Source organism: Rhinolophus hipposideros (assembly GCF_964194185.1).
Source record: "Rhinolophus hipposideros genome assembly, chromosome: 9".
Taxonomy (NCBI): Eukaryota; Metazoa; Chordata; class Mammalia; order Chiroptera; family Rhinolophidae; genus Rhinolophus; species Rhinolophus hipposideros.
In genome coordinates this window covers 44,213,243-44,722,042 of record NC_138055.1, presented here as the reverse complement: position 1 = coordinate 44,722,042, position 508,800 = coordinate 44,213,243, and the positions used below count along the sequence as shown (strand labels likewise).

The following is a 508,800-nucleotide window of genomic DNA, read 5'->3' as shown; positions in this document are numbered from 1 at the left end:
TGGAGCGGTTGGGATGGAATGAATGTATCTGCATGAGAGAAGGACATGAATTGGGGGGGCAAGCATTTGGGGGGACATGTTATACACTAAATGTTTGTGTTCCCCCAAACACATATGTTGAAACCCTACTGTTCGATGTGATGGTGTTAGGCATGGGGCTTTTGAGAAAAAATTAGGATGAAATTAGGTCATGAGGGTATTAGTGCTCTTATGAGTAGTATTAATGCACTTTTAAGAGTCATAAGAGATCGCTCTCTTCCTTTCTTGGCTCTTGTCATGTATATATACAATGAGAAGTTGGCAATCTATAAACAGAAAAAGGGGTGTCACCAGAACTTGACCACGCTGGCACACTGGTCATGGACTTTCATCCTCCAGAACTGTGAGAAATACATCTCTGTTGTTCATAATCTTCCCAGTCTACAATATTTTGTTATAGGAGCCTGAACTGATTAAGATAGGAGTAACTACTGCTGAACCTCTTATTTAGACATAGAGCATGGTATTTTAGTTTCTGGCTTCTCTTCTCTCTCCCATACCCCACCAATTCTGAAATCACGGATGAGAGTAGTAAGACAATCACCCTAATCTGGTTTGTATCTGCCATCTCACAAAGTTTGTAGGGTAGGGTACCAGTGTCTAATAGCTTGCATTTGCACACAGGTGTAATTGACTTTTTCATGTAACAAGATTTCATATTCCTGGATTCTGTCCATTTATACTGTAGACCATACTCAGTATATCTTTGTTAACAAACTGTATTACCTCTTGTCTCCGCTTGAAGACTAGTTCACTTTAACATGAATTTACTGCAGGAATTTTTTGATAGAATTCTTTACTGGAAGTATCAATAAGCTGCCAAGCACACAACATTCTGCTTTTTCCCACTTATTTACCTAAGGCTACAGTCTTGGCTGGCACACGATCTGCCTTCCAAAGTACAGAGGCAATATTCTGAACAAAGGCTTTGCTGTTTCTTAACCAGAGTTACCAGATTTCCAAACTCCAATATCTAGGTCGTCTCCGCCTTCACTAAGTCAATGCTACATTTTAGGTTGTGCGATTTGTTGCATTCTACTCCTAGCTTCCAAATTTGGGTAGTTAATATAACCAATAAACATTGGAAACATTTTCAATTTTGTTAGTTTTCAAAGATACTTTTAAAATAATGAAACATCATATTTTAAATCAGAAAAAACTTAAAATTCAGTAAGTGACAATAAATGTGGAACAAAGCTGGTACTCTCACACACGCATGTTGGCAACACCACACCTTTGTTTAGTTGGGCAATGTAGATCAAGACTCATAAACAATACATTTTGATAGTGTAGTAATATATAGGAAAACCATTTTAAGAAATAATAAATGAAATAACAACGATGCATATGGTTTGTTTTCTATTGTTACCAAAAATAAAAAGCATCTGGAAAATTAAAATGAAGAAAAATGGATGAGAAAATTATGACACATTTATTCAATGAAATATCATGTAACTTTTAAAATAATTATAAAGACTATGTTGTTGCAAGCAAAAGTACTCAGTATTCATTGTAAAGAGTCACACAATGATTACAAACCAGTGGAATACTATATGAAAAAATTATTGGATGGGATTATAACAAAATGATTATAATTGTTCTGTTGGGTGGTGAGATCATGTTGTTCTCTTACAATATCCATCTTTTTTTTTTTTTTTTTTTGGTCCAGGTAAAATTCCTAAAGATATATGGCTTGTGAACTGATGTGATTTACCTTTAAAACATAATAAAGTGTACTTATGTCATTCGATAGACTAAAAGGGACATATTACTGTAATCTGGTAGGTAAAGTTAGATACAACCTTCTGTTCTGTTTGTGTTGGGCTCTATGCTACTTGCAGAACAGCTACTTTACCCTTTACCCTTTAATTATTCTCTACAACATATTTACTTAAACTCTTATACAAACTGCCAATAATTAATTTCTTAAAGAAATTATCAAGCTAATTCTTAGCAAATCTTGTTTGCAATTATCAGTATACAGTTTAAAATTATGTTTTCTTAAAGATACACACAAACATTCTATAATATTTATGTAACTTCTAAAATGATTTTCCATTTTCTATTCTTATTCTTTATTTTGCTTATATTGGGATGCTTCCATTTCCTTAATTCTGCCAAACCATATCTGGGGTATTTAAAATACTTTTTTAAACATGTTCAGAAAATGGCTTTTTTATAAGTAATGGAGCATATTAATATGTTTTATAGGTATAAGATCAAAAGTAGAGTATATTTTTAAAAAGCTATGTTTGATACCGTGTTTCCCAGAAAATAAGACCTAGCCAGACAATCAGCTCTAATGCATCTTTTGGAGCAAAAATTAATATAAGACCTGGTCTTATTTTACCATAATATAAGATTGGGTCTTTATAATATAATGTAATGTAATGTAATGCAATATAATACAATATAATATAATACTAGGTCTTATATTAATTTTTGCTCCAAAAGACACATTAGAGCTGATTGTCCTGCTACGTCTTATTTTCGGGGAAACAGGTTACACACAGAGTAGTAAATTCCCCCAGTTCGGGATCCTGTTATCTGAATTTAGTTAGGTCCACACTCTTGTATTTTTCTCCATGGACCTCTGGTATATGCTACATGAGTCTATTCTTCTCTATTCTAATGCTTTAATAAAAATACTGGTTGCAATTTTTTTATGGTGAAGCTTAATTGCCACACATTTTTTTTTTTTTTTTACTAACAAACATGTGTCTCAAGATAATTGGGTTTTTTGTTTGTTTGTTTGTTTGTTTTTCCTTTGGACAAATTATATTATTCCCTCTTGAAGAAAGACTGTTTTTGGAAATTTTGCAGGAGAGATTTTGGATTCTTTTCTAATAGCTCTGGCAGCTTCTTCAAGAATAACTATAATAAACATAAGTTCACTCACCATTATCTCTTGCTAATGTTATGTCTTACTACTTTCATCGTATATTTCTGCTGCCACCAGGGGGAATTTCTAAGCTCTGTCTTCCAGCTACTGACTTTTATTGTTATTTAATGTTTTAGTAAATTTGTTTTGTTTTAAAATTTTCCTCCATCCCATTTACAGCTATCATGTCTACATTTTCTTATCTGTGACCTTTGCTTTTATACTTGCTTTCAGAATGATTTCTGCTCCTGGGTCAGGATCTTATTTTTTAGATTAAGATGTCAATTTCCTAAAATTTTCATTTGATTCAGTAAACAGTACTATTCTAATGGATCTTTAGGATACTGGTCCTTTTTATTTGTTCTGAAATAATTTTGCATGACCATTATGTTTTTGTTTTTGTTTTTGTTTTTTTTAACTCATTCCTAGCTTCACTAGAGATCAATACAGAAGATGACATATGCAGACTACTAAAGTTGGTGATTTGCTATGTTTATTTGGTTTATGTGGACTTTTTTGATCAGTTAGGTGATGATCACTACTACTTAAATATGTTACCTTTTGATAGCTACAAACCCCAAAACCAATACCTAATTCAGATCAGACTGAAATGTCAAATCTCTCTCTCTCTCAATATATACATACATAGGTTATATATAATTTCTAAATTTGAGGCATTTGTCCTAAGTGCTAGTTATTTAAGATTAAATTCTATCTCTGTCCTTTTATTAAAGAGATGGGAATAATGCCTAAATAATTTTAAGGCTACAGATTATTATATAGGTATTATGTATAGAGTTTTGTACAACTGTTTATTGATCAGAGAAGAGAGTCCTTAGCCCTGTTTGAGGGACTCAGGAAAGACTTCTGGAAAAAACATGGTAATCAGATTATCTAAAGAAAGTAGATAAGTTCAATTTGTAGTTCTCAAGCTCTATTCTTGGCCTATAATAAGTGTTCAAAATGTCATATGTTGGGTGAGTGTGGCCAATATTGTGGCAATAACAAGTCAATGCAGGGTCTTGTATAATAGTCTAACGATCTAAATATTTTTGTTTTTCTCTCGAGGATGACTTTAGGAATTAATATTGGAAGGATGGGGTTATATTTGTGCATTAGAGAGCTCTGGTGGCAGTGAGTACAAATTTAACACCATACTCTCCCCAAAAGAAACTAAATCAAACTAAAACAGAACAAATAAAATAAATAGAAACACGATTCTTCAAAATGGAAGTTGACAATCTTATTCTAAAATTTATATGGATATGAAAAAGACCAAGAATAGTTAAGACAATCTTAAAGAAAAAGAAGAAGGAGGAGAAGAAGGAGAAAGGTAGGAGGCTTACTTTAATGGAAATTAAAGCTTAATTTCCATTATAAATAAAGGTAAATAATAAAGTGAATATGGAGTTCCTGAAAAATAGACATATAGACCAAAACAACAGAACAACCCAGAAAGAGACCCACAGAGATATAGAAAATTGATTTGTGAAAAGTTAGTACTTCAGTGAAAGAGAAGAATGGTCTATTTGATAAAAATAATTGAGTCAATCAGATAGCTATATGGGGACAAAATGACCTTTTCCACATGTCTTATTGGAAAAAAATATATATATATATATTATAAAAAATATATATATTATCTATATATATAGATAGATTTTAGACATAAATGTGAAAAAAATAACAGAATATTTTCAAGACTATTGGTAAGGAAATAGTTTTTTTTAAAACAAAACATAAATACATTAATTATAATTTGTTAAACTTACCACTTCAAAATTAAGTAGTTTTTATTAAAACAAAACAAAAAAATAAAAACACCATTTGAGAGAGTGAAAAAACAGTCACAAAGTGGCAGAAGCATTTACATCATATATAACTGAACCCCCAAATGATGTAAAAGACTCCTATCAATCAATAAGAAAAAGACAATCCAATCAATAAGAAAAAGACAACCTTTTTTCCCAATGGGAAAAAAGGCAAGAGACTTCAACAAGTACTTCCCAAAAGAATCTCAAGGGCCAATACATATGTGAAAGGGTATCGATACCATCAAGGCTCTGAATAGGAAAACAGAAGCAACATTATGTATTTCAGATGTGAAACATTTTGGTCCAGTGATTTAGAAGATTCTACAAACATTTAAAGAGCAGGGGAGTAAAGCTCAGAGAAGTTCCCACCATCTGTCAGTCTACCTCAGTAAAGCAAGTGGTGTTCAAGAGCCCAAAAAGACGCTGCTGAGAATCTCATCTTCCTGTTACTGTGGCTACATTGTCCTATGGAGAATATGACCTTTCATGTCCTTTCCTTAGAATTACCTCTCACCATCAGACTTCAAACAAACAGAAAGTTCTTGGGAATGTAATCTCTGCTTTCTCCTCGGTAATGCAGAAAATATCTTGGTCGTGATGCCAAGTTGACAATAGATAAATTATAACAATGTCCAACCTTATTGGTAATCAGGAAAATAAAAAGTAAACTTGAAAATGGGTTCACTACATATCCACTAGTTGGCTAGAAATAAAGACTGACCATTCTAAGTATTGGCAAGTATGTAGAGTTATAGCAATTGTCATACATTGTGGACAGAAGTGTAAATTGGTAAAACCACATTGGAAAACCATTTGGCACTGTCTACGAAGTTGAGCATATACACAGCATATGACTCATTCCATTCCTAATTAAAATGAGTTTTCACAAACAAAAATTTGTGAAATAGTATACTGAGGGCCACATCCAATAATGTCCACAGCTGTTTTATTTGTGATAGGCAGAAGCTGAAACAATCCCATTGTCCATAAATAGAAGAAAAATGGCTAACTTGTAGAATACTTAAAATACAGATTACTAGATAGAGTAAAATAAATAAACTATACCTATATGCAGCAACTAGAAAAAATTCACAACTGTTATGTTGTCTGAAAAAAGCAGAGACATTTATATATCCTATTATTTTACTCAGACAATGTTTAAAAGAAGGCAAGTGTCAATTATTGTGTTATAAGTCAGGACACTGGTTATTCTTAGGAAGAAGCAAAGGATAGCAATCACAACAAGGAGGAGTACTTCTGGTTACTAAAACTCATCTCTTTCTTGGAAAAATTATTCACATTGTAATAACTCAATGAGTTGTATAATTAATTGTATTTTGATTGCTCTTCATGCTTTATACACAATAACAAAGATAAAAAATATAATAAAAAGCAAACAAAACATAAAAACTTGAAAAAAAAATCTCATTGGCAGAAGCCAAACAAGAAAAGGGTACAGTCTGATATCATTTTTCAACATGTATTAGAAAGAAAACAAACAAAATGTTCTCCTATGTCTTAATACAGTTCCTAAACATAGACCCACTGCCACTTCCAAATGTGGTATCAGAAATCTGGAAAATTCTGAGAAGTTTACCTTATACTTTACAACTTGAGGAGAAGTGGACTCAGAGTGCAAGTGCGAGGCCTGAAGGAAAACCAATGAAAAACACTAAGTCCAGAAGTCCATGCTTACCATTGCTGCATACCAGAAGAGACACCAAAATGGGCTCACTAGTCTCTAGTCTAGGACTTTATTCTGAATCTGAGGAAAGAAAGAAAATACAGAAAGAAAAAATCCAATTAGTGACCTAAGGAAAAGATTGAAAGCCCTGAAAAGAAGAAAAGACAACTATATTTCAGAAGCACAATTGCTTCTTTTGAAGTAGAAAACTCTAAAATAAATGTAATTAAAGATATGGTAGAAAACAGTTTTTTGATAAAAGAGCTCAATTATTTCTTAAAAATTCATATAAAAATGAAAATACCAAGATGGGTTCTGTCTAAATCATTGAACCTCAAAGGTAAAGATTTTTTTCATGTATGAAAGTGGAAAAAGTTGGTGAACAACATAAAGGAGAGACCAGAATGGTCTCTAACATCCTCCAGCAGTAGTCAGTATCGGCATATAACAGATCATGTTTACCAAGTCTTGAAGGTAAGAATATTATGTCCGGCTATTTTTCCATTTAAAGCGAGTGTTTTTCAAACATGTTAAAAACTTAGGAAATATGGTCCCCATTACCCATTCTTGAAAGAAAACACAATGACTGAAATATTAAATCCAGCAAATCAGAAGATGTTAGGAAACTGGTAGCAAAAAGAGTAGTGCAATACCTAAAAGCAGGAAACAGAAGGGCAAGCTCTACAAGTTTCCAGTAGAAAAAATGTAAATCAATAATTGTTTACCCAGTTATGAGACAAGTTTTCCAAGCTTGCAGCAATTCAGTAACACAGATCTCCCAACCTCTCCTCATGAGAAGAAAAGAATCTTACTTATAGAAACCTATGGTAGGTTTCTAAATTCTAAGATGGCTCCCTAAGATTCCCAGCCTCATCTATATACTCACCTGTTCCCAGTTATTCAAATAAATGCCAATCTAGCTACTGCTGTGAAGAGCTTTTGCAGACATAATTAATGTTCCAAATCAATTGACCTTAACATAGGGAGATTATCCAGGTGGGCCAGACCTAATCACAGGAAACTTTAAAAACAGCATTTTCTCAAACTGGTCACAGGATACAAAGAGATTTGTATCATGAGAAAAATTGGGTGCACCATTGCTGGTTTAAAGATGGAGGGGCCATGTGGCAAAGAAGGCACCTCTACTTTATACAAGCAGCACTCGGCTGACAGAGAGCAAACGGGCCTAAGTCTTATGTACGTATGAATTCTGCCAACAGTTAAAATGGCTTGGAAGCAGATTTTTTTTCTCATAGCCTCCAGATGAGAATTCAGCCTGTCCAACACCTTTATTTCAGCCAGAGATATACCCTGAGTACAGAACCCACTCAGGCTTCTGACCCACAGAACTTTGAATTAATAAATGGGTGTGTGTTCAGAAACTAAGTTTTAGGTAATTTGTTACACAGCAATAGAACACAAATACAAAATCTAATCAGACAAAAAAAATCACAATAAAGAGCTCAGGAACACAGAAGCGATGATTATAGGGTTTATCAGTGAATTTATATTAACAGAAATGATATAAAATAACCGATGACAAAAACAGAGAAATCATTAGAAATGATTCACTCATTTTTTTTTCCAGGTTTACACTCCAATGGGGGAGGGGAAAGCAGACAATGAACAAAATAAAGGAGTGTAGTGCATAATATGTTAGACGGTGTTAAGTGCTATAGAGAAAAATAAACCAGGGAAAGTGGATAGAAGATTGGAGTGAGGGTTGTAATTTAATAGTGTAGTCAGGAAAGGCCAACCTGAGAAGGAGGCATCTAAGTGACGCCCCACTTGATGAGAGGGAATAAGCCATGAAGAGATCTTAAAGCACAGTGATTCCAGGCAGAAGAAACTTCAAGCATAAAAGCCATGAGGCAGGAGCGTGCCCAGCATATGGGAGACAGCCAACGTGGCTGGAGTGAAGTAGTAGAAGATGGGGTGAAACGAATAATAGGACAAGATTGTGCTTGGCCTCATAGGCCATTGTTAAGACTTTGAAGGCTTTCCCTCAAAGGGTTGGCATAGCTGCACTGTTTTTATACAAGAATCATTCCAACTGCTGCGTTGAGAAGTGACTGCGGGGTACAAGGGCAACTCAAGACAAAACCAATTTGGAGGCTGTGGCAAAGATTCAGGTGAGATGGATGATGGTGCACCAGAGTGGTGGTGGTGGAGGTGATAGAAGATGGGCATGTTCTGCATATGTTTAGAACATAGAGGCCTCAGGACTTTTATGGTCCGGATGTGGGGTAAGAGAGTTTCATGGACTGAGCAACTGGAGACTAGAATTGCCCATAATGAAGATGGACAAGACTGTAGGGGGAGCACATTTTCAGTTCCTGGAGAGCTGTGTGTTGGCCATAAAAAGTTTGAGAGACTTACTAGTAATCAAAATAGTCACAGAAGACAGTGTAAATACATAAGCCTTTATGATGTAATAAAGGGCAAAAACACAATGCAAAACAAAAAAAACATAAATAACAAATGTTTAGCTATGTGGACACATAGGAGGTAGGTTGTAGGAGAATATATTTGAATGTTCACTCCCACATCTTTATATTAGGTAGTCAGTTACTACTGCGTGCAACTTAGATATTTAGTTTAAAAAATGATATAAGACCTTTAAGATTTCACGACCCTTCAGAATTTAGTTTAGAAAGATATTTCAGGTCATGTTATATTTTTTGATAGAGAAACAATTACCAAAACTTTGACAATTCATTTAGTTTCAGTTCAGCTTTTTCCTTTTAAATTAAAATGGCATGTATGAATTTCAAAAATAATAAAGCAAGTACAGTTCCATTTTAATATTTCTCTCTCTCTCTCTCTCTATATATATATATATATATATATATATAGCTATATATATATATATATATATATATAGAGAGAGAGAGAGAGAGAGAGAGAGAGAGAGTGAGACAGAGATGTCTAGAATTGAGGTCACTTAAATTTAACAGTGATTATTTTCTAGGTGGGAATAGTTTTGGGTTTTTTTTAACTTTATTTTTTATGCTAAATGACTTGGATAGTTTTTAAACATGCAAATTTTATAATCAAATAAATATACATAAGTTGCTATATTTGCGGATAATAAAGTACACATTATAAAAGTGTTTTCTATTTTATGTTAACAAAAATTGCATGATAGTAAGCAAATATCTGAGAGTAACTCTGGGAAACCAATCTCCAAGCCAGACTCCTGACTAGGCACGTCTGTTTACCATGTCAGTGGTGGTAACCTTATAAACAAACACCTCTGTCTATGGTGATTAACATATTATCTTGCTTGAGAAAGTGAGAAGTGAATATAATCACTTTGGGGACCAGTAGTTTATCACATTAAATGGTGAGACTGGGTTATTCATTAGCAGAATGTTTGACACCAAAAAAATATCCAGAGGCAAGACATAAAAGCCCAACTGGTTTGTCCATTTTGGGATCTCTTAGTCAGCTTCTTTACTCATTCCAACCCAGAGGAGCTGAGTGGCTTCCATTGGTTTCACTGTTTTCCCTTTCTTATGATTACCAAATAATTAGTGGCTGTTTGGCTACTAAAACAGGTCTAGTCTATAGCCTAAAGTTGTGATGTTTAACATAGCAGCCACTAGTCATATGAGGCTATTTAAATTTAAATTTATTAAAATGAAATAAAAAAATTCAATTTCTCCTTGCAATGGCACATTTCAATAGCTAATGGGTACCATTCCGGACAGAGAATATATACAACATTTCCATCATGTCAAAATGCTCTAAAACACAGTACTGGTCTGTCCCGACCTGCAGGATCGACAACGGAAGACCTGGGGGAGAAATAGGGGCTCGGGGGAACAGGGGTACGCGAGAAATGGAGACAAGACAGGAGTCTGATCAAGTCTCTCTTTATTGAAGGTAACAGCTTGTATATATAGATTTAGGCACATCAAAGAAACGCCTGGTCTCCCGATATGGGGACCGACCAATCAGAGGGTGCTTCATCATTTCGGCTTAGCGGGCGGGGAAATGGCGGGCTGGCTGAGAAATCGAAACTTAAACTTAAACAATAGAATGGAAACTTAAGCTTGGCCCAGGGGCAACCAGGTGCAAACATGTCCGGGCATGTCTCCGGGCAGGCCAGCCCCAGACACTGGTCTAGAACTAATTTGTCCCTGAAGAAAGGTTTTTTGTAGAGCTGCTTCTCTAAAATGTGTTCTCTCTCCTATTTCTCTAGGTCACTTTTTGAAAATTGCCATTTCGGAAAAAAAAAAAAAAACACAAAAAAACCCCACAAGATATGTTATGTATTATCCAGTGATTTAAACTAGTTTAAGAATTTGGAACAAAAAAAGTAACTTATTTTGAGTAGAAGTTAAAGTTGACTGTCAAGTGATTGCTGTCAGCGTAGACTGTTCTCTGGTCTCAGGATTAACAAGGGTCTGGAATAATTTTCTTAGTCTTTGAATAAACAAGTATCAGCCATAGATTTAATGTATACGGTAAATCTAATGACAAAGAATCATGTAAGTTACAATTCAGAGTAAATGCAAAAACATTTCCTTTAAATTTATTCATGAGGCATTTTGCAAAGCTTCCAAAAATATGCATTGGATACATTGGAAATTCATTTTCAGATGTATTGGATTAACTCTTCTATTTTGGGGAATTTAAATGGTACTTAAATCGACTACATTTAGGGTACCAATGGGAAAAACTTTTTCTTAGGACAAATTTTCCCTTCAGCAACCCAGTTCCGGGGCTAATAATGGCATTCCACCAACCAATCTCATGGATTAGTTTAAAATATCTCTTGCTTACTATGCAAAATGTCAAGGCCCTAGATATTAGAGTTTAGTTCATTTAATTTCTTCTGCTTATGAATAAACAGTTCTCTCCATAACTGGGGAAAAGCATTTATATTGATGTTACTCTGTTGATACCCACTTAATTACACTGATGTTTTCTTTTCACTTAGAATTTTTTATATTTAGTAAATGAGCTCCTCTAGATGTACCTATAAATATCTCTGTCATATTTCATTCTTGCACAAAAAAATTTATTTAAGTGATACAAATTGACTAAGATATTCTTAAATCCTCTCCATTTTGTGAATCCCTTTTGACTCAGAGTTTTCATTGTTCTTGAATCTCTGAACTATAAAGAGGGTAATTGATGGAGCACTTTTTAGTCTCATATATTTTCTTCTAAGCAGCTGATACCCATTCAGCAAATGCTGGTGCTTGCAATCGTTTCTTCAATGATGAATATTAATTTCATGAAAATAACATTTATGCACTGCTGCTGATTTCATGTCTTTTTGCATACACAATAATTTTAAAATAAGTACCAATTCATAGTATAATCAAGATATATTAAATGTAGTTAAATCAAATATATGTGGTGCCAACTACACTCATTACTGTAGTGAAGACAACAGTGATATCATGACCAAGTTCTCATATGCTCAGACAGGTCACCTATTTAAAAAATGTGTCTGTCCAACTGTGATTGTGAGACTCCATTTCAGAGATGTTAAATTATGAAAAAACACACAGTTCCGGAAATTATTAAATGATTATTTTTTTCATAGATATCTAGCGATGTCATAGTTTTTATAATTTCTGAGACCTGATCATTCAGATTTACCTGCATTTAGCATTTACTATGTGTTTTAGACACTCTTCTCCATGCTTTAGGTGGATTATCTAATTGGATTTAATGACACACCATATGAGGTAAATACTGTGTGTGTGTGTGTGTGTGTGTGTGTGATAAAGAATATATATATATATATATATATATATATATATATATATATAAAGAATATATATATATGCACATAGAAGATTATATGTAATGCATTTTTGAAAGCAGTCTAAGTATCTTATAGTAAAAGTTAAGATTAAGCCTTTTTTATGTTAAATAACTAAATTTTCACCAGCTTCAGTGTTTAAAGTTGCTGATAGTAAGTCAAGAACTTCACCTAGAGACCTTCCTTAAGTGTAAGTATAAATTAATGATCGTCATTGCTCTGGGGAAAGTGTGTAACACAGAATGAGTATCAACGAATGCCTCTAAGGGCCAGCAATCGGGGTAATAGTTGAGACTATGGCAAGCTCACGATTTACAGAATGCTGATCTCCTTTAGAAAGGAAAGCTGATTTCAACTTCAGCTAATTGTCTTGTGGATTGAATGAGGGTCACATACTAAGCCTAACAAGACCAGTATGGTGGACTCTACAAACTCAGAGGCCAAAATTAACCACGTAAGAAGGTCTGAACTTAAAAATCCCTAACTAAAAGGGGGTCATGGAGGGTAGTCACATCTTTAGACTGTGGTTTCCTTAACAAAGGTCAGTCTTTACATTAAGTGAGCCTTTTATCTGTCTAAGATAACATACCCTTGGAATGTCAGAGGAATCCCTTTTTCTGGATCCTTCAGGGCACAACTCACTTTACCAGAGCACAGACTGCAGAACCCCTCATTTTTATCTTGTTCCCAAAATAAAATTACTGTGTGCTATAAATGTTAATTATGAACTGTCCTGTACCCACCAATGTAAAAGAAGTATATGTCTCTCCATTTTACTTTTATCCAATCCCGGAGATTTCCCCGCTTTGCTTTCTCCCACCCTCTTAATCTACAACCAGTGAATTTTATGCCATGCTCCTTAGGTTTCCTTCTTTGATTCTAATGTGTAATAAAATAAGCTGCAAAACTGCCTTTTGCCAGAGTATTTGCTTAATTCATTGAGATTTTGCTTCTTGGCAATTGTCAGAATGGCTCAAATAAACTCATTAAAATTCTCTACAGGTTTGGACATTTCTTCCATTCATAGTTTCTATATAGACACATGTTCCATGGTTGACAAATCTTTCATATTTTCAACAAAAGCCATACATCCAATATTTTACATGAATTCAATAGACTATTTATTAAAAATGTTAAACAATGAAGGCCCAACAAAGGTTATATACAGGCCAACTTTGAGCTTAGGCAAGATAAAATTAAAAGACATGATAAAAAAAACAAGAGGACACTCTCTTGCCTTGGAACTTCATTTTAGGGTACATGAATCTCTAAGGAGAAAAGACTACATTTACCAGCTTGTCTAGGAAAAAGATGGAATTTCATCGTCTGGTAGGTGTCAGGAATTTTCATTAAAAACAGCGGGAACATGCCCTTGGCTTCTTCTTCTTTACCCTATAATCCATTCTACTGCCTGGAATGCTCTTGGACCTTGAAGTCAAGAGCCACACCTTAAGAATAGTAGACTGATGAACCAGAAGGAGTTCAAGTTCCTGAAGACTGTAGAACAAAAATTACCAAGCCAGCCCTCATCTGCCAACCTCTAGACTTTCACAGGAGAGGGAATACATTATACAAACCAGTGTTTACACTGAATTTTATATTCATTCAGAAACTCACTTTGAAAGTTCAAATAAGTCTATATTTATCTTCACATCTGTTATAACTTTTTGAATCAACTTCCCATAGATAATAATTAAAGATCCAATCAAATCAAGCCAAATATGGTATACTTTTTAAATGATGAATGAAAAAAATATTTTAATAGCTTTAAAAGGGTCTGCATTATAACGTTCAAGTGTGTCATAGGGTGCTCTTCAGCTCATGAAAATCAGATACTTTCCATTACTCACCTCCCCAACTTCCACTGATTTTATGGTTCAACTTTTTCAAAGCCAGAATAGTACAACCTTTCATCTTTTACATTTTCTTTTCTAAATAGCAATTGCCAGATTTTCTGTGGCTTAAGTTTCTTTCTCTATCTGTCTTTTTTTTCTTTCTTTCTTTCTTTCTTTCTTTCTTTCTTTCTTTCTTTCTTTCTTTCTTTCTTTCTTTCTTTCTTTCTTTCTTTCTTATCTTTTTTTTAGTGGCTGCATATTTAAATAACATATTTGAAATTATAAAAAACCCATAGAAACTTTCTAGAACCCTGGGTTCTATAGAAGTGTTATTAGAAGACTCAGGTAAATAAAAGCAACCTAAGGAATGATTGATAAGATGGCATTTTCTGTAGTAGATTCTAAAAAAATGAGCAGAAAAGGATCAGCTGCTAAGGACCCCAAAGAAAAGCCTGTAGATGCTGATGGGACAATCCAGAGATCAAAGAACTTCCTGTGGCTATTCTGGGGACAGAAGTCTGAGGCAACTCTTTGATTTTGGCCCACCCACATAGCATATTATACCTCTCTAGAATGGCCACCCAAACTGAGCTTTTCTGAATGCCAGACAACATAATATGTCATGGAAAGAAAAGATCTAACCAGCTTGGTTTTGCTTGCCTTGAAGAGTCATCACTAGGAAAAACATTGTTATATTAATTAGAAGTAAAAAAAAAAAAAAAAGCAAAACAAAAAATGTAAAGGGGGAGGAAGAAAGAAGAAAAGAAAAACAAACAAACAAAAAAGCAAAACAGATTCTTAGTATGAAAACATTTTAGGAACTCAGAAAGATTACATTCTTTATTTGATCATTAATGGATCAAGATTTTTGTATAATTCTGTAGTAGTCTTGAGGCACCATTTCTCCAGCTAAAAAGTGCTTGATTATACTAAATAAACAATAAATAAATAAATTTACTGTAAAGTCCTAAGGATAGGTTCTTTTCCTGAGGGTGGCTGTAGGAAAGACTGGAATGATTTTTCCCCCCAAAGTTTGAGATAATGAGAACATTATTATAAAAATATGGTTTATTTTTCTTTCTTTTTGCAATTGAAGTACAGACGTAGTTTGTCAGTTAAGATTTACTACACAGACTTTTAGGACCAAGCTCATATTTAGGATGATATGGAAATACTCCTTTTTTAAAAACAGTTGACACTCAATATTATATTATAAATATATTATATTATAATGTAATATTTATATTATAAAAGGGAAGAAAAGGATTTTCTTCCCTTTTCTTTACTATGCTGTACTCCTTCAGGTGTACAGCATAGTAGTTAGATGTTTACATAACTTACAAAGTGATTCCCCTTATAAGTCTAGTAAACCACCTGGCACCATACATAGTTAGTATACTATTAATAACTATATTCCCTATGCTGTACTTTACATCCCCCTGAGACTATTTTGCAACTACCAATTTCTACTTCTTACTCCCTTCACCGAGCCCCTAGCCTACCTCCTGTCTGGCAACCATCAGTTTGTTCTCAGTATCTGTGAGTCTGTTTCTGTTTTGCTTGTTCGTTTATTTTGTTTTTTAGATTCCACATACAAGTGAAATCATGTGGTGTTTGTCTTTTTCTGTCTGTATTATTTCATTTAGCATAAGACCCTCTAAGTCCATTCATGTTGTAGATGGCAAGATTTCATTCTTTTTATGGCTGAGTAATATTCCATTGTATATATGTACCACATGTTCTTTATCTAATTGTTGATGGACACTTCAGTTGCTTCCATATCTTGGCTATTGTAAACAATGCTGCAGTGTACATAATGATACATATATTTTTTTGAATTAGTGTTTTCGATTTTTTTTTCAGATAAATACCCACAAGTAGAATTGCTAGATCATAAGGTAGTTCATAAATTTTAAAGTTTTGAGGAACTTCCATGTTTTTCCATAGTGACTGCACCGATTTGCAGTCTAACCAATAGTGCATTGTTGGAAATACTCTTTATGTGACATATGTGAGATCCAATTAGATAACTAAAGGGAGAGATCACGTATTTCTCTTTTTGTTTAATATAAACATTGCAGTGTATAGATTGGAGGATATTTCTTTAGCAACAGAATTTAATGATACAGAAAGGTTTATTCAGTGATTATTTGAGTAAACTCCTTCCTATTATAGTGAACAAAACTTAAACCCATAGGAACTATGTAGCTAGCTCAGTATTGCTAGATCTGAGACTCAGATCTGTGGTTTAAGACTCCTAGTAAATTATTTTTTTTTCGAAGAGGTGCTGCATTTCCCAAGATTTTTCAAATGGTAAAATCCTCTCCCAACTGGATTGCTTCTTAGACTATTCCATTTCATACCAGGTTAACCATTTCTAAAGTATACAATCTGTCTGTCCATATAGAATTATTTAAAAAACAGGTGTTTCTACTCAAATCAGAGAAAAGTCATAAATATACACAATCCATAGTATTTCCTATGTCCCAAATGCCAACCATAAATCTTTTCTGAAAGCTTGTTTGCCTCAGTTAGCAGTGTAAATAATCTCTCTGGGGATTGAAACTGTTTATTTTGGAAATCTGCCTATTTATTTTCCTGAGTATTATAATTCTACACAGGCATGGCTGAATTAAATAGAATAATATAACTGCATCTATATATTTACTAATGTCAGGAACAAACCATTTTTAAGTATTCAAATTATGCTGTTCATTCTTCCTCAGACCATTTTTAATTACCTTCTTTCTCCTGTATGACAGACACTTTGGAATCTGTTACCTAGTGCGTTCTAGTATCTTACAAAAGCTTTGTATCATCAGTAGAAACGCTTTATGTACAAATGCTTCATTTCCTAACCCTTTAACTCCAGTCAAAGAGGATTGTCTTCCCTTTTCTTCAAGGCGCTCCCTTGTCCTATCAAATTACTTTGAGTTAGGGTATAAAAAGATACAGGTGCCACTTTTCACAGATAATATGTGCATTTTAACTCTTGCCTATCAAGTCTTAATTCACTTTTACACAAGCTGGTTCTGGTCAAAGAAATGGGCTTCTCACAAATTCTGAGAGCTCTCAAGGAGAATTTCAAAATTTTAATCATTTGATGATTATCTTTGGATGATATCTTAAAAAAATAATGTGTAAGTATGTTTTGGATCCTCTGACTGACAGCTGGATAGCTTAATATTTCTTACAGTTGTAACTCTTGGAGATTGTGTTTACTTTTTTTATTGGTGGCTAATAGCCCTATTTTATTGCCTCACGCTAACAAGAAATAAGCAGACATACATTTAATGGTAAATGATGAGTTTGCACTAAGTGATGTCCAAATGTCAGCACTGCTTGCCAAAGGTTTCATACTAATTAGAATTGAGAAATAGCAGGATAATTCAGTCATCTGGTACAGGTTGTGAGCAGCAAATTAATTTTGGCAAAACACCATCAATGATCATATTATATTAACTATTAATTTCAATATTAATCTTGTAGTTTTGTCTAATTTTTAAATTCGCTTTGCTATGAGTTATAAGTCTAAGAAGTTTATTACTAATTTTATGTTATATATATTTAAGTAACATTTTAATAATAAATAATTATAGTCAACATCAATAGCTTACCATAATTTGGTTGATTTGTTTGGTTACAGCTGTGTTTTCCTCAAGTTTAAGAAACATAAAGCCAAAAGAGATAATAATTTAGAAACCTATAATCCGTCAGCCAGATGGTCCTTTTGGCAATTCTCAAATCACACAGTACCAGCAGTTATCTTCCCAATATTTGGCTGTAGAAATGGCAAATATGAGTAATCAGTCAATCAGTCAATGTTTCTGAGCACAGCGGATTAAGTGAGGGGTGTGTGTGTTAATTTATCTATTTTAAATTATCTGTATTACCGTGTTCTCAGAAGGGATCTGAAATTTGATCATTTATAAACTACAAAAAAAATTACATAAACTTTGGAACAATCTGATTTATTTCTGCTTACCTAAGTCTTTTTAGTCTCATGAAGTTATTTCAGACTTTTACTTTATTTTAAGAGACTATAATACGTTAAGCTGTCCTCCTCAAGATATTCCATTATTTTTTTTGTAGTCATGTCTGTGAACAGTATAAGCACAGTATACATGCTGTAATTATAAAAATTTAGTGCAAATAGTTAAAAGCACTCAAAACCATTCCTGAAAGTATTTGAAAGTGTTGGTTAATTTCTAAGGAAAAAACAAAAACAAAAACAAAAAACTAAACCTGAAATCAATAAAAGATACTCAACTTTTTTCATTTCTTCTACTTATCATGTCCATCAAATCATGAGTTAATTTGGCCTTTTAGGTATTTCTAAAGTCTGTCCACTTTATTTTAGTCTACCACAAGATTTCAGGCCACCATCCTTTCTCACCTGAATTATTGCTACTGTTCCCTCTTTGATTGGTTTCCCTCACTCTAATACTGCTCATTTCCAAGCTACTCTCTACATTGGAGTCTGAATGAGGCCTGAAAGGCAAACCTTATTATTTCACCATTTATTTGCCGTGCTGTAGATAAGATACAGCAGATTTTTGTTAACAGGGTCATAAGGCCCTCATGATCCACGTTTTCACTTCAGCCTTGATTCTCTTGTTCTTTTGCTGTTTTCAGTTTTATATCCTTCATATCAGTGAAATCATATGGTTCTCTACTTTTTCTGTCTGACTTATTTCACTTAGCATAATAATCTAAAGATCCATCCACGTTGTCACAAGTGGCACTATTTCATCTATTCTTATGGCAGAATAGTATTCCATTGTGTGTGTGTGTGTGTGTGTGTGTGTGTGTGTGTGTGTGTGTGTATCACATCTTCTTTATCCAATCATCTATGGAAGGACACTTTGGTTTTTACCATGTCTTAGTCACCATAAATAAAGCTTCAATGAACATCGGAATACATATATCCTTATGGATAAGTGTTTTCAGATTTTTTGGGTAGATACCCAGGAGAGGGATTGCTATGTCATATGGTAATTCTACTCTTAGTTTTTTGAGGAGCCTCTACACAGCCTTGGTTCTGAACTCCAGCCACACTGTCCTTTCAACTTGTAAATCTCACCCAGACTCTCTCAACTTGGTCCCTTCACAGTGTCTTTCTCTTTGCCAGATACAGTCTTCTCATTGTTCTCTATGTCATATTTAGTCTGTTGTTTTTTCTCCCCAGGTATATTCCATCTAAGGAGCTTTCCTTTATTCCTGGATTGCTACTGCCAAGCCCACTATACTCCGATAGCAATTTTTTTTTTTTTTTAGTTTCAGGTGTACAAAACAATGTAATAGTTAGACATTTACACCTCTTACAAAGTGATAACCTCCCTCCCCCAATCTACTACCCCTCTGACATCGTATATAGCTGTTACAATTCCATTGACTCTGTTCCTTATGCTGTACTCCACATCCTGTGACTATATGTATATATATATATATATATATATATATATATATATATATATATATATATATATATATATATAAAATTATAGTTGACATTCATTATTATTCAGCTTTAGCTTCAGGTGTACAGTGCACTGGTCAGAGCAAACTAAACAGAAATAGTCTCAGATATAGAGGAAAAACTGATTGTTGTTAGTTGGGAGGGCGGGTAGGGATGAAGAAGAAGGTGAGGGGATTAGAAAGCACAAATTGGTAACCACAAGATTGCCGTGGGGAATATAATCCATAATGTTGTAAAGATTTGGTAGGGTATCCAATGGACTCTTGTCTTATTAGGGTATAGATGTCTGATAGCATCTTGAATTCTCCCTATGTATCATAGGATTTATGATATTTGATTACAATCTCGTTTTCAATCATTGGTCTTTCTCACTGATCAATAATAATAAGTTTTATAAGTCCTTGGCGGGAGACATGCGTGACAAATTGTCACACTTCCTATTTTAAAAAATGTACTTTAAGAAATGATTAGAAATGCAGACTTATGCACTAATAGTTTATTGAATTTTCTAATCTAATTTATTTATTGAAGCATGTTGAAAAATGTACAGCTCAATGAAATTTCACACAGACCAATTACCACTCAGATCAGGAAAAACTATCACCCTAGAAGTCTCTTTATAGTCACTAACTTCACCTATCTTCCTAAAGGTAACCAATATCCTGATTCTAATGAAATAGATTAGTTTTGAACTTTTGAACATTGTACTTTTAAAAAAGTAATCTTAAAAATACAAAAAAAAAGTAATCTTATAGCATGCACTCTTTTATGCCTAGTTTTTTCATTCAACATATGCATGTGAGATTCATTCTTATTTTGTGCAGCAGTAGGATGTTCATATTAATGACTCTATAATATTCCATTATTTAAAAACAGTATATTTACTTAAGATACTATTGATGAGCATTTGCATTAATTTCTAATTTGATCTATGGAAACAATGCTAACATAAACACTCTGATTCTTGGTACCCACAATTTTCTATCCTATATAACCAGGAGTGAATTTCCTTGCCCACAGGGTATGCATATCTTCAAGGTTTCTATAGAATACTAAAATGTTTTGATATAAACAAGAAATTCATAAAAGTAGAAAATACAAACAGTAATCATTCAAAAAGATGTATATTTCGTAATCAGTGAAATGCAAATTAAAACACTTCATACATAACCAGATTGATTAAACATTGTGTCTACATAACATCACTTTCGTAGAAGGAAATGGAAGCCCTCAGGTGCTGGAAGTGAAAATTGGAGTGACCTTTTCAAATTTGGGCGACTTCATTTTGCCTATTGTTGTAGCCCAATTCCAAGAAAAATACCTTGTTGATTGAAGATGTATGAGTAAAACATATTATGCATACATACTATAACTTAGTAAACTTTCATTACTGAATATATATGCTCCAGGAATATTCTCACAGAAGTTCATAAAGAAGCATGTAAAAGGATGTTTGCTATAAAACTGTACGTAGTATGGAGATTTCAAAACAGAATGGGAGTGAAGAAATGAAATGTAACAAAAGTAGACAGGGAATACACTAGACATGCATAGAGCAACATGGATAGAGGAGAAAAAAACAACAAAAAGCATTCATTGAAAGAGCTGGGAAATCAAATAAAATACGCATCAGAAAATAATTTATCTAAATACAAATCAAATATATGATACTACTTATTCTTCATAGAATAACATGTGTAAATAAAACAAAGAACTGCCTTGTACCGAGGCAGTGAGTGTGTGCCACAAATTGTAGACTATTATTGATCAGATGAATCTGATCCTGTGCTCCTAAGGTGCAAACATTTAAAAAAAAAGTGTTACAGAAATAATACTCAGAGAAGGATGTCCTGGCTATTTCCCGAGAGCACAAGTGTAGACAAATTTCTTCCTCTTCAGTGACAACCCTTCATTGAATCTATTCCCCACCCAGATGTTTTCACAAACTTAGACTGGTAAACACAACACTGTCAAAAGCTTATTATTCTCTCTTACTAGAGATCATTCATCATATTAAAATATGTAGAATAAGCACATATCTCAATCAAAGAGTATGAAAAGTAGTTACAGAAAAATGTGCTAAAACACCAAAAACTTGTTTTTCATTCAATAATCCATTCAATATGTACGTACTGAATTCTTATTACATACAAAGCCTTGTGCCACTCTATGAGCATGAAAAGACACAGAGTTCAGCCTCATGGAACACTTTCAACTGTTATCTTTATGATAAATATAAAGGTAGAAACTATTTCCTTTGGCAGCCATGCTCATATGAGCTCACCATTGGGATTCTAGCCAGCTAAGCTGGAGTCTCGCTTCCTCAGTGAACTAAACAAATACCATTTAACATCCTAACCTAAACATAACTCTCACCTTCTTTAACCCAAATTTTGTCTGGAAGCTTTAAGTGCCCATAAGAGTATTAAATGCCATATTTTATAATTTCTGGTAAAACCATTTTTTTTACATGTTAACATCTCTGAAAATGGGATGCATCTTATAATCAATGTAATCTTTCAATTGCTCTCAGTCAGGAAATAACTATGACTCAGTTGTCATTGCCTGCACATATGTGACCTTGGCCACAGTTATTTATATTGTCATTATTTCAGTCAGGTTGGAAGTATTTTGAGGATAACACATGTCACATTTGTTTTTTTTTAATGTCTTATGATTCAATATTGAGACCAAGAATGTATTATATACAGAAATTCACAGAAACAGCATCTGGACATATAAGGATACATTTGTTATTCCTGTTGACCAGATGGGACAACTTCTTTTTCTTAGAATTCTTGTCAGGAAGTCATTTAAGAGTCTTTGTTTTATACTAACTGTATACAATAATTCCCCCTGACCTGTAGGTGATACATTCCAAGATCCCCGGTGGATGCTTGAAACTTGGATAATACCAAACCCTATATATGTCTTTTTTTCCAATAGCTATAGATCTATAATAAAATTTAATTTATAAATTAGGCATAGTAAAAGATTAACAACAATACTACTAATAAAATAGAACAAATATAATAATAAACTGTCATAAAACTTATGTGAATGTGGTCTCTCTCAAAATATCTTATTGTACTGTACTCACCTTTTAAAGGAACCACTTTGCAGCTTCTCTGGCATATCTGAATTGCCAGCATCACTACTCTTATGCTCTGGGGTGATTATTAATGAAAATAAGGGTTACTTACTTGAACACAAACACTGTGATACCACAACAGTTGATCTTATAATCAAGATGGCTACTAAGTGACTAAAGAGCAGGTAACGTCTATAGCATGGATATGTTGGACAAAGGGATGAGCCACATCCTGGGTGGAATGGAGCAAGACAGCACAAAATTTTATCACAGTACTCAGAACAGCACACAATTTAAAACTTATGAATTATTTATTTCTAGAATGTACCATTTAATAATTTTTGACCACAGCTGACCACAGGTAACTAAAACTGTAGAATGCAAAACCATGGATAATGGGGGACTATTGTAGTTATCTACTATTGTGTAACAAATTACAAGCAAAACTTAATGGCTTAAAACAACAAATATTTGTTATCAAACACTGTTTCTGAAGGTCATGAATCTGGAAGCATTTTGGTTGGGTGTTTCTGTCTCAAGGTCTTTCATAAGACTATAGTTAAGCTGTTAGCCAAGCCTGCAGTGATCTGAGGGCTTGACTGGGCCTGGGGGATAGGCTTGCAAAATGGCTTACTCACATGGCTTTTGGCAGGGGGCCTCAGTTCCTTACCACAGGGATATCGCCACAGGGCTGCTTGAATGCTTTCAAACATGGCATTTGGCTTCTCTCAGAGAAATTCATCCAAGAGAGAGAGACAGAGAGATTGAGAGAGGGAAACAGAGAGAGAGCGAGAGAGAGCGAGATAAAAACCAAGATGGAAACATTTGCTTTTTATGATCTAGTTTCCAAAGTCCTGCAAAGTCACTTCTGCTTTATTCCAGTCACTAGAAGTGAGTTGCTAAATTCAGCACAACCACAAGGGGAAGAGAATTAGCTTCCACCTCTTGAAGGGAGGACTATGAAAGAATTTGCAGACATATTTTTTTAAGTGGACATAACTTTCTGTTAATCTGTTAATGTCTGATAAAATTGAGAAAGTACTTGGAATAATTAGTGGAGCATTATTTTAAAAACTGGTGCATATACCAATACCACCAAAGGATGATATTTTGTGGCAAAATACAAATATCAACGGCATAGTTTAAACATAATTTAGAAGAGTCATACTCTGAATGTGAAGAATTTTTAGGACTATATTACACAATTTACTTTCTGGTAGTTTCTTTTTTGTCTATGCACATCAAGTCATAAAAATATTTGTGCAAATAAATGGCTTTTTCAATAAATATAAAAGTTCTTCATGACAAGCAAATGCTGTGTTATAGTTTAATTTGGAGTACTTTTTTTCTTTCATAATGGTAAAATTGATGACCTCTTAGATGTAATAAAATTTAGTAAGAATCTGTGGTAGATTACATCATTTGGCTCCAATTCTTCAACACACTTTTAGATCCAAATTTGCTTGTAACTTTAACGTGTCCACTCATACATGTGGGCGACCTGCCCTGCCCCTTAGTTCTGGGTCAAAATGTGACTTGGTGTCAATAGGATATTAGCAGATATGAGACAAGCAAAGTCTTGAAAGAGTATATGCATGTTTCCACTTGTTTCCTTGCACCTCTGCCATTGTCATGAGAACATGCCAGAACTAGCCTGCTGAAAGATGAGAGAAAAGTGAAGAAACAAGTTGCTCTAAAGGCCCCAACTAAAAGTGAACTCAACTGATAGTTAGCTGCTCTCAGGCATGTGAGAAAGCCCAGCTCCTATTAGCAAAGCCACATATCTAATCCACTGCTTACCCAGATGTGTGAGCAATTAATGTTTATTGTTATATGCCACTGAGGTTTTGCGGTTGTGTTTCTACGACATTATTGTGGCAACAAGTAACTAATACAGTTTGCTTAAGATGGTGTTTTCAACACTTTGATATGACATGCCTTTCCATTGATTAATTAGAATGATTGTTTAGGTGGATCAGGTTTTGCAAGTTTTGAAGTTGTGAAGTCACTTAGAAATTTGTATTGTATCTAGATACACACATCATTCTTTCTCAGAAATGATGAAAAAAGTATAGACAGAAGTGCTTGACAATGATTTCTCATTGTCTCAGTGATTTCTCAGCCCTCATATCAGAAATGGTATACATTTAAAATGTAGTAAAAGGAAGGTTTCAGTGCCAATAGGCCTTTTTTCTGATTTGTTTACATTCTGATATTACATTCAGTTCAATTAATAAATCAGCTCTACCTGATTGAGGAAGAACTAGCTTTGAGTTGACTGAATGCTAAGCTGAGAGAGGTATAAACAGACAGCTAGCTATGCAAGTGCCTGATCTAAGAGTTTTAGAAGTAAATGTTATGTTGCATATGTCCATTGAAAAGTAATGGTGGAAGGGAAAGTTTAAGATTGGTTGAGAGTTTACTGTACGTCAGACGTTTTAATTCAATCATCTTTTTTCAATTCTCATAGAATTTTAAGAACAAGTGGAGTGAGGAATGTTTTTGCCAGTCCAACACCCTTTTTCTGTTAATAACACCTTATACTTCTTTTAGGGGAATCATCCCTTCTCCACTCCATGTGGTCCTGGTGGAACTTTTTATCACAGTGCATTTACCACCTCCTAATTATCCAGAAGGGTAGCCAGGAGACCGAAGAAGGCTAAATAAAATGCAAATGTCTGGGGATAATCTGGGTCTTCAATGAGATTTGGTATATGTACCAGGTCAGAAAGGATCTCTATTATTTTTTGACCACTGTCCAGTAAGATGTAGGCTTTGAACTGTCAGCAGTCAAGATCCCTGCCACAAGAAACCAGCTTGAAAATGAAACATGTGCACAGAGAGAAGCGGGATCAACACAAGATGAGACAGTTCCCTGAGAACATTACTTAAGCCCTTGTATCCAGTCTATCTTATAGATCCCATTATTTCAGCCAATAAATTTCTTCTTTCTTTTCTTAAGCTTATTTGAGTTGAGAGTCACGTGCAAAAAAATTCTGAAGGAGGAATGTTATTCTCATTTTACGGAAAACTTAATCTTCCAAACGTCACATTACTTGTCCAATGTCTCACAGGTAATAACAGATAGAGTTAGAATACGATCACAGGTCTGTCCAAGACCCATGATTTTTGCATAACTGTATTTGTAAAAAGTTAAAAAAATGTACATACCGTAAAACTCATCTTTCGTTGTACCGTTTTACGAGTATTGACGAATGTGTAGATTTGAGTCATTGCCACTAGTTCCACCACCCCCAAAAGTTCCTTCATGTTGTCCTTTGTAGTCAAATCTTCACACTACTCTTATTGTGTGGCAACTGTTGACTTGTTCTCTGTCTCTAGAGTTTTGCTTTTTCCAGAATATAACACAGCCTTTTAAATCTGGCTTCTTTTCATTTAGCAAAATACATTTGCGATTCACCCATATTATTTCATGTTATCAACATAGATGCTTTCTGAAAGCATGCTTAGAGCATCATTTCAATCATACCCTCATTAGTGTGATTGGAACATATACAGGTTTTAAAAAGAGGAAAAGAGAAGTATACAGTATTCTCCCGAGACTTATGTCCATCTGGAATCTGTAAATGTGACCTTATTTGGGAATAGGGTCTTTGCAGATGTAATCAGGTTAAGAAGGGGTCACACTGGTTTAGGGTTGGATTAGGCCCTAATCCAACCACTGCTGTCCTCCTAAAAAGAGAAATTTGAACACAAAGGAGCACAGGGAGAAGGCCACATGACAAAAGAAACAGAGACTGGAGAGGTGCAGCGGCAAGCCAAGGATCGCCAAGGTCTGCCTGCAACCACGGGAGTGGGAGAGAGGCAAAGGACATTGTCTCTGCGTCTCTGCAAGGAACTTACCTTGCCGACACCTTGATTTTGGACTTCCAACTTCCAGAACTGCGAGAGAGAGATTTCTGTTGTTTGAAGGCACTCGGTTCCTGGTCCTTAATTGTGGTAGCACTAGGAAACTAACACAAGAAGGTAGGTATTGGGGCCTTGCTTTCAAGCAGCTAGTCTCAGAGCAAAGAAGCCTGACTGAGAGGATATGATAGATAAAGCCATGTTCCTCCAGTTTTACTTTAGGATGAGATGGACTGAATCCTAGAGCAAAATAGAAATGGCATCATAGGTACTAGTATATGCTATTCCAAGTGTCAGACTTATTACTAGTATCTAAAAAGTTAAACCTGTTTTTAAAATATGATAAACAATGGAGAAATCTAATCTTGGCCTCCCATCAACTAATTTTAAAGTCAGTCCATTCAAAACCACCATGTTTCCATTCTGGAAAAAAAAAAAATGTTGAAGTTGGGAGGGGACACCTTTCATCAATCTTTTTATTAGCAACCTCCAGAAGATTACAGACTCAGGAAATTAAGTATTAAAATTTAATTAACTTTCCAAGTCACATGAAGAAAAAAGAAAGAAAAAAATAAAGGAAATCCACATTCCTTAAAGCAGAAATCTTCTGAAGTACATTTCAGTCTGCTGCTTGGATTTTAGATACAAACACTTTAGAGGACATTTTTAATAGACAAAAAGTATATAGCATTTTGATAATTAAGATATAAGACCAAAATATAAGAACAAATGAGCAAATTTTCATGAGAAAATTAACAGTTTAGACAAGCTAAGAGATTGGCTTTGTTTTCCTTGAGAGATTTAAATTATGTATACATAATGTCGATATTGTTGATTCAGTTTAAAATATCAGTTAATCTAACTTGGAGTAATCATGAAAATCTGTGTTTCTCAAATCTAGCTACCTATCAGACACTCCTGTATAACCTAAAAAGATACAGATTTCTGTGCCTCATTTTCCAGATTCTGATTTGGTAAGTTAGAAGTGGGGTCCAGGGAATCTATTTTACTTTTCAAATTATCCAGGTTATTGTGATGGGCAACTAGGTTTGAGAACCCCTTACATGGAAAAAATCTCTCACAGAAAGAAGCTTTGATCTCCCAAAGCCTGGGGAATTAGAGCTGGGGTCAATCCAAGGTCAAATACCAAAAGCAAAATATTAGAATAGAAGTAATCTAATACTTAGGGTCAAGAAATGGAGGCAGGGTCCAAAAAGGAAAAATCAGAGTCCAGGGTGGAAAGCAAACTTCATGAAACAGGAAGAGAGGTCAGAATGCCAATGTGGAATCACAATGAAAATTCAGGAGAAGATTGTAAGGCAAAACACAGGAAGCCCTGCAATTCAGAATTTGGGGTTTAGTCTGGCTCAAGATTCAGAGAAGGCTTTAATTGTATCACACTCCTGTGTAGAGTCATGTTTTTATGGAAATTCTTCTCTTAAAGTATCAGCTTATTCAGGGTCAGTCCATTTATTCAGCAGCTGGTAGCTTGCTCTAATGTCTAGCATTAGACTGAGTGATATTCACTGACATCTCCCTGAATCGAAGTTATCCACCAGGTCTTATTTTAATGTAATAATACCTGTGAATATGTGTGCTTGCAAGCTCACGTGTGTGTCTTTGTGTCTGTGTGTATACTTTGTGTAGAACCCTTCAACCATTCAACTATTGTTTAAGAAGTAATATTTATTCCGTGCTATTTAACTTACAATGAAAACCTTCTAAAAATCAATTTTCAACTTTAGGTAAATTGAAAGAACAGTTGTTATTTCTTGGATAACAGTAAGACATTTATTTCTTTATAATTTGTTTTCATTCATAAAAAGGACAAAGCACAGTCCTATACTACTCCATTGAAAAAATGATAAAAAATAACTAAAAATATCAATTCAATATTTATCAGTATCAAATAAAACTACTATCACCTTTCCTGAAATACAAAGAAACAACAGATGTGTCTATATCTATATAAAGTTTAATTAAGAATCTTGCGTCTTAAAGCAGATGATACATTTGTTAGATTGACAGCAGTTTAAAACTGATGGTCCCAGTCAAATTTGTACAGTTGTATGAGGAAATGAAAAGCTTGAGTTATCGGTGTATCTATGAGAGATTTTAATCTACCTAATTTCTGTCACAAATTTAAAATTAAACAAATAACCACCAAAGTCTGTTTTCTTCTTACCTTTCAGAACCATTTCATGCAAAATCTAATCAGCTTTGCTTTTTATTACCATACATTAGAAAATAAAAGGCAAGCATGCATTTGGCAAAAGATTTAGTGTTGTCGATTATATAAAAATGCCCAACGTGGGTCACATTGCAAAAGGAAAACCTCAAAGTGTTACAATGAAAACAAAGATTTGTACAGAAGGCGTACAGAGTATTCATTTCCATAATCTATGAAGAGATTTTGTTTTTCAAATAATTAAACATATTATGAAATTTGGTAATGCTTTTAAGACTGTTGACATATTTCTACTGGGATTTCATCCATTTCACTTATTTTTAAAAAATTTCATTTTATAACAAAGAGTTAAATGTTAACTAATGAAATAGTTATTGATATTTTCATAATGAAAGCTCTAAACATTTACACATAGATATATAGTACAAAAATTATACAAATTAAAGAAAGGGGCATAAAGTAGTAATAGATCTGTTTTGCCTGTAAATATTTTTTTTTTATGAACCTATAAGGTATCCTTTCTAAAAAGATAAACTCTATCTCTAATTAGCTCGCAAGGTTGTGCTAATAAAATAGGATTATACCTCTTGATGCATCAGACATTGCACTATTTCATGAGCCAGCTAATCCTCATTACTCGATTTCTTTCACATCCACACTCAAGTACATTTCCATGCACACCATGGAGAATGAAGACACGGGCATCTTCCTTTACACAACTTATAAAAACCTAAAGCACCAACACTTGGGAGACATCATTGGATGGATACGTTATTTGCCTCCTCCTGGCTTTCCAGTTTTGCATACTCTCCAAAGTACCATTAGCAACCTATTGATTTGGTATTTTTAGCCGGTTTTCGGTATTGCGTTGAAGTGGGAAATGAGTTTAAAACTCAATATTAAAAAACAAGGAACACTGTAGTTTTTTTTCCCAATCTACAGGTGATCTCTGAAACCTTTCTTCAATAAAGAAAGATCTTACTTAGAAATGAAGCTCAAAAAACAAGATACTAGACATTATTAGGTAATTCAGATATTCATTTAACTGTCATTGATTCCTAGGTGTATAAAGACTATCACATTTTGATTAAAAAATGGAAGCACTCTACTTTTCAAAATTCGTCATTCCATGTTTGAATAAATACAGCAACGTGATAATACTCTAGATAAGAGCTGTGACTTCTGAGGTTTGAAACTGATGATAAGAAAAGGATAAAATAATTTCAGAGTAGAATACGAAAGTAAAAAAAACTTCATATGGTATGTTAACTTTACTATTAAAAAATTAAAAGTATTACTGATTCTGAAAATCAAATATTTAGAAACTTAATTACTTCCAAAATAAGAATACTGACAATAAGTTCTAGAATTTGGTTTTTAATATTCAAGATTTTTCAACTTATTCAATAAAATGATTTGGTAATGGAACTTATGTCAGAATGTTTCAGTTATACTCTATTTTTTCTTAAGAAAACTCAAAATGTCATGAATGATAGGGGCCATTCAAAAATATGCAGGACCCAGAACATAGAGGATAGTACAAGAGGATAGTACTCTTACATTTACCACATACGATCAACATTTCAACCTCTATTATATTTTACAACTTGTTATTAAATTTAAAGCACCTGTGTATGGTGATTTGACTTTCACTCTACAGCCTAAAGAATTGAACACGGTAACTTGTCCCATTGGATTAAATCATGCAACTGTCACAGAATCAGGTTAAGTGGTTTATAAGGCATATTGGAACGAGTTAAAAATCATTTCATATCCATTTAAAAGTTTATTCTTTTGGATGACGGGGTTCCTGAATGCCTCAGTCATACATGTGTTGTAAATCAGTTGGATAGTTTGTTAAAGTATAATTTATTTGGCTTAGGATGGAGCCGCAGGAATTGGAAGGATTGTAGTCATCACAGGGATGAAGGGTGTCCTTTGAGCTGGGTCGGGAACAGCAGCGGTCACACCACATTCAGAATTCCAAGTAGACAAGGATGCCGCAGGCAGGCAGCAGTAAGCCGAGAAGACTTGGTAATAGGGTAGACGTACCTACAAAGTAAACCAAAATTGTGCATATTTCACTGATAACATGACTATTTCTCATTGACCCTGTTTTGGAGAAGGCCAGAGATTATGTAGGCCTGAAAATCAAGTGGTTCTTTAAAGAAAACAAACAAACAAACAAAAAACATGTTCTCTGTTCTTAGGTCATTTAAGAAAACCAGAAATTTTTGATGGAGGATTTTGTGTGAGAGCATATGGCCTGTTTATACATGTTCATATAAATCATTTAAGATTATAAAATCAAAAATGTTTATGTTTTCCCTATGATCTATCAGTCTCAAATTCCTACTAGAAGGTGTTAAGTCAAGACATAGATATAAAACATACATATTATATCAGTAATATTATATATATATATATATATATATATATATACACACACACACACAGACACTCGTGTGTGTGTGTGTGTGTGTGTGTGTAAGCTATTAAATAAGATAAACAGTAAAAACACTAATAATGCTATCTGGGATAACGACATCATAGGTATAACTGGATAGATCTTGCATAATTTCAGATCCCAATGGTTTTAAGACATGTAAGTGTTTATACACAATGATTTGATGAAAATACTTTATAATAGTAAGTCATCTATTCAAATTTTTATCAAAGCTTGAACAATTGCCCTGATATATATCTTGGGCTAATAATTATTAGCTCTTAGGGCTCTTCCAGTGGCCACCCAAGTTACGGGTGAGGGTCCTGCCCACACTGAAATTCTTAAGAAAAAGCGGAAAAGAGGGACAAAGAAGGCATCTTCTTTCTTGCCACTCTCCACACCTCACAGGCATTATCTTCAACGAACACACTTCTGGAATGAGTGACAGGTTAAAAAATATAGTTAACAGCTTGCAGATATAACAGATCGGTGTCAAGTTTTGGAAGTTTATTGAAAACATGAAATCATTATTATCTATTTAATACCATGTTAACAATGGCCTCAAACACCCCTTTCATTGGAACACTCCTCTTATATTCAGGAAGATTTGGGGCCTTTCTCCTGAATCTCTGGTCATTAAAAGCACATTCCTACAGGTAGAAGATGATTGTGTCTGTCTGTATGCTTGTGTTTCACTATTGCCTGTTAGCAGCATTCAGTCCTGCAGGGAAAACAAGCTAGAAAGCGTTGTCATATACAGATAAAGTGTTTTTGTAGGAATAAGCAGGACAGCAAGGATCAGAAAGTGAGGGCAGAACAGAAAGGACAATCTCCACTGTCTTCAAGTTGCTGCTTATAGCTTCATTAATGCAGATGCCGCAATAACATTATCAACACAATGAAATGCCAATAATGACAGGATAACTCCTATTTACTGGCTTCTCGCCATGACAGACACGGCACTGGCCCTTAATATCTGTTTTGACACGAATACAATGACCTATGATGGTAGGTCTTATTACCCTAATTTTATATTATGTAACTCAGGTAAAATGACTTGTTCAAGGCCAGAGGTGAGGACCACACCAGGACAAGATCTTAGATTGGTCTGGCTCCAAAGGCCATACTCTTTGTACTTCTTGCCACTTTGTGCAGAGAGCTTTGGAAAGGGACCAGTTGTAGAAATGCATAAGGACACTATACCCTGCACTTAAAGTGTCAAGGCAAAGGCACAGAAGAAAAATAAATGACCTATGGGGAAGTGCAGCATCCAAGCTATATCAGAGTCTTTGCATTGTTGTAGTGTTTTTCTTTCTATTTTTTTCACATAGATATTTTAAAAATATGCCACAGCCCATTCGTTACTTTAGTCCAATAAGATGACCAATAATAAACCTCAATTACATAAAACACATTTGTTTTCAGTGTTTACCTGATTTAATTGATCTGTTTTGAAGCCCTTTCTTTGTCTGAGAATAACTGCAGGGTCTCCATGGGGCTCTGTCCCTTGACCACAAATTGCATCAGCAATGGGTACATGTTCATATACTTGTCTGAATATGTGGGTTGGCTCAGTGCAAACTGTGGCTGCGGAAAGTTTAGTCAATGTGGATGCCATTTTGAAGTTTTGGTGTTAGTATGAAAACCAAAGACAATTTTATAATTTGTGGCTTCAACATCAGGATATTTGATTTATTTTAAATAAACTCTTCATGTTCATGTGTGTTATGTTTAATTTCTCTAATGGCTCAAGCTTATGTAATTGTGGTCTTCATCTTCTATTCTCTTCCACCTTCCAAGCACAAATTAGAGACCTGACTGAATTACTATTTAAAGTCATTTTAAATGTGGTATCCCTATATTCTTGAGGGATTTTCAATATATATTGGTTTTATATCTAACAAAATGTATATCATCATCCTGCTATCAAACATAATTTCAGTACTTATATGGTATGTAGTAAACCTATATTTTACTTTTCACTGAATGTCTTTACTTATCTACTGAATGTCAAACATAATCATCAACCTGGGGAATCATTTTTCCCTGTCAAAATATAAAGCCAATTTAGAGTCCTATATCTCTTCCACTGGATTTTCTTGATTTTTTTTTTATACTAAACTGCCCACACTTCCTTCCTTCAGGAAGGATTCCAGCTCTAGGGAGTTACATATTGAGGAGAAAATTTCATTTAAAGGTTAAGCCGTGCTTCACAATCTCTGCATGTTTTATGATAAGTAGAGAACTGCCCTAGTCAGTATTTAATGCAAATCTCTTTTTTGATGCTTTAATTTGGACATCATGGTCCAATCCAGATTCCTACTTCTTGGCTTTTACTGATGGTGCCATAATACTTAGAATTTTCTCCTCATCATGCCACTTTTTGTGTTCAGATCTATTAATATCTCTAGATTGTGAATAACTTCAGGACAGGGAATATATCCAAATCATATTTTTAACTGTTCTGACTAATACCAAACCCAGCATATAGTGAGTACTTGACTTAGGATGCTATAATATGAATAATTCTTCCATCTGTAAGCACTGAGCCTTTTCTGATTATAGAGCACAAAGTGGGAGAGAAAGCAAAAGGGTGGGACAAGAGGGCTTAAGGAAGAAGACAAAGGAAACCACTGTGACCTGCCATGGAATCTTTAATATGATTTTTACATTTTATACTTTCCCTTCCTGATGGGCCCCAAGACTAGTTTATCCCTACTTCTCCTATCCCCATGGCTGTTTATCCAACAGAAACAGCCCCATGTCAGAAACAGAATGGATTGCTTCTTGCCTTAGACCCTCCTCTGATTTCATCAGCAGGAACTCAAACCTTACATGAGATTCTTCTCCTTCCCACTTGAGTGATGTTCCACGACTGCTCTGGAGTATGTTTCCTTTGCTGCATCCAGTCAATTACAGGAAGTATGACTATCTGTCAGACTACAGGTGTGTGTGTTTGATTATTTAGACTTTAAGAATGAATAGGCAAATATCAGGGTCAGTAAGTAGGCCACTGTCCTACTAGCAAGAGTGGAAAGACGTACTGGGGATAGCATCATGGGGCTTGGGGTCAGGCAAAGAGGGTGAAGTCCAAATCCTGCCTCAGCCTTTTATTCGCAGGTGATCTGGATCACATTTTTTAACCTTTTTATAGCTTCATTCCTTCAACTATGAGACAAAGATAATCATGTATCTCATCGCTTTATTGCAAGAATTGAGATGTCCACCTATGGTTCTTACATATATATTAGTAGCATAATTTTTCTTCAGAAGCAATCATGTGTAGAAGCCCATTGCTGAATGAGGAGGGAGAGGGGAAGCTTTATTCAAAGATGGGTCTGGGGCAAGAGACCACCAACCATATTTGTGCCTCTTCTCTGTTCATGCTTGCACCACTACTCCCCTTAGCCCGTCATTGCATGCAACTTGTGGGACTCTGCTTATCACAGTTTGGAAACAGGTGCTTTTGGTAGATCACGTCAGTAAATGCATGACTAGTAGAAAACTGCTGTATATGTAGCAATTCACACTACTTTTGATAGCAATTCATGCTATCTCTTGTATTCTTTGAAATGTATTATTTTCAATGTAGTTGGATAAACAGCGAAGCAAAACAATACATAAAGCAGGTGTCCCCTGTACACAACTTACATTTGAGATATACATATCTACTTTCTGTTCCCCAATCACACATTATGTCCTTTTAGATCACAAACATTCTTGGAATGTCCTTTCACCTACCAACACGGAATAAAGAATGTTTGTGTAGTAGTCTAGCTCGTGTTATCTCCTCTGTGGCATGGTAGTTGGGATCTTTGCTTTTAAGTAACAGGAAACTAACTGAAGAAAGAGCCAATGTTGTATGGCTTTGGGATAACTAGAGTCAGGTAACTGAACACCCGTGTCTTCTATGTTTCTGACTTTCATCTCTTCTTCCTTTGTGTATTGGTTCACATTCTCAGACTGACCTCTCCAAACAGACAAGAGCATCAAGCTCACTACCATATATTCTCAATATCAAAGAAATGATACCTTCTTTTTCCCCAATTCCAGTGACAAAACTTTCAAGGAAAGATGCTGATTTGCAAAGTTGGGGTCACAACCCACCCCCAGAACAATTACTGTGGCTGAATTAATGGATTTCTATGAATGAACTAGCTTGGAACAGAAATTCCTAAACTAATTTCTGTGGCCAAGGAGGCACAGGGCACTTAAGAAGATGTCAGCTTTCATTCTGTCCTCAGGTACTTTCTACTAGTACTTTCCACAATGAAAGGGCTGTGTGCATCCAGAAGCAAATAAGGGATTCTGAGAAAACTGAGAGTACATTTAACTAAAAAGTGCAGATGCACATTGAGAGTCACCAAAAGCAACATGGAAGAATCCTTATCTTCCAAATGTGTCGACCATAGTAAACTTTTTCTCAAGGAGCACTTCACGAGAATACTGTTCTGTCCACAGTATTGTGCTTTGTGGTAATTTTGTTGCAATTAGGAAAGTGTTTTGTGCAATTACTCACCTCAATTATTCACAGCCTCTCTAATTTGCTTTCCTCAACTTTTACCTATTTTCCTCAATTTCTTGAGGTTAATCAAGATAAGAAAAGAAACTGATCTATCTAGCTCCTGGAGACTTGAAGAATATTCCTGCAAATTAGTCTGAGTACAAGAGCCATTTTTATGAGTAATCATTGAGAGGTACTCATGCATAGGTGCAGCATTAGAATTTGTAAGACTAGAAACTAACTTTTTTTGTTGGAGTACCCAAATATGTATGTTTATATTTACTCTAAGATCTGGAACTTCAGCAGTGGTGATGATTACATAAAGAAAACAAGCTAAGAAATTTAGTAAACTACTATAGCTGGGTCTATATAAGGTCAGTCTTTCTGATCTTATTTATTTATAGAGGAAGGACTATTGGGAGTTTGTCATTTTATGAATTCAATAATCAAGAATTTAGTCTGAAAAAATGGTAAAGTAGTGGTTATGAGCTTTGTTTTTGGAGTTAGCCTAACTAGTTGGGAATTCTGTTTCTTTCTTTGAGACACTGAACATAATGAATGAATGTATTTTATGACAACGATGATTTCGAAAAAATCATGTACTCCAATTTTGGTGCAGGGCTTAACACTTAAAAAATGTGAAGTCATCGAGAGGCTATATATGTGTGTGTGTGTGTGTGTGTGTGTGTGTGTATATAAATATAAATTTATCTTAGATACTGGGATTTTACAAAATGTCTGAGACAAAACAATCTTAGAATTTTTATTGGTTAATTCACTTCTGGAATTTCTATGCTATCTTTGTCTCTTCTTCCTTGTACATTTTCTCCTATATGATTTTCTCCCCAGATTCCTACCTCATTTTTCATCCTGTCTACATGTTATCAACACTGAAAGCACAGCGTAGAGTCTAGGTATAAAACATACAAACTTGTAAACTAGAAGAGTTTTACTTTCCTGGAAACTGGTATAGAATTTGTAATAAAACTCCTGTAATTCAGTGAGGCTAACGTTAAAATTTCCTTTAGGCCACACATCAAAACTGCTACTTTTATAAATTGTCTAATGCTTATTAAAAATTAAAAGAGGTATTTTTTTAGAAAGTTATTTGGTTTTGCTTCAAATATGTCTCTTGGGGAAAATGCTGAGACAATTACTAAATCAATTTTAAATCAATTATTATAAGCATTAACTACCTTCCTTTGACAAAATGAAATAACAGATGTTTACCCCAGTTGGTTTTAAGAGTTTCTGGGGAAAAAAATACAAAAGAGAAATCAGAAAATGCAATAGATTTGATCCTTGAGGTAGAGCAGACTTCTACATTTGATATTTCTTTTGCATTTGGACATCTCTTATTATAGCGTCTATGTGTACCAACTTGTTTATTTTGTTTTTATTTTATCTCCTTATGCCTCTTTGAGATAGCAAATGCTAAGCTATGTGGAAAAGAAATAAGACAGCTTAAGACCTCCTTCCAGTTCTGTCAATAACTAGTTGTATAACTTTGAGCAAAAGAGAATATTTGGACTCAAGATGTGGTTCTGAGGCTGGTGTGATCTTTGGCTATTTTACTTGTCACGGATGTGGATTTTCCTTCTGTAAAATGATAGGGTTCAATATTATAAGTCCTTCGGTTTCTATTATGACCATGAGTCTATGTAATTCTAAGCAAACCATAATGTATTTAAGAATATCAAGTGTTGAGCCATAAAATTCGCAAACATATTTGTTATATTTCCCCTTTTTATGATAATCACATTTGATATTACTTTATAAATATATATTAAAAGTTTGATCATATAAATGATAGTGACTTTGATGGGTTTTTCAATCTGGTGAAACCCACTAATCTTGCTGCTCCTACTTGTTTGGCAATTATAAACCCATATGACAGGCAAAAAAAAAAATTTTTTTGGCAGTAGTATGTGGTTTGCTGGCAGCTTATCCCAGCAGTTGTATTTGTTCCTTACTGTTGACTCTGGCCTTTTCTCTCTTAGGAAATGCTAGCTTGCCAGGATGCATTCCTCTTTGAGAAAGGAGCAAGCATTTCCAATAGAGTAAAGAAAAATTATTTGCTTGGGGATGTAAAAGTAACTTTTAACTGCCTATGCTCAAATAACCTAAATTTGACATTATTTAAGGGCAAGATGAGACTATAATTATGAGGACTTTTGAAACTGGCTTACTTACTTCTTTAGAAATGCAAGGTGTTATTTCACAAGAACATAAGATTTGAGGTTAGAAAGAATTCTGTTTGTATTCTGTTTCCCTCAGTTGAGTGGTGACCTCTCACAAGGTATTCGCCTCTCAGAGCCTCCATTTCCTTATCTGTAAAATGGGCAGCGTAATACTTACATAGCAGGATTTTCATGAGAATTAAGTAAAAAAAAGTTTTAAATGCATAGTAAATGCCATCCAATAATTGTGAGTTTGAAATATGAAATTTACTTTGTTCATTAAAAAACATTAATGAATATTTAGTGAGAATATGCTAGATCTGGGAAAAGATAGAGACCCAGACCTCAGTATATGGGTCCTATTCTATAAAATGTACAACATACAAAAAATAGATTTAATGGTTTTCTTTTTTTCCTCAGCTTATACAAAAACTTTAACAAATAAACATTCAGTTCTTTATTTGTTATTAATTCACAAACAACCAGAACCAGCTTATTAGATCATTTTTGCATTTGGCTTTGGAAATGGAAGTTTGACAGAACATTCTTAACATGCATAGCCTCAGCTGTGTGGAATACATCAAACTACTACCAGGATCAGTTTCTCTCAATGTAGATTAAAGTTACAGAAACTGGGGACTTCAGATGCCCATTCTATTTTGCCATATTCATGCAAACACGTATTACATTATTCCCTCCATTGCCCATACTTGCCTTCCCCCAATCAGATTTTGAGGCAAAAGGACAGGAAGTACAGCCAGACTTTGTGTGTGCCTCATGCCAAGGCAAATGGCTCCTCTTTAGTGTTTGGATTGAGGGACCAGTTGAGCAAGTCTGTGACAAAACTTTCTAGACATTTTTTAGGAGCTACAGGTACACGGCCGATTAGGTTTCCTTAGAAAGGAAGAACTGTTCTCTTCACTTCCCCTGCCTCCTACACTAACACACTGCCTTATTTTATAGTTTTGCCTCTTTATGCTTTGGGGAGACCAGCTGGTGGTTGGGAGTACTAACAGTAAAGAGTAAAACAAAGTGGTCATAACAGTCAGTTTTCCTTAAACTAATTATATTTAATCAAATAAATTCAAACTAAGGGAAGCAGGCAGATACGTCTTCCCACAAAGCCCACTGAGTTCTCAGTTCTTCTTTTACGTACATTTGAGTAAATGCTCTTTTTTTTTCTGGTTTTAATACTTAAGCTCATGGTGGGGTACAATGTTTGTTTCTAGGTGAGACAATGGAACCTAAAAGGCCTACCCTATCATGTGGCTGAACATCATGACCATTTATAGAGACCCTATTTTGTATAGGCATCCCTAAAATGATAGGAAAAGTCACACATTTTTAGGAGACAAACATTTGAATGCCTATCTCTAGTACCAATTTTTGTGGGAGAAATAATTTCCCAGTTATCAGAAAGGATAGGTCTATCGCCTTTTAAATTTCCTTAGAACAGCAGGCCCTTCAAGAAGATGAAAACTATGGGAATGACACAGAAAAGCCTCTGTCAATTTGTGTTGTGAGCCTTTAAGTTGAAGGTGGATCCAGTTCATGTGGTGCCTTGTGGGACTCTAAGTAGCAGGAGTCATTCAAGTGGCTGGCCTACCTAAAGGTGATTTTCATTTCACATGTCTGTTTTCAGCAAAGTGTAGATGCAGACTAACTTCAATTTAAAATTCACCTCTGCTTCTTTTTATAAATAAAATCTTTACCTAACAATGAGAAAACACCAAAATGTAAACATACGAGGTCTGACAATTATGTTTGCAAACTTTTGTTGCAACACTGTTGCTAACCTTTTTTTAATATCAGAGGGATTATTCATTATGAATTTGTACCAACTGAACAAACAGTTAACCAAGTTTACTATTTGGAAGTGATGAAAGGCTGCATGAAAAAGTTAGACGACCTGAACTTTTCGCCAACAATTCATGGCTCTTGCATCATCATAATGTGCCAGCTCACACAGCACTGTCTGTGAGGGAGTTTTTAGACAGTAAACATATAACTGTATTGGAACACCCTCCCTACTCACCTGATCTGGGCCCCCAAAGACTTCTTTCTTTACCCAAAGATAAAGAAAATATTGAAAGGAAGACATTTTGATGACATTCAGGACATCAAGGGTAATACGACACCAGCTCTGATGGCCATTCCAGAAAAAGAGTCCCAAAATTGTTTTGAAGTGTGGACTAGACACTGGCATCAGTACATAGCTTCCCAGGGGGAGTACTTTGAATGTAACCATAGTGATATTCAGCAATGAAGTATGTAGCACTTTTTCTAGGATGAGTTCACGAACTTAATTGTCTGACCTTGTACATATAGTGATGGTATGAGAATACTAAAAAGGAGATTTCTCTAAAATTACTTTATTTACTCATAAGTTTTCTGGGCAGTCTGGCCCATACCATGTCATCAACAAATACCTGTTTAATGAATTGTTTTTATTTTTATCATTTATTAAGTGCCTACTTTGTCCAGGGAACTTGACAACATATTATTTTGCTTAATTCTTACACAGTTGAAGTATGTATCCTCATTTACAAATGAGGGGCCTAAGGCTCAGATTTTCTCACCTAAGTACAAGGCAGAATTGGGTATTAAACTCAAACTTGATTTTAAGTTCAGTGGTATTTTCCCCACTCCACAGATGCTTCATAAATATCTCTTACTATGACTACAGAAAACAGTGATTCAACCTTCCTTAATGTAATTAGTCTAGAGTTGGAAATTACAACAGGTATCTAAACACCTCCATAGCCACAACAACCAAGGATCGTAGCCCCCCACTGTTTTCACGTGGTGACTCAGAACCCCAACTACCTTGGAAGCTTTCCCAGGGTAAAACCAACCAGGGCAAAAGTCCCATTTGATCTTTTTTGATTCATCTTTGCTTTGGGGCTATAACAAATAAGTGACTCACCTGTTTGAGGTAGTTAATATTTTGGTAGTTAAGATTTTCCTTCCTACTACGATCCCAAATTCATTTGTTTGTCAGACCTCGGGGCTTACTGCAGTATTCAGTGTCATCCATCTATCAACAAGGATTAATTGGTGCCTCTCTGTGTTTCCACATGCACATGAAGTTCTTATAAGAAACTATCTGAATTAATTGAATCTCTACAACTTTTAGAGATTGTAAACATCTCTAAATGTCTTCTTTTTGTACTTCCACAGGAGAAACTATTTCTCAGCTGTTTTAACAACAGTCTGAAGTGAGTAAGGAGTCACTGACTGGAATTCAACACTGATTTTTCCAAAGGATTTCTAGAGTTTGTGCTTGTCCAGCTTCTCATTCAGAAGACATAAAATAATTCCAATCACTTTAGATAGTATCTGCACAAAATTTCCTTGGTTCTGTTTATGTGTCTTTCAGAATGTCTTTTCTTTCCAGAAAGCTCATTCTTAGTCATATTTTCATGGTGCTAACTCCTGATATTTTAAGTTCTTTTCAAATTCTTTTTGGGTTCAAAAAACTGGAATAAGATTGGCTTTCATCACGTTGGCAAGGAGTTTATTTTAAAAAATCAACAGAGTAGTTATTCCTTGCTAACTACCAGGAATTCTGAGAAATTTTTAAGAAACCATTTTGTTTATATTGAACAAATCAAATTTCCAAACAGTGAATGGAAATTTAAATTCTTCTTTCAATATTTGTTTTTCTACCAGTAGTGCCAGTCTTCTAGTCATTTCATTATAAAATTTGTGGACTCATTTCCTTTTCTCTCCTCAAGACTTGTGTCTTATGTATTTGTGTCTCTTGATAGTGTATTTTATCCAGAGAGAATTTAGATACTGATTGATGATATACTAATGTGTTTGTAATAACATAGGTGTTGAGAGAAACATTATAAAATCCACAAAGAAATTTGAGACCAGTGATTCATTTTTGACATAGTATGCCTTACTTGGACTGTCCTACCTCTTGTTTATCTTACCTGGTTTTTCTAGGTTGTAGTTTGTCACACAACCACTTCTCTTTTTCTCTATATTCCTGGTTCTATCATTAGTCTTATAAAATGTGCCATGCTCCTGCATTGCTTAGTTAATGATGTTGCTTTGCACTTAATTATTTATAACAGAAAATATGGAGTAATTTTCACAATGCTTTTTCTCCCTCATCTGCAATATACCAACTGGCTCACCAAGTACAATTGATTTGATCTCCAATATGACTCTAGGATCACTCGGCTCCCCTTTCTCTACTGCCTGTGCTTTGGTAATTCAGGACCACATCACTTCTTATTTAAACACAAGAAAAAGTAAAAATAAAGCAAAAAAACCCCACAAATTCAATCTGCCACCTTTTTACAGTCTGTATATAACCTACACAACTATATCTTCCTTATCCTCCTTTTTGAATTCTGCATTCCAGAGTCACTGAATGAGGTGCCAATTGTATATAGTCTCAGAGTTAACGTTTGTTTCCTCAGACAGGAATGCCCTTCTACCCCCTTTTATGCCTAGAAAATTCTTGTTGATCTTACAAGATTCATCAAAAGTATAATCCTCTGAAATAATTATAAATGGATTTAATTGCTTCCTCCTCAATGCTTGCTTCTACAACACTTAATACATGTGATGCAAAGTTTGTTTCACTTGTCTTACTCTCCAGTGAGTTTAGGGCTGCTTAAAAATAGAGACCATGTTTTTGTTCATTTTAAAACTTTCAGGGACCGAGACTTACCTAACACATGTTTGGTGCTCAGTACATTTTTGTTGACTAAGTTGAAATAATGGTTCAAACCCTTTTTTATTGCATTACCAGGTCCTGATGTGGATTTTTCCCTTCTGCCATAGATCTACCCATGATCTCTCTTTCTCTATTCATCTCCCCAAAATACCATTCCTGAGGAAAAGTAGTGTAAGGAATTAATTTCTCTATGAAATTTCCATGTCTCTGTAGGCTCAAAATTAAGCAATAATCCCATATAACCAATATCACTAAAGTGCTCAATTCATAAATGTGAACAAACAAGGTCTTCCACTAATATTCTGTATTCTGAGAATAACTTTGTTTATTATCCATAGGTTGATTTTATAACACAGAGAAAAAAAAATAGAATGCACCAAAAGTAATTAGTGGCATACTAAACCTTTTCTATTTTTTTATGAGAGTTCTGCTAATGAAGTGAGATTTACCATCTTTCTTGCTTCCTTTTGTGATTGTGTCCTATTTTAAATCAAGAATATGTTCAGAATACAATCTTGGACCAGATATATGAGGCTATTCCTTTAAAAGAACATATTCAGATACTAGTTTAACTATATAATTGGTGCTTTAATATTGCAATTTTGAATCAGATGAATTTTCCTTTTATAAACTGCCTCTCGTCATATTCTCACTGTGATTTCCCAACTTTTGTCTAGCTAACTTTGCCTCATACATCCCACGTTACAGGAAAATACATAATCTAGAATAGTAGGCATTGACAGAAACTATTACTTAATTTATAGAGAAATGCTACAATCAAATGTGCCCTGTGAAATATTTATAATAATGAATTTACTATTGTTTGTGACATATGTTTTATTTTCCTCCCAGTATTATTGCTGTAATTCCTAGCACAATTTATTACTCAATGTATTAATTTTAAATTTTAGTAAAATAAATCTTCCAGAAAGAATGGTAAAGAGACTTAAAAATATGATATAATTTCAAATAATTGCAAAATAATAAAAAGCATCCAGTATTTTCTACTTCCAATCTTTCTCTATTAAATTGGTTTGTTTTATGTTTTAGGTTTCTCCTTGGATTACAATCTCTTTGTAACCTTAGAATCATATATGCCAGCTCTCCATTTGTCATGAAAATTATTATACTAAATATATAAGCACTTTTTAATTGTGTCAATTTTTTATTTATTTTTAACATTTTCTCTTCAGATTTTATTGGCTCTCATATTTTAGAATACATTCTTTATGACTTTATGTATTTTAGGAATTCTTTTTAGCTTATATTTTAATCATAAAACATATATTAGAAATCTGATCCGGGTGTCTTATATTTCTTGAGGGTCAGTAGATTCTCTCTCTCTCTCTCTCTCTCTCTCTCTCTCTCTCTCTCTCTCTCTCTCTCTGTCTCTCTGGTAAAGTATTTGATTACATATATCAAACACTGTAGAGAATAAAATAGAAATATTTACTTATATAAGTAAAGAGTTATATGCTATCTCATTCTAAAAAGACTTTGAAATAGTTTATACAGATACATAAATTGTGAGAAAGGAAAAAAATAAGAAAATTGAGAGGAAGGAAAATAAGCATAGGAAAATTGAGACAAAGCTAAGAGATAATGATATCAAAATAGCAATGTCAACATCAACTGATGCTAGTACTAGTATTACTAATATTTGGTAAGTATGTATGTTATTCAGGGACATTTAAAAAGCACTTTCCCTATATTTACATATTTGTAATTAAAATATACAATGCTCTATATACTTTGGAAATATGGTTCTGAGCTTTGGCTAGGCAATACAGATAGAGAAATAGACCAATCATTAATTTCATTATCCAAAAGATAAAAACAAGTAACATGCTTAAGAAAAATCACAGCTACAAGGTCTGATGAAAAACTACAATGAATGTTTAAATTTAAAAAAAAAAATATATATATATATATATATACACACACACACATATATATATATATATATATATATATATACACGTATATATATAATAATAAAAGACACATTGCCATTAATCCCCCTCAAAATACTCCCTCCCTCACTTTGAACACATTTATTCCATTGTTCTTGCCACTTTCTGAAGCAGTTATGAAGACCTCTTTTGTGAGTGTCTCTAGTTGTGCTATCGTGGCTGCCTTGATGTCCTGAATCAATTTAAAACGTTTACCTTTCATGGTCATTTTGACTTTGGGGAAGAGCCAGAAGTTGCATGGTGCCAGATCCAATGAATAAGGTGAATGAGGGTAATGTTTTTATTTGTCAGAAATTGCCATATTAGAAGCCATGTGTGGTGTTGTGATCACAAAATATGGTGAATGCTAACGCCGAGTGTCATCCAGTGGAAAGACAGCAATCTTCAATATGGGAAGTGGTACATGGAACCTTGGTAACATTGTGTGACAAATTTCAACTTGTTTGGTGCAGTCAGTTGGGTGTGAGCTATGACTGAGAGAAGGTGTGTTTAAAGTGTGCTGTAAATCATCCTCCATCATGCAACGCTCCGTGTCATACATCACTTCTAACATACGGAAATTTCTGTCAAATAAAAACATTACAGTGTGTCCTCATCCACGTTATTCACCAGATCTGGCACCATGCAACTCTGGCTCTTCCCCAAAGTGAAAATGATTCAGGACATTGAGGCAGCCACCACAGCGCAACTAAAGACACTCAAAAAAGAGGACTTCCAGAACTACTTCAGAAAGTGGCAAGAATGATGGGATAAGTGTCTGAAGTGAGGAGGACTATTTTGAGGTGGAGTAATGGCAATGTGTCTTTTACGGTAATATATATTTTTTTAATTTAAACATTTACCTTATTGTTTGATCACACCTTGTACTTCCGGTCCTGAGACCAGAGAATGGATGCAGGTTAAGGTACAGTTCAGGTAGTCAGGTACCTGAAATAACAATCCATAATGCATACTAACACAATACTGGAAATTCAAAAGTTAGAAAAACATATTTATTAGAGGGGTTGTTTTTCTTCTTACCATCACCCTGAGTTCTTTTAAAGGAAAGTACTTTATTGAAAGAAGATAATGATAACCTGCTGGAGTGTGTATGCGGGTAAGTAAAGTTCCTATTAAATATGCTTCACTAAGTAATATCTAAGCTGCCTACAGAGGAAAATGGATTTATTTAACTGTATTTATTTTCCTTTTTTGAGTATGTGTGTATATCAGTATGGTAGTGTGAAGAGATGACCTTTTCTAGAGTTTAGATAGAGCGGTCTTCCTTCATGTCCTTCCTCTAATAATATCTCATCCTCTCCATTCAGCAGTGTACAGGAATTTCAAGAATATTATTTAATATTAAATGTTAAATTATTTTATTTATTTATTTATTTATGTATGTATGTATTTATTTATTTATTTATTATTGTGGCCTATGGTGTTCACTTCTCTAGGTTCAGCCTTAGTTATCTAAGAGAATTTTCAATCATAGTTCCTTAAAAGGAGGATACTGTGTAGTGCAGCAAAACATATCCTCAGCAATCATGGAATAATTTGATAATAGATTTTGTGTAGTTGTTTTTTGGTTTAGTTCCTTTTTTTTATAATGTTCCTTAGTATAAGCCAATAATAACATAACACCAAAATATAACTTAATAAAAATAATCTGATGAAGGTGCAAAACAACATCTTCTCAAAACACAGCTCACTGAAGTTTTTGTATTGATCAATTCATAAAACTTATTTTATCTCCTGGGAATGGATCGAAGGGGTATATCCATCGAGCATGCATTCTCCATGGGGCTATACGGTCCCCATTGAGTGAAAATTGGCTCTTATGGGTTGAAAAAATTTGAGATACTATAATGTTTTTTGTATTTCTAAAGGGCTACAGAACATAAACAGATATGTACTATATTGGTGGTATTAAAATTTCATGGGTGGCAGCAGCTGCTAGGAAAAAAATGTATAAAACCGCTTGTTAAGGAAACAATAGCAAAAAGGTTAAGAATATTGTCATCTCACAATCATTTGGAATTGGGTGGCAAAGGTTTAAGGTACATGGAAATAGGTTTTAATTTATTCATCAATTACAATAACAGTAAGAACTTATTCATAATTTACTAGTCACAATAATAGGAGGTAATAATTTAGTCATCATTCATTATTGACTAAAATGGTAAATATTAGTATTCCCATTTTACATGTAAATAACAAGCTATACTTATGCTAAGTAATCAAGGCATATAAATAAAAATAAAGACACATATGGAAATATGATAGGGCTCTTCATGCGAGGAGTCAAATTTTGAAGGATAATGGAAAACCAATAAGACAGGATCAATAGTATGACTGGGTGGGGAGGGGGTGTAAGAACTATTGGAGCTGGGAGGATATTTGAAGAAATAAGTTGATAAGAATTGCTAGTAATAATTACTAGTAAGAAAATAGAATACTTAAAACAAATTAAACATTTTTTTTCGGTTATTAGTAATATCAATATTTGAAAGGATTCTTAATCTCTTTGTGTGTCACAGATGCCTTGGCAGTCAGTGAATCTTCGAGAATACTGAAAATAATGCTTTTGCATACATGAAACACAATATACAGAATTAAAAGGAAACCAATTATACTGAAATACATTTGTAAAAATATCAATAAAGCAGATATATATTAACTTTAGCACATTAAATAATAAGAACTAAGATCAGTTCCAATAAACGTATTTTTGAAGAAGCAATATTACAATGCTGAAATATTAGATGAGAACATCTGTGATTATAATTGGTGATGGTGATTTGCTGCTTACATTTATATTTAAAGGAGTAATCTATTCAGTTATAAAGTAGTACAAATTAAAATGTAATGTTTTTCCCTCATTTAAGTTTCAGGGACACCTAAAGTTCTAATTCACATTCAAATCTGTGAACCTCTATCTAGACTGTGATCACGGGTGGTGGCTGAGGCAGGGCAGAGGAAAAGATCATCAGGAAAAAGGAATGAAGAGGCCAGGGCATTGGTAGGATCATCTACCTAGATGCTGATATCCAAACATAATAATTAACAACTTCCAGGCATATCTGGACTTGGAGGCATGTCCTGTGGGCTAAGGGTCTTGTTGGGCTAGCCCTCTGTAATCTACATTACCCTTGACTCTTCCTGAATTCTCTGCAACCTACCTCCCTTCTCTTTCCCTGCTTCCTCTGGCCATATGACCAAGGCTGGTGATTTGCTTTAGAGAGGAAAGTAAATTATACAGGGCCAGGAATGGTAGGTTATAGAAGAAAGACAACTGGCTGGAGAAATTCACGCTCTTGGAATATGTCCTAAATGATTAATTTTCTCTTGGTCTGGCTCGTTTTGCAGACGGTGTCTATAAAAAGTGCCTCTGGAATGTCGTTTGCTTCACTGCATTGCTCTCATACTGTGAATAATCTACCAAGGGGCCTGGCTTCTAGCCTTACCCAACTATGGGAAGTATTTTGAGACCTAAACATTCTTTCATAAATCACTAATGCTGGTCCCTAATGCAGTATCAAATGGACCGTTTTAATATGTTGATATATCACTTTCCAGTTTAAGTGTTTTATATTCCCGCTTATTATAGCATTAAAGGTTTCCAGATCTATTTGTGAGAAATTACCATGGTTTTATTTTGAACAATTACAAAATCATTTTCTTTTCTAAATGGTTTCAAATTTATGTTACAGTGAGTAAGTGTCAAACCTCAGGGGAGAAAATTTAAAACCCAACTCTCTCAGCACAGACAATTAATTGTCTTTATATTTTCCTGAGAGGGTTATAAATTTCAATGTAGCCTATAATGTTTCCAAGGAAAATTAATTTTGAAATGGTGCTTTTATGGTTGATGTACATATCAATTAAAGATAATATAATTATTTTAATTCACTTATTTGTTGTTCTTATTTCAGGAGAGAATATAAGGTAACATCCTATGCTTTGAGGGGAGGTACACCTATCCTAATAGTCCTTCCTAGAATCAAAGATTATTTAAAATCCATTTGAGTGTACAAAAACAGAAAGGTTAATGTAATTTTTATGCCACTAATATACCAACATTCATAAAAATGCAAAATTGAGCTTGCTGAATAATTAAAATTATACATACAATATATGACATTGCACAATATTATTCATTTTCTCATGATAAATTTATTGATGCAAAATATTATGACCCATTATAAAATTTGTTGAAACTGTATAATGATATTCTACAAAGCTTGGTACTATGTAATCAAGGTGAAAATAACAGATTACTATATAGTAAAACTGGAATTTAACTGATAGCTAGAATTCAGAAAAATAAAGCCCATCTTTGAATCAAGGTATTTCTCTTCGGACCATCTGTTCATTTTATGAAACTTCTTCAATATAATTAAATTCTTCAAAAATGATAAATTTCTTTATTTACAACCCCCCTTTTCCGAAGCACTTACTAAATATGAGAGTCCTTTCTCATGTTAGATTCTAATTTTAGTTCCATCAGCAATATTCTTTCTATACTCTACCCTCCTAGTATAACTTTCTCAGTTTAATAAAGACTACCAAATGCAAGTTTTGAGGGGAAGGGATTGTCTCATAGATTTGAGTACTGTGGAATATCTAATCTAAAGTATAAAACAATGCAAAACATTTATAATTTTCTTGTGGCAGTAATAACTTAAACTGTTCCTTAAACATTCCTATTTCCTACTTAAATATTATTTAACAGTGATAGAACCAAATGTATTTATTTTAGCGATAAACCTGTGTTTATTGACTTTAGATCAGGGTTATTGAAAGTTTAACCCTTGATAACTTGTTCAATGTCATAAATCCTTGTTTTAATATCAGTATCCATATTGATGACTATCTCTTGTTATTGGAAAAGAAAAAAAATCCTGCCTATAGTTTCTGCTTTTGAAGCTGACTTTGTATCCTTCCTGTAACTTTTCATGCCTCTTTTTCTGCATACTTATGAAGTTACACTTTGACCTAGTTTCTTCTTTTTCCTTTTCCTATATTCATGTTTATTTACCTCATTATTTAACTTTGAATATTAAGCAGAAATATTTTTCTCTCTGCTTCCTTGCAAATACTCTCTCTCTCTCTCTCTCTCTCTCTCTCTCTCTCTCTCTCTCTCTCTCTCTCTCTCTCTCTCTCTCTCTTTCAGATGTTCACTTCTCAACGAAGATTTTCCCATCCACAGATCAGCAGTAAATCTTGATCACTGTGAGCAACCATGGAAATGCCATTTAACTAGTTTAGGGGTAGATTTGTGACACAGTTCTGGACAGTATGGGAAAGATTTCCTGAGGGGCTTCTGGGAAAGGTCCTTCATTTTAAAATAGAATTTCAAAAGACACTGACACCCTTCTTCCTTAGTATTGGGTCTGCATGCAGTAGTTCCTAGCATTGCTGCAGTCATCTTGTAACAATGGAGATGATAAGCCTAAGAATAAAGCCAATTCTGAGGCCTCCCAAGTACAGAAAGGGGGTAAAAAATGGTCCTTGAATGAATTTTTGAAACACTGATTTCACTAAGTCCTAAAGGCCACCTATCTCTGAAACAATTTTGAGTTGAGGGTTTGTTATTGATAGCAAAAAATATTCTAATAGATACAAATTCTCTGGTCCGCTATTTAAATTGTTCTTTACTTAGAAGTAATGAATCCTTGTTTTCCTTGATCTCTATTATATTAACCATATAATTTGCCAGCTTTAGGCAGCACCAACAACCATCTGCTATCTCTATTTCTGTATCATGGCTGGCATGGGTTGCAGATAGTTATATAATTATGCTAACTGGTTCTCTGACAAGTTTCTTATCTGACCTCCGCTGGTTTCTCACTTTACTAGATGACTCTTTTTTATTTCTTTTTAAAAATCCATCTCCACTTGGCTGTCACCTGGATGGACATAGCATAGCTGAACATGTCAGAATTTAAACTCCTAACTTATTTTCTCCAATCACCTATTTTTAGTAGATGATTCTGTTAAAAGTATTTATGCTGACTATTTAACTAGATGATTCTGTTGGTCAATCTAAATTCTTAGAGTTATGCCAAATCATCTTTCATACTCCTTATCAAATCATTACAAAACACTGTCAAATCTTCTTCCAAAATTTTCAGTCAAAAGAATTCTGACTAAAACTACTTACTTCCACTGCGACCACACTAGGCAACATAGACTTCCTCTCTTGCTTGGACTATTACTTCTGGCTTCCTACTGTCCTCCCTGTTCCCAGAGTTTCACAGATTTTTTTGTACCATTCATGAAATTTCTATTTCCTTCCAAAGAATAGCTAGAAAGAGACTTGTAAAATATAAACCTGATCATGTCACTTCTTTTCTTAAAATACTTCAATTGCCTCTCATCATATTTAGAGTGAAATCCAAAGTCCTTAAATAGGAGGACCTGTAAACCTTGTCATAATTCATGTGCCATCTATCTCTCCAGCCTCATTGTGTCCACTGTCCCCATGGCTCGCTCTGCCCTTGTCACACTCTTCTCCTGGCTGTTTCTTGAACATCTAAACATACTTCTAGTGCAAGGCTTTCATAAGGTTCTAATAGGAATACTTGTCCTTTCAGATGACTGCATAGATCATTCCCTCACTTCATTGATTCCCTTTTCCAGTTATTTATCAGAGCAGGCTTTTCCTGCTGCGCTTTAATTAACAAAGTTTAATTAATTAATTAATTAATTAACTTATTTATTTATTTATTTATGAATAGCAAAATGCTATTTTTAAAAAACTGTTCAATGATAAAATGTGGGTATTGCTGTTTGGATAGCAACTTGGCAATTGTCAAGTATTTGCGAAATCTTTGAAACGTCCTGCCTAGTATTTCCACTTCTAGGAGTCTTTTCTAAGAAAAATAAAATTGGAAATTCAGAAAAAAGATCTACATACAACGCTGTCTGTTATGATGTTATCATAATACTGAAAAAGAAAATATGGGGAGGAACTAAAAACTGTAGCCACATTGTTACATGTGAGTGTTGGAGATTAAGTGATATAATTATTTTCTATATGTTGGGTAAATCTCTGTTTTAGTAGTTTCATAATACAGTTTCAATACCTACAGGTATCTTGTCCTATAATTTTAATGGTGTTTCTAATAATATGAATTTCTATGTCATGAAATAAATTTAGAGGTTAAAAGCCATTTATTTTCTTTCATTTCATTTAACATCTCCTAAAATATCCATGTTTAGCTGGGTTCTTGTCAGTTTTGATGTAAACCTACTTATTTTTGGAGAAAATGTGCTGTATTTTCTTTTGGAATTTTAGCATCATTCCTCTTGCTTTCTATTCTCTCCTTTCTATCTCTGGGGTAAAATTGTGAAAACTACATTTCCTAGACTCTCTCGTCACTGAGAGGAACTAGGAGGAAAACTCGAAGGTCACAGAAAAGCAGAAGCCACCACTGCTCTGGCAGTGGTGGGCAGGACCATGGGCCTCAGCGGGTGTCCAAGGTAAGGCAGTGCCATGGCCCTTGAAGGTTCTCCTGTGGGTCCCCCACTTTAATGCTATAGGGAGATGGACCACCGGTGGTGGTTCCTTTTAATGACATCTTTTTTGCTTTTCTCAAAAGCAGAAATAATTCACTCTCATAGCTCTTACAAAAAGGTTTTCTTTTAAGAATTTAATTCAATACTTGATAGATAAAAATATCTAAAGATGTTTCATTTTTCCTAAAAGACACATCATCTTTCACTGATAGAAGAGAGAAGACACTTTATAGCAATCTATGGCTTGATCCTGTGAGCTTGATTTCATTGAAAACTAGTTCAATCATTATAGAATTGACCAGAGATCAGTGATCTTAAGGAAGGGTATTAACAAGTCTAAGGGCTCTTGTATAATGATGAATTCCTCCCCATTACAGACAGTGTTTGAACTGTGGTTCAGAGAACATAAGCCATAGATTTCCTACAGGGGGTTCCAATGCTTGGGAAGGGGCCAAATATGATGATGGAGACATTTTCCTCCAGCAAGTTTATGAATCTGTTTTCTCCATATTTTTATTACTAACTCTTATGTTTTTCTACCTGAAAAGTTTTATAAGAAACATTCTAAAATGTTCATTTTCCCGTCTGGGATGTATATAATGTCTCCATATACATCTTTTAATAATTTATCCTGGAAAAGATCTTGTAATTTGCTTTGTGTCTCAGAGAAATAAGAAACTTAAATTATCCTATAAGTTGATTCTTTCTGAAAGAGACATCTGCCTGTTCTGATTGGGTCTCAGACCTGCTCACTTCTCACCAGCTATACTGACTCCCCTTTTTGTTCCATTTCAATGTATTTTCTATACTACAGAAAACATGATCTTAATTCAGATTGCATCACTCATCTCCTGAAAGCACATCTGTGTTTTGCATTGAACGTAGAATAGAGTACAAACTTCTCACAAAAGCCTTTAAAGATGGGGTGAGGGAGAGAGTTAGAATGAGAGCAGAATGATATGAGTCTGAGATATAATCCAGGCCAGGCCATTCATGGCTTTTGCTCTTTTCATCTCTTCAACTCATATCACACCACTACACGCCAAGCGCACTGGCCTCCTTTCAGCTTCTTGAGCACGACAAGTTCTTTTCTGCCATTCCACCTGTACCTAGGACTCTTACCCTCTTGTGGTATGGCTAGTTCCTTTCCTTTAGGTTTCAGGCTAAGCATCACCGAAGTAGAGAAGTTGACCTGATCACCCTATTCCAGTAAGTTCTACTGCTTTTATTCTCTATGTTAGCCACTGATTTTTTTTTATAAGCCTTAATAAGCCTGTATATAAATACATTTTTATTATTTGGTGCTAGTTCTATATTTTCCTGATATTCACTAGAATCCAAGCTTCAGAAGTGCTTGCCAATTATTGTAACCAATAAACTAGCAGAATGCCTGCCATTTTGTAGGTGTGTAGTAGATGTTTATTGAATGAATTAATTTTATGGAGAGCAAACGTATTATAAAAATATGTAATTTTTTAAAGAGTAAGTTTTAGCTAACAGAGGATAAAAACTATTTGCACGTTATAATACTAAAGTATAGCTCCAGAGACTGACTATATTTCATAAACCAAAACTATTTTGGTAGTAAGTGAATCTGGGATGATTATCTTTAATTTCTCTTTCTATTCTTATGATAATGTATTCCACTGAGGAATTTTCCAACCAAATTATGTCTGAGTCTAAATAAATGAACACAAAATAATATGTTGGGACTGTTGTATGAACTTACTTATAGCTGAAAAGAAACCTTGAGGAAGACTTAGGAAAACCCCAGTTAGTTTAGATGCAAAGATGTTATCTATGGCTTGAAGTGGTAAAATCTGCTTCTAGAACTAGCGCTCAAAGCTTCTAAAAGATAAATAAGCCTGGGAATTCCCTGTAAGCTCAACTCCTGGAGTAAACATGGGTCATTCATAGAATTACATTAACAATGATCAGGGCAGTGAGTCAAATTTAGAGATGTACAAAATATTACTTTTATTAGATATTTCTTCTCTGTTTTCATGCTTATTACAAAACTAAGAGTATTAAGTACAGCCATGTATTGGAAAATGATTTCAGTGGATAGTCATGATTCAAGGTTAATGAAAAGAATAGATATGTTAGAGGTAATTTTAAATGTAAGCTATTTGTCAGCCTAGAATATATAGGATGGATTCATCCACTTAAACTCTCAAATCGATTTTACACAACATATAGTAAAGGAAAACAAAATGTCTATTTATTTCAAATGGTTGGAGAGATAGCCTTCCCTTAGTGATAATTTTTGTGCCATTGTCACAAGATGAATTTTTAAAATTATGATGATGTTCTTATGAGAATGGCATTCGACTGTCATATAATACACCATTTCAAATATTCAGGTTAGTATTTAATTTATTCATGGCAATCTATTTTTCCCAAATGATAAATGATACTTACAAAGTTGCAGATATGGAAATCACTGAATTATATAGCATCCTGTCACTAAAGAAGGCAGGATAAAGTAAACCTAAGAGCGCTATGTATATTATTACCCTCTCTGTATATACATAGAATATTATACAAGATTAGAAGCTCCAAAAACCAATATTGGTTTTTAAAAATTCTCACAGAGGATTTATTTGCAAAGTTGATTATGTTAACATCACATTTTATTCTAATAATGTATGAATTAAATCTAAACATCCCAACTATCCTCTTGTTTCTTTTATACTGTACTTCTTAGGCACTGGAGAGGGGAACACATGAGTAATGGAGTTAAACATCTGAAGGTTTCACCTAAAACATGGTTTCCTAGGCCTTCCTCTTCTGCCACTGGACAGAACAGGACAATGTAGAAAGAAAAAAAATAAATGTGTTTTTCATCAGTGTTTAAGTCAGTGGCTTTGGGTATATATTTTAACTTAATAGCTTGAGTTCCCAAAAATAGTAGGTTAAATGTTTAGATTGCATCATCTGTGGTAACATCAGGATAAATTACAGATTTATTAGAAGACATAAAGTCAACAAAATGAATATATAACAACTTTAAATCAAATGGAAAAGATGCCTTATTCTTGTAGACCTACCCGAGACTTCACCACTGCCCTCTTTCCAGGCCAGACTATCATCATCTTTAATCAGTCTATGATAATAACCTTGTAATTCATCTCCTTAAATCTTACTCCCCTACATATATATTTTCCACAATCATCAACATGATTTTTCAAGAGCAAATATCTGATTACATTACTGCTACTTTAAAGGTTTCAAATGACTATTTCTTGCTCTTAAGAAATCCAGACTCTAAAATGTCCTTAAAAAGTCTTCCTTAATTTGACTGAGATATCTGTAATCTGTTTAAACTAAAAAGAAAAATAAAAGCTCAAAATATGTACATTCGCACATACATAATGAAATACATATTTCTCTATGAATATTTATTTATGACCAAGGTTAATTGTTAATCTATATTCTAAAATGTATAAAATATAATAAGTCAAGTTAGCTTATTAATTTTTTATTCAAAATATTGTGATTACCTTCATATTATTCTTAATTTAGATCACAATGATAAATAAGAACAAAAGAGTCTTAAAAAACAATCTTGAACTTATTAGAGAGAGTATGCTTGTAATGAAACATTTGCAGTGTTACATTTGCCATGATGTGAACTATATAAATATGGGATAATTTATTAAGACAGCCGATAACAGTGTTCAGGTCAGAGAGAAATGGAGTTACAGGTGACTATGTCTAATAAATTTTTTAGAATACCTGTAACACAAAGTTTTAATCTTTGTAAGAATCAACCTTGTCATTAGCCCAAGGCATAATTCCAATCATGTGCCTAAAGGAGAGTGTATCAATATTCGAGACATCTAAACTTTAGTTTAAGTGGCTCAAATTATTCTCTTAACTAAATATTACTCTATACAGAAATCATAACTTCATTAAACAATTATTTGTTAAAACCTTGTTCTGTGGCGGACATGCACCCCAGGTGCTGGTGATTCAAAGGCTGAACAAAGCAGAAAAGAGCTTGCTGCCATGGAACTTACATTCTTCATGAACTTACATTCATGAAGATGGACAATCAACAGTATAAATTAATAAATAAGATAATTTTAAATTGTCATAAACATCATGAAGAAAAAGAACTGTGATATGATATGATAAAAAATCAAAATAGGGGGCTATCTTACATTGCTTGCCATATAAATCTTCCCTGAGGAGGTGACATCTGAGCAGAAACAAAAATAACAAGAATGAACCTGCCATGCCAAGGTACAGAGACTTCCAGGCAGCAGAAAGGACAAGTACAGATGCTTCAAGGAAAGGATAATGTTGGTATGTTCAAGAGAAAGAAGGGGAATGGAGCAAGGGAGAAATCACTTACTTGAGGTAAGCGACTTTGACAGGGCCAGATTATGTAGGCCATGGTAAAGAATTTAGATTTTATTCTATAGGATAACCAAGAGGAAAGTTAATATGACTTGAGTTATGTTTCAAAAGATCCCTCTGGCTGCTGCATAGAGAATGGAGTATAGGAAGTCAAAATTGGAAGCCCAGATAAATTTAGAATTGCAATAGGACCAGTGGGGATGGTTGTGATGTGGGCTTGGAGAGATGTGAAAATATATAAATGGCAGCACATTATAAGTATGCTAACTGTGCCTAATGCATTGTAGGCAATTAATGGATATTTGTTGAACGAATGAATGAATGAATAGATGGATGGCATAATGCATATAAACATTACCATAGCAATGTCTTACATTCCTGGCTACATATTTTAGGTATGAAAACTGAAACAAAGTATTAGAGGTCTTTTAAATATCTCAGAAAGCCTAAAATTTCCATTATGCATTTACATGCTTTCCTCATTACAGATAATTTAAATAATTTGCAAATAAATCCCAACTTAAATCATAAAATTCTGATTTTTATGGTACTATTTACCAAACATCTGACACTTCCTAATGTTAATTCTTCAGTTTCTTTGTACAGTATGGTCAGACTAAGAGATAAATAACACACTCTGCATTAATAAGAATATTGCCTTTCAGTTGGCAAAAAAAAAAAAAGAAAGAAAGAAGAAACTATTCTGAGTATGTTTGAGGTTTTTTAAAGAAGCATACTCTGTGTCTTCTACACATGGGCTCTACAACAAGATGTCAGATAATAACCATGGTGTGCTGTAGCTGGTCCATACCACCTCCCGAGAGACAATTGTTAATTTTTTAAGAAATTTATGAGTGAGTTGTTTAAAACACTGTTATTAAAATTGATTGATATATAAATATAAATATATATATATATATATATATAAACTTATTAGTTAAATTAAAAAGTTTTAAATAAAGACAGCAAACACTCAGACTCATCACTTAATTATTTTACCACGTTTAATGTCATCAATGCTTTTGAGGTTACTCTTATTGCATCTGTATGGTGACGATACTACATAATGTATGCTACTGAGTACAGGTATCTCTTCCCCGCTCCACATGCAGAAACTTCATGTGGAAACTTGAAATCTATCATGATGAAAATATTCACATCACAGAAATTTGCAAACACTACAATCCAGGGATTTCTCCCATCCATGGGGAGTCAGTTAACATTTATCAGCACACCACTAGTTATAACTATAACGATGATATTGTAATTGCTAAAGCATCTCTAGCTATCAACTTCTGTCATTTAAATCCCATAAGCTAAATTCTCCTTCACATGAGGAATAACTAAGGGGTAAGGAAATGAAGAGGACAACAGTCTGCTATGGCTGGCTTCTAGACAGGAAAGATCAGTGTTCGAAAATAATTTACCCAGGTCTTTCGGGTCCATATTTCCTTCTGATTTCCTTTTGTAAAACAGCCCTGCTAAGTGTGAAAATGTTGATGGTGTGTTATCAAAGTACAGAATTTAGAAAATGCTGCAACTCTAAACAGATGCCATTTTCTCCTTTCAAATTAGTAACGAGTAAAATAGAGAGACTAATATTACAGTGGTGCTGTGGGAAATGCACTCATATAAAACGATAATAGAAACGTAAATTGATAAATATTTTAAAAGAAATTTGGCAACATAAAAGTAAAACATTATCTCATTTGAATTTAACTTGCAGAAAGATTAATTTATAGAAATGCATTCAAAACAGTATTACGATAAGAAAAAATGGAATCGGTAGATAAACTTTGTACATTTGTCTGAGAGAATATTATGTACAATTTTAAATGAAACTTAAAAAAATTTAATGACATGATTGGGGAATATTCATGTAACACAATTGATAAAAATAGGATATAACATGATATATTTAATAGAAACTAAAACATGAACTTATATATGCATATAGAGTAACTAGAAGTAAATTCCACTGAACATTAATAGTAGTTAATTTAAGTGTTGGAATATAATGGATTATTTTTTTTCTTCCAGACTTTTGTATTTTCAAAATTTCTAAAACAGCATAATATCTAACCTAAAAAGGTTTCAATGTGAATAATTTAAATTTATGAGACAGCCTAAAATTTCCATTTGTATTTATATGTGTTCCTTACTATAAATAATTTAAACAATTTGCAAATAAATCCACATTTAAATTTAAAAAAATGTATAATGGTACTATTCACCAAATGTCTAACATTTCCTAATGTTAATTCTATAGTTTCTTTATGCAGTTATGGTCAGACTGAAAAACATGGCATTGTTTTAAGGATATTTTATTAGTTTAATATATATAAATATTCATGAAGTAGGTATAAATCACCATTTTTTATTTCCCAAATCAGTTATTCCCATCATTGCTTTAGCATCTTCTAATATTCAGAAGTCTCTCATAAAATTTTCAAATTAACATAAAATTTAATTCTTTATAATTAAACTATTTCATGCATACAGGGTGAAAAAAAAGAAACTTTAAACCAATGATATAGTTCAACAAATTCAAAACAGGGAAGAAATCACTGCCTCATATATTCGTTTTGAATTAACCAATACTGTGAGAAATAGAGTTTTCAGAGAAAGAACAAAGCTACTGAGATAAAGAAAGGGTGATGGTAAAGGAGCCATCATTTACTGTCTTTCTATTTTATTACTATATTAATATGTGAATTACAAGGAAAAGGGTGCTAGAAGAATATCAATTAAATTTCCTTTTGATATATAAGAAGTTTGGATACTATTACCTAATGGTCTAGTATTATGTGCCATTTTAATGCATTATGGTATTTTCATTATGCTTTGACATCCAGATAATAATCAACAAGTATGTGGTTTGTTGCAAATTTACTTTTGTGACTCATAAGGGAAGAAACATTAAGTTTCAAGGCATCCTTGACATTTCAAGTCTATTTAGCAAAACACTGCTATTGGTACGAATATCAGTTCTACCTTTACTTTTGGGAATCCATGTGGTCTAGGACTTACAAGTATTTAATTGAAATGTGTCATACATGACTGGCTTACCTGAAATTTTGACTTGAGACACCACTCCATCTCCTCCCTCACTGTGTGCACGAACCTCTACAACATACTGTCCATCCCTGGGGATTGGAACTTCTATGGAGTGCTTATGGGTTGAATACAGTTTGCCATCATGCTGGCCATCAGGTCTATAGAGTACCTTAAAAAGTCCCAAAATATGTATACTTAATAAATTGGTAATAATGAGTCAATGTCCTAAAACTAAAACAAGAATATTCTCACATTTTTATTAATAAAATAAATCCTAGATAGCTATGTGTAATACTTGCTGTAAAATTAATATTATTTTTAATACATAGAAATCAATTTCACCTATTTTTTTAGGGTGATCAAAGAGGATGTGCCTTATGCATCTGAATTTTATTTATTTGAGATGAAGTGAAACAGGGAAAAATGTTTTGTTTTGTTTTAATAAATAGTACAAAATGAGGGCTCTTTCAATATATTGTTGTAGTCTAAAAAATTGCCTCACAATTTAATTTTTTATGTTATTCCTAAAATTCAGTATACGATGAAAAATATGATAGGGTGTGATATAGAGAACATACAGAAATGATTTTTTTTCATTTTTGTTCATTTATAGAAAGCAACTCAATACACAAAAAAGTTCACTGTGGGTTGGGTGACACTATTTTAATCACTGTCAAACAACAATGGATTCTGTCTCTGTTCTTTAGGTGCTGGTTATTCTAACAACTCTATACTTTAAAGCAGTTATTCTATCTTGCTTACCTGACGTAGCATTTTCCTAGACTTCACTGAAGATCATTTTTCAGTTAAAAATTTATCATGCACTGTGTCACCTGACTCTGCTACACAGTAAGAACAAGAAGGCTGAATGGGTTTTTCAAAACAGTGAACAGCGGAGTCCAAAAATCAATTACTCTTTATAAGAGTGAGACTTGTGTAAGGAGTAATCTAGTAACCTTTTATCTACCTTATATCCTGTCACAGTAGATTCATTTGATAGTGCGACCACGTGATCCCAGGTAATTATGTAACGTGAACCAGACCTTATGGAGCTGATGATCCTTGGCGGCTGGCTCGGAGCTGTGAAAAGTAATAATACAGGATTGACAATCATCATATCTAACTTCAGTTCCACAAGCTGCATTGCATCAGGGATGGTAATAATGTGACAACAACAGCTAATTTTGATGAGTGCTTTACTATATGCCTGACACTATGCTAAACACTGTATATCCATGGGTGCATATATCCATGGCCTTGTGAGGTAGGTAATGTAACTAACTTTTATTGTCTTCTCACTTGGGTTTCTTTTTGCATGCTTTTGAAACTGCTGCTTTCAAGGTCAAAACTAATGTGGCTTTTTAATTTTTTTTCAAATTTAACATCTTTTCAGTCCTTCACAGAATTGGCCTCCTAATTCCTTCTTGAATCTCATTCTTTTCTTAAATTCATGATCTTTTAACATCTGGGTCTGCCTTCTAACCTCTCTGGCTGCTCTCTCTCATTGCCATGCTTTACTGACTCCATGTTCTCTGCTCAATTTTTACATATTGGAACAATTTAAGATCTAATCCTGAGTCCCCTTCTCTCCTCACTGAATGTTACCTAAATCTTAAATCTGGGCCTATAGATTTAAATACTCACAACTCTATCTCAAGGTCTAGTCTTTCTCTTAACCTCTAGAGACACATGTGTGCGACTGCCTATCTATACTTGAATGTCTGAAAGGCGTCTCCAATATAATAAAATCTTGATGGGACATTTGCTATGTACCCCCAAATATGCTTGTCTGTGAGTCTTTCATCACAACCAAACACCCAATTTTTCAAACAAAAATAAACAAATAAAACTAGCATTGTTTTTCATCCCATTCATTTCCAACATCCAAATATCAGTAAGTTGTCAATTCTGCTTGCAAAGAATCTTTCACTTCTATTATCACTGAATTCTAACCAGTACCATTTATTTCCCCAACTATTAAAATAGCTTCGTAATTGGCTATTCTGCTTACACTCTTACCCATCATTATCTATTTTCCATCTAGAAGCCAGAGTGATTTTTTCAAAACATAAATTAGATAATGCTCTCTTCCCTAAAATCTTCTGATGGCTTCTTATTATACTTATAACTCAAACTATGATTTATAAGGGCCGTTATACTTAGATGCCAGCACACTTCACCTCCTCAACTCAGAACCTATGTTCTGGCCCCAATGGATTTTCTATACTTAAAGCATATCAAACTCTTGCCACCTAAAAGCTTTTCACTAGTTATTTTCTTTGCCTGCAACAATCTTTCTCCACGCCCAGCCCCAGTCATTTGATAGTGGGTCCTTCTTATTACTCATATCCTAGTTCAAATGGCGTCTTCTCAAAGAGGCCATTCTTGATCACCCAGTTGGAATTTGGCTCTTGACCAAGTCACTTTCCATTTTAGCATCTGTGTATTCACTTTATTGCCCTATCATCTGATAATATCATATTTATTTGGTTTTATTTTATTTATCTATTTTCTCTCTCCTTCCATTAGTTTGTAAACCTTGTGAGAAAAGGATGTGGGTCTGACCTTCTATATCCTCAACACCTGGAGCAATGCTGGGCACTTAGCATAGTTTAAATGAATAAATAAATGGAAGAAAGAACAAAGGAATGAAGCCTTTCACAAATTAGAAAACTGAGATTTAAAGATGTGAGGTAATTTGTCTATTGTCACACATTTCATAAGTGGCAGAAACAGATTTGACCCCATGTAGGATACCAAAGCCTGCCTTTTACCACCATGTTCTGTTAGAAGTTTCTTTTTCTCCAAGTGAATTACATATATCTTTAAGCCCTAATGGTAATCATATCTTCAAACTATTGTAAAACTCCCTCGAGTCCTGAATATAAATTTTCCTTTTTTATATATAAAACTTGATTCAAGAAAGAGATCTCAAAGTAAAGCCAGATAGATGAGGATGACCATAAATCTGAGCAGGGTGGGTGGTCTTATTATATGAACAAAGAACATGTGGTGATAGAGGGTAAATGTAGTGCTACAGCAGTTAACTTGCATTTGCGTTGTGCAGTGACGAAAGTTTGTAAATCGAAGCATAAAAAAGTAAGCAGAATTTTATTTTCATCATGCTGCCAATGCATTTCTATGAAAAGAAAGTAAAATGATAAAATGAATACAAATTAATTATGTAATGGTGCAAAATTTTGAGGGGAGTCTTTACAAACGGAGATTCTGTACTTTCATTGCTTAAAGAGAGCATTAAAGGTATAAAGGCATTACACATTTTTTCATCATCTACATTAACTAATAATGTTTCTTTTTTTTAAAATTGTGTGATTGTATTGGAAAGAATTGAAAACCAAATGTGCTAAGACCGCTAAGTAGTAAATTTTTCTCAAATATACCTTCATTATGAAAAAATCGATTGGTAGTTTTTGACAGTGTTTAAAATGCAAATGTTGAGACTCACGTGCTTTTCTGGTGAAGGTCTCAGTCATCTCACTGGGAGGTCCACAGCCTGCGCTATTGCAGGCTCTGACTTCCACAAAGTACTGGGTGTCGGGCAGAAGGTTCTCGAGCTTGGCCGAGTACTCTTGGCTGTTGACCTGAACTCTGTGTGCAGCGGCTTCTTTGTCATGGACGGACCAGTACCGAATCTGCAAACATTCAAGTTGGGTAATATTTTGTTATGACTCAGACATTTCAGTTGTGAAAAGTTCTTTTTAACTGACTCTGTCACCATTGATGTTGACTGAGCATTATATTCTCAAATATGTCTTAATGTTACTTATACTTCTATCAGTCTTAGACTATCACAAAGTGTACAATGCAGACGTGATTAAAGCTGTCAAAGGCAAATCAAAGGCCCGCACGATTGCCTTTAATAGTCTTAACACTGACAAAGAGAAAGGAAAACCAAAAACCTTTCATAAGATTTACCTTCGAAATGTAGAACTGCTGTCTTGAAGTATTTGACACACTTTTTATCATTTTTCTGCTTTATTGGTATTTACATGATTTCAAATTTGTTATGAGCCATTGATAGGCAGTTTGACAGGATTACCTACAATCCTGCTTGGCAAAAATCTTCATCATGTGGCCTAGGAACAGACAGTGTGATAACTTTCTGCTATCTCACTTCAGAAACGTGTGTGTATTATTCACTTAGAAACTATATCTAGCCTTACAAGGCTAGATATCAAGGAAAGATTACACTTACTAAATTGATTAGTTGTAGAAATTATTTACCTTTAAAATAAATTTTAAAAAATTCTATCCATATAGTAATTAGAAATGATTACGTTTAGTAATGACAGACTTCCTTGTCTCTTAAAGTAAAAGCTAGGAATTATAATTTTTATTCTTCAAGTAAAGCTGTTTCTAAGGTGTAAGTAAAAGGAAACAATTGTTTATAAGTATGCTGGCATTTTATAGATTTTTTAAATGCCCTCTGTATAAAATAAAAATGGATTTAATTTCATAATTAACCAAAGTGCCTTACAAATAACGTCTAACATTTACAGAATCCTGAACTTTCCTTTACTTTTGAAAAGTTTTATGAACTTTTCGTAAGACACATATGAAACCATGATAAAATGGAACTGGATGGCTCAAATACACTTGGTAACAAAGTAAGGTTTATGTGTAGAATGAGCACATTTCAGAACAAAGACTAGTTATTAATTGCTTTTTGGTTTCCTTTACAATATTTCTATTTTATTTGTGCTCATTTTTTTCTGATAATGATATATCCTCATGGTTTTGATAGAATCTCTTTGCTATTTAGTCATCTGACCAGAAAGATGGTCTCAGAGCCAAGGAAATAGAATTGCATCAGGTGGCTCCAAATGCAGAACTCAGCAGAGAAAAGACTTTCTAAGGATGGGGCCCTCCTAGAGAAAGCATGAGTTTTCTGGTGCTGGAAGTGCTCAGGCAGTGACTAATTCACCTGAGGTGGAAGATGGCCTACATTTTAACAGGCATTCGAATTAGGTGATATGTAAGGCCTTTTGTACTACTTGATTAAAGAGAAATAAAATAAACATTTAAAGTCTAATAAAATGCCAGACACTTTATTAGGATCATCCAAATACATTATCTTCTCAACAAAACTAGAATGGTTGTGTTCATTCTGTTTTCTAGTAATCAAAACTGAAATCCATAGGGTGCATGCATTTTTAAATGCATACTTGTTGACTGAATATATACCACATTTTAAATGTTCATTCTATTATAAAAACTTTTCTATCCAGTTTAAGAGGAGAAGCTTCTAAACTAGATTAATTTAATAAAAGCCATTTCTAAAAAATACTATGCACTAAAATGGGGAATTATAGTGATAAAATATTTCTACCATCTTACTCACAATTCCACGATGCATTTTGACAATACAAAAGGAAAGAACACAGTTCTCATTAATTTACTTTGCACCTATATCCTAAAAGACCAGTGACTTTAGTCATCTGACTCTGTTACAGAGTCTCCATTTAAATTCACAAGAAATTAAAGCAGTGACTTAGCTATGCTTTGCCCAGTAACTAGGTAGCAGAGTTTATTGAGTATGTCAACTAGTCCTGGATTTCCTTATTTTAGAATATGAGAGTTGAACGACATTTTCATAGTACATTAAACCTTTACAAATGAAAGCATCTTATACAAAATGATTTTGTTGAATAATCAGTCTCTCCTTAACTTAAAAGATGTTTACATATGATTTAACGTTTTCAAAGAATCTTGAAATAAACAGTGGATGGATGCATGTAAAATATGGTATGGTCCTTTTTATCTGAACTAGCCACTGGCCGTGTACTTAGAGTTCATTTCCAGACAGATGATACGTTTGAGCTAGCGCGCCTTGAGCCTCTCATTGAGTTTCCCACTGTGGTGAAGCACCAACATTAATTGCTTGAGAAAACAGAGAAAATTGCTTGAAGTGAAGGGTGCAACCTGCAGTCATGGAGAGGAATAAACGTACTGCTTTTGATTAATCACTATGGAGACCAAAAGAGAACCTCCAGGAATTAGTGGAAATAGATTATCACTACCAGGAAAAAAAAAAAAAAAGGAAAAGAAAAGAAATAACAAAAGAAGGTCTCACTTTATGGATAGTAGACCATAAGTTCATTTTTATATACTAGAGCAACAAAATATAATGTATTTATTTCTAGTTATTGCTGTGGCATTTTATAATTTTAACTCTTTCCTTACATGTTTCTAAAATCTCCACAGCATCCTCTGTCTAGTGTTAATTTCTCACAGTGCTTATTAAACAATTATGGAATGGCCTCATTACTTGTCTCTCTCTGCTAATAGTAGGTTATAAACTCTGAGGACAGGTGTTCATTGTGTATTTTTAAACACTGTGCACATAAGATGCATTTGATGTATGGTATTCATTCATTGAACAAATAATTATTGGGTATCCACTTTGTACCAGTTACTATGCTAGATGCTCAGAATGCAGACAAGAACCAAGCAAACATGTTCTTTGCTTTCATAGATCTTACTCAAAAAATAAAGGAAAAAATCAAAATGCTTAGGTTAACATAAAATTACTAATATCTTTGACAGGGAGATCAAAGCGTGTAATTTTGCTTCAAGAAAATTTGGTCCTTATAAAAGTATTCAGAAGCCAAAAAGAAAAGCCTCAGAAAAAGGGTTAACCCATATTTTTAATTAAGAATAACTATACTTTCCATAAACTGATGGGCCACAATAATGCCACTTTTATACAAACATAATAGTTATATCCCTTCCCAGGGAAATATAAGAACTCTGTAAGAAATACAGCCCTTTAATCTCATTTTGTCCAAAGAAGCTTAGAGTTAAAAAAAAAAAAAGAAAGAAAGAAAAGGAAAATGGATGTTACAACTATGGAAGTGTTTGGAGATGTTTAGCACTTTTGAAAATTAGGCTTGCTCCATTTTATTATTTTTATTTCAGTAAACTTTTGTATTAGATTTCAAAGTGATCTCCTTTCAATTCTGAATTTTCTGAAAATAATATCTTGTGACAAGTGAATATTCTTTTGTTAAGGATTTCATATAGTCTTTAGGTAAATATCTAACTATGGTTATTTAAATGAAAAAATAAGGCTAACACAAAAAAACCTCAAATGCTAAAAAGATATTATATAATAACTTTATTTTATCCAGATCCCAGACTATTTCAAGTATCAGTACATTATATGGGCTAGGAATAGCAATAGGTAATATAAATTATTCAAAATCTGTATTCTTGAGCTATTCAAAGCTCCCTTTTATTCCAGCTACCGGTGCAGGAAACGATCAATTCTATGCAGTCTTCAACTAGCTTCCCATAAGTAGTACCAGTTAGCATGTCACAGCAGCTAGGGCTGCTAATGTCTCCCTCCCCGTGTCAGGTCATACTGGATGTTGCTCAACAGTCCATGGAAGTGGAAGGGGAAGGTGATGCCCACGGGGACACCCGTAACCAATGGGGAACAGGAGTAGATGAAAGCTTCCCCTTTCATCCCAGGCAGGACAATTCTGAACCACACTTCTAAAGCTCCTCAAAGATCCCAAGGGATAAAGTACCAGTTGCCCACAGTGGTTTCCAACAGGATAAAACATCTTCTTTTGGGAGTTTCTGCCTTTTCTGTTCACTCTGATTTTTCTTTATATCTGTTCGCTGGGATCATATTTAAACTTAACTGAATCAACAACAGCAATAGCAACAAAACTGCATTTTCTCACACCTGTGTACTTTGGGGAGATCCAGACAAAGAAACCGTTTCCCCGAAAATAAGACCTAGCTGGACAATCAGCTCTAATGCATCTTTTGGAGCAAAAATTCATATAAGACTTGGTCTTTTATATTGTATAAGACCCGGTATTATATTATATTATATCATATTATATAATATTATATTACATTATAAAATTATAAATTATTACATTTATAATTATTTATAATGTACATTTATAATGTACATTATTACATTATAAAAATATTACATTATATTACATTATAAAACTCAATCATTATAAAACCCAAATAAGACCGGGTCTTACATTAATTTTTGCTCCAAATAACGCATTAGAGATGATTGTCCGGCTAGGTCTTATTTTTGGGGAAACACGGTAGATGCCTTCTCCAAAATAAGAAAATGAACCACTTTCTAAATATTAGTTTATGCTCACCATGATAATATACCATTAAAAACATTTGAGTAGACTTCTTAGGATTTATAATATTTTAAGATGATTGTGAAATTGATCATCTGAACTGATCTTTGATTCAGCTGCTAAGATTTTGTATTTGTTACTCCTGATAGCATATTTTGCTGGTTTGCATTAAATCAAGTGAATGTTTTACTTGATGGGTCAGCAAACTAAGTCTTTTGTGGATTCTTAGGCAGGAGCCCAAAGTTCTAACATGTCTGTGATACAAAGCACTTCTTACATTCTTCTAGTTCAGCTACGCTGCAGGAAAACTTACTGAGTATTAAGATTAGAAGTGGGGAGCTCTTTAACTAGGTATGAGAGAAAAAAAATTAGTAAAACTTAAAAATTCCACTGAGATATACTTTAAAACCACAGGGAAGATTTTTTTTTTTCAGTTGCACTGACTATTTGATTTTTTTAAAATTTTTATAAAATTTATTCAAGTGGCATTGATTAAAAATTATTTGGATTTCAAGTGTACAATTCTATAATACATCATTCTTATATTGCATCGTGAGTAGATTTTTTTTCTTTTAAATCCAATTGTCTAAGTTCTCACTTGAAATGTCAGGAAATTAATGTTGAGGTGGGGTCAATCACAAAGGATTTGGGGCTTCTCCAGCTTTTATTTATTTATTACTACTACTACTACTACTACTACTACTACTACTACTACTACTACTACTACTATTATTATTACTAATGTGCTGCTTTTTTTCTCTGTTTCTTTATAAGTTAAACCCAGAGTAAATTTTCATAGGAAGTGCAGTGGGGTGTTTGTTTTCTCCATCATCTGTCTTGTTAAACCATTGCCTTTTTCTATCACATTTTAAAATAGAAAACAATAACCACATTATAGTCAGACAAGTTTTTCCCCCATATAGGGGCATTTTCTTACAGGAAAATAAAAATGTTATAAATTCTCTCTTTTAAGCTTTAATGTTTGCTTCTTTGGTATTCAAGTTTCTGTTGAAAAACTGAAACATTTTTAAGAAAAAAATAATGGAAACTATAATTCGGTGATTTACTTTCAGGATTTGAATCAACTATTCTCTGGAGAGGCAAGATCTAAGTTCAAATCTGGTTATGACAATTATATTACTCAAATGGTTTTAAACCTCAAGTTCTTCATCTTTAAAACAGGGATACCCTAGTTTTGTGTGGATTCAATACAATGAGCTTAATCAAGCATTTAACATAGTAAGGGATCAACAAATGTTATCATTTTCATCATCATTGATATCATCATAATCTTCTTCATCATCACTATTATCATCGTCATCGTCTTCAAATGTCCAACGACACCGAACAGGGAAAAGCATTAACCACTTTTATTTCATTTCTTCAACACAGTAGTCCTATGAGTCAGTGATTACTCTACCAGCTTTACAGGTGAGAAAACTAAGGTTCAGAAAGTTCAAATAAAATTGCTACCAAATTTCTCAGTAATAGAGGTAAGATATCAAACTATGTCTTCTCAACCACAACACTCATAATTTTCTACTTAATGTGAAGTTGCAAAAAGTCAGAAATCTGTGAAACTAAATTCCTTGATGACACACACTTTTCCTTTGAAATTCTCATTTGTGAACATCTTAAGTACTAAAGATTATTTTTTTGCTAACAATTTAATTGAGAATCCTAACTGATATTTTACTTCCCAGTCAAAAAACTCATATTCTGAGTATTGTCTGAATTCATTGATGCCAATGCATGGCTACCACCTCATATTTCCTTTGTACTCTGCCTCTTGAAAGTTGTAAAATAATCAGTGTATAATTCTTAGGCAAAGACAATATATAATTATCTAGCATGTTTTTAAAAAAGTAAAATATACAGTTATCCCTTTGATTCAATGAGTGGATTACACATTAAATAATATTTTTTTCTATTTTTTTGTTACTTAGGAATGAATAATAATATAAAAGAAAAAAAAAGTCCTATGGTTCAAAATATGGCTTTTAAGCTCCAAATATTTTCTCTCAAGTTACCTTTGGACTTTTTTTATTATGAGGGTTTGTAACATATAGTGAATTTCTCCCTCTTTGCCATTTCTTTTGGAATAGCTGTAAATGTAATTGTTGATTTAAGAAATTATGAATATTGGGTCTTCTTAGTCGATGCCTAAACTTCAGCGGAACCCTTGCAAAGATTGTATAAACACACTTAGAGATCTACCCAAATCACAACCAATAGTACCAAAAAATATTTTTCCTGTCAGGTTTCGTATTTAAAACTTAAAAACTTCGGTTGGCTTTGTAGTTACATCTCAGAAACGTGCCTTTGAGAAAGACAGATTATAACACTTTATTTTATCATACTTCAGTATCTCTATCAGCACCCAGCAAATATCTTTTTAGTCTATGTACCCAATACTGTTTTGTCACTAAGAGCAAAGCAGACAAAATCTTGCCTTCGTGGCACAAATATTTCATGGACAGAAGAAGAAGAGGAGCCCAAGACTTGTGAGGGCAAGCTGACTGGGTGGGCAGCTCACTGCCCATATTTTCAGAAAGGTACTCACTGAGTAAAATGAAAAAAAGTAATAATAATCTGTGGTTTGATGTAAAGACTTGAACTTTGAATCAGATCATCTGAGTTTTAGACACTGATCTGATACTTTTCATTAGTGCTAACTGAAGCAAGTCATTTACTTTCTTTGGTATTCATTCGCTCATCTGCAAAGGTGGGATGATGTCAATTTCTCTTAATTTTCACTCTTTGTGATTAAAAATACGGCACAACTTCACTTTTCCTACACAGTCAAATCTAAATTTTGTTAGTATTATATTAAAAACTTCAATTATCATTCTAGCTTCAATTTTCCAAGTAGTACTTCCTTTAACTGAGACAAGTCCTCCCCTTTCCTTATAACTAATTCTTACTGGTCTTTTAAGACTTAACTCAAGGGAAGTTTTCCTTAGGACATTTTGAGTGTTGCCAATTTAATGTCTTCATAGGTAATGTCATGAGACACATATTTGGTATATTTATAATTGTTTCTTTTGGAAGGACTTTTAGAAGTAGAACTACTGAGCCAAAGAGGATGAACTTTACCTATCTATGTATTTATTTCAAATTTATTTGGGTGACAATGGTCAACAGAACAATAATATAATTCTATAATACATCATCTATATATTGCATTATGTGTGAACATTTTGAGGATCCTCTTACAAATTACCAAACTGCTTTCCAAAAAACTTAAAAAATTCACCTCTATGAGCACATTTGTCTCAAAAGATATTGCTTAACCAAAGATGCTATTACCTTAGTTTTTACTTTGACCAATTATTTGTCAACACATATGACTCTACATGTTGGCTACATAAGCCAGTTAGGAACCTGAGCTTTACTCTTAACAAATAGCTTATAAAGGCCCAACACAGAGAATACAGTGTTAGCTGCCACATAAATCAATGGAACATAAAACACTGAAAGATGTAACATATTTGAAAACTAATCCTGATATAGTAATCAATAAATGTATTCAGTTTGATAAAAATTGAACTCACCTGATAGCTTTCCACTATTTTTTCTACAACATGCTTCCAATGAACAGATACCTCAGATGATGATAAGACTTTTATACCTACTTCTGTTGGGGCTTCACTGGGAGCTGAAATGTGATTAAAACATTAAATTCATACATAAAATGACTATAATATAAAATTCAAATAGCACCATTTGTGTATGAATGAATTAAAATTATGTTTTAATATTTTCAAATAGTTTTAATATTTCCAAAATAAAATAAATTCAATCACTGAATTACGTCTTCCTCTACTTTTATAATGTTACTTGCTTTCATTGGTCATCGGTGATAAATGTACACATATATTCATATACATGAATGTTAATATAGACCCACATACATATGTATGTCCACACATACTTTTATAAAACATGAAAGCTTTATGGACAAAACAACATTTTTTTTTAATTTCTCTCAAATAATCAGCCTAAGAAAACCTGTGTATACAGATTAAAATTCATTACATTTAGCTTATCAACTCTACATTATCAAAAATAGGAAATTTGATGTTTATAATAGAACATTATTCATTAAAATGAATTTTCCATTTTCTCATACTTTCTGTTGATATGAGCTAAAGACACATAGCAATTGGGCCTGCTTTCTTTATGTTTAAGCTAAGATTTTTTTTTAAGATCCCTTGAAACAAGTTGTGACATCTACGGCTTCTTGGGCTCAAGAAAGCTTTTATATAAGTCTAATCTTTTAACTGGGCATCAAGTCAAATATGTATCAAAGTGGCCTATGTTCAGTGGGAAAAAAAGTAATTTACATCCCTTATGAAAACTACACAAAGAAACTAAGAAAATCTTTAAGTAAGAGTGATCAATTTTTATTGCGTTTTATTAACAAACTATAATCCTCTTTTACATTAAAAATGCCCTACACATGAACATGGTTCAAATCAAGGTAAACATGCAGCACTATGAATAATTTTTTAGCATTCAAAAAAAAGATGATACAAGTTTTGGCACATGCAGGTTTTATGAGATTTGTGAAATATTTAGGACAGAAATGTAATTTCATACAGATAGCCATGACTAAAGAGATGACAAGCATGGCTATCTGCCTGATTACTTCAGAGTCAAATAAAGCAGTTAAAAAAAATGATATTGGGTGAGAAAATAACTTGTAAAATACTTCATACTTTTATTTTCTCTATGAGATGCACTCATGTTGTTCAAACTGTTAACATTGAGCCATTATGTTTCTGATGAATAAGAACAAGTATAGGAATGTAAGACTTATTACTCAGGACTAAAAAGTCCTGAAATGATTATATATAATTAAATAATTTCTTCTTTTTTAAAACTATATTTAGGTGAGTTAACTTAAATAAGTATGTATGTGGTGTACATACACACACACACACATATAAGATTGACTTTCATGTTTGCATTGGAAGTGAAAATCATTAGATGATTGAACACTTAAATTTTTTGAAAATATGAAAGCTAATAACTCTATGATTGAAGAGTGTGTATGAGTTTTAAGGGATAGCTAAATGTTTATTTTGGAGTAAAAATAATGCTAATTGAGTAAACTAATAGAGTTTTTCCTCTAAGATATCAGAATATCTCACATAGATTTAAATTTTCGAACTCTACCATTTGTGCTTCTCACACATGTGCAAAGAGAATCTTGGCCCAGGACAAATATGTTAAGTCAGAAGGCAATGAAAGCTCTGTTTCTAGCCATTAATTATACAAATAGTGTAAATAAGTACAGAGATATAAGAAATCTTATGTTTTTAATAGGAAAATAATTAAAAAGCATAGTTGCTTAAGTAGGAAATCATAAAAATCAATGCCAATATGTTTAGTTTAAAACTATATATTATTTAGCATAGATGTATAAAGCCTTCTAGGGGCATGCTCAGTTCAGTTAAAGTTTCTAGAAAAACAATTAGAGCCAGTAACTGTATTTTTTTTTTTTTACCTACATCTCCTTCCAAATTTTTCCCTTTCCAAGAAAAATAAAAATTCAACTGGCTTTCTAAATCCCTTTTCATAGAATTATGCCTAGATTCCTTTTAATAAAATTCCAGCACTCTACCATAATGACAAAAAGTTACATAAATGCTACAATTACACAAGTTAGGGTTTTTAAAAAGGGGAATTAAAAAACTAAGTTAAGGAATTTCTAAGTAGCAAATTTTATGAATGCACAGACAGAATGAAGTTTCAATCAAGTATGAAGAATTTCTGACTGCAAAATTGTAACCAAGGGACCAGGAACAGAGGTGCAAACCAATTATTTTAGAGCAGCTATCCTAACTACCATGGACATGAACTAAAGGATGAAAAAGTTTTTGGCAACATTCTTATCATTTAGATGGAGATGCTGACATTTTAATTTGGCTCAAAATAATACTCAATTACTAAATGCGTAATATTATAAAAAGATCTTATAAAGTAAGAAGGCCTGAAAGACAGTAAATGAAGTGCCTACCACAGAGAGCTAGGTTTTTCCTCCCCTTTTTTTTTTTTTTTACCCACCGTCTTGTGCTGAATTAATGACGGCTACGAGGCTGTAAGGTCCATCTCCTTTGTTGTTGAAGGCCTTAACTTTGACTTGAAACGCGGTGGAAGGGCGCATGGACTCATCTTTATGGACATATCGACCAATATCTGGATTAGTAACTGTAACTTTTTTCCATTCTTCCCCATCAAATGGCTTAAATGCCACTATGTAACCAAAATTGTTGCCGTAGTGGTATTCTCTTGACAAAGGCTAAATAGAAATCCAAATATTAAATAGGTTTAAGCAACACATTTAACACATTTAAAATTCAATGCAAATAATACTAATGAAAATGATATACACAGGAGCACATTCTTTAAAAAAAACATACTCTTAGTTTGTAAGTTAGTGCTGACTGAAAATTCCAGGGCAAAACATGCTCAAACATGTGATGACTTCACTTACCAAGTTAGCTATTCCTGGAACATCCCTCTGGGGCTCCTGCTCTCGGCTTTTGTACTTTCAGTCCCTTCTACCTTCTAACTAGGATGCTCTCCCATGTGTGAGAAGGATCTCTCCCTCACTTTCTTGAGGAAAAAAGAAATCACCTACTTGATGTTTTCCCTGGCCCCAGATTGGCCATTTCCAGACTTTCTCCATAATACTCCATATCCCACCTCCCGGCTTTATTTTTCTTCTGTTACACTGTCATGATATACCATATATAATTTACTTATCTAATTTATTGTCTCTCTCAACTACTAGGATATAAGTTTCACGAGGATGAAGTGTTTGTCAGTTTTGATTACTTCTTTAGCCATTATACCTAGAACAAGGCCACAAGTAATATTTATTCAGTGAATGAATACATGAATTTTAGAGTTGAGAGGCATGATAAGAGAGTTATAGAAGACTCTAAGACATCTGTATCATAATCAAAAAATAAAAACTGGTCAGAGGAAAAAAGAGAGAAAGCAAAAGAAAAAGGGCTAATGTTGCTCTTGCCTATAGGAAGCTGGCTTTGGGACCTTGTCTGACTCTAATATTGAAGCAAGTGTTCTGTTTTGCATTATTTTTTCTGAGTTTCTTATTATTACATAGGTCAATTGTCCAATAAAGATGTCTGCATTAGCCCTAACAAGTCATTATTTATAAACACTGACTTAAAGCTCTTTGTAGTAAATACTAATCATTTAGTCATATTTAGCCAATAAGGTAAATGTGCAAATTGTATATTTACTTTTTCACCAGAAATTCCAAGTTAAAGTGTCTTGAGGAAAATCTTGAAGTGAATATGACACAGTTGCTTGAATAGACTTATGTTAAATAGGAATAAATAAAAATGTATAAAGTTCACAGGGCAAAGAAGTTATACTTGGTTGTAGAGTATACAATTGACTCTCAAACAACTTGGGGGTAAAGGGTACCAACCCCTTTGCACAGTCAAAAATCTATATATAACTTTTGACTCCCTCACAACTTAACTACGAATAGACTGCTAATGACTGAAGCCTTAGCAAAAACATAAACTGTCAATTAACATATTTTGTATCTTATATGTATTATATACTGTATTCTTACAATAAAGTAAGCTATGGAAGAGAAAATGTTATTAAGAAAATAATAAGAGAAAATACATTTGCCATATTTATTGGAAAAAATGAATGTATAAGTGGACCTGGGCAGTTTAAACCCATGTTGTTCAAGAATTAACTATAGATACCCTGATGCATGATCACAGGATATACAAAATGCTATTTTGGGTTAGAGGATATAGACTAACGTTTCCACAATAAACACTTTTTTCTTATTGCTAATTCTCTACTTGGTTTTCATAATTCAAAGTGTATCAGAATTGGCTATATCAGAATTGGCTAATTTCAAAAATTAATGATTCTCCAGCTCTATTCCCAGAGACTTTATTTCACATTTTTAGAACTGGATTTCCCATTCAGAATTTTCTGACAATTTCCTATCTTATTCCAAAGTTGACATCCACAGAGTTTAAGAAAATCAAGCCTATGAAAAAGCATTTTTTAAAAAATATCTTACTTAAAACTGTGATTTAAATGCCTCGTATAAAATATGACCACACGACAAAAAATGATTTCTGCTAAATATCAACTTTTATATAAATCAATTTGATATATGTAAGGAATAAAACCTATCATTTTTCCTGCAGCCGTCAAAATTCTTTAGTGCCTAAGTTGTATTCTTTGACTATCTGTAATGATTAAATACTAAAAATATCATATAAATACATGGATCTATGTAAGACATGTTACCTAGATAAACATCAGATGTCTAATTCAGACAAGTTTGTACTATCACAGCCTTCTCACTTCAAAAAATCCAGCTAAGAGGCATTGTTTTCCAGACATTATAGTCTCTGATGTGGAACTCCCGTTTGGGTCATATAATTTTAATAAACTGCTTAGTATATATCAGCAACAACTTTCCTGGGTGACTTCTAAGACTGACCTATCATGGACACTTAGTGATCAAAGTAAGTCTCAAGTGAGAAACAAGCTCCAATTAAAAAAACACGTGCTAATATAAAAACTTTTTAACTGAGTCTTTGGAGTTTTGAATATCAGAAAAAAAAAGTAATAAATTACATTTGGATTACCAGCCCACCATGAGTTCAACATATCTCTGGAATCAGACAATTGAACATTTATTTAATTTTTTAGGCCAAAAGATCCCTTGGCATCAAGGATCAATTTTTGCACGTTAAGTCGTAGTAAGCCAGGTAAAATCTGACATACATTTAAGAACAAAAATTATTTCAGTAATTTATTCTTGTTTGTGCTTTGGGCTTTGTCTTTCTTTATTTTAGTTGAGTTCAAAAACAAAATAGGCTTGCGATTAAGTATAGATATAAGCAGTCTATACCATATGCAATTTGTTAAGACTCACCGCCCATGTTATGGTCAGCTCTCTGTTGCTTCCTCCCCCACCTCCCACATCTGAAGGAGCCACATTAGGTGCTAAAACAAACAAACAAACAGACAAATAAATAAATAAATAAACAAAATATAGAGGCTATATAATTTCTTCTGGCCTTATAGTTCTAATTCACTACAGAAACCACGTATTTTTTTTCTTTCACTGCAAAAGACAAACTGCACATAAAAGCCACTCAATTATAACAATGGCTCACAGTAGCTGCAATCATCTGTTTTACTGCCAAGATAACAATTGATTCAGTGCCACAGGAAATGTGCCAGTTTTCTTCAGCAAAGGATAGCAAAGCAAATTTGCCTCCCCCATCTTTTTTTTCTCCTATATCCTTTCATTTAATATGATTTTGAAAGATTAGATGTACTTTTTTGGGGAACTATATCACAGCTCTTACTTTTGAACCCTATGCCCTTCTGTAACAACTAACTGTTCTCTTAGTTTTATGCTCCAATCTACAAATGACGGCTAAGAAATGGTGATGTGCATTAACAATGCCCCCCCCCCCCCGCTTCAAATCTGGAAATATTGGAAATCTATTATTGTCCCTTGAGCTCCCACTTCCAGTTCCCAAATCTTTTCTGGCCCATTTTGCAGTCTCTCCATCCTTAAAAGTCATCCTGTGATACTGTTCTCCTCTTCATCTCCAAGCCATCGCACTCTTTCCTGTCACTGAGCTGCAAAGAACTGATATGTGACTGCGTTTTGTACTTCACTTCATAGTCACTTTTTAACAACCCATAATATGTTTTAACTTTTTCTTATTACTGAAATTACTCTCTAAAAAAAAATCACAAAATTGCTTCGAACTGACAGGTCTAATGGCTTCTCCTGTATTTTTCCTCCAAGTTATTCTTTCTTCTTGAAAGTCCTTCAGGATAGGCGCTGTCTCTTACTGGATTTGGATACTGTATCTTATGGTACACTGTATTTTACTAGATTTCCATCTAACAGGACTATAAGCATAGTTTGTCCTTGCACTCGAGGTACTTATAGACCAGCTACACAGCTACATGGATGAAGTCTGTGTTTTTACAGAGGACATACATTTTCCCACACAAATGCCGTGGCTCCAGTCTGAGATAGCATTCCCAGATCAGTTAACATTTTAAAGAAAAGATGAAACAGCAGTTCTCCCTTGAGTCTCCAAATTACTTATAAATAGGAAATAGTCACAGCTTCCTCAGGGCTCTCAAAGCGAGGTGTTCATTTAGTGAATTGCTTACAAATAATTTTGACTTGAAGATAGATACCTCAAAACTTCTCCTAATATTAGCCATGCAAATTCTTTGGTGAAGTATATACATTAATTGCACAGAAGCAAACAAAATTCATGCTTTTCTTTACATCCATAAAACTATATGATGATTTCCTTTTCTAATGAAGAAATGAATCTGAAGTTGGAGAGATTTTCTTTTACTATTTTAACTGTCACTATATGAGTATTAGAAATGAAATTTGTTCACAAATATCTTAAAAGATAATTTACTTGTAGCACTTTGGATAAACACATATTGGAGGCTGGGATAGTAAAACAACTCTTAGAAACTCTTTGTATCCCATAACTCATATTCTGAAGTTAAAAACTCTCCAGGCTATAGAGAAACAAGGAGTATAGTGTCTTAGAACCAATAACTAAATCAAATTTTGTGTTTAACTCTACACGTAAGTATAGTGGTCACAGGCAAAAATTTTAAAAAATAACTAGAATAATTTATTATACTGCAATTTGCTGAATAAAATAGTGCCTTCACCAGGACAAGTATTATTTTCCAAATCATTTCCCTGTGATCTTTTTCATTATAACTAAAACTAACCTTTTTATTTAGAACAGAGCTAAACAATGGAGTGTATTTACATTAGATTGAATATTTTTCCATTTTATAATGTTTATTTTAAGCTCTTTTTAGCATGCTTCAAATAACTAATTCAAGATGGATTTTCTCTTCAGAAATTACTCATTGAGCTCATGATGCTTTAAGTAAGACAAGCAAAAGCACAGACATAAAGGTAACTGTATCTCTCAATAGAGTGTTTTTATGTCTTTCTTGGATTAATTATTGACTTAATTTCCTCCATTTAGCTTTGAATGTTCAATTGTAGTCTTAGCAGCTAAGGGACATTTTTTTCACAGGTAGAATTGACACATAACCTATGTATCAGACATGAATCTGAGAAGAGACAGCGAAATGCTCTGTATTTGCTTTTAGCCCTGCAGGAACAGGAGGTCTTGGCCAAAGACTGATTCCTTTCAGGCAAGTAAATCACCCCAAGCACAAAGAGGCTTGTTTAACTTTAGGCTCCAGGGCATTGAACAGTGAACAAACTAGACTTTCTTTTAACAATAAATCACCAAAAGAATTTAAACGGATATTTGGGATAAACACAGAATTATGGAATTAATCATGAATAAACATTGTTTACCATTTTACTGTGGAAGGCTAAAAATAGTGAGGGGTTTTAACTTGTCCATTGGCCATGATTTTAGTCTAATAATGATTTCCTAGTGTGATTGGGTTGGCGCAAAAGTAACTGCGGTTTAAAAGGTTAAAAATAAGTGCAAAAACCACAATTACTTTCGCACCAACCTAATATGTATAAGATTGCTTCTGTATTTCAGTGATAGATCTAAAAAATATTTTGAAAAAAAATCAATCCAATGCCATGACGGTTTTACTTTTCTATACAAAGAAATTAATACTACCAGTTTTACTTTTAGATTTGAATGCTTACATCATTTTCATTAAAGTACAACAGCTCCCCATTATCCATTCACTTCACTCAATTTCAGTTAGGTTTACCCACAATCAGTGAGAAAATACGACAGAAACAAACAATTTATACATTTTAAATTTTACTCTGTTCTGAGTAGCATGATAAAATCTCATGCTGTCCTGCTTAGCTGTGAATCATCCTTTTTGTCCAGCGGATCTATGTGTATACCCACCTCTTAAGTCACTTAGTAGCTTTCTCAGTTATCAGACTGACTGTGGTGGGATGGCAGAATTTGTGTTCAAGTAACGCTTATTTTACTTAATAAGGACCCCAAAGTGCCAGAGTAGTGATGCTGACAATTCAGATATGCCACAGAGAAGCCACAATGCTTGTCAGCATCCTCAGAAGGTCAGTGGTAGCCGAAAGCTATGACACAATGCCTACGTCATTCACCTCGCTTCATCCCATCATGCAGGCATTTTCTCATCTCACATCATCACAAGAAGAAGGGTGAGGACAGGACAATAAGATGTATTGAGAGAGAGACTATATTCACAACTTTTATTACACCATATTGTTATAATTATCTCATTTTATTATTAATTATTGTTGTCCATCTGTTACTGTGCCTAATTTATAAGTTCAAATTTAAGGCATGTATGCATAGGAAAAAACAAAAAACCAGTATAAGTAGTGACTGATGCTATTTGTGGTTTCAGGCATCATATGGTGGGTCTTGGAATTTTTTCATCACAGAGAAGGGGGGCTACTGTATCTATTGGGCTTTGATGTTGTATTTAACAATATATATAGATTAGCTTATGACAAATCCTAAATTATGAAAATTGTGGGGTGTGCCTGGGGTGCCAAAAAATTTATACAGATGACTTATATTTATCTTTTGTTATTGGCATATATGATTATAATTTTAATACAGATTTTCCTTTCTTAAAATGTGTATATATACATTTTTTGGCACCCTATGTATAAATATAGGCATTGATTCAAAACATATTCACTACTTAGTTCTTGTTAATTATTGCTTTAACTTGCATAGTGATTTTTAAAGAAATAGTTACCATGAATGCAACTTTTCACTTTAATTTGCATCAAAATTTCATTGTTTTTTTAAAAAAATAGTAAGAGATTCAAAGTTGTTATATAATAATGCGCTAGAGTCTAGAAAACCAAAGGGATTAAAGTCTTTCATCTGCTTTTATTCTCTCTTTAAGTATATATACATCCTTTCTGAAGAGCTGTTAATAAAAATCAAATGAACTATATAATACTGTATATTCAAATGAGAGTAGTTCTTTTTAACTCTTATGATCTCCTGGTCTAATGGTGGAGCAGACCGCTGACACTCCAAATTCATCTACCATGTTAACATCAGTCAGCTCTTTCCATTGTAGGTAAAAAAGATAGAGTCCAAGATAGTTCACAATAATCTTAATGTCTTAGGATCTCATCAGACTGATATTGTAGGTTTATTTTTCTATGCTTTGTTGTCAAACAGGAAATTTTAATGGGTGGGGCATAGTAGATTTGTTAACTGCTTAATGGAATGACAATCTAAAAACAAGTCATCTGGGGAAATGTTTACATGGATAGAAAAGAATGCTACACACTGAAATAATCGTAATGCACAGGAAAATTATGAAGAACTCAAATCAATTATGGATTGCTTAAAATAAGTAGAATTAACATTTCCTACTTTATCTCTCTCAGTATATTAAAAGCAAAAGCATCTAACGCATATGTTAACCTTGTTTTCAAACAAAAATTATATTTTGGAATGAATTCTTCTAAATCATGACATGCAAACACCATTGTCTCTTTGATCACTTCTTCTCTTGTCATGATCTTCTATTAACTTCTAATTGCCAGTATCATCATCTTACCCTTCTGTTCATCCTTTTGCCTTCTACAAGTAATTTTGAGCACCAGTTATGAATACTGTGCTGTGTTAAGCACGAAAGATAATAATATGAATAAAAGCAGATTCCAGTCCTGAAAGTGTTCTCTGTAATTTGCAGAAATTAAATATGTACAATTGAAATTCAATGTTAAATATACCCAATTTGTTAATGTTTGCTAAACGAATGAATGAAGCCCAGATTAATAAAAGACTAATCTAGAACTTAGAAATGATTTTTATATACCATACCTAATTGGATACTCAAATTAATAGTTTGAAATAAGTACAGTTGACCCTTGAACAACATGGGTTTGAACTGTGCAGGAACATTTATACGCAGAATTTTTTCATTTTGTAAACAGATAATATAAACTTATGGTATCGATAAATACAATACAGGACTGTATATGTGTTTTCTCTACCTTATTTTCTTAATAACATTTTCTTTTTTCTAACTTACTTTATTGTAAGCGTATAGTATATAATACATATTACATGTAAAATATGTGTTAATCAATTGTTTATGTTATCACTAAGATTTCCAGTTAATAGTAGGCCATTAGTAGTGAAGATTTGGGGAAGTCAAAAATTACACGCAGATTTTTGACTGCAGGGGTCACTGACTTTTACTCCCATGTTGTTCAAGGGTCAGTTTTATGTGGGGAAGTAGCATTGTTGTCTTTCTACAGGAAAGGCAAATGAGTCCCAAGAGAAATTATCAGGTCATACTGATTACATAGAGAAGCTGCAGCTGTAACTTAGGCCTCCTGATGGCTTAAAAATGTATAGTCTAGTTTTTTATTCTATTTTATTACTAATGACAGTAACTAACTTTAATATATCTTACTAGCTACAAAATATGTTCTTATCACCATTCTCATCCCTTATCAAACATATTTAGAACATTAAATATAAAAATAAGTGAAACAGCAGAGTAGCTTCATTAGACATGAAATTAAAGCTGTATGCATATTAGGTTGCTGCAAAAGTTACTGAGGCTTAAAAGGTTAAAAATCATTGCAAAAACTGCAATTACTTTTGTACCAATAGTATGAAAGCTTTGATTCTGGTGTTGTTATTTTTTCCATTTTCCTGTGTAGGTTAATTCGGTAAATAAATGCCAAAACCGTCAAAACAAACCTCACTGCACCATTTTAGAATATCAACTCAACAACTGCAGCTGCAGATCTATTAGCTATGGGATATGTCTTACAATGACACATTACTTTGAAGGAAGCTTTTGTTATCTCTTTCTTACAGTCAAAATTAAATGCGTTATAATAAATTACAAACACATCTTCTAATTCTTCATTTGGGACCATCCTTTTCATAATGCACTTGTCTGAATCCAAAGACTATACCCAACTGTGCGCTGAGATATTAACATTAAGTAATTGGACAGATAAGGGCATGTGCTTCACTAGATAATGTAATGTCTTTCAATCAGCATAATGAGGCAGGAGCAACCTTTCCATCAAATGGGAACCAGCCTTTATCCCACATGGCATATGCTGGCATCTCTTAGAGAGCCGCTATAAGGGTACATGACAAGACAAACATACCTCTGTTTTAGAAAGTATTTTTATTTTCTTATAAGGATTAGACACGTAAATGTCCAATTTTATGCATATTTAATTTTTTAAAACCAGGATGGAAGGACAATCAACTAAAGAGAAATGGTTGAAAATAGTATATTAGATATACTACAAATTATTCCCTTAAAATGATTAGAAATTACATGAAATTATATGATCCTCTGTTATACTTATAAAAAATAGAAATAGATTGCCAAATGAGGTGATTAATTACAGAGCAGACAAACTTCTTATAAGCATATTAGAGTTTAAAATGAGCACTAATTGCATAATAAATACATTTTAGTCGGCAAATATTATGTACTACACAGTACTACTTTTATTGCTTGTTTTTAACCATAAAAAAATAATCTCATAAGATAATTTCCATTTAGGGATGAGAGAGGTTAAGTAATGTACCCCTAATAGCTACTAATGTAGCTATTAAATGATGGCACCAGGATTCTACTGAAGGACGAGTGTCCTGATGCTTCAGTAGGGGACACCGTCCTCCCAGAAAGTGGTTTAGGAGCAATGCTTTAAGAATTAGAAAGCCTGGATTTGAATGCCAGCCCTGATTCACACTCGCTGGGTGTAGTCTTAACTTACTTGTCTGTAAAATTAGGAATAATAATACAAATTTGATAAAGTTATTGTGGGAATTAAGTGGAGCCATGAAAGTAGAGAGCTCAGCACAGTATCTGATAATATTTAACAAGTGCATAAATGATGATAGCCATAAAAGTTAATAAAAGGTTCTAAAATATTTTCTTATGAAAGATTAACAAATGTGTTACAAGTTATGGGGTTTATTTTTTCACAATTGAAAGGAATAAATCATGTCATTATGTCACTAGAGAGCTGCATCTTGCATTGTGACTAAGACTGTCATCACTTCATAGGTTTGTTTGTTTGTTTGGCTCTGAAGACTTTTAAAGGAAGTTATTTTCTCAGCCCACTAAAGAGAGAATTAATTCCTTAACAAAATAGCATTTGAGCAAACCTAAAGTAAGAGTTGATGCTTAAAGAAGGTAATGCCCCAAACTGGTTGGTTCCAAGTAACAACCTTGACAAAATTTTAGGTTTGATATCACTCCGAAACAAGTTTTTCCCAGTCTTTCTAAGAATAAGAAGTCACTGAGGTTGAAAAGTCTTCAATTACATACAAACATACAAACTACTGGTACATCAAAGTATCCCTGTCTTCTAAATATGATGTTGAATATAAAATTATATTCATAAATTGTGATACAAAAGAATCAAATTGAATCTTTCTCTGAGACATTTGTGTTACTGTTCTTAAAAACATATTTGATTTAATTACTTCTACTTTGGGATAAAACAAAATCTAAGATAATTCTGTCCAGATGATCAGCCTATGCATATTAAAGCAATCATTTCCTGAGATACATAATAAAGATATTGTTTACCACAAAATTCCTAAGGAGGACAGGGGAAGGTCTGCATCTATTATCAATGCCAGAGAAAGTATCGTACTTTCCCATGAACACTTTTGTACTTCAAACATGTGTTTGGGTAAGACTTAGTTTATATTTTATTAATCAAGAGATCACGGAAAATTAATCAAGCTCAGTGAGATTAAAAAAAGGTCTATATTTGAGACAAGTATGTTACAAAGTTTAACTATTAGGTTGAGCAAAACTAATTGAGGTTTAAAAGGTTAAAAATAATTGCAAAAACAGCAATTACTTTTGCACCAACCTAATAAAATAAGTTTACACAAACCAACTTCATCATTTAATTTTTTTTGGTAATTTTATTATGAAAATGAATACTCATCAAAATGGCGGGTGAGTTGAGCCTCTGTAAAGCTCCCCTGGAATTTACAACTAATCGAACAACAATAACTCCACAAAGGATTCCCTGCACAGCAGACAGGCAAGACGAAGAGGCCCTCTACTAAATTCACCTAAAGGTGGGCGAATCACGCGAGCGGGGGAGGAGGGAAGGGAGAACTGTGGAGACGGAGCCGTGCGGGTGCAGGATGCAGACCCAGATCAGTGCTCCGAGCTTGCTGCATCCCAGAAGTACCACAGCTGTGGGAGAGGGAAGAACTCAGATGGCTAGGGCTCCACTTATGGCCCACAGGGCTCAGGGGGCAGCATATAACACGGCTGAACCCAACAATCATGGCAGAGATCTTGGAGAAAAGACTGAGGGAAGAAGGCTGAAAACGGTGGTTTAAGCCCTCACTGCCGAGCAGAGAATGGAAGCCTTAGGCACTGAGACTAACTGGCCCCTTACTAACCTCCCAGAGCTCGCCCCACCCCCACCTGCCCAGTGGTAGAAGTGGAATAGTAGCAGCATCAGATCAAAAGAACAGAATATCTGGTGTTCTGAGAACTGTGGACCGCAGACACAGATTCACAGCCCAAATAGTTCCGGCAAAGAGGAGGGAACTGTGGAAGCTGGACCCACTGTGTTGGTGGTCGCCGCCATTGATCTGGGACACCTCTCACAACTTACCCTGCCCCTGGCCCCACCTACCTGGGTGGATCCCTGCAGGAGTAAACAGAACTGCTGAAACATACGGGCTCTGAATCGGGTGCAGGAAGAGCTTTGGAACTTCAAAAGCTCTCTGCATACCCACACGGACACTGCACCCTGTGATCCAGGCAAACTATTAACAGAGAAGCCCTTCTCCCAGGGAATACCCCCATTGTGTGAGAAGCTGGAATAATGCAGAGAAAACATAGCACTACCGTGTGAGAGAGAAAATAAAAAGCTGCAGTCGGAGAGAAAATAAACCTTTCTACCAACATGTACTGGAAAACAAAAGAAAGACCTCTTCCTATCCACCTGTTGCAGAAGCCACTCCTTTAGATGTCTAGAAAGAGTAATAATAAATCAGTAATTGCCATGAATAACCAAGGCAACAAGAAAGCTCAGAAAGAAAGTGAAAAGTCTCCAGAAAAGGAACTTAAAGATATGGAAATATGTGACTTAAATGACAGAGAATTCAAGGTTGTAGTTCTGAAAAAACTCAACCAGATGCAAGAAAACACAGAAAGGCAGTTTAATGAATTGAGAGATACAATCAAAGAACAACATGAGCATTTTACGAAAGAGATTGAAATTTTAAAAAAGAACCAAATAGAATTTCTGGAGATTAAGAACTCAATAGAAGAAATTAAGAATGAAATAACCAGCTTAGGTAGTAGAGTTGACCAGATGGAGGAAAGAATCAGTGACATCAAAGACAGAAATCTGGAAATTACACAGATGGAAGAAGAAAGAGACTTGAGACTTAAAAGAAATGAAATAACTTTACAAGAACTTTCTGACTCTATCAGAAAGAGCAATATAAGAATAATGGGCATATCAGAAGAAGAAAGAGAGAAGGGGACAGAGAACATATTCAACAAATTGTTGTTGAGAACTTCCCAAACTTGTGGACAGAACCGGATCCTCAAAAACAAGAAGCAAATAGAATACCTAATTACTTCCATCCCAACAGGCCTTCTCCAAAGCACATTGTATTGAAGCTGTCTAAAATCAATGACAAAGAAAGAACCCTCAAGGCAGCCAGGGAAAAGAAGATAGTAACCTACAAAGAAAAGCCCATTAGATTATCATCAGATTTTTCAGCAGAAACTCTACAAGCCAGGAGGGAGTGGAATCGAATATTCAAACTATTGAAAGAGAGAACTTATGAGCCAAGAATAATATATCCAACAAAGATATCCTTTAGATATGAAGGAGGAATAAAGACCTTTCCAGACATACAGAAGCTGAGGGAATTTTCTAATACACAACCTGCACTACAAGAAATACTAAAGGAAGCTATTCCACCACCATCAACAAGGACAATTTGTGGCAACCGAAACATAAAAATGGGGAGAGTAAAGGCCTGAACCGGAATAAAGGAATGGAGAAAGTAAGCGTGCTGAAGAAAATGGAATACTCTAAATATCAAACTTTCTTTTACATATCTTAAGGGTAACTACTCAAAACAAATCCAGAACTGAAATATATACTGTCATAAAAGAAGAAACAGGGAAACATCATAGAATACCTCCACGCAGAAATAATACACAACAAAAAGCAAAGAAATAATGGAGACACAGCCTTACCAGAAAACTAAAGACAGAATGACAGGAAATCCTCACATATCAATAATTACCCTAAATGTCAATGGACTGAACTCACCAATAAAAAGGCACAGAGTAGCAGATTAAATCAAAAAACTAAACCCAACCATATGCTGTCTCCAACAGACACATCTCAGCTACAAGGATAAGCATAGACTCAAAGTGAAAGGGTGGAAATTGACACTCCAAGCAAATGGTACCCAGAGAAAATACTTAAATACATCATTGACAGCTATGGATAGATCATCCAAACAGAAAATAAATAACGAAATAGCAGCCCTAAATGACACATTAGATGAAATGGACATAATTGACATATGTAGAGCACTTCATCCTAAAACATCAGACTATACATTCTTTTCGAGTGTACCTGGAACATGCTCAAGGATAGACCACATATTGGGACATAAAATCAGCCTCAGCAAATTTAGGAAGATTGAAATCATACCAAGCATATTCTCTGATCACAAGGCTTTGAAATTGGATATCAAATGCAAAAAGAAAGCAGGAAAAAACACAAATACATGAAGATTAAACAACATACTTTTAAAAAATCACTGGGTCAAAGAAGAAATTACAGGAGAGATCAAAAGATACATAGAAACAAATGACAATGTAAATACATCCTACCAAAATTTTTGGGATGCAGCGAAAGCTGTTTTAAGAGCGAAATTTATGTCATTACAGGCCTATCTCAAGAAACAAGAAAAATCCCAAATAAATAACCTCATGTTACACCTCAAAAAACTAGAAAAAGAAGAACAAGTGAAACCCAAGGTCAGCAGAAGAAAGGAAATAACAAAAATCGGAGCAGAGCTCAATGAAAGTGAGAACAAAAAGACAATAGAAAAAATTAATGTGACAAAGAGCTGGTTCTTTCAAAAGATTAACAAAATTGACAAACCCTTGGCTAGACTCACTAAGATAAAAAGAGAGAAGACACTAATTAACAAAATCAGAAACGAAAAAGGGGAAGTTATCATGGACACCACAGAAATACAAAGGATCATCCAAGAAGACTATGAAGGACTATATGCCACCAAATTCAATAACCTAGAAGAAATGGATAGGTTCTTAGAAACATATAGCCTTCCAAGGCTGAACCATGAAGAACTGGAAAATCTAAACAGACCGATCACCAGTAACGAAATTGAATAAGTCATCCAAAACCTTCCCAAAAGCAAAAGTCCAGGACCAGATGGCTTCACTAGTGAATTCTACCAAATCTTCAAAGAGGATCTAATACCAATTCTGCTCAAACTCTTCCAAAAAATTCAAGAAGAGACAGTACTCTCTGATTCATTTTATGAGGCCAACATTACCCTGATACCAAAACCTGGTAAGGACAACACAAAAAAACAAAACTAAAAACCAATATCTCTGATGAATACAGATGCAAAAATCCTAAACAAAATTCTAACAAATCAAATACAACAAAACATTAAAAAGATTATTTATCATGACCTAGTGGGGTTCATCCCTGGGGCATAAGGATGGTTCAACATCCACAAATCCATCAATATGATACATCACATAAACAAAATAAAGGACAAAAATCATATGATTATATCAATTTATGCACAAAAAGCATTTGACAAGATACAACATCCATTTATGATTAAAACACTTAATAAAATAGGTATAGAATGAAAATACCTTAACATAATAAAGGCCATATATGAGAAGCCCTCAGCTAATCTCATAATTAATGGTGAAAAACTGAAGCCCTTTGTTCTACATTCAGGAATACGACAGGGCTGTCTCCTTATCACCTCTGCTTTTCAACATCGTGTTGGAAGTCCTTGCTAGAGCAATCAGGCAAGAGAAAGAAATAAAAGGCATCCAAATTGGGAATGAAACAGTTAAATTATCACTCTTTGCAGATGACATGATGCTATATATAGAAAACCCCAAAGACTCTGCCAAAAAGCTATTTGAAATAATCAACGAATACAGTAAAGTTGCTGGCTACAAAACCAATGTACAAAAGTCCATTGCATTCCTATATACTAATAATGAAATCTCAGAAAACGAAATACAAAAAACAATTCCTTTTGCAATTGCAGCAAAAAGAATAAAATACCTAGGAATAAACTTAACCATGGATGTGAAGGACCTATATGCTGAAAACTGTAGACAGTTTTGAAAGAAATTGAAGAAGACACAAAGAAATGGAAAGACATTCTGTGCTCATGGATTGGAAGAATCAACATAGCTAAAATGCCATATTACCCAAAGAAATATACAGATTTAATGAAATCCCCATCAAAATTCCAATGGCATTTTTTTAAAGAAATAGAACAAAAAATCATCAGATTTGCTTGGAACTACAAAAGACCCCAAATAGCCAAAGCAATCTTAAGAAAAAAGAACAATGCTGGAGGTATCACACAACCTGACCTTAGCTTGTACTACAGGGCTACAAAATCAAAACAACATGATATTGGCAGAAAATAGACACATAGACCAATGGAATAAAATTAAGAACTCAGAAATAAAACCACAGAAATATAGACAGATAATTTTTGACAAAGAAGCTAAAAACGTACAATGGAGGAAAGACAGCCTCTTCAATAAATGGTGCTGGGAGAATTGGATAGCCACATGCAAAAGAGTGTAACTGGACTGCTATCTGTCACCATGTACCAAAATAATTCAAAATAGATCAAAGACTTAAGCATAAGACCTGACACAATAAACTGCATAGAAAAAAACATAGGTACTAAACTTATGGACCTTGGGTTCAAAGAATATTTTATAAATTTGACTCCAAAGGCAATGGAAGTAAAAGCTAAAATAAACTAATGGGACTATATCAAACTTAAAAGCTTCTGCACAGCAAAGGAAACCATCAACAAAACAAAGAGGCAACCAAGTAAATGGGAGATTTTTGCAAACAGTGTCTCCGATAAGGGGCTAATATACAAAATATACAAGGAACTCATAAAACTCAACAACAAAAAAAACAAACAACCCAATTGAAAAATGGGCAGAGAACTCGAAGAGACATTTTTCCAAAGAGGACATACAAATGGCAAACAGACATATGAAAAACTGCTCAACATCACTAATCATCAGAGAAATGCAAATAAAAACCACAATGAGATACCACCTCACCCCAGTCAGAATGGTTATCATCAACGAGACAAATAGTAACAATTGTTGGAGAGGCTGTGGAGAAAAAGGAAACCTTATACACTGTTGGTGGGAATGCAGACTGGTGCAGTTGTTATGGAAGGCAGTGTGGAGGTTCCTCAAAAAATTATGAATAGAATTACCATATGACCCAGCAATCCCTCTGCTGGGTATCTACCCAAAAAATCTGAAAACATTTATACATAAAGACACGTGTACTCCAATGTTCACTGCAGCTTTGTTTACGGTGGTCAAGACATGGAAACAACCAAAATGTCCTTCGATCAATGAATGGATAAAGAAGTTGTGGTATATATACACAATAAAATACTATTTGGCGGAAAGAAAAGATGACATAGGAACATTTGTGACAACATGGATGGATCTTGAGAGTATCATGGTAAACAAACTAAGTCAGACAGAAAAAGCAGAAAACCCTATGATTTCACTGATATGTGGTATGTAAACCAAAAACAACAAGAGAACAAGACAAACAAATGAGAAACAAGAACTCATAGACACAGACAATAGTTTAGTGGTTACCAGAGTGTAAGGGGGATGGGGGAAGGGAGTTGAGGGTAAGGGGGATCAAATATATGGTGATGGAAGGAGAACTGACTCAGGGTGGTGAACACACAATGGGATTTATAGATGATGTAATACAGAATTGTGCACCTGAAATCTATGTAATTTTACTAACAATTGTCACCCCAATAATTTTTTTTAAAAAAATAGCTTCTCTGTTAATAAGTATCACATCAAGAAGCTTATTCCTCCTTTAGCAAATGTCCGTACTTTTAAGTGTGAAAAAAAGAAAAAGAAATAGAAAATGAATACTCGTTAAATCAAATCAAGTGCACGATCTCTAGGCATGAAATTGTGAATTTAAACCTCCAGTCTGATCAGGCCCTAGTTCCTTTTCATTTTTGTTTTTCCAGAATGGGCAACTGTGTTTTGTCTATCACACAGAAGCCTGTATTGCAAACATGGGAGGCACTAGCGAATAACAATAAAAACCAAATACAAGAATCCTGGCTGTGTTTTACCTATATCCTACGAAACATCAATTTATGTTACCTCCATATCTAATGAGATTTCTGTGAGGTAGGGAAAAAGGAACAATTGTGCTTATTTCACAGGTGGGTGTATTAAAACAAACAAACAAAATAATATCTAAGTCATCTAATTTTATAGTTAAAAATGAACTCTAAACTTTTTTGCTATACCACTAGTATTGGCTCATACAAAAAGATGTGTTTTTAAGACTCCTGCCTGAGGAACCTCCTTTAAGAGAGAAGCTCAATGATTGAGTAGAAGTGTCAGACAGATCAGCATTTGAATTCTGAATCTAGCAAGTAGTTAGATTAATTTAGCTAAACTATTTAGTGTCTCTGATTCCTGCCCATTGACGGACACTGGATAGTAATAGCTACTTCAAAATATTATGAAAATTAACTGAAATGTGTCTCTGTGCCAATCAGCATTTTAGTATTTTTTTCCCTTTATTACAGAATCATCATTTCTATCTGATAAATTACATGAAAGTTTAAGACATAGATTATTGATGGTAGTCATGTGAATAACTTGGCTCTAAAAAATACATTAGCATTCATAATTATATTTATAAGTTAGGCCAAAGAATCGAGGTAGCCAGAAATGTGGATAAGGGACATTAAGATATCACAGAAGAATTTTAATGGCAGTGTATCATCCATTTAAAATCTTCTCACCAAATAAAGCACTGAAGTTTGGCAAGGCACAGTAAAAATAAATGAACTCAGAAAGCCTACAAAATATTTTCTTTTTCATAGACAAGGAATAATAAAACAGAGCTATTATTAGAATTAGAACAATATTTTTACCTAGTAATGCAGGGGGAAAGAAAATAGAGTGGAGTACTTCTTGTACTGAAGGCTATTTAAACTGAGCAGGTATTTAGCATTTAAAAAAAAGTGAACCTAAATTGGAAGAACAGCCAATGTTGATCTGTGATACAAGAACATAGAGTGACACCTAACATTAAAAGGACACATTATAGCTATTTCTCAGAGATGCTATGATTCCTCAAGTAGTATGGATCTGAGAAGCCCTCATCACATTCTCTCCACCCCTTGCTCACCCTACCTTCCCAGCCCATAGCTTTCATCCACCAAAGGCCATTCGGTTATAAATGCCTTTAAGAGACACGCAAAATTGTGAACCTTCTAAATCGTAGAACCTGCTTAATCAAGAGTCTATCTGGTTAGATTCACAATTTACATTAAAGTTTATATTCTAAATACCAACTTCATTTAAGCAGTCTCTACTGGATTATGCAGTGGTTTCTGTTTACTTTTTCCCCTACATTAATTATGTAAAAATATTCTTTAACTTCATTTTACCTTTTTTGATTTTTGACTGTCTTGACATAAAATACACATACCTGTGTGAAATACGTATATACACAGTGTCCAGATGAATCCCTTACCTTAGACCATTATTTATTTCCAAATACAATCAACTACATATTAAATTGCCACTGTATTTATAAGCCTTCTAAAATTTAAAATGTCTCTTCTACGTACCGGCACCATCTGTTTTAATTTTGTTTGATGGTATACTGGGCTCTCCTATACCCAATGTATTGGTTGCTACCACACGAAACTCATATTCCATCCATGGGATTAAATCCACTGCTTTAGCCGCCTCCATGTTTCCTTCAATAATTGGGGGATCTAAATAAAATGAACATCGAATAGACAACATTACTTAAGTCACATCACTTTTATAACATCCTACTTTCATTTTACTATTTTGAGAAAATAGCATAGATACCACTGAGTTGAAATAAAAACAAAGGTGAGGAATGACACAATGTTAAGTTCCAGGGAGTAAGAGGAGAGGTCATTAATAAATAAGACACTAGAAAGCGTGATATACGTATGATCATCTATGTCATAAGTCTAGGGTAGGAAGACTGACGGACTCCCAGGTCATGCCTGTACTGTTCGTCCATGGACTACACCTTGAATAGCAAGGAGCTGTATTCTCAAGGTGCAATTCAAAAAAAGATTTCCTGAGGCAAGGATATAACTGTGCCAGTTAAAAATTTTATGGAATGCCACTGATGTAGTGTATGGGGAGTGAATGATTTATTAGTAGTGCACTTATAAGTTTATACCCCTTTTTAACTGGTTTTGTAGATTTATACCCAAATCGTTTGGGGCAGTGATAATAAATGTTATAATTCATTAAGATTTATTAAGTACTTCTCAGAACTCATGCTGCTAGATACTAGATACTAATGGGGAGATTATAAATTATGGGGAGGATATGATCTGAAATTGTTTATTTAATTGAGATATGATAAAACATACAACCAGGGAAGGACTATATATTATATACTCTCAAAATATTTCCTTTTGTGATTTTTATAATTAATCTACATATATACATGTAAATACTTGTACACCACTTATTTGGAAAATGTGTTCCTTCAGGCTTATCTACGACTCATCATCTTATGCGGTAGGGTATTTTAATCCAGCAATGCATGCCATGAACATGTAGCTTTTTATGATGTTGTACCCATCTCCCTAGTAAATGCTAAGCATCCTAGTGTCCAGTTTCTGCTTTTAGACAAATTTCTGGATGGCTCACACTATCCCATGCCTCACCCTGCTATGATTTTAACTTTCCTGGACATTAATTTTGCCACCTATTCTCTTCTTTCGTTATAGACCTGTTCTATATATTTGACATATATTTATTATTTCTAATTAAAAGTTTGCCTTTCCCTCTGTTTTGATTCTGCCTGTTTATCTTCTTTCTCCTCCACACTCCCTCACACTAAATCAGAATTTGTTTGTCTTAGTTCACATACATAGGGACTTCTTTTAGGTAATTGGAAGAGGGAATGTGAATTTTTGGCTTGTGAAGGGCTCTTCATGGAGAAAAGGGTAAAATAGAACTGGCTATTATTACATTGGGTAGTGTGGCCTTTCTTCCTCTCCAGATACTTTTCAATGATTTGAAAAGTATAAAAGAAGATGATCTAGCGAGTTGAATGGTGACCACCAAAAATATATGTCTATGTTCAAATCACCAGAACCTGTGGCTATGACTTTATGTGAAAACAAGGGCTTGTGGATGCTTTTAAGACTGGGATTAAGTTAAGAATCTTGGATCATCCTGGATAATATAGGTGGGTCCCGAATCTAATGACAAGTGTCCTTATAAGAGAAATACAGAGGACAGACACACATAGACGAGGAGGATACAATGTGACCACAGGAAGAAACTAAAGTGATGCAGCCACAAGCCAAGGAACATTTGGAGCCACTGGAAGAAGCCAGAAATGGGTCTTCCCTAGAGCCCTTGGAGAAGGTGCAGCCCTGTCAACACCTTCTTATTGGACTTCTGCCCTCCAGAACTGTTAGAGAGTAACTTTCTGTTGTTTTAAGCCACCAAGTTTGCGGTAATTTGTTATGGTAGCCCTGGCAAAATAATACAGAGGTATCAAGGCAGACGCTAATGGGACTATTTGAGAGTTTGTGATTTTTAGGAGTTGGGGAAGTCCAAAGGAAAAAGTGTGGTAGCAACCTCTGTGTTATTCTTGGAGTCAGAAAGAGAGGAGAGTAATTTGGACCACAAAAGCAACACTGGGAATAAGGAATGGGCTCTCAAATTCGTGTTTTTTACTGGGTTAGTTCAGAGTCAGACCACTTTTTACAGATAATCTCTACTAAAACATCAGATCTTAACTGTATAATGCATATCAGAGGTTTCTCTCTATGAAAACTAAAATGGTGTGTATTAACCTGGTAGGTTATTTAAGTCTTGGTTCTACTTCTGAATGTAAATTTTAAGCAAATCCTTACTTTAATTCTCAGATCAAAAGACTCCCTTGAAAATGTTTTATTTTAGTAACCAGGCATGAACAGTCATCCACAGATCTACTTGCAAACACCTTGAGTCCATAAGGCTTAGTATAAAAAGTTGCTGGCTATTCTTTAGAAGAAAAGAGAAACAAGCTTCAAGGGTATCTTAAGGCCAATAATTCACAGTGTTTTGGCTGCCTGGCAACCATGCTGTGGTGCCCAGGCCACTCGAACTAGTTAATTGAGGAGCTTCAAAAACAGCCAGAATGACCTCAGGACTGAAAAACAGATTGTCTCAAGAATAAATCCAGGCAATGTAATCCCACCTGTTCTAGGTTCTTGGAAGTTGCCAAAGTGAGTCCTGGCATTTCCTTAGGGTATCAATACAATCGGAACCTTTAGGATCCAATTCAAACCCAAACATTTGAAACTACCCAGAAAGAATTAGCCTCTCAGAGTTTCTAACGAGAAAAGCAGGTCTGTGTTTGAGAATGGAAATGGGCATTTAAAGGCTTCTCACTGGTGCTGACACAACTACTCAGTGTTATGTTAGAGGCTCTAGACCCAACCCATAGATCAAATTGCCTGGCAGGACTCAGGAAGAAGCCATAGATGTGACAAAGAACCTTGCAGCAAAAGAGAAGCAAACTGTGCTCTGGCCTCCCAGATGGTATCATTCATTGATCCTTCTCTAAGGAAAATTTGAATGTAATTTTTTAAAAACTGATAAATTCATATTTGAAATAATAACAACAACAAAATGAAGCAACAAAAAGGCAAAAAACAGTAAATTCTAAAGAATAAATCTCCCACAATGACCCTAGTGTTTTTTTGTTTGTTAGCTTTTTTTTTCCAAACAGATCAATTTGTCAAAGATTTAAAGAGAAAGTACTAAATTCTAAGTAAAGTTGTGGTAGAACAGATACTCACATACTGGTGGTGGGAATAAAAATCCGTTCTACCTTTCTACAGAGTAATTTGGTAATATAGTTATTGGTTTAAGCGTCTTTAATTTAATAATTTAATTTACAAATGTCTATTCTAAAGAAATAATCTAAAGATCAGAAAAAAACATTTATCTGTGAAGATGCTAACTGCAGATTTGTAACAGTCAATTCTAGTCTTCTATATGCAGAACTTTAAATATAAAGACATTTTTCTTCTCTTTTATAGAAAACACATTTCAATTTCTCTCAATTGTTCCCCATAGCGTGGTTTTCAGGATTCTTTATGATCTGGCCAACATCCTGCTTACACACACACACACACACACACACACACACACACACACACACACATACACACACTATCACCAAAAATATTCTTTTTTTCTCTTAAAGTAGCGGTATAGAATCAAACACAGCATTCTAAATGTGACCTGAACATCTTGTAGTACCTTGGAAATGGCATCAGATTTCAGAGGTCTATCACTTAAAAAGTCTGACAGAAGTAATACTCACTCTAGATTGTTTTAAAGGTATACGGTCTATTCTTTCATGTCATTGATTTAAATCCCATCCTTGAACTGCTGTAAATTGATATCTTTGAAAATATTTATTGAACACCTTAAATAATTACCTACATAAAACTGAGTTTAATCTTGTACTTTCCTTTTCAGTGGACACCACTATAAACAAAAAACATATGACTTTTACAACATTTGTTGTAAAAAGTATTTTTCACATCCACTTAGGATATAGTCATAAAAGAACTTGAGTTATACAACTAACAAAAAGAACACACAAGAAACTCTCCAAAAAAAAAAAATCAATTTTCAGATCCCATCAGAGAGCTGAGTTTGTGAAGAAATCTAATGAACTAAAGTCATCATTGGTAGAGTAAGGCGGAGAGGAGGAAGTAGTCATAGGTGTTCATAAGAGAAAACTGTTTAACTATTGACAGATATTTAAAGACAACGTGCAGGCTGGCATGGCTCTTTTGAATCCCTGAGAGCCCACAAATCAAGGAGAGTTTGCACTCATCCACCAATTATTTTTTGTAGGCCTTCACCAAGTATATTCAGGAAAATTTGGGGGCAAAACAAGAAAGCCAAGAGAGACACTCCTCTGAGCTTGAGACATCTCAGATCAGCTTAGGTTTAAAAGCAGAGCAGGAAAACCAAGACTCCACATGCGTACTGGGGCTTACACTGAATATGAGTAAGTGGCCCTCACTGGCTGGGTAAGTGGCAGGAGAGCTGAGACAAATCCACCTCCTCTATGAGGTGCAGGTACTTTGGGTCTGCTGAGGTCTGAGGGCAGGATCGAGAACTGAGAAAACTCTCAGGCACTGTGGGCTTTAGACTGATTATCACAAAACAGCTGTCTAGACAGAAGCAGGGGATTTAAAAGAACCCTCCCTGAGGTCCAAGCTAGAAGAACCAGTTGAAGTCTGATGGTAAGGCTGGAAAACCATCAGACACTCAGATATGAGCGTAAGTTCTGATCCTATACTCAAATCACTTAAACCCTGCATTTATCTGAATTTAACAGCAAAGACCAGATTATCTCAATTAAAGATTAGGTGGACTCAGCATCTGAAAGAATGACACATATTTTCCTGGGCATAAATAATATATACTTCAGCCTCTACTGTTCTATTACACATAATGTTTGAAAATCAATAAAAATTATCAGTCACATGAGAAAACAAAGAAATGTGATCCATTATCAAGAAAAAAGAAAAAAATCTATAGAGGTTGATTTAAAGGTGACACAGATATTGAATGATCAGGCAGGGACTTTAGAACAATTTAATAGTTGTTCTATATACGTAAAATTTCGTGTTGGAAAGATGCACAACATGTACAAACAAATAAAAAATTTCCCTGGAACACTATGCGAACAATATTAAAAGGAGCCAAGTGCTAGAAAAAAAAATCCCATAAATAAAATATATATATATATATTATTTTAATGGGATTTTCAGCTGACTGAACATAGCAGAGGAAAGGATCTATGAAAATGAAGAAAATTCATTAGACATTACATACAAACGTACACCCACAATCTATGGAACACATCAAACAATCTAACATACATGTCAATAGAATCAAGAGGTGAGGGAGGGTGGGAAGGAAGAAGGGGGGAGAGAAAGAGAGAGGGGGAATATCTGGAGAAATGACTGAGAATTTCCAAAGCTGAAGGAAGATGTCAAGTTAAAGATCCAAGATTCCTATCACGATAAATACATTCCCATCCAGTTGAAAAGTGAATATGAAGAGAAATCTTGAAAGTAGATAGAGGAAATGGCTACACTCAATACAGGGATATGAAGTAAAAACAACAGTTGCCTTCTCATCAGACACAATACAGGCAAAAAGACAAAGGCACAATGTTTTTAAAGTGATCACAATAAAAAGTAACTTAGAATTTATATCCAAAAAATATGACTTCAATATGAAAGGAAAGATATATATATATATTTTAATGTGCAAAGGCTGAGTCTTGGACTTCAGCAACTTGAATAATCAGAGATGTTAAAAGAAGTTCTTTGCTCAGGAAAAGTATACTAGATAGAAATCCAGTTCTATAGAAAGGAATGGAGAACCCAGAAATAATACATGTATTGGTAAATATAAAGGGACTTAGAAACAACTTTCAGTGAACTGAGAATAAAAAAGAACTTCCTCAACCCGATAAAGGGCATCTAAGATGACATATTTAAAGTGCTGAAAGAAAGAAAAAAAAACTGTCAATGAAGAAATTGTATCCAATAAAACTCTCTTTTAAACCTGAAGGGGAAATAAAGACATTCCCAGATAAGCAAAACTGAGAGAACTGGTTGCTGGCAGACCTACCTTATAAGAAATACTAAAGGAAGTTCTTCAGCTAAAAGCAGTTGACCCCAGAGAGTAATCTGGAAAAACACCCTCCAACTAAGGAGCACTGCTAAAGGTAATTATGTGATTATAAAAGACACTATACATCTGTATTTCTTCTCTTATCTGATTTTAAAGCCATTGTAGGAAACTATAGATATCTATCTATGTATCTATCTACTTATCGATATATATATTTATAAATATATACCTATATACTCATATATATATATATATAAACGCCTATATGTGTCTATTGTACTAAAATAAAATTAATTGTGTTAAAATCAATAAAATTGTGTTGTTGGGACTATAGTATACAGAAATGTAATATATTTGACAATAACTTAAAGGGGCAAGGAGAAGCAAAGCTATGTTAGAATAAGGAAATAATATCAGATAGTAACTCAAACCCACAGGAACAAATGAGAAGAACCAGAATTGTTAAATAAAAAGGTTAATATAACAAATTCTATACATACACATTTGCTTTCCTTTCTTGTCTTCGCTGCTTTGAAAGACATTAAAATTATAGAATGCTATAGTTTTAGCAGAAGATCATCAGGTTTGTAACATATGTAGATGTGATATATATAAATAATGTATAGCACATAAAGAGGGTAAAACAGAATAGAGCTATGTAGGAGTAACATTTCTATATCTCACTAAAATTAAGTTAGTAAAACTATGAAGTCTATTCATGGATAGGTTCAGTTGTAGCTGGTAAGCCCTAGAGTAAGTAAATCTATCTCTATATCTATCTACCTATCTGTCTGTCTGTCTGTCTATCTATCTACCTACGTATCTATCTATCTATCTGTCATCTATCATCTATAATCAATATCATTAAAATAAAAATTTTACACTATAAAAACTCAGTTAATGCAAAACAAAGCAGTAAAGAAGGAATAGAAGAACACAGAATTGAAACATTTAGAAAACATATAAATCCAAACATATCAATGATAACATTAAATGTTAATGGATTAAAGAATCCAATCAGAAGGCGGCGATTGTCTGACTGGATAAAAACAAGATTCAACTATAACAGAAAACATACTGAAGACTCGAAGATACAAATAGGTTGACAGTTAGAAAAGATATAACATGCAAACAGGAACCATGAGAAATTTGGGGTAGCTGTACTAATATCACAAGCACTCTAGGTAAAATAGTACTCCTGTCCACTGTTCTATATGTGGTCCATTATTGATCAAACCATTGTTATATGGTGCATGACTATATATTTATAGATAATACTTATACTCAATAGCATAATGTAATAAAAATGTTCCATTTCTAATTCATTTGTACGTTCTACTCTTATGTGGAGGACCACTTAATACAAAAATATATCCTAAACCCATGTAACAGATTTCAAGTTTATATTTGGTTCATTTCCCATGATACAAACAAATTATTAAAGAAAAGTACATCTATATTCAAACCTCTTAGCGAGCAATATGAATAAATTCCATTACATTAAGATAAAGGTAAAATGAGAGCAGGTTTGGAATGCATTCGTATGAATTCCTTTTCTTCAATTTTTGAAAGGGAGAAATATTTTATTCATTACTTTTGTCTTTTTTTCTTCCCTCTGGCAAAATTGAGTCTATATTTCTACAGTTAATGTATCTGAAAGAAATTCTGACAAGTTTGTTTTAAAATATTGTCAAAAATGACCAACATAAATATATTGTTTTTCAAAAGGCTCTTCTATCTTCTTTGATGTTGCAGGACAAAATAAACTGATGTGTGATATTTTAGGCTAGCCATGAGAAATGGCAATGGTAATAGTTATAGGCAAGGGAAAGTACCCACTTAGTATCATTTATTTTTTCCTGATCAATTTTTAGGAAATCTTAATATAAGAAACAAAAGTTGATATCCAAAACTTCTTTAGAAACATGTTTCGAAGAAATTAGAACCAGGCAAGATCATCCTCAAAAAGTAAAGGATTATAGTAATAAAATTTGGATGCTTAAGTTAATATTTATGATCAATATGGCTTTTTAAAAACGCAGAACTATATAGCACCTATATAGTTAAAAAATGGGTCATAAATAATAAGCTATAGATGCCATTTGCAAGAGAGAAAGAGAGAGAGAGAGAGAGAGAGAGAGAGAGAGAGAGAGAGAGAGAGAGAGAGATTTCCCAATACAACTGCTTCTTCTTTCCCACTATCTTTAAAATGTTTAAGTTCCTTGTGGTTTTCTTCACTTCCAAAGCACTGGGATACTTACAAAAAAAAAATAATAATAAAAAAGCATTTCTGTGTAGATGATAAAATTACCAAAACATCCAGGATTTTGTGTTTGATAAAATAATTAACTTAAAAATATGCACAGATTAATCAGATAAATAAAACTCACCAGTCTTTGCATCTTTCCAGTCATCTGAAAGAATAGTCTTGGTCTGGATAGTGTATTTAGATATAGGACTATGATTGTCTGAACCACGGCTCCAAGTAAGTGACACAGATGTGGCTCTGATGTCTTCTATTCGCAGACCACCTGGAGGGCCCGGAGGACCTGCAATAAAAAATTGGGTAATGAATCCCAACTAGTGAATTAAGCTCACATTTAAATACAAACATGTCTTTGTTGCAATTAATCTAAAGGACATTTAAACACTATAAACAGTGTTGCCACATTCCTTTTAAATATAAGCTATAAGAAGTGATAATTTAATTTATGATTTTCAATAAATAATATCATGTCTTTTTCAAAGAAAGGAGATAAATATTGTCCTTTAAAACAAGGCATTATTATTCAGTATACATATTATACTGTTTGACTCTTAAATGCACTTGGCACCACCAATGGAAACTAATACAGATTGTAGTATAGTGATATTTAGTGAGTGCTTGCTCCATGCATGAATCAGAGACAATGACATAATTCAGTCCAGAAATGAGAATAGTTCAATATTTCAGTCTGCGTCCCCAAAATGGAACAAATACTTTTTGTATAGCCCTAATGTTATACTTTACTCGGAGTAGACATTTCTGAGAATGATGTTAGGTATAATTTTGGATAATATATTTCATGTTAGTTATAGTAACAGGAATAAATAATATTAAATGAAATATTTCCAGTTTTATAAAATGTAGAAAATAATTATAAACTCAGAGATATACCAGGATTGCTCTGAAATCATCAATTTACATAATGAAGTATCTTAGGACAGAAGAATTATTACTGCAGAACATAAAACAATGTTAAACATAGATTTTTATAGATGACGCACAACATAGTACAAACATTATTCATTTATCCTCCTAAATGAGAGCGCTGTGCTGGATGGTAGAGATGAAAAGATAAGTGAAACGTGAGTTTTGAGTAGCAATTTGTCTTGAAAAGGGTGAAACGAACCAGCAAACAAACAGCTATACACTAAAGTAGCAAATGCCACGATAATGGTATATAATGTGCTTATTCTTTGCCTCACAATTTGTTTATTAAAATGAGAAAAATGGCCTTGAAGTGGTACAGTGGAATCCATTACTTAAAATGCTAAGGAAAGCTGCCTGTTATGAGAGTCCTGAAATACACATTTCAGAAAATGGCATTTGTTTTCTTTGCTCAGGAAACGAGACCATCCCCAACAGAATTAGGCGTATTGAATATAATAATCAAGAACTTTGGTAAAGTGGAACCTTTATATTTTCATATTGAATAGAGTACTAAATAAGACATATGATTTTATCTTTTAGCAAAAATAGATATCTTCCTATTTATATATCAGATCAGATGCTTAGCCTACATGGAGTTTTTTCTCCATATGGGCTTTAGTTTTTGCAAAGGTCTAGACAACACCGCAAACCTTCACCAATTTCCTAGTGGTTGGTCTCAAGGACGAAAACGTGTGTGTAGATCAACACAAATGAATTAGTAATAACATAAAATAACACAAGACACACCCTATTGATACTAGTAAATTTTATTATTTGAAAATATGTAACATATAAATATAATAAAGTTAAACTGTTGTAAATGTATAATCTGTAAATAGTAAATTTATACTTCTTGATTATTATGAAAAGTAACAATACACCATCCAAAATAAATTAAAAGACACACAAATAATAAAGAAGACATTACATATTCAGAAAGAACATGTTGCATTTTTCATGCGTAGAAACCACATTGAAATACAGTGAAAATTCTGGATCCGAACCAAGTAATTCATTATTTCACAGGAAGCATCATGTCAAGTCAATTACTGAGTAGAATATTTCAGAGTATGAAAATTAAAAATTATAGATGAAAAACAGAAATATTTTAAAAGAAGATAAAGTCATACATTCAAACTGTTTTTCAGAGCATTCAAACACTTTTTCAGAGCATATGGCATACAGAAAATGTTAAAAGGAACTTACGACAAAATTACTATAGGTTAGTTGACAACAATTAAAGTTTAAATTATTTCCCTGCTATTTGATGAAGTTCTTGCAGTGGTGAATTAATAATATTTTTATAGGTCATATTAAAGTTGTACATTATTAGTGTATTTGTTGGGATATTATATACATGTTTATTCAGTTATTCATTCATTAAATACCAACATTATAATTACATTTGTCCATTTTTTTCTCTAGTGTGAATCTGGCCTTACTAAATATTTGGTGAATATATAAACGATTTTATCACAGCTGATCGTCAGACAGTTCTATAAGCATAATGGACATCCATAATCCAATGTCCAATCTCCCACTTCCCTTGAAATACTGTATCATAAGGAGGTTTTGAGAGAACAAATGCAAAGGGGTTGGTTTATACCCTCAAAAGCGTGGTGTGGCAATATTACTTGATTCACCTCATGTGAAGTAGTCTTATCCATCTAGTAATTGACCATAAATATCTCCCAGAAAATGCCCGAGAGAAAATGTATTATTAAAAAGCAAGGATTTTAGATTAAAATAGGTTTGACATTAAATTCTGTGCCCTGATTTATCTTGGGCAAGTTTCTTATATTTACTAAGCATTCATCTTCTTATCTGAAAAATAGGAGTAATAAAACTTGCCCATATAGAATTGTTAGAATTGAAATAGCACATTTAACATCAAGAATGTAGTGCAAGACCTAGTTCATAGAATGTCCTCACTTAACTTTATCTATTAGCAATAATAGGAGTGGTGCTATAGAGACAAACTTGGACAGCCTGTAAGTTCAACCCAGGACCATCTCTGCACTGTCTCCCAGAAGAAAGGTTTTTACATCACTTGTTCAGTTTTGTTGGTCACAATAAAGAGAAAAGTGTTGTGGTAAATATAAAATGATGCAGGTACTTGTTCCTCAGATCAAAGAAAGGTGTTTAGGAACTACCTATCCATCTGATTCTTTCACCAATGAAATAAAAGCAATACATACTTCTGATTCTAAGAAGTCCTTTCTTCCTTCTTTTTCTTCTTCTGCTCCTTCTTCTTCTTCTCCTTCTCCTTCTCCTTCTTCCTCGTCCTCTCACCCTCTCTCCCTCCCTCCCTCTCTTCCCCTCCCCTCGTCCCTCTCCTCATCACTGTGCCAACAACACTCTCAAGAAACCTTTAAGGAGAGAATTGAAGTCAGGAAACATGCAAACAAATGGACTGATACATGCAGTTTATTTTATTATTACCCAACTGATATCTCTTTCCAGGTTCTTAGGTGGTTCTCAGTCAGATACCTTATGATTCCTAAGAATACAGTTTATGCCAAATTTAAATGAAAGAGAAATATATTCAGATGGGAAAAACCTTTGGAGTTTGACTTAAATTTTAAATGCCTAAATACATCATATGATAAAGTTGTTTCAACTTTCATTTTATTATTATTTTTCTTTCTTTAGATTTTATCATTAAGGATCCATAATGGTGGCGGAAAAAAAGAAACTTTAACTTTTCTGATTAGTCCTGGCAAAGGCTTTTCATCAGTTCTTCTCACTACCATTAAATATTTAGGGAGTTGAAAAGAAAGAAATCGAGGAGAAAAAGAGATGTGGGGGAGGGATAAAGAGTTATTTAATGCACGCTCTTTGTTTTTAGTTTTTATGAACACAGGTTTATCCATACTATTTGCTTGTCACCATAACCGTCTGGAGTTTCTGAAACGCATTTTATTAAGCTCATACATCGCAGCCATAACAGAGTGCTGGTATTTTCCTTTCCTGATTTTTCCAAATGCTGACAGATGAGTAAACATCACTAAAATGGTTAGGCCTATCCCACTGACCAAATTCCTCTTTTATTAAATTAATGGTATAAACTTCAGTGCTGATTCTTTGCATCTTCTTTTCCGACTCAAAAATCAGTGTTTGATCGCTGCCTTTCTTGGAGCTAACCTTTCTGTCCTTCTTCAGGTAGAAGAAGCTGCCACTATGCACCGTTCTCCTTTTCTATTTGGATTTCCCTCTCTCTTCCCATTCTTGTTTTTCACCCATTATATTCTTTCCCTCTGGCTTTCAGTTCTCTCAGAGATTACTGATTGTGAATGCTCCATAAAATCTCACCTAAGAGAGATACTTAGTGGTCTATCAAGGTCCTTGTTTTTGTTATGTTTCTTCATCGAAGGTTCTTCAAAGTAGGACACAAGGAATCTGTAATTACTGAAGCTAATTTCAGTCATGTTTTTACCTCATGAAGGATTGCGGAAATAGCCAGAATGGTCCTCTATCATCTGTGGTTTAATGTAGAATCTCCCTTGCCACATCCATATTCTGTTTCCCTAAATTTCTCTATGTTCTCAATGCTTTCAGTATTAAATCATTGACTACATGCCAATAATGAAAACATTTCAATGTGCAACGTAGCTTACACACGTTTTAGAGTTCACTTAAGCCAATATCTCTATATATCACATCGGATGCTGAAGTCCAGAAGGGTTATTGCCAGAATCATACAGCTAGTCTGTGGCAGTGTGCAGAGTCAGGAGAAGAGATTGGGTTTCCTGGCACAACCCACCCAAAATGAGGAAAAGCCCATTTGAAATTCAGATTGCAAATGTGCAAATGTGTCTGCCTACCAATGACTCCAAAGAACCACCTGAACACTGAGAAGTTTACATTGTTTGTTCTCTTGTCTGTATTCTTTAAACTAATGTGAATTCATAGCAACACAAAATTTACATGATATAAAATGTTAGTGAATCAAAAAGGAAATTTACATTGTATATTTTAATATAAATAAGACATTTTACTTAGTCTTCATTGTATCAGAGTCACTGCTAAATATTTTATATTTCTTACCAGTAACCCCATGATGTAGGCACTATTATTTTCCCTATTTTACAGATGAGGAAACAGAGATAGGGATAGATCAAATGACTGTTCACCCAGAAGTAAATGGCGAAGTGAGGATTTGAACCCAATCAATTTGCCATGAGATTAACTTTTCAATAACTATAGCAAAAACAAAAACGTCATTTAAGAACAGCTGAGATAACATCATCTATTTAAAAATTCATATTCAATAAGAATTTCCAGTCGTATTGAAATTCATATCCAGTCTTTCTTTATCACCATAAGTTGTTTATCTTTCTTTAATTTTACTAATATTTTTAGAAAAAAGTAAACAAAATGAATGTATGAACAAAATACAGATGTGATTTCCACTCAGTTCTCATTCAAATGTAACTAGAAGGAAAATGAGCAGAAATACAATTATTTCTTAATTCTTTCGTTTCCTCTTTCAGGAATGTTATAACATTCAATAGAGAAGAATTTAGATATTTGAACAAAAGTAGCCAGAAAAAAAGAAAGGAAAAATGATTATTCACATAATATAAAGTCGCTGACCATATTATGTCAATCAATAATTAAGACTTATTTTTTTTGATAAATCAAATGGGATAGATTTGAACTTGGGTGGGTCCTCCAGAATTAAAGAGGATGTGGAGTAGCTGTGACTGGCCCCCAGACGTCACTGGAGTTGGTACCAATTCATAGGCAGTATAGCCCTAATGTACTTTCTCCCTCTTAAACACCAACTAGATTGCTGAAAAAAAAAAAAAAAAAAAAAAAAAAAACTAGAGTTGGAATTGGACACAAAAATCTATTAGTCCTATTGGGACTTCATCCCACATAGCACAGACATTAGTATAAACCTTGATGTTATACTAATGCCTGAAAGATATCCTGGTGTTGTCATTCTCTTTCCACATGCAATTTCGCAGTCCACACATAATTAAAAGCAAAGCACCACATACAAATATACTGTGGTTCATTGTTTATTTTTACTAAAATAACAAAATTTAATGAAACGTTTGAATGTTAAGAAAACAAAAATCTTTTCAGAACAAATTATCCTGCCTATTTTAAAGTAAAATAATCTTAAAATAACAATGCTGAAAGAATATTAGTATATTAAGGAAAATGGCTTCTTCTTTTCCAAAACATGTCAAATAAAGTCCCTTTAATAGTACAGACCCATTCTTGCTCTGAAAATGATTAAGACAATGGCCGAATTATAAGGTTATAAAACACAAAGCAAAGTTAGGTGGTCTTCTTGATGTTTAAGGCTGTACTAAGATGAAGCTGAATATTAAATATTTCTACTCTACCATTTAATAGGAGTATGGTAGTTTTTTAATCTCTAACATTGATTAAAGTAAACTTTGATCCCAAGTAGAAGTGAAAATGAAGCTAAAAGGTTGGCAAATGAATCTGTATAATTTTAGTTGCTATCAATGCAGTTTATCTAAGTAAGATAGGATATTCTCCCTTCCTTGGCACCAGTCAGGCTCATCACGTGGTTCCCTTTCTAATTTTTATTCTTTCTTTCCAAAACTATGTATCTATCTGGTCATTGATGGTATACTTCTAATTATGCACTATGTAAGAAGATGCCCACAATGATGTTTCATGCACGTCTCCATGGTAATGTTTACAAATACACGAGATCCTCAAATTAATTTTAAATAACCTATTAAAATGACAATTGATCTGGAATTCTAGTCTAAATTTTAAAATAATTCCTTCTGTGACAATAATTGAGACTAGAAAAACGATAAAAAGTTGAAAATAAGTTACATCTTAAGCCAGAGATATTTATTTATTCCTTTAAGGTAACTAATAAATTATTTTTAAAAGAAAACTATTCATATCATATGAAATATATGTCATATCTATAGCCCCTAACTTTCCTAAGAGTTCTTCCAACCACAGATGAGGTTGCTATAGCTACTAAATGAGAAGTCCATATAATATCCCACACCTACACATAAACCCGTTTAAGAAGAACAAAATTATTTCTTGTGAAGAAATAAGAATTTGGGGCATGTCTCTTTGACCAAAGGGGGAAAAAAGGAAAGCATTTTCAAACAATGAAATTTAATCAATTCCAGAAATAATTAAATATGCTTAATGTTAAGCCTTTACTTCTGCCAAATCTTTCTGATAAAAGTATCAACCTTCTTCAAAAAGAAAACATGTAAGAAGGCTGATGATAGAAGTTAATAAAATTAAATATGCATGCATGCTGTTAACAGCTTAGTCATCTTCACTTAAATCTTGCTATTGAAATGACAATTTTCTCCACATGCTGTCCATTTTCACTTCCCAATCTTAGGAATTGTTCCAAAAAGCCTACAGAGCTATGGACAGTCTTCAGTTGTTTACTGCTGCTTTTCATCACTTCCTGCCAAATAATATATATGGTACCAGAATACAAAAGGTCACTGGTAATGAACTGGTAAGGTTTAAGCTCCTTAGCTTAAACCCTAATTAAGACACCTCATTAGTGAATTTGTCAATATTGTTCATTACCTGCTTGGGTAAATCAAACAGTCCATTCAATGGCAATATCCCTGTATTATAATTCACCAGTTCTTCATAATTTTTTTTCAAATAAGGAGCTAATTTCTGAGATACATAATTTCAAAGAAAAACAGGACATGGAAAATTCTACTTGGCCATTATATGATGCAGGGGGTTAGTTCACTAGGCATGTCTCAGATATTAGTGAAGCTGTATTTTTAAATATCTTTCTGTTCAAAGTACGTTTAGAAGTTCAAAAGGGAATAAATCCTCTAAAATCTAGATTGGGGCAAAGTACTGCAAAAGCTACAAGACTGAGTTAATTTGTAAAATCTAGTATAATATGTTAAAAAAAAAAAAAAGGGTTTCACACAAATGGTGAGTGTCAACGATCACCAGGTTGGAGGCAGGCTCGCACAGACGGGGAGAAAAGGATCCACCATGTTTTTCTCTCCATCTTTTCTGTTTTTACCTGCAAGAGGAAAGATCAAGGCTGAAAGGAGAGTGCAGACGCCCAGATAGGGGCAGGAAGCCATGTACTTTGGGGATTTGCCATGTTTCCTTGATGGATAAATTGAAATAACGAACAAAGAGAAAAACATCTCTTAGACAATGAACAACAGAGTCTAAAAGAGAAAAGGCTGAAGTGACAAGCTTTGGTCCAAACCTCTCTACTTAGGACACAGTGGCTGAGTTTCTAAAGAACAAGAGGTGTACTGGAGCCTCTCCCCACCCCCCAAAATAACCAAACTTCCTAGACCTTTTGTAACTTCACTCCACATAGTACAAGTCTACCTACTAAAACATATGCTTATACCTTGAAGGCTTCTAACTAAGAAAAAAAAAATACTGAGGATGAATTTAAACAATGATTGTAAAAACATAATCAGTGGTTGGGGCTAGATGTCATTAGGACCTAGGTCTTCAGTAACACTGTATTTATTTTTTTTATGTTTATATATTAATAGCAAAAGGAAAGGAAGTAAAGAAACATATTTATAAAAGGTCACCATAGGCAATGTGTGAACTGCAACTATTATTATTCTCTTTCACAAGTATGGAATCTGAGGCTTATAGTGATTAACTGACTAGCCTAAGACGACCAGTTATTTCACAGGTAAAGTGAGTGTCTAATCAATGTTTGTCTGATCTCAAAAGCCATACCTTTTCCATTGCACCATGCAGGCCTTTTAATGACTGTATGCATATATTAGTATAACTATATTATTATAAAAAATCGTGCAATTAATAAGACGATTGTCCACCTCTTTTACCTACCCATTACTAAAGATAGTTTGAAGATTAGAATTAGACCACTTTATAACCACTAGTGTCTCCCTGGTGATAGTCATTGAAAGAGGAGAAATAGTAACTTATCTCTGCGAACTGCTTGTTTAAAATTTAGTCCTTACAATAAATGGTCACAGAATTACTAATTTAGATATATTCTTTCAGCTCCTTCCCCGCCCACCCCCCACCTTTTAAATGAAGTTTTGGTAGTTTTTACTATATTATCAGAGTTCGATGATATGCAACTTGAGGTTTTAAATCTGGTGAGGGGGCTATGAACAGTCACACAAGAAGCCTCCCTAAACTACTCCACACTGGAGGCCATTTTTTGAATTAGTTACAGTAGCTATTAGTCTATCTCAGACTAATATTAGAACATCTCAGATAGTGGGCCTCCAAGTTGTTTTTAGGACTGCTATTGTCAGATCACCACAGACCTCAGGCAATCTGACATAGTCCTGTCAGTAACAGTCCCTTGCTCCTGGAGAAATTCTCAGGAATGTGCAGAGGGGTTCCAGCGGCTAGTTGCTAAGAGCCACGAAGCCTGATGGGAGATGATGGTCAGAAATGTGTTCTTCAGTGTGACAGACCCCAGACTACTCAGTGACACACAAGGTATCACTACACTCCAGTGTGTCACAAGTTATTTGCTACTAATAATGAAAGATCATAAGTTTATACATTTTTCTTTTATAAAAATGAAGTGGATTCAAGGTTCCCTTGCAATATGCTAACTCTCAATCACTCGCCCCCACCAGTGTACTTTCAAATAATGGGGTTGGTGCTCTAGCAGTGCCCTGGGAAATGTATATGAACCACAGCCAACTTCCTCTCCTTGTCTGGTGTTCACAGAGTGACCATAACTGATGGTTAACAATGGGCAATTAGGAATTAATATAGTTTTACTTTTTCAAAAAATGCGAAAATCTGCATTCATTTATGAATATATTTTGCAGTTAAACATTATAATGAAAAAATGCTGTGGCAGAGAAAAGATTGAGAACTCCCTGCTGAGCTGATGGAATGAGATGTCCTAAGACAAATTTAGATAACGCATGGGGTGTGCTGTCACACAAGTACAGGATCCTATAGCCACCTTCAAGGAGGAAGTTGGGAGAATACAAACTGAAACTACTGGATATGTAGGATACCAAGCAAGATTTCTAGTCAGTTATAAAACTTCTTTTAACATTTCTTCCTTTCTCTTTGATATATTTAATGAATCCCAGTGATGATGATAGTTTGAGGAGCTATGTGATAGAAATTCAAAAGGACTAAGATCTCCTCTTTGAAACTTCTTAAATTAGCCATAGATTTAGAGAATAAAAGCTTTTCCTGAGTTTCCTTCATTCTCATTTGCTTAGGATTAAAATTTAAAAAAAATACAAAATATGACCTAATCAAATTCCCAGGGGCTGGGCGGGTGGCAGGGAGATGTGGTGGCAGGAAGCCAGTCTGCAAAAGGCACCATGAGGAAAATATTGAACATTCCTGAGACTTTAAATGGTAGACTCCACAAAAAACATACATAAGAAAATCGTTGTGCTTAAAAGGGATTTTATAACATTAAGTCTTTTGTTGGTTATTGTTTCAGTAATGAAGCTAAGGTATTTTTGCTTTTTTTTTTAAATAAATAGAGAGAATAAGAGATTCTAATTGTAAATAACTTAAAATTCTACTCTTATCTCTAACTTGACTTTGAATTATCAATGCTTCAGAGCGTTTTGAGTGGACAATCTAATTAATTGGATAAAATAAACCATACACAAACAACGAAAGATTTGTACAATAAAAATTCTATGATCTAATTTTTGTGTTTGTGGAAGTTGAACATTAAGGAGTAGTGAAGAAAAGTAATTTATGAAGTGAATTTGGAGGACCATTATTTGGCCACGTTCTGACTTTATGTGAACTGCGAAATACTTGTTTCTTTTTTTTGTCATTTTCTTTTTCTTTTTTAAATTTCCCTTTACTACAAAATTTAATTACCATTTCTTGTACTACAATCTCACAGAAATTTTGTGAGAGCAACATGATCAAATATATGTGAAAGTCCTATAGACATATATATTATAATCTAACACATTTATACATTTTTTAATGAATCATTTTTAAGGCCAAAGAACACACTATAAAATCAAGCTTTAAAACCATCTACCATAATTTATGTACTGTTTTTGCTACTTTAGTTATAATGCATGACACTGATTAGCTGAAAACAATATATTTTAAATTGTCACAGTTATCCTTTGTTATAAATATATTTCCCCGAAAATAAGACTTAACCGGAAAATAAGCCCTAGCATGATTTTTCAGGACAACATCCCCTGAACATAAGCCTAATGCATCTTTTGCAGAAAAAATTAATATAAGACCCAGTCTTATTTTCTGGGAAACATGGTATTAGGCTAGCCATAAATATATCATGGGCAAAAATAAAATTGAAAAATCTGCATCAGTAATTTCTATAGAATAAACCTTTATTTTAAAAAAGCGTACATTTTAATTTTTACATATTGATTATTTTATCTAATTAAATTTTTCTGAATAGTCTTTGGCTATATTAGATTATAGCAATAAACTGGGTGCTATATCTGAAGTCAGATACTGCTTGGATTCAAACCTCGCTCTCCTCTTTAGTACTCGTACGACCTTAGTCTCTTTGCAACTCAATTTCCTCATGTGTAAAATGGGGATAATAATGGTATCTGTCTCTTAAAATAATGCTTGGTAAATAATAGCCTTAAATAAATATCATATATCCTACATAATATAATAAATACATACTACATAATATGTATTTCATTATAATATAGACTACATAATTATAATATTTTACATCATATGTTATATAGTATATACAGTTATTTTATATTTTATATTTATATGGCGTTTCATAGTATAAAAATTAGACTTGCAAAAATAATATTTTGCCAACATAAATAGAAATTATTTTAAAAAATGAACTAATTGCCATTTTTCATATTTATAAAGGCTTTTGGATATCACTGAATATCTGTACTGCACTTGTAAGTTGAAATAATTGGCATAATTGTTAGCTTAATTTGCTCTCATTGTCTGGTAAACATACACTGATGTATATACAGTCTGTAGTAGAGCACTGAAATGGAATATGTAAAAGCATGGTGTGCTTATTGAGTGCTGTAAAGCTTTCCTGTTTTCTCTTCTGGAATCAGAGTGAAGAGCAGCAAGTTGGCTGATTATTTTTCAATGGAGCCATTGATACAGACCAACTATGTAGCAACAAATAAATTCCAGTTTGCCAAAAGCTGACCCGTTTCATAATAAGACAAAGAGAGTCAGGAGCAATTAATCGAAGAAGAGGACAAGAGATGCTCTAAGGGAACTTCTCTCCCTGCACTCCGGTGAGGAAAAAGAAAAGTGATCTAAATTTATATCAGTGCATGGTTTATAGTGTCGTCTACCAGTTCATAACCATCAAAGCACTGTTTTAATTTTTGAATTTATAAAATGAAGTGTTAACCTAGATCATTTTCAAGACTCTTAAAGCTTACAATAGTGTGACTCATTACAAATGAATTACATATTTTGTTGTATATTGAAAATTCCCTTGAATTTACATCAATTTGCATTGAACTTATATTGAGAAATACAGCTACAAATTACTGATGCACTACTATTGATAGGACTGCAAACTGGTGCAGCCACTGTGGAAAAAGTTTTGGGGGTGCCTCAAAAAGTTAAAAATAGAACTACCTTATGACCCAGCAATTCCACTTCTGAGTACTGTGTTTCCCCGAAAATAAGACCTAGCCAGACCATCAGCTCTAATGCGCCTTTTAGTACAAAAATTAATATAAGACCTGGTCTTATTTTAATGCAATATAAGACCAGATCTTTGATATGATATGATATGATATGATATGATATGATATGATATGATATGATATAACATAATACCAGGTCTTATATTAGTTTTTGCTCCAAAAGACACATTAGAGCTGACGGTCCGGTGAGGTCTTACTTTCGGGGGAAACACAGTATTTACACAAAGAATTCAAAATACTAATTCGAAAAGATATATGCACCCTTATGTTCATTGTGACATTATTTACAAAAGCCAAGATATGGAAGTAACCCAAATGCCCATCAATAGATGACTGAATAAAGAAAATGTAGTACATATATACAGTGGAATATTACTCGGCCATAAAAAAGAATGAAATCTTACCATTCATAATAACATGGATGGATCTAGAGGGTATTATGCTAAGTGAAATAAGTCAGATTGGGAAAGACAAATACCATATGATCTCACTTATATGTGGAATCTAAAGCACAAAATAAATGAAGAAACAGACTCAGCTACAGTGAACAAAGTAATGGTTGTCAGAGGGGAAAGGGATTGGGGCTGTGGGTGAAAAAGGTGAAGGGATTAAGAAATATAAATTGATAGTGACAAAATAGTCATGGGGATGTAAAGTACAGCATAGAGAATATAGTCAATAATGTTGCAACAACTATGTATAGATTATTTAGGGGGATAACTGCATTATTATATAAATGTCTAACTGCTATGCTGTACACCTGAAACTAATATAAAATAATTTGAATGTCAACTGTAACTGAAAAAATAATTTAAAAAATAATAAAATAAAAGACTTTCTTTTTTCCATTGGAAAAAAAAATCACTGATGTACTTTATAACTTCAGTAGGAATTGTGAAAGCTGTTATTTTTAGTAAAGTTTTTTAAAAATAAAATCACTCATAAATTTCAACTGAAACAATCAAGTTACTTTCTAACCTCTGGATTTATTATAAACAGATATATATTTCAGCTTTACCATGTAACAGTTATGGAGAACTGGCCTCTAGCAGTTATTGAATTTGTTGATTCTCAGTGGAAAGGAGAATGCTAAATTTCTGGGCAGGCTTCACTATTAATCAATGTATTGTGGTGGTTTAGTAGTGTCAGGATGCCTCAGAATGGTGCCCAGCCAGTCATTGTTCTAGCCAGTGTGGGCAGCAAGGGCCATTTTCCTGCCTCAGTCCTGCAAGGCTGATGAGATGGAATCTGTAGTCTGTCTCTGTGGCAAACTTTCTTGGCCAAAGCAAGTGGAAAGAAGAGGCAATTATCCAAGTATCTGAGGTAAATGTGTATTTTTCTGACCCAAATACTTGAAAAACTACCTCAACAATTCTCTTTGATTTGACTAGGATGATCTGGACACATATTTCTACCTATACATGTATCTGTTTTCTGGGGGAGAGAGAGAGAGATAGAGAGAGAGAGAGACAGAGACAGAGAGACAGAGAGAGAGACAGATAATTGGGGGCTTGTGAATATTTATGCCAGATAAACACAGAAATCTAAATCCTGATTTAGCACCAAGCGTTTCACAAACTTTTAATATGATGACAGACTGTATTTTTGCTTTCACTAATATCCAAGGTCCTTGAGTTAGCCACACAAATACAACTGTAAAATAATGTAAGAGTTAGTAATTTAACCTTTTAAAATGAATGCATTTAGCTTTGCTTTTTCCTATAATGTTTTAAAATTTAAAGTATCATTTATTAGTATATGCCAGATAATGGGAAGGAACAGGGAAAAGAGCAGAAGGTGTAATCAGTAACTTTTGCTACTTTGTGGTAGCAATTCTAAAACAGATTTAGTAACCTTTCTAGACTGTCCCAAATTAACTATAGAAAGTTTTAGAGTATTAAAGTTTTAAAGTATTAGTTATAGAAGTTTTAGATATTAACTATAGACTTTATTTATTCATACTGTCTTACAGTATAAATCTTACATACTGTCTTACATACTGTCTTACTAGTATAATAAGAAAACTGGATTGGGTTCCAAGATAATTGTCATGAAGTAGATGCATATTAAAGGGCAAATCTGTTCCTCTCAGAGTCCAAATTTTGTAAAATAAAGGGGTGAAAATTCTTTCGGGGACTTCTAAGATTAATTCTATGTTTTAAATTGCATATTCAAATGTGAACATAAATGCAGAGATTTTTTTCTATAGCTACGGTGAGGAAGTTGGAAGGAATAAAAGATAAAATTAAAGAATGATTTGCCAATAACAGGATCATTGGAACCCTTCTTATCTTAGACAAAGAAAATGTTTATATATTTCTTATTTTTTAAAGAAAGAGTACTAATTAATCTGGAACAACATCTCCAAGTAAATGATTCAAAAATATGTTTGCCTGAACAATGAAGAGAGGTAAGCTCTGGATATGAACTCTGCTAATACAGAATAGTTGGTAGTAATAAATACCCAAGTGCATTTTCTGTAGAAAAGACAGTTAGCCAACCATTATGATGATGGTTTAAAATATAGCAGTATTATTCAGACTAAAAAGTATATTGATAACATCCAACAGGTTACTTATTTAGCTATGTTACCCTAATTTATCTAGTACAGGATTTAACAGTGGGTTAGTCATCAACAAAAATGATCTCCTTAAAATGAATCTGGTAACCATGTCATTTGCAGGCCAAGGAATAAAAACTTCAGTGAATTACATAAAAAATAGATGACATCTAACTTATATCCATTTGCATTCTACAACTGTATTTTGGCCTTAGAAATAAAGTGGAAAGATTAACACACACACACACACACACACACAGTCCACATTTAATACAACTTCACATAAAACAGTATAAGCTTCTACTATAACAACATAAAAGTACAAATTTTATTGAGGATAGAATAATTTACACAATTTTTATGCCATCCTCTGTAACTTCAGTTATCCTTTTCTTCAAATTTTATGTAGCATATGTTAGGGTTGAAAATCAGACCAAAGGAAATGTTTAAGATAGTTAAAGTATTTTTTGTTGTTATTGTTATTAAATTTCAGCCTTGAATCATGAAATTTTATTTACTATAATATATAAGATGTAAAACATAAGAGGATCTGAAAAATATAGTTATGATTGTATTTTCTATTTTGGCAATTTTAGTGGCAAACATGTTCAGCCAGGTGTCGGGAAGGTCTCCCTAACACCCTGCAGCACTGCCAGGATATTTATCTTCTAGCAGAAATGCCATGGGAAGAAGTTAAATCTGAAGGTCAAAGCCTAATTTCTTGCTTTTGTGGCCTAATTTTATGATCCATTTTTGAATGTTTTTCCAAAAGTGCACTCATGAAAGAGAATTTAGATTTGGCAAGTTGCACAAATGTTCCCACAAGTACTGCTGAATAAATACTGAAAAACCTTTCTCTCTAAATGACTCTTTTTTCAGCTGAAGATCTTTAAGCCCTCCAGAAATATCTGTTGCTAAAGAACATTCACACAGGGCTGTTCACGTGCATTAAAATGTACTTGATGTAGCATAGCACGCTGAAATACACTTTTATGGGACCTAAGAGGTAAAACATTCATTACGACAACACCAAAAAGAAATATGTACCATCCTTTCAATTTGGATTTTTACATAAGAAGTATAAAAACATTTGAAGTCTCGTAGCTGGTTCTTTTTCTTTTCTTTTCTTTTTTTTTTTAACTAAGAATAGCTTTAAACAATAACGGTCTTTTAAATAGTAATTCATAGTTGCTTGAATTTTAAATTCCTTTGGCTATATTATCCATACATCTATTTTAAAAGGTTGATTCTGAAATGACATCTTTCACTGATACAATATTATTTTAAATTAATGTCACAAGATGATTGTGGCCTTCTGGGCCATTGCTAGCTAGGAAAATCTGATGAAAATTACAACTACTCTTCCTAGGAAAATGCACATACACATGGAATTTTCTATGCAATTTCAAAAGGTCCATGGACATCTTGAAGCTGGACTCCAGGTTATAATTTCCTGGACTAGATAAAAAAATACATAATTAAGTGCATAAATGGACCAATAATAATATCTCTTAAGGCATGGTATGTCTTATATTATTTAAAGAAATCATTATAAGAAATAAACTTTAATTTTAGATCCCATGATTTAAATATATAAAACATATTTTAAGTCTACTTTATATATACTGTTGACACAAATTATGCAGAAATCTATTCGACTATTTTAATTGCAGTGTCTCTGATATAAAATAAATACCTTTTATATTTTTGAAAATAAAGTTTGCAAAATGATTATGACTCTGCTGACTTTAAAAATGCTAAGCAATACTTGTCATCTACCTGTATAGTTTTATTAACATGCTGCCATAATACAGGGACTTAAAATCCTGTATCACATTTCTACTGAGTGCATTTGCCAAGTTTCATTGCTTTAAGGTATTTTTCTTGGGACTAAATGCTTTAGAGAAAGAAAAAAAGAAAAACGCAACTTTAGATTTTTCTCATAATATTCGCTATAGCTTCATTTTATTGAATAAATGGTACATATTAGGATGTGTAAAAAACACATTAGGGTGATTATTACTATCTATGCATGTGCTGATGATATCACTATTACTCTTCCATTATACCTGTAAAACTTCGGTTTCCTTCTGAATACTGGGAGTTTACTATAATTATTATATGAAGATACTGATGCACACGCATTCTAACATAACCCTATTGTAACATTAATGCTAATTCATTTGCTATGCAAACAATTGGAATTAAATATATACCTAGATTATTGTGGGAAATAATTAACAGCTAAGTATTTTGAGTAGAAAAAATAGTACACTGGTCTCTCTCCCTGATAACTCATAAAGACAATAGATGTCCCAGATAACAAAATACTCTTAATGGAAATACTGAACCTAAGTGAACTCTCTTTGATTTAGCATTTTTTAGCCTTGGAATTGAATATTTTATTAATATTCAATAAGTGGTGTGTGGAATGAATGCCTAAGTTCATTTGGATAAAGAAACTTCAGCTAGACTTATCACTCTATTGAAGAATATATTCAACAGAAACAAAAGGCTTTTCGGCATTTTCCCAAAGTGACACGGGGATTCCATATCACTATTGCTATAGAGGAAAATGCAGGAGGTGCTGAGACAAGTGAAATTATATTGATCTGGATCTGGAAGGGCTATTAGGACAAACACACCACAGATATTGTCTTATTTGAGTGTGCAAAAATTGACTGAAATGTGCTATGAAATAATGGTCAATAAAGATTTCTACTAGGTGAGAAAATAGAAAAAATAGAAAAAATAGAAATTTTAACCTGACATTGAGACACAGAGAGAAAAAAGATCTCTATGAAACTGTGCAATGGAATTCTGGAGCTCACTTCATATTAATTACAAAATACATATGTGAATCACACAACTTAATAGAGAAGATAACTCATGTACACAGATTGCTATAAAAACACCGGAGACAGTAGTACTTGTTATACAAGTTTAGAAGACAGGCGCTCATATTTGGAGCATCAGGAAAGGACTCATGGATTTGGCAATACTTGTATCAAACTCTGAAGGATAGATAAGATTTGAGCAACAAAAGATCAGAACATGACATGGAAGGAATGCGGTGAACAAAGGAACAGAGGTAGAAATGCTAGAGATTTCTGTGGACTCGTTGGTGACAAGGAATGGTGAGAATTAGAGCTAAAGACTGAGGTCAACCCATGGAACTTCTTAGGTGCTTAGCTAAAAGGAATGGTCTTCATTCTGTATGGAGTGAGTGAAGAGTCAATGAATAATTTTTAAAAAGGCATGGCAAGTTCTGAGTTGGTCTCATATCTATACAGTCGAGGTCAGTGGCAAAGGGGCTGTATTTTCAATAAGTGTGTATCCCAGCAAGCGCTCAAGTACTTATAAAAACAAAAACACTTGTCTGAAAACCAGGAACAAACAGAAACATGAAACAGTATAAATTAACTTTTGGTTCTAAGATGATAATAATAAATATATAACACTTGAGCACCGTATATTTTTTTTTCCATAAAAATTAAAAGGGAAACGACACTGTACTCAACGAACAAAAAGCGTGAGCAGGAACTGAAAACTTCTGGTAAGTACTAAGTTTACAAGCACAGACATTTAGTAGGAGGTGTGTGGTATAAGTTTCTAGAAGACATGTAGTTACTGAAACAAACAAAATCAGTGTTGTTTACTACTTGTCTGGCATAAATCATTCTTAGGCCTGGGTGAGAAGCTGTTCTCAAACATCAAGACGCTAACAATATAAGAATTTGTGCCAGAATTACCAGAAGATTATAGATATTGATGCAAGTCCGATATGTCAAGCTTTGTAATTTTAGCATGTTAGAACTCTTACCTCGTACAACAAGGTCAGCCGAAGCTGAGGAATTGTCCACAATTGTCTGAGCAGTGCATGTGTATCTGCCAGCATGCTTCAGCTGGGCATTTCGGATGAGCAGCTCCCCATTGGCATCCAGCTGTGAGCAAAAACAGCAGTCATTCATATCAGTACACTTTTCACTAATTATATGTCTCTTAGGATACAAGTGGTACATTTTCCCCCTAAAAAACAAAATGAACACTGTGAAGGCATCTGTTGTAGATATGCTAACCATATGTTTTTGTTCAGGTTACTTAAACTCTGGGTTTCGGTATCTCAAGCGGAAAATAAAATGAGTGAATTACTTAAGATCCTTTTTAGTCTGAATATCTTTAACATTTTATTATTCCTATTATCAGAGGGCCATACTGAGAGAAACCAAAGGATAAAACTATCTCCTTGGTATCTTTTAAAGAGAAATGTTAAGGTCTGAACGTCTCAGTGCTGAATGCCAGTGAGGATAATTCCTCCTATATGACTAGGAAAAATTATTAATTTGGTTTGGCAAAGCCAGTCTAATTGATTAATTTCAAGATGTGTTACAGTTCAGTTTACAAAGACACTAAAAGTTTGCAGAAACTGTCAAGAGGGATAATTCTACTTACATATTATTTTTTTTACCAAAATATAAGCTCCACGTGGGCCAGGATTTTTGTTTTGTCCGCTGCTCTATTCCCAGTGGTCAGAGAATGTTCAATACATATTTTTTTGAAGGAGGCTTGAGGGAATTCTGCTTGTGAATAACAAGGCACCATCTCATTGTAATTTCTAAAAGTAGCTAGTATTTATTCAATGGCTAGTCTATAACAGGACCTGGGCTATGCAAGTATATACATTATCTCATTCAATTTTCTTCTAACAACAGCCTTATGAGATAGGTCCTATTATGTCCATTTTATTAAAGATGAAAGTGAAATTTAGAGTAGCCAAGTAATTTAACTAAGGTCACTCAGCTTGTTTGGTAATGGGAGCATGCCCAAGTCCAAGCTCATTATCTCCAAAATATTTTCCTGAGTACCAAAAATATTGATTTACTATTACAATCATACATGTCCAGATATATTAAATAATGAATAATTAATGGTTAGGTTAATATTGTACTCAATAAAAGAGGGTATTGTTTATGTGATTAGATCTGTAAATTTTTAAATTATGTTATTTTAATGACTATGTGGAATGAATGCTTTGCTTTACCATAGGTTCTGCTAGTGGCCCCTTCACATATTAAATTTCCTGTTGATCTTGGAAAGTGTTTGGGTTTAAATCTTTGTTTGATTCATAAGGCTAAGAATAACAGCTGGTTATAATCTTGAGAAGATTAATTTGGTTGGTTATAATAGAATACTACTATCTCTATATTAAGAAAAGTTCAGTGGCTGCACACCCTTTTCCTTAATATTAGCCAGTCTTAGTAGAAACACAGCTAGAAGTTATGGAATTTATTGTCAGTGGGGTCTTTTTGTCCCTTATGATCTAGATTAGCTAACAACCGCGTTTCCAAGCTTCTTGAAAATTTCTGGGATAGGGCAGTTCTTTCCTTCTATTCTCTTGGTCACTTATTTCTTTGCCAACCCAAGGAGCCCCAGGCTACAAATGCAGTGTTTTCTCTATTTTGCCAGAAAACCTACTAACACAAAGTAAACGCTATTAAAGTGGGTTTGCTGAAGAATTGAAAGTGATGGAACTGGTTGTATCCCACGAGGTAGGGCAAATCAAGACTAAAAATTATCATCCATTACACAGTAGTATTCTTTAAAGTCCTACTGATTGCATTTCCCACTGTTGTTCACCTTTCCTAGTGTCCTCCCTTCTTGCTGGTACCCACTTCCACTCCCATCTCTGACTTCTCTCTGTTCTCTTCTATCCCCTGGAAACCATTATTCTTCTTTCCTCATATTAAGCTGCTTAATTCTCTGATGGTTGCTTGGATGCTGACAATTACTATTTCCAAAACCTTACTTTCTGTTTTCAGTTTTTTCCATTTCTTTACCTCTTATCCTTCAATCCATTTTAATCTGGTTCCTTTTTCTTCAGCTCATTTTACTTGACTTCTAGTTTATCTTTGACCTTCCTTTCCAAAACACTCAAGCTTTCTAGTCATTTATGACAACACACTTTCCAGACACTTTGAGGACATTCTCTACTCATTCTCTTCAACTTCCTTATAACTCAATCATAGAGACTGGAATTTATCCATTCCTTTTCATCACTACTGCCTTTGCCATTGTCCAAGCTCCCACCATCTCTCATTGAACTACTCTATCTTATTTGGTCACGACCTCCACCCGTGTCCCACTCTATTCTTTTCTCTACTTGGCAAACAGAGTGACCATTTCAAAATGCAAATATGATCAAATCACACCTCTCTGTAAAAACAAACTAAACCCTTCAAAACTTTACCCTTCCTGGAATAAAAGCCACAAGTGTTATCAAGGTCCACCTCACCCTATTCTGCAGATTCTGTCCAATATTCCAGCTTACCTAGTGCCACCATTTCACCTACATTCTGCTCTCCAGAAGAACATTCCATTTTTAGAACCTTAAATGCATCTTGTTCTCTCTGATCTCTGGTTATCCACCGTGTTTTCTCTCTTGAAATGTGATCCCCCTTAGACCCTACTCCTTTAACACAGTCACCTAAACACTTACCCTTTCCCCTCCGCCAATACCAGTTCAAGTCATTTCCTCGAGGAAGTCTTTCCATTCTCTGTTGTTATATTTTGTCCTAGCACCTTTTATCTTATGTCATGCCATGTTTCCCCCAAAATAAGACCAGGTCTTATATCAATTTTTGCTACAAAAGATGTATTAGGGCTTATGTTCAGGGGATATCATCCTGAAAAATCATACTAGGGCTTATTTTCCAGTTAGGTTTTATTTTCGGGGAAAGACAGTGTTATATATCTAAATTGCAATTAAATATCTGTACAATTATATGTGTGAAGTCTGTCTCCCAGGAGCGCTGTAAGTTTAATGGAGAAGAAAATATGCCTGTTTCATTCAGCCTATATCCTCGTGGTATATACGTGTACAGCTGTATGTGCTGCATACCCAGGAACCAGCACAGTGCCCTTAACATAACACTAAAGATATATTGTTTGAATAAACTAGTCAACTTGCTTATCAAGAATTGTTGCATTTGCTCTTAACATAGTATATGTTAACTTCTGTACAGCTACAAGCAGAATTACGTTAGTGAGCTCACATAGCTCATGACAATCACAGCATTTCATAAGCACATAATGACTTATTTTGGTGTTAGGATAAAGCATGTACTCTTGCTGCCTTCTCCGATTATCCTCTCCTTTGCACTAGCCACAGTAAACAACTTACACTTTATCATTTGTTCTCTTTCCTGCACACCTTTGTACATATTTCTTGCATTGTCTGGATTCCTACATCTCCCACTTCTATCACTCGGCTAACTTCAAGTCACAGTTTAGATGCCCCTTTCTTCTCTGGAATCCAAAGTCTGAGTTAGGGGTTGCCCTTTGTACATTTTCATTATAACTATTTATTTCTACTAATATTGTTTAGTGGTTCTTTTCTTCTACTAAACTGTAATGTCTTGATGGAGGGACTAAATCTTACTTATTACATGCAAATAACTTATTGTAATATCTGAGAAAGTCAACAAATAAATATTGCATAAATGAATTAATAAATACCCATTACCTAAAGTAATGTCATGCGATTTTTTTCAGGTAAGATCATGATAATGTTGTATGTTAAAAGAGCTGAATTGATATCAACTATCCATTAATAATATATTCCAAATTATTTATACACTAATTTCATGAAGATATATAAATGTTTTAGGAATAGTGTGTGAATTCATAGAGAGAAGAATGCAGTTAACATATAAGAAAATTGAAACCCATTTTTCCAACCCATATATTTTGTAAAGAGTTTGGCCTTGCCCCAAGAGAAGCCTGCTCTTTGCCTTCAGCTTCTGAAAGGTAATCCATATGTTTTTCTTTTGCCTGGATATCTTGAGACATAATGGTCAATCTAATAATGTGATTTCAGGTAGGAGTTAGCCATACCTGTATGGTTTTACAGTAGGGTCTGGCCAAGGTAGAAAAACCAACACTGGGACTCAAGGTCATGTGGTATTAATCAACCTAGAGACTGAGATTAACCATTTGGGTAATCAATAATTACGCCTATGTAAGTAAGCCCCAATAATATTTCTGAACACCAAAGCTCAGGTTAGCTTCGCTGGTTGGCAATACTCTGTGAGTATCACTACACACCAAAGCTGAAATGCATCTTGACTCCACGGGGAGAGAACAATGGAAGCTCTGTGTTTGCTATTTCTCCTGGACTCTGCCCTACGTACTTCTTCCCTAGACTGATTTTAATTTGTATGCTTTTTCTATAAAAAAAATTATAACCATGAGTATAATAGCTTTCAGGGAGTTCTGTGAGTTCCTTCCAGCAAATCAAAACTGAGGGTGGTTTTGGCAACCCCTGGAACGTGTAGTTGGTTTCAGAAGTGAAGATGATCATGGGGACTGTGCCCAACTTTGTACTTGGCCTAACTCCTCATACCATGCTAAACAGAATTCTTCTAAGAGAGGAGGTAAAGAAATGTTACTTTATTAGTTATAACTCTTTTTTGCAAAAATAGTTGAGGAAAAGAGAGTAAAATTGTGTTATAGGAAAGGTAATAATAAAAGAATTTTTCTTGAGCTATCATCAAGGTGAATTGGCACGTACTGCTGAGGAATTCTCTGGTGGAAAAAATATAAAATAATTACGGTAAAATCAAATAATTTATACACTATATATATTTATAAAACAGATTGCTTTAATGTACTTTGACATCCTTAACAACACTGCACTTTGATATTAAATATTCATTATTGGAAAGATATTAAGTAAAATATTTTAAAATTATTATAATAGTTATATCTGTGAAAGAATTATGTTTGCATAAACATAAAAAGCACTTAGTTATATTATGTGCTTTCATTACGTGAACTCACTATGTTGGTTGCTTCATGTGTCTAAATGAAAGATAATCCTATTGCTAAACTCCTACTGTTTCAATGAGCTATGTGATCAGATTGGGATAAAAACACACTTCAGAAATTTAAAATGTTTTTATGCAATATTAAAATTTAAAAATTGAGGGAAGAAAAATAACATAAAAATAAACAAGTTGTGATGTTATAATTGCCCTTTGTACTTTCTTTTTTCTATGTTATATTCCTAAAATTCTCTTTTTGTTAATGAAATCACTATCCTTTTTCCCCCGAAACTCTCAGGTTGAGACATATTGCTGTTTACTTATTTTATTCTGAGAGTAATAACGGGTCATTCTTTTTACATTTTTCACATGTAATGAAAAACAAACTATTTTATGTCAAAATATTTTATTGAATTTATACTTAATCTTCAGAGTGAACTCTCCAAAAACTCTTCAACTATTTCAAAAGTTTAATGCTAAACTCATTTTAAAAGTCAGCTCCTTTTTAAACATGAGGACTTAGGTGGGTAATGATAGGCCTACTTGTATGAAGCAATAAATGACTTGAACATTTATTCTCATTTGCTCTATATTTGGTGAAGGTGTGGCATTGACATGCTTCAGAAGGAAAGCAAAGGAAAAATATACTATATCACTTCCAATGTAGTTTTGCATGTATAAAAGCTTTCCTGAAGTTTTTATAAATGGTACCAGCACTTTTTATACCTCAGGAGAAGCTGAGGTTCTCCGTGGTCGACAGAAAGCTTACAAAGCAAGTAAAGATCATGGACCTCAGCACATTCTGGCCACAAATTAGATACGAATGCTCTCTATATTTTCTCTAAAAACCACAGCTTGGCTGAATTACAAAATACTTCCCTTCAGATGAGGAGAGTTGAATCACATACTGGAAATTGTGATAGCACAGCTCAGGGATGTTCCAAAGTGTATATGTGGTTTACCACTTTCAAATTTCCCAAGTTTAAATCAAAAGACTTCCCAAGTATAAATACCCATTTCTTCCTTCCCCCTCCACCATGAACTAACTCTGAAAAATCATTCCTGCAGTATAAATGACTCTGAATAACTAAGTTGTAGTAATAAATTGAAATAATCATAATGAACAAAGCAATGCAGTACAAATATGGTACATACAAGGTCTAGATAAAGCACAGAGCTCATGATGGCAATATGTCAGCAGAAACATGTCTTGTTCTGTTGAAGTTCAGAATGAAGACACAGATACAGGAGGTTGGAGGAAAGTATATCCTTTAAAGAAAATACTCTAGAAATTTATAAGCAAAACATTATCGTATATGTATGACACATGTTATATCCACAAACACGTGTTTTATTTTATTTTTTACTTTTGGCTTATGAGTTAAAGAAGAAATACGTGTAGTAAATGCATCATATGCAATAGCAAACTTTAACACCACCATTACCAACACCAACTAACAGCAAATATTTAATGAAGTGTTTTTAGGTGCCAGGAACTGTTATAAAAACTTTACACGTATAAACGCACTTGCTCTTCCCAACAGCCTTGTGAGATAGGTACTATTCTTAACTGCATTTTACAGATGAGGAAGCAATACACTATAACTATAACTATAACTACTATCAGCACTGTTGCTATGAATAGGCTGGTACTACTGCTGCTACTAATGTCAGTGTGTGTCATGTGTCATTGAGTTGGCTCTGATCCCTGGTGACTCTATGAATGCGTGGTGTTCACACTGTCCTGTCCTCAACAATCTGCTCAGTTCCTGTAGGCTCAAGCCTATGGGCTTCTTTTATGGAGTCAACCCATCCCATATTTGGTTTTCCTCATTTCCTGCCTCCTTCTATTTTTTTCCGGCATTATTGCGTTTTCCAAAAAACCCTACCCAAAATTATTGAAAGAAATAACTTACCAGAGATAGATGGGATACCAATAGAATTATTTTAAGGCATACACACTTAATTTGTTAAAATCCTACCATGAGTATATCAACAAACATGGAAAATGAAACAATTGCCTACAGATTGGAAACATCCAATGCCCATCCCAGTTTTCAAGAAGGGAGATGCCAAAGAGCAATTCAAGGACTATTGTCCTAATTTCCCATGAAGTAAAGTGACTGACACTCAGGGGAGGCAACAAAGGTTTCTACCTTATGTGGAGCAAGAAATGTTGGATGTTCAAGCTGCTACAAATACTGCTAACACTGCTACTACTACTACTATTGCAACTGCCATGGTTGTCACTACGATGAAACTTCTGCTAATACCTGATCTAATTAAATGCCTTTTAGACGTCTTTCAATGTGCTAGCTACTTTACATACATTTTCTTATTTGATTTTCATAATACGTAGGGAGATGCTATTAATATTTCCATTTTGGAGAGAAGGAATTTGAGATTTTGAGTTAAGCTAGTGGTGGAAGGCTTAATAGTTAACATGCAGTCCTGGTTTTACAAGGTCAAGCTATTTCCAAAGTAATGCTTTACAGATCAAACAACGGGATTTAAGTTCATAGTTTGGTAGGTAAAAGTGGTTACTTTCTCAGAGCAGGAAGAATACTGTATGTTATTATTTTTATTTACTTTTTTAATATTTAACCTATTTAAATGTTCAAACACAAAAATATAGAAATAATAGTGCAATGACCACCTGGATACAACCAATTAGATTCAATAATTGGAAACTTCCTGCCATATTTGCTTTATCTAATTATCTAGATAGCTAGTTCTTTCTTTCCTTTTCTTTGTCTACTATCTGTCTACTGTTGAATCTTTTAATAAAAATCACTGATGTCATCATACTTCATTCCCCAAAACATAATACTGAATCTGTAAGTAAGGTCATTCTCTTACATAATCACATAACCATATTCACACATAATTGACACTAACTTCCTAATATTATCTAATATCCAAGTTAGTGTTATTTTAAGTAACGCATCAGCATTAGAATTTAATGTAAAAAATCAAATATATATATATATATATGACTTAAAAACTTATGAAAATGAAATGTTATTGGAAATATAAAAACTTAAATAAATTAGGGAAGTGGTCGAGAATAATTACTAAGAACACATCCAGTATTTATGGAATCAATGAAAATGTTGAAATTTGACTGTTTGATGGCTAAATTTGACTGTTTGATGGCTAAAGGGTCCAATTTTGATAAACTGACACACTTTAAATTAAAACTCAAAAAGAAGAAAATTTTCTTGAGGTCTTTGGTAAGCATTTTGAATCATGGACACAAACATCAAAGCTTTGGATTTAGAACCTATGTTTTAGAGTTGAAAGAAAACTTGAATATCATTTAATTCATATGGTTCTCAGATTGGTCCCCATTAGCCTCAGGGTTCTAAAGATCTTCACGGACCACTTGGTAAAAGGAAAGGATCAGGTATTTTCTTGTTTGTTTGTTTTTTTGTTTTGTGAGAGGCTGTGTGGTTAGGGCTTTTGGCAATGCATTATAGTCTCCTACACATGCACATGCATACGCACATAATTTCTTCAATCAAGACAACCTGACCTTTGTTGTTTTTATTTTGGGGAGTCTGATTTAAATTTTCTTGGCAAGAAGGATTCTGCTGCTAACAACTTTTTGTTGTTGTTTTTCAAAACTTCTGATGTAGCCCAACTTCCTCATATAACAGATAAGAAGCCTGAGGCTCAGACAGAGTAACTATTTTGCCGAAACTCACATAATTTTTCAAACCAGAACAGAAATCCAGATCTTTAACCCATGGAAAACAGTTCTAAGATCATTATATAAGAAGAACCAGAATGCTCCTTAACTGCTTGTTATCTGTATTTTATCCATGGACCCTACAGGTGGTTTGCCATGCTTTATTTAGACTGTGTGAACTTACATTTTTATAATAAAGGCAAATGCTTTTTAATATACTAAAAAAAAAAAGAAATCCAGATCTTTAGATAATGTACTATTCTTAAAAACAAACTGAAAAAATTAGGTAGTTTTTTTTTGGGGGGGGGTGGGGGTGGGGAATAGCATAGATAATGATGAAATAGTACATTGTTAGTGTTATTTCAGAAATAAAACATGAAAGTCCACAATGTAAAATATTAAAATTCTTAAGACACCAAAGTTTACATGCTAATTTCCCCCTCTTTTTTTTAACTACTTACTGTGTTTTGCAAGCATAAGGAGCCAGAATAATTACTTATATGCAAGGAGAATGCAAATTCTATGTAAAACAAATGGGTCTTTAATTTTTAAAGCACTTTTGAGATTCCTCCAAGCTAATACATCTCTGCAGAACAACTTTCTGCTATATGTCTTAGTGACATTTACTTAGAATTGTCATGAACAAATGCTTACTAGGAACTAGATTATGGGACGCTGTGATAGAGAGTAACTTCTGCTCACATGGTCTTTACACGAGAAGTGTGATGATCTACAGAAGCTAACCCAAGTATAGACACATAGAGTAAATATCGATACATACCTCCTTGTTTATTGATGTAAAGAGCAAATAAAAAACAATAGTTACATGTAACTAAAGATTATTAGGGCAGTGAAAGGGAGGCCGGAAAAGTCATATGTTCAAATGGACATGCAAAAAGAGAGGTATGACAGAATTCTCTACCTCTTTTCCAATTAATTACTGATAAGGGCAGAGAAAAGATTTGGCCAGAGGTAGAATGCCTGTGGGAGTTTTGTGTAAGTCACAGTATTATGCCAGGGGAATAACTATATTTCACATATTTCTCTTTGAAATATGATGAGCAGTTTCTGATGAGCAGCTTCTTCCACTGCTCATCAAAATCTAAGACACTGAAATTCACAAAACACATGAAATCTATTCTCTACTCATACTATTTTGGAAAACGTTTAATCCTTTGTTTGTTTATTTGTTTGTTTAGTCTTCAGCACTTTTATCTGCTCAGAATAATATAACTTCTCTTTGTTTCTAACACATCATGCTTAAAACCATTCACTGATCAGTCCATTTATTCCTAAATCTCTTTTTTTATCTGCCTTGAGAGGAGTGTTTCTCAATCTTGGCACTTTTGACAATTTGGACCAGATAATTCTCTGTTGGGGGGCAATATCCTGAACACTATAGGATGTTTCACAGCACTTGTGCTAAACTGATGCCCATAATACACAGCCCTCCTCCAACCACACTGCAGTTGTGACAAACAAAAATGTCTCCACACACGGTTCCTAGGGAGAAAAATGGTCCCTATTTAAAACCACTACTCTAGGGCTTCTATCACCACTATGCCTGCTGGTCCCCTGCTCTGCTTTCTTCAGCTCTAATTTGACCTTTGCCTTGGTCAGGATTATTGCCCAACCCACCTTTCTTCCTCCAACAAGTTGCCCCAATAACTCTGGACAATCTTCACTTTCTCATTCAACAGTGAGCAGACAAACAGTGAAATTGGAAACAAAATGACTTCTGTTTTATTACTGTTTCTCTATGTCTCTTTGCATGTCTTGCATAAGCAAAATTTCCGTTCAAGTTCATAACAGGCTGTAGTATGAAATATATGTGCCTCATAGTTAACATATTTTTGTGACATGTTCAGTATAATTAATATTTTCTTTAAAAAAAGAAAAATATCCTTAGGGTAAGAAATCTGTCTTCTTTTGTTGTGAATGGTGTCAATAGAGTCAGAACAAATGCATGTCCACATACTTGCAAACACACACATATACCTACCTAGCTAAAGGGGATCATTAATAATCACCTAGAGCTTTGTAGTTAGACTGCCTGAGACTCTATAGACTTGATTTACAATGTATTGCAAAGGTAGCTAATACTATGGGAAAAATAAAGTAATTACGTAACTTTGAGTGAACATAAAAGGCTCATTAAACAAGACTCTAGGAGAAATTCTGAGCTGAACAGTACAGTCTTGCAATGGTTCAAACAATGGGAGGGAGTTACCTAAATAGATACAGACATGTGCATTAACCAATGGATTACAAATGGAAGTGCTAAAAAGCACAGGGGCGGCAGTCAGACCACCTGCTTTCAACTCTTCCCTCTGCTACTAGCAAGTTGTAAGTACCTTTGGGCAAGTTACTAAACCTTTCTAATCCTTATTTTCCTCACTTCAAAAATAGAGAAAAATAATAATATGTGTTCCCTAGAGGATTACTATGAAGATAAACTGAGAAATACATGAAAAAACAGTTAAACCAATGCTGGTCAAACAGTAAGTACGCAATAACTGTTGACTATTTATAACCTCTCCATTGCCCTTAGCAAGTAAATACAGAGACTTTTAATTTCAGAGCAATATCCAGTACAGCAAGCGGTGCAAAAATTAAATTACGAAAAATGAGATCTGTAACAAAACAAAACAAAACAAAACAAAAAACACTATCTGGCAAAAGCTTTAGGAACTTTCAGTGGGGAATAATTACGCTATTATAACGAATATTAATAATAACCACTTATAATCTGCCAGATCTTGTGCCAAGAACTTCTAGGCATGCTCTCATTGAATCCTCACAAAAATGCTATGAAGTAATAGTTTCCCAAACCCAATGAAGTAACCTGAATGAAGTAAGTGAATTATTATTCATTTTTTTCAGAAGGGGAAATTTGAAGCTTAGAGAGATTTAATAACAGACTCAGAGTCATGGAATGGATAAGAAGTGAAAAACATGGAGCCTAGAGCCCAGGTCTGGTTGTAGCACAGCCTCCAAACATCTCATATGGTATTTGTGAATTCAAAACAGACAGAAAATGACTCAAAGTGATGTCAAAAGTTAGGTGGCTATTCTTTACATGTTTCCCAATTATATTTATATAATTATCAGGTAAACAGTAATACATTTTTGAAGATATGCATTTCTTTAAGAATTTATAAAAACTTTAAAATCACTTATAATCACAATCTTAGACATAAGTATATAAGAAAATGTGTTTGTTTAATTTCATAAACCATATTCAACATTGTGAAATTTAAAACCTTATGCAAGGTTGCCACAGGGTGGTCAAACTCAAGAATAGCAAGCTAAAATTGAAGCATACCTGATTACTGAATAAAATTTCTTATTAAAACTACATTGGAAAATAAAAACAGGCTCTTGAAATAAAAAGTTTACATTTTAAGTTCTATATTCTCTCATTTATTGGAGCATCTGATTTTAATTTTAGCAATTAAAATTATTAAATTATAATGGTGATAATAACATCAGTTTGATCATTGTGATAGCTACCAAAACATTTATATCTGAAACTTGGAACGCATAGAGCACCTCTGATTTATTTTGGATCAGTGACTGTGTTTGTCTTATCCAGTGCTTTATCCACCCTAATGTCTATCACCTTTCCTGACTTGTGGTATGTGCTCAGTACAATATTTTTCAATGAACAAATGAGATTTGATTCTTGAAATGTTGCCAGAATTAAATAAAATATCAAATATTATTTAAGTAATCCAAAAAAGTATATACTGACATATTTCACCTATGCAACTTGAATAACAGATAAGGAACATGCAGGCAGCAATGTTCCTTCCTTTGAATTTGCTGTCCCCAATACCTGCTATCCACATTATGTTTTCACTCACTAAGCTTTAGGCAGGAAGAGCCCAGAAGCAATTACTATTAGGACTATCCTCCAAACGGCGGATCAAACACATGTGGTGTTTTTGCTCAAATTTTGTGTCGTACGTTTAGCACTGAAGTCTGACTTTGAAGTCTGCCTTAAAAGAGAAGGAAGACTCGAGGGAAAGCCTTATAGGTTTCTTAGGTTCAAAAGATGGAATTAAGTTTAATAACCTATTTTAAAAAAATATTCTTATCTTCTTTTTCTTTTTTGGTGTTTAGAGAATTGAATCCATCTGTCCATCTGCAAGGTGCCAAAGATGTGCAATTGATATTTTTAGTCAATTAAGTTTCATATTTAGCCAGCGAGTATGTTTTCTACCACTCATAGATCATTATTCGGTGAACTGAACTGAAACCTAAGTTGGAGAGTCCAGACAATGGGCCTGCAGTTAGGATTCTGCTCTGAATTAGCTGAAGGGCAAATACATGAATATCTGTGTCTATCTGTCTAAAGGGAAAAAGTACAGTAAGTGATGGTCAAAGTATTTTACATTTTTATGATGTAATTTACTATTTGTTTTAATTAGTATTCTAGTAATTCTAGTATTCTAGTATTCTGTTTTCTCTTTCTCCCTCTCTCCCTTTCTTTCTTAATTTCTTTTTTTGAAATGTTTATTTACATCAACCAACACAACGTAACTATTATTTTAAAGAACATAAAGAAGCTTCACATACGAAGTTTCAGCTTCATTTAGGGCAATTTATACCCCAAAATATATTTACATAAACTTCACTGCAGCTATTAACTACTTATATAAACTACAGTTGTCATATTTTTGGAATTCTATTTGTAATACCAAGGAACTGAGCAAATTCAAGTTTATTTTTAAAAATAAGATTACTGGTTCACTTTATCTGTTCTTAAAATAAGTAAAAACTGAGTGCTATTTGCTTTTCTTGCAAAACAAAACACAATTTGAAGAAATTATTAAACATAGTATCAATTTTACTAGTGTAGGTCATAGTTATGATTAAGCATATCAAAATAGTTTCAGATACATAAGGAAAAAAAATACCATGCGGATTAATGTTAAAATAGTTTCCTGCCAATTCCCAGTTGTTAGTTTTTAAAGTAAGTTTAGTTCAGAAACTGAAAGCTAATCGGTGGATTTACTATATATTGACAGTTATAGCTAAATCTGTTAGATTAAAAAGAAAGCAAATGGAATTACACTTAACATATGGAAGACATAAACGTTGATGCTGCAACAATAGTTATTCTATGAATCATCTAATAAAAATTTAAGAAGAAATGTCTCCATCTAGTTAAAATCAGTCCTACACAATCTGACTTAAACGCTTGTTTTGGATTTTTAAAGTGGAAATTCTGGAAGGATTTTTTGAAAGACTTAGACTATTTGAAAACAGGATATTATCATAATGTGTACATACCGATCTCTAGATTTCATAGGACTTTAAAAACTTTAAATATATCACTCAGAATTAACTCAAATTCAAACTTTTCCTGCCATATTCATAATTGACTTCTAAAATTTAAGTGTTCTTAACTAAGCATATATTCTATGTAGGTCTTTATGCTCCTAAATAGTCACACTTGTAAAGAAAACTGTAATGAGCAGTACTCAATTTGCCTTTTAAATACACTGTAAATTAGACAGCCCTATTAATGCACCATGGTGTTTCTAGTCAAGTTGCTATTCTTGCATTACTTCCTAGTCTTTTCCTCTGTTTTCTTTATTTCTATGCAAATACATCACTATGGTTAATTATAGGACTTGTTAAGAATATGCTATTCTTAAAATAAAACACTATCATTTAAATTTAACCCTTTTCAAATCACATGGACTTGTTTTCAAAACCTCCATATATATAATATACATATACAGAGGGTGCCAAAAAAAGTATACACATTTTAAGAAAGGAAAAAATTGTATTAAAACTACTCTGATGGTAACCACTTTGAGCACCTCTTGTAACTGCAGAAATCAACTGTGACTTGATTTCATCTTTTGTTACTGGTATATATTGAGTATCACAATTTTAACACAGTTTTTTCCTTTCTTAAAATGTGTATACATTTATTTGGCACCCTCTGTGTGTGTGTGTGTGTGTGTGTGTGTGTGTGTGTATGTATTTTCTTTCTATTTATTACCCTCAAAGGATAAAACAAATGTCTTAATCATTCTAATGAAGGGAAAGTTCTATGCTTTTACCTCCTTTAGAGTTAATGTGAAGGCACTAAAACTGCAGAGTACAGATATACTGAGGTATAGTAGATCAATATAAAAATTATATTCTAATTAAGGGGTAAATGGACCTAAATCACAAAAAATACTTGTTTATTAACATCTCTACCCAAATCCTTAGGGCTGGCCATTTTTTAGAAAGGTTCAGGAGTACTACAATTAATATAAAGAGACTCACAAAAAGCGCTTTTTGCCTTTTGGTCTCATGTATACGATTATACTAACAGAAGTTGCAGTGCAGACGCGTAGGGATCACTGGGGATGTTAGTAAGATGAAACTTTAAACACATACCATATAATTCCGCTGGTAATGTATGTTCTCTTTGTTAAAATCGATCACATAGCCATTGAATGACCAAACAAATGTGAGATCCAGGGCAGGATCAAAGGAAGCAGCACACTGCATGGTGGCATTTTCTCCGACAGTAATATCAGCATTAATTGGGGCCAATATAATTCGCGTGGGATCTGTACATTTTTAAATAAAGGAGTAAAGCACAATTCAAGAACGTGAGATACCATATTACCTGGTACATTAAAAGAATAAAAATCAATGTATGTTGATTTCTCTGTGCAGTGTAATAAGATGTTTTCAAATTCAAATTCCAGGAAACATTTATTCAAGAGATGTGCCCAGAAGACTTTTGAAATGGAAACATCAATATGTGCACTGTCTTAGAAACTTAGCACAGAATCACATTTCTTATAGTACAATAGAAATTCAACAATGTCAAACTAAAAAACAAAACAAATTTAATCAAATGCTTTTTTACCTGTAATAACAAGAGTCCCAGTGCTATTAGCCTTCCCTCTATTATTTTCTGCAAAGCATGTATAGATACCACCATCATTCCTTGTAATGTTATTGATTTCCAAGCTGCCATCTTCCCAAATCAGTGTTCTATTGAAATGAAAAAAAAATCATAAAATTATCTTAATAAGATACTTTATTATTCTTTGTCTCAGATTATAACCTTAATATCTCTTAAATAGTACCTTTTACACAAATTAGTTGACAGTAAGATTTTTTAAAGACTAAGCATTGTAGCCTTTGTTTATACTTAGTTTTCTCAGCATTGACAAGTTTTAGAAAGCCACCTTTTTCTTGGAATATTGCAGTAATTTCTAACCGGCCTCCTGCTTTTACCCTTGCTTTCTCATAGTCTCTTTTCCCCATGCCAGCCAGACATGAAGACATAAGTGACATAAGTCATATCATGTCACACTTCTGCTCAGTGATGTCACTCTTCAGCTCTAACCCCTCCAGTGACTTTCTATCTCACGCACAGTAAAAAACATAGTCCTTTGATTGTTCTTTAGGGTCAGAACAATTTCACAATTTGTTCCTCACATTTTTCAGGTTTTTGCACAGTGGCACATTCAGTACTGTTTTGCCTGATAATTCCAGTTAGTATTGCATGCATGCATGCTCACGTGCACTCACACACACCATCCTATCCTTTGTCACACACACCATCCTATCCTTCTTTCCTGGTTCTTTTTCCTAATAACTTATGTCATCTGACATACTTCAGTTTTACTAGTTTATCTATTGTTCCATTAGCTGATAACTCCTTATGTCAGGAATTTGTATCTGCTTTTATGGGGCCATGTCTCCAACTGGAAATATATCCATTAACTCATTCATTTCATTTATTAGGAAAAAAAAATCACTGTGTGCCAGGAACTCATTAAGTAGTGAGATACTGTCACTGAGTAAGCATTCAATCAACCATTTTTTAATGAATGAGTGACATTAAGTTTAACTGGACCACGTGGTCTCCCACATGCCATCATAAAATGACTTTAAACTTAACGTGACAGTCAGCTTGAACCAGTCACAGTCCTGAAAGAAATGAGCCCCGGTCTCGCAGAAATGTGACCTCAAGACTTCAACTGAGACTTTGAAGTGACGACAAACTGTCATTTCCATGGCTACAAAGAAATACAAACATTGATTTTAGTTCCTGCATTCCTTAGGCATCCTATCCTCTGCCTAGGGTCCTTTGTACATGCTGTTCTCATAGCCTGGAATATTTCCTGCTTCCCCACCTTCACATCCCATTCCTCCTAGTTCCCATCCTGACTTCCTGTCCACACTTTAGCACTCAATATAACCAAAACTTCTAAGAAACATACAGAAAGCATTCAGTGTGGCTTTTATATAAACAATCTATGCAAGCTACATGCTTTCTGTTCTGCCCCAAAGCCAAGAAAACATCAGTAGATGACCTACAGGTGAGGAACGTGAGAAGTTCCTGTCCACTTAAGAAGATGGGAAGAGGTAATTTGTACTTTGAAGTCATCTTTTCATTTCTTACTAAAATATTTAATAGGCTAATTGCATAAAATTAAATCAAATGTCACTAGATATAGATGACCTTGTTAGGGGGAAAATAAGTTAAAGAGAAAGATTCTATTTTATTTCTCAGTGTTCACAATTTCTGTGGCTTTGGGCAATTTACCAAAATTCTCTGAGCTTTAATTTTCTAAATTACTTATAAATTTTAGAAACCTAAAAATTAAACCCTTGTTATAATAGATACTGAGAGTGATGGGTAAGTATTTCTGTTTATCTTGAAACTATAGCATCTTCTGTGGAGAAAATTTGGAATAAACAACATGTACATTATTAGTAAGAAAACAACTAAAACGAACTTTCCCAAACAGTGAATTCCAATTGGATTTCCTGTTTCTGAACTGACCTGCTACCGTTGACCAGCCACTCTGTCCCTTTACTCCATGAAAATTTTGGTTTAGGTGCAGCTTTCGGTTTGCATTCAATTACAACCCTGCCTCCTTTAGCAGCCAGGATTTTCTTCTTCATAGGATTCATTTCAAAAGTTGGAGCCAGAGCTAAAAGGAAATGAAATACTATTTTTCACTTTGGCTAAAAAAGAAAATATATATATTCTATACACATTTTATTCCCTTTTGATTACCAATCAACATAAAAGTCTAGTTTTGCCAAATATTATCAGCTATGACCAACAGACATTCCAAATCTAATATGAATAACTTTTTATTTTATTTAATAACTTTATTGAGGTATATTATACTTACCATAAAATCCACCAATTTTAAATGTACAATTCTTGGTAATAACTGGATTAATTATGTTAAGTTTCAGTTACAAACAAATACTATATACATATTTATCTTGAAGGTAACATATAATTCAGTTGTTTTGACTAAATTGCACAAAGGAAGTAAATGGCTAGAGGAAATTGAGCGTCATTGTTAATACTGACATATGGTCATAACCAGTACTCTCAACCACACTTTCAATGAACTGTCCCTAGTTTACAAATGAAAGAGCTGATCTCTATTAAGATTATGTAATTTGCCAAAGGTGTCACAGGCAGTGTTAAGTATCAGATGGGATTCACATTTAAATCTAGCTCCTTGTGATTTGCAAGCTTTTTCATTAAACAATATGATTTCTTCTTCATTCTACAAACATTTATTGAGCACCAACTGTGTGCAGACTCTATGAGATGCCAAAGTAAACAGAATCCTGCCTTCTGGACCTACCTACAAACAGCTATGGTAAGGATGGATCCAATTAATTGAGGAGTGCATGATCTACCTGTAGCTTATTCTTACCTAAAGTACAGAAAAAAAAATTATGAAAACAGAATACAGAGTCTCATAAAATGCTACTCCATTGACCGCATGCTTTAACTTTTTTGGGGTATCCACATCTAGCTCATTTCTCAAGCTCCTTGTCTATTAACAAACTATATAGGAATTCCATTCCTTTATTTCCACACATTTCACTCATCTCTAACTGTGTCCTTTCTGGAGCCATTTCTTAGGTTTAAGTATACCTTTATCCAGGTCTTGTCATCATCTGGTCCCAAGATTCTCAATTTTTGTCTGTACATTAAAATTATTTGAAGACCTTGATAAAAATGTTGATTTAGTAGGTCTGGAGTGCTTCTGAGACAAGGCACTTCTAACAAGCTCCCAAGTGTAGCTACTGTTTTTGCTCTGAGGAACATCTTTTTACAGCAAAGATTTAGTTTATTCCATTGTTCCTTTACTCGGAGTTTTGATAACTGACAATAAATAAATAACCAACCTGTGTTGTATACCAAACTCAGTGTCTCTTATTTTGTACAGTCTCAGTAAATACTGTGGGTGATGTATTGCTTGTAAAATATAAAATTTAACAGGATTATATTTAACAAGTCAAAATTCATCTATAAAATGAGATTTTTTTCTTCATTTTTAATGAAATAGTTGTTTTGGTATGTTCATTTACATGACTTCACACTCATCTAATATTTGAATTTCTAGTGATAGAATCTACATTACGTCCCTATATATTTTAGAAGTGGGAAGGAATAGGGGACATTTTTCATGCCAACTAAGAAGAGGACATGAATTTTTCTGTCCTTTTTGTTCTTTACTGGTCTTGTCAAAAGAATAGTATCTGGTGTATAGTAAGTACTCAATAAATGCTTGGTGGATGAATAAATGAATTAACTAGACAACGAAGGAAAGGAGAGCAAGAAGCACTGTTTCTAAAGGTAATACACAAAAATAGATTGAGATTTATTATAAAGATGCTTAGGAACATTATTTTCAGGCTGAAAAATGCCAAATTGGTTTGCTTAATTTCTACATTAATTGCCATTAAATGATTGAATGATTTTAAGTTTGAACATAGAGACTTTTCAGTCTGAGCTGCTGAATTTTCAGCATCAAGCATTTTGGAATGTCTGATGATAAACAAGGAATTTGAACACAAAAATAGAAAGTTTGAATTTGGAAAAAATTTTGAACTCACCTTATTTCTTCTCTAACAGTCAAAATGATTCTCTTGCCCTTTATAGCAAGTATTATGGTATGAAGCTTAAGCCTGGACATTTGCTTGATATCCAAATAAACTATATTAAATATATATCAAGGAATTTTGATTTTAAGAGAAAAGAAATGGGATATGATTTCCAACATTTAAGAGGCAGGGAAATTAAAGTTAACAAGGCCTCAATTCTTTTAAAAGATAGTTTTCTTTAATACTTTCTTATAATTTACCTACTTTCCTTTCATATTATTTTAGTGTCACTACATTTGTAGTGATAGCAATGTTTTAAAGCATTTCCTTTTGCAGTAGCAAGAATAGAGTATCAGGGTAAATAAACCATTTTTAATGTTTTATTTATTGATTGATATTCATAAATAATGTTTTATGAATATAAACTATATTCATATATAGGGCAGAGATAAAGGGATGATTTTTGGACAGGAAAAGATATACTTCTTCCTCTGGATAAAGAGATGAAAGAGTAAGTGTAGTAAAGATTTAGGTAGTTTCCAGTGAGGGGTGGGAAGTTGAAATATTCTATTTCAAACAGTTTTGATTTTCATGGAGAAGTCAATATAAAAGTAGAAGTCAGGGTGGGGTAAGACATTTAAAAAATGTCCTGAAGCTTTTACACAGCAATTGTAGAGCATGAGATCTAGGGACTAAAGACTTTTCCTCTTTGGCTGGGTCATGAGCATTGTGAAAGCATCAACTGTCATTATGTGATTTGGGGGCAATGTTTAGCCTACCAGCTGTCGAAGGGGACAAGATTTATTAACAAAATGGCATGTGTAAAGTCTGCTTTTCCATTTAAAAATAAAATAAACTATTATCCACAATGTTGCCTCAAATTTGTTTACTGTTCCTTAATGAAAGGAAAAAATACAATAATATTCTATTCTAAACCACATTTTAAAAGTTTTTAATTTTAGCAATTCCAGAAAATAATGTGAAATCAAATATGATCTATAGATACCCTATGATCATTTATTAATGTGTTTCTTTCTTGCTGCATGGTAACAGAAACCAGAAATGATACTGACCCAAGATCTTCAATTCTGCGTTTGCATAAATGGCTCCATATGTGTTTTCAGCTATGCACTGGTACATGCCAGCATTTTCAAAAGTCACATCATATAGTCTCAATTCCCCTTTATGATACTGAAAAGAACACAAAGGAAAACACATTTCCTCAATAAACTTTAACAGATATGGTTTCATTTACGTATGAGCTTGGTTGTCGTTCCATTTATATACATTATATTGCCCCCACTGTTAACTAAGCCAAATAGAGTGGGATTTTCATGGCATGGGGAAGTAAAACCCACTTACCAAGCCCAGTGGCTCTTGTTCTATTCATCTAGAGCTGAGAGTCCACCTCTTTCCTTCTTGGCCCCGGGGAGATTACAGTGGGAAGGTAGGGAAGGACCCCACTGTTGCTACTTGTCCCCAGGGCTAAAGGTAGGACCTTGGCTCTTACCTCTGTTTCTGTGGGGTCAGGAATACAGTGGCAAGAAAAAGAGGACAATATCAGGTAGTGGAGATGGATGAGTAACAAGAGGGTCAAAAAGTAGAACAAAGGAAAAAATAAGGGGAGAGAGAGAGAGAGAGAGAGAGAGAGAGAGAGAGAGAGAGAGAGAGAGAGAGAGAGAGAGAAGATATGCTTGCAGAAAGTTGTTAAAGCTGAAAGAAGATATTTTGTGTTCACTTTTCTGTTTGTTTTTTTTAAGGAAACTTTTTTTTCTTTTAATTTCAGGGCCCAGGTACGCTTACTCTATAGAATCTCCTGCTAAGTTCATCCTAGGATCACTCAGAAATGTTGCCTGAACATGAACTCAAGAACCGCAAAGCACATGAACGTACATACCGAATATCCATTTTTCAGCCATCGGATAGTAGGAATGGGCTTCCCTGTGGCAATACAAGGCCAATAGAGATCACTACCTATATCCACCTCTGTGTCATTGATATGTTCTACCCATTCAGGAAATGCTAAAAAGAAAAGAACATTGTAAATGTCAAATGATATTCTCAACATTCATCATAATCTTGAGTACGGATATTATATTTAATTGACCTTCTTTACATCAGCTCTTGTGTGTACCATAAAATCAATGTTAGAGCCATTGCAACTGTATTTCCATAGGTCTGCAGGTGAATGTTATTCTACATTATTATTAGCACGAGATAATTATAATTTAATTCACAGTTATTTGTTTATTTGTGAACCATGGTACGTTAAAAAGCTAACATGTAATAACAGTAAAAGAATTTATATTTTTCTTGTAACATAAATCTTTCAAAATGACAAGATTTCAAAGAATTATGTCTTAACTGATTATGACACTATCTCTTCCCTTTTGGTATAAAGATTTAATTTTTTTCCACTCCTTCAGGTATATACTATTACACTATCTTTCTTTTGATGTAACGTTGGCTAGTAGCCACTGTAACATCTGTTACAGGACTAGAAAAATGACTTGGTCACTTAAATACACTTGTTATATTAGCAACTATGTACAGTAGCTATGATTCGTGAAATCTATGCTTGAGTGAAATTGTTCTCAGCCTCGTCAGTTGATCTTATCTACTGAGAGCTTAAAAAAATGTTAATGATTTCCCAAAAGGAAATAATATTTCCAGGTAGTAAGCAAATAAGCAATTTGATAATCTTTTTTTGAGTATTTAAGTTAAGTAGCCCAAATAGATATAGGTAAATAAATAAATACATATTGAAGGAGGTAGGAGAGAATCCTAAGTAGATGGTAGTATATAATTTTCTTTGAAAGTAACTTTAATTATATTTATTTTATGATCAAATTAACAAACATATCTTATATAAAGAGTTTAAAGTACATAAATAACAATGAGCATATAGCATTTTTAAGATCTCACCAAATCCCATCTACATTATATGTATGTATACATATGCATTTTTATAAAACTATAATATAATTCAATATATTATTTTAACTTATTGCATTGTGTCTGTAACATATAGTGATAATTTTTAAATGAATATTGATAACTATGCTATGTTAATTGATAGAGATTTCATTTTGTGTACAACCTTGACAATACATAAAACAGGAACATCAGCACCACTCCTGCCTTGGCCTCACACAGGTGACACAGAGATGTCACATTAAAAAAAATACAATAAGAAAAATAAATATTTGAATCAGCTTGACACAGTCTACACATGATTTAATTATGTAACCTTCTGGCTGTTTAATTAGACCAAAAGATAAACTTAGCAAACCTCATTAATAAAGAAACAATGACAGTTCCCTTAAATTACATCCTATAAATATCTGTTCTGTCAGCTTGTTTATTTTAAGGAATTAGATATTAGATAATTCAGAACTCTTCTGAGAACCTGGAGAATAGTTTTCTTAATGTGTTGAAAAAAAAAAACTAATATATAAGCTCTAGAAACCAGATAGAGAATGGCCGCTTTATTTAAAAAATGTAAGAAATCCAACCAGAATGTTTCTCCCCTCAGGAGGCCACCCATGTATACTTGATTTTGTTGGAGTATTACATATACAGTCTAGAGCGTAGGGGAAATGTCTGGGTTAGAATTTTCAGGGTAGAGAGCATATTTAAAGTCATAATCATGATGGACATAATAAAGGAAGTGCCTGAAATAGAAAAGAGGTTCAGAGCCCAAACCCTGATTTATCCAACATTAGAAGGGTATGTAGTTAGGAGTATCATGAGAGTGGTGTATGAGGACATTAACAAAAGGTGAGTTCCAGGTACCAAATACAAAAAGTGAACCATGAAAGCGGGATCAATCAACTGTGGCCACCGCTGCTATTAGATCAGGTAAGAGACAACTGAGAATCGACCATCAGCTTTAGCAACATGTAAGTCATCAGTGATCATGAAAACAAAGATTTCAGTGCAGAAGTGGGGATGACAATTAAATTGGAGTGCATTTAAGAGAGAAAAAAAAATGAAGACAACATTTTTTGAGTATAGACAAATCTGTCAAAATTTTTACTACTTTTTTTAAGAGATAAGAAGAGAAATGGAGCAGTAGGCAGAGTTCAAAAGCAGATTTTAAAGAAGGAAGAAATAAGAACCACTATACACAGATGGGAAAGATCCAGTGAAGAAAAAAAAATGCTTATGCTGCTGGGAGGTGGACTGCTTGAACAATATCCTTAAATAAGTAAGAGGAGTAGAATCTAGTATACAAGTGAAGTTTTTAGCCTCAGATAGAAACTGCATTTATAGTAATAAGAGATATGGGTAGAGTTGCAGGTATTAGGTAGATGTAGGATGGGAGCTTGGGGAAGTTCTAATTCAATTACTTCCATTTTCTCTGTAAAATAGAAAGCCAAGTTCTCACCTGAGAGTAAAGTTGGTGGGGGAGGTGTTATAGGTTTGAAGAAAATTGTGAAGGCATGAATTAGCCATCTGAGCGTGGGAGAGAAAGTTGACCTGTAGAAATGTATTGTAATTGCCAGGTAACACTAATGGTCCACTTAAATTTAGTGATAAATAATTTAAAATGGAGTAGCCCACATAGTAGTGTTTATCTCAAGTCATATTTAAGTTCCTGAGTTCAGGCAAAGGAAAAGAAAAAGAAGATAGTATAGAAAAGCCACTGTTTGAGAGGGCTACAGGTGAAGCAGTGTCTTTAAGGGAGAGCCACATTTCAGTTAGAGTAAGAGGATGATGGAATGTTCAGAATAGAAGTTGAGTAGAAGTTGGGAACATAGGGGATTCTGATGACAGTGGACTATGTGTTGTAAAAAGCACAGGATTTCAGAAGTTGGGGATGGATATTGAATAGGACATGTACAGAGTTGTGTGGGTATTAAAGTGCAGGCCATGAGGTGCCCTTGGGGTCCAAGGCTTCTCTAGGCAGATTAAAAAACAGGGTAAAGGTTAGATGAGTCTAATGGTGCTGTCCACCTTGGAATGGTGGTGGTGAGGATGCATGTTCTGGGCCATTGGAGGCACTTAGTACTTCATCCTTATGTAGACCGAGGCCTGGGGTCTGGTCTCCACTCTGCCACAGTGCCCTTCCCCGTTCTGGTATTCCAATTTGGCTTAGACATCAACTCCTGTTTTTCCTATCACCCATCTTGGTGTGGGTAAGGTACCCCTCACTATAGCTTTATTGATATCTTATGTAAATTTCCACATTGCATCCTCACAATTTTCTTTATAATTATGTGTGTGTTAGGCAGGCGGCTATTTGACTGTGTGTAATTGTATACATTTTGGAGATTTATAAATATAGTATGAATTCCTCAAGGTGACAGACTATTTCCTTTATCTACCTATCCTTGCTCTGAACATAGTGTCTGCTTCTGCATATGCTTCTGCATATGCTTGTCCTTTAAATGAATGACCTTATTGAAGTCTTAGACATTCATTCAGCTGTGACCTGCATGTTTCACATTGTGGAACATAACAGAGACAATTTCAACCTGCAAAGTTCCAAGTGTTGCCTGAAAAACATTCTATCTGCCCAAATATAAGCTCATCTCCGTGTATGAGAATCAAACACTTGTGCAAAGAAAAATGTTTCCTTAGACCAGTAGTAGTGCAAAGAAAAATGTTTCCTTAGGCCAGTAAGAAAAATGTTTTCTTAGACTGGTCCAGAAAAAGTGTGGTTTCTGGACCAGTAGCATCTCCTAGGAACAAATGCTTGAGCCCCAGTGCTTCAGACCTTCTAACTCACAAACTCTGAAGGTAGGAATCTGCAATCTGTGTTTGAACAAGCCCTCCAGGTGATTCTGAGGCAGACTAATGCAAACTAGTGGTTTAGACCAAGTCATAACATAGATTCTTCTACAAATAAAAAGGTATTGCAAAAAGAGAATGACGAAGAGCGTCAACAAACTACATTAACTGTATTTGCTGACAATTATGAAGAACATTACAATCGATCCATTGGTGTTGTCACTATAACTAATGGTATGAGTTCATAACATCTATAACTCATATGTATGACTTAATTAGACATAAGACAAATAGTTCATCTTTTTGCATAACGTAATATATCACTTGTTAAACTATTAGTCACTATATACTAGTGTTTCAAGTATGGAAATGGCTGTAAATAAGATATTTATAGAAAGTTTTAAAAAATGTATCTACCTTGAACATAAATTCTTGCCTGGTGTTTATCCTTTCCTCTAATGTTCTCAGCCTCACATTCATATGTGCCTTCATCTTCTAGCTGAATATTGAAGATCTTGAGGACAGCCCCAGAGGTGCTGATCTCAGCAGTGCTTGGCATTGGTTCCAGGACTTTCCGCCACCGGATATCAGGAACAGGACTTTAAACAGGAGATGTAAGAGCTAAGGGTCTACAATGCTTACAAGGCAATTTTATGTTTATGTTCATAGCTAAATATTTACATCATTTATTTCCGTACACAAAATAAATGTATTTCAGTACACAAAAATTAATGTATTTCTATATACGTTAATGAAAAATATACTTCTACTTACTTGCCAAGTGCAAAACACTCTAAAGTCACATTTTGGCCCATCAATGCATATATGTCCTTGAACTGAACTACAATATCAGCAGGATATGGTTTTGTTGTTCCTAATATTAAGAAAAACAAAAACATCAATGAATTAATAAGCAGAATAGTGTCTTTTTTTGACATTGTGATTTTTTTAAATATAGGATTAGAACTGATTCAGTATAGATGACTTCTCTCTGTACAGGTCTTGAAAAATACCTGATTGTGTCATAATGTATAGATTTATTTGTTTATGCATAGTATGTATATGGTACAAATTTTATCAAGCATTTCAATCATATTGGCTCATTCTGACAGCTGTGTAAATCATTCTAATTCAATTCACTAAAAAGAAAAAAAAATCAAGAAATCTTTAGGGAGCATCAAATATATGTGTAAAATATTGCACCCGGTACTACATGAGACTTAGGAAGAAAGGAAAAGAAGAAACTAAATGAGGGAAAAGGGAAGAAGGAAGAGAGGAGAAAAGAATGAATCAAGCAAGAAAAGAAAGAGAACAGGAGAAAGAAGTGTCCATGGTGATGAAGGTAAAAGGGAAATAAGTTGAAAAGAGGTAAAAAAGAAAAATGTCTATTCAGACATTGCTGTTCATCAATATAGGTACTTTATTTCATTATTTAACATATCAGTCCTGAAAGATGTATTACTTCTTTATCAGGAAAGAAATAGGCTCAGAAAGGAAAATACATTGTTTAGGATCACACAGCAGTGTGTACTTTACACCACATAATGCTAAAGAGACAAAGAGATACACAACAACCTGAAATACAAGCCAAAATAAAAACAAATGATCTAAAAAATTAGCAGCCAAGCAAGATTACTGGAAGTATGTAGGGGCTGTAGAAATTTCATGCAAGGAAGGCATTTAAACTAGACCTAGTCCAGTGAAGAAATAGCATATTATGACAAAGTTTCAGGAGTGTGCAGGAAATAAAATTTCAAAAGTAGTCCAATGTTCATTGCATCATTAGTTATGGTGGCTAAGACATGGAAGAAACCAGTGTCCTTCGATAAATGATTGGATAAGGATGTGGTATATACACACAATGGAATACTACTCTGCCATTAGATGAAATACTGCCATTTGCAACAACATGGATGGATCTTAATATTATCATGCTAAGTGAAATAAGTCAGACAGAAAAAGTCAAGTACCATGTGACCTCACTCATATGTGGGATATGAAACTGAAAGCAACAAAGGAACAAAACAAAGAAAGAAACAAAAACTCATAGACACAGACAATAATTTAGTGGTTACCAGAGGATAAGCGGATAAAGGGACGTTAGGAAAGAGTAAGGGGATCAAATATACGGTGATGGAAGGAGACCTGACTCTAGGTGGTGAGCACTCAATGTGATATATAGATGATGTAATACAGAATTGTACACTTGAAACCTATGTAATTTTACAAACCATTGTCACCCCAATAAACTTAAGTCGATAAATTCAAATGATGTTGAAGTATATGCAGTTGAAGATGAGCTTGAATCTACAATCTAGAAGGCTTGAAATTGTGATATTAAATATTTTGAAACTGATTTCCTCAGTGGGTTACTACCAATTGGTTTTGGTAAGAGAAGTAATGTGAATCTTACCCTTGCTTTAGGTGGAAGAACTTGTTGGTAGTTTTAAAGGATTGAGCATGGAGAAGAGATATATAGAAGACAGTCTTAAATCTAAGGGAGGCTGTTTCTTAAAAAAAAAAAAAAAAAAAAAAGAAGAAGGGGGCCTGAACTAGGGTACAGTCACAGTGAGAACAGAAAGGAAAGAACAGATCCACATTGTGTTTTAGAGGCAGAATCAACAGAACTGCCCCCTGGATCAATGTTTTCTCAAGGTGTAGACCAAAGTTCCAATTCTTCAGAATCACCTGGGATGTTCATTGAACCTGTATATTCCTGGCCTGCTGAATCAGTGTCTCTAGGTTCCACATTTTCCTCAATCTTTCCAAGTGCTTACATACTACCGTGTTTCCCCGAAAATAAGACCTAGCCAGACAATCAGCTCTAATATGTCTTTTGGAGCAAAAATTAATATAAGACCCAGTATTATATTGTATTATATTATATTACATTATATTATATTAATTATATTGTATTATATTGTATTATATTATATTGTATTATATTGTATTATATTATATTATATTATATTATATTATACCCAGTTTTATATTATAGTAAAATAAGACTGGGTCATATATTAATTGTTGCTCCAAAAGACGCATTAGAGCTGACTGTCCAGCTAGGCCTTATTTTCGGGGAAACACAGTAATTAAGAACTGTCCTGAAGATGAGGGGAGGAAAGGAGTCGATTTAAAATGCTACCTGGACAGTATTGTTAAAGGAGACGAAGAACACCAAAAAAGGTTTAGAGGGAAGATCACAGGTGTGTTTGGAACATTTTGTGAGAAAAAAAATTGTGAAAAACCTTCTGTGTGAAAAACCCAAGAGGTATTTAGAATTAAAGACTAAACACAGTGAGTTTTGGAAATGTGAATTCGAAGCCATCTGCATACGGCTGCTGTTGCAAAGGCGTAAATAGGTGAGAAATATAGAAAAAAAAGATTAGAGAGAAATATAAGAAAGAAAAAGATCTGGCGAAGGATACTGCATAGAATTTGTCATAGAAGCATCTGGGAGATGAAGAGAAAGAGGGAGGAGTCAAGTAAAAGAGGCAAAAAAGGGAGAGTTCAGGAGAGGCAGACGAAATAAACAGTGTCAAAGTTCATACAGAATCAGGACTAAGAAGCTTCCTTTGGATTTAGCAAATAGGAAGTTGTTTTGAAAACTCAAAGTTGTTTGCATTGACTACAACAGAATACACAGAGGGAAAAGAATGGAGGAGTTTGAGGATTCAGAAAAGAAAAGAAGTAAGTGACATACTGAAGTTCCTAAATGAATCCCATGGGATATGGACCAGAACACTGGAGGAATTACCTTAAACAGGAGGAGAAACACTTCTTCCAACAAATTAGAAAGTAAGAAATAAACAGAAATGCTGAATTTCTGGGAAAGAGTAAGAAAGAACACTAAGGAAGTATTTACATCGTGGCATCTTTTAACTCTGTGAAGTAGTGGGTGAGAGCATCTACCATGGAAGTAAAGAAGGGGTTCTATGGAAAGGAACCTCACAGGTGATCTGATCATAAATTTCTAACTGGGCAGGTCATGGTGGGTAGTCACATCCTGTCTATAACTTCTTTAGTGAGAGGTTTTTAAGCAAGCCTTGTCCTTGTCCTTGTGAAAATAGGTTAACAAACCTTTGAGTTGTGAGAAGTACTAACCACCCTTAAGAAAGCACATAATTTTTTTTAAATTTATTGGGGTGACAATTCTTAATGAAATTACATAATTTCAGGTGTACAATTCTGTATTACATCATCTATAAATCCCATTGTGTGTTCATCACCCAGAGTCAGTTCTCCTTCCATCACCATATATTTGATCCCCCTTACCCTCATCTCCCTCCCCCCTCCCCCCTTACCTTCTGGTAACCACTAAACTATTGTCTGTGTCTATGAGTTTTTGTTTCTCATTTGTTTGTCTTGTTCTTTTATTGTTTTTGGTTTATATACCACATATCAGTGAAATCATAGGGTTCTCTGCTTTTTCTGTCTGACTTATTTCGCTTCACATATTTTCTTTAAAGATCCTATAATCCAATCCTTGCCTTGTTTTCTCCCACCTTCATGTAATCTTCCTTATGTTCCCTTCTTAATTTCAAATACATGAAAAGAAACTGCAAAACTGTTACCCTCTGGATAATTTGACATTTTATTCCCTGACATATGTCATCAGTTTGGCTCAAATAAACTCATAAAAATTCTCTACAGGTTTGGACATTTCTTACATTGACACTACTAAGATTGGGAAGAGAGAAAAGAGCCAAAAAGTCAAAAGAAATCAGCTAAATACCGTGTTTCCCCGAAAATAATACCGGGTCTTATATTAAGGTTGGCTCCAAAAGATGCATTAGGGCTTATGTTCAGGGGATGTCATCCTGAAAAATCATGCGAGGGCTTATTTTCCGGTTAGGTCTTATTTTGGGGGAAACACAGTTACCAACCATGTAACCGCTACCTTGAAAAAGAGTAATAAACATGGATCATAGTGATACGATGGCTTTTTCCCCATTATCACACCCTACTTAAGAGTAGAGCCAGGAAACAAACCTAAATCTGTCAACAGTGAAACCAGTGTTTTTTCAGAAGCTTGAACTCAGTGATATGAGCGCAGCAGCATGTCTGCATTAAAAATAATGTAAAGTAAGCTAATATACTGTGATCTGATTTTCTCAGGAGGTGGTACATTGAAAAAGGGAATTGGAACCTGGGAAAAGGACAGTCAAGTATGTCATAGTCATTGCATAGGTGCCACAGTAGTAATACTTATGCTAATTATTTATAGTAGAAAGCTAATTCTGATGTACTTTATGTACATAATCCCTTAAAATATCAAAACAACCCAACTGCCTTTTTTTCCCCCCTTAATTTGGTAATAATATAATTTTCCATCTAATTTTTTGCTCTCCTTCACCAACTTACTAAGACGTGGCCATGGCCATGAAAATAAGCAGTTGCCAGTGATTCCCCTTGTAATTATAATATACTGGTATTTGGCTAATGAATCAGTTCCCCTTGCATTCTCTGAACTAATGGCAAGCAACAGGAACTCTACCATCTCTTAGGGCATTTTTACGATGTCAATTGAAAAGGTTAAGGAAGGACCAATATTTTCAAAATGTGTATCCTCTCTTTGCCCTGACTGAGCAGCCAGCTAGTTTCCCCACAGGCTATTTCTTTTTATTATCATAAATATGCCATAAGCAGATGACCTTGTCAGATCATTTTGTAAAAAATAAAATACTTACGCTCAGGTAGTGGAATGAGAGGGATAAATTTGCTGAACACACTCTTTGTAATGGAAGGACTAGATACAAAGCAGGAATAATTGCCTTTGTCCGATGCCTCAACATTCGCAATGTAGAGATTGCCGTTTGTCTGAGACACAAATCTTCGTTTATCCATTGTGATAAATACAGGAAATTCATTTAAAAGCCAGCGGTAACTAAGATCATCTAGAAGAAAACATCTACTAAATATTAAGCTCTTCTCAAAATGAAGTAGTAATATGCTAACACATAATCTAATCTAGACTTTCATAGAGCAAATGTTGGAAGTAGGCCAAGACAAACAGTGCAAATTTTCTAAAAGCTATTATATTGTGAGTGAATATAAGCATATTTTGAGTGCTAAGCAATTATATCTATATCTCAATTATTTATGAACTATTAACATAAAACTCAGGTTAAATGACTTGCTTAGAATTTCATGACTGTTACGTAGAACTGGGTTTTTTTTTGTTGTTTGTGTTTTTTTTATTAGTTTCCAGGTCTGACCATTCAAAGCTCATGACCCATTTTCCCTGCTGCATTTTAAAAAATAAAATCAACATAACTAACCACCCAGTGGCTTTCTATTTTTTTCGTTTTTGTACTCCTATTTTAAATTATAGATTTAGGAAGGAGTTTATATAACCTGTTCTGGCCATGTTAAAAAGAGAAAAAACACAGAAACAGAGAAATGTATGTTACTGCTTTTTTTTAAATATTAGGAAATATATCATATGGTAACTCTCAACCACAGGAAATTCCTTTGACTGGCTACACTGGATGATGTGCCCAAAGTCAAATTTCCTCATTAATTTGTTGCTTTTCATAATTTTCTATTCATATCTCCCCTTTCTGCTTTGAGGAATGACTCCCCAATAGTCGTCACAGCAGTGACGCACAAGATGGAACCAAGCACAGTGCGTGTTTCTCAGTCACAAAACGTTGATTCCGTTTAAAACATCATGACCATGTGAAGACAACTGCCTCTAGGAGGATTAGAAGAGGAGATCTCTTTCATCAAGTTAGATAGGATATAAGACGGCAGAAGGTCAAGGTCTTTTAAAAGTAAAAATTACGACACACTACCCTTTTGCTTTAGGGAGCTCAAGGTGACTGGTAAAACTGCCAAAGGGAGCATGAAAGAGAACTATGAAAATCTAAAAAAATTGCTTGGAAATAATAATCCAGAAGAATCCATTTAGATTAGATATGTAATTTTCTCCAGCAATATACAATACCAGGAAAGTAAATGAAAATGATTATATTATTTAGATTTTTAATATTAACTTTTTATTATGCAAACAGTATATTTTTATTGTCAAAAATTAGAAAATACAAATAAAGTTAAAAGAGAAATAATATTAAACCACCATAATTCTTCAACTTAGAGTTATCATTGTTAACATATATGTTTCTAGACATTTATCTGAAGAATTCTATTTTTTTAATTGTTATCCTTATGCTGATTTAGGATCACATAAAACCACAGAAGAATCAAGATAGAAAGAAACTTAGGGGGTTGCTTAAATTGCTAAAATTGGGTTCTTGGAATTGGGTAAGAAATAATGCCATATAATCTTTGATCAAAAATGATATTTATAGTAAATTTTAAACATGCTATAAATTTGTCTGATTGTGATTTTTTTTTGATTTTTTCTATTCTCACTTGATAAGAAACTCAATGTTTTTGCCATGATTTTTGGTTATAATTAAATTCCATAAAAGTCAAGAAAAGTGTAGATTTCCTTATAGAAAATTGTTTTCTTAACCATACAATGTTTCAAGATACTACATAAAAATGCATTCAGAATAGTCTGGGTACTCCATAGGTATGTGAATATGGAGACCTGCATTTTAATTCTAGGCTAACAATCACTTTGGTGAGGCTTTTAATCACTCTATTACTCAATTTCTCTAAAATGTAAGACTTTTTGTGTCCTACTCACAAGAGACGTGGGAAGAGGAATGAGATGTTTTAATATTTGAACTTTTAAGGGACAAAAGTTAGGTCAGAGAAATTATTGTGCTGATGTTTGTATGAACATCAGCCTTGCACTCTACAGCAATTGGTCTGGCTGATTTAATGCCCAATGAGGATTCTCCAGTTTACTTATTTAATATATATCAAGTAATCAAGTACCTTCTGTGTGCTGCTAAACAAGCCAGATGTGGTCTTTGTCCTTAATAAATGTAAATGCATCTAACAAAATTTAGCCTACTAATAAGCCATTCACTGAGACAAAATAATAATTGCAATATGTTAGAAGCTATCATTTCTCATTAAAACAAAGGTTGGAATTGCTATTGCCATTTTGAAACAAGAACACTAAGGTTTAGCTAGTAGGTTAATCGACTTGTCCAAGGACATGAAGCAATAGGGAGGCGGAAATGACTTTCTCACCTCTCCCTTCACCCCACCACGACAAAAACTTTACTTCTCCAAGATCGGTGTGGTAGCTGCCCTGTCCCTCCAACTGAAGAATGAGGCTTTTATTTTGGCAATCAAGAGCTAAAGTCTGATCCACTTCTCACAGGGACTCAGTGGATTCCCCTGGATTATTATTTCCAAGCAATTCTTTTAGATTTTCACAGTCAGTTCTCCTTTCTCCTTTTTTATTTATTTATTTATTTATTTATTTATTTATTTATTTATTTATTTATTTATTTTTTTTTTTAAGAGGGCACAGTTCACAGTGGCCCAGATGGGGATGGAACCGGCAACCTTGGTGTTAGTAACAATGCACTCTAACCAACTGAGCCAACCAGCCACCCCACAGTCAGTTCTTTCACTCTCCTTTTGGCAGCTATACCAGTCACCTTGAGCTGCCTAAAGCCAAACGGTAGTGTTTCTCTGATTTCACTTCTTCCTCCTTTCTACTGTATCCATTCTATTTCAGCCACCCTGGCTGACTTGGTCCTCCTCCACAGGCCTGTTTCAGGCTTTTCTTGCTGGACATATGCCTGGCATATGCTTCCTTCTTATGTATGCATTGTTAGCTTCTTCATTTCCTTCAGACCTTTATTCGAAGTTACTTTCTCAGTGATGTCCTTTATTAAAAATTCAACCATCGCCTCCCACTTCCTCTCCCCATCCTCTGCACTTTTTTCTCTCTAGAGCTTATCCATCAATATCTAACACATTATATCCTTTCACAATTTATCTTGTCTCTGTCTTTCTCTCCCAGTAGAAAGTCTCTGAAAGCAGGTAGCTTTTCTTATTTTGCCCACTGAGGTATCCCTGTGGCATAAACAGTGCCTGATGCATAGCAAATTCTCACAAAAGATTTGTTGAGTAATTGAATCCCATCCAGCGACAAATACGGCCAAATGCAGTCATTGGCTATTTATGATGATTTGTTTTGTGGAAAATACTACGAAGATGAGGGGATTCTTTTTTTCCCACAGTTTTGGCAGTTTTTCAAAGATGAGGACTATTCTCTCATTGAATTATTATTGCAACATTTTGAATCCACATGTTACTTCTATATTTATCAATTAATAGTCTTTCTTATTGTTATTATAAAGACAATTACCAATATTTGATACATAAACAATCAGAATTTAAATATTATTGTAATAAAAATATATGCCAAATTAATATAGTCTACACAAAATTATTTATAACAATCTGTTATAATTAATTCTCTATGGGGATATTTAAACTCAAACTTATGGCATAATATTAGAAATACAAGAAGTGAAAAGTGGTATTTATATATTATTTCAAGAGATATTTGGTAAATAAAACAAGTGAAAATTAGTGAAAATGTATGAAGTGTTCATCTTTTACAAAGCCCTTTGGCAGTTTTTTTATTTTAGCCTTATCAAATTACTGAAAACTTATTCAAAGTTGAATCATGTAATAGATGACACTTAATATTAGTCCCTTTCTAAATTGGATGACTATTCTTGCAGATAAGTGTTCCAAAAGAGATTAATATTTATTATGTCTTCATCCCTTTCTTGTGTTTAATTACAGTTCACAGTATATTATAGATGTTAAATTGTTAATACAATGATTGATTGTATATCATTTCTCAGTATCATTCTATTTCAGGAATAATTTGTAGAAAAATCTATCATATTTTTTTCCAGTAAAACAGGAATTTTCATGGGGATATAATCCTACATGTATACTGTTTATAAACTGAACTAATCATAGATCTTTGGAATTAGGGCCAAGTGATAAAGAGCCAAAGAAGGCAGCATCTATAACCACTAGTAAGTGATACAAGTTTATGCAAATATTGAGACTAATTTAATTATACATGTAACATTATTATGCAGAAAATAAAAACTTGCCCATTTCATTCCATAGATGCTTACAGTCACAGAGGAACTGAAGTTACCTGGAAAATGGTATGGAGGATCACAGAGAAGTACCATTCCTTTTCCTTCCTTTACTCTGACCTCAGGACGTTCCTCAGGTGGGAAAGGGTCAAGATCTAATTATGAAAGCAAGAAGGAAACATTCATTGTCTGGTCAATAGAAAGACACAGTCATTGAAGTTTACCCTTCAGCGACTAATTCACTTTTGGATGTGACACTTCTCAGTTGGTTTGGTGAAACCTATCAAAGCCAATTCCCCATTGTTACAGGCTTGATTTACATTCACTACAGTGGAGCTCCGTGGGGAACTTACAGCTACAGATATTGGTAGCTATCTATATCACTATTCTGACAATGCTGAAGATTACAGATATCCTGAACTTTTGCTTCACATTTAAGAAGAAGTTCAGTATGGGTATCTGGAAATACAAGGGGCATAGACATACCAGGGATCTACCAAAGAAAGTAAATAAGAGGAATAACTTACAGAAATGGACTCATTTGAAAGGTATATTTCCCTTCCCAAGGGATAATTCCAATGTGCAGAAGGAATAAGGATGAAAGGCAGGTTCCAAGTTGAGGAACAAGAAAGGCACCAATCTCTTGGTCCTTTTCAAATTCTGGGTTTTCCTCAGTTCAGATTTCCTTTACTCTTTTCCATGTATTTGGAACTCACATTTTGTTTGGTTTCTTGATACTCTACTATTTGATTTTTCCTTTGTTTTACTGGTGTTCATTCTGTTTCAGTCCTATGTCATCCCTTATACCTTATCTGTCATCAGTACTCAAATTATAAAATCTAACTTTTATTTCTCTGAAAAATTATCACCTTAATGATAATTAAGGTGAGAACCCTTCAAATCTACATTTCTAGTCTTGATGCCTGACTTGAATACCATCCCTATCCTCTAATACTTCGTTGACATTTCAGCATGGATAACTTAATGTTACCATAGTTCCTGCATGTGAAGCAACCATTTAAATGCTTCCTCCCAACCTTGAAATTGGTTTTACTTACTCCATCCCATTTTTAAAGAGAGCAGATGTTTCTGGCCGTTGACTAGACTTTTCTTAAAAAATATATTTAGTTGTGGTCTTCTTTTTTTTTCAGTTCAATTTAATTTGTCAACTATTTCTTCAAGTATTGTTTATTATTTACAGTCCCACTATTATCACACCAATTTAATTTCACTGCTCTACCTGACCGTAGTTCTACCTCCTGCTAATCACTACTACATGGGTCCTCTTAAAACATGATTTTCAACCTATAATCCCTTTTGCAAAAGATGTAAATGCTGACATAAAATCACAACATAGAAAACATCTAGTCCAACCCCTCTTCCAACGCACAAGTTTGTTTTGGAACAACCTCTGATTTTTAGTTTAGCACAGTATTTCTCAAAATATGTTTCATTATTGCCCTCAAAAGGAGAATATTTTATTTCTTAATATACTTAATATAAATACTTTAATTAAATTATAACATAATTTATTCCTAACAAGAGACTATACATACAAAGGAATGAGATTTTATCAGGTAGGACAGAGTTTTGGAGAGCTACAAACCATTATGCTGTAATATAGAAGATGGTTTCTGCCCCAACCCAGAACCAATTTTTCACTCCTTCGGGGGCGATATCACCCCCACTGAGAATGCATATCCACTGATGCTAAGTTTTAGAAACTTATTCAAGATCTCTCACGACATGGCCTTAATTGATTTTCCAATGCTATCTTTCACTATTTCAAGTGAATTTATAATACCCCTCATGATGCTTTGCTCTCCTGAAATTTCTTCTTCTCCACTCAATTCAGTCTCACTAATGTATCACCCACTTTCTCTCACTTTCTTTTCTTCATTTCTCTTTTTGCTGAATTCTTATGATAACATATAAGTTTTACTTCACCTAAATACACTTGTGCTTTTTTAAAGTTACAATCACTTACATCCAAAGCTGAGGGTTGCTTCAGTGCTTCTGACCATCCCATAATTATTTGATGCTAAACAGTAGTATACTCCAGCATCTTTCTGTTTGTCAGGGTTGTTGATAACAAGGTTTCCTCCTACCATACTGTACCGATCACTTGTCAGATCAATATCCCCATTATTCATTCTCCATCTATGAGAAAGAGAAATAAATGTTATATCAAAGGTCATGAAGCCTGTAAACAGTGTACTGGGCTAACATCATTCTAAAATAATATGGGAACAGCTCCTTGTGAATTCAGACGATTAAATAGATGACTCAGTGTGGTATTTCTTCACATCCTATAATTCTGTATCTCTGGGCTCATGATTTACAATTTAGCTCAGGAACAGAAAGGTATAAATACTCAAGTGCATGAAATATTCCTTCTTTTTTCATGAAGCATCCACAAGGACAAATGTTTTACTGAATTTTCTACATAAATTGGTTTCTGAGCAAATATGCATGGATTATAAATAATATCTAAGTGCTAGTTAGATGCATGCATACACAGATATGGTACATAAAATATTAAAAGCATTGCTCTAACAGAAATAAAATATAAAATACTGTACCAATATTTGATTTTAATATCATAGTAATTTTTCAGTAAAACTAATTGGAATCAGTTTACTCAAGTAAATGTCACATTTTGACCACTAGAGGTCGATCACACAATTGGAAAATGATAAAAGTCAACTGGGTCTTGGTTTCCAAGCCACAAATATAATATTGCAGGTATAATTATGGGGATTGTGTTATAAATAAATTGACTAGAAACAGGAACCCAACTTTCTTGGTGAGATGATGAGAAGAATGCATGTGGAGAACACTTTTCAATTAAGCTGACCGCCTGCATACTTTTATAATCATTCTGTATCAGGGTTTATCTTTTTTTTTTTTTTTTTTTCAAATTGAAAAATAATACTTATTCCTCCACTTCTTTTTTCAACATACAAGTATATTTATAGAGCACCTATTATATACTAGGTACTCTTTAAGCTTTGAGGGTACAATGGTAAATAAGATAAACAAGAGTTTATCCTTAAGGTTCCATGTCTTCCACAATGTTAAAAGGTAAGAGCCATGGCCAAAGGGTGGGCTGTGGTTGCATTGCTTATAGTCTGGCACATTTCTGATTAGGGCCAAAATTTTGCCATAAAGGCCTGATGATTTCAGAATATTTTTTTTCATTGTCCTTCAATCTAGTTGTGGAGGTTGCAGCTCAGCTCCAAGTCCAGATGCTGTTTTCAATTTTAGTTGCAGAGGGCGCAGCCCACCATCCCATGCAGGAATTGAACCGGCAACCTTCTTGTTAAGAGCTCGCACTCTAACCAACTGTGCCATCCAGCCATCCTTCTGGAGGCTCAGCAGCAGCTCGTTGTCTTCAATCTAGTTGTGGAGGGTGCAGCTCACTGGCCCATGTGGGAATTCAACTGGCAACCCTGTTATTCAGAAATCGCGCTCTAATTAAGTGAGCTATCCGGCCCCCCCTAGAATATCTTTTAATAAATCAAATTACTGAAACATTTTCAGTTTTAATTTTTACAATGTAGGAGGTACCGTGTTTCCCCGAAAATAAGACCAGGTCTCATATTAAGGTTTGCCCCAAAAGACTCATTAGGACTTATGTTCAGGGGATGTCATTCTGAAAAATCATGCTAGGGCTTATTTTCTGGTTTGGTCTTATTTTTAGAGAAACATGGTACTTTAAAGCAAACAAGGAAAACTGTGTCTTGCATCTTGAAAAGCTACCAAATTTCAACACAGTGAAATCCTCTCATCCCCACAGTTGATGGTAATATTGTCCCTGTCTGAATCATCCAGTGGCAAGTTAGTTGTTTAGCACTTGCCAAGGCAATGAATGGGTTTCCTTCTTGGGAAGCTCCAATTGTTATAGTAATTATTTTATGCCCATAATGTTGACTCCAAATTTTTGTTTATTGGCTTAACTTCCTCCCTGTGGATATGATTTTGCCTTTGATGTAATATAATGACTAAGTGTTGCTGTGTTTGGGTAAGTTCTCTGGTCTATTTTATTTTCAGGAACATCCAAAATTGTTGTAATCCCTTGTTTCTCCGAAAATAAGACCTAGCTGGACCATCAGCTCTAATGTGTCTTTTGGAGCAAACATTAATATAAGACCCGTCTTTTATATTATATTATATTATATTATACCCGGTCTTATATTAATGTTTGCTCTAAAAGACACATTAGAGCTGATGGTCCGGCTCGGTCTTATTTTCGGGGAAACACGGTCCCTTTCACACAGATTTAAATGCAATTTTTATTGGGGTCCTTGTTATTTGGGGAGACAAGGCAAGATAATGGAAGCCTCCACGCTGACACGTGGAAGGTCAAGTTCCCCATCGTACCTTTCAGGTTGTTGTCATGAATAACAGATTATCACAGAAAATGCAATATAATAAAATAAATAATACTACTACATGAATGACAAGTTGAATGATTACCAAGGTTAGTATGGCTTGCTCTGAATATTAAATAAATTTTTAAAACTTCAAGTGTTCTTTTCCATCAGACAAACTGCTTCGTAAGCTATCTTTTTCCTTCTTTTGTGGTGAATTGCAGACAGCCTTCATAACAGAATTAAACATCTACTTCTCTCCTCCAATTATCTATATTAATATGTGGAAAGTCAGGCCACACTTGTCCTGGGGACTTCAGTACTGGTGCAACCTGTGGGAGGGAGCTGGCAATGTATTTGCCAAGCAAAGCTTTGCTTCTTATTTTCATTTTTGTTTTTTAAATTTTGGTAAGAACACTTAAGGACTTGCTAATCAATCTGTATAAAATTTCAGTTATACAAAGCTTTGCTTCTTACTCTCCTGTGGGGTGGTAGTAGTAGGTTGTGGCAAGGACAGCATATGTTTCTAGAATAAGGTCTGTGACCTCTTGTGTTTCGTCACCTCCAGTCCAGCAGGGAGACTGATGTGCTAAGGGTCCATGTATGAATGTCAAAGACAGTGTCACAGAGTAAGATCACTGAAATAGCTTTTGAGATGCTATCAACCTATCTAGATAGAGACATACTGAAAAAATTATGTTTCTTTGAGAGTCATAAAACCTGTGTATAAGTCCTGAATCTGTGATTTACTAGCTCTGGAGGAAGTTGATTATTCAGGATTTAACTTCCTCTCCTGTAAAACTATGTGCTTGGATTACAATCTCCTCTGCAGTCCCTATTTGCTATACTATTCAATGTCCATGACTACGTACATAAACTCCCATTATGTGTGGCTTCAGGGTAGAAATAAGTCTAGCCCCATAAAACATAGTCAGAACAAATGTGTTATTTATAATTTATAAAATATCTACTTATATTGCACTTCCATGCATGAAATTGATATAAAAATAATTTCAAAGGAATAGTGATTTTTATATCTAAATTCATATTTTATTTTAAGAATAATTATATAATTATAGCCAGAGGCAAGAGAAAAAATGAGTTCAATTAGAATTAAATGGGGGGATTCTCTTTAATATCAACTTTTTATAACAATAGAAAGTTATTTTTCTATTCAGGAAAAATGTCTACTATGAAAACCAACCATGTTGAATGATAACGTTCAATTAAATTAGGTGACATTAATAAACTAGAGCCCCAATTTCCCCATCAATCACTTGCTTTGTCTTCATGGAACCATTTCACAGGTGAAATCAAATCCATTGGTATTTGGTTCATTTTGGAATTTCATTCTTTGCATCATACTAGAAACCATTGGTATACTTTTCCGAACAATTTGAAGCAGGAAAATCCATTGTAGCTTTTTAGAAGGCTATATTTGATAGCATAAATAGGTGCCCCAGAAAAACAGAAAGAGATGTGTTTATATAGATTTTTCCAATAGGTAGAGACATTTAAGAAATTTTCTGTGTACTCTAGAATATAGATTTGAGACTACTGAAAAAAGTAGTGCTCCTTGGAATTAGCTATGCAAGCTCTTTAAATGTAGTTAATATAAAAATATTATCCATCATCTGTTGGTGTGAGTTACGCACGCCAATACATACAAGAACATTTTATCCTCAGATGCACATGGATTTCATATATGGTTACTAGCATGGTCTCTGTTAGACAATTTTTAAATGGATAATGTCAAATGACACTGGTATTATCTGTGCAGGAAATGGTAAGCAGATTATTTACATATATTTAAGAAAATTCCTATCTATGTAGGCATTAAACATGTTTTAAAGAATAACTTAGAAGCCAATATTTTTGTTAATGTCTCTGGACTTTGTAGAAAGCCTTATATTTTAGCTTTCTCTATGGGTACGGGATCATAGAGGCTGATCTGTAATCTTGAGGTCAACAATCCATTCTGAAAAGAAAAGTGAGGTACATTACTTGTAAACTGGGAAAGGGCTGGCTCGTGCCCTGCAGTTCAATGAAACTTTTCCTTCTGGTGATTCCTCTGGATAAATTGTATTAATTGGTTGCTCTTCAAAAATTGGTCCAAATCCTTTATCTTCCTCAGAAACTATAAAACACACACATATATTTTATATTGTGCTGTTTTACAAGTCAAAAAATTGAATACATTAAAACAGTTTTTTAGAAAAAAAAAGTCAGAATCTCCATTTTCATTCAAACAAAAGATATCTGCCTCTATAATCCTGAGGAAAACATTTAAGTTCTTTATTCAAAATTATTTTCTGCCCATTCTCATCATTTCTCCAAAAGTATCCTGTGTTGCCATGCTTAACTACTTAGCTCCTCAAACAAGTCTCTGTGCTTTTCATGTGACTGAGCTTTTACACATGCTTTTTCTCTTTCTAGAATTACTACCACCTCACTTTTATCAAAATTTGTACCTCCTTTATGACTTACCCATAGAGTTAGTTCCTTCAAGTAGCCACTTCTCACCCTTTCTAGCTTCAGTTGGTCCTCATTTGTGTCCTCATAACTCCCTATCTAGATTATGGCACTTAACATACTTGTTGTGGTTTTTTTATGTAATTTTCCTTCCACTAGATTGCAAATGCTTGAAGACAGATGGCTATGTCCGTAATGCATGTATACCACTCTCCTAGCCAGCTATCTCGCAGTCTAGAACAAAATAGGTACTTAACAATTTTTGAACAACAGAATGAATGAATTTCTAAATGCTCTGAGGAAATTAGTCCCTTTCCTGAGTCAGTTCTTGTTTTTTTTTTTTGTTTGTTTTTTTCTAACCATGTGACCAGTACTGGTACGTAATAACAACTAAACTAATAATCAATAAACTAGTTACATGAATATGGAAACTGGTCAATTGGTTTAAAATCTATCACAAAAATAACAAGTTGAGAAGCACTTGTTCCTGACAGGTATATCCTCTTTGGATGGGAAGAGTGACACCTCACATCAGGAGAAGAGAATTATTCCATGTCATCAACGTAGCAGCATTTACAGAACACAGCTAAGAGCCATACGCCCCAAAAGAATTAATGCCGATGTGTAAGACTAGAAAGAAGACATATTCGTACATGGGAACATTGTACGAAGCTATGGGTCACTTCTCTCATTGAAGATTTTTTTTTTTTTTTTTTTTTTTGTTGAGAGCCCACTGGCCCATGTGGGAATCGAACCGGCAGCCTTCGGAGTTAAGAGCATGGAGCTCTAACCGCCTGAGCCACCAGGCCGGCCCTCTCATTGAATTTTAAGAGAGAATTTAAGGCAAATGTCACACAGGCATTTTGTCTTCTCTAACATCAACCTTGAGGATAAGAGCTTTGTTCCAGCTTCCCTTAACAAGTAGTTTCATTATATCATTTAAATGCCTTAGTAGTGTTTAGCAGTTCCTTTGGAAAACTTATTTAATCTCTCCAAACCTCAATATCACCTTTAATTAAATGGGGATAATAATAAAATCTACCTCATTAGAGTATTGTGATCATTATGTTGAGACAATGTATATAAGACAGTAGTGTACCTAGTTTCTAGTCAGTAATTAATGCTATTTTTCTTAATTCCAAGTGCTTTTCACAATATATATATATATATATATATATATATATATATATATATATATATATATATATTTCCTAATACTCCACTTCCATCTGCCCTTTATAGGAACAGACAATGAAACATTTAGGTGATAAAAATATGAAGCTAATTTCCAACATAATATTGCATTTATTTTTCACATTGAGAAAAATATTACATTTAAGATATTTCCCTTTGCCCATTTTCAAGATCAAAAAGCAGAACAAGACACATAGTTCACATCACATTAGTGTTTCTTGTATTATTTTTAAATATATGTCCTTTGTTTTTCTAAAAATGCTCAAGCCTGAAAAAAATAACGTGTTCTATTAGGTGTTTTAGCAATTACTCTATACATTTAATTTTGAGAACATGTTTGGGCCCTTGAAAGATGAATTACTCAAAATAATCTTTTGCATTGCACTGGCATGCTCAGTGTGAACCTCTTAATGTAAACTTTATAATCCCCTCAAACAGTATGTGGGGTCATCACTCTGTTAGCTCAAGGGAAAATCACTTTCAGGGAGAATATAACACAAAGCTAAGCAAAGGCTTCATTAATGCAAGGGTTATACTCTCCACCAACAAAAACATAAGTCATCTATTTCTTTTTTTCTAGAGTTATGGGAAAATTAGATGACAAACTATGATGCTTTAGGGTTATTATGGAGTTAAAGGACACAAGAAATAAAAACAGAAAACATATAGGTATTATATTTACAAAAAGGTTATTTTTAAAATATATGCTCATTTTCTTAGTGGATAGATTCTTCTAAAAAGGAGAAGAAAATTACAGATGACTTCTCAAGCTAATTGAAGATAACACCTAAAACTACTCTTTCTTTTGATGTGCTTTTAATCAAAATCCATTTATTTGTATGATCTAAAATGGGATCACTTCACCTCTCACTATGTAGAGATGGACCACTGTCAGCTTGCTATTCTATGTTATTTCTGGAAATTGGAAGTATGATTATGATTTGTGCTTAAGAGTTATTTTTTATTCATTTTCTATCCATTTTGAAACAAGTTTTATTTCTCTTTCTGTAATATGCCATCTCAATTTGTTATCAAACCTAATTTCACATAAGTGCATTTATTGTAAGAAGAGTCTCAGGAAAAAATATCTATTAGAAAAAAGCAAAACCCAAATAGTCTAATATTGAAATGTTTACAAAATTTACAATGCTACAGTGGTTATAGGGTAGAGAGTGTGTTACAGGCTCTCTTAAAATACAATAAACTCTCTAAATGAGACAATATTTGAATTGTTTCAAAGCATACTTCTTCCAGACAGTTAGCCAACTCTTCCCCACTGATAAGCCAACAAAGACATTTAGGGCTTGGGCTTTGAATATGCCAGTGCCCTAGTCCTTTAGGATCATGGGTAATAGGTAAATTGCAGTAATTTACCACAACTAAAATATAAAGAGTTGGTCTCAAGAATATGCAGCAATCAATTATTAGAACAAAGATTAGGGTCAGGTTAGCAGAAAGGTTAAGTCAACTAAATTTTCCTTTGCATGGCTTTACCTGCCCAAGAAGAGCCTATGGCATTTCTTGATAGCAACCATTTTCTTGACCCATGGGCCACTTCTGAAGCCTCTAGACACTGTGTTTTGCATAGTTGTCTGGGTCTCTCCCCACGCCTATCCAATCTGCCTACCTATGCTGCCACAAGCCAAAGAATGTCTGGGGGAAGCAGAAGCTGGAAAAGGCAAGAAAGGATCCTTCCACTCAGGCTTTGGAGGGAACATGGCCTTGATAACACCTTGGTTTTAGACTTATAGCCTCCAGTGCTGTGAGACAATTTTCTGTTGTTCTAAGCCACTTGGTTTGTGGCACTTTATTATAATTACAACAATCCTAGAAAACTAATACATGTATTATACTTATTATATAAGTAGTATAAATACTTATTGTCTAAAATTAATAATAAAGTGTTAAACTTTAACGAACTAATCTTCCCCAAATTTATTTGACAGTGAAGTCCCTTTTAATGTAATTCTTGCTAAATACTGCAGTGTTCTTTGAAATACTGACTTAACACAGTCCATATTTGCCCACCTATGTACTTTTATTTGTGCCACTTCCTCTAAGAATTAGCTCCATTTTTAACATTTGAAATACTTCACAAAATTCCCTTACCTACTACCTCCATCATTGAATATCCCTTAATTCCTCAAAGGTATCCTTTTAAAGTGCTTGTTTATTTTTCTTATAAATTTGTTACCTGCTTGCTTAACTTATTCCCTATTATATGGTAAGGTTCTAGAAGTCAGGGCAGATATCTCACTGATCTTTATATAGCATCCATGTAGCATCCTAACTCACAAGGTGGAAACAAAAATAGCTTTGGTGGAATTCAGGCTAAGACTTTCCTTTCACTTAATTCTCATAGCCACCTACAAGTGGAAGTTCTACTCACCCACTCTGGTATCAATATTATTGCTTCATCAAGCAACTTGTAGCACTGGTTGCTCAGTGATTCTTCCTAAGTATCCATTTTCCTACCACTAAGCAGTGGCTTTCATAAGTTACCAGTTTTACCATATTCATTGAGTGCCTATTATGTAGTCACTGTGCTAAAAGCTATTGCAACATTCTTTTTTCAGTTTTAAGTCCTCGCAAGAATCCTGTGATTTTTACATATTGAAAAGTTGAGGTTCATAAAAGTTGAATAATTTGCACAAGATTACACGGCTCGTGAATACCAGGTTGAATATGCAAATCCACTATACCATAATGCTTCTATTTCTGGCAAGAACTGTTCAGTGGTTGAAGAAGAGTCTAAACTAGCAGGATTGCTAATTATAGTCAATAATAATACACAATACATTTTGCAACATCTTTGGATTTCTAGTTAAACTGAACCTTGAGATTCCAAAGTCATTACCTTTAGTTCTCTCTCTGGCAGTAAAGCAGGACGCTTTTAAAAATAAGTTATGTTTTAACAATATTCAAAACATTGCTTCAAAATTTATAGGCATAGGATTGTCACAAAGCATGCAGAAAAAGTACAGGTCACACTGAGTATCTCCCATCTGCTACAAATAAACCTCTAATAGGATATTTGTTTGTGGTATATCCATTCATTCATTTTGACAACAAACATGTCACCATCCAGATAAACCATCTTATAATATCTCCAAGTGATCTAACATTAACTATTTGCCTTTAAGTTTATGGAGTTAGTAGCTTAAAGCAGAGATGAAACATGATTCATTTGAGGAAAGTTGTTTGAAAAATGTACCTTTTCATCAACTTACCTCCATGACCATACCTTCTGTGCCATGTAAACTCTAAAAATGAAAGAAAAAAAAATTTACTCCCATAGCAGCTCTTTGAGTTGTAATTTCAAACATTACTCTAATAATGAGATGCTAGTTAAAGAAATGTGATTACTGGTTTAACTATTAAGGTTAATGTATCATCATATCTTTGCAGATACTTAATTCTTGTCTTTGCATTTTATATTTGTAGAACTAAAATTTATGGTCAACAGAATTAATATGCATTATCAGCACTAATAAGGTTATTTCTTTTATTTTATTCATAAAAATAAGACAGCCACAAAACCCTACCACAAAAATTTCTTTTATTATATTTGTATAATACATGTGTGTGTATATATATATATATATATATATATACATATATATATGCATAACATATGTATGAATTATTATATGTGTGTGTAATTTCTGTGGTAATATCAATGTCATTAAAATTCTTAAGTACTGATGAAATGAATATATCTTCTAGATTCTTAAGTCATTATAATGAAAATTACTCCCTAAAATAACATTTTAAAAATTTCTTTAATAATAAATATGAAATATAATGTGATGTCAAACAGGTTCATCATTAAATCAATCAATGGTGACTGATAAATGATAGGATGGACTCCATCCACATCTTGAATTCATAGCAACTCAACAAGTACTCACTAAGTTAAAGTAATTTAGATGAAGATATTAGAAAAATTGATTGTTAGAAAGCATTCTGCCTCAAATAAAAATATGATGTACCTCTCCTTGTAGGAAATATTGCTAAATCTTTCATACTTGTCTTTGAAAGATAGAAATATAGTATTTGTATATCCTAAAACTATAACATAGTTAAAACTGCTTTGTTATTCTTAATGTGCCTGCAAATATTGTAGATTATTTTATAATTGTTTTTATAAAACTGACCAGTCACTAATAAAAATTAAATTATATTAATTACAAATACATAAATAAATGAATAAATACATAAATAAATAACAAAGATGGTAAAAGCTTAAAACCAAGTATTTTTGAATCATTTTACTACACTTTACTTTTATTTATGCTAATGAGGTTATTTAAATCTATTATATCTACATAGTGAAAATACTATATAATGATGAGCTGTTAAATATCTTTTCCAAACCACATCAAATGATTTCAAGTTGAAATAGGCCATGATAAGAATACTTACTCCACAGGAATTGACAAATGGTACAAAGGCAAGGATTTTCTTTCCCTCCCAGAAATCCAAATTTTAAACATTTACCAGCATACCACTATAAGATTAACTAAATCTTGTGAAATTTTAATTGAAAGTGAAAAAAAAAAGTAGGGTCAACCTTAGTATATATTAATTTGCTTGTCTGACACTGTGTCAAAAGAAAATATTAATTCTAACTTTCTAGAGCAGATTTAATGATGTGAACACACATATTGATTTTATTGACATAATTTATGGAGATTATACAAAGGATATTTCTTACCTGACAGACAGGTTGTAAAAGATATTATAACAAGGTGACTAACCAGCAGCCACATTTTCATCTTGTGTTCAGTAGAGGTTAGGTTCAATTTTCACGAGAAGCTTTAGTTTTATGGCAGTGGATAATATTAAACACCTGCATCAAGTAAAGAAAAAAAAATAAAGGGAAAGAAAGGAAAAGGAAAGGAAAGGGAAGGGAGGGGAGGAGAAGGGAAGGAAAGGAAAGGAAGAAAATATGTTCATGTCTTGGGGTCAACAATGTTATCAATTCTATTTTACATCATATTCCTCGCTTGTAGAATATGTTTTGGTTTATTTAAATAAATTTGTAAACCCCATGTTGTATAATTCGGTAACAGGACTTCATCTACCTCCTAGTATTGACACCGTATGACCATGAGAAAGTCAATCAATTTGTATTTTCAGTTTTTAACTCTTTAACAATTGAGTATATTAATATTAATATCTTTTCTACAAGTAACACAGCTGTAAACATTTCATTATCAATCATTTCAATTGAAAATTAAATTTATCTGAAGGGCTAGTCAATTCAATTAGATCTATATTTGTATAAAAGCTTTGTAAACTCAGACCTTATGATATAGTAGCGGTACCTGTTTCATATATTAGTGGTACCTGTTTGTGGCCTGTGGAAAACTTTTCTAGAAATTTTAATTTTTAAGTGTTAAAATATATTGATTAATAATAGTCATTCCCTTTACTTCTTTCATTTATTCATCCAACAGAAAGTAAATAATTGCTCCTTCTATGTCAGTAAGGGCAAATCTAGGATTCATGGGACCAAATCACTGAAAGTTGGGGAACCATCTTTAAAGATAATCTACAAAACTATGTAGCAATAATTAGAATAGCTTGCTTTTATGGATTTTGTAAAAATTTGTGACCACATTGCATTGTGATTTTCACCCAGGGTCTTGGAATAGCCTCAAGTAACCCAGGGGCCCCTCAACTTAAGCACCATCATTTTCATGGTAAATCCATCCCTGTGAACAAATATATAAATAAAGGAGCAAAAACATAGTTCTGTTATTCTTAAGAAGTTCATAGATCAGTAGGAACACAATTAAACACAAGTTAGTTCAATGAGATAGCTGTTTGGATTTACATACTATTAAATTTGAAAATGCGTTAATCATTTTAATTAAAAATATTGTGAAATACATCATGATGAGAATGGATCTGACTATGGTAGGCAGGGCATTATAGTGGAGGTATTGTACTCCTAGACTTAAGTGGCTTCAGAACCCAACTTCTGCTTACTAGAACTCATTGAGAGAAACATGGGCCTTAGAAAGACACTTCGTCAATGAAGACATAATGGGGGTGTCAATTTGAAAATACATTAATTCATGTTTTCAAAAAATATATAATAGGGAAATCTCATAACAGAGTTGGATATAAGATAAAAATTAAGATAGAGCCTGAAAGCAATTTGAAAGGAAAATACCTAATGCTATAATGTTCAATATATATTTAAACATTATATATAATGCAAAAATAAAATGGTACTGATTGCTGGTACTGTAATGACATGCTAAAAATGTGGGATCCTACTTATTTAATTGTGATGGATTTTAAGACCATCTTTACCCTCACACTTCACTAAAAGTTTTACCTTTTAGTGTATAGATCATTCAGCAGTGAACAATCGTTTATTTGGGGGGAAAGTTGAGTTGGATTCTTAGAGAAAATAGAGTGGAAATGGGTTAAATTAGCAACAGTATATATTTAAAATATCTTTGCAAGAAGAAAAATATTCAACAGATAATTTTTAAATGCCAGGATTAATTTATGACCAATTTCTTTCTCTTGGTCTTTGTGAGAAGGTGAGTACTATACATCTATCAATTGCATTAAGTCTGGACTTTTAAATTTTTATTTAATTTCTTCTATTAAATGGGACTTAGAGATAAACAGGTAAATAAAAGTGAAGATAACGGGGAAGACAGGGAGGTACAAGAGGGTAAAGGAGGCCAATTATATGGTGATGGAAGGAGATTTGACTTTGGGTGGTGAACACACAATGAAATATATAGATGATGTATTACAGAATTGTATGCTTAAAACCTACATAATTTTATTAACCAATGTCTCCCAATAAATTAAAAAAAAAAGAGAGAGATCAGGGAACCTTCAGATCTTGTCCGAACTTTGGCTCAACTGTTCTTTAGCTTGTAACTTTGGGTAAGTTACTCAACCACTGACTCTAATTTTTCTCATGTACAAAATAGGGAAAGAATGCCTATTTCATAAGACTATTGTCAGAGTTGCATAATTGTACAAGTGAAATATTTACTATTCAATAAATATTAACTGATTATTCTACTAGGCCATAGGCCCATCAGACCAGGGGCATATCTCTTATTCATTGTTGTGTCTAAACTTGGCAAATATAAATCACTGGATACATATTTATTGAATAAATGAAGGAATGAAGGACCATTCCATAACTGTATTAGTGAAGGACCATTGCATAACTGTATTCCCAATCACTTGCCATAAGCAAATTGAAATTTAACCCTAATTCCTCAAAATAAGCATAGGATGGTGACAATAAATAATAAGAAATGCCTCCTGGATTTTGATCTTTGTTAGAGCTTATTGCTGCTTATAAACATATTCTAGAAGAGGCTATTCTAAGTAGCAATATTTTAAAGCATTTTTAATATGTACTTGGTTGAATGTTGTTTGCAGCCCCTATATTTTAATGTGAATGTGCACAATCTAGTAAGAAGAAAATGTTTTTTCTTTATTTTGAGCCTGTCTGTGTCATATCACACAACCTTTCCTTCACTCCAAAATATTGCCTATTTCATTAGGACAGTGAGTCATCACCCTGGCAACATGTAATCTATTTCATTTAATGGGTTTCTTGCTGTTCGAGTACAAAAGCATCTTTCACATCTTGTACACATTTGTTTTCTGCTAGTGATGTGTTCTATTGTGTCACTAGTGATCTCGTCACTTGTGACTCCCAGATCGCTTCTCCTCAACAGAACAGTAGAGAAGAGAGGCAGCAAGGCTGAGGCCATTCCTGCTAATGCAGAAGAAACTGCTCTTCCCATTTCTTCCTTGAGAACATACCATTCAGTAATTCACAGCTAGCTCCCCAGCTCCCAGGGGCCTGAAAGCGCTGGACCAAATGAAGTGGCAGAGGAAGAAAACAATGTCGATAATAAGAATAAGGAACAGACATTTTTCTTCTCAAAAACCAAAATAACAGAATGAACAGATGCAGGACCCAGGGATACATTCCCATTCCCGAGACTGCTGTGCTGCCAGCTCCCTGAACTCACTAGCCTTCAGAGCCCTGTCTGTGGCTTCTTACTCTCTCAGCCTCAGACTTATACCAGGAACTGCAGACACTGCATCCCCAACTCACCACAGTGTCTAGTGACTGGTGTGTCCCTAGTGTGCAATGGCACTACATTTATTTCCAAGAGAATTCAACTGTGTTTCTTCACTATCCTTTACTGAATCTCATACTTGTGCATTAAAATAACAACAAAAACAACAAAAATATAATGACAACATTGTGTGATGCAACCTCTTCCTTCGTTCTCCTTCTTTCCATGCTTTTCTTTTTTGTGCCTCTCTCTCTTGATTGTGGACAATAGTAGGGTTCTCCTTTGAGAAATTAGATCCATATCTATCTTTGCTTTTTTGTTGTTGTTGATGGAAAGACATTATCTAGCTCTTCCTTTCTGTTCTGTCATAGGACAGTCCAGATAAATTATTCAAAATAACTTCAAGAATATATTAGCAAGCATTTAGCCTAACAATTATTCATAAAGTATTTTGTACTGCTATAGAATGACAGGGTGTTCCATCAAGACTAACAAAACTAATATTTCATTATGTCATTGAACTGACGGTTATACAATCATTTACATTAATAAAGAATAAGATCTTAGAAATACTGATTATACATGATATACATATGTACATATGTACATTTTATACATGGTAAATGTACACATATGTACATTTTAATATATACTAGTAGTATATGCATATATATGTGTATATATATGTGTGTGTGAATATACATATACACACACATATATGTATATACACACACACAAAGAGGGTGTCAAAAAATGTATACACATTTTAAGAAAGGAAAAAACTGTATTAAAATTATGCTGACGGTAACCACTTTGAGCATCTCTTGTAATTGCAGAAGTCAAACATGACTTATATTCATCTTTTGTTATTGGTATATATTGAGTATTACAATTATAGTACAGTTTTTCTTCCTTTCTGAAAATGTGTACACATTTTTTGGCTCTCTCTCTCTCTCTCTCTCTCTCTCTCTCTCTCTCTCTCTCTCATGTGTGTGCATATATATTTATATTTATATATTAGCCAATGGCCACATTTCTATTTTAGAAGGAAAAAATGATTTGGGGGCACATCAGGAATCCATTCTGATCTATTCTCAACGTAGCTCACGAAAAGCCGAGTTAAAACAAAAATTTAACCTAAAATGTACTTATGGTGCTCATCACTCTGCTCTGGTTCTGAAGGACATTTGCTATGTAGCTGTATTTCTAGGAAATAGAGGAAGCTTGTTGGAGTTGAGCACAGATTAGTCTAGGTGAAAAGACACCAATGTCTCCTACTCTGCATTATAAAGCCAGGGGACATTTTATCCTCAGACTTACTCTGAAATCTGCCTCTGCTGCACAAGTCACTTAATCTTCCTGAGGTGTCAGTCACCCAATCTGTACATGGAAATCCAAGTTCCTTCTTCAGACAATTACTGTGAAGCCTGCATCATGCATATGTATGGATACACGCATCTGTATGTGTGTAAGTAAAAGTCCTTTGATACATGTACATAAATAGATGTCAAAACATTAAGGTGGAATAAATAAAATTTTCCAGAAATAAAATTGGTTTGAATTAAAAAAAAAAAAACACTAACCCTTTAGAAAGAGTGTACAATATGTACTATGCATTAAATACTTCCATGACAATAATTATCTTTGCAGTTAATTTTCAGATTAAACATAATTTAAATATAGGTAATGCAACTCCTTCTAGGTGAATAAATGGATACTCTGGATGGTCTTATTCCCTAGCTTTATAGTGATTTATTTAATCTCTTTATATAATCAAATTATAATTGTCTCAGTTTAACAGTTTTTCTGCAGTCATTAACAATGTTTTGATAGCTGACTGCTATAATCAAATGTATTCAGTAAAAATTTCTGAAGAATGTGCGGTTCTAAGCCAAAGAATAATTAATAGTACTCACCCAAGGAAAATACCTCTTTTCTATGATTATAAGCAGTGTCTTTCTTTTCCAGAATAGTCATACACTGCCCAAATACCAAGCAGAGCATAATGGTCTTCAGATGCAACTACCTTTGTTCCCAAAAGAGACTGCCACTTGATTGTGTGTCAAGTATACATAAAAAGAGCTTCAAAACATTTCGGTAAATATAACATCACCAGAATGTGAAATATGACGTGGAGGCTGCTCTGGGGGAAGAAAAAAATCTCCATGCTTTTAAAGATGTGGATATTAATTGAGTGCTGAGAGCACAGCCTGCATTTCACAGAACTGACTGCTCACAGTTTTAGATAACTGGATTTATGATTAAATTACTCATTTATTTTTAAAATGTGTAATGCATACAGAGGAACTTAAAAATAATGGAACCCTATTTGTGATATTTATAGCACATATTTTTCACAGGCTAATTTAAACACATGATGTCACACAAGGCTATAATTGATGTGGTCATGTTTATTTGTTGAGCTAGTTTCAGGAAACCATCACTTTTAGCTCAGAAATAGAAAGTCCTACATATATTTTGTCTCATAATTTAGGGATGTGCATATGTTTAGTTAAATATCTCTTGAAATTTAAGAAAATGCAGAAAAGCCCTGCTGATTCCAAACTACTTCCCCCATGGAACTGATAAGATGCCAATCCTACACAACTATTTTGCTTGAAATTACGAAACTAAGATGTTAATGGAAAATGGATATAGCAATAATTAGCAAATCAGACAATATAATTTCTCGATTATTTGCAATTCCAAAGATTACTGATCTACTCATTGAACAAGGGAGGGGCTGTTTTACCTTATAATGTTTAAAAGCAAACATTTATTTGTAGGATTCTACTCAACTTCTTTCCCATCAGAATATTAATAAGAAAAAGTTTATTATCCAAGGGTAAAGTCATATTTTAAACTACTTTACATGACCAGAATCTACTGTTATATTTGGCAAAGAATTTCTGCTCAAAATACTAGAGGACTATTCAATGAAAAGTAAAACATTGCAGGTGAGTTGTAGTAGGAGTTGGGGAAGGTTAATAGAGAGTAAAACTGATAATACCTCTGATATCAATGATTTACATGGAGGATAAGGATGAAAGAAAAAGAATGGAACCAGGTGATGAATGGGAGGGTAACCAGGTAACTTCAGATATAGGGAATAATAAAGAGGCAATAACATGCAAATGTACTTTTTTTATTACTAATCTATATATCATCTGATCTTGCCAAATCTCTGTGAGACTTTTATAAACAGGTAAACTGAGTTATAAGGTTCATATGGATTGCCCAAAGACACACAGCTACCAACAGAGCCAGGGTTTGAATCCTTCTATTCCAGACAGAATAAATACTATATTTTTATTGTTTAATTAAAAAAATGATATGTAGTACTTACAATCTGATCTTGCTCTAGATCATAAGAAAATATATTTTGTGTACTCAATTATTAACATACTTTTCAAAATGTTAAATCAATTCCCAACATATGGTCTAGGGGCCACCTACATTAAGAGTATTTGGTTGCGCTTGTTAAGAGATTTCCAAGCATCTCGCAAGAATAATTAGTCTCTGGCGGATTAACACAAGTGTCTACATTTTAATCAAGCTTTCCAGGTAATTTGTAGAAATACTAAAGTTCAAGAAATATTATGGTAAGTGTGTTAAGTAAAGGTTGGGAAATTTCCACCACTCACAGTAAACATGCAAAAATGTGTTCTGAATTAAATGGCCGCATCTTTAGCCACTGCGCTCAAAAAAATCAGAAGACATGCAACATTTAATAACCTATCTCTTAATATTATGTCTGCACTGTACTTTGTAGTGGCATTTGGTTGAAATGAGAATCAAATATAATCTATGTCTATATCTGATTTACTTTACCAAATCATAATGAACAAGGCATTTTGATATATTGCTTTAACTAATAGTTGGAAAGTTTCCTACTTTTCAATGAGATGCTCTTGTTGGATTATAATGACATGACTGAATGGGCTCTTAACTTCTCTTGTTGCCCAACTGCAGTTCAAGATGATCTGAGATAGTTGGACTACTACAAAGAAATGTGCTCTGTGATACCTTCCCTGTGAATCATACCTAAAAATCCAAAGCAGGATAATAAGTCTTTGACAACAGAAAAAAATTTCCATGCCAGCAAGACAAAACTTTCAAACTTCTTCCCCCCCCCCCGCCCTTTTTCTCCCCTCCCCACCACACACAAAAGGGAAAAACCTGGGAAGAAACAGTACCACACTGAACTCTCAACAATTTACACTGGGAGTTTTAAAGACTTCCTGGGCCATAATCTCCCCTTGGTGTGACTTTATTCCTCTCTGGAGGTGGCCATGTCTAATAAAAAGGCATCACTGCTACTGCCAATTTGCTTTCTGAGGCTCTATTTAAGCCATTCTCCCTAATGGCCCAGGATGTTAGCAGCTGCTCCTCCCTGCACAGTATGTCTATGTCCTACATGTAAAAGAGCAGGTATTTATTCTACCTTGCCAATCTAAAATCTAAAGGTACATAGAATTTCTTACTGTCTCCTGACAGGAGACCCACCTAGGAGGGTAGAAGGAGGCTGATGCTCTTGTAACTTCTATTAGCTGCTGTTCAATTTAAAAGAGACATCATACAAAAGGCACATTGCTCCTGATAAAGCATGATGCAACCCCTGACATTCTATTTTCTAAACAGCAGGGAAGACTGAATCATTGTACTGCTACAATGACCTATAATATCAATACAATGACTATAAGACATTGTATCAGGATTTAAACTAATGAGTGATTTCTATTCAAATAATTTAGGCCTTTGTTGCTGGAAACAGCAAAAAATAAAATAAAATTTTTAGATGCACTTCAATAAAATTCAATTAAAAGAATCCAAGTTATTTATTTTTGAAACACATATAACAGGATATCACTGAATGTTTGTTCAGTTTAACCTGACATAGGGTTTTATTGCATGCTGTTCAAAGACGAAAAAATGTGTCATTTTCTTTGAAGAGTATCAAATAAAATAATCATATAAAGACGGATGGTAATTTTTAATTATTTATTCATTATGCCATACATGTTTATGAAGTATGTACCAAGTCAAGACATTTTGTAGCAGGAGCCATCAGTATTGGTAAACCAAAAATATATATTCAGTGAGGGACTTTCTAGATTATAAGCTCCTTAACAGCAGATTGTCTCATTCCTTTTTCTATACCCCATATTGCCTAACATCATGCCTTACATAGTGAAGATACTCAATTAACATTTGTAAAATAAATTTATTGAGCAATTGCTAAAAGCAAATCACTAGTCCACATTTTATAAGCAGATCCACGTACGCGAGAAGAAATGGTAAGAGGGAAAGCATAAAGTAGGAGAGTAAAGGCCAACGCAGAGAACATTAAGAGTTTAATATGGCCTGAGTATACACTCATGGGAGCACTTGATAAAGATAAGTGGAGAGAAAAGTGTAGTCAAGTTATGAGACATTAATTGCCATGCATTGTACTTTTGGTTTCTTCCACAGGCAGTGAGTGAGTTTCCATTGCTGAATTGTTCTGTAAGAAAATATCATGATATTTAATCCTAAATGCTTTGGTAGATGAACACTGTTCTTCAGGCTCCTTTTCAATGCTTCATTTCCAGAATAGATCATAGTATCTATCAGGTATACCGTGCTACGTACTAGAGATTCAAGAGACCCAAGATATATGGTCCTCAGCTTCAAGGTAGGGAGATATGCACCTGGGAGAAATAAACACTGATTGGAAATACCGTGTTTCCCCGAAAATAAGACCTAGCTGAACAATCAGCTCTAATGTGTCTTTTGTAGCAAAAATTAATATAAGACCCGGTCTTATTTTAGTATAAGCCTGGGTATGATATGATATGATATGATATATGATATAATAAAATATAACATACCAGGTCTTATTTACCATAATATAATACCGGGTGTTATATAAGACCCAGTCTCATATTAATTTTTGCTGCAAAAGATGCATTAAAGCTGATTGTCCAGCTAGGTCTTATTTTTGGGGAAACGGGGTAGGAGATGAAGGAAAGGAAGGAGTTCAGTGATGTGTTTTTACCTCTTGGTTTGCAAACTGTAATGGAAGATGCTACCATTCGGCAAAGGGGAGGTAGGGTTTTGGTAAGAAAGTGAGTTGACCAAGAACTTAATTTTGAATGTGTTAGATTTTAGTTTCCCATTAGACATCCAAGAGGAGATACCAAGTAGACATTTGAATAAATGAGAGCAATATTTGGAGGCAAGATAGGAGTTGGGAAGTGGTGTTTGAAAGTAATCTACATAGAGGTAGTATTTGGAGCCCAGTAACAGGCAGGACCTCTTAGTCAATTTGTTTTATGAAATAGAGAAATGAAAGGAAGACAAAAGAAAGATAATAATATAAACCTGAAATATTTCTTTCCTCATTAGGCCCCTCAATAACTGAATAGTACAATAAGGGAAGAAAGCAGTAACAGCTGAATCTACTGGCAGGAGCTCTGATTCTTTGCTCTCTTGTCAGAATTATTTACATTCTTTATGAGTTTAGAAGAAATACTTTTGGCTTTTGTTCAAAAGTTCTTACTGAAGTGAAACCGTTTTCCATTTTTAATTGCTTCTTGGTGTTTTGAAGATTTTAGAAATATCACTACTGCAATTTCAGTTTCTTAAAATAAAGATCTTAGAAATTCATGCTTTAGAATGTAAACATTTGTATTCTCTTAATGTTTATTCTCTCCTAAGGTTTATTACAGCTATTAAAAAACTTTTAGTCTTATTCAATATGTCTATATTTCTGCCCCCAAGGCTTAAATTATTATTGGCACTTTAAGTAATTTTTATTTAGCTTGAAAATTAAACTCCATACATTACTATGCAGAATAATATAATTATCTCCTTACTGAAGTTAAAAAGGAAGGTTTTGCAATTAACCAGAAAATTTTAGGCAAAAAGCAATATTTTACTTGAATTATCTAAATGACCATTCATTATTTATATTTGAACTGTACCTGAAATATTGAATAATAATAACCAGAATATTCCTGCTTAATATTTTTAGTATCTCAATAACTAATTTTTCCTATCAATAGATATATTATGCTTTCAATTCCATTGTGTTGTTGTTTATTCAACCTCCTTTTCATTTTTGAGTTCCATTTGTGTTGATTAATGAGTCTTGAATTTCTGGGAAGGAGAATTTGTAGTTATTTATATTTATCCAAACCCATAGAATATACAACACCAAGAGTAAACCAAAGGTAAACTATGGATTTTGGGGAATTATGATGTGTCAATGTAGGTCATCCTTGGTTTAAAAAAAAAAATGTACCATTCTAATGAGTGATATTTATAATGAAGGAGGCTATTCATGTGTGGAGGCAGGCCTTACATGGGGAATCTTTCTACTTCCCTCTCAATTTTGTTGTAAACTTAATACTGTTCTGAAAAAAATGAAGTAGTAAAAAAAAAAAAAGATGAGGAGAAAACTTAAATGTATATTACTAGATAAAAGAAGCCAATCTAAAAGTCTGTAGACTGTATGTTTCCAACTATATTACATCCTGGGAAAAGCAAAACTGTAGAGATGCTACAAATGTCAGTGGTTTCCAAGGGTTGAGGGTGGAGGGATGAATAGACAGAGCACAGAGAATTTTTAGGAAAGTAAAACTATTCTGTACGATACTATAATAGCCAATCATGTCATTGCCCAAACCCATTGAATGTACAACACCAAGAGAAAACCTAATGTAAACCATGGACTGTAAGTTATAATGATGTGTCACTGTACGTTCATTTATTGTAACAAATGTACCATTCTGGTGGGGGGGTGTTATTTTCGGGAGAGGCTATAAATGTATTAAGGCAGGGAATGCTCTGTACTTTCTGCTCAGTTTTGCTGTAAACCTAAAACTGTTCTAAACAACAAAGTATATTAAAAATAATAATGATAAAGGTATAGGGAGAAATAAAGTGAAATAGGAGGTTGCGGGAGAAGCTAATATTCATACTCGGCTCATATATAACCTTAAAAGTAGTCCAGTATCTTTTTATTATCAAAATTTACCACTAATGTATTTATATTTGATTTTATTGATAATTTATGTATAGTATTAGTAATTAATATTCCATGGGTAACAGTCCAGTAGAAGAAATTACTAATTTGTGGAACACCTACTAAGTTTAAGATAATGGGCAGGTGTTTTACATGTGTCTTTCATTTTCACAATAACCTTTAAGTAACTGGTATTAACCCAATTAACAAATTAAGAAAATGAGGTTGAGAGCAGTGAAACAATTTGCCGGTGATAATAAATGACAGTACCTGGCTCCTAACATCTTCATCTATAGCACAGGGCTCATTTTCTTTCTTTCCTTCATTTTTTTTTTTTTTCAGTTCAACTCTTCCAGGGTGTCTGTCAAAACTTTCATGTGAATTATCTCTGGTAACACTGTGACACACTGAGATAGATAATATGATTATCCCCATTTTCCACGTGAGGAAATACATCCAGAAGTTTGATTGTTTTTATTGTGGTAAAACATACACAACATAATATTTACCATCTTAACTATTTTTAAGTGTACAGTTAAGTGGCATTAACTACATTAACACTGTTGTGCAAACTTCACCATTATCATCTCCAGAATATGTTTTTATTCCCAAACTGAAACTAGAGTTTTTAATATTGAAAATATGACCATGGGCCTCCTCTTTTAGTTACGGCCCACTAAATTAAAAAAATAACAATAATAACAATAAATTCACCAACATGGGCCAGAGGGTTCTGCCTAATCTAGTTCCTGCTTGCCTATCACATACGGTTCATCTGTCTAACTTACCCATTTCTCAAGTTACAACCTAAATATACTTTCTATAGACAGGCTTTGTATGGGCCTGGACTGAAATTAGGTTTGCCTGTTGCACTTTCGTTGTGCCCTTTCCTCCATGACAAGTCTTGTACTTTATGATTATAAATTATCGATGCCTAATGTCTCCATTGGTCCATATGCTTCAAAAGGGAAAGCCCCAGAAGCTACTGTAATGCCTATAGTATTATAGGCATATACATATATATATGTATATGTATATATATACATAATTGTTGATAAATGCTTAATCAACCTTTTTAAAAATCCTTGAATGTATAAATTAACAAAATGCCTTGAGAGTTAAAATTATTTCATTGACCTAAAAAAGAAAAAAAGAAAACATAATTACCTAATATTTGCGCAACACCTGAAGTGATAAACTGAAGAGACTGAAAAGACAAGTAATAACATACAAATTGCCTTTTCCTTTTCTTCAGTGACATTCTAACTATACCAGATGTTTAACTGTCCTAGTAATTTTGTTTTGTCTTAAACCATTCATAACATGCACTATCTTTGTCTTTTCCTCTTCACATTATGGTCTAAACTCCAGTTAATGAGAGGCAGTGATTTCTAATTACAGGCCTAGCTACTTCTCACCAACCCTTTAAAGAATCTTCTTCCTACTATAAATACACTAAGTGGACAGACAGGAGTGAATTTCCCAAGATAACAGGTTGAATCCTTACAGATAATAAGTGAAGAAGGAATTTGTCAATGCTTTAATTTTTTACAGCTCCAATCAAAATAGTGTCGAGGGAATGACTGGCCCCATGATATCATGCCTGGCATGATGTTGTGGTGTGAACTAAGGCAGTTGAGGAAGTGAGGTTGGTACTTTGTCCACCGGAGTGCCCCTCTTGTGAATCCCTGGATGCTAAATCAAGGAATGTGGTGATTTCTTCCCTTGGCTGCATCTCTCACATTCCTGAATCTTGTTTTGTATTTGGAGAAGCAACCCTAGTTGCTAGATTACTCTCTTAACTGAACTGATAAAGTTCCCCTGTTGTTTCTCTCCCAAACTTGGAGAAAGTCCTGCTGTCTTCCCTGCCCATCAGGCAATTTTTGTTTGAGGAAATACTTTCTCTCTTTTTCTCATTTCAACAACAGAAACCAGAACAGAATAATTGCTGGCAAAAGAAAACATACACTAGTCTATTTGTTTGCTTTTCATTTGTTAATGGCATTATTTTTAATCCTAATTTAGAGTCTACAACCACAAATTACAATTGCACATTTGACATAACCCAATTATATTCCAATTTATTCCTATGTTTCTTAGGAAACTCAGGGGACAAATCCATGATTACACACTTGAATTATGTCTTCAATATTGTCTTTTAACACTCAAAAGTATATATTTTGTTAATTTAAGTGAATATATGTGTAAAGAGTCTTTTTTAAATGTGTAGGTTACTTTACCATATTACTATGTCAAATTAGTAACTGATATTTTAAAATGTGGATAATTTTTTAAATATATACATATAAGGAAAATTAGCATTATCGCAGTTGCTTTAACATTTAATATGGTTATAATAGAAAACAAGAATATTTAAATTATCACAAAGTAAAATTAATCAGTATATAAATAAAGCTACAATTTATTGCTGTGGATTAGGGTTAATGGTTCTTAGCTTTTTATGGTCATACACTCTTTCGATTAGCTAGTGGAAACTATATAACATCTTCCCTAAATAATGTAACCCACACAGCATTTGACAGACTGATAGCATGTTAAGATCATGGGATTAGATTTAAAATTCTGTTAAGACAGGGCCCATGGCTGTGCTGTTTGCTGGTTAATGCCAGATGCTTTCCACAATATTTGAAATGTGGAAATATTTGAATATTGAATATTTGTTCAATGAATTTAGCTCTACTCTAAAAGCTTAAGCAAATATAGTTCAATGTGAAGTAAAAATCAGATTTCAGTTAGGAAAAAGGAAGCAAAACTATTATTTTCATAGCGTGATCATACACCAGAATAGCAAAGAAAATAAATTTAAATGAAATACTAGAATTAAGAGAATTCAAGAAAGTGGTTAAGCAGAAGGTAAATATAAAACAAACAGTGGTTTTCTTGTGTACTAATAACTTAGAAATAAGTAGAATAACCCCAACTTATAATATTAATAAATGTATAATTACCAAGTAATATTCTTAAAAGTGTAAAAAAAGAAAAAAGCTATGTTTATTAATATATCTAAAAAGCATTAAAAATTTGAGAAAATATAGTATTTCCCCTGATAAGAAGACTCCATTATTAATATTTTCCAAAATAATGTACTTTCAATAAAAAACAAAGGGGATCTCTTTGAACTTCACAGACTAAGTCTCAATTTTAGAGACTAAAAGAGGACAAAAGGACACTAAGAACATTTTGAAACAAATAATAGCTAACACTACCGTCATACCACTAACCACTTTAAACATATTTAATTCTCATTTAATTGTCACAGTAAATCTCTGAGGTAAATGTTATAAATATCTGAATTTTACAGATAGATAAATTAAAACACAAAGATGTAAAGTAATTTACCTAAGTTCACACAGTTAATTAATTTGGATGTTGGGATTCACACACAGGCAGTCCAGTTCTAGAGTCCATGTGTTTAAATATTGTGCCAAATTGTTACCCAAGGCTAATAAAGAAAAAAAACCCAGCAGATAGAAAATCATAATATAAAACTCCATAAATACAGTGTGATGCTCTTCTAAGAACAAATTCATTAACAGGTAACATTTCCTGAACATCTTTTATTATATTATGTCATTTACCTCTCACAATAACCCTGTGATTTAGTTTCTTCTTTTTCTTTCATTTTAGAGATGACAAAACTGAGACACTTAGATTAAGCAATTTGCCCAAGATGGTGGTGCTAGTAAGTGGTGGAACTGAGTTTTGAATCCTAGCTTACATTCATACTGCTTACGCTCTCCAGTTGTGAAAGTGCCAATAGATAAATAAAAACATGAAATATGATTGAATAAATTACAATGAGGCAACTAGATAACTAGTTGGAACAGTCAGTAAGTATTCTAATTTCACTTCATACATCAACATTAACTTAGATGAATTAAAGGTTGAAATATAAAATTCAAACCCACTTAAAGAACAAAAACTTATAGAAAAAGAAAATATACCAATCCCTGAATAGAAGAAAACATAAAAATAATTTTTGAATTGCATATACTAAAATTTATGAACATTAAAAATTTATGAACACAAAAAATTTATGAAAATTAAAAGCCAAAAAGATGACAGATACAGCTATAGGGGCACAGCAATAGATGTAAAAAAATATTAGGATCACAGTAGATACATTGATGAAGGACATGATTAGATATTTACCTAAAAAAACAATATTAATGACTAATAAATGAATTAAAAATACCAAATTTTAAAAATGGTCTGTATTGTTTGACCAAATTTGCACAATGTTAAAATTAATAATACTCAATGTTGGTATAGATACAATGATTGGATTTTCCTATATTACTACAAGAAATAGTAAGTAGGACAATCTTTAGAAAAAAATAATTTAGAAATATGTACTAAGGGTTTTAAAAGAGTTCAGATATTTTGATACAATTATTGCCCATAGAGAAATCTAGTCTAATAAAATAATTTGAGTTACTTCAATTTCTATTATGAGAGCAATGATGAAATATTAGGGAGATTTTAAAATTTTGTGTCCAAATGGTTCATATTGATCAGAATAAGAATCAGAGTCAGGGAAAGCTTATACTATAATATTATGTGAAAAAACAGGACTAAATATTGTAGAGTAAGAGCTCAAAAATACAAGGCATAAAAAAAGACTCAGTCAAATAGAAGACAATAAAGGAGAAAACAGAGAAAGTGTAGGCAGTAAAAAAAAAAGATTTTAGAAATACATCAAGTTACATAAGAAATTACAACACTATAAAGGAATTTAACTAATCATATGCTAAAAGGCAGGGAGGGAAAAACAAAACAAAACTAAAGCCTTCAAAAACCCCTAGCTGCTAAAATGGACAAAGTATTTCAAAGAAATACAATATGAAGTTCTAACACCAAAATATGGTTATTTTTGTGTGGTGGCATTGTGAATGATCTCTATCTTCTTATATTTTCCTTATATCCAAATTTTTCTTTGATGAACGAGGTATTACTTTAACAGTCAGAAAATTAATACTAAAGCAAAAATTAAGATGGCTTTATTTTTGTTTATGTATATTTCTATTAAAAGTGATTATTTTGACAAAAAAATCATTATATGCTTACAATTTTATCCGTACACAAATAAAAAATGAATGTATTTGTTTGTTTGTTTCAGGTGTACAAAACAATGTAATACAGATTTACACCCCTCAAAAAGTAATAACCCTTCTCTCAATCTACTACCCCTCTGACATCACATACAGCTGTTACGATTCCATTGACTCTATTCCCTATGCTGTACTCCACATCCAGTGGCCGTATATACATACATACATATGTATACACACACACACACACACACACACACACACATATATATGAAATTATAGTTGATGTTTGGAAGAATATATATGTATTTTTTTCAGTCACAGTTATATGATTTCAGGAACACTTTTATTTGTCAAGAATTTAAAGTGATAAAGAACAAACACTACAACCATATCATTGTTATTTTTTCAAGACAGGAATAGCAACTGATTCTAAAAATATATTTAACTTAAAAAAAGTTGTCCTCATTAGATTAGTCATTCTCTGGAATGAATGGAAAGATAATCCTCAGGCATATCTTAAATATACGAATTTATACATAGATTTACTATAATGAGTCAAAGGTAAAGTACAAATAATAAAACTATAAAGCACCTAAATTGAAAAATCAATGCTTCATATGTTAAAAACAAGAAATGAAGAAATAGTTTTTCAATGTGTTTATTTTACTGTAAACTATTTTAGTTATACGAAACATGGAATATGTTAAATTCAAAGCATTTCAAAAGGAGATTATGTGTACATGTATGTTGATATTTATATTACCTTTAGAAGGCTGTCTATACCACACGGGCTTATTGAAGATGAATACTATTTTGAGCTATAACATACAATTAAAGGTGACACAGATCCTAAGGTGTGAGCAATAGGAGAAAGAGATCCAGACAAGACTGTTTCCTTTAAGGAGACTAGTTCCCAGTGTTTTCTTTGAAAGGATTAGTTTCTACAGAAATAACTAGTTCCTACAGAGAGGAGAAGAAGATGTATAAGAATGTTTATATCACTCAGGTTTCCGTGTTGCACATTCCAGACAGTCTGTAGAGAAATCTCTGGGACAGTGAATCAGAAACCAAAAATCAGCTGGATATTGTACCATTTATTTTCACTCTTCACAGCTTAAGAATTGTCTACTTTTATTGTTGTTAATGACATGCTTCTTCTTGTATGTAACAGTCTTTGAATCAAAATAAGAAAAGGTACAAATATACCTGATGAGGTTTATTTAACTCACGTGTCTAAATAATCAGAATGAATCACTAATAGATTTTAACATTTTTCAAAATGCTTGTTAGTTACACTTGTTCTCTATATGTCATTCTATGTGCCTATTTTCTTGATACTTATTTGGCCCCTTTGTTGCCTGACCCAGTTATAATCAAGATTAACTCTTGAAAATCTGAGAATTGACCCAAGTTTATTGTAGGTTATTCTTGCTTGCTCCACTTCTATGTATCTTTCCTGTCCCCTGTGCCCCTTTTCTTCACCACCTGCTGCCCATTCTTATGAGGCTTCATCCTCCTATCCTTTATTTCTCCCTTTCCCCCAAAAAACTCTTCTCTGAACATTTACAGTTACCTATAAGTTACATAAAGAATCATTTCATATATCTAAAAACAAATCACAGTTTGCAAAAGGGGTTTAGAAAATGGTCTAGATTGGATATACAGAAAGTAAGTCAATTTATTCTCCAACAACAAATGCCTGATATGTAAAATTAGTTATATCAAATTTTACTTTCTAATCACACTACATTAACCAGAACTCAAACTAGGAAATATTTGGACAAAATGGCATATTATAATTACTTATTCAAGATCTGCATGAGTGAGTACCATGGTCTTTTATACACAATGTTATTGAACTTGTAGCTGTGAAACACCTATGTTACCTATTTTTGATTTCCTGATTACTATTAAGAAGGAGTGTCAATGACTACAGACATGGGTCATAAAATAGAAGTCCCATGGGCTGTTTTAACTTTTTGGAGTGATACTCAACCACATTATTTCTCAGGTGTAAATACTTATTATTATAAATTGATCCCTTAGGTATTCTGGCATAGGAGTGCCAGGCAAAAATGACCGAGATTTAAAGGTTCAGTGATTTGAAAACGTTTGGAAATCTCTGGGCCATAGTGTAACTCTAAGATTTATATAACTATGAAAATACAAACTGTTGGAGTAGCTAATAAATCACAAAGCTCATCATCATCATCATCATCATCATCATCATCACCACCATCACCAACAGCTAATCAATCCCGAGGTTCTACCAAGTCACCCTTGAAAATTTTTGCTCATTGCTATCACTCTTTCCACTCTAATTTATACAGCTTGAATTCACAGATTTACAGCAATAGCATTTGCTCTTCCTGGCTCCTGGCTTTTTTTTCTTGCAGTCCATTCAACACACCACTATCATACAACACTATGGAATAAACTTTGGCACCAAAATTAATCCACATTGCATTCTCTCTCTCTTTCTCCTTCTGGCATACAAAAAGTTTACTCTGGCAAACAACTCTTCCTCAGTTCTCATTTATGTGAATGTGGAGGGTGGTGCATAGGTTCTATTCCCAATCACTCATAATATTTATTTATTGAATTACTTAATTTACAGCAGGCAGGGTTCAAAAGTAGGCTTGTGATCCACCCACCCCTGGTAAATCATTATAATTCCATCCTTTTAGCCACAATGATTGGCTCAGAAATGAGTTTGTTGACTGAACAAGTTTCAAGCATAAAAGACAATAGCTTTATTCAGGAGGTTAACAAATTCCTCTCTCTTTTCTACTAGACTTAGGATAAAGTGAATCTAAAACTGAAGGAAATTACCATATGAAGACAGAGAATGAAAACAGAGAAGGATAAACCACCTGTGCCCTCAGGGTATTCCTAGAGTTGTATTTACCTCTGAAATTTTTAATAATATACACTAGACAAACCCCTTTCTTCTTCAGTCAGCTGTACTTGGGTTCTCTGTCTTAAATGCTGCACAGTCTTTCACTGTGTTATTTACTTGCCATAGAGTAAAGCCTTTTTTGCCCATAGCACCAATTGCAAATATCTTGGCAAGTGATTACAATCTATTTCAGAACTTTCACTTTTACATTATTTAAACACAAATTTATTTGCACCCTGCATTCTAGCCAAAGCAATTGACTACCACTGTGCCTTGAAAACTCAATGACTTTGCATTACTCAGTAAATGTATTCATATCCACTTACTCGGAAAAGAATGCTCTCCTACTTCTTCTTTACACCTACCTAACCATAAAAACTCAGCCAAAGGGAAGCCTCCTCATAAAAGACTTCTAAATCATAGAACTTACAATGACCTTTTGACATCTAAAATCTAGTTGATTCTAGATTTATTGATACTCAACTAATACTTGTTGAATAAATGAATACACTCTTAGTATGTATTAATATCAGCTAAATTATTTGCCTTTTCTTTATTGTTGTCCTATTTTATCTTTTTATTTCATGTTTACTTTATTCATGAATATTTATTACCTCAAGTAAATTTGCTCCTAAGGACACTACTGTATTACACTATCTGTGTTTCTTAGGGAAATCAACCGCAAACTCCCTGGAACACAATTATTATTACAGATATTTTTACAATCTGTATTCAGCTTATTTCATGTTATTGATTTTCATATAGTATACAATTAACACGAAGAATTTCTTGCTTCTAAAAAGTTAATTATATATTTTCTTTTTTGTTACAAATCTATAAATGCCCAACAGGTAGCCAAACTATAAAGTAAAGTTGCACTCAAGGTAAAAGTCACAATATATGTAGGATTGATTGTAATGAAAAATTTATGTTCTCTCTATGACCCTCCTATCCTTGCTCATTACAGAAGACTGCATTTTTCTGCCATTCATAGGAAATCAAGAACAAGACTGAGAGGATTTTCTTTTTCTATCCTTCACTTAGTGTCTCAATTTCCCTCCTTGCTTTCTGACACGTCTTACTATTTTGTGGGGGTAGCACTAGTCCCTTTCTCACTTCTAAACTTCGTGCTTCTTTCCTGACTTTCTTCCTCCTGTTTCTAATCTATGCCATTTGACTCCTTTTCCATAACACAGAGAGAAGGGAGGGAGGAGAAAAAAGCACTCTGGGTGCAGCATAAAATTCTTAAATTTATTTCTTTGTGTGTGTGTGTGGGCGGGGGAGGGGGATTCCATTCTGGTATCTCTTTGAGTAGCAGAAAAAATCTTTGTTACTTTCTCAGAATTTTTGATTAAGTTAAAGGATTCTAGGAAACATATACCAGAAAAATAATTTTTTTTCTTTATTGTAGGAGGAATACAGGAAAATCTTTTGGAGAAATAGTAAAATACTGCTTAGCTGATAACTCTTCCAAAAAAGATACTGATGAATGTTCTATAAGAAAGGGCAAAATATGCTGTGTATAATATTTAATAAAAGGTTTAATATATGTAATTAAGGTCATCATAATGCTTCAAAATTTGAACTTGAAAAACCATGACATTGATTTAGTTCCTGCACACAAGCCAACTCCAAGGCACAGCTTAGTTCTTAATCAATCTCTGAATAAAGCAAGGCTGAGAGATCTGACCTCATTGCCCTTCAGACTCCCAGCCATGTTGATTTTATTTTCATACTATTATTAATTTTAGATGGAGAAAAAATAATCCAAAACATCTCATAGGAATCTAAATATTGTGAACAAAAATCTCATTAACAAATAGTGCATTAAGCATGTCAACCTTATAGAGACTAAGATAATCTCTTCCATTGAAAAGATGCATTTTTGATATGTTTACATTCCTAAATTTGATTCTTTCACAAAAAGAAATACGAGAGTGAAAACAAATGATCTATTAAAATTAATAAATTTTTAAAAATTAGTATAAGATGATATGGATGAATTTGTTAATTATTCATTAGTCTAACTGAACATACCATTTTGTGTGTTAATTTAAAACAGTTATCAAATGTACAGTAACAATTGAAAGGAAATTCAAGGTATTAACTTTAAACAGTTATGTGAAAAATACTGACTAAATATCCCTGACCTTCACTGAGCACAAAGTGGGAGAATTAAACTTAAATGTTAGACTACCTATAGTGGCACACTGGCAGACACTGAGGGCTACTGAAGGGGAAATATCCCAAGTAGTTCTGATAAGCTACAAAAATAGAAAGTTCATATTCACAATTATTTTGGTGAAATTCAGTTCTTAGAGTAAATAAAAACCAAGTGATTAATTGGAATAGAAAACAAAGTCACACTTGAATTTTTAGATTTTAAAACATTTTATATAGACAACTAGTTCAAGTTTATCTAGGCTAAGTTTTAGAGAAAAATAATGCACAGAGGCAAACATACTGGATTTGTCAGTTGCATTACAAAATGTATTAAACTCATGAAAATAATACCATCATAAAGCTCTTCTAACAGAGTTTTTTTTAAGTGTCCTACAGATATATAAGTATGCTTCTGTCTTGAAGAAGTAGAAAAATCTCTGATTGTTCTAGGTGGGAAAAAGAAAAGGTAATAACTGAAATATGTCATACACACACACACACGCACACAGACATATGAAAATGTTTTGGTATAGAAACTGACTTATTAAAATATTTTAATAACTCTAATTGGAAATTCTTATTTCTGTGATAATTTAATTATATTACCCTTACTAGAGCATTATATTGTATTCTTCTTGCCAATAACATCCTAAAAAATCATTGAAGATAAAGGTGGCCCTATTGATAGTTTAGATACATTTCTAGTAAAGAAGATACATGCTTCTACAAAGTAGATATCATTCAGTGCTAGTTGATTAATTTTTCCATGAGATTCTATAAAGTTTAAATGTAACTTTATTTGCATTTCTCTAATGATTAGTGAGGCTGAGCATTTTTTCATACGTCTGTTGGCCATCTGTACGTCCTCTTTAGAAAAATGTCGCTTCATGTCCTCTGCCCATTTTTTAATTGGGTTGTTTGGGTTATTTTTGGTGTTGAGTTGAATGAGTTCTTTATAAATTTTGGATACTAACCTCTTATCAGATGTATCCTTGACAAATATCTTCTCCCATTCATTAGGATGCCTTTTTGTTTTATTGATAGTTTTCTTTGCTGTAAAAAACTTTTTAGTTTGATGTAATCCCATATTTTTATTTTTTATTTTACTTCCCTTGCCTGAGGAATAGTAGATTGGGGGACGGGGGTTATCACTTTGTGAGGGGCGTAAATGTCCAACTATTACATTGTTTTGTACACCTGAAACTAATAAAAAAATGTAACTTCCTTTCCAGTTTACTTTAAAAAGTATTGGGCATTTTTTTCTTCAAAACTTTCCTTTAAAACATTTAATTTCAAGTTAGTGAACATATCATTAGAAAAATATGCTTCTTTTATTTTGGTTTTCACTCACATGTCATATCTAGAAAAACAACCTAGTAAAATTGATGCATACTGAAATTTATTTCCTAGGAAATGAATAGTATGCATTGTAATTTGGAAAACTTTAGAGCAGTAAGTTCTGCTTTTTTACTAATTAATGTTAGCAATATTTAACACGTGGCTATTTCATGTTTTCCAAGGTCTTAGAAATAACATTCATACTCAAAATTAAAAATAAAATAATTTTGATCAAAACTATCAGTAGAGTAAAAAACAAAATAATTTTACCTTGAGATAGACAATGACTTTTACCTTCAAGTGTGATCAAAGAGAGAGATGTGTGCAAGTTAACATAATTTTTTTTTAAAATCAAGAATAAGTTAGGACCTCTGCTTCTACTTCTTCTATGCAACATTATACTTGAGTCTTGTGTCTAAGGTCAGAAAAATAAATGAAAGAGAATAGGACTAGAAAGGAGGAAAAAAAATTGTCATTATATACACGCAATATGACTGTATACATAGAAAATGTTAAAAACACATACTACAAATTATAACTAATGGTACAGCAACTCTCTCATATAGGATCTATTATAAAAAATCACTTGCACTCCCATAAGCAAGTAGCAAATAGTTAAACTGCTGTTAAAATAATATTTATATTAGCAACAAAACTATGAGACATTTAGGAAAATTTTCACAAAAGTGGTATAAAACCTTTACTAACAGATTTTGAAAAAGAGCTAAAAAAATGAAGAGATATTGCTATGCCCATGGATAGGAATACTCAATATATTAAAGATTTTCAATTTTCCCCAAATTAACCTATAAATTCAATATAATTCCATTCAAAAAACCAATAGTGCTTCTTAGGAAATGTAGTAATATGATTTTAAAACTTATGTTGACCAGCAAATGACCAAGAATAGTCAAGATAATTTAGAAAAAGGAATAGGTGGGGCCCTTAGTTCAGCAGATCCATGATTTATTATAATGTTATAATAATTAAGAAAGTATAAGCAATGCAGGGGAGGAATAATAAACTAGTTGCACAAAATAAAAGGTGTGACTTTTGGTTACTGAAGTTTTTAAATTCCCAAAGCAAATAATGTTTCCAGTAGATTTTAAAAAGGCAAAGCCACCAATTATAGCAAGTCCCATAAGCAATGTCCAAAGCTCAGATGCATTCAATGGTGTTTCCATCCATAAGAAAGCAAACATAAAACACCAAAACATAAATTATGTTATCAAATAAATTCAGAAAGCCCAATTCAGAAAGCTCAATTTTTTCTCTCTGTACAGAAACGAAGCTTCATCACTCCGTTTTATACTATTAAATAGGCAACAAAGAAAAGAGTAAAACACATAAATTAGAAGAAAAATTCTAAGTATGCTGATTTTAAATACTGAGCCTCTCCTATCTTTTGTAAACACATAGATTTCTATATGCTTTAATCAAGGTGACTGGGGAAATTCATTGAAGTTTATAGGGTAGTTATAATTAAATGAGTGAAGTTGCTAATAAATATAAGTACTTTATAGCTAAACAGCCAAGAACCATTCAGGAATAACTAAAATTTAACTTGATTTATTGTTTTTAAAATCTGACTAGGCCATGATTATTTTCAGTCTGAAAGGCCATTGTCCCTTCTCTGCCTAGCAAAGACATATTTCTTCTTTGAGACAACATTCCTGTGTCACTTCCTTTGACTCTGAGAATTAAAATTGGAAGTTCTCTGACTGTTCAAGGCAGAGTTAAACACTGTCTCTCCTGTATCCCTCTATCATTTTGAATAATTATGTACATATTATCTTACCTTCTGATTATTTATATGTCTATCTCCAATATGTATTTATCTTTGCTTTCTAAGGGCTTCTACTGTTCTAAACATATCATATGGGCTGAGTAACATATTTGTTGAATGAAAGCATTACTTAATGAATGGATTAGAAAGCCAATAAAGTGTTTGACCATGCCAAGGCATTAAAGGGAGGCTTTGGTAAATAGTTGGTTCATATTAATTTTAAGATCATAAACTATTGTAATAATTGGCAGAGACTGCAAGCATTATGCTTGTGCTCTTCTCTTCTGCATTTGTAAGGTTGGAACCTTATGATTAGTTCAGGCCAAAGAAATGTGGACAGAAATGGCATAACGCATTTTTCTAAGCCTGGCCCTTAAATTCTCCAGCCATCACTTTCCCTAATACAGTTTCCTTGGAGGCCACACATTCCGAAGGGCAAAGCTACAGATGTGATACGATGAAATAAGCCTTTTAGGTTGAAACACATACTTGGGTTGTTTATAAATAGAGCATACCTTAGCATATCTGATTAATAAAGAAATCAATATCTCAAACAGGAACACTACAGCAACTTCAAAACAAATCCAAAATAGTAGCCGAGAGTACAATGGTCAGAATGGGCAGTAAGGAACCTAACGTTGGATTCTAGAAAGACCTTGATTCATGTTAAGCAGTGGCAATGTTTGATAAAGATGCTTCTTACAGAATCCTGAAAAGAAGATCACTTGCTTACTGACCCAGCATCAATATGGGAAGAAGTTAAAAAGTCTTGTAGTGAATGTTGATTATTATTGGTTGTGTTTGGCTAAGTAGTGCCAGAAAGAGATTTGCTCAGGAAAAAAATTGGCCAGTTTGCACCAACTAACACTGTGCTTCTCTGTATTTCTCAGCCTTTTTTGCAGCTAGGTTTGGGTCATGTGTCCAAATTTTGGCATTTGAGACTGGATCAGATGTGATGTAAACAACCACTAGACTTGGCCCTTAAAACGCATTCTGCACAGAAATAAATTTAACAGAATTATTTCAGTCAAGTCACTAAAACATAAACAAATGACCGAAAACACCAAAGACAACAAACTTCAGGTGGCAAAAGATCAGTATCCAGAGTTTAAAGTGTCCTGTTACCAAAAAAAAAAAAATTGTGAGACACATCAAGAGAAAGGTAAATGCGACCCATAGATGTTTTTATCAACAAAACACTAGCAATACATAAAAATATCATAACCAAGTGGGATATTTCCCAGAACTGCAAGGTAGGTTTAAAATCCAAAAATGAATTTAATATATCATATTAATAGAATAAAGAATAAAACCATATTATCATCTCAGATAAATATCTGATGAACACAGAAAAAACATCTGATAAAATCTAACTCGTTTTACAATAAAAATGCCCAGTAAACTATATAAATAAAAAATAATAAAATAAAATAAATGTTTTAACTTGACAAAGGACATCTATGAATAATCCACTAACATCATGTCAATGATGAAAGATTGTTTCCCTCTAGGATCAGGAACAAAACAAGGAACTTCACTGGCACCTCTTATACTGAACATTTTACTTAAGGATCTAGACAAAGAAATTAGACCAAAAAAAAAAAGCATCCAGATTGAAAAGGAAAAAGTAAAACTATATACTTGCAAATGACATGATCTTATATATAGTAAATATATAAGGAATCCACTAAAAAAGAAAAAAAAAACATTAGAACTAATGTGAGTTCAGCAAGATTGCAGGACACAAGATTGACATACAAAAATCATGTTTCTATACACTTATAATACATAATTCGAAAATGAATTAAGAAAACAATTACATTTAAAATAGTATCAAGAAGAATAACATATTTAGCAATAAATTTAATAAAAGTGCAAGAATTTTACATTAAGAACTATAAAACATTTAAGAAACTGAAGAAGACCTAAATTAAAGGAAAGCCATCTGTGTTTGTGGAATGGATCAGAAGACTCAATATCTTTCCAAAAAGTCCAAAAAGATTAGAGTGACTTTCAAAATCCCACCTGGATTTTTTTCTGTGCAGACTCCTACAAATCAATCTTAAAATTAATATGAAAATCCAAAGGACCAGGAACAGTCAAAAGAATAGTGAAAAGAAGCTGAAAGTTGGAGTATTCACAGTTCCAAATTTCAAATTTACTTTAAAGTAACAATAATTAAGACTAGTTAGTACTGGTATACAGGTATAATGATTGATATAGATCAACAGAATAAAATTCAGAGTACAAAAATAAACCCTTAACTTCATGGTCACTTGATTTTGAAAAGAGTATGAAGACAATTCAATTGGTAAATGGTATTGGATTATCAACTAGATATTCAAATACAAAATAATAAATTTGGATTCCCATCTCATACCACACAAAAAAATTACTCAAAATGAATCATAAGACTAAATGTAAGAGCTAAAACAAAAAAATTCTTGGAAGAAAATATAGGAGTAAATCTTGTGTCCTTGAATTAGGCAATGGTCGCTTAGATACAACACCAAAAGAAAAAAATAGAATAATTGGGCTTTATCAGATTTTAAAACTTTGTACATCAAAGTACACCATCAAAGAATGAAGATACCACCCACAGAATAGCAGAAAGTACTTGTAAGACACATTTCTAATAAGGGACTTGTACTCAGAATCTAGAGAGAAGATTCTAAAGAACTCTTAGAACTCAAAATTTAAAAAAAAAACAATTAGCTTATTAAATAAATAGGCAAAAGATTCAAAATGCTGTTTTTCCAAAGAAGATAAACAAATGGACAGTAATCCCATGGAAAGACACTCAAGTATTAATCATTATTGAAATACAAATCAAAATAACAATGTGCTATCATTTCACATGCACTATGATGGCTCTAATAAAAAAGACAGGCAAGAACAAGTTTTGTGGGGGATGTGGAGAAATTGAAACCTTCATACATTGCTAGAGGGAATGTAAAATGGTGCCATTATTTTGGAAAACAGTTTGGCAGTAGCTCAAATATTAATAGGGTTACTATACAAATCAAAAATTCCAATCCCAACTAACACAACAGAAATGAAAACATACATGCACACAAATAGTTTTGCACAAATATTTATAGTGCCATTATTCATAATAGCCAAAAAGTGGAAATAAGTCAAATGCCCATGAACCAATGAATGGATATAGAAATTTGGTATATTAACACAGTGGAAAATATTCAACAACAACAAAAAGGAATGAAGTAATGATACATGGTAACAACATGAGTGAACTTTTAAAACATTATGTTCAGTGAAAGACATCAGTAACAAAATATCACATATTGTATGATTTAATTACTATGAAATGTCCAGAATTATCACATCCATAGAGATAGAGAGTAGATCATTGCTTAAGAAGAAGGGTAGGGGATGGAAGCAGAATGAAGCTAATAAACAGAATTCTATTTGAGGCAATAAAAATGTTCTAAAAATTACATTGTAGTAAAGGTTGCACTGCTCTGTGAAAATACTAAAAATCAGTAAATTATACACTTTAAATGGGTGAATTGTATGGTATGTGAATTTATTAGGTTGATGCAAATGTAACTGCAGTTTTTGCAATTATTTTTAACCTTTTAAACCACAATTACTTTTGCACCAACCTAATATTTCAATAAATAAAAGATAAAGAAAAAGAAAAAAGAAATCTCATCCAATTCTCTAGCCCTTTCTTGATCTACAGGGGGCACATGGAGGTCATGTGCTGTAGATGGAATAAGAGGTGAGATACACGTGTATTATACTGCAAAGTGAGTAAGAAATAAACCTTTATGGCACTAAACTACTCAGGTTTCAGGGATGTTTGTTAACATGTTGCTGAAACTAGACACTGAGAATTTATCCTTGATTTGTTTCTTATCCTCACCTTCCACATCTAATCTTTCACGAAGTCCTGTCTACACTACCTCCAAAACACATTGAAATCCAGCCACCCCCTCCATTCTTACTGCCACCTCTGTATTTGAAGCATCATAATAATCTCTATTCTGGATCATCCCCATAACCTTCTAATAGCTCTTCATGGTTCCACTCACATTGCTTGTCCACATTTCGTTCTCTATACAGCAAAGTAATCTTTTAAAACAAAATTGAACACATCACCCTTTTAGTTTAAAACCTCCCAAGGGCTTAGGAAAAATCAATAACATCCAAAATTCTTATCATGATGTCTAAGACCACATATGATACAGGCCCAGCTCTTTTTCACCCTTCTCCTACCCACGCTGCTCCAGCTACAATGTCCTTTTTGCCGCTGCTTAAACATATTTACCTTATTTCCCCCTTAACATTTGCATTTCCTGTTCCTGAGAGGCCTTCCTCACATCCACGTATTCTCTTACTTCAGCGCCCTGTTCATTTCCTTCTTTGCATTTATCTACCCTTCCTATCTGTCTATTGTCTGCTTCCTTTTCCTGAAAGAAAAGTCCATGACCAGGCATCGTGTCTTGTTCCCACTGTTTCCCCAATGTCTAGGCCTAGTGCTCAGTGGTGCTCAGTAAACCATTAAGTGAATGAATGCAGAATCATCAAAAATGATCAGATCCTTTGATAAGTTATTGGTGTAGTGTAAGGAGCACGAACTTGGCTTCTAATTTGGATTTGACCATTTCTCAGCAAGTTAGTTCAGCTCTCTGAGTCTCAGTTATGTAGTCTGTAAACACAAGAAAAGAATATCTCATAGCACCAAATGCCTGTTTTGTAAAGAAGAAAGGAGTGAATAGAGGAAAAGTGCCTCTTGTGATGTTAAAAGCTTCACTCAGTAAATAAAACTATGATGGCGACTTTTACGCGCAATCCTGTTCCCATACAGCAGGACGCACCTGGAGCCTCAGTCTCCTCTTGTCGTCAGGGGTGGACCTCCTGTTCTCTTTTCTGTGGGGTACTCCTGGTGGCATAAATCTCCACAGGACCAAAAGAAAAGAACTTGTCACCTCCATTTTTAATAATTCCCATTCATCTTATATCCCTCAAAACTAACTTCCTGAAAAGAGCATATAAAATTCTCACTCTAAGGTCTTCTCTGCACTTTCCCTCTGGTGGCTGATGACTGCAGAGGAAATTGTACAGTGTTGCAGGTCAGTGCCCTGTAAACTTGTTATCTCCAATTATCAGCTGAACTGTTCCATGTTTACCTAGTCAACTCTTTTCCACTCTCTAAAGAAATATTTAAAAAGCACTCCTCTCTTCTCTAATTCTAAAACTTTTATACACATTCCCAATCTAACAAACTACCAACATTTATTGAATGTTTCACCTTATATCTCTATTTATTTCTAATGGATTTTTATTTTTTTCCCCCATGATCATTATTACACCTTACTGTAGCTTAATGGTCCTCACCAAGTGGTGTATGCATACTCCTGAGAGTGCAAAAATTCTCTCGAAGGTGTATCCAGAAAGAAATTTAGTTAGGAAACAACTGAAGATACATCTATGACAAAGGTGCAGATTCTACTTCCCAACCACCCCTTTCCTATTTCCTCTTATTTACAAAATAAAAACATATGTCGTATCCATCCAGAATTTTATGTGCATTGACCCAACATGTGAACTTTCTGGAGGCATCAACCAAAAAGACAATTGATATAAATGTTGACAGCTACTGATGCTACTGTTGAGAAAGAGAACGGCAAAAAATTCCTTTGTAAATAAGGTAATTCCTGATTCTTTGCTTTCCACAAAATTAATAGATTATTAAAAATAATTTTAATAACAGATTGCCATGCGATTTTTTTTTACATATGATCGATCAGAAGGAGTTCAAGTAATTGAATGACATTGTCATAACTCAACTATTCATCTCTTAGTTCACATCTATAAAAGACAAAAGTCAAAACAGAATTAATACTAAACCCAGTCTCTTTTTGGCAATATGTAACATTGTTCCAAAGGTAGGGGAATTAAAACAAAGAAGACCATCTGTCATATTCAGCAATGAATTACCATTAAAATTGTACATTTAATCCCTAACCACTTTTCACAATTTGAAATACAGTTATATAGTTTTGGTCAATTGTACATATAAAATATATATATTAACAACTCATTCTAGAAAAAAAAATTAACCCTAAGCCTTACAGTTATAAGAAACTAAAAAATTAAATTATATTTAATTTATGATTAAAATATATTTTATAACTAAAAATATAATAGTGTAATTAAATAATTTCAAGCATAAAATATGTAATAACAGGATGAATTTCCATGGTAATGGAAATATGAATTCAGAACAGAAAGAACCACATCATTTTTTTTTAAAGTTCTCCATGAACTATTTCAAATTAAATGGATAATGATAAGCATGGAATCTCAATATTATTCATAATCTAAAAGATATATTTAAGAGTGATACAACAGCTTTATTTTAAAAATGTCAAAATATATCATATGCTGAAAATTACATCTTTTGCAACTATTTAACTTATGATGAATCTGTATGTCAATTCATAAGTATATGAAAGGATGTATAAGTTTATAAAACTCTCTTGGAGGTGTTTAAGGAAAACGGTTTAAAAATCACTAGTCTATGTAATTTCATTAACAATTGTCACCCCAATAAATAAATTGAAAAAAAAAAAAAAAAAAAAAAAAATCACTAGTCTAGGCCATTACTGTCTCTCATCAAGTTTACTATAATCCCTGCTAGTATTCATCCTGCTTGTCAGCCATGCCTCACTCAAAAAATGTTTTTAAAACTGCAGTCAGAGTGATCTTTCTGAAATGCAAAAATCCAATCAAGTCACTTCTCTACTTAATACAATGGCTTCTCATTGTCTTTTCCTGTGTACCTTTCCTGTGACCTGTTGCAACTGCCGCCCATTTCTACCTACCACTCCATGGAAATTGAACTGCAAGACTCCACAGCCTCCTGCTTCTGGACTCTCAAGTTCCCCCTTAATGACTAATCTTTCCTTTCTCCCTCCCTCTACTTCTCCTCCTTCCACCATCTGCCCTTCTAATTAGTTCTTAATCATCACTCAGTTCTTAATTCGGAAATCAGTTGTTTTAGAAAATATTACTTGGCCCTCAATTATGAGTTAGAAATCCTCTTAATGTGTTGTCATAGCACATGACTTAAGATGCAGAAACAAAAATTATAACGGAAGCCAAAAACTTGCTCATTGTGCTTTGGCGCCTCAAATCCTCATATTTTAAATGGTTAGAGGTTTGCATGGTAGTATTTTGTTTCATTATTTCTCCTGCTAAATCCGATTCAGGTTTATTAACATGTATTCTTATGGCAATTCATTTCTTCAAAAAATAAGACCAAATTTTTAAATCTAGAAATATGAGTAAATGGGCTGAGGATAACTCCTAACTATTCCCTCATGCTCTGGTTTAGATAAATCTTTACCCTTCAGATTCACAGATAAATCACATTTCCAGCAAGCATCTCTATTTTTATCAAATTAGCTGTCACATACTCTTACTCCATCAGAAAATTCTATACTTCTGCAAATTCCCTCTTAGAATTTGTAACAAGCTGACAAGCTCTATAGCAAAAAGACTATATACTACTGTTTATCATTGAGGCTCCAATGTCTAGCATAGTATCTCATATAGTGGACATTCAGTAAATAAATGCTGAATGAATAAATGAAACCAGACCAAGGCAATAAAATATGTGGCTTCTGTTTCATTATTTATTGAAAACAGTTTTGATGTCATAGTGTCATAGGTCTATTACAAAGTGCCTTGTACTGAGCCCTCCACTGAGTTTTTCACTAACCTTTACCATGAGTTCAGGTCCTTTGAACAAAGATTCAGCCTCAGTTCCTTGTTCTACACTTCAATTCCCCAACCCAAATAAAGTCATTATTTGAGTTTCAATCAACTTAACCATTGGAAAGCTATTTACAATCATGCGCTGTGTAATGATGCTTCAGTGGTGTATATGGACCACATGCACCATGGTGGTTCCATAAGACTATAATGGAGCAGAAAAATCCCTATTGCCTAGTGAAGCTGTAGCTGCTGTAACGTCATCACTCATGTTTTTGTGGTGATACTGGTATAAACAAACCTACTGTGCTCTATGAGTCATACAAAAGTGTAGCACATACAGTTTAGAGTAGTAAGGTAGCTACACCATCTCAGTTTTTGTAGGTACACTCTATAATATTCTCACAGCAACAAAATCACTTACGGACACATTATCAGAAAATATCCCCATTGTTAAGAGGCACATGGCTGTACCTACGCTTTCCCCTTAATTCTTAGGGTCAGCTGTTCAGTTTAAGTTTTTTCAACCTCTACTTCCACTTTGCTCAAGTCCTGCCATCCCTGGTAACAACACCTGAACAAGTTAAGGTAAAGACAGGAAGTTCAGCAAGAAATTCTAAAACGCAGTTGTTTCACACATGTTCTTCCATCTTAAGTTTAAAAGTACTGGGGAGATGTCATGAATTACAGGTTAGTTTGAAGATAAGGTAATGTTTATATTAACAAGATAGAGAAAAGATACTATAACAAATCAAGCTGTTATTAAGAAACTTCAGTAACTAGTGAGAGCATTGTAAAACTAATAGATATTAGAACAAATTTTCTCTGAAAAGGAAACTGTACAATGAGGATTATCTCCTCAGGAGGAAACTGAGTGACTTCAAAAAAAAAATCAATTTATTAGGTTGGTGAAAAAGTAACTGCGGTTTTTGCAATTATTTTTAACATTTTAAACCATAATGACTTTTGCACCAACCTAATAGAAGGTTATGAAAATTAATAAAGGAAGATTTGCCAGTGGTTTGGGGAAATTTTAAGTATAGAAATAATGAAATAGTATTTGAATCTTTATATAAAGTTCTCATATAAAAGCAGAGAAATTTTTTTTCAGGTTGGAATTCAAAGATATAAAAAAATAAGTTTCCTAAACATAGAGATTGAATGCAGAAAAAAGTGCCCTGTCTATTACACCATTTGTGTTATCCATTTAATTTTAGATTTTACAAAAATGTCACTGTGACATTAATTTTTGTGGTATCTTAATTCCAATAACATTAAAATGGGGGGAATGTGCCATGTAGAATTGAAAATATATGGTGCTAAAAAAGACACATGTGATTCATAAAATATTAACAAATATTTTTGCATAAAGAAAATGAAATCTAAGAAACCTAGTAAAAAGTTTAAAAACCAAGCCACAATTACATCATATACCAGAAAGAGCAATGGTCCTAGAAAGAGCTGACCTAAATTAAAAATAAGTAATCTTGCCTACCCTGACATTTATGAAACAAACTTCTCTGAATGTGTTACCTCATATATAAAATGGTAATAAGGGGTGGCCGCTTAGCTCAGTTGGTTAGAGCGTGGTGCTGATAACACCAAGGTTGCCATTTCGATTCCCCACATGGGCCACTGTGAGCTGCGCCCTCCTTAAATAAATAAATAAATAAATAAATAAATAAATAAGCCTGAATTGGATTATATAAAATGGTAATAACAATACTTTTCATACCAAACTTATAAATAGATGAGGAATTATTATGAAAGACTAAGATGTATAATGATTATGCAAATTAAAGTTTGATTTAACAAAAATAAGTTTGTAGTTCTGTAGCAGGACTAACTCCAGAGAGCCTAAGAAGTGAATGGTTGAAAGTTAAATGTCCTAGTGGGCTCCCAAATTGTTTATGTAACTTCCTTTTTGACTTTATATTTCACGGGAAGTATCTACTCCTTTGTGAAATATGATTTAAAGCACATATATCCATGCTGATTCATACATACATTCAGATGCATGCATATACACTTTTATGTAATTATACATATATATGTATACATAAACACACACATATATATATATATATATATATATATATATATATATATATATATATATATATATATAGTTTGAGCTAAAGCTTTTATTCTCAAAGCAGTGGACAAAGCAAGGAGAATTATAAGGAAAGAGAAAAATGTAAAGAACATACGCAAATAAAGACATAAAGTCATCCCTACTTCTAAGGTCTATTTTTACTAAAGTAGTTTTTGATGTTACAGGCACATGGGAACTCTGTCAATATCTTTGACACAGAGCTTGATCTAAGGAGTCCCCATTTCCACCACTATTCCAAGTCTACTCAAAGGTTCTGGGAAAGATTTTATGTAGCTAATTGAGGATTCACTACCTGGTAAATGCAATCCCAATCAGAATCTCAGCAGGGATATTTCCATTTTATGTCCTGAAGTCTGAAAGTGATCTGGATGACTGATGTCTAGAAGAATGATTGAGATATCCTTGCTAAAGACAATTTGATGAACAAAACTATTAACTGAGTTCATTTTATCATCCTTAAACCAAACAAAGGGGCATTTTAAAGTTCAGAATGGTAAGGAATAAAATGGAGACTGGCTGATTTAGAATTGTTTTAACTTCAGTGCAGTAGTAATGCAAAAATGAGTAAACAGCCTCATCCACATCTCTCATTCATAATTAAAAAATACTCTCAAATACTCTCAAATCAATTGGTGTATATCTGCACAAACTATAATCTCAGACAGTTGAAAAATACAAGGCTATCTACACTTATTCATCTAGACATGCAACTTACTCAAGACTACCTCATATGATTTTAATATCATCACTTTGGATAATTTTGATTAGGTCCTGAAATAGAAACAATAATGGATTCAGACTGTGTCTGCATCTTCTGAAAGCTTTCTCTTAAATGTAAAGAAAGATCAAGGAATAGATTGGAGGCTTTAACAATTCCATTTTATTTTATGACACATAAAGGAGCAGAGCTTTCAGTGACTACTCACTCCTTTTACCATATTCCTTCTACGTAGCCCTGCAGGATTCACCTCATGTAACAGTTGAAACCTATCAAATCGATTCAGTCTTAAAAATCAAGAGAAACAAAAGATAATTATGGCCAAGTCCTTAGAAACTTCAAGCTAAATGACTTCAAGCTGATAATCTTTAGAAAAAAATAGAAAAATGAACAAAGTTAGATTTATTATGAGTAGATTTCGTAAGGAACAATATAAATAGTTTTGCAAGGCATGTCCATTGTAATGGAGTTCAGAAGAAAATGAGCAAGTTATTGGGTACTTTTGTATAAACACAATGTATTATAATTTAAACGGAAATTCACAGCATCCCTTTCATTGCTAAAGATGTAAGATTAACAAATATACTACTCTAATGTTATTCTCGAATAAGTTGATTAGTAGATTGACTGACTCTTTACTGGATTCATATATATTTCCCCCTAGGTTATTACTCTATATCATACAGGGGAAAAAATAGATAGGCGCTTACCAATCTGAGTTTAACTTGCTTTGGTTTATATGGCATGACTAAGAAATTGTTTGAAAACCTTTATTTCAATATTACAAATCACTTTTAGGTATTAGCCATTATTACAAAGGTATCTAAGAAAGTGTTGTTAGCATTCTATACTTCATGGTGACTCAGTCTCCCTAATCGAAATTCTTCAGATAAAATAAATCAGAGAGCCTAGCAAAATGTCCAACACTAGTTAATTCTGGTAAATCCCAACCAAACATTATTACTGGTACTTGTGGAACCAAAGGGTAGATGAATAGAATGGACTGACACGTAATTGTGCCTCAGTTTTGTAGGAAATAGTTCAAAGATTGATTATGATTTCCACTCTATAATGTTTATTTTGGGGTCAGTCATTAATGTAATTTTGTATTTGTTCATGTTTTACCTTCCCTGAATAATTTACCTTACATATATATTAATGGCATAAAATAATCCTTAATCAAGAGTAAAGCTTTTAATGTTGCTGTTAATGGTAAGTTTACTCTTTTGGTCTTTATACTTTTTCTTTTAGAGGTGTGAAAGTTATTAACTGTTGCATGAACATTCTATTTGTACTTCCCAAGCAGTTTGAGAATTGGTGAGACCAGATATTATTAATTTTAAAAATGAGTAACCTGAGTCTTAGAAAGATTAAGCCATTTGTCTAAAATATCAAGAAAATAAATTCAGATTTACTGGTTCTTAGTCTAGAAGCTTGATGGTATATTACCACACTAATATTTGCTGATCCTTCTAACTGTACAGGGATATTTTGTTTTGATATTTCATTACTTCTTGCTTAGTAATATGTATCTATCACAAATTATATCACAGTACAAACCTATATTTGATTATTTTGTCTGAGAAGGCAACTCATGGAGAAATAAATGCTTTTCCTCCTTTTTACCCAGTCCCTACTACCTTTTTTTTTTCAGTAAAAAAGCTAATGCTCTAGATTCTCTTTGTACTACAAAGCCATGATATATAATTCAACACAGTACAATTTCAGTACGAAATTCATCTTTGAAAGACCTAAGATTAAATACCCTTTCCAGCTCCAGACATATGATATACATCCCTGAAAGGCCTTGGAAATAATAATAATAATTTAATGAGAAAGCCTCTTTGAAATATCCTTTCTTCAGTTTATTACATCTGTATCTCTATAAGAGAAAACTGGATATAGCCAGATTAGTGTTTCTCAGAAATTCCAAAATACTATGTAAATCTCTTGACTGAATCAAAACAGGTTAAGGTAATGCTAACTCATAAATTAGTCATGTATTTAATTGCTCATTATATATGCATTAATGCTTCCAAAGGAATTTGTGAGTGCTTACGTAGTCAGTAAAGTTTTTAACAGTAATAAAATAAAATAAATGAGATCCCAGCATGAAGGGACTCAAGTAACCTAGCCTATTATACAAACTACTACTTGAACAGAAACGTAGCTATAATTTTCCTAGCTGCCAATGTAGTGGGGGGGGGATAAAGGGGGGGAGGAAAGACAACTTATAGTTCATATGTAATAAAAGTGATAATTTTAATAAAATTATTTTTTCCCAATTGAACACTAAGAGGAATTTTGACTTTACAGAAATATCATTGGGGAACAAATAATCTAAAATAAAATTGTGAAAGAATATCAGATGCATTTTCATATACAAATTATTATATTAATTCTCATGCCAAATTACAGCCCCAAGAATCCATTCTTTCTAGGTGCAAAGCTTATTGTTCCTATGACAAAATATGTGTAGAGTTTAGAAGCTCTAGGAGAACAATGCACTCCCTAATGCTGTAACTCTATGGCTCCCTGTTTAGAAATATGCCTGTGGTGTTACAAGTAAGATATAATTCTAATTGCTATCAACATTGTAAACTAACTGTTTTTAAACTTTCCCCTAAAGATCTTTAAAACTAATAAAATTCAATTTGCGGTCCACATGTTTAATTGGCATTAATAGGCCACACCATGTTTGAAAGTTATACAATTTGAAAGGAGTAACCACTAGTGAATTTAGTTTTTTTTTCTTAGAAAAAATCAATGTTAAAAAAAAAAGAGAGAGAGAAAGAGAAAAGGCTTTCGCTAATTTGAATTACTTTGCTATAGATATTAAAAATGAAAAAAAGTGCTTTATGGATTGATAATGAATAGGAAGAAGAAAATGTGAACTTAAGTCTGCAGGAGACTTCATGGAAGCCTTTGAATTTTCAAATACCCTCACCCCCCATTCCTGCCACAATTTTTTTCTTTTAAACAGGTAGATTTGTTCTGTCCTTTTCATATCAATTGTCCATATGAGTTTACTGTTTCCCTAACTTCCACTGCAGTGCCATTACTAAGGCAATTTCTTCTATCACTGTAAACTGAACATTTTCCATAAATTTGTTTGCTGAATTAATTTTAGATCAGGTTTAAAAGTCATTACATCATTCAGTTTCCTCAATTAACTCAATCTGTGTATAATCATTTTTATTGCTTATATAAAATATTTAATTTCCATTCTACTTATATATTTTTGATGTTTGTTGATAGCCTAAACATAATCATTCCATTCTTAACAAAATAATAAATAAATAGGGAGCTATATGTCTTTGTAATTTGTCTCATATGCAATTACATAATGGTTTATAAAGATTAAATACTAAATTATTTTTATCTAGTCACATATAAGATAAAAATCATTTTCTAAACAAAACTAAAATATTGTGTTTTATTAACTCATTTTTAAATATGTATTGTTACTCCAGTGATGGCATTTAAATAAATATACAAAACACTAACACACTGCCTAGCACAAAGTAAAAAATGAATAAACATTGATGTATCCATTTCTCCCCTTAAATATTGCTCTATTCTGTCAACAAAATGTGTTGCTGTGAAACACATGATAACATTTACAAGGAATTAAATTAAATTTGTGCTCTTCATTCTTATTTTCTCCAATTGGTGGGCAATATGAATGTTATAGTTTTTCTGCATTTAATATCTATTGCATAGCTATGCTTTGCTGGACTAATTTAACCTTAATAAATCTTTTGTATGAGAAATGGATATTCATACAATCTCCATTTCAACTTTAACATTTACTCTTACTCCTAAATTATAAGCCACTAAAATTTGTTTTTAATAATGTAACCAAAGTATTTATTTTCAGTACATCAATTGACCCACGACTAGCAATTTTAAAGAAGAAGTAAGTTTATATTGATGCCGAGCATGCCCATTTCCTAATCAGCTGCCCATTTCCTAATCAATGCTCATGAATGATTTCTTCCATTATATTTCTGCAGTCAAAATCTATAAGAATGCTACATGTTTTGAATCACAGAGGAATGATTTTCTTTCATTGCAGTTTTCTCTGTTTTCTTAAGAATGTTTCTCAAAAAAAGATAATTTAGAGATGTAAAAGCAATTCATTAAAGAATATTTTCCCATAAATAAAAAGTTAATTACAAAAAGAATATTAAATCTGAATCAAGAATTCTACAATTAAGAAAAAATACTGCAATTTTTATATTATTATTGAATTCTTAACCATTTATGTTTTGAAACCATTTTTCTATATGTAGATAGGTATTTAAGTAAATCCTTAGATACTGTCATTCATCATAAACTCAGTTTTCACATGTAAAAATTAAAAACATTTTATGTGACCCCGTCCAACTCTAAGATTTCATTTTATTATTGATGAGGGACTTGAGAGACAAATTCTAAATGATCTCCCTCTTGGATTACCAAAAACATTTTCTTCATTAATGCATGAAGTGTCTATTTGGTGAAAGGAAATCTTCACCAAAAGGCATTATTTCCATAGGTAAGGGCTACACTTGACTGGAGTAAAAAACATAGAAAACAACCACATTTGTGAGTCTTCTTGCATTTAATAACTTCAAAACAATCACTGTGCCAAAGAATTTTCTTCCTATAAAAATAATTAAAATATGTAATTTATTAAAAAAAAACACAACAATATCCATGCTTTCTTGCAAAGATCTCATCCAAATATATCTATATAAAAATTTGGCCATGTTCTTTTTCTTCTAGCTAAGTATTCTGGCATAAATAACCACTTTTCTCAATATCTTTATTATTTCTACTTAATTCTACTCCTTTCCAGAATTCCCCATGTATTTAACATCTTTAATAACTTCCAAAGAAACATTCTACTATTTCAAGCCATCTTTAACAACATGACACAAACTCAATCAAACACATTTTTTAGCCCAGATCTCTGTATATCTTGCTGGTCATTTATTTCTAGCACTTCGTTTTATATAATTTGTCCTTTAGCTATGATAGGTCACAGTTTGTAACATATTCAATTTTTTTAATACTTTCTTAACATTCCTATTGTTTCATTGCATTCATTTGACTAAAACTATTATGGACTATAAATGTTATATGAGTAAGAAAGACCCTATTCTGGTTACATTAATGACAAATATTTTCCAACTATCTACAATATATCAGGCAATGTGCAAAATGCTGGGATTTGGGCATTAGCAGAACAACAATTGCTCCCATGAAGTATAAAAACATGTTGAATGTTATTTAAAATAATTTAAAATATTTTAATTATTTTCATTACTTTTACTTATATAACTTAAATTCTACATTAGGCATAATCTTTCTTTCATTAAAATATCCACAGTACTTTTGCTGGGCAGGATATCTGTTCAATTTTTAAATTACCAAAAGTTTTTACATGCATTTTCTAATCAATGTATCAACAAAAACTGTATGCTCATTCCAACCACTTGAACTTGCCATTTACAACATCATCTTTGTAAAAACTATCACAAAATGTACTCACTGGTGGAGGTAAGATAGAGGGTGCTTTGAGACAAAAGGTATCTAAATCATGTTGGTCTTCATTGAGATTCAAGCCCACACTCATGGAGAAACTGAAATTGTTGACATGACATTCACATCTTCCATTATAGGTGTATTTTAGGCCCAGCTACAATCCATACTCACATCCTCATCCTTCCCAAAATTTGCTTGTGCAGTTCAAGTCACATGATACTACCAGTATATCCTTCCAATTAATCCTCCCTCTTGCTTATGCTAGCACGAGAGTTTTTTGCCATTGCAAAAAAACAAAGAAACAAACAAAACCAACCCTACTATTACAGGATTCATATTATACTTGTTATGTACATTTAACATAATTAACGTTCTCCCCAAACACTATGTGATGGTGTGACAAAAATAGTGTCTTAGAATTAATAAAATTTGATAACATTGATCTGTGATATCATTCATTAAACACATATTTATTGAACATCTACTATATTCATGGCACTGTATCAGGGAATGCAGTGATGAACAAAACAGATGTGATGCCCCTTCTATTCTTCAGTCATATATAGACTTCCTGGTTAGTATCACTCTTTCTCCTGAAAGAGTCAAAAAGAAAAAATGGGGCTGGGGGTTGTCTTAAAACATCTCCCTAGCAAAAAGAATTTTAAGAATATTCTTATCAATAATTCATATTTCAGAGGCACCAATTATAACTAACTAATGTTAATGTATTGAAAACCTGTTATTCATCAATGTACTCAGTAATAGTTAAGCTGGGTACATGTATTGAACATCTTGTAAAATGTATGTATTTTCTCAAATGGCATTTTGTCCCTTATCCATCAGTCAAATTTCCCATGCTTGAGCAAAGTGACCTTTTTTAAACTTAGATAATGTTTATTAGATTTTCCCCAATTTATATCTGACTTTCTTCTAATTAAAAATATCTCATCAAAATTTATTTGCAACTTTGTACTGGCTTCATTATGTCCATTTTAGTTAAAATTTTTTAAAAAATGAACAAGCCTATGAACATAGGGATCAAAAATGTCACTGAATATATACATGCATTGGCATTTTAAGGTTCCTGTAAAGTGCCAAGAAAATTTAGAGAAATTATGGGGATACAGAAACATTAATCTCCTAACCTTGACCCTAGAGTTTTAGTAATAGTGTAACCTCCTGATGATTTCTCCCATCTTTAAAGTGTGGATCTCATAGTCTTCTAAAGAGAATTAAATGAGATAATGCATTTAAGCACGATACAGATATTTTTAAACTGTTCTATGTATCCTTTGATTGACTCATCTTGGAAGTTACCTTTGATGCTATTCCCTAATTTGGGCTAGAGCCCAATTTACACGCATTAGTGTATCTGGTTTACACCTTTACAAAAGCTAACTTTATCCACTGAACTTTATGTTTGTTCCTCTCTCTTCTTCATTAGACCATTTCGTCTATGGAAACAGAATATACTTCTCTTTGCATAGTCATTGCACATAGGAGCTTAATAAACTTTTGCTGATTTAATAGATTAGTGTGTTCCCTGACATTGAGATTCCAAATTACGGAGGGTGACATACATATCTGTTACATGTATACATTACATTTCATGTGTTAAATTGCACCATAGTATCTGATATTTATATATATATTAAAAATATATATTAAAAATTAATCTGCTTATTCTAATAGAACACAAACTCTGAGGGAAAGATTCATGTTTTATTTATCCTTATATCCCCAAAGTCTGGTGTAATCGCTGACATACGTGTAGGATTTTCAAAATATGGTTTCTCAGCTCAAGAGCATTACTCCTGCAAATGCATTTTAAAAATGGACACTTAGAATTTGGGAAGATACTGCTACTAGCCTTGTACTCAAAAGTTTAATTCTAGGGGTTATAGTGGCAACTAAGAGCATCACTTGAAAAGAATAGTCATATAGCCCAGGCAACCCTTGATAAATGATCTATGCTTCTGTGTGTGAGATTAATTAGAAGGAAGATATTTCAGAAATGATCATATTTGCTAAAAACATCCAAGTTTCAGGCATGTTGGCATTAGAGCCTGGCTAGTAAAATAGATAGCAATAGATTTGCTTGAGAAATATAGTTGACAGTATCAGAAAATAAGCTTATAGCTTATATGGGAGAACAAAAAGAAGGAGTGGTGTTAACTGTAAATTTTTATACTGTATTTCCCTGAAAATAAAACCTAACCGGATCATCAGCTCTAATGCATCTTTTGGAGCAAACATTAATATAACACCTGGTATCATATTAATTATATTACATTATATTATATTACATTATATTACATTAGATCCACTATTATGTAATATAATATAATATAATATAATATAATATAATATAATATAATATAATATAATATAATATAATAATATAATAATATAATAATATAATACAATACTATAATATACTATAATTAATATAATATTATACCAAGTCTTACATTACATTAAAATGAGACTGGATATATATTAATCTTTGCTCCAAAAGACGATTAGAGCTGATGGTCTGGCTAGGTCTTATTTTCGGGGAAACACAGTAAGTGGATAATGGAAGTGTCTGTTCCACTTAGAACACATGTATCTCTCTGAAGGTCAATCAGATTAGCCATATTAAATCAAGACCATCCAACAAATATTACTGTGCATGGCACTTTTATATTAATCTATAATGATAACTGTCACTTAAAAACTGCTTAATACATTACATAATATTAGTGTTTGTAAGCACGACCAGTTATTGAAGACTATAGTGATTTAAAGGTAGGTAAGTCGGAAGACAGAAGAGCAACCAAATGACTTGTAATCATTGAGACATTGCTACTACACTTTTAACAAAGACAACACAAGAATTATTTTCTAAAGATAAGGTTATATTCAGATTTTCCATAGTCTGACAAATTTTCTGTTTAGTAGGGGTTAAAGTTCTTACTCTCTACTGTTATTACTTCTCAGTGTTAGTTTCCAGCCAATTCCTCATATATTAATCAAACCAGGGCCAGAGCTCAAATTAGATGAAAAACAAGACTAGAAAATAAAATAAAATTTATAGTTATAATAATTTTACAGAATACATTTCCTCATTGGTAAGCATCTCTCAATTTTCTCCTAAAATTTCCCTCTTTAAAAAAATGCTGTTCATCGTTATTTCAAAGCACTTTTAAAAAAATTATGACAAAAGTCATTTTCCCAGGTTCAAGTAAAGGAAAGAATTGTAGTTATTTATTATTATTTTTACCCTAATTGTTCTTGAACTTGGGTACCCTCATACTGACCTATTTGGTTCATCATCAGTCCATTTAATTCACCTCTTGCCTTCCTACTCTCTCAGTTCCTCAATAGATTCTCCTGTTTGTCACCAAGCTTCTCTTCTTGCCAACTAATATATTATCTTCCATCTGTTTAAATTCCTATGTTCTTTCTGGCACAGCTCTGCCTCCAGATTCCCTCCGAGCCACCTACCTCGCTGTCCTTCCATCTGCTCGCATGACTAGTATCATTTCTAACCTATTCCCAATCTAAATCATCTCCGATTTTCAATTTCGATTTCTTTATCAAAGCTTACCTCTTAAAGGGATATTGTGATTGTAATAATAACATATTAATAATAACTTATAATGATCTAACCTTGGAGTTAGAAAGGGAAGTTAATAATTATACACCTTCAACATGCATTTAACAGTTGAATTATCCTACTTTTCAAAGTCATTTTTACTTCTCAACCTCTTTCAGTGATGGTGTTTTGAAGTAACAGAGTGCACCACTGAAAGCTACCACTCGTGTATTTTCGTATGTATCCTTTAGACCACTACTTCTGTGTGGCCCAATTCTTGTTAGTCTTCTGGTTAACTGTGTTTGGTTCATTGTTCTAAAATTTTGCACTCACTGATTAGCAGCAATCTTTGCTTGGACACCACATTCTCAAGACAGTTCAATTAAATTTTTTAGGCTTAATGTGGCAGAAATATTTTTTAATTAGAAAGCGTGTTCTAGCTGCCTACAGGGTATCAAAGACATTAGGTAAACAACAGTAGCATTTGATAATTACATTTTTGGAATTTGATATTTAAGTAACATAAAGATAGCATTTTTCTTTGCATTGATTTAGTTGCTTGACAAGGTAGATGTTTGGTTTCAGGTAGCATATATGACACACTATAAATTAAACAGTTTCAGGAAAATATTTGAAACTTTAGATAGACCTATGTAGCTTGATATGAGATTAAAAACTTCTAATTGTCCATTCATATTTCTAGAGGATATACCCACACTCTATCAACCACAACTTAGAAAAGAGTAAAGCTTATGTTCATGGGATGTTCACTCAGAATTACCCATAAATTCAAAACAATATAGCAGTTTAATACAAGTATAATGATTTAAAAAAAATAAAAGAGAGTTGACTGATTTATTTTAAGTAGTGGTAATATTTCTATTAGTGTTAATTGTTGTTAGAGAAGTTTTTTCATTTTGTCTTAAAGTACATTTTATTATTATTTAGTTAAGGTAAAGCCAATAGATCTGCAGATGACTGCCCTTAAAAAGATAGCTTATAATACAGATTCCCAAGAGGCTTATAATACAGATTCCCAAGAGAAAGGAGCATGCCATGCCACGAAGGTTGGAGGTGGGGGTGGAGTTATATGGAATCATGAAAGTTGGTCAGGAGACCCGAGGAAAGGGAACTGTAAGCAAGAGCCTTTATTGTGGTTTTTGTAGGAAGGAGGCAAAGTAAAAGAAGATTTAGAGTTGGCTAGTTAAATTTCAGGGATCTTTGGGACATGGGGTCTGTCAGATTATCTGGTACTTGTCCCTGGGGTCAATAGGGCAAGAGGAAAGTGAAACATGGTGGTGGAAGATGAGGACTCTGATTGGTCGCTTTGTATTTGAAAAACACATTGAAGGGCAAGTTGTTTATTAAATCCAGTAATTAGCTGACCCTAAGAGGGGCACTCCCTCTCTCTAGAATACAGAAAATAAAAGACATGGTTAATACAATATTTAATTTAGGATTAACAACCATTAAAAATAAATGTTGAGAATTCATGATTCTAGGGTCAGAAACTCCTTTAGCATTTAATAAATGCCTATAGAGAGATTAAATAACGTCTGTGAAAGTCCAATAACTATAAAATCAAGTATAAACATGTTATTCTGGTAGTCAATGTCTTAATAACCTGTTTCCACCTTATTTATTCTTAATGTTATCTATCCATTCCCTCTATTTCAGTCCTGACATTAAAATATATATATTACTAATTTTTGCCTCCATCCCCTTATGCATATTCTTTTCCTGGGCTCTATTTTAAAATTTTGAGTATGGTTCCTCATTTTCCCTATGACACTAAAACTTTTCAGCAAATATTTTACCTGACAGTACACTGTAATATTTTTTCCTGTATCTGAATTATTTGTTCTATTGAAAACACAGCCCTTCATCTTTTTTTGAATCTATGGAGATAGAGAACCTAGCAAAAGCACACAAGAAAATCTCTAATAAATGCTCCTCATTCCACTGAGTTGTCTTGTGAAAGAAACTGACTGAGAAACAAACAAAAAAAATGGGGTAAAATATGTATTTATAATCAGAGGAAATAAATTGCTGAAATATGCATGAAGCTATATTAAAGTGAATATTCCTTAGAGTCAACTCCTAAGACAATATATAAAAAGAAAATTATTCATCGACTAATTTCTTAGAGGAAATATTTTAAGGAAGCACTAGTTTTATCATTTTCTCTAATGGGAGAGAAAAGAAGATGAAATCTCTTGGTATCACTTTTTGTTATAAATTCATACTTGAAGACTACTGGGAACTTTACAAAGTTTATAACTCATCAGGGCTCTTTACTAAAAAATCCTATGGGGATTTCCTTGTTACACAAATATAAGTTCATACTTAATTTGTATTTGTTTCAAGTTTGGAAATAGGCATATTATCTCTTTTAAAATTCTGTCACTCTCCTAATCTTGTACAAGTGATTCATAACTTACCCACAATTCTAGCTTATGGTTAATGTTGAAAATAGATCATACAGAGATATATATGGCTATAGTTTCCTATGTAGGTTTATTATGATATGTGTGCAAACATCCCTTATTAGTATAAGTATTTATTGCATATAAGAAAATTGATAGTTTACCATTTTAAAATATTCTTCTCAACTTATTTCTCACTCTGTATAACACTTAAAATTCATTTAAAGTAAATTACAAAACCTTATATTACTGAATAATATTTAAGGACTCTTATAAATTGATTTTAAGAGGTATTAGTAACACACATCAACTAAGAATTTAAGTATGCTTTTCCTTCAAATGTGCTTAAATTTGATGTTTCACTACTTCTTGTTCCATATCTCCTCTTTCTTTTTATTATATCTTTTTTTCACATATGTAGTCTCCTTTATAACTGCATCTAATATGATTATACTTTGCCATAATCACAATCTAAACTCATTTTCGTGTTTCACCTCATATATTGTGGTTGATATTCAAATAGTCTCATTAATTTCTTGGTAGTTTCTCTGAACTGATACCTATAAAGATTAATTATAACTACTTTGGGAGTTGGGAATGGAGCACATTTCATTTCAGATTTCCCTCACATATTCCGGGAAGTATTCTTTATCTGACCATAAAGTATTTTCAATGAGATTAATGGCTTCCATTGAGACTAGACGATGACAGAGAGATTTAGATAAGTACATGTGCAGTGCTAGATGGACCCCTTTGTTTACACAATCTTCCTATGTTAACTCATCAATTTCACAGCTATGATCTTGTCACCCAGCATATGGGCTTTTCTCCTCCTACTGTCACCTCAGCCAGGTCCAACAAGTAGCACTGTCATTATACTCATTATACTCAGAATTCAGTATGTGTCATTAGGTAATAAATATCTTTAAGTTTCTGCCCCTTCCATTCTTTCTTATCTTCCTTTAGATTTCGTTTTACTAGCTCTTCATGGGCCACCTCAGCCACGAGGCATTTGAGCTGAACTGAACAATATGACTCAGCATCAGGAGACCTCTAAGATGGATAGGCATTTACTCCTCCTTCCTTTACTCCCCTACGTAAGGAAACACTCCACGTGTGAGTTTCTGCCTTTACCTAAATTAGATCAGCTTGAAAGATTTTAAACACATTGTATTATGCTGTGAGTTCTCTGCCATTACACCACCAGGCAGTTGACAGGAAACCCAAGTAACAGAGTAACAGCATAGCAGAATTGAAATGCACTGTAAAATGCTTGAAACACAATTTTCCTGTCTTCTTATTTTTATTCCTTTATTTTTCTTTCTTTTTTAAAAAATAAATGATGCCTGTTTTACAAAGCATACTTGGCCTTATCTGTTACTGGGTCTTGATAGATTATTTAGCAAACATATTTTTTAAAATAGCATAATTAACATACCTGAGGAAGTAGATATACATACACATGATAGTGCATATGTTTTATAAAAAATATATTATAATGTATATAAATATAAATATACCTATGTGTATATATATTACTATGTGCTTATATATATATATATATATATATACTAATAGCGTAAATACACTGTTGAAAAACATTCTTAAAGAATTTAACTATATCTAGAGTTTCTTAACATTTGTTTATGCTATTTTCTCACCATAAAGTGATGTTAAAAAATGCATATCATACTACACACTATTTGCATATTTAGTAATCATTTTCCATGATAGTTAAGCAAGCAGGTTTAATTCACAAGAACCGGTGATAGTAAAAAACTGTATTTTCCAGTTTTGCAGAGTTTTCATAAATTTTATTTGGCTTTTATACAGTAGGTTGTATAATTGTATAAGTCTAATTTTTTTAAAACACTACAAAAGAAATAAAACTTTCTTTTTGGTAAATTTCAAAATATGCCAACTATCCATTCTTTTTGGAGCAAGGTATTCTAGACATGGGAAAAAACCCAAAAACTACAGGTAGAAGTCAAACTGTTTTATTTCTGACGAAAAGGTCTTCTTTCAAGGACATGCTAGTCTAAATTATTTTAATTCCATCTGTTCCATTTGCATGCAACACAGTATTTGAGTTTGAGTACCTCAGCGCTTTCCTCTACTTCTGGGAGGATTGAGCATTTTTGGTATTTACCAGCATCCTTTACCATATTTTGAAAATGTTGACAATAGGAAATAATCTGAGCCAAAGAAATACCACAGCTCTGCTAAAACTTCTCCACAAGGAGATAATTTTTGTATTGATTCAACTCACTCCCAGTGCTGCTCCTCCCAAATTTGCGAGATTCTATCTATCCAAGACACACACACACATCAGAGCTCTGGTACATTCTTGAAAAGCTTTTGCATGCAAAATAAAATACCTCATGGCACAATACTGTCAAAAATATAAAATAAAGTCAGCTTCCATTAACATAACAATTGAGAACCCTGACACTGCATTGAAATGCTGAGGTCTGAGTCAACCTTACTAACACTGCATCACCGTTATCCTAACTCAGCACATTATTGTTTACAATTATCTAACCTGGAGAAAAACCTCAGACTTACCTCATGTGTTGAGTTATCTGTCGTTCTGGGTATAATATTTATTACAAATTGTCCATCTGAATAAATGCCGCGACAGTTATACCACAATACGCCTCTCTGCTGCAGCAGAAAGCAAGTTAAAAGGACTTCAAGCTGTGACCTCAGAGGCAGGCACAGCCGCTCCCATCCTTCAGCCAACCTTCTGAGTAGAGCAGGTTAGATGACAGTAAAACTGGCTGTCTACATAGCAGTACTTGCAAATAAAGCATTCTGTGCTACGAGCTGGGGGATTTACATCTTCCAAATTTTGCAGGACTGAGTCAATGCCGCTTCTATGCCTGAAAATATTAAGCATTTCACTGCAGTCACTTAATGCAAAAAACTATCTGAGGCGACTTCACAAACCCAGTCATTCTGTTCGGAGACTAAAGAAGGAGCACTGCATGCATAATTCATGCATTAAAATCTTCAATGTACTTCCTGTAGTCGCTGTTTTATCAAGTAATGGGCTATTGATCACCTCATAGCTAAGACAATTGGAGCTCCGTGATTGGTTTACTTCCACAAATAAAATTACAACCAAAATCGCAGGCAGAAGCCTCCCAGCCTTCAACATCCACTCGGGTAAAACACTCACATAGACGAGATGACATTTGCATACTGCAGAATGTTTAAACTGGATTCTTTTCTGCAGAAGTGCTATTTTTTTGTTTGTTTGTTTGTTTTCCCCAAAAGACATACTTTCTGCAGGTTTAGGCTGAATATTTTACATTATAAGTGAGAGCTACAGAGTTAATTTTTTTCCTACCAGTTCTGGAAAATTAATAAGACTAAACAGAAAATTAAGAAAAAAAAAATGGTATGGCTATAAATCGTAGATGTTTAACTGGGCTTGTTTGAATAATACTCCCTAGAAAACTTTCATTTAAAAATCAATTTTTTTTTCATTTCAATTAACATGGAAGAGGTTTCTTTCTTAAAAATCACTATGGGTACATACATGTATTCATCACTGTTAACTGTTTTGGACTGTAAGCACCTTACTCTAGGTGTATCAGTAGTTCTGAGAGGCCTTTCTTTTAGAATCGAAGCTTCTAAGAACACACCATGGTTTCTATTAGTCTTTTTTCACTGCCTCAGAAAAGCAGTTTTTTTTAAAAAAAAATGTGCATTTCATTATGGTAATATTCATCATGGGAAAATGCAGGTAGCATTTTTAAATGTTATAATAGCATTTGCAAAAATATGGTAGTGGGAGACTCATATAAAATAGCAAATGCGTACATAGACAAGAAATATTTTTCTATTTCCCAAATTATCTTCCATGTAAAAACTAATTCAGCTTTAGTTTTCTACCAAAAGAGGACTGAATATGATATTATTAAGATCATTTAGAAGCTTATGCCATGTCTTTCCAAAGCCTCTCCTTATATACACACAGGTATAACATGCAAGCACACAAGTATCATATTTCTATGATTAGACCATTTGTTAAAACCTGAGTGAAACCTTCAAGTTCATGGCTTGGGCTAGAGTAGGGAATAACTGTGGGTATAACTGAAGTTTCCCATCTAACAGTTACAGTGCGGGGAGCAATTCACCCTTCATGGAAGCATGATCACAGTGATTTTCAGTCAGTAAATCAATAACAATTGGTATCAGCCAATTACTATGCAAGCATAGTAGGGGTGCTGATAGCAATAGAGATGGAGTCCAGGGATGTTCAGGGAGATACATCTTTCTTCCAAGTGTATTTGTAAGAGCATAACCCTTGTTAGGCCATAGAGAAGATAACAGCATCTAACTGATAAAGATTATGCTAAAATATTCTAAATAACAGTATGAGAAGTTAACTGTCCAACAACTACGTACATTCCATATTCCGTAATATTTTTTTCTGCCCCAGGAAGATTCTATTTGTACATTTGTATATCTATATTGCCTCTAATCCAATAAACTTCAAGCAATCTACATAGTAGACCTTATTTTATAATATTTATCTCAATAATATTCTTTATTCTTTAAACTGAAGATTGGAAGACCTCAAAACATTTTTAAAATTACAGAAAATTACAGTTATAGCTAAGGATTAATATCCTGCCAAGAGTTTTATCAATTTAATCATCTACAAAAGCAATTTTGTGTGAAGATAACATCTCATTTAAAAATAGTAGAAAATTGAAAACTTTGGTATTTAAGTTATTAGATATGAGGATACAGACTACAATCTTTTAGAAGATCTAAACTGCTGACATAACCTCAAATAATTACAAATGTAAGCGATAGAAATTTAAGCCATGTCTTTCCAAAGCCTCTCTTTACATACACACAGGTATAATAACATGCAAGCACACAAGTATCGTATTTCTATGATAAGACCATTTGTTAAGACCTAAGCGAAAACTTCAAGTTCACGGCTTGGGCTAGAGTAGGGAATAACTGTGGGTATAACTGAAGTTTCCCACCTAACAGATATAGAAATGACACAATTCAATGGTGCGTCACCACTGGAGAGGAAGAACTTTGGCTTAGTCCAATTCTCCTGCAGTGAGTGACAAGAAGGTCAGTATTTTTTCTAGCATACAAACATCCAAGACCTACGTTGAAAATGAAGATAGCAACTTTGCACCTACTTGGTGAATTTTCAGATTCAATTGTTTCAAAGGTGGGGAGAGATATGAGAAACACACAAACACCTCATCAACCTAGAATGGAACAAGATTAGAAGCCAACAAAAAAGAAAAGGGTATAGCAGAAAAGCGATGAAGATGGTAAATGCAAAAGAAATCAGAAGGAGAGTGAGGTGGGGTGGGGTGCAGCAAAAAGCCTGAAATGAAAAAGTGGGGGAAAGCAGTCAATTGTACTCACAGATAAAACAAAGCCCAACGCTATAATAAAGAACCAATTTCCACTTTTCAGAAGTCTGGCTATGCCTCAGAAACACACTTAAAAGATCTTGATCTTTTCAAATGGATGGAAAACAGACATGGTTATTTTAGATAAATCTGATCTCTTTGCAGAGAAAGAGGTTTCCTAATATTTTGAATTTACAATACATATAAAATATAAAGTGAACTCTAATGTACAATAAGGTCAATAAAATGAATCAAAATTTGTGAATACATCAAAGCATATTTAGTCTACAAAATTTGTGATATTTAATAAGATGTATAACTACCCCGCTTGACTACTGTCATTTGGAATAATGCATAATTTATATCCAGTACAAGAAGATATGGTGCCATATAGAGTTAGGAAAATAATTCAGCCTACCAAAGTTTCCATACTCCTGAGTCCAAGGGATGTGGAAACAGACTGCATTTGTTCTCTGAGATTTAAGACAATCTTTCTACTTTTTTTCACTCTGTTCTATCAATATCATAATCTTCCCCTAATCATAACACATTCATGTAATTTTAAAATATTCATTATGAACCTAAAAGGAATTGTGTCACATGCTATAAAAATAAATAGTTAAAGGTCAGTGGCTAATTCCAAGGTGTTCATTCTTTAGTGAGGAAAACAGGTAAAAACACATAGACGTCGAGTGATTAATATAATCACTATGATACGTGTTAGATATATAAATGAAATAATCACCAAAGCACACAAAACTGTGTCTGTATGCTAATTAACTTGTAGGTAAGTGTTAATCCTTCTTATATTTATTCCACTATATGAGGCATAGCAGCATTACCAATGTCCACAGGGCATTAGAAAATGATTTGTGGAGGGGGTGATATTTAAAGAAACTGGGTGGAACTAACAAAGGCTTTAATGTTTGACAAATTTGAGATTAAATTCAGGACTGTGAATGTGACACTCATACTCCATAAGCATCAGTTTTATTATATAGAAATCAAGTTTAAATATCTACTTTTTTTAGTTTTTTTGTGAGAATTAAATAAATAACTTAGAGCACAATAGTTAAAAATGCAGTTTACGTAGTCAACCAATTGAGTTTAAATCCTACTTCGACTTCCTCATCTTTAAAACGGGGATTTTTATCAATATCATAGAGTTATTAGGGAATTCAAATATTGCGATATATTTATGTCACTTAACAGTTTCTGAAAAAGGACTTTAGAAACATTAATTGCTTTTCCCACAAAGCCTAGTCTTGGAAGAAAAGGCATGAAGGGAAAGTCATTTCCAGTAAAGAGAACAACATGTGCATTTGTAGGCAGGCAGGACATCACACGATATGCTTAAGAAACTAAAGTAGCTATATCACGAGAATTTTGGATACAATAGACGTTTTGTCAAATGATAAGGCAAAATTATATAAAATATGATTTATACAGGACTCCTTTTTTTAAAACTCTGTTAAAATCCTGATTATAAAAAAAAAAAAAAAAAAAAAAAAAAAAAAAAAAAAAATCCTGATTATATAGAACATTTTCAACACTGTTAAGGAGTTTGAAGCTATTCTGCAGAGAAAAAAGATATTTAAAGCTTTCACCAAGAGAATAACATGATTAGATTTTTGTGGCGGGAAGATAGATTATATTCAGTAACCAGAGGTAAAGAATACTTTTAACAGAATACCATTTGTAGTCCACCAGAAGTGATAAGGGCCTAAACAAGGCAGACATAGGAGTATGGAGATAAGAAAACTATTCTAGAGCTATTTAAACATCTTATTCAGTAAGATTAAGTAGGATTATGAGATTAGGGAGAATCATGAAAGACTTTTATGGTTGTGACCCAGGTAAATCAGTGTCCTCCTCCCCCCTCACTCCTATCTAATAAATAAAATAAAATATACACATAAATAAATACATAAATAACTTCTGATATGAGAAGATAGTGATATAATGAGATTATAATGTTAAACATAGTAAAGGAGCAGTAACCTAGGAAGCAAAATGAAGAGTTAAAGAATTGGACACATACAGAATTTCCAGGAGACGCCTGGATAATGAGGCTATAGTTCACTACAAGGGTTGGGGAGTGACCGGAATTGTTTAAGCTTTGGAAGTCAAAGAAATAACTGGAGGTTAAAAGTGTGCAATGAAAAGAATGTGTATATAAGAAAATATACATAAAAGCCTCATGTCAACTTAACATCTTGACATCGTTAATAAATTGATAAAGGGAAATATGCTAATTGCTAATGTGTATTAAACATATACTATAAGGCTGGAACAATGCTTAGTATTTTAATAAGCTGATTTCATTTGATCATCACAAAGCCCTTGTGAGGTAAGGAGCACTTATTTCCATTTATCAATGAGAAGTCCCACTCAAAGTTAAGCAATTTGGCTAAGTCATAAGACCAACGAACAGTCAAATCCATATTTTCTGAGTTCGCATTTCAGACCCTATTCAGGACATCAAGATGCTGACTCAGCTCACAAAACCACAGGCATAATGAAATATTTTATCTTCGTCTCTTTGCTTGTTTATGTCCCAAGAAGACCAACAAATTATCAGTTTTGTATTAAAAGTACATCTGGTAATCATTTACTAATTTTAAAAATTAGAGAAAAATATATTAGAATGTGGAAAAATTATTGTTTCAAATATATAACAGTTTATACATTATGCATCTCCAAAGGCACATTATATTATTATGTCTGAACTAATTTATAAAGAAGATATTATTCCATTCTGTCGAAAAGAAAATAGACAGAAATAGTTTAAGTAACCTTCTCAAGGGCACATAGATATAAAGAATAAGACAGAATTTAAGTTTCAAATGACAAAATACCATGTTTATTACACTATATCATACTTTAACAATATTTTTAAAACTCATTAAGAAATGAATAAAATAAAACGCAGAAACCATATATCATAAATTTCAATTATATCACATTTTAAAACAAGGAAAACAGTATGATAATATTGTATGTCTAGAAATATATACAGATAAATGAAAATAAGTTCAGAGAAGTATATAAACACCAAATTCTGGATTGTAATTACTTCTGGGGACAGGAAGGAAAGTAGAAATGGAGTGGTGTACATAGGGGACTTTATTTGTATATACTTTTATTAATTAAGTTGGTGGTGGGCACACATCTTTTTCTGCTTCGTATACTATCCAAATATTTGAAATATTAATAATGAATTTTGAAAGCTAGGAAAATTTTAAAAATATATATAGCAAAGAGAGCTCACAGGGTTTTATAGGTGGATTCTTTCTTCTTTAGTTTCTATTTCATTTTCCATGATGAAAACCAGAAAAAAATATATATATATATATTCCTAATAACATCCAATTCCATTTAAAACATCTCATCAGTCATTAAAAAACAAATTCAGTTAAAGAAAAAGAAGAAAATAACTATAGGGAATAGGTATCCTAACATGTTTCCAAAGTTTGAGGAATTGGACATTGTCCATGTAACACTCAAGTGTTCCTAGTTCCATTAAAATACCTAACATTTTCTTAATATTTCAGTTAACTTACAGATATCAGCATACCCAAATGATTTCTCAGTTTTCATCAAAATGACCCAATTGTAGTTTAATCTCCATGTAAAAGAAAGCTACTAAGAATCCTGCCAGGGTTACAGGCATAATTGAAGAAAATAATTTAAAGTCTTTTAAGTCCATGAAAGTAAAACAACTCCCAAATAATTATAATAATCCCTATTTCTGAGGGATTTAAATCCCATATTTACTTTTAGTTATTCTAAGAAAGGCAGTTTTTCTTTTTACGTGACTAAATGCTCTTGGAGGAAAGCATATTAAACTTCAAGTGAAGAGACATTAGCAACCAGTTCAGTTTTACCCCATGAAATTCACCGAAACAGCTCTGGGTACATGCCAATCTTCCTCTCTAGGTACACATTAGGAAAAAGCTTTAAAAATTATATGCTGCTTCTCTCCTCTAGTACAAAACTTAAGTATTGAAAAGTAGTTTGGTTTAAATTTATTTCTAGCTCAAGATAATTAGACCTACCTCACTAGTCTCATTTTTTTCTGTTAAACAAGTTTGTACACACTTAGATCTTTTAGAATTTTTGAGCTTTTGCAAAGAATGACTTAACCCATAACTAACTCCTTTAAGAAGGTTTATTGGTGAAAAAAAGGATTTATTGTATTAATTCATGAATGAATAAATAAATGCCAACAACAAAATAAATGCTACTATAATATTTGATTAACACATTAAATATACGGACTTCTTTTATGGACTTTATATAGATTTTAGTCTCATTATCACTAAATTGGTACTTAAGTAAAATCTTCTAAATATATATATTTTAAAAATAACCACATCATGATTACAGTGCACAAGTATATATTGTGTGCATATATATGGATGAACATATGTATAAAATATTTTCAAACTTTATGGAAGTACACTATATTTCACATTAGTGAACACATAAGTATACAACTTGTTGAATTTCTACAAACTGACACAGCTCTGTCACCCTCACTCAGATCAACAAACAATACATTACTACTAGCTAGAGGCCCTGTGTTCTCCCTTTCATACTCTTCCGCACCCAGACATAGCCACTGTCCTAACTGTTAACATCCTAGATTAATTTCACCTGATTTTTAACACAACCATTTAAAACCATAGAATTCTCTAGATACAGAACCATTTCAAAAACAAGTTTTGACAAAAGTTTTGTATTCACACTTTTCCCATTTTTATTTAACCATAAGTTTAAGATATAAAATGTAACTGTTTTGTTTTAATTTAATAAGGCAATTTTGTATAAATTCTTTTTGATATGAATACTTTGAAACACATTTTATTTTTATGTCAAAAAAATGAGGTTTCATAGCAGGATATTAATTTACCAGTAAATTCTTTTGTAAAATATTTGTTTTTCTGGAGCTATTGCATACAACAATCAACTATGCTTCTTCATAAGATGTTTTATCTTTGAACCAGCAACTGTAATTTCCTGGAAGAGATGAGCGCAAGGCTCATAATGCCAGCGTGGACCAGGGAGCTGTGTCCTACACAACTAGACTGAGAAACAACGGCGTGAACTGGAGTGGGGGTGGGGGAGGCGGAAGAAGGGGGGGAAAATTATCTTGAAAATAGAATAGTTCCGTTGTACACAGTGGCTGTGTGGATCTTACTGAACAAAGTGATATTTTACTGAACTACAGAAGGATTTAAATTTAAAATTAATAACTGATTTAAAGTAGAGATTAAAAGTTCTAATTTATAAGGATAACATGATCTAGACTCCCTTTTTGGTACAAAATTGTAAGACACAAAACTCTTGGCTTGTACCGTGTTTCCCTGTAAATAAGACCTAGCCAGACAATCAAATCTAATGCATCTTTTTGAGCAAAAATTAATATAAGACCCGGTCTTATTTTACTGTAATATAAGACCGGGTCTTTATAATATAATATAATATAATATAATATAATGTAATGTAATGTAATGTAATGTAATGTAATGTAATGTAATGTAATGTAATATAATATAATATAATGTAATACAATACCAGATCTTATATTAATTTTTGCTCCAAAAGATGCATTAGAGTTGATTGTCTGGCTAGGTATTATTTTCGGGGAAACATAGTATATGACCGAGTAATAATTATGTTTGAAAAATAATCTGATACAAAGAAAAACAGTTTTATGGAATGGAGTTAGGAAAGAAAACATGGCTCGGGGCTTGCAGGTCTGAATGCAAAGAATACCTGTCTTTCTTCCAATCCAACTGACATTGACTTGAGTCTTTTGCAAATATTCATTGACATGAGCTATTAGTGAAAATCACTCTTGGAGCTGCAAATTTAACAACCTTTGTCCTCAAAGTCTCAGAATCAGTGGTCTGTTGAAGCCATCCCATACCAGCTTGTTAGAGACTATTTTAATTTTCAGGAATTTTGCAAGACCATTGTTAAATAATCATTATTAATAATTAAGTGATAAAAATTTTATCTCATTCACTCATGTAACTTGAAAGATAATATATTCAAAATTAAATCTCCAGCCAAAATTTCTTTTCTGGACTCCAGACCCATCAGTCCATTCTTATTACTTGATGTTTATACTTGTATATCTCATAAGGATCTTAAAACTCAGGTAGTTCACCAAAGTCAACTTCCTTTCTCCAATTTGTTTTTCCCTTTTCTACTTTATTTCTAAGAAATGGTACCACTACCACTCATTTGCTCATGCCAGAAACTGAGATATTAACTTTTACACTTGAAAGATCACGCACATGCTGATGAACTCAGACTTTGTCTCTAGGCAAGTTATCTTTTCTGAAGTCCAGACACATCAACTTTATATTTCCACTTGGCTATACCTCACTTTGAGATAACTGAATTCTCAATATTTTCCCCAAATCTGGTTTCTACAGTGATTCTTAGTCTGGCGAATGATACCACCCTACATCATTCGCTCATGCCTAAAGCTTACCATAATTATATACTGAATTGATCTACTTTTTTTCTATTTTCATTGTCAATAACCAAGTTCAAGTTATCATGTCTTGCTTACACTATTGAAATAGCCTTATAGATGCGCTCCCCATATCCACTCTGCTGCTGGTTAATTTATAACAAATACTACATGAGATCATCAAAAAGTGATCTTATAAAAATGTAGATGTCATCATAGTATTTACTGGCATAAAAATGCTCAATGTCCTGCCACTACAATTAAGATGATATTCAAAATCTTCAACACAGCATGTAATGTCTTGTTGGCTCCTTACCAATCTTCCAGCTTCATCATGTTCTCGGTCTCCCTCCTTCACTACATTCCAGACACTCTGGCTACCTTCCTGTTTCTTGCTAATTTTAAGACATTATTCTCCCTCTGTCAGGAATGATTTTTTTCTCCAAATTTTACATGTCTAACTTACTCATCTTTCAAGCTGTATCTTCCACTTTGTAAACCAGGGTCATTCCTTCTGTAATTCATTCTCACAATACTCAGTACCTTTCCTTTACAGCTGATTAAAACTGTGATTAAAAACACACTTTTGTAATTATTATTTACTGCCGAACTCTTTCCCTATAATGTAATTTTCCCTACAGCAAAGACCATATTTGTTTTGCCTTTCATTTGTCATAGGTCTGGTGTATATCACTGTGATTGCCACACAGTGGGTATCAAATATTTGCTGAATGCATAGATGAATTAATCAATGATTGTATGATGTAAGGATACTTGCGTATTAAGCTTCTTTCTAAAAATCCACACTACTTGTCTCTGTCCCAGGATTTTGCCTCCTTACATTGTCAAATGTGTACAGCTCAGCAGATTTTGACCTATGACCCACGCTAGACAATCTGCTCTGACTTTGTGTCCAAACCCATTTACTCTTAAATGGGGACACTTTATTATCTCCATGACCATACCTGTACCCTGACCTCCTTGAATTCTCTGTTGTCTTAGATTCTCACTTAGGTTCAGCCTAAGACAGAACACTAATTAACTGTTATTAACTCCAATAATTCCAGCTGTTGTTTTCACTTTGCTTTGTCCAGAGAGATTCTCTTCAGTGCTTTGAGAATGTTCTTAGCTTGTTCCTAAATTTCTGGTAGTTCAAGGCTGATGTGCACAAATCTGATGTGGAGATGACTGCCAAGATGCTGAAAAATCTTTGATGGCTTTTAACGTTTCTAACTTCTAGTTTCCAGGATGTGCTCTATTTCTGTACTCTTAGTGATTAAGCTGTTACTTTCCTTCATCAGAACTGAAGAGCACTGCTTAGTTGCTGAAGAGGATTAATATTTTTTATAATTTAATAATTTCACAAATATTGCTTAACAGAAGAGAATGTTATTGAAAGAAAAAAAAATTATAGAGTATTTTTTTCTCCTAACTTGTGTTGTTCACTTTTTCAAATATATCTTCCTTGCCTTCCCACTGAGTTGTAAAGGGAGATAGGCAGTGTATTTAATGGTTGAAGCTAGGTTTTCATTTTTTTATACCTTGGGGTGTAGTGTTGGTTTTGTGCTTACTCTCTGCTTGTGCATAGCCAAGTTACTTTAGCTCCTCAAATCTCAATATCCTTACTTGTCAAATGAAAATATCGATAACAGTAATAATGCTTATATCATAGAAATACTGTGAGGATTGATTAAATGAAAGAACATAAAAAGAAGCTATCTAGAATAGCACCTCAACATAGCAGGTGTTAAAAGTTGTCAGTTACTATTACAGCATGAACTTTCTGCAAGCTAACACCATATTTTATGCTGCGGGATCATATGCGTCTAGCACAGAACTTACATAAAGTTTATAATAAATTCTTATTGATTAATTAATTTATAAATTGAACCAGATGTCCAGAGTCCTTTTGTTTTGTCAGGTCTTAGTGACTTAGAAAATACTATCTCCCACTAGGAATGCCATATGTTACTATCTGCCCAAAAATGATATGAATATATTATTAACATGTTTGCTGATTTTTATTTAAATTTTTCACTAACTCCTGAATGCTAAAAGGAAAAAAAAAATAAAACACTTCTTGTTAGGGAATTAAAGTAATTTAATGTAAGCGTTAAACATAATATGACTTCTTTTAAACTCTGGTATGGTGAAACAGGTAGGTAATATTAGTGAAAATTCTAAAAAGTAATATATTTTATTATGTGTATGTTATTAACTATTCAATAATACATTTCACTGTGCTTACAAACATCCATTGGGCATAAAACAAAATAATAGATTTAACTATAAGTCATATACATATATACATATATTATAATACAATATATATACAATATATACAATATACATAATATATATACATCAATTATATATTATATAATTGAATAATTATGGCTTACTAAATTGAGATTTGTGCCAGGCATTTTCCTAAGTACTTTATATGACTTACCAAATCTAATCATTCCAACAACCAATCTCCCAATGCCTTGTTTTCTTTCAGTAATGCTCCAATAACCGAAGAGGCGTATACATTAATTTAATTACTGTAATTCATTTATAAACATATAAAAAGTTAGAAACTAAGGTAGAGTGACACTTGGGTTTATGCTTATATTGTTTTCAGCTTCTGACTCAAAAGTGGTATGGATGGAATATGGGCTTTAATTCTCTGGGCCTCCATATTCCATAGTCCCAGGGAATTCCATAGTTCAGAGAATACCATCTGGTATTATTTTCCCTTTTCCTGAAGAACTTCCTTTGCTTATAGAGCACATCTATGGCAATGAATTTGTTTACCTTTCATTTAACTGAAGAAAACAATGTATTTTTTGTAATTTAATTGTTATTGTTTTTGAGAGAAATTTTGTCATTGTTTTTCAGAGAAATTTGCATTATGTATAGAATTCTAGATTGATAGATTTTTTTTTCTTTTTCTACCAGTACTTTAAAGATGCTATTATTTAAAGATGCAAGTTTTATTTGGTGGCTTAGAGAGATGTTAAAAATGACACCGAGGTTTATGGCTTGAAAAAAAAGTCAGTGGATGTGGACACAAATAATTGAGCGACTGAGGAAGTGAATCCTTAAGTCCCATTCACCTCATTTTTTTAACCCCTTGGCTCTCTATCACATATTTACTGACTCCTTAGTTGGACATCTCTCCAACTAGTTTCTTGTACACAAACTCATTTCCTTTGCCCTTTCTTCCTCCATCCATTCTTTTTAGTCCCATTTGCCAGTGAAACATTTTCATTATCATCCTTTGTAGATTGAACAATATGAAATCTCTTCTCATTTCATTCTCTCTTCTTAGGTATTTTTATCCACTATAATAACTTGACCTATTATGTATAATAAATCCAAACTCACGTCTTCAGGCAAAATGTCTTTTCTGAGCTCCAGACCCATCGATCCATTCATATGCATTATATTTACACTTGGATAATTAATAGGTGTCAACTGATGGTCACTGGTGCCAATTTAACACCATCAGAAATCTCCTATTTGGCGTGCAGTAAAGAAGGAAACTTTATTCAGAGCAAATAGCTCAGCTGTGATACAGAATGGCTGTGGAACACCATAGCTATGGAACAGCTCAATTATGAGATAGCACGGCTGTGGAACAGCATGGCTGTGAGGCAGCCCTTGGGTGAGGCAGCCCTTGGGCAAAGCCCCTCTCGTTAGACAGCTCTGCACTTTTCCAGCCAGGTATCTTCAGGGTTTCAGTTCCAGCTCAGGAAACACAATCTTCAGTCTTCAGCAGAAAGGGAGAGTGCACTCCCTGAAATAGAGTGGTACTGGCTTATAGAGAGAGAAGTCCCTGATCCTGGTCTCTGATCAGTTTGTCCTCATGCAAATGACGACTCCAAATCTTCATAGTTTGTTTGGTCCAAAAAGTGCTGCCCTGATTGGTTGGAGTGGAGCTGCTCTGAATGGTGAATGAAGATGCTAATGGAGATTTACCTGCTTAGCTCTGTTTGAACAGGGAAAGTCTCAGTCCTACTGGTTGAAATAGAATTCCAGGAATTCCTTTACAAGGGTTGGCTCAAACAGCAGACACACAATGCACGCAGGCAGTTCAGTGCAGGCTTTTCCCTGAAGCACAGCTTGCGTGAGGGACTCCTTATTTAGCAAAGGCTGCTAGGCTCTGTTTGTAAATTTGAGCCCAGTAGGCCACCAAGAGCCCTTCTTAGTAGGTATCTTCTTGCTCAGGGTCAACATAAACATCTCCAACGCAGGCAGTCCCCATTCAACACTTGACTTTTCTCCCAAAATTTTGTTCCTTTTATCTTCCCTATTCTAGTTAATGGCATCAGTCTCTACTCATCTGCTCATACCAGAAACCCAGATGTCATAGTTTATATTGTTTTCTCCCTCTATGGCCACTAGCCCATTTGTTAACACTTGCTAAATATATATTGAATCTGTCCACTTCTTCCTTTCCTCAATAAACCTAGTCCAGGTCATCGTCATCCCTTGCTTAAACTATTATAATGCCTCCTAAAAGTTTTCCTTTGTAATCCATATAAAATACCCTATCATAACACCTAGAAGGATATATTATTTTTAATGCAGATATCATTATTTTACTGGCTTAAAATTGTCCAGTGTGTTCCTACTGTAATTAAGATGTTATTCTTTGTCTTCAACAGAATATAGCAGGTCTGTATCATCTTGTGCTATTCTCTCCTCATTCGCTACATTCCAAGCAGCCTAGCCACCCTCCGGTTCTCTCCTAATGGAAACACTACACAGGCTACTCCCTGGCCTAGAATGCCTTTCCCCCAGCTCTTTTCTTAACTTCATCTCATCCTTGAGGCTGTAGCTTGAAATGTACTTTCTCTGGGAAAGGTCCCTAATTATCTGCCTACCCTTCTTCCTCGCAGGGTAGGTTAAGTATCTTGTGATTCATTCTCACAATACCTGTACTTTTTCTCAGTAGAATTTATGGTGATAGTAATTAAATACTTGTATCACGTCTGACTCTCCTGATAGCAGAGATTACATTTGCCTCATTACTTTTGCATCTCTATTACTTATCACTGTATTTGGCACATAGGGGGTGCAAAAATAGTTTTGAATTTATAGATGAAAGACTCAGTGGCACAATTTGTGATAGTATTAGCGATTAACAGCCCCTGATTCTTTAGAATAGAGAATGGGCAATTGTGACAGGGTGGGCCTGATAGATCTGGGTTGCCTGCTTCCAAATAAGTAGTTTATACTCAACATTAGTTTATACTCAACGTCAAACCTTTGGCTATGAATTCTTACATCTTTAGTTTCTCTCTAAAGTGGCTTTTCTTTTGTCTCAGGATTTTTACCACCTTGGTTTACCATACCTGCTCTTATCTCTTTAATTCGGCTTTGATCCTTGACACACATCCCCTGGCCCCTTTCACTTACATTGTGTAACCTGTTCTGCCTTTGTGTTCAAACTCCTCTTCACTTAAGTGAGAAAATTTTATCTTTCCCATAACCCCACTTAAATAATGTCCCTCCAGAACTTATTTTTGTCCCAAATCCCCACCCTACATCTCAGCCTGTGATAGAACATCCATCAACCATTATTAACTCTAGTTAATTCCACCTTGGTTTCTTCATTCTGCATTCCGGGAGAAGTTCATCTCAGCATCACAAGACTCTTTTTTGCTGGTTCCTGATGCTCTAATGCAGTGCTCTTCAAACTCTACATGACATGAAGCAATTGGAAATTGACTTTAAAACACGTATTCCTGGGCCCTACTCCAAAAAATTCGGATATGTAAGACTTGGGGTGAAGCTTCCAAATTGATTTTCGAGCAAGCTCCTGAGTCATGCTGATACTGATGATCTTAGAAGTATATTTTGAATAGCACTATTCTAAGAGTTTGACAAATTTTTTTAAGATCTGGTGGAAGTTGCCTGACTGAGATTTTGAAAATACCATGACTGTTTTAATTTTTCTTAGATGTGGTAATCAGAATCTAAGCTCCTTCTCTATTTTGTTTACTGTTTTAAACCATCAGCTTCCTTCTACAACCTTCTACAATCTTTTCTGCTTAGAAACTCTTTTCTATAACAAACATGGCTATTTATTCTTTCTTCAATAGATAATTAAAAGTGTGGCTTTATTCTCCTAACTGGTCATTGATCACAGTCAAATTGTTTTACATTATGAGAAAATGTGCATTTTTTTAGTTAAATACATAACATTTCATATACTGTAGCCTGGGGTTTGGTCTCAAATCAGACATTTATTTATTAGCTACAAATTCAGTTTACTCATCTGTAAAATTAGAAAGAAATAATATCAACTTTAATAATATATATCTCATGACAATATTGCATTGACTGGTTAAGTAAAAGATTTGGAAAATCTTAGTATGTTGCCTGCCACTCAGGAATGATAAAAACTGTTAGCTATTATTGCAGAAAAATCACTAAAACTGGCACTGTGTTTTATGTATGTGTTTACTCCATAGCATGTAGCATAAACCTGGCACAAATTGGTGATCAATAAAAGCTTAAAATTAGGACTGCCAGAAAATGTCTGCCAGAAAAATAATAAAGTAGTATTGTTTAAAAATTTTAATGTGTCTTGATTTTGACAGGGAGCTCTAGAAAAAAACTATAGAACCAACAGAATGTATATCAATGATAAGTGTGTGTGTATATATATTATATAGAAACTATATGTATAATACATAGCATGCATATGTATAATGTTAATATATAACATATATGTTATATATTATATAACATATATACATATATACATATATATAACATATATGTAATATATAGCTAGTAAAATATGTGTAATATATAGAATATACATATTTATAGTATATACACACACACACACGCACACACATACTGGCGGTGCCAAAAAATGTATACAAGTGGACACTTTGGTCAACGTTGCTCAAGCAGTAGTTCGCAGTAATCAGAAATGGCTAGATGCTGATGGTAGCCACTCTGAGAACCTCTTGTTATTGCAGAAGTCAAACGTGACTTGTACTCATCTTTTATTAGCAGTATATATTGAGTATTACAATTTTAATAGTTTTCTTTTCTTAAAATGTGTTTACATTTTTTGTCACCATATGTATGTGTGTGTGTGTTTGTGTGTGTGTGTATTTAAAAAGATTTATTTTAAGGAACTGGCTTATATGTATGTCGGTGTGGGGCTGGCAAGTAAGACGTCCCTAGGGCAGAATTCTGGAAATTCAGCAGAAATTGACACTGTGGATTTAAGGCACAATTTCTTTTTCTCTGTGAAACTTCTGTGTTTTCTCTTAAGGCCTCCAAGTGATGGATGGCACCCTCTTACATTACCGAGAGTAATCTGCATTAAAGTGAACTGATTGTAGAGTCTAACCACAGCCACAAAATACCTTTAGAGTAACATCTAGATTAGTGGTTGATGAAATAACTGGGTACCATAGCCTAACCAATTTGACACATAAAATTAACCACCACAACTGCTTTATATCTACAGAACAATAATCAAATTTTCTCTTGGTATTGAAGGATCTCCATGATTCAATTCATTTCCTCTCTTCCAATTCTTCTCTCCTCAATAGGGAGACTTATTTTTCAAGTTCCATCATTTTGTGAAGCCTTCTCCAATCATCGATCTTCATAGGAAGTGCTTTCCCTTCGCTGTGCTTGTAATCACTATAACTTGCCTGCATTTCTCCTGTGTTATAACCCTTTACAGGTTATAATTTTTCTTTATTTAGCAAGAGCTCCTTGATTGCTGGGACTGTGCTTTATTTTTATTTCTATCTCTTATAGAAACTTTTCACCATGGCACTAAGGAGACATTTGTTGAATTTATTAAATTATCTACCAGCCAAAAGCTTTGAATAATGGCTTTAGTAATGATGTAAAACTTAATTCACTTTGTTTGAAGGAAAAACATTTTAAAAGTGTAACGCATTTTTGTCCATTACCTGCTTTAATAATGATATGATTTACTAAAAAAAATAAACATGTAATAAGTAAGACATATAATATTTTTGGCACTATACCATGTGAGTAAAATACTAGGTGGACACATTTTTAATGACAATATTATGAGTTCAGTGTTATTTAAATGATATATTTTCTCACCATCCATTCATGGAAAAAAGAACAGTTATTCATTTTCAATTCAAGGAGCAGGCCATAAAACAGCAGGAACTCAGGCCATTCAGCAATCCATCTATCTTGAGAGGAATAAAACACTATTCCACTCTGTACTGGCTGGCACAACTCTTCACCAACAATCCCCTATTTAGATATAAAAACAAACTGGCCTTTGTATTTTGTTTATGCTGTCACTGGGGCATTACTCTGAAAGCACTTGAGCAACTCAAAAATAATGTTGCTGTCTCTGACAGGCATAGCTAAAAAATATTCATGAAAAGTGTTGCTTAAAGAGCATATTTATCTCAGTTGGTTTCCTCATTGTGCAATGACAGAACTGTTAAACTAAATTCCTTACTTTGTCAAGGTCTTGAATTTTTTTAGCCTTTTACATACATCTAGGTAAAATCCTAACATGTGGAACACTAGATATATATGAGAAATGATCAAAATTTATCCTCATGAGAATGTTCCTTATTCCTCCCCCATCTACTATCTATATTTCTAATCTAATAGGGAGAGATGTGAACAAACAGAAGGCATAATGTATTATAGGTGCAATGACAAAAATAAGCACCTGATTCAGAGGAAGCAGAAAGGATCGACTAGCATAATCTCCCTGAGGATACGGAGAAAAAGGTCAGGAAAAGTTTCAATCAATTGAGAGTTAGAACAAAAGTAGATATTTTCCAGATGGATAACATGGGGGACAGGGGAGTTATTTCAGGAAGAGGAAGCCACATAAAAAAAGCACTCAGGAATGACATAGCTTGGCTTATTCTATTTAAAGGATGGTAAAGAATGAGGCTAAAGTTAGAGTGGAAGAGAAAGACAAGACATTATTTTCTATCCCATGAATTTCAAAATTTGATATGAGTCCAAGGTGCTTTATGATGTGGTTTCATGTATTCTATCCAACCTGAATTTATTCACCCAGTAGGTGGTAAATATTTACTTAATGAATACACAAATGAATAATCTTTCCTAAGTTTCTATATGCAAGGAACTTTACCAAGGTTTATGGAGAATTAAAAAAAAATGCTAACAAAAACAGTCAAGACCTTGTAGTTAAATAAGAAATATGACAATTAATTGTAAATCAAGACAGAAATTAATGTAGAGAAAATCTTCAAAAATTAAGAATATATTGCTTGCACTACTCTGCAGATAAGCCTGTGTTCTCAATGTTCTCTAAACCCAGTCTGTTTACTCCTTTACTGCTTTGTTTACAATATTTTCCTTTCCTTGCCTTCTTATGCTCTTTAATTTCTATCTTTCACATATCCAGATTTTACCTATGTCAAAGAGAATGAGAAGTGACAGTGATCAAATGTCTTTTTTGCCAAGCATTCTAAGTATTTCATATAAAACATCATATTTAATATTCACAATAACTTTTGAAGTATGGTAGGCATTGCCCCCTTGTTTTACCACGAGAGCCATGTCTGATTCAAAGAGAGTACATAATATTGCCCAAAAAATATAAACAGTGAGTGAAGGAGCTGAAATCTGAGTCCAGCTCTATCTCCTTTCTCCCCAAAGCTCAGCCCACGTGTTATTTTCTCTAGGAATCATTTTCTCAGGACACCAACCTCTACTGTCCTCTCGTTTTTCTTAATTCCTATGATCAGCACTCTAGCACCAGCTTTTTTCTAGTAATTATTCAGGTTAATTCCACCTCCTCATGTGGATTATAAGGTCTTTGATAGACAGAACCACATTTTACATTCTTTTGCATCACCCATAAAACTCCAAACACTGCAGATTACATAGTAAGTGCTTTGAAATATTTGTGAATCGATCAGGCTGCATCTTCAGGAGTTTTATCCGGATGTCACTTCAGTATAACCGTCTCCCCCCAGTGATGTATCATCAACCATCACCAGTGCTTAGTGGAAAGATGTGGGTAGGTTATTTTCTCATATGCAGTCTACTTCCAGTCAATTCTCATTATGAGGTCGGACAACTAAGTTTGCGAACTTTCTACCATGTAAGTGCACAGTGGAAAGTTTGCAAATTTAATTGTCCATTTGGGCGTGTATCTTAACAAAATAGTATCTGCATTAACTTGTCATTCTACTGCTAATACTCTGCAAAAGCTACCTACTTCACAGCCATTTTGTGGAGGTTAAAAATGATTATGTATGTTAATGATTGTTACAGACTTTAGATTAACAAAGTACAGTTATATGATTATATTTAAAGAAATAATCTACTTGTATTTCATAGTTCCTACCGATTTATCCCTGACCTAATACGATAATTGAATCAATGTCTGTTTCAAAAGAAAAAGTCCTTATGGGTATTTGAATTGGCCTACTTTGGAAAACATTCTTACTTTGGTCACAAAGAGCATTAGTAAATTGAACAGTACAAATTTCACACCATAATAGACAATTTGTGATGTAACAAAGGATAATTGAGGTGAGCAATAACTCTGCCTATATTTACAGCTAGAACAAGGTGATTAACTATTGCTGGAAGTAATACAACTATTTCATGGGTTAAGCAAAATCAAAGATAACGGATGCAATTTTTTTTAAATGATCACCTTTTGTATGTCAATTATACCTCAAAAAAATTTTAATGATCATCTTTTCATATGAACCAGTTGATAAAACTACATATATATCACATGTATCAATGTGTGTAAACGATTCTAAATTTGTCAAATATAGCACTTAAAAGGGTATACAGTTATTAGTTCTAACTACAGTAAGCAATAAAAATTATTTTAATATAAAATAAAAAAATGTGAGGGAAATGCCTCTTCCTAACCTCATCCATAGACCAGTGGGAAGCCTCTGTTACAAGATGTGTCTAAAAGGAAAGGCAGGGATTCTGTGGAGGCAATTCTAGGCTGGCTACGAAGAAAAATCCAGCCCTGAATTGCTGGAAACTGGCTTTCCTTAAATTTGAGTTTATATCATTGTTGGGAAACAGGCAGAACTGGTTTTCTGGGATCTTTCAACAGAAGAAAATTTAAAGGAAGCTTCAGAGAGAGAAGAATTTATGGAGAAATAAGAGATTCACCCTGCTCCCCCTCTTCTGTTGGGTAGTGGTAGGGGTAGTAATAGGATGGGCAGAAAGCCCTCCCTTGAGATTTGCAAATGATTTGGCATGTGAACTGCTGGCTCTCCTTTTCTGTTTGCAAATTAATGAGCAGCAGAATCTCAGATATTTCCAGTGCTACCAGCGCCTGGGAACTGAACAGCTGTGAGATGGCCAAGAAGTACAGACAGGGAGAAGAGGGCAGAGTCCACTCTCGTTTCCTACAGGACTTAGTGATGCACAGAGAGAATTGTGTCTTATTAGTTTAGGGAGTCCATAGACCATAGTTGGAAGCTCTAACTTAGGGACCAAGTCTTGTAAGAGGTATCCTGCTAGGAGGAAGTGATAGTATCATAGAGGTGGTAGCAGCTCACAGAATAAGAGGGAAATGTGGCTTCCTATCCATAATGTTGCCCACCTCAGAGAGCTGTGAAGAAGACTCACTGGCTCCTGAAGTTCATCTGTTTCCCTTTAGATGCCGCCAAGGGCATTAGTTGGATGTGAAAAATGTCAAAGACCAACCGGATGTGTGCCTTAACAGCAGGAGTCATACATGCTGTACAAGTCTTTCACACACTAGAATTTGTAGCTGTGAAAGAACTTCAGACATGGTGAGAAAAGTGCCACCCTTTTCCTGTTTTATGAACACCGTATAATTGGATACTAGCTTCATCAGCAGCTGGTACACTCTGGGGTGCATATAACATGTGTCTTCCTAACTACAATTATTTAATTCATATGAATTGGTGTCAAGTCAGATCCCTACCACCTCATAATGTTTATATAACTATATTTTCAAGTGTAAAAGTAGAATTTTGTATTTATATCTGAAATATTTTATCTTGTTGGTGTCAGCTCATTGTTATAATTGTAGCAATAGGTTTGAATACTGATTCTGTCATTGAAAATGTTAGCTACTGGGTCATATAATGACAATTTACTGTTATATTTAACTTCAATTTTTCCATGTTTGCATTGCACTCTGTAGAATAAGAGTTAGGCTACTACTTTCATTGTATAAACCTAGAACTACCTCTCTGATACCAAATCTAACAAACAAAGCACAAACAAGAAAAACTATAGATGTGGTCATAGGTGAGAAATAATAAACCTTAACAAATCAAGTTCCACATGGATTAAAAGAATACTCTTTTGGGGGAAAGGATAGTTTGATGTTAAGAAATCTATGGATTTATTATCACACTCCGGTAAAGGGAGATTTCACGTGGACCACGGAGAGGAGAGGACATATAAGCTGAGTACCGAGGGGCATGCAGACACTAGACTCACTAGACTAATGAAGTGCATGCTATTAGCATGCCTGTGGGTGACACTCAAGTGTGAACTTCAGCAAAGTAACAGATTCACACAAGTCATAGGCCTCTGGTGATATTTCAAGATTAGATGGATCGAGGAATATTAAAGAAGCAAATTTCAACAGTGTAAAATTACAAAGTAAGAATCTCGTGAACGTGCAAAGTACATTTTCTAGAGAAATATACATAAATATGGAAATATTAATATCACAAAGATGTTACCAATACAATAATCTTTAAGTAGAATTTTAGACAAAAAACTTATGTAACCCTGAGACATGGCCAAATTACTCATATATAAAACATGAAAATAATGTTTTTAAAAGAATATGTGACATGGAGTGCTTCAAAATTAAACACAATATAAGATGAAGCGAAAAATAGGATATTAAAATTTATGTATTATATATAATGGCTTCAAGATATTTCAAGATATGAACAAAAGCTGGTCTATGAGATGTGAAATTATGTTATTTGTTTTATTTCCCAAGTTTTCAAAATGTTTGCATTTTTTTTTTAATTAAAGGGCTCCTATTATAGAGCACTTCTACATGTATTTTCATTATTTGTTATAATGATCTTTTCACCATTACCTCTTTTTGCCACACAAGGAGCATTAAATAGTTTGCTTATAGTAATCTTACAGATGTCACTGGCGATCAATAATAGAATTCAAATTTTAGTTTCTTTAGGTTCTTTTCACTAACATATATAAATGTATTCTTGTCTCACCACTTTTTAAGAAAGAAACCTCTCATTTCAAGTGTTCATGAACATTTCTAAGCTACTTATATGTTATTGACTGATAGATGATCAGTAATCAAAATGTGAATATATAAATTACAATTTTATCTCCTTTCCTTGCCAAGCTTCTACTCAAGAGTAATAACATTAGTATGATGGGAAAAAGTCATTCAAGATTTTAAAAGTAACTTATATTATCTACATATGTGAAAATTAATCTCAAAGTATTACGTAATCAATAATTACAGAGCAATATATATTTATCTATAAGGTATTATGCTGAATAATCTGTGGCAGCTTGAAAGATGTACAAGACATAACTTTCTTCCCTGACAGGTTTCATAATCTCACTTGGGATATATATGTATAAAAGGAAAGTAACAATAAAGGTTTAAACTAAAAATCAATATAGGACAAAGGAGGAAATTAAAATATATTGTCTACTATGTAGTAGGCACTGAAAGGAGCTTAACATATGTCATCTCATTAATTCTCACAACAGGATGTGTGACATATCTGATGAACCATAAGGAAGCAGCTTTGCTAGTGGACTTAAATAAGTCAACTAGAAAGAACTTTTAAAGAGTCATTTTATTTGTCTATAGTAAGCTTTTAGGTACCTATTTCCCTGGGGAAAGGCAATAATAGGACCTTTTATAACTTGCTAAATTATGGCCCAGTCCCCCAAGAGCAGGTCACTGAGTAAATTTTCCAAGAGGTTACTTGGGGTTGGAGAAGGATTCTTTTGTGATTTCATGATAGTGGAACCTCCTTGAAGGATTTCTGTTCCTGTTGGAGGCTGTTGGCAGGAAAGGATATCAGTAGTCTCAAAGAGGGTCACGGTGCGGTAAGAGAGAATACGGGCATTGATTCACGCTCAGAACCACAGTTTGGGGGTTCCTAAGGAAAGCCTGAGGCCTGCGGCCTTTTCTGTCATGACATTATGTAATGGTGGACATCGTAGAAACAGTGGCTGAGCTGCTTCTAGATGACAGATGAAATCATGAAGCCCACAAGTATGCACAATCACCAGCTGGAATGTGATGGGGAGCCAGTTTTCCACAGCAGTTCCATATGTAGTGACACAAAGTAATGGATGGGCTTTCCAATTTCCGCTGTGTTGTGATTTGGATGCAGGGCAGATTACATTAGGTGGAGCAATCCTTTGAGAAATTTGGGCAAGGGGAGTGGGGTTGGATAGAACCTTAAGAGAGAGACATTGAACGTCCTGCTAATATGGGCATGCCAAGTTTAGAGTAATGTAAAAAAAAAAAAAAAAAAAAGTAAAAGAGATATGACTGCATTTGAATTCCAGTGTTTTTTTGTTTTGTTTTGTTTTTTATGGTGAGATGAAGGCTCAGAGAAAATACTATATATACCTTGCCTAAAAAGACAGATAGTAATACAAACCAATTGCGTTTGACACTAATATTCTATCCTCTACAAAAAAGATGTCACAAGACTTTATATATTTTTCAGATAAAATTACACATCTAGTAAAACTTAGTAAGTTACTATTCACTAATAATTAGTAAAATGTTTTCTTACACTGCAAATGAATGCCATTGTGCAATTCTGGGGAAAAATAAAGCTTATGTTTGCTTTATTAAAAGTTCACAGTCATTTTATTTTATTCTTCACTGAATCTAAGACACTAAATCCCTTGTGCCTTCTTAGGTTTCCTTTGATTGAATAAGGAATTCTTGTTTTGATGAAATGCAAGAGTCATAAGATTTTCTTACATTAGTCATGCTTGAAAAACAAAGCAACAGCTTTTAATATCTATCTATAATTCATTCTAATATAATTGATGAGGAACTTAAGTTATTAAACATTCAAAACGCAATTGTGCAAAGGAAGTAACAACACTGAGAGCCTGCCAAAATTTGCTATAATAAATAGACTTTAACAACACTGATATAATAGGGCTACAACACTTTTCCCAGTGTTCCTGAAAGTGCCAAGCAGAATAGTGAGCTCATATTTAGTGCTAAACAAATTACCTTTGATTGATGATAGCTGCCAAGTCCTGAGTAAACTGTAGCATTTAGCAAAGTCCATGGAATTTTTAAAAATCTTGTCTAGTGGAGTGGATCCTTGTGACAACCATGGAAGACCCACAGAGTTCTTGAGAATTTTATACATACAGAGACACTGCCAACTTAGACTGAAGGAGTCACAAAATATGATGGGCGATGGTCTCAACCTGCCATTTCTGGCTTTACAAATAAAAAAAGAGCCCAATGCCAAGGCATGTGACAGCATCTGGAAGCTGAAAGAAACCCTCAATTTAGAGCCAGCAGCAAAACAAGGAGCTCAGTCCTACAACCACAAGGAAATGAATTCTGCCAACAACCCAAATGAACAAGAAATTGATTCAATTTTCCCCCAGGGCCTCCAGAATTAAATGCATCCTGCCTCCACTTTGATTTTAATCTGGTAACATTTGTACTGGACTTCTGACCTGTAGAACTGTAAGATGATAAATCCGTGGTGATTTATCACATTATGTGGTAATTTGTTATGGCAGCAATAGAAAATTAATACAATACCATGTTTCACCGAAAATAAGACCCTAGACAGACAATCAGCTCTAATGCGTCTTTTGGAGCAAAAATTAATAAAAGATCTGGTCTTATTTAACTATAAGACTGGGTATAATATAATAATATAATATAATATAATATAATATAATATAATATAATATAAGTAATATAATATAATATAATATAATATAAAATACTGGGTTTTATATATAATACTGGGTCTTATATAATATATAATATAATATAATTTAATATTATACACAGGGTCTTATATTAATTTTTGCTCCAAAAGACACATTAGAGCTGATTGTACAGCTAGGTCTTATTTTCGGGGAAACACGGTAGTAACCACACTGATTTTTTTTCTGAATCTGATCATTCCAATATAACATATCTTTGTAAGATTATGTCTTCTGTCATTTTTTCAGCCTTCTCTTAAATCTATTTTATTCTTTATGCTTGGTGATTTTTAAATTGTTTACTAATTTCTTTAGAAATTGATCATAGAAACATCGAATTTGGTTTCATCCTGAAAACAATTTCTTTTGCTTTTATTCAGTGACTGTGAATCTGGGACCACTTAAATTACTGGATGAAGTTTGTTGGATCACACAGATAAATTCTGTTAATCAAACCTCAGTGCAAGCTGTCTAATAGTTCTGATTTCTAAGAGTAAATCTGTGTTCCTCCATTCAGGGGTAAAGTCTAAATAGGCATGTACCTTCCGGATGGTAGGTTTATTTCTTGTAGACACTTCCTCTCAGAGCGCTGTCTTGAAGGCTCCTGGTTCTTGGAGAGACTCTTCCAAGTTGGACTAGCCCCAGGCTTTATCTTCCCTTCCCAGCTTTACCTTTGCTTACTCTCAGGGTTGCTGTTTTCACTTTGTTTTTGTCTTCTTTGTATTCTTTACTTTCTTACCATTGCAGAAAAGCATTTAAAAAGAACTGTATGTTTTTAGAGTTTTTCATTTAACTGCTGCCAAAAAACAAACTCTCCATGTTTTTTTTTAAACCTACCCAAATCTATTTTAAGAAACTGAAACAATACATTTAATTGCCTATACAAGAATTTCATACTTTAAGTAAAACTATTACCATAGTGATAGCGTTTCCACTCAGCTTCTTAATGCATTTAATATGTACCATTCTTGATGGGACCAATGTCAAGAAAAATAAGTAGGATACCACAGGTAAGATGTTTCACATTTTAAATCCCACTTACTAAATGCATATTTATAGCACTATATGAAGATTCTCCTCCAGACTCCAAATGCAGAAAAAAACATTGCCTCTGAGAATCAAATTCTAAGAAATTCAAAGCCTACCATCGCAGTCTTTGTACTGCCTCTATATATTCAATAACATAATTAAGCTCAAATCTAAATTTAGAAAGTATATCTTCTTTTAGGTTCATAAACTAAAGCACTGTATTTCCTTGATGATATTTATGAGCAATCAAGCCACTCAATCAGAAGAAGTAATCCCATTCTTTCTGCCTCCACATCAAGGGATTATACTATACTGTAATCATTTGTTTATGTATTTGAAGTTTTGTTGTTTTCTCCTTACTAGACTGTGAGCATCTTGAAAAGCCACATCTAAAAGTATTGTGGTAGGCCCAGAATTTAGCACTAGACTTAGCTACTGAATTTATTGAGTGAAAATACTTAGTAAAATGTAAAAAGTTTATAATTCTGTGGTATACTTAATTTCATACTGCATTTTTTCTAATATGAGGAAAAATAGTTATAGTATTATTATATTACTAATATTATATAGTAGGCCAGCATTACCAAGAGACATCACTCCAAATGAAGTACCACATAGCCCAAGCAGAACTTCCTTTTTTTCTTTCTCTTCCTGTTCATCATCTAATTCACATGTTTATTACACTGTGAATGAATGATTGTTTTGATTCTGAAATAAAACTAATTTTTAAATGTATTTTACCTGAAGCAGTGTTAACAGGATAATGAGAATGTCCAACGAAAGAAAATGCTTAAGTACTTAAGGGAAGTGATATTATCGGCATTTAAAATAAATGTTTTCCAGAGTTGAGTTTAAAGTAATTTGATTTAATTTACTTAAGAAAACTTAATATTATATTGTTAATCAAAGGAATATGTAGACAAATCCCCAACATACAAAATTTTTGATATTTTAGTTAGGCATTGAAGGCAATACTATCATACAGGTTACATCAGCTCACATATATTTAAGCTTACAACACTATACCTTATTTTTAAAATGTTCAATCGAAAATCATGTTTAAAATATTATCCCCCACATGCTTCGATATTTATACTAATTATTTCATAGTAAACCACCCACTCTAAAGTCTGTAATAGATACCGTTAATAGAATTAGGATCCAACTTTCACCACGTTTTTTTCATTTAACTTTTTATGTCCTATAGAATATATAAATGTGGGACACCCTCAATATTTCCAATGCAAAATAGAGAAACCAAATTAATTCTGTTCTCTGACAAAAGTTTTGAATGTTTTCCTTTTTTCTATAGCAGTAAACTTAAAGCCATCCCTGTTCTTCTTTTTCCTTTATTCCTTTACCCTAATCTGTCATAAAGAACTGTCATATTTGCTTGCTTTCATGTCTTCTGCAACAGCATACCTCCCTATTTCCACTGCTTCTCCCAGGATTAGGTCATCATTTCAAGCCTTGACAGGACTAGAAAACTTTCAATGATCCCTCCTGATTCTAGTATTTTATTGTTAATTTTTTAAAAGTGATAATGCTGACCAAATTATAGATTCTTGTACTCAACTACAACAGTAAAAATACAACTTAGGTGTTTGCAGCTATAGGACACTGGAAATGAACTAGAACAATCACTTAATGTTATCCACCAAAATATGTCTACAACCTCGGTCTGTTCTGGCTGTACAATTTTTATTACATTTCCTCAAATGCTTTGCATTTCAATTTGTATCTAGGACAGTACAGATTTATTTTATCTTTCGTGCTTTTATTAGTGGTCTTCATATCTCCAAATATTCCTTTCTCATTTTCTTAGTTAGACCTTAGCTGGTAACTATGCCACTTACCAGCTACATAACTTTACACAAGCCTCAGGTTTCTCAGTGTAAAATGAGATTAATAATAACAACAATAAAATTACTTTTGCTTCATAACATTGTAAGGACTGTACTACATAAAGTATATATATAATAAAGTGTTTGAGAACCAAATTACATAACATTAACTAAATAGTATCGTTATTGCTATTATTATTATGAATTCCACATCATGTCCCTGTCCCAGAAGCCCACATTTGATAACTCCTTCCAGACTCTTAACTCAATATGTTAATTCAGCGTATTGAGTACTACAGTATTCAATATTAATTTTGCTCTAATTGTTTTGTATCTTTGCACAGTGAGTTACTTGTATGTGTATTTTCAGAGAGGATATTAAGTAGGTAGTCACCAGGTTATCAAATATTTTAATATTTGTTAAATTAAAAAATGTCATTAAAGATAAAATGGAACCAATATCATTGATAGTTCATCATGGACCAGAAAACAGTAACTAGAAATACGTTTGAATATTCTATTGCACACAGTATTGCCATATATTTTTATTCCTTAAAACTATAAAACACACACACACACACACACACACACACACACACACAAACTCACACAACAAGTAGAGAGTTTACCTTAAGATTGTTCTGAATTCAGCTTCAGAAGTGGTCCAAAGTGGATATCTACAAGTCAATAATTATGAAATTACAGTCAGTTCGCTTAAAGATAAAGACGTTTTCCTTTTAGCAATGATTTTAAATTTTCTACAATAAATTAGTTTCATTTTAATCCACTAGAAGGTTTTATTTGTTGCTTTTACCATCACAGTAAAGTTTTGGCATATTTATATATATTAATAAAATCAATAAATACTTTTAGCTAAAGTGATTTGACTTCTATTTTTATGGCTTACAAAGCCCTATTGATGGTTTCTATCCCAAATATCATTTTATGCAACATTACTGAATTGTATTTAAAACTAACATTTTAAATGAAACTATAATAACAACACTGTTGAACTTGCCCTATTTTATGATGCTGAACACTAAACTAGAATTTATTTTAGAAGAGCATATGTATATACCATAAATACCATGCATACATCCTATGTATATGTCTAATATGTGTACATGATATATGTATATGATATATACATAGCATAATACACACACACACATACATAAATTTAAGGGAAAAAAACAGGTAGATCTAAAACATTTGGTAGAGGAAATCAAGTATTTGGTTGCAATCGAATGGATCAAATTCAAGTGTTTGGATAAACTTATATTTCAGTGATGTTAACTAAAATAACAACAACAGAAATTCTGTGTTGAGTTTCATAGTTTATAAAACACTTTTTCACATTCTTGGTTCAGGTCTTCAGTAACCCTCATGATCATAAATGTGTTTGCTCCCAAATACTATTAGGATAAGGTTGGTCTGAACTGACACATGGGTAGTCAGTTACCTGGGAAGCTTGTCCCAACAAGTGCACATTCTGAGAAAAGCATTTACATTTAAAATACAAATTATGTCACATTCCCTCATGAACAAAGGAGTTGTACAATCTGGTTCTCCATATAGCTGAAGCCCGTCCTTTAGATTTTTGTCTCAAACATCCCTCCCCTAGAATAATGGCAGATGTTAATCAAATAATGACACAAATCAGTACATAACTACACACCATATTAAATTTCAGGAAGAAGAGTCTAGAGTAGAATGGGGATCCTAATTTAGTCTGGAGGGATAAGGAGAGACTTCCATGAGGAATAAAATTTGAGCTGAGTGTTATCAGGCAAAGACAGAGTAGGAAAAGGAGAGAATGCCCATTTTAGAAGGACTGGCAGGGGCAAATTACTGAGGCATAAAGGAACATGGCAGTATTGAGGAACAAAAAGAAGGCCATAAGGCTAAAACCCAGAAATGAAGGGATATGCAGGGATTGAGAAAGCTAGAGTGGTTAGGCATAGGCATGGCCATGGCGTGCTATGAAGAAGGCTTGTTTTATCTCACACACTACAGAGGCCATTGAAAGGATTTATACAGAGGAATGAGGAAATAAGAGTTCCATAAAGGTGGCAACTCTGGTGAGGGAAAGAGAAAGTGGAGGAAAAGTGAATGTAGCAACCCAGTAAGGTGTTATTGCTCTTCTTCCAGAAAAAGAGGCAGTGGCTTTGGCCAACGTGTTTGTAAATGAGATGGAGACAAGTTTTGTTTTAATAACTTTGGGGGGGATAAATTACAATATGTCTCTCTCACCTGATTGCTAACTATGAAGTCAGAGACCGTATCTGTTTCACTGACTATGAAATCTTCTGTGACAATGTTTCATACATAGTAGATACACCTTTCCCCATTTTTTTAAATAAATGAATGATAGGAATGGAAAAGGAAATTAAAAAGTGTAAGGACCTTAAGAGAAGGTACTGCTTACTGTGATAAGAATCACTGGAGAGAATCAGGTTTGCAAGTGAAATCATGAGTCTAAGTTTAGACAAATTGTACTTGGGTTGATTATTAGATATCCAGGTGGAGATGTGAATGAGGAAATTTTAATTGTCTGAAGCTCAGAAAAGAGACATTTACTGGAGATACAAATCTGGATGCTATAGGAATATCAGTAACACTTTAGCCATGGGAATGAATGCAATATCTATGGGGAAAAATAGATTAATAATGTCAACTGAATGTTTTCAGGCTCATACTATGTATCAAGCACTGTTCTAAGGGTTTTACATGTATCAATCCAATTATTCCTCATAATAATCCCATAAAGGCTATCCTATTTATTATCCCACTTTAAAACTGAGAAAAACCAAAGCACAGAGAAATTATGTAACTTGCCCAAATTCACACAGCTAATCAATAGCAGAACTAAGATTTGATAGGCAGAATTCTAAGATGGCCTCCAATATCCCCAACCTCTGGTGTAAACACTTTGTACAGTTTTCCTTCCTGTGTGGGGTAGAACGTGTAAATGTGATGGAATATAATTCCCAAGATTTAATTATTTATCAGTTGACTTTGAGTTAACCAAAACTAAAAGAGAGACCCTTGTCAGCCTTATCTAATCAGTTGATCTCTATAAAAGGAATTAGACCTTTCCTGATGAAGTGAGAGAGATCTCATGTAGGGAATCTCTCCACATAGCAGAGAATCACAGGCAGCTTCTCAGAACTGAGAATAGCCCCTGGCGAAAAGACATCAAGAAAATGGGGACTTCAATCCTATGGCCACAAGAAACTGAATTCTGCCAATACCAGTGAGCTTGGAAGAAGGCGTCAAGCCTCAAATGAGCCCTCAGCCCTAGCCAACACTGTGATTTCAGTCTGTTAAGATCTTGAGCAGAGGACCCAGCTGAACTCCGCCCAGACTTCTAACCTACAGAACTGTCTGATACTAAATGAGTATTGTTTAAGCAAAAAAGTTTACGATAATTTGTTACACTGTGATAAAAAACTAATGCGCATGATTAAATGTAGGTAGTCGGTTTACATAACGTGTACTGCTAAAGACTATTCTGCATAAGGTTGGGAAAGTGAGAAGAGAAACTAACTACAGAGTTCTGAAGAATTCAGACACTTAAAGAATTAGCAGAGGAAAAATGAACTAGCAGAGAGAGAGAGAGAGAGAGAGAGAGAGAGAGAGAGAGAGAGAGAGAGAAACCCAAGAGAGTGTGTCATGTGGCATGACAGAAGCCAACAAGAAGAATCTGTGGAAGGAGGGACCCTAAGTGAGCAAGAGAGTGGAAAATTGCCCAGAGCAAATCAGATGAAGACTGAAGAATGTTCATTTGGTTCAATAAGATAGAGGCTAATATTGGTTTTCCTCGGGTCCATTAAAAAAAAGTGGATTTGGCATTTTAGAACCTCCTTTTTTAATATAATAAAGGAAAAGAAAAACTATGTGACCCTCCTTTTTTAATATAATAAAGGAAAAGAAAAACTATGTGACAGAATGGGACAAGAATTATTTTCCAGATATGTTTTTATTAGTTAATATTTTCATACAGGAAAATTATAGACCTTTTCCTCAAAAATTAGACATACTTGTCAATTACGGCAGACTTGAAAAATAAGTCAGTTGAAATGCTGTTTTGTCACAAAATTGAAGTTGAAGGATAAATCATTTTATGTGTGGCAAAATTATATCCAAGTAATATTTTAAAGAGTATGTAATCTTACAAGATGACTAATGAAAAATAATAGAAGGGAGAGAACAGAAAAGAGAGTACTCAACTTCTAAGTCTCAGTTACATTGATCAGTCACATTGCCACTCTAAGGGATAGGCATTTTCTCTAAAAAAAGAAAAAGAACACAAATCATATGTAGAAACCAAAATGTAATTAGGCATTAAATAAATCAATAAGGATCCATTTTCACTAGAATATAGTACAACTGAGAAAACACAGTGTATGCAGATAATTAAATTTAGAGTCTTTTATGCTGCTATATTCACCTAATAATGTGGCTTTTAGATTCTCTTGTTCCAGTACTTCACTTTAATGACTCATTTATGAAAGGCAAAAATAACAATGACCAACCTTCCTCTTATTCTATATAAGATCTCAAAATAAGAAAATTCATACTACATTTAAGTTGGTCCTAAGAATGGGGGAGAAATACTTGTTCCAATTAACCCATTAGTAAAAGGAGAGGAAAGTGTACCCCGGGATTTCTGACACATACTCAACATATGATCGGGTCATGTTTAATGGTCTAGCCTGAAGAAATATTTAAATTTTGTATTTCGAATGATCAACACAGATGCCCAATAGGATAGACACACAAGAGGGAGTGTGCAGTGTTAGTGGGTCTTCTGAGGGCTTGCATGACATCTCTCCATTTCTGACTTCACCCTTTTGCCCCACCTCAGGTCTTTTGTCCCAGATATTGTTGTCGGGTCACCTATTCCTAGTACTTTATCTGTCTGTGCAAAGATGACTTAGGAGGTCTAAAACAGCCATTGCTTATACGCCAAGATTACTATTGTTTTTTGCTACTCACTTACATTTCAAGGATCTTGAATATGTTTCACATCTAATTTGTTTTCATGTGTTTGGTGCCCACTTTTTGCCCCTCATGGATGAGACAGCTCTTGCTAACAGAGGAATCCTTACTAATGAGCATGTGATTGATTTCTAGTATAAGACAAAGCCTGATTTAGTAATGAGTAATACCATCTTCATACAGAAAAGACTTTTGTCATCCTCGCATAAAATTCTTCAAAAAAGAAAAGTCCACCTTGTTGTGTGATCAGTTATTCCAAAAAATATCACACTTTCCTACTCAATGATCCCCGAACCTCTAACCAAAAACAAGAGACTTGAATTGAGAGCCTTGACCTTTCCTTAAAGTCCTTCTCTTTTGATTCATGCAATTTTAAGATGAAATTTACATTGGGGTTTGGTTGTTTTTTTCTAAAAAAAACAAAAAAAAAAGACACTATGAAAATATGAGACAAAAAGAAGTATGAAAAACATTTTCAAATTTTATCTTATATGCTGGATTTTGTTTCCCAATTAAAATGTTCTTGCAATAAGTCTGTGTGACATCTTTCCTGTAGGACCATCTTACACAAATTCTGAGATTGGTGGCTTCTCGTGATCATCTTCTGCAGCCCTGATAACCTCTTGTAATTATCACCAAACTATGTTGTTTTTTTGTTTTGTTTTGTTTTGTTTTGTTTGTTCTTTGGCTGCACTCATTATGCATAAATACTCCAAATTGGTTTCCAAGTACTTCCAATTCTAACATATTTGAATGTAGTTTGTTTTGGTGGGTGGTGCAGAGCATCTCTTCCATATCCCTGTATTGGTAAGTTGTAGTTCCCAAGTAGGTAACTTTTAAGCTTTGTAGGACCTAGAATAAGATACAAAATACTGTAGAGAACACACTTTGGTCTGAGGCAATTTCATGAAAAAGATACATGGTCCAGAATATCTTAAGAATTCAGACTAAATTGTAACCTCCTTAGATTCCTCCAGATGTACACCTACTCTGCAGAGACTAATTTTCCAGCCTAAAATGAGTCCTCATAATAATGGCAGGAACAGACAGCAGAACTGGATTGCTTTGAACTATGCTTATCTATATAAATCTTCTATAATTCAGCCAAAACGTACTTTGGTGGTACATATACTGTGACTGTCAGTGGAAATGATATTTTATAATCAGTTTCTTTCTTTAAAAAGAGATTTCCCTTCTTCTTCCATTTTCATTTAACTTTAAGTATATTGGATCCCAGAGTTTTTCTTTACTGATTCACAATTAATAATGAAAAAACTTAACTTTCATGACTTGACTCTAAAACACATTACAAAGAATATCTTAAATAAATGCAAACTTCTTGGAGGACATACTTATAATTAAGGTCCAATCTCTGGCCACTGACATTATAGACACTGGAGATCACAATAAAAAAGAAATTTATTTTACAGCTTGCTGTGTATTTTCTTGCTGCATAACTAATATGCCTTTAGGTGTAGCTACACATCCAAATGACACCAGACAATTAGCTATAAAATTATAAGTTTCCTTGGTAGAATTCTTCTAAATGGCAGGTGAAAAAGGTGAGGAATTTTAAATTCTTATTTGTTTTAAATAATGAGAAGGAACACAGAAGGAATCATTGAATAATTCAAAACAAACAGATGGGGAATTGAGTATTACATAGACTTTTTGAAGGATACATTGAATTGACTGGACATTATTTTACTTAGTGAACTTAATCTTTACAATAAAAATAATAGCTACTATTAATTGAGAAACAATTATTTACAAAGTTTTTTAACATACATTATTATAAGAAAAAAAGCCTTGCAAAATATAATTATTTTCCCATGTGAAAGGTATGGCTTCAACTACTTGCTTTAATGAACAAAATAGGTGTTCATAGAAATCCCTGAATTTCAATCAAATATAGTTTCTAACAGAGAACTAACTCAGTCATTATTTTATTAAATAGATGGCTCTTCTGACTATTAGATGGACTTTTTCCCCACTATAACTTTTTAATGTCAAAAAAATAAAAGAAAAAGATTAGTTGTTGAAAAGTTTATTTATTACAGGAAACATTTTCTAGGTAGTACCAATTAAAATCTGGTTAAAAAAAAGCAGGCAGTTCTGCCTTAAGGGTTTTTTGTTGGTTTGTTTTGCTTCTCTTGTTTTGTTTTTAATGAAGCCTAAAAAACTGTGAATGTTTAAGGCAGCATACTGCAACTAAGTTTCCATTGTTCATAAAAAACATTTTAGAAGGAAAACTATGACTCACCTACTCCAGTTAGTAATGTCTTTGTTTTTTGTTTCTACATGTGGAATTAAGCAAAGTGGAAGTTCAATTAAATTAAATTTTTAAAAGGGATTACGAGGGCCAGGGGTCAGCAAACTTTTTTGGAAAGAGTCAGAGAGTAAATATTTTGTGTTTGGTGGATCATAAGGTCTCTGTGACAATTAATCAACTCTACCACTGTAGTGGGAATGCAGCCTAGACAATACATAAATAAATGTTTTTGACTATAGCCCAATAAAATACTATTTACAAAAAATATACATGGGCTAGGTACATGGTGTGTAGTTTGCTGACTCTGAAATAAGAGAACAATAAAATATGATTATAACATGGAAATGGTGAAGCTATTATACTTTCTTTCAGTCTGTTAAAAGACTTCTCATAGTTTTGTCCAAATAGCATAGCAACTACATGCAAGCATAAACATTAGGTTCTGGACTATATCTTTAGTCACTGGGAAAATAGGACAACTTTACCTCTGGTTCTTTTAAATGTCCTCAAATGAAATATTTTCAAAGATAACATTTTTAATATTTATAGTGAGCTGTTAAAACAAATTGTATTTTCATCTCCTCTTTATATCAGAGTAAGAAATTTTACAAACTGGCATCTTATAATGGTTTATGCTATTGAGTCAGTTGGACATTACATGTAACAGTATAGATGGTGTAGATTTGTGTTATACAGAAACTTTCCCACAAATCGCAGTACTTTTTTTTTTTTTTTTTTTTTTTACAAAATCAGTACTGTGACTTTTTTTTTTTAATTAAAGGATGTACATTTTAGAAGGAAACTTGTTATAATTTAGAACAATATCCATATGTGATAGTTCCAGTCCTGGCCTGACTCTAAAGACCTTGTTCTTTTACATTATACTCAACTCTGTGCCAGGAGGGCACCTGGCATTTTACAAAGAGTAAGGTCTGGAGAAAATTCTCTGTTTCTAGATTATGTATGTATCATCAGCCCCTTCCCTGCTTTTCAGTCATGGAAAGAGTTTCTTACTATGAAAACAGAGAAATATATATATATATATATATATGTATATATATATATATATATATGAATGAATGAAAGGAATTGCAAGATAGAATTGTCAAGACTTGGTAACTGACTGGATCTAGAGAATGAAAAAAGAGACAGAAATTAAAGATACTATGAACATTCTGGCATGGTTAACTAGATGTATGGATATGGATATATGAATTAATATTCGGAGATAGAATCTGAAAAAGAGGGAGGATGCCTTTTTTCTTAAGGTTCAGTAAGAGGTGACAGAAAAATAAAAAAAATAAAAATGTTGAAATATATTTAACATCATGGTCAAGGCTAGAATTAGGGATTTTGGTGTCATTTTCATAGAGGTGTAAGAGTTAATGCCAAACAATTGAGAGGACATAAGTAATAATAATCCAGGACTAGGAGAGGTGGACCTACAAGATGAGCCAAAAGAGAAATGACACTGTAAAAGGGTGATCAGAGAAGGGATATGACAGTTACTGAAACCAAAAACACACAAAAATATGTTAATGAAAAGAAGTTCTCAAGAATGTACCCTACTTCAGAGAATTACAGAAGATGAGAACTATGCAGAAATCACTTCACTGACATTTCAAGAGTAACTAGTGAACTCTGCAAAGTCTCCATACAATAGAGAAAGATGGAGGCCAGGATATGGTGAGGGCTAAAGATGTGGAAATAGAGTGTGCAGACTACGTTTTAAAATCTAAAACCTAAGAGAAGGCAGAAGAGGAGGAAGAATAAATGAAGATTTATTTTGTTTTGTTTCATATTTGTTTTTAAGAATGGAAGCTCATTGGACATTTCAAAGTTGATAAAGTATCCAATAGGAAAAGAGCAATTTAAGATATAAAAATGGGGTATGAATAATTGACACCACTGTATTTCACAGAAGACCCAAGAATCAATCACAAATCAGTAGTGGCTACAGGTGAAAGCCTGTCCGACTTATTTATTTATTTATTTATTTATTTATTTATTTATTTATTTATTTAAACATCTTTACTGAGCTATAATTTGCAAACCATAAAACTGACCCATTTTAAGTGTCTAATTAAATGAATTTTACTATATTTATTTTATATTATGTGTCCAATAATTGACATAACCAGAAGAACTCTTGGTCTGTCTTAGAACATTTAAAACTCCAAACTCAATCATAATAGAAATATAAAACAAAAGAATAATGGAGAAATACCAGTGCGATGGACTGCAATAACATTACAGCTCATGATGTGGAATGAGGCAAATGTCCTAAATAGTCGCTTTTGTAGCTTTTACAAAAGATAATTAATAAGTTACACAGAACGAATCAAATAAACTTTTGTTTTATAACATTAAGAATCTGTCTAGATATGTGACTGACTCATAAAGTAACGACGCAGTAACACACTATTCACAGTACACTTTTGCTTCATATTGACCTCTAAGGTTTGTTTTTGTTTGTTTGCTAGTTTGTATTTGACCATACATCCCAGGACAATTTTGTACCATTTCAAGTAGCCATTGTGTTAGTTCTTTAGGTTTAACCTCAACCTTAGGTTGTAAAAATTTGCTGCTGCCTACAACTAACAAAATATCATGTAACTCTTTCTGTAGTCTTTCATAAAACTCATGGGTTTAAGCATTTGCACTCTTAAGTTTCTGAATGATGATATCTAGACTTACAGCATGTTCATGTTTTACCTGGAATTGGGAGAAAAGGCTCTTCAAATGAAGTAAATAGTACAAAAATAGTAAAGTAAACAGTAGAAAATAAAAATGTAAAAGTACAAAAATAAATAGTGCTATACAGTACAAAAATAAAAATGAACCATTGCCTATCCATGATATAATTATATATGTTACCCATTAATAGGATATCACTCTTAGAGAAATGTAAGCAAAGATCTTATTCTGTATTCAAAAATCTTATGGGGAAAAGAATTATACAGCTAAGGAGAAATTATTCAAACTTCAAGTTAGTTATACTTCATATCTAAAATATTCCCCAAATTCAGATCCTCAAAAGGAAACTTATCTAAAGAAACATTCATTATATTTTTAAAAATCAATTTCATTGAATTTTAATTTGAACGTAAGTTAGCTCTTCTTCAAATACAGAATGTAAAGTTATAAAAACAAATATCTCCTTCTTAGAGTAAAGAAAAATAACCATTCTTCACTAAATATTAGAAATAAATACTTTGTAAGACTTATTTTACTTTAATTTCTTTCTCAAAAATTTTAGTAAACTTTCATTCAAAAAAACTAAAAGAAACGTTTAAAAAGTTAAAAGTAGGAAAATATAAATATGATTTAAATTATTTTTATCATAATAAAAATAAATTGATTTCTATCATCAGAGAAATGCAAATAAAAACCACAATGAGATATCACCTCACCCCAGTCAGAATGGCTGTCATCAACAAGACAAATACTAACAAGTGTTGGAGAGGCTGTGGAGAAAAAGGAACCCTCATACACTGTTGGTGGGAATTCAGACTGGTGCAGCCGTTATGGAAGGCAGTGTGGAGGTTCCTCAAAAAATTACGAATAGAATTACCGTATGACCCAGCAATCCCTCTCCTGGGAATCTACCCAAAAAATCTGAAAACATTTATCCATAAAGACACGTGTGTTCCAATGTTCATTGCAGCTTTCTTTACAGTAGCCAAGACATGGAAACAACCAAAATGTCCTTCGATTGATGAATGGATAAAGAAGTTGTGGTATATATACACAATGGAATACTATTCAGCGGTAAGAAAAGATGATATAGGAACATCTGTGACAAGATGGACGGATCTTGAGATTATAATGCTAAGTGAAATAAGTCAGACAGAAAAAGTGAGAACCATATGATTTCACTGATATGTGGTGTATAAACCAAAAACAACAAAAGAACAAGACAAACAAATGAGAAACAAAAACTCACAGACACAGACAACAGTTTAGTGGTTACCAGAGAGTAAGGGGGCTGGGGGGGTGGGAGATGAAGGTAAGGGGGATCAAATATATGGTGATGGAAGGAGAACTGACTCTGGGTGGTGAACACACAATGGGATTTATAGACGATGTAATACAGAATTGTACACCTGAAATCTATGTAATTTTACTAACAATTGTCACCCCAATAAATTTTTAGAAAGTAAACTGATTTCTATAAGAGTTCATGAAATTAAACTGGGTGGAAGGAATGAAGTACATTTTTGAAGTACAAACTTTATCACCTTGAATTTATTTGTGTTTTAAAATTTTGACAAAAGTTGACAATCACCGTTAGTTTTCTTCTCCATGGGAGGAGATTATTATCAGCTCAAATTCATTTTCAAAATCATTACAGAGCTACATGTTGTCTTGTGAAACTGCAAATGTTCTTCTCATCCATGAGAAGAAGTACTGATGGACCCATTTCTTTCTTTAATTGTCCAAAACTGAATTCTATTCTTTGAAGTTCGCCCGACACTGTAATCATTAGTGCCATTCCATCCACACAATCATATTACTTGGGAAACTTCCAAACAGCGCTTTCAAATGTGAAAGGGCTCCTTCCATCAACAATTCTCACTTTTTTATCCTAATTTTTAAAGAAATTCTCCTATGTCTAATTTGTTTTGGCCTCATCTCTCTTCGCTGATCAACTCATCCCACCCATATCAGTCAAGTGATTATCTTTCTTTACAGTTTTCTTAGTTTATAATTCCATATTTTTGCTTATTAGAGTCTCCCTTCTTTCAGCAAACCAGTATCAACTACTGGTTTCAAATTACATTCATATAAAATTGAAAAATCACGACTTTAACAGCAAGCAAGGAAAAAAACAAAAATCTAGAAGTCTGAATTAATAATGTTGGTGTGAGTCAATACTATAATGAAAGAGGTAAAAAGGGACTGCATAGTAAAATTACAACAGTAACCACATAATTAAGAATTTTAGAGAAGAGAGATGCTAAGTATGCTAATAAAAATCAGTGTAATGAAGACTATATTTGATCAGACCATATATGAAGTCCTGTGTTCTATACTAAATAAATATATGCTTCTTACACTTGTGTATAAAATTTAAATCACATAAGCTAATGTTTTCTGGTACATCGGTTTGGAATCGTGTTCTATCTTTAGTGCACAATTTGTTTAAGAACAGGGATCATGTCTAACATTTGCCAAAATGTATTTAGAATAGCAACATGCACAAAGCAGCGGTCAGGAAACCCGTTTTTTATTTTAAGTGAAGAATGCTGAGAATCATCGTAAAGCTAACACCTTTTTGGCTCTATTTTCATTTTGCTTTTGGTTTTGGTTTTTAAAATCTTTGTGGTTTCTTACTGTTCACAACAGCACAAAGTTAACATACAAAAGTCAATATTATGTATACCAACATTATGCTATACCAATATTATTCTATAATAAAATCATTTCCTCCATGTTTCCCCAAAAATAAGACCTAGCCAGACAATCAGCTCTAATGCGTCTTTTGGAGTAAACATTAATATAAGTACTGGTCTTATTTTACTGTAATATAAAACCAGGTCTTATATAATATGATATAATAATATAATGCAATATAATGTAGTGTAATATAATATAATATAAATACCAGGTCTTATATTAATTTTTGCTCCAAAAGACACATTAGAGCTGATTGTCTGGCTAGGTCTTATTTTCGAGGAAACACGGTAGGTCTATATATCTTTATACTTTAAAAGATAAGTATAGCTTTTGAGTATTTGAAAAGATAGAAAAATGTCTGAATTCTCACTGTTGCAGAGGATGAACATAAAAATAAAAATTAATGCACTTAACCATACTGTAATTTTCTCAAATGGAAAATGACAAACCAGTCAAAGCAGAAAGGGAATTGGCTATAGGATTACACAGAATGTATCATCAGCAATTTGTTTCATACAACAAGTCTAGAATTTAGTTTCCTTTAATCCAGGTATTGATTTTCATGGAGTTAAAATTTATTGAAGGTGTTATTTTATACAAGCATTAATATCAGAGTCAAGAGATATGGTAGCTACATTGTATTAGTCTTTAGAAGGACCATATATCAACTGAGGTAATGTGTTTATGTGAATTTGCCTATACAAGACCAATTACTGAAAGCTTGTGCAAATACATACACATTGATGGATAGACAGACATAAATAAAGCTAAATTAAAGATAAAGATACAGATATAGGACTTGGTTGTTGTTAGATATGTTTAATATCACTCTTGGATTATAAATACACATATACTCTTAAGGAAGATAAATCATTTAAAGCATAACAGTATAATACATTTTGGCACTTTTAAGGTTGTCATAAACTACATAATTAATTTGGGTGAAACATTATAATTCAAAATTCCATAACAGGAGTTTTAGAACATTAAAAGTATATCTTACATGGAGGAAAGATAAAATATTCTGGCCTGCTTTGAATAACAGTAAGATAAGGAAAGTGAGAAAACAATGGAATGAATTCTTTGAAAGACTATGCCCAAACAGATTTGTCTACTTTTAGAAAACTGAAAGAACAGTGAGTGACTCACAGCAATACTTCTCTTTCCTATCCACAACTTTGAATAACAGAGTAAACCGAAAAAACACAGTTAGTGTTTTGGACCCTGCCCTTTACCTACTTTTAATTCACTCCACATAACAGGAATCACTTCAGGAGAAAGGCTAGGGGATACAACACAGGAAAACACATAGAAAATTGTAGCCCTGTTTTATCATCCAGTACCCAACGTCTGAAAAGAGGAGCTTGAACTTTTGTTTTCTGTTTCAATCTTATATCACTCTCCTTCAACCTTGTCTCCTTTCCCACCACATTTACTGATGCTAAGATCTCATGTCCAGCCCATTCCTCCTTCCCTGACCTGAAAGTTCTCCCCCCAAGGTCAATCAAGGTCAATCGCCTAATTACAAGTAATTCAAAAGACACATATCCTTTTAGTTCTGATATTATCTGACCTCCATGCAGGTTTATCATCCCTTCTGTTTGGAAAAGCGTTCTGCATTCAGCAACACCAGTCTTGGTTTCCTTGAGAAGCTCCTTTACCCATCCTTTAGTGTAGGCATTCCTTAGAGATCTAGCTTGGATTTTATTTCCTCCCTTGTATATTTTCGATGGGCAATTGTATTTACTTCCACGGTTTTAATAACCAAATCTAGACTCTTTTCTGAAATCCAGACGTAAATCCAACAGCTCACTGATCTTCTCTGCTAGGATATAGTCCGTAGAGATAGCAAATGTAACAAACCAAAAACTGAACTCATTAGCATACCATTCCCTGTCCCCAAATTCAGCCTCTTGTTAGGATTCCTGGCTCGGTTCTCGGCAACATCTTTCATACTACTGCTCAAGCCAGAATTCTTAGCACTATTCGGCCCTGCCTTACTCTTACCTCCTGTTTCCAATAACCAAGTTCTACTCACTCTTCAGTTCAAATCTATCCAATTCTCTTTATCTTCATTTAAACATTCACAGTCTATGTTTCTGCAATAGCCCGGCTGTTTACACTAATTCCCAGATCAAATCTTTTACTCTTATTGCAGCCACTGACCTTTCAAAAATGTTATCCTAGTCATTTCACTCCCCTGTTCAAAATTCATTAATGATTCTCCATACTTTCACATAAACTCCTGGTTTACGTACAGAATGTATATTATGCTAGGCACTTTAATGAGTGTCAGGGCTACAATGACCAACAAGACACTGTTGCTTTCCTGCAGCAAGACATCATTTTATCTATTAAACCCACAACCCTCATATATCGTGTCAGAACTCTCATTCTCACTTATCATAATGGTTCATTTGCCTTTTTTAAATCTTAGTGAGTGATATTACCCAAAATTTCTCATCCCATAAAGGTTACTAATATCTGTTTTTTGGCTTTGTTTCTGCTTTACCTCTTAATCTCTTCCAGAGTAAACCTGGACTATTTTTTTTTTTTTCTAAATCTACTAAATCAATATTCTCTAAATAGAAGAACAGTTTGAATGCCTCAGCTTAGCGGTTTTCTAGAGTGGAGCTCCCAGAAGTTCCCCAAATTTCATTTTCACTAAGACCCTCCTCCCAAAATCATTGTTTGGGGTTAGATCTGCTGTATCTTGGCTTGGTCTCTGAATTATTGACTTTTCTCACAAAGTAAGATTTTCTCAAAATCTTATAGATTTATTCCTGTTTTCTCAAATGTTTGTATCACTAATTGTTTTCTAATTTCAAAATATAAAAGTTTATTTTTAATCTTCTTTCTCCTCATTCTATTTATAGCATATATTGGTATTGTCCCTTTTTTTTTTTTCTTTTTGCAGCTCTCTTTCTCTGGCTTGTATGATACAGCACTTATACTTTGGACATTCTGCTAGCTGTCTGTTGGCTTTTTTGCCCTTTTCACTGGCTTGTGTTTTTCCTGTCATCCAATAAAAGAAGCAGTCATTACTCAAGTTCTGACCATGATTTTCTTACCTTTCTCTCTGAACGGGTTCTTTCATATACTTTAAAAGTTTCAGTGATCATTTCCAGATCTTTCTCTTTAGTTAAAGAATTACTGATACTCAGTTCTTGAATTTATAAATGCTGCTAGAGGACTTCTGTGTATAAAACAGAAGTCCTCTCTCTTCTTTAGTACCATTCACAACTTCTTCCTATTCTGCAGACTGGATTTCTGTTACAATTAGATGAGACAATATGTGTAAATGGCATATGGTGGCTACTAGGACCTTTTTCCCTACACATCTAAGCTTGAAACATTAGTGTACTTCATTTCCACGTCTCTAGGAAAGTAAATTCCTGTAAAATGGCAGTTTCAATGGTGTTTGCACCCTTTTTAGTCTCACTGTCCCATTCTAATGAAACTCCTCTTTTTATAGCTTAATCACAATAATTTTCTTTTAGCTTTCTAACTCCTCGTTCCACTTTCTCTTGCACACTGATTCCACATACGCATTCCTATGTCATAACCTTCAACATCTGATTGGCCTGTTCAGATACATTAAATGGCTTCCCAACAATATTACTGTTGAGCTTATGAAGGCACAGAATGATACTCACATCCCTTTGGTGAGCCTAACTATGTAACTCAGACTACTGGATTATTAGGTGACAGAAAACGTGACAAAATCACTACAGGTACAAAGTAAGTCTTCAAAATATATAACATTTGAACAAATATTTCACACCTCCCTTCTATTTGTTTTTTCCCTAAGTTTAATTCCAGAATAGATTTTACTTATCTATTCTCTCACTTCACACTCCTCACATTACAATAAAATTCCCATTTCAGGCATTTAACCATGAAATTCATCTATCATAAAGTGAATGCAATGGAATATATGCAATGGAGACAAAATAATGTGATTATTTCAATCAAGGAAAAAACACATTCTCAATACTTTTTGCTTATACTATAATCATAAAATAAATTTATCTTTAAGACTAGGATACTTGAACGTAGTTTAGAAACAGCTCTATTTAGAATCAGTCAAATAATTCACAGTTCTACATAACATCTACATTATACTACTTTGCAGATAAAACATAAGTATAAGAAATAAGTTTATGTGAAAAGCTAGAGGGAAGCCAAAATTAATATTCCAGCTTCTGGCTATCCAGGTTTCTCCTCAGGCAAACTTACTTTTAACATATAAAAGTGTAAGCAATGACTTCCTGAAAAAGCTAAAGAGTCAGGAGCCCTTTGAGACTTGGGTTGTACTCCTCCTTTGACATTTGTCATGTGATTCTATCCCAGTTCCCATGTGTACATATCACATATTCAGATGATCAATAAAGTGCATACATTATAGTCTAAGATGAAGGAAAAGGATCTCAGATGAAAAAGGAAACATTTATTTATTTTCTAAAAGAATTGCATTGTTTTCTCTCCCATTGCTACAGTAAGCTTTGTTGGCACTGTAAAGGCCACTCCCAAAGGGAAAAAAACAACAAACACCCTCCATTACCGCTTCGACACTCACACCTTTCCTTGGCATAACAGTTGGGGCAGAGGGAAGGAATAAGAAACATTTAAATGCTTTTTGCAACAATAAAATCTTAATAAAATTGGTATGATTAAATAATTGGTGGTATTACATAATAATAGATTATTTTATATTTTAGTTACCTATGTTAAAAGTACACCACCCAATCTAAGCCCAGTTTTATTTTAGAATTGGTCATTCTCCTGGAAAGTGCCATACAAGCAACATAGTCAGTAGTTGCCCATCCTGCTTGTTAACTCTGCAGCTCAGTTACTCACAAAAGCAGTGATACAAATCTCACTTTTTAACATTATCATTAATTAATCCTGAATTAAGGGCTTTCTAGGCAACATAGATTAAATATTCTTAGATTTCCTATTTCTGAACTGCCTTTTAAATATATTGATTTCCCACATCTAGCAGAGTATTTATAAGAATAAAATTATAAAATAAGTAACACTAGACATTGACTTTAGGTTAGTTGAAATTTAAGCTCTTTAGAAAATTATCCTAAAGCCAGTGTTAAAAAAGGAGCATATTGACCATTCAAGAAAAGACTATAGAGAGACAAGACAGTCTGGTAAAGAGGGAAAAAATCTGATTTATAATCTATGAGAAGCGGTTTTAGCCCAAATCTTTATATGTTCTTTCTGTGTTTCTGAGTAAGTCAACAAGCTTTCACAGGCCTTGATTTTTTTGAAAGCTATACAACAATGAGATTTATTTCTAATGTGATTTCGTACTGGAATAGCATACGTGTCTAAGAGTTTCGTGAGACTCTATTGGATTTCTTTTTCGGTTTTCCCTTAGAGAAGGCATTGTTAGTATGTGCACCAAATAGTTTATGAACAAATGAAAATGCACTGAGGCTTCTGACTTGATAAGTAAAGCAAGATTCAACTCATGGGATTGGAAAACAATTAATTAAAATTGAAACTCCAATAAGGAAGTTTCCACATCATTAGTTTCATAATGCATCAGCTTCTGCTTATTTCACTGTCACTGGAATTTAACTGCTTCATATTTCATTTTTTCATACATCATGTGCTTTATACATGATGTGCTTTATACAATATATCTCAGGTAACAGAAAAAGTATTAATCAGCTCAGGCCAGTCGCAACCTCTTACCAGTCTCTGATCATCCTCTTTTATACATACGTTTTAGAAATTCTTGTGATTATATGTTTGTTGATTATATGTTATCTCTTAAGCCTTTTGTACTCCTTATGGTGGTATCTACTCTCAAAATTCCACTTTGAACCTTGATATACAAATTGGTAGATGCTATAAACACACCTTTTAAAAATTATTTTCATGCCTTCAGTATCCAAAGTTATGAATACACACACACACACACACACACACACACACACACTCACACTCACACACACTGTTTTCCCAAAAACAAGACCAAACTAGAAAATAGGCCCTAGCATGATTTTTCAGGATGACATCTCCTGAACATAAGCTCTAATGTGTCTTTTGGAACAAAAATTAATATAAGACCCAGTCTTATTTTGGTGGAACCACGGTAGTTGATAACATCTAATGGCAGTAATTAAGCACAATTTTGAGATAGAAAATTTCTGATTTTATTTTTATATATGTTTTTAGTACAAACTTAATTCTTCTATCACTACTTTTATTTCTGAATCCAGATAATGTCACACCTAAATGTCTCTTTAGAAAAGGCTCAAAGGAATCTTAATTATTTCCTCTGACAATTTTCTGAATGAAACACTGGGTCTAAGATTCGTTTTCCAGATGTCCGACATGGTGAATCTGTCTCTCCAAAATAACTGGGGTTATAAAGATTGCCAATTTAATCCACATGAGATTCCCTCTCCAGGTAACAGTGACATCCTTTGAGGTGATAAAGTAATTTGATTGCTTTATAAAGAAGAAGGATTTGACAATATCTGTTGAAATACAAAGCTTGGCATAACTTAGACTACAGGGTTTCTCCAAACTTGATAGGATTATAGATTCAGTTTCATGATCTCTAAAAAGTACCAGAGTGCAAAACAATCTAGCAGAACTCTCTTCATTTCTCTGCAGTATAGTTCTGAAGCCTGGAGTCTTCTCCCCTATATGCAGTTATGCCTCTTCCCGCCCCCCCACCCCCACCCCATAATACTGTGTCAAAGGGATACTTACAGACTAGTTAAGATAATCAGCTAAGGGATGAAACTTAGAGGTATATGTACAATTATTACAATTTATTATTGTCTTAAAAATATCTAAACACCGTCCAGGACCAGAACCATGGTGAAAACAATAAGGCACTTACCTCAGGTATAAAATTTAAAGGGAGCCCTCTAAACATCAATGATCAAGATAAGTAATGTTTTAATGTAATATTCCAAAACATCAAAATTTATGCAAAAAAACATTATAAACAAATTGTTAAAATTTAAATAAAGAAAGCATTCTATTCCTATATCTAGCTAAACGAGCCCTCACAGTTGCTAGTTGTTTCATCTTACATTGGTTAATTGTAGAATAACTACAGTTCACTTCATAAGTATAAGATAAATATCATTAAACACTAAATCTACAATTTTATGGCTTTTCCTCCTTTATAAGTGGAATCTTACTTGTTGGCTATGGGCAAATGTGCGATGCACTTTATATTCTGCTGCTGTTGCCGAAAGAATTGCAATTGATTGTGACAGTCAGCAGTATTAAAATCATATTTACTAGGAGGTTCAATTTAAATAATACTAATCTTCACCCCTTATTCCTAATAATCAAATTGTTCATGTGCTTTAGAATAAAGATATTCTTTATAACCACTTAATTTCATCTTGATGGAATTGAATTATTCCACTTATTTTAATTTTAAGGTTTTTTTTCAGAAAGCATTGTGAATCCACAAATGAAAACAATAATAAACTATTTATATTTCCATGCAGATGCACCACAGTACATGTGACTTTGTAATTTACAATCATGAAACTATAGGACACCTACACCCTCTCACCTTTCGCTGATCCTACTTTGGAAAGAGTGGCTCACACTGACCATCGCAGCACAGTGCTTGGGGAACACTACCAGAGCTCGAATAGTTGCATGCAAATACCAAATCTTTCTGTATCATAACATCAAAATAAATAGTCCTTGACTGCACAAAACTGAAGGTTTCAATTACTTCAATTGTGAGAAAACGTAGACAACGGGTACTACAGACATAATTTCTTGGTGAAATTCCACTTCGTTGTCTACGTTTCTCATTGTGCATTGGAATGGAGGGAGCAGCCTTTCAACGGACCTAACGAAAATACTGCTGCAAAAATGAGAGGTCAACCTGTGTGCAATTGCAGTTCAGCCAGAAAGAATGCTAATTCTGGGCTTCAGTGCTTTCTTTAAAGAAATTATTCAGGCCTTTCTGTGCCATGGAACACTGTGATCAGCCAGGAACTGTTAGAGATGAAAATAACCTTTCTTTGTTATAACCCCCAAAAATGTAGTACTTGTTTCAATCTCATAGGAGACCCTAGTACCCAGTTTAAAAAAAAATGGGGGCAGGGAATGGAATCAGTCATGCCCTAGCCATTTTCTATAAAGGATATGATTTTGTAACTTAGTATGTGTTCACAAGGAATTTGTAAGAGCACTATAAGGAAATGTTTTAACAAATATATATCATTTCGAAATAGCTCAAGTATGGTTAAAGAACTCTGGACATAGAGGTGGAGGAGGAGGTGACCTGAGGACCTTCTGTCCTTACTAGCTGTGTGACATTAACTCCTAATTTGAAATGTTCTTTTTCATAAAACTGCATTACTAATACCCTGTCACAGAGTTGTGATAAGAATTAAATAACATGGCAACTATAAATAAGTTTTAAATTATGAACTGTTACACAAGTGTCATAAAGGGATTTAAAATAAAACAAAATATGATAATGTGAAGTTAAGTTTGTAAAGCCAATCTCCATTTGTACTGGAAAGAAAATTTATTTTAAAATTATTGTTAACAGTTCATAGAAGTATAAGCTGATGAATCAAGATATTATAAAGAAATTATTTCTTACATTAAGATTTTTTCCTTCTTAGGAACATGAATAAAAAGATGAAAGAAATATTAATGATCCTTACACTTTACTGGGTTAGGAAATTCAATTCATAAAGAAAAACATTTTAAAAAACACAAAAACACATAGACACGGCAATAGTTTAGTGGTTATCAGAGAGTGTGTGGGGGGCGTGATAGATGAGGGTAAAGGGGATCAAATATATGGTGATGGAAAGAGAACTGACTCTGGGTGGTGAACATATACTGTGATATATACATAATGTATTACAGAATTGTACACCTCAAATCTATGTAACTTTACTAACAATTGTCACTCCAATAAACTTTAATTTAAAAAAAGAAAACATTTTAAAAGTTATTTTTACTTACAAAAAAAGGAAAAAAAATTAGAAAAGTGGATGAAAAATTATCTCAGTTTGATAACTTTCCAAAGAGTATTTCAGTAACATAAGTAGAATGGACACGAAAAACAAGATAATTTTATTATTAAGGAATAATTGAAGAATAAATATTGTATACCATAGTATTATTTGACCCCTAGTAATTAGCAGAGTAGGTATAATATAAAATAAATTGCAAATTTCCAAATAATTTTACTGAGTATATTAAAAATGTATAGTTTCTGAATTGTTAATCTTGCTTTCCTTAAAAAAAAACTGTATAAAACACGGACATGTTTTATGTGGCAAAATAATTTGAATAAAGAATATATAATTCTTAAATTTTTAATCTTGCTCAACTTTTTTTCTTTTTGTTTGGCTAACTCTCCCTGAGAAATGTTATATACTCTGGGTTTTCATTACTATTAACATATGATTCTCAGTTTTATTTCCATTTTCAATCTCTCTTCTGAAATCCACATTCCTATATTCAATTATCTACTGAACATCATACTTGAGTATTTCCCATACACCCCTTAGCCTGTTCCAAAAGAAGTTCAACATTTCTCATATCCTGACTTCTGCTTCTGTCCCTATATCTCTGTATCACTACCCAACCAGTGACTCATGTCTAAAATGTGGCAATCACACCTTGCCCAACCTCAGACCCATCTGATCAGTAACCAAATTAGATTCCACTTCTAAAAGATTTGTCACATTGAATTTCATCCCTACTCTCCAACTCCTCGTATTCTGCCGCATGTATCTTACTCTACAACAGTGTTTTTCTGTTTAGAAACACTCTATTGGGGTGTACTGAATAAGCTGAGCAGGGGAATCCACTCAAAGATTAAAGGAAGTTAGTACCCCTGCCCCTCCTACTAAATGCTAGTAGTATTCTACAATCATTGACACACCCAACCGCACCCATCACACACACATTTGTAAATAGCTTCCAGGATAATGTTACAGGTCTCTAAACATCTCATTAAATGTCCTGTCTTTGAGCCTTTTACCCTGCTCTTCAGTGACTTTGGAAAGTTGTTTCATCCTGTGTTTCCCCAGAAAACTGCCAGGCAGTTCTCAAGTCTCAGCCTGTAGGAATTTTTCTTCTTTAAAAGCTTCCCCTAGCTAAACTGGCAATGTTCATCTCCATCTTCCATAGCACTGGATATGTCTTTTGCACAGGATTTGTAAAATAGTATTTTAATTTGTTTTTGCATGATTGACTCCCTTCAAGTTTATGAGCTTCATCAAGGCATAAACCATAGATTTTCATCGTTAGATCCCTAGTGACCTATATATAGTAGGAGATTGATAAATGTGTGAACTCCTTCATTGTTTCATGATCAATAGAAGTTTTAAAACCTTCTATTAGCAAAAAATATGATAAATGTTACATAGGGTTTCCTTAACTGTTCTTGTGAAAGTTACTGAGGATCCCCAGTTATCAAAATCGACAGTCACTTTTCTTTTCTCATGTAACTTACCCTCTTAGAACCATTTAACAAATTTAACCGCTTAACTCCATCCTGAAACCATTTTTTCCATAACTATTAGCCAAACACTTACAGTTTTTCTGTTACTTTGCTAACCACTCCTTGCTCTCCTTTGCTGATTCTTACCTCTCTGTTCTATCTATGAAGTTGGGATGCTTTAGGACTCTTCATATAAACACTATTTAAACCTTCTGGGTAATTAAATCCATGCTTCTAAGTACCATTTATATGACTCCATAGTCTATATATCCATTTCCCCTGAGCTCCAGACTCTTATATCCTACTGTCAAATTGACGTCTCCAGTTAGATATTAAATAAGCATCTAAACTTGGCATGCCAAACTGACATATTCTTCCACATAATTTCTTTCGGAATCTTCTCAGAAAATATCATTGCCATTCACACTGTAACTCAAGCCGTAAAACAATAATTTAGAGGTATTCTTGATTCTTTTATTTATTGTAATCTCCCCCACATCCAATCCATTATCAAGTCTTGTCAGCAGGACTTCAAATCCTAATATATGTAATATATATTATCATATATATTAATAGAATACCTTTGTTATATGTGTATTATATTATATAATGACCTAAAATAGGTAATCTGAAGCACTACACCCAATTACTGCGAATACACATTTGATTCAAATGCTTAAAAAACATTTGTAAATAGTGTTCTTAAGCAAGACACACACATCAAATAGAGTTTATCTAATCTCAATGGAAATTAACAAAAAGATAACTACAAAATCCTTAAATGTTAGGAAATTAAGCAATATGCTGCTAAATAACCCATGGTTCAAAAAAAAAAAAAGAAATTAAACAATGCTTAGAGTGCATCATTTCATGAAGAAAGAGAATACAAGGAACACTTCTGAGATGCTGCTACGTATATGCTTGTTCTTCCTTCTGACTAAGACAGCCTTCAAGTTCCCCTCAGCTTGATTAAACTTTAGATAGGTATCTTCCTGACCCTAGGCCCCTGACATCTCTTTTCTTAGAGCATTTACTTAGAAAACTTGCAATTGTAAATTCTTTCTATACCTCTTTGACATGTAAATCTTCTACGAGCCAGGAAAGTCTTTCTCAAGAGCCTAGCCATCTTAGAATATCCTCAGCTGCAGCACCCTCTCCCCTTCATCAAATTTACTTAAATTCTACTAAATCTTAAGATCTCTATTTAATTCCTCTGCCAGGGAAGTCTTTGCCAAAGCGAGGATTCAGCCTCAGCTCCTACCCTGTTTCCCGGAAAATAAGACCTAGCTGGACAATCAGCTGTAATGCGTCTTTTGGAGCAAAAATTAATATAAGACCCAGTCTCCCATTCCATTCCACTCCACTCCACTACACTGTATTCCATTCCATTCATTATATGAGACCGGGTCTCATAGTAAAATAAGACTTGGTCTTATATTAATTTTTGCTCCAAAAGACACATTAGAGCTGATTGTCCAGCTGGGTCTCATTTTAGGGGAAACACGGTATATATAAGTACATTCCTCATCTCACTATTATATGAACTGGAATATTTATCCTTGTAGATTATATAAGGCTTATGTTTTTTGCTTTATTTTGTTTTATTTTAAATTCATGCTCAGTTTTTATAATTATATAGATTACTATCTCAAATTTTGCCGATAATTTTCCTACTTAAGTAGACATTTTTTGGATAATTTCTAATCATTTCTCTAAATTTTCAAGATCATTTTAAATTCTAATCTGTCCTCTAAGGTGATGCTTTGTTCTCTTATCTTGATTATTACCAACAAAGTTAGCGTGTACTTAGAAGTCCATCACTGATGCATGCATTTCATAAAATGTCAAGGTTTTGCCCTAAATCTCTCTCTTGGTAGTTTAAGCCAATTTCCTTTTCTTCACAAGTTATAAATGGCTAAGTGAGAAGTGACCTTTTTGTATTTACAGAAGTGAAATTTATGATGTATGTAATCAGCATTCCAAATCTCAAAGAAAATAAAGTATATTTTAAATTAAATAAAGGCTTAGTTGTAGCAACCCAAAGGTTAATACATTTGAGCTTGATTGTGAGTTAAAGAGGGGGGAAAAAGCATACAGTCTGGAGTAGAAAGACCTTATCATGTCTGTGTTGGTCAATATGTATTGACACTGATGTTAACAAAAAACAAAGCAATCAGTTGTGATTGCCGTTCAGCTTAAATTAGAATACTAGTATTAATTTGAAAGTTTGATTAAGTTAGAAATTTAACCTATTCCAAACAACATTCTAATTTCTCTAGAATTCTAGCACTTCAATGATTATTCACTGAAAAAAACCCAAAGAGTTCCCCAAATCCAAATGGACAGAAAAAAAGAAAAAAGAAAAAAAAATACATTCCAGCTAAGGAAAGAAATGTTACATTTAAAACAACAATAATAAAATGAGTACAAAACAAATACTCACATAAACAACCACTATAGGAGTTGTTTTTTTTAATACCTAATGTTCAGAGTATTTTAAGCTCATCCATACAAGAAATAGCATAAAGCACAAAATATGTTCCAATGCCACATGTTCAATGCCAAGTGGAGAGCCAGTAATCAAAATTGACTGAATCATATATCTCAGAAATAGTTTACTAACACTTTGCAGGGGGGACGAAAGGAAAACTGCAAATTAAAGAATAGAAGTACTCCAGTGAGTATAGAGAAAAGAACAAATCATATTGTCATAATTTCCTGACTCAAAGATACTTTTAAAAGATACCTTCTAGTATTTTATGACAAAATTAAGTGTTGCATAAATAAAAGTGTTACGACACTAATTTATAGAGTACACTTTTCTAAGAATTAGTACATATAAGAAATATTACAAATTAAACATGTTTAGATTTATCTGTTGATAGGTCCATAATAAACAAACTAAGTCAATATCATCCAAATTGTATTTCACTTAAGATATTACTGTGTTTATTTACCAAAAAAAAAGTTACTTGTCAAATACATTTGTGAAATGCTACATATATTCTTCTCTGGAGAAGAATGCTACATGTAATCTTCTCTGAAGTTTATAATGCCCATTTCCCACAAACCTGTTTAATTTGACTGATCCAGATTTTTTTCTAAACTTGTTTGACAGAGTAATTATTTTTCCAAGGAAACAATTCAGTATTTTGGGCCATAAAGTTTGGGTAAAGTTGAATTCAGGGAAGCTAGGCAACAGAGTTCATCCCTAACCTTTAACTGTGAGATCAAAGAGGAAATGCTGTATATAATATCTCTCATTTGAACTAGTAAGATTCTGCTTGTATTGCCAAGAACTGAGTCAATGTGGTAAACCTTATGTTAATGATTGTTAATTGAATAATTTGACTGTAACTCATTTATATCTTTATTTAAAAAAATACAATCAATATCAAAACTACAATTCAAAAACGTCTCCTGAAAAAGAAAGAAAGATTTGAAACTATATTTTGAAGGTCACACTGCATATCTCAGAAAATAACCCACGGCACATCAAAAATACCCTAAAATTTATCAGACTTTAAAGAAAAAAAAATTGGAGGTGGGGGACACCCAGGAGAGAGAGAAAATCATTTCAATAGCTGCTCTTCACATATATAGTCAAATATGCTGCAATTTAATTCATCTACTAAAATATATGTGTACACATATCTTTAAAAACAAATAATATATTATAAACTTTTTTTCTTCTTCAATAAATAAGGGGATTAAAAAATAGAGTGCAGAGCATTGAACCACAAACTAGATTTTTTAAAACATAGTTTTTTTGTTATTTTTGACATTGAACCATATAAACATTTTAGGTAATTATAAAAAGTAATTAAGCAAGGAGATTGAAAAGGAAAGATAAAATGAAATGAGTGAACTCAAAGGTGCATAACCACAGTGAGTGGGAATACTCCAAATGAGGAGTTACTAATCAACAGGCATATTGTCTCAATTATTCAAGATGAATAAGTTCTAGTGATCAGCTATACGGCATTATCCCTAGAGTTAACAATACCGTATTATGCACATAAAAATTGTTAGAAAGGTAGATCTCATGTTCTTACCATAATTTTTTTAAAAAGTGTTTTTAAATACACAATACACAGCAATTTAACTGAAGATTCTTAGTGGGCTATTCTATGAGCAAATAGAACTACAAAGAAAATAAATTACCTTTTTTTAGTAATAATAATGTTGGTGGTAGTGCTGGTTTTGTAGACTGTTGTGTGCATAATGTTGGATGAAATAAATATGTAATTTTTGTGATAATATGATTTTATCACCCCCGATTTTACTGACACAGGAGTTCTTGGCAGGAGAGAATGGAGATACGGATAAAAGATAGAAGACATTAACTAAAAATTCTGAGTTCTTGAATTTCAATTGTAAAAGTAGTATGAACTTACAATGTATTTGACGTTCAAAATCCAAACAAAAGATAGCTTTCCTACTCTGTCAACTGAAACAACAAACCAAAAAACAACAATCAACCCAGTAGCAATAAGATCCCCTAACACAAAAATTTAAGTCTTGAAATACTAAAGGAATCATAAATCTTAGAGGAAATGGTTGATAGCAGGTCTGATGCAAGTCACACACAAGTGGGTGGGGTACAGAAAAAACCAGATTCACCTTGAGTTGATAACTATTGAAACTGGGTTGTGCATGCATTGGGGTTCATTATACTTCTCTGTCTAGTTTTGTACATATAAGAATCTTTTTATAAAACAAAAAAGAACCAGATCTCATAGTTTGGATGCAAAATCTTACCAAGTAGTGTCTATATATGTTTCATAATCTATATAAACCACAATTTTGAAGCAATTATAAAGGGTTACTTTCTGACAGGAAATCTAAATGATGGTAACCTCTTGCAATTATAGTCTGATTTTTGTCTCAAAAAGTTGTGTGTATTTCTTAGCTCGGGGTCTGCTATGGACTTAATTGTGTCTCCCCCAAATTCAGATGTTGAAGCTCTAATCCCCAACTTGATAACATTTGGAGATGAGGCCTTTGGGAGGTAGCTTGGTTTAGGTGACGTTATGAGGGTGAGGCCTTCATGACTGGATTAGTGCCTTTATGAGAAGAGACACCTGCGAGCTTGCTCTCTTCCCTCTCAACCACGTGAGGACACAGTGAGAAAGTGGTGATTTGCAAGGTAGGAAAAGAGCCCTCACCAGATCCCAAACTTGATCTTGGACTTCCAGCCTCCAGAACTGTAACAAAATAAATGTCTGCTGTTTAAGCTACCCAGTTTATGACATTTTGTTATGGCAGCACAAGCTGACTAAAAAGGGCCTTTCACCTGGTAGGTGCTCAATAAATAGAAGCAGAATTTAATATGGTAGCAAATTTCTCTTTAAGTTGCCTATAAAATTCTTAAAACACCAAAAGAACACTCTGTTTTGAATATAAAATATTCTGGTTCTATAAACTAAATCAACTACTGTGTAAAATATTCATAATACCAGAGGTTTCAAAATGGAAATGATTATAAACATTAAATCACTAATGTGATTACAGAATGACACTTTATAAAAATAGGGCAGCAACAATTAGAATCATGCTACATAATAACCTTTTACAACGTGGAAAAAAGTTCTTGCCTTAGGCATCCCATTAAGGTGGATAATTTCATTCTGTGAAGGAGGTGAATAAAACATATCTGGTCTGTTAAAGGAAAAAGATTGTGAAATAAATTTACATTTGTTATCTTAATTAATCCTTGACACTACCAAGGGCTCATTCTACTATACCATGCTATATATATATAAAACAGAGACACACATATCATGCTAATTAATTACCTAAGATTTCTACCTATTCCCAAAACATAAGATCATAAATTTATCTCTAAAAATTTGTATTTAGAACAAAAATATAAAGATATTTTATTTTCTTATATAAAGAAAAAAACAAAGACAGATGAATTGTTTTCTGTTTTCTTTTCCTGACTAATAAGATTTTCAATTCATTTTTAGTCTGTTCCAAAAAAGTGAGCAAAGGGTACAATCATACTGAGGTGAGCACCAAGTTTACAGTTGTGGGATGCTAATCTGTGCTAATAACTGACTATTGGCTAGCTATAACAGTGTGTATAATAGTGACAGTTGAAACCAATACATCAGGAGATAACTATACTTCAAGTTCATTATTCCATTCATGAGAATTTCTTGAAATAAGAAGTGACAACATCTTTGAGCCATAACTTTAATAATTTACCTATCACAAGGCAAACAGAACCTTACCTTTATAACTTTACCCTACTTCTGTTTCTAATTCACCTTTCTTGAGGAGAGGGTTGTAAATAGGAATTCTTGTAAGAAAAATGAATGCTCTGAGTTGAAAGATTGCTTTAAAAAGTATATTTGGATTCTGGAAGGCATAACAGCAAAGTGGGAAAGAATATTTAACCCTATCAACATTCATTCATTTATTCAACAATACTAATTGTTGATTGTTTATTGGCTGTCTACTATGTGCCAGTAATCATAAGTCTGGGAAATCAGTCACAAAAATAGAAAAGCAAAATTACTGTTTTCAAAATATTTATATTTTGAGAACCAATGTATAAAATCAAGTAAATAATCAAGACAGTTTCAGTTAGTTATAAATGCTATTAAAATATAAAACAAGTAAAATACAAAATAGAGTACGACTTGAGGGACTACTTTTGGTTGAATGAAAGGGCAAAGCCTCTTGAAGGTGGTGATATTTGAACAAAGACCTAGTAATGAAAAGGAACAAACTATTAGGAGGTCTGTATGAAAAGCATTCTAGGCATAGGAAAAATCTAATGCAAAGGCCCTCCCCAGTAATCCTTAGCTTTGCATCTCATGATATTAGATTGCACTATTCTGTAACTCTTCTCGGTACAGTCATCTATTCATTTCTCATATTTGCCCACTGTCACAGTTTCCAACACTAATCTCATCTCAGTTTTTGGTGGTTTCGATATCAATACACATGACTCCTTCAACACACTGGCCTCCAGGTTCCTTGACTTCCTCTCATTCAGTGATCTTGTCATCTACACAACCTCAGCTCCTCTGGTCAAATCAGTAAGGACAACCCCTCCATAATTTCAATTTCCAGCATCACACTTTCTGACTACCCTCTCTATTCACTCCGTCTCAGTACCTCGACTCCAACAACTCTCCCAGCTAACAAGGACCTATGATCCATGGATTACCAGTTGTTTTCTATCCCTTATCCCTAACTCATGTCCTCACTACTTTTCTTGTCATAAATTTCATGATACATCACTAAAATCACTCCACCATGTAAAATTCCAAGTCTCTTGCGACTTTTTTGCTTCACTCTGTTCTTTACCAAACCCATTCCTAGTTAAAATCAATTTTACCTATTCTGTACCTATCTGTCTATCTAAATTATTGATTTGTTTTATTTAGTAATATAGAAGAGAATAAGGGGAAACACAGCATTATTGTTTTTATAAATCAGGTGTTATATATGTAAATAAAGATTCTAAAGTATTCTAGAGCTTAAAATATTACACTTTAAATGTTTGTCTTTAACTTGTGTGACATCATTTAAAACATTAAGCAATAATCTTCAAAATTACAGGACACATCCAGTAATAGAAATTAGAATTATAAACAATTTAATGTACCATGGGATTGCCTTATTTGGAACTAAGTAAAATAATCACAAATTAAAATCCACACTTGGATCACATTTATTAATACTATCCCCCAGGGGGAGAACGTGGGACACGTCCAACCCTATACAGATAACAGACATTTTTCAAAATTGTATCAGATAAGGATAAAGTTTCCACGATTTGAAACATTTTAATGTCATTACATATTTCAATAGTTTAAAAGGAGTTTCCAGACCCTATAAGAAAAGAACCTTAGAAATCCTAAGGTTATAGCCTCTTGACTTAAGCAAGAGTATTAGTCATAGGACAATGAATGTGACACACACACTGTAGCTCTGATACAGTGAATTTAGGACAAGTTCAATTGCACCAAGGCATGGGCTAATAAACATCAAACAAAGCAGTCATTGTAAGCCTAGGCTCATCTATTATAAACATGTGACCACACAGGGTATAATAATGTTTTTCTTGTGTTAGTGCACAGTTGTCAAAAGGCATTATGTATTCTAAATTTATTTTGTTAGCGTGCTTATAAAAATGTACTCGAGAATTTTATAAGTATAATTATATTTTACAAATATAAAGTATTAAAATATCAAAAAATGAGGTTTCACTTCAATCAGACTCAGATAAATAATAAATAATGATTATAAAAAAATTGGATGTTAATTTAAGAACCACAAAATATAGGTCACGGGACTTCACAGATGCGCACTGTCAATAAAAGCTTTGATTTATTATGCTCTTTAGAGAACATATCATCTCATTTGACCAATGCAGCAACCCTTTGTGATTAAACAGATAGCACTGATTTACACATGAAGAAACTGTGGCTTGACACACTCTTTCTTTTGTTCACATAGCTAGTTAAATGAGCAATATAACAGTCTTCTGAAAACTATTACATTGTTCTTTTGGCTGAACCATAGCATTTCTATACAAAACTCTTGTTCATGTAAATGCCAAGAACTGAAAATCAAGATTGCCTGCTTTGCATTTTATCATGGCTTCCTCTTGTGATGTCAAGTGACCTAATAATGCACTAATAATGAACTTCCCTTAGCGTTGCCATACCTGAGTGCCATCCCTTGTATTTCTCTCTCAACTTGGACTCTTCTGAAAATTTCAAACTTCTCAAGGCTTCCCAGGTTAAAAGAAACAACCTAAACTAGAATGCAACAAACATATTTGAGAACTGAGATGTCTGTCTGTTTTGTTCACAAGGTCCATTTTGTTCAAGGCCACCTAGAATAGTATCTGGCACAGAGTGTACTTAGAAAACTTTTATTAAAATATAAAACTTCCTTTAACTCCAGCTCACTTTAAAGCTACTAACTTTGCATGATGTTTCCTTTCACCATCATGGCCAAATATCTTGAAATTTCAGCCAACTGTATTGTACCGTCAGAAGAACCATTCTTCAGAAACAATTCCCACTTAGATAATTAATAACCTCCTAGTTTTCAAAATGTAATGGTCCTTTTTTAGTCTTCATCCTATTAGAACTCACTTAACAACTGAACATTCTTGTAAATGTTCACCTAGATACCGCTATTGCTATTTTATCTTAGTTTTCTTTGCTATTTTATCCTACTTTTCTTTATCCTGTTGCTTTCTTTCTCCTTTGCTGACATTTTTTTTTACCTAAATAAATAATGTGTTTTTTTTTATTATGACCTTGTCCTACTCTCCTCACTTGCTACTTCTCTTTGCCATATATTTTGCATCATTATTTAAATTACTGTGTCTTTTCCAGAAGAACCCATATCTGTTTCTAGCCTTCATCTCCTGACTGAGCTAAGGATTGTATATCCTCTCTTCTTGAGTGACTCACAGGACCTCAAACACATCCACACGATAAACATTTTTTTTTCTTTGTAATCCTCTTTCACCAAGCTGTCTTCTCTTGAGTTCTCACATTTCCATTCCCTCACTAGCTTTTCTCTTTTCCTGATTCTCATCTAATGTCTATGTGCTCTATTTCTTTAGGGAAAAAACAAACAGACAGATACACAGATGCAAGCAAAAGAGAACTTCTAAATATTGCCAGTACCACAACTGCCAAGTTAATTTCATCTGTATCCATATGTTATATCTTTCCTTCTGTTTATATGCATGAGCTGCCCTATTTCTACCTAGACTTAATCTCTCATTATACATTTAGAACCCATCCACACCTTTTTAGCTACTTAAAGGCAATATTCCAGCATATTTCTTCCCCTCTCTCCTGCCTCCTTGATTTTTCCTATTGGATGATCCTCATAATCATGCAAACCTGATTTTTCAAAAAATTTCATCTTAAAAATGACAACAAACCTCCCTTGATCCACATTCTCATCCAACTACTGTCCCATTTTTCTGTTTTCCTTTACAGCAAAATTCAAAAGAGCTGTTAACACTATCTCCACTTCCTTTTCTCCCATTCTCTTGAACCCAGGTCAGTCAGCCTCAGATTCTTACCAAAGCATGCCGTAGCTCGCACCAAGTCCCCAGTGACTTCCACACCACCAAATTCATGGTCAATCCACAGTTCTCATTTTATAGGAACCAGTAGGAGCGTTTGACAAAATATAGTATCACTCCTTCGCTCTTGAGACAAATTCAAGACTTGCCTAACCACGTATATAAAATAGTGAAAATCCTGTCCCAATATCCCGGAACCCAATGCCCCTCCTTCACTTGACTCCCTCTCCCCCTTAGCCAGCTTTACTGATGGTCTTCACAGCACCTGTTACCACCTGACATATGCCGATGTTTTGGGAAATGTAAACTCCATGAGGGCAATCACTCTGTTTATACCAGTCTCTTGGCCCATATTAGGCACTTGCTAAATATAATTTATACTATTTCTTTTCACTGTTTATACTACTATACTAATTGATGAACTTATTTCAGACCATGAACTATATATCATGTAACAAACCAATAAACATTTCTATCTCAATTTTCTTTCCCTTTAAATCGACATTCTATGCTATTAACATTCTAAAGAATTAAATAAATCCTACAGTAAATCTACAACGGTAGAGAAGGAACTACCGTTCCTGCTAAGAAGGAACAATAAACATATTTTGCATGACTTGATCAAAGTTCAGGAAAAATCCTTTTTAATCATCATTTGCATTAGCCAATATATCTTTTAATTGCTATTAAAAATATAATACTTAGGAGCACTTTATGGCACTTGAGGTCATAAATACCTGGTTTATAACTGTGGTTCTGCCATCCCATGACTTTGGTCATGTTGGATAACCTCTCAGAACTTCATTTTTATGATCCATGAAAAATGGGATGATCATTATTAAGATCTTGTTCCCAGGGTTGTTGGGGGAATTTAATAAACTGATGTGTATAACTATTACTAGTGCTCTTACATAGTTATCCATTTTCATCAGGAGCTCAGATCTCACTCAGGACCTCATACCTACCGAGTTCTTAATCAAAAATACTTACTAAAGTGAACTTACATTCTGACTCCTAGCTTCCCAAAGAAGCCTTATTTCCTTCATTTGAAAGAAGTCTCAAGTAGAATTAACATACTTCACAATATCTGTAAACACATGTATAGGACTAAGCATGATCGTCAAAATAAATATATTTTTCAGTCAATGCTATCACTGAGTTGCGGTGGGTTAAACTGAAAGGTGAACAAGGAGATATATGTTGTCTACTTTAAATAGACTTTATATCTACTTTGCTAAAATACCTGGTCCACTGTGTGAAGTCAATGAATATTAATTTATGGTGATGTGCCTTAAATCTTGAAAAAGGGACAGCTCTGTATATCTGTGATATAACTCAGTCCCGGTCCTGTTCTACAAAAGGGAATGCAATTCTAAAGAGAAAATAAAGTTATGGTACTCTTTAGATGGCAGAACTGCATCAGAACACCAAGTTAATCATTCCTATAACTGAAAGCATTAAATTGATACAATTTATTAATGCCAAAGTATGCTCTGATATAAGATCATTTATAAAAACCCAAGTGGTGCTATATGTTTTCAGATCTAATACATTTTAATTTGCCAAGAAAATATAGATTAAAAATACATATATACCTATAATTTTTAAACTACTGTTTATTGTAAAAGCATTAATTCTTTCTTTTATTTCAACTGATCACACAAAGTCTTTCTTTTCCAGTATCTCTCACCTAAACATTAACACTAAACGTGGCCTGTGCCCAGATACTCATCTCGTATTCTACCTTTTACTTTACTCATCTCATATTCTACCTTTTACTTTACTCCTCATATTCTACCTTTTACTTTACTCCCCTTTGAGCCCAGTCTATGTGCCTCAAACCACTTCATGTCAACAAGTATAAACACCAAATTGTGTATTCCATAATTCTCTTCAAATATCTGCAGTTAACTCCCATTGCCTACGGGACAGATTACAAACTCCTCAATTTATATTTTATGCTTTTTATAATCTGGGTCTCTTGTTTACCAAGCTTTATTATTTAATATTCTCCTTCATGAATACTCTATTTCACTCAACTTGGAATACTCATTGCCTAGAAAAAAGGTAATGCAAATTCTAACAGTTTTCCATTGCCTGTAATGGTTTTGCCCTTCTTTGTTCCTTAGCTTCCTATTAAGGAACATTTCTGTAATCAAGTCCAATTAAGTATGACTTATTTCTCTTACAACTCCTTTGTATTGTTATGCACACTATTATTTTATAGCAATAACCTCCTCACTGGGCTCTACGTCTTCTTTTGCCCTCTGCAATCCATTATTCACATAGCAGCCAAACTAAAATTTAAAAATGCAAATCATATCAGGTCACAGCATTGCTTAAAACCCAAATAATGAGTTTAACACTCCCATACTTAGAAGAAAAAAAAATCATTGTGTATGACTCTGCACATGCCCACCCTGCATCTTCATTTCTGCCTGGGATTTATCATTATGCCCTTGCTCACCAGCCTCCTGGAACCCTGCACTTCTATTTTTCTTTCTCCACTAATTCTCCCCCCACATCTTTTTGTGGCTTAATTCTGTAACAAGACCTTCTCTGATCACATTTTTGAAAATAATTACCAAAATACACACACACACACACAATATCACTCTCTATCCCTTCCCTGCTTTATATTACAATTCATCATTGTCTGAACTTAATGTTTGATGTTACCACACTCCCAACTCCTCAAATGAAATGTTAAATCTGTGGAGTAGAGATAGTCTTCTTTATAGCTGTATCCCTAACTCAGTATGTTGAAAATGCTCAGTAAACATTTGTTGAATTAGCAAATTATTCCTTCTGTGAAAAAAAAATATAGTCTCTTTCCTTAACCAGAATATAAATTCCTAAGGAAAGTGATTTTTCTGAAAGCTTTAAAAAGGTCTTGAATTCAGTAGCGTTCTTGACTGTGGCAGGTACTTCATTGCATTGTTTTTGTTTTTTTGTTTATCAAGTAAAATCACAGATTAAAGAAAAATGAATGGTAATATTATAACTACCTGAAAACAAATAGAATTTTCAAAGTGAAACAGAAAATGGAACATAAATAAAAATATCTCTCTAACACATTTTATAAAATAGCTAGTTTCTCATTGATGTGCCATGGAAATCTACTGTTTTATGTATAGGTTTTATTGACAAAGTCATGTACAGAATTATTTTGTACAGAATTTCAGCTCTACTGAAATCAAACTAACCCACAAAACTTTCAAATCTTAAATGAATTTAATTTATCAATTCTAGGTCCTACAAAGCCTGCAAAGGGGACTTATTGTCAGGTACATATTTCTAAAACCAAAACAATGGATTTTAACATTTTTTCTTACTATCACCAAATTTCTCATTATGATAATATAAATGGGTGACATAAATCAATAAAAACACCAATTATCTTAAAACTACAGAAGCAACCAAAATAATTCACATGAAAATATTTTCAAAGTCTTCTAACAGCAAACTATTTTGTTGAGCTTTCTTTTTTTTCTACCTCCCACTCAACCTCAATACTAAAGTTGACAGTGAAAAGGTTTTAAAAAGCAGACAAGTTTAAGTGAGCAAAATGCCTGGCACATGGTTATCATTCTATGATTATTTTTAGATGAATAAATCAAACAATTTAAAAGACCTTCAGTAAGGAGCCTGACAAAAATTGTATTATATCTCCCAAAATATTATTATAATATGTACAAAATTCAACAGATTTGAAAAACTGAGGTACAAATGTAGTAAGTGACAATTCATTTGTAAAAAAAAAAAAAATGCACCTAGTGAGACAAAAGGAAATGGGATTCATTACAACTGAAACATAAATGATAGCAACAGAGTGGATTTCTATATTAACGTATGTTATCAAATTAATTTCCTCAATGATGTGTAACATATTTGGTCTATATACATGTACATTAATAACTAATATAGTTAGTTCTTCAATTAATAATGACTAAAGAACTAAGCTCTTTAATAAATGTTGGACTATCCGAGATTATTTGTAACATTTTTAATACTAGAAAATATTTTAACAATAAAGTGTCATTTGGTAATAGTAAGACTGACCAACATTTGTCCATTTTTAAAGAGCATTTGTTTTCAATACCCATATGTGGATTGAAAATGATTGTAATAATGAAGGGATTAAAGATGCTAAGTTAATTAAGCTATATGAATAATAATTATCAGAAAGTTAATTATGTTAGTTGATTATAAAAGTAAATATTAATACCAATCCTGTTGTATACATGTTTGTGATCAGTGTCCAGTCTCATAAATAAGACTACCTAAGAAAAAAATGAGATATTTAGAAAGAAATGTAAGGTCTGGAGATATTTTCCAGAACAAAATAAAGAAATAAATAAAATTGTATTATATCTCCCAAAAAAGAAACAGTTAAAAAAAATATGTTACAATTCTGTGGACTAGCACACAACTACTAAACATGGTGATTATGAAGATTAGGTGACAATATGGATCATACTAAATGTTAAGTGAGTGAAGCAGGTTATAAATTATTATAATCCAATCACAAATATGTAAAGAAAAATTTACTTAGGAAACAAACTGCTAAAAATAAACACATAAAATAATAGCCATGGTTGTAATTGGAAGATGATATTTCCTCAATTGTTCTCTAAAAATGTGGTTTTATTTTCCAATATACAACATTGCATACGTGTCATGCCTCCATGAAAGAGGCCTTGCACCCAAATTATCTCCCTTCCCATGTATCTGTGAATCTATCAGAAATTCGTCCTCTGTTCACCATTTAAAACTGGGGTACCCCAGGGATTCTTTCCACCTCTTGCTCCACACATTCATCCTGAGTGGCTTTAAGAAACGTCTTTTACTCCTTTGACTCCCAAGTCTATGTCTCCCAACCAGTACCTCTATTCCTAATTCCAGTACAATGTATTCTAATATAAATGTTCTAATAGGAATATTCTAGAGTTTTCTTGAAAAGATTTTGTACAAAAATGTAACAGGAATTCACCTCGGGCCTCTTGATGGGATTCGTGTTACCATACCCATTTCCCAAGCTGGAAACCTGAAGAGCCAGCTTCACTTCTTTCTCTACTTTTCTCATCAAAAATAACCAGTTATGAGACCCAGGCTATTCCACACCAGAAACCTCCTGAATTTGATGTATCTTGTCCACTCTCACTCCATTCATGCATCCATCTGTCGTGTTTATTTTTTTTTCCAAACATACATTCTAAACACTAAGTTTCTATCACCCCATTCAACGTTTACACCAATCAAATGTATTAAAACCATTTTATAGCCAAAAACAATGCACAAAAAGGGAAAGTAATTCGATAACATAGCTAGTAAGAGGCAGAGCTGACATCCTTAACTATCCCAATTTCCCTGTCTCTCTGTCACTCCTTCCAATTACTTTTCTTAGATATTGTTTTGTCCCCATTGGCCACATGATAACAATTCAAACTCATTAGTGTCTCAAAGAAAGCTCTTGAAAATCTAGAGCAAGTGTCACTGTCCAAGCTTACCTCTTGACACTCAGCCCAAGCCCTGTGTTCCTGCCAAGTGAACAGAATGACTCAGGACATGTTGGGTCCCTTTTCAGCCCCATCACTTTGTGCACACATGCCTCAACTGTCTGTGCCATTCACTCCCTACAAAAATATACTTTACAACAATGCTCAACTATGTCTTCTTCAATGAAACCTGCCCTCTTTCTGCCCTCAGCCTGCAGAGTAACTTGTTCTGCTCTCCACATTTCCATAACATCATATTAAGGTATCTGACCCATTATCTACTATATGGTAACAGAAGTGAATTATTGGCTAATCTATCTTCCTTACTAAATGATAATCTGCTCCAGAGTAGGGATTGGGACTTATTAATTATTGTGTCATTTTCTCATGCAACAATATTAGCTGCATATCCACTACTTAATGCTAATGCTTAACCCAGCGCCCGGCACATAGTAGTAAACATTCAGTAAATAGTTGAAGAAGAAAATTATCAGAGCACTATATTAAAAAGTAAATATTCAAGGAAAGCATAATTTTTATCAGACATTCTTCAAGGTCAGGGAGCCTTATAAGAAAACTAGTAGCAAAGCCTGCAAGATCTCTAGGGATAGAAGGCAAAGGACATGAAAGAGGATGAGATACAGAAATGACAGAAGAGTTGAAAAGCAGCAAAGACAAACTTCACTCTATTGAAAATTTTGTCATTTCTGAAATGTTAAGTAATCAAATGCAAGTTAATTTTAATAGAAGTTTCTGCAACAAACACAAAGCATTTCCCTCTTTCATTCTTTGTGCAAACTCTGCATCCAGCTATTGACTGATAGAGCTACTAAGGTAAAAAGACCACTCTATTAAATGTTTTTAGGTTTAGCCCATTTAAGCTATTGTAAAACTTAACTTGGCAGTCACCTTGCTGCACAGTGAAAAAGCAGGATAAATGAAACTTCCCTGAAGTGCCTTTTTGTCATCAAACAGTAAAAGGACATTATTGGCTCCCTCCAGTTGTGGCTAGGTTACAAGGGTTACAGTTTAACATTTTAGGCCAAACTCCCACTGTAATGTGATATTACTGGGCCAGTTTGTCTAACTTGAGAGAAAGCCCTATTATAAGTAGAAGCAGTTTTGTTTCATTTCTTGAGAGTATACATAAAACTCTGGGACAGGTTAGAAACCTAAATTATTTTTCCTCTAGAATAAATAGGGAAAAATGAAAACAAAGTACGCTTCTCGAAGCATATTTAAAAAAAAAACACATAAGTTCAATTTATTTAATTAGTAATAACAGTGTTACAAATTCATTCCTAGAATTTTCAAACGTTTTTTCATTAAAATTAAATCATCCAATAATAGTTATTTATAAGCATCTACCACAAACATAAGTAAAAACAGAATCATACTTGGAATAAAGGAAAATGAGTCTGAAGTAAAATGAATTTGTCTAGTTCTTCGTTTCTCTGAAATTTGGCATTTACTATTTTCTATATAGAACAATTCACTTCATCACTCAGTGTCACATTTCCTCATCTGTGAAATAAAAATTATATGCAATGTGTGTGCTGTTTCAAGTATTCAGTTGATATTTGTAATATTTAATACAATTAGGTGATCAATAGATATCATTTAAAATAAAATTTTAATACACTAAAGGGACTGAATTCAGCGTCTCATTGAGGGGATTGCTCAAGCACCTTTAATTAAAGCTAAAAGATCAGATTAATTCTAATTAAATCCATTGTTTCAGTTCATCATTCTCATATCTTTTTGTGGTAAACTATGTGATACTTATAGAGGATATGTATAGGAAGAAAAGTGGGTACACTATAAAAAAGTGAGAACCTTTTCTTAGGGGCTTTCTTGGAACCACATTTGGAAAAATGAAGAAATATAGATTATGATTTATTTTATTTATTTATAAGTTTAGTTGAAGTAAAAAAAATCATAATTACTGAAGCTGATTTAAAGTAAACAAATAGATGAGTGGATATAGCCAACAAAACTAGAAATACTGCCATCCTCCTTCCTATTCCAAGAATTTTAGTGTTTTTTGTTTGTTTGTTTGTCTATCTAACTTGAAAGATATCAATTATCTAGGCATGTGTGTTACATTTTACTGAAAGGAACACAATTGACATTCAACAAGTCACTTTAATTTTTATTAACTACTCATTATAAATACAATATGCTGGGAACTAAGTGCTAAAGATAAGTGAAATTTTGTCTCGAAGAACACACTGAGTAGTGAAAGGTGGTTATAGAATTTTAAAATTGCAAGATTCACTCATAGCTGTGAAGCAGACACTTACAGGGAGACGCCCAAAGTGGGTACACTTAGCCCATCCCACTGGCTAGGAGCAGGCGTGTTAGCTAAGTTGATTTTTTAGGATTAATAAAAACTGGCCAGGTGAAGTAAGTTGAAAGAAAATTCTAGGCAGTGGGAACTGGACTGGTCTGTGGTGTAGAAGGGAATGGGGAGCTTTCGGTTATTTAAATACTACACAGGACTGAAGAGATAGGAAGGGCAATAAAGAAGCAAAGAATTAATTTATACATGGAAGTTAACATTATACGTTTTTGTGACAGATCATTTTGACTAAGGTGGGAAGCAAGACTTGAAGAAAATACTGCAAGTATCAAGAGCAGTTAGAGAGCTATTAGAATTTTCACATGAATGGAGATGGAGAACTGAACTTTGATAGCAAAGACACAATAGTATATTGTAGGTAAATCCACATTATACAATGATTGCCACAGTTTGACTTCTATGGGTCTCCAGGTGTTCGACAGGACACAACTTTAGCTCAAATGTAATTGTCAAATTTTTACATACCACGTATTTTAATAACCGTAGATTTATATTATATATTTTATCGTAAGTTTGGTGTGTCCCCTTTATTATTCACCATTCTCAGATTTATCTGGCAGTTCTTACAATTTAGTTTATCCTTATGAAGTTTAGAATCCATTATGCTGATTACTTCACAAAAATTTACATTTGAGTTTTTTTCTTTTTTCAGGGAATTCATTACTTATATTGATTAACATAGGAAGCACAGATTTCTTTACATCAGAGGTCTTTCCATCCGAGAATAAAATATAGCATGCCTTTCTATCTATGCATAACTTCCTTTCTAAACCTCAACAGTGCAATATGTTTTCTTTATCGGAATCTTGGACATGTATTGATCGGTTTATGTCAAAATAGCTTCTCCTTTGTGTTGTTACTACCAATAAGGTCTGTTCATTCATGATATTTATTTTAATTATTTTTATAATAGTAAAAATGGTTATTTAATGGATATCACTGTACTAAACAGCAAAGTCTGTCAAATTCTAGCATCTGAACATATTTGCTTCAGATTCTTTCTTAAGGAAATCAAACATTGCAGATATGATTGGAGCCTATGTTTACTTCTCCAGACAGCCTCCAGAGTGGGGATGCCATACAAAATTCAGGACTCCTTTCTTAAATTTGAATTTCAGATAAAGAATGACTCAATTTTTAATATATCTCATGTGATACACAATTTGAATGTATTTTTATTTGCTAAATCTGACAACCTTACCCCGACGTATAGAAATATCCTGAATTTATTTTTTTATCATTATTAAACATTTCAATTCTACCGCTGCACATTATGTCATCTCAAAAACTTTATAGCATTGTTTTGCATGTTTTCAAAACTTATGTAAATGGATCAAACACTTTTCCACTGGCTTAGCATACTCCAACGGTTTGAACAATGATTGTGTTTAGCTGGCTGTGTCTGAGATATGTAACTGAACATGTCCTCTGTCAGTATTTTCCTGAACCCTGGATTGATATTTAATGCATTTAACAATGACTCATTAAATTGTGATCAAGAGTACAGATATTCCTAGTTTTGTCAAAAACATGGTTTATGTTTTTTGTTATTCCTGTTTCAATGATTACAGAGCAGAGAAAGGGAAAGAAGTGGCTGCTCTTTCTTCTCACTACAAAAATTCCCTTGTGCCTTTGAAAATTATTGATGTGTTCAGCTGCATTCTAAGCAAATGGAATCAGAACCTTCTAGCGTTAGTCCGAAGCTGGTAAGTTCACTAACTCCATAGGCTATTCTTCTGTGGGATTGAGACTCATTGCCTTAGCCAAAAAGAGGTTTTAAATAATATTTGAAAGATTCTAAACTTTCTTTTCTTTGTATGGATAAAATGTACATTTTTTAAGCATCTTGTTATAGATTTTTAAGAACCTTGCTATTTCTAAAAATTAGCACTAAACAGACTTCCATAAAAGCTACCAGTTTTAATGTCTAAAAAGCTTACATATGGTTTTAAATATTAAATAGAGATTAACTGAGATTTTTGTAGGAAGGTTGAATCTGTTTGGGTTCTTTTGGACTCTCTGAAGTTATATTTTGGCCAGCAAAAAGTGAAAAAAAAATCCTTTGAAACTTCTAACAGTCTATAGATGACAAAAATATAGTCAATCCACAATATTTATCTAACCTTCCTTTGTCGTATAATCTTTTACTTTATTACAAATTGTTATGCTTTAGCAAGATGATTGATTTATTGTTCCTCAATTACACATCATGCTTTCCCTGCTGCATAATTTTGTTCATAATCTTTCATTAAAATAGATATCTTCACCTTCGTTGATAAATTATACCTACCTACTTAAGGAACATCTTCAAAATTAACTTCTCCTCCTTCAAGTTCTCCCAACCTAGGTGTTGGTTTTCCATTTCTAAATCCTAAGACCAGTTCATTTACATATTTCTTAGCATGCTTGTTACATTACTATATTATAACAATTGTGTACTTGACTTTTCCCCTAGTGATAAATTGCAATATCAATAATCGGAATTATAATATGTTAAAGTTACTTAGCATGTACCAAATGCCATGCAATTGGTTAAGGTCATTATTTACTTTAACCCTTAAAATAAACATATAAGGTATATAAAATTATTTCTTTTCTATTTTCCTAATGAGAAAATATGGGCAGAATAAAGTTGACTTCTTCCAAAATCACACAATTAGCATAACACCAGTATTTGAACATGAGTCACTGCAGAGGCAGCATTTTTAACTACAATGTCCTGTGGTGCCTCAGATGAGCTACTGCCTTTTCAGCGTCTTACTCAAAAACTTTCACACTTATCAGATACTAGGGTATTTATTACATTGAACCTCACCATTTAACCCCTATCATCCTTCTGATTTTATTTAGGTTGCTTTCATATAATTATAAATGTGAGACTCCCAAGTCAACATCTTTTAGTGTTTCTGTTTCCTCATGACACTTCAGAATTTTAATCAGCATTTGTTCCCAGCTAGGGAATGTGGCTTAATCACTAGTTCTTATGCCTCTTCCTCCCTTTTAGTGGACTCCAATTGTTTTGTAGACCTAAATTGACAGCCATTGCATAAAGCAGCCAAAAGATGATTAGCCAGGAAAGCTGAATTTTGTCAAGTTAATTACCAGTGGTACACACTGACTTTGATTCATGAACATGGCTTTTAGCAGAGCTCTTAAAGTGAGATGTTAATCAGTCAACACTAATTTTTTACAGATTAATGAAAATGTCAAAAAGAGAGTTGCAGGGAAAGCCCAGGCAAGAGGGACCCTGGTGTGCACTGAAACAATCACCAAATATAAAAGAAGCATTCATTTCAAAGAAGTGTTTTCAGGCTACTTGATAAGGAAATGAATACCATTTTAACTGCTTGAGCTGAGATCAAATCAGTCATCAGTGCTCTTGACAAACACAGAGATCAAGCGAGAGACTGTATTCTGTCTTTCAGGTCCCAAGTTCCCAAATTAAATGGCGCTGTGTGGCACTAATGATAAATGCAAAAAGGCAGGACAAAAAAGAAAATGTATATATATGAGGGGTGCCAAAAAAAAGTATACACATTTTAAGAGATGTTATCTATGCTCAAGCAGTAGTTCGCTGTAATCAGAAGGGTCTGGCCGCTGATGGTAACCACCTTGAGCAACTCTTGCAATTGCAGAATTCAAACATGACTTGTATTCATCTTTTGTAATCAGTATATACTGAGTATTACAATTTTAATACAGTTTTTTCCTTTCTTGTAATGTGTATATATTTTTTGCCACACTCTATATCTGTATATGTATGTATATATACATACATACATATGTGTGTGCATATATATATATATATAAAACATTTAATAGTTTTTAATTAACTTGATGTTCCTTACAGAGTAACTGAATATTTCTGTGACAGAGACTTGATTTCTTTCTTTTTTTTTTAAAGTTTCAAGTGTATACAACAACATAGTGATTAGACATCTACACCCCTGACAAAGTGATAACCCCCCAATCTACTACCCATCGGACACCGTACATAGCTATTAAAATACCATTGATTATATTCCCTGTGCTGTACTTTACATCCTGTGACTATATTTTTTTAAATTATTGTTGACATTCAATATTATTTTATATTAGTTTCAGGTGTATAGCTTAGTGGTTAGGCATTTATATAATTTATGAAGTGATCCCCTGATAAGTCTAGTACCCATCTGATACTACATAGTTTTTTTCAATATTATTGACTATATTCTCCATAATGTATTTCAAGTCCCTATGAGTATTTTGTAACTACCAATTTGTACTTCCTAATTCCTTCACCTTTTTCACCCACCCCCAACCCCTGTTCCACCTAGCAACCATCAGTTTGTTCTTTATCTAAGAGTCTATTTCTGTTCTGTTTGTTCATTTATTCTGTTCTTTAGATTCCACATATAAATGAGATCATATGGTATTTGTCTTTCTCAATCTGGCTTATTTCATCTAGCATAATATCTTCAAGGTCCATCCTGGTTGTTGCAAATGAAAACAAAGTGTATTCTTATTAAATATAAAACATTTAAATGTTATTTAGTTTTTTATTAAATTGAAAATATAGAATTTCTTCCTAATTCAATGTTGAAAAATACTACTGAGACTTTCTTACAGTCAATCTAACTCCCTCATGATGCTTTTCGGGTTTTTTTGTCTCATGGTGAGAAAAAAAAATTAAAAATCTCTTGGACATTTTCCTCTTAGCAAAAAGATTTCCTTACCTGAACACTTTTGAAAATGACAGCATAATAGGAAAATACAAGACTTATGTTTTGCTGCCAAATTTTGTCACTAAGTGTATTTCAATTACTAGTGGAAAAAACAATCTGATTTTTATAGTATATAAGAAATCCAAGTTTTGAATGTATATTTCAGCCTTCATTTTTGAGCTATTTTCTTAAGACACACAAAAAAAAATACCACAAAATAAATGCCCCATTTGGGTTTGTAAGCTCTTTGTTTGGTTATCAGGCAACATTATATTTCAATAACACTTTATTTTGTCTATCAAAAGTGCAAATCAAGTATGACATCAGCCACAAAATATTATGACCAAATGCATCTGCTTACAATATTGATAAACACCCTTTCCTGATCTACCTGTCTCTACTCAAAGCCCAACTTCATACCCAGGCACTACATCTCTTTTATAAACGAAATGTAGACACATCCATGATTGGAAGAATACATTTCCTATTAAAAATAACAAAGCAGTTGTAATTTTTGTATCAATTAAAATATATACCAACTCTACGAGCAAGGGCAAAGAATGAAACACTGCCTGCTTCCTTTATTAATATTATGTAGGCAAAAAATAGCATTTTGATATTGAAGAGGACTACCAAAGAATGCAACTAGATTATAAGCCTTATATCAGTGAAATCACTGGAAACAAAGGATTTTTTATGGAATTAACTTGGTAGTATATTCAAACATTTGGACAAAAAAAGTTCATAGGCAAATCGTTAACACTTTAGTGATTTTCTTTGCCTTTTCCTGAATTGAGACTCTGATAGGATTTCGAAGCAAACATGGATTGCAATCTTTTTTTTGCATTAAAGACTATCACAGTCAGTGTTTTCTTGTGCCCCTCTTTATATTAGAGAAGAAAATAACTCAAGGCTGAAATGCAGTTTTCCTGGCATACTGTGAGCCTGGTGTACAAAACTATGTGACATCTTCCAGGACTCTATTTTCAAAATTTGAGAATTTGGATAATGAAGCAGTAAAATGTATCTGATACAATCTTATATACCACTATGATGGATTTGATGTCATATGGTACCATTATATTTATATGTTACCCTTCTATTCTGAACTCTGGGCAGATATTTTTCTCTTGAGATTGTATATCTTCATTTATCATTACTGTTTTCATTATTTACTATATCACGTTATATTATGAAATGTAAATAGATATTTTCAAAGATAAACATAAAGTTGACATAACATCTCATAATAACATCTTATCAGATACTATACTGAATACATTGAGGAAAAATTGCCTAAATTAAGCATGATAGGCTTAAAATTGCTTTAACCCTTCCATATCATGAGGCAAATAATTCAATGAGCAATTTCCCTAGCTCTCCTCATTTGCAATTTAAAATTTTCTGTTTTATAGTGTAAATATTTTTTATATAATTGATTCAACAAATATTTGCCATGCTCCCTCTGCATCAAAAATATAATGATTACCAAAACTAAATGCCTGTTCCCCAAGAGCACATTTGTTTAGTGGAATATTAAAAATCATGTTATGTGCTCATTTTGATCACTTATTAGAATTAACTAGACAAAATCACTAATAATCCCCTCACTCAGAGATAATCAGAGTTAATATATTGGGGTATGTAAATACAATAGGTATTTGTGTATATTTATTAGCTTGGAGCATATGAAATCACTGTTATTGTAGATTAGAAATGGTCAATAGCAACACTGTCATACATTTCAGTCTAATATATTTTACTGGGTGCATAAACCATAATCCTCTACAGTTGAATATTAAAATAATTTTCCATAATTCTCTATAATAAGCAGTGCTAATAAATAGTGCTACATTACATATGCAGTCACATATTTCTTCATATAATCTCTCATTCTGCCTTCAGGAAAAAAATCTCTGCAAGCAAAATATCTAATCTAGAGGATACACATTTTTTAATTTTAAAATTTATTTTCAAATTGTGTTGAGAATATTTGGTTTAATTGTTGGTTTTGTTTCCATTTGACTGATGTTGTTTTGAAACTAAATTACTGTTTTACCTACTTTCCCTATGGTTTTCTATTATCTATTGAATCAATTTTAGTAGTTTGTTTTCGCTAAAAAAAAAAACTTGCACTTCATCCACATTTTTGCCTATTCTTACCATAGAATTGTCATGCATAGTAATTTTTTTTCTTAAGGGGCAGAAACACCCAAGATATATTGTCTTATCCCTTCCATCATGCATAACATAATATCGTGCCTTTCTCCCTTGTTTTCTTGTCTTACCAAGGGTTGGTCTATTTTATTGACTTTGTCAAAAAACAAATATTACACTAACAATGATATTTTTTTCCTAATTTTTAAATGTCATCTTTCGCTTTTGGTGATTTTTTTTTCTTCTTTATATTCCATAGTATATTTTGTTACACTTTGTCTACTTTTTGCTTACTTCAAATCACTTACTTTCAGTCATTTCTCTGTAAAATAATTTTCTTCTGAGTACAGCTTAGGCCTATTGCATAATTTTATATGTACTTTTTTTCTCTGTTATTTTCTAAGCATGCCATAATTCTAGAAGTGAATCTCTAAATTTCCTAAGAGTTAATTAAGAGACATTTATGTCAATTGTAAAATTGTTTGGTTTGGCAAACACTATGGGTGCTTAGAATCATCCCAAATCCCCCTTCTCAAATGACCCCCTTTCCTATAGAAGGTAGACAGCTGAAATTCCCAACAAGTCCTTATAGCTAGGGGTGAATGTGTGTTCTAGGTCTAACTGATGAGATATTCATAGAAGTAGCTGGGCTACTACCAGGAAGCTCTCTAAGAGGTCTTATAGGGCTGACTGTTCTGGTTGGCTTGTCCCTTTGGTCTTCTGCTCCTCCCCTTATTCCTGCCTGGAATGTGGTCATATGCCCAAAAGTTTTACAGCCATTTTGAATATGAGAATGAAACCACACACTTAGGATGCTAAATCAGGAAGGGAAAATGAGCAAAAGTAAAGCTGAAGCTGGTGCACAGGTCTAAACTGCCTATCTCTGGACTTCTTGATTCATGGAAAAGATAAAGCCTTTACTTTGTTTAAACAACTTTCATCATGCTTTCTCTTTCTTGAAGCCAAAATTAATCTTAACTGAAAGCGTGGCTGTTGTACATGTTGTCAGCCCCCCGCCCCCCCAGATCTACTTTACTGGTCAATGCACATGCTCCCCAGCTGTAGTGAGCTTAAAACTTTACTCTTCTGTGGAAAACTATCCTGGACTGAGAAAAGCGGCCTTACCCAGGGCATGGCCCACAGTCAACAGTTTAGCCATAAGCCCAGCCACACTGGTGAGCAACACACCAGACAAAACCCAGAATAAGAAGGGACTTTTCAGTTTTGGAGTCGGGAATTCAAGCAAAGGAAGAGATGAGATTGTCTGGGAAAGGGTGACATTAAACAAACATATAGGCTATACCAATGTTTCAAAGCGTGGTAGGCCTCCAGAACCATTTGGGGGTGAACATACAGATTTCACACTAAACTTTTCAAATCAGAATTTCTATAGAAGGAGATTTGGGAATGGGGCTTCCAAGATAATTCTGATGCTCTGCCAGATTTAAGAACTATTATTGGTTTACCTGATTGGCAAACAAGGATGGCTTATAAAGACTCAAAGAGTCCTGTCCTTAACAATGACCACTTTGCTTTGCTGTCATATTATTCTAAACGGGCCCGTTTGGTTTCAAAAGTTATTGATTTGTAGATCCTGCCTTTCCTTTCTCCCATCTGTGGATTCTTATTCCAAATTTGTTTTGTTAGCATCTGAAACCTCCTGGGGAGTTAAGGAACCTGTTTTGCATTTGTCAGGGGAAGGTTATTTCTGCCTTGTATAGTAGGCAACGATTGGATACTTTTAGTGAAAACCTCAAGGAAGGAGTAGAAGATAAATGTTAGCTATCGAAATCATTTGAACTAACTAAATCAACAATAAATCACAAACTCTGAATTTTTATTTTAAGGGAAGGAGACCAAAGCAGTTGATGTGCAAATGAGCCAGGCCAGGACTTCCTGGCTCTGGTTCATTTTGTAAACAAAAGCAGGCCTGAATTCAACCAAACGTTACTTCTTAAAGTAAACTAGCAGAAAGCTGAGGAAAATTAAAGTAGAACAGAAGATGGTTTTAATAATTTCATTCTCTAGCTTTTAGCTTAAAAAAAAATCTACCCAGCATTCCATTCTGTGGAGTATGTCCTTCCTGGATTATATTCAGCCTGAATCATATTCATCTTTACACAACGACAGTCATAAAATATAGTTTATAATTATTTTTCAAAGGTGCAAGTGGCGAGTGAGGGTCCATGAAAGTCATATGTGACACTACTGGCATCTCTTCCACTTCCTTTTCAGCTGAGTCTTTTTAACACACTTGGAAATTCTTGGCTACTTTAGTAGTACATCCTTTATTTTATCATCCATCTCTGTATCTAGCAGAAATATGCTAGAGATGCTAGTTGTGAATATCACCCATTGCCATATTTCTCCCCAGGTTTGACACCTGTTGTATATTTTAGTGAGATTCTTATAAGGCAAAAGGTTATGATCACCACATGAGTATAGTGAATGACGTAGCTATTAAATTTGGAGTCCCCAGGAGTAATTCCATAAATAATAAGTCAAGTGTTTCATAAGATAAAAACCCTTTGCAGTTCCAATTTCCTCTGCTTCCTGGAAAAAAATTCTAGAAATTAAATCTAGAAGTCTTATGTAAGCCAAGAGTCTTCCAGTAATAAACGTGAAGTCCTATACCGTGTTTCCCCGAAAATAAGACCTAGCCAGACAATCAGCTCTAATACATCTTTTGGAGCAAAAATTAATATGAGACACGGTATTACATCATATCATATCATATCATATCATATCATATCATATCATATCGAGCCAGTCTTACAGTAAAATAAGACAGGATCTTATATTAATTTTTGCTCCACAAGACGCATTAGAGCTGATTGTCTGGTTAGGTCTTATTTTTCGGGGAAACATGATAGTAGGCTTTTTCATCAGATAGCTGCTTTAGTTATTAGATACAAAATCTAAATTAAAGGATGATGGAAGATATTATTCTAGCAAAAGGAAATCTAATGTGCAATGAAAATAACTCTCTTGAATAACTAAGGATCAATTACATAGAATTCTATACCTTAAGAATATCTTTATCCACTGGGTCTCGATGAGAACAGCTTTTTAATAAGTAGCATTTACTGTGTGTTTCCTATGTGCCAGGCCTCCTCCAACACATTACCTAATATAATTCTCTAACAACTCTACATATATTAGCCGCTTTTCTTATTAATATTTTACAGACAATAAATCAGGCTTAGAGATTTTAAGTGACTTACCCCAAGTCTTACTTAGTGAAAACAGAAGTGAAAGTCAACTAAATTCTATTTGGCTCTTTGCTCTAAACTTGTTACACTGATCTCCCCTCAAAACAAATTTCTATTACATGGAGAAAATACACATACACACACACACATATACACACACACACTAGCTAGAAAGTTCGAAATTTTACAGCCTTATTTGCTTTTCAGTGTACTTACAGAAGTTTCCTCATTAACTGCAGTTTTGCTTTATTTTATTAGGATATAAATTCAAAGTTGCTTAAGAGTTCTAGTACTAGAAAAGTATTCCTGTTACTATACTTAATATTCTAATACTATTTTTCTACACAGTACTCCAAATTTAACATTATATACATTATACATAAAACATAGTTTTATATTGTATATAGAATTTATATTATGTATTATACTATACATAGAATTATACATGGAGAGAATTCTACATAATTAATTCTGAGCTATATATATGTATGTATGTGTGTATGTGAGTATCTGCCAACCAACGGACTTTAACTATTTATTGACGACCTGTTTGAGGGCAGCATTCCTATCACCCACCTCAATAAGCTTCTAGTTACTTGAGGGCGAGGACAGCACCTAATAGAGGCCTACAATTCCTTTCCCAAAGCCCATGGAGCAAAATATGCTTTGGATTAGATATATACATTTTTTTCCTTTTTTTAAAATTTTGGAAGGGTATATGCCTGTCTGGAGTAACAACATGTAATCAAAGACATCAATATTTTTTCAGCAAAAATGGTGATTATTTACACCAGATAGAATAAATAAAGTATAAGTAGCCTCAAATCAGTTCAGAACAGGTTTTGCTACTAAATCAGTTCAGTTCAAGATCAGGTTGTTGCCAAATGAGTCACAAAAACTGCGTATTTAGAGCTCTGTTGAATTCCAGACTTATAAGAGAGGAAATGTTGAACTGTACTTCTTTGTACCCTGTGTAGCTCCACCATGAGGTACTTGTTAGTTAATGGAGAAGTCTGTTGTTCCCCACAGCTCAGATTCATTCAATGTGATCCAATTCAGCAAACATCATCTCTTGACAATAACTTACAAAATTAAATTTTTTGAGTATTAAAGTCAAACTGGCATTCTTCTTTAGCAATAAACATAAGTTGATTTTTTAGAGTTCTGTATATAAAATAAATCATGTTAAAACTTGGAAGAAAGATCAAACATAATAGAGAAAATAGGAGCTGATCCTGAGTGTTTTTAACGGTATCATCCATGTAGCTTATTTTATTGACGTTTTGGGGCAGGGAATGTGCTAAGAAAGGTAAAAAGCTGAGCATTCGATATTGTTGTGAAGGAGAACTGAGATACAAAGTATTGTGCCTTTTATATGAGCATCACTGACTGAAACATAACTCTGATAAAAGAAGATGTCTAGATTAACTATGAGATCTCAGTTTGGAAAGAGGAGAGAGAATATCAAAAACTAAAGTTAACTATCTTTCAAAGAGCAAAAATATATATTTTTTGCTTTATATTTTACACAATCATAGCTGGCCTTCAGCTTCAATAATCTCAAAAGATTATTTTCAAAAGATTGTTGAGCTATACAAAAATTGTTTGGGTTACAGTTAATTTTTCAGAGGGATTTCTAACAGGACTCAATTGTCTGGCAATCATATTGCTTCGCTTTGCAAATGAAATTCAGTTTTCAAAAACACAAAACAAATAGTCACACCAACTAAATACCATTTGAGTGTGTGTCCTATCATTTTTTTATACTGCTCTACTCTCCTGTCAGCACATTCACACACACACACACACACACACACACACACACACAAACACACAACTTCAAGATGGGTAACTATTACTTTGACTGAGATCCATCCATAGTATTTTGCAATACAATGAACATACTCCGAACTAAATCTTTGAAAGTCATTGAAAAAGCTAGAACTTAAGAGACCAAATTACTTTTAATAAATATGCTCTTCTAAATTTACCTTTTTGACTCTAACATACATTAGAAATAAATCTGAGTTAAAAAAAGAAAATATATATGTAAACAAATATATATATATGTAAATACATATATATAGATCTGTGAGTAGACTTGTCTAAGAAGAAAGCCACATTGTTGAATGTCAAAGTGTTAAGACCAGCAAAGCACCTTTTAAGAATATTCTACTCTTTTAACTTGAGCATCATATTGACACATGATAAGTACTTAATAAATATTTGCTCTGTTTTCTAAGAGCTCCTGCAGTTATGTAGCTAGTGTATTATGTACTTCCTCTGAACATGCAATAGTACATTAAGCACGTGAGAAGGATTTATTTTACTGATCTCAAAATACTATGAGATAAGGCAAGTTCCTCAATTTTACATGAAATATATAGTCAAGGTCTGGTCCTGACACAAAGTTGAATGAATCCTCTTTTCAATAAAAGCTATTGCTTCCTTTCTTTCAGCTGCTGTATTTATTAACTGCATTTTATATGCCAGATGACCAGGTTAAGAAGAACTGCTATTTACTGTGTTTCTCCAAAAATAAGACCTAGCCTGACCATCAGCTCTAGTGCATCTTTTACACTCTAGTGCGTGTAAGACCCAGTCTTATATTAATTTTGCTATAAAAGACACACTAGAGCTGATGATCCGGCTAGGTCTTATTTTCAGGGAAACATGGTAGAAGTCGCTTATATAATAGCTTAAAAATTATATAGCAAATTCTAGCGCTAAAATAATTTTATGGTGACTAGATGATTAGGCCTATACATAAAGTTTCCCTAAATACTGTACACTGAAAATATAACTATCCTTTAATTTAAAGCAAAGTGACTATTATTTTATATTTTCATTGTGTTTACATATTACTGATTTATTTAGCATGCTCTAGTGTTATAAAAGAATATCCATAAATATGCATTATTCCATGTGATGAATCAGCAACTGTGAACTTTTCCATCATGAGCACATTATTTCAAACTGAATGAGCAACACTTCTGTCCTCAAGGAACAAATAACTATACAATTAACTTTAATTGTCTAGTATTTGAAAAGTTTTGAACTGTAATAATATGCAGGCAATCAGACAGTGTTGATCTCAAACAGCCTCTCTTAAAAGACTGAACACCTCACACCATCTTAGGTGAAGGGAAATAAAATTCAGTGAGGCTATCTATCAACCGTTGGAAAATATGCTTTGATGGAAAGAATCCCAAATTTTCATCAGACGGAAAACCAGGGCACAGAAATGCACACAACAGTCTGTGCAAATAAAGATAACAATAGAACCAGGGAAAACTTGGAAGAATAGGTGCCAGATCTGTCAGATCTGAGTTCAAATCCCAGCCTACAACTTATGACTGTAAATATGTAACCTCACTTGTCCTCAATTTCTTCATCTGTAAACAGGAAATAATAATATTGGCCTTACAATGCCACATGAGTATTTACACTGCTCCCGCCATTGTCTTTACAGGCCCGATTTTTTGCCCACTGGGACAAAAACAAACCAATGAGCTCTACAGACATGACTGAATTTACTGAAGCCAACTCAGCATTGACTGGAAACCTTCTACCTCAAGGCATTATAAAACTTTCATAACTCTCAGGAGTATACTTAAAACTAGTTCACATGTTATTAGTTTCGAATGAGAACACACATTGCTCTAAGAAAAAGACATCCATCAGATGAGATAAAAGAAACACATTATGCAAGCCCAACAAGAAAGCATAAATAAAATACTCAGAAAAAATTAAAACTTAATCTACTACATTTATGTCAGTTAATTAAAAATGTAGCATATTTCTTTTTGAAAGATAAAATATAGAATGCATTAACAAGGAAATACTATTTTACTGAGTAGCTTTAAAGCTGATTAAAAAACAAATAATATAGACCTGAATATAACAAACCTAATTCTACAAGAAATTAAAGGCATGGTTACTTTGCAAGAGGCCCCTATTTTGCTTGAATAATATTAAAAGAGATTACTACAATTTACTAGGTACATCGTGCTAGGAGTGATTTTATCCAATGGTGCCTGTGATGCTAAAATTTCAATTTAAATCAATGCAAGAAAAACAAAACCATATTTTTATATAGAGGTGTGAAACTATTTTCTTCATGAAGTTATACTGCTCCTTCAAGAAAAAAACAGAATTGACTTGACACAGAAGTGAAGTACATTTATAGACGATTTTATGTTTGCTAATGTTGACCCCAACTTGATAAGCAGGAATTCTCATTTTAAATGTTAATTTACATGACTAGCTGAAGTTAAAGTAACAGTTTGCTCCAGAACTTAAAAAATGTATTTTTTAAGTTGGAAAGCAAATGTATACAAAAATATATAAACCATACTATATGACAGATACTGTTCTACATTGTTCTTTATATGAAAAGTAGTTCCATATCTATTTTAGATTAGTTTATTAAATCTATTATTTATTTTAGTCCCATGAATATCATTTATTGATTTTATTGTCTCTATAACCAGGAGGAGAGATCACAATTTTCAATTATAGCAATAAGAGTTGCCTAAGTCTGAATTTAGACCATCTACCTATCTTCCAATGCCCTTTTCACTACAGAGTAAGTCTATGAGTTCCAGACATTCTTGGGAAATGCAGGTGGTGGTTTTATCTCCAGACATTTGTATTTGCTTATATGCAACAGCAAGGCACTATAAACATTGATTTTACTCAGTATGTGTATTGAGCTTGTATTCTATAGAATATTGATAGATATATAGCCCTCATATGGTGCAGCAGTCTTTCAACATTTGCTGGAGCTTGTCTCTTATTCCAAGGTATTTAGATTTGTAGGATAAAAGGAAAGACGGAGAGAGAGAGAGAGAGAGAGAGAGAGAGAGAACAGAAGAAGGAGAAGAAGGAGGAAGAGGAGGAGGAGGAGGAGAAGGGAGAGGAGGGAGGAGGGGAGCAAGGGATAAAAAGAAAGAAAACATCTAGTATCTGCAAGGAAATAGGGGAGGTTGGACATTGGAACCATCCTGATCTGGGTTCTAATGGTCAGTCCCCCATATACTAAAAAACCTTCTGATGTGTGATATATTTTATCCCTTTATTCAAGTCTCTTCCTTTAGATTAAAAAAAAAAGAGAGAGAAAAGCATTTTAATTAATAGTTACCTTGTGAGTTAATTTAAGGTTTAGGTACAATATTTATAAACAATCTCATGTAGTGTCCGACATAGGGAAAGTAGCTAAGAAGAAATAGTAGTTGGCTGCCTGTCTGCACGTCCCTTCTCAATCATTCTTCTCTACGTGTTTCCCGATGTCAAGACCCGGTCCAATTAAATCTGAACTTGGGGGCCCAGACATTAGTACTGCTAAAGTTACCCAAATAGTTTTAATATGTAGCTAAGGTTGTGAGGTACTCTATCAGCCTGATTTTAAAAAATATTAGGACTATTTGTGGAATTTAATTCTTAATCTCAAGGGCACTTTTACTAGTTATTTGTCACGGCAATTTATAATGCATTCACCACCACTTCTTCTAACTGCTAGACTACAGGCAATTCGAAATCCCGTTCATGAGAAAGCATCAGGGCTGTCCCACTTGCTCTACGCAGATTTCGCCGTAATAAAAACTTGAAACCTGACCAGATTAGATTCTTAAAAGCAACAGGACTGTCACTGTTTTCTCTAACACAAGGGTAATCAAATGAGGCCCTGGAAGTTTACTTGTGTCATTTTCGGTAGTAAGGAAAAATCTGTCAGTAATGTCAAATCAAGGCAAAGAATCCTGCTAATTCAGCATCACCTGACACAATAACTAAGCTGTTCAGTTTTCTTCCATTAGTTAATATTTTTGGTGTGATTATTATTTTCTGAAGGTAATTATTACCAGTTAAAGAAGAACTGGTACCAAAGTTACTTAGGGCAGTAATACCCAAAGGGTGGTTCTCGAAAAGGCAGCAGCAGCATCTCCTGGGAGCTTGTTAAAATGAAAATTATGAGGACTCCCTCCAGATACTGAATCAGAATCTTTGAGAGCACCATTTTGCCAAGCTATTCCAGTGCTACTTAATGCATATTCATGCGTTAGAATCACAGGCTTAAGAGGATATCTAAAGCAAATAAAATTTGGTTTGTAATACATAGTGTCACATAGTCTCATCTGATTTCTTTCTGCATCGTTTTTCCTTTTTCCATAAAAATGCTTACAAAATAATTTTCAAGCAGAGGAATTTTTTTTCAATCAGCTGCAAATTAACCATGAGGACTTGATGAGGTTCTGATCTGAAAGGATCAATATTTACCTTTTTGTAAGAAATGAAACACTTGCAGTCCATTTTAAGTGAGTGAATCTCATACAGAACACAGAGTTTAATATCAAAGTCATATTCTTTTTCAGTAGATCCTGAAAAAAAATCAGAATCCCCCAGGAGCTGTGGAGTATAAAATCGAAAAGTTGCACAAGCAGCAAAATGTTAACATAATACACTCACTTTTAGTTCACTGAAATAAAATCTTAAACTTTGGTTACTTTATGATGAATGCCTAAATATGTCTATTTATAAAAGAAGTCATACTAAATAGAATTCTTAACAACTCTTACATCTTACAACATAAACAGTTCAGAGTTGAATAAATGATAGTATGCAAAAAAGCTAATTCAAGGTGTCATTTCTTAAAACAATATATAATGTTGTCCACAACATCTATTTTGGAGATGATACAAGAGAAAAGAGCATTCCAATGCTCTTTCTAATAAAGATGAATAACATAACTTTATTAATGATAAACATTTTAGTCATGTCTGAAATGGAGAGGAGGAGTGCTATAATTCCATAATATGTGATCCTCTGTTTAAGAATTTACATTTGTTCCACTCCAACCCATTAATTCCAGAAATACTCCGTAGTATGACTCCAGAAATTCTGTCCCATTTTTTCATGAGTTGCCTAAATTGCATGAACGTCCTGGGTTTATCAATGCTTAAAATGAACATCTGGTTCTTGGAATTCTAAAGATCTTTAATATGTCTATCAGTGGAGAATTTTCAAACAGAAAAGATGCTTAAGTCAACTCCCAATTATTATTGTGATTAAAGAAGACCTATCATATGGATAATCAAAAAAAAAAAAACCTGATAATTTTAAAACTTTTATATTGACCTTACATATTTTTATTCACATGTGGTCAAGCCTGAAATTTTTTTAGCTAGCACCCCAATTCTAACAATAGAATGAGTGCAAAATTCATCATTCCAATCTCTTACCACTTAGGTAGTCAAGGAGAAAGAGATCTTTGGAATGATCACAAGAATCTCAATTACTACCCAGGGAGGTCACTTAACCTCATCTTGTTTCTCTTTGCAGTGAGAAATAGAGCAGAGTATAATTTAAAAATACCAGGGAAAAAACAGTATGACTCTGCCATTTAATAATAAATTAAACCAAAGCACTATATGTGGAAAAAACAAGTTTACTTTCCAATGGTTCTCAGGGAAACAAAGTATGTGTTTTTGGTTGGACATTTTATTTACTTTTTCATTTATTACGTACATAGAGAGATTCTCAGTATTCTCTCTGAATACTGACTTTCTTCTCCTATGCCTCATGACACTTTTTAGAAACATAATAGGATCTTAAAAACATAATATCTGCGGGACAACTTCCCATCATTTCTATTATCAACTGCTTCCTCTGTGAGAAACTACATTTAACAATTTACATGTGTTATGTCATTTCATAAATAGAAAAATACACCCATAAAATATGTCAAATAGTCAAGAGATTATTAGCATAAAGAGAAATCAATGAGTAATTCTAGTCTACCTTTCTTTTTACAAACTTTAATTTGGTATCATATGAACAAATGTGGTAAAGCCTTTTATAAATAAGCTCCTTGAGATTGCAGCGTCAATTTTTTTCTCTAACTTCAAGTTCATTTAAATTCCTGCTCCAGTTACTTCCATGTATTATATGAATCCACGAATTGAGGGAGAGAAATATTTCTCTGGGTGCTATGTCACCATAGTGATACTTTTAAACTAAATTTATCGGGGTGACAATTGTTAGTAAAATTACATAGGTTCCGAGTGTGCATTTCTATAATACATCATCTATATATCACATTGTGTGCTCACCACCCAGAGTCAGTTCTCCTACTATCACCATAGTGATATTTTTGAGAGAGTGGTAAAAGAAAAAGCAGTGATATGGGGTTAAAAATAAAAGACTCAGTTTATTTAACAGCTCTTCAATGAAATGTACTTGGTGTTGAAATGAACACAAAGTAGGCTGACCACACAGTGTTTGTGCTCAAGAGACAACTTAAAAAATTGGAATACAAAACCATGAAACAATATAGAAGAATTACATTTTAGTAATATTTTACTTGCATAATCCAACTAAATTGAAAATTCCTGTAGATTTTATTCATATATAGTGTGAAAGTTTCCATACAATTAAGATCAGTGCCTTGCAGGTAATTAGCAATGAATTATAGTTGCTCTGAATAGAAAAAAAAATACTATAGGAGTTTAAGAAATTAACCAGTATCATTGGAAATAATCTGAGAATCTAGTATAGAAGCCTTATGCTTTAAATGAAGTGCATCAGAGAAGGGAGAAGCTGGATAAATGTGGAGACAGGTCACCATTAGTCACAATAAGTAGTATGAACAAAGGCACTAATGCAATAATGCAGTGGTTTGGAAGATAGCAAGGCAGTTCCTTTTTAGGGAGTAATGATAGTTATTGCTGGATGGATAATATGTATATGAAGCATGATATCTTGAAAAAATAATTAAAGAGTTGGTCCTTAAATTTAGATTTTAAATAAGTAGACCATAAAATTTTAAAAGTAGGTCCATAGTTGTGGCCATAGGGGTCAGACAGATTTGAATGTGATCTGGTTCAGTCCCTTACTATCTGTTGATCTTAGGTATTTAACTTCACTTGGATCATGTCCCTCATCTGCAAAGGAGTAGTAATAACATATAACCCACTGAGGTGTAGTGACAATTAAGTCAGATAATGCTTGTAAAGGCATAAAGCAAAAATGTGATAACTTATAATCTTTATACTAACATCTGTGACGATGTTGTTAGTGTAGAACTATCTTAGATTTAGTTTCCCCTTGTGGTTGAGAATAAAATGGATTGTAGAACAGAAGCACTGTGTTCAGAAAAGGGAGTTTAGTGTGCTTATGAAACCACCAAGTGGAGATGTCCAGTGCATCTTGGAAAAAATGGATCTGATCTGTAGGTGAAATTGAAATTAACCACTTAGAGGGTATCTGTGTGTGTGTGTGTGTGTGTGTGTATCAGTGTGTATATACATATACACACACACACATATATATGTATACATATGTACACATGTATACATATATATGTGTGTGTGTGTATACATATGAATCAAAACTATAACTGGGAAAAAGATATGACAGTAAGTGTATTTAAATTGAGGTTATGGGTTTATTGCAGAAGCCTCAGGAACTTTGATGCTTAAAAGAAAGGTAAAAGAAAAAAACTAGAAAAGTTTCTGAGACTTAAAAGAAAAACCAGAAGGTAATTTCATGAAATCCAGGGACTTGAGTTACATCAATCAGCTATTGCCTAATGATATTGTAAAACAAATATCCCAGAATTATAGCAAGCTTTTTTTTTTCTCCCCCCCGCAATGGGTCCACCACAAGGTGAGGTGAAGTCAAATTTAATGATGGCATGAGCACTTTACAATCCTGCCTTAGGCTGCAGGATTGATTGGGCTTGGCTCTAAGCTTTACACTGGCTCTAAGCTTGGCTCTAAGCTTTACATTGATCCCAAAATATGTGCTTCTCATGGCAGATGACAGTGTATAAGAACAAGCCAAACGGCAGATGCAAAACCTCTGCTTAGTCCACATCCACTACTATTATGTTGGGCAAAGCAAGTCATATGACCAAGCATAACATCAATTGGTATGGCAGTATGCTCTGTCAACAGTGGGAATGGAAGAGAAATGAATATTTGCTTAACAATAAATCAAAACTATCAAAAGACCTTTCCAAAAAGAAAAATTCAATAGAGTTCATTTCTGCTGAATGTCAAGTAAGGAAATATTTGAAAGGTACCCATATAGGACTTAGGAACTTAAGGAGTATTTTGGTGACTATTGTAAAGTACAATTTTACTGAAATGTCTGGTATAAAAACCAGGTTTTAGAGGTTTAGAGTGAATTGAAGGTAAAGAATGGTAAATTAAACCTAGAAAAGCGTTCAAAAAACTTTGGCTATGAAAGAGAAAAGGGAGAAATAACTGCAGTCGTTTGTAGGGGGCAAGAGTTAGAGGAAAGTTTTTGTTTAATTTTCTCTGCATTGTTTTTAAGAGGAAAAATAACTAGGCACGTTTAAATGCTGACATCAGGAAGCCAGTAGAATGATCAAGGTTGAAGATCCAAGAAAGGGGATAATGGATATAGTGAGGGCCCACGAAGGTGGGAGGATGAGATCCTGAACCCAAGGAGAGAAAGAAAACTTGGTCTTTCCTCTTCCATTATGATGAATTGGAAAGATGGGAGAATGTTGCTATAGCTTGTGTCATAATTTTGAAACTACAGGCTAGTAATTCTGGAAAAAGAAAGAGAAAAGAAGTAAAATTTTAAAAGTAGCTAGAAATGTTAATAAAAAAAAAACACCACGTAACTTAAAAGTTTGAAGGTAGGGCAAAATTGGGCGTTCAGAAGATAAGATTGGACTTTATGGGAAGGAAGCATATGTGTATAAGAGCAAATTTTCTTTTATGCTGTTGAAAACTGAGATCCGGAATCCAAGTAGTGGAACTGGAATAAGGAAACAGACGAGATCCTTCTCTGTGAGAGGTTTAAAGGATAGTGGTAGAGATAAAGACAGGGTGAGCTGAAGTCAAATCTAATGAAGGCATTGCGCTATACAATGATATTTTTAGTAACATAAATATTAGTGTCATCTTCCAGAATATATTACAGAAGAGTTGTGCGGGAAGGATGAATTTAAAATTTAAAAACAAAAATAACTAGGCTATGTATGAATTACACTAAGAAATCTAAAAAGATAAAATAACTGCTGTGCCCAGCAAGATTGTCTCAATACCTACATATGAGCAAGAACCCAAAAGAAAGTCCTTCATTTTACAGTATTTGTAAAAATGGAAGGCAATATGAATAAACACGATCTGTGGTAACATCCATAACACTGTTTCTCAGTTGATTCTCAAGATATATTTTAATTGACTAGCAGTCATTTTGCTCATATCCACTCATATCTACCACCACAGATCAGACAATATTCAGTGGGAAAATTTCAGTACATTGTCAGACAACAGTTGATCTGATGTTAATAGAAATTCTTAGTGATACAATTTAGACTTCCAAAAATACAAGCATAGCCATGAATAATATACCATAATTACTCAAATATAAAAACAAATAAATAGAAGAAAAATGTAACTTCAAATTAGACTCAAAATTCTAGTACATAATACAATTTACCTTGGTGAAAGAACCCAGGAATGCACCATGATGATCCTTGATGTATTTAAAAGCAATCCTTCAGGCTCAGTCTGAGCAGGTGTGTGTGTGTGTGTGTGTGTCTGTGTGTGTGTGTGTCTGTGTGTGTGTCTGTATGTGTGTTCATATGAATATATTATCAGAACATAGCCTTTGTTCGAGCCAAGTTGACTAAATTTTTTCTTTCTCAATGTAGTCTGAGAAGCTCCAGAAATGCTGTTAGAAATACAGATTTCTGGATCATCTTCCAGATCTACTGAACCAGAATCTGTAGTGATGGAGGTCAGAAATTCTCATTTTTAACAATTTCAGGTAATCCCTATGAATTATAAGGTCAGAGAACCAATGCCCTACAGTGTATCCGTTATAGAACTGTATTAATATAATTGTACCTACCAATATGAAGAAAGTAATATGTATATCGGATAATAAGCTGATGATTTCCTTCTGGCATCCTCAGAATATGGAATATTATTACAAAAGAATATTTCTAAAATATTTTGTTTACTGAAAAATTTATATGGAGTGTTGAGTAAACTAAGTGTGAGGCAGTTTTTTAGGCACTGAAGATTTTTTAAATGACACAATATTGTCATCTAGTAAAGAAAGGCAGACATAGATGTAAGTACAGCTAATGAAGGGGCTATGGTAGAAGTTTGTAAGGGACATAAACAAGAGAGGGAAAAGTCAGGCTAGTAGCTTCCTAAATGAGGTGTCATGGAGTAATCTTGAGAAATGCTTGCCAGATATACAATGCAGAGACAAGTAAAACTTTGTCTTATTAAAGCATCAAAGATGTTTACAAAACCAGATGTTATTTTTGCTCAGAATTCTGTCTAAAGTCCACTATTAAAGAAATATTGAATCAAACTATGATCTGGTGCAGATGAAGTAATTTCCCATTAGTATCCATCATCCACAGAACTTGCCCATCTCAAACAAGCACAAGTTTAGGACAGATGAAAAGATAAACATAAGTAAGCTGAGCAGAAGTTCCATGGAAACAACGAAGCAGAAATAATGAATCAAGATTCAAATAGCAGTATCAAGTCAAAGGATATTGCAAGCAATCGTGAAGGAAAATACACCCTGGATGAAACAAAATCCTCTTGGGGAATCCTTCTTGAGGAAAGGCTGACACAGTTTAATTCTCTAATGAATCAAACAAAAAGTAATTAGCTTTGAAAAGTTCAAATGATTTTGGACATTCTAAAAATGACCACTATTGTCAATATAGCTCAGTATGATATTTCCCTAAACAATGACAGCACTAAAGAGACCAAAAGTGAGGAAACAAATAAGTTATGCCACTCGTTACATATCAGCTACTCACTGAAAGTTTCCAATATATAATTTCAGCAGACTACTAAAAATATAGGAATTTTTATTGCAAGTATAAGCTTCTCACATGCCAAGAAGTGATTCTTTGAGCACATTTTACTATGACTAATAAAATCATTTAGGTTAGTGGTAATGGCAATTTTTTCTTCTTTATAACCAGTAACTTGACCACAGTAAAAATAAATAAATAAAAAATTCTCAGTCTGGTGATCAATCATAGGAAGCTTCAAAGAAGAATATTTTATAAAAATCTTCTATTTCAATTATCTCTAATATCATAGTACTACTGGACTTCTTTTTTGAGTGATTTAGTCATAGTTTAAATGACTGCTTTGTATACTCCTATAACAAACATGACTGTATGCAAACAGGAAACCATATGTGTATGTAAAAATAAGCATGGTGGCATTCTCAGACATGGCTAGGGATGAAATTCAAAATCCAGGACACCTGCAAACTTCTATGGCTTTTAAAAAGATGTATGTCTTCGCAGAAATCTAGTTCTCAAAGAAGCTGTGGGGAAGATTAAGATGAAAATATATGACTCAGTACATTTATTTAATTTTCTCTCCTTAATTACTCAAAGGAAGTTTTCATAACATACTAATAGCAATATGAAGCCAAATGTGAAATTATACTAGACCTTACTAAAAGTGATATTTTGGAAAGGAGACACTTGCCAATTTTGTAGCAAGATTTCTTATCAAGAATTATCTAGATATGTTGTTTCTATTTTAGAGTTAATTTTCTTAACATTTTTGAAATTTTATTTCATTAAATCCTCAAATACTATTTTAAGATATCTTATCAAATCACTGCCTTACGTGGAACATTTTTCCCAGGGTAAAACACAAAGTCTTTAGCACTTTAAAAGAACTTTCTTGATCTGCTATTTGTTCCTCCTCAGCCACATGTCTTGCTACTTCGTAACTTATATTCTATCATATTTCAGATTTCTTTCAGTAATTTGAACCAGTCATACTTGGTATAGAACATTCACCTAACACGTTGACTCTCCTTGCGTTACAGCATTCATTACATAGTTTTGTGTTCTTTTTCTCTATTTTTCCCACTTAGCTTAGAAGCCTCCTGAAGGCAGATAAGAGTCTGGCTTATTCATTACTATTCTCTCTCCAGGCCCAACACAATGCCTACCACCCAATAGATCTGTGGTTCTGTATATAACATCCCTCTTTCTTTCCACATTGTCTCTCAGCCTTTCTCCCTTTCTCCCCACCTACCATGTCTCCCCGAAAATAAGACCTAGATGGACAATCAGCTCTACTGCGTCTTTTGGAGCAAAAATTAATATAAGACCTGGTATATTAATGTGTATTATATTGTATTGTGTATATATTATATTATATCTGGTCTTACAATAAAATAAGAACGGGTCTTATATTAATTTTTGCTCCAAAAAAACACATTAGAGCTGATTGTTGGGCTAGGTCTTATTTTCGGGAAAGCACGGTGTGACCCACTCAGAGCTACCACTTTTTCAATTTCCAGATACAAACAAGAACCTGTCTCCAATGCATAATCTACAAAGTAGACTCTGGCCAGAAACTGAAATAACGCAAATAACACTTCTTTCTTTCCTTTATTTATTATATGTAGTATTCATACCTTGATTCCCCGAAAATAAGACCTAGCCAGACCATCAGCTCTAATGCTTAATATAAGACCCAGTATTATACTATATTAATATAAGACCCGGTATTATATTATATTATATTACAGTAAGTAGGTAAGTGAGAGAGAAGAGGTACGTGCCTAACTAGCCTAATCAGCGAAATCAAACCTGGAAAATAATCACATGCCAGACAATACAGCAAACATACTATTACAACAAATTTCCCCACGTTAGAAAATGAAGCCACTCAGAGTAATAGAAGTTGAGTAAATTTCCCCCAAGAATACATGTCTACTAAGTAACAAAATATATATTTAAATATATGTGTATTAGCATCTAGTATTATACTCTTTCCTACATGAGAAAACATAACCATATATTATATTGAAAGTCTGTGGCACTACAATAACAATGAAAGGGGAGCAATTTTTTTATCACTTGAATTTTATAAAAAACTTAGATTCCATTTTAACTGAAATGTTTTACAATCCCAGTAAAAATTCAATTTTATATATTAAACAACAAAATAGTCTATAGGGAAATAATTAATTTTAAATTTTATTATGTCATCAGTATGCAACAATGCTTCATTTATTTTATTTACTAATAGTTTGATTTGGAAAGATAAAATCATCTAAACATGTTTGAACCAGGGATAATACTCAGTACTGAGAATAGTATGCAAAAATCAAACATTCTTACATTACTAGAATTATAAATTATGGCAGTCTCTTTGAAGGACAATTTGGAAATACTGATAATCTGTAAAAGATGTACCTTTTTGCTAGCAATTTCACTCTAGAAATATATCTTAGAGAAATATTCCTAGGAATGTACAAAAGTACATGTAGAATAATGAATGTCCTTATGGCATTCTTTTTTAAAAAACATGGAAATAACCCAAAGATACAATCATGGGATATAAATTATGTTCCATGCAAAGCAATATTATGCAAATGCTAAAAAAATAATGAGTTAGCACTATAATGTGTGGAAATAAGAATTACCAAAGATAAAAACAAAAAACAACAACAAAAAAGTGACAAAATATTACATATAGTATGATGAAATTTTGATAACAGCAATAATGATATATTGAAAACTATTTCTATGCATAAAAATATTTAAATACATATATACATGATGTCAACAATAGTTCTGCGGATTGATTTAAATGAATGAAAAGAGTCATTAAAGATATAGCCGCTATTAATAAAATAATATGAGATTATTTTGAAAAACAGTGTCAAATATATTTAACAATTTAGATGGACAAATTCCTAGAAAAATGCAACTTATCAAAAATAAATGAAATAATAATTAGAAAATATGAATAAAAGTAATTAAATCTCTAATTTGAAATTTTGTCAGAAAAAATAAGTCTAGGGCCAAATAGCTTCTCTAGTAGATCTTACAATATATTTAAGAAAGAAGTGATGTAGATCATACACAGACTCTTACTAGAATAAAAAGAGGGAATATATTCTGACTCTCATGAGTTCATCCAATGTAAACTTGACACCGAAACCTGACATAAAACATTTTTTAAAAAAAGCGAACAAATCCTAAATAAAACATTATCAAACCTATTCTAGTAATATTCATAATGGGTAACATATACATCATGAACTTGTTAATTTATTCCAGGAGTTCTGGTTTAACATTGAAAATCAATCAATATAATTCTTTGCATTAACTTCATATAAGAGAAAAATCATATGTTCATCTCAATAAATTTAAAATTATTGTAAATTTAAAAATCCTAAACAAAAATAGGAGGAAACTTTCTTAACCTGGTATAGATTATCTATGAAAATAAAACAGTTAACGGTGAAATTTTGAGAAATTTTCTTACAAGATGAGGAATGAGACAAAGATGTTAATTATTATAACTCTATGCAACATTGGCCTAGAGAGAGACCAGCCAGTGAGACAAGATTTCAAAAAGTTATAAGAAGTAGATAAGAAGAAATAAACTTATTATTCTCAAATGATATATGTGAATATCTATAAAATTAAAAAGAATCAACAGAGAAATTATTAATATCGATAATATTGGTGAGTTTTACAAGATTATAAATAATCAACATACAAAAATCAATTATTTACTATCAACAGAGTTAGAAACTGAAAATTTACAATTACAGTACTTAGAATAGTATAAAAAGAAAAATCAGACAGCTAAGAGTAAATCTAACAAAAGATGTGCAAGGATTTCACACTAAAAGTTTTAAACATCATTTAGAGAAATTTTTAAAGAGCTAAAGAAAGTGATATATAGGCGATCATAAATAGACTCAATTTTTTAAACATGTCAATTATCTCAAATTGACTTGCCAATTCAATTCCATCTTAATCAAATTCCAACAAGAACTTCATAGAAATTAATGAGCTGTCTTTAAAATTTATATTGAAAGGCAAAGAGCCAATAATAGTCAAGACAAACTTAAAGGATAATCAAGTCGGAGGACATACTGTAGTAAATATTAAGACCTATTTTAAAATGTCAGTAATTAAGACTGTGTGTATGGGCTCCATGATAGACAAATAAACCTGTTAAACAGCATAAAGTCCAAAAACAGATCTACCCATACATGAATACCTGATTTTTGACAAAGGCAGCATTGCCAAACCATGGGGAAAAGATAGTCTTTTTAATAAATGGCTCTGGATAAAGTTTATATTCATATAAATAAGAAAACATGACTCAAACCTCACATAAAAATCAATTTCAAGTGAAACATAAAACAATATAATGCCTAGAACACAATTTAGACAAAATGCGCCTTGACTTATAATAAATGATTGTTGAATTAAATAAGATACAAAAATCTAACTACGGACCACTTAAAATTGATAACATTTGTTGATAAAAGATAACATTAAGGAGTGTTAAGGAAAATAAGAGTGGGAGAAGATATTTGCAAATATTTTCTAAGGACTCAAATTCAAAATATAAGGAACATCCATCTTATGCATAAACAAGATATATAACTCAATAGCAAAATGGACAAAACTTTTGAACAGATACTTCAGAACATCCATTCAAATGGCCAAAACACATAACATAAAAAACTTCAATTTCTTATTAATGAAGGAAATGCATATTAAAATCATAACTAGATATCTACCTCTACACATTCGTACTCACCAGAATGCTTTAAATTAAAAAGACTATTAATTATTAAGTGTTGATAAAGCTATGGAGCAACTTGAAACCTCATACACTGCAGGCTGAACTGGAAATTAGCCCAACTACTTTGGAGAAACTAGCAATTTCAACTAAACAATAACCTGTGACTCAGCAATTTTAATCTTTTTTTTAAATCTCCATAGCCATATATTTGATCCTTTTTACCCTCCTCTACTACCCCCATATCCCCTTATCCTCTGTTAACCACTAAACTATTGTGTCTGTGAGTTTTTGTTTATTTATTTGACGTGGAAACCAAAGTGTCCTTCCATAGATGACTAGATAAAGAAGATGTGGTATATACACAATGGAATACTATTCTGCCAAAGAAAAGATGAAATAGTGCCATTTGAGGCAACATAGATGGATCTTGAGATTATCATGCTAAACGAAATAAGTCAGACAGAAAAAGTCGAGAACCATATAATTTCACTGATATGTGGTATGCAAAACTGAAAACAACAAAAGAACAAGCAGTTTTAAACGTAAGTACATCTTAACAAGAGATGCAGTAACATACGATGACTGACAATTAAGTTTGCGAACTCGTCCTAGAAAAAGTGCTACATACCTCATTGCTGAATATCACTACGGTCACCTTTGAAGTATTCCCCTTGAGAAGCTATGCACGGACACCAGCATCTAGTCCACCCTTCAAAGCAATTTTGGACTCTTTTTCTGGAATGGCCATCAGAGCTCTCGTCGGATTACCCTTGATGTCCTGAATGTCATCAAAATGTCCTCCTTTCAATATTTCCTTTATCTTCAGGTAAAGACAGAAGTCATTGGGGGCCAGATCAGGTGAGTAGGGAGGATGTTCCAATACAGTTATTTGTTTACTAGCTAAAAACTCCCTCACAGTGCCTTGTGAGCTGTTGCGTTGTCGTGATGCAAGAGCCATGAATTGTTGGTGAAAATTTCAGGTCGTCTAACTTTTTCAGGCAGCCTTTTCAGCACTTCCAAATAGTAAATTGTTTGTCCAATTGGTACAAATTCATAATAAATTAATACCCCTGATATCAAAAAGGTAGCAATACTGTTGCAACAAGTTCGTGAATTTAATTTTCAGACCTCGTATCCAAAGTCCTAAGTATGGCTTTTCATTACAAAATTGCTTATTAAAGGACTCTCTTTCATCTATTTTGTTATTACTAAAGGACTCTCTGTCTATTTCTCTTAAAGGATTCTATTTCTATTATTAAAGGACTCTCTTTCATCTATTTTGTTGTATAAATCAACAAAACCAAGAAGTTAATTCATGAAAAACTGTGAAGATTGACATAGCTTCTAGTTTGTATTTAATGATTTACAAGGTATAGATAGAATCCTTAATTTGTTGAAATATTTAAATGAGTTCAGCTTTGACCCTTGTATGAATATCTTCATAAAATACTTATTAAATATTAACTACCATGTTTCCCCGAAAATAAGACTGGGTCTTACATTAAGGTTTGCGCCAAAAGATGCATTAGGGCTTATGTTCAGGGGATGTCATCCTGAAAAATCAGCTAGGGCTTATTTTCCTGTTAGGTTTTATTTCGTGGGAAACTCTAGACACAAAGATGAATAAGGCATGGCCACTAGGATAAGTCCTCAAGGGCTTATAATAAGGATAACAGACAAGTAAAGAATCAGTTACACTATAATATAGTAAGTGTTAGTTGAGGTGTCTACAGATTGTTATGGAAGCACTGAATAAGAGCTCAAAACTCAGCCTAGAAGTTTAGGGACATCTCCTAGAGACAGTAGCAGCTGACCAGATCTTTGAAGAGGTTAGCAGATCAAGAGGTTAGCAGGGCAAACAAGGATACAGGTTATTTCTAGCAGAAAACAGAATCTGGGAAAAGAGTAGAGTTTGAGAAAAAACATGGTGCATTAGGGGAAATGCAAACATTTCAGTGCGATTGGCACTGTGGAAGACAGGAGATGGAAGAGACTGGAATAATAAGAAAACAGATTTAACGAAGTAAATAGGGACCATTTAATAAAGGACTTTAGGTGCCATGCAACAGACTTCAACCATCTTATTACAGAAAAAAGAAATCAAAAGATTTTCAGCAGAAGAGATACCTGAGATTGGTTTTAGAAAGATCACTTTGGTTATTTACGGAGAATAAATTAAAAAAAAAAAAAAGACTACAAGAAAAGAGGGACTCTGAACTCCAAATACCCTCATTTTCTACACAGAAAACAAAGATTTATAATGATTAAGCAACTTGTACAAAATCACAGAGACTGTAACTGCCCAAGCTGGGTTTCATGCAAAGCTGTGTATAACTGTAACGTGTGTACTCTTAAGGACCAGGGAAACTGCCTCTCATAAAACCAAACAAACAAACAAAACACTATAATGCGATAAACCCTAACCATTTAGAGAATAGTAACAAATAAAACAGTGCGGGAAAAGCAATGATATGGTCAAGTCTTCATCATCAAAATCAAGTACAGGGGTGAGCAATTATTCAGTGAACTAAGGACCATCTGGATAATCCTGGCAAAAGCAGATTTAGTGCCTGAGTCATTCAGATAATTGTGCAAACAATGTGCCCTGCTCTGGCTGAGTAACCTGGTCATTAATATCCTCATAGTACGTTCTGCCCCATGGCACTTTTGAAATGGACAGGAGTAACTCAGAAAGGATTAAGGTACTATTTATTTCATGGGAGAGCCACATAAATAATAATGGGATCTTAATAGACTGAGAGTGCATTTCATATGTCCCCAGGAGCCATTTCACAGGGATATGTACATGATACACATAAGCCAAATCCCACTTCAAAGAAAGCAAGAAGTTCAGCAACAGTACCCTCAAATGTGTATTCTTATATTCAATTATTTATCAGGTAGCAGAGAGCTACTGCTGCAAATAGATATACAGGTTAAACTACAATGAAGTTACAAATATCTGTATGTCCCAAAATATAAAAGGCAAAAAACAAGCTGAGGAAAATTTTCACAGTATACCATAGATTTTTTGTTAAACAAAGAAAACAGGAATACCACAAAAAAGAAATAATCAAGTAAAATACAAAAATAAGAAATACAAAGAGCCAATAAACGTGAAAACATTTCTCAACTCATCCAAAAATTATAGAACACAAAAGAATAATGAGATACTCAACTTCTACTATCAAAATAGTCACAATTTTGTAAACACAATACTAAATGTTAATAAGAATATTGCCATATTGGTTTATACTAAGTACCAATGTATAAACTTTTTTTTCTAGGGCAATTTGGTAAGCAATAGGAGTCTAGAAATATTTATATGTTTGATCAGGTAATGTCTGATCAAGAAGTTATTGTAAGGAATTAGTCAGAAATGGAAAATTAATGTATACTTATGTTCATTTTCATAAGTGTGAAAAATAATCTAAAGACTCTCTATAAAAGAATATTTGGTAGCCATAAAAAATGGTTAGTAAGAATACTAAATAAATTAAGTGAATATTTATGTTATGATGTTAAGTTGGGAAAAGGGCTAAATACAAAAATGAATATTCACTGTAATTGTAAATTTGTACATTTAAAATACCAATATATATTTATAATAATAAAACTGGGAGGTTATGAGTGGATCTTGCTTCATAGAGTTTTCTTTTATTTCCAGTTTTTCCTGAATGATTTTGTATTTCCTTACAATCACAAAAAATGTTACTTTAATGGTACTATTAAATGAATATACTTTTGAATGAAATTTTACACACTAGATCATTCATATAACATAGGGAAATAGTGTTCCATCCTCCTCCTGTTACATTTTTCTAATCTCAGGATTTAAGCCCACGTGTTCTTGTTCCAAAATTCGAGCACTGTAAAATATGTGGCACAGTAAAAGTTTCAAAGCAGAGTAGAACCAATAATGAAAATTAAAAATACGTTATACCAATAATTTGTTGCATCTTATATTCAAACAGAGAGACTTATACACTGAAAATTTTGGTAAATTGTCTACTGCACTAATCCAGGCATGCAATGACAAATGAAACTGATACTGGGGAAAACAGAAAGACATAAATTAGAGTTGAGAATAAAAATGAATAAATCAGTTACTGAATAGATGGTGAATACTTGGAGGTAAAGGAAAGGAAGTCTAAAAACAAAACAAAAAAAAAACTAATCACAAACCAGAAAGCTAGAAAAACTATGGTATCCTATGCTAAAAGCCAGTTTAAGAGTGGTGATGATTGATAGTGGAAAAGCAAAAAGTAGATTTCACTATTTCACTATGTATATTATTACTGTAAACAGTACTTCTACTACTAATAGCTATTATTTATGAGTAATGACTATGGGCTAAGCCCTACTGTAAGTATGTTATATGCATTATCTCATTTAATACTCAAAAAATTAATCGTAAAAAAAAAAAACTGAAGTAAGTGCTATTATAATCCCCAGTTGACTTATTGACATTCATCTGCATAATGATATATAAATATTTATACATGTAGGCTTCCTTCCTGTGCTCTTAGCCACTAGGACAGTATTTTGGAATGGCTAATGGAGAAGAGATTAACAATGGAAATGCAGAAGGAGAATTTTATTTCCAAAAAAATAAATTGTCATCAATTTGGGGGATTTATAGGAAATTTAAAAGCAGGAAGAAGAGATAAGAGAGACACAAAGAGGGTTAGAGAAAGAGAAAAATTATGACATCAGATCATTATAATATCAATAAATACTAATTTCAAGGAGGAGAGGGACAATATAGAAAATGGCAGATCAGAAGGGAAGAAAAAATGAACAGTATACCAAAAAAAAAAAATACAAACATGGGATATATTGGCCTATATTATAACAGATAGCAATACTGACCAAATTTTGTTACTTGGACCAAAAAACGTGGAAAGCTAAACTATTCTATTTGAGGTGAACATGCTATGTAATATAGTTTACAGTAGGTTGTTAGAATATTATGTTTGAAATAGTGGATTTTTGGAAGACTTTAAGCAAATTACTTGGTGTCCTCTAAATCTAAGAAAATAGAAAGGTTATCATCAGGATGCAATAATTACAGGCAATGGGAAAAATAAATGCACATACATGTGTAAAAGAGGGCCCAGATATCACAAATAGATATAATAAGAAACATCAGCACAAGTTTAAGTATCAGGTCCACAAGTAAAATTTATACAAAGAAATATATCAAAACTACTCTCAAAGATTGTAAAGGTCCATTAGTTCTAGTAATATATCCTGTAAAGTGGGTGGATCCTTCCCCCCCAGGTCTCCAAATCAGTTACCACCCAAACAAATTTACTACCATATAATCAAAATACAGGCATAAGTAAACCATATGCTCGGATGAGTTTAGTAAACTCTCCCAGATGTGATATATATTTATTTGATATGTGTGTTACATCTCAGTCTGGTAAGGTTCACATGTACACTGTGAAGCTGTAAAATGCGGGAAAATAGATGAATATCAAATTGCATTAAGAATCTATTCAAAATAATATTTGGGAATACTGATCTTCATGTGCATTACAGAAACATTATTTCATGCAGGGTTTCCTCAGTCTGAGAGCATTTCTCTGGCTTTTCTCACCCAATGGAGAATTTGATTCCCTTTTGTCCCTCCCACTCAGTGCTTCCAGATTGCTTCAGAAGGCCAAGGCAGCCTGCTCAGCTGCAGGCAAACAGGGCTGGGTGTGCAAGAGCTATATATAGCTCCACCTTGGAGATGTGCACACACAAGCACACATACAAATGTCCATGCTGGTTTGGGCATGAATAAATGAGAAACGGTTGCAGCTCTCCACCCTCCCTCTTTCGCATCACCCCAATTTTTCAGTAATGTTCAAAGCAGGGTGTCATCAGTCCGGGAGAGTGATGCAGCGTCTAATTTCTCCGCAGTTCTTCTGCCTACTGCTTCCAACAATCTGACTCCGGCAAGAACCGGCACTGGGCCAACAACTACTTCCCAGATGCGGTCAACCACGAAGGCTACCTCGCCGCCGGGCGAGCCCATCCGGGCAATTACTTGACTCTGGGAATCCTCGAGAATAAACCCACATTTTAGAAACTAGGAGAGAAGGTGGTTCCCAGGAGACAACACCAGGCTAGGAGCGAAGAGGCAAAGCCTTCGCTGACTCCCCTTCTCAATCTGCCGCAGAGGAGAGAAGGGCCCACGTGTTCTCAATAGAGACGTAATTAATCCGAACATACCCCTGGAGTTGCAGGATTTCTCCCCACCCCCACTCGCGAAGGGGACCGGCTCTTAACCCAGAGGCCAGGGACAAGCAAGTCCCTCCTTCCCCGCAGTGCCATCACTCCCAGTTTGCCCTCTTCCCCCGGTTGTGCTAGAGGCTAGACCCAAGGCAGGAGAGGGAGAACGAGTGAGTAGGTGCGGACGGGCGCGGGGAAGAGGACAAGCCCTTCTCCATCCGGGAAGACCCTCGGCTTCCCGGCTGCTGACACGTCTGCTCCCCCAGACCCTTCCCTGCCTGCTCGACATGGCACCTCTCGGACGCGGCACCGGCGGTGGCAGACGACGGAGGCAGACGAAGCCTGAGAGGAAAGTTGACGATGCACAGATGGGGGCTCGGTCCGCTCTCCTTAGGCACGGCCGCCCTGCCTCGCCCGGGACCCCGGGCTCCCGCATCCCGCACTCCTTCCCAGCAGCTAGACGCCCTGCACCCAATCCTGCCTGCCGTACTTCATGACTAGAGCTGAGGCTACCACAAGAGATTTGGGGGTGATGAGGGCGGGGCGGGGCTGGGGGAAGGGGAAGGGAGGCAACAGCGTGAAAATACGCATTCTTTATCCTATCTGCACAGAAGGACAAGTCCTGCCTCCTACCTGTTCCCTGCTCCTGCTCTCCCCGGCGTGGCACAGCTGGACCATCACCTACAGGTTTCCCACTTCCGCTACAAACACCTGGGAGCGCATCTCCCCAGCCGGCGCCCCTCCTCGCCTCGGCCGAGCCCACCCGAGCTACTTGACAGCAGAAGCCGGGCCTTTTAGAGCGATTATTGGCGCCGGGGAAAAAGTGAGGCGGGCACCGGAGAAAATTCTGCGTCTCTGATTGGACAGGCTAGATGTCACTCTCACCCCAGGACCAGGGCTGGCTGCGGACTGGGGTAGCTGCTAAACCTAGCTGCAAAGGGTCTCTGCAATGCCTGGAACCAAAACCTGCTGCTACTGGATCAAGGACCCCTAAGAGAAGGGAAACTGGTTTGATCACTTGTCATCTGAGACCCCCCAAGAGGGAAGGAGGGGTCAGGCATAACCAGACACAGAACACTTTCCAGAGCTTCCCAAAAGGGACCATCTGTTCTGAGATTTGACAGGCAAAAATATCACGGGCAGTGCCTCAATGGAGAAGCACGAACTTTGGTTAAGAATGGAGCAAAATAGAAAAATATATATACTTATATGAAAAAAATAACAAGGAAAAAAGAAACATGTGAGGGTTTTCTTTGTTTCGAATTTCCATTTTTGCCTAAATGTAACATGGCAGTTTTTCGTATGGAGAAAAGGTTAAGTTGCTTGTTCTGTAGTACAAAGTGACTCCCAATTATTCCCGAGTAGCAACAGTTTCAATTGGGAAAGCACTGCATAATAACCGCTCAAGAAAGAGTAAAAGAAGGAAACTAAGACCAAACTGCGTAGGGGACTTTCCTTGGGCAGTTTGTGGCAAAACTCTTAAAATACTCACCACCAGACTGACTAATAATTAGTCATTTCTCTTTCTACTAATATTCGTCCATTATTCCCTTTAAGGTCAAACCTCTCGGCTGCAAAGCACGCACGTATAAGCTAACCCAAACCTATGTGATCCGAAGCCTGTCTTTTAAGTGCAAGAGGAGGAAGGCAAAACAATTTTGTGCCCCTCTTCCATCTCTGACATTTGTCCCGGTGGAATTAGGAAGCTATGGACTTCAACGGACTTCTTAAATGGGAGGAAATGATAGAAAGATCACAAGTAAAGTTAAGGGTAGGGAGATGTGTTAATTTAGTGCCACATAAGAAAACAATCTTCTACCTCACAGGCTGCTTCCCATCTGAAAAATAGCCAATGTCTTCATCCACCTAAACTAAGGAGTCATCTTAACTAATTCTGAGTGTAAGACACAACTCCCATACTCAAAGAGCTTATGATAGACTTGGGTCACTAGACAGCTATTAGAGGAGATGGCATTGATATTAATGCTAAATCATTGTAGGCCTTCAACTTAGTGCTTATGATTATTATTACTATTAGCCCAGACTCTTTGTAAAATGTTCTCTTTATAAAACTTTAGAAAACAAATTAATGTATTTGAAAATGGGAAAGAAGCCCGCGGGGTGGTTAATAATGATTAATAGATGATTCTGATGCTGGGAACCCTCTTTACACTAAATGGAAATAATAATAAAAATGTAATGGCAAGTGTCTAAGCCCCATCAGTCATGTTTCTACATAATATGCCTCATAGTCTTTCACTTCAAGGCACCCACACCAGGTACCACACCAATTGTTCCATCGAATTGGACAAATCATCCATTATCTAGTGCATTTACTGAGACTTATTCTGTGCCACACCCTGTTTTAGATTCTAGTGAACTAAACAAGAATCATACACTGAACTTGTTAAAGAAGGTCTCAGGCAGCAATTAAGATAGTAAATATCGTAATACGGAATGTGTATTATCAACATTAACATTTTTTTTTATTGCTAAGCATAATGTTTTGAGTCACAATGAGCTCCAGTAGACCCTCTTCTAGATTTAAGCAGTGCAGAGAAGGTGGAGTATCACGAAAAGAAAATGTACATTGAGGTTAGCACAGGAGTTGAAATAAAAAGTGAAAAAATACTAAAGAAATATCTGCTATCCTCATTCTTTCATTTCTTTATTCATTCATCCATTCATGCAGTCAACAAATATTACTGTTGTAAATATAGAGATGAATGAGATAGACAAGCTCTCATGGAGCATATTCTTTATTCTTCAAACAATGTTACTTTGTGTATTTATTGATATAATTATATCTCTGTATGTCTGAGCAGATGCACACACACACACACACACACACACACACACAACTTGGAAATAGTGTTAGGATAATTTCTATCTGGTCATCAGCCACCTCAGATAAAATAGATTGCTCCAGGTTTCTAGTTATTATCTCAGAGAGAAAAACCTGCATTATCTGTTCCTGGAATATATATATGAGGTCTGACAATTAAGTTTGTGAACTCGTCCTAGAAAAAGTGCTACCTCATTGCTGAATATCACTATGGTCACCTTTGAAGTACTCCCATTGGGAGGCTATGCACCAACGCCAGTGCTTAGCCCACCCTTCAAAGCAATTTTGGAACTCTTTTTTCTGAAATGGCCATCAGAGATGTCATCATATTACTCTTGATGTCCTAAATGTCATCAAAATGTCTTCATTTCAATATTTCATTTATATCCAGGTAAAGAAAGAAGTCATTGGGGGCCAGATCAGGTGAGTAGGGAGGGTGTTCCCATGCAGTTATTTGTTTACTGGCTAAAAACTCCCTCACAGACAGTGCTGTGTGAGCTGGTGCATTGTTGTGATACAAGAGCCAGGAATTGTTGGCGAAAAGTTCAGGTCGTCTATCTTTTTCAGGAGCCTTTTCAGCACTTACCAGTAGTAAACTTGGTTAACTGTGTCATCCAATTGGTACAAATTCATAATGAATAATCCCTATGATATCAAAAAAGGCTTAGCAACATCATTGCAACAAGTTCGCAAACTTAAGTGTCAGACCTCATATATAAATGTATCAAAAGTATCTGCTGCAAAGCATTTTACATTTTCCAAATCTCTTTAGGATACAATCCCGTTTGTTCTTACAAGTAAGGAAGAGAGTCATTATTAGCCCCATTTCACAATTGAGGAAATTGAAGTGGCAAAGAAAATGCACTTCTTTGAAAGCATAATTGTGTATATGATGCTTAGTATATAGAAGGCATCCAATACATACTTATTGTGAATATATGGCTTATAAAATGTGAGGGTTTGAAGAACTTTAGAAATCATTGAGTTCTACCCATTATACAAAGAAGGAGAGAATCAGACATTATAATATTCCCAAGGTCATGTATCTAGTTAGGGGCCAAGCTCAGTCTAGAACCCAGATCTTAGGACTACCCATTCATTATTTTTTTCCACCACAATGAACAATAACTTTTTCTGATATCTCTTTGAGTAGAGTTCTTGCCCTTTCGCTTCCCTAAACAACCCAGTCTTTTGAAGTTTTCAGCACTGCCCAATGGTGTACTCATAGTCCAGCATCTATAAAAATATATGAAAGCATGCCATTTTAACTAGCAATTAAACAGGGCACAATCCGTAGCTGAGACACAGTTTGCTTGTTAATTTGGGATCTGCCTCATCAGATTGGGATGAGAGTAATTTGGGCTGGTGTTGAGGTCTGAAGAAAGCTGATAGAAAGAAATGTGTAGCCAGCCAGGCAGATTGCCTCTGGTACATATTGTCCCTAACGTGCGGAAGAAGAAAACTGTAGAAACATTCTTCTGAATCCCCCTTATCTGACAGCCTGATATAGAACTTATTCGCAAAACTTCAAAAGAAACAGTAGGGAAAGTTTGCCTTGTTTCCCGGGTGGCTCTGATTCCCTAATCATTCAAAGAGGCTCGAGCACAATTTATTAGGCATTACATTGCTAAGCTTCCCTTGGGCCTATTTCAACCTGCATTAGCCCTCATGCTTGAAACATTCAAATTTCCTCCAATCAGTGATTAAATTTCTGTGAGAGGAAAGGAAACTACAGTAACAGTACAGCTTTCCACAGCATGTATTTCTTACTTTCTCTTCTGCTCCACCCACAATTTCTTCACTTCAAAGCTTCTCAGGAGAACAATTGCTAACATAGCCTGATAGAGCAAAGGGGAAAGGTAAGGAAAAGGGGGATTTTTCCAATCACAATTTCAAACTAAATTCAACACAGCAGAAAGCCATTGAAGGCTCTGCCCACTAGTTTGAAGAAAGTCATGGTAAACACAGCCTGCAGCATCTCAGAGATCAAATCAACCCACTGACCTAGCTTTTACATAGCCAATTGGGAACACAGGCAATGTGCATGTGTGCGTGCACACACACACACACACACACACACACACACACACACACACACACACCAGTACCACAAAGCAGGAAGAAAAGTTTTCAAATACTAAATTCTGGAAATGTGGTAAACAGCGGCAGCTTGCTACTAACCCAGAGCCACTGCAATCTTCTTGGAGATTAAAATAGCGTTAGAATGTCTTTGGTTTTTTTAGTGACTGTTGTGCACAAAAGGGCAGATTCACAGAAAACTACATGCTAATATTGCAAGTATATCTTCATACAGATTCCATTGTTTCACAATAGAAACTATGTTCCACTATTTCTCTTTAATATCACCCAATTTGCATAATAGGAATTCATATGAAATATAACAAAAGGTATGTTACTACTTCTTAGTTCATAGTCAATATGTCCTCTTTCAAATCATGATTTTGAAAGTGGATTTGAAAATTCTTTCAAATCATGGAACTCAGAGGGAGGGACTGATACTTAATTCAGTTGTAAAATTGTAGCTTCTATCTCTGTTTTTCATGGAGAGTAGGCAGTCAGATATTATTATGAACTCTCATTGTCAACCTTAATTAAGATGTCCTTTCTCTTTTCTAACTGCCATTACAGATATGGAAAATTCCATTTTCCTCAGTATCTTTGAAATGATAGATACCTTCACCATCGGGAGTAGACATAGCACAAGACAATAGACCTTTGTTCTACTCTAGACAAGTAACTAGCTGAGAGGATAGGAACAGAACTTTAAGCGTTAGTTTCCTATACTATAAAATGAGGAACAGAGTTATACAATATACAATTAGTTGCCAAGAATACAGCATCAGCATACTTATATAAGTTCATCTACCTCGATATATGTCCTAACCCCAAAGCAACTGAAAGAAGCAAAGGGAGAAGAACAGAAGAAAGACTTTCTGAATTTCCTCCAAATTTATTGGCCTAAACACATTATCCCCTTCTTACGTGTTTAATATTTATTAGATCTGTATTTACAATCCAATTTCCATTCCCAATGTTGATAAATTGTGAGCTTTTTCCCTTGTCAGTTTTCTAGTATTTAGAAAATTTATCAGTCATTTAAAATCTCAATTTTGGCTTTATTATTTTTCTCTAATGTATCTTTTTTTGTATTTTATTGATTTCTGCTCTTATCTCTATTGTTTCCTTCCTCTTACTTTACTTAGTTTTGATTTGGTGTTCTTTTCCTCTATTCTTGAGATGAAAGTATATGTCATTGATTTTACAGCCTTTCTCTCTCTCTCTCTCTCTCTCTCTCTCTCTCTCTCTCTCTCTCTCTCTGTCTCTCTTTAAGGAGGGCTCAGCTCCCAATGTCCCATGCGGGAACCAAATCAGCAACCTTGCTGTTATTAGCACCGTGCTCTAACCAACTGAGCTAACTGGCCACCCCCAAGCTTTGGAACCGGTGGACCCTCTGGACTGGTGAATGTTACCTTATGTGGCAAAGTCTTTGCAGATGTGATTACAAATCTTAAAATGGAAATTATCCTGGATTATTTATCTGAGTCCTACATGCAATTCTATGTATTCTTATAAGAGGGAGCCAGAGTGAGATTTTACTATACACAGAGTAGAAGGTGATATGAACACAGAACAGAGAGAGGTTTGAGGATGCTGGCCTTCAAAATTGAAGTGATGCAGCAACATTTCAAGGAGTTCCCACAGACTCCAGAATCTGTAAGAAGTAAGGAACACTGGGTTCTACCTACAGACTCTGGAGGTAGGGCAGTAATGCTGACACCTTGATTTGGTCCAATAATACTGATTTGAACCTTATGGACTCCAAAAGTGTGAGAGAATACATTTTTATTGTTTTAAGACATTGTTAATTTATGTGAGACGACAATTTTTGTTTGTTTTGTTGTTATAATTTATTACCGCAGCCATAGGAAACTAGTACAATAACTTAGCATAGATTTTTAACTACTGATTACCAAAAGGGAAACAGAGTTTGAGCTTGAGAGCAGCCATCTTAACTGCCTTCTAAACAAACAAATGAAACACATTAATACTCTTAAAAAAAACAAAATAGAATCCAAAATCTTTACAATGTACGATCACAGTGTCCAGGATATAATCTAAAATTACTAGACAGGATATAATCTAAAATTACTCTTCCTGTTACCCTTCTCAAAAATAAACCAAAAATACAAAAACAAACAAACGAAAAATACAGGTAAATGTTACTAATGTTTAAGAGTAAAGGCAGATATTAGAATTAGCAGACAAGGTTTTGTTTTTGTTTTGTTTTGTTTTAAACCTATTATAACTATGTTCAAGAGCAAAAAGGAAAATTTGCCTAATAACGGATATTTTCCCTAATAAATTTTCTACACACAAACTTTCATCCCAGAATCTGTTTCCTGGGTAACCCAACACAATGTAATAAATCATATATGCTCATTATAGAAAGTCTGAAAATTTAGGAGACATAACAGTTGGAAAAAAATCTACCTAGAAATTGGCAAATTATTGTTTGATATTATTAGTTTGTTATGCTTTTGTAACTACAAATTTTCCTGGAACTTTCTTGGATATTCCAATCGAAGGTTAACTAATTCAATTACAAACAAAAATATTGTTTTCTTCTGCACTCTTCTCCTCTCTTCTTTTCAGTTATTATGCTTTATGTCTCTTATATTTTCTATATTCATTTTTCTAGAATTCCACTTATAAAAGTATGTTCAAGTCTCTCTCATGAAAAATTACTCTGACCCTGCATTTTACTCTAATCACAGTACAAGACCCTGAGAATTGAAAATTTACCACTGTGGCTCTCACATGTCCTTCCCCAAATTCTCTCTCTCTCTCCACCCCCCCACGCTTAATTCTATGAAGAATTGTATATCTGGTTCTTGACTCTCTTATCACTTTAACTTTTCTCTTGTGTAATTTTATACATTCTTCTGGTTCCAACTTCCTCTTCTAAGATAGTTTTTCTAAAATTCTATCTCCAACCTTGGCTCTATTCTGCACTGCAGACACATAAATCCATTTCTCTAGTAAATTTTTCTATTTGGATAATTCAAAATCCTATCAAACTCAAAATGTCCCAAACTGAAATAATTACCTTGGCATAAGTTACAAAGAAACGTTATGAATACAGATTCTTTATATATCTGGGAGAGGAAAAGGAAATCGAAATGATGTTTAGGTGGACTCAGAGGAAGAATTGTCAGTATCAAGAATTTAAGATAACATTCCTAGTTGGAAAAAAATGGGAAAGATATATAAAGTAAAATAGCAAGGCATGCTCAAGAATGGAGATAATTTGATCTGGATAAAGAGAATAAAAAATAGATCAGAAACAGCATTGGCTCTTTCACTATTCCTCAAATAAATGAGGCATGGTCCATTTTTAGGGCTTTTACACATAAAATTATTATGATACTTTAATATTTGATTGTAAACATTTGCTGGTATATTTCTCCATTGTAAATAAAAACTTCCTTGAGGGCTAGTGCTATATTTGGTTGATTGGAAATTCTGGTAAGAACCAAAAAATAAGTTACTTCCCTCTAGCACTGTTACATATTATCTGAAAAATCTTCAGAAAAGGTGACATGAATCTGAGCTTTAAACACGGACAGAAATTAACTAGATAAGGGGTAAGGAATAGCAGAGACATAGTTTTATAGTTAAGAAATGCAATGTTTAGTTTGCTTATATTTTAAATGGAAAGCATAGATTTTTTAGGATCAAATTAATGGATGCTCACTATAGAAAGAACATCTCTATCAGTTTTATCTTAATGAGCTCTTGACTTGAAGGTTAATTGTGAGAAATATGGCAATTTGGTGATAAAATTACAGAAAATTATAAATCCATCTAGACAAGTAGAGAATATGTAAAATTTTAATTTGGGGCTTTAAACTATTGCTTGTTACTGAAGAAAATGAGGTCATGAATGCCATTTCATCAGCTCTGGTGCCCTTCCTTTGAGTATTCATTAATGATATGAGGAACACATAGCACAAGAATCTCAACACAAACGTAAAGTACTCAGCAAAGCTTAAGCAGAAAGCATTACCTACTGACACTAAATATGAGCCCTTAGCCACCATCCAATGACCAAATGAGAAATTCTGCTTAAAAGGAAATTTCCTTTAACCTTCATCTGAATATAATTCTTTTTCCCCAAAAAATTTTTACCATTGATATTGAGATAAAACTGGCTCAAGCCTGGACTCCTCTCCAACTTGTTTTCTAGGTGGGGGTTGGGGGTGGGAGTGGGGGAGTTAATATATATACATATATATATATATATATTATATATATGTATATATAATATATATATATCTTTTAGACATACATTTTATATATATATATATATATATATATATATATATATACACACACACACATACATAGAAGCTGCTTACCCTACTTTTCCAGTTCACCCAAACGTCTGAATTTTTTTCATATATTGCTGTTGCTCTTTACAATCGTATTAGTCACTCTTGGTTAAGTAGGTAGTTCTTATGATATCAAGAATCCCTTTGTTGACCAACAGATTTCTAGTATGAACTCAAAGAAATAGGACATAGGTCAGGCCAGTTAGAAAAAGAAAAAGGGGCTGCAGTAGTTCATTTGGACTGCAGGCTTGAAAATGGTATGAGAGGCTGGAGTTTTTCACGTGTTTCACAATTCCTTGTAAATAATGTTTGGTAGAGGTAAACAGAATTGGTGGGAAATGTGGGGTTGTTGGAGCTAGGATTCTTCCACTCTGAGAGTCCCCTCCCATTTAAGTCCTGCCCTATTTTAAATTCTCTAACACCCCGCATTGCAGTTTGAACTTCCAACTCATTTTCATTACAACGATCTGGCTCTCCCTACCTCTCTGACTTCCTCTCAGTCCACTCAGCTCTTTACTTAGTATGTTGCAGCCCCCAGGCCTTGATTCTATACCTCAAATGTGCCAAAGTCAGTTGCTGTTCCTTTTATGTAAAGGCTCTTCTCCTAGCTCTTCATATGATTGAATTGCTATGATTTTTCAAGCCTCATCTTAAATGTCACCTCTCAGAGAAGACTTCATGACGACAAGACTGGGCAGAGGTACACAGGCTGCCGCATGTGGCAGCAGGAGCAACTGCTCTGAGACCATCAACTGAATCCCTGCTGACCATGATAACACTGTAAAATTAAACCATAAATTTTGACCAAGTGCAACAAAATAAAATGGAAACTTCCTAGAAGTATCGTTTTAACTCTTTTTCATGCCTCCTTTTTCCTTTTGAGATCACACTAAAGTGCATCAGCAACTATTTCTGCAACATGAAATGCCAATTAGTTTGGATTCTTTTCCTAATGTTCGATTAGACATTCAAGCCCCAAATCTGCAAGTTGTTTCCCATTCTTTCTTTCCTCTCCCTCACCTATCTAATCCATAATAATGCCTATTAACCATTATCCAGATTATATTCTAATGTACTACAGTGCCACCACTCTGATCAGAGCTACCATGATCTTTTCCCAAGCCTTATGCAATAACCTTCTAATGGGTCTCCCTCCTTCTACTGCATCCTATTTGCTAAATCATCCAGAGTGACCATTTAGAAGTAGGAATCAGTTTAGATCACTTTCCCATTAAATACTTTCTAACACTTTTTACAGTTTGAAAGTCCAACTCTTTTTTCCATTACAAATGATCTGGCTCCCCTCCTTACTCATTGACTTCATCTCAAACCACTCAGTTCTTTGCTTAAAATGTTCCAACCACACTGGCATTGACTCTGTTCCTCAAATGTGCCAAACTCAGTCGCTGTTCCTTTTTCCCTAAAAGGCTCTTTCTTGTCCTGGTTCTTCACATAATTGGCTTTCTATGAGTGACTTCCCAAGTCTCATCTCCAATGTCATCTCTCAGAGATGACTTCTGTGACAACACTCTGAAGGTACATCCCCTAACTCAGATTCTCAATCATATCACGCCATGTTTTTCCCTTCATAGCACTTTACTGTAGTAAATAATATTTGGCATTCCAATGTTCACTTGTATATCTTATTTCTCTTCCTATAGAATGTATGCTACATGAGAAAGGACCTGGTCTGTCTTATTCACTGCTGTCTCTCCTGTGCTAGAACAGTGCACGACATATAGTTTGTGCTCTGCAAATATTTTAGAATAAATCAATAACAATTACGACACATGTCTACTTTGTCTACTGTTTTTTCCTTAATATCCATGACAGGCAGTAACATAATCAATGAACATTGTGGGTGAGCACTCACACAGTCACAGACTGTCAGCTCCCTCTGGATGTACTGTCCTGTAGGGCTGTCCATCTGGACTCTCCACAGCAGGCTGCTGAGTTTTGCTCCTTGGGCTGCTGGTGGGCTCAAGAGAATTGGTTAGCACTCCATTGATGCACAGTCCATGTAAGAAAGGCTTTCTGACACTTTTATATTAAACACCCTGACGTTTTATTTACTAGGAATGGTGATTTACTAATTACTTCAAATAATTGAAATGTCCACATAATTTTTGCGTCTGTGACCAAACTTTCACTCCCCTACATACACTAAATTTCCCTAAACTTATAGTGAGCATAAGCTTTACTTTTGGGAAGGAAAGAAAGAGCTGAAAAGACACTCAATTAAATCATAAAATGACCAGATTTAGCAGCAGGATCACAAGATTGAGTCCAGAGATACTTACTGTAATGTATTTCTCTTATATATTCATGAAAACAATGTCTTGAAACATACTAACTTATTCAGAGAAAGATGGTTTTCTGTGAAAATAAAACAATATTGCTTTGCTACAAAGAAATGTATATATTCAGAATGTAAACCTGCAGACTGAGATTTGTCTTGCTAGGACAGTGCATATGAAGGCTTTGCCATGTATTTTCTAAAACAGTTTCAATTTCTCTCTTTTTAAAAATTATTTATTTTGGTAAAATACACATAACATAAAATTTAACATCTTAAACATTTTTTTTTATGTTCTGCCGAAAGTAGCACAAAAACCATTTTTCTAAGTACACAGTTCAGTGGTAGTAAATAATATTCACATTCTTGTGGGATCATCACCACCATCCATTTCCAGAAATCTTTTCATCTTACAAAACAGAAACTTTATATCCATTAAACAGAAACTCCCCATTCCTCTCCTCCCCCCCAGTTCCTGGCAACCACCACTTTTTCTGTCTCTATGAGTTTGACTAATCTAGACACCTTATGTAAGTAGAATCATATACTATTTGGCTCATTTCCCTAAGCATAATGTCCTCAAGTTTCATCTAGATTGTAGCGTGGTTCAGAACTCCCTTTCTTTTTAAATAATTGTATTTTTGAATTACAATTGACATACAATATTATATAAGTTTCAAGTCTACGACATAGTGATTAGGCATTTATATACTTATGAAGTGATCACCCCAATAAGTCTGGTACCTATGTGGTACCATATATAGCTATTAAAATATTATTGACTATATTCCCTGTGCTGTACTTTAGATCCCTATGACTATTTTTATAACTGGTAATTTATACTTAATTTCTTTCATGTTTTTTACCCGTCTCCCCAAACCCCCTTCCAACTGGTGACCATTCCCAAGTAGTTTTGAAAAAGAATACTTTACATATCCACAATCTAGAAAGAAAAAAAAAAGAAATCAAATTTTAAAGATGTTTTAGTAAGTATATGTTTCATAACTGTATCAAGTCCTACTTTATACTACAGGCATTGTAGGACTGAGAAAATGCAAACATTAGGTAATATTGGTGGGAGTTAGCGTTAGTAGTGTGAAAGAAGGACACACAACTATGGAATGGGGACAAGGCAAAGAATAACCTGTGGCATGGCATTCAAATTAGAAATGGCATTATAAATTTGAGATTTCTGTCTGTTGATCCTAGAAGCAGTGACATCCCTGTGGCAATCTAGGATAAGATGTGGCATACAGGAAACAAGGAATCAAACACTGGAGAGAAATATAGGGAATTTCTAGGTTCAGTACAAAAGATGGACAATGAAGCTAGCTGTGCAGTAAGCTAAGGTAGTATTAAGTCCTGCTTGCAGTGAGGCCACTGAGGGTCCCAGAGGGAACACCCTTCCAAAAAAGGTGTCATGTAAATACAACCCAAAGATATACCCTATAAATATAATGGATCACATAAATGTATAACAAATATTCATTCCAGGAGAAAAAAAATGTTATTCAGTTAAGAAAATGGCATCACAGAATACAAGCCACCACTTTGTAAAAATTTTTGGATAAATGGTTTTATAAGAAGAAGGGAACTGTGTACATTTATACAATGGAGTATTATGCAGCCATAAAGAAAAAAGAAATCTTACCATTTTCAACAACATGGATGGATCTAGAGAACATTGTGTTAAGCGAAATAAGTCAGAAAGAGAAAGACATGTACCATATGATCTCACTTATATGCGGAATCTAAAGAAAAGAATAAGTGAATGAACTAATCAGAAACAGTTTTGGGGACAAAGAGGAAAAACTGAGGGTTGTTAGATGGGCAGGGGGGTGGGGATAAGGGGAAAGGTGGGGGATTAGAAAACAGTCGGTAACCACAAAATGGCCTCAGGGTTTTTGAAAAATAATTTGGGGAACGTAATCAATAATGTTGTAAAGATTTTGTAGGGTATCTGATGGACATGTGTTCCATTTGGGAGACCACCTCAGGGAAGATGTAGATGCTTGATCAATGTACTGTACACCTGAAGCTGAACAATAATGAATGCCAACTATAATTTTATATATATAATGTGATGGCTCGGTGCGATGTCGGAGGGATAGTGGATGGGGGGATGGGGGAGGGGGTTCCACAGTGTAAGGGATATAAATGATGAACATCTAAGTATTACCTTGTCTTGTGCACCTGAAACTAATTAAAAAAAAAGAAATTATAGAGATTATAAAAAAAATAATAATAAAAAATAAAAAGAAGAAGGGAAGAGTGCTGGAGGAAACTTAGGAGAGTCTAATCTTCATCTTTAGATGTTTTGAAAATCACATGTAGACAATAGGTGATTTGTAGAATAAACATACAACTTACGGTTGTGGGGATAGATGCCAGAAAAAGTAATCAGAAGAATTAAAAGTGTTTTCCTCAGGAAAACCAGTTACTGGGAGTGAGGAGGGGTCAAACAGGAAACTTTTGCTTGTATTTTGTAATGTTAATGACTGTTTAAAAGATTATAACCCCATTAGGACATTGTTCCTGAAGTGGTGAAATATTGAGGAGCTAGGTTAGAGACTAGCACAGAATAATCTAGTGGTCTCATTCCAGAAGTACTTTCCTGGGATGACTCTAGGTCATTCTTTTGTCCTTTATTATGCCCCATGTTTTTGTCTGCCAGCCCACTCATTTCCTTTGCTATGACAATCACCGTGGATCAAGAAGTATATTTACTTTGTCCTCTCACTTCTTGTCTTTGCTAAGTGAACACACAACACTGGAGATTTGCTGAAGATATTTAATGCTAATAACTATAAGGTAGCAGGTATAAAAAGTCATAGCATAAGAAATACTTTATAAGCCTTAAGACTTAAAATTGCTAGTCTTGATCTTAACTAGAATGCAAATAAAAGCACCTCATCTTGACACTGAGCTATCACAGATCCATATCTTGGTTTTCTTTCCGGGAGTCACGCTCACTTTTCCGTTTGTTTGCAAGGACAAAAGAAATATAATTTTAGAAATGCAGTTCTCCTAAAATATACCTCTTACGTATCATTCTAAGGGGGAAAAAATTACAAAGATGCACATCTGGTAATCAAAAAATACATTAATAGAAAGAAATCAAGAAAAGGGAAATCAAGACTAAAGCAGAGATTTCCAGGCAGGAGGGGAGAGGTAGAGGGATTGGGTCCATCAGCTGTTGGTCTGCAACTTCACATCACTTGCTGCTTTACAACAAGCTTCCACTTTATAAAAAAATTGGATAAATGGTTTTACCAGAAAAGGGGAAGAGTGCAGGAGGAAACTTAAGACAGTTTCCTGGGTGAAATCTATAACTGCCTCCCCCCATACATAGACAGTAAGGAGAGACCGAAGAAAGATCACTCCAGAATGATAGGTGGCAGTTTTCATAAGCAAGGGAAGTTGCACGCAAGGCTTGTCTTGAGCTGCCACAGGATGAGTAAATCTCATCTGTACTTGCCATTATCTTCAGTTTATGTAAAGGCCTTCACTGGGTTCAGCCATGTATTGAGTCCAGATGGTCTCAACACATTGCTCTCTCAAGGATGTGTCCTTAAAACTGACTCTTACTGTGGGCACAGTGAGCTGAAAGTACCTTCCAGGACAAAGGCAGGGGTGAGACAAGTCTAATTGTCTGGGTCCAACTCCAGGGTCAATTGGCTGTCACGTCTTTCTGGTGACCTCTTCCAACATCACCTTAGAGGTAGAATGTTAGAAACCCTAGAAATTGTAAGTACCAAATTTTAACTATAATTTTAAAAAGCATCATCAATTTTATTATTTTGTTTTAATCATAATATTCCACTTATTTTGAAAAATCAATTAAATATTCTATGCGCCGCAAAAATATATCTGGGTACTACATTTTTTAAAGCTGGAAAAAAAAACTGTTACGAAAAGTGAGCAACAGAAGCTACCTAGATCAGAAGCGTCAAATAAGACCAACAAAAGCAGAAGAAGTCAGGAGCTTTAACATTGAAAGTTAACTAAAAGTGGTTGAAAGACAATTTTAAATGTGTAGGCAACCACCAAAATAGTAAAACAAGATGTATATCATACAAATCTTTAGAAGAGCCTTCCAGGAAAAGAAGATAGAAAAAAAATAAATCGATAGCTCATTCATTATTTTTCCTTTTAACCTTGTCTTCGAATTACTTTCAGGCATTATTGTTAAATAGTTAAGACAGACCTTTCAAACATAATAAAATATAGGAGAAGCCAAGTAACTTGGCATAAAGTAACAATGAGTTCTGAGATTCAACTGGTTTTTTTGGAGCAGCCTCTACATGCCAGGTTCCTTTTGAGGCAGGATTTCATCACAAATCTTTAAGATGGGCATTGCTTTCCTCATTTTTTCACAAATGAGGAGACTGAAACTCAGAGAAAGCAAATAGCTTGCCCAGGGTCATAAATCTAATGAGTGTCAGGTTTTTGGTTCAACTCCAGATATTTGGACTCCAATTCCACCATTCTCTTAATTACTTTTCAGTGCTTCCCTACAGCTTACTCAAGTTCAGCAAGTCAACAATTGCTTTTTCTTTCCTTGTTTGTTGTGCTGATTTACCTCGTTTGTTGTGCTGTCATCGTTTATGTAAAGAATCAGATCAACATAATAACATGTGCATTATGCTTATAAACAGAATGTCCCCACTTACAAGATAGATTAGTACAAATTTGTATTCTATCAAGCCTCAGGCATCAATCTCAACAAAAGTGAAAAGGAGGGCAACTGTAACTGCTTCTAAATTTCCCTTACATTCTAGGAGCAACGCCAAGTGAAATTTTGCCGCTTAAACAAAAAGAAAAACAAAAAGAGCATTCAATCTAGTAAGTAAGCACACTCACAAACTTTTCTGTTATTTGTAACTATTCCCAATAGTAGCCAAGTAATTTTTCATTTTATTCTAAAAATCCCAGTTACATAAGTTTTTCACTGTTTCCCAAACTATAAGAACACAAGATAAATATCCATTAACCTCTCCAAAGGTGAAAAAAAAACCCACAAAACTGTCTAATTGTTAGTATGAATGGCTTTCTCTAGGCAAACTCCAAGTTTCCATGTAGCCATTGGTTATGATGCGACCGAAGAACAATGATGATTTAATAGACTCACCCATTCTCCTTGTCATCCATCCAACTAACCATCCTAAATAGGAGATTGGGATATTTGGACAAAACAGATACTTGAAGAACATTAATTCTCAACTCTACTGAGGACTTTAGATCAAAAAATTGTATACCGTACACTTACTAGGTTGGAGAATTCTACACCCCAAAATTTACCATACGTAAGAATAAAGGTATATTGACTTGCTGCCAAGTAATTATATGTAACATCTAAGGTAGTCCTGTTTTATTAATGCTTTTACATTTATATGCTAAAGTGCTTACATTTTCAGAAAATGCATGCATCTCCCAAGTCAGACATCTACTTACCCAACAGTAGGACAAATGCAGATAATTCTTTGTGTGTATACACTAGGGAACATGAAGACAAAAACGACTGCATGAACACACATAAAAACCATGCCTTTATAACTTTATACACCTCTGCAACTTTGTTAGTGCTAAAGAGTCCATGTTTCTCTTTTCTTAAGAAAAAGAGGCAAAGAAAAGCTAAACTGATGACTAACAACTGTCCTCAGCCCTGCTGCAAAAGGCTCTCTAGTACAATACTGTGCCCCTTAAACTTTTCCTTTGTGTTAGTAATTACCAAATGAGAAAGGCCATAATAATTTCAGACACCAAATCCCAGTTGTTAGGTAGCAAAAGATGCCCTCATACCAGTTATATGCTTTATGAGAAGTATACCGAGTGTGGCAAAAAAAAAAAATGCATACACATTTTAAGAAAGGAAAAACCTATATTAGAATTATGCTGATGGTAACCACTTTGAGCCCCAACTCAAACATGACTTGTATTCATCTTTGTTATATATGGAGTATTACTGAGTTATATATTGAGTACATTAAGTATATAGGTTCATATTATTATAATTTTAATACAACATTTTCCTCTTAAAATGTGTATACATTCTTTTGGTACCCTTTGTATTTCAGAATACAGTATATACTAAACCCTAGTGTTTCTTACCAACCCTTCTTAACTACCACTTTAGCCCAAGTTATAGTGGTTCTGGCTTGATAACTGCTCCCAGCTTCCTGACACTTCTTGGTCCTCTGTCTTCATTTTGCCATTCAACAGGAGAAAAACATGATACTTTTACAATGTAATAGATCATGTCATCCCTAGGCTCAAAAATCTCCTAATAACTTTCCAACTCTCAGAAAGAAAGAACAAACTTTTCCCCATAGCCTGAAAGACCCTAAGTTATCTGGCCCCAGCCTATCTCTAAGTGAATCCAAGAAGAAATGTACATGATCAGACATAGGGGGTAGGCCATAAAATGGCCCCAGGAAACAGATCTATGCACAAAATTAGGGTTGTAATTTTGATATTTCTTTCCCTCTAAGAATAAGGGAGAGAAGGGGTGGACATATATAGGTTCAAAAAGTAAATGAAAAAAAGAAAAAGAAAGTTTCCAAGCAAAGATAAAAAATTTTTACATACATATAACTGGAAATAAAGCATGTTTTGTGTGTTAGTTAAAGAAAAACTGGTTTTTTTTAATTTGGAAATGACTTATCTTTATATAACTTCAATGTAAGCTTGTTTGGTCATACCAAGCTGAAAGAAAAAAAAAATTCACTTTGCTTTCTTTGAAAGAGTTGCAAAGAATACTGGTGTCCACTTTGCATTTCTAGTTTCTTTGGGCTTGGTTTTTAATAAAACTAAATTATAAATAAAAAACATTTAAAAAATAAATGAGACTATCCAGAGAACTATATATCAAAACACAAAAATTAAAATTTCAGTTGAACTATTTTAGAAAATTTAACTGCATTTGGAAAGTCCATAAAAGTCCAACTAGTACAAGACTTCAACTTCTACACAGTATATAAATACTTTCTTTAACTGTTTTGAACATGGTCATCTAATTTCTAGTTGAAAATTTCTAGTGAGAAGGGACTTTTTCATCTTAAGATTTCTTCCATTACAATTCTAATGAATAAACATTTTTATATTGAGTCAAATACCTATTAATAATTTTCACTTAATGATTCTAGACTTGTCTTCTTGACAGATATAGAATAAATCTAATTTCTCTTCTACTTAATGTTGTTCTATATATTTAAGTACAACTGACATTTCTCTTGCATATTCTTCTACACTCTAAAACATTTCGAGGTCCTTCAATGCATTCTCACATTAGATGGTTTCCATTCCTTTACTATATCACTTTAATTCCTTTGGAGATATCATTGTTTGCAGATGCTTCTATTAAAATATTATATCACATACTAAACATAATACCCCAGATGTATCCTGACCATTGAAACTTACAATTATTTTGCCTTTCTCACTCTATACAATATTTTAATAGTCATGAGATATTTATATTAATCTCTAGTCAATTAAAACTCCCTTTTTACTTAATATTAACTTCTATAAAGCCAGGTACCTCTTACCTTATACTTTATTTTTTAATAAAATGTTGTTTGTTTTTATTCAAATGCAAAACTTTAATCTACCTAAATATAACATTATTTTCAGTGTTTTGGACTATTGAGTTATTGAACGCTTCTGTGGACTCTTGATTGTATAATTAATTACACTACCTTTCTTTTCCAGTTTTATTTGATTAGTAGATTTGGCAGAGAGCTGTGGCCCTATATTTTTGATACAGTGTTAAATAGAAGGTCCCTTAAGTATCTTACTAGAAAATATTTGGAAACATCTATTTTTAAAATTCTCCTATCTGTATTGTCATTCAATATACATTGATCTAGGGATATTTCTTAACAATATCTTTAGATATTTTATTAAAAATTTTGATGAAAGGGATACACACACACACACATACACACACATACACACACACATACACACACATACACACACCTAATTTTCCTGATTTAACAATCTATATATTCCAATCCCCTAAAAAGAGCATAATGTAGGTTAATTTACACTTGAAAAATACATTTTGTAAGTAAATAACACTTTTCATTCAAAGTTCTCACAAACCAATGTCCTGAATTTTCTGTTCATTTACTGGATGTCTTAATCCAGCCTAATTCCATTATTAGAAGAAGACAGTCGTGTGTGTGTGTGTGTGTGTGTGTGTGTGTGTGTGTGTGTGTGTGTGTAAAAGACATTGTTTGAAACTATTCACACCATTTCCAACACCATGCTTCAGTCCTAAAAGCCTGAGTATACCTCCTGGTTGAAGAACTGCTTCAGAATCAATAATATAATTGAACCTATACTCCTGTGGGTGAAGAAATAAAAGGACACCAAAAATAATTATTTTAGGTGCTTGGACTGATGAAGTGTGCACTGAATGGCTCTATACAGCAAACAGTGTTGAGTACGTTTTTGACATCATATAGAACAATTAAAAGAATCATTGCTAAGTAGAATCAGTTTAACAATTTTCACAGCTGTTTATGTGAAATTGTTAGAAGTTTTCAAAGGTTTTATTTTTATAGAGAAAAAAAAATACCGGGGGTGCCAAAAAAAGTGTACGCATTTTAAGAGATGTTACCTATGTGTTACTTTTCGAAGTTGAATTGAATTACCGTAGCAATGTATAGTATGATGTTCACTCAAGACATGGAGTTAATCCAATGAACGCTAGCGTCATTCATTGCATTACAATTTTAATACAGTTTTTTCCTTGCTTAAAATGTGTATACATTTTTTGGCACCCTCTGTATATTTTAAACAATAATAAAGATATTTTTAGCGTAGGAAATTCTTCAGTCTATTGGCATCACCTAATCCCGTATTTAGTGTATAGTTTAAACAAAAAAAAAAGGGAGATTTTTTTTTTTCTTTCTTTCCTGGAAAGTATCAGTTTGGCAATGATACATTAGGTCAGGCTGCTTAGAAAAATATGCTTCGAAAGCTTCTAGGTTATGATAGATCTCAAAATTGGTTAGTATTCAGTACAAAATTATATTCAGCTACACTGGTACCCACCACGCAGGAGGAACAAGCATACTTACACAAAAAGAATCACCTACACTTACACAAAAGAAATACCCTGAACAGCCCACCTCTCCACACAGGAAAAAGTGGCGTGAGGGAATTGGAGTCAGCTCTGGGCCAGGAGAGACAGAAGCAACAGCCAGAAGACTAGTGAGTCCTGCACACAGGTGATAGCTATTGGGTTGGTGCCATCCCTCTGGCCATCGTCTTGTCCCTCACCAGAACCCGCTCGGCAGGCTTTGCAGGAAGTGGTGGGAAGAGCCATTGCAGTACTCACAGATTGGAGGTTGATTATATGACCCTGGCTCCAGACTCTGAAGCCTAAGCCAAACTCCCAGAGTGTAACCTCCATAAAGCAAGGCTTTTTGTCTCCTTTGATCCCTGCTGTGTCCCCAGAGCTGACATTAATTCCTGGCACAGAGGATGTGCTGATAAGTGTTTGTTTAATGTCTCAGCTAGGATATCTTCACGCAGAGTTAACAAGTGAATAATGCTATTCCAGGTTTATAATTTTCCTTATTTCTTTCTACTCTAATTATCTTTTTTAAAAGTAAATAATATTGTCAATAGCTTACATTTGTTGAGTGCTATGTGCCAAATTCTGTTCTAAGCACTTAACATGAATTAACTCATTCGTTTAAGCAAATTAAGTAAGCATTCTTCTCTTCTCCCATTGCATGTTTTACAACCTAAATTTCACTCCCAGAGGTTGCTGCTTTGACCACAAAATGTGCTCTACTACCAAGTCCTTCAGTTTGCCCAGCTTTACATTTAGTGCTTAAATGGGCTACCCCTAATCTGGCAGAGCAGATAGCTCTAGCTCCAGCAACTATCTTTCTTTGTGGAGTCAATATTGAATGAGTCATAAAAATTCAGAAAAGGATCAAAAGGAATGCCTACCAGAACGGATTTCGTTTGTAAATATGTTGTTTATATATATCAGGTTTTGAATATATTAAATGGCCATCCGAAAAAAATCACACTTGCTACAGGGTAAATTCTAAATGTTTTAATGATTTATGCAAGACCTTGCGATCTGTCTGGTCTCTGCCTTCTAATCAGTCTCATCCCCTCACATTTCTTACTTCTGAAAACACCTGCTATTTCATGCTCCCTTAGTTGTTATACAGCTAATTGCACCCCCAACGGGAGTCCTTGACAGTTTCCCCATACTTTAGTATGGTACTGCGTGTTTGCTACTCATAAACCTTGAGTAGATAAATGAGGGGATGGATGAAAAAGATTCATTGTGGGATAAGGATGAACCTTATCTTCAACTATTGTTAGCATGAATTCTAACAACATATTTTACCAGATACAGTGTAATAAAAAACCTCCTTCAGCCCCAACATTTTTTTTTCTTGCAAGAATTATCCCAAGGAATCTTTCAATTCCATCTTCCTGACACCGTCTTAACTCTCAACATGAAAAAGGTTTTGAAAGAAAAGAAATAATAGCAAATATGTTCCCAAGAACCCTTTGTGAACACGTCTTCCATTCTCTTCCACAGCCCAACTTCAGCTACTCTGCTTTTAGGGTAATGTTACAGAGACTCTCTTCTACACAGTTACTAAACATGTGTATGACACGAGGGGTAAAAGGAAGACTTCTCTTTCTCCCATTTCTAAGCATTCATCACATTATTGTGAATATATTTGCAAATACAAGAAATCCCAGTAAGAAACTTTAGTTTAGTAAACATTGAGAAACAACTGGAATAATTTTACCTTAATAACTTACATAAGCCTGGATCAACACTAAATGTCGACTCTTAAAGGTCAAACTATTTTCCTTATGTGAAATACATTAATAATATCTGTTTGGCAAATTTCAAGAATCAGATGGCTGTATGTCAACTTTTTTCCAGACTTTTCATTTTCTTCCTCTAGCCTAACTTGACCTTCTCCACATCACCAGACAGACTGAATTCCAAAACTGATCATATCACTGCGTGACTTAAAAGCTTTGAGTAGAACCTCATTATTATGAAACAATTTAAAGCATATTTCTGTGGTACTCAAATGCCTCCAAAGTTCCGTTAACTAACTTCCCAATCTTATATTCCAACTTTCATTTACATGCACTCTATTTTTCTAGACAAATTATTCCCCTTGCTATTCCTAATTCCATCTTTATTCTCTGCCTACAATGGCTGTCCTCTGAACTGCCTACTCATTTTCTACCATTTTCTTTTGTATTATTTCATGTTGGCTTAATTAACAGTCCTGTGTGCATGCATGAGTATATGTAATACTGATAAACTGTTAGTTTTTTGCAGGCATGGTTTCTTTATATCCTCCACAGTCCATAACATTACAAATAGTAAGTACTCAATAAATGTGCATTGAATAAAAGAGTAAATGACTATATTTCCTAATAAAACCCCAATTCTGATTAGACATGAAGATTTTTCAACCTCACAGTTATCATCCAAACATCAGCTGTCTTTCTACCTGTTGCTTGTTACTACCTTCCAGTCAGATTGCAGAAACCTCATTGACAAAAGAATACCCTCTCTCTTGGAGAATAGCGCCATCTTCTGACACTACGTTTTGCCTGCACTGTTCTTCCAACTTAACGTGGATATTCAAACTCTCACCATTTTCACATTTTTCACAATTATATCAATGTGGAACTATTACAAACTATGCTGACAGTTTGACAACACAGACTGATTATTCACTTTCTGCTCCAGAAACTTCGAAACCATGGCGATTTTGGAAATGGCTCACAGAATGGATTGGGGATTCAATTGGACAGTCATTTACTCCTTAAATTCACATTTGCATACTTGATGTATTTGCATATATTTGCATATTTGATAGTCGAGCTCCTTCTTAGAGACTAACAAAGGTGTATTCACGAAAATAAGAAAGTACATTCCACTTTCTTGAATCCCCAGAGTGACTAAGATTTGTACTTTTATTTCCAAAATACGATTCATTTCCTGAAAACATATTTACTGACTTCTCTGCTTAGTGTTGTCAGGAAAATCTTCTACTTTGCATGTTGCTTTTGAGATGAAAGTAGAATTGATCTTTTCATGAAGATTGTGTGTGGGTCATATATGTTTAAGTGTGATTGGGTTTGGACTGAGAAATTATTTAAAGGGGCCTTTTATATATGCAAATATAAAGTCAATCCTATTCTGGAAAGGAGAATTTCTGTATGTTGAAGCACAAAACACTCTGCATAGTATCTCTTGCATTTTTTATGTCTGGACTCTGAGTAAGGAGATCCTAATGGAAAGGAAGGGGATCACGGAAGGGAAATCTGTCCCTGCAACTGAGTGGCAACTCTGGGGATTAGGAGAATGATGGCAGATTCCTCACTGCATGTGGATTCTAGAAACAGTTATGTCCACTATCCAGTAAAAGGGGAGTGTGGTGGGATTTCCACGCCCCTCTTCCCCAGTCTACATTGTAACTTTTTCTGTTTTCAGGCCTCTGAGTAAAATTTTAACTTTAAGGAATTATTGGATGGACTAGGTCTCACACTTAAGAAAGCTCCAATATCCTAGAGGAGAAATATTGACAAGGCAAGCAGTGATCCATATCGAAGCCCAGAGAAGCAGCTTGAACTGAAGACGCCAAGTGACATACAGGAAGCATTCATGGAACAAGAAAATATTTCTGAAAGTTACCAAGAAATATTTTGGGAGAGAAACTTGTTAAAAGACACTACCACCCATAAATCAAGCAAGAGAGGGAAATGTAAACTACTGTTATTTGGGTTTTAAAGAGAGGAGTGACACGGAAGGCTGCAGAATTTAGGGATATTAACTTCTTAAAAGAGACAGACATTAGCAAAATGATTCTCAAAGTGTAAGAATTCATGGTCAGTAATACTTTTTTATTAATGTTTATTGTCAGTAGTTCCTCATTACTCAGAGAAATTCACTTTGGCTTCCAGGACCAAACCATAGATAATTAATGCTGGTTCCAGTATAGTTTTTGTTTGTTTGTTGGTTGGTTTGTTTGTTTTTGCTTCTGTTAGATAGAAGCAGTAATTCAATGGAAAGCATACATGATCAGCCAATAACTCCAAATCTGATGTTTAAATAGTGTCTCTAAAGATGTATTTACTTCCTACACTGAAAGAGAAACATCCCTTAATTAACTGTAAAAGGCAATACGCAAAATAGAAGTAGAAATAGTCAAATAGGGGGTATCACGATACCTGACATCAACTCATAGTAAAAGGCTGTAGTAATCAAAACAGCTTGGTTCTGGCATAAAAACAGACACATAGATCAAGACAACAGAATAGAGGCCCCAGAAATAAATACATGCCTATGTGGTCATTTAATCTATGACAATGGAAGCAAAAATTTACATTGGGGTAAAGACAGTCTCTTCAATGACTGGACAGACACATGCAAAAAAATGAAGCTGGACCACCTCCTTACACCATATACAAGAATAAATTCAAAATGGATTAAAGACTTAAATGTAAGATCTGAAATCATAAAACTCCTATAAGAAAATTTGCAGACATTACCCTTAGTAATATTTTTACTGATATATCTCCTCAGACAAGGGATGTAAAGAGAAAAACATTGGATTACATCAAACTAAAACGTTTTTTCACAGCAAAGGAAACCATCAATAAAACAAAGAGGCATCCTACTGAATGGGAGAAGATATTTGTCAATGATACATCTGAAAAGAGGTTAATATCAAAAATTTATTAAAAAAACTCATTCAAATCTACACCAAAAAAACAAACCCAATTAAAAAATGGGCAGAGGACATGAAGAAACATTTTTCTAAAGAGGACATACAGATGGCAAACAGACATATGAAAAAATGCTCAACTTCACTAATCATTAGAGAAGTGCAAATAAAAACCACAATGAGATACCACCTCACCCCAGTCAGAATGGCTATCATCAATAAATCAACAAACAAGTGGTGGCGAAGATGTGAAGAAAATATATATATAGAGAGAGACCCCTCTGACATCGTATATTGCTGTTACAGTTCCTCCTATATATGTTACAGTTATATATATATATATATATATATATATATATATATATATATATATATGGTCACAGGATGTAGAGTACAGCATAAGGAATAGAGTCAGTGGAACTGTAACAGCTATATACGATGTCAGGGGAGTACTAGATTGGGGGAGGGGGGTTATCACTTTGTGAGGGGTATAAATGTCTATTACTTTGTTTTGTACATCTGAAACTAATCATAATAATAAAAGAAACAGTCAAATACAAAAAGTCAAATAAAAATAGTCAAAGATAATGTAACTATAATGAATTATATTCATATATATATGAAATATATGCAGATAATTCTATAATTATAACTTTAAAATTAGGCCATAGGTAAATAGAAATTTTTAATAATAAAAAGTGTTTGTGTTTTATTTTCATTTTTAAGCAACTAAATAGTTTATATTTGCCGTAACTTTACTGAGGAATCATAACTGTGACATTTCTGTTAAATCTTAAGGTTAGCTAGTTTTAAATTAATATTCCATTTTGAGAAAGCACATTTTCACCTGCCACTCCTATAGAAGTAGAAAATAAGGTGATAGATACTTTTATCTTTTAATTTGATGTTATTCAATCATTGCTTTTTACTGATATAGGTTCTAGGGAGAAATCAGTATTGAAATGGCATCTTGTCATTTCTCCACTGGTATCTTTACCATCTCTGGGCAATCTTGGCACACATAAAGAATTCGTTTTTTTCCCCACACATTGAAAAGGTCCTTTCAGGTCAAACACATGACTTTCTTAATTTTTATTGCCTGTGTAGTAGACATGTATTGTTTTTACTTATGCTTCTTTTCCTCCCTCTTATTCTGTAATAGAATTTCTTTCCTTTAGGAAGCCCATTCTATGTGGTCATGTGACTCTGGTCACTTCCTATGAAGCACAGAGAAGGGAATATGACCCAGGCCTGGCTGAAGTTCCATCATCCTAAATGTTGTGACTGGTTCAGGAATAAGTACAAGATTCAAACCAGGCCAAGCAGAATTTTCCCTGGAACATTTTTTCTGGGGCTGCCAGAAAAAAAAAAAAAAAAAGACCTTTCCTGTTGGGGTTGTGATAGGCTGGTGGGATATAAAGTGGGGCTGTGGCAAGCCATCTGACCTACCATGAAGAGTGAGCCTATTCAAGAGATTAAGAGCAAGACAAAGTACTAATATACTCATTTAAGCCCGTGAGTCTAGCTGTGACGAAAATGTCAGTGCTTTCAGACTTCTTAGTACATGAATTTTTCTTAACCTTTTAAACCACAATTACTTTTGAACCAACCTAATAATATATTCTCTTTTGTGAGATGGATACTTTGAGTTGGGTTTTCTGTCATTTATACTGAAAGGATCCTGATTAATAAATGGATCCCTGAATTGCACAGTCCCTACATGTCTTGCTTGCCTAGACTATCTACCTATTGACTTTTGTCCCATGTGATGTTCTCCTTGTTGGACCTATACCTGATAGCTGCTCTATTTAATGGGCTAGTCTGTCTCCAGAGCCTAGCCCTGGCCCACAGTAGATAATAGTAGACCATGGACAATTTCAGCTATGTCTAAAGAGACAACAGTGTTCCTCACAGAACAGAATAACGGATGTAAAATTCACTAAATTTCTTTTGATTCCTAGGTAAATAAAGAAGGTTTTATTTCATCACAACCTGAGCAAATTAACTGGACTTCTCAGATTTTTTTTCTTTTGCTTGAAATCCTTAATATTTATAGCTTATTGTTCATTCTAAGAAAATACGTCCTCACCAAACAAGTCAGATTAGTGAATGTTATTATGATGCCCATTTATTTTTCAACAATATTTATTGAAGTTTACTCGAAGACAAATATTATTCTAGGTACAAGAGACATATCAAAGAACAAGATAAACTTCTTGCCGTCGTGGAGTTTACAGTCTAGGGAGAGGAGATAGCTAATAATGAAAAATAAACCAAACAAATGAAGAAACAATAATATGATAAAGCAGGAAGTGGTGGGGACACTTGTGAGGTATGGATGCTTCTTAACACTGGTCCAGGAAGGCTTTTCTGATGGAAGCTACATGAGTGCAATAACATGACAAAAGTGAGAAAGGGAGCCATGAGACTGTCAGGAGAAGACCATTCCAAGAAGAAACTCCATGAGAAAAACTCCTGAAGCTACTTTGTCTCCGAATAGCAACAAAGGGGGTATGGTTGAAGAAGAATAAACAGTGATGGGGATGTGGAAGTAGATAAGGTTGAAAGGCTGGGAAGAGAAAGGAGGGCTTCATAGCCATTACAAGGTCATTGGCTGTTACTCTGAGTGAGTTGGGCAGTCATTAGATGGTATTGGTCAGGAATGTAATAAGACCTGACCTTATATTTTGAAAAAGTTGTTCTAGCCACTGTATAATAAATAAACTAAATTCTGAAACAAGTGAGGATGTAGAAAGAGTAGTTGCTGTAATGCAAACAACATCGCAGTGGCTTAGACAGTGGTGATAATGGTAGAGTTGATGAGAAGTAGTGAGATTCTAGATATATTTTGAACATAGATCAAGTACAATTAGTTAAAACATTGATTATGGTGGAAGAGAAAGGGAATGGTAATGTTTTTCCCTGAGCAAGTGAGTAATAAAATTGCCATTTACTGAGATAGGGTGGCCTGCAGGAGGGGTGTTTTGAGGCAGGGATGTGGGAATTTGGTATTTGGTTTGGATATATTAAGCTTGAGATGTCTATTAGACATTGAAGCGGAAATGTCAAGTAGACAATTGGGTAAATGAGTCTGAGGTTCAGCAGGGACACGTAGATTGGATGTATAAATTTGAAACTGACAACATGTTGAAAGCCAAGAGTCTGTTTGAGATCACTTAGGGAGTGCTAAAATATGTCTGAATAATGAGTACTGAGTTAGGAGAGATGAGTAGGAACCAGCAAAGGAGATTGTGAGAGAGTAACTAATAAGAAGAAGGGTACTGAGAGAGAAGGTGTGGGTGGGGATGGGGGGTGGGGGGAGTGAGAGAGAGAGAGAGAGAGAGAGAGAGAGAGAGAGAGAGAGAGAGAGAGAGAGAGAGATTCCAAAAGTCAAGTAAAGAAAGTTAGAATGACGAAATGCTCAACTCTATTAAATATTAGATGAGAACAGAGAATTGACCATTGTACTTGGCAATGAACTGGTCATTGGAGACTCTGACAAAAGCTCTTTCAGTGAATTAGAAGCTTGATTGGCATGGGTTCAGAAAAAGATTAGAAGAGAGGCACAGAGACAGCAATACAGACAACATTTTCAAAAATATTTTACTGGAAACGGGATCAGCAAATGGAACAACTGCAAGAGAGGCATAGGTTAGAGATATTATAGCATATAGATATGATTTTGGGAAAGATCCAATAAAAAGGGGAAATGATGATGCCATAAAGAGGAGATTAATGTATTTAAATTGGCATGGAAAGTTGTGATCCCGTACCCAAATGGAGGGATTGACCTTAGGTAGGATGGTTCATATTTCATCCATAGTGATGGGGGAAAGGAAAATTTACCAGTAGGTTTGTAGGGATGATGTTATGAGCATGTAGAATTTACCCCATCTAGTTTCTTCTATTTTGTGTGAAGGAAGAAAGACCAGCAGTTTAGATTCAAAAGGAAAAAGAGGTACTGGTGGTTGGTGGAGACAGATGAACATATATAATAGTCATCTATGACAGTGGAAAAGTAAATGTACGTTCTAAGAAAACATGGTGGAGATGCTGGGTGACATTGAAGGCTCACTTGAGAATGAACTCACAATAGTGGCAGGAGAGGGGACAAGAGTATGCAAGAGAATGGTTAAGTCAATATATTCCAGCACAGGAGTGAGGTTCATACTGTCTGCATTGTTCTAATTTGAGAGACCCCCAGAGATTTAGTACGAATGCAGAAAGAAGGAATCACATAGGATTCTGAACTCTCACTTAAAAGTATTTTTTGGAGGTGGGCAGTGTAGCCCAAACCAGAAGACACAACAGGGCATAAGGTAAAAATGGGGCAAGAGGCAAATGCAAATTGGTAGCTTAGGAGGAATGGATGATGGGAGACAAAAAGTATAGCAGGAATCAATAGGACCTCAGATAAAAGAACATGAAACAAGAAGAAAGTCTGGTTAAACACTAGGAATTTATGAGGAAGTACAAGTGGCATAGGGAACAAAATCAACGAGAGAGAGAGAGAGAGAGAGAGAGAGAGAGAGAGAGAGAGAGAGAGAGAGAGAACATGATTGAAATCCTGGGGTGCAAAGCCAGTTATATCTGGTCCAGGACTCCAGAGGTTAATTATAAAGGAGAGTACTTCTCCATAATGATACTCTTCCCTCTCAGAACCTACACTGTTCTGTATCTTAAAGGAAGATCATTATTACCCTTGAGTCAGAAAACAGCAGCTATCCCTGACTTTTCCATAAGGACATTCTATTTGAGGAACATGGAAGGCTCCTTGGATTGCCTCCCCTGATTTCCACATTGCAGATTCCATAGTTAAAACACATGGTCTGGAGCCAAAACACCATAGCCCCTTTGGAGAGTCAACCTTTGAATAGAGAATGAGCATCTCTAGGACTTAGATCCACTTCACTAAGTAAGGATTAGTCATTTAATTGCGAGAAGATAAATCTCTATGATTTTCAAAGGATGACTCATGAGAGTGTGGAAAATGAAGGAGCTTAACAGTCCAAATGATTTGAATCCTGGCTTTAGTTTACTTTAGTTAATTTGTCTTGGGTCTCAGTTTTTTTATCTATATAAATGGGGTGATTAAATTTATCTAGAAAATTACTTGAAAGATTAGATCAGGTGACATGTGAAAACACCTATCACAGTACCTAAAACATACATAGTAACTCCTCAGAAAATGATTTCTTTTCTTTGTTTTCCTCTTTTGTTTTCTTTTTATTCAGTCATTCTCAAACAGTCCCTTTCTTCCTCCCCCCCCCCCCCCCCGCCTTTTCCTTTTTCAGGCAAAGCTCTTTTCTAAGAGAGGTTTACTGGGAACATTTTATTTAAATACATTTTTTCCTTTCTCCCAATCTATCAGTAGAAAATATGATAAAGGTCTAATTTCATGTACTTACAGGAAACATAAGTGTGCTATTTGTCACAGAATCCCATTGCTTTAATTCTGACTTGCATTTGAAATTTCTTAATTATATTTATTTTATGATATTTCTGCCCCTGAAATTTAGTATGACCTCCCAGGAAGTTTCTCATTGACCCTGTTTTTATGAATGTTATTTTGAAGTGGGTGGAGTGAGAATGCATTTCCTACAACATACCAGGCACTTTCTTTTAAGGTAACAGCAGCTTTTTTGGTAGGTATGGTTATTACATTTTTGTATATTGCTTTATAAACATAAGATCTTAGGTATCTCAAAATATCTGAAGTCTGGGGGGAAAAATAGCTACCTTCAAGTAACTACTGGGAAAGTAAATTTAGTCTCCTCTTCCTGTCTACATGATACATGTTATTTTTGCTTGGACAAAACAATTCTTGAACTTTTAACAGCCACATCAGCTTTCTGATCTGCCTGGCCTTGCATCACCTCAGAAACATCACAAGGTTGTGAAATTACCTCTAGCAAGCAGGATAATTAATGGCCTTTGTTGTTGATTCCGGTCTTAATTGTCAAATTCTCTTTATTGAAAAATCACCCAATAGTCCATACTTAGCTTGATTCAATTATTTCATTCAAAGATTATGAAGCATCTCAGACTTCATGGAGCATTCTATAATATTCTTATCTGTAGTGCAGGCAGTTTAAGTTATTTTTATTTAAAAATGTGAAACACAATATTCTAGGTTTTGTGTGTCTTCTTTCAGGCATAAGTAAAATACAGCTTTGTATTTTCACAGACCTTCCTAAAAAATGATGCATTGCTCTTTTACAGTAAAATACAAAAATAAATTGTATGTAAACATATAAAATCGCATTTAATTAACATTTTATCAAGTTTATTGTTTTTAAATGGCTTTTCTACTGCATCGTTTTTACAGCTGTATTGCCAAGGTATGGTAATATTGAGAATATAAGAAAATAGACAAGGGGAGGGAGAAATGGGCAATTGTTGCTCAACAGGTATAATATTTCAGTTATGCAAGATGAATAACTTTTAGAAATCTGTCTGCTGTGCAGCATAGTGCCTGTAATTAACAGTATAGTACTGTGTACTTTAAAATATCTTGAGGATAAATATCATGTTAACTGTTCTTACTATATACAAATCACCCCCCACCTACACACACACACACGCACACACACACACACACACACACACACACACACACAAGACTACAAGAAAATTTTGGGAGGTGATGGATATGTTTGTTGTGGTGATGGTATCACTCATAAGTCAAAACTCATCAAAATGTAAATTAAATATGTGCAATTTTTATACCAATTTTTTATAGAGGAAAGAAAATAAACATTACAAGGTCAAAGTTCTATACTCAGTTTTGTGAGAAACCATCAGTTATTCAAGTAAATTATGAATTAATACAGGGGAAAATAAAATGCAACATCAAATAGTGATAAATGAGCTTTTATAACATAGTTCTAAAAATGTATAGGTAATATAACCCCTTATGGAGAAAAAAGAAATTAACCTTTATTTTAGGGAATATTGTTTTAAGATCAAATCAGAATTATATGAAACCCAGAAAAAAGCTACAGAACTTCAAGATAAAGGTCTTGAGTGGGCGAACACCCTGTAGTCTTACTAGAGAGATCTCTTTTCAAGGCACTCTGTTGTTGAAGGGAAGAAAAAAAAAAGTGATTGGGAAAACCCGGGGAAAAAATGCCACAAGAAAATGTCTCTCTTTTCTTTCTTTCTTTTCTTTCTTTTTTTTTTTTTTTTGTGACAAACAAAGATGGGAATGGTCTGTAAACTAGTAATGGTGTGTCCTTCCAAGAGTACAGACCTGCTCATTCAGGCAAACTGGCCTCCTATAGAAGCCATATGGCTGACTTTAGATTTTGACTGTGTTTGAGAAACATTAGCCCTGTCCAGGGTGTAGTCTTTGATACCAATCTTTTTAGAAGTTCATCCTTAGTTCTTCTCTAAACTAAAGTTTAAATTGGCCAGTCATTCTTGAAATGATTAAAATATGTTTAAGTAGGTTAAAATATGTTTTCTACCAAAAATATAGTTTTTCCTATGAGAGCAAATAAAAAAATTCCTCTTATGAATCCTGACTCGTACCTGCTAAGAAACATCACCACTATCCCCAGAAACACAGAAAGACCTTGTATGCCATGCTGCTTCCAGTTTAAATCAACATTAAAAGCGGACAGTTTATGCCAAATTTTCTATCTTTAAACATTCTTTTTAAAATGTCTTTGAGCTAATAAGAATTGTTAGGGCTTTTCAAAAGGTTTTGACATACTATTCCCTGAGAAGGCAAACTTTCCAAAAAGCCAATGTTATTAAATTTGTTAAAGGCACATAAAATACTTGTTTTCTTTATTCCAACATAGTGTGGATTTGTTTGTCCAGTCAATCCATCAAGGAATTAAAATGGATAAGAAGGCTGGTGGGGGAGATGGACTGATATCAGGAAACCTGTCATTGCTAATTCCCTGGAAGTCAGTGGAGGGAGCTTGGCAAGAGGATTTCTTTTATCCATGTGTTCTTCCATGCGCAAAGTCTCCTTGGCTCTGCCATAGTTCTCTCAGACATGGAAGAGAGAGTTGATCATCGCATTTGGTGGTCCATTTACTTTGGAGAAATAGATGATTTATTCTAGTCCTGGTATGTGATCTTAAAATATCTGTAGGTCATAATAACACTTGGTCTGTTTTGCATGTTCTCTGAAATCCAAGATTAAAACTTAATTCTTCTTGGAAACTTTCCCAACATAACCTCATTAAAAGTCCAATGATTGCTTAGATATGATTACATATCTGGGAGAAGCTTTGTTTTTCAAAAACACATTACAAAGACCAAATAAATGCATGGTCAGCAGGTGTCATGAAGTCTGGAATGGCTTGGGCAATCAGCCATTTCTTTGTGCAATGTGTATATTTTTTTACCTTTAAATTTATTTTAATGACACTATGATTTAGTCCAACATTAGTTTGAATTCCAAGAGATTTTAAAGTTCTTTATTGATTGTAAATTGTATTTTATGTTATATGATAGTTCAGTTGCCAGATTTAGTACTGTGTGGTAGGATAGGTTAGGTTATATATTGCCATTATAAAATTTATCCCTATACTTTCGATACTAAGAATATGCCTCCCACCATCTAATGAGGTGCACATGATTCTTTTCAGCCAAGAGAAACCATGGTATTTGCATCTTGTCCTTGGTTTTTATTTTTCAAAATGTTCTTAAACATATTTGACTAAGTAATGACCAAGTTTTTGTAATTTCAGGGGCAGGAAACTCATACTTCTAAAACACAATACCTGGCCACTTGAAATATTAAGTTTTTTTATTACATGGTCAACCTTATATAAATGCAAGTGTAAAAGGATATTTTTAACCAGCTGCTTGCTAGTATAGACAATACCTTACATACATCTCCCACCCCCCCACACACACTCAGATACACACTGCCTACATAAATAACAGATATGTTAGTTTCCATCCTTGCCTTTTTGTCCATGAGAGATTATGTGGGACAAGGGTTACTCTGACAGAAAAAAGAAGTTTGGGATATAAATTAGAACATAAAAATTATGAAAGGAATAGTGAGGATTTTTCCTTTCACAGGTATTTGAGACTGGTTTTCTGCCCATGGAGAGTTACGACCAAAGCTTGTCGCCCTTCTTAAAGGGCAGCTGTGAGACTCTGAGCACAAAGAGAGCTGCGCTAAGGACCTAGATAGAGAAGTGAGGTTCAGGGCGGCGTTAGGGTGTCCATCCCCATGCCGAACTTGCATCGCCCCAGAGAGCACTGCACTGTTTGGATATGTGGAAGCCGAAAGCTGTGGAGCATGCAGAGCCCGCATTCTTGGCATCCACACGGTATTGGTGCTGTTATGATAGGCAGTCCTGCCACACGGAGGCTTTAACAAAGGATTTGGGACTGTCAATATTCTGGAGCAGAGGTTGGCAAACTTTTTCTGTCAATGAGCAGATGGTAAATGTTTTTGGTTTCCATGCCACATGCGATCTCTGTCATATTGTGTCTCCTCTTTCTAACCTCCTCCTCCTCTTCTTCTTCCTCCTCTCCCTCCTCCCTTTCCTCTTTTTTTCTTTTTAAGTAAACCCTTTTAAAAAAATTAAACACATTTTTAGATTGCAGGCTGTACAAACACAGGCCATGTCTGGGTTTGGCCAACGAATAGTCTGGAGTTTCCCTACTCCTGTCCTAAAAGGACAGAGATGGGATAAATGATACAGAATGAGGGCATGACATTTGTCAAAATACTCTAACAACTATTACAAACAACTCCCAAATACCATGAATTAACACAATAATTAATTCCTTTTGACTCCCATCCAGGTTCAATGTGGAGGTTGGTTGGGTGGAACCAGGGGAAAGGAGATTGTCTTGTCCCACATAGTTCTTCAGGAACCCAGGCTCCTTTTATTAAATGTATCTGTCACCTAGGGCTTCCGAGGCTTCTGCTGAATGCTTTGTATCTGGCTAATAGAGAAGGGAAGTGAAAGAGAAGGGAGGTCTTGAAGGAGATTTAGGGGCTAGGCTTTACATGTTGCACATTGTCGAACCCAGTCTCATTGCTGCCCCTGTGAAAAGGGCTGGGAAATGTAATGTAGCAGTGTCAGTGGGAAGCAGAGACAAACATGGATATTAGAAACTACTAGCAATATCTAAGAAGCAGTGACAAGTAGACTGACAGCAGAAGTATGCAAGCCTCTGAAGGTATGGGAGGTGGGAATGAAGCGGGGAAGGAGGAAAGGGTAAGAAAGGAGGTTGTGAAGATAAATCTCTGCCTACTCAACAGCAATCTTAGAAGCTGGCTTTGTTTACATGCCATGTGTGCAAGATTGTAAGTATCACCGTGCAATTGGTAATGACCGATAGTTAGTCAAATTAGATGTATATGGACCTGAAAAGTTAGAAAGTAATATTCTCCAACTTGAAAGTAATATTTTCCAATTCTCCATCAGCGATCTTTCCAATGCAGAATGGGAGTTGGAGTCAGGTTGAGATAAATATCTCTAATATTATTTTATTTTGATCAGGGAGTTAATGAAAGTGTAATTATTTTTCTAATAAAGCATATTGCTTCTTCCACTAATCACCGTTGCCAGTGGCTAAGATATTTGCTTACAAAATTTGTTTGTGTCATTATACATGATATATTAATATCTTATCTTCTCAGTAAAGAGGAAATGACCTTTTTTGACATTGTTTATTTTGTTGTAAATTGTACTTAACTTCCATAAATATCACTGTGGGAAGTTCAGCAACTATAGCAGAAATTTAGACATATAAAACTAGAGTTAGAGCAGAAAGCTTTATATAAGCATTTGCTAGTATTACCAGCCCATAAAGCAGTACAATTATCTAGAATGCTACTAATCCCAGATTCTTTTGAAGAAAAAAATTTAAAAAGTATAACAAGCAACATTTTCACTGCAGTATTTAATATGTTCTCTATGATAGAATTTACTGTTTTTGATTTCCAAGAGCCCAAGATAACTTTCTAAATTAACAAAACTCAGTGACTTCCAAAGATACACTAAAATTAGTCCTTACTTTCTATAAGCCATTGTAACCATTTCAATTATAAGTCTATCAAGAGAATCACCATTGTTGTGTTTGTAATTGTATCGATAATGTCCAGTCTCCCTAAATTGAGTTCTAGATCTAGTGCTATTGCAATTGAATTCTCAGCAGGTTTCTGTAGGTGTCTATGTGGAAGTTGACAAATTGATTCTGAATCTGATATAAAATGCAAAAGAAGCTTAAAAATACACAAGACAGTTTTGAAGAATGTGGGTAGAGGACTTACAATTCTGGATATCATGACTCATGATAAAGTTATAGTACTTAGGACAATGTGGTGTTGCACAAAGACAGAAAGTAGACATATACATACACAATCTAATTATGACAAAAATGTCACTGACATTCATTAGGGAAAAGATTTTTCTTTTTTTCTTTAGTAAATGATACTGGATCAAGTGGATATCCATATGAAAAAGCAAGTATTTACTTCAATGTTATATCATACACAATAATTAATTTGTTGACTTCATTGTGAAACACACACAAAAAAAATTTAGAAGAAAACATAGATAAATAATTCCATGACCTGGAGTGCACAAAGATTTGTAAATAGAACATAAAACATCAATCAAAAGAGAAACTATGAGTAATTTTTTTCATTAAATTAAAAAACTTCTGTCATTAAAAACTACTATAAGAGAGTGAACAGTGAAGTGACATGTTGGAAGAAGCTGTTTGCATTACACATAGCCACAAACGTTCAGGTGGGAGCTGAGGCTACAGTGGACAGGCAGACTTTCTTCTTCTTCTAGTAAGCTTCTTCAGTTTTGTTTGTAAGGCCTTTCAGCTGAATGGATGAAGCCCACCCAGATTGTGGAGGGTAATCTCCTTTACTTAACGTAAACTGGTTATAGATGTTAACCACATCCACAAAATATATTCACAGCAACACCTAAATTGGTATTTGATTGAAAACTGGATATGATAGCTTAGCCAAGTTGACACATGAAACAAACCATCAAAGAGGAGTCAACCACTTAGAAAACAGTTTGACAATATCTACAAAAGTTTATCGCTACCCTCTGACGTAGCAATTCCATTTGCTAGTATATAGCCAACGAAAATAAATACTTATATCTACCAAGAAGCATACATAAGAATGTCCAAAACAACTTTATCAGCCAAAATTTAGTAACCAAACCCTAGAAACATCTCAGATGCCTATCAATAATATCAAACTAATTAACTTGTGATATATTCATTTAATGGCATATTATACAGAAATTTAAAAGAACAAATTACTACTATATCCAACATCATGAATTAGTATTTCAAATACAATATTGACACAAAGATCAAAAACAGCAAAACTAAAGATAAATGTGAGAAATTTAGACACTTTTCAGGGTCACTATTGAATGTGTGGGAGCATGAGAGACTACTGGGAGTGCTGATAGTATTCGATATCTTGATTTGATTGGTGGTTTCACAGATGTATACATATTTACAACAAGCTGTAAATTTGTAATGTGTGCACTTCATTGTACATAAATTCAACCGAAGTAAAAGAAAATAATAGGTTTTGGTTTTGCATTTAATTTTATAACTTTATATAAAGAAGTAGTTATACTTAAATCTTTATATTTAATTTCAGTTATCACCACTAAATCTTGATTTTAATTTATCCCTCGTTTGTTGGGAACACTTTATCAAGTAGTTTTCTTGGTAAGAGTATACGCTTAGCAATGTATGTTCTGAGGCGTTGAAAACTTAAAAATGTCAAAATATCTTTCGCTGAATTCACATGAAGATGAAAATATATACAGTTCTGATATCACCTATTCAGCCACTGCTTACTAGTTAGGCCATAACCAGACCTGTACCAGCTTCCATCATGTTGGTTCTTTTCTGTGACACAGTGGTTAAGCTGCTTTCCTATTTATTTTTTCCTTTTAAAATGTAAATTTTAATGGGCCTTTTTGTTGTTTTTTTTTTCCATTACTGTTGCCTGGAATTTGGTGAGCACAACCAGCCCAACAAAGGCAGATTCTTCTCTAGCTCAGAAAAAGTTTCAGTGAAGTAATTTCTTATTATATCCAGTTTCTTTTGGAATGCATATATTTTTTAGCTAGGCTCTCCTTTTTTTCTTCTCCTGCCTAGAGGTCATTTTTTCCTTAATGTTTAACTGTGCTTACTCTGCATTATGAAGAAATACTGAAGTTCTTCCACCATATCACTGATTTGATATTTTAGAAGTTTATTATGTTCTCTTCTTCTTCAATAGTGAGTTTTGTTTTGTGATTTCTCCTAGTATTTCTATACAGACTGTTTTCACTTCTGCCATCTCCTTTTGCATTTTCCCTTTACTTCTCACTTCTAGGTTTCTATTATTTAATATCTGCTTCATTCGATGATTTCTAACAATTTCTAAATGTTTCATTTCTAATGGAAAGAAATGTTCACAACTATACCTACCTCTTACTGATCAGAACTTTTAACATACCTGTGAATTATTTTCTCTTTACTAATTGGGAACAGACAACTACCAATCTAGACCTAGAATTTGTGGAAAGACAAAGGAGAATTTCTCTTGTATCATTAATTGTCCACTTGGTTGTTGGCAGCTTTTCTGTTCAAATGGAAAGAAAGCTTCCTCGGCTCAATCTGTGATACCTAAAATCATAGTCCACTGTGGTTTTGTTGAATCCAAGGTCAGATCTTATAATTTTCTTGCCAAGATTTCAGACTAATTACCAACATGCACAGTTCACAGCATTATTTCTGCTTTCTATTCAGGAAAAGAAAAAACAAAAAAAGCATTTCTTTAGGCAACCAAAAATCCCAGAATGCATTGAGCGTTCGGTCTTCTTTCCTGGCTTGTGGTCTATTGGGAGTTATGGTCTCTGAATGATACATAGAGATACGCTGGGATCAGACTCTTGTCAGTTGCAGAAGAAAACACACTCCAGTTATATTTTAAGAAGACAATGGTTTAAAATGTAGGAAATTGGGTTCCAGGATATTTATAGCATCAGGATATTTATGGCTAGGCCTTGAGCAGAGTTTAGTGACAGAGTTAGCAACTTAATAGCAGCTCTAAGAACTGAGGCGTAAGATGTGTAGAGGCCCCACTTCCTTAAGTCTCCTGCCTCTATTGTAAGTGACTCCCTTAGCAATGTTTATTCCTTTGTATTTTCTCTTTTATCACAAAGAAAGGACTGAAGAACGATTTAGTCAAACTCATTCAAACAAGAGGGGCAAAATATATTTCTGGCTTACAAAGACTCAGAAAATTCCTTCAGAGTGTATCCAGAAGAAACACTATGCATCTAAGGAAAAGGAAGACAGAGTTTCTAAAAAGCAGAAAGGAAGCAAAGAAATCAGTGAAAAAATTTTAGGTTAAGTCTATAATTTTTAATGCACAGTAAAATATTTTAAAATTAACAATCTGGAACTAAAATCCCACATGATGTGAACATGGGAGAGAGTAAGAGGCAAGAGGGGAGTGAAAAATGTGATAAAGTCTTGATCTCATATAGGGAAGTTTTAAAATGTTCATTTTCTATACAGGCATACCTCGTTTTGTTACGCTTTACAGATGTTGCATTTTTTTACTAATTGAAGGTAAGACCCTCCACTAGCAAAAAGATTACAACTAGTTAAAAGCTCAGATAACGGTTAGCATTTCTAGCCATAAAGTAATTTTTAATTAAGTTACATACATTTTCTAGACATAATACTATTGCACAATTAATATACTGTAGTATAGTACAAATATAATTTTTATATGCACTAGGAAACCAAAACATTTATATGACTCACTTTATTGTAATACTTGCTGTATTGTAGTGGTCTAGAACTGAACCTGCAATATCTCTGAGGATGCCCATAATCGTTGCTAGTAAAATAGAAATCTACATATGTAATGTGAAATTTTTAAGGAAGAGCTAGCTAGAAGAACAAAAGCAAAGAAAACTTGATATATCCAAACAAGAGGCAGAAAGTCAAAAGAAAAAATAACTGAAGAAAAAAGAAACAAGCAATAATTATGCTAACTAGAAAACAGACAGTAAGAGTAAGTCCAAACATGTGAATGAGTTGAATTACTCAGTTAAAAGAATTCTGAGATTAGATAAAGAAACATTCACAAAATCTAGCTATATGTTATCTATACAAGGTATATTTACAATAAAACAATATGAAAAGATAAAGAATCAAAAGCTGTACTAAGTAAAACAAGTAAAGTAAAATTAATATTAGACAAAATAGAAATTAAAAGCAAAAAGCATTTAATAGGACAGATAGTTGACTATCTAACCAGTTGCCTTCTACCTGTAGCAGTGAAGATGATACAGGACAAGAAAGAGAACATGGATATATTGGCCAATTAGGCCGCTAGTACTTAACAAATGTCTAAATATACAGTTTAAGTACAACTCCTTTTATGTACAATCCTACAAAGACAATTTCCTTATGACTTCTTCCTTTGTTTACTGCATAACCCCTCCTAAGCTTTTATAGTCATTCTCACAAGTCACAGCTGATTAGACAGTATGTTACTCTCCTGTTTACTTTGCACTTGTTCCTTTTTTGTCTGCTTTTCCAAATATACTGGTGGTATATACTATATTCCCTTGAACTACCTGACATTACATTTCTGGATCCATTATATAATCTTGCTATAATTTTCCTCTTCTAGTATAAGTTTCTTTCTTAATAAAACGTTACATGAAATATGAATGATAACTCACTTTGAATAACACAATTAGCAAAATTTCTTTAAAAAAATAAAGTAAAACAAAATGTAGGAAATCGGGTTCTTAACAAAAATCACTGAAGAAGTGGAAAAGCAGACTGTAGCCTGAGCTTCAGGGCTGACTTCCAGATTAATACCAGTCAGTAGACCCACCATGGAGCTATAGTATTTACCACAATTAGGAAAGTGGAGAGACAGGGAGGTCATCTCTGAAACTGTGATCCAAAGAACAGCTGTGATGCAAAAAATAAGAAGCCAGCATCACCACAACAACCTCCTGACACCCATGAATTGAATGACTACAGAATACAATGCTATGTTGGACCACCAGTTGTACTTGCATCTGACACTCTACACCACACTCTAGGAAACAGCTGGGCAAACTGTGTTCCCCAGGCCAAATCCAGTCAGCAAACACAGCCAGACTCCTGTGTTTACATTTTCTCTAAGGCTGTTCTCACTACAACAGCAGAGCTGAGTAGTTTTGACAGAACTGTATGTGACCTCTTATTCCATGAAATGTAACGTATATTCTCTCTTTACTGAGAAAATAATATCAACCTCTACTCTAAAGGCTGTGGTTGGAATAGTGGTTGAGAAAAAAACAATAAGTATACAATAGTGCCAGCCCAAAACAACAACCAAACAAACAGAGAGACTTCTGCCTGCCATATCACAGGCAGTTCTATCTATTAGAACAAAATTCTCATCCTTGGCCCCAGCTTCAAAGGAGTTTTAAAAATAGACTTTGTACTTTCCAACATCTGCTGTATAGGAAGCCACCTTAGGAGGATGTTGGAATGAATGTGAGTACCATTTTACTATGCCCATCAAATCCAATCTTTTTTATGAGCAATATTTAAACACACAATTTCCCCTATATTTAAACTTCCAACAACAACAATGGCAACCCAAAATACCCATTGCCATACAAATATAAATGCGTTCACCCTCTCTTCAAGAGGAGAGAATCAGTCTCATCAATCACCATATTCATCTTTGGGTGATACTCATTCATTGTCTGGTCAGCCAAAATTCTATCTTAAACATCTTGACACCCCCCCTTTTTTTTAATTTATCTTTCCTCCAGGCTGAAAAATGGATGCACAGTTGAGTTATTTGGGGCATGGTGGGCAGGGACAGCATTTTAGGAATGGGAGAGTAGACAATGAAAGGAGCTGTGATCCTTGGCAATGGCTTGAAATACAGTCTAGTCCTAGACCCCAACCCAGGCTAATATATGAAAGAGAAATAAAACTTTTATTTTAAAACATTCTATTTTGAACTCTCTTACTAAGGCAACTTACATTGTTCTCATATATATAAACCTACAAATTCAATTAGAAATTGAATATCAATGATGCATCCTATATATGAAAGTAAAAGAAAAGGAAAACATTAATTAAGATATAGATATATACATAAAATAGACAGAAATAAATTATTTATTTCTCTAAGTAGTCATTTCTACAAGTTGTCATGAGATCAATGCCACATCCTCATGCTTTTAACTTAGTTGGTTAGTTTTATCTGTTTGTTTTGCTTGATGGTTCATTTGTTTGGTCAGTAGTTTGATCCAAGTCTTTATTCTGAGGTGTCTGGCCCATTCATAGTCTTGCCTGAATGATCATTTGATCAATATAATTTCCTATGAACATTTACCACTAGATAGGCCAGGATAGGAGGCAATTCAAAAGATCGCTTGACTCCAGACATTCTTTTTTGTTAAAATTATGAAACACTAGCTCTATTTCCCTTTAGTAATTCGACAAATCACTGGAAAACACAATTAGTCTACTTCCACCCCATTTAATGTTGTTTTATTTTGTTTTGTTTTGTTTTGCTTGTTGAAAGAAGACCCTAAATGCAACCAATGCTATGTCCCTTGTCGTAGCAATTCTCCCTTCAATAACTAGAAGAAAATATTGCCACAAACCTGGCCTGGCATGTATTTCTGGGAGGAACTACAACCTTCTTCTGGGAGGGGAAAAAAAAAAAAAAAAGGTCATTTCTAGTAAAGTTGCTTAGGCAACATTGCATACTTGCCTAATGAACTTGAATACACCAAAGATCTATCGTGGAAAACCAGTCACCCATCAACATGAAACTGTCAGCTGCCTGTCAGTCAGAAGTCTAGTGATTACTAATAAGAAAGCCTTTTCTTGATTGTTTACCACTCTTTTTTCTATAAATGTCACTAGCAAGAGATAAACTTTTGAATTGGTCTGCCTAATTCCCTTCGCTTAAACAACCTTGAAATAAAATTTTGACAAGTGCACATAAATAAATTGTCAGAATAGTTTGTGTTTTCTTTTTTTAACGGCAAGGATTTTTTTGAAGGTGACATTGGTACTGTAGATTAGAGCATCTCTTTCATTTCCATAAAAGTTTCTCCACTTCTACATTATAGCTATAGAAAAAAAAAGTACCATTAATCATATTTCTTCCATTAATTTTTTTCTTTTGTTTTTTTTCTTGTCTCTGACATTAGTCTGCATCCTACAATGATTGTAAGTCATAGTTCACTTGATATTATTTTTTTATTTCCTTCTTAATAGTACTTAAAATAATGGTGCTCCTTTCAATCAAGATCAATTAAAGTATGAATCACTCCTTAAAATCTTATAATGCATTCTCCAAGATAGCCTCTTAACCTCCCAAGATACTGTCTTTATGAAAGTGCTGTAACTGAGTCTTCAATATGCTATTTCATTATTCTATAAGGATATCTTTTCTGGGGTAACAAGAGACATACAACAACGAGGAAATTCTTCAGGCTTCAGCACATTGTCACACTTTTCCCCCTAGAAAACAAGTTCATTGGTGAGAAACAACTTTCTGAGAAATCCTGAAATTGTGAATGAGATATTCAGTAAGTCCATGAGTAAGTGTCTGTTCCAGGGAGAACAGATTACTATTATGTGGTTCAAAGTAATCAACCCGCCCCAGATGTTTCCTGGTACCACTGGGGTGTACCAGAACATCATGTGCAGCATTGGTCTCTGTTTGGGCAAGTGGGACATCTAAAAGTACTATTAGCCCGATTAGCTTTAGGGAGGGGAAGCCTGTACATAAATGTCACCGTCGCCACCATGAAAATTTTGTTCCTGAGTCCCATGAGTAAGCACTGCACTGTCTGGGGAGAGAAGATGATGCAGACGAGCATAAGTCTTATTCATGTTATTTTTTTTTAAGTTCTCACATTTGTGATTTCATTAAATCAGTTGCTTTACAGAACATTACAGATGTCACAAGTATAATAATAGCAATTTACCAATCTGTAGTTAACTAGTACAGTTGCTGATCTTACTTTGTAAAGGAAAAGAAATGCCAAATGCCTGAGCTTGGGAGACAATGGAGATTCTGTTTGTCAGATATTGTAATCAGGCTAATGAAACAGGAAAAAAAAAAATCTCCCTACCAGCTAACGAGCTGCTTCAGTAGGAATATTCTAGTAAATATAAACTACACTGTTTATTATAGTGTAGCTCTCAAAATATTTCACAGGTTGTAATGCTCCATTTTTGGGCTTCAAAGTTGGAGAGCTTGGGTCTTTTAATTTTTAAGTCTAAAACATGTGGATTGTTCAACCTTAACATCTTCGTTCTGAAATTAACAGTCTACTTCACAATTTCTTTTAAAATTTCAAACCCAATACTTTAAATCAACCATATTTAATACTAAACACATACCACATGCCCTATCTCAAACTTTTATTTATTTTTTCCTCAGCAAGTTACAAAATAGTTCAGAAGGTATGGTTAAGGCTATGCTTCTGAGTGGTACTGATAAATGCTACACAATTTGTTGATACATAGAATTTGTTTCCAGTTTGGTGACTCTGCTACGCTGTAATAAATAGCAATTATCACAACGTATTAGAATTTCTCTCACTGTGATTTACTGAGAATTTTAATTTTCTGGCAGCAAGATCCAAGTTTCTTTCATTACATTAATAACTAATTGTCAAGAGGTTAAAAACAAACACTTTATTTTCTTTTGTAGCATTTGGAGGAACTAAGAAGAAAAGAAGTCATGCTATATGTTGAAGGAATTATAGCCAATAGGAAACAGATGCAAGAACATCAGAAGTCACAAAAACTAATCAATATTCTCCATCATGGTCACCATGGTCTAGAATGACCTTTCATAGAGGCCTTATTATCCACTTCACAAAACCATTCATTTCATTTTTTACTCTACTTCTGTTGTTTTTGCTGCATATCATTAGCAATAAATTCTTTATCTTTTCCAGGTTGTCACTGTCCAATGAAATGCATGCATCTTGAGTAAAGCCTCCCCCCAAAAAAACAAATTGCATGAAAAGTTATTTTTTTCATATTTTATAACTGTACCACTTAATAACTTTCCAAACTCTACAATTACTTCCTAAAGATACAACATGACATCTATTCAATGGATTTTGTTAATAATATAAAAATTATATTTCCTGTTTCAAACTTTGCAGGAATTTTTATTTCTTAATAACTTTATTAAGCTATAATTTGTATAATGTAAAATTTACTCTTTTAAGTATAAAATTCACGATCTTTTAGTATACTTATTATGTCTATTAAAGTCACTTTATTCACCAAGCCTTGCTTTTAGCAAAACACTTCAACCCAGAACAAAAGTGATCATTTCAGGAACTGCTTTATCTCTACAGACCATGTGTTACCTACCAGTGTCCCACTTTCCAATGGTAACTGTTTGCTCACCATCTTTAAACCCAAACTTGATCAGATATCCAGTCTCAGATTTCCATCCATGATAATCCATTGACTGTAATCACTTCCTTCAAATGGTGCTGCATGTGCTATTTTCAGGATAATGTTTCAGGAAACAAGAACCACTCTACACTCTAGGTATTATAAGCATATAGGAATCAAATACCTAAAGGGAATTAGGTACTTATGAAATCATTTGATCTCTTTTCTTGGATGGGAAGGAAGTGGGAAGAATGGACATCAGAATTTGTATCTTCAATTTTGCCTTTAACGACCACTTCTATTGCACATATGTTGATATTTTCCTTAAGAATAACCTTGATTCTTTGATTGGTTTTCTGGTCTCCACCCTCTAAGTCTATCACCTCCTAGCTTGCTATTTCAATTCCTGTTCTTTCCTTTGTATTCAGTGAGTACTATTCAAGTTGATCCTCAACAGCTGTGCTTCCCTTCTCCCAAGGGTCAATTTGGTACCGTAGCTCCTTGCAAAATACATTTTAATTCATTGATGATAGTTTGTTTTTCAGGTTTTGTTTTTGTTTGTTTTGCAGTTGCACTTCATTTTTGTATACATTATTTCATCTCCTGGAGTCAACTTATTTCATTGTGAGTGTGTGTTCCTTTATAGTATGCAGGGTGCCACATTTTGTCTTGTAATAATTTCCCAGAGTCTGTTTTTCATTGCTCTTCAGAGTAATGCTTGTTTTCTGAGTGTTGCATCATTTTCTCAGAAATCCCATATTGAGGGTCTTTTTCTATTGCACGTTTCAACAATAAATGAGGCCAAAGCTGCAGAGACCCACTGGGTGCCAGAAACAGAATATATGGATCATTTTCGGCTAAAAACATCATCTCTTGGAGTATTTTAATAACACTCTCTCAGAAGTGTTACTCTGAGAAGCTGCATGTCCAATATCATATGTCTATTGCATCTAGGGAATTTTCCGAATCATAAAGCTTAGATGTGCAAAAATTGAACTTTGTTTTGATTTCTCGTTAACTGAACTAAACTTAGCCTCCAAGCCTCCATTTTGTTTCTACTGAAGACAGAAATCTTAATCTTGCCAGTTCTCATTAAACTCAGTCTGTATTGCACTTAAGCAGAATTTTAATTCTGTTAATACAAGAATATTTGTTCCTCTTTCTCTTCCCTACTCCCCATTAGAGAAAGTATCTACATATGATTAAACCTTCAAAGAAAAGTTGACATCTATTCATGGCCATTTTCTTACCTAGTTGTCCTTCACTAAGATATTTTATTCATATTGGCCATTAATGGCCAGTCTTCCCCTCTGCCATCTATCAACTGCTGATTTCCATAGTACTGCCATGCTCCCAAATTGCCAGGACAAGATAGTTCAGTTCATATATTCCTCTTCCTAGCTCCAAGGCATATTCAGTGTAACCTGTACTTTCTCAGCCTTTCTCTGTATTATTTTCAGAGAACATGGAAGTCATTCAGATGTCCATGCACATGGTCCTGGGCCCACAAAGAGCAAGATGAGAAGGGTAATAATCTCTCTGTTCCTAGAACTTCCTTGTGGCCATTGTTATTTCATTATGACTGGAGTGTTCTGCATTAACTTCCCTCTCCTAACAATCCAGATAAAATGTAGGGCACCAGACACCCTTGCTCTCCAATTCTCAAACCTACTTAAGGGTTTCTGCCAAGATCAACTCAGACCTTGGCCTTGAGAGGGGCAAAGGCAAGATAACTTTCCCAGATGCCCACATGAGTACAGTCTTACTCTCCTTTCCCAAATTTCAACCTCTTTCCTGTAGACCATAAAGTGCTTTTTATTATCTATCTTCTGTGCCATGAAAAAAGAAGCCGTGTACAGTGCACAGAATCAGAAATTGATTACTTATCTACTCACATTCCAATCCAACATTATATTTTCTTCCTTGTCTCAGGATAGTCAAATCTTCTATTTTTACATTTATTTGCTTTGGAAAAAATCAAATCATTTTTCTTTTTCTTAAATTTTGAGACCATTTTCCACCCCGGTATGTTGTTTCTTAAGAATTTATTCAATAATTAATTTTTTTTTTGCTGGAATTTTTAGTGCTCTTCCCTTTCAGAGGCAGTTGAAAAGCACATAAGGCAATAATGACCATTCATTTTAGTGAATAGGTGGGTAGAAAGTGAATGAATAGGAAATTACATCTGTGTGAAAAAATAGGAGAAATAGCTCTAAATTTTATAACAATCCCCAAATATTTCTTTCACATGCTTTTTTTATGAGGTGGAAATATTCTTCTGCATCCATGCCTGGTTTTCTAACATGAGTGAATGTAGTATACGCAATTAAAATATCCTCCTGGATTCCTTAGGACTCTTATCTATTGTAGTCTAAGTTACTCCACTTTACTTGAATGATGGGAATAGGGAGAAAAGGTTGAATGAACAGCCCTCCAGCCACTTGAAAATCAAGAGGAACATAGCAAATTAATGATTTTTTTTTTTCCCTAGCTGATACTGAACCTGAACCACTAATGAAAAGATACTAGACAGTTGGGGGAGGATGAAAGATTTTACTTTCTTTCCCTTAAAAATGGCAAACCACTATATTTTCCTCAATCCAAATCTCATCAAAATTAAAATTAAAGGAAATTTCTAAAGCTCCCGGAAGTAGATGAAGTGTTAGGAAGTAGATTGAGTGCTAGTCTTATTTGAGTTTTCTGAGGATTCCAAGTAGGAAGTGTGCGTGCGAGGAGGCTACGTTAGAAACTGCTTACCATTTTTAATACTAGGCAATTTTTATACAGCCATTTTACTGAGAGTTAATTTGGTTGGTGATGAAGTTAAAATTCTGGAAATAAAAACAATAATGCAGTCGGTCTGAAATAAGTTTATCGCGGTAAGCTTTTTTTTTTTTTTTTTTGGTCAGCTCGAATGGATCCTTTTGTGTTCTCTAAGTAAATGGCAATAATCTAACCCTGTCTCTGCACCTGGAAGTAAGAGAATTCAGCATTATGTGAGAAAGAAGGCTTGCCATGGCCTAGTTCTCATTCTCCACAGCATCACTTGCTCTCCTGAAAGCATTGATTGATTTCTAAAAGAACACTGCAGAAAGATCGTCTGCGATGTGAAGAGAATTACAATTGGATCCAAAGGTACAAGTTTAACTGGTGCTAAAAATAGCTCACACTTTAGAAAGTTGATTAAGGCAAAGGAAAATGTTACAAAAATGTTCAATTAGAATCTCTAATTGGTGATTCTATTTTTAATTTTTATGGTATCATGCATGCAAAGTGCAGAAGGGTGTAAATCTTAGTAGGAACAGAAAAATAAAGGGCACCACAAATACTTCCTTTCAGAGTTTGATAGCATCTGGAAGCATTTTTAGTACAGCTGTCCCAGTCCAATATGGCCATTCGTTGTCATAAGAAAAACATTTTACGACTCATATTTCTTTGGAATCCCAGAAATTCTTTTAATATGAATTTTAGAAATTCCATGTTCTAGATTTAAAGTATCATTACATTCACTCTTGTATATTTCTTGACCACATTAAAAAATAGCATTTCAATGTAATTCTAATTATTGGTAATATAAAAATCTATTCACCCCTGTAATAGCACAAACATCTATCCAGCTACTCTATAGTAACTTTAAAGCCCCCTTGATCTCTTCTTCTCTATACCTCCTCACATTCAATTACCAAGTCCTGTCCATTTTACCTCTTACATAATACTCAAATCACTCTACTTCTCTCCTTCCCCATGGTTGCAGCCCTACTCTACTCTATCAAAATCTCTTGCCTTGACTCTTATAATAACCTGCCTACACTTTCCCAAACACATTGTGTTTTCCTCCATCCATTCTCCATTTTGCAATTAGAATGTTAGATCAAAAACACATCTGACTATTTTATTATTATTATTAAAAGCTTTTGATGATTTCTCCTTACTGTTAGGTGAAGTCCAGTATTCCTAATAAGGCGTCAAGGAACCTTCAAAACCCACACCTTGCTTACCTATTTACCTCACCTGAATATTGTTCTTCCCCTCAATCTCGCTGCTCTAACACACTGGACTTGTAGTGGTTGCTTCAAGTAATGTTTGTCATCTAACTGAGGGATTTTGCACATGCTCTTTCCTCTTCCTGGAATGCTTATCTATTTGGCTAGCTAACTTCTACTCATTCTTGGATTCATTCCCCAGGAAAGCCTCTGTTAATGTAAAAGACATATTTTCCTATATGTCTTCATAGCTTTCACCATACTATTAATTGTTTATATAACGTCTCCCTACTCTGCTAGAATCTCTGACAGCAAGCAGTGTGACACAACCATTATATTTCATGGCATTCAGTATAGTGAATGGCTAATTAAATAATAATTATTTACTATATGAATGATTAAATGAATTCTCACTTCATTTAATATATATATACATATATATTATGTGTGTGTGTGTGTGTGTGTGTGTATATATGTTTTTTTTGCCTGAATGAGAGTAAAAGTAAGAAAAGCTTTCCAAAGGAGTTATATTTGAGTTGAATCTTGAAAAATAAGTTGGACTTGTCAGGTAGAAAGAGCTGATGAATTAGTCTCAGAACTGGGACTAGGATGAGCAAAAGCACTGACATGAACAAAGTGTTTGGGGAATGGTGAGTTTTCTGTGACTGGAGTAGATAATGAAGAGGAAAATTATTGTAGCTACTGTTGGTAGAGTTAATTCAGTTCAGGACGTTAAAGGCTTCAACATCACCCTAAGTTGTTCAGTTCTAACAGGGGAGCAAAACAATCATAATGATTTATAAAATTACACAAGTATTAGTGCATTACTAATGAAAGAGCACCCTTTGATCTCTTCAATGCAACAACACCTAACTTTATTTTTTTTAGTTAAATTGTTGTCAAGTGAATTAATTTATCCTTAAATATAAAATGTCTATATCATAATATTCATCTTATATATATTCTGTGTTTATCATAAGATTCATAGAGAAAAAGTAATTTTCTAGAAAAGGAAAGCCTATAATTTCTATTAATAATTCAATAAATTTGCAACTTTGAGTTTTTTCTTTTCTGAAGATATCCCTCTATGCAGTGCAATTTTCTCATTGATTCTACAAATTGGCAGTGCTTGAAATAAACAAACATAAATGCCAAGTGGGAGAATCCATTAATGCTTTAAATATATCTGGAAAACAAACACATTTTAATATTTTTAAATGGGGGCAAAGTTAATAGGTAGCCATGAAAGAAGAAACAACTTTTTGCTGCCATCTGAAGGCAGCCTATTTTGCCACCAGGTCTTCTCTTTGGTCCCAATTCCAAGCCCCCTTGAAGATAATAGGCCAGTTTAACCAAGAAACCCTCTGTTGAGGATACAAGAGAATTGGCTCCATCTAGCATAAGGCTTCTCTGACCTCTATAGTTCTTGAAATGTTCAATGGTTTAACTTCTTTTTTTAAACAACTAGCAGGTCAAATCACAGTAAAATTAATTAATATAAAAAATGCAACAGCCTTCTTTGAGGCAAGGCAAAGCTGACAAGGATCCTGAAAGAACTTCTGTTCCTGGATGTTGTCAACTTAGAACTCCTGGAAAACTTCCCTTAATCAGAGAAGCCTCTCTTGGTGCATATTCTCAAATGGCTCAATTGTACAAACAAACTAGGCTTTTTGACCATGGATCAATTACTTCATTAATAAATGGTTGAGATACTTTGGTAAACAAGGAAGACCTGGAGCTTACATTATAGTCAGGGTGACAGGGGAGAAAAAAGAAAACAGACAAACAAATTAACAGTTGCACATTGTAATGGTTTTGAAGGAAGTAAAGGTCCAGTGGACTATCAGATGAGAACATACATTATGAAAGGTGGTCAGGGAAAACCTCCTGAGGATGTAGCACTGAAATTGAAGAAAGAGAATGAGTTGGTCACGTAGAAATTTGGAATAAGTACATTCTAGACATAGGGGATGGCCTGTGTAAAAGCATGAAATAGCACAGAGCTTGGAACATTGAGTACATGGAGAATTTTAGATGTGCATGGTAGGGTGGGAAGAGTAGTGAAAAATGAAGGTAAGCCTAGATAGGGTCTTTACGGCTCTGAAAGGACTTTGTATTTTAGTCTGAACTCAATGAAAAAACACTGGGAAACTTTAAGCAAGAGAATAACATGATGTAATTTGTATTTCAAGTTTACGCACTGCTGGCTAACAGTGTATTATAAGAGGACAGGAATGAAAGTAGGAAAATGGGAAGCTTAATACTGTGATTCAGATCATAGGTGATAATATCTTCTCCTTTGTGATGGCAGTGGGCTTTCAGGGAAATGAGTATATTTAAGAAATCTTTTGGAAATAAAATCAATAGGATTCAACCAGGTGAGTGAAGAAGAGGGAAGATATTTTGACATGAGCAATTGGCAGGAGACGGATGTTGCCAAGGATGGAAATGAAGAAGAACAGAGGAGAAAAGTAAGTTGAGGGGAAATGCAAGACTTCTGTTTTGAAGAATATAAATTTGAGACATCCTTGTGGAAATAACCATGTGGGCAGTTTGTGAGATTGCTGCTCAGAAGGAAGATCTGAACTTCAAATATAAATTCAGGAGTGACTAGGATAACTTGTTATTGTAGTCCATAATAATTGAAAATATCGTCTACGGAGGATAGATAACAAAAGAAAACAAGACGAAACATGTCTATTGGAATCATATCCTGTGGCTTTAACACTTGATTTCTCTCTCTCAGCCCACTAATTGGGAGCATATACTATCATATTCATTTTCCTTCTGAAGTCCTGAGCTCTATAGCAAACTGTAATATCTATCCTATCTTCCAGGTTTGACCTCCAACCTGCTTTCTTCTAAGAATCTATGAGTATCAGTAGTCAAGTGAGTTGGATTTTTCCATCAGTAGATGCTGGTTTCTGATTATTTTTGCATCGAGAATCTTGAATCTGAGCAATTGTCCATTCTGGACTTACAGGGACCAGTAGAACTTAAGTCTGTTCCAGTAGATTGGGTGACCTAGGAACTTCCATAAAGAAAGGATGTCATTTTGAAAAAGTTTTATGAAAAGTGAAAATTTTCTGATTCCATTCTTAGAAGCCTGTTCATTTTGAAAAGTAGGAATTTTCCAGGAAAAAGAAAATAACTGCATAAAATTCATGATTTCTGAAGTGTATTTTTATTGCTTCAATTCATGCCATTTTATTATGTTAGATATATTTATATATCTTCTATGAAAATTAAAATCTCAATTACTCTGAAAGCAAATGCAATTTCTACATCTTAAAACTAGAATGACTTGAGAAGGGAAAGTTTTTTGTTCTAGAGTCCACATAGACAACAATATTTTTTTGTGTGTACACTATTTGCCACAGAAAATAACTTCTGAAATTAATATTTTAAGAGTTTTAAAACATTCACTTGGCATTTGCAACTGGATAATTGATACTGGAAATTAAAAGAAAATTATCTTGCTACTGTCCTCCAAGGAGGTCTGGTTCAATCAACAATAAAGATGAGAGAGTCGAATTTAAATGTACATTGAGTTTGCTGTCTACAAAAATTTATAGATTATGATTTTAAACAAAAGAAGAGTTACCTTCTTCATTCCCTAGCAGTGATAAAGGCACATCAGTCTTAACCTTCTTTCTTTTCTGACCAAGTCTTATCTTTTAAAATGATCAAACAATTTTAACCAGATAATATTTTTTTCCTTTTACATCACATTTGCATGCTATTTAAGTTTCCATTTTGCCGGAAGGAGTACTGATGAGTTGGCTTAAAACATGTGTTTTCAAGTAAGTAAACAAATCTTTGCAATTTCAAAAGAGTTGAGAGTCAAAATGACAAACGTGTACTAAAAGAAAACTTGAGAAATCTTTCAAGGACTCTCTGTTCCTTTCTGGCTTTGGAACATGTTAGATTGAAAATACTGTTTTGTTTTGCTTTGATCGAATTCAAAGCTTGTTTATTACTTCTGTGGGAAAAGCCATAAAAATAATAAATAAAAATAACAAAATACCTTATTAACTTCCTTTAACCATGGTATAAGTGAATGGCATAGAAATGGGAAGAATGACACAGCAAGGTGATATTAGGTCATGAAAAGCAAGTGTGTGTGGAAGCTGTGCTACGAATGCGGGTTGGATCTAAGATGCACTTCTGTTGGGCTGCACATATGTAAGCATCTCAATTGATCTCTCTAATTCTAGGAACACATCTGTTAAGTGGGGAAATAAAACTTACATGCGGTTCTTGTGAGTATTAAAGATAACGAATGTAAAACATCTGGTGTGTAATAGGTGTTCCATAAATGGTAATAGACTGATGATTTCCTGGTTGGCATATGTGGGTAAAATGAGCTGAAGATTACTTCAAAAACGTGTCTTCCTACCTTTCAAAGGCAGTCTTTTCATGATTGTATTTTGTGCTGCAATATAAGATTAACTACCATCTCACTTTGAACCAGTAAGACGTGACCCAACTTTCAAAAGCCAGATGGCAAAGCCACTTCCGGTGGGGCAGATGGGCCTATTGACTTTCAGTCTCATGAAAACAACAAGTTTGGAAGATACCCTGGGATCCAGCTAATGCACCAAGAAGATAGAGAAATGTCTTTGATATTGGCCTGGATATCAGGGAAGCAAAACAATATCAGAAAGACATGTGCAGTTTTAGACACTCACACAGTATTTGGGGCATGAAATAGAGTATTCAGAGGAAGCCAAGTTGCTTTCATTGGCACTTGGGATATTCAAGAAGCTTTATCAACTAACCCTCTTTGTGTGAGATTGCAGAAGTGCTTCTGAGTACCAGATGTACTTGCCCTGAAAGGAAATGGAAAAACTGGACACATTCATATTCATTAGTTATGTTATATCAAAGTTAATTTATGAAGGCAGCTATTTGCTGGATCCATACTATTAACAAACATTAAAGAGAAATATTACAGCAATGGAAAACATATCAGGAAATGTTTTTCTTTTGAAACAAACAAATTATGTTGAAATAATAACAACCCCAAATCCAACTCTATGAATAGAAAAGTATCTATTTAGCATACAGTGTATTTAAATTCCAAGAAATCATCTACCTTTGTAGCCTTTATAGCCTTGGCTATAAAATAGAAGGCAGATTTCAATCAATAAAGAAAAGAACACTCCAATAGTCAGATATCTCTAGAAATAGAATCATTTCCTTAAAAGGTGTGAGTTTACCACCTCTGGAACTCAAATACAATATAGAGGGAATTAGAATAAGTTCCCTATCAATGGCTAAACTATACACCTTTGTTAGTAAGTCCAACCCTTGATTTGTCTCTCTTTATGTAGGTCACACTTCATAGCCTATTCCTTTTAAGCATCACACACACAAAAAAGGTATTATTTCCACATTTTCAGAATAGTAAATGATATGTATAGAGATGGGATTAGAACCTAGGGCTACATCATGACTCTTTGTCTTTATTTATGCACAAACTAATGTATAGTCATTAGGTATATACACCTATTTACAAATCAGTCTTTAAAGCAGCAACAGCTGAGACATATTTAACTTTTTAAATAGAAAGCTCAGAATACATTGCATTTATAGTGGACACTGCCATTTGCCTACCCAATGTACATTCTCCCAAAGCTCCTTATTTACTATCTAAACCCCCATTTTATTTAGGGCAGACATAACTATATTCCCATGTTCCTTGGCAGTTAGAAGTGACTAGGTAATCCCATTCAGACCAAGATTCTATAAATGGAAGTGTATTTTTTTAGGTTTTGGGGAAAGCTAAACTTTCCCCTTTAAAACGATAACTTTTATTTTATATTTGCATTATGAAAACAATGCATACTAGTTACAGAAGCTAGAGAATGGAAAACTAAAAATAAATACAACTACAGTTCAATTGATACATATAACCATTGGTAGTCTCTTGATGTATAATCTGTTAGTGTTTTGTATAAACATGTATACACTCTTAAAATAATTTTATAAAAGTATAGATGCAAAGTATATATACTTCTAAGTTGTTGTTTTTTTTCATTTAATATATTTCCTATGATCTGAATGTTTGTGTTTCCTAAAATTCTTACGTTGAAATCCTAACTTTCATCGTGATGGTATTAGGAGGTTGAGCCTTTGGAAGGTAATTTGCTCCATTTTTGCTCCATTTCAGGAATTTTTTGCTATTCCATACAAATTTTAGGATTGGCTTGTAAATTTTAGCAAAAAGAGTCAGTTGGGATTTAATAGGCATTATACTATGTTTATAGATCAATGTGAGAAGAATCGCTATCTTTATAATATTGTCTTCTGATTCATGAATATGGACTATACCTTCATTTATTTAGATATTCTTTAACATTTTTCAGCAACGTTTGGTAGTTTCTTTCAGCAATGGGTTGTAGTTCAAATGTGTTGTATTTATAAAAGCAGTGTCAAATCCTCCAGGAAATTTAACAAAATTAAATTAGTAAATAAGACTGCTTGCTTAAGGGAATTTATTTTGTTCAATTTAAGTTAATCAAACACTAATCCAGGAAAAATTGAAGGAAAATATTCACATTGCATACCATTATGGGATTTGTAAGCAGAATTTCAAGGCAAAAGGAATTTTAGACTATTTTACTTTTAACCTTAATAAATTAAATTTTAAATATAAATCCTGATAACGGTAAATAGTCCTTTCTATGAACAAAACTGCTTGGATTTTTTTTTTTTAATCACATCGATCCTCTTAATCAAAACATTTGCTTTTTAGACTTGCCTTTTGAGAGTTTAACATCATTTTGTGTGTAATACCATCTGTTGGTATAAAAAAGGAGTTTAGGCACATATGGCCACCTGGAAATGTTAAGGTCAAAACAATATTGACAAAGAGGAATTATAATAACAAACAACAGTCAAAAAATTGCATCCTGCGTGGCTTGCTGATTTCCTTTTCATCACTCCGGCTCCACTCTCTCCACTAGTTTTCTTCTTATTCTATAGTCTAACATACTTCCTTAGTCACATCTTGATGTTAAGAAAATTCTCCTCAAGGTAACGCCTTTCTCTATTAGAAATGACTTTTGTTTTTAGCCCTAATATCTTATCATACCTAATAGATGTGTTCAAAAAGAGAGAAAAGCCTTAACCACGGAGAGGGTTAGTGACATGCCTAAGGCTATTCAGAAAACCAATGGTAGGTAGCCCTCTCTGAGAACTATTCCATTCACATTAGAGATGTTTTTGATAAAACTAATTTTATAACTTTGATATTTGTGGAAAAGATATTATTTTTGGTATGCTTATGATGGGGCAGATGATCAGATATTAAGAAATGGTAATAATCTGCTCAAAGGGAAACAATTATGTTAAATAGTGTGGGATTATAAAAGATTCTAAGCTATTATTTTGCCGTTAGAAGTATGAATTTAGTTTGAATTTTAAAAGGATAGTGTATACCAAGGGAATATGCAGATATAAAAATCTTTAGTATCAGACAATTCAGGGAAATGTAATTTGTAGACGGGATGCTTGTACTATTTAAGGCACTTGATCAAATTTGTATACCTTTTTTGGATTAAAAGAGTGTTTTGATTACACCAATTCTCACTGCTGACAAAATTCAACCAGGCATCCTGGATGTGAGTTTGATGATTTCTCCATTTCATCATTTTCCTGCTGATCTTCCCCAACTATGAAATACATAAGCATTCCCAAAGCTTCAAATTAAAATGAATCATTTAAATTAATTATTGGACTTTCTCATCTATTCAGTGTTTCCTTTTCTGGCTGGTATGCACATCTATAGTTTAGTGATAACAAATTGTAAGCTTCAGGGGAAATAGGGTCATGTTTGTGATTATTTTCTAAGGACACAAAACTCAGACATAAATATTCCATAGTTAGAATTAAAGGAATAGAATATGCCACAATTTAACTTTAATAAACTTTAATAACATTTAATGCATTTATGTGTGTGTGTGTGTGTGTGTGTGTGTGTGTGTGTGTGTGTGTGTGTAAAATGAATAATCTTTCTAGAAAGATAACATTTGACAAATTTGACAAAGCACTTTGGCAATTACAACTGTGACTTTTCCAGATTTTAATTTGGAAGTATAATTATGAGTATAATTTCCAAGCAAAAATTAAGTGCTTTAAAGACAAGTACATTTGTTTCCCTGACTTGGAATTTGAAGAGGCAGTGGTATGGGGACAAGGCAGTATTAGGGATGGCAGTAGAGTCTCTACTCTCATAGAAGTAATCATGCTATATTACAATTACGCTTTTACATCTGTCTTCACCCCTACTATCAATCCTAGTACAATATTCATCTTTGAATACCTGCCATACAGGAGAAAATTGGCATATAGTATCATTTCAATAACTGTAGAATGAAAACAAAAGGAAATTGTAGCACTTTTTCTATCATGGGAAAATTGTGCTTCTTTGGGTAAATCACTTGATCTATCCTTACCTGTAAATTACTAGAAAATTTGACAAGATTTTCCCCTAAGGTCCCTTTCAGCCTAAGAATTTCATAAACACCAGGTTATACATACTCAATTCCCATGCTGTCACAGATTTTTATGATGTTATTATTATTTCAAAAGAACTTAAACTTTTTAAAATAAGATTATGACACTGATAACAGATTAGATCAGCAGTCTAGCTCTGAAACTAATTTGCTTGGTAATTTCAGGCAGACCATTACATGTCTATGCCTCAGGAGTGATTATCTGTATGATATGGTTGTTGATGCCTGCCAATTTCTTTAATGTAATAACATTCTGGTGAATAGCTCTTTGAAGACCAGAAAAGAACACTATTAGAGGCAGTTGAAAATTAATAGTATAAAACATCTTCTTAGGGATTTCTCTAAAATACCCATAGCTGAATAATCAAAATGGTTTTGAAATAAAAACAGGACATAAAAAAGATATAAAAACATGCTTTATTTCATGTTTTGATATGAGCAATTTTAATAGAATTGTTTCTACTAATATACTATCAGGTTATCTAGAGAAACTCATAATTATATAAAACTATACTTAATTCATAATAAAAACTCCCTAATTGAATTTCAAAGTTAAAAAATTGCTGGGTGCTGAACAAACAATGTGATATATAGATGATGTATTACAGAATTGTGTACTTGAACCCTATGTAATTTTACTAACCATTGTCACCCCAATAAACTTTGATTTAAAAAATTGCTAAATTAAGACACATATTACTACTATTAAAAAATACCCCCAAATTTATAAAAGTTTGGCCTACCCAGTCTGCCCCTAACCTGATACCCAACCTTTCTTAATTCTTTGATTTTCTACAATAAGCATGTTTCTTAAATGCAAGTTCTTGGGGTACGCTTTACTGACACCAGCATCTTATCACAGCTCAGCAGTAATCAAATTGGTAACTGTGTAGGACCTTGAAACACATCCACTGATGGATGCAGGAGACCCCTGGTTGTTGAAGGAGTTAAGGTTTGAGAGTCACTAGGACAAATGATCAGTTATTAAGCAAGAACTACAAATGTCTTTGCTTACTTTTATGTACCACACTCTTTTTTTAAAAGTTGCCAATAAGCTGGGAAAAAAAAGTAAAGAAATCATAATTTATGTAGCATGCTGGTAAAGAGAGTAGGCTCTGAAATCAGACATTTTAAATCTCAATTCTGCCACTTCTCAGATGAATGACATTAAGGAACCTAATTAATATTACTTTATTTCAGTTTTCCCATCTGTGAAATAGAGGTAATAATAGTACTCACCGCACAGAGTTGTTGTGAGGACTATGTGAGCTAATATGTATAATATCCTGAGAACAGTGCTTGGTTCAGAGCACTAAAGTGGATTCTTTTACCTCTTGCTAAAGATAAAATTTCTTAATTCATAGAACTTTGAACCCAAAATTTTTGTATTAAGCAATTATAGCTTAAATCTGATCATCTTTTAAATATTTTAAGTGAGTGATATTTTTTAAACTACTTTTAATGTAATCTTATAGCTGACAGTTTTAATAATACATTTTTCTCTTTAATTGAATTTAAAAAATCTACAAAAACATCTACAGCTAACATCATACTTAATGATGAGAAACTCAAAGCTTCCCCATTAAGATGGACAAAAAAACAAAGGCAAGATGTCCCCTCTCACCACTCCTTTTCAACATCATACTGAAAGTTCTACCTAATGCAATAAGACAAAAAAATATTATAAAAGGCAGTAAAAACATAAAGATTGGGAAGGGAGAAATAAAACTGTGTTTGTGTGCAAATGGCATGATTTCTATGTAGAAAACCCAACAGAATCAACAACAACTACAAAAACCCTCCTGAAACTAATAAACAATTATAGTGAGGTTGCAGGATACATGGTTAATATGCAAAAGTCAATAGCTTGCTTACATAGCAGCAATGAATAACTGGAATTTGAAATTAAAAGCACAATGCCATTTATATTAGACCCCTTCAAATGAAATATTTAGGTATAAATCTAACAAAATATATATACAAAATCTATATGAAGATGACTATAAAATTCTGATAAAAAAATCAAAGAATCACTTCTTAGGTTTATAAATGTTGAATAACTATTATGTACATCTGAAACTAATTAATGTATAATGTGTGATCAAAATATACAGTGAATTTTTAAATAAAACATATTACAGTAAGACACATTATCATTAATCCCCCTCAAAATACTCCCCCTTTTTTGGAACACAGTTCTCCCATAGTTCTTGCTGCTTTCTGAAGCAGTTCTGGAAGTCCTCTTTCTGAGTGTCTTTAGTTGCGCTACCATGGCTGCCTCGATGTCCTGAATCATTCTGACTTTGGAGTAGAGCCAGAAGTCACATGGTGCCAGATCCAGGGAATAAAGTGGATGAGGACACACTGTCATGTTTTCGTTTGACAGAAATTTCCATACCAGAAGTAATGCTGCTTACACACCATACAAGAATAAACTCCAAATGAATTAAAGATTTAAATGTAAGACCTGAAACCATAAAACCCCTAGAATAAAAAATAGGCAGTAAACCCTCTGACATTACTCTTAGTAATATTTTTTTTATGATCTATCTCCTTGGGCAAAGGACAGAAAAGAAAAAATAAAGAAATGATACTAAATTAAACTAAAAACGTTTCTACATAGCAAAGGAAACCACCAATAAAGCAAAAAGACAGCCTACTAAATGTGAGAAGATATTCACAAATGATACATCTGATACTGGGTTAAGATCCACAATTTATAAAGAACTCATACAACTTAATAGCAAAAAACCCTAAGCAATCCAATTAAAAAATGGGCAGAGGACCTGAATAGACATTTCTCCAAAGAGGACATACACATGGCCAATAGACATATGAAAAGACTCTTAACATCACTAATCATCAGAGAAATGCGAATTAAAACCACAAAGAGATTTCACCTCAGACCTGTCAGAATGGCCATCATCAATAAGTTAACAAACAAGTACTGGCAAGGATGTGAGGAAAAGGGAACCCTTGTGCACTGTTGCTGTGATTGCAAATTGGTGCAGTGACTATGGAAAATGGTATGGAGGTTCCTTAAAATTTTTTAAATAGAACTATTTTATGACCCAGCAATTCCACTCCTGGGTATTTATCTGAAGAAATTCAAAACACTAATTCGAAAAGATATATGCACCCCTATGTTCACTGAAACACTATCCACAAAGCCAAGATATGGAAACAACCCAAGTGTCCATCAGTAGACGATTGGATAAAGAAGAAATGGTACATATACACAATGGAGTATTACTCGACCATAAAAAAGAATGAAATCTCACCATTTGTAATAACGTTGATGGACCTAAAAGATATTATGCTAAGTGAAATAAGTTAAACAGAAAGTCAAATACCATATGATCTCACTTACATGTGGAAAAATATAAATGAACAAACAAAACAGAAACAGACTCATAGATACAGAAAATAAACCAACGGTTGCCAGAGAGGAGGGCAGTTGGGGACCTGGGTGAAAAAGGTGAAGTGATTAATAAATAAAAATGGGTATTTACAAAATAGTCATGGGGATGAAAAGTACAGCATAAAGTACATAGTCAGTAATGTTGCAACAACTATGTATAGTGCCAGGTGGATACTAGACTAATCGGGATGGATCACTGCCCACGAAGTCTGACAATTAAGTTCATGAACTTGTTGCAACAATGTTGCTAACCTTTTTTCTATCAGAGGGATTATTCATTATGAATTTGTACCAATTGGACAAACAGTTAAACCAAATTTACTATTTGGAAGTGCTGAAAAGGCTGCTTGCAAAAGTTAGACGACCTGAACTTTTTGCCAATAATTCATGGCTCGAGCATCATGACAATGCACCAGCTGACATGGCACTGTCTGAGGGAGTTTTTAGCCAGTAAAAAATAATTGTATTGGATGGAACACCTTCCCTACTCACCTGATCTGGCCCCCAATGACTTCTTTCTTTACCTTAAGATAAAGGAAATATTGACAGGAAGACATTTTGATGATATTCAGGACATCAAGGGTAATACGACAACAGCTCTGATGGCCATTCCAGAAAAAGAGTTCCAAAATTGCTCTGAAGGGTAGACTAGGCGCTGGTGTCAGTGCATAGCTTCCCAAGGGGAGGACTTCAAAGAGGACCATAGTGATATTCAGCAATGAGGTCTGTGGCACTTTTTCTAGGATGAATTCATGAACTTAATTGTCTGACTTTGTAAATTACGTAAATGTTTGACCACCATGCTGTACACTTAAAACTAATATAAAATAATATTGAATGTCAACTGTAACTTAAATAAATAAATCATTTTTAAAGAAATAAAGTGTATTTTATTTAACAGTGTTTATAAGAAGGACATGTTATAGTCCTGTATTTGTCTACATAAAATTAACCCTGGTACAACATCCACACACAGAGAGAAAAAAAAAAGGATTATTAAGTATATACTCTTTTGTGTCTGGCTGATTTGTCTTAATATTATTTTGTGTATAACTTGTCTGTATTCCTGTATGTAGCTGCAAGGTGTTTTGTTTTGTTGTGTTTTTCATTCTCTTTGCCTTATGCAATATTCCAGTTTGTGACTGTATATTGTTTATTTTATTCATTTTAGTGTTTATAGACATTTGAGTAGTTTCCATTTGGGGGCTATTGAAATGAGTGCTATTATGAACATTTTTGTTCTACATATATACACATTTGTGTTGGGTATATACCTAGAAGTGGAAAATCTGGGCCTTGGGGTTGCAGATGTTCAGCTTCAGTTACTGCCAAGCATCTTTCCAAAATTATCATATTCATATGTTATTTGTATCAGGAAAAAGAAAAAAAACAAGAATCAGGAAAAAAACAACAAGAAAAATATGAAATGAGGAAAAGAATTGTATCTGTTTCCTGGGAAGAGCACTTGATTATAGTACCAATGACTTACATTCTAGGACTGGATTTGCTGCCAACTAACCATATAACTTTGGACAAGTCCTGTGTCCTCTCAGGGCTGAGTTTCCTTATCTTTAAACTAGAAGGTTGGAGTAGATTACTGCAGGAGATACATCCAAATTTTGAGTCTATGAGAAACAATGAAACAGGAGGCTCTACAAGGTCAACATAATACCAGTCTCCCTGCCATACCACCATGCAGTCTCCCCTTCTACAACCTGAAACTGAAACATGGTATCTCTCAAGGTATTTTGTTATTCGTGGTGTCTTTTTTCTTCCACTTCCCTTTGCTTTGTTGCATTGGTATTTAGACTTTGAGTCACATCTATTTGAAATGTAAGAAGAAAAGCCAAAGATCAAGACGAAGATATATTCAGAAAGTTAGGATGAGTTTGAAAGGAGAGCTGCCTCTAAATCCACTGAAACGAGGCCAGCCTTCAATGGACAGAGGGAACAAAGGCAATTGCTCAAAGTAGCACTGGCAGAGTAAGAACTAGAAAGTGTTTGTGGGATTTTGCCATTTGACGTTCACTAATTTTGGAAAAAGTAGTTTTTAATAGAATAAGTCTAAGGGCATATTATCTGAAACCATGAGTTCTCAGTCGTGCTTAAAAATACAAATGTGCAGCCACGACATCAGTCCCACTAAATTTGAATTTTTGCCAGTCTTATTATTAGGCAAAGTACCTACTTTGTGGACTAGAATTTCGATAACACTGGTAGAGTCTAGAACATCAAGAAGGAAAAAAGAACAATGATAAGATAGCTCTAAGGAAATATGCAATCAAGATTTATTTTATTTTATAATTATTCTTTTTTTTACTCAACCATTCACTTTTTTACTAATTTATTCCATAAACATTTATTAAGTACCCAATTACTTATTCAACACAGTACTAGGTGCCTGGAATATAATCTCAAAAATTTAGAATCCATCTCTTAAGAAGCTTGCCATCTAACATGGGGGAGACAGACACATAACGGTACATCCAGCAAAGGTTTATAGGTGTGAAAGAAGCATGTATGAAGTGTGTGAAAGAAGGATATGAGGCATCTGAGCCTAGAGGGGCCATTCAATTGGGGAAGGAAAAGAAAAGACAGGCATTTGCAGAGAGAGATGGCTATGGAGCCAGAAGAGTAGAATTGAGGTAAATGTAGACAGACTGTGTTCTCATCAAAACTAACCAATGGGCATAAAGTTTTAGTTAAGCAAGGTGAATAAGTTCTAGAGATCAGCTGTACAATATTGTGTCTATAGTCAAAAATACTGTATTGTACACTTAAAAATGTGTTACAAATGTAGAGCTCATGGTAAGTGTTCTTACCACACAAAAAAATAATTTTAAAAAAGAAAACAACTTCTGGTTAAGAAGCTGGACAGAAACCTAGTACAGCTAGCTCAAGTTGAAAAAGAATTCAGTAAAAAAAAATATGGAAGAGAATCAATCTCTCTCTATGCAAAAAATAAAAACAGCTTGGCCTCTTAAGAATGGAATATTTATGTATTTGTTTTCTCTGACTCTTTGTCTAGAGTAATAGGTTTCTCAATTACACTTCTTTCCAATCTTTTTTACTTTTCTTCAGACTTAGTTTCTGCTTTGCCATTATTTCAGTTCTCATGTGACTGGCTTGTTCATGCCAATTATATTCACTTTTATATTTCTTTCCATTCCCACAACAACCACTGTTTTGTCCTTCTTTGTATTTGTTTTTGCACAGCCTGTGATTATTTTGCACAGCTCTTCAATGTTCCAAATCCAAATTCCTGGGACAAAGAATCTGATTGGCCCTAAGTTTGTATCAGTAACCAATCCTGGTGCAGTCATCTATACCCAGATGGAGCAGGGTCTTTAGGTATACAGGACTTTTCCTTCTTTATTTCTCATGAGAAGGGCTTGTGAACAGGCAGGCAAATGGTGGGTGAGTTGGTATTTCACACACAGACAAAGTAGGAAAGAAAAAAATAAATGATGATACAGCAGATAACATAGAAGAGTATGTTCAAGAAAATGTAAGCACTTCGCTACAATTACTTAGAACAAAGACTGCTTAAATATTTAGGTAACTAGAAAATAGGTAGAAAAAGCCTAAAGAAGAAAACGTTGGTCTAACTCTTCACATACTGTGACTATAGAAGAACATTTAGCATCAAGTAACTCTTCATAAAAGGCTATGTACCGAAAGAAGTAGGTCAATAAATGAATTTGCACTAAAAAGAAAAATAGAATGTGTAAAAGATAACATTGAGAGGGAAGTTATTTGCATACCTTACACTGATTCTTCAATTATTTGCATGTGGTTTATGAGAACTACCTACTAATTCCACTCATTAAAATGCCAAACGTGTTCAGAAAAGTATTTTCTTTCTATAAGACAATTGTGGCTAAGTTTGACCCTGTATTATAAATTACCACTGGTGCTTGCTAATTTGCTATTGAGTGTCTCTGTTTTGTTAGTTTTTAATTAAACAAAATAAGTTTCTAGTAACAAGAGAGAAGACCTCCGCAGAAATACATGTCAAATATTTCAGAGAATGTTGAAAGAGTTCTCAAGGTGCAAACCACAGAGGAATTCCTCTTAACCCTGCTATGGCAATAGACAAAGGTTTCAGTAATACTGCATATATTAGTTGCTGGGTCAATGTGTGAAATAAATTAACGTGCAACACTAGCTCTAGAGAATTCTTTAGCTTGTCTAGGCAATAGATAAAATAGATTCTAAAGTCCTTCCAATGTACATTTGCTAGTCTTCTGTCCTTTTATTAAACTGAATGTCATAATGGAAGGACCTGTTTGCCTACGCTTGGTCTTAATTCTTTTAAATGTCTCTATCTGGAGATTTAAGCTACATAAGTTTAAATAAAAGCACTGGGAAGTAATAGCGGTTGTATTATTCCTACAAATGAATGAATAAATTCTGTCATGTTTTGATTGTCCACATCATTGAATTTGATTACTAATCACTCATGGTTTAGATCTGGATGGACTTGGATACTGCTTTACAGTGGAGTCTAAGTTGTTATTTCTTTAAGGTTAAAAAAAGTATAATAAAGGAAATACAAAGTCTTTGGCATGGTTTTTACAATTAACACTAGTTAATTTTGATATGTACTTGTGAACGAGTCTAAGTTATTATATGTTCACTTAGCCCTTGAAATCCAGCCTCCTTAGCAAAATGTTTCTGAGCTTTGATTATTTTAATGCTTTTATTATGCAAATGTTTTCTCCGTGCCAAATTAATCCCTAACATAGAAAATGAATTCTTAGTCCAATCTTCAGCATAAGAAATTAACAATCTTGTCAGTATATTTGTATCATAATTGGCCCAAGTCACACAATAAAATAACTCATACAAATACTAAATATAATAACTTTCCTCAGGAAGAAGATGGCAGGCTTTGTGTCCCACTGCCCTTATTCCACAGAGATCATAATGAGTCCATATTAATCGTGCCTGGTTGAATTATGACTAACTCATCAGTTGCATTACTGACTTCAAGATGAATGAATACAAGTTGGGAGTTTAGAGAAGACATAAATGTATTTGGATAAATTTGGAATTTGCATATTTATCTATAGTAACCATAATTCAGTTGCAATCTCAATTAACGAACACTTTATTAACAATATGAAAAACATGTTTCTATAAACTAAAGGCTGTATCAGCCATGATTTTCTTTCTTATGGACACATACTATATAAATTCTAGGTTTAGCATTTAGATGTTGCCCTTTTTTCAATTCTCTATTTGAAGATTGAAATAAATGTTCCACATAATCCAAGTTCAAATAAATAAAATTATAATTAGAATACACTACAAAAGCCATACCTTGACCTATAAGGCCATGCATATTTGGCACCTGCCTACTCTCTGGCCTCATCCCAAGACACTCTGCCTCAATAAATTATGCAACACAAGCTGTTTTCCTTTTTCCTTTTTCTTTTAGGGTACCAAGCTTCTCTTATGTTGTTTCTTCTGCCCATAATGCTTTTCTTGCCATTCTTAGCATTTTCTCATATTTCAGGTCTCATCTCTAACCTGATCTGCTCTGAGAGGCTTCCTGTTGTGCCATATATAAAGTAAGTTTTACTTTTTATTTCCTTTGCAATTATATCTTGTAACCATCCATGAATGCAACAATATGTTCAAGGGAAATTTACAGGGCAGGGCATGTAGTAGATACTCAGATAAAATTTACTGAATAAACGAATGAAAGAATAAATAGTAATTGTGATAAGGCATGAATAGAACACATATTCATATCCTTTCCTGAGATGCAAATATTCCTATTAAACATCAGAATAAGTTATTTAAACAAGCACAGTTTTTGTCCATTTCTTTCATAATATTTACATTTTCCACATGAATTTATTTTTTAAAAAATTAAAATGAACTCTAATAATCTGGTGAAAAAATCTTCTCATAGTCCAGACCTAGTCCTATATAATTTTATATAAGATGATCAGAGCCATAAATTTCATTCTTTCCTTTTGGTGAAAAAGCTGAGTAGCTCAAATATGAGCTCTGGCATATTTTTTCTTTGCTTCCCTTCTGTCCTTTTTTTCTCTTTTTATTTTGGTTATTTGGTACCAGAGTTGTCTCTACACCTAAGGTTTTGGTCAGCAATTACAATATGTGGAGGATTTTTACCCCACACCACCAAGCGATTCTCAGACACCTGTTGGGTGTCCAACAATTTAACTCAATTCTCAAGCTTTCTGCCTAAAGATAGGCTAAGATCTGACAGGTTAATGGCTCAGTCCCACAAGACTACCCCTCTACCCTCCTGCCAATTGCAACTCCAGGTTATCACCTGTGATTCTGACCTACCAGCTATAGAATGGAGGTTTCCACCACCTCCTCGAGTTCAATTAATTTGCTACTGCAATTCACAGAACTCAGAAAAACATTTTACTTATTAGGTCACCAGTTTATTATAAAAGGATATAATTCAGGAACAGCCAGATGGAAGAGATGCATAGGACAGGTAAGAGGGAAGGGTCATGAAGCTTTCATGCTCTTTTCAAGCCTGCCACTCTTCCCAAATCTCCACATCGACATGTTCACCAATTCAGAAGCTCTCTGAACTCTGTCCTTTTAAATTTTTATGGAGGCTTCATTACATAATCAGGATTAAGTAAATAATTGACCATTTGTGACTGAACTCAACCTTCAATCCCTTCTCCTCCCTGAAGGTTGAGGGGTTGGGTAGTGATGAGACTGAAATTCCAACCCACTAATCACAAGATTGGTTCTCTTAGTAACCAGCCCCCATCCTTCCATGTTTTCCAAGTTACCTCATTAACATAATAAAAGACACCTTTTTTTGTCCTCATCACTTAGGAAATTCCAAGAGTTTTCAGAGCGCCGTGCCAGGAAAAGAGTCCAAAACCAAATGTATATTTCTTATTATAAATCACAATATGACACAAGACCCTGATTATGCCTTTTTAAAGATTATGGATGAGTGGAGGAGTGATCTTGGCTTTCTGAATTGTAACTGGCTCCTAACTAGATTCTCTTACTGTCAGATTCTCAGTGTATCCCATAGTACTCCCTGACTTACAGTTGAATACTCCTGGAATCGAAAGTTGACTCTATCCCTTCTTCTTCTTCTCCCACATCTATCAGGAACCTATCCAAACACCAACATGTTGTTTATCATTTTCTTACAAGTTCTTGTAAGTAATTTTATTGAAACACGATGGAAATAAAATTAAAGAATTATTTACTAAAGCCTTCATGTACACAACGGTAATTTAGGCTTCTCTCCAAAAAATGTCTAAAGTAACAGAGAAAGAAGTATCTCCAATATACAGGTATAAGTTTCAATATCATATGGAACTATATTGAATTATAATTATTTGACCATATTGACAGACAAAACTAGTAATTTAGTAGGACTAAATCATAGACTTAACCACTTTCTTATGATGCAGGTGAGGCAAATCCCCCATAGTAGGGAATCGAGCCAAGAAAGTTCTTGGCTTCTCATAGGAAAGAATCCAAACGTGAGCCATGAGCCAATATAGAGTTTAAAGTGAAAGTAAGTTTATTCAGCAGAGAGTAAGTAGGAAAAGGCCACCCCACAGATAGAGCAGTGGTCTCTAATCATTAGTGGAAGAGAGACCCTTATCACTCATCCAGGTAGGGTTTAGTATAAGTATTTCTTGTTTCCATGGAAAATTTCTTAGTCTGAGGAAAAGAAGGAAAGAAGAACTTCTGCAAGGTACAAGAAGAATAAGGGCAAGTTTATCTTTAACTTTTGTATGGTACAGCCTGTGGCTAGTTTGTAATAGGTTTAATTACAGGAATGGCCATTAGAGTGGAATCTCTTTGCTCAGTAGGCTTTAGATCAGGGGTGTCAAAACTGCGGCCCACAGGCCAACTGCGGTCCGCAATTCTTTGTTAATTGGCCTGCAGCAAATTCCAAAAATATATTTAGTTTACTTAAATAAACCAGGTGAGGCAATACGTACTTCACCTCGGGTGAGTGGCCCGGCTGTTTGTGTATTTTACCGCATATGGCCCTTGGTAAAAAATGTTGGAAAAAGTTTGGACACCCCTGCTTTAGATGGTCTGTTCTGTGTGATTGATTAGTGTCTGTATCTGGTAGCATGTAGGTAGCAGGCTTGAAATCCAACCTCCTAGTTCTTTCTTTTGTAAAAATAGCCCTTATGCCCCTTCCCTATGCTATTTACATGATTATCTTGTTCTGTAATAAGACAATTAATTTCCAAAGTATTATGAATGTTAGAAGAAATAGACTACTGGCTATTACAAAGGAATTGTTTGAGCTTAGGTAATGTCACAAGGCTCATTTCTCTTCAACTTTTTCGTGAAGGAGGATTGACAAAATATAAATATTTCTAATATTGAGAATATCTACCAAAACAGGTGCAATAATGTGACCCAGAAGGGATTGACAGAAAATACTCGAAGTGATGAAAAGCAAGGATCTACAACCAAGATTACTTGGCAAATCTATCATTTAGATTCAAAGGACAGATAAAGAGCTTCCCAGACAAGGAAAAGCTAAGGGAGTTCATCACCACCAAACAAGTATTGCAAGGAATCTTAGAGGGACTTAAGACCAAAATAAATAAACAAATAAATATGAATAATAAAATGACAATAACTACATAACTATTAACAATTACTTTTGATTATTGAGAATTACCTGAAGTTTAGCTGAACTGAAGCCCTGCAACTGTGGTCATACAGAAGTAGCCACCTCAAGACTGGTAGGAGAGGCAGAGTCACCGAACCAGTTGGTCCCTCACCTGTGTATGACCATTAAAACTCGGGAGGAATATCTCAGCTGTGGAGGTACCCCCTCCCAAGGAGTGAGGGGTCCTAGCCCCTCCCCATCCCAGGGTTTCAGTGCTGGGGAGAGAAGTCCCCATAATTTCTGACTGTGAAAACCAGTGAAGATTGTAGCTGAGTGAGAAGGAGGGTGGCTGGACTCCCAGGCGCAACTCTTAAAAGGACCATGCACAGACTTACTTGCAGATGGATTCACTCAGTCTGAGTTCTAGCGCTGGGGCAGCAGCTCAGAAGGCCTCAGGGACACATGGGGAGGAACTGGATTGTCTAGCTTCAGGGTGAGAATTGGAGAGGCAGCTTTCTCCCTAATGAAGAAGCTGGTGGAAGCCATTGCTTCTTTGTTGAGTCCTCCCCTTCCCTGCCTGCAGAAGCAATCAGAAGCCAATCTGAGTCTCCATCAAACTGGCTATCACCTTTGATCTGCCACGCCCTGATTCCCTGAGACCACGCCCCACCCAACTTTTGGGCACACCCACGCTGCTTCCAGTGGCTTTCCCATATAAACGATCTGTCTTGGCTCATGCTGCAGACCTTCCTAAAATCTCTCAAAGTTTCACGAAACCTAAACGAGCAGTATCTGGCTTCAGCATGTCCCGAACCTCTGGTAGAGTAGCCCTAAGCCCAGCACTAGCGACAGCTCACCTAAGGCTTGCAGCTTGTCCTCTCAAGGCACCTCCAAACAGTGCAGGTGGCAGCCATTTCTGGATTGCTTTGTAGCTCATGCCAGCTATCACTGGGCAGGGCATAGACTGCAGCTGAACTTGGCTTGCAGCAGGTCACCTCCCAGAAGTCTCCGGGCTGGCAGACCAAGTGGCCAGCTTCATCACCTGGCCTCCTCCAAGGATGACACACCCAAAGGGCAGACTGGGGAGGCACCAGAGCCCTGCTACAGTGAACACTGCTCTGTAGGGTCAGCCCCTACACAACAGCTTTTTCACTGTAATCACAGGCAGTCCTCACAACCAATTAGCCTGAGGGTCAATCCCTCTCATTGATGTTCAAACAGCAATAAGTCTCAACTACAACAGGAGGGCAAACACAACTCACACAAGGGACACACCTGGAGCACCCAGCTCTGGTGACCAGGAAAACTGCCCCACTGGGTCCCACAGGTCACCTACTACATAAGGCCGCTTTCTAATACTGGGAGACATAGCAGTTCTACATAGAAAAAAACAAAAAACAAAACAAAACACAGGGAGGCAGCCAAAATGAGGAAACAAAGAAACATTTCCCAAATAAAAGAACAGAGCAATGCTCCAGATAAGGAACTAAACTGAATGGAGACAAGCAATCAACCAGGCACAGAGTTCCAAACACTGGTTATAAGGATGTTCAATGATCTCAGGGTGAACTTTTAAAAAGAGATAGGAAACATAAAAATGGAGATAGAAAACATAAAAAGAACCAGTCAGAAATAAAGAATACAATAATTGAAATGAGGAATACATTAGATGGAATCAACAGTAGATTAGATGACGCAGAAGACTGAATCAATGCTTTAGAAGATAGGTGTCATGCAGGGAGCCATCAGGGGGGGTCTCTGGTCCCGCTCCCCACATAAGAATGCAGGACATGGTGAGGCCAAGAAGGAACACACATGGAGCCATAGGTAGGGGAGTCATACTACTATATTCTCGCTGGCGGCTGGATTGGAAACACAGGAAGCAGGAGCTACACTGTTCGCAACCCGCCATTCTAACTGCAATCCACACTTGCCAGCCACCATCTTCTTGCTAGCCCCCATTTTTTCTGCTAGCGTAGCCATGGCAGTTATATTAGTGCCCAATGGCTCACCGGTTACAGCTGACAGCCAACTAGCCACAGCTGATGGCTAGCCAATCACAATTGATGGCCATTTACTACCTGAGCCAGCACCTTTCCACGTGAGGCTGAGAGCCTGGCAACTGCTCTCTGGGGCTCTGTCCCCACAATGGGTAAAAGAAAACACCCAATTAGAACAGAAAAACAATCCAAAAAATGAGGAGAGTTTAAGGGTCCTTTGGGACAACATCAAGCAAACCAACCTTTGTATCATAGGGGTACCAGAAGTAAATACCAGGCCAAACCCAGATTCAAGGACTGGAGAAATAGACTCCACTTTTCGATGCGAAGAAAGGTAAATCCATGTGGCAAAGATTGTGCGTAAAGGGATGGTACTAGAAATGTGTGGCCTTTTTGCCATCTACCACACCACTCAAAGCTAAACCACTACTATTTCTCATGTAAATACTTGCAATAATTCCATGCTTCCACTTCTGTCTTCATGCAAGCAATTGTCTATATATCAGTCAATAGCTTTAAAAGTATAAATCAAAATATGTCATTCCTTTTTCTAAACACCTTCAAAGATTTCTTATTTTTTTAATAATAAAACCAAATACTTGCTCTTTGTGCCCTATGTGATCAGCCCCTTGACTTCCTCTTTGACATAATCTCATACCATTCCTCCCTTAGTGCACTGGTCTTTCTGTCTCTACTTTAGGACCTTAGCTTTACCTATTTATTCTGCCTGAAATGTTTCTCCCATATATCTTCAAATAGTTGGCTTTTTCTTGTTATTCAAGTCTCAGAGAGAATTTCCTGTGTGGGGTAAATATCACTAGTGCACACCTCTCTTTGCTGGACTCATGGAAGTTTATACTTCCAAAGTCTATTGCAACATGGTAAGAACATTTGACCAGTTCTGGTTAGTGGACCATAAACAAAAGTAAAATGTGTCATTTCTAGGTTGAGTCAGTAGAAAGCCCTGCTCAGTATTCTGATCTCCTTTCTTCCCTTTCTATCACAACTGGAGAGTCTCATATTGAGAAGGCAAATCACAAGGTTAAAGTGTCTTAGATTGCTGAGTCACTACATGAAAGACTGTCTTAGAGGGTTTACAAACCCATAGTGGACTTTGCATGAGTTAGAAAGAAACTTCTGTTGTTATGAGGCACCACAGTTTTGGAGTTAATTTGTTATGACAGCATATCTTATCCTGCCCTAATTGATACACTAAGAACACAGTGTTAAGTAGCTTCTTCACCATGCTCTCATTCTCTGTCCTAACAATCTATTTCATTTTTCTCATAGCTCCTGATAATATTTATTTCCTGTTATACTCCCACTCAACTAGAATGTAAACTCTATATAAGAAATCTTATATGCTTATAAATTTTTGTTCTTCCAGGGCCTAGAATAGCAGCTGTTCAGTAAATAGTTACTGACCATATCAATATGATGTTTATTACATAGCACTCGCTGGTATACCATATTGGATAATACAACTGGACATGATTTGAGAAGTAAAATGCAACAGGTGAACTCTCAGCAAAATGTATTGTGAGATATTAATGGCAATTTAATGATATCTTTTGGTACTTTTCAATTATAGAAATGTGTGAAGTTGACAGCTAAATACTCATTTTATTATTCGAATCAGGTGGATATACAGGCACAATGTAAAACTTTGGGGAACAGCTACATAAATATACCAGCAGTATTTCCATTTACTTTTTTCTTTTCTGAACAGTCATATCCTAATTGACCACAGAGTTAGTATTAAGTCCACTGAATTCACTCAAAAGAATATAAATTTGGAGACATGAGAACATTGTCTCCTTACCTGACCTCTATTCCCATCCAAAGAGAAAGGGCTATTTCACACATACCACCAGGACAATTCTGGATAAAAGTATAAAGGCAGATAAGGGCAGCTCATATTCCATTCCCATTGTTCCTAAAGCATGTAGCTCTCTTATAAGCCTCATAATAAATAATGGCTGATGCTTTGTGAGGATTCTGGCATCATTAAAAGTTCAATCTCTAATATAATTGAACATAATTTTAACCTACATGGAAACTTAGGTCTGTTCATAACTGAAGCCCTCATGGCAGGTTCATGTTCTTTGTCATAAGACTCCTGGGCCATTGCAAATCAAGGAAGATGGGTGAACAACTCTTTCAACGTCTATAAATAATATGTAACAGCAAAGAAATTCCTGAACATTCTCTGACAGGAGAGCTCTTGCTTAGAACAATAGAAATATTCTTGGAGGCAGTGTTGCCTAAGCCACATAGTAGTTTAACAGAAATACCTAACTGAGCCCAAATGTGTTGGGAAATCAAAGCAGACAATGGATAAAGGAGGAGAAATTTGTTAGCAGATAGCAGAATCTAAGACCATGACGGGGAGAGAGAGAGAGAGAAATAAGTTGCTTTTCCCTTGCTGCTTTTAAGATTCTCTTTTTGTCTTAAATTTTGACAATTTAATTATAATGTGTCTTGGTAGAAGTCTCTTTGAATTCCTCTTGTTTGGAAATCTCTGGGCTTCCTGGATCTTGATGTCTGTTTCTTTCCTCATGTTAGGGAAGATTTCAGCCATTATTTCTTTGAATATACTTTCTGCCCGTTTCCCTCTCTCTTCTCCTTCTGGTACCCCTATAATGTGTACATTGGTCCTTTCAATGTTGCTCTGTAAGTCCCTTAAGCTATCGTTACTCTTTTCCATCCGTTTGTTTTTTTGTTTGTTTGTTTTTTTGCTCTCTGATTGGATGAATTCTACTCTCCTTCAAGTTTGCTGATGTTTTTCTTCTGCTTGATCTACTCTGATGCTGAATGCCTTTTGAATTTTTTAGTTATATATATTCTTCAGCTCTATTATTTCTGTTTGATCCTTTCTTATACTTTTTATCTCTTTGTTTAAATTCTCACTTTGTTCATGTATTGCTGTCTGACCTCAGTAAGCATCCTTATGACTGGTATTTTAAACTCTTTATCTGGTAAATCACATATCTCCATTTCATTAAAATATTTTTTTGGAGCTTTATCTTTTTCTTTTGTTTGAAACGTATATCTGTTTCTTCATTTTCCTTGACTCTCTGTGTTGGTTTCTACACATTAAATAAAATAACCACATTTTAAACTCTTAACAGAGTAGTCCTGCATAGGAGACGAAACTTGACAATCGGCCTAGCCCAAAGGACTCAAAGGGAGCAAAACTGGAGGATGACACAAAGAAGATTTAAAGAAATCATTTGTGTCACCCAGGATAGATCCAGGTCTGAATGTAACTAAGAGGTTGCTTACCAGAGTTTCCTCACCAGGAGTTTTCATGGGAGAATCAGGTAATAAACAGTATGTGCTAACAGTGATTGTTGTAGTTTGTGGTTGTCAGTAAGCCATCTTCTAATTCTGTCCAGTAGTTACTAAATGAATATTGGTTTGTAAATTGGCCCCTATACACAGAGGGTAAGGAGAGACTAATGAAAGCGGCAAAGCACTCCAGTCTGGTAAGTGACAGATTTTAATAAGCAAAGAAATTTACTTACAAGACTTTTTTGGGCAGCCACAAGATGAGTAGATTTTCTCACTCACCCACCAGAATCTTAAAAGTTTATGTAGAGTCCTTAAGTGGGTTAAGTCATGTATCCCATCCAGATGGTCTCAACACCTTACAATCTCAAGTCTATGTCCTTAGTGTAGTATTTAGTTCAGCGTAGGCAAGCAGAATATACATTCCAAAAATAGGGGAAGGGTAAGGAACCTCTAATTGCCTGGGTCCAGCTTATGGGTCAATTGACTGACACATCTTCTTGATGACCTCTTCCACCAATGAACAAGGTAGCAATTATGTCAGGTATGGAAGTCATACATGGAATCAAAAACCTAAATTTCCTATAATGAAACCCATATGAATTCCACAATACCAACAATAAACTGATCATCTTTTTGGCATCATTGTGGAGTGCCAGGCAGCTATTTGATAACAAGTGGACAACTTTGATCCTTTGCTGATGTGGAGAAAACAGCCCTTGTTTTCTTTGATATAACCAATTATTGATTTCATTTTGTGTCTAATATTGTTGTAGTTATATATATTCTTTATATATTCTTTCTAATATGCCTCAGAAAGTACTGCTGTGCATGAGCTTATTGAATATTTTATTCACTACCATGAAATGCTGCACAGCACATCTTCCAAACAAGAAATTTGTTTCAAAATTTAAAAAGAAAGGCAATAGGTACATACAGCATCAATGTTTTTTATTTTGCCTTATTATTCATAGATGATAGACCTTAAAGACTGGCTTACTGAGAAATCCACTCTGGAATCAGCTGAAGGATAGTACTTGTGAGGTTGGTGTGCTGATTACAGCATGTGATATATTAGCTGAACCAGAAATCAACATTTATATTCTTCCCCATTTGCTAAAGGTCCATGCTAGCCATTTTGAGTCTTTTGTGATTCTACAGCAGGCTTTCTAAGCAGAAAATGCCACCATTATATTGTCTGGGTTGATCAATTCTGACTACCAAAGGAAAATAGAGTTACTGCTACACAGTAAAAATTGAGAAGTGGGTACATTTTTAACTCTGTGTTTCATCATTCGTGAAGGTAAAATATAATGAAAAACTCCTACAACCTCATCCATTTGTATTTTCAAGGGCTCAAACCCCTCAAAATTGTTCCAACTAAAAAAAAAAAAAACTTTGATATGGACTAAAAAGAAAAAAACGAAAAAGTGACCAATATGGACGAAAGTATAAGGCCTTGGGATCAACTGTAGAAGTCAGACCTGTAATATCCACCTGTATTTAGTTATTATTCACCTTTTGTTGACAGTTACCAATACACTGATGTATCAATTTACTTCCTCCATCATTGGACATACAGTGTTTCAAGTGGTTAAATTTACCAATCGTTTAAGTAACATAGAAAGGTGAGTAGTACATTAATGGGTTATGATAAATTGGGTTTGGGAAGGTAATAAGAGTGGTAATAACTGTATGTGGTTTACAAATGTAAACAAGATTGTACAAGGCACATTTGAAAATACATATACAGGAAGAAGGATATGTGTGTGAGGTAGTAAAGTGGTAGAATGTACAGTTGTAGAAGGTGACAGTCATGATGTTAATGAACCTCAACTTTTCCTTTTAGCTCACTAGTAATACCTCAATAGGTATACAAAATACAAGTAGAGGAGTGGGTTAGGCGGATGACATTTAGTTTCGTTTTGGTCTTGCTGAGTTTGTGGTATATCTATAGAACATTAAGTTAGAAAAGTACACTCAGGGTTGTATCAATGTGTCTGTAATTCAGAGAAGAGGTGGGGACTGGAGAGATAGATTGGAAATTCTCAGTGCATAAAAACATCTACCTGTGTTGATGAAATAATCTAAGGAACCTGAATAAAATGAGAACAGGGACAGTGTGCAACTTTGGAGAACTAAGATTTAAAGGACTTGCAAAAGTGAAGATGTTCACAAAACATAGGACTGTTATAATAATTAAGAATGACGCCACAGAAACACCAAGAAAAATTGTCAAGAAAGAAAGAGTAGAAATGATATCAGACACTACAGAAAATTTATAAGGGGGCTGCTGGTGTTCTAAGCAGAGGGAGTTGTAGTAGAATGAAAGGAGCGAGGCAACAGGCATGGAGAAGTATGGAAAGAGAACAAAGACTATGTTTTCAATAACTTTAACAGTGAAGGGAAGGAGCAAAACAGGATAATGACCTCATGAGATGAAGAGTACAATAAAAGTATACTGGAGAGCCATGATATGACTCAGTTTCTCCTTGACTTGCAGAATTCTTATTGCTATAAAATAAACACATGTGCTCACTAATTGCTTGCAAAATTGTATTTATTTTTCAGAGCCAATCAACAAAAGAACAAAATGCCTCATAATGAAAACTCACTTGTTGAGTGAGATACAAATGTTTAGTCACTCTTGCAATTTAGTGATTTTATTTTTGTTCACTTATAAAATAAATATCTGCCTGTTGGAAAGGTAATGTAACATTAAGTGGCCACTGAGTTCATAGAGTGCTGGCACTTGTCTAAGCAAGAACACACTGTGATGTGCCTGTATCTGTAAGGTATTGTATTGCCATCAGGACAGTCAAGAACAATTTCTCTGAATTCGTACTTTTCGTCTTGGCAGCAAAGGCATGAATTTTCCAGTTGAAAGATATCATAATTGTACCTAAAAAAAAAAAATCAGTAGTCAATATTTTTTGAAATAAAGTGACATCAATGCTCAACTTCTAATCATGTAGGTGATTTCAAAGCCTCCCAAACAATTCATTATTTCCCTACAACTTGCATTCCATTTCTCCCTTACTATAAATTTGTGATGTGGACCAGTGATAAGTGATATGTAAGACCACAAAACAAAAAAGAAGACAAGAAATTCAAAATGGAGATTTATAATTGCATATTAATTATGGTACAAAAATGAAACACTTAAATGTACAACTTGATACTAAGTTATTATTTTTTCATATATTAGTCTATATATGAAAGTATATATAAAGGAAAACATGTAATACATGTTTTATTATGTCTAAAAGGCAAGTGGTAGTCTAAAAACCTACGTTTAAGCAAGAGTATTTGCTGAAGTATTGTCTGTAATCACTATGAAAATAAATACATTTGCCATAAATATGTTATGCTTGATATATCTAGAAAACTACTTCAAAATAATTCATTATTTTTGAAAAATGTTTATTGTAGATATCATTAAATATCATGTAAAAACTTTCCATGTGATGTATTAGAAGTTTAAATTCCTCCACAATGTTCCAAAACTAACTCACAGCACACATTCAAAGAACAACTCACTTGATGGTCCTTTTGCATTCCCCTGTGCATCTTGCCATCTCAACTTTTTTCTTACAACCATTGTACTTAACAGTCACATTCACAAGTGAAGATCTGCAATTAGTATTACCTAACACAGAATGGATAAGAGAGTCAGAAATGAAGTTTCACGTTAACAATTGCTAAGTCTGTTTTCTTAACCATAAAGTAGAGAATAATAATAACTACTTGACAATGTTATTGAAGGCAGTAACTATCTCAGCACCCAGCACAAGGTACCTGTTTAATACTCAATAAATGTTATCTTATTTTCATTGCTGTGTCACTATCTTAGAAGAAAAAGAAGGGGAAAGAAGGAAAGGGGGAAGGGAACAGGGGAGAAAGAAGTAGTAAAGAAAAGTGGGGAGGGAAGGGAAGATGGAGTGTCATGATTGTCTTTGATATCTATTTTCTCATTGTTGATCATCCTTATGATTTAATATACTAATTTACAACATAACCTGCTGATGTTAGGAGAGCAAGCTAAATTTTTCTTTCATGAAAATTAAATTTTCTCCCTTGTAAGCACCACTAGTTTTTACCAGGAAGAATGTTAAAACCAACATGAACAAGTAATTATGTAATACATTCTATACAAATAACAATTATTAGTTTATGCATATAGGTTATAGTATCTGTTGTGTCAAAAACACAGGAGACTTTCTGTTAATGATCTGCCATTTGGTTTAAAGAAACACTAAATGTTTTTTTTAACACTTTGTATTTCCTATACATGTGGAGCTTGATTTTACTTACATGTATAGCAACATTTGTTTGAATCGTAGATTCTGTCTTTCTATATGGGTGACAAAAAAAGAAAAAAAGACTGAAAATCTTCTGTAATTTCTATAATTAGTAAAACATTACTTAGCATCACAAAGGGGGGAAATGGAACAGATGAGTATGCTGATCTCAGATCAATAAGCAGGGATGGGAGAGAGTAGTAATAAAAACGAGACTGAGTATTTATACCAACTTTTTCAACAGTGGATCAAAAGGGAAAAACAATATTTAAACTAATTTTTTCTTTAAAATAAAATGCAAAGGAATAAAAAAATTACTCCTTACTTATATTAATTTAAAAAATATTTTAATAATGATGTTACTACTAGACACTGTTTCTCACAGGCAGGAACTTTTACCTTGTACATTATTGCAATCTTAAACATATTAATGTCTCAAAAACTCAATAAAAACTCAATAAATGTTGTTATCCAATATTGGAGTTCTAAAATAAAGCATTAAACCATATTATCAATTATATTTTCAGAAAGAAAAATTAGTTAACCTTAAACCTTCCTTAAATAATTTAAACTTAAGCATTCTTGAATACAAAACTCTCCCCATGTTTGGGAGGGATAAAAATATACTGTGTCAACCACAAAAAAAGACCTGAATATGAAAACATGTGTGATTATATGAAAATTTTCTATTTTTATAGAAAATTATTAATTGTGAGTCCACGAGCCTTAAAAGAAAACTAGGATTTTTTAATTTGTTTGAAAACAGCAAAACGCTTTCTACAGTAACTTATTTCTTCTATAATAGCAATAGATTAAGTTTTATGGAGCCTGCAAATATATCTTTGATATAAAAAAATATACTTCACAATAAATGGTAGATAAGATACCTGGAATGAAATCTACAAGAAATTTATGTCTGTTGGCCAGATATAAACTTTTTCAAACGTGAAAGAAGACAGGTTGTGTTTGTACTGAACATGAGAAGTTAATCTTGTTTATTGCTTAAGAAGATCACTTACTTCTGAGCACCAGGTCTGCTTTGGGCAATCTTGGACTACTGCAACAAAACCAGTGTTTTGGCAGAAGTAGGAGATGCATGGATTATTGGAATCACCAAATGAAGCGCCAATCTGGGAAGTAGGAAAGGGGAGGGAACAAAATAATTATTCACCTTAATTTCTTTTTGAGGTTGACAATAAAACGTGTACAAATTTTTCAAATTCATGATGTTTAGTGAATTTCCAGAGGCACTGTCAGCCTTTGGGTTAATATTTAAGAAAAGGTGGATTGAAAGCCTTCTACTTCCATGAATGAATGAAAGTTCCTCATTGAGAACACAGACTGTGTCAAGATTCTCAAAGTGAGATTCACCTACAGTTACTCTATTATAGTTTTCAAGTAGTTTCAAGGCAGGTTATTTTATGGTGAGTAGTCAATTGACCAATTTGTTATACTCCAAGTATGAGGGAAAACAAACAATAAGTATAAATAGAAAAAAAATGGCACAAAATAAGTTTGTTGCAAATGACAAGTCCGATAAGACATCTTACTTCTATTTTCGCTTGTGTTTCTATACTTTAAAGCCCTCTAGATGGCTTTATAATTAACGTTCAAAATTCAAACATTATTTTGGGAAATTGTATTTATTTCAGGGCCTCAAATTACAAAATGAACTTTCCACTAAACTGAGATTTTATTATTTCTACTATTTTGCATATAAATGATTAGAGATAAAACTTTTCCTTTGTTCTTTAAACATATTTGATGTTTAAAAACTGTCATAGATTCTCACGCCAGGTCACTTTTGGAAAAGTTAAGATGCCCAGATAGAAATTTGAGTGTGATAAATGAATTATAAAATTAAACCTCTCATAGGATTTGCTTCTATATATTTCCTAACACACCACATATATTTTATTTTAGTTTATTTAATATTAATATTTAGTATCACCAGTCCAAATGTATTAATATCAATTTGAGAATGATCGTGTTTTTTTTTAATTTCTGATGCTTGTTCCAAAATGCCAAATCAGTTGTCAAAATCCACCCCTGAATATATTCTGTTGATATAGTCACATAATGGGGTTCTAGTCTTTTGGGTTTTCTTATTTGATCTCTGACAGTTTGGTCGTCTGATCTTTTTGGGCATAATTACAGTTTAACTCTGATCATTGATTTGAATGTTACAAAGTGTTTCTTCTCCATCTGGTGAGACCCATGGGAAATATTATTCAGAAACTCCATTGCTAACTGGTTAGCAACCAAGTATATTTTCTCCCTTTGGGGCAAGTTATGCTGAGTGTTACATTTGACATTCCTTTTGAAATAAATATAGGAAAAAATGAACAGATTCTACTCCACCAGAATTTAAGATTTTTTTATATATTAAAAGCCGAAAAAACCTGCATTTATTCATAATTACATTAATAATAATAGTGTAAAGTAGAGACAACCTTACCTCATAGTTGGTGTTGTTAAATAAACATGTTCTTGGCTCTGAAAAATACATACATTATTTTACCCTAAAATAAACCTAATTCTTTTTTTATTTACAAAACAGAAATTATAAATGGGATTGTATTTAACAATCCCATTATGAGCTTCCCATAATACCATCATCTCCCTTTAATTTACTGATTATATTCATAACTGTTAATTCTGGGTTTCTCTCACTCCAAAGATAATAAATTGTAAGAGAGCCAGTACCGATTCTGTTTTATTTATCACATCTGTCTAGCATAGTGTTTGACACATATTAGCAACTCAATAAATATCTCTTGAATATGCGAATAAGGAAACAATTATTCTATTCAATTCAAATAATGAATTATGAATACACACCACAGTATCCAATTTCACAGCAGGCATCATTAGCTTTGAACTTGACAAGCTTCTCTCCAGCTTTGCATGTGGGTAGCGAAGGACACTCTTTGAGTTTACAGTCTACAGCATTTGCATTAGTACAGGTACATCTGTGGCAATTGGCCGTCCATATGTCTCCAGGCTACAGATACAAACCAAGTTAGAATTCTATTCAAATACAGGAATGACAGAAAATTTGGATTAAAGTAAAGAAAAAAAACATGTACTTACAGATTTCTCTTCTCCCAGTGGACCATGGCAAACTGTTAACATGAAATGATAAATGTTAATTAAATTTCATAAAATATAACCTTCTGTTATTTGTAGACAACCACTGAGTAGTAGCCAATATTATAATTGGCACTAGGATTTCAGAGACACAGAATTAAGGAGGATTGTATGGTGCCTTAAAGGAAAAAAAAAAAATGTATACACCTACTTTGAGCAAACTGTCCCTAACAAGCATATATATATATATCTACACATATATTTATACACATATATGTATGTATGTATGTATGTATGTATGTATCTATGTATTCTATTTTTACAAGACCCAGCAAAGGAGAATTCTTAATATCTCCTGCCAGTGGTCAATAAATCTTATGAGTATTGTTTTACTTTCTGATTTACAGTCTGACTTCTGTCTCTATAATCCTACAAGTCACCAAGACTTGATAATTACCAGTCTCAAGGGCCTTCTCAGTTTTTCAAGTTCCCTACAATAGCTGACATTTGTAACTCTCATCTTCTTGAAATTGTTCTCCGTCCTTCAGATTCAACACTCTTAGTGTCTCTCTTTGTGATTAGCTCTTCCTTCTTCCTCTCATTTTGTCTCTAGTCTTTCCCCTGCTACTTTCCTCTTATCTCCACAGTGTCCACTGTATATCAAGTAGATGACTCTCAAACTTCTAGCCCCAATCCGAACATCTCATGTGAGCTATGGATCCAGGTCATCCTCAGCTTAATAAATAGCATACCAGCAGATCTATATGAACCTGAAACTCAGTGTGCACAAAACAGATTGTTATCATCTTGCCCCTAAAACCAGTTTTCTATGTAAACTGGCTGCCTCCTATTAAGGACCAAACTATTCTTTCAATGATTAAAGCTTAAAACTTAGAAATCATTGTGATTCTTTCCTTTCCGTCACTTGGCATATAATCTACTGCAAAATCCAGTATTTTCATCTTCACGTTAATCCCTTCCTTTACTGGTTCAACTTGGTACAATACTACCCCAGAAATTTATTATCCTGGATATAGCATAATCTGGCTTTTTCAGGGGTTACTCTGACTCAGACCTCTTCCTGATTCAATCAAATTTCTATTGTGCAGTTAGAATAATTTTCCTAAAGCCAAATTTTTATCTCATTATTGCTTTGATTGAAAACTGTAGATGTCCGCTTTCTGCCTTGTGAAATAAATACCTTATTTTGGCATTAGCTTCTGAGGTCTGCCATAATGTGGATCTAATCTATATTCCCAAGTTTGTCTCACTTTTCTCATTTATATACCCTGGGCTACTCTACATATTGTTCTCAAATTCCAATTCTGTTGTAAAATACATGAGGATTCATCCAAAGTATACATTGTATGTAAATATATGTGACACATAACATGCACTCTATGTAACACATGTTGCGCAGTTTTTACTGTGAAATTTATTTTCAGCCTTATATGAAAATTACCTATATATTCTTAATAATATTCCTTCTTCCCCTATATCTTAGATCAGAGAATGACTTTTTTAACCTGTGCTACTTTGTACAATGTACATCACATTGGCTTGAGAATAGTAGGAATTCTAGAATTACTGAATGTTAGTTAACCTTATTTTTCTTACTATAATTCAATCCTCAAGAAAGCTGAAATTATCTAGTTCAAAAAAATACTATCAAGTGACAATATTATAACCAAGATATCACATAATTACATAAAACACTTTATTTTGTAGGTAAATTCTAATTTGACTAACAACATGTATTTGTTTGATTTGACTTTATTACTTTGTGTGGGAGAAAACAGACTACCATTCACTATTTAGTTGGTGAATAAAAGCTAAATGTATCCACTTTCAGTTTTCCTATTATATAATATATTCATAGTTAGGGACTTTTATTGGCATGACCTCTGAAGTTTGATTTACAAGAACAATTAACGCAGAATGATTGATTTTCAAGTGCAGATATTCTTACCTGGAGGTGGTGGAAGAGATGCTGGACATCCTGTATAAAAACAGACATCTCTGATTAGCCTCTAAAGTTATTGGAATAGTTTGGAGGTAAATATAGTTCCCTAATTACTGACAATAATTGGCTACATTGCTAGTCTTACAAACAGACATATTCCCATCTATTTTCCCTTTCTGTTTCTTATGGCATTTGAAATTCCACCATTAGAGAGGGTTCCATTTGGATCTTGAATTTTAATGGGAGGGAAATATGAGAATCTAAAGAGAAATGAGAAAATATTAAGGTAAACTTCTTTTACTAAAAAAAAAATTTGAAAGACAATTCTAATGAATAGGGCAATAAAATACATAATCAAAGAAGGAAGACGATAATTCAGATCTAGGAAAAATATAAGTAGTATTAGTTACCTAGTTTTAATCCTTTAAAAACTTTTATCCCCTTTTATCTTCTTGAAATATTTCAATCTTGCTCTATCTCCACCCCCACCAAATGCTTTTTGGAGGCTTCATATATCACATATTTTGGTCAACCCAATAATTTACCAATAAATTTTAAACTATATTTTCAAACTGTTAAAAATCAAATTAATATTTTTATTCTATCTACCAAGCAAACAGCTGGCCTAGAAGCAACAGAATATTTGAGAAGAACTTAAAATTTCTGCATGTTTAGGGAAAAGGACACTGACAAATAATGGGTACAGAAAAATAAATTTAAAAAGTGGGAGTTTGGGGCCGTCAATGGCTCAGTTGGTTAGAGCATGAGCTCTCAACAAGGTCACTGGTTCAATTCCCTCATGAGATAGTGGGCTGCGTCCCCTGCAACTAAGATTGAAAACGGCAACTGGACTTGGAGCTGAGCTGCGCCCTCTACAACTAGATTGAAGGACAATGACTTGGAGCTGACAGGCCCTGGAGAAACACACTGTTCCCCAATATTCCCCAATAAAATTTAAAAAGGAAAAAGATTATCATTAAAAAAAAAAGTGCGAGTTTTGGGGGATAAAATGTCTCTCTTTACAGAGGGATGTGAGGCTAATCCCCAATCACGAATGTTTAGCAGATGAGCAGGAACCAGCGACAGGATGGAGAAATTATCTATTATGCATAAATGCAGCAGGAAAATCTTCCCTGACCAGAATTCCAAGAGTTCACTGAAGATATTTGTAAGAAGAGCCATAAAGAAAAATATCCTAATCTCCACATAGATATCAAAATAATTTCCCTGAAACACCTATATGATCATATCACTTTCTTAATAAAATCCTTAAGGGGATCCTATTTAGTATAAGGATAAATTCCTAAGTTTGTAAATAAGGTTCTTTATGAACTCTTATCTACTTGCCTTTCCAATCTCATTTCTTCCCTGAAACTCACACAATCACTACCAATATCTAGTTGATTTCTGAATTCACTCATGCTGTCTCATGTCTCTGTCTTTTCAAGAGCTCTTTGGTAGAATTTCCTTCTCACCCCAGCCAATGTTAAACTTTATCCTCTCTGATGCCATCACTCAATATCAGCAATCAATAGGTAGAATTTAACACTCCTCTCACTGCACTTCTGAGACCATAATTGTTGTACGTCTTTATGGGTTAACTTTAAACACATTGTAAAGATATTAGGCAAAAGTAATTGAGGTTTTTGCAGTTATTTTCAACCTTTAAACTGCAATTACTTTTGCACCAACCAAATAGTATCTGTGCCCATAATAATCTCCCCCAACTCACACACACACACACACACACACACACACACACAGTAATAAAACGGCAAGGGCAATATTTTATTGATTTTTTTTGCTGTTAGTGTCTGCTACAGAGTATAACACATATAAGGCATTAAAGAAAAACCTTATTGTATTGAATAAGTAACAAAGAAATTAGGACTTTTCCCATACTGACCTGTTTTATTTTCAATGTCTTGATCTCCTGTTGTTACTACAGTAGTTTCTGAGGGGAAATAAAAGGATGGTATTGTCATTTTATTAGAATAACATGTATGCATATCAAGTCTCTGTGTTGTGAGGGCAAAATGATCACACAGATTAATGCTCAGGGATAACTTTGTGTGGAATAGAAAATTCATTCCAGTACATTTGGGTAATTTATTTTACCTGAGAAGGATACTTTCAGGCTTGTTTTTATTCCATTTGACACTGAGGCGAAAAGAAAATATAAAAATATTTCAGGAATAGCAAATTTCATAACCTCATACGCAGAGATTTCAAACTAAGAGGTTCGAAACTAAGTCTTCTGGAGAGGAGTTTGGTGAAAGCTTAACCCCCCCCCCCAAAAAAAAAAAAACCTAGGAAAAAAGAATATCCCTAGTTGAAATTCAAATTTGTGTTCCAAAAGGAAATTAAGTTTAATCTCCCTCGCTTCTCTCTCTTGTTTCTTCCCCAGTCTCTCTCTCCCCCAAACTGAACTCCTTCTATATAATCACAGGTACACTGATCATCAAAGAGTTTGTGTTGCCAGCATTCATATGTTTGCATTCCAGTTCCAGAAGTTTCCTTGACTCATGTGAAAGCAGTGACTAAGGGAGGATAAATAGTGGTGAGTATAGGGAACTGTAGAAGCTAGAGTTTAATTTTTGATAAGCTATCCTGTCTTCTGAGATGCCATCAAGCAAAGTTCATTTATTATTATTCCACTTACCCATGGTAGAAATTCCATGAGTAGTGGTTGTTTCAGATGCTTCCTTGAAGGTACCTAAAATGAGTAGGGAAAGAGCAATGAACTTCTTCTGGTCACAAAAGAGCATGCCCTAAGACATTTCCTCATGGAAAGTGGAGTGTACTCAAAACACCTGGAGTGTACTAATGCATCTACTAAGGCAAGTTCATGCTTCTGCCATTGAAATATAAGAGGTCCCTATCTTAGCAGCCACTTGCTCCCAGAAGTAAATTAAATATTTTTCTATGACCCTAGGAAATTTCTTACTTATGGCTCCACTTCTCTAAATGACAAGAATGTTTTTCCCACTTAACTCTTTTATGTCCTATAACTTGAGGTTTTTTTTATTCTCCTTTATTAGTTTTGGGGGGACAGAGTGAAAGAAAATGAGAAAACATTTGTGTTGATCAAGATGGGCTTAATGTTCCCCTCAGCCTGATTAAAATTTAAACATGTTTCTTCCTGATTATAGATCCCTGCACTCCTTTTCTTAGAGTCTTTACTTTATAAAATTTGCAATTGTAAATTCTTTCTCTGTCTCGTTGAGATGTAAACCTTTCCCCAGCATCTGGCCAGTTTCACAAGTCAGCAATGTCTTTCTCAGAGACCTGGGGGTCACCCCTTTGAAATATAACCATCAAGAATAATAGCGCCCCTATCTCCCTGTCTCTGTGAGGTAGGAGCCTAACTTCATTCTCTGTGCACCAATTAGCAAACATAGATCGCCTAATCACAGAAACCAACCTCTCCTCTAACACACTCCAGTATTTTAACACTAGTTCACCCCAATACTTAAACACCCTCCTGTCTTTTGTTTCAGCAGTGTTGAGTTCAAAATCTCACCCCTGGTGCAATAGTCTTGACCACTATTGTAATATTCTTAAATAAAGTCTTCCTTGACTATTTAAGTTCATCTGGTGCAACTTTTCTTTTACAATTCAAGTTAGATAGTCATTCATAGAGATAAATATTGGTTATCTGAAATTCTTGGGTGTTAAAGAGGAGAAGAATATTTAGCATGTAAACTTCATCTGAGCCAGTGATTTCCATTACCTGGGCTGGAACTTTCTGGGAAACCAGTAATTCCACTTGATATTACAGAGGTACCTACAAAAGCAAATGAAGAACATTTCATATAAGACACACCACCTATCACTATTTTCAAAGATCAACAACAAGAAGAGAAAGTAAATCTGATGAAAGTCTGGGCCAATGTTGCAGCTAGCCCATAAAGCACCTTTGTGAATTACAAAAAATCACCCCCTTGAGCAGATGAGGTTTCATGGATTTACGTCTTGTAGGAAGAATGTTTACTGGGTGCTCTTGTTCACCTTTATGAACTTACACAGAAACTCAGAGCAAGAAGTCAACCTTAGCTGGCTGGAAATGTACATTCCTAATGACATTCTACCCTTTTTCCTGGGCCTTCATCTTTATCTTCAACAGTCCCCTACACTGAGGCTCTCATTAATGAGAACGCAACATATTTGAACCACTGGGACTTACTTGTTTGCATTCCAACTCCAGTGGTGGCCCCTAAAAAAGGCAAACAAGAATGAGGTCAAGACTGCTGTGTTGATGCTACAATAGACAGTCAGTTTCAGAGAAGGGCTCTTATTTTCCTAGGCTTAACTACTTTGAGCCAATTATTAAGTATTTACTTGCCTGTGTTGACACTTGCAGGAATAACGGTTGTGCCAGAGGCTATCCAAGTGATACCTGTAATAAGAGGGAAGGATGAGCCTCACAAAGCCTTTCTCACCCTACGAAGAGTGTAGTATTGGCATATATTCCTGTTTCTTGGAAGCAATACAAAACAGTTTAACAATCATTCTTGCACCGAATGTTAAACCTGGCATATTTTTCAATACACATTCTAATGACTGCATGTTCAAAGAAAACATGGTGGAAGAAAATCACAATTGCCTCATAGATCTTATTTCTCTAGATCTAGAACAATCTAGAATTCGATAACTAAATTAAAGAATGTTTAACTTATATTCATATGATTTTCTTCGAGTGACTTATACCTCTGGTTCTCTAATGGAACAAGGGAAGGAAACCAGAAAAAAAAAACCTGCATCTAAACTTGTGGTCAGGAATTAGAAATCTTTATAAAAGCCTTAGTCCACAACTTTTCTTCATCTATTGTAGTGATATCCACTTACTTTCTTTACTACTAGTGACTCATACTAATACTGTGGTACGCCAGACCCCCCCAAAAAAGAAAAAACAGAGTAAGTTTCAAGAAAAAACTGTATCTACATGATTACATGTACGTTATATATTTTAGGAAACACCAAAATGCTAATGTAGGTTCGCCTTAAAATCTGTTATTAAATTAAAAGCAACCAATTTCCAGCCATCCTGATTTTTATTCACAATTTGTAAACTCAAATGGAAAACTCACTGACAATACAAATTCCGGCAAAACGCACCGGAAGAAATTCCTGCTTCAATTGAAGCAGGAATTGTCCCTACTCTAGGGACAGGTATACAATCTTGTCCCTAGAGATTCTTAAAGAATTCCTTTCACTATATGACGCACCTGTGTTGAAACCTTCAGGTAATGATGCAGTACCAGAGATGTCCCAGTCGTACCCGGGATGGGAGAGAGAAGAATGTGTTATGTGCAGCAATGTCTTTTTTACTGGATAGAAATCATGATTTAGATACTCTAGGGGTATCTGCCTAAGAGCGACAGGACCTGTCCCTACACCCAATAAGGAAAAAATCTCTGCCCATCCCTTATCCGCTCTGACTAAGAAAGGAATAAGAATCGTAACATTCCCAGCACGGGGCACCCTCTCCAGACATTCCCTTCACTCTGTGATGGAGAGACAGTTGCCTTTCTCCGAGGCTCACCTGTCCCGCTCCCAGCTGAGATGCCTCCTGGTGGTCCAGTGGTGCCTATGGTGGGAGGAAAACCAGAAAATCAAGCGAATGTGCCAAGGAAAAACTTGAAGGTCGTTAATGGTTCTTCTGAGCAGGAAAACCTCTCTATAGGATAGGCCTCTTTTAGAGTGCACACTGCTTTCTCTCTGTCTCGCGTGGACACTTTTCCTGAGCTCACCCTGAGACCTCAGTGACGTGCACGCCAATACATGAGAGATCTCTCGTACCGACTTCACCACCAGCTTCTTTAGACAGTTACTGCCGTGAGGCTAGAAGCCACTTGTGAGAGCTTGCCCCTAATATGTTGATCTAGGGGAAAATGGCAGCCGATGACATCCACTCTACGGGAAAGCCAACCCCCCAACAGGCGAGACTAGGGAGAGTCACAGTTAACGGTCAGCCCCAATCGGCGAGGTCCTCATTCTCACCTGGTCTGCGTCCAGTGCCCGGAGTGCCACCGGCTTCTGTTGAAGTTGTGGCCTCTGAAAGAAGAAAGGGACGAGTGGTGAGGCCTGAGGATTGGGGATACGATGGAAAGGATTATGTGGGCGTTTCATCGCAGTCGGTCTACCGACCGCAGTGAGAGGTTACATGTGAAGAGGTCTTCTTGTTAGATGTCTCCTCCTACCTGTGCGTGAACTACCAGAGAGAATGGTGGTCCTGGCGGGCATTGTCGGAGCACCTAACGATGAGAGAGACCAAGACAGAGCTTCAGCTCCCTCTTCAAAATCAACTTGATACCGCCCCGAATAACCCAAACACCTTTCCTTAAGGTCTCTATTTACGGAAATATCAACTATGACTGATTTTCCAAGAGGTTCCGTCCTGTCCCGCCTTGTGATCACTGTGACCACCGGAGCCCCCTTTTCAATAGATGCCCCGGAGAGTGGAGGGGAAACTTTTGTCACCCTTACCTGTTCCGCTTCCACGCAATGGACTAGCGGGGCTGACAGAGGTGCCTAAGGCAGGAAAGGGACATATGATTGATTCATCCTTCCAAACGTGCTTCTGCAATTACTTGAGCTATTTGGATGTCCCCGTGTCGTGAGTGCAACTAAGGGACTCCAACGCTCTCCTATGGTGAACCCATCTACAGGATCCCCGCTGCCTTGACAGGCTCTGAACCGCTGCTGGATCCAGGTGAATTGACGGTGGAACCTACGAACGCTAGTGCAGTGCAGCTTCCAAAGAAGTACACGTTTCCTCATCCCACGGATGATGATTAAACCACTCCTCAGTGCAACATTCTTTCAGGCCTTTGGATGGACAGGCGACAGGGCTATTCAGCGATCCCTGCCCTGATGTGGCTTACTTGCTAGCGGATAGAAACCACCACTGAAAGGTACACATGACCGATAGATAGGTCCGCGTTAGACAGGGCTAGGGGAAAATGTAAGGATCAGGGACCTAGGGAGGCAGGGGCTGCTTGGCCGTTGGGCCTCGTCCCTGCCGATCCGCAAGTGGCTCAGCGACCCCGGGTCTCTGGAAATATAGATGGGGATCTGTGATGCCATTTAATTCCCAGGACGACCCAGGTTTGTGACTGGCATGGTGGCTTCCCGCAGGACATGCAGGCCCCTGTCCTCAGCCCACCTTCCCACACATGTGTTCAAAATAGCCACACACACACAATAATGGGGTTAGAATCATGAAGTAAGGTAAAACAACAAACAAATGTATAAAGGAAAACCAAAGCCTCAAACTGAGAAAGCTTGCCTCCTGGAAGTTCAGCTTCGGTGATCCCACTGCCACCCGTGGACGTCGTGGCCTCTGACAGGGAAAAGAAAGAAAGCAATACAGAGTAGGCTGTGGGAAAGGCACACTGTCCTGATGTCAGAATATATCCTGGAAGGGGCCCATATCCTGTTTTCGCGCGCGTTTTCCGGCTTACCTGTGTTGTATCTTCCAGGTTCCGGAGCTTCTCCGGGGAGTGTGGTCGTTGTACCTGCAACAAGACAGGGGCGGTGACCCCCGGGTCCATTGCTTGTCCACCACGTGAGTTAAATGGGAATCTGTACGTGCCGTGTGGCAGCAAACTATAACCCTGTGACATTTAGGCCCAACAAGTCATCCAACGTGCCCCAGGTAACACTGGTTGGTGGCTTGGTGGGTGTGCTTCTTTGTTTGCTTGCGTGTTTGTTTGTTTGTCCATTTGTTTTCTATAACCACTTTCCCGAGTCCCTAGGTATCCTGTCTCTTTCTCTGGACGGGAGTAGGGTAATTTCTCTCCACATTTCTATGTATCAGTCATTAGTTTGACCTCAGGAGGGTTGACTGAATGCTCTTGTAAGCTGAGGCAACGAGGCGGCAAGGCAAGGACGGGCTCGCCCGTGTTACATCTGAACTTGCACTGGACTACACACATTGAGCAGTGTGCCCATAGTTTCCCCAGACTGCGTCCCAAAGTCATCGTAGAGTGCAGGTTTGGGCTCAGCCACGCTCACCTGCACCTATTCCAGATCCGGTGGTTTCACCTTCTCCTGGGACAGAGGTGGCCCCTGCGAAAGAGAGGGCAGATAGAAAGAGGTAACTGGACAATATTTAAGGACCTTGGAAGACAAAGGGCGATAAAACAGAGAAAAAGCAACACCAGAGGAGACATCTAATTTGTGGAGGGACATGGGGAACATGGTGTATCACACTGTGGCCTCACCTGTGTTGGAACTGCCAGGGGCAACAGTTGTGCCAGGGGCGACGCCGGTGGTGCCTGCAACAGAAAGGGTCTGAGGACCTCACGGAGACTAGTGTTTGTCTCCCGAAGACCTGCCCCTAGAAGCACTCTAGGGGTATCTGCGTAAGAGCGGAGGGCCCTGCCCCTACTCCCGATGAGGTGAGAATCTCTGCCCATCCCTTGTCCCCTCTCACTGAGACAGCGGTAAGAATCGTAACATTCCCAGCACGGGGCACCCTCTCCAGACATTCCCTTCACTCTGTGATGGAGAGACAGTTGCCTTTCTCCGAGGCTCACCTGTCCCGCTCCCAGCTGAGATGCCTCCTGGTGGTCCAGTGGTGCCTATGGTGGGAGGAAAACCAGAAAATCAAGCGAATGTGCCAAGGAAAAACTTGAAGGTCGTTAATGGTTCTTCTGAGCAGGAAAACCTCTCTATAGGATAGGCCTCTTTTAGAGTGCACACTGCTTTCTCTCTGTCTCGCGTGGACACTTTTCCTGAGCTCACCCTGAGACCTCAGTGACGTGCACGCCAATACATGAGAGATCTCTCGTACCGACTTCACCACCAGCTTCTTTAGACAGTTACTGCCGTGAGGCTAGAAGCCACTTGTGAGAGCTTGCCCCTAATATGTTGATCTAGGGGAAAATGGCAGCCGATGACATCCACTCTACGGGAAAGCCAACCCCCCAACAGGCGAGACTAGGGAGAGTCACAGTTAACGGTCAGCCCCAATCGGCGAGGTCCTCATTCTCACCTGGTCTGCGTCCAGTGCCCGGAGTGCCACCGGCTTCTGTTGAAGTTGTGGCCTCTGAAAGAAGAAAGGGACGAGTGGTGAGGCCTGAGGATTGGGGATACGATGGAAAGGATTATGTGGGCGTTTCATCGCAGTCGGTCTACCGACCGCAGTGAGAGGTTACATGTGAAGAGGTCTTCTTGTTAGATGTCTCCTCCTACCTGTGCGTGAACTACCAGAGAGAATGGTGGTCCTGGCGGGCATTGTCGGAGCACCTAACGATGAGAGAGACCAAGACAGAGCTTCAGCTCCCTCTTCAAAATCAACTTGATACCGCCCCGAATAACCCAAACACCTTTCCTTAAGGTCTCTATTTACGGAAATATCAACTATGACTGATTTTCCAAGAGGTTCCGTCCTGTCCCGCCTTGTGATCACTGTGACCACCGGAGCCCCCTTTTCAATAGATGCCCCGGAGAGTGGAGGGGAAACTTTTGTCACCCTTACCTGTTCCGCTTCCACGCAATGGACTAGCGGGGCTGACAGAGGTGCCTAAGGCAGGAAAGGGACATATGATTGATTCATCCTTCCAAACGTGCTTCTGCAATTACTTGAGCTATTTGGATGTCCCCGTGTCGTGAGTGCAACTAAGGGACTCCAACGCTCTCCTATGGTGAACCCATCTACAGGATCCCCGCTGCCTTGACAGGCTCTGAACCGCTGCTGGATCCAGGTGAATTGACGGTGGAACCTACGAACGCTAGTGCAGTGCAGCTTCCAAAGAAGTACACGTTTCCTCATCCCACGGATGATGATTAAACCACTCCTCAGTGCAACATTCTTTCAGGCCTTTGGATGGACAGGCGACAGGGCTATTCAGCGATCCCTGCCCTGATGTGGCTTACTTGCTAGCGGATAGAAACCACCACTGAAAGGTACACATGACCGATAGATAGGTCCGCGTTAGACAGGGCTAGGGGAAAATGTAAGGATCAGGGACCTAGGGAGGCAGGGGCTGCTTGGCCGTTGGGCCTCGTCCCTGCCGATCCGCAAGTGGCTCAGCGACCCCGGGTCTCTGGAAATATAGATGGGGATCTGTGATGCCATTTAATTCCCAGGACGACCCAGGTTTGTGACTGGCATGGTGGCTTCCCGCAGGACATGCAGGCCCCTGTCCTCAGCCCACCTTCCCACACATGTGTTCAAAATAGCCACACACACACAATAATGGGGTTAGAATCATGAAGTAAGGTAAAACAACAAACAAATGTATAAAGGAAAACCAAAGCCTCAAACTGAGAAAGCTTGCCTCCTGGAAGTTCAGCTTCGGTGATCCCACTGCCACCCGTGGACGTCGTGGCCTCTGACAGGGAAAAGAAAGAAAGCAATACAGAGTAGGCTGTGGGAAAGGCACACTGTCCTGATGTCAGAATATATCCTGGAAGGGGCCCATATCCTGTTTTCGCGCGCGTTTTCCGGCTTACCTGTGTTGTATCTTCCAGGTTCCGGAGCTTCTCCGGGGAGTGTGGTCGTTGTACCTGCAACAAGACAGGGGCGGTGACCCCCGGGTCCATTGCTTGTCCACCACGTGAGTTAAATGGGAATCTGTACGTGCCGTGTGGCAGCAAACTATAACCCTGTGACATTTAGGCCCAACAAGTCATCCAACGTGCCCCAGGTAACAATGGTTGGTGGCTTGGTGGGTGTGCTTCTTTGTTTGCTTGCGTGTTTGTTTGTTTGTCCATTTGTTTTCTATAACCACTTTCCCGAGTCCCTAGGTATCCTGTCTCTTTCTCTGGACGGGAGTAGGGTAATTTCTCTCCACATTTCTATGTATCAGTCATTAGTTTGACCTCAGGAGGGTTGACTGAATGCTCTTGTAAGCTGAGGCAACGAGGCGGCAAGGCAAGGACGGGCTCGCCCGTGTTACATCTGAACTTGCACTGGACTACACACATTGAGCAGTGTGCCCATAGTTTCCCCAGACTGCGTCCCAAAGTCATCGTAGAGTGCAGGTTTGGGCTCAGCCACGCTCACCTGCACCTATTCCAGATCCGGTGGTTTCACCTTCTCCTGGGACAGAGGTGGCCCCTGCGAAAGAGAGGGCAGATAGAAAGAGGTAACTGGACAATATTTAAGGACCTTGGAAGACAAAGGGCGATAAAACAGAGAAAAAGCAACACCAGAGGAGACATCTAATTTGTGGAGGGACATGGGGAACATGGTGTATCACACTGTGGCCTCACCTGTGTTGGAACTGCCAGGGGCAACAGTTGTGCCAGGGGCGACGCCGGTGGTGCCTGCAACAGAAAGGGTCTGAGGACCTCACGGAGACTAGTGTTTGTCTCCCGAAGACCTGCCCCTAGAAGCACTCTAGGGGTATCTGCGTAAGAGCGGAGGGCCCTGCCCCTACTCCCGATGAGGTGAGAATCTCTGCCCATCCCTTGTCCCCTCTCACTGAGACAGCGGTAAGAATCGTAACATTCCCAGCACGGGGCACCCTCTCCAGACATTCCCTTCACTCTGTGATGGAGAGACAGTTGCCTTTCTCCGAGGCTCACCTGTCCCGCTCCCAGCTGAGATGCCTCCTGGTGGTCCAGTGGTGCCTATGGTGGGAGGAAAACCAGAAAATCAAGCGAATGTGCCAAGGAAAAACTTGAAGGTCGTTAATGGTTCTTCTGAGCAGGAAAACCTCTCTATAGGATAGGCCTCTTTTAGAGTGCACACTGCTTTCTCTCTGTCTCGCGTGGACACTTTTCCTGAGCTCACCCTGAGACCTCAGTGACGTGCACGCCAATACATGAGAGATCTCTCGTACCGACTTCACCACCAGCTTCTTTAGACAGTTACTGCCGTGAGGCTAGAAGCCACTTGTGAGAGCTTGCCCCTAATATGTTGATCTAGGGGAAAATGGCAGCCGATGACATCCACTCTACGGGAAAGCCAACCCCCCAACAGGCGAGACTAGGGAGAGTCACAGTTAACGGTCAGCCCCAATCGGCGAGGTCCTCATTCTCACCTGGTCTGCGTCCAGTGCCCGGAGTGCCACCGGCTTCTGTTGAAGTTGTGGCCTCTGAAAGAAGAAAGGGACGAGTGGTGAGGCCTGAGGATTGGGGATACGATGGAAAGGATTATGTGGGCGTTTCATCGCAGTCGGTCTACCGACCGCAGTGAGAGGTTACATGTGAAGAGGTCTTCTTGTTAGATGTCTCCTCCTACCTGTGCGTGAACTACCAGAGAGAATGGTGGTCCTGGCGGGCATTGTCGGAGCACCTAACGATGAGAGAGACCAAGACAGAGCTTCAGCTCCCTCTTCAAAATCAACTTGATACCGCCCCGAATAACCCAAACACCTTTCCTTAAGGTCTCTATTTACGGAAATATCAACTATGACTGATTTTCCAAGAGGTTCCGTCCTGTCCCGCCTTGTGATCACTGTGACCACCGGAGCCCCCTTTTCAATAGATGCCCCGGAGAGTGGAGGGGAAACTTTTGTCACCCTTACCTGTTCCGCTTCCACGCAATGGACTAGCGGGGCTGACAGAGGTGCCTAAGGCAGGAAAGGGACATATGATTGATTCATCCTTCCAAACGTGCTTCTGCAATTACTTGAGCTATTTGGATGTCCCCGTGTCGTGAGTGCAACTAAGGGACTCCAACGCTCTCCTATGGTGAACCCATCTACAGGATCCCCGCTGCCTTGACAGGCTCTGAACCGCTGCTGGATCCAGGTGAAATGACGGTGGAACCTACGAACGCTAGTGCAGTGCAGCTTCCAAAGAAGTACACGTTTCCTCATCCCACGGATGATGATTAAACCACTCCTCAGTGCAACATTCTTTCAGGCCTTTGGATGGACAGGCGACAGGGCTATTCAGCGATCCCTGCCCTGATGTGGCTTACATGCTAGCGGCTAGAAACCAGCACTGAAAGGTACACATGACCGATAGATAGGTCCGCGTTAGACAGGGCTAGGGGAAAATGTAAGGATCAGGGACCTAGGGAGGCAGGGGCTGCTTGGCCGTTGGGCCTCGTCCCTGCCGATCCGCAAGTGGCTCAGCGACCCCGGGTCTCTGGAAATATAGATGGGGATCTGTGATGCCATTTAATTCCCAGGACGACCCAGGTTTGTGACTGGCATGGTGGCTTCCCGCAGGACATGCAGGCCCCTGTCCTCAGCCCACCTTCCCACACATGTGTTCAAAATAGCCACACACACACAATAATGGGGTTAGAATCATGAAGTAAGGTAAAACAACAAACAAATGTATAAAGGAAAACCAAAGCCTCAAACTGAGAAAGCTTGCCTCCTGGAAGTTCAGCTTCGGTGATCCCACTGCCACCCGTGGACGTCGTGGCCTCTGACAGGGAAAAGAAAGAAAGCAATACAGAGTAGGCTGTGGGAAAGGCACACTGTCCTGATGTCAGAATATATCCTGGAAGGGGCCCATATCCTGTTTTCGCGCGCGTTTTCCGGCTTACCTGTGTTGTATCTTCCAGGTTCCGGAGCTTCTCCGGGGAGTGTGGTCGTTGTACCTGCAACAAGACAGGGGCGGTGACCCCCGGGTCCATTGCTTGTCCACCACGTGAGTTAAATGGGAATCTGTACGTGCCGTGTGGCAGCAAACTATAACCCTGTGACATTTAGGCCCAACAAGTCATCCAACGTGCCCCAGGTAACACTGGTTGGTGGCTTGGTGGGTGTGCTTCTTTGTTTGCTTGCGTGTTTGTTTGTTTGTCCATTTGTTTTCTATAACCACTTTCCCGAGTCCCTAGGTATCCTGTCTCTTTCTCTGGACGGGAGTAGGGTAATTTCTCTCCACATTTCTATGTATCAGTCATTAGTTTGACCTCAGGAGGGTTGACTGAATGCTCTTGTAAGCTGAGGCAACGAGGCGGCAAGGCAAGGACGGGCTCGCCCGTGTTACATCTGAACTTGCACTGGACTACACACATTGAGCAGTGTGCCCATAGTTTCCCCAGACTGCGTCCCAAAGTCATCGTAGAGTGCAGGTTTGGGCTCAGCCACGCTCACCTGCACCTATTCCAGATCCGGTGGTTTCACCTTCTCCTGGGACAGAGGTGGCCCCTGCGAAAGAGAGGGCAGATAGAAAGAGGTAACTGGACAATATTTAAGGACCTTGGAAGACAAAGGGCGATAAAACAGAGAAAAAGCAACACCAGAGGAGACATCTAATTTGTGGAGGGACATGGGGAACATGGTGTATCACACTGTGGCCTCACCTGTGTTGGAACTGCCAGGGGCAACAGTTGTGCCAGGGGCGACGCCGGTGGTGCCTGCAACAGAAAGGGTCTGAGGACCTCACGGAGACTAGTGTTTGTCTCCCGAAGACCTGCCCCTAGAAGCACTCTAGGGGTATCTGCGTAAGAGCGGAGGGCCCTGCCCCTACTCCCGATGAGGTGAGAATCTCTGCCCATCCCTTGTCCCCTCTCACTGAGACAGCGGTAAGAATCGTAACATTCCCAGCACGGGGCACCCTCTCCAGACATTCCCTTCACTCTGTGATGGAGAGACAGTTGCCTTTCTCCGAGGCTCACCTGTCCCGCTCCCAGCTGAGATGCCTCCTGGTGGTCCAGTGGTGCCTATGGTGGGAGGAAAACCAGAAAATCAAGCGAATGTGCCAAGGAAAAACTTGAAGGTCGTTAATGGTTCTTCTGAGCAGGAAAACCTCTCTATAGGATAGGCCTCTTTTAGAGTGCACACTGCTTTCTCTCTGTCTCGCGTGGACACTTTTCCTGAGCTCACCCTGAGACCTCAGTGACGTGCACGCCAATACATGAGAGATCTCTCGTACCGACTTCACCACCAGCTTCTTTAGACAGTTACTGCCGTGAGGCTAGAAGCCACTTGTGAGAGCTTGCCCCTAATATGTTGATCTAGGGGAAAATGGCAGCCGATGACATCCACTCTACGGGAAAGCCAACCCCCCAACAGGCGAGACTAGGGAGAGTCACAGTTAACGGTCAGCCCCAATCGGCGAGGTCCTCATTCTCACCTGGTCTGCGTCCAGTGCCCGGAGTGCCACCGGCTTCTGTTGAAGTTGTGGCCTCTGAAAGAAGAAAGGGACGAGTGGTGAGGCCTGAGGATTGGGGATACGATGGAAAGGATTATGTGGGCGTTTCATCGCAGTCGGTCTACCGACCGCAGTGAGAGGTTACATGTGAAGAGGTCTTCTTGTTAGATGTCTCCTCCTACCTGTGCGTGAACTACCAGAGAGAATGGTGGTCCTGGCGGGCATTGTCGGAGCACCTAACGATGAGAGAGACCAAGACAGAGCTTCAGCTCCCTCTTCAAAATCAACTTGATACCGCCCCGAATAACCCAAACACCTTTCCTTAAGGTCTCTATTTACGGAAATATCAACTATGACTGATTTTCCAAGAGGTTCCGTCCTGTCCCGCCTTGTGATCACTGTGACCACCGGAGCCCCCTTTTCAATAGATGCCCCGGAGAGTGGAGGGGAAACTTTTGTCACCCTTACCTGTTCCGCTTCCACGCAATGGACTAGCGGGGCTGACAGAGGTGCCTAAGGCAGGAAAGGGACATATGATTGATTCATCCTTCCAAACGTGCTTCTGCAATTACTTGAGCTATTTGGATGTCCCCGTGTCGTGAGTGCAACTAAGGGACTCCAACGCTCTCCTATGGTGAACCCATCTACAGGATCCCCGCTGCCTTGACAGGCTCTGAACCGCTGCTGGATCCAGGTGAAATGACGGTGGAACCTACGAACGCTAGTGCAGTGCAGCTTCCAAAGAAGTACACGTTTCCTCATCCCACGGATGATGATTAAACCACTCCTCAGTGCAACATTCTTTCAGGCCTTTGGATGGACAGGCGACAGGGCTATTCAGCGATCCCTGCCCTGATGTGGCTTACATGCTAGCGGCTAGAAACCAGCACTGAAAGGTACACATGACCGATAGATAGGTCCGCGTTAGACAGGGCTAGGGGAAAATGTAAGGATCAGGGACCTAGGGAGGCAGGGGCTGCTTGGCCGTTGGGCCTCGTCCCTGCCGATCCGCAAGTGGCTCAGCGACCCCGGGTCTCTGGAAATATAGATGGGGATCTGTGATGCCATTTAATTCCCAGGACGACCCAGGTTTGTGACTGGCATGGTGGCTTCCCGCAGGACATGCAGGCGCCTGTCCTCAGCCCACCTTCCCACACATGTGTTCAAAATAGCCACACACACACAATAATGGGGTTAGAATCATGAAGTAAGGTAAAACAACAAACAAATGTATAAAGGAAAACCAAAGCCTCAAACTGAGAAAGCTTGCCTCCTGGAAGTTCAGCTTCGGTGATCCCACTGCCACCCGTGGACGTCGTGGCCTCTGACAGGGAAAAGAAAGAAAGCAATACAGAGTAGGCTGTGGGAAAGGCACACTGTCCTGATGTCAGAATATATCCTGGAAGGGGCCCATATCCTGTTTTCGCGCGCGTTTTCCGGCTTACCTGTGTTGTATCTTCCAGGTTCCGGAGCTTCTCCGGGGAGTGTGGTCGTTGTACCTGCAACAAGACAGGGGCGGTGACCCCCGGGTCCATTGCTTGTCCACCACGTGAGTTAAATGGGAATCTGTACGTGCCGTGTGGCAGCAAACTATAACCCTGTGACATTTAGGCCCAACAAGTCATCCAACGTGCCCCAGGTAACACTGGTTGGTGGCTTGGTGGGTGTGCTTCTTTGTTTGCTTGCGTGTTTGTTTGTTTGTCCATTTGTTTTCTATAACCACTTTCCCGAGTCCCTAGGTATCCTGTCTCTTTCTCTGGACGGGAGTAGGGTAATTTCTCTCCACATTTCTATGTATCAGTCATTAGTTTGACCTCAGGAGGGTTGACTGAATGCTCTTGTAAGCTGAGGCAACGAGGCGGCAAGGCAAGGACGGGCTCGCCCGTGTTACATCTGAACTTGCTCTGGACAACACACATTGAGCAGTGTGCCCATAGTTTCCCCAGACTGCGTCCCAAAGTCATCGTAGAGTGCAGGTTTGGGCTCAGCCACGCTCACCTGCACCTATTCCAGATCCGGTGGTTTCACCTTCTCCTGGGACAGAGGTGGCCCCTGCGAAAGAGAGGGCAGATAGAAAGAGGTAACTGGACAATATTTAAGGACCTTGGAAGACAAAGGGCGATAAAACAGAGAAAAAGCAACACCAGAGGAGACATCTAATTTGTGGAGGGACATGGGGAACATGGTGTATCACACTGTGGCCTCACCTGTGTTGGAACTGCCAGGGGCAACAGTTGTGCCAGGGGCGACGCCGGTGGTGCCTGCAACAGAAAGGGTCTGAGGACCTCACGGAGACTAGTGTTTGTCTCCCGAAGACCTGCCCCTAGAAGCACTCTAGGGGTATCTGCGTAAGAGCGGAGGGCCCTGCCCCTACTCCCGATGAGGTGAGAATCTCTGCCCATCCCTTGTCCCCTCTCACTGAGACAGCGGTAAGAATCGTAACATTCCCAGCACGGGGCACCCTCTCCAGACATTCCCTTCACTCTGTGATGGAGAGACAGTTGCCTTTCTCCGAGGCTCACCTGTCCCGCTCCCAGCTGAGATGCCTCCTGGTGGTCCAGTGGTGCCTATGGTGGGAGGAAAACCAGAAAATCAAGCGAATGTGCCAAGGAAAAACTTGAAGGTCGTTAATGGTTCTTCTGAGCAGGAAAACCTCTCTATAGGATAGGCCTCTTTTAGAGTGCACACTGCTTTCTCTCTGTCTCGCGTGGACACTTTTCCTGAGCTCACCCTGAGACCTCAGTGACGTGCACGCCAATACATGAGAGATCTCTCGTACCGACTTCACCACCAGCTTCTTTAGACAGTTACTGCCGTGAGGCTAGAAGCCACTTGTGAGAGCTTGCCCCTAATATGTTGATCTAGGGGAAAATGGCAGCCGATGACATCCACTCTACGGGAAAGCCAACCCCCCAACAGGCGAGACTAGGGAGAGTCACAGTTAACGGTCAGCCCCAATCGGCGAGGTCCTCATTCTCACCTGGTCTGCGTCCAGTGCCCGGAGTGCCACCGGCTTCTGTTGAAGTTGTGGCCTCTGAAAGAAGAAAGGGACGAGTGGTGAGGCCTGAGGATTGGGGATACGATGGAAAGGATTATGTGGGCGTTTCATCGCAGTCGGTCTACCGACCGCAGTGAGAGGTTACATGTGAAGAGGTCTTCTTGTTAGATGTCTCCTCCTACCTGTGCGTGAACTACCAGAGAGAATGGTGGTCCTGGCGGGCATTGTCGGAGCACCTAACGATGAGAGAGACCAAGACAGAGCTTCAGCTCCCTCTTCAAAATCAACTTGATACCGCCCCGAATAACCCAAACACCTTTCCTTAAGGTCTCTATTTACGGAAATATCAACTATGACTGATTTTCCAAGAGGTTCCGTCCTGTCCCGCCTTGTGATCACTGTGACCACCGGAGCCCCCTTTTCAATAGATGCCCCGGAGAGTGGAGGGGAAACTTTTGTCACCCTTACCTGTTCCGCTTCCACGCAATGGACTAGCGGGGCTGACAGAGGTGCCTAAGGCAGGAAAGGGACATATGATTGATTCATCCTTCCAAACGTGCTTCTGCAATTACTTGAGCTATTTGGATGTCCCCGTGTCGTGAGTGCAACTAAGGGACTCCAACGCTCTCCTATGGTGAACCCATCTACAGGATCCCCGCTGCCTTGACAGGCTCTGAACCGCTGCTGGATCCAGGTGAAATGACGGTGGAACCTACGAACGCTAGTGCAGTGCAGCTTCCAAAGAAGTACACGTTTCCTCATCCCACGGATGATGATTAAACCACTCCTCAGTGCAACATTCTTTCAGGCCTTTGGATGGACAGGCGACAGGGCTATTCAGCGATCCCTGCCCTGATGTGGCTTACATGCTAGCGGCTAGAAACCAGCACTGAAAGGTACACATGACCGATAGATAGGTCCGCGTTAGACAGGGCTAGGGGAAAATGTAAGGATCAGGGACCTAGGGAGGCAGGGGCTGCTTGGCCGTTGGGCCTCGTCCCTGCCGATCCGCAAGTGGCTCAGCGACCCCGGGTCTCTGGAAATATAGATGGGGATCTGTGATGCCATTTAATTCCCAGGACGACCCAGGTTTGTGACTGGCATGGTGGCTTCCCGCAGGACATGCAGGCCCCTGTCCTCAGCCCACCTTCCCACACATGTGTTCAAAATAGCCACACACACACAATAATGGGGTTAGAATCATGAAGTAAGGTAAAACAACAAACAAATGTATAAAGGAAAACCAAAGCCTCAAACTGAGAAAGCTTGCCTCCTGGAAGTTCAGCTTCGGTGATCCCACTGCCACCCGTGGACGTCGTGGCCTCTGACAGGGAAAAGAAAGAAAGCAATACAGAGTAGGCTGTGGGAAAGGCACACTGTCCTGATGTCAGAATATATCCTGGAAGGGGCCCATATCCTGTTTTCGCGCGCGTTTTCCGGCTTACCTGTGTTGTATCTTCCAGGTTCCGGAGCTTCTCCGGGGAGTGTGGTCGTTGTACCTGCAACAAGACAGGGGCGGTGACCCCCGGGTCCATTGCTTGTCCACCACGTGAGTTAAATGGGAATCTGTACGTGCCGTGTGGCAGCAAACTATAACCCTGTGACATTTAGGCCCAACAAGTCATCCAACGTGCCCCAGGTAACACTGGTTGGTGGCTTGGTGGGTGTGCTTCTTTGTTTGCTTGCGTGTTTGTTTGTTTGTCCATTTGTTTTCTATAACCACTTTCCCGAGTCCCTAGGTATCCTGTCTCTTTCTCTGGACGGGAGTAGGGTAATTTCTCTCCACATTTCTATGTATCAGTCATTAGTTTGACCTCAGGAGGGTTGACTGAATGCTCTTGTAAGCTGAGGCAACGAGGCGGCAAGGCAAGGACGGGCTCGCCCGTGTTACATCTGAACTTGCACTGGACTACACACATTGAGCAGTGTGCCCATAGTTTCCCCAGACTGCGTCCCAAAGTCATCGTAGAGTGCAGGTTTGGGCTCAGCCACGCTCACCTGCACCTATTCCAGATCCGGTGGTTTCACCTTCTCCTGGGACAGAGGTGGCCCCTGCGAAAGAGAGGGCAGATAGAAAGAGGTAACTGGACAATATTTAAGGACCTTGGAAGACAAAGGGCGATAAAACAGAGAAAAAGCAACACCAGAGGAGACATCTAATTTGTGGAGGGACATGGGGAACATGGTGTATCACACTGTGGCCTCACCTGTGTTGGAACTGCCAGGGGCAACAGTTGTGCCAGGGGCGACGCCGGTGGTGCCTGCAACAGAAAGGGTCTGAGGACCTCACGGAGACTAGTGTTTGTCTCCCGAAGACCTGCCCCTAGAAGCACTCTAGGGGTATCTGCGTAAGAGCGGAGGGCCCTGCCCCTACTCCCGATGAGGTGAGAATCTCTGCCCATCCCTTGTCCCCTCTCACTGAGACAGCGGTAAGAATCGTAACATTCCCAGCACGGGGCACCCTCTCCAGACATTCCCTTCACTCTGTGATGGAGAGACAGTTGCCTTTCTCCGAGGCTCACCTGTCCCGCTCCCAGCTGAGATGCCTCCTGGTGGTCCAGTGGTGCCTATGGTGGGAGGAAAACCAGAAAATCAAGCGAATGTGCCAAGGAAAAACTTGAAGGTCGTTAATGGTTCTTCTGAGCAGGAAAACCTCTCTATAGGATAGGCCTCTTTTAGAGTGCACACTGCTTTCTCTCTGTCTCGCGTGGACACTTTTCCTGAGCTCACCCTGAGACCTCAGTGACGTGCACGCCAATACATGAGAGATCTCTCGTACCGACTTCACCACCAGCTTCTTTAGACAGTTACTGCCGTGAGGCTAGAAGCCACTTGTGAGAGCTTGCCCCTAATATGTTGATCTAGGGGAAAATGGCAGCCGATGACATCCACTCTACGGGAAAGCCAACCCCCCAACAGGCGAGACTAGGGAGAGTCACAGTTAACGGTCAGCCCCAATCGGCGAGGTCCTCATTCTCACCTGGTCTGCGTCCAGTGCCCGGAGTGCCACCGGCTTCTGTTGAAGTTGTGGCCTCTGAAAGAAGAAAGGGACGAGTGGTGAGGCCTGAGGATTGGGGATACGATGGAAAGGATTATGTGGGCGTTTCATCGCAGTCGGTCTACCGACCGCAGTGAGAGGTTACATGTGAAGAGGTCTTCTTGTTAGATGTCTCCTCCTACCTGTGCGTGAACTACCAGAGAGAATGGTGGTCCTGGCGGGCATTGTCGGAGCACCTAACGATGAGAGAGACCAAGACAGAGCTTCAGCTCCCTCTTCAAAATCAACTTGATACCGCCCCGAATAACCCAAACACCTTTCCTTAAGGTCTCTATTTACGGAAATATCAACTATGACTGATTTTCCAAGAGGTTCCGTCCTGTCCCGCCTTGTGATCACTGTGACCACCGGAGCCCCCTTTTCAATAGATGCCCCGGAGAGTGGAGGGGAAACTTTTGTCACCCTTACCTGTTCCGCTTCCACGCAATGGACTAGCGGGGCTGACAGAGGTGCCTAAGGCAGGAAAGGGACATATGATTGATTCATCCTTCCAAACGTGCTTCTGCAATTACTTGAGCTATTTGGATGTCCCCGTGTCGTGAGTGCAACTAAGGGACTCCAACGCTCTCCTATGGTGAACCCATCTACAGGATCCCCGCTGCCTTGACAGGCTCTGAACCGCTGCTGGATCCAGGTGAAATGACGGTGGAACCTACGAACGCTAGTGCAGTGCAGCTTCCAAAGAAGTACACGTTTCCTCATCCCACGGATGATGATTAAACCACTCCTCAGTGCAACATTCTTTCAGGCCTTTGGATGGACAGGCGACAGGGCTATTCAGCGATCCCTGCCCTGATGTGGCTTACATGCTAGCGGCTAGAAACCAGCACTGAAAGGTACACATGACCGATAGATAGGTCCGCGTTAGACAGGGCTAGGGGAAAATGTAAGGATCAGGGACCTAGGGAGGCAGGGGCTGCTTGGCCGTTGGGCCTCGTCCCTGCCGATCCGCAAGTGGCTCAGCGACCCCGGGTCTCTGGAAATATAGATGGGGATCTGTGATGCCATTTAATTCCCAGGACGACCCAGGTTTGTGACTGGCATGGTGGCTTCCCGCAGGACATGCAGGCGCCTGTCCTCAGCCCACCTTCCCACACATGTGTTCAAAATAGCCACACACACACAATAATGGGGTTAGAATCATGAAGTAAGGTAAAACAACAAACAAATGTATAAAGGAAAACCAAAGCCTCAAACTGAGAAAGCTTGCCTCCTGGAAGTTCAGCTTCGGTGATCCCACTGCCACCCGTGGACGTCGTGGCCTCTGACAGGGAAAAGAAAGAAAGCAATACAGAGTAGGCTGTGGGAAAGGCACACTGTCCTGATGTCAGAATATATCCTGGAAGGGGCCCATATCCTGTTTTCGCGCGCGTTTTCCGGCTTACCTGTGTTGTATCTTCCAGGTTCCGGAGCTTCTCCGGGGAGTGTGGTCGTTGTACCTGCAACAAGACAGGGGCGGTGACCCCCGGGTCCATTGCTTGTCCACCACGTGAGTTAAATGGGAATCTGTACGTGCCGTGTGGCAGCAAACTATAACCCTGTGACATTTAGGCCCAACAAGTCATCCAACGTGCCCCAGGTAACACTGGTTGGTGGCTTGGTGGGTGTGCTTCTTTGTTTGCTTGCGTGTTTGTTTGTTTGTCCATTTGTTTTCTATAACCACTTTCCCGAGTCCCTAGGTATCCTGTCTCTTTCTCTGGACGGGAGTAGGGTAATTTCTCTCCACATTTCTATGTATCAGTCATTAGTTTGACCTCAGGAGGGTTGACTGAATGCTCTTGTAAGCTGAGGCAACGAGGCGGCAAGGCAAGGACGGGCTCGCCCGTGTTACATCTGAACTTGCTCTGGACAACACACATTGAGCAGTGTGCCCATAGTTTCCCCAGACTGCGTCCCAAAGTCATCGTAGAGTGCAGGTTTGGGCTCAGCCACGCTCACCTGCACCTATTCCAGATCCGGTGGTTTCACCTTCTCCTGGGACAGAGGTGGCCCCTGCGAAAGAGAGGGCAGATAGAAAGAGGTAACTGGACAATATTTAAGGACCTTGGAAGACAAAGGGCGATAAAACAGAGAAAAAGCAACACCAGAGGAGACATCTAATTTGTGGAGGGACATGGGGAACATGGTGTATCACACTGTGGCCTCACCTGTGTTGGAACTGCCAGGGGCAACAGTTGTGCCAGGGGCGACGCCGGTGGTGCCTGCAACAGAAAGGGTCTGAGGACCTCACGGAGACTAGTGTTTGTCTCCCGAAGACCTGCCCCTAGAAGCACTCTAGGGGTATCTGCGTAAGAGCGGAGGGCCCTGCCCCTACTCCCGATGAGGTGAGAATCTCTGCCCATCCCTTGTCCCCTCTCACTGAGACAGCGGTAAGAATCGTAACATTCCCAGCACGGGGCACCCTCTCCAGACATTCCCTTCACTCTGTGATGGAGAGACAGTTGCCTTTCTCCGAGGCTCACCTGTCCCGCTCCCAGCTGAGATGCCTCCTGGTGGTCCAGTGGTGCCTATGGTGGGAGGAAAACCAGAAAATCAAGCGAATGTGCCAAGGAAAAACTTGAAGGTCGTTAATGGTTCTTCTGAGCAGGAAAACCTCTCTATAGGATAGGCCTCTTTTAGAGTGCACACTGCTTTCTCTCTGTCTCGCGTGGACACTTTTCCTGAGCTCACCCTGAGACCTCAGTGACGTGCACGCCAATACATGAGAGATCTCTCGTACCGACTTCACCACCAGCTTCTTTAGACAGTTACTGCCGTGAGGCTAGAAGCCACTTGTGAGAGCTTGCCCCTAATATGTTGATCTAGGGGAAAATGGCAGCCGATGACATCCACTCTACGGGAAAGCCAACCCCCCAACAGGCGAGACTAGGGAGAGTCACAGTTAACGGTCAGCCCCAATCGGCGAGGTCCTCATTCTCACCTGGTCTGCGTCCAGTGCCCGGAGTGCCACCGGCTTCTGTTGAAGTTGTGGCCTCTGAAAGAAGAAAGGGACGAGTGGTGAGGCCTGAGGATTGGGGATACGATGGAAAGGATTATGTGGGCGTTTCATCGCAGTCGGTCTACCGACCGCAGTGAGAGGTTACATGTGAAGAGGTCTTCTTGTTAGATGTCTCCTCCTACCTGTGCGTGAACTACCAGAGAGAATGGTGGTCCTGGCGGGCATTGTCGGAGCACCTAACGATGAGAGAGACCAAGACAGAGCTTCAGCTCCCTCTTCAAAATCAACTTGATACCGCCCCGAATAACCCAAACACCTTTCCTTAAGGTCTCTATTTACGGAAATATCAACTATGACTGATTTTCCAAGAGGTTCCGTCCTGTCCCGCCTTGTGATCACTGTGACCACCGGAGCCCCCTTTTCAATAGATGCCCCGGAGAGTGGAGGGGAAACTTTTGTCACCCTTACCTGTTCCGCTTCCACGCAATGGACTAGCGGGGCTGACAGAGGTGCCTAAGGCAGGAAAGGGACATATGATTGATTCATCCTTCCAAACGTGCTTCTGCAATTACTTGAGCTATTTGGATGTCCCCGTGTCGTGAGTGCAACTAAGGGACTCCAACGCTCTCCTATGGTGAACCCATCTACAGGATCCCCGCTGCCTTGACAGGCTCTGAACCGCTGCTGGATCCAGGTGAATTGACGGTGGAACCTACGAACGCTAGTGCAGTGCAGCTTCCAAAGAAGTACACGTTTCCTCATCCCACGGATGATGATTAAACCACTCCTCAGTGCAACATTCTTTCAGGCCTTTGGATGGACAGGCGACAGGGCTATTCAGCGATCCCTGCCCTGATGTGGCTTACATGCTAGCGGCTAGAAACCAGCACTGAAAGGTACACATGACCGATAGATAGGTCCGCGTTAGACAGGGCTAGGGGAAAATGTAAGGATCAGGGACCTAGGGAGGCAGGGGCTGCTTGGCCGTTGGGCCTCGTCCCTGCCGATCCGCAAGTGGCTCAGCGACCCCGGGTCTCTGGAAATATAGATGGGGATCTGTGATGCCATTTAATTCCCAGGACGACCCAGGTTTGTGACTGGCATGGTGGCTTCCCGCAGGACATGCAGGCGCCTGTCCTCAGCCCACCTTCCCACACATGTGTTCAAAATAGCCACACACACACAATAATGGGGTTAGAATCATGAAGTAAGGTAAAACAACAAACAAATGTATAAAGGAAAACCAAAGCCTCAAACTGAGAAAGCTTGCCTCCTGGAAGTTCAGCTTCGGTGATCCCACTGCCACCCGTGGACGTCGTGGCCTCTGACAGGGAAAAGAAAGAAAGCAATACAGAGTAGGCTGTGGGAAAGGCACACTGTCCTGATGTCAGAATATATCCTGGAAGGGGCCCATATCCTGTTTTCGCGCGCGTTTTCCGGCTTACGTGTGTTGTATCTTCCAGGTTCCGGAGCTTCTCCGGGGAGTGTGGTCGTTGTACCTGCAACAAGACAGGGGCGGTGACCCCCGGGTCCATTGCTTGTCCACCACGTGAGTTAAATGGGAATCTGTACGTGCCGTGTGGCAGCAAACTATAACCCTGTGACATTTAGGCCCAACAAGTCATCCAACGTGCCCCAGGTAACACTGGTTGGTGGCTTGGTGGGTGTGCTTCTTTGTTTGCTTGCGTGTTTGTTTGTTTGTCCATTTGTTTTCTATAACCACTTTCCCGAGTCCCTAGGTATCCTGTCTCTTTCTCTGGACGGGAGTAGGGTAATTTCTCTCCACATTTCTATGTATCAGTCATTAGTTTGACCTCAGGAGGGTTGACTGAATGCTCTTGTAAGCTGAGGCAACGAGGCGGCAAGGCAAGGACGGGCTCGCCCGTGTTACATCTGAACTTGCTCTGGACAACACACATTGAGCAGTGTGCCCATAGTTTCCCCAGACTGCGTCCCAAAGTCATCGTAGAGTGCAGGTTTGGGCTCAGCCACGCTCACCTGCACCTATTCCAGATCCGGTGGTTTCACCTTCTCCTGGGACAGAGGTGGCCCCTGCGAAAGAGAGGGCAGATAGAAAGAGGTAACTGGACAATATTTAAGGACCTTGGAAGACAAAGGGCGATAAAACAGAGAAAAAGCAACACCAGAGGAGACATCTAATTTGTGGAGGGACATGGGGAACATGGTGTATCACACTGTGGCCTCACCTGTGTTGGAACTGCCAGGGGCAACAGTTGTGCCAGGGGCGACGCCGGTGGTGCCTGCAACAGAAAGGGTCTGAGGACCTCACGGAGACTAGTGTTTGTCTCCCGAAGACCTGCCCCTAGAAGCACTCTAGGGGTATCTGCGTAAGAGCGGAGGGCCCTGCCCCTACTCCCGATGAGGTGAGAATCTCTGCCCATCCCTTGTCCCCTCTCACTGAGACAGCGGTAAGAATCGTAACATTCCCAGCACGGGGCACCCTCTCCAGACATTCCCTTCACTCTGTGATGGAGAGACAGTTGCCTTTCTCCGAGGCTCACCTGTCCCGCTCCCAGCTGAGATGCCTCCTGGTGGTCCAGTGGTGCCTATGGTGGGAGGAAAACCAGAAAATCAAGCGAATGTGCCAAGGAAAAACTTGAAGGTCGTTAATGGTTCTTCTGAGCAGGAAAACCTCTCTATAGGATAGGCCTCTTTTAGAGTGCACACTGCTTTCTCTCTGTCTCGCGTGGACACTTTTCCTGAGCTCACCCTGAGACCTCAGTGACGTGCACGCCAATACATGAGAGATCTCTCGTACCGACTTCACCACCAGCTTCTTTAGACAGTTACTGCCGTGAGGCTAGAAGCCACTTGTGAGAGCTTGCCCCTAATATGTTGATCTAGGGGAAAATGGCAGCCGATGACATCCACTCTACGGGAAAGCCAACCCCCCAACAGGCGAGACTAGGGAGAGTCACAGTTAACGGTCAGCCCCAATCGGCGAGGTCCTCATTCTCACCTGGTCTGCGTCCAGTGCCCGGAGTGCCACCGGCTTCTGTTGAAGTTGTGGCCTCTGAAAGAAGAAAGGGACGAGTGGTGAGGCCTGAGGATTGGGGATACGATGGAAAGGATTATGTGGGCGTTTCATCGCAGTCGGTCTACCGACCGCAGTGAGAGGTTACATGTGAAGAGGTCTTCTTGTTAGATGTCTCCTCCTACCTGTGCGTGAACTACCAGAGAGAATGGTGGTCCTGGCGGGCATTGTCGGAGCACCTAACGATGAGAGAGACCAAGACAGAGCTTCAGCTCCCTCTTCAAAATCAACTTGATACCGCCCCGAATAACCCAAACACCTTTCCTTAAGGTCTCTATTTACGGAAATATCAACTATGACTGATTTTCCAAGAGGTTCCGTCCTGTCCCGCCTTGTGATCACTGTGACCACCGGAGCCCCCTTTTCAATAGATGCCCCGGAGAGTGGAGGGGAAACTTTTGTCACCCTTACCTGTTCCGCTTCCACGCAATGGACTAGCGGGGCTGACAGAGGTGCCTAAGGCAGGAAAGGGACATATGATTGATTCATCCTTCCAAACGTGCTTCTGCAATTACTTGAGCTATTTGGATGTCCCCGTGTCGTGAGTGCAACTAAGGGACTCCAACGCTCTCCTATGGTGAACCCATCTACAGGATCCCCGCTGCCTTGACAGGCTCTGAACCGCTGCTGGATCCAGGTGAAATGACGGTGGAACCTACGAACGCTAGTGCAGTGCAGCTTCCAAAGAAGTACACGTTTCCTCATCCCACGGATGATGATTAAACCACTCCTCAGTGCAACATTCTTTCAGGCCTTTGGATGGACAGGCGACAGGGCTATTCAGCGATCCCTGCCCTGATGTGGCTTACATGCTAGCGGCTAGAAACCAGCACTGAAAGGTACACATGACCGATAGATAGGTCCGCGTTAGACAGGGCTAGGGGAAAATGTAAGGATCAGGGACCTAGGGAGGCAGGGGCTGCTTGGCCGTTGGGCCTCGTCCCTGCCGATCCGCAAGTGGCTCAGCGACCCCGGGTCTCTGGAAATATAGATGGGGATCTGTGATGCCATTTAATTCCCAGGACGACCCAGGTTTGTGACTGGCACGGTGGCTTCCCGCAGGACATGCAGGCGCCTGTCCTCAGCCCACCTTCCCACACATGTGTTCAAAATAGCCACACACACACAATAATGGGGTTAGAATCATGAAGTAAGGTAAAACAACAAACAAATGTATAAAGGAAAACCAAAGCCTCAAACTGAGAAAGCTTGCCTCCTGGAAGTTCAGCTTCGGTGATCCCACTGCCACCCGTGGACGTCGTGGCCTCTGACAGGGAAAAGAAAGAAAGCAATACAGAGTAGGCTGTGGGAAAGGCACACTGTCCTGATGTCAGAATATATCCTGGAAGGGGCCCATATCCTGTTTTCGCGCGCGTTTTCCGGCTTACCTGTGTTGTATCTTCCAGGTTCCGGAGCTTCTCCGGGGAGTGTGGTCGTTGTACCTGCAACAAGACAGGGGCGGTGACCCCCGGGTCCATTGCTTGTCCACCACGTGAGTTAAATGGGAATCTGTACGTGCCGTGTGGCAGCAAACTATAACCCTGTGACATTTAGGCCCAACAAGTCATCCAACGTGCCCCAGGTAACACTGGTTGGTGGCTTGGTGGGTGTGCTTCTTTGTTTGCTTGCGTGTTTGTTTGTTTGTCCATTTGTTTTCTATAACCACTTTCCCGAGTCCCTAGGTATCCTGTCTCTTTCTCTGGACGGGAGTAGGGTAATTTCTCTCCACATTTCTATGTATCAGTCATTAGTTTGACCTCAGGAGGGTTGACTGAATGCTCTTGTAAGCTGAGGCAACGAGGCGGCAAGGCAAGGACGGGCTCGCCCGTGTTACATCTGAACTTGCTCTGGACAACACACATTGAGCAGTGTGCCCATAGTTTCCCCAGACTGCGTCCCAAAGTCATCGTAGAGTGCAGGTTTGGGCTCAGCCACGCTCACCTGCACCTATTCCAGATCCGGTGGTTTCACCTTCTCCTGGGACAGAGGTGGCCCCTGCGAAAGAGAGGGCAGATAGAAAGAGGTAACTGGACAATATTTAAGGACCTTGGAAGACAAAGGGCGATAAAACAGAGAAAAAGCAACACCAGAGGAGACATCTAATTTGTGGAGGGACATGGGGAACATGGTGTATCACACTGTGGCCTCACCTGTGTTGGAACTGCCAGGGGCAACAGTTGTGCCAGGGGCGACGCCGGTGGTGCCTGCAACAGAAAGGGTCTGAGGACCTCACGGAGACTAGTGTTTGTCTCCCGAAGACCTGCCCCTAGAAGCACTCTAGGGGTATCTGCGTAAGAGCGGAGGGCCCTGCCCCTACTCCCGATGAGGTGAGAATCTCTGCCCATCCCTTGTCCCCTCTCACTGAGACAGCGGTAAGAATCGTAACATTCCCAGCACGGGGCACCCTCTCCAGACATTCCCTTCACTCTGTGATGGAGAGACAGTTGCCTTTCTCCGAGGCTCACCTGTCCCGCTCCCAGCTGAGATGCCTCCTGGTGGTCCAGTGGTGCCTATGGTGGGAGGAAAACCAGAAAATCAAGCGAATGTGCCAAGGAAAAACTTGAAGGTCGTTAATGGTTCTTCTGAGCAGGAAAACCTCTCTATAGGATAGGCCTCTTTTAGAGTGCACACTGCTTTCTCTCTGTCTCGCGTGGACACTTTTCCTGAGCTCACCCTGAGACCTCAGTGACGTGCACGCCAATACATGAGAGATCTCTCGTACCGACTTCACCACCAGCTTCTTTAGACAGTTACTGCCGTGAGGCTAGAAGCCACTTGTGAGAGCTTGCCCCTAATATGTTGATCTAGGGGAAAATGGCAGCCGATGACATCCACTCTACGGGAAAGCCAACCCCCCAACAGGCGAGACTAGGGAGAGTCACAGTTAACGGTCAGCCCCAATCGGCGAGGTCCTCATTCTCACCTGGTCTGCGTCCAGTGCCCGGAGTGCCACCGGCTTCTGTTGAAGTTGTGGCCTCTGAAAGAAGAAAGGGACGAGTGGTGAGGCCTGAGGATTGGGGATACGATGGAAAGGATTATGTGGGCGTTTCATCGCAGTCGGTCTACCGACCGCAGTGAGAGGTTACATGTGAAGAGGTCTTCTTGTTAGATGTCTCCTCCTACCTGTGCGTGAACTACCAGAGAGAATGGTGGTCCTGGCGGGCATTGTCGGAGCACCTAACGATGAGAGAGACCAAGACAGAGCTTCAGCTCCCTCTTCAAAATCAACTTGATACCGCCCCGAATAACCCAAACACCTTTCCTTAAGGTCTCTATTTACGGAAATATCAACTATGACTGATTTTCCAAGAGGTTCCGTCCTGTCCCGCCTTGTGATCACTGTGACCACCGGAGCCCCCTTTTCAATAGATGCCCCGGAGAGTGGAGGGGAAACTTTTGTCACCCTTACCTGTTCCGCTTCCACGCAATGGACTAGCGGGGCTGACAGAGGTGCCTAAGGCAGGAAAGGGACATATGATTGATTCATCCTTCCAAACGTGCTTCTGCAATTACTTGAGCTATTTGGATGTCCCCGTGTCGTGAGTGCAACTAAGGGACTCCAACGCTCTCCTATGGTGAACCCATCTACAGGATCCCCGCTGCCTTGACAGGCTCTGAACCGCTGCTGGATCCAGGTGAAATGACGGTGGAACCTACGAACGCTAGTGCAGTGCAGCTTCCAAAGAAGTACACGTTTCCTCATCCCACGGATGATGATTAAACCACTCCTCAGTGCAACATTCTTTCAGGCCTTTGGATGGACAGGCGACAGGGCTATTCAGCGATCCCTGCCCTGATGTGGCTTACATGCTAGCGGCTAGAAACCAGCACTGAAAGGTACACATGACCGATAGATAGGTCCGCGTTAGACAGGGCTAGGGGAAAATGTAAGGATCAGGGACCTAGGGAGGCAGGGGCTGCTTGGCCGTTGGGCCTCGTCCCTGCCGATCCGCAAGTGGCTCAGCGACCCCGGGTCTCTGGAAATATAGATGGGGATCTGTGATGCCATTTAATTCCCAGGACGACCCAGGTTTGTGACTGGCACGGTGGCTTCCCGCAGGACATGCAGGCGCCTGTCCTCAGCCCACCTTCCCACACATGTGTTCAAAATAGCCACACACACACAATAATGGGGTTAGAATCATGAAGTAAGGTAAAACAACAAACAAATGTATAAAGGAAAACCAAAGCCTCAAACTGAGAAAGCTTGCCTCCTGGAAGTTCAGCTTCGGTGATCCCACTGCCACCCGTGGACGTCGTGGCCTCTGACAGGGAAAAGAAAGAAAGCAATACAGAGTAGGCTGTGGGAAAGGCACACTGTCCTGATGTCAGAATATATCCTGGAAGGGGCCCATATCCTGTTTTCGCGCGCGTTTTCCGGCTTACCTGTGTTGTATCTTCCAGGTTCCGGAGCTTCTCCGGGGAGTGTGGTCGTTGTACCTGCAACAAGACAGGGGCGGTGACCCCCGGGTCCATTGCTTGTCCACCACGTGAGTTAAATGGGAATCTGTACGTGCCGTGTGGCAGCAAACTATAACCCTGTGACATTTAGGCCCAACAAGTCATCCAACGTGCCCCAGGTAACACTGGTTGGTGGCTTGGTGGGTGTGCTTCTTTGTTTGCTTGCGTGTTTGTTTGTTTGTCCATTTGTTTTCTATAACCACTTTCCCGAGTCCCTAGGTATCCTGTCTCTTTCTCTGGACGGGAGTAGGGTAATTTCTCTCCACATTTCTATGTATCAGTCATTAGTTTGACCTCAGGAGGGTTGACTGAATGCTCTTGTAAGCTGAGGCAACGAGGCGGCAAGGCAAGGACGGGCTCGCCCGTGTTACATCTGAACTTGCTCTGGACAACACACATTGAGCAGTGTGCCCATAGTTTCCCCAGACTGCGTCCCAAAGTCATCGTAGAGTGCAGGTTTGGGCTCAGCCACGCTCACCTGCACCTATTCCAGATCCGGTGGTTTCACCTTCTCCTGGGACAGAGGTGGCCCCTGCGAAAGAGAGGGCAGATAGAAAGAGGTAACTGGACAATATTTAAGGACCTTGGAAGACAAAGGGCGATAAAACAGAGAAAAAGCAACACCAGAGGAGACATCTAATTTGTGGAGGGACATGGGGAACATGGTGTATCACACTGTGGCCTCACCTGTGTTGGAACTGCCAGGGGCAACAGTTGTGCCAGGGGCGACGCCGGTGGTGCCTGCAACAGAAAGGGTCTGAGGACCTCACGGAGACTAGTGTTTGTCTCCCGAAGACCTGCCCCTAGAAGCACTCTAGGGGTATCTGCGTAAGAGCGGAGGGCCCTGCCCCTACTCCCGATGAGGTGAGAATCTCTGCCCATCCCTTGTCCCCTCTCACTGAGACAGCGGTAAGAATCGTAACATTCCCAGCACGGGGCACCCTCTCCAGACATTCCCTTCACTCTGTGATGGAGAGACAGTTGCCTTTCTCCGAGGCTCACCTGTCCCGCTCCCAGCTGAGATGCCTCCTGGTGGTCCAGTGGTGCCTATGGTGGGAGGAAAACCAGAAAATCAAGCGAATGTGCCAAGGAAAAACTTGAAGGTCGTTAATGGTTCTTCTGAGCAGGAAAACCTCTCTATAGGATAGGCCTCTTTTAGAGTGCACACTGCTTTCTCTCTGTCTCGCGTGGACACTTTTCCTGAGCTCACCCTGAGACCTCAGTGACGTGCACGCCAATACATGAGAGATCTCTCGTACCGACTTCACCACCAGCTTCTTTAGACAGTTACTGCCGTGAGGCTAGAAGCCACTTGTGAGAGCTTGCCCCTAATATGTTGATCTAGGGGAAAATGGCAGCCGATGACATCCACTCTACGGGAAAGCCAACCCCCCAACAGGCGAGACTAGGGAGAGTCACAGTTAACGGTCAGCCCCAATCGGCGAGGTCCTCATTCTCACCTGGTCTGCGTCCAGTGCCCGGAGTGCCACCGGCTTCTGTTGAAGTTGTGGCCTCTGAAAGAAGAAAGGGACGAGTGGTGAGGCCTGAGGATTGGGGATACGATGGAAAGGATTATGTGGGCGTTTCATCGCAGTCGGTCTACCGACCGCAGTGAGAGGTTACATGTGAAGAGGTCTTCTTGTTAGATGTCTCCTCCTACCTGTGCGTGAACTACCAGAGAGAATGGTGGTCCTGGCGGGCATTGTCGGAGCACCTAACGATGAGAGAGACCAAGACAGAGCTTCAGCTCCCTCTTCAAAATCAACTTGATACCGCCCCGAATAACCCAAACACCTTTCCTTAAGGTCTCTATTTACGGAAATATCAACTATGACTGATTTTCCAAGAGGTTCCGTCCTGTCCCGCCTTGTGATCACTGTGACCACCGGAGCCCCCTTTTCAATAGATGCCCCGGAGAGTGGAGGGGAAACTTTTGTCACCCTTACCTGTTCCGCTTCCACGCAATGGACTAGCGGGGCTGACAGAGGTGCCTAAGGCAGGAAAGGGACATATGATTGATTCATCCTTCCAAACGTGCTTCTGCAATTACTTGAGCTATTTGGATGTCCCCGTGTCGTGAGTGCAACTAAGGGACTCCAACGCTCTCCTATGGTGAACCCATCTACAGGATCCCCGCTGCCTTGACAGGCTCTGAACCGCTGCTGGATCCAGGTGAAATGACGGTGGAACCTACGAACGCTAGTGCAGTGCAGCTTCCAAAGAAGTACACGTTTCCTCATCCCACGGATGATGATTAAACCACTCCTCAGTGCAACATTCTTTCAGGCCTTTGGATGGACAGGCGACAGGGCTATTCAGCGATCCCTGCCCTGATGTGGCTTACATGCTAGCGGCTAGAAACCAGCACTGAAAGGTACACATGACCGATAGATAGGTCCGCGTTAGACAGGGCTAGGGGAAAATGTAAGGATCAGGGACCTAGGGAGGCAGGGGCTGCTTGGCCGTTGGGCCTCGTCCCTGCCGATCCGCAAGTGGCTCAGCGACCCCGGGTCTCTGGAAATATAGATGGGGATCTGTGATGCCATTTAATTCCCAGGACGACCCAGGTTTGTGACTGGCACGGTGGCTTCCCGCAGGACATGCAGGCGCCTGTCCTCAGCCCACCTTCCCACACATGTGTTCAAAATAGCCACACACACACAATAATGGGGTTAGAATCATGAAGTAAGGTAAAACAACAAACAAATGTATAAAGGAAAACCAAAGCCTCAAACTGAGAAAGCTTGCCTCCTGGAAGTTCAGCTTCGGTGATCCCACTGCCACCCGTGGACGTCGTGGCCTCTGACAGGGAAAAGAAAGAAAGCAATACAGAGTAGGCTGTGGGAAAGGCACACTGTCCTGATGTCAGAATATATCCTGGAAGGGGCCCATATCCTGTTTTCGCGCGCGTTTTCCGGCTTACCTGTGTTGTATCTTCCAGGTTCCGGAGCTTCTCCGGGGAGTGTGGTCGTTGTACCTGCAACAAGACAGGGGCGGTGACCCCCGGGTCCATTGCTTGTCCACCACGTGAGTTAAATGGGAATCTGTACGTGCCGTGTGGCAGCAAACTATAACCCTGTGACATTTAGGCCCAACAAGTCATCCAACGTGCCCCAGGTAACACTGGTTGGTGGCTTGGTGGGTGTGCTTCTTTGTTTGCTTGCGTGTTTGTTTGTTTGTCCATTTGTTTTCTATAACCACTTTCCCGAGTCCCTAGGTATCCTGTCTCTTTCTCTGGACGGGAGTAGGGTAATTTCTCTCCACATTTCTATGTATCAGTCATTAGTTTGACCTCAGGAGGGTTGACTGAATGCTCTTGTAAGCTGAGGCAACGAGGCGGCAAGGCAAGGACGGGCTCGCCCGTGTTACATCTGAACTTGCTCTGGACAACACACATTGAGCAGTGTGCCCATAGTTTCCCCAGACTGCGTCCCAAAGTCATCGTAGAGTGCAGGTTTGGGCTCAGCCACGCTCACCTGCACCTATTCCAGATCCGGTGGTTTCACCTTCTCCTGGGACAGAGGTGGCCCCTGCGAAAGAGAGGGCAGATAGAAAGAGGTAACTGGACAATATTTAAGGACCTTGGAAGACAAAGGGCGATAAAACAGAGAAAAAGCAACACCAGAGGAGACATCTAATTTGTGGAGGGACATGGGGAACATGGTGTATCACACTGTGGCCTCACCTGTGTTGGAACTGCCAGGGGCAACAGTTGTGCCAGGGGCGACGCCGGTGGTGCCTGCAACAGAAAGGGTCTGAGGACCTCACGGAGACTAGTGTTTGTCTCCCGAAGACCTGCCCCTAGAAGCACTCTAGGGGTATCTGCGTAAGAGCGGAGGGCCCTGCCCCTACTCCCGATGAGGTGAGAATCTCTGCCCATCCCTTGTCCCCTCTCACTGAGACAGCGGTAAGAATCGTAACATTCCCAGCACGGGGCACCCTCTCCAGACATTCCCTTCACTCTGTGATGGAGAGACAGTTGCCTTTCTCCGAGGCTCACCTGTCCCGCTCCCAGCTGAGATGCCTCCTGGTGGTCCAGTGGTGCCTATGGTGGGAGGAAAACCAGAAAATCAAGCGAATGTGCCAAGGAAAAACTTGAAGGTCGTTAATGGTTCTTCTGAGCAGGAAAACCTCTCTATAGGATAGGCCTCTTTTAGAGTGCACACTGCTTTCTCTCTGTCTCGCGTGGACACTTTTCCTGAGCTCACCCTGAGACCTCAGTGACGTGCACGCCAATACATGAGAGATCTCTCGTACCGACTTCACCACCAGCTTCTTTAGACAGTTACTGCCGTGAGGCTAGAAGCCACTTGTGAGAGCTTGCCCCTAATATGTTGATCTAGGGGAAAATGGCAGCCGATGACATCCACTCTACGGGAAAGCCAACCCCCCAACAGGCGAGACTAGGGAGAGTCACAGTTAACGGTCAGCCCCAATCGGCGAGGTCCTCATTCTCACCTGGTCTGCGTCCAGTGCCCGGAGTGCCACCGGCTTCTGTTGAAGTTGTGGCCTCTGAAAGAAGAAAGGGACGAGTGGTGAGGCCTGAGGATTGGGGATACGATGGAAAGGATTATGTGGGCGTTTCATCGCAGTCGGTCTACCGACCGCAGTGAGAGGTTACATGTGAAGAGGTCTTCTTGTTAGATGTCTCCTCCTACCTGTGCGTGAACTACCAGAGAGAATGGTGGTCCTGGCGGGCATTGTCGGAGCACCTAACGATGAGAGAGACCAAGACAGAGCTTCAGCTCCCTCTTCAAAATCAACTTGATACCGCCCCGAATAACCCAAACACCTTTCCTTAAGGTCTCTATTTACGGAAATATCAACTATGACTGATTTTCCAAGAGGTTCCGTCCTGTCCCGCCTTGTGATCACTGTGACCACCGGAGCCCCCTTTTCAATAGATGCCCCGGAGAGTGGAGGGGAAACTTTTGTCACCCTTACCTGTTCCGCTTCCACGCAATGGACTAGCGGGGCTGACAGAGGTGCCTAAGGCAGGAAAGGGACATATGATTGATTCATCCTTCCAAACGTGCTTCTGCAATTACTTGAGCTATTTGGATGTCCCCGTGTCGTGAGTGCAACTAAGGGACTCCAACGCTCTCCTATGGTGAACCCATCTACAGGATCCCCGCTGCCTTGACAGGCTCTGAACCGCTGCTGGATCCAGGTGAATTGACGGTGGAACCTACGAACGCTAGTGCAGTGCAGCTTCCAAAGAAGTACACGTTTCCTCATCCCACGGATGATGATTAAACCACTCCTCAGTGCAACATTCTTTCAGGCCTTTGGATGGACAGGCGACAGGGCTATTCAGCGATCCCTGCCCTGATGTGGCTTACATGCTAGCGGCTAGAAACCAGCACTGAAAGGTACACATGACCGATAGATAGGTCCGCGTTAGACAGGGCTAGGGGAAAATGTAAGGATCAGGGACCTAGGGAGGCAGGGGCTGCTTGGCCGTTGGGCCTCGTCCCTGCCGATCCGCAAGTGGCTCAGCGACCCCGGGTCTCTGGAAATATAGATGGGGATCTGTGATGCCATTTAATTCCCAGGACGACCCAGGTTTGTGACTGGCATGGTGGCTTCCCGCAGGACATGCAGGCCCCTGTCCTCAGCCCACCTTCCCACACATGTGTTCAAAATAGCCACACACACACAATAATGGGGTTAGAATCATGAAGTAAGGTAAAACAACAAACAAATGTATAAAGGAAAACCAAAGCCTCAAACTGAGAAAGCTTGCCTCCTGGAAGTTCAGCTTCGGTGATCCCACTGCCACCCGTGGACGTCGTGGCCTCTGACAGGGAAAAGAAAGAAAGCAATACAGAGTAGGCTGTGGGAAAGGCACACTGTCCTGATGTCAGAATATATCCTGGAAGGGGCCCATATCCTGTTTTCGCGCGCGTTTTCCGGCTTACGTGTGTTGTATCTTCCAGGTTCCGGAGCTTCTCCGGGGAGTGTGGTCGTTGTACCTGCAACAAGACAGGGGCGGTGACCCCCGGGTCCATTGCTTGTCCACCACGTGAGTTAAATGGGAATCTGTACGTGCCGTGTGGCAGCAAACTATAACCCTGTGACATTTAGGCCCAACAAGTCATCCAACGTGCCCCAGGTAACACTGGTTGGTGGCTTGGTGGGTGTGCTTCTTTGTTTGCTTGCGTGTTTGTTTGTTTGTCCATTTGTTTTCTATAACCACTTTCCCGAGTCCCTAGGTATCCTGTCTCTTTCTCTGGACGGGAGTAGGGTAATTTCTCTCCACATTTCTATGTATCAGTCATTAGTTTGACCTCAGGAGGGTTGACTGAATGCTCTTGTAAGCTGAGGCAACGAGGCGGCAAGGCAAGGACGGGCTCGCCCGTGTTACATCTGAACTTGCTCTGGACAACACACATTGAGCAGTGTGCCCATAGTTTCCCCAGACTGCGTCCCAAAGTCATCGTAGAGTGCAGGTTTGGGCTCAGCCACGCTCACCTGCACCTATTCCAGATCCGGTGGTTTCACCTTCTCCTGGGACAGAGGTGGCCCCTGCGAAAGAGAGGGCAGATAGAAAGAGGTAACTGGACAATATTTAAGGACCTTGGAAGACAAAGGGCGATAAAACAGAGAAAAAGCAACACCAGAGGAGACATCTAATTTGTGGAGGGACATGGGGAACATGGTGTATCACACTGTGGCCTCACCTGTGTTGGAACTGCCAGGGGCAACAGTTGTGCCAGGGGCGACGCCGGTGGTGCCTGCAACAGAAAGGGTCTGAGGACCTCACGGAGACTAGTGTTTGTCTCCCGAAGACCTGCCCCTAGAAGCACTCTAGGGGTATCTGCGTAAGAGCGGAGGGCCCTGCCCCTACTCCCGATGAGGTGAGAATCTCTGCCCATCCCTTGTCCCCTCTCACTGAGACAGCGGTAAGAATCGTAACATTCCCAGCACGGGGCACCCTCTCCAGACATTCCCTTCACTCTGTGATGGAGAGACAGTTGCCTTTCTCCGAGGCTCACCTGTCCCGCTCCCAGCTGAGATGCCTCCTGGTGGTCCAGTGGTGCCTATGGTGGGAGGAAAACCAGAAAATCAAGCGAATGTGCCAAGGAAAAACTTGAAGGTCGTTAATGGTTCTTCTGAGCAGGAAAACCTCTCTATAGGATAGGCCTCTTTTAGAGTGCACACTGCTTTCTCTCTGTCTCGCGTGGACACTTTTCCTGAGCTCACCCTGAGACCTCAGTGACGTGCACGCCAATACATGAGAGATCTCTCGTACCGACTTCACCACCAGCTTCTTTAGACAGTTACTGCCGTGAGGCTAGAAGCCACTTGTGAGAGCTTGCCCCTAATATGTTGATCTAGGGGAAAATGGCAGCCGATGACATCCACTCTACGGGAAAGCCAACCCCCCAACAGGCGAGACTAGGGAGAGTCACAGTTAACGGTCAGCCCCAATCGGCGAGGTCCTCATTCTCACCTGGTCTGCGTCCAGTGCCCGGAGTGCCACCGGCTTCTGTTGAAGTTGTGGCCTCTGAAAGAAGAAAGGGACGAGTGGTGAGGCCTGAGGATTGGGGATACGATGGAAAGGATTATGTGGGCGTTTCATCGCAGTCGGTCTACCGACCGCAGTGAGAGGTTACATGTGAAGAGGTCTTCTTGTTAGATGTCTCCTCCTACCTGTGCGTGAACTACCAGAGAGAATGGTGGTCCTGGCGGGCATTGTCGGAGCACCTAACGATGAGAGAGACCAAGACAGAGCTTCAGCTCCCTCTTCAAAATCAACTTGATACCGCCCCGAATAACCCAAACACCTTTCCTTAAGGTCTCTATTTACGGAAATATCAACTATGACTGATTTTCCAAGAGGTTCCGTCCTGTCCCGCCTTGTGATCACTGTGACCACCGGAGCCCCCTTTTCAATAGATGCCCCGGAGAGTGGAGGGGAAACTTTTGTCACCCTTACCTGTTCCGCTTCCACGCAATGGACTAGCGGGGCTGACAGAGGTGCCTAAGGCAGGAAAGGGACATATGATTGATTCATCCTTCCAAACGTGCTTCTGCAATTACTTGAGCTATTTGGATGTCCCCGTGTCGTGAGTGCAACTAAGGGACTCCAACGCTCTCCTATGGTGAACCCATCTACAGGATCCCCGCTGCCTTGACAGGCTCTGAACCGCTGCTGGATCCAGGTGAAATGACGGTGGAACCTACGAACGCTAGTGCAGTGCAGCTTCCAAAGAAGTACACGTTTCCTCATCCCACGGATGATGATTAAACCACTCCTCAGTGCAACATTCTTTCAGGCCTTTGGATGGACAGGCGACAGGGCTATTCAGCGATCCCTGCCCTGATGTGGCTTACATGCTAGCGGCTAGAAACCAGCACTGAAAGGTACACATGACCGATAGATAGGTCCGCGTTAGACAGGGCTAGGGGAAAATGTAAGGATCAGGGACCTAGGGAGGCAGGGGCTGCTTGGCCGTTGGGCCTCGTCCCTGCCGATCCGCAAGTGGCTCAGCGACCCCGGGTCTCTGGAAATATAGATGGGGATCTGTGATGCCATTTAATTCCCAGGACGACCCAGGTTTGTGACTGGCACGGTGGCTTCCCGCAGGACATGCAGGCGCCTGTCCTCAGCCCACCTTCCCACACATGTGTTCAAAATAGCCACACACACACAATAATGGGGTTAGAATCATGAAGTAAGGTAAAACAACAAACAAATGTATAAAGGAAAACCAAAGCCTCAAACTGAGAAAGCTTGCCTCCTGGAAGTTCAGCTTCGGTGATCCCACTGCCACCCGTGGACGTCGTGGCCTCTGACAGGGAAAAGAAAGAAAGCAATACAGAGTAGGCTGTGGGAAAGGCACACTGTCCTGATGTCAGAATATATCCTGGAAGGGGCCCATATCCTGTTTTCGCGCGCGTTTTCCGGCTTACCTGTGTTGTATCTTCCAGGTTCCGGAGCTTCTCCGGGGAGTGTGGTCGTTGTACCTGCAACAAGACAGGGGCGGTGACCCCCGGGTCCATTGCTTGTCCACCACGTGAGTTAAATGGGAATCTGTACGTGCCGTGTGGCAGCAAACTATAACCCTGTGACATTTAGGCCCAACAAGTCATCCAACGTGCCCCAGGTAACACTGGTTGGTGGCTTGGTGGGTGTGCTTCTTTGTTTGCTTGCGTGTTTGTTTGTTTGTCCATTTGTTTTCTATAACCACTTTCCCGAGTCCCTAGGTATCCTGTCTCTTTCTCTGGACGGGAGTAGGGTAATTTCTCTCCACATTTCTATGTATCAGTCATTAGTTTGACCTCAGGAGGGTTGACTGAATGCTCTTGTAAGCTGAGGCAACGAGGCGGCAAGGCAAGGACGGGCTCGCCCGTGTTACATCTGAACTTGCTCTGGACAACACACATTGAGCAGTGTGCCCATAGTTTCCCCAGACTGCGTCCCAAAGTCATCGTAGAGTGCAGGTTTGGGCTCAGCCACGCTCACCTGCACCTATTCCAGATCCGGTGGTTTCACCTTCTCCTGGGACAGAGGTGGCCCCTGCGAAAGAGAGGGCAGATAGAAAGAGGTAACTGGACAATATTTAAGGACCTTGGAAGACAAAGGGCGATAAAACAGAGAAAAAGCAACACCAGAGGAGACATCTAATTTGTGGAGGGACATGGGGAACATGGTGTATCACACTGTGGCCTCACCTGTGTTGGAACTGCCAGGGGCAACAGTTGTGCCAGGGGCGACGCCGGTGGTGCCTGCAACAGAAAGGGTCTGAGGACCTCACGGAGACTAGTGTTTGTCTCCCGAAGACCTGCCCCTAGAAGCACTCTAGGGGTATCTGCGTAAGAGCGGAGGGCCCTGCCCCTACTCCCGATGAGGTGAGAATCTCTGCCCATCCCTTGTCCCCTCTCACTGAGACAGCGGTAAGAATCGTAACATTCCCAGCACGGGGCACCCTCTCCAGACATTCCCTTCACTCTGTGATGGAGAGACAGTTGCCTTTCTCCGAGGCTCACCTGTCCCGCTCCCAGCTGAGATGCCTCCTGGTGGTCCAGTGGTGCCTATGGTGGGAGGAAAACCAGAAAATCAAGCGAATGTGCCAAGGAAAAACTTGAAGGTCGTTAATGGTTCTTCTGAGCAGGAAAACCTCTCTATAGGATAGGCCTCTTTTAGAGTGCACACTGCTTTCTCTCTGTCTCGCGTGGACACTTTTCCTGAGCTCACCCTGAGACCTCAGTGACGTGCACGCCAATACATGAGAGATCTCTCGTACCGACTTCACCACCAGCTTCTTTAGACAGTTACTGCCGTGAGGCTAGAAGCCACTTGTGAGAGCTTGCCCCTAATATGTTGATCTAGGGGAAAATGGCAGCCGATGACATCCACTCTACGGGAAAGCCAACCCCCCAACAGGCGAGACTAGGGAGAGTCACAGTTAACGGTCAGCCCCAATCGGCGAGGTCCTCATTCTCACCTGGTCTGCGTCCAGTGCCCGGAGTGCCACCGGCTTCTGTTGAAGTTGTGGCCTCTGAAAGAAGAAAGGGACGAGTGGTGAGGCCTGAGGATTGGGGATACGATGGAAAGGATTATGTGGGCGTTTCATCGCAGTCGGTCTACCGACCGCAGTGAGAGGTTACATGTGAAGAGGTCTTCTTGTTAGATGTCTCCTCCTACCTGTGCGTGAACTACCAGAGAGAATGGTGGTCCTGGCGGGCATTGTCGGAGCACCTAACGATGAGAGAGACCAAGACAGAGCTTCAGCTCCCTCTTCAAAATCAACTTGATACCGCCCCGAATAACCCAAACACCTTTCCTTAAGGTCTCTATTTACGGAAATATCAACTATGACTGATTTTCCAAGAGGTTCCGTCCTGTCCCGCCTTGTGATCACTGTGACCACCGGAGCCCCCTTTTCAATAGATGCCCCGGAGAGTGGAGGGGAAACTTTTGTCACCCTTACCTGTTCCGCTTCCACGCAATGGACTAGCGGGGCTGACAGAGGTGCCTAAGGCAGGAAAGGGACATATGATTGATTCATCCTTCCAAACGTGCTTCTGCAATTACTTGAGCTATTTGGATGTCCCCGTGTCGTGAGTGCAACTAAGGGACTCCAACGCTCTCCTATGGTGAACCCATCTACAGGATCCCCGCTGCCTTGACAGGCTCTGAACCGCTGCTGGATCCAGGTGAAATGACGGTGGAACCTACGAACGCTAGTGCAGTGCAGCTTCCAAAGAAGTACACGTTTCCTCATCCCACGGATGATGATTAAACCACTCCTCAGTGCAACATTCTTTCAGGCCTTTGGATGGACAGGCGACAGGGCTATTCAGCGATCCCTGCCCTGATGTGGCTTACATGCTAGCGGCTAGAAACCAGCACTGAAAGGTACACATGACCGATAGATAGGTCCGCGTTAGACAGGGCTAGGGGAAAATGTAAGGATCAGGGACCTAGGGAGGCAGGGGCTGCTTGGCCGTTGGGCCTCGTCCCTGCCGATCCGCAAGTGGCTCAGCGACCCCGGGTCTCTGGAAATATAGATGGGGATCTGTGATGCCATTTAATTCCCAGGACGACCCAGGTTTGTGACTGGCACGGTGGCTTCCCGCAGGACATGCAGGCGCCTGTCCTCAGCCCACCTTCCCACACATGTGTTCAAAATAGCCACACACACACAATAATGGGGTTAGAATCATGAAGTAAGGTAAAACAACAAACAAATGTATAAAGGAAAACCAAAGCCTCAAACTGAGAAAGCTTGCCTCCTGGAAGTTCAGCTTCGGTGATCCCACTGCCACCCGTGGACGTCGTGGCCTCTGACAGGGAAAAGAAAGAAAGCAATACAGAGTTGGCTGTGGGAAAGGCACACTGTCCTGATGTCAGAATATATCCTGGAAGGGGCCCATATCCTGTTTTCGCGCGCGTTTTCCGGCTTACCTGTGTTGTATCTTCCAGGTTCCGGAGCTTCTCCGGGGAGTGTGGTCGTTGTACCTGCAACAAGACAGGGGCGGTGACCCCCGGGTCCATTGCTTGTCCACCACGTGAGTTAAATGGGAATCTGTACGTGCCGTGTGGCAGCAAACTATAACCCTGTGACATTTAGGCCCAACAAGTCATCCAACGTGCCCCAGGTAACACTGGTTGGTGGCTTGGTGGGTGTGCTTCTTTGTTTGCTTGCGTGTTTGTTTGTTTGTCCATTTGTTTTCTATAACCACTTTCCCGAGTCCCTAGGTATCCTGTCTCTTTCTCTGGACGGGAGTAGGGTAATTTCTCTCCACATTTCTATGTATCAGTCATTAGTTTGACCTCAGGAGGGTTGACTGAATGCTCTTGTAAGCTGAGGCAACGAGGCGGCAAGGCAAGGACGGGCTCGCCCGTGTTACATCTGAACTTGCTCTGGACAACACACATTGAGCAGTGTGCCCATAGTTTCCCCAGACTGCGTCCCAAAGTCATCGTAGAGTGCAGGTTTGGGCTCAGCCACGCTCACCTGCACCTATTCCAGATCCGGTGGTTTCACCTTCTCCTGGGACAGAGGTGGCCCCTGCGAAAGAGAGGGCAGATAGAAAGAGGTAACTGGACAATATTTAAGGACCTTGGAAGACAAAGGGCGATAAAACAGAGAAAAAGCAACACCAGAGGAGACATCTAATTTGTGGAGGGACATGGGGAACATGGTGTATCACACTGTGGCCTCACCTGTGTTGGAACTGCCAGGGGCAACAGTTGTGCCAGGGGCGACGCCGGTGGTGCCTGCAACAGAAAGGGTCTGAGGACCTCACGGAGACTAGTGTTTGTCTCCCGAAGACCTGCCCCTAGAAGCACTCTAGGGGTATCTGCGTAAGAGCGGAGGGCCCTGCCCCTACTCCCGATGAGGTGAGAATCTCTGCCCATCCCTTGTCCCCTCTCACTGAGACAGCGGTAAGAATCGTAACATTCCCAGCACGGGGCACCCTCTCCAGACATTCCCTTCACTCTGTGATGGAGAGACAGTTGCCTTTCTCCGAGGCTCACCTGTCCCGCTCCCAGCTGAGATGCCTCCTGGTGGTCCAGTGGTGCCTATGGTGGGAGGAAAACCAGAAAATCAAGCGAATGTGCCAAGGAAAAACTTGAAGGTCGTTAATGGTTCTTCTGAGCAGGAAAACCTCTCTATAGGATAGGCCTCTTTTAGAGTGCACACTGCTTTCTCTCTGTCTCGCGTGGACACTTTTCCTGAGCTCACCCTGAGACCTCAGTGACGTGCACGCCAATACATGAGAGATCTCTCGTACCGACTTCACCACCAGCTTCTTTAGACAGTTACTGCCGTGAGGCTAGAAGCCACTTGTGAGAGCTTGCCCCTAATATGTTGATCTAGGGGAAAATGGCAGCCGATGACATCCACTCTACGGGAAAGCCAACCCCCCAACAGGCGAGACTAGGGAGAGTCACAGTTAACGGTCAGCCCCAATCGGCGAGGTCCTCATTCTCACCTGGTCTGCGTCCAGTGCCCGGAGTGCCACCGGCTTCTGTTGAAGTTGTGGCCTCTGAAAGAAGAAAGGGACGAGTGGTGAGGCCTGAGGATTGGGGATACGATGGAAAGGATTATGTGGGCGTTTCATCGCAGTCGGTCTACCGACCGCAGTGAGAGGTTACATGTGAAGAGGTCTTCTTGTTAGATGTCTCCTCCTACCTGTGCGTGAACTACCAGAGAGAATGGTGGTCCTGGCGGGCATTGTCGGAGCACCTAACGATGAGAGAGACCAAGACAGAGCTTCAGCTCCCTCTTCAAAATCAACTTGATACCGCCCCGAATAACACAAACACCTTTCCTTAAGGTCTCTATTTACGGAAATATCAACTATGACTGATTTTCCAAGAGGTTCCGTCCTGTCCCGCCTTGTGATCACTGTGACCACCGGAGCCCCCTTTTCAATAGATGCCCCGGAGAGTGGAGGGGAAACTTTTGTCACCCTTACCTGTTCCGCTTCCACGCAATGGACTAGCGGGGCTGACAGAGGTGCCTAAGGCAGGAAAGGGACATATGATTGATTCATCCTTCCAAACGTGCTTCTGCAATTACTTGAGCTATTTGGATGTCCCCGTGTCGTGAGTGCAACTAAGGGACTCCAACGCTCTCCTATGGTGAACCCATCTACAGGATCCCCGCTGCCTTGACAGGCTCTGAACCGCTGCTGGATCCAGGTGAAATGACGGTGGAACCTACGAACGCTAGTGCAGTGCAGCTTCCAAAGAAGTACACGTTTCCTCATCCCACGGATGATGATTAAACCACTCCTCAGTGCAACATTCTTTCAGGCCTTTGGATGGACAGGCGACAGGGCTATTCAGCGATCCCTGCCCTGATGTGGCTTACATGCTAGCGGCTAGAAACCAGCACTGAAAGGTACACATGACCGATAGATAGGTCCGCGTTAGACAGGGCTAGGGGAAAATGTAAGGATCAGGGACCTAGGGAGGCAGGGGCTGCTTGGCCGTTGGGCCTCGTCCCTGCCGATCCGCAAGTGGCTCAGCGACCCCGGGTCTCTGGAAATATAGATGGGGATCTGTGATGCCATTTAATTCCCAGGACGACCCAGGTTTGTGACTGGCACGGTGGCTTCCCGCAGGACATGCAGGCGCCTGTCCTCAGCCCACCTTCCCACACATGTGTTCAAAATAGCCACACACACACAATAATGGGGTTAGAATCATGAAGTAAGGTAAAACAACAAACAAATGTATAAAGGAAAACCAAAGCCTCAAACTGAGAAAGCTTGCCTCCTGGAAGTTCAGCTTCGGTGATCCCACTGCCACCCGTGGACGTCGTGGCCTCTGACAGGGAAAAGAAAGAAAGCAATACAGAGTTGGCTGTGGGAAAGGCACACTGTCCTGATGTCAGAATATATCCTGGAAGGGGCCCATATCCTGTTTTCGCGCGCGTTTTCCGGCTTACCTGTGTTGTATCTTCCAGGTTCCGGAGCTTCTCCGGGGAGTGTGGTCGTTGTACCTGCAACAAGACAGGGGCGGTGACCCCCGGGTCCATTGCTTGTCCACCACGTGAGTTAAATGGGAATCTGTACGTGCCGTGTGGCAGCAAACTATAACCCTGTGACATTTAGGCCCAACAAGTCATCCAACGTGCCCCAGGTAACACTGGTTGGTGGCTTGGTGGGTGTGCTTCTTTGTTTGCTTGCGTGTTTGTTTGTTTGTCCATTTGTTTTCTATAACCACTTTCCCGAGTCCCTAGGTATCCTGTCTCTTTCTCTGGACGGGAGTAGGGTAATTTCTCTCCACATTTCTATGTATCAGTCATTAGTTTGACCTCAGGAGGGTTGACTGAATGCTCTTGTAAGCTGAGGCAACGAGGCGGCAAGGCAAGGACGGGCTCGCCCGTGTTACATCTGAACTTGCTCTGGACAACACACATTGAGCAGTGTGCCCATAGTTTCCCCAGACTGCGTCCCAAAGTCATCGTAGAGTGCAGGTTTGGGCTCAGCCACGCTCACCTGCACCTATTCCAGATCCGGTGGTTTCACCTTCTCCTGGGACAGAGGTGGCCCCTGCGAAAGAGAGGGCAGATAGAAAGAGGTAACTGGACAATATTTAAGGACCTTGGAAGACAAAGGGCGATAAAACAGAGAAAAAGCAACACCAGAGGAGACATCTAATTTGTGGAGGGACATGGGGAACATGGTGTATCACACTGTGGCCTCACCTGTGTTGGAACTGCCAGGGGCAACAGTTGTGCCAGGGGCGACGCCGGTGGTGCCTGCAACAGAAAGGGTCTGAGGACCTCACGGAGACTAGTGTTTGTCTCCCGAAGACCTGCCCCTAGAAGCACTCTAGGGGTATCTGCGTAAGAGCGGAGGGCCCTGCCCCTACTCCCGATGAGGTGAGAATCTCTGCCCATCCCTTGTCCCCTCTCACTGAGACAGCGGTAAGAATCGTAACATTCCCAGCACGGGGCACCCTCTCCAGACATTCCCTTCACTCTGTGATGGAGAGACAGTTGCCTTTCTCCGAGGCTCACCTGTCCCGCTCCCAGCTGAGATGCCTCCTGGTGGTCCAGTGGTGCCTATGGTGGGAGGAAAACCAGAAAATCAAGCGAATGTGCCAAGGAAAAACTTGAAGGTCGTTAATGGTTCTTCTGAGCAGGAAAACCTCTCTATAGGATAGGCCTCTTTTAGAGTGCACACTGCTTTCTCTCTGTCTCGCGTGGACACTTTTCCTGAGCTCACCCTGAGACCTCAGTGACGTGCACGCCAATACATGAGAGATCTCTCGTACCGACTTCACCACCAGCTTCTTTAGACAGTTACTGCCGTGAGGCTAGAAGCCACTTGTGAGAGCTTGCCCCTAATATGTTGATCTAGGGGAAAATGGCAGCCGATGACATCCACTCTACGGGAAAGCCAACCCCCCAACAGGCGAGACTAGGGAGAGTCACAGTTAACGGTCAGCCCCAATCGGCGAGGTCCTCATTCTCACCTGGTCTGCGTCCAGTGCCCGGAGTGCCACCGGCTTCTGTTGAAGTTGTGGCCTCTGAAAGAAGAAAGGGACGAGTGGTGAGGCCTGAGGATTGGGGATACGATGGAAAGGATTATGTGGGCGTTTCATCGCAGTCGGTCTACCGACCGCAGTGAGAGGTTACATGTGAAGAGGTCTTCTTGTTAGATGTCTCCTCCTACCTGTGCGTGAACTACCAGAGAGAATGGTGGTCCTGGCGGGCATTGTCGGAGCACCTAACGATGAGAGAGACCAAGACAGAGCTTCAGCTCCCTCTTCAAAATCAACTTGATACCGCCCCGAATAACACAAACACCTTTCCTTAAGGTCTCTATTTACGGAAATATCAACTATGACTGATTTTCCAAGAGGTTCCGTCCTGTCCCGCCTTGTGATCACTGTGACCACCGGAGCCCCCTTTTCAATAGATGCCCCGGAGAGTGGAGGGGAAACTTTTGTCACCCTTACCTGTTCCGCTTCCACGCAATGGACTAGCGGGGCTGACAGAGGTGCCTAAGGCAGGAAAGGGACATATGATTGATTCATCCTTCCAAACGTGCTTCTGCAATTACTTGAGCTATTTGGATGTCCCCGTGTCGTGAGTGCAACTAAGGGACTCCAACGCTCTCCTATGGTGAACCCATCTACAGGATCCCCGCTGCCTTGACAGGCTCTGAACCGCTGCTGGATCCAGGTGAAATGACGGTGGAACCTACGAACGCTAGTGCAGTGCAGCTTCCAAAGAAGTACACGTTTCCTCATCCCACGGATGATGATTAAACCACTCCTCAGTGCAACATTCTTTCAGGCCTTTGGATGGACAGGCGACAGGGCTATTCAGCGATCCCTGCCCTGATGTGGCTTACATGCTAGCGGCTAGAAACCAGCACTGAAAGGTACACATGACCGATAGATAGGTCCGCGTTAGACAGGGCTAGGGGAAAATGTAAGGATCAGGGACCTAGGGAGGCAGGGGCTGCTTGGCCGTTGGGCCTCGTCCCTGCCGATCCGCAAGTGGCTCAGCGACCCCGGGTCTCTGGAAATATAGATGGGGATCTGTGATGCCATTTAATTCCCAGGACGACCCAGGTTTGTGACTGGCATGGTGGCTTCCCGCAGGACATGCAGGCGCCTGTCCTCAGCCCACCTTCCCACACATGTGTTCAAAATAGCCACACACACACAATAATGGGGTTAGAATCATGAAGTAAGGTAAAACAACAAACAAATGTATAAAGGAAAACCAAAGCCTCAAACTGAGAAAGCTTGCCTCCTGGAAGTTCAGCTTCGGTGATCCCACTGCCACCCGTGGACGTCGTGGCCTCTGACAGGGAAAAGAAAGAAAGCAATACAGAGTTGGCTGTGGGAAAGGCACACTGTCCTGATGTCAGAATATATCCTGGAAGGGGCCCATATCCTGTTTTCGCGCGCGTTTTCCGGCTTACCTGTGTTGTATCTTCCAGGTTCCGGAGCTTCTCCGGGGAGTGTGGTCGTTGTACCTGCAACAAGACAGGGGCGGTGACCCCCGGGTCCATTGCTTGTCCACCACGTGAGTTAAATGGGAATCTGTACGTGCCGTGTGGCAGCAAACTATAACCCTGTGACATTTAGGCCCAACAAGTCATCCAACGTGCCCCAGGTAACACTGGTTGGTGGCTTGGTGGGTGTGCTTCTTTGTTTGCTTGCGTGTTTGTTTGTTTGTCCATTTGTTTTCTATAACCACTTTCCCGAGTCCCTAGGTATCCTGTCTCTTTCTCTGGACGGGAGTAGGGTAATTTCTCTCCACATTTCTATGTATCAGTCATTAGTTTGACCTCAGGAGGGTTGACTGAATGCTCTTGTAAGCTGAGGCAACGAGGCGGCAAGGCAAGGACGGGCTCGCCCGTGTTACATCTGAACTTGCTCTGGACAACACACATTGAGCAGTGTGCCCATAGTTTCCCCAGACTGCGTCCCAAAGTCATCGTAGAGTGCAGGTTTGGGCTCAGCCACGCTCACCTGCACCTATTCCAGATCCGGTGGTTTCACCTTCTCCTGGGACAGAGGTGGCCCCTGCGAAAGAGAGGGCAGATAGAAAGAGGTAACTGGACAATATTTAAGGACCTTGGAAGACAAAGGGCGATAAAACAGAGAAAAAGCAACACCAGAGGAGACATCTAATTTGTGGAGGGACATGGGGAACATGGTGTATCACACTGTGGCCTCACCTGTGTTGGAACTGCCAGGGGCAACAGTTGTGCCAGGGGCGACGCCGGTGGTGCCTGCAACAGAAAGGGTCTGAGGACCTCACGGAGACTAGTGTTTGTCTCCCGAAGACCTGCCCCTAGAAGCACTCTAGGGGTATCTGCGTAAGAGCGGAGGGCCCTGCCCCTACTCCCGATGAGGTGAGAATCTCTGCCCATCCCTTGTCCCCTCTCACTGAGACAGCGGTAAGAATCGTAACATTCCCAGCACGGGGCACCCTCTCCAGACATTCCCTTCACTCTGTGATGGAGAGACAGTTGCCTTTCTCCGAGGCTCACCTGTCCCGCTCCCAGCTGAGATGCCTCCTGGTGGTCCAGTGGTGCCTATGGTGGGAGGAAAACCAGAAAATCAAGCGAATGTGCCAAGGAAAAACTTGAAGGTCGTTAATGGTTCTTCTGAGCAGGAAAACCTCTCTATAGGATAGGCCTCTTTTAGAGTGCACACTGCTTTCTCTCTGTCTCGCGTGGACACTTTTCCTGAGCTCACCCTGAGACCTCAGTGACGTGCACGCCAATACATGAGAGATCTCTCGTACCGACTTCACCACCAGCTTCTTTAGACAGTTACTGCCGTGAGGCTAGAAGCCACTTGTGAGAGCTTGCCCCTAATATGTTGATCTAGGGGAAAATGGCAGCCGATGACATCCACTCTACGGGAAAGCCAACCCCCCAACAGGCGAGACTAGGGAGAGTCACAGTTAACGGTCAGCCCCAATCGGCGAGGTCCTCATTCTCACCTGGTCTGCGTCCAGTGCCCGGAGTGCCACCGGCTTCTGTTGAAGTTGTGGCCTCTGAAAGAAGAAAGGGACGAGTGGTGAGGCCTGAGGATTGGGGATACGATGGAAAGGATTATGTGGGCGTTTCATCGCAGTCGGTCTACCGACCGCAGTGAGAGGTTACATGTGAAGAGGTCTTCTTGTTAGATGTCTCCTCCTACCTGTGCGTGAACTACCAGAGAGAATGGTGGTCCTGGCGGGCATTGTCGGAGCACCTAACGATGAGAGAGACCAAGACAGAGCTTCAGCTCCCTCTTCAAAATCATCTTGATACCGCCCCGAATAACCCAAACACCTTTCCTTAAGGTCTCTATTTACGGAAATATCAACTATGACTGATTTTCCAAGAGGTTCCGTCCTGTCCCGCCTTGTGATCACTGTGACCACCGGAGCCCCCTTTTCAATAGATGCCCCGGAGAGTGGAGGGGAAACTTTTGTCACCCTTACCTGTTCCGCTTCCACGCAATGGACTAGCGGGGCTGACAGAGGTGCCTAAGGCAGGAAAGGGACATATGATTGATTCATCCTTCCAAACGTGCTTCTGCAATTACTTGAGCTATTTGGATGTCCCCGTGTCGTGAGTGCAACTAAGGGACTCCAACGCTCTCCTATGGTGAACCCATCTACAGGATCCCCGCTGCCTTGACAGGCTCTGAACCGCTGCTGGATCCAGGTGAAATGACGGTGGAACCTACGAACGCTAGTGCAGTGCAGCTTCCAAAGAAGTACACGTTTCCTCATCCCACGGATGATGATTAAACCACTCCTCAGTGCAACATTCTTTCAGGCCTTTGGATGGACAGGCGACAGGGCTATTCAGCGATCCCTGCCCTGATGTGGCTTACATGCTAGCGGCTAGAAACCAGCACTGAAAGGTACACATGACCGATAGATAGGTCCGCGTTAGACAGGGCTAGGGGAAAATGTAAGGATCAGGGACCTAGGGAGGCAGGGGCTGCTTGGCCGTTGGGCCTCGTCCCTGCCGATCCGCAAGTGGCTCAGCGACCCCGGGTCTCTGGAAATATAGATGGGGATCTGTGATGCCATTTAATTCCCAGGACGACCCAGGTTTGTGACTGGCACGGTGGCTTCCCGCAGGACATGCAGGCGCCTGTCCTCAGCCCACCTTCCCACACATGTGTTCAAAATAGCCACACACACACAATAATGGGGTTAGAATCATGAAGTAAGGTAAAACAACAAACAAATGTATAAAGGAAAACCAAAGCCTCAAACTGAGAAAGCTTGCCTCCTGGAAGTTCAGCTTCGGTGATCCCACTGCCACCCGTGGACGTCGTGGCCTCTGACAGGGAAAAGAAAGAAAGCAATACAGAGTTGGCTGTGGGAAAGGCACACTGTCCTGATGTCAGAATATATCCTGGAAGGGGCCCATATCCTGTTTTCGCGCGCGTTTTCCGGCTTACCTGTGTTGTATCTTCCAGGTTCCGGAGCTTCTCCGGGGAGTGTGGTCGTTGTACCTGCAACAAGACAGGGGCGGTGACCCCCGGGTCCATTGCTTGTCCACCACGTGAGTTAAATGGGAATCTGTACGTGCCGTGTGGCAGCAAACTATAACCCTGTGACATTTAGGCCCAACAAGTCATCCAACGTGCCCCAGGTAACACTGGTTGGTGGCTTGGTGGGTGTGCTTCTTTGTTTGCTTGCGTGTTTGTTTGTTTGTCCATTTGTTTTCTATAACCACTTTCCCGAGTCCCTAGGTATCCTGTCTCTTTCTCTGGACGGGAGTAGGGTAATTTCTCTCCACATTTCTATGTATCAGTCATTAGTTTGACCTCAGGAGGGTTGACTGAATGCTCTTGTAAGCTGAGGCAACGAGGCGGCAAGGCAAGGACGGGCTCGCCCGTGTTACATCTGAACTTGCTCTGGACAACACACATTGAGCAGTGTGCCCATAGTTTCCCCAGACTGCGTCCCAAAGTCATCGTAGAGTGCAGGTTTGGGCTCAGCCACGCTCACCTGCACCTATTCCAGATCCGGTGGTTTCACCTTCTCCTGGGACAGAGGTGGCCCCTGCGAAAGAGAGGGCAGATAGAAAGAGGTAACTGGACAATATTTAAGGACCTTGGAAGACAAAGGGCGATAAAACAGAGAAAAAGCAACACCAGAGGAGACATCTAATTTGTGGAGGGACATGGGGAACATGGTGTATCACACTGTGGCCTCACCTGTGTTGGAACTGCCAGGGGCAACGGTTGTGCCAGGGGCGACGCCGGTGGTGCCTGCAACAGAAAGGGTCTGAGGACCTCACGGAGACTAGTGTTTGTCTCCCGAAGACCTGCCCCTAGAAGCACTCTAGGGGTATCTGCGTAAGAGCGGAGGGCCCTGCCCCTACTCCCGATGAGGTGAGAATCTCTGCCCATCCCTTGTCCCCTCTCACTGAGACAGCGGTAAGAATCGTAACATTCCCAGCACGGGGCACCCTCTCCAGACATTCCCTTCACTCTGTGATGGAGAGACAGTTGCCTTTCTCCGAGGCTCACCTGTCCCGCTCCCAGCTGAGATGCCTCCTGGTGGTCCAGTGGTGCCTATGGTGGGAGGAAAACCAGAAAATCAAGCGAATGTGCCAAGGAAAAACTTGAAGGTCGTTAATGGTTCTTCTGAGCAGGAAAACCTCTCTATAGGATAGGCCTCTTTTAGAGTGCACACTGCTTTCTCTCTGTCTCGCGTGGACACTTTTCCTGAGCTCACCCTGAGACCTCAGTGACGTGCACGCCAATACATGAGAGATCTCTCGTACCGACTTCACCACCAGCTTCTTTAGACAGTTACTGCCGTGAGGCTAGAAGCCACTTGTGAGAGCTTGCCCCTAATATGTTGATCTAGGGGAAAATGGCAGCCGATGACATCCACTCTACGGGAAAGCCAACCCCCCAACAGGCGAGACTAGGGAGAGTCACAGTTAACGGTCAGCCCCAATCGGCGAGGTCCTCATTCTCACCTGGTCTGCGTCCAGTGCCCGGAGTGCCACCGGCTTCTGTTGAAGTTGTGGCCTCTGAAAGAAGAAAGGGACGAGTGGTGAGGCCTGAGGATTGGGGATACGATGGAAAGGATTATGTGGGCGTTTCATCGCAGTCGGTCTACCGACCGCAGTGAGAGGTTACATGTGAAGAGGTCTTCTTGTTAGATGTCTCCTCCTACCTGTGCGTGAACTACCAGAGAGAATGGTGGTCCTGGCGGGCATTGTCGGAGCACCTAACGATGAGAGAGACCAAGACAGAGCTTCAGCTCCCTCTTCAAAATCAACTTGATACCGCCCCGAATAACCCAAACACCTTTCCTTAAGGTCTCTATTTACGGAAATATCAACTATGACTGATTTTCCAAGAGGTTCCGTCCTGTCCCGCCTTGTGATCACTGTGACCACCGGAGCCCCCTTTTCAATAGATGCCCCGGAGAGTGGAGGGGAAACTTTTGTCACCCTTACCTGTTCCGCTTCCACGCAATGGACTAGCGGGGCTGACAGAGGTGCCTAAGGCAGGAAAGGGACATATGATTGATTCATCCTTCCAAACGTGCTTCTGCAATTACTTGAGCTATTTGGATGTCCCCGTGTCGTGAGTGCAACTAAGGGACTCCAACGCTCTCCTATGGTGAACCCATCTACAGGATCCCCGCTGCCTTGACAGGCTCTGAACCGCTGCTGGATCCAGGTGAAATGACGGTGGAACCTACGAACGCTAGTGCAGTGCAGCTTCCAAAGAAGTACACGTTTCCTCATCCCACGGATGATGATTAAACCACTCCTCAGTGCAACATTCTTTCAGGCCTTTGGATGGACAGGCGACAGGGCTATTCAGCGATCCCTGCCCTGATGTGGCTTACATGCTAGCGGCTAGAAACCAGCACTGAAAGGTACACATGACCGATAGATAGGTCCGCGTTAGACAGGGCTAGGGGAAAATGTAAGGATCAGGGACCTAGGGAGGCAGGGGCTGCTTGGCCGTTGGGCCTCGTCCCTGCCGATCCGCAAGTGGCTCAGCGACCCCGGGTCTCTGGAAATATAGATGGGGATCTGTGATGCCATTTAATTCCCAGGACGACCCAGGTTTGTGACTGGCATGGTGGCTTCCCGCAGGACATGCAGGCGCCTGTCCTCAGCCCACCTTCCCACACATGTGTTCAAAATAGCCACACACACACAATAATGGGGTTAGAATCATGAAGTAAGGTAAAACAACAAACAAATGTATAAAGGAAAACCAAAGCCTCAAACTGAGAAAGCTTGCCTCCTGGAAGTTCAGCTTCGGTGATCCCACTGCCACCCGTGGACGTCGTGGCCTCTGACAGGGAAAAGAAAGAAAGCAATACAGAGTTGGCTGTGGGAAAGGCACACTGTCCTGATGTCAGAATATATCCTGGAAGGGGCCCATATCCTGTTTTCGCGCGCGTTTTCCGGCTTACCTGTGTTGTATCTTCCAGGTTCCGGAGCTTCTCCGGGGAGTGTGGTCGTTGTACCTGCAACAAGACAGGGGCGGTGACCCCCGGGTCCATTGCTTGTCCACCACGTGAGTTAAATGGGAATCTGTACGTGCCGTGTGGCAGCAAACTATAACCCTGTGACATTTAGGCCCAACAAGTCATCCAACGTGCCCCAGGTAACACTGGTTGGTGGCTTGGTGGGTGTGCTTCTTTGTTTGCTTGCGTGTTTGTTTGTTTGTCCATTTGTTTTCTATAACCACTTTCCCGAGTCCCTAGGTATCCTGTCTCTTTCTCTGGACGGGAGTAGGGTAATTTCTCTCCACATTTCTATGTATCAGTCATTAGTTTGACCTCAGGAGGGTTGACTGAATGCTCTTGTAAGCTGAGGCAACGAGGCGGCAAGGCAAGGACGGGCTCGCCCGTGTTACATCTGAACTTGCTCTGGACAACACACATTGAGCAGTGTGCCCATAGTTTCCCCAGACTGCGTCCCAAAGTCATCGTAGAGTGCAGGTTTGGGCTCAGCCACGCTCACCTGCACCTATTCCAGATCCGGTGGTTTCACCTTCTCCTGGGACAGAGGTGGCCCCTGCGAAAGAGAGGGCAGATAGAAAGAGGTAACTGGACAATATTTAAGGACCTTGGAAGACAAAGGGCGATAAAACAGAGAAAAAGCAACACCAGAGGAGACATCTAATTTGTGGAGGGACATGGGGAACATGGTGTATCACACTGTGGCCTCACCTGTGTTGGAACTGCCAGGGGCAACGGTTGTGCCAGGGGCGACGCCGGTGGTGCCTGCAACAGAAAGGGTCTGAGGACCTCACGGAGACTAGTGTTTGTCTCCCGAAGACCTGCCCCTAGAAGCACTCTAGGGGTATCTGCGTAAGAGCGGAGGGCCCTGCCCCTACTCCCGATGAGGTGAGAATCTCTGCCCATCCCTTGTCCCCTCTCACTGAGACAGCGGTAAGAATCGTAACATTCCCAGCACGGGGCACCCTCTCCAGACATTCCCTTCACTCTGTGATGGAGAGACAGTTGCCTTTCTCCGAGGCTCACCTGTCCCGCTCCCAGCTGAGATGCCTCCTGGTGGTCCAGTGGTGCCTATGGTGGGAGGAAAACCAGAAAATCAAGCGAATGTGCCAAGGAAAAACTTGAAGGTCGTTAATGGTTCTTCTGAGCAGGAAAACCTCTCTATAGGATAGGCCTCTTTTAGAGTGCACACTGCTTTCTCTCTGTCTCGCGTGGACACTTTTCCTGAGCTCACCCTGAGACCTCAGTGACGTGCACGCCAATACATGAGAGATCTCTCGTACCGACTTCACCACCAGCTTCTTTAGACAGTTACTGCCGTGAGGCTAGAAGCCACTTGTGAGAGCTTGCCCCTAATATGTTGATCTAGGGGAAAATGGCAGCCGATGACATCCACTCTACGGGAAAGCCAACCCCCCAACAGGCGAGACTAGGGAGAGTCACAGTTAACGGTCAGCCCCAATCGGCGAGGTCCTCATTCTCACCTGGTCTGCGTCCAGTGCCCGGAGTGCCACCGGCTTCTGTTGAAGTTGTGGCCTCTGAAAGAAGAAAGGGACGAGTGGTGAGGCCTGAGGATTGGGGATACGATGGAAAGGATTATGTGGGCGTTTCATCGCAGTCGGTCTACCGACCGCAGTGAGAGGTTACATGTGAAGAGGTCTTCTTGTTAGATGTCTCCTCCTACCTGTGCGTGAACTACCAGAGAGAATGGTGGTCCTGGCGGGCATTGTCGGAGCACCTAACGATGAGAGAGACCAAGACAGAGCTTCAGCTCCCTCTTCAAAATCAACTTGATACCGCCCCGAATAACCCAAACACCTTTCCTTAAGGTCTCTATTTACGGAAATATCAACTATGACTGATTTTCCAAGAGGTTCCGTCCTGTCCCGCCTTGTGATCACTGTGACCACCGGAGCCCCCTTTTCAATAGATGCCCCGGAGAGTGGAGGGGAAACTTTTGTCACCCTTACCTGTTCCGCTTCCACGCAATGGACTAGCGGGGCTGACAGAGGTGCCTAAGGCAGGAAAGGGACATATGATTGATTCATCCTTCCAAACGTGCTTCTGCAATTACTTGAGCTATTTGGATGTCCCCGTGTCGTGAGTGCAACTAAGGGACTCCAACGCTCTCCTATGGTGAACCCATCTACAGGATCCCCGCTGCCTTGACAGGCTCTGAACCGCTGCTGGATCCAGGTGAAATGACGGTGGAACCTACGAACGCTAGTGCAGTGCAGCTTCCAAAGAAGTACACGTTTCCTCATCCCACGGATGATGATTAAACCACTCCTCAGTGCAACATTCTTTCAGGCCTTTGGATGGACAGGCGACAGGGCTATTCAGCGATCCCTGCCCTGATGTGGCTTACATGCTAGCGGCTAGAAACCAGCACTGAAAGGTACACATGACCGATAGATAGGTCCGCGTTAGACAGGGCTAGGGGAAAATGTAAGGATCAGGGACCTAGGGAGGCAGGGGCTGCTTGGCCGTTGGGCCTCGTCCCTGCCGATCCGCAAGTGGCTCAGCGACCCCGGGTCTCTGGAAATATAGATGGGGATCTGTGATGCCATTTAATTCCCAGGACGACCCAGGTTTGTGACTGGCATGGTGGCTTCCCGCAGGACATGCAGGCGCCTGTCCTCAGCCCACCTTCCCACACATGTGTTCAAAATAGCCACACACACACAATAATGGGGTTAGAATCATGAAGTAAGGTAAAACAACAAACAAATGTATAAAGGAAAACCAAAGCCTCAAACTGAGAAAGCTTGCCTCCTGGAAGTTCAGCTTCGGTGATCCCACTGCCACCCGTGGACGTCGTGGCCTCTGACAGGGAAAAGAAAGAAAGCAATACAGAGTTGGCTGTGGGAAAGGCACACTGTCCTGATGTCAGAATATATCCTGGAAGGGGCCCATATCCTGTTTTCGCGCGCGTTTTCCGGCTTACCTGTGTTGTATCTTCCAGGTTCCGGAGCTTCTCCGGGGAGTGTGGTCGTTGTACCTGCAACAAGACAGGGGCGGTGACCCCCGGGTCCATTGCTTGTCCACCACGTGAGTTAAATGGGAATCTGTACGTGCCGTGTGGCAGCAAACTATAACCCTGTGACATTTAGGCCCAACAAGTCATCCAACGTGCCCCAGGTAACACTGGTTGGTGGCTTGGTGGGTGTGCTTCTTTGTTTGCTTGCGTGTTTGTTTGTTTGTCCATTTGTTTTCTATAACCACTTTCCCGAGTCCCTAGGTATCCTGTCTCTTTCTCTGGACGGGAGTAGGGTAATTTCTCTCCACATTTCTATGTATCAGTCATTAGTTTGACCTCAGGAGGGTTGACTGAATGCTCTTGTAAGCTGAGGCAACGAGGCGGCAAGGCAAGGACGGGCTCGCCCGTGTTACATCTGAACTTGCTCTGGACAACACACATTGAGCAGTGTGCCCATAGTTTCCCCAGACTGCGTCCCAAAGTCATCGTAGAGTGCAGGTTTGGGCTCAGCCACGCTCACCTGCACCTATTCCAGATCCGGTGGTTTCACCTTCTCCTGGGACAGAGGTGGCCCCTGCGAAAGAGAGGGCAGATAGAAAGAGGTAACTGGACAATATTTAAGGACCTTGGAAGACAAAGGGCGATAAAACAGAGAAAAAGCAACACCAGAGGAGACATCTAATTTGTGGAGGGACATGGGGAACATGGTGTATCACACTGTGGCCTCACCTGTGTTGGAACTGCCAGGGGCAACGGTTGTGCCAGGGGCGACGCCGGTGGTGCCTGCAACAGAAAGGGTCTGAGGACCTCACGGAGACTAGTGTTTGTCTCCCGAAGACCTGCCCCTAGAAGCACTCTAGGGGTATCTGCGTAAGAGCGGAGGGCCCTGCCCCTACTCCCGATGAGGTGAGAATCTCTGCCCATCCCTTGTCCCCTCTCACTGAGACAGCGGTAAGAATCGTAACATTCCCAGCACGGGGCACCCTCTCCAGACATTCCCTTCACTCTGTGATGGAGAGACAGTTGCCTTTCTCCGAGGCTCACCTGTCCCGCTCCCAGCTGAGATGCCTCCTGGTGGTCCAGTGGTGCCTATGGTGGGAGGAAAACCAGAAAATCAAGCGAATGTGCCAAGGAAAAACTTGAAGGTCGTTAATGGTTCTTCTGAGCAGGAAAACCTCTCTATAGGATAGGCCTCTTTTAGAGTGCACACTGCTTTCTCTCTGTCTCGCGTGGACACTTTTCCTGAGCTCACCCTGAGACCTCAGTGACGTGCACGCCAATACATGAGAGATCTCTCGTACCGACTTCACCACCAGCTTCTTTAGACAGTTACTGCCGTGAGGCTAGAAGCCACTTGTGAGAGCTTGCCCCTAATATGTTGATCTAGGGGAAAATGGCAGCCGATGACATCCACTCTACGGGAAAGCCAACCCCCCAACAGGCGAGACTAGGGAGAGTCACAGTTAACGGTCAGCCCCAATCGGCGAGGTCCTCATTCTCACCTGGTCTGCGTCCAGTGCCCGGAGTGCCACCGGCTTCTGTTGAAGTTGTGGCCTCTGAAAGAAGAAAGGGACGAGTGGTGAGGCCTGAGGATTGGGGATACGATGGAAAGGATTATGTGGGCGTTTCATCGCAGTCGGTCTACCGACCGCAGTGAGAGGTTACATGTGAAGAGGTCTTCTTGTTAGATGTCTCCTCCTACCTGTGCGTGAACTACCAGAGAGAATGGTGGTCCTGGCGGGCATTGTCGGAGCACCTAACGATGAGAGAGACCAAGACAGAGCTTCAGCTCCCTCTTCAAAATCAACTTGATACCGCCCCGAATAACCCAAACACCTTTCCTTAAGGTCTCTATTTACGGAAATATCAACTATGACTGATTTTCCAAGAGGTTCCGTCCTGTCCCGCCTTGTGATCACTGTGACCACCGGAGCCCCCTTTTCAATAGATGCCCCGGAGAGTGGAGGGGAAACTTTTGTCACCCTTACCTGTTCCGCTTCCACGCAATGGACTAGCGGGGCTGACAGAGGTGCCTAAGGCAGGAAAGGGACATATGATTGATTCATCCTTCCAAACGTGCTTCTGCAATTACTTGAGCTATTTGGATGTCCCCGTGTCGTGAGTGCAACTAAGGGACTCCAACGCTCTCCTATGGTGAACCCATCTACAGGATCCCCGCTGCCTTGACAGGCTCTGAACCGCTGCTGGATCCAGGTGAAATGACGGTGGAACCTACGAACGCTAGTGCAGTGCAGCTTCCAAAGAAGTACACGTTTCCTCATCCCACGGATGATGATTAAACCACTCCTCAGTGCAACATTCTTTCAGGCCTTTGGATGGACAGGCGACAGGGCTATTCAGCGATCCCTGCCCTGATGTGGCTTACATGCTAGCGGCTAGAAACCAGCACTGAAAGGTACACATGACCGATAGATAGGTCCGCGTTAGACAGGGCTAGGGGAAAATGTAAGGATCAGGGACCTAGGGAGGCAGGGGCTGCTTGGCCGTTGGGCCTCGTCCCTGCCGATCCGCAAGTGGCTCAGCGACCCCGGGTCTCTGGAAATATAGATGGGGATCTGTGATGCCATTTAATTCCCAGGACGACCCAGGTTTGTGACTGGCATGGTGGCTTCCCGCAGGACATGCAGGCGCCTGTCCTCAGCCCACCTTCCCACACATGTGTTCAAAATAGCCACACACACACAATAATGGGGTTAGAATCATGAAGTAAGGTAAAACAACAAACAAATGTATAAAGGAAAACCAAAGCCTCAAACTGAGAAAGCTTGCCTCCTGGAAGTTCAGCTTCGGTGATCCCACTGCCACCCGTGGACGTCGTGGCCTCTGACAGGGAAAAGAAAGAAAGCAATACAGAGTTGGCTGTGGGAAAGGCACACTGTCCTGATGTCAGAATATATCCTGGAAGGGGCCCATATCCTGTTTTCGCGCGCGTTTTCCGGCTTACCTGTGTTGTATCTTCCAGGTTCCGGAGCTTCTCCGGGGAGTGTGGTCGTTGTACCTGCAACAAGACAGGGGCGGTGACCCCCGGGTCCATTGCTTGTCCACCACGTGAGTTAAATGGGAATCTGTACGTGCCGTGTGGCAGCAAACTATAACCCTGTGACATTTAGGCCCAACAAGTCATCCAACGTGCCCCAGGTAACACTGGTTGGTGGCTTGGTGGGTGTGCTTCTTTGTTTGCTTGCGTGTTTGTTTGTTTGTCCATTTGTTTTCTATAACCACTTTCCCGAGTCCCTAGGTATCCTGTCTCTTTCTCTGGACGGGAGTAGGGTAATTTCTCTCCACATTTCTATGTATCAGTCATTAGTTTGACCTCAGGAGGGTTGACTGAATGCTCTTGTAAGCTGAGGCAACGAGGCGGCAAGGCAAGGACGGGCTCGCCCGTGTTACATCTGAACTTGCTCTGGACAACACACATTGAGCAGTGTGCCCATAGTTTCCCCAGACTGCGTCCCAAAGTCATCGTAGAGTGCAGGTTTGGGCTCAGCCACGCTCACCTGCACCTATTCCAGATCCGGTGGTTTCACCTTCTCCTGGGACAGAGGTGGCCCCTGCGAAAGAGAGGGCAGATAGAAAGAGGTAACTGGACAATATTTAAGGACCTTGGAAGACAAAGGGCGATAAAACAGAGAAAAAGCAACACCAGAGGAGACATCTAATTTGTGGAGGGACATGGGGAACATGGTGTATCACACTGTGGCCTCACCTGTGTTGGAACTGCCAGGGGCAACGGTTGTGCCAGGGGCGACGCCGGTGGTGCCTGCAACAGAAAGGGTCTGAGGACCTCACGGAGACTAGTGTTTGTCTCCCGAAGACCTGCCCCTAGAAGCACTCTAGGGGTATCTGCGTAAGAGCGGAGGGCCCTGCCCCTACTCCCGATGAGGTGAGAATCTCTGCCCATCCCTTGTCCCCTCTCACTGAGACAGCGGTAAGAATCGTAACATTCCCAGCACGGGGCACCCTCTCCAGACATTCCCTTCACTCTGTGATGGAGAGACAGTTGCCTTTCTCCGAGGCTCACCTGTCCCGCTCCCAGCTGAGATGCCTCCTGGTGGTCCAGTGGTGCCTATGGTGGGAGGAAAACCAGAAAATCAAGCGAATGTGCCAAGGAAAAACTTGAAGGTCGTTAATGGTTCTTCTGAGCAGGAAAACCTCTCTATAGGATAGGCCTCTTTTAGAGTGCACACTGCTTTCTCTCTGTCTCGCGTGGACACTTTTCCTGAGCTCACCCTGAGACCTCAGTGACGTGCACGCCAATACATGAGAGATCTCTCGTACCGACTTCACCACCAGCTTCTTTAGACAGTTACTGCCGTGAGGCTAGAAGCCACTTGTGAGAGCTTGCCCCTAATATGTTGATCTAGGGGAAAATGGCAGCCGATGACATCCACTCTACGGGAAAGCCAACCCCCCAACAGGCGAGACTAGGGAGAGTCACAGTTAACGGTCAGCCCCAATCGGCGAGGTCCTCATTCTCACCTGGTCTGCGTCCAGTGCCCGGAGTGCCACCGGCTTCTGTTGAAGTTGTGGCCTCTGAAAGAAGAAAGGGACGAGTGGTGAGGCCTGAGGATTGGGGATACGATGGAAAGGATTATGTGGGCGTTTCATCGCAGTCGGTCTACCGACCGCAGTGAGAGGTTACATGTGAAGAGGTCTTCTTGTTAGATGTCTCCTCCTACCTGTGCGTGAACTACCAGAGAGAATGGTGGTCCTGGCGGGCATTGTCGGAGCACCTAACGATGAGAGAGACCAAGACAGAGCTTCAGCTCCCTCTTCAAAATCATCTTGATACCGCCCCGAATAACCCAAACACCTTTCCTTAAGGTCTCTATTTACGGAAATATCAACTATGACTGATTTTCCAAGAGGTTCCGTCCTGTCCCGCCTTGTGATCACTGTGACCACCGGAGCCCCCTTTTCAATAGATGCCCCGGAGAGTGGAGGGGAAACTTTTGTCACCCTTACCTGTTCCGCTTCCACGCAATGGACTAGCGGGGCTGACAGAGGTGCCTAAGGCAGGAAAGGGACATATGATTGATTCATCCTTCCAAACGTGCTTCTGCAATTACTTGAGCTATTTGGATGTCCCCGTGTCGTGAGTGCAACTAAGGGACTCCAACGCTCTCCTATGGTGAACCCATCTACAGGATCCCCGCTGCCTTGACAGGCTCTGAACCGCTGCTGGATCCAGGTGAAATGACGGTGGAACCTACGAACGCTAGTGCAGTGCAGCTTCCAAAGAAGTACACGTTTCCTCATCCCACGGATGATGATTAAACCACTCCTCAGTGCAACATTCTTTCAGGCCTTTGGATGGACAGGCGACAGGGCTATTCAGCGATCCCTGCCCTGATGTGGCTTACATGCTAGCGGCTAGAAACCAGCACTGAAAGGTACACATGACCGATAGATAGGTCCGCGTTAGACAGGGCTAGGGGAAAATGTAAGGATCAGGGACCTAGGGAGGCAGGGGCTGCTTGGCCGTTGGGCCTCGTCCCTGCCGATCCGCAAGTGGCTCAGCGACCCCGGGTCTCTGGAAATATAGATGGGGATCTGTGATGCTATTTAATTCCCAGGACGACCCAGGTTTGTGACTGGCATGGTGGCTTCCCGCAGGACATGCAGGCGCCTGTCCTCAGCCCACCTTCCCACACATGTGTTCAAAATAGCCACACACACACAATAATGGGGTTAGAATCATGAAGTAAGGTAAAACAACAAACAAATGTATAAAGGAAAACCAAAGCCTCAAACTGAGAAAGCTTGCCTCCTGGAAGTTCAGCTTCGGTGATCCCACTGCCACCCGTGGACGTCGTGGCCTCTGACAGGGAAAAGAAAGAAAGCAATACAGAGTAGGCTGTGGGAAAGGCACACTGTCCTGATGTCAGAATATATCCTGGAAGGGGCCCATATCCTGTTTTCGCGCGCGTTTTCCGGCTTACCTGTGTTGTATCTTCCAGGTTCCGGAGCTTCTCCGGGGAGTGTGGTCGTTGTACCTGCAACAAGACAGGGGCGGTGACCCCCGGGTCCATTGCTTGTCCACCACGTGAGTTAAATGGGAATCTGTACGTGCCGTGTGGCAGCAAACTATAACCCTGTGACATTTAGGCCCAACAAGTCATCCAACGTGCCCCAGGTAACACTGGTTGGTGGCTTGGTGGGTGTGCTTCTTTGTTTGCTTGCGTGTTTGTTTGTTTGTCCATTTGTTTTCTATAACCACTTTCCCGAGTCCCTAGGTATCCTGTCTCTTTCTCTGGACGGGAGTAGGGTAATTTCTCTCCACATTTCTATGTATCAGTCATTAGTTTGACCTCAGGAGGGTTGACTGAATGCTCTTGTAAGCTGAGGCAACGAGGCGGCAAGGCAAGGACGGGCTCGCCCGTGTTACATCTGAACTTGCTCTGGACAACACACATTGAGCAGTGTGCCCATAGTTTCCCCAGACTGCGTCCCAAAGTCATCGTAGAGTGCAGGTTTGGGCTCATCCACGCTCACCTGCACCTATTCCAGATCCGGTGGTTTCACCTTCTCCTGGGACAGAGGTGGCCCCTGCGAAAGAGAGGGCAGATAGAAAGAGGTAACTGGACAATATTTAAGGACCTTGGAAGACAAAGGGCGATAAAACAGAGAAAAAGCAACACCAGAGGAGACATCTAATTTGTGGAGGGACATGGGGAACATGGTGTATCACACTGTGGCCTCACCTGTGTTGGAACTGCCAGGGGCAACGGTTGTGCCAGGGGCGACGCCGGTGGTGCCTGCAACAGAAAGGGTCTGAGGACCTCACGGAGACTAGTGTTTGTCTCCCGAAGACCTGCCCCTAGAAGCACTCTAGGGGTATCTGCGTAAGAGCGGAGGGCCCTGCCCCTACTCCCGATGAGGTGAGAATCTCTGCCCATCCCTTGTCCCCTCTCACTGAGACAGCGGTAAGAATCGTAACATTCCCAGCACGGGGCACCCTCTCCAGACATTCCCTTCACTCTGTGATGGAGAGACAGTTGCCTTTCTCCGAGGCTCACCTGTCCCGCTCCCAGCTGAGATGCCTCCTGGTGGTCCAGTGGTGCCTATGGTGGGAGGAAAACCAGAAAATCAAGCGAATGTGCCAAGGAAAAACTTGAAGGTCGTTAATGGTTCTTCTGAGCAGGAAAACCTCTCTATAGGATAGGCCTCTTTTAGAGTGCACACTGCTTTCTCTCTGTCTCGCGTGGACACTTTTCCTGAGCTCACCCTGAGACCTCAGTGACGTGCACGCCAATACATGAGAGATCTCTCGTACCGACTTCACCACCAGCTTCTTTAGACAGTTACTGCCGTGAGGCTAGAAGCCACTTGTGAGAGCTTGCCCCTAATATGTTGATCTAGGGGAAAATGGCAGCCGATGACATCCACTCTACGGGAAAGCCAACCCCCCAACAGGCGAGACTAGGGAGAGTCACAGTTAACGGTCAGCCCCAATCGGCGAGGTCCTCATTCTCACCTGGTCTGCGTCCAGTGCCCGGAGTGCCACCGGCTTCTGTTGAAGTTGTGGCCTCTGAAAGAAGAAAGGGACGAGTGGTGAGGCCTGAGGATTGGGGATACGATGGAAAGGATTATGTGGGCGTTTCATCGCAGTCGGTCTACCGACCGCAGTGAGAGGTTACATGTGAAGAGGTCTTCTTGTTAGATGTCTCCTCCTACCTGTGTGTGAACTACCAGAGAGAATGGTGGTCCTGGCGGGCATTGTCGGAGCACCTAACGATGAGAGAGACCAAGACAGAGCTTCAGCTCCCTCTTCAAAATCATCTTGATACCGCCCCGAATAACCCAAACACCTTTCCTTAAGGTCTCTATTTACGGAAATATCAACTATGACTGATTTTCCAAGAGGTTCCGTCCTGTCCCGCCTTGTGATCACTGTGACCACCGGAGCCCCCTTTTCAATAGATGCCCCGGAGAGTGGAGGGGAAACTTTTGTCACCCTTACCTGTTCCGCTTCCACGCAATGGACTAGCGGGGCTGACAGAGGTGCCTAAGGCAGGAAAGGGACATATGATTGATTCATCCTTCCAAACGTGCTTCTGCAATTACTTGAGCTATTTGGATGTCCCCGTGTCGTGAGTGCAACTAAGGGACTCCAACGCTCTCCTATGGTGAACCCATCTACAGGATCCCCGCTGCCTTGACAGGCTCTGAACCGCTGCTGGATCCAGGTGAAATGACGGTGGAACCTACGAACGCTAGTGCAGTGCAGCTTCCAAAGAAGTACACGTTTCCTCATCCCACGGATGATGATTAAACCACTCCTCAGTGCAACATTCTTTCAGGCCTTTGGATGGACAGGCGACAGGGCTATTCAGCGATCCCTGCCCTGATGTGGCTTACATGCTAGCGGCTAGAAACCAGCACTGAAAGGTACACATGACCGATAGATAGGTCCGCGTTAGACAGGGCTAGGGGAAAATGTAAGGATCAGGGACCTAGGGAGGCAGGGGCTGCTTGGCCGTTGGGCCTCGTCCCTGCCGATCCGCAAGTGGCTCAGCGACCCCGGGTCTCTGGAAATATAGATGGGGATCTGTGATGCTATTTAATTCCCAGGACGACCCAGGTTTGTGACTGGCATGGTGGCTTCCCGCAGGACATGCAGGCGCCTGTCCTCAGCCCACCTTCCCACACATGTGTTCAAAATAGCCACACACACACAATAATGGGGTTAGAATCATGAAGTAAGGTAAAACAACAAACAAATGTATAAAGGAAAACCAAAGCCTCAAACTGAGAAAGCTTGCCTCCTGGAAGTTCAGCTTCGGTGATCCCACTGCCACCCGTGGACGTCGTGGCCTCTGACAGGGAAAAGAAAGAAAGCAATACAGAGTAGGCTGTGGGAAAGGCACACTGTCCTGATGTCAGAATATATCCTGGAAGGGGCCCATATCCTGTTTTCGCGCGCGTTTTCCGGCTTACCTGTGTTGTATCTTCCAGGTTCCGGAGCTTCTCCGGGGAGTGTGGTCGTTGTACCTGCAACAAGACAGGGGCGGTGACCCCCGGGTCCATTGCTTGTCCACCACGTGAGTTAAATGGGAATCTGTACGTGCCGTGTGGCAGCAAACTATAACCCTGTGACATTTAGGCCCAACAAGTCATCCAACGTGCCCCAGGTAACACTGGTTGGTGGCTTGGTGGGTGTGCTTCTTTGTTTGCTTGCGTGTTTGTTTGTTTGTCCATTTGTTTTCTATAACCACTTTCCCGAGTCCCTAGGTATCCTGTCTCTTTCTCTGGACGGGAGTAGGGTAATTTCTCTCCACATTTCTATGTATCAGTCATTAGTTTGACCTCAGGAGGGTTGACTGAATGCTCTTGTAAGCTGAGGCAACGAGGCGGCAAGGCAAGGACGGGCTCGCCCGTGTTACATCTGAACTTGCTCTGGACAACACACATTGAGCAGTGTGCCCATAGTTTCCCCAGACTGCGTCCCAAAGTCATCGTAGAGTGCAGGTTTGGGCTCATCCACGCTCACCTGCACCTATTCCAGATCCGGTGGTTTCACCTTCTCCTGGGACAGAGGTGGCCCCTGCGAAAGAGAGGGCAGATAGAAAGAGGTAACTGGACAATATTTAAGGACCTTGGAAGACAAAGGGCGATAAAACAGAGAAAAAGCAACACCAGAGGAGACATCTAATTTGTGGAGGGACATGGGGAACATGGTGTATCACACTGTGGCCTCACCTGTGTTGGAACTGCCAGGGGCAACAGTTGTGCCAGGGGCGACGCCGGTGGTGCCTGCAACAGAAAGGGTCTGAGGACCTCACGGAGACTAGTGTTTGTCTCCCGAAGACCTGCCCCTAGAAGCACTCTAGGGGTATCTGCGTAAGAGCGGAGGGCCCTGCCCCTACTCCCGATGAGGTGAGAATCTCTGCCCATCCCTTGTCCCCTCTCACTGAGACAGCGGTAAGAATCGTAACATTCCCAGCACGGGGCACCCTCTCCAGACATTCCCTTCACTCTGTGATGGAGAGACAGTTGCCTTTCTCCGAGGCTCACCTGTCCCGCTCCCAGCTGAGATGCCTCCTGGTGGTCCAGTGGTGCCTATGGTGGGAGGAAAACCAGAAAATCAAGCGAATGTGCCAAGGAAAAACTTGAAGGTCGTTAATGGTTCTTCTGAGCAGGAAAACCTCTCTATAGGATAGGCCTCTTTTAGAGTGCACACTGCTTTCTCTCTGTCTCGCGTGGACACTTTTCCTGAGCTCACCCTGAGACCTCAGTGACGTGCACGCCAATACATGAGAGATCTCTCGTACCGACTTCACCACCAGCTTCTTTAGACAGTTACTGCCGTGAGGCTAGAAGCCACTTGTGAGAGCTTGCCCCTAATATGTTGATCTAGGGGAAAATGGCAGCCGATGACATCCACTCTACGGGAAAGCCAACCCCCCAACAGGCGAGACTAGGGAGAGTCACAGTTAACGGTCAGCCCCAATCGGCGAGGTCCTCATTCTCACCTGGTCTGCGTCCAGTGCCCGGAGTGCCACCGGCTTCTGTTGAAGTTGTGGCCTCTGAAAGAAGAAAGGGACGAGTGGTGAGGCCTGAGGATTGGGGATACGATGGAAAGGATTATGTGGGCGTTTCATCGCAGTCGGTCTACCGACCGCAGTGAGAGGTTACATGTGAAGAGGTCTTCTTGTTAGATGTCTCCTCCTACCTGTGCGTGAACTACCAGAGAGAATGGTGGTCCTGGCGGGCATTGTCGGAGCACCTAACGATGAGAGAGACCAAGACAGAGCTTCAGCTCCCTCTTCAAAATCATCTTGATACCGCCCCGAATAACCCAAACACCTTTCCTTAAGGTCTCTATTTACGGAAATATCAACTATGACTGATTTTCCAAGAGGTTCCGTCCTGTCCCGCCTTGTGATCACTGTGACCACCGGAGCCCCCTTTTCAATAGATGCCCCGGAGAGTGGAGGGGAAACTTTTGTCACCCTTACCTGTTCCGCTTCCACGCAATGGACTAGCGGGGCTGACAGAGGTGCCTAAGGCAGGAAAGGGACATATGATTGATTCATCCTTCCAAACGTGCTTCTGCAATTACTTGAGCTATTTGGATGTCCCCGTGTCGTGAGTGCAACTAAGGGACTCCAACGCTCTCCTATGGTGAACCCATCTACAGGATCCCCGCTGCCTTGACAGGCTCTGAACCGCTGCTGGATCCAGGTGAAATGACGGTGGAACCTACGAACGCTAGTGCAGTGCAGCTTCCAAAGAAGTACACGTTTCCTCATCCCACGGATGATGATTAAACCACTCCTCAGTGCAACATTCTTTCAGGCCTTTGGATGGACAGGCGACAGGGCTATTCAGCGATCCCTGCCCTGATGTGGCTTACATGCTAGCGGCTAGAAACCAGCACTGAAAGGTACACATGACCGATAGATAGGTCCGCGTTAGACAGGGCTAGGGGAAAATGTAAGGATCAGGGACCTAGGGAGGCAGGGGCTGCTTGGCCGTTGGGCCTCGTCCCTGCCGATCCGCAAGTGGCTCAGCGACCCCGGGTCTCTGGAAATATAGATGGGGATCTGTGATGCTATTTAATTCCCAGGACGACCCAGGTTTGTGACTGGCATGGTGGCTTCCCGCAGGACATGCAGGCGCCTGTCCTCAGCCCACCTTCCCACACATGTGTTCAAAATAGCCACACACACACAATAATGGGGTTAGAATCATGAAGTAAGGTAAAACAACAAACAAATGTATAAAGGAAAACCAAAGCCTCAAACTGAGAAAGCTTGCCTCCTGGAAGTTCAGCTTCGGTGATCCCACTGCCACCCGTGGACGTCGTGGCCTCTGACAGGGAAAAGAAAGAAAGCAATACAGAGTAGGCTGTGGGAAAGGCACACTGTCCTGATGTCAGAATATATCCTGGAAGGGGCCCATATCCTGTTTTCGCGCGCGTTTTCCGGCTTACCTGTGTTGTATCTTCCAGGTTCCGGAGCTTCTCCGGGGAGTGTGGTCGTTGTACCTGCAACAAGACAGGGGCGGTGACCCCCGGGTCCATTGCTTGTCCACCACGTGAGTTAAATGGGAATCTGTACGTGCCGTGTGGCAGCAAACTATAACCCTGTGACATTTAGGCCCAACAAGTCATCCAACGTGCCCCAGGTAACACTGGTTGGTGGCTTGGTGGGTGTGCTTCTTTGTTTGCTTGCGTGTTTGTTTGTTTGTCTATTTGTTTTCTATAACCACTTTCCCGAGTCCCTAGGTATCCTGTCTCTTTCTCTGGACGGGAGTAGGGTAATTTCTCTCCACATTTCTATGTATCAGTCATTAGTTTGACCTCAGGAGGGTTGACTGAATGCTCTTGTAAGCTGAGGCAACGAGGCGGCAAGGCAAGGACGGGCTCGCCCGTGTTACATCTGAACTTGCTCTGGACAACACACATTGAGCAGTGTGCCCATAGTTTCCCCAGACTGCGTCCCAAAGTCATCGTAGAGTGCAGGTTTGGGCTCATCCACGCTCACCTGCACCTATTCCAGATCCGGTGGTTTCACCTTCTCCTGGGACAGAGGTGGCCCCTGCGAAAGAGAGGGCAGATAGAAAGAGGTAACTGGACAATATTTAAGGACCTTGGAAGACAAAGGGCGATAAAACAGAGAAAAAGCAACACCAGAGGAGACATCTAATTTGTGGAGGGACATGGGGAACATGGTGTATCACACTGTGGCCTCACCTGTGTTGGAACTGCCAGGGGCAACAGTTGTGCCAGGGGCGACGCCGGTGGTGCCTGCAACAGAAAGGGTCTGAGGACCTCACGGAGACTAGTGTTTGTCTCCCGAAGACCTGCCCCTAGAAGCACTCTAGGGGTATCTGCGTAAGAGCGGAGGGCCCTGCCCCTACTCCCGATGAGGTGAGAATCTCTGCCCATCCCTTGTCCCCTCTCACTGAGACAGCGGTAAGAATCGTAACATTCCCAGCACGGGGCACCCTCTCCAGACATTCCCTTCACTCTGTGATGGAGAGACAGTTGCCTTTCTCCGAGGCTCACCTGTCCCGCTCCCAGCTGAGATGCCTCCTGGTGGTCCAGTGGTGCCTATGGTGGGAGGAAAACCAGAAAATCAAGCGAATGTGCCAAGGAAAAACTTGAAGGTCGTTAATGGTTCTTCTGAGCAGGAAAACCTCTCTATAGGATAGGCCTCTTTTAGAGTGCACACTGCTTTCTCTCTGTCTCGCGTGGACACTTTTCCTGAGCTCACCCTGAGACCTCAGTGACGTGCACGCCAATACATGAGAGATCTCTCGTACCGACTTCACCACCAGCTTCTTTAGACAGTTACTGCCGTGAGGCTAGAAGCCACTTGTGAGAGCTTGCCCCTAATATGTTGATCTAGGGGAAAATGGCAGCCGATGACATCCACTCTACGGGAAAGCCAACCCCCCAACAGGCGAGACTAGGGAGAGTCACAGTTAACGGTCAGCCCCAATCGGCGAGGTCCTCATTCTCACCTGGTCTGCGTCCAGTGCCCGGAGTGCCACCGGCTTCTGTTGAAGTTGTGGCCTCTGAAAGAAGAAAGGGACGAGTGGTGAGGCCTGAGGATTGGGGATACGATGGAAAGGATTATGTGGGCGTTTCATCGCAGTCGGTCTACCGACCGCAGTGAGAGGTTACATGTGAAGAGGTCTTCTTGTTAGATGTCTCCTCCTACCTGTGCGTGAACTACCAGAGAGAATGGTGGTCCTGGCGGGCATTGTCGGAGCACCTAACGATGAGAGAGACCAAGACAGAGCTTCAGCTCCCTCTTCAAAATCATCTTGATACCGCCCCGAATAACCCAAACACCTTTCCTTAAGGTCTCTATTTACGGAAATATCAACTATGACTGATTTTCCAAGAGGTTCCGTCCTGTCCCGCCTTGTGATCACTGTGACCACCGGAGCCCCCTTTTCAATAGATGCCCCGGAGAGTGGAGGGGAAACTTTTGTCACCCTTACCTGTTCCGCTTCCACGCAATGGACTAGCGGGGCTGACAGAGGTGCCTAAGGCAGGAAAGGGACATATGATTGATTCATCCTTCCAAACGTGCTTCTGCAATTACTTGAGCTATTTGGATGTCCCCGTGTCGTGAGTGCAACTAAGGGACTCCAACGCTCTCCTATGGTGAACCCATCTACAGGATCCCCGCTGCCTTGACAGGCTCTGAACCGCTGCTGGATCCAGGTGAAATGACGGTGGAACCTACGAACGCTAGTGCAGTGCAGCTTCCAAAGAAGTACACGTTTCCTCATCCCACGGATGATGATTAAACCACTCCTCAGTGCAACATTCTTTCAGGCCTTTGGATGGACAGGCGACAGGGCTATTCAGCGATCCCTGCCCTGATGTGGCTTACATGCTAGCGGCTAGAAACCAGCACTGAAAGGTACACATGACCGATAGATAGGTCCGCGTTAGACAGGGCTGGGGGAAAATGTAAGGATCAGGGACCTAGGGAGGCAGGGGCTGCTTGGCCGTTGGGCCTCGTCCCTGCCGATCCGCAAGTGGCTCAGCGACCCCGGGTCTCTGGAAATATAGATGGGGATCTGTGATGCTATTTAATTCCCAGGACGACCCAGGTTTGTGACTGGCATGGTGGCTTCCCGCAGGACATGCAGGCGCCTGTCCTCAGCCCACCTTCCCACACATGTGTTCAAAATAGCCACACACACACAATAATGGGGTTAGAATCATGAAGTAAGGTAAAACAACAAACAAATGTATAAAGGAAAACCAAAGCCTCAAACTGAGAAAGCTTGCCTCCTGGAAGTTCAGCTTCGGTGATCCCACTGCCACCCGTGGACGTCGTGGCCTCTGACAGGGAAAAGAAAGAAAGCAATACAGAGTAGGCTGTGGGAAAGGCACACTGTCCTGATGTCAGAATATATCCTGGAAGGGGCCCATATCCTGTTTTCGCGCGCGTTTTCCGGCTTACCTGTGTTGTATCTTCCAGGTTCCGGAGCTTCTCCGGGGAGTGTGGTCGTTGTACCTGCAACAAGACAGGGGCGGTGACCCCCGGGTCCATTGCTTGTCCACCACGTGAGTTAAATGGGAATCTGTACGTGCCGTGTGGCAGCAAACTATAACCCTGTGACATTTAGGCCCAACAAGTCATCCAACGTGCCCCAGGTAACACTGGTTGGTGGCTTGGTGGGTGTGCTTCTTTGTTTGCTTGCGTGTTTGTTTGTTTGTCCATTTGTTTTCTATAACCACTTTCCCGAGTCCCTAGGTATCCTGTCTCTTTCTCTGGACGGGAGTAGGGTAATTTCTCTCCACATTTCTATGTATCAGTCATTAGTTTGACCTCAGGAGGGTTGACTGAATGCTCTTGTAAGCTGAGGCAACGAGGCGGCAAGGCAAGGACGGGCTCGCCCGTGTTACATCTGAACTTGCTCTGGACAACACACATTGAGCAGTGTGCCCATAGTTTCCCCAGACTGCGTCCCAAAGTCATCGTAGAGTGCAGGTTTGGGCTCATCCACGCTCACCTGCACCTATTCCAGATCCGGTGGTTTCACCTTCTCCTGGGACAGAGGTGGCCCCTGCGAAAGAGAGGGCAGATAGAAAGAGGTAACTGGACAATATTTAAGGACCTTGGAAGACAAAGGGCGATAAAACAGAGAAAAAGCAACACCAGAGGAGACATCTAATTTGTGGAGGGACATGGGGAACATGGTGTATCACACTGTGGCCTCACCTGTGTTGGAACTGCCAGGGGCAACAGTTGTGCCAGGGGCGACGCCGGTGGTGCCTGCAACAGAAAGGGTCTGAGGACCTCACGGAGACTAGTGTTTGTCTCCCGAAGACCTGCCCCTAGAAGCACTCTAGGGGTATCTGCGTAAGAGCGGAGGGCCCTGCCCCTACTCCCGATGAGGTGAGAATCTCTGCCCATCCCTTGTCCCCTCTCACTGAGACAGCGGTAAGAATCGTAACATTCCCAGCACGGGGCACCCTCTCCAGACATTCCCTTCACTCTGTGATGGAGAGACAGTTGCCTTTCTCCGAGGCTCACCTGTCCCGCTCCCAGCTGAGATGCCTCCTGGTGGTCCAGTGGTGCCTATGGTGGGAGGAAAACCAGAAAATCAAGCGAATGTGCCAAGGAAAAACTTGAAGGTCGTTAATGGTTCTTCTGAGCAGGAAAACCTCTCTATAGGATAGGCCTCTTTTAGAGTGCACACTGCTTTCTCTCTGTCTCGCGTGGACACTTTTCCTGAGCTCACCCTGAGACCTCAGTGACGTGCACGCCAATACATGAGAGATCTCTCGTACCGACTTCACCACCAGCTTCTTTAGACAGTTACTGCCGTGAGGCTAGAAGCCACTTGTGAGAGCTTGCCCCTAATATGTTGATCTAGGGGAAAATGGCAGCCGATGACATCCACTCTACGGGAAAGCCAACCCCCCAACAGGCGAGACTAGGGAGAGTCACAGTTAACGGTCAGCCCCAATCGGCGAGGTCCTCATTCTCACCTGGTCTGCGTCCAGTGCCCGGAGTGCCACCGGCTTCTGTTGAAGTTGTGGCCTCTGAAAGAAGAAAGGGACGAGTGGTGAGGCCTGAGGATTGGGGATACGATGGAAAGGATTATGTGGGCGTTTCATCGCAGTCGGTCTACCGACCGCAGTGAGAGGTTACATGTGAAGAGGTCTTCTTGTTAGATGTCTCCTCCTACCTGTGCGTGAACTACCAGAGAGAATGGTGGTCCTGGCGGGCATTGTCGGAGCACCTAACGATGAGAGAGACCAAGACAGAGCTTCAGCTCCCTCTTCAAAATCAACTTGATACCGCCCCGAATAACCCAAACACCTTTCCTTAAGGTCTCTATTTACGGAAATATCAACTATGACTGATTTTCCAAGAGGTTCCGTCCTGTCCCGCCTTGTGATCACTGTGACCACCGGAGCCCCCTTTTCAATAGATGCCCCGGAGAGTGGAGGGGAAACTTTTGTCACCCTTACCTGTTCCGCTTCCACGCAATGGACTAGCGGGGCTGACAGAGGTGCCTAAGGCAGGAAAGGGACATATGATTGATTCATCCTTCCAAACGTGCTTCTGCAATTACTTGAGCTATTTGGATGTCCCCGTGTCGTGAGTGCAACTAAGGGACTCCAACGCTCTCCTATGGTGAACCCATCTACAGGATCCCCGCTGCCTTGACAGGCTCTGAACCGCTGCTGGATCCAGGTGAAATGACGGTGGAACCTACGAACGCTAGTGCAGTGCAGCTTCCAAAGAAGTACACGTTTCCTCATCCCACGGATGATGATTAAACCACTCCTCAGTGCAACATTCTTTCAGGCCTTTGGATGGACAGGCGACAGGGCTATTCAGCGATCCCTGCCCTGATGTGGCTTACATGCTAGCGGCTAGAAACCAGCACTGAAAGGTACACATGACCGATAGATAGGTCCGCGTTAGACAGGGCTAGGGGAAAATGTAAGGATCAGGGACCTAGGGAGGCAGGGGCTGCTTGGCCGTTGGGCCTCGTCCCTGCCGATCCGCAAGTGGCTCAGCGACCCCGGGTCTCTGGAAATATAGATGGGGATCTGTGATGCCATTTAATTCCCAGGACGACCCAGGTTTGTGACTGGCATGGTGGCTTCCCGCAGGACATGCAGGCGCCTGTCCTCAGCCCACCTTCCCACACATGTGTTCAAAATAGCCACACACACACAATAATGGGGTTAGAATCATGAAGTAAGGTAAAACAACAAACAAATGTATAAAGGAAAACCAAAGCCTCAAACTGAGAAAGCTTGCCTCCTGGAAGTTCAGCTTCGGTGATCCCACTGCCACCCGTGGACGTCGTGGCCTCTGACAGGGAAAAGAAAGAAAGCAATACAGAGTTGGCTGTGGGAAAGGCACACTGTCCTGATGTCAGAATATATCCTGGAAGGGGCCCATATCCTGTTTTCGCGCGCGTTTTCCGGCTTACCTGTGTTGTATCTTCCAGGTTCCGGAGCTTCTCCGGGGAGTGTGGTCGTTGTACCTGCAACAAGACAGGGGCGGTGACCCCCGGGTCCATTGCTTGTCCACCACGTGAGTTAAATGGGAATCTGTACGTGCCGTGTGGCAGCAAACTATAACCCTGTGACATTTAGGCCCAACAAGTCATCCAACGTGCCCCAGGTAACACTGGTTGGTGGCTTGGTGGGTGTGCTTCTTTGTTTGCTTGCGTGTTTGTTTGTTTGTCCATTTGTTTTCTATAACCACTTTCCCGAGTCCCTAGGTATCCTGTCTCTTTCTCTGGACGGGAGTAGGGTAATTTCTCTCCACATTTCTATGTATCAGTCATTAGTTTGACCTCAGGAGGGTTGACTGAATGCTCTTGTAAGCTGAGGCAACGAGGCGGCAAGGCAAGGACGGGCTCGCCCGTGTTACATCTGAACTTGCTCTGGACAACACACATTGAGCAGTGTGCCCATAGTTTCCCCAGACTGCGTCCCAAAGTCATCGTAGAGTGCAGGTTTGGGCTCAGCCACGCTCACCTGCACCTATTCCAGATCCGGTGGTTTCACCTTCTCCTGGGACAGAGGTGGCCCCTGCGAAAGAGAGGGCAGATAGAAAGAGGTAACTGGACAATATTTAAGGACCTTGGAAGACAAAGGGCGATAAAACAGAGAAAAAGCAACACCAGAGGAGACATCTAATTTGTGGAGGGACATGGGGAACATGGTGTATCACACTGTGGCCTCACCTGTGTTGGAACTGCCAGGGGCAACAGTTGTGCCAGGGGCGACGCCGGTGGTGCCTGCAACAGAAAGGGTCTGAGGACCTCACGGAGACTAGTGTTTGTCTCCCGAAGACCTGCCCCTAGAAGCACTCTAGGGGTATCTGCGTAAGAGCGGAGGGCCCTGCCCCTACTCCCGATGAGGTGAGAATCTCTGCCCATCCCTTGTCCCCTCTCACTGAGACAGCGGTAAGAATCGTAACATTCCCAGCACGGGGCACCCTCTCCAGACATTCCCTTCACTCTGTGATGGAGAGACAGTTGCCTTTCTCCGAGGCTCACCTGTCCCGCTCCCAGCTGAGATGCCTCCTGGTGGTCCAGTGGTGCCTATGGTGGGAGGAAAACCAGAAAATCAAGCGAATGTGCCAAGGAAAAACTTGAAGGTCGTTAATGGTTCTTCTGAGCAGGAAAACCTCTCTATAGGATAGGCCTCTTTTAGAGTGCACACTGCTTTCTCTCTGTCTCGCGTGGACACTTTTCCTGAGCTCACCCTGAGACCTCAGTGACGTGCACGCCAATACATGAGAGATCTCTCGTACCGACTTCACCACCAGCTTCTTTAGACAGTTACTGCCGTGAGGCTAGAAGCCACTTGTGAGAGCTTGCCCCTAATATGTTGATCTAGGGGAAAATGGCAGCCGATGACATCCACTCTACGGGAAAGCCAACCCCCCAACAGGCGAGACTAGGGAGAGTCACAGTTAACGGTCAGCCCCAATCGGCGAGGTCCTCATTCTCACCTGGTCTGCGTCCAGTGCCCGGAGTGCCACCGGCTTCTGTTGAAGTTGTGGCCTCTGAAAGAAGAAAGGGACGAGTGGTGAGGCCTGAGGATTGGGGATACGATGGAAAGGATTATGTGGGCGTTTCATCGCAGTCGGTCTACCGACCGCAGTGAGAGGTTACATGTGAAGAGGTCTTCTTGTTAGATGTCTCCTCCTACCTGTGCGTGAACTACCAGAGAGAATGGTGGTCCTGGCGGGCATTGTCGGAGCACCTAACGATGAGAGAGACCAAGACAGAGCTTCAGCTCCCTCTTCAAAATCAACTTGATACCGCCCCGAATAACCCAAACACCTTTCCTTAAGGTCTCTATTTACGGAAATATCAACTATGACTGATTTTGCAAGAGGTTCCGTCCTGTCCCGCCTTGTGATCACTGTGACCACCGGAGCCCCCTTTTCAATAGATGCCCCGGAGAGTGGAGGGGAAACTTTTGTCACCCTTACCTGTTCCGCTTCCACGCAATGGACTAGCGGGGCTGACAGAGGTGCCTAAGGCAGGAAAGGGACATATGATTGATTCATCCTTCCAAACGTGCTTCTGCAATTACTTGAGCTATTTGGATGTCCCCGTGTCGTGAGTGCAACTAAGGGACTCCAACGCTCTCCTATGGTGAACCCATCTACAGGATCCCCGCTGCCTTGACAGGCTCTGAACCGCTGCTGGATCCAGGTGAAATGACGGTGGAACCTACAAACGCTAGTGCAGTGCAGCTTCCAAAGAAGTACACGTTTCCTCATCCCACGGATGATGATTAAACCACTCCTCAGTGCAACATTCTTTCAGGCCTTTGGATGGACAGGCGACAGGGCTATTCAGCGATCCCTGCCCTGATGTGGCTTACATGCTAGCGGCTAGAAACCAGCACTGAAAGGTACACATGACCGATAGATAGGTCCGCGTTAGACAGGGCTGGGGGAAAATGTAAGGATCAGGGACCTAGGGAGGCAGGGGCTGCTTGGCCGTTGGGCCTCGTCCCTGCCGATCCGCAAGTGGCTCAGCGACCCCGGGTCTCTGAAAATATAGATGGGGATCTGTGATGCCATTTAATTCCCAGGACGACCCAGGTTTGTGACTGGCACGGTGGCTTCCCGCAGGACATGCAGGCGCCTGTCCTCAGCCCACCTTCCCACACATGTGTTCAAAATAGCCACACACACACAATAATGGGGTTAGAATCATGAAGTAAGGTAAAACAACAAACAAATGTATAAAGGAAAACCAAAGCCTCAAACTGAGAAAGCTTGCCTCCTGGAAGTTCAGCTTCGGTGATCCCACTGCCACCCGTGGACGTCGTGGCCTCTGACAGGGAAAAGAAAGAAAGCAATACAGAGTTGGCTGTGGGAAAGGCACACTGTCCTGATGTCAGAATATATCCTGGAAGGGGCCCATATCCTGTTTTCGCGCGCGTTTTCCGGCTTACCTGTGTTGTATCTTCCAGGTTCCGGAGCTTCTCCGGGGAGTGTGGTCGTTGTACCTGCAACAAGACAGGGGCGGTGACCCCCGGGTCCATTGCTTGTCCACCACGTGAGTTAAATGGGAATCTGTACGTGCCGTGTGGCAGCAAACTATAACCCTGTGACATTTAGGCCCAACAAGTCATCCAACGTGCCCCAGGTAACACTGGTTGGTGGCTTGGTGGGTGTGCTTCTTTGTTTGCTTGCGTGTTTGTTTGTTTGTCCATTTGTTTTCTATAACCACTTTCCCGAGTCCCTAGGTATCCTGTCTCTTTCTCTGGACGGGAGTAGGGTAATTTCTCTCCACATTTCTATGTATCAGTCATTAGTTTGACCTCAGGAGGGTTGACTGAATGCTCTTGTAAGCTGAGGCAACGAGGCGGCAAGGCAAGGACGGGCTCGCCCGTGTTACATCTGAACTTGCTCTGGACAACACACATTGAGCAGTGTGCCCATAGTTTCCCCAGACTGCGTCCCAAAGTCATCGTAGAGTGCAGGTTTGGGCTCAGCCACGCTCACCTGCACCTATTCCAGATCCGGTGGTTTCACCTTCTCCTGGGACAGAGGTGGCCCCTGCGAAAGAGAGGGCAGATAGAAAGAGGTAACTGGACAATATTTAAGGACCTTGGAAGACAAAGGGCGATAAAACAGAGAAAAAGCAACACCAGAGGAGACATCTAATTTGTGGAGGGACATGGGGAACATGGTGTATCACACTGTGGCCTCACCTGTGTTGGAACTGCCAGGGGCAACAGTTGTGCCAGGGGCGACGCCGGTGGTGCCTGCAACAGAAAGGGTCTGAGGACCTCACGGAGACTAGTGTTTGTCTCCCGAAGACCTGCCCCTAGAAGCACTCTAGGGGTATCTGCGTAAGAGCGGAGGGCCCTGCCCCTACTCCCGATGAGGTGAGAATCTCTGCCCATCCCTTGTCCCCTCTCACTGAGACAGCGGTAAGAATCGTAACATTCCCAGCACGGGGCACCCTCTCCAGACATTCCCTTCACTCTGTGATGGAGAGACAGTTGCCTTTCTCCGAGGCTCACCTGTCCCGCTCCCAGCTGAGATGCCTCCTGGTGGTCCAGTGGTGCCTATGGTGGGAGGAAAACCAGAAAATCAAGCGAATGTGCCAAGGAAAAACTTGAAGGTCGTTAATGGTTCTTCTGAGCAGGAAAACCTCTCTATAGGATAGGCCTCTTTTAGAGTGCACACTGCTTTCTCTCTGTCTCGCGTGGACACTTTTCCTGAGCTCACCCTGAGACCTCAGTGACGTGCACGCCAATACATGAGAGATCTCTCGTACCGACTTCACCACCAGCTTCTTTAGACAGTTACTGCCGTGAGGCTAGAAGCCACTTGTGAGAGCTTGCCCCTAATATGTTGATCTAGGGGAAAATGGCAGCCGATGACATCCACTCTACGGGAAAGCCAACCCCCCAACAGGCGAGACTAGGGAGAGTCACAGTTAACGGTCAGCCCCAATCGGCGAGGTCCTCATTCTCACCTGGTCTGCGTCCAGTGCCCGGAGTGCCACCGGCTTCTGTTGAAGTTGTGGCCTCTGAAAGAAGAAAGGGACGAGTGGTGAGGCCTGAGGATTGGGGATACGATGGGAAGGATTATGTGGGCGTTTCATCGCAGTCGGTCTACCGACCGCAGTGAGAGGTTACATGTGAAGAGGTCTTCTTGTTAGATGTCTCCTCCTACCTGTGCGTGAACTACCAGAGAGAATGGTGGTCCTGGCGGGCATTGTCGGAGCACCTAACGATGAGAGAGACCAAGACAGAGCTTCAGCTCCCTCTTCAAAATCAACTTGATACCGCCCCGAATAACCCAAACACCTTTCCTTAAGGTCTCTATTTACGGAAATATCAACTATGACTGATTTTGCAAGAGGTTCCGTCCTGTCCCGCCTTGTGATCACTGTGACCACCGGAGCCCCCTTTTCAATAGATGCCCCGGAGAGTGGAGGGGAAACTTTTGTCACCCTTACCTGTTCCGCTTCCACGCAATGGACTAGCGGGGCTGACAGAGGTGCCTAAGGCAGGAAAGGGACATATGATTGATTCATCCTTCCAAACGTGCTTCTGCAATTACTTGAGCTATTTGGATGTCCCCGTGTCGTGAGTGCAACTAAGGGACTCCAACGCTCTCCTATGGTGAACCCATCTACAGGATCCCCGCTGCCTTGACAGGCTCTGAACCGCTGCTGGATCCAGGTGAAATGACGGTGGAACCTACGAACGCTAGTGCAGTGCAGCTTCCAAAGAAGTACACGTTTCCTCATCCCACGGATGATGATTAAACCACTCCTCAGTGCAACATTCTTTCAGGCCTTTGGATGGACAGGCGACAGGGCTATTCAGCGATCCCTGCCCTGATGTGGCTTACATGCTAGCGGCTAGAAACCAGCACTGAAAGGTACACATGACCGATAGATAGGTCCGCGTTAGACAGGGCTGGGGGAAAATGTAAGGATCAGGGACCTAGGGAGGCAGGGGCTGCTTGGCCGTTGGGCCTCGTCCCTGCCGATCCGCAAGTGGCTCAGCGACCCCGGGTCTCTGGAAATATAGATGGGGATCTGTGATGCCATTTAATTCCCAGGACGACCCAGGTTTGTGACTGGCATGGTGGCTTCCCGCAGGACATGCAGGCGCCTGTCCTCAGCCCACCTTCCCACACATGTGTTCAAAATAGCCACACACACACAATAATGGGGTTAGAATCATGAAGTAAGGTAAAACAACAAACAAATGTATAAAGGAAAACCAAAGCCTCAAACTGAGAAAGCTTGCCTCCTGGAAGTTCAGCTTCGGTGATCCCACTGCCACCCGTGGACGTCGTGGCCTCTGACAGGGAAAAGAAAGAAAGCAATACAGAGTTGGCTGTGGGAAAGGCACACTGTCCTGATGTCAGAATATATCCTGGAAGGGGCCCATATCCTGTTTTCGCGCGCGTTTTCCGGCTTACCTGTGTTGTATCTTCCAGGTTCCGGAGCTTCTCCGGGGAGTGTGGTCGTTGTACCTGCAACAAGACAGGGGCGGTGACCCCCGGGTCCATTGCTTGTCCACCACGTGAGTTAAATGGGAATCTGTACGTGCCGTGTGGCAGCAAACTATAACCCTGTGACATTTAGGCCCAACAAGTCATCCAACGTGCCCCAGGTAACACTGGTTGGTGGCTTGGTGGGTGTGCTTCTTTGTTTGCTTGCGTGTTTGTTTGTTTGTCCATTTGTTTTCTATAACCACTTTCCCGAGTCCCTAGGTATCCTGTCTCTTTCTCTGGACGGGAGTAGGGTAATTTCTCTCCACATTTCTATGTATCAGTCATTAGTTTGACCTCAGGAGGGTTGACTGAATGCTCTTGTAAGCTGAGGCAACGAGGCGGCAAGGCAAGGACGGGCTCGCCCGTGTTACATCTGAACTTGCTCTGGACAACACACATTGAGCAGTGTGCCCATAGTTTCCCCAGACTGCGTCCCAAAGTCATCGTAGAGTGCAGGTTTGGGCTCAGCCACGCTCACCTGCACCTATTCCAGATCCGGTGGTTTCACCTTCTCCTGGGACAGAGGTGGCCCCTGCGAAAGAGAGGGCAGATAGAAAGAGGTAACTGGACAATATTTAAGGACCTTGGAAGACAAAGGGCGATAAAACAGAGAAAAAGCAACACCAGAGGAGACATCTAATTTGTGGAGGGACATGGGGAACATGGTGTATCACACTGTGGCCTCACCTGTGTTGGAACTGCCAGGGGCAACGGTTGTGCCAGGGGCGACGCCGGTGGTGCCTGCAACAGAAAGGGTCTGAGGACCTCACGGAGACTAGTGTTTGTCTCCCGAAGACCTGCCCCTAGAAGCACTCTAGGGGTATCTGCGTAAGAGCGGAGGGCCCTGCCCCTACTCCCGATGAGGTGAGAATCTCTGCCCATCCCTTGTCCCCTCTCACTGAGACAGCGGTAAGAATCGTAACATTCCCAGCACGGGGCACCCTCTCCAGACATTCCCTTCACTCTGTGATGGAGAGACAGTTGCCTTTCTCCGAGGCTCACCTGTCCCGCTCCCAGCTGAGATGCCTCCTGGTGGTCCAGTGGTGCCTATGGTGGGAGGAAAACCAGAAAATCAAGCGAATGTGCCAAGGAAAAACTTGAAGGTCGTTAATGGTTCTTCTGAGCAGGAAAACCTCTCTATAGGATAGGCCTCTTTTAGAGTGCACACTGCTTTCTCTCTGTCTCGCGTGGACACTTTTCCTGAGCTCACCCTGAGACCTCAGTGACGTGCACGCCAATACATGAGAGATCTCTCGTACCGACTTCACCACCAGCTTCTTTAGACAGTTACTGCCGTGAGGCTAGAAGCCACTTGTGAGAGCTTGCCCCTAATATGTTGATCTAGGGGAAAATGGCAGCCGATGACATCCACTCTACGGGAAAGCCAACCCCCCAACAGGCGAGACTAGGGAGAGTCACAGTTAACGGTCAGCCCCAATCGGCGAGGTCCTCATTCTCACCTGGTCTGCGTCCAGTGCCCGGAGTGCCACCGGCTTCTGTTGAAGTTGTGGCCTCTGAAAGAAGAAAGGGACGAGTGGTGAGGCCTGAGGATTGGGGATACGATGGAAAGGATTATGTGGGCGTTTCATCGCAGTCGGTCTACCGACCGCAGTGAGAGGTTACATGTGAAGAGGTCTTCTTGTTAGATGTCTCCTCCTACCTGTGCGTGAACTACCAGAGAGAATGGTGGTCCTGGCGGGCATTGTCGGAGCACCTAACGATGAGAGAGACCAAGACAGAGCTTCAGCTCCCTCTTCAAAATCAACTTGATACCGCCCCGAATAACCCAAACACCTTTCCTTAAGGTCTCTATTTACGGAAATATCAACTATGACTGATTTTGCAAGAGGTTCCGTCCTGTCCCGCCTTGTGATCACTGTGACCACCGGAGCCCCCTTTTCAATAGATGCCCCGGAGAGTGGAGGGGAAACTTTTGTCACCCTTACCTGTTCCGCTTCCACGCAATGGACTAGCGGGGCTGACAGAGGTGCCTAAGGCAGGAAAGGGACATATGATTGATTCATCCTTCCAAACGTGCTTCTGCAATTACTTGAGCTATTTGGATGTCCCCGTGTCGTGAGTGCAACTAAGGGACTCCAACGCTCTCCTATGGTGAACCCATCTACAGGATCCCCGCTGCCTTGACAGGCTCTGAACCGCTGCTGGATCCAGGTGAAATGACGGTGGAACCTACGAACGCTAGTGCAGTGCAGCTTCCAAAGAAGTACACGTTTCCTCATCCCACGGATGATGATTAAACCACTCCTCAGTGCAACATTCTTTCAGGCCTTTGGATGGACAGGCGACAGGGCTATTCAGCGATCCCTGCCCTGATGTGGCTTACATGCTAGCGGCTAGAAACCAGCACTGAAAGGTACACATGACCGATAGATAGGTCCGCGTTAGACAGGGCTGGGGGAAAATGTAAGGATCAGGGACCTAGGGAGGCAGGGGCTGCTTGGCCGTTGGGCCTCGTCCCTGCCGATCCGCAAGTGGCTCAGCGACCCCGGGTCTCTGGAAATATAGATGGGGATCTGTGATGCCATTTAATTCCCAGGACGACCCAGGTTTGTGACTGGCATGGTGGCTTCCCGCAGGACATGCAGGCGCCTGTCCTCAGCCCACCTTCCCACACATGTGTTCAAAATAGCCACACACACACAATAATGGGGTTAGAATCATGAAGTAAGGTAAAACAACAAACAAATGTATAAAGGAAAACCAAAGCCTCAAACTGAGAAAGCTTGCCTCCTGGAAGTTCAGCTTCGGTGATCCCACTGCCACCCGTGGACGTCGTGGCCTCTGACAGGGAAAAGAAAGAAAGCAATACAGAGTTGGCTGTGGGAAAGGCACACTGTCCTGATGTCAGAATATATCCTGGAAGGGGCCCATATCCTGTTTTCGCGCGCGTTTTCCGGCTTACCTGTGTTGTATCTTCCAGGTTCCGGAGCTTCTCCGGGGAGTGTGGTCGTTGTACCTGCAACAAGACAGGGGCGGTGACCCCCGGGTCCATTGCTTGTCCACCACGTGAGTTAAATGGGAATCTGTACGTGCCGTGTGGCAGCAAACTATAACCCTGTGACATTTAGGCCCAACAAGTCATCCAACGTGCCCCAGGTAACACTGGTTGGTGGCTTGGTGGGTGTGCTTCTTTGTTTGCTTGCGTGTTTGTTTGTTTGTCCATTTGTTTTCTATAACCACTTTCCCGAGTCCCTAGGTATCCTGTCTCTTTCTCTGGACGGGAGTAGGGTAATTTCTCTCCACATTTCTATGTATCAGTCATTAGTTTGACCTCAGGAGGGTTGACTGAATGCTCTTGTAAGCTGAGGCAACGAGGCGGCAAGGCAAGGACGGGCTCGCCCGTGTTACATCTGAACTTGCTCTGGACAACACACATTGAGCAGTGTGCCCATAGTTTCCCCAGACTGCGTCCCAAAGTCATCGTAGAGTGCAGGTTTGGGCTCAGCCACGCTCACCTGCACCTATTCCAGATCCGGTGGTTTCACCTTCTCCTGGGACAGAGGTGGCCCCTGCGAAAGAGAGGGCAGATAGAAAGAGGTAACTGGACAATATTTAAGGACCTTGGAAGACAAAGGGCGATAAAACAGAGAAAAAGCAACACCAGAGGAGACATCTAATTTGTGGAGGGACATGGGGAACATGGTGTATCACACTGTGGCCTCACCTGTGTTGGAACTGCCAGGGGCAACAGTTGTGCCAGGGGCGACGCCGGTGGTGCCTGCAACAGAAAGGGTCTGAGGACCTCACGGAGACTAGTGTTTGTCTCCCGAAGACCTGCCCCTAGAAGCACTCTAGGGGTATCTGCGTAAGAGCGGAGGGCCCTGCCCCTACTCCCGATGAGGTGAGAATCTCTGCCCATCCCTTGTCCCCTCTCACTGAGACAGCGGTAAGAATCGTAACATTCCCAGCACGGGGCACCCTCTCCAGACATTCCCTTCACTCTGTGATGGAGAGACAGTTGCCTTTCTCCGAGGCTCACCTGTCCCGCTCCCAGCTGAGATGCCTCCTGGTGGTCCAGTGGTGCCTATGGTGGGAGGAAAACCAGAAAATCAAGCGAATGTGCCAAGGAAAAACTTGAAGGTCGTTAATGGTTCTTCTGAGCAGGAAAACCTCTCTATAGGATAGGCCTCTTTTAGAGTGCACACTGCTTTCTCTCTGTCTCGCGTGGACACTTTTCCTGAGCTCACCCTGAGACCTCAGTGACGTGCACGCCAATACATGAGAGATCTCTCGTACCGACTTCACCACCAGCTTCTTTAGACAGTTACTGCCGTGAGGCTAGAAGCCACTTGTGAGAGCTTGCCCCTAATATGTTGATCTAGGGGAAAATGGCAGCCGATGACATCCACTCTACGGGAAAGCCAACCCCCCAACAGGCGAGACTAGGGAGAGTCACAGTTAACGGTCAGCCCCAATCGGCGAGGTCCTCATTCTCACCTGGTCTGCGTCCAGTGCCCGGAGTGCCACCGGCTTCTGTTGAAGTTGTGGCCTCTGAAAGAAGAAAGGGACGAGTGGTGAGGCCTGAGGATTGGGGATACGATGGAAAGGATTATGTGGGCGTTTCATCGCAGTCGGTCTACCGACCGCAGTGAGAGGTTACATGTGAAGAGGTCTTCTTGTTAGATGTCTCCTCCTACCTGTGCGTGAACTACCAGAGAGAATGGTGGTCCTGGCGGGCATTGTCGGAGCACCTAACGATGAGAGAGACCAAGACAGAGCTTCAGCTCCCTCTTCAAAATCAACTTGATACCGCCCCGAATAACCCAAACACCTTTCCTTAAGGTCTCTATTTACGGAAATATCAACTATGACTGATTTTGCAAGAGGTTCCGTCCTGTCCCGCCTTGTGATCACTGTGACCACCGGAGCCCCCTTTTCAATAGATGCCCCGGAGAGTGGAGGGGAAACTTTTGTCACCCTTACCTGTTCCGCTTCCACGCAATGGACTAGCGGGGCTGACAGAGGTGCCTAAGGCAGGAAAGGGACATATGATTGATTCATCCTTCCAAACGTGCTTCTGCAATTACTTGAGCTATTTGGATGTCCCCGTGTCGTGAGTGCAACTAAGGGACTCCAACGCTCTCCTATGGTGAACCCATCTACAGGATCCCCGCTGCCTTGACAGGCTCTGAACCGCTGCTGGATCCAGGTGAAATGACGGTGGAACCTACGAACGCTAGTGCAGTGCAGCTTCCAAAGAAGTACACGTTTCCTCATCCCACGGATGATGATTAAACCACTCCTCAGTGCAACATTCTTTCAGGCCTTTGGATGGACAGGCGACAGGGCTATTCAGCGATCCCTGCCCTGATGTGGCTTACATGCTAGCGGCTAGAAACCAGCACTGAAAGGTACACATGACCGATAGATAGGTCCGCGTTAGACAGGGCTAGGGGAAAATGTAAGGATCAGGGACCTAGGGAGGCAGGGGCTGCTTGGCCGTTGGGCCTCGTCCCTGCCGATCCGCAAGTGGCTCAGCGACCCCGGGTCTCTGGAAATATAGATGGGGATCTGTGATGCCATTTAATTCCCAGGACGACCCAGGTTTGTGACTGGCATGGTGGCTTCCCGCAGGACATGCAGGCGCCTGTCCTCAGCCCACCTTCCCACACATGTGTTCAAAATAGCCACACACACACAATAATGGGGTTAGAATCATGAAGTAAGGTAAAGCAACAAACAAATGTATAAAGGAAAACCAAAGCCTCAAACTGAGAAAGCTTGCCTCCTGGAAGTTCAGCTTCGGTGATCCCACTGCCACCCGTGGACGTCGTGGCCTCTGACAGGGAAAAGAAAGAAAGCAATACAGAGTTGGCTGTGGGAAAGGCACACTGTCCTGATGTCAGAATATATCCTGGAAGGGGCCCATATCCTGTTTTCGCGCGCGTTTTCCGGCTTACCTGTGTTGTATCTTCCAGGTTCCGGAGCTTCTCCGGGGAGTGTGGTCGTTGTACCTGCAACAAGACAGGGGCGGTGACCCCCGGGTCCATTGCTTGTCCACCACGTGAGTTAAATGGGAATCTGTACGTGCCGTGTGGCAGCAAACTATAACCCTGTGACATTTAGGCCCAACAAGTCATCCAACGTGCCCCAGGTAACACTGGTTGGTGGCTTGGTGGGTGTGCTTCTTTGTTTGCTTGCGTGTTTGTTTGTTTGTCCATTTGTTTTCTATAACCACTTTCCCGAGTCCCTAGGTATCCTGTCTCTTTCTCTGGACGGGAGTAGGGTAATTTCTCTCCACATTTCTATGTATCAGTCATTAGTTTGACCTCAGGAGGGTTGACTGAATGCTCTTGTAAGCTGAGGCAACGAGGCGGCAAGGCAAGGACGGGCTCGCCCGTGTTACATCTGAACTTGCTCTGGACTACACACATTGAGCAGTGTGCCCATAGTTTCCCCAGACTGCGTCCCAAAGTCATCGTAGAGTGCAGGTTTGGGCTCAGCCACGCTCACCTGCACCTATTCCAGATCCGGTGGTTTCACCTTCTCCTGGGACAGAGGTGGCCCCTGCGAAAGAGAGGGCAGATAGAAAGAGGTAACTGGACAATATTTAAGGACCTTGGAAGACAAAGGGCGATAAAACAGAGAAAAAGCAACACCAGAGGAGACATCTAATTTGTGGAGGGACATGGGGAACATGGTGTATCACACTGTGGCCTCACCTGTGTTGGAACTGCCAGGGGCAACGGTTGTGCCAGGGGCGACGCCGTTGGTGCCTGCAACAGAAAGGGTCGTGGCTTGGTTGGTCTGCTTCTTTGTTTGCTTGCGTGTTTGTTTGTTTTTTCATTTGTTCATTTGTTTTCTATAACCAGTTTTCATAGTCCCCAGATGTCCTGTCTCTTTATCTTGACAGGAAAAGGGTAATTTCTCTCCACATTTCTATGTATGATTCATTAGTTAGACCTCAGGATGGTTGAGTGAATGCTCTTGTAAGCTGAGGCCATGAGGTGGCAAGGCAAGGACGGGCTCACCCGTGTTACATCTGAACTTGCTTTGGACAACACACATTGAATAGTTTGCCTATAGCTTTCCAAGACTGTGTTTAAAAGTCATCACAGAGTGCAGGTTTGGGCTCAGCCACACTCACCTGCACCTATTCCAGATCCGGTTGTTTCACCTTGTCTTGGGAAAGAGGTGGCCCCTGCGAAAGAGACAGCAGATAGAAAGAGGTTACTGGACATTATATAAGTACCTTTGAAGAGAAATGCAGATATTCTGGGGAAATAAATCTAAAAAGGAATAGCAGAGGATATATCTAATTTGTTGAGGGAGGTGCGTAATATTGTTTGTCACGTTGTGTCCTCACCTGTGTTGGAGCTGCCTGGGGCAACAGTTGTACCAGGGGATACCCTGGTGGTGCCTGAAATACAAAAAATTTTTTTGTCATCGCAGTGTATATTTCTTTTCTATAGTCATCGTTTCTTAAATTTTTAGTGCATTTCCTTTTTATGCAAGTTGCTTACTCTTTTCCCCTTTGTTTGATAATATGCCCTATATTTTTATGCTCAAATGTTTATTACCACAGTAGTTTTCTTTAGAATATCCTGCAATTTAGACAACCTGTATGCATCATTCTCTGTCATGGAAACTGTTTGTAATTTCTCCTCCCTTCACTTTCTTCTTTCCTTTGAGTTGATATTCTTATTCTACAGAGGTGTCTGCTATTTAATGGAACAGAATTATAGTTTGAGTGTTTTCAAAACTTCATATTTTGGGAAAATACTTCACTCCTCATGACTTTTGTGAAAAGCATACATCTATATAGGGCAGACTTTTTTTTCCCGGGTTTATGTAACTCTCTTCCATTTTCCAGCAGTAGGAAGTTATCTCACCTTTTCTTGTTGAAAAGTTTATAATATTTGTATTTCAATGGAAAAATTTCTCAAACAATTAGTACAATCATCCCGTCTTTGTTGTTTTTTGTGTGTTTTTTTTTCCATCTTTTGATCACAGCTACAATTCTGAATTTTGTTATTAGTAACTTTTTAGGACAATATTTCAAAACTGTCAGAGTTAGTTTGTCACCAATGCAATATTAGTAAATATTATTATTAGTAAAGTAATTATATCTGCTCTTCAGAAACTCTTTCTCTTTCTAGGCTACCCTATGAGCATTGTTATTACTAGTAATAAGAAGACAGAAGCTGTTCCTTCTCTCCTATTTTAAATCTACCTCCAGTGGTGCCATCACCTTCTGTGGGAGTTGTTGCCTCTGAAGAAGAAAATAGAAAAGCAAATTCTGGTTTTTCTTAATACTATCAGAGGTATTTTGTATTATTTTATCACAGCAACCATATAAAAAGCTTCGTTTCCCGAGTGTCCATATAAACAGTTTTCTTATTATTTCAACTCTACCTGTATTGGAAATGCCTTTTTTAACAGGTCTCTAAGCTCTCTGGTAGAGCACTGTGTGACACACTGAGTAGGTAGAATCTAATGGGTGAGTTGGACAAGTATCAAAATCAAACACCTCATCACAGAAAGACCAGAAAGGAGTTTTACCTCAGTGCACAAAATACGACAAAAATACCTGTCTTCATGGACTTTATATTTATTTGAATGTATATGATAAAAGTATGCAGAAGGCGGACAATTAAGAAAAAGTAAGATATTCTAAAAAACAAACTATTTTGCTTATTTTTAAAACACTTAGGTTTTAAAAAGAAACATCAGGATGCAATAAAAGCTAAATATTTTTCATGAAAATAATAGGTGACAACACTAATATGCTGAGAAATTTGGTTCTGCCATTTTTAAATGATGGGGCTATTTCTAGATTTATTTTTATTTATTTGATTAATTTTGTACATTTCTATACAACCAATGTAAAATTTAATTATTATGTTTGAAAAGGATTCAGTACATCTTTATTTTAAGAAGGCACAAAAATAAATAAAGCAAAAGCTCTATGCTATCAAAATCTAACTTGAAGTTCATGTTGTATTAATCTGATAAATTATGATTCTGCTATTCTATTACAATTTTTAAGTGTATTTTATAATCTTATGTTTACTCACCTGTTATGTTAGACTGTGTTGGTGGCTCTAAAAATAAAAAACACAAATATTATATATGCATAAATGTACATTTTTACCTACCTCAATTGATAAATATTATAATTTGGGAAGAATATAACTGTCCTTTAGTTTTTTTTCAGTTCTGAATTGAAAAGTTGGAAATTATTTCAAACCACATTATACAGAAGCATATTTTTGTCATTTTAAAATTTCTACTCACCTACAATGAGTGCTGGTGGAATTATGTTAACGGGGCCTAATAATGGAAAGATTAAATTCGTGTTTCAATCAAACAATATACTTCATGAATTTCATTTAAAAAAATTTACTTCAGTGATTCAACTGCCATGATATATAATTTTTTTAATTAAAAAGCAGAAGCATGATATTTCCATAGAGGTTTATATTAGAAATTAAAGTCAGTATGAGAGATCTCTTCGGACAGAAACTGTTAAGTGCTCTTTTAGGAATCATCTATGAGTTACAAATTATTAAATTAAAAACAAAACCACAGCATTTTTTCCAAGTAAAATATTTACACATATGTAATTCTTATGTGGTTCAATGTAATTAAAGACTAAAGTCCAGAATTTGGGAAATCCCTCCCCCCAAAAAATAGATAATACATACTGTGCCCTATAGTCACATATACTAGTTGCTATAGCATTAATTTATAGACTAATTATGGTGTTCAATACATAACATGAAGCACATGAATTCATTTACGCTTATATAACCATTGATTGAATGAATAAAGAATCATTATGAATTTAGTCTGAATCAAATTACTAAAAGAATTATTTTCTAATGGCTAGTTTGTAAAATAAATTTATACAAGCAGAGTTTGTAATAATAGTTAGAATAAATGTAGCAGAAATCTTTACCAGAAAAAAATTATAAGCAATCTATTCCTTAAATAATGGACATTTAGTCACTAAAACTGAGGTTCTATTAGATAACTTGCAAACTGAGAAATGATGTCTTTCTCAAGCACTATGGTATGAGTATTACCAAAACTTAAACAATAATGTACTTTAGCTTTGAATAAATTATTTTAGTCCCATAAGTATTTGTGAATTTTATGTCTGTATTATAGTTTTATCACATAGAATACCCCAAATCTTGCTGTTTCAGAATGGCAAATGCCAGAGTTTGTCTTGTACAAAAGTTAAAAACCTCTTTTTATTACCTGATGTTGCAGTTCTCATAGTTAGAATTGGGGGAAGTTTAAGTTTTGTACCTAATGAAAGCAAGTTTTTTAATGGGTCATTAAAGATCAGTGTATATTTCCCTTAGAAGAGGATGACATTGCGGTGAAGAACAGTCTTTGGAGTAGGTAAACAATGGATAAGAATATGGGTTCCATTCTTTGATAGGCTGTAGAACCTGGACCAACTTAGCTAATGTCTTTTCTAAGTTCTTCATGAGTAAAATGAGATAACAACACTTGTTTAAATAATTAAATGAAATAATATATTTAAAGACATTGTAATTATTTAACTGTTGTTATTAATTATTTTACCATTTTTAATTAGCCAATGAGCATGAAAAGTAAAAAAAACAAAATAAAGTAAAACATATCTGACATTCCCTACTTACATACCAGTAGTGGAACTTCCTGGTGGAATTCTTGAGCCAGGGGTGCTTCCTATGGAACCTGAGATTAACAGTGGATAGTCATGAGCATTGTTATCTTTAGGGACATACCTGGATCTTAACAATGTAACTACTTTAAGTACAGGTGTTGTACTTTCTGTCATGGTGTGAAAGTGCCTAACAAAATATAAGGTCCTAAATACTGAATGACTGGGACTTGACTTTCTGACATGTATGTTTACAATACACTAATATCTATTATCAGATATACCAGAAAACCTTATATTGAGCTACAATCTGAGCCAACAGCTTCCTTTCTCACTTTAATAGCTTCCCTTCCCACTCTCCTGATTTTCCAGGTGTGGTTAATCTGGTTTTGCTTTCACCTGCTTCAGTGGTTTCTCCATGTAGTTCTTCAGTTGTGCCTGGTTAAAGGGAAAATTGATTATTATTTTTACATAATTCATTTTAGTAAAAATAGTAAACTTACTTCATTTAAGTAAATTTAAAATTTAAATGTTAATAATGAACCTAGAACATATTTTAATCATTTCTCCAAAAATTTGGTCCTTGGTTAATTTAACTTAAATCATCATCATAATTTGGATCTCAGTCATGCCTGTGCTAGATCACCCAAGTGAGTCTTACCTGCTTGGATCCCTGCAGAGGTGGCCCCAGAAGCTACTGTTCCACTTGCGGTTCCCTTGCTTGCCTCTGTGATCGCTCCTACTGACACTTTAATACCACCTGTTAAAAAAAAAAATGTGGCAGAGATAAAAACAAAATTCTTAGGTATGAGATATCAATTTAAAACAATGATGTTACACAAAGGACCCGTCTTTCCTCAACAATGTGAGTTCTAACTGGTCTAATTATGAAAAATATATAAAGTTCAAAACTAGGCATCTGAACAAAATTAATATTCTCTATACTAAGAAGTCTATTTACAGCTAACTGGACTTGCCTTCAGATGTGGTAATATCAACTCCTTGCTCCTTAGTTGTTCTTCCTGTCTCAGGGATTATTTCAGTTGAAGATTCGCTTCTCCAAGTTCCTCCAGTGGATAATCCACTTTCCTCTGACACTCCAGATGATGGACTACTTGTCCCTAATATTTCAGATAAAGTTCCTCTTGTTCCTGGTGCTCTGGGTGATGATCCAGTGGTCTCTGGCAGTTTAGTTGCTGGTCCAGTCAACTCTGATCTTAGAGGTGGTGATAATGTTGTTGCTGACCCTTCACTGGAAGGTCCAGTTCTTCCAGACTCTCCAAATGTTGGTTCAGTTGTCTGAAATCTTTCAAAGGATGACCTCGTTGTGCCTGCACTAACAACCGATTCTCCAGTTATTGTTGATCCTCCAGCAGATGTGCTTCTGGTCTGTGATCCTCCAGATGCTAACCCAGTTGTGCCTAATCCTCCAGTTGATGGTGCAGTTGCTCTTGATTCTTGAGGTGATGATCCAGTTGCCCCTGGCAGTCTAGTTGCTGGTCCAGTCGACTCTGATCCTATAGGTGGTGATACTGTTTTTCCTGACTCTTCACTGGATGGTCCAGTTCTTCCAGACTCTCCAAGTGTTGGTCTTTCAAAGGGTGACCCCGTTGTGCCAGCACCAACAACTGATTGTCCAGTTACTGTTGATCCTCCAGTGGATGTGCTTGTGGTCTGTGGTGCTCCAGATGCTGATCCAGTTGTCCCTAATCCTCCAGTCGATGGTCCAGTTGCTCTTGATTCTAGAGGTGATGTTGCAGTTGCCCCTGGCAGTTTAGTTGCTGGTCCAGTCGACTCTGATCCTATAGGTGGTGATACTGTTTTTCCTGACTCTTCACTGGATGGTCCAGTTCTTCCAGACTCTCCAAGTGTTGGTCTTTCAAAGGGTGACCCCGTTGTTCCAGCACCAACAACCGATTGTCCAGTTACTGTTGATCCTCCAACAGATGTGCTTGTGGTCTGTGATCGTCCAGATGCTGACCTAGTTGTGCCTAATCCTCCAGTTGATGGTCCAGTTGCTCTTGATTCTTGAGGTGATGATCCAGTTACCCCTGGCAGTCTAGTCGCTGGTCCAGTCGACTCTGATCCTACAGGTGGTGATACTGTTGTTTCTGACCCTTCACCGGATGGTCCAGTTCTTCCAGACTCTCCATATGTTGGTTCAGTTGTCTGAGATCTTTCAAAGGATGACCCCGTTGTGCCTTCACCAACAAGCGATTGTCCAGTTATAGTTGATCCTCCAGCTGATGTGCTTGTGCTCTGTGATCCTCCAGATGCTGACCCCGTTGTGCCTAATCCTCCAGTTGATGGTCCAGTTGCTCTTGATTCTTGAGGTGGTGATCCAGTTGCCCCTGGCAGTCTAGTTGCTGGTCCAGTCGACTCTGATCCTATAGGTAATGATACTGTTTTTCCTGACTCTTCACTGGATGGTCCAGTTCTTCCAGACTCTCCAAGTGTTGGTCTTTCAAAGGGTGACGCCGTTGTGCCAGCACCAACAACTGATTGTCCAGTTACTGTTGATCCTCCAGTGGATGTGCTTGTGCTCTGTGATCCTCCAGATGCTGACCCCGTTGTGCCTAATCCTCCAGTTGATGGTCCAGTTGCTCTTGATTCTTGAGGTGGTGATCCAGTTGCCCCTGGCAGTCTAGTTGCTGGTCCAGTCGACTCTGATCCTATAGGTGATGATACTGTTTTTCCTGACTCTTCACTGGATGGTCCAGTTCTTCCAGACTCTCCAAGTGTTGGTCTTTCAAAGGGTGACCCCGTTGTGCCAGCACCAACAACTGATTGTCCAGTTACTGTTGATCCTCCAGTGGATGTGCTTGTGGTCTGTGGTGCTCCAGATGCTGATCCAGTTGTCCCTAATCCTCCAGTCGATGGTCCAGTTGCCTTTGATCCTTGAGGTGATGTTGCAGTTGCCCCTGGCAGTCTAGTTGCTGGTCCAGTCGACTCTGATCCTACAGGTGGTGATACTGTTGTTTCTGACCCTTCACTGGATGGTCCAGTTCTTCCAGACTCTCCAAGTGTTGGTCTTTCAAAGGGTGACCCCGTTGTTCCAGCACCAACAACCGATTGTCCAGTTACTGTTGATCCTCCAACAGATGTGCTTGTGGTCTGTGATCGTCCAGATGCTGACCTAGTTGTGCCTAATCCTCCAGTTGATGGTCCAGTTGCTCTTGATTCTTGAGGTGATGATCCAGTTACCCCTGGCAGTCTAGTCGCTGGTCCAGTCGACTCTGATCCTACAGGTGGTGATACTGTTGTTTCTGACCCTTCACCGGATGGTCCAGTTCTTCCAGACTCTCCATATGTTGGTTCAGTTGTCTGAGATCTTTCAAAGGATGACCCCGTTGTGCCTTCACCAACAAGCGATTGTCCAGTTATAGTTGATCCTCCAGCTGATGTGCTTGTGCTCTGTGATCCTCCAGATGCTGACCCCGTTGTGCCTAATCTTCCAGTTGATGGTCCAGTTGCTCTTGATTCTTGAGGTGGTGATCCAGTTGCCCCTGGCAGTCTAGTTGCTGGTCCAGTCGACTCTGATCCTATAGGTGATGATACTGTTTTTCCTGACTCTTCACTGGATGGTCCAGTTCTTCCAGACTCTCCAAGTGTTGGTCTTTCAAAGGGTGACCCCGTTGTGCCAGCACCAACAACTGATTGTCCAGTTACTGTTGATCTTCCAGTGGATGTGCTTGTGGTCTGTGGTGCTCCAGATGCTGATCCAGTTGTCCCTAATCCTCCAGTTGATGGTCCAGTTGCTCTTGATTCTTGAGGTGATGATCCAGTTACCCCTGGCAGTCTAGTCGCTGGTCCAGTCGGCTCTGATCCTATAGGTGATGATACTGTTTTTCCTGACTCTTCACTGGATGGTCCAGTTCTTCCAGACTCTCCAAGTGTTGGTCTTTCAAAGGGTGACGCCGTTGTGCCAGCACCAACAACTGATTGTCCAGTTACTGTTGATCCTCCAGTGGATGTGCTTGTGGTCTGTGGTGCTCCAGATGCTGATCCAGTTGTCCCTAATCCTCCAGTTGATGGTCCAGTTGCTCTTGATTCTTGAGGTGATGATCCAGTTACCCCTGGCAGTCTAGTCGCTGGTCCAGTCGGCTCTGATCCTACAGGTGGTAATACTGTTGTTTCTGACCCTTCACTGGATGGTCCAGTTCTTCCAGACTCTCCATATGTTGGTTCAGTTGTCTGAGATCTTTCAAAGGATGACCCCGTTGTGCCTTCACCAACAAGCGATTTTCCAGTTATAGTTGAGCCTCCAGCTGATGTGCTTGTGCTCTGTGATCCTCCAGATGCTGACCCAGTTGTGCCTAATCCTCCAGTTGATGGTCCAGTTGCTCTTGATTCTTGAGGTGATGTTCCAGTTGCCCCTGGCAGTCTAGTTGCTGGTCCAGTCGACTCTGATCCTACAGTTGGTGATACTGTTGTTTCTGACCCTTCACTGGATGGTCCAGTTCTTCCAGACTCTCCAAGTGTTGGTCTTTCAAAGGATGGCCCCGTTGTGCCAGCACCAACAACCGATTGTCCAGTTACTGTTGATCCTCCAACAGATGTGATTGCGGTCTCTGATCCTCCAGATGCTGACCCAGTTGTGCCTAATCCTCCAGTCGATGGTCCAGTTGCTCTTGATTCTTGAGGTGGTGATCCAGTTGCCCCTGGCAGTCTAGTTGCTGGTCCAGTTGACTCTGATCCTACAGGTGGTGATACTGTTGTTTCTGACCCTTCACTGGATGGTCCAGTTCTTCTAGACTCTCCATATGTTGGTTCAGTTGTCTGAGATCTTTCAAAGGATGACCCCGTTGTGCCTTCACCAACAAGCGATTGTCCAGTTATAGTTGATCCTCCAGCTGATGTGCTTGTGGTCTGTGATGCTCCAGTTGCTGACCCAGTTGTTCCTATTCCTTTGGTTAATGGTCGAGTGGTTTCTGAGGCTTCGGGTGAATATCCAGTTGTCCCTGAACCTACACCAGATGGTATAGTTATTGTTGATCCTACAGCTGATGGTCTTGTGTTCTCTGATTGTCTCAGTGTTGATTCAGTTGTCTCTAATGCTTCAGTTGGTGCTTCAGTTGTTGCCGATGATCTAAGTGATGATCTTGTTGTTCCTAGCACTCCACTTTCTGGTTTCGTTATTTTTGAATTTTCAGGTAAAGGTCCAGTTGTCTTCAAACCTGCAGTATATGTTCTAGTTGTTCCTGATTTTCCATTTGATGGTCCTGTGATGTCTGATTTTTCAGCTGATGCCATAGTTGTCCCTGTCACTCCAGCTGATGGTTCAGATGTTTCTGATTGTGCACTTGATGTTGCCATTGTCTTTGATCCTTCCACTGATGGTCCAGTTGTTCCTGATTTTACAGTTGATAATCCAATTTTCCCTGTCACTTCTGCTGGAAGCTTTGTCTCTGATTCATCATATGATGGTTCAGTTGTCCTTGACTCTCCAGGTGATGGTCCCGTTGTCCTCACCACTCCAGATGATGGTACTATTGTCATTTCTGATCCTTCAGTTGATTGTCCACTTGTGCCTATCAAAATGTTTTGCAAAAATACAATGTTAGTTTAAAGCTGTCTTGGTCCTTGGTTAACATAAAGGCTCATGCTGCTTTCTTTTCCCACTTTAGCTTTTATACATCTTCATCCCTGTAACCACATTCATTTTTCATACCTTTCATTTTTTCTACAGTGTAACTTCTTATTTATTCATTCAATATCATTTTATATCTTGTACGTCATGTAAGTTCTCAGCAAATTACCTATAAGTATTACCTCATTTTACCATCTAAACAACACTTTGACATATACAGTATTATTGTTCCTTTTTATAGAGGAGAAATTAAAGGATAGAAAGTTTAAGGAGCTTTTCTATGATATAGCTATTAAGTAGATAGTTCTCTGTCCTCATAGAAAACTCTAACACATGTAAGAGACACGGGGACATTTAAATGAAATTGCTATCCAACCAACCCAATTCACCAAAAAAAAAAGCATCAAAGCACTAACCTAAAGTGAAGTACTATTGAGCAACTGGATTTTATGTTTGACTGCTTGGCTAGCAAAATCCTCTCTGAAAGGATGCCATTTATTTTGAGATATGACAACAAGAAGTAGGCAGCTATGTGAAACTCTGGACAAATAAAATTATAGAAGGTGGAAAGAGCCACTACAAAAGCTATAAGGATGAAATGAGCTACATATGTTAGAGAAGCAGAACTAGATGTTGAATATATATGTATCATGGTAGGTTAGTGAAAGAACATTAGAAGGTAAAGACATATACACTGGGTTGGACAAGTTATTGTAAAATGAGGGAAGGGAAGGAAATTAGACATTTTTCTAAATACAATGGAATATAATTTTATGTAAGGGAGTCAGATACACACACACACACACACACACACACACACACACACACAGTGCCAAAAAATGTATACACATTTTAAGAAAGGAAAAAAACTATCAAAATTGTAATACTCAATATATACTGATAACAAAAGATGAATACATGTCACATTTGATTTCTGCAATTACAAGAGGTGCTAAAGTGGTTACCGTCAACATCCAGACACTTCTGATTATGGCGAACTAGTGCTTGAGCAACACTGACCAAAGTGTCCACTTGTATACATTTTTTGGCACCCAGATATATGTGTGTGTGTGTGTGTGTGTGTGTGTGTGTGTGTGTGTGTGTGTATGTATATATATATATATTAAAATCTCTCATCACTCTGCAGAAAATAAAATATATGATTCAGAGTGCATAATAAAAGTTGAAATACAATTAAGAGATGATTTCAGGAATCCAGATAATTCATGAGTACAGTCGGCTAGAGAAGTGATGAAAGATATTGAGAACAGTGGACAGGTTCAGGAAATTTCTGAGAAATAGCATAAGTAGGCCTCATTTGTATGTGGGAAGTACAAAATAAAAAGAAGAAGCATCAAGGATAGGTCTAAAATTTTTTCCTGAGTAAACTAAGTCAGTGATGGTACCATTTATTGACATGGTGGAGACTAGAGAACAGATGTGGGCATAAAAGTAAATCAAGAATTCTGCGTAGGTCATGTTAAGTCTGTTACATAGACATACAATTGGAAATGTCAAGTTAATAACTGAGTGTGAAACTAGAGTTTCAGAGAAGCCAAGAATGGAGATACTCATATGAAAATTTACGTCTACATTATCTTCAAAAGATTCCTATACCTGACTTGCTTCCTATAGGTTATGCAACCACCCCCACTAGGCTTGTCTTGTCTCTGACTACCAGAAACTTCTCCATGAACTCAACCTAAGGAAATTTCTTAGCCATGTCATACTCTTGCATTTTTCTAGAGACTAGTTTGCTAATTACCACCTAATGCTCTGATTGCCTCTGAAACCTCAACTTTATTTTACTCAAGAAGTTTAAATTAGTATTATGTTTGAAATCTTAAAGCAATTATCCCATCATGCTTCATATCCTGTCATCGTTTGAACTGAGTAAAGCATAAATTTTGGTTTTCCCTATGATCTGTGATATTCTAATCCCATGCTGTGCTTTGTCTTTTATTCTTTGCTCCTACTTCTTCCACAGCCTATTCTCTGTCACAATTATTCTATCCTGTCTTCTGGAATCCACTTCAATGATTTTAAAAATATCTTCTATATGCTTACGTGTTTTATAAAATGCTTCTACCTCCTCTGGACTTAACATAGTGATACTAATCTTGCAACAACCTAGCATAACCTGGAATGCTCTTGATCTGAGATCCTAATATCAAGAATTCTACTAAGGGACCAGATGACGATGGAAACCTTGTATTTGTAGAGACATGGAATTACACAGTGAGTGTGTGTGTGTGGATGCATAAATGTTTCCAACAAAGCTCCACTATGTGGGTGTAGTAGCAAATAGCCTACTTCTTCCTATTTCACCAATCCTTCCAAAAAGGTTCTCTTTGACAAGTCCTGTTATTTTTATCTCATTGATAAAAATAAAGCCTCTTGATCCTTTATCAGACTAGAAGCTCCTATTCAATTACTTAGTTATTCACCAAATATTCACCAGATATTTTTCAAGTCAGGCACTGAGCTAGGCACAGGCAATACCTGTAAACTAAAATAGGGAAGATACCAAGACATTTTAGTTTTGACAGAAATACACCATGTCAATGGCCTGTTTAGTAATGGAGAATAACTGGATAAAGAATCAACAATCTAGGCCCTGTTCTGGCCCCATAATGTACTCATCCTGTGACTGGAGTAAACATGTTGATTTTTCATGCATATAATTTGAGTAATTACTAACATACCGTCACTTGCGCAGAGTGGTTATGTGATTCAAGTAAGTAAATATATGTAAAAACATTTTGTCCATTTTATACTTAGTGCACTTTTTTCAGATTATCATTTTTATTTTTGCTAAAATAGATTAAGATGACTCACAAATTATATTATATGATGGTTAATGACTGCCTCATATCTTTGTATTATCAGGTAAGTTGTACTCAATATATCCAATAAAAACCAAGCTATAAAAAAGTATTATTTTATTCTACCAATTATATTTTTCAAGCATGTGATTTTTGCCTATTTCATGAGAAATATTTACTAATCTTATTTATTTATTTATTTATAGTCTATACCTTTAGTACTTTGAAAGAAGTTAAGTATTATGAGGCACAAACATTAGTTAGTAGAGGGTGGCAACACCCATTGCATAGTTCACGTATTTCCCTTACAGGTAAGATTTGAATAAGTTAGGTATGGTCATGTCCTTCTTGCAAATTCTAGAAAAGAAGACGTTTATAAACCAATGGGTAGAGATTTTAGGAAGCAAACTCTTTTTTAAATTTTTAGACAATTCAGAAGTCAATGTTATTTATTAAATTATTCTCAGAAATGGGGAGATCTGTTCATCAATGTTCTAGATCCCTTTTCTGTTCAATAAATTACTTATGGAATATATGTTAATATTTTAAATCATGAGAACTTCTAATGTTAAAAATCTACAAAAATTTCTAACACTAATGATGGTAGTTTTTATTGCAAAACAATGCAAAAAGAAAATTTCTAACTTGAAATTTGAAATCCTTGTTGATGTCTGATGACCTTTTGATAATTATCAGGCTATTAAGAAAGAAAAAAAATTTTGAACTCTTAAATATGTCTATTACAGGAAAATAGGTTGGTGCAAAAGTAACTGTGGTTTTTGCTATTGTTTTTTACCTTTTAAACCTCAATTATTTTTACGCTAATCTAATATTATCAATCAATGAAATGCAAAAATAGCTGACATAGTATCTTGTAATTATTTAGCATTTTTAGCCTATATTTATTTTCACTTGTTGTGTAAGTGATTTTGTGTAGAACAATGCAGACCTTAGATAAAGAAATGTAACTAACTGGATCAGCAGAGTCTGTAACTCAAAAGAAGTTCTAACTCAAAAACGTCATTAAGGACAAAACAGAAGATGAAATGTTAGATTGTCACTATTGTTTTTTCACTTAACTCCCCAATAGTTGTATCAAATAATATTCCAGTGATTTCTAAATTGGCTATATAAGAATATCAGATTTTACATGCCACATTAGTCTTGTTTAGTAATGGAGAATATCTGAATTGTCAGATCACTATCATTATCTGGGACATCATGATTCACCCCAATAATGTATAAATACTGAATAAGAGACAAATAATTTAACGGCGATCTTCCTAATTGATTCATTTTTGAATTGCAGTGCTCTGATTTTCAAGCTGGAAAGGCTTTCAATTAAATAAATATTCTATTTTGCAGTAATTTATAAACAAGTTTCTACACCAACTCAGAGTCTGTAATTTTTTTGTGTTTAGTTAATCTCACCTGGTTTATTTGAAGAACTTGTAGTCCCACTGCTGGATGACCCAGGTGTACTTTCACCTCTACCAGTTGTACTACCTGATGTTCCAGTTGTACCTGTTATAAAGGAAAAAATGGAAAGGGCTCATACACAGAATTTCTTAAGCTATGAGATAACTAATTCTGACTTAAATTAACCTCCAACTAAAGATTACAGAAATGTCCACTTTTCTATATCAATAATAATTATTACTCTATACATTTCAAAAAATGTGCTTTAGCATTTATTTATTATTTCATTGGCTCCTTATCACAATCCCACTTAATAGATTACATTGCCCACATTTGCAGATAAACTGAGGCTAAAAAGTTTAAGTGATTCGCTCACTTAATTGCATGTTGGTTCTAGCAGCAATGTTCACATACTAGTATGGACACTCGTTGGGCAGGTTGAGTTTTTTTCCTCATCAGAAATAGTTACTGAATGTTCATCAAATGCCTTTTTATTCTCTATGTAGATAACTAG

General features: G+C 37.1%; 2 protein-coding genes across 5 annotated transcripts; both read right to left on the bottom strand.

The window, feature by feature from the left end:
- Nucleotides 1-28,434: 28,434 nt before the first annotated feature.
- On the bottom strand, nucleotides 28,435-321,218 carry CNTN1 (contactin 1). Of its 4 annotated transcripts, XM_081058561.1 has the most exons (25): nucleotides 321,051-321,218; nucleotides 246,053-246,100; nucleotides 167,954-168,088; nucleotides 166,467-166,499; nucleotides 161,575-161,707; nucleotides 157,185-157,357; nucleotides 155,257-155,352; nucleotides 150,887-151,093; nucleotides 145,971-146,070; nucleotides 145,614-145,795; nucleotides 141,358-141,482; nucleotides 140,534-140,651; nucleotides 137,383-137,533; nucleotides 135,451-135,578; nucleotides 134,970-135,145; nucleotides 119,875-119,995; nucleotides 101,035-101,193; nucleotides 92,548-92,697; nucleotides 76,488-76,558; nucleotides 73,604-73,838; nucleotides 71,086-71,189; nucleotides 62,854-63,040; nucleotides 60,355-60,467; nucleotides 59,400-59,556; nucleotides 28,435-30,715 (listed from the first exon to the last, which is right to left on the bottom strand). In XM_081058561.1, exons 3-25 carry the CDS (start codon nucleotides 168,012-168,014, stop codon nucleotides 30,639-30,641), a joined length of 3,057 nt encoding a protein of 1,018 aa, XP_080914687.1. In that variant the 5' UTR covers nucleotides 168,015-168,088; nucleotides 246,053-246,100; nucleotides 321,051-321,218; the 3' UTR covers nucleotides 28,435-30,638. The 4 variants fall into 4 exon arrangements, with proteins under 4 accessions (XP_080914687.1, XP_080914688.1, XP_080914689.1 ...); XM_081058562.1 differs by lacking the exons at nucleotides 246,053-246,100; nucleotides 321,051-321,218 and adding an exon at nucleotides 217,273-217,410; XM_081058563.1 differs by lacking the exons at nucleotides 28,435-30,715; nucleotides 59,400-59,556; nucleotides 60,355-60,467; ... (4 more) ...; nucleotides 92,548-92,697; nucleotides 101,035-101,193 and adding an exon at nucleotides 106,850-108,864.
- A 77,312-nt stretch (nucleotides 321,219-398,530) lies between these two features.
- MUC19 (mucin 19, oligomeric) lies at nucleotides 398,531-415,894 on the bottom strand (the record flags this gene model as incomplete). Its single annotated transcript, XM_081058957.1, has 25 exons — nucleotides 398,531-398,888; nucleotides 399,527-399,635; nucleotides 400,301-400,340; nucleotides 401,307-401,417; nucleotides 402,746-402,783; nucleotides 403,129-403,291; nucleotides 403,381-403,412; nucleotides 405,347-405,376; nucleotides 407,247-407,294; nucleotides 407,459-407,500; nucleotides 408,003-408,056; nucleotides 409,074-409,127; nucleotides 409,527-409,556; nucleotides 409,686-409,739; nucleotides 410,886-410,930; nucleotides 411,344-411,397; nucleotides 411,544-411,597; nucleotides 411,830-411,874; nucleotides 412,632-412,685; nucleotides 412,807-412,860; nucleotides 413,360-413,413; nucleotides 413,569-413,622; nucleotides 413,736-413,928; nucleotides 414,342-414,395; nucleotides 415,805-415,894. 25 exons carry the CDS (start codon nucleotides 415,892-415,894, stop codon nucleotides 398,705-398,707), a joined length of 1,740 nt encoding a protein of 579 aa, XP_080915083.1. The 3' UTR covers nucleotides 398,531-398,704.
- Nucleotides 415,895-508,800: the final 92,906 nt, after the last annotated feature.

Bases quoted from the DNA above. Each gene is read 5' to 3' on its own strand.
- CNTN1 (XM_081058561.1), bottom strand. From the start codon at position 168,014: ATGAAAATGTGGCTGCTGGTTAGTCACCTTGTTATAATATCTTTTACA. The intron at 101,194-119,874 runs GTAAGAGTTCTA...TTTTTATTGCAG, and splicing joins GGCTGACCTTGTTGTACGAG to GTCCTCCGGGCCCTCCAGGT. The intron at 59,557-60,354 runs GTAGATAAAAGG...GGACTTTTTAAG, and splicing joins CTACTGTGACAGGATATAAG to GTACTCTATAGACCTGATGG.